We start from the raw sequence: 576,716 nt of genomic DNA on the forward strand, positions 1-576,716 counted from the left end.
AGCAGCACGGAAAGCAGTGGGCCTGATTCCAGGAATCTATCAGGCTGCTACATTGCCACAAATCCAGCCATCAGGATAGGGCAACACATAAGGACCCTGTATACAAGACACTGATCTTATAGGAGGTAAAGATGCTACCAGGTCTCATTCTTACAGTCTTCCTAGAGAACCTGAGGAACCCATATGACAAGAAAACCTAAGAAGCATATTTTCAAAGCACTTAGGTTCACAAAGTTCCATAGGTTACCATGGAACTTTGAGTAGAGAGGTGTGGTAGCCGTGTTAGTCCACTTTTAAAGGTAATCAATACAAATCAAACAAAATAAAACATGGAAAAGAAAATAAGATGATACCTTTTTTATTGGACATAACTTAATACATTTCTTGATTAGCTTTCGAAGGTTGCCCTTCGTCAGATCTGAAATAAGCAAATGTTGGTAGATGACAGTATATATAAGTGAAACATCAAAGCATTCCAGTGACAGTCTAACAGGATGGGGGTGGATAGGTGAGAGACAGGAAGAGTTGGGTGGATGAGGGACAGGGAGATATGCATGGAGACAGGAGGGGGACAAAGCAGTACAATTTTATGGTTTATAATGGGCTAGAAAACCCAGATATTTGTTGTCCTGTCTGGTGGGTGTTTAATCATTCTGACTTCAAAGGTCTTACGTTCCTGTATTGTTTTAAAGTTCCCTTTCAGGATTCTTACCATGAAATCACTGGTACAGTGTTCTGGTTTGGAACTTTTGAAAGTCTAAGCGCTTTGAAAATACACCTCTAAATCACCCAAATCAATCTATCCATCCAATTTACAGGGCAATTTTCAAAGCCATTTTCATAGGTAATGCAGGGGTCTGTTTAGTGAACTGCATTTGCTGTTCAAAATGGGACTTGTCAGAGGCTATCACTCAATCTGGAGGCTCACATGAAGAATGTATGTGTTGTTTTCACAGAGTACATTTATTTTCATGTTAGATAGCTAGTGCAGAAGGGGATTGGAAAAGGGCTAGGAATGTCGTTTTGTTTGAGGTTTTCTTCGTTCTGGAATGAATGTCATCAAGCGCTTGCATTCTTTGCAAGAAAGTGCTCAACTATCCCAGAAATCTATAAAGGACATGAAAAATTAGGTGCACAATTGGAAGTGCTAGGATCATTTGTGCACAAAACTAAATTAGCTAATTGGCTCTAAATTGGATTAAGTTCCAATAATTGGCATCATCGAGCACTAATGGAAACTTAGTTGTAGTTATGAACATAAATGACTTACGTCCGTATTCTATAAGCTTATCCCCAGATTCTATATAGCGCACTCAGTGTTCTGCGCCGAAATCAGAGTGTATTCTATAACAATACACATAACTTAATTGGCTTAACAAGCCAATCAGCGTTAACAGTGCTTAACAAGCAATTACGAACACTAATTGGCAATAATTAGAATTTATGCACTTAACTGTAACTCACTGTGCCTAAATTCTAATGCGCACTTCCAAAAAGGGGTGTTTCTATGGGCATTCCAAAAAACTGAGGGCATGGTTATAGAATATACCTGCTCTGCGTGTAAATGGCTGTGACTAAATTTGGTCATGTGGAGAGGCATTCTGCATATTCTATATACCGCGTGGAAATTTAATCCTATTCTATGAAATGTAGGCGTACTTTAGAGAATACACCTAGGCGTAATTTTATTCTGCGTAGATTTTTCAGGCATCCTATATAGAATCTCCCCCTTAGTGCCCAATTTCTATGGCACCAAACTCCAAAGGGGCATGGATGTGGGAGGGGCATGGGTGGCTTGAGGGTGTGCCAAGCAGTTGCGCCTGTAATTTCTATGGGCCCCCATAGATTTGGCCCTGGACCTCCCTGTCGACGACCCTCTTGACCCCTCCTCCCGCCGCCAACCTGCCATCGCCAACCTTTGCTGGTGGGGAACCCCAACTCCCGCCAGCCGAGGTCCTCTTCTTCCGGCGCAAGATTTCGTTCTGTTTCTGAGTCTGACGTCCTGCATGTACGTGCAGGATGTCAGACTCAGAAACAGAATGAACCCTTGTGCTGGAAGAAGAGGACCTCGGCTGGCGGGGGTTGGGGTCCCCCGCCAGCAAAGGTAGGCGGCGGGGGAGGGTTGGCAGCGGGAGGGGGAGTCGAGAGGGTCATGGGCAGGGGGGGGTCAAAGTTGGTGGTGGCGGCGGCGGCGGCAGGGAGGTCGGCAATGGTGGGGGGTTGTCGGCAGTGGCGGGGGGTAGGCAGCGCCGGGGGGGGGGCTAAAATGTGCTCCCTCACCTCGGGCTCTGGACCCCCCTCCTGCTGAAGTCTGGCTATGCCCCTGATTTGGGCATGAACATTTACAGCCCTTGACATGGCATAAGTTGCTTTTACTACAGCTACACATCAAGATTGCAGACTTACACTAGCACGTGCAATATTGCCATTATAAAAATGGTGCTTAGTGCTCAAACTTTTGGTACCAGTTTATGCACCCTTTATAGAAACATAGAAACATGATGACAGATAAAGGCCATATGACCCATCCAGTCTGCCCATCCTCTGTAACCCCTGATTCTTCCTGTTCCTAAGCGATCCCACATGCTTATCCCATGCCTTTTTAAATTCTGGAACAGTCCTAGACTCCACCACCTCCACTGGGAGGCCATTCCACACCTCCACCACCCTTTCTGTGAAATAATACTTCCTTAGGTTACTCCTAAGCCTATTCCCTCTTAACTTTGTCATATGCCCCCTCATTCCAGAGCTCTCCTTCATTTGGAAAAGGCTCTCTTCCTGTACATAAATGCCCTTGAGATATTTAAATGTTTCTATCATGTCTCCGCTCTCCCTCCTCTCTTCCAGCGTATACATGTTGAGGTTCATAAGCCTGTCCCTTTAATTTTTGCATTCAAGACCACTTACTAATTTCGTAGTCGCCCTCTGGACCGACTCCATTCTGTTTATATCTTTCCGTAGGTGCGGTCTCCAGAACTGCACGCAGTACTCCAAATGGGGCCTCACCAGAAACTTATACAATGGCACTATCACCTCCTTTTCCCTGCTGGTCATGCCTCTCTTTATGCACCCAAGCATCCTTCTAGCTTTGACCGTCGCTTTTTCTATCTATTTGGAAGCTTTAAGGTCATCAGACACAATCACCCCCAAGTCCCGCTCTTCCTTCGCACACTGAAGCACTTCACCCCCTATACTGTACCGTTCCCTCGGATTCTTGTAACCCAAGTGCATGACCCTTCATTTTTGGGGATTAAACCTTAGTTGCCAAATATCGGTCCATTCCTCCAGCTTTGCTAGGTCCTTCCTCATGTCATTCACACCCTCCAGGATGTCCACCCTGTTATTGAACTGGGTCCATAATCCCCCAGATAATATATATGACAAATGCCTAAATTTGCATGCAATCTCAAGATGCGAATGCAACTTAATTGGCCAATGAGTCATCAATGAGCAATAATTGGTCGCTAACAACCAATTATTAACGTAAAATTGGCACCAATTAGGATTTGCACATGTATCTGGTTGTGCGCTATTCTATAACACATTGTGGCCATTGCACATGACTAACTTAGGTGCAGATCGGGTATATTCCATAATGATGTGTATAGTTTTTTTGAAACACCCACAACCTACCAATTTCGTGCCCATGGCCACACCCCTTTTTTGGCTGCACACATTAGAATTTTTGTATACCACGTTGTAGAATATGGCTAGAAAGTCATGCATGTAAATTCTAATTAAAGCCAATTAGCACTGCTAATTGATAAGTACCAATTATCAGTGCTGATAGGCTTGTTAATCAATTAACTTGTGTGCACAGTTTGGCCATGCAACCAAATTAGCGCACACAACTTAAGGCACCCTTTATAGAATTTGGAGGTAAGTATGAAAGTGTATGTGTGAGATTATGGAATTAGGGAGTAAATGGTTTAAGATTTTCCTCCTCAAAAAGCTTGCATTAATAATATTGTTATGATTATATTTTGGGTGCCCATGTGTGCACTATGCATGAATACCAAAACATTCCAGTTCCACATCGTTTTATTTTTCTTTCAGAACCATGGACAGCTAGTTCTTGCTATACCACCTGCAAGTTTTACCTGCTTACATCTTTTACTAAAGCTTAGCTTGAGTTATCTGCAGCAGGGTCCATTTTATTCCTATGGGACCTGCTATAGATAACTGGAGCTAAGCTTTAGTAAAAGACCCCCCTCAGTCAAAGCCATTATTAAGCTTCCTACCCTTCTCCTATTGCGAAAAACCTTTTCCAGTAAGATAAATGCAGTGAATAAAATTGTGAAATCAAGACATAGTGGAATCCATCTAATTTCGTCTTAAATGATTTTTAAGTTATTTAAATGGAAGGAAAACTTAGAGCCTGGCACACTATTCTGGACTATTAGCATTATGAAGTTCTGGTAATGTAATACCTAGGCCATCAATTTCATCTTTTTCCTAGTTTCCCCAGAACTCATAGATGATAATATTTCTCTCGATTATTGTGTCAAGATGCTTCCAATTATGTCAGTCTTCAAAATGATCTGCTGCTGCTCAGTGGTGTTAAATTACATCTGCTTTCCTTTCCGGTCTTTCTTTTCCAGGTCTCCGGTGAGATGCTCATAATCTTTTCAAGAAAAGTTAACTATGTTTCTCAATGTTTCGCAATCATAAGGGTCACCTTTCTAATGAGTTTGAGTCCTCGAAGCTTATGCCCCAATGATTCTGTTAGACGGGTGCCACCATCCCTCTGTGTTGTTTGTATGTTCATGGTCCACATGAAGCACGAGAAGCTAATGATAAAAGTTCAAATAACTTTGAGGCCTTTTTAATGAAGTGTATTAAACAGATTAAAGGTAATTCTGCAATCATGCATGTATAAGTTATTTGTGCCTTATGCATATAAATGCCAAGATAATTGGCACTTATGCACATATGGGGCCAGATTCTACATATGGCAACTGAAAAATCCATGCGGAAAAAATTTCCACCTAAGCGTATTTTATAAGCAGCACCTAGATTTAAGCTGCTGTATATAGAATACACTTAGTTGATATTGCAGTTCCTAAAACTACGGTCATCCATTTACACCAATGAAAATGTGGCATAAATCCCAGTATGTAGATTTAGGTGCAGAGGGTCGTATTCTATAACAATGCATGTCAATTTTGGAATGCCCATTTCCCCACCCATAGCCATGTCCCTTTTTGCCTGCGAGCGTGAGAACTTAGGCACACTGCGGTACAGAATACGCTTAGCAAGTCGTGCATGTGAATTCTAATTATTGCCAATTAGTGCTCATTATTGCTCGTTAAGTGCTGTTATCAATGCTAATTAGCTTGTTAAGCTAATTAATTTATGCGCGTTGTTATAGAATATGCCTGGATTTCAGCAGAGATCTCTAGCTGGCACTATATAGAATCCAGGGGAATGTGTGAATTAGCGCACAAACGTGCAAACGGTTGGTGCGCTGTTCTCTAATTTGCATAGAGTGTTAGGTGATGGGAAGTGGGCGGGTTATAGGTGGTGAACACACATGGACTGCACATTGCAGCTAGAACAGTGTTAGTGCGCCTTGTAAAGGGGTCAGCTTCCTCCACTCTGGGTTGCGGCCGCGCAGCCCTGTTAGGTTCACAGGTTTCCAGCAAAGAACCAGACTGCCATACGGACTTAAGACCAAAGTGCTTTATTCTCAATTCAGTTCCACTCTCAAAATTGAAATGCAGTTCACAAACAGGGTTCAGGCCAGGTTCCAAACTCCAGCCAACAATCCAGTTCCTTAACAGTTCAGGCCCACTTCCTTTGCACTACCTTCCCCTCTCCCTCAGAAGGGCTCAGTCAAAGTTCAGCCTGCTGTTCTATACATCCCAATAATTCAACCCTTTCACAAACAGTCTCTTCAAAGGAAACCACCACTTAATGCCCCTGTCCTCTTCACAGCACCCAGGAGGACCCTGTACCAAACAGGGCTGGCAGCTTTCCTCCTACCTCACAGCACCACACCCCTGTGGCCTCTCACACTGCCTTCATGTGCTGGACAGGGTTACATTTACATTCTCACACTCCATGGCAGCTTACTCTTCCCCCCAGGGAAGCTCCAGTGGCAGGCCCTTTCTATCCTCCACCTACTCCATGGCAGCTTCTCTCTCAATCGGTTTCCTCTCTCCCCCCCTGGTGGCTGGGAGCCACCCAGAAATCTCTCCCCCTCTCACAGCTGTAGGGAATTATATACTGCAGCTAAGGGACTGAGCTTCACCTCCCCTTCTCCCTCTAGTGGGGAAGGGAGTAACTGGCTCCCCTAGCATTGAGCCACTGCTCCCCCTGCTGGGGTTGGAAATACATTCCACCCTTATAGGACTACCCTCCTCTCTCCTGCCTGCAAGGGCTGCTGGGAACTGTAGTTCAGGGATTAGCTGCTTCTCTGTGGGACCCCGAGTGCTAGCTTTGTCACAGTACACACTGATCATGAATAATCATAATGTGGTGACTGCAGGGGACATTTACCTCACAGCTTGTGCACTTACCATGCATTAATGATTGCTGTTAAAGCAGGGCAAATGCAAGAATTTACCCCACTTTAGCAGAGGAGTGTGGTAGCCGTGTTAGTCCACTCTTAAGGTTATCAATAGAAATCAAACAAAATAAAACACGGAAAAGAAAATAAGATGATACCTTTTTTATTGGACATAACTTAATACATTTCTTGATTAGCTTTCGAAGGTCGCCCTTCTTCCTCAGATCGGAAATAAGCAAATGTGCTAGCTGACAGTGTATATAAGTAAAAACATTCAAGCATTACTATGACAGTAAAACAGATACTATTGGAGATTCTACATGGAATGTTGCTACCATTGGAGATTCTACATGGAATGTTGCTATTCCACTAGCAACATTCCATGTAGAAGGCTGCGCAGGCTTCTGTTTCTGTGAGTCTGACGTCCTGCAGAAGCCTGCGCGGCCACATTGGTGAATGTTTTTACTTATATACACTGTCAGCTAGCACATTTGCTTATTTCCGATCTGAGGAAGAAGGGCGACCTTCGAAAGCAAGAATTTACCCCACTTTAGCAGAGGAGTGTGGTAGCCGTGTTAGTCCACTCTTAAGGTTATCAATAGAAATCAAACAAAATAAAACATGGAAAAGAAAATAAGATGATACCTTTTTTATTGGACATAACTTAATACATTTCTTGATTAGCTTTCGAAGGTTGCCCTTCTTCGTCAGATCGGAAATAAGCAAGTGTTGGTAGATGACAGCATATACCGTATAAGTGAAACATCAAAGCATTTCAGTGACAGTCTAACAGGGTGGGGATTCAGTGACAGTCTAACAGGACTGTCACTGAAATGCTTTGATGTTTCACTCATATATACTGTCATCTATCAACACTTGCTTATTTCCGATCTGAGGAAGAAGGGCAACCTTCGAAAGCTAATCAAGAAATGTATTAAGTTATGTCCAATAAAAAAGGTATCATCTTATTTTCTTTTCCATATTTTATTTTGTTTGATTTCTATTGATAACCCCACTTTAGCAAAAGAGCCCCTTTCTTCCTGCTAATAACAGGTTTATGATATTGACAATCCTTCAACATTGATGTTTTTCAAATTTAATACCTCAAAATACAGGCTGATGGCCACCAGTTAAATAAATCTAAATATTCACTGCTGGGCCACATCCAGATACTGGCATTGAGTATCCAGGTCTGTGGTGGTTCCCGGAGGTTATGCAGGTACAGCTAATACTCACTGCTGAATTACCTAACCAGTCAAACTTAGGACTGCTATTTACATGGTCCAATTTGTGGTTAGATATGTGGACATGGTTACCTAATATCACCACTGTCCACCCTGCCCGGAAAGTGCCACAGCAGTCTCAGGAGATATTCAGAGGCACTGCCCAGTTAAATGCCACTGAATTTCGGCAGCCGGAAAGCTCAGCATGGTTTAAGTGGGCACATTAATGTAATCCTTCTCATTCTAGATGGGCTGTTTACCATGAGATCTGAGCTATAAGCAAGAAATCATTAAACCGAATTAAAAAAAAATGTTTAGTAAAAGTTTCATTCACACTCACGTTTCATGTTTTCTGTAGTTGAAGACAAAAGGAATGGCATAAGTAAAATAACCTATTTTTACCTAATACTCGATTTTGAACGCTTAAAAAACAATTGGTGATGAACCTTCCCTGTCATTAGTTCAGTTTCTATACATTCTCTAACTACAAATCCTACTGCTTGGTGTGACATTCTAGCACAGCGTCAACATGTCTTCCAAGGTTATGTAACACCAGTTAAACAAAAGGGTTATCAGTGAAGTTGACTCAGTTAAGTTGAGAGCTTAATTTCAGTGTGGAATAGGTCAGAACACAAACCGTTTTAGAGAAAATCTCCAAAAATAAATGTAAAGCATTCCCAGGTGGCAGTGAATGTTTATGTTCTACGCCCCCGTGTTTTCTCATCTGGTTGTTCATGGAACTTAAAGATCATTCTGGAAAAGACGGTATAACTATGTTAGAATTAAAAAATATTGAAAGGGAAAAGAGATAAGAACGTACTGCTTTCTGTCCGTAATGCATTGGGTTTCCTCCCCATCCTACCATATATCCTGGTTCATACTGGGATAAAACTCTAACAGATGGTAGACTAAGAGTCGAGTCTTATCTGGACATTGGAGACACTGTCTTCAGTGTAGGTACCAGATCCGATATCACCGCTTCCCTTATGTGGATTCCATCACCATTTGTCTGAGCAGAACCCCCTGAAGAATGTCCGCAATCTCTATTGCAGAAAGGATCTTCCAGTCAGTGCCCCCCGCAGGTTAAAACCTCCTCTTCATTTTCAGCTGTTGAAGATCTTTGACTATATTTCTGTCCAGTTTCTCCATCTGAATTGGAGGTCTGTAGACTCCTGTGATATAAATGTAAATGTCATTGTCTTATTCCAAGATGGTATCCCACATTTTCCCAACAATTTGCAGGCTCAATGTGGCTTACATTTGCCGTAATGGCGGTTGCCATTTCCGGGTAACAGAATTACAAATGGTAATGTGTTAAGTTGCATACATACATGGTAACATACCTGTAACATAACATATGTGAACAGATCATGGTATAGACATATATCATGTGCATATATATGTTAAGGAAGAATAAATTATGGTAATACTTGAACGTTCCTGAGTACGAAATTGGGTTGTATCATTCTTTAGGTCTTTAGATGATTTGGGTAGTGGGTTCCATGTGGAATTTTGAATGCACAGCTACCCAACAAATTGTTCCTAGTTAGGCTAGTCTGATCTTTTAACAGAACAGGGGAAAAGCCTAATGATTATAGGAACAGATTGAAAGTCAGGGAAGCCAGGGTTCAAATCCCAGTGTCACTCATTGTGAATTTAGGCAAGTTAATTAACCCTCCTTTGCCTTGGGTACAAACTTAGACCATAAGCCCTCTAGGTGCAGGGAAAGAGCTAGTGAACCTGAATGTAGTCCACCTTGAGCTTTTCTCTGAGAAAGACGGCCCGACACAGGCTTCATCATTCAAACATGGGCAGAACCTAAAAGACAGGTTTTCCTCCGTGCTCCAAAACTGGGGTGTTTTTCTATGATTTAATACCTGTGAATTGGGGGAAATTGGTTACTGAAGGACCTGGAGTTGGACTTCTAATGGACAACAGGACCTTCTGGCTGAAAAAAGGGACTGGAAAGTTTGTTCTACAAATTCACACGTGTAGAATGAGACAACAAAACAACGTATCATGGATTCCAGAGTTTTTCATAGTAACATAGTAAATGACAGCAGATAAAGACCTGAATGGTCATCCAGTCTGCCCATTTTACATGGTATGTGATACTTATATGTGTACCCGAGTTTGATTTGTCCTTGCCATTCTCAGGGCACAGACCGTAGAAGTCTGCTCAGCACTCTTGTACTAAAAATTCCAAAGCTAATGTCAAAGCCCCTTAAAATGTACACTCCAGCCCATCTCTATCTATTCAGTCACGATCAGGGCGTAGACTGTAAAAGTCTGCCCAGCTCCCGTTTTGTTTCTCAGTTACCGGCGTCGCCACCCAATCTCTGCTAAGATTCCATAGAACCATTCCTTTTAAACAGGATTCCTTTGTGTTTATCCCACGCACATTTTGAACTGTAAACTGTGAAATTTTTAATTTCCATAGTGCCACGTCAGGATAATAGTCAAGTCCTTGGGTATATCCCTGCAGGTTTCATTATTTATTTATTTATTTATTTAAAATCCTTTGAGTCCAAGCCTTTTTTTAAACACAGATACACTAAAAGCTGTTACCACATCCTCTGGCAAAGAGTTTCAGAGCTTAACTATTTGTTGAATGAAAAAATTATTTCTTCCTATTTGTTTTAAAAGTATTTCCGTGTAACTTCATTGAGTGTTCCCTGGTTTTTGTACTTTTTGAAAAAGTGAAAAATCGACTCACTTCTACTCATTCTACACCGCTCAGGATTTTGTTAACCTAATGGGCCGACATTAAGTGGGACTTACCTGGGTAGGAGAAACTCCTGTCTGGATAAGTCGCACTCACTGGGTCAGTGCCAGAGTTTCAGCAGCACTTTTCTGGATGGTACTGCTAGAAATCTGGACTGACTGACTCAGCTCCATTCATGTATTGTCAGGGGGCTCCAGAGACAGAGCTAAGGCAAAGCTGCCTAGAGAGCTTTCTATGTATGCCACTAAATATCAGAAGTACCGGATAGTCTTCGGTGACTGTCAAAAACCCAAATAATTCAGCACCGGTATCTGGGTATATATCTCAGCATTGAACATCCAGGTAGTTTGGAAAAAAAAACACTGATCCCCCGACGTTTGGTTTTACCCCAATGCTTTTTTTAAGTTTTCTGCATTATATTGCAAACCAGATATTGTGGTAGGAATTAAGACTCTTTTAATTACAACTGTACAATTTAATGTAGTCAATACTAATAATTAGGTTTGCTATAATCCTTATATAAAAAATACTCAGATCTGCCATGTGTTAAAGGATTATAAGATGTCCGCATTAAAAAAAATGGTAAATCCCCTGAGCCCTCCAGTCCCACAGGTGACAGATTTTGTATGACTGTGCCCACTCCCTGAGTCTTCCAGTCCCAGAGGTGACAGGCTCTGTATCCCTGTGCCCACTCCCTGAGTCTTCCAGTCCTAGAGGTGACAGGATCTGTATCCTGTGTCCAGTCCCTGAGTCTTCTAGTCCTGGGTAGTACAACCCCAGCTTCACTTTCACTGCTGTATAAGTCATAAAAGGGATGTTGTGATCAAGCTGAGCCTCTGAGGTGAAAACAGAGGGGCAGGTACCAATATGTGAACAGACAGCTCTAAAAATAGAAGGATAATGATGGGAGAATTGAACAACTCTTGCTTGTGTTCCAAAGCCAGAGAAAAGAGCGCCCCCACAGTTGAATCATGGCCTCTATCTTTATAATCTATTTATAGATCTTGTTTGTAATATTTTTCCTCTTGTTTTCTAAAAAAGAATAAAGCATTACCAGAATGAATTGAGTCATTGCTCATCAAGGAGAGTCAGGTCCTGCCACAGACATCATGCTACCTACATGTCATGCTTGTTGCAATGAGCAGGTATCATTTTTCTCGCCTTATTCTGTATCTATTAGATTGTAAGCTCTTTGAGCAGGGACTGTCTTTCTTCTATGTTTGTGCAGCGCTGCGTATGCCTTGTAGCGCTATAGAAATGCTAAATAGTAGTAGTAGTAGTAGTAGCAACATTCCATCTAGAATCTCCAATAGTAGTAGACTTTGCGCCTTCTGTCTCGCTGCACCCTACGCCTGGAATAAACTTCCTGAGCCCCTACGTCTTGCCCCATCCTTGGCCACCTTTAAATCTAGACTGAAAGCCCACCTCTTTAACATTGCTTTTGACTCGTAACCACTCGCCTCCACCTACCCTCCTCTCCTCCTTCCTGTACACATTAATTGATTTGATTTGCTTACTTTATTTTTTGTCTATTAGATTGTAAGCTCTTTGAGCAGGGACTGTCTTTCTTCTATGTTTGTGCAGCGCTGCGTACGCCTTGTAGTGCTATAGAAGTGATAAATAGTAGTAGTAGTAGTCTCTTGTAATCAGAGGTGATATTGTGATGTCATAATGCCTCAGGCCACCAATAAGAGCCAATCTCATCAGTGATGTCACAATGGCTTGATTGTCCTATACTTGGCTCACTTTTATTACATAGCTCTTTGAGCAGGGACTGTCTTTCTTCTATGTTTGTGCAGCGCTGCGTACGCCTTGTAGCGCTATAGAAATGCTAAATAGTAGTAGTAGTAGTCTCTTGTAACCAGAGCTAATGTTGTGATGTCATAATGCCTCAGGCCACCAATAAGAGCCAACCTCATCAGTGATGTCACAATGGCTTGATTGTCCTATACTTGGCTCACTTTTATTACATAGCTCTTTGAGCAGGGACTGTCTTTCTTCTATGTTTGTGCAGCGCTGCGTATGCCTTGTAGCGCTATAGAAATGCTAAATAGTAGTAGTAGTAGTCTCTTGTAATCAGAGGTGATATTGTGATGTCATAATGCCTCAGGCCACCAATAAGAGCCAACCTCATCAGTGATGTCACAATGGCTTGATTGTCCTATACTTGGCTCACTTTTATTACATAGCTCTTTGAGCAGGGACTGTCTTTCTTCTATGTTTGTGCAGCGCTGCGTATGCCTTGTAGCGCTATAGAAATGCTAAATAGTAGTAGTAGTAGTAGTAGAGTTGGTATTGATGACAGTGGCCTAGTGGAAGAGTTGAGAATCCAAGAAAAAGATCAGCAATAAAGTATCTGTAACAGTGACCTTTTAGAGAGTTGAATGAGTGACCCTCTGATAGTGCCATGTCAGGATAACAGACAAGTCCTTGGGAATATCCCTGCAGGTTTCATTATTTATTTATTTATGTAAAATCCTTTGAGTCCAAGGAACTATGAAACTGTTATTATTAGATAGATAAATAAGTAACTTAGAAAATTACTTGTGTTCCATACTCGTGTGTAGGTCTAATTTCTTAGCCTGAGATAATGGGATTTGAACTTTCCATCCAGCTACAGCTGAGCTTCCTTGGTTTTCCTTTTGGTCTATTGTTTATTACATTTGGAGGAGCGTTTTTGATATGATGTTTAAATCTGACTTTGGATATTTTGCTCAGATTTTTCAAAATTCAAGTGGTGAATATAGTATTTTTGCTGTTTTGAAAATCACTATATTTTTGTTGTTATTATTCGTTTTGCACAAAAGGTCTATAGACCCCTGAGGCAGGCCCTTGTGGCCGAAACACGACTCGTGCCGGGTCATTTTATTTGGGAAACACCATTTGTGAGAGGACTTTTTTGGATCCACTGGTTGTACATTTCAGTATCAGCCTTACCTCTTCCTCTGAATATATGTAGAGATCATTTCTCAGGAGCCCCTAGTCTATTTTGGCCCATTTCTGAATTCAATTTGTCTTTACTATTTCCCTTCCCCCACATGCTAAGTTTCATTCTACTCTGTTAAAATTCTGTCCCCAGTCAGGACAGACATTTGACTCCTTTTATATAATTATGTTCAATATCCACTGGGCTGAATAGAATAAACAAAATCCCAGTTTTAACTAAACTGTTAAAATATATGGCAGTAAATTAAGTTATTGGTGTAATAAGCATCTCAGATAGCTGGTGAAAGGAGGATAATAAATGAGACACTGATACTAAGGTATAATTTACAAATGAAATAAAGTTCTTTACCTGTAGCAGGTGTTCTCAGAGGACAGCAGTACATATGTCACGTCTATGGCCGTGACCACCCTCAGACTTCCCTTATTTCTGGGGGTCAGCATCTATGCTGGCTTCTGTCTGTTTCTGTGTTAGTCTTGTCTCTGTCTCTGTGTTCTGATTGCTTCACTAGACCTCACCTGTGTGGGCTATGCCTCTCTGAGGAGCCAGCATCTAAGATGGCTCCCGCTTTTGTGGGAGCCAGCTTCCAAGATGGCTCCTGCCTGTTCTTCCTATGTGTTCCAAGCCTCTCCTTGGTGTGATTGTGTTCCCTGCTCCTGTCCTGCAGTAGGTGACATCATCAGGGAGAGCATTCATAAGGAAGTGCTGTGCTTGCATTCAGGCCCTTTGCATAGTAAGTAAGAGTGTTATGCCAATATGCCGTGAGGTTAGTGAGAGCACTGTTGCGCTGCTACGGTCATTTCCAAGACATTTTATTTATTTGTTACATTTGTATCCCACATTTTCCCACCGATTTGTAGGCTCAATGTGGCTTACATAGTACCGGAGAGGCGTTACAGACTCTGGTGTAAACAGATACAAAGTGATGTTGTGGTAAGATAAAATTCATGTGGCACAGCCACACTAGGGAATCGTACAACGGAAGAGTTGTGTTATGTCCATTACGTTCTTTAGTTTTGTTGTGTTGCAGAGATCAGGCATTTATGATGGATCGGTAGGGTACATTGCTGTACTTAGTGAATCTATCTTTTTTGACTATTTAAAAAAAAAAAAAAAAAGTCCACTTGAAAAATACATAAAATCAAGCCACTGGGATGTAGGAGGAGCCAGCATTCTTAGTAGGCTGGCCACACAGACATCCCAGCAGAGCAGTGGGCCACCCTAGTGGGCACTGCAGGTCCCAGATACACATCTCTTCCTGTTACCACCTTATATTGTATGGTGATCCCTCCAACCCCACTGAAAACCTACAGTACACAACTTTACACTACTACAATAGCCCTTATGGCTGCAGGGGTCACCTATATGTGGGTACAGTAGGTTTTTGGTGAGTTTTGGAGGGCTCACACTTTCCACCACGAGCGTAACAGGTAGAGTGGGATATGGGCCTGGGTCCCCTTCTGTACAGTGCATTGCACCGACCACTAGGCTACTCCAGGGACCTGCTTGATGCTCTATTAGGATTGGCTAGAACATCTGAGGCTGTCATAGAGGCTGGTATGTACTGTTTCTTTTACATCTTTGGGGGTGAGGTGGGAGGGGGTCAGTGACCACTGGGAAAGTAAGGGGGTCATGCCTTAATTCTTTCGGTGGTCATTTAGGGCACCTTTTTCTGACTTAGTTGTGATAAAAACATGAGTAGACCAAAACATTTAGGGGCCCTTTTACAAAGCCGTGGGAGGGCTAATGCGCAGGTGGCGTGCATCAAATCGGCACTCCTGCCAGGGTAGCATGAGTTCCCGGTGGTAATTCTGAGTTTGGTGTGTGCCGAATCCCACGGTAGAAAATATTTTTCTATTTTCTACTGTGGGGAGGCGTTTCTGGTGGTAATCAGCAGCACGGCCACATTGGCGCATGCTGCATGGTTATTGCATGGCAGGGGCATAGCCAGACTTGAGGTCCAGAGCCCAAGGTGAGGGGGCACATTTTAGCCCCCCCTGGCGCTGCCGATCCCCCTGCCATTGCCGACCCCGCCGCCACCACCACCACCACCACCAACAACAACAACAACTTTGACCCCCCCCCCCCGACGACGACCCTCTCGACCCACCCTCCCACTGATGACCCTCTCAACCCCCCTCCCGCCGCCAACCCTCCCCCACCGCCGCTGTCGCCTACCTTTGCTGGCGGGGGACCCCAATCCCCGCCAGCTGAGGTCCTTCCTGCACAAGGCTTCATTCTGTTTCTGATGTCCTGCACGGCGGCGGGGGAGGGTTGGCGGCAAGAGGGAGGATTGAGAGGGTCATTGGCAGGGGGGTCCAGGGCCAAATCTACGGGGGCCCAGGCCCCCGTGGCCCCAAGTAGCTACGCCACTGCTGCACAGGTAGCATGTGAGCCCTTACCGCTAAGTCAATGGCTGGCAGTAAGAGCTCAGGCCATAAATAGGTGTGCGTTAGTTTTAATTTTTATTCACGCTCATTTAAAAATGGCCTTTTTCCCAGTTGTGGTAAAAAAGTGACCCAATGCGTGCCCAAAAGAAGTGCTCACAGCACCGCAGGCCACTTTTTACTGTGGCTTTGTAAAGTGACCCCACAAATTGTAGCCCCAGATTTTTTTGTTTTGTTTCATTATGGTGGAAAAATGTCCAAGTGTAAGGAACACCCAAATCCCACCCCCAACACGCTTTCTTGTGATTTGAATGCACTGCCGAGGAATTGCATACCAAAACATTTAAAAAATGTTTTTTTTTTCTCTTTTGAGAATGAGCCCCTTGTTTTATACCACCTATAATAAAATATCTAGGTAGTTTACAAATTTATAAAAAATTGCATCCCAGGATGACTTTTACGAGAATTGTTCCTTCATCTGAAGTCCCTAAGGAAATGTACTGTAGCAGCATTTAATTTTTGAAAGGGCGACTACAACAAAATGAGGAAAATGGTTAAAAAGAAGCTAAAAGGATCAGCCACAAAGGTTAGGACTTTAAAACAGGTGTGCACATTGTTTAAAAATATCATTGTGGAAGCCCAGACCAGACGTATTCCACGTAGTAACAAAGGTGGAAAGAAGAGCAAACGACAGCCATGGTGGTTAAAAGGTGAAGTGAAAGAGTCTATTAGGGCCAAAGGAGCATCCTTCAAAGAATAGAAAAAGGATTCGAATGAACAAAATAAGATGCAACATAAGCACTGTCAAGCTAGATGCAAAGCTGGAAAACCAGGGAGATCCCATCTCTGATGAGATGGTTAAACAAACTCTGGTTCATATGGGAAATGGAGAGACTTCGGGCTGTTTGTAGTCACAGGGAGGCGAAATGGGAGGCAATTTGGGAGCCCTTTCTGATACACTGTACACACTAGGGGGGGGGGACTAAGGGAGCTAGTTTGAGTAGGGGAGAGGGGAGGGGGATATGGATTCTGGGTGCACAAAATCTTAAAAATGTGGGGTCAACAAAGTTTGCTTCCAGTTGAACTTGAATTCCTGTTGTTTCTGTTGTGTGCTGATGTGTATCCATGGAGATTGTCCTGAGGCTAAGCTGTTTTGAACTTGCTGTAATATTTGTATAGGAATTTTATGAACAATAAAAACTTGCCGTGGAGACAAAAACTCATACCCCCCCCCCCCCCCCCCGATATTCAGCACTATTTAACTGGCTAGAATGTTTGCTGACTTTTTAATATATTTATAAATGATTTCGAGATGGGAGTAACTAGCGAGGTAATTAAATTTGCTGATGACACAAAGTTATTCAAAGTCGTTAACTCGCGACAGGATTGTGAAAAATTACAAGAGGACCTTACGAGACTGGGAGACTGGGCGGCTAAATGGCAGATGACGTTTAATGTGAGCAAGTGCAAGGTGATGCATGTGGGAAAAAAGAACCCGAATTATAGCTACGTCATACAAGGTTCCACGTTAGGAGTTACAGACCAAGAAAGGGATCTGGGTGTCGTCGTCGATAACACACTGAAACCTTCTGCTCAGTGTGCTGCTGTGGCTAGGAAAGGGAATAGAATGTTGGGTATTATTAGGAAAGGTATGGAAAACAGGTGTGAGGATGTTATAATGCCATTGTATCGCTCCATGGTGCGACCGCACCTTGAGTATTGTGTTCAATTCTGGTCGCCGCATCTCAAGAAAGATATAGTAGAATTGGAAAAGGTGCAGCGAAGGGCGACTAAAATGGTAGCGGGGATGGGACAACTTCCCTATGAAGAAAGACTAAGGAGGCTAGGGCTTTTCAGCTTGGAGAAGAGACGGCTGAGGGGAGACATGATAGAGGTATATAAAATAATGAGTGGAGTGGAACAGGTGGATGTGAAGCATCTGTTCACGCTTTCCAAAAATACTAGGACTAGGGGGCATGCGATTAAACTACAGTGTAGTAAATTTAAAACAAATCGGAAGGAGCAAAAGGGACGCTCAGGGAGGACAAGGCCATAGCGGACAGATTGAATGAATTCTTTGCTTCAGTTTTTACAGAATAAGATGAAAGAGATCTACCTGTAACGGTTTTCAAGGGTGATGATGCAGCGGAACTGAAATAAATCTCAATGAACCTGGAAGACATACTAAACTAAATTGACAAGTTAAAAAGTTATAAATCACCTGGACCGGATGGTATATACCCCCTGGAGGAAAAGTCCAGTCTGTTATTGAGATAGAAATTACTACTACTACTATTTAACATTTCTATAGAGCTACAAGGCATACGCAGTGCTGTACACCATACACAAAAGGAGACAGTCCCTGCTCAAAGAGCTTACAATCTAGATAAGACAGGTAAACAGACAGAACAATTAAGGGTAAGGGAAAATAGGAGAGGATAAAGGACAGGGCAAGTGAGTAATGAGGGAAGCCACTGCTTGCCCTGGGTTTGGTAGCATTGAATGTTGCTACTAATTGGGTTTCTGCCAGGTACTTGTGACCTGGCTTGGCCACTGTTGGAAACAGGATACTGGGCTAGATGGACTATTGGTCTGACCCAGTATGGCTATTCTCATGTTCTTATGTTAATCAATTAAGTTGCATGGCCAATTTAGCATGCACAGCTTAAGGCACCATTTATGGAATTTGGGGGATTGTGAATATCCTGTAAACCTGACTGGCAAGGGCGGTGGTGTTCCTGGCCTGGATGGCACCCGGGTGGAGCACCGATGCGTTTCCCCCCCCCCCCCCCCGCTAGATGACACCTCCCCCCCTACGGCGAAATGACACCCCCCCGGGTGCATGCCGCTGGGGGGGGGGTGCCACGGCGTGCGCCTGCTCCTCCGAGTTCGCTAAACTTCGTTTGTTCGCTGCAGCTCCCTCTGCCCCGGAACAGGAAGTAACCTGTTCTGGGGCAGAGGGAGCTGCAGCGAACGAACGAAATTTAGCGAACTCGGAGGAGCAGGCGCGTGCCGCAGCACCCCCCAGTGGCGTGCACCCGGGGCGGACCGCCCCCACCGCCCCCCCCCCCCCTTGGTACGCCACTGGGCAAGGAGGTACTCCGGGACTGACTTGGAAAACACTGTCGTAGAGAATTCCATAGGTGCCAGAGAACATTCCAATGAAAATTCAGTCACCTAGAGATAGACAGCTAAATAATTCCCCTCCCCCCCCAAATTCCTGTTCTATATATATATCCATGAACTTCCTTTTCCTATGGCCTTCTCCACCTGTCACTGACAGCCCCCGCTGTACATGGGGTATGACAAACCCAGCACAGCTGGCCCTTAGATTCCGGTGATAGACGGCACACAAATATGGATTCCCTTAAAATTACGAGTCCCTAAACATATCATATAAAATGTAGGAACCATCTTAAAGCTGAACTCATAAACTGCAGAATATAAGAAACAGTTGGATAACCAGTGGCCATTTATTTTATTCATTGGTTCATATATAAAAACAGCTTGTAGTAACATCAATTGTTTGGTACTGAAATTTTTTCTTTATGTTTGGTGCCATCTGTTTTGTCATCATTTTCAAATTTATTTTCAATTTTATGGCAGACCAGAAGGGTAAATGTTGAGAAGTACATTTCAAAGCAGGTTTCTGAGTTAGCCTCATGTACCTTCCACAGGAATTAAGATCTATCTTTTTTTTTTTTCGCTGTCAATACTGGCCCTTTTAAGGCAATGATGTTAGGGGGTCAACTTCTAAGCTGTTTTTGTCTATAAAGCAGGGGCGTAGCCAGACACTCAAGTTTGGGTGGGCCTGGACCCAAGGTGGGTGGGCAGAACTCCACCTTGTCATTCAAGTGATTTGGTTTCTCCCTCTCTTGCCTGCATGCCATATGGTCTTTCAAACATCTCCTCTTCCCCGTATACCTTTTAAATAGCAGATTTTCACCAGCAGCAAACAGTTGTTGGGAGTTTTTGGCTGGTGGGGCTTGGGGTCCCTGCCAGCCACATTATAGGTGTGCTGCTACTTGGTGGGCCCACCCCAGCCCACCCTTGGCTACGCCACTGCTATAAAGTAATGTTTTACATATAGATGTGAGCGCTTGAAATTGTTAGAAAACCTTTCATGCACCTGTTCCCCTATCAGCATATACCACATACAATTGTACAGTATATGTGTAAGCATCCCTGTACATGAATACTGAGTGGAGCAAGGATAGAGATGGAACTGTACATACATGTGTTATAACGCACATGTGTATTGACACAGGGGGAAATTTATCAACATGGGTTATTGTTAAGACATGTTATTTTACCACTAACTTGTGCTATTTTATACAATGAGACCTAGTTACTAATAACCACTACGAGAGAAACTACACTGGCTTCCACTTAAGGAACGCGTCACTTTTAAAGTATGCACCTTAGTCCACAAGATCAATCACGGCAAAGCCCCAGCCTACATGTCCGAGTTGATAGACCTACCACCCAGAAACGCTAGAAGATCATCCCGAACGTACCTCAACCTCCAGTTCCCTAACTGCAAGGGCTTGAAATACAAGACGCTACACGCATCAACCTTTTCCTACATGAGCACGCAGTATTGGAATAAACTGCCGCTCAACTTGAGAACAATTCACGAGCAAGCTTCCTTCCGCAAATTACTGAAGACCCATCTTTTTGAAAAAATTCTACGGAAAGAGCCAAAACACATAGAGTCCACACTCACTGTTCTTCAATACACCATACATCCACTTCTAATCTCTCATCCCCCATAATCTCACATCACTCACACACCTACTCACAGAAATATGTACACCATACGTCATTGTGTCTTAACTCTGCCCTTTAAGCTTCCCACTGTCTCCTTCCAATGTTTCATTGTTTATGTCCCATTGTTATATTCCTAACGACACTTCGATTGTCTCGCACAACTGTGCACAATGTAATCCATAACCAAGTTGTACCATATTGTATTTCCATTATTCATATCTTATTGTAAGCCACACTGAGCCCGCAAAGAGGTGGGAAAATGTGGGATACAAATGCAATAAATAATAATAATAATAATAACTGGGGTTAACAGTAAAATAACAAATCTTTAACTTTAACCCATGTTAAAAATTTCTCCCCCCCCCCCCCCCCCTTTAAAGAAAACAAGAAATGTTTTTAGAAATGGAAATCACTGCTCTATGGAATAAAAGTAAGCCAAGTACAGGACAATTGAGCCATTGTGACATCACTGATGAGGTTGGCTGTTATTGGTCGAATGAGGCATTATGACATCACAATATCAGCTCTGGTTACCAGAGATGGAAATTCTTCACACTAAGGGGGAAAGTTATTAATGTGGGGCTACCATTAAGACAGGTTATTATTGTTAACCCCAATTATTAGTAGCTAGGTCTCATTGCATAAAACGGGACCTGTGCTAAAATAGCCCGAATTAGTGGTAAAATAACACGTCTTAACATTAGCCCATGGTGGTAGTTATGCCGGGGAGCTTAAATGGAGGCACCCAGTTCTGCGATTGCTCCAATCGTGTTTCTTTTTTTTTTTTTTTTTTTTTTTTTTTTTTTTTAATGTTTTAAATTTAAGTTTTATTAATTGTTATAACAAGGTAAACAACGTAACATATTCATAACATCATACATACCACGGTTAAACTATACAACATATAAAGTTCCTTCCCCCCCCCCCCACATCCCCTCCAACCCCCCCAACCCCTCCTCCCCCCTAGTATATAGTCTCGGGAACCTTCTTACTGCTAACTGAGTGGTTACAAGTAAATGCATCAGAACCATGTCATACCATCCTCAATGAGCATTAATAAGCAAGCTTCTACCCCTTGGGCTGAGCACTTGAAGATAAGGCATCCATATCTGAAGAAATTGTTTCCTACGTTTAGGTGATAATTTTGAATCTCTAGCCTCCCAAGAAGCTAAATGGTGCACCTGATTGCGCCAATGCCAGTAGGCAGGCGCTTCCGGCGAGGTCCAATATTGCATTATACACTTTCGCGCTACCAAACACAACTTTCTACATAACAGAGTTGCTGGAGCACACAAAGGGGAAAAAGCTCTTGGTCGATCAAGCAAAAACTGACCCTCTGTTCCCTGTATTTTATATCCTAGTCTGATCAGATACCCTCGTATCCGCTGCCAAAATGCATGCACTTTTGGGCATTGCCACAATGCATGGTAGAAGGAGCCTGGAACCCCCCCACATTTGGAACAGGCAGTACTAACCAAACCCAACACATGAGCCCGTTGCGCTGTGGACATATAACCCCGAAGGACTATCCTGTACCCACATTCTCTTAATCTTTCATCCTTTACTAACCGCCTCAATCCTAGTAAAGTAGCCTCCACATTCCATGATGTCAAGGAATATCCCAGATCTTGCTCCCATTTATGCTTGAGGCCCTCATATCTTCTCTGTGGTATACGCCGAACCAGAGCCCCATACAAATCAGAGACCAAATGCCTAACAGGTACCAGCTCTTCAAAAAAACCACGGATCCGGTTCCCCCAACGACCCCTTAAAGAGGCTTGATGCAAGGACCTCATATAATGCTTGACTTGTGCAAATGCAAACCTATTACCCCAGGCCACTCCCACCCTATCCTGTATAGCTTCAAATGGCAACACCTCCCCATCATCCTGCAACAAATGCTCTAATTGCACAATTCCCTTCTGCGCCCAGATGCCAAAAATCGGATTGTCCATTCCTGCTGGAAACATGACATTACCCATAATTGGTAATAAGTCAGTGATATGAGGTTTTCCCCCTAAATGATGCACCCACCAATGCCACACCTCACGAAGCGGCTGCAACAAAACACTATTTTTAAGCCTGGGGGGTATTTTGGTAAGAGGCAGGTGTAGAAGCGCCATTATATCGTAAGGGGCGAATAAAGCTTGCTCTAAAGTTGTGGGTGTATAAAATTGAGTGGATTCCAACCAGTCCCCCAGATGGCGCAGCAAACATGCTTGATTATATAAGAACAAATCTGGGAAACCTATACCACCCTGCCTCCAACTCCCAACTAATAAATCCTGATTTACTTTAGGTTTTTTCCCAGCCCAACAAAAACGACTAAAAAGTCGCGTTACCCGTTTCAGATCTTTCTGCAGCAATCGAAGAGGCAAAGTTTGTAAAACATACAGCCAACGAGGAAATAAAACCATCGTTATCAAATTTATGCGGCCCGTTAACGACAAAGGGAGATGCATCCAAGCATCCAACTTAGCCTTAGTGTCTTCTAGCAAGATCTTAACATTTATTTGGTATAGTTCAGAGGTATTCATGACAAGCCGAATGCCTAGATATTTAAAAGACTCAGTAGCCCACCGCAATGGGAACTCTGGTCCCCAGTTCCACTGTTGTACTGCTGGGGTAGCCAAAACTTCAGATTTGTCTAAATTTAACCGAAAACCCGCATAATCTCCATATTCTCGAAACGTCTCTAACAACGCCTCCAACGACTCCCTCGGATTCGTGAGATGTACCAAGAGATCATCTGCGAAAGCTGAGACCTTGAACATTTGAGAGCCCACACGAACTCCCCGGATCAAGGGATTCTCCATAATATCTCTAATAAGGGGGTCTAGGACTAAAACAAAGAGAAGTGGAGATAAAGGACACCCCTGCCTAGTACCCCGCTGGATCGGAAAACTCTCCGATTCAAGACCATTCACCAATAATGTTGCACTGGGATTAGCATATAATACACGAATTGCTTCAACAAACCACCCAGAGAATCCATAACGTTCTAAAGTTACAAAAAGGAAATCCCAATGAACCTTATCAAAAGCTTTTTCCGCATCAAAACTGATTAGTAATGACGCTAAATCCCGCTGCGAACAATGTTCCAAAGAGGTCAAAATCGCCCGTAAGTTCTTGCTCACTGACCTACCTCCCACAAACCCCACCTGACTTTCATGTAACAACCTAGGCAGCAAGTGCGCCAACCTATTAGCCAGGATTTTTGCTAATAACTTTGTGTCGTAGTTCAGCAAAGAGATAGGGCGATAAGATGTCGGCTCTAAAGGATCCCTCCCAGGCTTAAGCAACACTATGATCTGCGCTCTGTTCAAACAGGAGGGTAACGCCCTACTCTCTATTACATGATTCAAAAACCTAGTTATAGTAGGTACTACATCACTCCCCAATCGTGTTTCTTTTAAAATTGCTTACAAGGTATGTGCCTACACCCTTTGCATCTGTTTTATCTGCAAGTGGCTGAGCAGGTGTGAAATTGTGTGTGTACGTATGCCTTGTAGCGCTATAGAAATGATAAGTAGTAGTAATACATTTGAAAATCCAGATGTCCACATGTCCTTTTACTCGTCCATCCTAAACACTCCCTTTGCCCCAAGAACACCTCTTTCTGTCTGTCCTACATGGAATCATTTTCAGCCAGTGCAATCTAGCCAGGTAACTACTTCTATTCAATTCTATTAGGGGCCAATTTTCAGATAAACCCAGATATTCAATGCCGGACTGTTCCTGGTTTATTTTTGGCTGGTTTAAAAATAACCAGCTATGTCAATATTCAGACTTGGTTAGTTATCTTTAAACAAGTCAAAGATATCCCATGTTTTCATGTGGCCAAATATGACTGCTAAACTGGCGTTAAAAACTGCATGATACATAGTAACATAGTAGATGACGGCAGAAAAAGACCTGCACGGTCCATCCAGTCTGCCCAACAAGACAACTCATATTTGCTGCTTTTTGTGTATACCCTACTTTGATTTGTACCTGTGCTCTTCAGGACACAGACCGTATAAGTCTGCCCAACACTATCCCCGCCTCCCAACCACCAGCCCCGCCTCCCACCACCGGCTCTGGCACAGACCGTATAAGTCTGCCCAGCACTATCCCTGCCTCCCAACCACCAGCCCTGCCTCCCAACCACCGGCTCTGGCACAGACCATATAAGTCTGCCCAGCACTATCCCCGCCTCCCAACCACCCGCCCCTCCTCCCAACCACCGGCTCTGGCACAGACCATATAAGTCTGCCCAGCACTATCCTCACCTCCCAACCATCAGCCCTGCCTCCCAACCACCGGTTCTGGCACAGACCGTACAAGTCTGTCCAGCACTATCCCTGCCTCCCAACCACCAGCCTCGCCTCCCGATCTTGACTAAGCTCCTGAGGAACCAGTTGTCTGCTAGTTGCTAACCGGTGATATTCAGTGGGGGATAGCTGGTTATCCCTTGTTGAATATTGGCACATAGCTGGTTATGCGCTATTTAACCGGTCAGCAGCCATTCTGGCCGGTTAAATAGTGCTGGATATTGGGGGGTTAGTGTTTTCTATACCACCAGCTTTCCCATAGGCTTCATAGTGCTTAACAGGTAAGATAAACCTACTCAATTAAGGGGATATACATTTAAAAAATATATTTCGATAAGACAGTAGAAAAACAGCGAGTTATTGTTCAAATAAAAATATCTTTAGAGCTTTTCTAAAAGTAAGATAAAATGGCAAACATCTAATTTCCCGAGGGAGCTCATTGTTGCTGCTTGATTTCAAAATAAGTTCTCATAGACTTTAGACATGTATCTTTGAAGGTGGGATAACCTATTTGCAACGTGCGAAGAAAAGAATGTGATTATAAGCAATTCTGCCACACAGCTTCTGAATTCAAACCATGAAGTGACTCGAAGACTAAACAGGCTATTTTAAATCTAACGCACTGATGGATCGGCAACCAATGGAGATCTTTCATAAATGAAGTTATTGAATCGAATCATCTTCTATTAAAGTTCAACCTGACGGCTGCGTTTTCCAATAACTACAACCGTTTCTGCAATTTAACTGAAACATTACAACGGGTTGCACTAATCCAGCTGCAGGAGAAGGATTTAGAAACCTAGAAACATGACGGCAGATAAAGGCCAAATGGCCCATTGTAACAGAATCCTGAAATTACGTGGATAAAATGAAGATCTAATTGCTTGAAGCTGTCTGAGCTTTAAAAAAAAAACGTTTTTACTTGAAGCATTAATCTGTTTATCAAAGATCAAATTTGAATCCAATATTTATTTTTTTTATTTTTGTTACATTTGTATCCCGCGCTTTCCCACTCATGGCAGCCTCAATGCGGCGGGCAATGGAGGGTTAAGTGACTTGCCCAGAGTCACAAGGAGCTGCCTGTGCCGGGAATCAAACTCAGTTCCTCAGTTCCCCAGGACCAAAGTCCACCACCCTAACCACTAGGCCACTCCTCCACTCAGTGGAGTTCCGTGCTTGGCTGACACCCGGAGCGGATCGCTGCTGCGCGCACCCCCCTGGTATCGGCACCCCCCCTGGTGTGGACCCTAACCCCCCCCCGGCGCAGCGCCTCTCACGCCCCCCCAACAGTCCCCACCTGCCTACCAGCTGAGCTCCGGCCGGCACCTCCAATCTGCAGCGCTGCTGACTTTAAATGAAGAAAACCGTCTCGTCGTTGGCCCTTCACTCACTGAGTCCCGCCCTCGAGGAAATAGGAAGTTATATCAGAGGGTGGGACTCAGTAGTGAAGGGCCAACGACGAGACGGTTTTCTTCATTTAAAGTCAGCAGCGCTGCAGATTGGAGGTGCCGGCCAGAGCTCAGCTGGTAGGCAGGTGGGGACTGTCGGGGGGAGTGAGAGGCGCTGCGCCGGGGGGGGGGGGGTTGACGGAGCACCCCCCCACCCGTTGACACCCGGGGCGGACCGCCCCCACCGCCCCGCCCTTGCTACGCTACTGCCTCCAATACTTTAGAGTGATCCTCTATTCTTAACTTTTCTCCCATATTCAACATTAGCTCTTTACATGGAACACTATCGTAATTACCAAACCATAACATTTTTGGTTTTTTGCTGGTTTAGTTTTTTTTTTTAATTTAATTTAACTTTATTGATAACTCAAAGTTAAACAACACAACTTACTCAATATTGCCAATATACAAGCAATAAGATACCATGCATGAACCTTACAGCTGGTAAGTCGCCCTGTTTACCCCCCTCCCCTCCCCTCCAACCCCCTCCCACCTTCCTGTTGCTATCCGTGTTGATTCAAGTAAGTACAATTGGACCAGTAACCCAGGTCATATTGGCAGCCCACTCATCATCTAAAATCAATGAGCATTAATAAGTAAACTCTGACCCCTTGGGCTTAGAACCTGAAGATAAGGCATCCATATGCTTGTTTAGTTTTTTAAAAAATGATCAGGCATCCATTTATCTATTGATGAAATGTAGGTTTTTTTTTTGAAAGAGGTTAAAGTATCTTCAAACTTTTTCAGAACAGGGCACAGCATAGTAAAAAAAAAAAATCATCGGCATAACATAAGGCTTGATGGTGCCGATTAAGCGTGTTTTATAAGCGGCACCTAGATTTAGGCGCAGTATATAGAAATATGCTTAGCTGAGAATCTCAGTGGCTAAAACTACGTGCCTCCATTTACACAAATGAAAACATGGCGTAAATCCCAGTGCATAGATTTAGATGCATCTATAACTACGCATGTAAATTTTGGAATACCCATGAAACGCCCATTTCCCAGCCCATAACCATGCCCCTTTTTGCCTCCATTCTTTAGAAGTTAGGCGCATTGCATTACAGAATGCACATAGCGAGTTGTATGTGTAAATTCTAATTATTGCCAATTAGTGCTCATTATTGCTTGTTAAGAGCTGTTATCAACGCTGATTAGCTTGTTAAGCTAATTAAGTTATGTCTGTTGTTATAGGATACGTTTGGATTTCAGTGCCAATCTCTAGGCGCACTATATAGAATCTGGGGGAAAGAGGGGAATTCAGTAAAGGTCTCCTAAAGTTAGGCACAGATCATAGTGGATGGAGTTTAATCTGCATGGAGGGGCAGGTGTGGCTCTGGCAGCTTTATTGAGCAGACTGGATGGACCATGCAGGCATTTATCTGCTGTCATATACTATGTTACTATCAGGCTTATTTTTGAAAGAGAAGGACACCCATCTTCTGACACAAATGGGGAGATGGGCATCCTTCTCTAAGGGTCGCCCAAATCGGCATAATCGAAAGCTGATTTTGGGTGCCCTCAACTGCTTTCCGTCGCGGGGACGACCAAAGTTCCCGGGGGCGCATCGGAGGCGTAGTGAAGGCGGGACTGGGGCGTGCTTAACAGATGGGCATCCTCAGCCGATAATGGAAAAAAGAAGGGCATCTCTGATGAGCACTTGGCCGACCTTACTTGGTCCATTTTTTTTCACGACCACGTCTCAAAAATGTGCCCGAACTGACCAGATGACCACCAGAGGGAATTGGGGATGACCTCCCCTTACTCCCCCAGTGGTCACCAGCCCCCTTCCACCCTAAAAAATGTCAAATGTCATACCCAGCTCCCTGACAGCAGTATGCAGGTCCGTGGAGCAGTTTTAGTGGGTGCAGTGCACTTCAGCCAGGCGGACCCAGGCCCATCTCCCCTACCTTTTACACTTGTGGTGGTAAATGGGAGCCCTTCAAAACCCACATGTAGGTGCCCCCCTTCTCCCCTTAGGGCTATGGTAGTGTTGTGGGGAGTGGGTTTTGGGGGGGGGGGTTGGAGGGCTCAGCACCCAAGGTAAGGGAGCTATGCACCTGGGAGCAATTTGTGAAGTCCACTGCAGTGCCCCCTAGGGTGCCCAGTTGGTGTCCTGGCATGTGAGGGGAACCAGCGCACTACGAATGCTGGCTCCTCCCACGACCAAATGGCTTGGATTTGGTCGTTTCTGAGATGAGCGTCCTCGGTTTCCATTATCACTGAAAACCGGGGACGACCATCTCTAAGGTCGATCTAAATTTTGGGATTTGGGCGTCCCTGACTGTATTATCGAAACAAAAGATGGACACCCATCTTGTTTCAATAATACGGGTTTCCCCGCCCCTTCGCCAGGACGTCCTTAGAGATGGGCGTCCTTAGAGATGGTCATCCCCGTTTGATTATGCCCTTCCACGGGCTCATTTTCAAAGTGCTTAGACTGACAAATTTTCATAGGTTACCATGGAGCTCATTTTCAAAAGAGAAAAACGTCTACAAAGTGGCATAAGGCAGTGTTTGGACGTTTTTCTCACAAAAATGTTCAAATTTGTATTTTCAAAATCCATTTCCCAGACTTTTTTCTATGCTGTTTGCCTGCAGTGCATCCAAATCTCAAGGGGGCGTGTCGGGTATTTTAAGGGCGGGATTTGGACATTCCTAAAACCTGGACATTTTTCGAGCATAATGGAACAAGACAAAAACATCCAGGACTAAAACTAAGATATTTTGAGCTAGACCTATTTGTAGAATGAATAAGCCACAAAAAAGTACCCTAAATGACCAGATAACCACTGGAGGAATAAAGGAACAACCTCCTTACTTATCCAATGGTCACTGGCCCCCTCCCACCCCCCAAAGATGTGAAAAAACAGTATATACCACCCTCAGTGATATCCTCAGATGTAATAGCCAGTCCTATTAGAGCAACAATTCCAGGAATAACATGTATAGAATGTTTGTACGTTTGGGAAGCTCGCCAGGTGCCCTTGGCCTGGATTGGCCGCTGTCGTGGACAGGATGCTGGGCTCGATGGACCCTTGGTCTTTTCCCAGAGTGGCATTACTTATGTACTTATGTAACAAGCAGGTTCCTGGAGTAGCCTAGTGGTCAGTGCAATGCACTGTGGAGAAGGGGTCCTAGGCTCATAATCTACCCTAACTGTTATACTTGTGGTGGAAAGTGTCAGCCCCTCCCCCCACAAAACCCTTCAAAAACCTACTGTACCCACATATAGGTGATACCTGGAGCCATAAATACCCCAGGACATACCCTCCCTACCTCAGACAGCTTGAAAATACTCGGCGTCACACTCGACCGCAACCTTACTCTCGAGAGCCAAGTAAACTCCATAATAAAGAAAATGTTCTATTCAATGTGGAAGCTGAAATGACTAAAACCTTTCTTCCCAAGGGAAACCTATCGAAACCTAATACAATCATTAGTCCTAAGTCATGCAGATTACTGCAACGGAATCTACGCAGGATGCAAAGAACAACTCACAAAAAAAACTCCAGACTGCCCAAAATACAGCAGCCAGACTGATATTCAGCAAAACACGCTTCAAAAGTGCCAAACCCCTTCGAGAAAAATTGCATTGGCTCCCAAAGAACGGATCATCTTCAAAATCTGCACTTTAGTCCACAAAATTGTATATGGCGTAGTCCCAGGATACATGATAGACCTCATAGATCTACCAATAAGAAACAGAGTTGGGTCATCAAGATCATACCTAAACCTACACTACCCAAATTGCAAAGGACTGAAATACAAAACAACCTACGCATCCGGCTTCTCCTACGTAAGCGCACAACTATGGAATGGGCTCCCAACAGCTGTGAAAACAATCCATGACCACCTGAACTTCAGGAAATCACTAAAAACCAACCTCTTCAAAAAGGCCTACCCCAACGATCCTACGTAAACCTCTTCACCCAAAACACAGCATGCCTAATGATCGTACTGGACAACACACAATCTTCATCCCTTCCAACCCTCCACTTATACCTCATTTGATCACTATACAACCTTGTATTTGCTATCAACCAACTGGGCAAACGCCTTAACGGTACTATGTAAGCCACATTGAGCCTGCTAATAGGTGGGAAAATGTGGGATACAAATGCAACAAATAAAAATAAGGGCCCTTGTAGTGGTGTACAGTTGAGTACAGTAGAATTTTGGTGGGTTTTGGAGGACTCACTATACAATACAAGGGAGCAACGGTGAACTGTGTACCTGGAACCTTTGATGTCACGTCTACTGCAGTGGCCCCCTAGGGTATCCCACTGCTCTTCTGAGATCTTTGCGTAGCCAGTCTTCTAAGAATGCTGGCTCCTCCTACATCCTAATGGCTTGAATTTGTGCATCTTTCACTCGTACGTACGTTTGTTTGTTTTTCTCAAAAGTGGATCAAAAAGATAAACACACAGAGCACAAAAACATGTACCAAATAGCCATTTTCAAAACAAAAGAGACGTTTTTCTGTTTCAAAAATGGCTATATTCCCCACTTGAATTTTTGACGTTTTGAGCAAAATGTCCAAAGTTGGATTTAACTATAGTGAAAATTGGGGAACCAGTTTCCAATAAAGGTAAATCCTATATATATAAACACTTGGAAACCGATAATACTGTAAGCACATACAACCGTGTGTAAGGAGGAAAACCTTGAGAAGCACCCTTTTCCCACTAACAAGGCGGGCAAAAGAGCTAGGGCTTCTTCATCATTGGAAAAACCTCCTGGGGTTCATAGCATCAAAACATCACAAAAATCTTAACTCGCAACTTATTTGAGCTTATTCAGATGTTAAGAAAATAATAACAGAGGTACTTAGCTTAACTGTAAAGACCTCAGTCTTCTCTAAGGCTCCTTCGTTACTCAGACCTTGGTCAACGTTTCGCCACTGCTGCATCAGAACCTCCGGTCTAGTATTACTCCGTTCGGACTGCCGATGGACACAACGTTGGATTTAGACATCATATCGAAAATGCCCCTCCACGCAACTTTGTAAGTCTGAGTGCTTTGAAAATATTTATGCACATCTAAAACACAAATAGCGTTTTTATTTTTCACGAATAAGCACTGTGTGATTGTTGTTTTATTGCTATAAAAGGTGCAGTCCAGTCAGAGTTGTGGCATAACATTTGTGTTGTTGGAGGAAAAGCTGTTTCAACTGGAAATGAAATTCCAGGACCACAGGATGCTAGAATGGGTCCTACATTTAGGGACAGAGTGAAGATCGAATTGACTGGTTTCGTTTAGGATGTCTTATTTTTGAATGACACTATAGACCTTCTGATGCCATATGCCCAGAGCTGCCTGATTCAAGTTGTCTCTTGTCAGACCTTTTCTCTTGATATTGGCATCTGCGGTAACCCGACAAATCCATGAGGGTTACTATCCTGCAACAGTTCTGCCACCTTCAAAGAAAGAAAAGAAAAAAAAAACAGGTCAAAAATCCTGCTCCTATGTATTACTTTTCAAACTAATTACACGAGAGCTAATTTGCACAGGCAGCCCTTCCATTAAATCTTAAAAACCCCTTCAAAGTTCTGCATCAACGCTAATCCTACCAAATGATTGTCGTGCAGGTGTTCCATTAAAGTTAGTGTGGAAGTGCAATCACTTCAGTGACAATGTCTTTACCCAGCTGTAATAAAAACAACTTGCTTCCTTGTAGCTCTGTGATTCCATTACAAGGTAAAACAGAAAGGCAAGATGATGGATAATTTTCTGATGAGCCATTGGGGCAAGAGGTGAAGGACATGCTGGGTAAGGAAAAGAAGGGAGACATAGCTTTCATTAATATCCACACCAGGCAAACCCCCAGGGTCATTTAAGTTTTATCTGACTCTTTGTTTTGGCTCCGAGCCCATTAGTCTTCGTGTGCAATGGAATCTTGGATTAAAATGAGTAAAATAAGGTCAACCGAGTAACTAGTGTGCACTCTATACGACCAATAAGAACGCTGTAGGCTAATTTGCCTGGTTTCGAAATGGATGACAGCATCACACAGCAGATACGATGCAGGGAAACTGGAAGAGGCGAGTCACTGAATGGATTGCAAATTGAAAAACTTTATCATGGACCTGAAATCGTAGCAAAATGCACCTCTGGGCTCAATACTCTAAAATGGTTTATTTATTTATTACATTTGTATCCCACATTTTCCCACCTATTTGCAGGCTCAATGTGGCTTACATAGTACCGTAAAGGCGTTCGCCAATTCCGGTATGAACAAATACAAAGTGATATTATGGTAGAATAAGGTTCATGTGTGACAGACACATTAGGGGATCTTAGAGAGGAAGAGTTACTTTATGTCCATTACGAGCTTTGGTTTCGTCGTGTTGCAGGGATTCAGGCTTTTATGTTGGGTTGGTGGGGAATGCCTTTTTGAACAGGTTTGTTTTTAGTGATTTCCGGAAGATTAGGTGGTCATACGTTGTTTTTACGACTTTTGGCAGTGCGTTCCATAGTTGTGCGCTTATATAGGAAAAGCTGGATGCATAGGTTGATTTGTATTTGAGTCCTTTGCAGCTTGGGTAGTGGAGATTTAGGTATGTTCGTGCTGATCCTGTTGTGTTTCTGGTTGGCAGGTCTAGGAGGTCTGTCATGTTGGGCTCGTAAGTCAGGCTACTGTGTTGGAATGAAAACAGGGGCTAAATTTAGGCACCTAAACATCCCTCCCCCCCCCCCCCCCCGCCTTTTACAAAGCCGCATGGCTATGCCGACACAGCCCAATCACGTTGAATGCGCTATGTTGGAATTACCGCACCAGCAGTCACTAGCGCGGTTTAGTAAGTATTCTGCTGAAAATTCACCTAAATTTAGGGAGTGAAAAGTGAGTGCTAACTCCCCCCCTCCCTAAATCTGCCCCTGTTGACACCCACTTTTTAGGCTCTTAGATTTAGGAGTTTAGTGAAATTTTGTACATAAATTTTAGAACACAGCCCTAGTAAATTTTCCAAGTTGCCAATTTAGGATCCTTATTCTCAAGAGGCCCCTTTTTACTAAGATGCACTAAGAAGTGAGCTTAGCACATTTTAACATGGGGCTATTTCAAGTGTATCCCTAAAATAGAGGGGGTTTTTTTCTTTTTGCAGGTCCTGTGCAAATTTTTCCATTAGCATGCACAAATATTAATGCAGCTGTACTCACCATCTCCTATTTAGGAGACACTAAGGGCTCGATATTCAGACCAGGAGAGTTAGCCAGGCTGCGTCCCATGATCATCGCTGAGCATGAATATTCAATGCTGGGCCATTTCCAGTGACCGGCATCGAATATCCGGGTGCTTTTTGGCTGGTTTCAACTTAACCAGCCAAGCCAATATTCAGCAGAATATTATCGATTTGAATAAAGACGTTGTTGTGGACACCATCTGAGAGAGGTCTTTTGGCTCCATTTTTTCGCTTGGCGTTTGATCTTCAGTGGAGCGGTTACCTTCCGTTGGCCATGTGCCCGACATGGCCATGTTTTCTCAATTACACAAACACACCCAGAGGAAGGAGCATTGCTTTTAACCTTCCTATCTGTTGGGCCAGACGTGGTGAAGATTGTAATAGTCCACCAGCTGGTATCTTAGCCCCCGACGCAGCCGTTTCAAGGCGAAACATGGCCATGTCGGCCACAAATGTGTAAATCTCTGAGAGCCTTTGGATTTTAAATAAGGACCATTTTATCTTCTTATTATCTTTGCCTTTTGGTTTTATTTTGCAGAAGGGTCTCTCAGGTGTCTATTGAGCTATTTCTCCCTTTCGTAATGACAGCAAGCATGCCATTATGTTATTAATAAAGAGGTCCTCCCTGAAGGTTTTGGCCGCTTGGAAGAGGCAGACTTTCTCTTTAATATCTCTGAAACATGTTTCTAAGAAGCCCTGTGAAATCAAATTCCTGATGAACCTCAAGATCTTCTGGTGCTAATAGATAATCAAAATCTAATTCAGCATCTCGGATCATTACTGAGAGTGACAATTTAGCATTCGAGGAGAATGACATTTCCATATTCAGCTCTGATCAGGCACAATTAAAATTCATCTACACGCACTGGAAAGTTTGATATAAGTCTTGAAACTCTTTCAATGTCTATGTTTTTCTTCCCGAGTTTCAACCTGAAATTATGCAAACGTAACATCAGATAATCAGTGCCGATAACATGAGCCGGGTCTAGGTTTTCTTTTAACCTTGGAGTCTCATTTACTCACCCTTGTTAATGCATATTAAAGCAGGTGAAAGTGATTTTTATGCGTGTAAATAGAGATCACTGAGGGGCCCTTTTACTAAGCCGCGTAGGCGACTATGTGCGCTCAACGCGCGTCAATTTGGAGTTACCACTTGGCTACCGCGTGACTCTTGCGATAATTTTTTTTGATGCGCGTTCACTACGCGTGCCGGAAAATACTTTTTCTTTTCTGGTGCATGGCAGAAACCGGGCGGTAATCGTCATTCTACGTGTGTAGACGATTACCACATGGTTAATGCGTGAGACCTTACCGCTAAGTCAATGGCAGCCGGTAAGGTCTCAGACCCAATAAGGACGCGCTCCAATTTTTATATTGCCGCATGTCCATTTTTGGCACAATTTTTTTAAAAGGCCTTTTATTACAGGCACGCTGAAAAATGGATCTGCGCACGCCCAAAACACGCGCCTACACTAACACAGACCATTTTTCGGTGCAGCTTAGTAAAAGGGCCCCTGAGAATAAAGGAGTGTGGGTTAAATAACATGCTTCAAGTTGCATTAATGTATGCTAATGTACACTCTTGCATGTTAGGTTAGTAAATGTTTGGGTCTTGTAGATTTTTAGGATAAGATGGAATACAGTGCAATGAGACTTGAAACTGAACAAGAGCAATGAAAATCCCAAAAGAGAACCAGCTGACATTTGACCTCAGCATGATCATCTTCCTTTTAAAACTAGGTCTACACATCCAACCCTAGGATTAAATATGTTCTTATTGTCTAAATAAATGTCAATATTTATGGAGAGAAAAGTCTATGGACCTGTATTCTTAGAAGTCAACACCAATATCCAACTAGAAGCTGGGGCTAAATATCCATTTAATGAGGTCAGCACCAGAACTTATCTGGGAAAGGAATGAAAATTCCCACTATCTGGATAAGCTTTGGGTTTGTTCTGGCTTTGTCCATGCTTTGCCCTGGCAGTATCTAGATAACGCCAAGGTGGTCCAAAAGGATATTAGGGCCTGTGAATATCCTGGTCCATGGCACTTATCCGGAGAGCAGATGTTGCTATCTGGCAAATGCTTTCAGTATATTGACCCATAATTGTTTAGAGCCATTAATGCTAAGCAAAAGCAAGCCCAGCGAAACTCAATGGTGTATGTCCACTGAGAAAATTTGAGCAAGACGGATTCCAGTCTGATTCGGGTTCGAGGAACAAAGATAAGAAGCTCAGTCTTGGCCACGTTCAATTTCAGATGGTGGTGGAACATCCAGGCACCAATGTCAGACAAGTCTGCCAGTGAGCCTTCTCTGGAGTAACTCCCTGAAAGCTTCGCTTAACACAGGAAGCAGCTAAAAGATTGACTCTTCACCCAGGCCTGGTGAAATTTCCAGTGTGGAGAAGTAGATCTGGGAGCCATTAACTAAAGAAACAATCCAGCTGCATCTTTCAAGATAGAGCCATTGCTCTTGATCCCCATGAAGGACACTTGCACTCAATTTTCAACTTTCCTCCCGCTGTTAGAGACACCAGATTTGCTGATTCATTTTCATCCATGACCACACCCCCCTTTTCAGTTGCATTCTAAAGATTTACACGCAAATCTTAATAGAATAGTGCTTAGCAAGATAACGTATATCCAAATTGTTGCCAATAATTTGCTTATTTATTTGGACTTGCACCTTTTTTCAGTAGTAGCTCAAGGTGAGTTATATTCAGATACTCTGGATATTTCTCTGTCCTAGGAGGGCTCACAATCTAAGTTTGGACCTGAGGCAATGGAGGGTGAAGTGACTTGCCCAAGATCACAAGGAGCAGCAGTGGGATTTGAACGGCCACCTCTAGATTGCAAGACCGGTGCTCTAACCACTAGGCCACTCATCCACTAGCAACATTTCATCTAGAATCTCAAGAAGTAGCAACATTCCATATATTTATTTAATTAGATTTTGCTCACACCTTTTTTTCAGTAGTAGCTCAAGGTGAGTTATATTCAGGTACTCTGGATATTTCTCTGTCCCAGGAGGGCTCATAATCTAAGTTTGTACCTGAGGTAATGGAGGGTTAAGCGACTTACCCAAGGTCACAAGGAGCAGCAGTGGAATTTGAAACGGCCACCTCTGGTTATCAAGACTGGTTCTCTAACCACTAGGCCACTCCCCCACTCCATTAACTACTACCACCCAATTATTGGCTCTAATTGGTTCATTACTCATTTATGACCATTTTAGTAGCTGCCCTCAGGTTTAGATCTCTTTTGAAGGTGCAGTCTCCGGAGTTGTACACAATACTCTATATAGGGCTTCACCAGAGACGTATACAAAGGATCACCTCCTTTTTCCTGCTAGTCATTTCTCTCCATTGCTCCCAAGCATCCTTCTGCCTTGTTCTGTCAACTTTTCTACCTCTTTGGCCCCTTAAGGTCATCTGTCTTGCTCTTCTTTCAGGAGAGACCCTTCTCCTCCATTTTCACAGGAGAAAGCTTATTTTCTTCTGAAAACCTTGACTGAATACAGTTCACAGTGTGGCTCTGTAGACCTCAGAATTATCACAAAAATGCTGAAATTTCAGCTTTTAATTTTTCAGAAATGATGATCAGCAGGTGGGAAGGTCTAACTTTTCATCTCTCTTTACAAAAAAAGCTGCTCTGTCATTCTAGGCTTCTTCGTCTTAATCAACCCCTTTCACGATCTGCTACTAATTCAGGATTTTAACAACACCTGCACTTTTTTTTCTGTAAATACCAATATCTCCACCTATTCTTTCCAGCTGTCAGGTGCTTCCTATTCAGAAGCTTTACTCCAGGAGCAGATTAGGCTACTCCTCTAGCCTGCTACAAAATCTGTAAGTCCTCCACAACAGCAGGGGTCTCTGCAAGTCATGCCACTTCACTTGATTTCTTCCCATACCAGCTGCAAATGTGGGAACCACATCTGCCCATGTTTTTGCAGCCGGTATGGGAAGAAATCAACTGAAATGGCATGAGCTGCAGTGACCCCTGTTTGGACTATTTTCCTGCTCTGTTGACATCGCTTTGCATCAGGCTTGTCCAAATTCAATGGCTGAGGGCTTCAAACAAATCAGACGTTCAGAATATCGCTAATGAATGTGCATGAGAGAGATTTATGTGAAATGGAATTCCTGGGCTTGAAAATCTGGGAAGGTTACCTCTATGGTATTATGAGAACTTATTAAATATGATATATTTTTTGATTTTTATAAACTCAGTTTTTTACTTGAGAATTTAATTCTCACAAATGGAAAAAAGAATGCATTTTCCCCCTTTGGTGTCTTTGAAAATATATAAACAGAGAGGAGATAATATGAGGTCATTTTCAAAGGAATTTGCCCAAGTAGCTAAGCAGTTACCTAGGTAATTTTACTGGACTGTGAAAAGTGTCCTCCAGTCAGTGAATAAAAGTATATACGTAGATTTCAGAGCATATGTACTTGTGAGTAAATTCACCCTTTCCTCTCTGAGCACACCACCCGAACTCTCGTCCACTCATTACCTCTCGCCTTGACTACTGCAACCTACTCCTCAATGGCCTCCCACTTAACCATCTATCCCCCCTTCAATCTGTTCAGAACTCTGCTGCGTGTCTTATCTTCCGCCTAGACCGATATGCTCATATCACCCCCTCTCCTCAAGTCACTTCACTGGCTTCCGATCAGGTACCGCATTCAGTTCAAGCTTCTCCTACTAACCTACAAATGCACTCGATCTGCAGCCCCTCCTTACCTCTCTACCCTCATCTCCCCCTATGTTCCTACCCGTAACCTCCGCTCTCAAGACAAATCCCTCCTTTCAGTACCCTTCTCCACCACCGGCAACTCCAGGCTCCGCCCTTTCTGCCTCGCCTCACCCTATGCTTGGAATAAACTCCCTGAGCCCATACGCCAAGCCCCCTCCTTACCCATCTTCAAATCCTTACTCAAAGCCCACCTCTTCAATGTCGCTTTCGGCACCTAACCATTATACCCCTATTCAAGAAATCTAGACTGCCCCAATTTGACTGTGTGCACATGTTGTCCATTAGATTGTAAGCTCCTTTGAGCAGGGACTGTCCTTCTTTGTGAAATTGTACAGCGCTGAGTAACCCTAGTAGCGCTTTAGAAATGTTAAATGTTAAGTAGTAAGAGGCAAAGTCCACAGGAAGCTGTATCAGATTTTTTTTCCCTACTGGTTAGGCCACTTGGATTTTCTTCTCGTAAAAGTAGTGATCAGGATCAATGCACTGGCACCGAGGCTCTAATGAGTGAGAGAAGGGACAGAGAGAGAAAAAAACTACTACTAATCATTTCTGCCATTTTGAATGACGACTGCACCAGAGGCAGGAGTGAGTGGTCATCAAGCCTGCCTTTCAACGTTTAGAAATAGAAGGGGAGGGCCTGGGGGGTTCAGGAAGAGGAGGCTGGGAGGTTGAGTTGAGGGGAAGAAGGGGGCTGCCAGACTACCAGAGCTTTTTCTTTAAGACAAGGGAGGGGTAATGTTGGAGGGCCGTTAGGGGGGGAGGGGGCGGAGAGAATCAGAACAGATCAAGTCAGAGGGCCACTAGACTACTAGAGCGACTAACTCTTCTACACCCTCAGACATGGTGAAATATTTCTTGTGTTGAGCTCGGCATTAAAATGTCCTGTGGAATTCTCTGTTTTGCCATGGAATAACTCAGGGCTTTTTTTGAGGGGGTACTTGGTGGTACTGAGTACCGGCACCTTTTCCATTGTCTGCTAAAATTGACCCAAGGCCCCCTAGTTTTAATGAAAGAGCTCAGGCTCTACACACCAATTCTGCCTCGTTATAGGTTCTGTGACTGGTTGCAGGGGCCCTGGCTATTGTGGGGTGGATCCCTCAATGATCACCCCACCCCTGAAGGGTGGCCTGGCATTTGAGTACCGGCACCTTTTTCACTAGAAAAAGTGCACTGGAATAACTAATGGCTTTGCTACCATATATGTGAAAATGCTGTGCACTGACATGTAGCATGCATGTTAATTCAGGCACTGAACCCCTTTCTACATCGTTCACTCATTAACATGGGTATTGAGCTCTCATTAATCCAGTGGCGTAGCCACAGGTGGGCTTGGGTGGGCCAGGGCCCACCCACTTAGGGTTCAGGCCCACCCAACAGTAGAACATGTTTAGCGGTAGCTGGTGGGGATCCCAAGCTCCACCAGCTGAGGACTTCCCCATGATGGTAATGAAAATGCTACTCTCCATGATACCGGCATCTGCACATGCTCAGTTTTCAGCACATGCCTGCTGCAGACTGCCAAGGAGGAAAGAAGCGTTTTCCCGCCAGCTGAGATATTTTCTTGCCTAGGCCCACCCAAAATCTGTTGTCTGGCTACGCCCCTGCTAATCGCATGTTTCTGCCCACAGTAGTTGTCTGCATCAGTCCCTAAGCTAGTAGCGAGTCAGAAGAGAAAGCTAGCTCCCATTTTCTCCCTCTTCCCTCCCCCTCCCCCCCCCCCAGCACAAAAAGGTCTATAAATTCTAGAATTATTTAGGATGTGATTTACAAAAGCAGGATGAAAATATGTCCTGGCATTTTCAGATTCAGGTCATGCTGCAGAGGATGGATGATTACAACCAGCAGGCATAACTCAAGTCCACTACTGTTCTGGTTTCCATTGGAATCCCTTCACTAGAATCCAAACCCTGCTGACATCCCTCCTCCACAGCTCCTAGGTCGGGCCTTCTGATTTACAGCTCTGTTTGTCCCATTTCCCCGCAAGCTCTGATTCCTGGGAGAGCCAGGCTCCCCTCCCCCACTCAAAAAGAAAATCCTTTTAGTCTATTTTGTTTGAATGAGGGGGGAGGGGCTTCAGAATGCTGGCTCCAAAAAGCAGTTTATGAGGAAAGATAAAGTGTGGTCTGTAATCCTTCAGCCCAGGAAGCCTGCACTTCGGTCCCAACACTCTATTAGTCATGCAGCCAGGCGACTCCTGCCAAAAACAGACAGGTTCAACCATAAAACGGAATGCTCTGATTTTTACAATGTTTATTTTAGGGCAGTGCATTCTCCATTTTTATGTTACTGCCTTGAACAGGAATGTCTATAATTATAACTTGGAAACCGAATCTGCTGTGACTAAACTCCTTTCCAGAGTCCTGCAGTGCCACAGTGGCGATGTATGGACAAGCCCAGAGCTGGGCTGCCCGCTGCCTGTGGTGCGGACCAGTTCCTGGCATGTCTGATGAATTCGCAGAGGGGTTCTGAAATACTATTAACCTGTAGAAACTGGGAAGTGAGTCAGCACATGCAGATTCTTCCTTGGTAGCTGTTGAAAAGGCCAACACTGTTGATAATTGCATTAGCATGTTACATCCATAAATTCTTCTTTCTTTTCTGGTTGACCTTACAAAAGGTCTATGGCTATCTAGGAAGGTCTACGGAAAAGCAATCAACACAAAGAGATTGATATTCAAAAGGGTTTCCGAGCTGAGCTGTCCATGGTGGCTCGATATTCTGCGGCACTTAAACAGTTAATGCTGTTGAATATCCCCTCTGGCCAGCCATTCCCTAACTGGCTAAGTTAGAGGCCATCTGGGGTTGGAGCATGGACAGAGCCAGCATTTAATTGGCTAGCAGCGATATAGTCAGACCAAATTCTGGCTTTGGTTACAGTGCCGAAAACTCATTTTCTGCCTGATTTTGGTTTTGGCAGAAAGTTTACTTGAATTTCCAGTCATGTTTTCAGCCAAAAATGACCATGTGGTTTCGATGGAAGCCGAAAATGTGTGCCTCCACCCAAAAAAGAGGTGTCCCTCCTCTTGGACCCCGTTCAAATGCCTCTCCCCCAACCTATAGGCCACACTGGGCCTAGCTTATGATCCTTGTGGGCCGATGATCAAAACCCAGCGCTATTCAGCATAACGCTCTCAAAATACCACCATTCCACCACCGTACTAGCGCAGAACAGCAGCGCGGTCATGATTAGATTTAATATATGCAGATATAAGCAGCGCTGTAGTGGCGCTAACCCTCTCTAAACAGCGTGATAAAATATGCTAAGCAACTGGGGCGCCTGCGCACTAATCTGACGCTCTAAAAGAAGCCAGGGAAAATGCGCATGTGCATAGGTGGGGGGGGGGGGGCGCCATCGTGTGTGTCCTTGCGTAGGACAGCTCATCGGTGTGTCGTAAAGCGTGTCAAAAGATGCTGTCTGAAAATGTCGTAAAAACATAGGTTGCCCTATTAGTAGCCCTTGTCTTAGCATTCTTTGCATTGGCTTTGTAGTTCGTTTGAATGTGCTTGTAGTGCTTTCCTTCGGGCTTTTTTGTCACATCACAGACAAGTTTGAGGTAAGCGAATAGACTTGTATTTGAGTAAACCCATCTTTTTTGCACATAAGTACATAAGTATTGCCATACTGGGACAGGCCAAAGGTCCATCAAGCCCAGCATCCTGTTTCCAACAGTGGCCAATCCAGATCACAAGTACCTGGCAGAAACCCAAAGAGTAGCAACATTCCAGAACCTCAAAGAGAACCAAGATTCCATGCAGAAACCCAAACAGTAGCAACATTCCATGTAGAACCCCAAAGAGTAGCAAGATTCCATTCAGAATCCCAAACACATAAGCACATAAGTGTTGCCATACTGGAACAGACCGAAGGTCCATCAAGTCCAGCATCCCATTTCCAACAGTGGCCAATCCAGGTCACAAGTACCTGGCAGAAACCCAAAGAGTAGCAACATTCCAGAACCTCAAAGAGAACCAAGATTCCATGCAGAAACCCAAACAGTAGCAACATTCCATGTAGAACCCCAAAGAGTAGCAAGATTCCATTCAGAATCCCAAACACATAAGCACATAAGTGTTGCCATACTGGAACAGACCGAAGGTCCATCAAGTCCAGCATCCCGTTTCCAACAGTGGCCAATCCAGGTCACAAGTACCTGGCAGAAACCCAAAGAGCAGCAACATTCCATGTAGGACCCCAAAGAGTAGCAAGATTCAAGAATTCTAAAGAATAACAAGATTCCATGCAGAATTTCAAAGTGTAGCAACATTCCATTTAGAACCCCAAAGAGCAGCAAGATTCCATTCAAAAATCGAACTACATAAGTGTTGCCATACTGGGACAGACTGAAGGTCCATCAAACCCAGCATCCTGTTTCCAACAGTGGCCAATCCAGGTCACAAGGACCTGGCAGAAACCCAAATAGTAGCAACATTCCATGTAGAACCCCAAAGAGCAGTAAGATTCCATTTAGAATCCCAAGTACATAAGTGTTGCCATACTGGGACAGACCGAAGGTCTAACAAGCCCAGCATCCTGTTTCCAACAGTAGCCAATTCAGGTCACAAATACCTGGCAAGATCCCCCAAAAAGTACAAAACATTTTATACTGCTCATCCCAGAAATTGTGGATTTTCCCCAAGTCCATTTAATAATGATCTATAGATATTTCCTTCAGGAAGCCGTCCAAGCCTGTTTTTAAACTCCGCTAAGCTAACTGCCTTTACCACATTCTCCGGCAACGGATTCCAGAGTTTAATGGAAGGCTTAAAGCAATGCTCGGTGATCTAGGGCTGTAGATACGGGCAGGACTGATCCCATTACTGCTGTCCATTCCAGCTCTGCTGTCAAAATGTCTGCTGCAACTGGGGCATCACGCCTGCCCTGACTACACCACTAGACAACCAGGGATTGAACGATAGTGATGGGGGCGGGAGCTACTTTTTTATATCCTTTTTTTTTTCACTGCAATTGTAAATAATACAGTTTTGATCCTGCACAATAGTTTATATGGTAAACAGAGTGCTTACATAGTAACATAGTAGATGACGGCAGAAAAAAGACCTGCATGGTCCATCCAGTCTGCCCAAGAAGATAAATTCATATGTGCTACTTTTTTTTTATTTGTACTGTCCTCTTCAGTGCACAGACCGTATAAGTCTGGCCAGCCCTATCCCCGCCTCCCAACCACCAGCTCTGGCACAGACCCAATAAGTCTGCCCAGCACTATCCCCGCCTCCCAACTACCAGCCCCGGCACAGACCGTACAAGTCTGCCCAGCACTAGCCCCGCCTCTCAACCACCAGCTCTGGCACAGACCGTACAAGTCTGCCCAGCACTAGCCCCGCAGCCCAACCACCAGCCCCGGCACAGACCATACAAGTCTGCCCAGCACTATCCCTGCCACTCACCACCGGCTCTGGCACAGACCGTATAAGTCTGCCCAGCACTATCCCCGCCTCCCAACCACCAACCCCGCCTCCCAACCACCAGCTCTGGCACAGACCGTATAAGTCTGCCCAGCACTATCCCTGCCGCCCAACCACCAGCCCCGGCACAGACCGTATAAGTCTGCCCAGCACTAGTCCCGCCTCCCAACCACCAGCCCCAGCACAGACCGTATATGTCTGCCCAGCACTAGCCCCGCCTCCCAACCACCAGCTCTGCCACCCATTCTAGGCTAAGCTCCTGAGGATCCCTTCCTTCTGCACAGGATTCCTTTATGTTTATCCCACGCATGCTTGAATTCCGTTACCGTTTTCATCTCCACCACCTCCAGCGGGAGGGCATTCCAAGCATCCACCACCCTCTCCATGAAAAAATACTTCCTGACATTCTTCTTGAGTCTGCCCCCCTTCAATCTCATTTCATGCCCTCTCGTTCTACCGCCTTCCCATCTCCGGAAAAATAAATGTTTTCTGATACAAAGTTTTATCAGAAATCTAAGTTTGTAAATTTGGGATGATAAGGGTCCTCAGGGATTAGCTTGTCTGTGGAGTTATGATGTTAGCTGTCACTGAGAGTGTGGTGCAAATTCAGCCTGTAAAACCACCATGTTGCAGTCCATGTAAAGGATCATGGAGTTGATATACCATCTTTCCGTGATACAACCAAAGTACTTTACATTTATTATATACGGGTTTGCATTTTTATATGCAGGCTATTTTGCTTGGAGGTAAAATACGGTCTTTCAGTATTTTTAATTATTATATTGTGGCTTGGATACTGTGGGTTTAGCAGAGAGATGCAAACTGCAAGCTCTGATAATCCCCAGTGGGTCTCGCTGGTTCACATTCCCACAACCAAACTTGAGGTTGTGGTTTCTGCCATAATCAGGTGATAAGTTTTGGAGGCAGTTTCTGTTTCGGCCGAAACTGGAAAAGTCAGTTTCAGTTGACTTCTAAGGTGATATTCACCCCTCTAATGAGTTAAGAGAGCAGTGGATAAAGTTGGATTGGATTGGATTTATTAATTTTATACACCACATAAATCTCTCCCCCCCCCCCCCAGTTTACTAAGCCGACACAGTCCATTCAAAGTGGATTGGCTGTGTCAACGTTAGCGCACGGCAGCCGATAGCGCAACTTAGTAAACAGGAGGGTTAGCATCAAAGTGGTTTACAGTTAACAATTTTAAATACAAAAGCTTACAGACATTCATCAATTCCAATGTATTAAAATCTCCAGCACATTATTTAAAATGTAGTTGAGGCAACCAAGTGTTTAAAAATTTACAAAAGACAAAGAAGGAAAAACATTGTAAAGTTCCTCCACCAATAAATTCCTAAAAGAAAGTCCAGCATATGAAAACATTCTTCTAGTTGTTATAGGCTTGATAACGTCAACACCTAGGAGTTGGAGAAAACCCTTTTCTGAGGAACATTCAATTCCATTGTAATAAAGTCTCCAAGGCATTATTTAAAATGTTATTGAAACAACCACGTTTTTAAAAGTTTACAAAAGGCAAAGTAAGAAAAGACATTACGAAGTTCCTCAGGCAATAAATTCCAAAAATAAGGTCCAGCATATGCAAACATTTCTCCTCTTGTAGCTGTTGTAAGCTTAATAACATCAAGTCTTGGGAGCTGAGGAAAACTCTTTTATTCTTTATTTCGATTTTCTATACCGCCTTTGCTGAGACAGATGTTTTGACAACTTCCCAGAAAGATAAACTGGACGTCCCAAATGATACCAAGCACAGGCGACCAGGCTGCCCTCACTCTGCCAAGTTAACCAAGCACCAGTCTCAATATCAGCCAATGCCCGGGTTAACTCCTGGGTTGCTACACTATCCTGGATATTCCATGCAGGAGGCCGAACGTGCCGTAGGATTGAATATTTGTCCCCCCTGTTTACTAAGCCAAGCTAGAGGCTGCCTTGCGCTAATGCTGACGCTGGCCATTCATTTTGACTTGACTGCAATGCTGCTAGTCGCTAGTGCGGCTTAGTAAACAGGTGGGGTGTGGGGTTAGTGTTAATTTATTTTTTTTATTTGTTACATTTTGTGAGGAGGCAGGGAACTACAAGGTCCAGAATGCACTGCAGCAGTAAGAGAATCAGAGTCAGGGGGAGGACTCTAGGCAGGAGAGTGAGAAGCCAGCAGTTGATTGGGAAATTGAACCAGGTGTGAGAGGGTTGCAGGCAGCTTTATTAAGAGAGTGGTGGAAAGCTGTAAGAGGTAGATGGAAACACTGGGGAAGATCTCTCTGGAAAAGGAGACAGCTCTGAGAAGGAAAGTAAATTCTTTTGTTTGACTGTTTGAGTTTGAGGAACTGTCTTAAGATTAAGAAGGGTTTAAGTAGCAGGCTCTGAGTAAAGTGCCTTTTTGTTATATTTGACTTGAAGAAATGTTTATGTTAAAGAAGAAGAAATGTTGATGTTAAATGGCCATTAATAAAACCCTTAATTATAAGAAGCCTGGTGAGGGAGAAGAGGAGGCAGAAAGCTCCCCAGGAAGGGTGACCAGCTCACAATTTGTATCCCACATTTTCCTACCTATTTGTAGGCTCAATGTGACTTACATAGTGCCAGAGAGGCGTTTGCAGACTCCGGTGTGAACAAATACAAAGTGATGTTGTGGTAAGATAAAGTTCATGTGGCACAGCCACATTAGGGAATCGTGCAATGGAAGAGTTGAGTTATGTCCATTACGTACTTTTGTTGTGTTGCAGAGATCAGGCATTTATGTTGGATCGGCCAGGTATGCCTTTTTAAACAGGTTAGTTTTTAGTGATTTCCAGAAGTTTAGGTGGTCGTACGTCATTTTCAAGGCTTTTGGTAGTGCGTCCCACAGTTGCGTGCTTATGTAGGAGAAACTGGATGCGTAAGTTGATTTGTATTTAAGTCCTTTGCAGCTTGGGTAGTACAGATTTAGGAACGTAAGTGTTGATTCAGATGTGTTTCTAGTTGGTAAGTCGATCAAGCCTGTCATGTATCCCGGGGCTTCACCGTAGATAATTTTGTGAACCAGAGTGTAGATTTTGAAAGCAAAGCGTTCTTTGATTGGGAGCCAATGTAGTTTTTCGCAAAGGGGTTTTGCGCTTTCAAATCGCGTTTTTCCAAAGATAAGCCTAGCTGCCATGTTTTGAGTGGTCTGAAGTTTCTTTAATGTTTGCTCTTTGCATCCCGCATAAATTCCATTGCAGTAGTCTAAATGGCTTAGTACCATTGATTGTATCAGGTTGCGAAATGTTCCCCTCGGGAAGAATTGTTTCACGTGTTTGAGTTTCCACATTGAGTGGAACATTTTCTTTGTTGTGGATGTCACTTGGCTCTCTAGTGTTAGGTTGTGGTCCAATGTAACACCGAGGATTTTCAGGCTGTCTGAAATAGGGAGGGTGTAATCTGGGGTGTTGATAATTGTGGGGTTGTCCGCGTTGTGTTGGGATGAGAGGATAAGACAGTGTGTTTTTTCTTTGTTGAGTTTTAGTTGACATGCATTTGGTGTGCCACGGGTGCTGCCAACAGTGACTCTTGATTAGGGTTTCCAACTGGATCCAGATTCACCCAACAGGGTTGATCCAGTCCTGGGTTTATCCCATTGCTTGCAGGGACTTGTAGTTCTGATTTTCATCATCAAATTGCCTAACAAAAGCAAGCCTACAAGTCCCTGCAAGCAATGGGATAAACCCAGGACTGCATCAACCGTGTCGGGTGAATCTGGATCCAGTTGGCAACCTTATTCTTGATGCCAAGACTCTTCCTGCCCAGTGGTTCCCAAACCTGGTCCCGGAGGCACCTCAGTCACTCAGGTTTTCAGGATCCCCACAATGAATATTCATAACAGAGATTTTAATGCAGTGGAGGCAGTGCATGCAAATCTCTGTCATGAATATTCATTGTGGGTATCCTGAAAACCTGAGTGACTGGGGTGCCTCCAGGACCAGGTTTAGGCACCACTGCTCCTGCCAATCTCTGGCCTTCATCATATATCAGGTCCACAACAAGGGTTAGACTTTGCCTTTCCCTGGCTTCAGAATCATGGGAGCCTGGAGAGGGGTGGGGGGCGGCCTGGTTGTGGGATATTCTGCTGTTTTATAGTATAATTTTAAAAACCGTGTTGGATGTTTGGGGTTCAGAGAGGCAATTTATAAATTTTATAAATAAGCAAATAACTGTGTGGCATGTACAGACAAATCATGTGTATTTACATGGAGCAGACCTCCTGTACTCTTCTCACAAAACACAAAGATACTCGGTGCTGTGGAGCTTTGATTAATGTGCACTCGGCGGCTAATTTCATTTGCTGCTAAAGTTTCCATATAATTTAATTTGCCTTGATACACATACCTTGGTATCTCCAAATTTCATTTCTAAGGTAGCTTTGGTGTGTGCTAAGTAACTTTCGATCTGCCACATATTTTGATCATGCTGACTTTTAGTCAGAGGAAGCTCCATCAAAGAGTTTAATTGAATTTCACACCAAGATTCCCCTTCATTATTTACAAATCATGTATTTTTCTTTCTCCCTCCGAGATCCTGTCATTTTTTTTTTATTTTATCTCTTTAGTTCTCTTGTAATTTAAGCCTACATAAAAACTGCTGGCTAGACCTTGCCGCGCTCTGATTTGCTCCCGTGGGCACTCAGTAATATTGTGCTTTAATTGAAGAGTTACTGTGGGGATGCCGTGTCATAGGGTATTAGACCGTAATGCTACATTACTCAGCAATGTTCTTACAGTGAAGTGCTCCCATCCATGGTCTTCGAGCAGCAGAGCCGGGCTAATATGGATGATGAAGATTTCAAATTTCTGCTAATTTCTCCTATCAAGGCACCAAAATTTGGAATTCTCTTCCTAACTCAATCAAGTTTACAGATGATCACCTAACTTTTAGAAGTCTTCTAAAAACACATTTCTTCAGTCTGGCCTTTCGGAACACAAAGAACTTTATTTGAATTTTACCCACACCCTTTCCTTAATCTCATTTCCCATCTAGTCCCGCCTAATTATGCTTTCACCTATCCACCCTTAATTATTTGTTCGTCCTTGCGATAGTCTAAATCCCTGGTTACTTACTGCACATGTATTATTTGCTTCTTGAACTTATTGTAATTTGTGTTATATTCTGGATATTATTATTATTATTTACTTGTTGCATTTGTATCTCACATTTTCCCACCTATTTGCAGGCTCAATGTGGCTTACATTATTCCGATCGCCATTTCCGGCATGAGGAAATACAAATTGGTATTGCATTAAATGTTCATAAGTGAACAAGTAGATTAGCAGTCAAGTATAGAGAATTCATTATCGGGATAAGAAATAGAGTGGTGTAGCGTTAAAGTTTATTCATGACATGTTGATGAGGCAATCAGGTATGGAGAATTCGGTTATGTCCAGTTCTGATTTATTTATTTATTTATTGCATTTGTATCCCACCTCTTTGCAGGCTCAATGTGGCTTACAATAAGTACATATAAGTACATAAGTAATGCCATACTGGGAAAAGACCAAGGGTCCATCGAGCCCAGCATCCTGTCCACGACAGCGGCCAATCCAGGCCAAGGGCACCTGGCAAGCTTCCCAAACGTACAAACATTCTATACATGTTATTCCTGGAATTGTGGATTTTTCCAAGTCCGTTTAATAGCGGTTTATGGACTTGTCCTTTAGGAAACCGTCCAACCCCTTTTTAAACTCTGCTAAGTTAACCGCCTTCACCACTTTCTCCGGCAACGAATTCCAGAGTTTAATTACACGTTGGGTGAAGAAAAAGTTTCTCCGATTTGTTTTAAATTTACTACACTGTAGTTTCATCGCATGCCCCCTAGTCCTAGTATTTTTGGAAAGCGTGAACAGACGCTTCACATCCACCTGTTCCACTCCACTCATTATTTTATATACCTCTATCATGTCTCCCCTCAGCCGTCTCTTCTCCAAGCTGTATAGCCCTAGCCTCCTTAGTCTTTCTTCATAGGGAAGTCGTCCCATCCCCGCTATCATTTTAGTCGCCCTTCGCTGCACCTTTTCCAATTCTACTATATCTTTCTTGAGATGCATACATCATGAATGGTGGAGATGTATAAGAAATAGACATTTAGTATTACAGAAAGATCTTGGGTAGCATGATAATGATAAAACATGATAGTATTTTAACAAGCAAACATATTAAGTCTTTAAGTCCCTAACGATTTAAAAAAAACAAAGAATGCACCAAAAAAACAAGTCACACATGCTCGGATCGGTATTGAAAAGTACAATGTATCAAAGAATCGTAATCCACGTCGGTAACCGGCCCCTAAAGCATGCGCAGAGCAGCCAAGTGTTATGTTAGCTCCTCTGCGCATGCCACAAACAGTCAAACACAAGCACGTGGCTCCCAAATCAAAACAAAAATGTAAAAAAGGGTCGGGAGGGGGCAAAGGCGCTCGTGAGGAGCGTCCTGTATGGCCGTCCTTGCCCCCCCCCCGCCCGAGGTCGCCGTTTCCCCCTGCATTATAAATTAGGTTACTGACATCAGACGGGGGCGGGCCCAGGAGGAGAGAGACGCGCGACCGAAGCTGAGCGAAGACAGGCATCAGCTTTTCTTCTTGCCCGTGCAGCGCCTTCGGACAGAGGAGAGAGGCGCTGCACGGGCCCGGTAAGAGGGAGGGGGGCCCGGTGGAGGGGGGGAATGGCGGCGACAACCCCCAAGAGGGGGCGGGGCACAGGGCAGAGGATGTCGGGAGGCGGAGCTGAGGGGAGACAGAGTAGTGAGGAAGGGAGGGGGGCCGGGGCTGCTAAAGGTATGTTTTGCTTTTTCATTTATATTGCGGGGGGGGGGGGGGGGGGCAAGAACAGCCATACAGGATGCTTCTGACGAGCGCCTTTGCCCCCTCCCGATTCTTTTTTTTATTTTTGTTGGGTAAGGCTCAAACATGCTCTGGATATGCAAACACTACATTGATGTGGTTTATGACACGTTTTCTTTAAGCTTAAACACAGCTCTTTTGGACATATGTAATGCTACGTCCTTTTGACCAATCGCAGCGCTTTTAGCTCTGCTAATGCGCTGGGATTGGCTCTCAAAGTTTGTTTGTTTTTTCACTTTACGATTTTTCCTGGCACAGAGCTATCCTAACGAGAGGTACAGACCTCTCGTTAGATTTCCTGCCTTCTTCCTGCGTAAAGGCAATCGGAAAAGGTTAGTGCATCTCGTTTCAATGGGGTTTGTACACAAATTGCTCATCTGCATTCCGTTTTCGTTAGCTGCTAGCTTCCTCGGTAAAAGCCCTTTGATGCATGCAACGGATCAAAATTTCCTCGTTGGAGGGTCGTTAAAGGCTCATTAAGGTTTAATTCATCTGCCTCTCAAAGTAGTGTACAGCAGGCTTAGCTGGACATAGACAACTAAAATCTGTTAACCCATGCGAAGAAAGCTGGACAGCTGACATGGCCCTCTTAAGTAGTATAGTGCTTTGCTGCTACTGCCTCCTGCTGGACAAAGAGTTTTCATCCATAAGATTCAGCAGGGTCCTTTTACTAAGGTGCGCTGAAAAATGGCCTGTGGTAGTGTAGACGCATGTTTTGGGTGCACACAGAATCATTTTTCAGCGCATTTGCATAAAATGCCTTTTTAAAATTTTTGTCGAAAATGGATGTGCGGCAAAATGAATATTGCCACGCATCCCTTTTGGGTCTAAGACCTTACCACCAGCCATTGACCTAGCAGTAAAGTCTCACGTAGTAACCAGGCGGTAATGACCTACGCGCGTCAAATGCCACTTGGTGCGTGTCTGATACGGATGTCCAAATTTACTTTTCGGATGCCCGTATCAGACGTGCACCAAAAATTAAATTACCGCAAGAGCCACGCGGTAGCCGGGTGGTACACACATTGGGCGCGCGTAGACGCATACGCGGCTTAGTAAAAGGGCCCCAGTGTTAGTCAATATTTATTTGCAGTTTATGGCGGGAGATCTCTGCCTGCTTTGCGAGGTTCCAGGAAAAAGCTAAATCTTTAGAATTTAAGAAGCAAAAGAGAAAGACCTTGGAATTTGGTGGTTTAATTGGCAATGGCTGTGCGGATGCACGGGGATTTCTTAATTATCTCAAATGTTCTGTTTCATGGAAGGTTTCTCTGCACTGTCTAAGATCCGCTCTCCCTGCTGATATAAATGGTATGAGGTGTGGGCGTAACATTGCACACGGGAGGGCCAGCAGTCAGAACTCAGCTGTAGAAGATAATTCTCATGCCTGGCAGCAGCCTCGTTAGCATAAAGTCAATTTCATAAGCAATTATGTGAGATAAGAAATCAAAGTAGTTTTCTCAATAACAGAAGAAGGGTCGCAAAGTGTGGAACTGTGTGAGCACAAAGTTCGGTCAGTGCTGGTCTATCACCTTTGCATACAATAGCCAGCATTATGCAGTGATGGGGTGTTCCTCTGCACCAGGAAGTCTACTGGAAAGGCTCCATAAATCATATATAAGTAATGCCACACTGGGAAAAGACCAAGGGTCCATCGAGCCCAGCATCCTGTCCACGACAGCGGCCAATCCAGACCAAGGGCACCTGGCAAGCTTCCCAAACGTACAAACATTCTATACATGTTATTCCTGGAATTGTGGATTTTTCCCAAGTCCATTTAGTAGTGGTTTATGGACTTGTCCTTTAGGAAACTGTCTAACCCCTTTTTAAACTCTGCCAAGCTAACAGCCTTCACCACGTTCTCCGGCAACGAATTCCAGAGTTTAATTACGCGTTGGGTGAAGAAACATTTTCTCCGATTTGTTTTAAATTTACTACACTGTAGTTTCATCGAATGCCCCCTAGTCCTAGTCCTAGTATTTTTGGAAAGCGTGAACAGAAGCTTCACATCCACCTGTTCCACTCCACTCATTATTTTATATACCTCTATCATGTCTCCCCTCAGCTGTCTCTTCTCCAAGCTGAAAAGCCCTAGCCTCCTTAGTCTTTCTTAGCCTCTCGGACTTCTGCTGACTAGATACAATGATGACAAGGCTCTAGCAAGTCAGTGTTCTCCAAAATAGAGCTACGGACTGGTTATACAAGACATTATCTATCCATGGGTTGTGATTAGTAAAGTTCATTCTGAGATTAGGGGCGACACCATGGGGTGCCATAGGGATCAGGTCCTCTCAGGCTTCTACTGACTAGATACAGTGATGACAAAGCTGTAGCAAGTCACTGTTCTGCAAAATATAGTAACATAGTAGATGACGGCAGATAAAGACCTGTACGGTCCATCCAGTCTGCCCAACAAGATAAATTTGTATGTGCTACGTTATATGTATACCTGACCTTGATTTGTCCTTGTCATTTTCAGGGCACAGACCCTAGAAGTCTGCCCAGCACTAGCTTTGCTTCCCAATTACTGGTGTTGCTACCCAATCCCCCGCTAAGCTTCTGTGGATCCATTCCTTCTGAACAGGATTCCTTTATGTTTATCCCATGCATGCTTGAATTCCGTTACCGTTTTCATCTCCACCACCTCCCGCGGGAGGGCATTCCAAGTATCTACCACTCTCTCCATGAAAAAAATACTTCCTACCCTTTTTCCTGAGTCTGCCCCCCTTCAACCTCATTTCATGTCCTCTAGTTCTACCGCCTTCCCATCTCCAGAAAAGGTTTGTTTGCGGATTAACACTTTTCAAATATTTGAATGTCTGTTTCATATCACCCCTATTTCTCCTTTCCTCCAGGGTATACATGTTCAGGTCAGCAAGTCTCTCCTTATACATCTTGGCAGTGGCATTCCTAGGCTGGCTGACACCCGGGGGGGAACGCCGATGCGACCCCCCCCCCCCCCCCCGGTGAAATTACACCTCCCCCCGGGTGCATTTTTACCTGCTGGGGGGGTGCCGCGCTCCTGTCGGCTCCGAGTCCACTCATTCCCTGCTGCTCCCTCTGCCCCGGAACAGGAAGTAACCTGTTCCACACAGAGGGAGCAGCAGTGAGGGAATGAGCGGACCCGGCCAATAGGCGCGCGGCATCCCCCTCCCAGCAGCGTGCACCCTGGGCGAACCACCCCCACCCCCCCACCCCCTTGGTACGCCACTGCATCTTGACTATATAAGACATTATCTATTCATGGGTCATGGTAAGTAAAGCTCACTCTGAGATTAGGGCAACACCATAGGATGTCACAAGGATTTGTCCTTGGTCCAGATTTTTTCCGATATGTTTCATAAGTGATACTGTGGAAGGGCTATTGGGAAGCATCTGGCCTTTTGCAGATAAGACTATAATCCACAACAGTGTTTAAAGCAGAAGAAAGTTTTACCAAAAGGCAAGCGGGGAGTATTTTTAATTGCTCCTTTGTATAGATAATTCATCCCTAGCTTTGGTCCTGCCTGATGTAGCAGAAGCTTGATGTTTTCAGGCAACTTTTCATCTATTTTACATTTGGACGTTATATGGCTTTAGTTACTCTTTGTCAAAATAACAAATAAAAAGCCTTTTCTACAGTTTTGCTCCACCCTGGACACCCACCCACGATGCTTGTCTTTCATGTTTGCAGTTGTTTCAGCTTAAAGCTCCTCTCGGACTGGAAGCCATTGGCTTACTTGTTCCTGAAAAGAAAAAGCAAGAGTTTTTTTTTAAAGAGAAAAATCAAAGCCATTTCTAGGATAAACTACAGAGGAGAAGTGGGATATGAGTGCAAATCAAGGTAGCCAAAAACAAGAACCTCTCTCTTACAATGTGCAAAGTACTATTAAAACACTATATTTCTATGGGGTACAAAAAGTAAGAAAGGGAAAAAGCCACCCAACAAACATTAACAGGGTGAGAAGGATTTAAACTGGGTCAGACTCTCTTCATCGGCATGAAAACCCCTTTCATACAAAAGTTTTGTTAAAACTCCACGGAATGTTTAATTTTAATGAATCCATCCAAAATTGTGGCAAGGAAAAGAAAAAAAAGCACTTAGCTTTTGACTTAATTGAAGATTCAAAAGTGTTTCTAAAGTCAGTCACACCGACTGTGGCCAGAGTTTCGCTATAATCAGCTGTCTCAAGCCGTGAGCGACCAATCAGAGCACAAGTCACCAAAAGCTAAGTTACATAGAGTGGAGGTACTGCATGCAAATTTATCTCATGCATATTCATTGTAATTAAACTCTGGAATTCGTTGTTAGAGAATGTAGTAAAAGCAGTTAGCTTAGCAGGGTTTAAAAAAAGGTTTGGATCACTTCCTAAAAGAAAAGTCCATAAGCCATTATTAAGACGGGCTTGGGGAAAATCCACTGCTTAGTTCTAGGATAAGCCGCATAAAATGTATTGTCCTGTTTTGGGATCTTGCCAGGTACTTGTGACCTGGATTGGCCGGAAACAGGATGCTGGGCTTGATGGACCTTTGATCTATCCCGATATGGCAACACTTATGTCCTTACGCTGGGTGAGAACCCCTGCATTAGAGCCAAGGGCTGGCAGCTTAGCACACAGCTTCCTAACGCAAAAGTTATGCCAAATGTTTGCTTACCTGTGCAGTAACCAAACTGCATATAAATAAGACCTGTGGAAAACCTGTGTGTTAACCTGGGAGAGCACATGGTTCTGCACTGAGCAGCTAAAGCTGTGCACAGGTCTGAGTAGAAAAAAAATATCAGCACACGTCTGCTGCAATGCTATTCTGTGTGTAACATTTTTGCATGATCCATATTTATGCATCAGATAGTGTGATATATATTAGAATTTACATGCTGATTGCTGCATTATTCTACACAGTTGCTATTATAATGAACTGCTGTATTTATTCACACATGCTTTTAAAATGAAATAATTTTATTCACATTCTCAGTGCATTTTTAAACAGTTTACTTATTGATGGCTTTCCTATTTGTTGTTACTGCCTATACTGCCTTCTTGCATAATGAGTGGAGTTGAACGGGGAGATGTGAAGCGTCTGTTCACGCTTTCCAAAAATACTAGGACTAGGGGGCATGCGATGAAGCTACAATGTAGTAAATTTAAAACGAATCGGAGAAAATGTTTCTTCACTCAGCGTGTAATTAAACTTCTGGAATTCGTTGCCAGAGAATGTGGTAAAGGCAGTTAGCTTAGCGGAGTTTAAAAAAAGGTTTGGACGGCTTCCTAAAGGAAAAGTCCATAGACCGTTATGAAATGGACTTGGGGAAAATCCACTATTTCTGGGATAAGCAGTATAGAATGTTTTGTACATTTTTGGGATCTTGTCGGGTATTTGTGACCTGGATTGGCCACTGTTGGAAACAGGATGCTGGGCTTGATGGACCTTTGGTCTTTCCCAGTATGGCAATGCTTATATGTACTTATCTGATACATACAAGAAGGCAGTACAGACTTTGAAACGCCCCTGACACATCCCCTTGTGATTTGAACACACCGCAGACGAAATGCATAGCTAGGCATCTGCAAAACAGGTTTCGAAAATCGATGCAGTCCGTTCAAATGGTGTTTTATGACTGTTTTTGGATGTTTTTCTCTTTTGAAAACGAGCCTCATGGTTTGTCTTATTGATCCATGTGTAACTGTCCTTTCTTTGTTTTATGTACGTTTCAGATTGTTGGACTCCTAATGTAGGCATTGTTGCCAAAGCACAATCCGTGTCGGATCTCACATTATTCTGTTGAATAAAGATTTTGACCTTAGCACCTGAGTCTTGGCTCTCTTGTGTTCTTCTGGTCGTCCCTACTGTTCTGCCCTATTAACATCATCCCATAGGGAATTTCTTCTCCTTCCTTTTCCTCCAGATGTCCAGATGTGTGCCGACATAATTTTCTTCTGCTCAGATCTGTGCACAGCTGTAGCTGCCCTTAGCACAAAACCATGTGTTCTCAGCGGTCAGTTTTTCCAGCACACAACCTCCTCACTTGGCTCTCTTTTTTTGCCTGTGCCCTTCACAGAGGCCAGAAAAAGGTTGTGTGTCCTTTATGCTCACAGCAAAAAGAAGACTCGGGCATTAAATCCTCACAAATATTACCACGGTAGCAGGACATTCTCTGGCAACGAATTCCAGAAGTTTAATTACACGCTGAGTGAAGAAACATTTTCTCCGATTCGTTTTAAATTTACTACATTGTAGCTTCATCGCATGCCCCCTAGTCCTAGTATTTTTGGAAAGCGTGAACAGACGCTTCACATCTCCCCGTTCAACTCCACTCATTATGCAAGAAGGCAGTATAGGCAGTAACAACAAATAGGAAAGCCATCAATAAGTAAACTGTTTAAAAATGCACTGAGAATGTGAATAAAATTATTTCATTTTAAAAGCATGTGTGAATAAATACAGCAGTTCATTATAATAGCAACTGTGTAGAATAATGCAGCAATCACCATGTAAATTCTAATATATATCACACTATCTGATGCATAAATATGGATCATGCAAAAATGTTACACACAGAATAGCATTGCAGCAGACGTGTGCTGATATTTTTTTTCTACTCAGACCTGTGCACAGCTTTAGATTTTGTGCAGGAGCTCACCTTGCGTAATGTCGTGCTTTAGAATATTAGCACACAACATTAAAACCATGATAATGAGGTCATCAGCTATTCTGCACAGGTGTGAAATATGCAGATGATTTAAAGGCTGAGCACAAGGCTTTCATGTCAGGTCTGAGGAGGCTGCTCAGTATTTAAATCATCTGCCCACTTCTCTGCTGTCTGGCAACGCTGTCTGATACCTGGGAGTTTTAAAGAGTCGATAAAGCCTCAGCCTGCTTCATGAAAGGTCTGCTTCTCTTCTGTTCTCCACCTTGGGTATTGTGGACTGTTTGCCTTGTTTTCTGAGACAAGTTCGGATATGGTTACAGATCAACACATCTGGAATCCTTATCCTGGCTTGCAGGCAGCCTTCAAGTTGCCAACTAACCCAGAACTTTTTTTGTTTATTTATTTAGATTTTCTCACACCTTTTTCAGTAGTAGCTCAAGGTGCGTTCCATTCAGGTACTCTGGATATTTCTCTGTCCCAGGAGGGCTCACAATATAAGTTTGTACCTGAGGCAATGAAGAGTTAAGTGACTTTGCCCAAGATCACAAGGAGCAGCAGTGGGATTTCTGGTGCTCTAACCACTAGGCCACTCCTCCACCCCGAAAAATCTTGTTACTCTTTGGGGTTCTACAGGGAATGTTGCTACACTTTGAAATTCTGCATGGAATCTTGTTAGAATTCTAGAATCTTTATTTCTTTATTTAGATTTTGCTCAGACCTTTTTCAGTAGTAGCTCAAGGTGAGTTACATTCAGGAGGGCTCACAATCTAAGTTTGTACCTGAGGCAATGGAGGGTTAAGTGACTTGCCCAAGATCACAAGGAGCAGCAGTGGGATCTGAACCGGCCACCTCTGGATTGCAAGACTGGTGATCTAACCACTAGGCCACTCCTCCACCCCAAAGAATCTTGTTACTCTTTGGGGTTCTACATGGAATGTTGCTACACTTTGAATTTCTGCATGGAATCTTGTTATTCTTTACAATTCTAGAATCTTTATTTATTTAGATTTTGCTCACACCTTTTCAGAAGAAGCTCAAGATGAGTTACATTCAGGTACTCTGGATATTTCTCTGTCCCAGGAGGGCTCACAATATACGTTTGTACCTGAGGCAATGGAGGGTTAAGTGACTTGCCCAAGGTCACAAGGAGCAGCAGCGGGATTTGAACTGGCCACCTCTGGATTGCAAGACCAGTGCTCTAACCACTAGGCCACTCCTCCACTCTATATACTGCACCTAAATCTTATAGAATACGCTTAGGTAAAGATGATTTCAGCGTGGATTTTCCAGACTCCATATATCGAATCTGGCATATAGTGCTTTACCTGCATCTCATTGAATCACTGCCCTTCCTCCTTCTCCACTCCCTTTCTTAATTTCTGACACACTCAGAGCTTCACTTTGAATGGGTGAAACTGCGTGAAGCTCAGTGCTCTCTCCTTCTGGACGTGACTTTTCTTTCCTCATTAGTACCTGCGGTCTATTTAAATTAAATCTATATGATGCAATCCTGAAGAACTATATTTCTTGAGCATCTGGATTAAGCAGCTTTATCACTGCAGGAGGGGGTAGGTGGGATACGCAGTGCTTCGATCCCCCTCCCCGCCACCACCAGTGCCAGACACTGCTCAAACCAGACACCTTAATTGTAAGGCAATCAGTTCTTTATGGCGGCTTTGGTTTACTCTGTAATTATGAGACAGGGTTGCTGTGCCCCTACAAGATCGATTTTGAAAAAATAATGACAAATGAACCCGTTCAAGGAAATGAATATTAGGTGAATATAATAATAGGGAAGTGTATTTGGTTTCAAATTACATTTTCTGTGTACTTTTTTGCTTGAAATGTCTGGGGGGGGGGGGGTGGAAACCAAAACATTTTTTTCTGTGACATAAATAGTGTACACTGTTCTAAAATATTGACCACAATTTGGAAATAATGTGCACTCGTTCGGAAAATTGTGCACAGAAAATGATATTGCTCCCAAAATGAAACAAAAATTCAAAACCTGATCAAGGTGAAAATTCTCATGAACAACACAGGAAACTAAACAAAACGAACATTTTTAAGCTATGCAGACCTATATAATGTTGTTGAATCAAGGACTAGAAATTAATTCCATGCACCAGTTAATTGAGGTTTTTGTTTTTGTTTTTTTTTTGACACGATCAATAACAAGGAATTATACTCATCCAAAATCAAGAATCTTTGAGGGCCGTTTTACTTTCTTCTGGACCAACATTAGACAATCCCAAAGATCAGGCCATCCAAGAGCTTTCCAGACCACACTGGGACCTTCTTAAGAGGTGATCAAACTTACAAACAAGTACTCAACAGAGAATAATTTGGAAACTGAGAGCATGAAACAAGTTTTCCTTTCTGTTCAAGCAATGTTTCATCTCATAGGGTCTTCCTCTGAATGACTTCTTCATCAGCGTTTCCACCATAGAGTGACATGCAACATTCCAATCTGAGAGTGGGACCCTCTGTTTGAGGAATATTTTAGGAAAACACAGAACTATCCTCTGCAAAAACGAAGAGCACCAGACACAGTGAAGGTGACGAATGACAATGGTCAAAATATCAAGGTATAACTATCAACTTTATTGAATGGCAGAATCAAGACTCAACGTGAGTCGAGTTTCGGTTGTAAGGTCTTCCTCGGGAGTCTTTATGATCTTTATGTTACTGCAATGGTTGCGCTAAGAAATGGTGCTGCTCTTTGAAAACACGCCGAATGCTATGAAGATGTTGACACAGCAGCAGATAGAGCAAACAATATCACACATTCACTAGCAGGACAAATTCAAACCATCAGCTAATGCCAAGGAGCTGACGGTTTGAACTTGTCCTGCTAGTGAATGTGAGATATTGTTTGCTCTGTCTGCGACTGTTTAGTGTTTGATTTCTTGATATACAACCTGTCAGTGTCTTCATAACATTCTGCCTTTTCTCAAACAGCAGCGCCATTTCTTAGTAAAACCGCAGTAGTATCATAAAGACTCCTGGGGAAGACTTTGTGGCCAAAAGACGACTTGTGTTGAATCTTGATTCTGCCAATCAATAAAGCTGATAGTTACACCTTGATATTTTGACCATTGTCATTCGTCACCTTCGCTGTGTCTGGTGCTCGAGGACTGCTTATTTCATTCACATCCCCCCTTGAGAAAGAAGGTTTGTAGGGTGCGATGGTGCTACTGCAGGAAATACAAGATAAACTAATAGCATAAGGTAAGATGTGATACTACATACATCTACTTGATCTTGATTTGTTCTTGCCATTTTCAAGGCACAGACCGTAGACGTCTGCCCGGCACTGACCTTGCTCCCCAACTACTGAAGTTGTCATCAAAACCCCACTCCAGCCCATCCAATTTTGTCCAGCTACAATCAGGGCACAGACCATAGAAGTCTGCTCAGTACTGGCTTTGCTTCCCAAGAACTGGAGTTGTCTTCTACTCACCGCTAAGTTTATTTGCTTCCATTCTCTTTCCATACAAGATTCCTTTGTGTTTATCCCAAGCATTTTGGAATTCTGTTACCATTTTCATCTCTACCACCTCCCGCAGGAAGTCATTCCAGGTATCCACAACCCTCTTAGTGAAAAAGTACTTTCTGACATTATTCCTGAGTCGGCCCCATGCAACCTAAATTCATGTCCCCTAGTTCTACCACCTTCCTGTCTCTGGAAAATGTTTGTAGATTAATTAATACCTTTCAAATATTTGAATGTATATCACCCCTGTCTCTCCTTTCCTCCAGGGGAAACATATGTCTCATACTTCTTGTGTACCTTCTCATGCATCTTCAGTCCTTCACCAAACCCTCTTCAATTTTCTTTCAGATCCGTAGTGTCCCCAACAGAGAATTAGATCATTAAACTCAATAGTCATGATTACTCAAACATCAAACACTCCCAGAATAATCATGTGTTTAAGTACGACAATTTCCAAAAACATTTATACAGGTAAATGGAGATTTATTTAATTTTTGTTACATTTGTATCCCACATTTTCCCACCTATATGCAGGCTCAATGTGGCTTACATAGTAAAGTAGAGGCGATCGCCAATACCGGTATGAACGAATTCAAAGTGAGGTTATGGCAGCGTAATGATCAAGTGTGATAGGCATATTGGGGGTTATAAGGAAGAAGGGTTAGGTTATGTCCAGTACGAACCTTTATCTTGTAGTGTAGCTGGGTTGAGGCATTTAGGTTGGGTCGTTAGGGTATGCCTTTTCGAACAGGTTAGTCTTCAGGAGTTTTCGGAAGTTTAGGTGGTCGTATGTTGTTTTCAGGGCTATTGGTTGTGCGCTCCACAGTTGCGCACCCATACAAGAGAAGCTGGATGCATAGGTTGATCCGTATCTGAGTCCTTTGCAGCTTGGGTGGTGGAGATTTAGGTGGTGGAGATTTATCAGTGCAAATGGACTATTTGAAAACTGTCCACCCTGCCTGCATATAAAACTATGAATATTAGAGTTTCTGTGGCAAGGACAAATCAAGACCAAGTATGCATATGTATATCACATCATACCTTATGAGTTTATCTTGAGCAGACTGGATGGACCATACAGGTCTTTATCTGCTGTCATCTACTATGTTACTATGTCATGAATGTTAGAATTTGTGTGGCAGTCAGCACCTATTCTTTTGCTTTGGCTGCAGCTGATTCTTGCTATCACCCCCCCCCCCCCCCCAGAAGATGCCACCCTAGGCCATCATCTAGTTTGCCTAGTGGTTAATTCAGCTCAGCATACCAGGCTCTCATTCCACAGCGAAAGCTCAGCACACTGGAAATTCACTCGCTGGAAAGCAGTTTTCATATGACTGGAGCTAGACACGTTTGAACGACAGATTTTTCAGCACAGCTATATATGTTCTAATCGTACCAGCGGGTTCCAATAAGCCGTTACTGCCAAAAGCAGAATGTCTAAAACCTTAACTTTTAATGTTTTAGAAGTTAACTAGTCCAGGTTGCTTCCTCAGCATTTGTCCTTAATAAGTGTTTTCTTCTAGAAATGGTTTCAGCTACTTTTCATTGCACTGTGGACTCCAGGGGAATCATTTCAGGGCCATAAGCTAAGGCTGAAATGCGCATTACATAGTAACATAGTAGATGACGGCAGAAAAAGACCAGCACGGTCCATCCAGTCTGCCCAACAAGATAACTCATATGTTAATTATAACAATCTAATTTTCCAGGGGGGCCGTACCTTGTAACTCCATTACAATGCATCCTATGCCACTCTAGCACTGGCAAATCTTGGAAGGAGTTCAGATGGTGTATAGAAAGTTATGGCAGTGTTTTGTGGAGGGTCCTTCTGATAGCGCCCTTGCAGCCCAAAAGTATATCTTTTTTTCATATTTATAAAGCAAGTGAGTAAAGTGGACCCCTCGCAGTCCCCATGACCCGTAAGACATGTCTATCATCAAAAGGAAAACTGCTGTCTGGGAGAATGAAATCCTGTCACTTGATGAGTGATAACACGTCCTTGTTAATTAGGAATTTCTGGCAAGCTGCTTTTGAACGTGTGTGTTGTGAAGCTACAAAGCTGAAAGTATGGAGCCCACATGAAGCGGCAGCAGTGTAAGAACCACAAGTGCACAGTAAAATATTCTACTAACCCATTGAATGCCTGCATCCTATGACATCTCATATATGGGATTTCTAGTGTTTCCCTTAAGTAGGCAGATCCTAAACTTTTCAGGTTTCGGGATGTGTTCCACATTCCCTTTTGAACCTCCCTCCTCTTCATGTGAGAGTACATTCTGACCGTCTCCAGACTCACTCACCCATCAGTGCGGCTCTGATTTATAATTTCTGATTGGCCTGGTAGAGCAGCGATGTATTATGCAAACTTGAATTGCACCCCAGATCCTAGAAATGCTCACAGATGGATCTGTAATGATCTGCAGTTTGCATGCTTTATTTACAAGCCTCCCATCAAAGATTCACTTCTGGAAAACATCTGCAGCATAATCGCCCGTAAGCAAGTTGCTGGTCCCAGGACATTGTAAAGGGTTCTTTGCAGTGCTGTGTATTCCTCGATGTTAAATGAAACTTAAAAGAAACATAACATTTTTATTTCTGCTTAGCTGCTCAAGATAGACTGCAGAGATTTTCCACTATTTCTGACTTGTTTACATCCTAGAGCCACCCACGGGAGTGGTAGTATCTCATACCATGTAAAATGAGTTTATCTTATTGGGTAGATTGGATGGACTGTAAGGTCTTTATCTGCCATCATTTACTATGTTACTCTTTGGGGTTCTACATGGAATGTTGCTACTAATTGGGATTCCGGAATCCTTTAACTCTTTAGGATTCCAGAATCTTCAGAACTTTTAGTACAAGAACAGTGCTGGGTAGACTTCTATGGTCTGTGCCCTGAGAATGACAAGGACAAATCAAACTCAGGTCGTACCATGTAAATGAGTTTATCCTGTTGGGCAGACTGGATGGACCGTTCAGGTCTTTATCTGCCATCATTTACTATGTTACTATGTTACTCTTTGGGGTTCTACATGGAATGTTGCTACTAATTGGGATTCCGGAATCTTGTAACTCTTTAGGATTCCAGAATCTTCAGAACTTTTAGTACAAGAACAGTGCTGGGCAGACTTCTACGGTCTGTGCCCTGAGAATGACAAGGACAAATCAAACTCAGGTCGTACCATGTAAATGAGTTTATCCTGTTGGGCAGACTGGATGGACCGTTCAGGTCTTTATCTGCCATCATTTACTATCTCTCTATATAAAAGGCAACACCAACGTTCTATGAAGCCTCCAGCCGGAAGTGTGAAGGGGGCGAGATATCCGGTTTCCCTATGAGTGTCTGCCCCGCCCTCTCTGTAACACAGTCAGTGAAGGAAAACAGCAGAGCACGAAATCAAATCACTGGCTCTGTAACACTGAAGGACTCAGAGGGGGGAGGGGAGAGAGGCCAGAGGGCAGGGACACACACACTCCCACATGCACACAGAAGAAAACATTGCTAGCCCCCGTTTCATTTGCATCAGAAACGGGGCTTTTTTACTAGTGTTACTATGTTACTCTTTGGGGTTCTACATAGAATGTTGCTACTAATTGGGATTCCAGAATCTTGTAACTCTTTAGGATTCCAGAATCTTCAGAACTTTTAGTACAAGAACAGTGCTGGGCAGACTTCTACGGTCTGAGCCCAGAGAAAGGCAAGGACAAATCAAACTCGGGTATAAAGTATCGCATACCATGTAAAATGAGTTTATCTTGTTGGGCAGACTGGATGGACCGTACAGGTCTTTAACTGCCATCATTTACTATGTTGCTATGTTAATATGGGAAGACAGGATCTCCCTGGTTAGTGGCTGCTTCAGATAGTCAATATTGATTATGGTAAGAGTTGGACTTGTAGAACTCTCTTTTCATCTATAAGGGCCCAATTCATTTTGCAGCTTAATCATATTTCCATTGCCTCATGTAGCTACTACTTGGGTTGGAGGTAGAGGATGGCCAGAACTCCGGTATCATGTAATGCCTTCGTATTGCATAATACAAATGTTCTCTGCATGGACCCTTGGGGGTTGGGGGGGCCTGTCAAACACCAGTAAATGGTCTTTTCAGTAATAAATGCATTCATAGGAGCCAAATTTTCAAAATTATTGGGGGTGCTAAGCCCAATGAAAATAATCCCTCCCTGGACACATACGAGGAATTTTTCCAATATTGGGGGTGCTCAAGCACCCACAGAGTCGGCTCCAATGAATGCATTTAGTTTTTATTGCATCTGTCTTGCTCTTCCATTTCTGTTTGTGCCTCTCCTATCTGGCTGATATCATGGGCTGCCTTGAAGACCAAACTTCCAAGCGGGGCAGGGAATCACTTGTGTGCAAGTGAAATGTTCAGGCTTCAGTACAGACATGGTTCAAGCCTCAAGCTAGCTCTGTCCTATTAGCCCAGCCCCCTTCTAAGGAAGCCAGCAAACCTAGCCTCCACCATCTAAAGTGTTCTGGTCCCCCCTGTATACGGACGTGCCAAGACTCCCACTTTAACAGGTCATCTCCCACACCCCTGCAGCTCAGCAGCCTCCCCCTCCATTGGCAACAGGCGATGCATTAATATGACATCATTTCCTGCAGCCGCGAGACCAGCAAAATCTCACAGCTCTTATCGCAAGACTGATCCCGTGGCAGCAGGAGATTCAATTCAATTCAATTCAAATCAGGTCTTATATACCAGTAAAATCCCCTTTCCAGGGTTCAGTGCAATTTACAACTGTTAGATTGCATTAATTAGTACACTCAATGCATGAGGAGATGTCATTTTATTGAGGTGTCTCCTGTTGTCAGAGGGAGAGGTGGCTTATTGGCTCAGCGGCTGTGGAATTTTAGTGAGCCAGAGGGGGTGGAACTAGCAGGCAGAGTGGACAGGACTGGGCTGGGCACAGTGTGGCGGGGCCAGGGGTGTAGCCAGACAGCCAATTTTGGGTGGGCCTCAGCCCAAAGTGGGTGGGCACAACAACCCTGCCCCTGACCAGCATCTCTCCCTCTCCTCTCCTCAGGCGATCAGGTCTCCACCAACATCCCTCCCTCCCCCCTCCCTCCAGTAATTTTTAGTCTTCAGTTCTTTGCTGGCAGTGAGCAGTGACTCAAAACCGCTGCTTGCGCGGACCAGAGCCTCCTGCCTATGTGGAAACCCGGAGCCGGCATGAACAGTGGATATGAGTCTCTGCTCACCCCCGGCAAGGAACTGAAGGCTTTAAAAGGTACAGAGGGGGTTAGAGGAGTGGAGCTGAGAGACCCGATCTACTGTGGTGGAGGGGAGGGAGAGATGCCAGATTATTTATTTATTTATTTATTTGTCACATTTCTATCCTACGTTTTCCCACCTATTTGCAGGCTCAATGTGGCTTACATTGTATTGTAGAGGCGTTCGCCATCTCCAGTAGAGAAACAAATACAAAGAGTTGTTACTTTCTCACCGTTGGGTTTTTCACGCCAGTAATGAACATGACGGATGCTTTTGTATACAGGATCTTTTGGAAACTTGAAAGCTTTCACCTGCTTTGGACCATGTAGCACAAGAAAGTCTCTCAGTTTACTGCTCATCCAGACCCACCCATGGCTACGTCATTGAGTAGAGCTGGGGTGTGCCTTAAAATCTTCTGAAAAATTGGGCCTCCGTGGCAGCTCTGCTGCATGTCACAAATAAACCAAGTGCAGAAGTGAGTGGGGACAGCGGGATGCAGCTCCCTAAAATATTGATTGTTCTAATTAGTCTGTGCAGAAACTGAGTCCAGCCTGCCAAGTTAATAATGAGGTTATACAATGCCATCTTTTCAATGGACAATTCAGATACTAGCACAGATAATGCTATTGAAGTCTGTGGAGCTAAACGTGAAGTCTCTGATTCTGCTCCCCGTGAAAGAGTAGTAGTGAGAGGGACCTGTTAGTGAATCAAGTCCTTACACTAGGGACAGGGGATACCTACTCTCCTTCTGCTATTATTGAAAAGGAAATGGAATACAGAGCTGCCTGTTTGAACTGCTCTGTACACATGCGTTTACCAAATGAGGCAATCATTTTCTGATAGCTGGCAGGTGAGAAGTGTAATGAATTGTGTCTGTTTGCTTCTTTAAGGCACTCATTTACTTAGATATAATTATCCCGTAATACCCCCACAAAGGCGCTCTTGACTGAAGCAGTGAGTTAACATTTTGTCCAGTTTCTGTTGCGATCATTCTTTGCAGGAAGACTGAACCATGGTCTCCTGATGAGTATTAGCTGGTCTGTTGTATAAATGAACCTGCTTAGCAGTTAAAGGGACAGGAGTGCCCATGCAAAGATCAGGTAGCGTCTATGTTAATTTAGTGCAGTTGGTACTAGGGATGAACATGGGGGGAAATGTGCTTTGCTTCCAGGTCATTTTTTTTTTTACTTTTTTTTCCCAATTTGGCCTTTTTTTCAGTTTATTTCCTGTATTCATTTTTATTTATTTATTTTTTTTTAATTTAAATATATTTATTGACAACATCAATGGTAAACAACTCAACATGCTCTATTTACCCAACATACAAGCAATAAGATAACATGCTGAAACCATATAACATGTATATGTCCCTTCCCTCCCCCTACCATCCAACCCAATCTACCTCCCCCTCCCCCTACTTCTAAACCCAATAACTCAGTATGCCTGGGTTGCTCACATTCTACAAAACTTGGAAATGTATCCAGGGACTAGGCTAAGAATACAAGCCCGACCCCTCCCTCTCCCTACTCCTCATCCATAAACATGTACTTTTTCCCATCCATACCATCTTTAACATGCATTGATAAGCAAACTTCGTCCCCTTGGGCTAAGAATTTGAATATATGGCATCCATATCCCGAGGAATGTCTTCCTACGCTTAGGCAATGATTTCGAATCTCTAGCCTCCCAAGAAGCTAAAAGGTGCACCTGATTACGCCAATGCCAGTAGGCGGGCGCCTCTGGAGAGGTCCAATATTGCAGTATACACTTTCGAGCCACCAGACTCAGCTTTCTACATAACAGAGTTGCAGGAGCGCTCAACGAAGCAAAAGCCCTTGGTTGGTCTAGCAAAAACTGTCCCTCTGTTCCCTGAACTTTATGCCCTAACCTGATCAGAAACCCTCGAACCCGCTGCCAAAACGCTCGCACCTGTGGGCACTGCCACAATGCATGTATTCATTTTAATAAAATTAGTCTAATACACATTAGAATGTTTTAATGTGTGTTAATTAACTAAGGGGGAAGTTAGCCACATGGGCTATCATTAAGATGTATCATTTTACTGTTAACCCCAGATTGTGAGCCTTCCAGGGACAGGGAAGTACCTAGTGTGCCTGAATGAAACTCACCTTGAGCGTGAAAAAGGCGTGAGCAAAATCCAAATAAATAAATTAGTAACTAGCCCCCCCTGTTTACTAAATCTTAGTTTGAGTTATCTGCAGCAGGGCCCATTTTATTCCTATGGGCCCTGCTGCAGATAACTTGAGTTAAGCTTTAGTAAACGACCCCCCTAGTTCTCTCTGCATAAAATAGCAGGAGTTAGTGGTAAATTAACATGTCTTGACAGTAGCCCAAGTTCATAACTTGTCCCCTTAGTGTGAAGAGTTTCAGTCTCTGGTAATCAAAGCAGATACTGTGATGTCATAATGTGATGCCGTAACACCTCATTCCACCAATAAGAGCCAACCTCATCTGTGATGTCACAATGGCTTGATTGTCCTGTACTTGGCTCACTTTTATAACATAGAGCAGTGATTTTGATTTGTAGAGATATTTCTTTGTTCTTGACTTAAGAGGGGGAGTTATTAATGTGGGCTACTGTTAAGATGTGTTATTTTACTGTTACCCTTAGTTATTAGTAATTAGGTCTCATTGCATAATATGGACCTGTGCTGAAATAGCCCAAGGTAGTATTAAAATAACATGTCTTAATGGTAGCAGTGTTGATAACTATGCCCCTAAGTGTGATTAACTCATAGGTTAACATGCATTACTTTAAATTAGAAGGCACATAAAAGGTAATTCTGCATCCTAGGTGATCTATATTTTAAATCACCTAAATAAGAATCTGTGGGGACTATATCAAATAACAGGATCATGTCCCAAACAGTAATATATTCAGCAGGAATTTTCTTCAAACTGATGTTCAAATATATACAATAGATTATTTCTCATGATCTTATAGATGTATTTATAGGGATTATCAGACTTCTATGCATCTCGCAACCATCTGAACAGTAATGTTCTATCGTTCTTTCTTTGCAAACGAAGTGGTGCGGTGCAAATCCTCATAGAATCCCACTTTTGCTCTAATATTTAATTAATTTTATTCAAAAAAGATTTTCTTAAAAATTCTTATAAATCCTTAGAGATTACGACTTATCTTTAATGGCAGCAGCATAAAGTTATCAGGAACCCCCGCCGACATGGCCAAGTTTCGCGATCCGCTTTATCAAGGAGGAGGCTCACTGCAAACCAACAATAAAAGTGAAAATCAAACACCTTAAATAGAGGGATTCCTTATAATCTCGAAATTTAAAATAAATAAGGTATTTATTTACCGGCATCCTAGGTGATTGCGTTTTTATACCCCTCGAAAATGTAATTGTATAGAATACTAGTATTTACTTACAAATGAAAACACTACGAGGGCATGTGTAAGTGAAATAGTTCATAAAAGCAAGGAGGAGTCAACAGGAGTGGGGCTTCCACTTACACATGATAGTAGCATAGTAACATATAGTAACATAGTAGAGGACGGCAGAGAAAGACCTGTACGGTCCATCCAGTCTGCCCAACAAGATAAACTCATATGTGTACCTGACCTTGATTTGTATCTGCCATTTTCAGGGCACAGACGGTAGAAATCTGCCCAGCACTAGCCCCGCCTCCCAACCACTAGCCACGCCTCCCCCCACCGGCTCTGCCACCCAATCTCGGCTAAGCTTCTGAGGATCCATTCCTTCTGAACAGGATTCCTTTATGTTTATCCCACACATTTTTGAATTCCGTTACCGTTTTCATCTCCACCACCTCCCTCGGTAGGGCATTCCATGTATCCACCACTCTCTCTGTGGAAAAATACTTCCTGACATTTTTCTTGACTCTGCCCCCCCCCCCCCCCCCTTCAATCTCATAGTGTGTCTGAGAATCTCAAGGCGGTGAAACAATGTGACGAGGTGGTGGCTGTAGCCGGAAGAATGCTAAGCTGAATAGAAAGAGTCATAACCAGCAGAAGAAAGGGGGTGTTGATGCCCCCGTATTGGTGAGGTCCCACATGGAATATTGTGTCTGGTTTTGGAGGCCACATCTCTTCAAAGACATAAAAGATTTGAGGCAGTTCAGAGAAAGGCGACAAAAACGTTGTGGTGTTTGTGCCAAAAGACATATAAGAAACTGGAAGGTATGAATATGTAGATGCTAGACGAAAGAACGAGAAGTGATATGATACAACTTTTAAGTACTTGAAAGGGTTTAATATATAAACAACCCTCTTCCAAAGACGTAGGGGCAGTAGAACTAGAGGATATGAATGGAGGTTGCAGGGAGGTAGACATAGGAGTAACGTCAGGAAATACTTTTTCACAGAAAGGATAGTGCATACCTGGAATGGGATAAACAGGGACGGCTGAGGGGTAATATGATAGAGGTCTATAAAATAATGAGTGGAGTGGAAAAGATAGATATGGAGCGTCTGTTTACGCGTTCCAAAAATACTAGGACAAAGGGGGGCATGCGATGAAGCTGGAATGCAGTAAGTTTAAAAGAAATAAGAGAAAAATTTTCTTTACTCAGCGTGTAATTCGACTCTGGAATTTGTTGCCGGAGAATATGGTTAAGGCAGTTGGGTTAGCAGAGTTTAAGAAAGGTTTGGACGGCTTCCTGAAGGAAAAGGCCATAGAATGTTATTAAATGGACGTAGGGGAAAATCCACTATTCCTGGGAAAAGCAGTACAAAATGCTTTACTCTGTGGATCTTGTCGGGTGATTGTGACCTGGTTGGGCCACTGTCGGAGACAGGGTGCTGGGCTAGATGGACCTTTGGTCTTCCCCAGTGTGGCGATGCTTATGTCTTAATTCCTAAATAGAAAGAGGATGGAAACACAACGTGGCTACTGAGTTTTATATTGGGCAACAGTAGTGGGAACCAAGGCTGGTACTGCACAGAGTTCTACAGTTTGTGCCCTGCAATTGCATAAGACGGATGAAGATTTGTCAACTCCAGCATTAGGGGAACTAAGACCAATGCCAGACAGACTTCTACGGTCTGTGTCCCACAAATGACAAAAGACTGGTGAAGATTTGGGGGATCTTTTACTAAAGATTAGCTTGAGTTTTCTCCAGCAGGGCCCATTTTATTCCGGTGGACCCTGCTGTAGATAACTCGAGCTAATCTTTAGTAAAAGACCTCCTTGGCAATTCCAGCATTGGTGGGAACTAAGACCAATGCCAGACAGACTTCTACGGTCTGTGTCCCGCAAAAGGCAGGTGAAGATTCGGTAAATCTAGTACTGTATATCACTTGATTATGATACGCTACGAGTGAGGGTGCTTGTGCAACCTCAATACTTTGGGATAATATATGATTATAACCAAGATTCCATCATATTTAACTGACTATATGTGGTTGACAAGATGGCAAATTGCCAACCGGTATTTAATCATGAATGACTATAAGCTGCACAGAGTGGCAGGTGTGGCTCTGACCGCCAGGTCTTTATCTGCCATCATTTACTGTGTTACTGTGTTACAGTTGTGCACGTCCCTTCTGCATTCACACAACTGCTGTTACACCAAGTCTATGGTTGATCTAACCATAGGCACATAATTGTTAGGTGTGGTGAGACCAGGGCCGCCAAGAGACTGGGCCAGGCCCGGGGCAAGGCTGCCCCCGGGGCCCCCCCCCCCCCCGAGGTTGTCGCCGCTTCCCCCTCCACCCCCGAGGTTGCCACCACTCCCCCCCCCCAAGATCGCCGCAGCCACTGCTACCCCCTCCACCCCCCGAGGTCGCCGCCGCTCCCACTCCCCCCCTCCGTCCGCCACCGGGCCGGGCCCCCTGCATTGAAATCGCAGTCTCACCTCCGTGAAAGCAGCGCTGCAGGCAGCAGAACGCCTCCCTTCGGCCCTCCTTCCCTCCTTGTGTCCCGCCCTCGTGGAAGTTACGTCAGACGAGGGCGGGCCACAGGGAGGGAAGGAGGGCCGAAGGGAGGCATTCTGCTGCCTGCAGCGCTGCTTTCACGAAGGTGAGACTGCGATTTCAATACAGGGGGCAGATGGTCGATGACGAAGAGCAGGTGGGACTGTGGCGCTGGGCCCCCCTTGGAGGCCCGAGGAATTTTGTCCCCCCTGCGCCCCTCTCTCGGCAGCTATGGTGTTCTATAATAAAATCTGGGCATCCAGATGCGGTTATAAGACTCTCGCTGCGCAGTCTCAGGGCATCGAAATGGATGTGCCCACTTATAGATTGCCTCCAACAATTTAAGGTGAATTAATGAACCGAATGCATATCTCTAGTTGATACTTAAGTTGATACTTCCATAATGGGCTGATCTGGTCCCCTAAGCTGGAAGACTGGGAAATGGCTTATATCACATACTGAGCTGCTGGGTCACAAAAGTTCAGTCCATCTCCTCTTCCAGGAACCCATGCTAACATTTTGCCATGTTACAAAGGAGACTTTTCCATAAAAAGCCTTTGCACTGATTACATAATCTTATCAACCACACACTACCTGATAAATTTATTTTTCTGCCAGAAGCCACGAGTACTATACCTGGATAATCCATCATTTTAATTGCTTTCCAAAAGCCAAGTGACAAGGCCTTACTGCCTCTTCGCTGCTTACCATCAGGCACAAGTGGAAATTCTGTGTTATACTATATTCAGGAGCTGTCCAAGCCCCTGCTTAGGGTAAATCAACATTAACTGATCAGAGCTTCCAATTTTCAAAGGGGCATCCTCTTTGAAAATTGCCTATTTACTAAGTATTGCCACACTTGGGCTAGACCGAAAGTCCATCAAGCCCAGCATCCTGTTTCCAACAGTGGCCGATCCAGGTCACAAATACCTGGCAAGATCCCAAAAAAGTTCAATACATTTTATGTTGCTTATCCCAGAAATAAGCAGTGGATTTTCCCCAAGTCAATTTAATAATGGTCTATGGACTTTTCCTTTAGGAAGCCGTCCAGGCCCTTTTTAAACCCTGCTAAGCTAACCGCCCTTACCACATACTACACAGGAAGAATTAGGGGTTACAGAGGATGGGCAGACTGGATGGGCCATATGGCCTTTATCTACCGTCATGTTTCTGGCAATGAATTCCAGAATTTAATTACATGTTGAGTGAAGAAACATTTTCTCCGATTCGTATTAAATTTACTACTTTGTAGCTTCATTGCTGGTGACAAAAAGATGGATGAGAAGTATAAATAACCATTTCACCTATTCTTTGTGGAATCTCGTCTTACAACCCTACTTTCAACTTAGCGTCCCTGTCCGTCATTTTTCTTCTTAGGATGTAGGAGCCTAGAGCACCCATGTTTGCTCTCCATTTCTCTCTGCTCTGCTTTTCCACTAATAATTAGGCTTTCTCCATCATTTCCCCCTTCTCTCACCCTTCAGTCCTTTGTCTCCCTCTTCTCCCCTACTTGCCAACTTTCTATCTCTCACCTTTACCCCCTCCCCAGCCCTCCCACTGTCCCCGTGTTTGAATGTGTGTGTGTGTGCGCGCGCGCACGTGTCTGTCTCCCGCTCTCTCTTTCTCTTTCACGCTCTTTCTTTCCTTTCCCAGCTTATTCCCTTTCCAGACGATATTCAAAATCATTTAACATCCAGGAGTGGCACCTGGCTGGTTAAATGATACTTAACCGACTATCTGCCGATATTCTTGTGGTCTCCAACTGAATATTGCCGGTTAGCACCTAGTCGATAGCCAGTTATATCACACAATATAACCAGCTATCTGCTGATTTTCAGCGCATCACCGGCCCACTTTGGTGACCAAATATGGCCACAGTTGGAACCTGCCAACAATAAACCAGATATTCAATACCGTTCACCAGAAACGGCCCGGCATTGAATATCCGGGTTCAGAGCTGACCCCAGGAAGTAGCTGGGCTACCTCTTGCAGTCTAAATATCAGTCCCCTTTTGTCTTTCACTCACACTCTGTTCCCCCATTTCCATTCTCTGTACTTCCCCCCCTCCCAAACCCTCATCTACCTTCCTCTGACTCTCATTCCTTCACCAGCCCCAGCTCCTTCCCTCTAACTACTACTACTACTTAACATTTCTAGAGCGCTACAAGGGTTACGCAGCGCTGTACAAATTAATGAATAAGGACGGTCCCTGCTCAGAAGAGCTTACAATCTAAAAGACGAAATGTCAAGTTGGGGTAGATGAGATTTCCTGAGAAGAGATGAAGTGATTAGGTGCCGAAGGCGACATTGAAGAGGTGGACTTTGAGCAATGATTTGAAAATGGGTAGGGAGGGGGCCCGGCGTATGGGCTCAGGGAGTTTGTTCCAAGCATGGGGTGAGGCGAGGCAGAAAGGGCGAAGCCTAGAGTTGGCGGTGGTGGAGAAAGGTACTGAAAGGAGGGATTTGTCTTGAGAGCGGAGGTTACGGGTAGGGACGTAAGGGGAGATGAGGGTAGAGAGGTAAGGAGGGGCTGCAGATCGAGTGCATTTGTATACCCTTCCTAAGTCATTTCTTCTTTCTCTTACCCTCTACCAGCTTCTCGTGCCTCCACTTCAACTTCTCCCCAGTCCCATTTCCAAATTATTTCTGCCTTTGCATAGTTCCCATCTCTTTGCCCCTCACCTCTTTGATTCTTTACACCAGCCCTCTCTCCAGACACTATTTTCTCCTTCTCACCCCTTCCCTTCCTCAAGATTCTTTCCCACGTTACTCTCTCCCACTACAGACGTTTCCCTCCCCCTCCCTCTCTTTCTAGAGATGATTCTGTTCTTTTGTACATCTCTCCTTCCCAGTCTCTTCCTCTCTGTTTCTCCTTAGGCTCTTCCCTCCCATTTGATGTTCTTTCTCCCATTCTGTCCCCTCCTATCCACCCATCCTCTCAACCCACTCACCAACCTATTAGAGATATTCCCCTCCTTCTTTCAGAGGGGTGCTCCCATGCCCCTTCTCCCATGCTCCATCTTTGTATTTCTCCATCTTGATCCTCTCTGTCCTTTCACCCCCTACCTTGGTTCCTCTGGAGGTTTCCCCCCCCCCCCCTTTCTTGCTCCATTAGACCCTTCTTCTCTTTGTTGGAGTGGAGGCGTAGCCTAGTGGTTAGTGCAGTGGACTTTGATCCTGGGGAACTGTATTGGGCAATCAAGCCATTGTGACATCACTGATGAGGTTGGTTCTTATTGGTGGAATGAGTGGAGGAGTAGCCTAGTGGCTAGTGCAGTGAACTTTAATCCTGGGGAACTAAGTTTGATTCCCACTGCAGCTCCTTGTGACTCTGGGCAAGTCACTTAACCCTCCATTGCCCCTGGTACAAATAAGTACCTGAATATATGTAAACCGCTTTGAATGTAGTTGCAAAAACCTCAGAAAGGCGGTAGATCAAGTCCCATTTCCCTTTCCCTTATGACATCACAATATCAGAAGTGAGCCAAGTATCAGGCAATCAAGCCATTGTGACATCACTGATGAGGTTGGTTCTTATTGGTGGAATGAGTGGAGGAGTAGCCTAGTGGTTAGTGCAGTGGACTTTGATCCTGTAGAACTGAGTTCAATTCCCACTGCAGCTCCTTGTGACTCTGGGCAAGTCACTTAACCCTCCATTGCCCCTGGTACAAAATAAGTATCTGAATATACTATGTAAACCGCTAAAGGCAGTACATCAAGTCCCATTCACTGTCCCCCTTTCCCTTATGACATCACAGTATCAGAAGTGAGCCAAGTATCGGGCAATCAAGCCATTGTGACATCACTGATGAGGTTGGCTCTTATTGGTGGAATGAGTGGAGGAGTAGCCTAGTGGTTAGTGCAGTGGACTTTGATCCTGGGGAACTGAGTTGGATTCCCACTGCAGCTCCTTGTGACTCTGGGCAAGTCACTTAACCCTCCATTGCCCATGGTACAAAATAAGTACCTGAATATATGTAAACCGCTTTGAATGTAGTTGCAAAAACCTCAGAAAGACAGTATATCAAGTCCCATTTCCCTTTCCCTTTGTTGCACATTCCCCCTACCCCCAATTCCATTTCAGACTTTCCTCAGACATGAGTGAGCCAATTCATCATTGCTGTGACAAAATGCAGACTCACCATCTTATCAGTTTGGTATGCAAATTCACCACCCATCTGTTCAGTATGCAGACTCACCACTCATCAGTTTGGTATGCAAATTCACCACCCATCAGTTCAGTATGCAGATTCACCACCCATCAGTTCATTATGCAAACACACCATCCATCAGCAGCAGATGCATTAATAAGAGGACATCTCCTGTTTCCACAACCCAGTCTTGTGCTATGAGCTGTGAGATTTTGCAGCTCTTATCACAAGACTGGTCCTGCAGCAAGTGAAAGTAACATCTTATTAACACTTCGCCTGCTGCCAATGGCTGTGGGCTATCTCAAGCTGCATCACGTTACACTGCACTGCGGGCCCAGATGCACAAAACCTAACGAGCCCACAACTTGCGTTTTAAACTGGTTCCAGCCAGTTTAAAATGCAAGTAGTTCACCCCGGGCATGCGCTATGGGCATTTTCCCTGCCACGGTAGCAGGCAATGAAAACGGAATGCAAATGATTGAAAAGCTATTATAATGAGATGCACTACCGTTTTTCCGATTCCCTTACCGTAGGAACCCTAACGAGATGTCTGACCTCTTGTTAGGGCTCCTGTGAGGGAATCGGAAAGGAAAAGGGCCCCCAAAAAAGGTAAAAAAGAAAAAAAAAAGCAGGGAGCGCATGTGAGGGGCGTCCTTTAAGGACATACTCTCCCTGCGCTTCTGAGAGACGTTTTTATTCGCATTTTTTTTAGCTCTGCCGGCGCTGGTGTTTTTTCCCCACTTCTATTTTGTCTTCGCCGCCCCTCCACAGCAAAACCTTTCTATTTTCCTGGTTGCCGGAGAATCGGGACGTCCCTTTAGATTAGGCTCCTCTTCCTGGTCTCTTCAGCCAATCAGAGCGCGTTTCGCTGACAACAGCCAGCTAAGCCCGCTTTCTTTGATTGGCTGAAGAGACCAGGAAGAGGAGCCTAATCTAAAGGGACGTCCCGATTCTCCGACTCAAGTACCGAAGGAATAGAGAATGCAAGTGAGCTACAACGAGTAGCTCATTTGCATTCCCTATTGTTGATGCATTCCCATTCCCTACTGATTCGCTATGGAATCGGTAGGGAACGGGAATTACTGACGTCTTTAATGCATCTGGGCCTGCAAGAGAGAATGAAGCAGTAACCAGGCTGGTCCTGCTAAGTATGAGCCTGGGCTTTCTCAGTGAGAGTGCAGGAGAAGACAACCAAATGGGAGTCACCTACCTAATGCAGGAAACTTGGCAGACCTGTATGAGGTGGACAGTGAAGTATCGCTGCTCTGTTCTATCTGCCTTTTCCAATGTGTCTTATAACATGAGTCGCTTATCAACAGTAGAACTTAGAATAGGCCATTTCTTATGTGTATTGAAAACTTGATTGTGTCTGAATCATGCATTGTATCTTAACTTTGATTGGTGGTTGTAAATTATAAGCATTGCCATACTAGGATAGACCAAAGGTCCATGAAGCCCAGTATCCTGTTTCCGACAGTGGCCAATGCAGGTCAAATTTATACACTGAGCGAAGAAATATTTTCTCTGGTTTGTTTTAAATGTACTACTTAGTAGCTTTTTATTTATTTATTTATTTTATTGCATTTGTATCCCACATTTTCCCACCTATTTGCGGGCTCAGTGTGGCTTACAGTACATTGTAATGATGGAAGTACAATTTGTTACAACACAATTATGGTTACATTTGGAGGAGTTAAGTTAGAACAAGGTCCAGGTATCGTTAAGGGGAGTAAAACAATGGAGAAAGACGATTGAACACTAGAAGAACAACGGATACTGGTAGGGCAACAGAACATTAGCAGGAGAACTTTCGGGCTTAATGTTTTTTACCTGTAAAATTTAGGTTTAAGTTTGTTGAAGTTACGGGGTTACGCTATAGAAATGCTAAATAGTAGTAGTAGTAGTAGTAGTATTGCTGCATTGTTTACAGTGTGTGTGGACTTCATGTGTTTTGATCTTTTCGATAGACTTTTTCAAAGAGATGAGTCTTTAATAGTTTACGGAAGTCGGTTAATTCATAGTTCGTTTTCAGATTTCGTAGTAATTTATTCCAGAATTGCGTGCTCATATAAGAGAAGGTTGATGCGTGCAGCATTTTGTATTTTATACCTTTGCAATTAGGGAAGTGGAGGTTGAGGAAAGTTCGGGATGATCTTTTAGCGTTTCTGGGTGGTAGGTCTATTAAGTCAGACATGTAGGCTGGGGCTTCACCATGGATGATTTTGTGGACTAGTGTGCATACTTTAAAAGTAATGCGTTCCTTGAGTGGCAGCCAGTGTAACTTCTCTCGTAGGGGTTTCGCACTTTCGTATTTTGGTTTCCCGAAGATGAGTCTGGCTGCTGTGTTCTGGGCTGTCTGAAGTTTCCTCAGTGTTTGTTCTTTACAACCTGCGTATAGTGAGTTGCAATAGTCCAGATGGCTGAGTACGAGTGATTGCAATAGGCTGCGGAAGACGGATCTTGGGAAGAATGGTCTTATTCTTTTCAATTTCCACATGCAGTAGAACATCTTTTTGGTTGTGTTGTTTGCGTGAGTTTCAAGTGTTAGGTGGCGGTCAATGGTGACTCCAAGCTTCATTGGTTGCCCCCTAGTTCTTGTAGTTTTGGAAAGAGTAAAGAAGCGATTCACGTCTGCCTGTTCCTCTCTACCTATATCATATCTCCCCTTAGCCACCTTTTCTTCGGGCTGAAGAGCACTCGCCACTTTAGCCTTTCCTCATAGGGAAATTGTCTCATCCCCTTTATCATTTTCATCTCCCTTCTCTGTACCACTTCTCATTCCACTATATCTTTTTTGAGATGCGGTGACCAGAATTGTAGATAGTATTCGATGCCAAGCCTCGCCAGCCGAAGAGGTCTCCTGTGTGACTCCCGCCTGTGCTGTCTGAGCAGCACTTAAGTCAGCAGGCATGATTTGGTTGTCGATGCTGAACTGAGCATGTGCGGGAGTTCCAATATCAGTGGCTGAACTGTGCTGCAGACTTGAGCACTGTTCTAGGGACACAGGCGGCACACGTACAGAAGACTTCTTTGGCTGGCGAGGCTTGGCAACCCCACCGCAAAAATATACTTTAATATGATGGGGATGAGGGCAGCAACAGCAGCAGCTATGACAGGTAGAGAACTACTACTACTTATCATTTCTAAAGCGCTACTAGACGTATGCAGTGCTGTACACTGGACATAAAGAGACAGTCCCTGCTCGACAGAGCTTACAATCTAATTAGGACAGACAAACAGGACAAAGAGTAGCAAGATTCCGGAATCCCAAAGAGTAGCAAGATTCCAGAATCCCAAAGAGTAGCAAGATTCCGGAATCCCAAAGACTACTACTACTACTTATCATTTCTATAGCGCTACTAGACGTATGCAGCGCTGTACACTTGAACATGAAGAGACAGTCCCTGCTCGACAGAGTTTACAATCTAATCAGGACAAACAGGACAAATAAGGGATAAGGACAGAGGTTAGAAAGATTCCGGAATCCCAAAGAGTAGCAAGATTCCGCGCAGAATCCCAATAGTAGCAAGATTCTGGAATCCCAAACACTACTACTACTTATCATTTCCATAGCGCTACTAGACGTATGCAGCGCTGTACACTTGAACAGGAAGAGACAGTCCCTGCTCGACAGAGCTTACAATCTAATTAGGAGAGACAAACAGGACAAACAAGAGATAAGGGAATATTAAAGTCAGGATGATAAAATAAGGGTTCTGAACAAGTGAATAAGGGTCAGTCCACTTTTGGGGCCCCCCAAATGGAATTCTGGTTACTCCCTTAGTGTGCACTCTTAATTACGTTGCTCCTGTAACATCAAAATGACCAAGAAAATCCCATAAATGATGCAGGAAACAGCGTGAAATGAAAAATGTCCAGTTGCCCATCTCTAATATTTAGATTTTTGTTTGGATTGCTGAAATCTGTCTTTGAGGGTTAAACAGGATAGAAATATCAAAATAAATTCAATATAAAAAAAATCACTAAAATTTCTTCTGTAAAATGTGTGATTAGGAAATAAAGCGAGGAAGAAATTTCATTCTCTCAGTGCGAGGAGTCTCTCCGTCACCTTTCTGTGCACACAGTGACCCCTGCACTAAATTCAGTGGACCTGTTTGGTTGAAATCCAGTTATCACCCTGTAACACCCATGTGAAAGTGTTCTCAAGAACAGCACTTCAGATGATTTGTTCTGTAGAAGGTTAAAGTTAATGACACTGAGCCCAATATTCACAGGATGCTCAGCGCCTATTTTTAGGTGTCTGAATTTCCTAGCTTAGGTGTTTATATTCAACCTCTAAATTATAGCTGCTTCCAGCTAAGGCATGAAAACTGCCCCCCCCCCCCCCCCCCCCCCTAATTTTATGGTACCTAAAACAGGTGCCTTGGAACTTAAGGCACCTACTAACTTAATGCCTGATTTAAATAATCAGCTTGTTTATAATCTCACTTTTCCAGCTGTGTCAAAGGGTCATTGAGTTGTGTTTCATGGTGAAATACAGAACTACATGTCATTCAAATTGTCTTCTAGTAAAAAGTGATACCAGTGAAACCTCCGAGCCCCCTTTTTGATTAATTGTGCCTTGCAGGAAGAAGACTCCGGTACACCTTCAGATATGAGGAGTTAGGGTTTTGTGGCAAGGTTTCCTCCCCTCCTGGACTCCGGGTTCTAGGACCTATGCAGGATAAAGGGTGTATAATTATGATCCCAACATACAACAGCTTGCTGAATGCTGTAGACAACTTCCATACACTCCAAGTTATATCAGGCTCATTTCAACACCAGACACCTTTACTAGAATGTGCTTATAAACGTCACTATACATGAAATTGATGTAGCCTCCATTTTCAGGTGGTCTAGGCGGCTGTCTAGGTTATGCCCAGGATAGATGGGCAACGGGTGCACACAATAATTTATTTGGTGGGACCAGGATGGGACTAGGATTTACCCAGGAGGCCGAGCAAGCTCTGCATGAGACTTTCACACTTCATATAATGATGGAGACCACCCCAGTTCTTTTGCTGAAAACCAGAACACGAACTGTCCTTCAGCTGATGAGGGCACAGCTTCAACCATTTCAACACAGATGGCCAACTATTTGCAATACCTTTCTCCTCTTCTCCAATCAAACAATGAAATTACAAGCAGCTTCCCCTTATTCTCCGTGTGATGAGGAGTTGACTTGGCTTGCACAGATCACTTGCTGTTACACTTAAGCAGATGTTAACTGTTATCAAAAGTCAATTAGTTGGTAATCACTTACAGGCTTCTTGGTATCTAGGTGATACAGTGGCGTCGCGAGGGCAGCTGACACCCGGGGCGGGTCGCCGCTGCGCACCCCCCCGGGTGCAGCGTGGTGCACCCTCCCCCTTCCAGAGCGCAACCCCCCCCCCTCGAGAACATACCTGGAAGGCGGTGAGGGGCGGGCGGGAGAGCCAATCCGCCGTGTGCATGCCGCTGGGGGGTGTCGGTGCCTCGCTGGTTCCCTGCTCTCTCTGCCCCGGAACAGGAAGTAACCTGTTCCGGGGCAGAGAGAGCAAGGAACCAGCGAGGCGCCGACACCCCCCAGCGGCGTGCACCCGGGGCAGACCGCCCCACCGCCCCCCCCCCCCTTCCTACGCCACTGAGGTGATAGACCCTGTGGCTCTGCAACATCAGATGTTTCAGGTGTTAAACAGACCTTTTCTCCTGCCTGCTATGGTTAGAAGTTGCAGGATGCCTGGAAGTCGCAGCAGGTACCCTGAATGAATCCTTTCTCCTCCTTCCCTGGACTGCACAGGGGTGGAAACGTTCCCCATACCTTCCCACTAAAAGAAGCCAGCAACCAGGTTTCGGACCTGTTACTTGTCCCTTGGTCCTTCAATCCTTCCTCTTTTAGCAACTCGTGGGAGCGTGACAGGCTGATTCTGCATTCAGGATTTCTGCGTTAGGCTGGACAAGAGGGATATACCGCTTAGCATGGCCAAAGGTGGGAGATGGAACCCAAGACAAATTTTGCGGGCAAGAAGGGAACATAACACATAGGGGAGGAGGTAATTGCTGTCTGAAATTATCATAAACCCTCCTATTGTTCCATCAATTTCCAGAGGCTTCTACCCTCTCTGGAAACGTCTAATGTGAACATGTGACTTCCTGACAGGTGCTGGAACAGGAAAACAACAACAGATTCACAGAAAGGCTACAACTGAAGGTGGCTTCATGCTGTCTATCTGCTGAGTGGATGAGAGCTGGGATAAAATGCAGGTAGACTCTTCCTATTGGTTATCAGGGCTACCATAGACCAGTAATGGAAGCACTAACGGGCCAATATTCAAAGCAATTTAAGTGGGTAGGAGATGATCCTGCCCACATAAATTGCCTGCCACCACCTAAATATGGATATTCAGCAGCACTTAACCACAGAGTATCACTGAATATCCTCACAGACCACTCAACCAAAAAAGCACAGTGAGCTGCCATGACAGGTTGTGGCAGCCATTTTGAAAGGCAGCCACGAGGGGGCTGTACTCCTACCCCCAACATTTCCCCACTGGACCACCAGGGAGACAGGTAGGCCCGGGGGGGGTACTACCTAGACATTGGGGTGGGGGGTAGGAGAGTTTGTTCGATGTCCTCAGTACTTAGAGCACTGTGGAAGGAGGGGCAGGAGAGAAGGGGGCTATTAGAGAGGCTGGGAAGGGGATTGGGAAGGTTTTAGCAATTAAAAATAGTTATATGGGTGCCGGACCAATATTCAGTGCTGGCACCCACAAAGCCTTTGTATCGCTCCATGGTGCGACCACACCGCGAATATTGTGTTCAATTCTGGTTGCAGCATCTCAAAAAAGATATAGTGGAATTAGAAAAGGTGCAGAGAAGGGCGATGAAAATGGTAAAGGGGATGGGACGACTTCCCTATGAGGAAAGGCTAAAGTGGCTGGGGCTCTTCAGCTTAGAGAAAAGACGGCTGAGGGGAGATACGATAAAAGTCTATAAAATAATGAATGGAGTGGAATGGGTAGACGTGAAGCATCTGTTTGCGCTTTCCAAAAATACTAGGACTAGGGGGCATGCGATGAAGCTACAAAGTAGTAAATTTAAAACGAATCGGAGAAAGTTTTTCTTCACTCAACGTGTAATTCAGCTCTGGAATTTGTTGCCAGAAAATGTGGTAAAGGCGGTTAGCTTAGCAGAGGTTTTAAAAAGGTTTGGATGGCTTCCTAAAGGAAAAGTCCAGAGACCATTATTAAATTGGACTTGGGGAAAATCCACTATTTCTGGGATAAGCAGAATAAAATGTTTTGTACTTTTTTGGGGGGGTCTTGCCAGGTATTTGTGACCTGGATTGGCCACCGTTGGAAACAGGATGGTGGGCTTGATGGACCATCGGTCTGTCCCAGTACAGCAATACTTATGTACTAAAGCTAAGCGGCCTAATTTAGGACAGCTTTTGCAGAACTAGAAAAGAGAGACAAATGATAAGAGAGGGCCACTTCTAGGGCCTACCCTTCTGGAAACAAGAAATATGGGTCAGAGGAGACAGAATCCGACAGTGTCCTGAGCTCAGAGACTCAAAGGCCAGGGAGCCATACTGAAGTACTGCATTACTGTTGCTGTGGCAGCAACAAAAGATGGAGAGGGACTGAAAAGAGCAAGATGCTGGTCTACAGAGAGGAGGGAAGATGCTGGACCACTGTAATCAAGAGAGAGAGAGGAGATGCTACAGTGGCCAGATGTGGAGGCAATAGTGGGAATATGAGGGATGCAAGGATTTTTTTTGTTTTTTTGTTACATTTGTACCCCACACTTTCCGACTCATGGCAGGCTCAATGCGGCGGGCAATGGAGGGTTAAGTGACTTGCCCAGAGTCACAAGGAGCTGCCTGTGCTTGAAGTGGGAATCAAACTCAGTTCCTCAGTTCCCCAGGACCAAAGTCCACCACCCTATCCAGTAGGCCACTCCTCCACTGTTGTTACTATTTGAGATTCTACATGGAATGTTGCTATTCCACTAGCAACATTCCATGTAGAAGTCGGCCCTTGCAGATCACCAATGTGGCCGCGCAGGCTTCTACTTCTGTGAGTCTGATGTCCTGCACGTACATGCAGGACGTCAGACTCACAGAAACAGAAGCCTGCGCAGCCTTCTACATGGAATGTTGCTAGTGGAATAGCAACATTCCATGTAGAATCTCCAATAGTAGCAACATTCCATGTAGAATCTCCAATAGTAGCAACATTCCATGTAGAATCTCCAATAGTATCTATTTTATTTTTGTTACATATGTACCCCGCGAGTTCCCACTCATGGCAGGCTCAATGCGGCTTACATGGGGCAATGGAGGGTTAAGTGACTTGCCCAGAGTCACAAGGAGCTGCCTGTGCCGGGAATCAAACTCAGTTCCTCAGTTCCCCAGGACCAAAGTCCACCACCCTAACCACTAGGCCACTCCTCCACTTACTGCCAAGGTTTGGACAGGGTAGTGGATTGCATAAAGGACTACACTTGGCTGGATGGCCATATATTTGACACCCTTGCTCTATCCAGTCTGTTTTTTGGGGATCTCAAGCAGGCTTTTGTCCTCTAGGTTAGGGGGGTTTGCAGTTTGGTGTTGCGTGTCCCTCTGTTCTTCTGCATCTCTGCCTTCTAGTTCTGCCTGTACTGATATCCACTGCCTTAGTGTCCTCTACTTGCAAAAGGCAGTTAAGCACATTATGTAAATAAATGAATAAATAAATAATTTCCATAATGAACATGTCTGAGAGAGATTTGCAGGCAGTGGAAGCCGTGCAGGCACAATCTATCTCATGCATATCCATTGTGGATATTCTGAAAGCCAAACAGACTAGAGGGTACTCCGAGACCTGCAGGAGAAGCACTACTCAAGGACATGGGAGTTCTGTTCTGCTCCTTGAGGGTCACAAACATCTCTAGCTTTCAGAGACCGGGAAGCACCAAGGTTTGCAAGTGCATTTTCAAAGGCAAACTTCTAAGGGGAAATTTTGGGCAATGCACTCAGCACAGATACTTCATTTATTTATTGCATTTGTATCCCACTTTTTCCCCACCTATTTGTAGGCTCAAAGTGGCTTACAGAGTGTGGTTATGACATCATCATTTCATAATAACAGGTACAACCAAGTGCAAGGGTCTGAAATACAAATCAATGCATGCATCTACCTTTTCCTATACGAGCACGCAACTCTGGAACGCGCTGCCACGTAACCTGAAAACGGTCTATGAATTGACCAATTTCCGCAAACTATTGGACATAACTTAATACATTTCTTGATTAGCTTTCGAAGGTTGCCCTTCTTCCTCAGATCGGAAATAAGCAAATGTGCTAGCTGACAGTGTATATAAGTGAAAACATTCAAGCATTACTATGACAGTAAAATAGATACTATTGGAGATTCTACATGGAATGTTGCTACTATTGGAGATTCTACATGGAATGTTGCTATTCCACTAGCAACATTCCATGTAGAAGGCTGCGCAAGCTTCTGTTTCTGTGAGTCTGACGTCCTGCACGCGGCCACATTGGTGATCTACAAGGGCCGACTTCTACATGGAATGTTGCTAGTGGAATAGCAACATTCCATGTAGAATCTATAGAAATCAAACCAAATAAAACATGGAAAAGCAAATAAGATGATACCTTTTTTATTGGACATAACTTAATACATTTCTTGATTAGCTTTCGAAGGTTGCCCTTCTTCCTCAGATCGGAAATAAGCAAATGTGCTAGCTGACAGTGTATATAAGTGAAAACATTCAAGCATTACTATGACAGTAAAATAGATACTATTGGAGATTCTACATGGAATGTTGCTATTCCACTAGCAACATTCCATGTAGAAGGCTGCGCAGGCACGTCAGACTCACAGAAGCAGAAGCCTGCGCGGCCACATTGGTGATCTACAAGGGCCGACTTCTACATGGAATGTTGCTAGTGGAATAGCAACATTCCATGTAGAATCTATAGAAATCAAACCAAATAAAACATGGAAAAGAAAATAAGATGATACCTTTTTTATTGGACATAACTTAATACATTTCTTGATTAGCTTTCGAAGGTTGCCCTTCTTCCTCAGATCGGAAATAAGCAAATGTGCTAGCTGACAGTGTATATAAGTGAAAACATTGAAGCATTACTATGACAGTCTGACAGGGTGGGAGGAGGGGGGTGGGTAGGAAGTATGCATGGGGCCATCAAAGCATATCATTGATATTCTAACAGGATGGGTGTGGATAGGTGAGGGGTGGGGTGATCAAAAGCTAATCAAGAAATGTATTAAGTTATGTCCAATAAAAAAGGTATCATCTTATTTTCTTTTCCATGTTTTATTTTGTTTGATTTCTATTGATAACCTTAAGAGTGGACTAACACGGCTACCACACTCCTCTACGCAAACTATTGAAAACCTATCTCTTCGACAAGATATATCACAAAGATCAACATGTGTAACTGTATAGTCTTAAAGCTTCCAGACTGTCTTAAAATGTTTTATAATGTCTTTCTGCTCTAACGCCCTTATCTATTTCACTACCATGTAACACAAAACCCTCTGTAAACCAAATGTATATTCAATGCTATTTCCAGTATCCATGACGAAACGTAAGCCACATTGAGCCTGCAAAGAGGTGGGATAATGTGGGATACAAATGCCATAAAATAAATAAATAAATAAAATTCTTAAAGTTTGAATGTTGGTAAGAGAAGATAAGCATATTCATTTCATGATAACAAGTATAATTCTTATTGTTTAAAGATTGGGTAAGGGAGGATAGACGGGAAGTGTTCATAAGAACGTGTGCAATGTAATGCAAGAAAAAAAGTTGCCAACCAGCTGATACTTGGCTGATTATTGACATAGACATAGAGGGGAATAGTCGAACGTCGCCGGCGATCTATTTTGGCGGCGGCGCAACAGCTGGCCGGAACCGTATTTTCAAAAAAGATGGCCGACCATCTTTTTTTTCGATAATACGGTGTGGGCCGGCGAAATGCCTTGGATTTCGCCGGGTTTGAGATCGCCACTTTTATTTTTCCGCAATAATGGAAAAAACTGCCGGCGATCTCAAACCCGGCAAAATCCATGGCATTTGGCTGTGGGAGGAACCAGCATTTGTAGTGCAATGGTCCCCCTCACATGCCAGGACACCAACCGGGCACCCTAGGGGGCACTTCAAACATCTTTTATAAACAACCAAATTAGTTTCCAGGTGCATAGCACCCTTCCCTTGTGTGCTGAGTCCCCCAAATCCCCCCCAAAACCCACTGCCCACAAGTGTGCACCATTACCCTAGCCCTAAGGGCTGAAGGGGGGCACCTACATGTGGGTACAGTGGGTTTTGGGGGGTTTGGGAGGGCTCAACATTACCCACCACAAGTGGAACAGGTGGGGGGGGGGGGGGGATGGGCCTGGCTCTGCCTTTCTGCAGTCCACTGCAACCAACAACAACTGTTCCAGGGACCTGCATACTGCTGTCTTGGTGCTGGGTATGACATTTGAGGCTGGCATACAGGCTGGCAAAAAAGGTTTGTATTTTAATAATTTTAGTGTGGGAGGGGGTTGGCGACCACTGGGGGAGTAAGGGGAGGTCATCCCCCATTCTCTCCGGTGGTCATCTGGTCAGTTGGGGCACCTTTTTGAGGCTTGGTCGTGAAAATAAAAGGACCAAGTAAACCCAGCGAAATACTGCTTATCGCCGGGTTTTATTTTTCCATTATCCGCAAAAGCCGGCCATCTGGTAGCCACGCCCAAGCCTACCCATGTCCCGCCTTCGCTTTGTCACCAACACACCCCTTTGAACTTTCGCCGGCGAGGTGAAGGGAAAGCGGCGAAGCTATCACAAATGTAGCTTTCGAATATATGCTTTTCGCCGCTTTTGCGAAATCGCCGGCCATATCCCGATTGTCGGGAAATAGCCGGCGATTACTTTTGATTATAAGCTGGATAGTGACATAGTAGATGACGGCAGAAAAAGACCTGCACGGTACACCCAGTCTGCCCAACAAGATAACTCATATTTGCTGCTTTTTGTGTATACCCGGAAAGCCGGCACCTTGGAGAACAGAAAAACAGACAATGTAAGTGCCAGTTTTCTGCTGACCTCTCTGCTTTTGGTGCCCAATCCTTCCCTTCATTTCTTCCCCGCCCCCCACCCCCACCCCGCTGGAGCCTGCCTTTAGACCAGCATCGCCATCGCCAGATCTGGCTTTTCCGGCACTCCTGACTTATCCGGAATCAGGATCTGCCCTTTCTGAATGGTTCAAACATTGGATGTTGGTCTCTGGCATGTGTCAGCTGCAGCAGCCCCAGATTAGTCAGAACTCATAGAAAACCCCACTTTCTGTCAATAGGGGACTAGGAAGGAGGTAAAAGACCCTGAGGAAGCAGAGAGACAGATGAGGCAATGGGAGCACCTAAAGAGGAAAGTAAAAATGGGAGATGAAAACTGATAGCTGAGTGAAAGGTGAGAGGAGGAGACAGAGAATTGGAGAGTAAAAGAAAAGAGGAATGGGATAAAGAGGTGGAGGAATGAAAAATGGAAAACAATATATACAAAAAAATGGAAAGATCAATGTCAGAGATATCTGGATAAGGAAGGAAAGGTGAGAAATGGAAAGGAGACCCTGAAAAAGAACTTAAAGAGAAGACACACACAAGGAAAGTAGATAAAAGAGAATGGAACCAGCCCAGTTAAAAGAAATAAATTGGTCAGGCAGCAAAGGTCAAAATATTTGTTTAAATATTGGGGTCAGTGTTCTGTGCTAGTTAATTGGTTAGAACAGGCTCCTACTTGGTTAACTAGCACTGACTGGGCCGAGTGCTGATATTCAGTAGTTCTTAACTAGACCCCACTTTGAGAACCACATTCAGGGGGGTACATAAGTACATAAGTAGTGCCATACTGGGCAAGACCAAAGGTCCATCTAGCCCAGCATCCTGTCACCGACAGTGGCCAATCCAGGTCAAGGGCACCTGGCACGCTCCCCAAACGTAAAAACATTCCAGACAAGTTATACCTAAAAATGCGGAATTTTTCCAAGTCCATTTAATAGCGGTCTATGGACTTGTCCTTTAGGAATCTATCTAACCCCTTTTTAAACTCCGTCAAGCTAACCGCCCGTACCACGTTCTCCGGCAACGAATTCCAGAGTCTAATTACACGTTGGGTGAAGAAAAATTTTCTCCGATTCGTTTTAAATTTACCACACTGTAGCTTCAACTCATGCCCTCTAGTCCTAGTATTTTTGGATAGCGTGAACAGTCGCTTCACATCCACCCGATCCATTCCACTCATTATTTTATACACTTCTATCATATCTCCCCTCAGCCGTCTCTTCTCCAAGCTGAAAAGCTTGGAGTCTTTTACAATGACACGGTAGCATTTTTAGTGCGTGCTAAGCATGCGCTAAACGCTAGAGACCCCCTTAGGAATATATGGGCATCTCTACCATTTAGTGCGTGCTTATTTTTAGTGCACTCTAAAGACGTTAGCTTGCCTTTGTTAAATGCCCACTCATTTTGGGATGCTGTATTTTGTTAAGGATAGAAAAAGACCTGAAGCAATTCAGAGGAAGGTGACCAAAATGGTATGGGGTCTGTAGCAGAAGATATAGAAGAAGAAACTTGAAGACCTCAATATGTACATCCCGGAGGAGAGAAAAGACAGAGGTGATATGATGCAGACATTGAAGTACCTGAAAAGTATTAGTGAGCAAACAAATCTTTTTCAAGGACAGTGAAGCTATATAACTAGAGAACATGAAATGAAGCTGAGAGGAGGTAACAGCAATATCAAGAAATAATTTTTAACTGAAAATGTAGTGGATGCCTGGTGGAGGTGGTTGAGATAAAAAAAAAAAAAAAAACAGTGACAGAATTCAAAATGGTTTGGGATAAACACAGAGGATCCCTATCTAGCAAGGGCATGGGATCAAAGAAAACAACTGACATAAAGGAGCGTATCCTGGAGGAAAGGAGAAACAGGGGTGATATGATACAGACGTTCAAATATTTGAAAGGTATTAATCTGAAAACGAACCTTTTCCGTAGATGGGAAGGTGGTAGAACTAGAGGGCATGAAATGAGGTTGAAGGGGGTCAGACTCAAGAAAAATGTCAGGAAGTATTTTTTCACGGAGAGAGTGGCGGATACTTGGAATGCCCTCCCGAGGGAGGTGGTGGAGAGGAAAACGGTAACAGAATTCAAAAATGCATGGGATAAACATAAAGGAATCCTGTTCAGAAGGAAGGGATCCTCAGAATCTGTTACTTCGCAGAGGAGTTTGATTTACTGAAACAATGTGCTATCACGCGTTAATAAAAATTATTTATCCCAGGTCCCGTTTTCTGCAGTTTAACTATAGCACGTGTGAACTGCATTACCACATCCAAAAACAGAAAAGACACTTTTAGTCAGTGGCGTTCCTAGGGGGGCTGACACCCGGGGCGGATCGCTGATGCGCCCCGCCCCCCGGGTGCAGCACCCCCCCCCCTGGAACAGCGCGACGCCCCCCCCCCCCCCACCGGTGAAAAAAAACCCCGATCCCCCAGCGAAAGAACCCCCCCCCCCCGGGTGCACGCCGCTGGGGGGGTGTGTGCTGCGCGCCTGCTGGCTCTTCGTTTTCATGCTCCCTCTGCCCCGGAACAGGAAATAACCTGTTCCGGGGCAAAGGGAGCATGAAAACGAAGAGCCGACAGGCAAGCGGCACCCCCCCAGCGGCGTGCACCCGGGGCGGACCGCCCCCACCGCCCCCCCTTGGTACGCCACTGCTTTTAGTAAACCTAGCCCAAAGGGTCGGGCTGTGGAATGTGAGCGTGCTTTTCTTGTGAAACTGTTTATATCTTTTTGCATTCTGAGTTGGAAGAAGAAACATTTGATTTTCATGGTTAGGAAACGTGGAATGTGTGTTACAGAACTGAACATGCAGGATTGAAAGTCCGACGCTGTACAGATGTCAGGGCTTGACTCCCACACAGAAAAATTTGTTGAATGATGCTATCAAATAATTAAAGCAGCAGTTTTACAGGGTGGCTGAAATTGGATTTGGTGACCCAAGGGGGACAGTGAGGGGCTCAGAGACCAACGGAGAGATTGTATTGTATGGTGGTGGTGGTGGGGAGGAAAGGACACAGAACTGACAGCTCATCCTAGGCCGGTGATTCTCAACCCAGTCTTCAGGACACACCCAGCCAGTCAGGTTTTCAGGATACTCACAGTGAATATTCATGTGAGATAAACAGAAAGGAATCCTGTTTAGAAGGAATGGATCTATGAAAGTGGAGATTGAGTAGCATGCTGGTAATTGGAGAGTAAAACCAGTGCTGGGCAGACTTCTATGGTCTGCACCCTGATTGTTGCTGAATAGATATGGATGTGCTGGACTGTAAATTTTAAGGGACTTCGATGTTAGCTTCAGAACGTTTATTACAGGAACAGTGCTGGGCAGACTTTTACGATCTGTGCCCTGAGGCAGGGACAAATCAAACTCTGGTATACATATAAAGTATCACATACCATGTAAAATGAGTTTATCTTGTTGGGAAGACTGGATGGACCGTACAGGTCTTTATCTGCCGTCATTTACTATGTTACTCTTTGGGGTTCTACATGGAATGTTGCTACTAATTGGGATTCCGGAATCTTGTAACTCTTTAGGATTCCAGAATCTTCAGAACTTTTAGTACAAGAGACTTCTGAGGTCTGTGCCCTGAGACTGGCAAAGACAAATCAAACTCGGATATAAAGTATCACATACCATGTAAAATAAGTCTATCTTGTTGGGCAGACTGGATGGACCGTACAGGTCTTTATCTGCCGTCATTTACTGTGTTACTCTTTGGGGTTCTACATGGAATGTTGCTACTAACTGGGATTCCAGAATCTTGTAACTCTTTAGGATTCCAGAATCTTCAGAACTTTTAGTACAAGAACAGTGCTGGGCAGACTTCTACGGTCTGTGCCCTAAGAATGACAAGGACAAATCAAACTCGGGTATAAAGTCTCATATACCATGAAAAATGAGTTTATCTTGTTGGACAGATTGGATGGACCGTTCAGGTCTTTATCTGCCGTCATTTACTATGTTACTCTTTGGGGTTCTACATGGAATGTTGCTACTAATTGGGATTCCGGAATCTTCAGAACTTTTAGTACAAGAACAATACTGGGCAGACTGTGGCCATCAGAAACAATATCCCTGCTCTGCCAGGATCTTAATGGATCCCGGACTTTATCTGGATCTAAAAGTTATGCTAAGCTGCTGCACACCTGTGGGATGGTGAGAGCCTTGGGCTTGGGATGCAGGGATTATCTCTGGATTCTGATTCTGAGCTCGCTTCGGCATTTGCTTCTTTTTTCTTGCTTCTTTATTTCTTCTGATTGCTAAGCTGTTCAGAAGCCACAGCTGACACTGTAACAGGGTGCACACCACCCAGTAGCATTGCAAACACCCTGCTAATGGTTATTTCTGCAGTTACCACAAAACAGTAATATTGAGTCTGGCAACTACCTTCCACACTGAATCTCTTTTTCAGCTAGATATTAGTTTACTGACACTACTGTGTCATTCTGGCTTAAGGTGTCTCACTGAATTCTAGGAAAGTAATAGGCAGATGCTCAAAAGTGGAGGAGTGGCCTAGTGGTTAGGGTGGTGGACTCTGGTCCTGGGGAACTGAGGAACTGAGTTCAATTCCCACTTCAGGCACAGGCAGTTCCTTGTGACTCTGGGCAAGTCACTTAACCCTCCATTGCCCCATGTAAGCCGCATTGAGCCTGCCATGAGTGGGAAAGCGCAGGGTACAAATGTAACAAAAATAAAATAGATACTATTGGAGATTCTACATGGAATGTTGCTACTATTGGAGATTCTACATGGAATGTTGCTATTCCACTAGCAACATTCCATGTAGAAGGCTGCGCAGACTTCTGTTTCTGAGTGTCTGACGTCCTGCACGTACGTGAAGCAGAAGCCTGCGCGGCCACATTGGTGATCTGCAAGGGCCGACTTCTACATGGAATGTTGCTAGTGGAATAGCAACATTCCATGTAGAATCTCAAATAGTGGCAACAGTGGAGGAGTGGCATAGTGGTTAGGGTGGTGGACTTTGGTCCTGGGGAACTGAGAAACTGAGTTCGATTCCCCCTTCAGGCAGCTCCTTGTGACTCTGGGCAAGTCACTTAACCCTCCATTGCCCCATGTAAGCCGCATTGAGCCTGCCATGAGTGGGAAAGCGCAGGGTACAAATGTAACAAAAATAAAATAGATACTATTGGACATTCTACATGGAATGTTGCTACTATTGGAGATTCTACATGGAATGTTGCTACTATTGGAGATTCTACATGGAATGTTGCTATTCCACTAGCAACATTTCATGTAGAAGGCTGCGCAGGCTTCTGTTTCTGTGAGTCTGACGTCCTGCACGTACGTGCAGGACGTCAGACTCGCAGAAGCCTGCGCGGCCACATTGGTGATCTGCAAGGGCCGACTTCTACATGGAATGTTGCTAGTGGAATAGCAACATTCCATGTAGAATCTCAAATAGTGGCAACAGTGGAGGAGTGGCCTAGTGGTTCGGGTGGTGGACTTTGGTCCTGAGGAACTGAGTTTGATTACCACTTCAGGCACAGGCAGCTCCTTGTGACTCTGGGCAAGTCACTTAACCCTCCATTGCCCCATGTAAGCCGCATTGAGCCTGCCATGAGTGGGAAAGCGCAGGGTACAAATGTAACAAAAATAAAATAAATAAATAAAACGGATGCTAAAGGGCATAAGCAGCCAACTCAGGAACGCAATACCCTGACACATCAGAACAACCAATGAACACCTACCCTTCCAAAAGCTGCTGAAGACTTACCTCTTCAAACAAGCTTACCCAAACAACCCAACTTAATTCTTCACCATCAGCACTACCTATAATCCAATCCTCCCCCCCACCCCACCCCCCACATCTCTTCATATTGTTCTATTCTTTATAACTTTAACATCTCTTGATACTTTGTACCATACTTTGTATCATCTATGTGAGACTTTGTACCACACCTTGTAAGCCGCACTGAACCTGCTATTGAGTGGGAAACAACGGGGTATAAATGCTATAAATAAATAAATAAAAGTGCAGAAGCCCATTATTCATTTATTTATTTATTTTTACATTCTTGTGTCCCACTGTTACCCAAAACAAGTTTCGGTTCAAAGTGGCTTACACATTACATTCTGCTTGACAGTTACAAACCAGTGGCGTAGCCACAGGTGGGCCAGGGCCCACCCACTTCGGACTCAGGCCCACCCAAAATTGTGACACTTTTGCTGTGGCTTGTGGAGATCCCCAAACCTTGCCAGCTGAAGATTCTCTTCTTGGGCACCAGCGCTCTTCCAAATGTCAGCCAACGGCACTTGCCTTGAGACCGGCCCTTCTGCACATGCTCAGTTTTCGCACATGCATAAGCACTGAACATGCACGACAAGCCGGTAGCAGCATCAGTTTGAGGCAAGTGCTGCCGGCTGCCTCGAGGAGGAGGAGGAGGAGGAAATCTTCAGGAAGCAGGGTTTGGGGATCCCCGCCTGCTCAAGTATTTAATATTTGGGGTCTGTGGGCAGGGAAGGGTGGAGAGAGGAGCAAACCAAAGGGGGATTGGGGGGGGGGATGTGAATTCCATGCCCGCCCACCCAAATTTGACCATCTGGCTACACCCCTGTTACAAACTTTACATTTCACATTGATACTTATGATGTTGGTTTACAATTTTCTGTTTACATTGGTTGTGAGTTATAGGGATGATTTACAATTTCTGTTTGCATTTTGGTTTGGGCTTGTAAAGTTGATTTATGATTTATATTTGGGATGATGGATATCAATGGCTAAGTTATTTATAGTAGAATTTTTTTTTAAAGAAGTATGATTTCAGTTCTTTTCTAAAGTGGAGATAGTTCATGGGACGAACACAGAAACATAACAAAGCAATGCTCATAAGAAATTCTGTGCAAATGATATGCACATTTAATTTGGCTAGTAAACTGAAATTAGAGGGTAGAACGTGCATGGCACATGGTAAGCGCTTGTTTGCATGTCCAGACAAAAAAAACGGAAGTGCAAGCACACATCGGCCTGTAAATATCAGCCTTTCAAAAATTGTTTACACTTACATTTTTGAAAGACTCATATTCAGGGCTTTTTTTGAGGGGGTACTTAGGGGTACTGAGTACTGGCACCTTTTCCGTTGTCTGATAAAATTGACCCAAGGACCCCAAGTTTTAATGAAAGAGCTCAGGCTCTACACACCAATTCTACCTTGTCATAGATTCTGTGACTGGTTGCAGGGGGCCTGGCTATTGTGCGGTGGGTCCCTCAGTGATCACCCCACCCCAGAAGGGTGGCCTGGCATTTGAGTACCGGCACCTTTTCCATTGTCTACTAAAATTGACCCATGGTCCCCAAGTTTTAATGAAAGATCTCAGGCTCTGCACACCAATTCTGCCTTGTCATAGATTCTGTGACCAGTTGCAGGGGGCCTGGCTATTGTGGGGTGGGTCCCTCAGTGATCACCCCACCCCAGAAGGGTGGCCTGGCATTTGAGTACCGGCACCTTTTCCATTGTCTACTAAAATTGACCCACGGTCCCCAAGTTTTAATGAAAGATCTCAGGCTCTGCACACCAATTCTGCCTTGTCATAGATTCTGTGACCGGTTGCAGGGGGCCTGGCTATTGTGGGATGGGTCCCTCAGTGATCACCCCACCCCTGAAGAGTGGCCTAGCATTTGAGTACCGGCACCTTTTTTTACTAGGAAATACGCACTGCTCATATTTAAATGCAGGTCAACAGGCGCTGGCGCGTGCTTCCACTTTCGGTTTTGCTCAGACTCACACGCATCTTTGTTTCTCACTGCAGCGCTTAAAACATTTCATGGGCTTCCTTCCTGTTGCAAAGGGGGACAAAACCCCAGTTTAATGTGACAATTTGACAAGAAGTCTTCTCATGAAAAACCTTCAACACCGCCCCTGAGCTGGCGTTCATCTTTCAGCGTAGAGGTCAGCATTTGCTTCGGCGTATTGCAGCGCTTCCGTTTTGAGTGTTGGGAAGGAATACTACTGACCTCAGTTGCATTCATTTAAATACCATTTCAATACAATTTGCGGCCATCTTTGATGCACATTTTAACAACCCTCCGAACATCCTGAGCACATTAATGTGCGCTAGTCTGGCACTAACTGGTTTTAATGCTAGCATTAGGCTTTGAGCATCAGCCTACAACAGCAGTGACCCCTAGTGACAGGAGTCTGTACAGCAGGTGAGCTAAATTTTACTTGCTACAGACTTGCAATCTCCATCCACTGAGTGAAATTTTATTTATTTATTTATTACATTTGTACCCCGCGCTTTCCCACTCATGGCAGACTCAATGCGGCAGGCAATGGAGGGTTAAGTGACTTGCCCAGAGTCACAAGGAGCTGCATTTATACTGAAACTTCAAAGAGGTTGAAAAGACCTGCAAATGTTGCATCTTTTGTCTGGGGCTAGTTAAGGGAGAGCTGGCTGCCTTGTTAATGCTGTAGGCTATGACAGTTAAGTTTCTACCTCTGGCAGAAAGTTCCAGTTTAAAACTATAGGGAAAAGGGTTTTTATATTATAGAAGAAGCTAGTTAATACAGTTTGTTTTTTCTTAATTCTGTCTTTATCAATAAACCTACAATTTCTGTTTTATCCGCAATCTTTAAATCACCAAAGTGCAGAGCAAAATAATATTCACTTACCCAGAGAAATGTCCTCTTCTCACAGAACTTCTCGGAAAGTCAACTGAAAGTCTCTCTCATGTGTCTTAATATAAAAGTATTTTCTCACAATCTTTCCGAGCTTCTTTTCCTTCATATCATGACTGTTTGTCCTCAAGCTTTCCTTCTTTAGAGAATTCAATTCAATTCGCTTTAATGATTTATAGAACGTTTATCTGCCATCATCTGGTATCTTATTGAAGCCTTCAGGGCAGGATTTACTAAGGCTTTTTCCCAATCTGTGTCTACAAGAAAACAAGTTTAGTAATTCAGGCCTTCCATGTCTCTCCGCATGCTTCTAGTGCAGGTCATGTTCCATTTTGCTGACCCTTCTTTGACTTACCTTCGTCTCATCACGGTCCCGGCTGTCTCCCGCTGAATATTGCTAGTTAGTTAATAATAAAACCGGCTATCTGCCGATTTTCAGCCCCACTGTAGCAGCTATATTTGGCCGCATAAATATATGGGATATCTTTGACCGGTTTGAATATAACCGGCTAAATCTAAATATTGATTTAGCCGCTTATGTTCAAACCACCCAAAAATAAACCAGATATTCAATGCCAGTCATTGGAAACAGTCCAGCATTGACTATCCGGGTTTATCGCTGACCACGGGAGTTAGCTGGGCTGACTCCTGCAGTCTGAATGTCGGCCCTAAAAAGTCCCAAGTATGGGAGGAATGCTTAATTTTAAAGGGAAAGCACTTTCTCAATGAATGATGTCATGGCCTGGGGCAGTCCCACAGTCCTGGAGTCCCAGTGCTCTCAACTCTTCTCTGTTTTGTCAACCTCTCAAAGTAGGAGTCAGGCCCAGTGTCATGAGATCTCCCCACAGGTACTCCTAGCTCCCCAAATCAGCTTTTGAGTCCGGGGGAAAATACCTAAAGATCAATAGTCAAAAGAATATATGCAGGTTTTGTTTTCTTTTTAAGTTAGGGTTAGGCAACACATAACTTGTGTCTGGACATCAAGGAGGCTGGAGGCATTCCAGGGGGGCAGGGCTGTTGTCTGATTAAGTTTATCCATCGAACTAGGACCAGATGAATAGCATTACAACTTCAGTGGCTAACAGAGAGTGTGTGGTTGAAAATACATTTAGAGCTATCCAGATGATTTATTCCGATATCTACAGCAACAAACAATGAAGATGACCAAAAGGAGAACATGCAACGAGAGAAGTTTTCCAAAGGGTCCTTTATTAACAACTGCTCACATAATGTCACGTTTTCAAAAGCAGGAACTCGGATCGTGAGCCCTTGGGCCACTGCCGAGGAGCGGCAGCGGCAGGCAAAACCACCCCAAACCAGGAACAAGACAGAACTCAGATAGGAACAGCAAGACTTCACCTGCACTAGCCGCCCTTCCCCAGGAGTTGAGCCCCTGGCTGCAGGCAGCCGACTAGACTTACAGGACAGGGTAGGAACTGGAAGCTGCAAGCAGCCACTAAAACAGGGAACAAACACTGACAAACACGAGACAGAACTGAAAGCTGCCAAGCAGCCACTGAACATGAAACACAGACAAACAGAAACTAAACACAAAAGACAGACAAGAAACAAGTCTAGGAAACAAACAATAACCCTAAGCTAAACTACACACAAACTAACTAGCATCAGACAAGGAACTAGAATAAAAATCAAGCTAGGCAGAAGTGCAACAAGCACCAACAAACCAGGGCCTTAGGTGATGCAAAGGCAAAGCAAAGAGTTTCCAAATGGCTAATAAGCCCAGCAGAAGCTGAGATTGAGCTGCAGCAATCACCAGGCAGCTACGGGTGCTGTGCAGGCTCACACAAGACAAGCAAGTCTGGCAGGCCGGAAGATCCCGACTGGACTGGGCTGAAGTCTGGAATGGGAAACAGCACAGAGACAGTCCAATGCAGCCACCAGGCCTGGCCACCAGGGGGCGAGATGACTGAGAGCCTGAAACCAGGGCACGATCGTGACACATAACATCAATTGAAGAGCACATTTCTACTCAAGGGACTCAACGTGGACCATGTTTTTGGCTATACTGCCTACATCAGGGATCCAGAATAGGTCTAAAGTGCATATGCCAGATGGTAAGGATTCTAGACGCATCACAATCTGCAGTACTCTTACCAAAACCAAGAAAGAGGTTTTGGTGGGATTGCTGCCATTTGTTTTTCAAGCTCAGGGTGAGATCTTATTTTAGTTTATATTTTCATTTCATTTTGTACTTCAGATTGTGATGTGTCTATAATCTTTTATATCTGGCATAAGCACAGATGGACCTATTTTGGACTCCTGATTCAGGCAGTATAGTCGAAACTTGGCCCGTGTTGAATCCCTTGAGTGGAAATGTGCTCTTCAATGAATGTTAGGTGAATAGTTGTTAATAAAGGGTCCTTTTGAGGCTTCTCTGGCTGCATGCTCTTCTTTTGGTCATCTCCACTGTTTATCGCTGTGTTTTGAGGTGTGTTGATTGCTTCCTCTTCCTTTCTCCCTTCGTTATTCCGATATCTATTCACACGGAATACTGGTTTCTTAGGGCTAGCGTCAATAAATGACATCCAAATTAGGTGCTGGGATGACTATTCTGTAAAACGGTACTCTGCACATAACACTCGCTTAGCGTGCATTTCACGCCTAACTTTCGGTGAAAGCATTTACTCCTGCCAAAGGCCAGTGTAAGTGTTTGTGCCCAATTAATGGCAGTCGGGCATGCAAATGCAGGTATTATAACAGTGCCTTATTTCTGGGAACATCCCTGAACTGCCCATGCCCCTCCCATGGCCACACCCCCTTTGGCATTGCATGCTGTGAAATTTAGGCATACATGTTATAAAATATAGCATAGGGCAGATCCACACGTACCCCAGGATTCTATGTAGCGTGGCTGTATTCTGGATTTACTTAACAAGCCAATCAGTGCTAATAATTGTCACTTAACAAGCAACTATTGACACTAATTGACATTAATTAGAATTTTACAAGCACAACTTCCTAAGTGTATTCTCTAAAGTGGTATGTGTAAATTCTAATGCGTTGTGCCAAAAAGTGGGTGTGGAATGGGCAGATGATGGGCATTCTGAAAATCTACATCCAGGGTTCTAGAATACACCTGCTCCATACCTATCTTAGGTGCTGGTATTTACACCAAGTTTTACTTGGCATAAATAGGCATGCTCAGAGTTAGGCACAGGCATTGCGGCTAGGCGTATTCTATAGATCCATTAGACACATACTATAAACCGCATCTAAATTTAGGTGCGGTTTATAGAATACACCTAGGTGGAAATATTTTCTGCACTGATTTTTCAGGTGCCTTTATACAGAATCTAGTCCATAATGCCTAATTACTGCTAATTCTGGGGTCCTTTTACAAAGGCGCGCTGAAAATGGCTTGCGGTAGTGTAGACATGGGTTTTACCTCTATTCAGGAAATCTAGACTGCCCCAATTTGATTGTCTGCACATTTTGTCCATTAGATTGTAAGCTCCTTTGAGCAGGGACTGTCCTTCTTTGTTAAACTGTACAGCGCTGCTCAAACCTAGTAGCGCTTTAGAAATGTTAAGTAGTAGTAGTTTTAGACATGTGCTGATCCATTTTTTGATGCGCCTGTAAAAAAGGCCGCTTTTTTTTGCCGAAAATGGACATGCGGCAAAATCAAAATTGCCGCATGTCCATTTTGGGTCTGAGACCTTACCACCAGCCATTGACCTAGCGGTAAAGAATCTGGGCGGTAATGACCTACGCACATCAAATGCCACTTGGCTTGCATCCATTACGTGTGCCAGAAAATACAAAATATTTTGCAGACACACGTCAAAATTGAAATTACCGCAAGGGCCACGCGGTAACCAGGCGGTAATGCCAATTTGGCGCGTGTTTGGCGTGCGTAGGCACCTACATGGCTTAGTAAAAGGGCCCCTAAATGCTTAACTCTAGTAAATGATCGCTAGTTTGCCTAATTGACTAATTAGTTTATACACGGATCTGGGATCCAGCGACCTATACAGAATTTGTGGGTTAGCGCATAAGGCTGTAAATCAGAGTAGACAAAGGAGAGGTTATGGGGAGTGGAGGATGAGGGTCTCTCTGTAAGTTAAAGCAAAACACCGTTGCCAAAGAATCTTATCCTACAAATTTTGATGAAGCATAAAATTGGAAAATCAATACACAACTTCACAGGCTTGACTTTATTTTGCACTTAATCTTGGAATCAATGCTTGGAATAATCCTGGGCACTTGTGCAGATGAGGAGAAGGCAGACAGAAAAATACCAAGTAGATGGAGCAATGCCTGACAAGCAAATTGAATAAACGTCTCTGGCACTGACCACACTTCAATGCAATGAGTTCGGGAACAGCTTAATGCATCCCAGTCAGAGAACAATATAATGTAGTCCTCGCTCTTGGTACAGTACATCCCTGCTAATTTTATCAAGTTGAATAGCTGGTATTTGATAACATTATCCAGTCTGAAAGAAGAAAAATTGACCTTTTTGTTTTCGTTACCACTCTCAGTACCTACATTTGCCTTTGATTCCACGCTGTCTTCGGTCTCTGGAAAAGGATTGCCAGCAAACATAGTAACATAGTAGATGATGGCAGAAAAAGACCTGCACGGTCCATCCAGTCTGCCCAACAAGATAAACTCATATGTGTATATCTTACCTTGATTTGTACCTGTCTTTTTCAGGGCACAGACCGTATAAGTCTGCCCAGCACTATTCCCCGCCTCCCAACCACCAGTCCCGCCTCCCACCACTGGTTCTGGCACAGACCGTATAAGTCTGCCCACCACTATCCTCGCCTCCCAACCACCAACCCCTCTTCCCCCCACCGGCTCCGCCACCCAATTTCGGCTAAGCTCCTGAGGATCCGTTCCTTCTGCACAGGATTCCTTTATGTTTATCCCACGCATGTTTGAATTCCGTTACCGTTTTCATCTCCACCACCTCCCGCGGGAGGGCATTCCAAGCATCCATTACTCTCTCCGTGAAAAAATACTTCCTGACATCTTTTTTGAGTCTGCCCCCCTTCAATCTCATAGGGGCCTACACGCATACAGCACTCATCACATTAGAACTGCCGCATGCCTCGAGCGGTAATTCTAAATTTTGACCTGCATCCAAAACGCGCGGCAGATAATAATTTCTATTTTCTACCATGTGACGCTAACCAGGCAGTAATCGCCAGTGTACGCATGCTGATGATTACTGCCCAGTTAACGTACGAGACCTCACTGCTGTCAATGGGTGGTGGTAAGGTCTCAGGCCTAAAATGGATGCCCGTTGATTTTTATTTTGACACACGTCCATTTTCGGCCCCCCCCCCCCCCCAAAAAAAATAAAAGGCCTTTTTTTGCAGGCACACTGAAAAATGGACCAGCGTGCATCCAATACAAGCACCTACACCAGTACGGGCCATGTTTTGGCACGCCTTAGTAATAGGGCCCCATAGTCAGTCTCATTTTTCTAGGAGACACTAAACCAACAAAATGTCTTTGGACAGCGTGCTTGTAGAAAACCTACCTGCTCTAGGGTATGGCTCTCCAACCTTGTCCTAGGAATCCCCACAGCAGGTCAGGTTTTCAGGATATCTGTAGTGAATAATGCGTGAGATAAAGGTGCATGTGTTGGGAGACCCACTATATGGAAGTGTACACACCTTTTAGAGTTTTCAGATGACAAACAGAAATCTGTGAAAGATGTTAGGCTTGCAGTATATCTTGTAGGGATCTGGTCCACCAGTTTGGGCGTTCTCTTCCATCACACCTGAGAGCGGAGACTGGTCACGAGCAGCTTTGAAAGAAACTCAAAAACGTGGTGCTTTGAGCAAGTTATGCAGGAATGGTAATTTAATTTCTATTTATTATTGTTTCTATTTTTGGATTATCATCATTTCTCTTGATATGGTTTTTTTGGGAAATTAGGTAAGTTGTTTTATGTCTTACAGTGTTATCTAAGCTTTTGTACTTACCACCCTTTATCAGGAAAAAGCTAACACTCAGTGCAGAGGACTGGATTCAATAAATGGTGTTCAAATTTGCAAGTGAAAATTTGCACGCTATCCTACTGCTCCTACTATTTATCAATTCTATAGTGCTACTAGACGTACGCAGCGCTGTACACTTGAACATGAAGAGACAGTCCCTGCTCGACAGAGCTTACAATCTAATTAGGACAGACAAACAGGACAAACAAGAGATAAGGACAAAGAGTAGCAAGATTCCGGAATCCCAAAGAGTAGCAAGATTCCGGAATCCCAAAGAGTAGCAAAGATTCCGGAATCCCAAAGACTACTACTACTACTAATCATTTCTATAGCACTACTAGATGTACGCAACGCTGTACACTTGAACATGAAGAGACAGTCCCTGCTCGACAGAGCTTACAATCTAATCAGGACAAACAAGGGATAAGGACAAAGAGTAGCAAGATTCCGGAATCCCAAAGAGTAGCAAGATTCCGGAATCCCAAAGACTACTACTACTACTTATCATTTCTATAGCGCTACTAGACGTACGCAGCGCTGTACACTTGAACATGAAGAGACAGTCCCTGCTCGACAGAGCTTACAATCTAATTAGGACAGACAAACAGGACAAACAAGAGATAAGGACAAAGAGTAGCAAGATTCCGGAATCCCAAAGAGTAGCAAAGATTCCGGAATCCCAAAGACTACTACTACTACTAATCATTTCTATAGCACTACTAGATGTACGCAACGCTGTACACTTGAACATGAAGAGACAGTCCCTGCTCGACAGAGCTTACAATCTAATCAGGACAAACAAGGGATAAGGACAAAGAGTAGCAAGATTCCGGAATCCCAAAGAGTAGCAAGATTCCGGAATCCCAAAGACTACTACTACTACTTATCATTTCTATAGTGCTACTAGACGTATGCAGCGCTGTACACTTGAACATGAAGAGACAGTCCCTGCTCGACGGAGCTTACAATCTAATCAAGACAGACAAACAAGACAAATAAGAGATAAGGACAAAGAGTAGTAGATATTAAATGTGAGCTAACCAGCTAAAAATGGCGGCCAACTGGTTAACTCACATCTCGGTGAATAACTGGTCATTTTCAGCAACATTTAACCAGTTATCGCTGCTGAAAATGCCCAGTTAGCACACACAAAAAAAGAGACAGCGATGTTGGGGGTGTTCCTGGGGCATTCTGGGGGCGTGACTGGTTAAGTCTTGATATTCAGAACTTAACCGGCCAGGCTTAGCGGTCAAATAAGGCTGCATAAAAAGCAGGCTTATCTCTACCTGCTAAGCCATGGCTGGTTAAGTCTGAATATTGACTTAACTAGTCATGCATTAGCTAGCATTTAAAAACTGGAAATGGCCCGGCATTGAATCTCTGAGCTATATGTTTAATCTGATTGACCTTCCCACCAGAAACATGTCTGAAACTTCACGCACTTACCTCAATCTGAATTACCCCAATTGCAAAGGACTCAGATATAAAATCTATTATGGATCCAGTTTCTCCTTCTTAGGTAGCCAACTCTGGAACGCCATCCGAAGACCTATCAGATCAATCATTGACTATCTATCCTTCCGGAAATCACTAAAAACCCATCTGTTCAAGCAAGCCTATCCTAATGACCCAAACTAGTTCTATGAATCCTACTACCCATCACATATCCAGGAGACGACAATAACCTTGACTACCTGTCCCACCAAAATTCCATATGCTTATCCTGTAATCCATCCCCCTCCTGCCTCTTCTATCCTTGCTCACACATCTCCTACTCCTTCACCCCTGTCCTTCTCTACCTACCTTTTGTTATTCTGTTATATTTAACTTTTATTTTCTTATGAGTATCCTGTAATCCTTATTACTATGTAAGCCGCATTGAACCTGCTTTGAGTGGGAAAGCGCGGGGTACAAATGTAATAATAATAATTATATCCAGATTGAACGCCGACGACAGGCAGTCAAAGCACTGCCCGCTGCTGGCTGAATATTTGGGGGGGGGGGGGGGGTAATTTTATGGAATAGGAGCATAAGTCAAATTAGTGACAATTGACTCCAGTAATTGATTCTTAATATTGTTTATTAGGAACTTGTTATACTGCCTATCAGTGGCGTAGCCAAGGGTGGGCCCAGGCCAACCCACTTTGGGCTCAGGCCCATCCAATAGCAGCACAGGGCTCAGGCCCATCCAGTAGCAGCACACCTATGATGTGGCTGGCAGGCATTCTTCCCAAGCTACTAGGTTACGCAGCGCTGTACAATTTAACATAAAGGACAGTCCCTGCTCAGAGAGCTTACAATCTAAAGGACAAGTGAACAGTCAGTCCGATAGGGGTAGTCAAATTGGGGCAGTCTGGATTTCCTGAGAGGTGAGTTAGGTGCCGAAGGTAGCATTGAAGAGGTGGGCTTTGAGCAAAGACTTGAAGATGGGCAGGGAGGGGGCTTGGCGTAAGGGCTCAGGAAGGTTGTTACAGGCATAGGTTGAGGCGAGGCAGAATGAGCGGAGCCTGGAGTTGGCGGTGGTGGAGAAGGGTACTGAGAGGAGGGATTTGTCCTGTGAACGGAGGTTTCGGGCTAGAACGTAAGGGGAGATCAGGGTAGTGAGGGGCAGCAGACTGAGTGCATTTGTAGGTAAGAAGGAGAAGCTTGAACTGAATGCGGTATCTGATTGGAAGCCAGTGAAGTGACCTGAGGAGAGGGGTGATATGAGTAGATCAGTTCTGGCGGAATATAAGACGTGCAGCAGAGTTCTGGACAGATTGAAGGGGGGATAGATGGCTAAGTGGGAGGCCGGTGAGGAGTAGGTTGCAGTAGTCAAGGCGTGAGGTAATGAGAGCGTGGACGAGGGTTCGGGTGGTGTGTTCAGAGAGGAAAGGGCGAATTTTGCTGATGGTGAAGAGGAAGAAGCGACAGGTCTTGGCTATCTGCTGGATATGCGTGGAGAAGGAGAGGGAGGAGTCGAAGATGACTCCTACTACTACTACTACTACTATTTAGCATTTCTATAGCGCTACAAGGCGTACACAGCGCTGCACAAACGAGGTTGCGGGCAGATGAGACGGGGAGGATGAGGGTGTTATCAACTGAGATGGAAAGTGGAGGAAGAGGAGAAGTGGGTTTTGGTGGAAAGACGATGAGCTCGGTCTTGGACATGTTCAGTTTCAGGTGGCGGTTGGACATCCAGGCAGCAATGTCGGATAAGCAGGCCGATATCTTTGCCTGGGTCTCCGCGGTGATGTTTGGTGTGGAGAGATACAGCTGGGTGTTATCAGCATAGAGATGATACTGGAAGCCCTGAAATGAGATCAGGGAGCCCAGGGAAGAGGTGTAGATTGAGAAGAGAAAGGGTCCAAGGACAGATCCCTGGGGAACACCAACAGATAGCGGAATGGGGGTGGAGGAAGATCCATGAGAGTGAACTCTGAAGGTGCGGTGGGAGAGATAGGAGGAGAACCAGGAGAGGACAGAGCCCCGGAACCCAAATGAGGACAGTGTGGCAAGGAGTAAATCATGATTGACAGTGTCAAAAGCACCGGATAGATCGAGGAGGATGAGGATGGAGTAGTGGCCTCTGGATTTGGCAAGGAACAGGTCATTACAGACTTTAGAGAGTGCTGTTTCTGTCAAGTGAAGGGGGCGAAAACCGGATTGAAGTGGATCGAGGATGGCATGAGAGGAGAGAAAATCAAGGCAGCGGCTGTGAACGGCACGCGCAAGTATTTTGGAGAGGAAGGGTAGGAGGGAGATGGGGCGATAGTTGGAGGGACAGGTAGGGTCAAGTGATGGTTTTTTGAGGAGAGATGTGACTACGGCGTGCTTGAAGGTGTCAGGGACAGTTGCAGTAGAGAGAGAGAGGTTGAGGATATGACAGATGGAGGGGGTGAGAGTATGAGAGATGGTAGTAAGTAAGTTGGTGGGGATGGTATCAGAGGAACAGGTCGTGCATTTTGAGGAGGAAAGAAGGCGAGCGGTTTCCTCCTCGGTGGTGTCAGGAAAGGAGGAGAAAGAGGCCTGGGTTGGTTGGTTGAGGGAGAGGGTTGAAGGGTGAAGAGGCGGAGATGGCTTGCTAGTGAACTCAAGGTTGATCTTTTGCACCTTGTTGCGGAAGTAATCGGCCAGTGATTGAGGAGAGAGCGAGGGGGAGTGGGAGCGGGGGGCACTTTGAGGAGGGAGTTAAGGGTGGCGAAGAGACAACGGGGGTTGGAGCTGAGAGAGTTGGTCAACTGGGTGTAATAGTCCTGTTTGGCAAGGAATAAGGAGGAGTGGAAGGAGGACAGCATGAATTTGTAGTGAAGGAAATCTGAATGGGTGCGAGATTTCCTCCAGAGGCGTTCAGCAGATCGGGTGCAGGAACGAAGGTAGCGGATGCAAGAGGTCAGCCAAGGCTGAGGAATAGTACGCTTTGTGGGACGGGAGGTAGATGGTGCAAGGGTGTCCAGATGCATCAGAGAGGTCACTGCAGTTATCACTACAATAACATTTTACACTATATAAAATACTTTTCCATCAATAATGCCATGGTAGAACAGGAGGGCAGGGTTTCACAGTAAGGTGAGAGGATTTTCTTTTTCTCCAGCTAGCATGATCCTGGCGTTGCCTCTGGCCCTGTGCATTGCTTCACTGTTTAAGTACTGGAAGATTAGAGGATTTTCCTGCTTCCCTCCCATCAAAAATATCTAATGTACTGAGCTTTGTTTTCATTTGCAGCCAGTGCATTTGAGATTCGGAGGATTTCGTGTGCCATTTGCTGTACTGAGTGCCTTTTGATGATAATTCTATCTGGCTCTGATAAGATGCCACCTGGCCGGTTGTGAATCTGTTTCCAGTCTTAATAATTCTTTCACCTCTCCCTGTTTTCTCTTTTTCTTTGACAACTTTTTGAGTTATTAGAATGTGAGCCTGGGAGAGCGAGGATCTGCTTAATGCGGAAACTCATCAGTCGATATTACAGGCTGTCTGCTTCTGGTTAATTTAGACATAAAGTCATAAGGCCTCCTGAATCGAAGCTCCTTAAACTGTTAAGAAAATAAACTCAATTTATCTCTTTTTTTTTTTTAACGAGAGTGTTGAATAATTTGCCTATATTAATGTGCAAGTTTGAATATATTCTTTATTGTGCCTTTTTATAGGGCTTTTTTGAGGGGGTACTTGGGGGTACCGAGTACCGGCACCTTTTCTATTGTTTGCTAAGATTGACCCATGGTCCCCAAGTTTTAATGAAAGAGCTCAGGCTCTACACACCAATTCTGCCTTGTCATAGATTCTGTGACTGGTTGCTGGGGGTCTGGCTATTGTGGGGTGGGTCCCTCAGTGATCACCCTACTTCTGAAGGGTGGCCTGGCATTTGAGTACCGGCACCTTTTTTGATGGAAAAAATGCACTGTCTTTTTATCTCTTCGAAAACTGGTATCTTATTTTTGTTACATTTGTACCCCGCGCTTTCCCACTCATGGCAGGCTCAATGGGGCTTACATGGGGCAATGGAGGATTAAGTGACTTGCCCAGAGTCACAAGTTGCTGCCTGTGCCTGAAGTGGGAATCAAACTCAGTTCCCCAGGACCAAAGTCCACCACCCTAACCACTAGGCCACTCCTCCACTCATTTCTCAGGTCAATCTTTCACCTGTTGTAATCCTGAGAAAAGAGCATTACTCCCCACTTAGGAATGCTTCTCCCTGGATAAACAGGTTAGGAAGTTATTATTCTAAGAACACACAGCTGTTCGATAAAGTCTTCATCAGCTTCCTTGTGAATCAAAACAGATCATATCAGTGGCCTCCTGAGCTATGGATTGAAGGCCCCATGAAGTCAGCATATTAGAGAAGGGGCTTCCCTGACATAGTTAAAGGGACCTGAATGTTTTTAGCAACGATGCCTGGGATGTGACAGAGCTGTAGAATGGTGCAGTCACAGGCAGAGAACCAGAGGGTTACGCCATTCCCTGACACTCTGAGGCAACGTTATTGTCATTTCTTCTGGTCCCTCGATACATGTTGATTCTAAATACCTGGTGAAGGACACTTGAAGGGGAAGACGTCAAACTATGAAAAATGGAAAATACCTCTTTGGTCAAATTGGGAGCTTTTTTGATACAATCTGCATAACAAAGTGCCTTGGCTTTGCACTGGTGAAAACTGTAATCTTTCAGTTTAGACTTATAGAGGAGCAGGTCTGAGGCTAATATGGTTTTCTTTCAGATACGTTCATATTTATATAGATGTCATTTGAGGACACCGTACCTATTTACATTGAGACTGAGAGGGATTAAACAATCTAACAGGGGCCACCTGATCGAAGGCAGAAGACAGGACAGCATGAAGATAGTTAGTCTGATCGTTGAGCTTTAGCGAGTTGAGCCTGAAGAAAAGGAGACTAAAGATGGAGAAATGGTCTGAGGGTTGATCTGAGAAAAGTGCCTGGACCAGCATGGGGAGGAAGGGATATAATACAGGAACCTGGAGAGGAGTACTAATAGAGAAATGGATTAACAGGTGGTCAAACCAGGGAACAGGAGTAGAATGAAAAGAACCAAAGTTCAAAAGCAGATCCCAAAGGGAACATAACAAGCTCTAAAGTATGACCCCTTTGATAAGTTGGAAACGGAACTCATTGAGGTCAACCCTGTCACCAATATGAATATCATAGATTTATTTATTTTTATTACATTTGTACCCCACGCTTTCCCACTCATGGCAGGCTCAATGCAGCTTACATGGGGCAATGGAGGGTTAAGTGACTTGCCCAGAGTCACAAGGAGCTGCCTGTGCCGGGAATCAAACTCAGTTCCTCAGGACCAAAGTCCACCACCCTAACCACTAGGCCACTCCTCCACTGTTGCTACTATTTGAGATTCTACATGGAATGTTGCTATTCCACTAGCAACATTCCATGTAGAAGTCGGCCCTTGCAGATCACCAATGTGGCCGCGCAGGCTTCTACATGGAATGTTGCTAGTGGAATAGCAACATTCCATGTAGAATCTCCAATAGTATCTATTTTATTTTTGTTACATTTATACCCTGCGCTTTCCCACTCATGGCAGGCTCAATGCGGCTTACATGGGGCAATGGAGGGTTAAGTGACTTGCCCAGAGTCACAAGGCGCTGCCTGTGCCTGAAGTGGGAATCGAACTCAGTTCCTCAGGACCAAAGTCCACCACCCTAACCACTAGGCCACTCCTCCACTCTTAGCACACATCCTGATATATTAAAAGCAACTGTAAAACAAAAACAAAGACTTAGTGCATGCAAAACGTCCCTCCCTTCCCTTACCCCACCCCCACCTGCACGCACATGTTTTCAGAGAGGACTGACTTTGTCCTTTTCTTTCCTTATAATAGAAACTACTTTTTGAGGCAATGATGTTTCTAGGGTAACTGCATCTGTTGCCACCATAGTCATTACCAAAGAGCTGTAGTCACATCCCAGTCCTGGTCCCAGACCTTCTAATAGAGTCCATAATTGGTTTCTCAGCAGAAAAGTAGAGAGGTGTGGTAGCCGTGTTAGTCCACTCTTAAAGGTTATCAATAGAAATCAAACAAAATAAAACATGGAAAAGAAAATAAGATGATACCTTTTTTATTGGACATAACTTAATACATTTCTTGATTAGCTTTCGAAGGTTGCCCTTCTTCCTCAGATCAGAAATAAGCAAATGCGTTAGTTGATAGTATATATAAGTGAACATTGGAGCCGACTCTGTGGTGAAGCTTCAAAGCATTTCAATGACAGTCTAGCAAGGTGGGGGTGGGTAGGATGTATGCATGGGTATATCAAAGCATTTCATTTCATTGATAGTCTAACAGGATGGGTGTGGGTAGTTGAGAGGAGCGTGATAAACAGAGAAATACAACTTTATGGTTTATATTGGGCTAGAAAACCCAGATCCTTGTTAAGTTCTGTTGGGTGTCAAAATATTCAATCATTCTGACTTCAAAGGTCTTCTGAACTTGCAATGAAGGCTCCCTTGGAAGATACTCAAAAATACTTTCCCTCCCAATATTCAGTAGAGAGGTGTGGTAGCCGTGTTAGTCCACTCTTAAAGGTTATCAATAGAAATCAAACAAAATAAAACATGGAAAAGAAAATAAGATGATACCTTTTTTTATTGGACATAACTTAAATGCAAATCTAAGCCCTAAAACGCTGTAGAATAGGAATTAAGGAAAAAAAAAAAACACGACTAGGAGGAGCCGATTCATATTCTGAAATAACTGACTGGTCTCTCTATTTGCTTGGACAGAGATACCCATAGAAAAATTGAGATAAAGGAAGAGGTATTGCATCCATTTGAACCTCAGTAGTACATTATAGCAGTGGCCTTTCTCAGGCAAGTTGAACAGTTGATATTACAGGCTGCTGGATACAACAGTGAGCTATAAGACCCATTCTTTCATAAAAGAAAGCAGATTCCAAAAAAAACACTTCAAGGACAATCGTTTGTTAAAAACAAATACCTGACATGGTCCACTTTTGTCCACTAGGAATTGCCTTAGGGGTATGAACCCAAACGGGAGTGCTAAAAATAAACTTACATCCCAAATTAACTGTAACAATGCTCAAGAGGCAGCAGAATGGCCACAGAATACACTCATTGCTAGTGACAATCAGACTGCGTTCATACCCCTGAGGCAGCCCCTAGTGGGCAAAACATGGATTATGTCGGGTATTTGGAGCATTTTTGGAATCTGCTTTCTGTTGCATCAGTTTTGGTGTCAATCTGAACAGCCTCTCTGGTGAGTGTTAGACCCATTCTTTCTTTTTACTTTCTCTGGTGTTCATTGAGTACCTTTGAACGAGTCACTAACCTCTTCCCTCTTTAATCTCTCTGGGAGATTGCAATTGTGATGTTTTAATGTTGTTCCGTTGCCGTGGACATATCTTTGAGCTTGGGTACTCATCCCTCTAATCTTGAGAAGATTTAGGGTTTGGCAGGCAGGGTGTGGGCGGAAAGGGGGGGGGAGCGGTTGAAAGGGGTCAGTGAGTTTAAGGGTGGGGATAATAAGAAACAAGGCTTCCCGCCTTGCATTACGGGCAAGGATAGTAGTTTGGTAAACTTAAAAATGGGTGGTATGTTTTGCTAATAGGATGGAACATAATCATTTTATACTGTTATTGCAAATGTTGTTCCATGTTCTTTGTTCTGTTTATTACTAAACTAGATTCCAACTAATCTCTCTGGGATGGGGCACTTTAACTGTCTAGTCCTCAAGGACCCCCTTGCCCAAGGCAGTGGAACATCTTTTCTCTTGGGCAAGCTGTGGCCCTGTTCCCCATCTCCCTGGTGCCCAATGCCATACGGGGTCAATATTTTGGCCAACCGATTCCTCTGCCTATGTCTTAGGCAGTCTTTAAGAGATTGGCAGTGAACATGTGTAAAACAGATCTGCATGACCTGCCTCTTTCGCATGGAAATTTGTCTCATACATATTGATTGCATTTCTCCTGAAAGCCAGACTGGATAAGGGGTTCTCCAGGACTGAGTTGAGAACTGCTATTGTCCAGCATTTTACGCACTGACCAGCAACCTTAGTATCACAATTAAATTCCTGTGACAGAATCAGGGATTGGCGAGCAGAAAGACCCCAAATGCCATCATCGATTTCTAGACCTTCCCCCTTCCATGCCTTGCCCTATAGGTCCCTTCTTGAGCTAATAAACCCCCTACCCCCTCTGAGAGCATAGAGAGACTTTCCGTGATGCTTTTGCAGTTACATGCGTAAGCGGTACCTAGAACTATACGTGTGAACTTGTGCCTGTATCTGTGTACGTCATTTACTGAATTAGAAATGTTACGTTTGTAGAATTAACAGTTTGTCTAATAATATAGACAGAGAAACCACAGCTTGAGGTTCACAACTTGTGATGTGGAGTATATTGGATTGTGTGAAAAGTCAGTCATCTGGTTGATTCTTGGTACCGTAAAAGCTTTGAGTTGTTCCTATTTATAAACTCATTTTAAAAGCTGACTGGAAATTCACTGTGCAGTACAGAAAGTTCTTCAAATTTTCTGTAATGATGGAAAAAAATAGTCCCGATAACTTCTAAGTTCATGGACCATCACTAAAGGGGACAAGAGAGAGAAGGATTTTATGATTACTCTAACTCCCAAATGTATTTAGGTTTTCCCGTAGCCAACATTTATTGCTACAGTCTCTTCATTACCCCTCTGGAAGAAATGTTCTGAGTGTTCTGTATTTTCATTTTCTTTCCGTGGCACCTGGACGAGCGACTAACGATAGCTGATAGAGTCAGGGCTGTATGCCGACTTTTTTTGATGGGTTTTCTTCTGACTTCTGCAACAGCACATGGTGCTTCCGAGGGAGAGGATGTCAGATCCAATAAGATGTTTTCTTCTTTCTGTTACACAGCTACTTAACGAACAATGTGTCGCGAAATAAGAATATTGTTACAAGTTGTTTTTCTCAGATTGTTTAGTTCTTGCTGGCCTGGGCTGATGGGACATCAGGGAGACAAAGTTGAGTGTCCATTGTGTAGACATTTAGGTAGAGTAGAGAGCAAGGGACACACTTTTTCATACACTAATAGAGACCCTCCACCAGTTTGGGTATTCAGGGGTCCTTTCACAAAGCCCCAGGAGGGCTAACGCACAGGCGGTGTGCGCCAAATCGTCATTCTGACTTTGGCGACGCTGAATCCCGTGGTAGAAAATATTTTTCTATTTTCTACCGTGGAGGCGTTCCCAGTGGTAATCGGCAACATGGCCACGCTGGCACGTGCTGCATGGTTGGTTATTTTTTTATTTGTTGCATTTGTATCCCACATTTTCCCACCTATTTGCAGGCTCAATGTGGCTTACATTATGCCGTAGTGGCGATCGCCATTATCGGAATGAGAAATACAGAGTGGTATTGCATTAAAGTTCATACATGATAGAGTAAATGATAGAGTAAATTAAGCAGTCAAGTATAGAGAGTTTGTTTCCGGCATGAGAGATAGAGTTTGGTGGTGCACTAGAGTTCATTAGTAACAGAGTGATTGAAGCAGTCAAGTGTAAAGAATTTTTGTGCACGCCCATTTACCTGTCCCATTAAAAAAAAAATGGCCTTTTTCCTAGCTGCGGTAAAAAGTGGCCCACCTCTCACCAAAAAGACACACCCACACTTCCACAGGTCACTTTTTACCACATCTTTGTAAATGACCAACCTTGTGTACTACTACTACTACTACTACTTATCATTTCTATAGCGCTACTAGACATACGCAGCGCTGCACACTTGAACATAAAGAGACAGTCCCTGCTCAACAGAGCTTACAATCTAATTAGGACAGACAAACAGGACAAATAAGGGATAAGGACAAAGAGTAGCAAGATTCCGGAATCCCAAAGAGTAGCAAGATTCCGGAATCCCAAAGATAACAAGATTCCAGAATCCCAAAGACTACTACTATTTATCATTTCTATAGCGCTACTAGATGTACCCAGTGCTGTACACTTGAACATGAAGAGACAGTCCCTGCTCGACAGAGCTTACAATCTAATTAGGACAGGACAAACAAGAGATAAGGACAAAGAGTAGCAAGATTCCGGATTCCCAAAGAGCAAGATTCCAGAATCCCAAAGACTACTAGTACTACTAATCATTTCTATAGCGCTACTAGACGTACGCAGCGCTGTACACTTGAACATGAAGAGACAGTCCCTGCTCGACAGAGCTTACAATCTAATTAGGACAGACAAACAGAACAAACAAGAGATAAGGACAAAGAGTAGCAAGATTCCGGATTCCCAAAGAGCAAGATTCCAGAATCCCAAAGAGTAGCAAGATTCTGGAATCCCAAAGACTACTACTTAACATTTCTAAAACGCTACTAGATGTACACAGCGCTGTACACTTGAACATGAAGAGACAGTCCCTGCTCGACAGAGCTTACAATCTAATTAGGACACACAAGCAGGACAAATAAGAGATAAGGGAATATTAAAGTGAGGATGATAAAATAAGGGTTCTGAACAAGTGAATAAGGGTTAGGAGTTAAAAGCAGCATCAAAAAGGTGGGCTTTTAGCTTAGATTTGAAGACGGCCAGAGATGGAGCTTGACGTACCAGCTCAGGAAGTCTATTCCTTTTATCTTGCTGCACTATATGCCTGGAACGGAGTCTGGAGTTAGCGGTGGAGGAGAAGGGTGCAGATAAGAGAGATTTACCCAGTGGTCGCCGCATCTCAAAAAAGATATAAAAGAACTGGAGAAGGTGCAGAGAAGGGCGATGAAAATGATAAAAGGGATGGAACGACTTCCCTATGAGGAAAGGCTGAGAAGGTTAGGACTCTTCAGCTTGGAGAAAAGGCGGCTGAGGGGTGATATGATAGAAGTCTACAAGATAATGAACGGATTAGAGCGGACAGATGTGAAACATTTGTTTACACTTTCAAACAGTAATAGAACCAGAGGACACAAGATGAAGCTAGAATATGGTAGATTTAAAACAAACAGGAGAAAGTTTTTCTTTACTCAGCATGTAGTTAGACTCTGGAACTCGTTGCCGGAGAATGTAGTGACAGCAGCTGGCCTTACGGAATTTAACTGATGTAACTTCCTGTTTCCGCGAGGGTGGGATACAGTGAGGGAGGGCCCGAAGGGAGGCGATCTGCTGCTTTCACAAGGAGGTGAGGCACTGCCGATTTCAATGCAGGGGGCCCGGTGGCGACAGTGGTAACGATTGGGTGGGGGGGGGGCCTTGCCCCGGGCCTGGCTCAGTATCTCGGCAGCTCTGCAAATGTGTATTTATTTATTAGGATTTATTTACCGCCTTTTTGAAGGAATTCACTCAGGGGCCCTTTTACTAAGCCGCATAGGTGCGTATCCACATCCTACATGTGTACATTTTGAACTACCACATGGTCCGGGTGGTAATTTCATTTTTGACACATGTCCGCTATGTGAGTCAGAAAATATTTATTTTCCAGCGCACGGCGCTAACTGGGTGGTAATCGGCATTATACGCGTGCTGACGATTACTGCCCAGTTAATGCGTGAGACCTTACCGCTAAGTCAATGGGTGGTGGTAAGGTCTCAGGCCCAAAATGGACACACGTCAATTTTCATTTTGCCACGTGCCCATTTTTGTCCCCTTCCCCCCCAAAAGACCTGATACACGCGTCTACACCAGCGCAGACCATTTTTCAGTGCACTTTAGTAAAAGAACCCCTCAAGGCGGTGTACAGCACGAATAAGTCAAACATGAGCAACAGAGAATTACAGCAGTACAAATATTCAAACAACAATACAAAGTATGGCATAGAGGGGCATAATTGAACAAAAACGTCTATCTCCATGGGCGTTTATCTCCGAGAACGGGTCCGTGAAAGGGCGGACCGAACCGTATTTTCGAAAAAAATAGACATCCATGTTTTATTCGACAATTTGTGAGCTGGGCGTTTTTGTTTTTCAGCGATAATAGAAAATGAAAGCTCCCAGCTCAAAAACGAATAAATGCAAGGCATTTGTTCGTGGGAGGGGCCAGGATTTGTAGTGCACTGGACCCCCTCACATGCCAGGACACCAACCGGGCACCCTAGGGGGCACTTTTACAAAAACAAAAAAAAAGGTAAAAGAGCTCCCAGGTGCATAGCACCCTTCCCTTGTGTGTTGAGCCCCCCAAATCCCCCTCAAAACCCACTGCCCACAGGTCTACACCATTACTATAGCCCTAAGGGGTGAAGGGGGGCACCTACATGTGGGTACAGTGGGTTTGGGGGGGTTGGACGACTAAGCATTAAGCAGCACAATTGTAACAGGTGGGGGGGGGGGATGGGCCTGGGTCCACCTGCCTGAAGTCCACTGCACCCCCTAACAACTGCTCCAAGGACCTGCATACTGCTGCCAGGGAGGTGGGTATGACATTTGTGGGTGAAAATAAAAAGTTGTGAAACATCATTTTTTGTGGTGGGAGGGGGTTAGTGACCACTGAGGGAGTCAGGGGAGGTCATCCCCAATTCCCTCTGGGGGTAATCTGGTCATTTAGGGCACTTTTTGGGGCCTTATTCGTGAAAAAAACAGGGTCCAGGAAAAGTGCCCTAAATTCCAGCTACAAACGCATACTTTATTTCCATTATCGGCGAAAAGCGCCCATCTCTGTTCGGGTGATAACCATGCCCCAGTCCTGCCTTCACCACGCCTCTGACACGCCCCCGTCAACTTTGTACGCTTCCGCGATAGAGTGCAGTTGAAAACGTCCAAGTTCGGCTTTCGATTAAACCGCGTTATTCGTTTTTGGGAGATAAACGCCTATCTCCCGATTTAGGTCGCAATATAGGCGTTTTTGTCTTTCGATTATAAGCTGGATAGTATACTACATTACATATAGATAAGATAGAGCAACAGGAGTAAGAAAATAAGGGATTAGTTAAAGAGATTTCCAAATGAGGTCAGAATGGTGCTTGAACATGATCTTGGCTAGGGTAGGAGTGGATAAACATGTCCTGCTATAATATGTGCAGCCGGTGTCATTTACATCTTCCGTTAAAGGCCTGATTGAAAAGCCAAACTTTCACCTGCTTCCTGAAGTAGAGATAGTCTTGAGTTAAGCGGAGCCTATCAGGCAAATGCGTTCCAGAGTGTGGGAGCTACTCCGAAGCAGAGCTGTAGCCAGACCGGCGAGAGAGGGGGTCCAGAGCCCAAGATGAGGGGGCACATTTTAGCCCCCCCCCCCCCCGGTGCCACCGACCCTCCCCCGTCGCCACCACCACCACCACCCACAACTTTGACCTCCCCCCTGCCGACGACCCTCTCGACCCCCCCCCTCCCACTGCCAACCCTCCCCCGCCACCGCCTTCGCCTAGCTTTGCTGGCGGGGGACCCCAAACCCCGCCAGCTGAGGTCCTCTTCTTCCGACGCAAGGCTTTGTTCTGTTTCTGAGTCTGACATCCTGCGCGTTGTACATACAGGACGTCAGACTCAGACACAGAATGAAGCGTTGCGCCGGAAGAAGAGGACCTCGGCTGGCAGGGGTTGGGGTCCCCCGCCAGCAAAAGTAGGCGACAGCAGGTTGGCGGCAGGAGGGGGGTCGAGATGGTTGTTGGCAGGGGGTCCAGGGCCAGGCCCCCGTGGCCCCACGTAGCTATGCCAAAGCTCTGGAGTAAGGCTTGCTTGCAGGTATCACATCGTGTAATGTCCTTTGGAGAGGGTGTGCTTAGGGAAACTCCTTGGGAGGACCTTGGTGACCTTGAAGGTGTGTAGAGGGAGATCTTGTTCTTCAAGTACTCTGGGCCATTTCCTTTAACCTTAACCGGTTACATTATGATGCTGCCTTCGGAATACCCCCAAAATAACCTGTTCCAGCTTAGGCGCTAACCGACATTTTCAACGGCACTAACATATATAACGTGGAGGAGCATTTTCGATATGGCATCTAAGTTGGACTTTGGACGTTTTGCGCTAAACATAAAACATGCAAAAAGCAAAAAAGATAGATAGATAGAGACAGCAATATAAGACACTTCCCCCCCAACACAAACATTTCAACACTGTGTTACGTGTATTCAAAAAGACTGTTTCTTAATCCTGGGTTTAAACTCCGTTCTGAGGAGGAACAAGTTTTGGTGTGTGCATTTGATTTTACTCTTTCTCTCTTTCGACTCCTCCTGGATCCAGAGCATCGCCTGATATGAAACAAGCAAATTCAAACATTTAAATTCCTGTCGTTCTGAGAACTTGAAATTAAGTAGTTTAATTTTCCAGCCGATTTACGAACTCAGTGTGGCAGTGTAATTATAGCAGTCAGGAGCTATGCAACACAGTTCAGATTCTTGGGGACTGAAGAGGCTTGTTGATTTTGTATAATCAAAGGACATGTTCTGTGTTTGGGGCTTTTTATTACTATCATTTTGATTTTTGAGGTTTATTTGGGAGTTGTTTTTCAAACACAAGTTAAAGATGTCTTCTGTTTCACTGTTAAGCAACAGATCTCCAGACAGCCAAAATTAACTTTCTCTCTCCTCCAGTAATTTTTTTTTTGGTTACATTTGTACCCCGCGCTTTCCCACTCAATGCAGCTTACATATTGTATACAGGTACTTATTTGTACCTGGGGCAATGGAGGGTTAAGTGACTTGCCCAGAGTCACAAGGAGCTGCCTGTGCCTGAAGTGGGAATCAAACTCAGTTCCTCAGGACCGAGGTCCACCACTCTAACCACTAGGCCACTCCTCTACTGTTGCTACTATTTGAGATTCTACATGGAATGCTGCTATTCCACTAGCAACATTCCATGAAGAAGTCGGCCCTTGCAGATCACCAATGTGGCCGCGCAGGCTTCTACATTGAATGTTGCTAGTGGAATAGCAACATTCCATGTAGAATCTCCAATAGTATCTATTTTATTTTTGTTACATTTGTACCCCACGCTTTCCCACTCATGGCAGGCTCAATGCGGCGGCTTACATGGGGCAATGGAGGGTTAAGTGAATTGCCCAGAGTCACAAGGAGCTGCCTGTGCCTGAAGTGGGAATCGAACTCAGTTCCTCAGGACCAAAGTCCACCACCCTAACCACTAGGCCACTCCTCCACTTTGATCCTGGGGAACTGGGTTCGATTCATGGCAACAAAAAGATTGATAAGCAGTGGTGTAGATTGTTCTTAATCCTTTTTTTTTTAAAGTGGACAGGGCAGAAAACATTTGCAACCCAGTCGTTAAAGTCGCGTCTCTCTCATTTTGCGTCCGTGGGAAAAGACCTTGTTGAATTTCTGCAAACTGTGCAGATATGAGACAACTGAAAGACAGTCAAGCAAATTTATGAATAAGGACTTTCCATCTTGCACACTTCCTGTCTGTTGAGATCCCTAAGTGGATCAAAATTGAGAAAGGCAGGTGGACACCTTGTAGACGAACAAATTTAATGAGTCCTGTTGCTCCACCCAAATAAGGGAAACCTATTTCCTGTCAGTCTTATTTGAGTCCTCCCAGGAAAAGGTTTGAGTCCAAATTATCCTGTTTACTGACAGGGATATTCAATTGCCACAAGATATTAACTGCCAGTGATAAGCTGAATAAAACATTTTTCAATGTACTTGACCTTTCTATCAAATTGAATGCAAATATCTGTGAAGTGTGCTCATTACTGCCACCAACCTTTTTTTTCCCTGTCCCCAGCGAATACATTAGAGCTTCTCTGCAGTTCTTAGTTATCAAAATTGGAAATGATGGTTATTTAATCTCATGCTAACCTTGGGCCGTGCATGATACCGAAACCAAGTGGCAGATGCGAGAAAGACAGCTTTAATCTACAGCTCTTTGATGGAAAGAATGTGTGACACGGTTGATTAATGTGGGTAGGTACTTGTAAGGGACATGACCAAAATCATTTTTAGTCTCTGGAGATCAAATAAATGGGGAAAGCCCAACATCAATGCAAGACCTTTGGGAGACATTTGCCCACAGCCAGGAAAGAGACATTTCCAGTGCCCTGGAAGAGAAGCTAGGACAGTATGCAGTTTCAACTGGCCTACCTTTTGGGTTGAGGGGAGGTAATTTTTTTCCTCTGTTCTGTGCATTTTTAAGGAAAGTTCTTACAGCGTTACATGGAAGAGGTATGCCCAGGCCAGTTTTACAGTAGGCACGTGATTTGTTGAAATTGGCAGGCAAATTATTAAGGACAATCACCGTCCTTTCTCTAACATTAGGGATATGCAAGGAAAACATTTTCAGTTCATTTTTTGATTTATTCCCCCAATTTTCTGAGATTTGTTTTTGCTCTATTTCACACATTGAACAGCAGTAAAATGTTTTCACTATGATACAGACATTCAAATATTGAAAGTTATTAATCTACAAAGAAACCTTTTCCAGAAACAGGAAAGTGGTAGAACTAGAGGACATGAGTTGAGGATGAAGGGGAGCAGACTCAAGAGTAATGTCAGGAAGTATTTTTTCACGGAGAGGGTGGTAGATACGTGGAATGCCCTCCCGCGGGAGGTGGCGGTAATAAACTTCTACGGTCTGTGCCCTGATCGTGGCTGGACAGATTTGGATGGGCTGGAGTGGGCCTTCGATGCCAACTTCAGTAGTTGGAGAACAAGGCCAGTGCAGACAGACTTCTATGGTCTATGCCCTGAAAATGGCAAGGACATATCAAGATCAAGTATATGTATGTAGTATCACATCATACCTTATAACTGTACAGGTCTTTATCTGCCGTCATCTACTATGCTACTATCCAGCTCATTTTCAAAAGAGATCCCCGGCCATCTTCCGACACAAATCGGTGTATGGCTATGGTAATGGTGTAGAGTTGTGGGGAGTGGGTATTGGGGGGCTCAGCACACAAGGTAAGGAAGCTATGTACCTGGGAGCTATTTTTTTTTTTTTAATTTTTAGAAGTGCCCCCTAGGGTGCCCGGTTTATTTATTTATTTATTTATTTATTTATTGCATTTGTATCCCACATTTTCCCACCTATTTGCAGGTTCAATGTGGCTTACAGAGTTTTGTTATGACCTTGTCATTACAGGATATCAGATACAATTAGTGATGTACAATGATTGAGTGAGGGAAGAAAGAAGGAAAGTGTTAGGCGGGTAAGTATAGAAGGTGTCCTGGCATGTGAGAGAGGTCAGTGCACTACAAATGCTGGCTCCTCCCATGACCAAATGACTTGCATTTTGCCGGGTTTGAGATGGCCGGGCCTGGAAAACGAAGCCGGCCATCTCCTTTACACCCGGCGATCGATTTAGCCGGCCCCAACCGTATTTCGAAAATACGGTTGGCTCCTGCCCCTTGCGGCACCGGCCCTGAAGATGGCCGGCCAGCTATTTGGCCGGCGCCGTTCGATTATGCCCCTCCACATTAGAACTTTTAATGCATGTCTTGATAGGTTAATGTGCAGTAAATTAATTTTGCACATAGTAAAATTTTAAGACATGCTAACAAGATGAATGCATATTAAAGATGCCCACAGGACACCACAGCATGTCTGGTCCTAGCTGGGTTTAATAAGAAAGGGTCCTGGGGGCAGGGGAAAGGCTTAAATTCAGTTATTTCTATTTGAAAATGATCTAAACAGTAGAGAAGGTTAAAAAAATCCCTGTATACTTTGCAACCAGGCAAACAGCTCAAAATTGCACACACCGTGATAGGTAAAGGGATGCCCATTGCCCATGCTGTTGACACCACTTAAATGTTACGACCCCTTTTATTCTGGTTTTGGCCCAAAAAGAGCAGAAATTAAGGGGCCCTTTCCCTAAAGGGTGGTAAGCCCTTAACACATGGTTAGCATGCGCCAATGGACTACCACGGAAACATATTAAAGCATTCTGTGGTATTTTACCTGTTACTGTGCAGTAACCCATGCATTACAGATTTTTTACAAATATTTTGGGGATGGGGCATGTCATGGTTGGAGAGGAGGTGTTCCTGCTTTATATCAGGCTAGCATCTTACAGTTAGTGCACATGGAGGAGTAGCCTAGTGGTTAGTGCAGTGGACTTTGATCCTGGGGAACTGGGTTCGATTCCTACTGCTGCTCCTTGTGATTCTGGGCAAGTCACTTAACCCTCCATTGTCCCAGGTGCAAATAAGTACCTGAATATACTATGTAAACCGCTTTGAATGTAGTTGCAAAAACCACAGAAAGGCAGTATGCGTGTGTCACACAAAAGACACACACAACCACAAGGGAGGCATGTTACCATGCCTGGGTCATTTGTGTGTCATGATCTATGTGCCATTTATGTGCCATGGAGGGGCATAATCGAACGGGGGCGCCCATCTCTAAGGACGACCCCGTAAAGGGGCGTCCCCGACCGTATTATCGAAACAAGATGGGCGTCCATCTTTCGTTTCGATAATACGGTTGGGGACGCCCAAATCTAAACATATGTGTCGACCTTAGAAATAGCTGCCCTTAGAGATGGCCGACCTTGGTCTTCACCGATAATGGAATCCAAAGACATCCATCTCAAAAACGGCCAAATCCAAGCCATTTGGTCGTGGGAGGAGCCAGCATTTGTAGTGCACTGGTCCCCTCACATGCCAGGACACCAACCGGGCACCCTAGGGGGCACTGCAGTGGACTTCACAAATTGCTCCCAGGTGCATAGCTCCCTTACCTTGGGTGCTGAGCCCCCCAACCCCCCCCCCCCCCACATCCGCCTGCCTGAATTATACTGCACCCACTACAACTGCTCCAGGGACCTGTATACTGCTGCGATGGACCTGAGTATAGCATTTAAGGCTGGTAAAAAAGTATTTTCAACCTGTTTTTTATAGTGGGATGGGGTTAGTGACCACTGGGAGAGTAAGGGGAGGTCATCCCCGATTCCCTCCAGTGGTCATCTGCTCAGTTCGGGCATCTTTTCATGGCTTGGTCATGAAAAAAATAGACCAAGTAAAGTCGGCCAAGTGCTCATCAGGGACGCCCTTCTTTTTTCCATTATCGGCCGAGGATGCCCATCTCCTAATCACGCCCCAGTCCCGCCCCAGTCCCGCCTTCACTATCCCGCCGACACCCCCCCCATGAACTTTGGTCATCCCCGCGACGGAAAGCCGTCGAGGGTGTCAAAAAATCAGCTTTCGATTATGCCGATTTGGGCGGCCTTGCGAGAAGGGCGCCCATCTCCTGATTTGTGTCGAAAGATGGGCGCCCTTCTCGTTCGAAAATAAGCGTGCAAGTGACACACACACAACCACCAGGGGGGCATATTACCATGGTTGGGTCATTCTTGTGCCATGGGCAAATCAGACAACTTACTGTAAAGAGCACTCTAGCATTTAAACACACCAATTTATACCCACCATTGACATGAAATAAATTGGATTGCATAATTTTGCACTAGCATTTTACAGTTTATTTATTTATTTGTTACATTTGTATCCCACATTTTCCCACCTATTTGCAGGCTCAATGTGGCTTACATTGTGCCGTAGTGGCGATCGCCATTTACGGAATGAGAAATACAAAGTTCCTATCTGAAAAGTAAGTTATAGAGTAGTTAGGCGGTAATTTATAGAGTAAGTTAAACAGTCAAATATAGAGAATTCAATTCAGCATGAGAGGTAGCAAGGTAGTTCGAACATTTTCATTAGTGATAGAGCGGTTGAGTTGTGTAGGTGCACCTTTAATCCATTATAGAATTGTTTGTGGTACCTAAAATGGGGGGCCAATTTTTAGAATAGCCCCCCAATGAATTTGGGTGAAAATCCACTGAAACATGAATTATCTTATTTACAAAATATGTTGACTAGGGGACTATAGTGTTTAATTTATTAATCGAAACGTTTTGTTGGAATGGTTGAAAATGTCTTGAAAATTCATCATTCCACAATTGTGATTGATCTACATTTCGCATTTGCTCTTGCATTATCCGTGGCAACTGGGAGAAGCCAAAAGCAGAGACGTTCAAAAACCCATCTCCCTGGCCACTTGCAGCTGATCGTTTTTTGTTTTTTTTTTGCACGCACAACCAAACACGAACCATGGGAAGTTCTGGAGGGTTTGAAGAACAGCTACTTAATGGCTGAGCCAACAGACCTCCCCTGACAGCAACAGATATTACAAACACAAAGGAAGACGAGCTGTTTATATCTTCACATGATAATATCCATAGACACAGCTCATCACTCACAGCAGACACTGGAGACAATTATTTTGCATGAGATATATTTAACTTTTTGGCAAATGACAATGATAACAGTTATCAAACAATGCAGGTTAATTCTTCTGTAACCCGGAGTTCTTCTGAACTGGCCGCAGCCTTCAAAAGCCAGCTCTGAGCTTCTATTCAAATGGAAATCTTGCTTCTGCTCATTGTGCACTTTATAGATGGCATGTTTTCTAACGCTGATGCTCAATCACAGACAAATTACATTAGTTTTAGTCAATGTATTCTTTGCAGTTTATGCCTAAAAATTGTTAATGTTGACCAACACTTTTCAACGAATATGTTGCATAAATACTGTAATGGGAAACAGTCAGTTTGCCGCTGGGATTTCTAATCCAGTAATTTCTATAACTTACCATATAATAAATGTATCTGCCTTGGATACTGTTACCAAGCTGCTCCAAATACTAGCGCATGCTTTTCGCAGCTTGAAATAGCGCCCCGTGGGACCCACTGAGGTGTCATGCTGTAATTTCTGAATGTACGTGCACAAATCACATGCCAAAATATTTTCACGAAGGGGGTGTGTCTGGGGCAGAGAGTGGATGTGTCTGTGCTAATCAGTTAATGCAGGCTACATTGTTTCGCGCTGATTAGCGCATGAGTCTTTCTGTCTACAAAATAGACCACAGTAAAGGCTTGAGCGCTAGTCTAATGCCACAGGCTAACGGGAAAATTAGTGCATGGTCATTAATCGAAAAAGTGGGAAATGCAACCATTTTACTGCTGCAGTAAAAATGGCCTTAGCATGTAGAAGTCCCGTGTAAGGGAAGTTGCCCTGTGGACTGATTCCATCCTGTTTGTGTCTTTTTGAAGGTGCTCTCTCCAGAATTTTGCACAGAACTTTAATAAGGTCCTACCGGAGCCTTTTACGGATGTACTAAGGAGTAACAAACAAAGGTAGATGATTGGGGCTTAATTGTCAAGCTCTGAAATGATATAGGAGCTTGCTGCAAAGAATGCTGCTAGAAATCTTTTTAAAAGAATTTTATCTTTTGGGGCTCCGGAATCTTGTTACCTTTTTGGATTCTGGAATCTTGCTACTCTTTGGGATTCCAGCATCTTGTTACCTTTTCGGATTCTGGAATCTTGCTATTCTTTGGGATTCCGGAATCTTGTTACCTTTTCGGATTCTGGAATCTTGCTACTCTTTGGGATTCCGGAATCTTGTTACCTTTTTGGATTCTGGAATCTTGCTACTCTTTGGGATTCCGGAATCTTGCTACACTTTGGGATTCCAGCATCTTGTTACCTTTTCGGATTCTTGAATCTTGCTACTCTTCGGGATTCCGGAATCTTGCTATTCTTTGGGATTCCGGAATCTTGTTACCTTTTCGGATTCTGGAATCTTGCTACTCTTTGGGATTCCAGAATCTTGTTACCTTTTTGGATTCTGGAATCTTGCTACCTTTTCGGATTCTGGAATCTTGCTACTCTTTGGGATTCCGGAATCTTGTTACCTTTTTGGATTCTGGAATCTTGTTACCTTTTCGGATTCTTGAATCTTGCTACTCTTCGGGATTCCGGCATCTTGTTACCTTTTCGGATTCTGGAATCTTGCTACTCTGGGATTCCGGAATCTTGTTACCTTTTCGGATTCTTGAATCTTGCTACTCTTCGGGATTCCGGCATCTTGTTACCTTTTCGGATTCTGGAATCTTGCTACTCTTTGGGGTTCCGGAATCTTGTTACTCTTTGGGAATCTGCCAGGTACTTCTGACCTGGATTGGCTACTGTTGGAAGCAGGATACTGGGCTAGATGGACCACTAGTCTGACCCAGTATGGTATGCCCAGGTTTGCTCAAATTCATGACAATGGAAATAGTGAAGCAGCAGCAGGGGGGTAATAAGCTTTTTAATGTGTCCTGGGGAGTGAAATTAAATTCAGTTTGAGTCTCCATAATTTTGTTTTTAGTTGCCCTTCCAGCGATATAAAACTTGTTAACCCTTTTGCTGCTTAGGTATTCTGTTGCAGATACCACTTTTAGTAATAGCAGCCAGTACTGGTAATCTCCTTGCAAGTCGATGATATGTTTTGCTGTTGTAAATAGAGGTAATGTAATATTTTAGCAGTAAGGGGAATAAAGAATCATTTGCACAGAAATGTTAAATGACTTTCCTTTCTATTTCCAGTGAACAGAAAAGGAAAGCCGTTGTTACCAATTGGCAAAGCACTGCTATCCCATGGTACATCGTAATAATAATCTTCACTATAATCATTCGACATTACCCTTTATCCCAACAGGACCTCACAACATTTTACAATTTAATACTTGAAAAACAAACTCGCAGTACATTTCAGGGCTGTATGTGAGCTTCCAAAGGGGAGAGAAGGGAGAAAAACATGTTTTTGTTATTTATTATGTAATTACAGCCAGGTAAAATGAAACGCAGGGGAGCAAACTTGTATGGAGTTGAACGTAATGTAACCATGGTGGCAGAAGGGGTGGGGGGGGGGGGCTCCAGGTTCCGTTCCAGCCTGTGTCCTATAGTTAGGGTTAATTGTTCTTCACTGGAATTCCATTAACTTGTATCCTGCTCCTGATTTTTTTGAACTATAGAGAACTCCCCCCCCCCCCCCGAGAAAGCCAGTTCTCAAGAAAATCCCTTGTTAAAGGGTCTCACTCAGGGGCGTAGCCAGACCTCATGGTGGGAGGGGGCCAGAGCCCGAGCTTGGGGGCACATTTTGAGTGCCACCCCACCTCCTCACCCTGCCCCCTCACAAACAAATACCTTTGCTGGCTGGGGTCCCCAACCCCCGCCAGCTGAAGCCTTCTTCAGCGCGGTCTCCGGCGCAGCTGAGTTCGCTGCCTGCCCCCTGCTCTTCTTTCACCTTGCTCCTCAAGCGTCAGCGTGCACAGGAGGAGCAAGAAGAAAGAAGAGCAGGGGGAAGGCAGCGAACGCAGCTGCGCCGGAGACCGTGCTGAAGAAAACTTCGGTTTGTGGGGGTTGGGGACCCCCGCCAGCCAAACCAGGGGCCCGGATGAAATTTGCGGGGGCCCAGGCCCCCATGGCCCCCCTGTAGCTACGCCCCTGAGTATCACTGTCCAATGAGTGGCAAGAGAGAGGGTAAAACAGTACACAGGTACAAGTAACCAAAGAAAAAAGCACAGCTGGGCCTTCAAGACTAAGCCAACAGGAGTCTTTTATTTCTGCAAGACCCGGCACCTCAATGGGTGGTGATGAGTGCTCCCTCCGAAATGGCCGCGTGGCAAGTGCAAACTTATTGCAGGGCCATTTATTTTTGGGGCTTTTTACCTGCTGCAGTAGAAGGGGCTCTGGCACACGACATATACAGTCGCCACCGCTAGCACATGGTCCCAATTACCGCAGCTTAGAATCAGGGCCGCCGAGAGACTGGGCCAGGCCCGGGACAAGGCCGCCCCCGGGCCCCCCCCACCCGAGGTCACCGGGCCCCCCTCCACCCACCACCGGGCCCTCTCTCCACCCCCGGGCCCTCTGTACTGACCTTAAGCACCTCACCTTCGAAAGCGCAGCAAGCAGCGGCAGACCACTCCTTCCTTCTGTGTCCCACCCTCGCGGAAGTTACGTCAGGCGAGGGCGGGACACGGAAGGAAGGAGTGGTCTGCCGCTGCTTGCTGCGCTTTCGAAAGTGAGGCGCTTAAATTAAATGCCAGGGAGCAACGGAGGGCGGACGGGCCGGACTGCGGCGGCGGCGCCGGGTCCCCCCCAGAGGCCCGGGCCCGGGGAATTTTGTCCCCCCCTGTCCCCCCTTCTCGGCGGCCCTGCTTAGAATGGGCCCCGTTGGCATGGCCACATGGGAAACACTAGCACAGCTCGATAAGAGGCCCTAAAAGCAGATATAGCGGCATAAGCCAGTATACCTAAATAAATGGATCGAGCTGTTAAAAGTTATCGCGCCATTAGAAATTCACAGATAAAATTTAATGGATGAAAAGATCCATTTAACTTTACGCAGTCAGCCTGCAGCTGAAACTTCACCTCTTTCATTTTGGATTCCAGAGACTTTTCTCTCAAGACTTTGCAAAGCCTTTTACGGGCGACTCCTATAATCTTGCTTTCTGTAATATGCCAATAAAAGAACCAGGCTTTGTAGTCTTTACTTTCAATTCCATTCCAGCCTTAATTAGGTCATTTGAAGAAGCCAAGGTGCTGTAAATAAAAAAAAAATGTGTCCCTCAGCTGTAGGGTAATTAATCAGCTCTACGTGGCTTGCGTGAGAAAGGAGCAGGCGGTGTGGTAACAGGTTCTCTTCCTGACAGGGATGCATTGCTGCTGGAAAGGTCCCTTTCTGCTATCAGACTCGCCATATGTTTGAAGGAAGACCTCTTTCTTTCTGTTCCTCACACAGGTAGAAACACTGAAACTTTGAGAGTTCCAGGTCAAATGGCTTTGGATCTGCCCTGGGAAATCAAGACTGCTCTGCCCTGCTTATTTCTGAGACTCATTGAGGAATGACTGGCTCAAGATTTCTGCCCAGAACCTCTTTCCATGTTATTGTGGTACAGCGTATAATAGATAACAGTTTATCTTTATTTTATTAACTGTGGAAACCATTAATTCCAGCCGTCGTTCCCTTTCCCAGTTAGAATTCTCTGAATTTGACACTATTCAGGCTAGATATTTATTTTTTTATTTATGAGGATTTATTTACCGCCTTTTAAAATTAATTCACTCTGAAATGATTCCTCTTAATATATTAATTCAAAAAGGAGTGGAGCCTGTGAAACTGGGATTACTTTAACCAGCGGGAATTGGATTGGAGATTCAAGGGTTTGTATTGTTAAACAATTTCTGGTTTTAAAAGGGAAAAAAAATGAAATCAGGTGTATTACTTTCACTAATATTGGACAATAAGTATGTTTCCAATGAAATTGATGGACTATGCACCGTTATGGTCTTGGAGAAACCAACCAGATGATCAATGTGGAATAATCAAACATATAAACGGCGAGTGACCGTACTCACTCGCAAATGCGCAGTAGAGACTTCCCTCTCTGTCCCGCCCCCGCGTCAATACGTGATGACGGGGGTGGGACAGAGAGGGAAACTGCGCTCCCCCCCCCCCCGAGGTCGCCGCCACAGGTAACCCCCCCCCACCTCGAGTCGCCGCCGCCGCCACCCCTCCACCCGAGGTCGCCGCCACAGGTAACCCCCCCCACCCAGAGTCGCCTCTGCCGCCACCCCTCCACTCGCCCCGTCTCATCGCTATTCAACTTACATCTCCGCAGCAGGCAGATCAGCTGAGCTGCCGTTGGCCTTCCTTCCCTGCCTGTGTCCCGCCCTCGCCCACGTTACGTCACACGAGGGCGGGACACAGGCAGAGATCGAAGGCCAACGGCAGCTCAGCTGATCTGCCCGCTGCGGAGGTTTAAGTTGAATAGTGATGAGACGGGGCGGCAAACTCGGGGGGGTACCGGGGCGGTGGCGGTGGCGAACTTGGGGGGGGCGGACAGCGGCGACCCACCAGCCCGTTTTAACGGGCTCAACGGCTAGTGATTTAGATAAATAATAACTGGGGATAATCGGGTTAATACCACGTTTTCTTTGTTTGCTGTTGCTTAAATTGATCTCCTTGTCTTGTTTCACTCTCCCTATTTATTTTGTGGTCTAAGAAAGAGAAAGATTGTATAAAATCCATTTATCTTGTTGAGATTGTTTTCTTCTAATATTGTTTTAATGTACAATCATCTCTGTTTTACTGTTTTGCAAGTGATCCTTGTAAAATGAAAAAATTATAAATAAATGATTAAAAAAAAAAATTAATTCACTCAAGGTGGTGTACAGTAAGAATAGATCAAGCATGAGCAATAGACAATTAGAGCAGTAAAAATATTCAAAAACAATACAAAGTATGGCATGATATACTATTTACAATGTCAACACAATACGTAATAGAACATTATAGGTGTTAGCGAAGGGTGAAGCAAAGATGTAACATACAGAAGGGTAAGAAAGTAGGAAGAGTTAGAAAGTAAGGTGACTGATTTAAAGAAAGTTGCACATGAGGTCAGAGAAATGGTTAAATGTTATCTCAGCTAGAGTAGGTGTGGATAAACTTGTCCTGCTGCAGTATGTGCAGCCCATGTCACTCCTTGTGTGTGTGAGTGAGAATAATGAGTTAGTTACTTCTTCCATTCAAGGCCAAGTCAATCTCTTGGGAAGTTAGACTAATACAAATCTCTTAAAAAGTACAGTTTACAAATTCCTCTTAAATAAAGAAAAAAATTCAATGAAAATCAAGATAAGGAGAAAAACTCTTCCATAGTTATCAGCACAGCCATGGTAGATTTGGAGGCGGGTGGGGAAACATTATCCCTATCTCCTTTTTTGGATGTCCCAGTGTCATTGCTGAAGCACTGATTGGTCTGCTCTACACCATGGTAACGCTCCAGATGTTTAGTGGAGGAGTAGCTTAGTGGTTAGTGCAGCAGACTTTGATCTTGGGGAACTGGGGTCATTTCCCATTGCAGCTCCTTGTGACTCTGGGCAAGTCACTTAACCCTCCATTGCCCCTGGTACAAAATAAGTACCTGAATATATGTAAACCGCTTTGAATGTAGTTGCAAAAACCTCAGAAAGGTGGTATATCAAGTCCCATTTCCCTTTCCCTAGTTGAGATTCTAGATGGAATGTTGCTACTATTGAGATTCTGTTGCTACTTTTTGAAATTCGACATGGAATGTTGCTACTCCACTAGCAACATTCCATGTAGAAGCCTGCCCTTGCAGATCAGCAATGCAGCCGCGCAGGCTTCTGTTTCTGTGAGTCTGACGTCCCGCCCTAGTGCAAGCTACGTCAGATGAGGGCGGGACACAGGGAGGGAAGGCCCGAAGGGAGGCGATCTGCAGACTGCCGCTGCTGCGCTTCTTTCACATGGAGCGAGGTTGAGGTGAGGCGCTATGATTTGAATTCATGGGGGCCCAGCCCAGTGGTGGACGGGGGGGGGGGGGGGTGGAGGGGACTGCGGCGCCGGGCCTCCCTTGGAGGCCTGGGCCCAGGGAATTTTGTCCTCCCTGCCTCCCCCCCCCCTCAGCGGCCCTGGAATTAACCAGTTTTAATGGAAACATTGGTTGCAGCAAAAGTACAAATTAAAAAGTATTACTACAGAAAAACAAAAATATGCAAAGTTAAAAGCTGGTCATCTGGGAGTTATCCAGGAGCCATTAAAGCTGGTTCACTCCTGAGCCCATTGAGGTCTGCAAGAATTTGAAGCATGTGGTTAAGATTTGATCTTGTTCTTGTTTCTCGTCCTGCTATATTTTGACAGAGCCAAGGACGTTCTGTTTTTGTTACCTAAAAATGTAATGTCAGACGTAGTTGTTTAAATAACACAAGTCATTCCGGATCAACATTACGAAGTCGGCCTCAAGATAGAGAAGTCAGGAGGAATTCTGTTCTGCAGTTTGTTTTTTGTCAGAACAAAGTAATGGTCTCTTAGTTTAGGAGACTGAATTATTTTTACCAGTGCATTTTTTCTAGCAAAAAAGGTGCCGGTACTCAAATGCCAGGCCACCCTTCAGGGGTGAGGTGATCACTGAGGGACCCACCGCCCCCTGCAACCAGTCACAGAATCTATGATAAGGCAGAATTGGTGTGTAGAGCCTGAGCTCTTTCATTAAAACTTGGGGTCCATGGGTCAATTTTAGCAGACAATGGAAAAGGTGCCGGTACTCAATACCCCCAAGTACCCCCTCAAAAAAGCCCTGCTAAAGAGTGACAAGATTCCATGCAGAATTTCAAAGAGTAGCAACATTCCATATAGAACCCCAAAGAATAGCAAGATTCTGGAATCCTAAAGAACAGTATGTTTTTTCTATCAAAAAAGGTGCCGGTACTCAAATGTCAGGCCACCCTTCAGAAGTAGGGTGATCACTGAGGGACCCACCCCACAATGGCCAGGCCCCCTGCAACCAGTCACAGAATCTATGACAAGGCAGAATTGGTGTGTAGAGCCTGAGCTCTTTCATTAAAACTTGGGGTCCATGGGTCGACTTTAGCAGACAATGGAAAAGGTGCCGGTACTCAGTACCCCCAAGTACCCCCTCAAAAAAGCCCTGCTAAAGAGTGACAAGATTCCATGCAGAATTTCAAAGAGTAGCAACATTCCATATAGAACCCCAAAGAATAGCAAGATTCTGGAATCCTAAACTTAACTAAGAAAACACTGCTTTCAGACTACATTTATACTTTTCTTTCCCTCTGAGCTGTTTTAGTGAGGGATTAGGGTTTCCATCGCATTCTCCATTTGATTCTCCCTTTCTGAATTACCCACAGAAAGAGAATGGAAACTGAGATTTGTGACGAGAGAAGCCATTATCATCGCTTAGGTTTCTTGTCCCTGTTCATATATGTGTGTCTCTCAGCAGTATTTAGTCTCCAGCTTACTTCACAGTTATCTCTTTGCACTGGGAATAGGGGGAACTGTAGGCTGTGTTCCAGGCACTGACTCTCACATCACATGGAGGCCATGGTGAGATCATTAACACTGCTTTTCACCAAGAAAAAGTCTCATTTTCCCTACTTCCTTTTTCTTAAAGTTCCCTTCCAATAACACATTTTTCTGAGATGCCTGCCACCTTCCTACTGCAAAATGTCACCTTTATTGCTTTTCAGTGTCAAGATCTATAGAAAAATGGTTTACACAGGTGATTGCTTTCAGACAAGAAAACATTGCACCTAATATCATAGTAACATAGTAAATGATGGCAGATAAAGACCTGAACGGTCCATCCAGTCTGCCCAACAAGATAAACTCATTTTACATGGTATGTGATACTTTATATGTATACCAGAGTTTGATTTGTCCTTGCCATTCTCAGGGCACAGACCGTAGAAGTCTGCCCAGCACTGTTCTTGTACTAAGTTCTGAAGATTCTGGAATCCTAAAGAGTTACAAGATTCTGGAATCCCAATTAGTAGCAACATTCCATGTAGAACCCCAAAGAGTAACATAGTAACATAGGTAAATGACGCAGTTTGCCCAACAAGATAATTCATTTTACATGGTATGTGATACTTTATACCCGAGTTTGATTTGTCCTTGCCTTTCTCAGGGCACAGACCGTAGAAGTCTGCCCAGTACTGTTCTTGTATTAAGGTCTGAAGATTCTGGACTCCTAAAGAGTTACAAGATTCCAGAATCCCAATTAGTATCAACATTCCATGTAGAACCCCAAAGAGTAACATAGTAACACAGTTAATGACGGCAGATAAAGACCTATACGGTCCATCCAGTCTGCCCAACAAGATAAACTCATTTTACATGGCATGCGATACTTTATATGTATACCCCAGTTTGATTTGTTCCTGCCATTCTCAGGGCACAGACCGTAGAAGTCTTCCCAGCACTGTTCTTGTACTAAAAGTTTTGAAGGTAACGTCGATGCCCCTTAAAATTTACACTCCTGCCCATCCATATCTATTCAGTCACAAACAGGGCACAGACCGTAAAAGTCCGCCCAGTACTGGTTTTACTCTACAATTACCGGCATTACTACTACTACTTAACATTTCTAAAGCGCTACTAGGGTTACGCAGCGCTGTACAATTTAACATAGAGGCACAGTCCCTGCTCAAAGAGCTTACAATCTAAAGGACAAGTGCCACCCAATCTCTGCTAAGATTCCATAGATCCATTCCATATCCTTATCATATCCATATCCATTTGGTCATATTGTGGATTTAATTAGTTAACAAGCCAATCATGCTGATAATTGCTAATTAACAAGCAATTATTGACACTAATTGGCATTAGCTAGAATTTACACACACAGCTGTGTAAGCATAGTTGAAAAGGGGGTGTGGCCATGGGCGGGTCATGGGCATTTGTAAAATCTATGCGCATTGTGATAGAATACACCCGGTCTAATTTAGGCATTGGTGTAACTGCCCATGCTATATAGAATCTAGCCATGTATGTCTAAGTAACACCCAGAGGCATAGCCAGACCTCGATTTGGAAGGGGGCAGGAGCCCAAAGTGGGGGACACATCTTGTCCCACCTCCTCGCAGTTCTTGATCCCAGCTGTAACCCCACATACCTGGGCTGGAGGGGGGGTCTCCAAGCCCTGGCAGCAGAAGCACTCCTGCCCCATTTGTGCAAGCTCGTTTTTAGTGAAATTGAGCATGTGCAAAGCTTGCACGTGAAAAAGGGAAGTACCACCGAAAAAGTGGAGGTGCGCTAAAATCCTACGCAAGGAAGTGCACAAAGCAAGGACTAGGAAAGGTTGGCTCCTCCGAAAAACCATAGTAGACGTATGTTGAAAATCAAACCTTTATTCCAAAGAAAAACAGTGACAAACTCGACTCAACACAGCTGTGTTTCGGCGCTAAAGTGCGCCTTCATCAGGAGTCTTATAGTGTATAGCTGATTGTGTATATTCGATTATCGGTCATATGATGCTGTTACTGGAGTGATTTGCGCACCACGGAGATCTCTTTGGCAGAGACATCAGATAATACCCACATCTCATGTTATATAGCAGCATCATATAACTGTTTTTCTTTGGAATAAAGGTTTGATTTTCAACATACGTCTACTCTGGTTTTTTGGAGGAGCCAACCTTTCCTACTCCTTGCTTTGTGGAAAGTTTGCATGTGCTCAGTTTCACTAAAAATGAGCCTGCGCACAGGGGCGGAGGAAAGCAGAACAGGCAGCTTGTCGGCAAATCTCACTGTAGGAAGGTTTCTGCTGGCAGGGCTTTGGGACCTCTGCCAGCCAAACCAGCAGACCTTGGGGGACCCCAAAGCCCCCCCCCCCCCCCCCCCCGTGGCTATGCCACAGGTAACACCTTTACTCAGTGGTGTGCTGGAGCAGGCTCTCACAGGCTCGCAAGAGCCGGTTGTTAAGTTTTTAAGAATTTTGGGAGCCGGTTGTTAAAGTAGGGCCCTCCATGGCTACTTTAACAACTGGCTCCCAAAATGTGGGCTTGGGCCCCCTGCTGAATTATCTTTTACTTTGCTGGTGGAGATGCTGAGCCCTGCCAGCCAAGACAATAGACTACTTCTGCTCCTTGTTTCCAGCTCTGGGCAGCAGGCTGGGACTTCTCGGCAATGTGAGAGAAGTTCCAGCATGCTGCTGAGAGCAAGACGTTGGGAGTGGTGGCAGTCCATTTAGTGACTGCCAACAAAGGTATGCCTAGCGTGCCCGTACGAAGAGAGGGAGGAGAGAGAGGCAAGTGTTGCTTCCCCCCCCCCCCCCCCGGCCCTTCCAACTGCAGAGCTGGTTACTTCCGGAGAAAGAGCCTGTTGTTAAAAATTTACCAGCACACCCCTGCCTTTACTAAAGTCTCTACTTACATAAGCATTGCCAATTAGCACATGGAACTATGCGGCCTGATAGACCATCCATCAATTTTCAACAGCAGTGTCTTGATAGTGCTTCTGAGAGTCATTACAGACTGCCCTGGCGCATTCCGAACAGCACTGGTGCAGAGCATGAACTTTTCTAGTTAGTGGTGATATCCAATGCTGCCATCCAGATAAAGTCTCTGGACAACTTAGCACAGAAAAATTGCTGATCTGGGTTATCCAGATAGTTTCCAAGATAGTGGCTCTGAATATCGCTGTTATCTGGATATTTCTGATGGTTGGCAGTCTATCCGGATAGTCAGTGGTGTGGAATATTCAGGAATATGTTTGATCTATTCTTACTGTACACTGCCTTGAGTGAATTCCTTCAAAAAGGCGGTAAATAAATCCTAATAAATAAATGCCACGGCCATGGAATATCGAGCACAGAGTCTAAATACTGACCTGGTGCTTTTTGACACGTGCAAACAGCATCTAACTCTTCTGAAATTGCCTCCAGCATTAGGAACAGAATTGAAAACTCTGTTGCATAGAAACCTAGAAAAATGAAGGCAAATAAAGACCATATGGCCTACCCAACCTGCCCATAAGAACATAAGAGTAGCCAATGGTCCATCTAGCCCAGTATCCTGTTTTCTAAACAGTGGCCAGCGCACAAGTACCTGGCAGAAGCCCAAATCGTGGCAACATTCCATGTAGAACCCCAAAGAATAGCAAGATTCTGGAATCCTAAGGAGTGACAAGATTCCATGCAGAATCTCATATAGTAGCAACATTCCACGTAGAACCCCAAAGAATAGCAAGATTCCGGAATCCTAAAGAGTGGCAAGATTCCACGTAGAACCCCAAAGAATAACAAGATTCTGGAATCCTAAAAGTGACAAGATTCCATGCAGAATCTCAGAGCAGCAACATTCCATACTACAAATCCCAGGGCAAGCAGTTGCTTCCCATGTCTGCCTCAATAGAACACTATGGACTTTTCCTCCAGAAATTTGTCCAATCCTTTTTTAAACCCAGATATGCTAACTGCTGTTACCACCTCCTCCAGCAAAGAGTTCCAGAGCTTAACTACTTGTTGAGTGAAAAAAATTGTCCTCGTATTTGTTTTAAAAGTATTTCCATGTCATCTGCTCTCCCTACCACTCCCTTAGAGATCCTAAGTACAGTCCCAAGCTCTCTTGAATTCAGATACAGTTGTATATCATACTAAAGAATGGGGGGGGGGGGGGGGGGGGACTTCTTTAATCTTATCAAGCTAGGTTTTGCCAGAGCATGCTGGGCTAAATTTGTATTATCTCTGCTATCACACCTGCTCTGATTGCCTCACTGCCATTAGTGCATGTGTGATCTTTCTGTGAGGCAAATGCTGAGTGAAAATTAACAAAATAAGCAAGCGTTATGGGTGGGAACCACGTGAGTCTGACAGATCAGAGACGGAGGAGCTGTTGTGTCGGCTACACTAGTAAACCATTTTCTGTCAAGTCACCAAATCAGCTTTCCTTGAGTGTCTGGGTCCGTCTTCAGAATCAGATACAAAATTCTGCCCCCCCCCCCCCCCGCCCCCAACATATTGAGCCCACACCAGTAACTACAAGTAAAACAATTCAGAAGTTCAGCAGTAGTATAAAGGCTACCACCGATGATCCGGATGGAGTGGTGAGCTGGTGACACTTTCCGGAGACCCGTGCTAATCAGCCACTATCCGGACAGTTTGTCCAGATAACATTTTACATTTATCGTGGATGAGTGGCACCATTTCCAGTCTCAGTATGGCAAATCCCTTATATACTAGCCAATTTAGGATGGACCTCAAAGTAAACTGAGTGGGCCCCAAATTTCTCCACTGCCACCCTAGCACCCCCCCCCCCCCCCAATTCAAAGAAATACCTGAGCTGGCAGGGATCCCCAAGCCCCACCAGCCCAAGACCTCCTCCTCCTCACTGACCGCTGCAATGCCCCCTTGGGTGCCCGGTTGGTGTCCTGGCATGTGAGAGGGGACCAGTGCACTATGAATGCTGGCTCCTCCCACAACCAAATGGCTTGAATTTGTTCGTTTTTGAAATGGCCGTCCTCGGTTTCCATTATCAGCGAAAACTGAGGTCGGCCATCTCTAAGGTCGACCTAAATGTTGAGATTTGGCTGTCCCCGACTGTATTATCAAAACGAAAGATGGACGCCCATCTTGTTTCGATAATACGGGATGCCCCGCCCTTTCACCGGGGCGCCCTTAAAGATGGGCGCCCAGCTCGATTATGCTCCTCCGTGTGACTTAGAATTTAAGCACATCACATTATAGAATTGCTTGTTAATTGGAAATTATCAGTGCTGATTGGCTTGTTAACTAATTAATTGCGCATACAAATCCAGCATATGAGCGGATTTGCACACGCAACTTAAGTCAGCCTATATAGAATCTGGGGGATAATGTATATTTGCAGGAGGCATACGCATATATGGAGCATGGGCGAAGCTCCCACTTCTGTGCATAACTTAAATTCTGTGCATCCCTGCCGCATTTAGGTCCCCACACTATTGCCAGCTCTAAGACTGATATAAATGCAGCTGCCTAAATGTTAGACACTCTTTGGCCAATATTGAAAAGCATATAACCAGAGGGTGGGGCGGTGGGGGCGAAGGGAGAAGCTGCACTGCTGTCGGCTCCACTGGTTCCCTGCTCCCTCTGCTGTTGCTTCCTGTTCTGGGGCAGAGGGATCAGGGAACCAGCGGAGCCGACAGCCGCGCATCTGCTTCCAGCACCCAAGTAGGTGTGAAGAATGCACCCGGGAGGGGGGGGAGTTTTGAGGTGATGCGCCGGAGGGGGGAACAGTGATGCGCCAGGAGAGGACGCTGCACCCCGGGGGGGGGGGGGGGGTTGTGCTGCACCTGGGGGGGGTGGGGCTGCGCAGCCAACCAAGGAATGTCACTGCATTTAACCGGACAGGATTGGAACCTGGCCGGTTAAATGCCCCATAACCAGCTAGCCATGAATTTTCAGCGGAACATGGCTGTCTATGACCCACTGAAAATTTACAGTTAGTGGCTAGCCAACGGCTGGTTATATTGTGTGATATAACTGGCTATCCACCAATTTTCAGTGCAAGCTTGGTGGCCTGTTCAGAAGGAATGGATCTTCAGAAGTTTAGCCGAGATTGGGTGGCAGGACTGGTGGTTGGGAGGCGGGGCTAATGCTGGGCAAGACTTCTACGGTCTGTGCCCTGAAAATGGCAGATACAAATCAAGGTAAGGTGTACACAAAACGTAGCACATATGAGTTAACTTGTTCGGCAGACTGGATGGACCGTGCAGGTCTTTTTCTGCCGTCATCTACTATGTTACTATATTTGGCTGTGTAAACACCAGGCCTATCTTTGGCCAGTTCAAACTTAACTGGCCAGTGCTGAATATCGGCTTGGCCAGTTAAGTTTGAATCTGCCAAAAAATAAACTGAATTTTCAATGCCGGTCTCCGGAAATGACCCAGCATTGAATATCCGGGCTCAACACCGTCCACGGGAGTTAGCCAGACTAACTCCCACGGTCTGAATATCGGGCTCACTGATACCAGGTTAAACTAGAATTCTATAGTGACATTTGGGTGCCCGGCTTCCCTTATAGAAGAGACTCCTACCATGGGGCCCCTGAGTCCCTAAATGGAAGTGCCTTGTATTAGAATTACCTCCTTAATGTGTATGACCAAGGTACTTCCTAATGTTGCATTTTCTGAGCTAATTTTTCATAGGATGGGTGTCAGTGGTTTTCCCCAAGGTCAGTGTGAAAATGAACACAGTTTGGATATAAAAAAAAAACTTCATAGGTTGTGTGCAGCAGGACGTGGCATTCCTTTATCTCGGTTGGAGGCGCCTTCTGGCTGTCATGTCGGCTGCCTTTGAACCAGATCCTAAAAAGCCTCAGATCTTAGCACACGTAAGATGTTTCTCAGTTTCCTGTCTAGCACAGGGCCTTTGATGCATAGACAGCATTTTCATAACCAGAATCCTTGTTCTTCCCTATTTGTTTAAAAATTATCCAGTGATTATTAAGTTTTTCCTTAACCGAGTCTCCTCACCTGGTTTGAGCATATCAGCATGCTGGTTATCCTTCTGAACTGCGTCACCTTGGGGATGTTCCAGCCCTGTGAAGACGTGAACTGTAAATCCGAGAGGTGCAAAATACTGGAGGTAAGAAACTCTAAATCTTTGTTCAGTGAAAAAGAGAAGCTTTCTTTTTCAAGCCATTCTTGTGAAATCCCTTCTAAAAGATTTTTTTTAGGAACAAATCCTCACAAAGATATTGATATCAATATAAAAAATTAAATGAATAAATTATAATAATTATCATTATTTACATACAGATATCAAATTATAGTCCATATATAGAAGACTCAAAAATTCACATAATTAGGGGAAGCAATTTTTTTTTTACATGCGCCAAGGTCCCCTTTATCCCGTTAAAGTGTTGGTAAGGGCATCCACGCTAACCCAGTGGTAACCGGGCAGCACGCGGCACTGCATGATTACTGCTGGGTACACACTGGATTTACAAAAATAAAAATATTTTTGTAGCACCAGATACGACATGTGCTGGAGGTGGGAACTACTGCCGTTTTGTAAATGGGGCCTAAAGTTGGTAAATAAGTCACAATAAATAAATTAATTAATTAACTATTACCTCGGGTACAAAATTAGATTGCAAGCTCTCTGGGGAGAGGAAATTATCTACTGTACCTATATGTAAGTCACCTTTGAACCTCTGAGAAAGTGTGAACCACATCCTGTTTCCTTTCCCCCACCTGCAAACTGGGGGGGGGGGGGGTCCTTTTACAAAGGCGCGCTGAAAAACGGTGTGCGTTCGGCACGTGTAGGGGCCTACTCGGCTTAGTACAAGGGGCCCTGGTATTGCTGGCAGTCCAATTGTGACCGGGCCCAAGCGATCGATATTTCTAAAAGTACAGCGCAAGCACCTGGCAGCAGGGGCGTAGCTAGATAGCCAATTTTGGGTGGGCCTGAGCCCAAGGTGGGTGGGCATGGAATTCCCCCCCTCCCCGGCCCCTCCAGTTTGCTCTTCTCTCCACCCCTCCCTGCCCACAAACCCCAAATATTAAATACTTGAGCTGGTGGGATTCCTAAACTCTGCCAGCTGAAGATTTCCTCCTACTAATTGAGCAGCCAGCACTCTTCCAAATGGCAGCCGGCCGCACTTGCCTCAAACTGATGCTGCTGTCGGCAGGCCATGCATGCTCAGTGCTTTTGCATGTGTGAAAACTGAGCATGTGCAGAAGAGCCGGTCTTAGCGTCAGCTCAAGGCAAGTGCTGCTGGCTGACATTTGGAAGAGCACTGGCTGCCCAAGGACAGAAAATCTTCAGCTGGCAAGGTTTGGGAACACCCACCAGTCGTAGCAAGAGTGTCACAATTTTGGGTGGGCCTGAATCCAACGTGGGTGGGCCAGGGCCCACCCAGGCCCACCTGTGGCTACGCCACTGCCTGGCAGAGAACTAAATTGTCAAATGCTTGTGTCACCGGGTCCTCCCACCACCGGCTCTGCCACCCAATCTTAGCTGAGATTGGGTGGCAGAGCCGGTGGCGAGAGGCGGGGCTGGTGGTTGGGAGGCGGGGCTACAGCTGGGCAAGACTTCTATGGTCTGTTCCCTGGAAAATGGCAGATACAAATCAAGGTCAGGTATACACAGAAAGTAGCACATATGAGTTTATCTTGTTGGGCAGACTGGATGGACCGTGCAGGTCTTTTTCTGCCGTCATCTACTGTGTTACTATGTTGTGTGCGCGGTTCTTATGCAACGTTAATAAATAGTAAGTCTATAGTTTCTATTTTGCACATTTTGAAACGTAACTTTTTTGAACACAGCTTCCTCTCACTGACTTGGCAGATACTGACAGATTTTCAAAGCTTAATCGAATGTTCTGTTCAACCCTTTATAGCTGTAATTTACTCTTCTGTGTGTTAAAAACAAGACTTCCTTTCTGGATGGACTGCAAAATTACATTTGACAAATGCATTCGGTGCAGACTTGCAATTGCACATATCACCATTAATTCTGTTCCAATATGCTCGGAGATCTACAAAAGGGCTACACAGCTCACAACTTCCCTGGGAAAGTCTTTATTTTCAGATTGTTTTTTTAAATATATTTTGATAGATTGTTTATCGTTTGCCAAAGACTTGTCTGATTTTTGTAACAAAGTGAACCCTTAATGAAATATGGATATACGAGAGAGTTGGATTCCTAAGATTTCCACTTCTTAAGAAGCTGTGAATATCATTGTTGCCTGCTTCTGTGGTTTCTTTCCAATAAAGGGATGTAATGCGAGTAATTATTATATTCCATTTTGCCGATCTGGCATTTCTAAATGAATATCAACCTGCTCATTGGCAGGGCCGTGCCGATGCGGTAAGCGGGGTAAGCGCCGCAGGGGGGGCGCTATCCTCTGGGGGGCGCCGCCGCTGCGTGCTTACCCTGCCCTCCCGCTCCCATGTAGGAACTGCCCGCCCTCTTCTCCCCCCCAAGATCCCGTTCCTTTTTTTTTTCTTTTAAATTTACCTTCCTCCGGCAGCGCAGCGTCTGTGAAGGAGGCGGCGCTCCCAGTCCCGACGTCTCTAGCCTTCCCTTGTTCGCTGCTCACTGCCCCGCCTTCTTCTGACGCCGCCTCCTTCACAGACGCTGCGCTGCCGGAGGAAGGTAAATTTAAAAGAAAAAAAAAAGGAACGGGATCTTGGGGGGGAGAAGAGGGCGGGCAGTTCCTACATGGGAGCGGGAGGGCAGGGGAGAGAGGGAAATCGCTGCCTTGGAGCCAGGCAGGTGCGGGGGGGGGGGGGGCGCCAACTGGTAGTCTGCAGGGGGGCGCCAGAGACCCTTGGCACGGCCCTGCTCATTGGAACCACTTAACGATACTGTGAAAGCTAAATAGCACTATTATCTGTATGGTTCCTTGGAACACTCTTGCCCTAACCCAGCACAATCCCCGGCAGGGCCGCCAAGAGACTGGGCCAGGCCCGGGACAAGGCAGCCCCTGGGGCCCCCCCACCCGAGGACGCCGTACCCCCTCCACCCGCCACCGGGCCCTCTCTCCACCCCCGGGCTCTCTGCACTGACCTTAAGCGCCTCACATTCGAAAGCGCAGCAAGCAGCGGCAAACCACTCCTTCCTTCTGTGTCCCGCCCTCGCGGAAGTTACATCAGGCGAGGGCGGGACTCGGAAGGAAGGAGTGGTCTGCCGCTGCTTGCTGCGCTTTCGAAGGTGAGGAGCTTAAATTCAATGCCAGGGAGCGACGGAGGGCAGGCAGGCCGGGCTGCGGCGGTGGTGCCTGGCCCCTTCCCCCCCTGAGGCCCGGGCCTGGGGAATTTTGTCCCCCCCTGTTCCCCCCCCCTCTCGGCGGCCCTGATCCCCGGGATTCTATATATCAGGCCGAGATGGTGTGTGTAAATTCTAAGTCACATACAGGCTCATTTTCGAAAGAGATGGACGTCCATCTTCCGACGTAAATCGGTACTTGGACGTCCACCTCTCAGAGACGTCCAACTCGGTATAATCGAAACCCAATTTTGGACGTCTCTAACTAACTGAAGTCTGTCGCACGGATGTCCAAATTTCAAGGGGGTGTGGTGAAGGCGGAACTTGGGCATTCCTAAGACTTGGACATCTTTGACCCATAATCGAAAAAAGCAGAGACGTCCATGACTACAACTTGGACGTTTTCACCTGGACCTGTTTTGATTACGAATAAGGCACAAAAAGGTGCCCGGAATGACCAGATGACCACCGAAGGGAATCAGATATGACCTCCCTTTACTCCCCCAGTGGTCACTTACCCCTTCCCACTCTCAAAAAACATTATTAAAAATATTACTTGCCAGCCTCTATTGCAGCCTCAGATGTCATACTCGGGTCTATGACAGCACATGCAGGTCCCTGGAGCAGTTTTAGTGGGTACTGCAGTGCACTTCAGACAGGTGGACCCAGGCCCATACACCCCCCCCCCCCCCCACCTGTTACATTTGTGGAGGAAACAGTGAGCCCTCCGAAACCCACCAGAAACCCTCTGTATCTACATATAGGTGCCCCCTTCACCCGTAAAGGCTATGGTAGTGGTGTACAGTTGGGGGTAGTGGGTTTTGGGGGGAGGTTTGGGGGGCTCAGCACACAAGGTAAGGGAGCTATGTACCTTGGAGTATTTTATGAAGTCCATTGCAGTGCCCCTTAGGGTGGCCAATTGCTGTCCTCGCATGTGAGGGGGACCAGTCCATTAGAAATGCTGGCTCCTCCCACGTCAAAATGGCTTGCATTTGGACGTTTTTGACTTGGACGTCTTTGGTTTTGAAAATCGCCGAAACTCAAAGACGTCCAAATCTAAGGATGTCCTTGGTATTTTCGAAACGAAAGATGGACGTCCATCTTTTTTTGAAAATACACTTTTCCCCACCTCCCCACCCACAATCTAGTAGTTCTCCCTCCACTCCCTACCCCCCCCCCCCCCGAGATCTGGTACCTCCATCTATCCCCCCCCCCCCTCGCTGCTGTTCCTTGCTGTACTTTTTACTTTTACTTAAGTATTAAAATATACATTCATTATTACTTTCAATTAAGTACTTTGGCCTAGTACTTTTAACAACACTGTCAGGCTCACAGGTCTATAGTTTCCTGGATCATCTCCAGGAGCCCTTTTTAAAACTGGCGTCGCATTAGCCACCCTCCAATCGTCAGGCAATTTTGGCATTTTGAATGATAAGTTACAGATTAGTACTAGAAAGGTCCCAGCATTAGCCTGTTTCCTATTACCCTGGTAATTATTAATTAGGATCACCATTAGATATCACAGACATGCAGTGAAGACGATGATCTGTACTTAGTTTTATTACGTTAAGAGTGCTTGGATGTGTGGCGAATGAGCAGAAGTGAACCAAGAGAAGATTGTAGCTTTCCTGAAGGGGTTTTAAGAGACGGGGTCTTATTAACCTATAAGGGTCTTATTAACCTGTAAGTGCATTCACTCTGCAGCCCCTCACTACCTCTCCACCCTCATCTCTCCCTACTCTCCCTCCCAGGAACTCCGTTCACTAGGCAAATCTCTCCTAATTGCACCCTTCTCCTCCATCGCTAACTCCAGACTCCGTTCCTTTTATCTTGCCGCACCTTATGCCTGGAATGGACTCCCTGAGCCATTACGTCAAGCTCCATCCCTGGCCGCCTTCAAATACGGGCTAAAGGCCTACCTGTTTGATGCTGCTTTCAATTCCTAACTTGTCACCTGCTCGTAACCTTTATCTTGTCTTCCTCTCTTCAATAGTCCCTTTTCCCTATGTGTCCTTCTGTCTGTCCTACCCTTATCCCTTATTGGCCCTGTCTGTCTGTCCTGATTTAGATTGTAAGCTCTTTTGAGCAGGGACTGTCTTTTCTTCATGTTCAATTGTGAAGTGCTGCGTATGACTGGTAGCGCTATAGAAGTGATTTGTAGTAGTAGTAGACCGGGTCATTGAAGCTACTGTGAGAACGGCAAACCCAGCTGTCAGAGAAAGCACAGGGAGACAGCAGATATCCGTGTTACTTCTTTCACAGCATGAGGAAATGCTGTTTAAAAAATAAAAAGGAAAAAATGTACAATAAACAGAAAACAAATAGGGCAGCTCTCTGTGTTTTAGCTGCTGTGCAAGATGGAGCCCAGGGAGCCTACGCGAGCTCAACACGTGCCAATTTGGAACTACTGCCTGGGCGGTAATTTCATTTTGTACACGCGTCCAGTAGGTGCACCAGAAATATTTCCAGTGCGTGGCGCTAGCCAGGCAATAATTGGCATTGTGCGCGCACTGACAATTACCGCCCGGTGAACGCCTGAGACCTTACCGCTAAGTTAATGGGTGGCGGTAAGGCCTCAGGCCCGAAATGAACGTGCGCCAATTTTCATTTTGCCGCACGTCCATTTTCCGCTAAAACAAAAAGGCCATTTTTGCAAGAGAACTGAAAAACGAACCTGCGCGCGTCCAATACACGTGTCTAGGCCAGCGCAGGCCAGTTTTTGGCACACCTTATTAAAAGGACCCCATAACAAGGAAAAGAAATCCATAGAGACACACTCATAAGAGAAAAATTACACTGGCTCCCACCATTTATGGAGAGGCCCCAGTCTACACGACAGACCTCATAGACTTACCACCCAGAAACACTAAAAGATCAGCTCGCACATTCCTGAATCTCCACTATCCTAGCTGCAAAGGGCTAAAATATAAATTAACACATGCATCCAGCTTCCCCTACATAAGCACACAGCTATGGAATGCATTACCACTTGCCGTGAGAAAAATGCGCAACCTAACTAACTTTCGGAGATCACTGAAGACCAGCCTGTTCAAAAAGGCATACCACAACGACACAGCTTAACTACCAGACAACGAAACTCAAGCCTAAACTAGATAAAACCCAACTCTCTATACTTGACTACCAAAGTCTACTCTACCACGAATGAACTTTAACACAATACCACTGTATCTCTAATTCCGAATATGAACTCTTTATACTTGACTGTTCAATCTATTATGCCAATCATGATCCTTAATGTAATACCACTTGTATCTCTCATTCCGTAAATGGTGATCACCATGACGGAACAATGTAAGCCACATTGAGCCTGCAAATAGGTGGGAAAATGTGGGATACAAATGCAACAAATAATAAAATAAATAACTGAAAATATGGTATTAACCACAATAAAATAATGCACATTTTTGAAAAAAAGGGGAGCAAAGAATACGTTTATCTTGTAAACGAGACGAGAATCTACTTAGAGGCACGGAAGCAATATTAAGTAGGAGTTCAAAAGTTACACCGTAGAGAATCTGGGGAAGCAAAGTTGGGGGTCCTTTTATTAAGGTGCGCTGAAAAACGGTAGTGTAGACGCGTATTTTGGGCGCGTGCAGAATCATTTTTTCGGAGCACCTGCAAAAAATGCCTTTTAAAATTTTTGCCTAAAATGGACGTGCTATTGTCCTTAGCGGTAACTGGGCGGTAATGACCTATGCACGCCAAATGCCACTTGGTGCGCGTAGCTGACACACGCCAGAAAATAAAAAATATTTTTCAGGCTCGCGTAATGGACACACGCCAAAAATGAAATTACCGCAAGGGCTACGTGGCTTAGTTAAAGGGCCCCTTGATGCTTTAAATGAAATTTGTTCATGAACCAACAACCAGTGCAATTCAGCAATATAACCAGAAATACTTCCCCATTGCTTCCACCCTCCTCGCTCACCCCCCAGTACACTCCCAGTGCTCTCCTGAGAAAAAGACAGTCCTCCTTTGAAGACCCCTTCTGATTCCTCCCCCCCCCCCATCTCACTTTACCTCCAAGATAACTGTGCTGTTCATTGCAATGTTTTTGTATTAGTTAACTGTTGAAAAGTGTTTTTCTTGAAAACTAATTTCCTTTTTTTTTCTCCAATTATTTTCTATCCTAGGCTTTTGATATCTTCATTTTTGCATTTTTCGCTGTGGAGATGGTTATCAAGATGGTCGCTCTAGGAATCTTTGGACAAAAGTGTTACCTTGGAGACACATGGAACCGTCTGGATTTCTTCATCGTCATGGCAGGGTTAGTACCAGACCTAAGAAATGGTCAGTACGCTGCAGATCGGCGAATCCAACAGCAGACTCACTGCCTTGGTAGTGGGTTTAAGAAGCTCCATAACTTGAGCCAGGGAAAAGCCTGTGGAGTTACCATGTCATTGATTCTACAGAAAGGGTCTCTGAAACAGAATGGAAAACAGTTGTTTCTCAGATCGCTAATAAGGGGAAGGGGAGGGGGGCTTCTCTTTTCTCTTCTATAACTTCTATATATAATTCACATGAGCCTTATGCACTCTGGTTGCCCTCTTCAAATATAGATAAGGCCCCTTAGTTCCATCTCCAAGAACTCCATGTTAAACATTATTTATTAGGATTTATTTACCGCCTTTTTGAAGGAATTCCCTCAAGGCGGTGTACAGTAGGAATAGATCAAACATGAGCAATAGGCAATTATAGCAGTAAAAGTATTCAAATAATACAAAATATGGCATGGTATACAACTTACAATGTCAACGCGATACGTAATATTTATTTTATTTTTGTTACATTTGTACCCCGCGCTTTCCCGCTCATGGCAGGCTCAATGCGGCAGGCAATGGAGGGTTAAGTGACTTGCCCAGAGTCACAAGGAGCTGCCTGTGCCGGGAATCAAACTCAGTTCCTCAGGACCAAAGCCCACCACCCTAACCACTAGGCCACTCCTCCACATTTTAATTGGTAGTGAAGGGTAAAGCAAAGATGGAACATATAGATGGGTAAGAAAGTAGGAAGAGTTAGAAACTAAGGTGACTAATTTAAAGAAAGTTGCACATGAGGCCAGAGAGATGGTTAAATATTATCTCAGCTAGAGTAGGAGTGGATAAACATGTCCCGCTGCAGTATGTGCAGCCCGAGTCAGTCCTTGTGTGTGTGTGAGTGAGACTAACAAGTTAATTACTCCTTCCAGTAAAGGCCTGGTTGAAGAGCCAAGCTTTCAGCTGGTTCTTGAAGTAGAGATAGTCTTGTGTTAAGCGTAGCCTTTCAGGCAATGCATTCCAGAGTGTGGGGGCTACTCCGGAGAAGGCTCGCTTGCAAGTATTTATTTATTGCATTTGTATCCCACATTTTCCCACCTCTTTGGAGGCTCAATGTGGCTTACAATGTGTCGCTATTAGTAGATAGTAGAATGAGAGATAACAGTTAGTGTTACATAAAAGAATTGCATAGTCGAAATTTAAACAAGTAGATATAAGTAAAAAACAGTTCTGATAATAGGTAAGGTGGAGATGCCATACAAGATAACGTTATCGAAATTCGAACAAGTACATGTAGGCAAAAAAACATTGCTGACAGCAGGTAAGGTTGCGATGTATTACAGTTATAGTTACTGATCTTGTTGGTATGCCTTGTTGAATAGGTGGGTCTTCAGGGATTTGCGAAAGTTGATTAGTTCGTAAATAGTTTTTAAGTTACGCGGCAATGCGTTCCATAACCATGTACTCAGGTAAGAAAAATTAGATGCATGCATTAGTTTGTATTTTAGGCCCTTGCAACTGGGGAAGTGAAGATCAAGGAATGTGTGAGATGATCTTTTAGCGTTCCTGGGTGGTAGGTCTACTAGATCTGACATGTAGGCAGGAGCATTTCCGTGAATAATTTTATGAACTAGAGAACATACCTTGAACGTGATACATTCTTTGAGTGGAAGCCAGTGTAGTTTCTCCCTCAGGGGCTTAGCACTTTCATATTTTGTTTTTCCGTATATGAGTCTAGCTGCGGTGTTCTGGGCGGTTTGTAGTCTCTTAATGATTTGCTCTTTACAGCCAGCGTGTAATGTCTTTCGGAGAGGGTTGTCATTGTCACAGATCCTCAGCTACAATTTTGCTGTGCTCATATGTCCAACCTTTAAGCTTAGTCCTCTAATATTGTGATATAAATAAGGCCAACAACCTCCTAGTTGGCTTCAAGAGATGCACAAGGTCCTGTGTAACGGTTTTGGATTAGAATTGTCAAATTATCTAACATTCTGTCTGAATCTCCCCTTAACGCTGGGATAGGGATTTTGGTTCACATCGGCAGCATTGAACCCTTTGTTGAATCTAATCTAAGGCTCTGTGACTCTTTTTTTTTTCAGCATATGTTATTGATTTTAATCAAGTAGAGACAAATAACAGGATGATAACAAAAAAGAACATGATAGTGTAATACAGCAAAATGTGTACATGAGCATTAAACGTAATAAAACCCAGAACAGTGAAATAATATTTATCATCTAAGTCACCATAAGACATCCATGTAACAATGTTATTTGGCAAAGTAAATATTCAATTTCTTCCATTCAGAAAATTGACAACTCTTCTGTAAAGATTGGGATTCCAGAATGATTTCACATTTCTTGAATAATAAAACCCAGTTCAAAGATCAATAAGTTTGTACTAAGTCTAAAAAAGAAATGTTTTTGTGTAGCTCAAAATATGGTCTTCCATCCTCAGAAAACAACAGAACCATTTCAAACTCTAATCAAATCTACAGAGAAAAGGTTTTATTTTTAATCAGGAAGACTAAACCTGAATGTGATCCATGGATCTGAGGTGCACCACATCCAAATCACCTCGTCTTGTTTTGGACACAGTTTCTCTATATATTATTAACCAGTCTGTCTGACTGTCTTTGGGGCCTGTTTAGTAAACCAAGCAGTTAGTGTGAAAGTTAGCGTACAGTACCAATCCTTATTTGGCAAATTAATCCTTAGTGGTAGTATCACAAGACTACCACTAGGGGTCACAGCTGTCATTAGGAATCGGGAATGGGGCGAGATCACTGCTGCCTCATCCACTAGATGACCAAGGATAACCCCAGATAAGTCCCAGAGCAGTTCCAGCGGTGAGGGGGGGAGGCCTTTGGTCATTTGACGGGATTCAAGGGAGGGATCTGGGTCAGGGAGGATGCTGATAGAAGGGATAGTTGTGTTCATTTGATGTGGGCCCCCACACCGTCTGCTCTGAGCGATAAATGTTGGGCAGGTGCTGACTACACCCCCAAAATTTACCACATAGGTTTTGCATTTACCACAACTTAAGTTTTGCTATTAAAGTTCCAGTAAGTGCTAAATCTTAATGTACTTAACATCATCCTCTGTCTTTCTCTCACTGGGGTGCAGATGGTTAAAAGTCCAGCGCTGTTCTGAACAGCGCCGGAAAAAAACCACCACAACAGCACTGCAACACAGCCCCCTAATGCTCAGCTTTAATGACATGAAAATTTAAGAGTGATGTCAGCGCTGAGCATTAGGGAGCTGTTTCGAATTCTGTAGGAGAATTGTGCCTGGGCATGTGCTCAAGACCCCCCCCCACCCCCAAACACATAAGGTCCTGGTGGTCTGGTGGACCCCAGACCCCCACCTCCCAAAGACAAACCGTGATGGTCCAGTGGAACCCCAAACCCCCCACCCCCCAAGTACTTAAACCCTGATGGTCCAGTGGGACCCCTAGCTGGGACCCCTCCTCCAGTGGCCTATCTCAAAGAAGGAGGAGGGAAGGAGTCTTACACTCTCCTCCTGCTGGGCGATCATCAAAATGGCAGCACCCTGCCCAATGAGCAAAGCCTAACTACCATATAATGTCTTACCCAGGGTCTCCTGGGTGTCTGGGGGGGGGGGGGGGCAGGAACAGATGATTGTGGCAAACACCCAATAACCAAATATGAGTCTGCACAGGTGGGACTCATTCAGGAGGCGTCTTCAGCTGTCGGGGCTAAGCATCCCTACCAGCAAAGGTAATATTTTATCATGGTGGTGGTAGTGGTGGAAGGGGGGGGGGGGGGAAGAGGGACAGAAAACCAGGCCTCCTCAGTCCATCTATGGGAACCCCCCAAAATGGACTTCTGGCTACACCCCTGCTCACAAGAAAACTGCAGTGTGACCTCCATATTGGCAGAGAAGCTCAGCATAATGACCTCTAGTATCGTTAACGAGAGCTTAGTAGAAAGGCTGTATATTTGTGGTTTCTGTCCTGATAGATCAGATACTGCTGAGAATTAATGGGCCTCTCCAAATTGTACCTGAAATATTGCTCATTTAAATTCTAATTAGTGACTGCAATAAAGTGCATTTAAGAAGGATTTTAGTAGAGAATGTAGGGACCTAATTTACTAAGCTTTTATCCCTCCTGGAGTGGGTAGAAAACCTTTATAAATCAGGTCTTAAGTGGAAGGAGGAGCTGGGCTGAGTTCCTTTATGGTACATCTTGGTCTGTCTCAGACCCGGCTTGAGTAAAGCTGTCCCTACCCAACCTCACATTAATGAACATTAAAAACTTTTTGTTGTTTATTTATAAATTATCTTTATTTTTCAGCTTGCACAAACATTTAATTATTAATTTCCAATAGTTGTCAGTTTTCATTGTAGTTTTCATTAGCTGGAAAGACGTAGGCAAATTGCGTAGAAAAAAATTCTTAGATTTAGCAGCAAGGTCTAGGAATATAACTTCTGGGGAAATCTGAACAGTACACTTCAGACTACAAGGAAGAGTCATCCATAAGGCCCTTCTTTTATCCAGGTAGACGTGAAAGGGAACTGGAACTGTGAATGTGTAATAATTAATCTATATCCGATCTCTAAACAGGCTAAGCTAAGCCAGATGGTGTATTCCTTGTAATACACATTGGTTCATGCTCACCTGGTTTTTCTGCGTTCGTAAATTCATTCTATGATTCACTTCCATGCTGGTGAGTGAATACCCTTCTCCTAAGTGATGCTTTAGGAGAGAAGGGGCACATAAATGATCTATTTTTGCTGTAGACACATTTTCCTTCAAGGGATTGAATTATGGCCTCTGATATTGCATTCATTCAGCCTAGGGTTGTTAACTCGATCGAGATTCGCCCAACAGGGTTGATCCAGGCCTGGGCTTACCCCAATGCATCCAGGGACTTGTAGCCTTGCTTTTCTTAGGGAATCCGATGAGACCATCAGAACCATCTTTGCACAGAATGGGGTAAGGCCAGGAATTGATCGACCCTGTCGGGCGAATCTCGATCTAGTTGGCAGCCCTAATTTCAGCCAGACAAGAACTAGAAGAGGAACAGGAGAAGAATGAAAATGTTCTGCAGAAAACAGAAACGGCAAAAAGCGGAGACATCCGGGGGGATACTGATGTCATTGGAGCCACACTCTGGTCATAAATTTTATTGTTGACCCAAAACGGCCATGTTTAAGCAAGTGCCTGCATCAGGGGTCCTTGTTTTTCAACATGAGTAAAGTAAACACAATCTGGCCAATATTCAAAATGATTTAACCAGCTGCAAACGGCCGCCAACCAGTTAAATTGTTCGTCATTTTCAGCAGCAATTGGGGGCTCGTTTTCAAAGCACAAAGACTTATAAAGTTACTGCCAGCACCCACATAATCCTGGGCTCCTCCTTAATCCCGCCCCCAAAACTGGCCCTGATCTGCCCTGCCCACTTTTTTTGTGAGTGGTCAGAGTGTACGTTGTGCTTACCCACATTGAAACACAAGGACCCCTGACACAGTCACTTGCCGAAACATGGCTGTGTCAGGTCAACAATAAAATTTAAGACCAGAGTGTGGCTCCAATGACATCATTAAACCCCTCTGGCCATCTCTGCTTTTTGCCTGATATGAACTGCCAAATAACGAAGACCTTTTACTAAAGCTTGATGCATTCTAACGGACATTAGTGTGCGCTACGCACATTGCCCGTAGGTATAAAATAGGATGCACAGCATTTAGTGCATGTAATGTCTATTAGTGCATACCCTAAGCTTTAGTTAAAAGGGACCCAATGTGAGCCATCAGGCCAAATAGCAGCCCATGAAGGAAGAGTTGTTGCTTCCTTCCAAAGACGTTTGTTGCATCAGCTCCCTTTCCTCCATGTTGAAAGGCTGCCTGCTCCATCCGTGCTGCCTTCTGTCCGATGCAATGTCCAGCTACACAGTCCATTAGGATGCCCAGGCAGAAAAGGCACCCCTTGAGAACAGCAATACGAGCACTGGTTGCCAGGGCAGAATTATCTCTTATTTGTCCTGTTTGTCTGGCCTAATTAGATTGTAAGCTCTGTCGAGCAGGGACTGTCTCTTCATGTTCAAGTGTACAGCGCTGCGTACGTCTAGTAGTGCTATAGAAATAAGTAGTAGTAGTAGTAGAATTAACCCTTTGGTGGGTCCTAGGCAAACACATTGGCCCTCCGTTGTAATATAAATACATGTTAAAACTTTTACAAACAGGGTAGGGAAAACAGACAAACCTCTGTGGGGATTGGTAGCTATGGTCCCACCCGGGGGCATAGCCAGACCTTGACGGGTGGGAGGACCTTGATGACACCTTAGCTGGCGGGGGTCCCCAACCCCCACCAGCTGAAGCGTTTGTCCCGCACTGGTCTCGCATTGCCTGCCCTGCTCTGTTCTGCGTCGCATCGTGCACACTCATTTTAATGAAACTGAGCACTGAAACGAGCGTGCGTGGCGCGATTGAGAAGAACAGGGTAGGCAATGCAGCGAGACCAGCACAAGACAAATGCTTCAGCTGGTGGGTGCCCCAGAGCTAATTTGGGGGGCCCATACCCCTGTGCCCCCCCCAAAGCTACGCCACTGGTCCCACCTTCCACTTTTCTTTCTCCCAGCAGCTGACATAGCAGAGACATATGTGCCTTTGAAGCCACTGAATTAATATATCAGAGAAGTAATTATTGATACTAGTGAAATGTCTAGTTTGCCCAAACTTTAATCCTGCCGTGCTGGTTGCCCACCCCTCTGTCTGTACAATGGAGACGGGCAACTAGAACAGCAGAATGGGAAATCAAACTCAAAAGCTGAGAACACCAACCCAGTATTTTCAACCGTGAGCAGGAGAAGCTCCACTTCAGATTAATGTATTCAGTCACTCGAATAAACCAACTTAGCTTTTCCTTTATATGTTCTTTAGATCTATGGCACATGAGCAGAAAGTGAACAAGAGAGATTTTAATTACTAAGTACACCGGTATCTTACTCCGAAGCCTTCTGGAGTAATTGCAGTTTTAACAGCTTGAAAGTGAACATAATAGGTGGGTTGTTTTCTTCAATAAGTGGGCTTGGAGCTATTAGAAGACTCTCTGGAAGAGAATGATAAATGGATGCCCACCCTTTCATTTGCCCTATTCAGTTTCCTTTAGTAAGCTGATTACACTAATTACAGAGGTACCAAGGAAAATCTGGGGAAAAGTCTTAAAAACCTCTTAAATAGAGCAGCGACTGACAGCAGCAGGGTGCGTCTGAAAAGAGCGACAGCACGAAATGCTAAGGAGAGGCTCCATTTCTGCCCAAATTTATGATTAGGATTTATTTATTGGGATTTATTTGCCGCCTTTCTGAAAGAATTCACTCGAGGCGGTGTACGGTAAGAATAAATCAAACATAAGCAATAGACAATTACACAAATAACAATACAAAGTATGGCATGGTATACTACTTGGACCCTAAAGTTGTGTTTGGAGCATCTTATCCTGTTGTATTGACTGATGTCTTGGTCTTGGTTGATTTCCACCTTCTTTTTGTTGTGTTTCATTTTTGTGGAGGGTGAACCCCATTTGTTTCTTGCGATGGTATACTACTTACAATGTCAACACAATACACAATAGAACATTTTAATAGACAGCACAGGGTATAAGCAAAGATGGAACGTATAGATAGGTACGAGAATAAGTGGAGTTAGAAGATGAAGAACTAATTTAAAGAAAGTTTTAAAACCACCGACCGCTGAATATCGGCTTCATTGATTCTTCAGTTTTCACAGTAGAAGCTTTCTTCGTAAGCACAATGTGAAGAAATTTGTTGGAATTAACAAGCACTACTATTTGTAACACACACTGGGATCAAGATTGATGATAATTATCGTGAGAGAGCATGAGATTCAAAACTTAACAATTTTCTTCCAAAATGGAGTTTTTTTTAGACCAATGAACGAGACTGTGAGCTGTGGTACGGGAACTACTTAATTCTCGTCAAAGGGTGATCACAGCCAACCGAGGTCTTTTTCCTCCATTCTTGCTCCTCATTTACATGTGTCCTTGATTCATTTATAAGTTTTTGGATCAACAACGAGTTGGGTTATTTGTTCCGCTATTGTAGTTTTGGTCTTCTGAAGGAGTCAACGTACAGCAATTCTACATGAGCCGGAGAGGTTGAACCAAATGAAGAAACCTTGGACCAAGAGCATCATCGAAGTCAAAGAGAGGACGTACATATTATTTGAAGGATGGAAGCCATCATGCGAACTGAGCTTAGGTTAGGAAAGGAATGGAGTGTGATCAGCAAATGTTAACGAGGCATTTTTATGAGCCCAGTTGTGGTCAGTGTATACACACAACTGGCAAGACATAAAATTCTTCTGTTCCAGACATTTTCACAGCCTTGCAAAGACCAATTAAACAAACAAAAAGATGCTTTCTTTTTTTTTAGAAAAGCTTTCAAACGAGTGTATGAAAATGCAGCAGTATATTCAAATTAATAAAATACCGTCTTTGTGCAGTGCAGATACTGCAGCTTGTAACTGTCATCGAGAAGTAAAAATAAAAGCCGACAGACAGATGGAAACTATAAACATTGTTATGCACTAGAAACAGCTGAGGATAATTATTCTGACTTTATTTCAGCGGTTAGATATAGCTCTACACCTGAGGACCTGAAACAAATGTCAGGCAGGTATAAAAATCGCCTGCCCCAAAGAACTGGCAATCCGTGGTATCAAAATAAATCCCTTCCCCAAAAAACTTGTAGTCTAAGGGGTACAAGAGATAGAACCCCCCCCCCCCCCCCCCCAATTCTATAAAAGCCGCTAAATTTTTTGGGCTTGCGCACAATTTATTTGAATAGCAAGCCAATTAGTCCCAATAATTGGCTTTTTTACAAGTAATTATTGGCACTAATTAAATGTAACAGGGCCTGAAAAAGAGGGGAGCAGAAATGAGAGGGGCATGGGCAGAACGGGGTGTTCCTAGCATTTATGCATGTTGTTTTAGAATAAGGAGGGGATACGCACCGCATTCGGATGTGTTCATTTGCACCATATTTCAGAGGAATTCATTAGTACAAGTTACTTGAGGAAATGGCCAAGATCGTGAGAATCGATGACAGAAGCCGAAGTTGAATCTTGATCACCTTTAGGTCAATATTCAGCCTGAAGTAATCAGCAGTTTTATAAAGCTGTTGTCAGCCTCACGCTGAATTAGACCTGGGTATTCAATGAAGGGCTCTGCCCCGAATATCCTGGGTCTTCAACTGACAGACATCTTTATTTATTTATTTATTTATTTATTTATTTATTTATTTATTTATTTATTTATTTATTACATTTGTTTATCATATTTTCCCACATATTTGCAGGCATAATGTGGCTTACATAATGGGGACAAGTACAAAAGATGTTATAGTGGGATAGGGAAGATAAGATGCAGTCAAGTTGGGTTAGGGTAGAAGGGTTTGATAACTTATGCTGGTGCTGGTTGATATTCGTGGTAACATAGTAGATGACAGCAGATAGAGACCTGTACGGTCCAACCCAGGGGCGTAGCTAGATGGGGGCATGGGCCCCCACAGATTTAGCCCTGGCCCTCCTGCTTTCACCCCCCTGCCAACCCTCCCCCGCACATTCGACCCCCTCCTGCCGCTGCCATCAGATACCTTTGCTGGCGGGGTCCCCAACCCCCGCCAGCCGAAGTCCTCTTCAGCACCGGTCTCCGGTGCGTTGCTGATCTGGATTCTGTTTCTGACATGAGTCCTGATGTCCTGCACCTTTGCTGGTGGGGGAAGGTTGGCGGCGGCGGGAGGGGGGGTCAAAAGGGATGGGGGAGGGGCAGCGGCACCAGGGGGAGTCAAAAGTGGTGGGGGTGGCAGCACCAGGGGGGGCTAAAATATGCCCCCTCACCTCGGGCTCTGGACCCCTCCTCCCGCCGAAGTCTGGCTACGCCCCTGGTCCAACCAGTCTGCCCAACAAGATAAATGCATAACATAAAGTAAATTAATTAATAACATTCAGTGCTGGCACCCGCATAACTAAGCAGGCAAAGACAGGACAGCTTTTTTGTGTGGTATTATCTAACCAGTTAGTTATGCAGTGAATAAGGCATCGAATATGGTCGGAGCCCACCTAGCTTCTGGCTCTGCCTAGACTCTGCCCCCAGACTCCCTGACACTGCCCAGGTGCTGACTGCAGTTCACCAGGCCAGACCCTCTCCTGCCCAGTTTTACTTTGCAGAATAAAGAGATTCGACCGTATCACTCCTTTTTTGAAACAACTTCATTGGCTACCAATAGTTTAAAATTCTCGTCCTTACTCATAAGATTTTGCGTACAGTCAGACCCCTTTACCTATCATCAGTAATTATTCCTTACACTCCAGCTCGAATGCTTCGACCATTAGATTCTAATCGTAAATCGCCTGGTTCTGCCTTCAGCCAAGGCAGCACGTTATGAAGCCACCAGGACAACAGCTTTCTATTGGAATAACCTGCCCCTGGACTTAAGATCAGAACTTTCATTTTTTTTTTCAATCTAGCTTTCAACGATCCTTCGGGTTGAGCAGTTGATACTGTTCTCTGTGAAATAGTGTAGGGTTGACTTGCTTAGATGACATATTTTATTTGTTTTATGTAGTGGTGGGAATTTAGTGCACTATTAATGTGATGAATTTTTTTAAAATTTTAAGAATGATTCATTTTTTTAAAATCACGATCTAAATATTTAATTCCTGTCCGTTGTCCAGCATTGCTTTCTCTCCCCTTCCTATCCTATTTCACCTTTCCATAACGTAGCAGAGGGAAGGCGTTGATGTCAGTTGCAAGTAGCATGTAGGAATCGCTGCGGGAGACCCTATGAAGAGCCAGATAAATGTGGGGGGAGGGGGATGCTGGACCTAGGAAAGGACAAAAAGAGTGTCTGTGTGTCAGATGTAACAGGTTTAATAGCAGAAGGGGGGAGACACTTAAGACCTTGTTATTTGGAAAAGCTTATCCAAAGGACTCAGCAGGTGTCTCCTCTGCTTGATACACATCAATCTATCGACAATTTTGGACACATCCACCCTTCCCTCCTCTCCCCCGGTTTCCCTGCTCCTTCTGTCCCTTCCCCATCTTCCCCATTATTTCTTATGTAGGTTTTCTGTTGTATTAGCTTGATTTTACAGCACTGGCGCCTGCCTCTGCGGTGCGCTGTAAGCCACATTGAGCCTGACGCTGTTGGAAAAATGTGGGGTATAAATGAGATAATAAAGAAAGAAAGAGTGGAGGAGTGGCCTAGTGGTTAGGGTGGTGGATTTTGGTCCTGAGGAAGTGAGTTCAATACCCACTTCAGGCACAGGCAGCTCCTTGTGACTCTGGGCAAGTCACTTAACCCTCCATTGCCCCATGAAAGCTGCATTGAGCCTGCCATGAGTGGAAAAGCGCAGGGTACAAATGTAACAAAAATAAAATATATATATATATATACAGAGGAAGTATGCAGCAGCAGAGGAGAAAGGTAGGTACCTGTATGGAGAGGGTGGGGAGCAATATGCTGTGGGAAGGACATGTATGTATGCAACTTTTTCATTATATTCAGCAGGTTTAAAAAAATTTCCATGCAGTGGGAATTCAGTAGTACCAAGCCATCCAGCCCAGAGGTACGACTAATCGTACGATTACAATTTTTAACGCCATGATTAATTTTGATTACACTTTTTAATCGTTGCCCACCCCTAATTGAATAGCATGTAGTGAAGAATAATCAGCCACGCAGAGCATCTGTTCAAAAGGATGTTTGGGCCAACATTAAAAAGAAAATTGGAAAAGCATGTGCCAAAAATGCATGCCATGATTAAGCACGATTAAGCTTGAATTTAAAAATTTTAATTGCCCGTTTAATTGTGAAAGCAATTCCTGTCGTTGCCCACCTCTAGTTTTATCGTAGGATTCAGAGCCTTGCTGAGTGTGTCTTTCCTGTCATCTAATGGAGTTCTTTTCCGTCTATCTGCTTTTTATTGTAATTTGAAAACCACTTTGACCTCCTTAGGAAAGGCAGTATATCAACCATCGATTAAACATTACATACAGGCTTATTTTCGAAAGAGAAGGGCACCCATCTTTCGACACAAATCGGGAGATGGGCGTCCTTCTCCCAGGGTCGCCCAAATCCGCATAATCGAAAGCCGATTTTGGGCGCCCTCAGCTGCTTTCCGTCGTGGGGACGACCAAAGTTCACGGAGGCATGTCGGAAGCATAGCGAAGGCGGGACTGGGGCGTGATTAACACATGGGCGTCCTCGGCCGATAATGGAAAAAAGAGAGGGCGTCCCTGACGAGCACTTGGCTGACTTTACTTGGTCCATTTTTTTCTTGTGATCAAGCCTCAAAAAGGTGCCCGAACTGACCAGATGACCACCGGAGGGAATTGGGGATGACCTCCCCTTACTCCCCTAGTAGTCACTAACCCCCTCCCACCCTCAAACAAACTTTTAAAATAGTTTTTTGCCAGCCTCAAATGTCATATCCAGCTCCCTGACAGCAGTATTCAGGTCCCTGGAGCAGTTTTAGTGGGTGCAGTGCATTTCAGGCAGGCGGACCCAGGCCCATCCCCCCTACCTGTTACACCTGTGGTGGTATATCCGAGCCCTTCAAAATCCACCAGAAACCCACTGTACCCACATGTAGGTGCCCCCCTTCACCCCTTAGGGCTGTGGCAGTGTTATACAGTTGTGGGGAGTGGGTTTTGTGGGGCTGAGCACCCAAGGTAAGGGACCTATGCACCTGGGAGCAATTTCTAAAGTCCACTGCAGTGCCCCCTAGGGTGCCCAGTTGGTGTCCTGGCATGTGAAGGGGACCAGTGCACTACGAATGCTGACTCCTCCCATGACCAAAGGGCTTGGATTTGGTCGTTTCTGAGATGGGCGTCCTCGGTTTCCATTATCGCCGAAAACCGGGGACGACCATCTCTAAGGACGACCTAAATGTTGAGATTTGGGCGTCCCCGACCGTATTATCGAAACAAAAGATGGCCACCCATCTTGTTTCGATAATACGGGTTTCCCCGCCCCTTTGCCGGGACGTCCTGCAAGGACATCCTCAGCAAAACTTGGGCGCCCCGTTCAATTATGCCCTTCATAGTAACATAGTAGGTGATGGCAGAAAAAGACCTGTATGGTCCATCCAGTCTGCCCAACAAGATAAACTCATATGTGCTACTTTTTGTGTATACCTGACCTTGATTTGTATCTGCCATTTTCAGGGCACAGACCCTAGAAGTCTGCCCAGCGCTAGCCCCGCCTTCTAACCACTGGTGCTGCCACCCAATCTCTGCTAAGCTTAAGGGGCCCTTTTACAGAGTGGCGGTAAGCCCAACGCGGGATTACTGCTTGCTCTTTCGGGACTGCCAATTGTTCAACAAGGCCTGCCGGTGGTAGTCCTGCCCCGAGTGTGCATCATTTCCGGTGGGGGGGGGGGGGGGGGTAAAAGAAAACCCCTGGAAATGGCTTGCTTGGCGGTAACCCAGCGGTAATCGGGTATCTCTGCGTGCTGCCCTGTTACCGCGAGAGCCTTCATCGCCACCTCAATGGGTTCTCTTACCACATGGCCATGTGTGCTGGGGACTTTTTTTTACCTGCTGTGGCAAAAAGGGTCCTGGCATGTGGGAAATCTGGCCCCCGTCGCCAGCGCAAGGCCCTTTTTCCTGCAGCTTGGTAAAAGGGCCCCTAAATAATTCTCAATATCACCCCCCCCCCCCCTTGTTCTTAGCTACTGCTCACAACAATTCATGATCCTGCAGCAATTCCTAGGCATCTGCACTGGAAACGCTGAGAAAGGAGCAGGGATTAGATCAACTCAGTCTGAGGTGACTAAGCAATAATGTACAATCCCGGTTCTCAAGAGCTACCAACAAGTCTGATGTCTGTAGTTCATATTCATGAACCGGGCCGCCGAGAGACTGGGCCGGGCCCAGGGCAAGGCCGCCCCTGAGGTCGCTGCCGCCACTGCCCCTCCAGCTCCCCGAGGTTGCCGCTGCCGCTCCCTCCCTCCACCCGCCCCCGGGCCGGGCCCCCCGCATTGAAATCACAGCGCCTCTCACCTCCGTGTGAAAGCACTGCAGGCAGCAGGACAGCAGATCGCCTCCCTTCGGCCCTCCTTGTGTCCCGCCCTCACGGAAGTTACGTCAAACGAGGGCGGGACACAGGGAGGGAAGGAGGCCTGAAGGGAGGCGATCTGCTGCCTGCAGCGCTTTCACACGGAGGTGAGAGGCGCTGTGATTTCAATGCAGGGGGCCCGGCTCGTTGGCAGACGGTCGACGATGGAGGGCGGGTGGGACTGCGGCGCTGGGCCCCCCTTGAAGGCCCGGGGAATTTTGTCCCCCCTGCCCCCCCCTCTTGGCGGCTACGTTCATGAAACGTATCTACATGGAGTAGTTGAAGGCTATGAACAATTTCAATCAGGTCCAGAGTCTGAGAACATCGTTACAATACAGCTTTCAGTTTCTAGATGCTATGGGGGATTTTGGTCTCTGACACTGAGCATGGACAACATTTGGGGTTGTGAAACTATAGGGAAAGAAGGTGAGATAAGTTTGTCACTCAGAATGACACAAACTCTGGTGTATTTTCCAACAGGATGATGGAATACTCACTTGACGGGCACAATGTCAGCTTATCTGCCATCCGAACTGTCCGAGTACTCAGGCCTCTAAGAGCCATTAACAGGGTTCCAAGTAAGTGAAATTTTATTTTCGATCTAAGTGTGAAAACTAAACCTGAAGCACGCACAAGGTACAAGGTCTTCAGGGTGCGCGCAAGAAAAATGTGTATTTGTATTACAACTCTTGCCAAATTAGATGGACCATGTTGGTTTACACCTGCCAAAATCACACCTCTCTTACTAAGCCGTGTAAGCGTCTATGTGCGCCAAAATGGAGTTACCACCCGGTTACCTTGTGGCTCTTGCGGTAATTTCATTTTTGGTGCACATCCGATACACGTGTCTGAAAAATAATTTTTATTTTGAACGCGCGCCAAGCGGCATTCGACGTATGTAGGTCATTACCGCGTGAGACTTTACCGCTAGGACAATGGCTGGCGGTAGGGTCTCAGACCCAAAATGGACGCGCGGCAGTTTTCATTTTGCCGCACGTCCATTTTTGGCAAAAATTTTAAAAAAGGCATTTTTTTTGCAGGTGCGCTGAAAAATGATTCTGTGCACGCCCAAAACACGTATCTACGCTACCGCAGGCCATTTTTCAGCATGCCTTAGTAAAAGGACCCCAATGTTACTATGAGAAGTATTTTCAAAGTACCAAGACTTACAAAGTTCCATTGTAAGTCTAAGTGCTTTGAAAATGAGCCCCTATGTAACGCATGACTTACATTTTGAAAGGGGGCATTTTGGGAGTCGTTTTCAAAGGCTTCAGGGAACGACTTGGTAGGTCACGTGGCAGGAGTATTCAAAAAGCTACACATGAAATAATTCTAATCAGGGGGCAGATTGACAGTACTTAAATTAATCTTCCACCACCACCAGTGAAAACAGGTCTATATATATTATGGAGTTCCGTCACTACTTATCACTTCTTTAAAGGGATGTGATTAGTATTATTGTTATAGTCAAAAATCTTGTTTTAGAATCCTGGACGTACATGAAGGAAAAGTGGAGGTGCAAATAAGGCCCCACTTTTCAGTGCTTGCACTTGAAAAGGACTGAGAAGAAACAGTGGTCACATTCGTGGAGTTGTCCAGAGGTAGGGTTACCATATTTTGTCCCCCAAAAAGGGCACATGCCCCGCCCCCACCACACACCCCACCACGCCCCCTTTCACACCTATAGGACGGCCCGCCCACCAGCCTGCCTGTTTGTCCAGAAATCCGGACAAATGGGTAGATTGGCAAAACCCGCCCGGTTGCCCGGACATGTCCTCAAAAAGAGGATATGTCCGGGTAAATCCGGACATATGGTAACCCTATCCAGAGGGACTGCACAGCAGTGGGGTGTGGGGGCGGGGAAGGGGTGCATTATAGCTGAATTCTTAATGATCTCATTACCATACATTTTAATGCAACGTGCGGTCATGTCTACCACATGAGTTAACATCATAAGTACATAAGTAATGCCACACTGGGAAAAGACCAAGGGTCCATCGAGCCCAGCATCCTGTCCACGACAGCAGCCAATCTAGGCCAAGGGCACCTGGTGAGCTTCCCAAACGTACAAATATTCTATACATGTTATTCCCAAAATTGTGGATTTTTCCCAAGTCCATTTAGTAGCGGTTTATGGACTTGTCCTTTAGGAAACCGTCTAACCCCTTTTTAAACTCTGCTAAGCTAACCACCTTCACCACGTTCTCCGGCAACAAATTCCAGAGTTTAATTACGCATTGGGTGAAGAAACGTTTTCTCCGATTTGTTTTAAATTTACTACACTGTAGTTTCATCGCACTCAACCTCTTTCTCAATTGCTGGACTAAGTAGCATGTGCAAAAAAAAACCTACAGTAGCCATGTGGTAGCTTTCAGCGTTGACCACTCCGTCAGCAAAAACTCATCTGAAACTTGAGCAATTCTCAACAGGCTGCAGTCTCCAAAGAGCCTTATGGTCTGAAAGGCAGCCAGGTGCTTTGGGATATCAACAGTTACTCAGCCGTCTCATCCCATTTTTCAAACTCCCATCAGACTTACTTTTGGGAAGGATGCAATCCTGCTTGTTATGGAAATTGGTTCTGCAAATCCTACACTGCATTCAGATCAGCATTTTGAATAATGGGACTTATTCAGCTATGCTTATTGACACAAAGCTATTATGCTATAAGCAGACATTAAAGTGCAGATCTGGAATTGCAAAATACTCGGTGGATGAAACACATCAAAAGGGACAGTCAGATGACTTGAAAGATAAGATTAAGCCTTTGGAATGTCTGTTATTCAGGCTGAGGCAGATTGCATCTCAGCCTTGGGTTTCTGCATCCAGCAGAGTCAGGACTTTTGTTAGAAAAGGGGTTACAGAAGCCTCAGCTGCAGTGCTTAGCTGTGCCTTCAATTAAGATAGAAATCAGGGGCAGGGGTCTTGATTCTCTTTATTCCCTAATGGGTCCTTGTACTAAGGTGCGCTGAAAAATGGCCCGCGGTAGTGTAAGACACGTGTTTTGGGTGCACGCAGAATTATTTTTTTAGCGCACCTACAAAAAATAAATGCCTTTTAAAAATTTTTGCCGAAAATGGCCGTGCGGCAAAATAAAAATTGCCGCGCGTCCTTTTTGGGTCTGAGACCTTAACTGCAAGCCATCGACCTAGCGGTAAGGTCTCACGAGGTAACCGGGCGGTCATGGTCTACGCGCGTCAGAAAATAAAAAATATTTTTCAGACGCACGTAGCAGATGCGGGGCCAAAATTGAAATTACCACGAGGGCCACGCGGTAACCAGCGGTAACTCCAATTTGGCGCGTGTAGGCGCCTACGCGGCTAGTAAAGGCCTCCTGTAAGAACAATGTCAAATTATCTTTTTTTTTTTTTTTTTTTAATTATTATTAGAGGGTAGTGAAACAGAGGTTGTGTTTCTGCTCAACCATTTAGCTACAACACTGGTATCTCAGTGCAGAATAAGGGTCTCAGTTTGGGCACACAAAGAGCATATGAAGTGTTCCCTCAGCCCTCTTTCAAGAGGGATCAGCTGTTTTTATTCCAGAACCAATTTGTAACCTAAACCACCAAGTTAGAATTCTTCTGCACCGTGCCAACCTTGACAGTATGGTTCTTGGGATATATGTTAATTTAACGCTCCTTTCATTCTCTTTCTGCTTCAATTATCCTTTGAAGAGAGCAGAACCGTTTGAAGAGTCTCCTTTGCTGTTCAGAATTTGCCCCTCTCAATCCATATTTCTGCCGTGTACATGAACTGTTCAGCTGCAGAACTGGGCTGAATGTAGCAGAAGCAGGGCAGTGGGTGTTTGAGCCAGGGCCATCAAGAGACAGAGCTGTGCCTGGGGCAGGGGTCGCTGCAGCCACCGCCCCGCCCCTCCCCCACTCCACTTGGGCAGCTGCCACTAACCACCCCCCCCCCCCCCACCCACCCACCTCGGGCCACTGCCATTCCCTTAGCTTCCTGCGTCTGCTCTTCCCTCAGAAACACCCGGATTCCGACACACAGGAGCAGGAGAGAGATAGACCGAGGGAGCAGAACTTTCTGGCGCCAGGCCACCCCCGTTGGAGACTAGGCCTGGGGAATTTTGCCCCCCCTGCCCCCCCCCTCGGTGGTCCTGGTTAGAGCCCTGGAGCAGATCCCACTCTCCAGTGATAAGCGCTCCAGAAAGGTTTTCCCTTAATCTCCAGTGATGGGCTTACGGGGGGGTGGGGGGGGGGGGGGGAGGAACCGAGCAACTCAGGGGTTAATAACTTTTTTATTGATAAATGTTTCACTTTTTTTAAAAGATGTAATTATGCAGTTGAGATCCCTCGACCTTGTGGTATAAATAAGTCACATAGCCCACTTTTGCTACCTGATCGCTCAGCAGGACACAAATGTTGCAGGTACTGTTATGCTCACAGCATGAAGGGGGCGATTCTCTAAGTTGACACCGCCAGTTAGGTATGCCAATGTCAAGCACTGGGTGACGATTCTATAACAACATCTCTGCACCAAGATGCCTTTATAGAACAGTAATGTAAGTCAGCAGGGATGCACCTAAGTTTAGGCATGATCATGTATTAATTATTAGGATTTATTTACCGCCTTTAAGTTCACTCAAGGCGGTGTACAGTAAAAATAGATCAAACATGAGCAATAGGCAATTAGAGCAGTAAAAATATTCAAATAACAGTAAAAAGTATGGTGTGGAGGGGCATAATCGAACGGGGAAGACCATCTCTGAGGGCGACCATCTCTAAGGACGTCCCGGGAAAGGGGCGGGGAAACCACTATTATCGAAACAAGATAGGCGTCCATCTTTCGTTTCGATAATACGGTTGGGGACGACCAAATCTCAACATTTAGGTCGACTTTACAGATGGTCGTCCCCGGTTTTTCGGCGATAATGGAAATCGAGGACGCCCATTTCCAAAACGACCAAATCCAAGGCATTTGGTCATGGGAGGAGCCAGCATTCGTAGTGCACTGGTCCCTCTGACATGCCAGGACACCAACCGGGCACCCTAGGGGGCACTGCAGTGGACTTCACAAATTCCTCCCAGGTGCATAGCTCCCTTACCTTCGGTGCTGAGCCCCCCCAATCTCCCCCCAAAACCTACTCCCCACAACTGTACACCACTATCATAGCCCTAAGGGGTGAAGGGGGCTGGGTATGACATTTAAGGCTGGCAAAATATTTTTTTAAAGTTTTTTATTTTTTTAGAGTGGGAGGGGGTTGGTGACCACTGGGGGAGTAAGGGGAAAGCCGATTTTGGGCGTCCTCAACTGCTTTCCGTCGCGGGGATGACCAAAGTTTACAGGGGAGTGTCGGAAGCATAGCGAAGGCGGGACTGGGGCGTGCCTAACACATGGGCGTCCTCGACCAATAATGGAAAAAAGAAGGGCATCCCTGATGAGCACTTGGGCAAGTTTACTTGGTCCATTTTTTGTTACGACCAAGCCTCAAAAAGGTGCCCAAACTGACCAGGTGACCACCGGAGGGAATCGGGGATGACCTCCCCTTACTCCCCCAGTGGTCACTAACCCCCTCCCACCTTAAAAAAAATGTTTTTAAATATTTTTTGCCAGCCTCTATGCCAGCCTCAAATGTCATACCCAGCTCCATGACAGCAGTATGCAGGTCCCTGGAGCAGTTTTAGTGGGTGCAGTGCACTTCAGGCAGGCGGACCCAGGCCCATCCCCCTCTACCTGTTACACTTGTGGTGGTAAATGTGAGCCCTTCAAAACCCACCAGAAACCCACTGTGTCCACATGTAGGTGCCCCCTTCAAACATAAGGGCTATGGTAGTGTTGTACAGTTGTGAGGAGTGGGTTTTGGGGGGGGGGGGGTTGGGGGGCTCAGCACATAAGAAGCTATGCAGCTGGGAGCAATTTCTGAAGTCCACTGCAGTGCCCCTAGGGTGCCCGGTTGGTGTCTTGGCATGTCAGGGGGACCAGTGCACTACGAATGCTGGCTCCTCCCACAACCAAATGGCTTGGATTTGGTCGCTTTAGAGATGGGCGTCCTCGGTTTCCATTATCGCCGAAAATCGGGGACGTCCTTCTCTAAGGTCGACCTAAATTTTGCGATTTGGGCATCCCCGACTGCATTATCGAAACGAAAGATGTACACCCATCTTGTTTTGATAGTACAGGTTTCCCTGCCCCTTCACCGGAACGTCCTGCGAGGATACCCTCAGGAAATCTTGGGTGCCCCTTTCGATTATGCCCCTCCAAGCCATCTGAAGGAGGACTTTTTCCTATTATTTAGAGCAAACCAAGAGAAAGATAAAATTACGTATAGCTGAACATTTAAGTAATTTAAGACTAAGAGCCCTGTTTACTAAGCAGCGTTATAGGTGCATTAGCATCTTTAACGCACGTTAACCATGTACACACGTTAACTGTGTGTGCGTCTACAATATCCCTCTAGGTGCCTGCACGGTGAACGCACATGCTAATTGTAGGCGCGTTAAAAACACTAATGCGCCTAAGACGTTTGGAGGCCACGTTGGTTCAACGTTGTCAGGAAGCCAGGCATGTTCTACAAGATTTGAGATTTGTAGTATTGCAGGAGGCTTGATTTCCAAGGGGGGAGGGGTGATGTTTCCCGTCTTTTGATACAAAAATAACAGACATTGAATTTTTTTTAATGGGCAGCCACGATATGCGCATGTCTGTGATTTGAAATAGAGGCTCGGCATCAGCGGTTTCTTTAGATGCCATTTATGAAGCAAGAGATCTTCTATTCTCGTTAGTGAGCCAGAAAACGTTTGTATTTGATTCGATTATGGATGTTTTTTTGAAGTAATGGTTAATGAAAGGCATTTGCATATTTAGATATTCGTGTGTTTATTTTATTTTGAAAAATCTGAAGACCCCTTGATGCAGGCAGTTGCCGAAACTTGGCCAAGTTGGGTCTTTCTTCAATGAACGTTTTAAAGCATTAATATGCGTTCCTCCTTCCTTGGACCACCTATGATGCTGTTTCTACTCCCCACGGTGTCAAACTGGTACATAAACAGGGAAGTGAAAAAGAAATCTACCACTCGTTTTCAGTTCAGAGGCTGATGAAAAACTCTTTCCTAGGGGCACACCTGAGAGTTCCAAAAGAGAGCTATTCCAAGACAGCTAATTGCTGGGTTCAGTCTTACCAATCCTGTACCATGTTACAGCCCAAACTGGAAAGAGTGGGAAAACAGCCCAGCAAAAGAAAATCTATTTTTACTCTGTCTGAAAGGATACAAGGAAAGGGAGGTTTTTTTTTTTTAAGCTTCTTTACCCCAGGGAATTCTCTAAAATTTGCTTAAATTAAGAGCTCATCGAAGCTTCATGCCTTGTGTTCATCGGGAATTAACTTTTATAAGTGTGGTACAATAAAATCAAACAGAGTAGAGATTGCTCAATCAGCCTCTACTAATCTCTGCTTTAAATGTACTTTATTATGTTTTGTATCAATATGAAAAGGATTTGTAGCCCGCTGTGCCCCTCTTGCGTCTCATGGGTCTCCAGCTCAATCAGGACCAGCCTCTCTGGGTTATGACACCATGATCTAGTTGTTCTTATGTCTATGTTTACTGATGACTTGAAATACCACTTTCCCAATGAGAATCAAAGCGGCAACTCCTATTGGATAGCCAGGTTGGAACCAGCAGGCCACAATTTCCAAAAAAAAACCTAATCCGGTCAATATTGACAGATTATTGGTGGTCAGATACTGTCCTGCAGGGCCACTAAGTCTTCAGCTGTTGGATTTTGGGGCAATATCTTACTAGTTTTGGGGTCTATTTAGATTGTTACAAAGATTGGTGGTAAATCGTGGGAGGAGGTAGGCCACTGGATTAAGTAGGGGAGATTATGAAGGGTATTCAGCCAGAACATTTTCGTGCTGTGCTGTTTCCTATGAGGAAAGGCTAAAGCGGCTAGGGCTCTTCAGCTTGGAGAAAAGGCAGCTGAGGGGAGATATGATAGAGGTCTATAAAATAATGAGTGGAGTTGAACAGGTAGATGTGAAGAGTCTGTTCACGCTTTCCAAAAATACTAAAACTAGGGGGCATGCGATGAAGCTACAATGTAGTAAATTTAAAATGAATCAAAGAAAATGTTTCTTCACTCAACGTGCAATTAAACTCTGGAATTCGTTGTCAGAGAACGTGGTAAAGGCGGTTAGCTTAGTGGAGTTTAAAAAAGGTTTGGACGGCTTCCTAAAGGAAAAGTCCATAGACTGTTATTAAATGGACTTGGGGAAATCCACTATTTCTGGGATAAGCAGTATAGAATGTTTTGTACATTTTGGGGATCTTGCCGAATATTTGTGACCTGGATTGGCTACTGTTGGAAACAGGATGCTGGGCTCGATGGACCTTCGGTCTTTCCCAGTATGCCAATACTTATGTACTTATATTCCTGGGGATGTTTGCTTTTTTCAGGGTTTTTCTTTCATTTTGCCATTACGGGAGCAATGTTATTGAGTGCAAGCTATTTCCGAAGAAGCACGTACTGTGCATTAAAATGCCCAATAATCATGAACTTCCGGATTCTACATAGCGCGCCTAGAGATCTGCGCTGAAATCCACGCATATTCTATAACAGTGCGTGTAACTTAATTGGTTCAATAAGCTAATCAGCATTTTTAACAGCACTTAGGGGGGTCTTTTGCAAAGGTGCGCTAGCATTTTTAGTGCGGGGTAAGTTTTAGTGCACGCTAAATGTTAGAGACACCCATATATGTTATTTTTAGCGTGCACTAAAAACGCTAGTGTGTCTTTGTGAAAGGACCCCTTAATAAGCAATAATGAACACTAATTGGCAATAATTAGAATTTACGTGCACAACTCACTAATTCTATAATGAAGTGTGTCTAAATTCTGTACTAGGCTGCGTTTGGTTTGCTATTCGCTAAAACACTTACGAATTCTATTCAATATCATAGAAAAAATTATACAGGAATTAGAGAGAATTAAAAGTCTTTTTAATTACTCACCCACCAGCACAGCATCAGACATCAGTTTCAAGTTATAACAAACTTACAAAATCTAACATCAGTACCTCTGGTAATTACAAGTAATTAGACTAATTAGATAAAGAAGGAAGAAATGTTTGTTCCTCATACAAAGGTCATAGAACAGAGTTAAAGCAGAGAAAAGGCAGAGAAAGAAAGAATGAATGAAAGAAAGATTCATAGCTATAGAGAATTAGTTTCTATCAAGGGGGGAGGGAAGTAAAACCCCCTTGGGAAAAACCAGGCATGTTTGGAGAGAGAGTGTTTCAGATCCGTCCAATGGCCTGTGGTTTTTCCCAAGGGGATTTTACTTCTCTGTACTACTACTACTACTTAACATTTCTAGAGCGCTACTAGGGCTACGCAGCGCTGTACAATTTAACAAAGAGAGACAGTCCCTGCTCAAAGAGCTTACAATCTAATAGATAAGAGTGAGCCAAGTATAGGACAGTCAAGCCATTGTGACATCACTGATGAGGTTGGCTCTTAGGCATTGGTGGAATGAGGCATTATGACATCACAATCTCAGCTCTGGTTAAATCACTGCTATATGTAATACTACTACTACTACTTAACATTTCTAGAGCGCTACTAGGGTTACGCAGCGCTGTACAGTTTAACAGAGAAGGACAGTCCCTGCTCAAAGGAGCTTACAATCTAAAGGACGAAATGTCAAGTTGGGGCAGTCTAGATTTCCTGAGTAGAGGTGTAGTGGTTAGGTGCCGAAGGCGACATTGAAGAGGTGGGCTTTGAGCAATGATTTGAAGATGGGCAGGGAGGGGGCCTGGCGTATGGGCTCAGGGAGCCTGTTCCACACATGTAACAAGGCCTCTCTTTTTTTTATTTTTGCCGCAAATGGACATGCGGCAAAATCAAAATTGCCGTGCGTCCGTTTTGGGTCTGAGACCTTACCGCCAGCCACTGACCTAGCGGTAAAGAATCTGGGCGGTAATGACCTACGCGCATCAAATGCCACTCGGCGCGCGTCCGTTACGTGTGCCAGAAAATAAAAAATATTTTTCATACACGCGTAGCGGATGCGCGCCAAAATTGAAATTACCGCAAGGGCCATGCGGTAACCAGGCAATAACTTTAATTTGGCGTGCGTTCGGTGCATGTAGGCGCCTACGCCGCTTAGTAAAAGCACCCCTTAGTTCTCCACATGGATTTTTTAGGCGCGGAAAACTACCGTGGGTGCTTCAGGGCATCCCACGGTAGCGCATGGTAGGCCCACATTCGGCCTACTTCTCCTTAGTAAAAAGGCCCCTTGGTGAGGCCACAAAATCCTGTCGTGTTTGACAAATTAGTAGAGTTTATTTTAACTTGCACGCGTCTCATCATAAGGGAATTACGATACCCCTGGAGTGCTGCTGTTACTCAAACTCATTAAAATGATGCAGAAGAATTCAGGTGGCAAACATATGACACACATTTTTTTTTTACATAATTAGTGCTATCAAATAAATTCACACTTTCCCCGAAGCTGCAGTTAAACACAGTTTGCTTCTTAGAAAAAAATAAGATTACCAGCCTAATTTTGCTGAGCGATTTCACAGTTACAAAACAGCTTTTTCCATTTTGCAGCAAAATATCAAAATATTCAGCAGTTCTCTTCTGTAGCATGAAACAGAAGCAAAAGGCAAAAAAAAAAAAGTCCCCAGCCAATGACGTTTAAAAGAGAAATCAGAAATGATCTCATCAAATGAACTACAATTTCCTTTTATTATTACGTTTTAAGATATTTGTTGTTTAAATGATGGCGTGTACCATGTGAATGAGTTGTTCTGCTTAGGATTTTCTTTTTAGTGGGAGGTTTAAACCCTCCTACCGCTTTGGACATATTTGTTATCGTGTCCGCAGCAGGTGTGAAGATGCTAAACACCCCTTCCCCTCCCTTTGGTGTTTTATATTGTTTTAATTTATTTATTTATTTATTTGGTTGTTTGTTTGTTGCATTTGTATCCCACAATTTCCCACCTATTTGCAGGCTCAATGTGGCTTACATAATGCCGGAGTGATAGTTGCCACTTCCGGATCTAAGAAATACAGATTGGTATAGCATGGACATTGTAGGGTAGATTACAAAGCAATATTGCCTTAATGTTCATGGATGAAAGAGTGATTTACATTATGCCGTAATGGCGGTCGTCATTTCCGGATCTGAGAAATAAAAGTGGTATAGCATTGTTATTCATTTATGATATCATAAATTACAAGGTGGTATTGCATTAAAGTTCAGAAATGGTAGAGTAAAGTAAAGGGTAGTTAGACAGTCAAACATAGAAAGTTCATTTAATCTTATACTCTAATCTGTATCAGGCCAATGTTCAAAGAAATTATGGCGTCTTTTTACTAAGATGTGCTGAAAAATGGGCTGCGCTAGTGTAGGCGTGCGTTTTGGGCACGCACAGATCCATTTCTCAGCACGCCTGTAAAAAAATTTTTTAATTTTGTCGAAAATGGACATGCGTCATAAATAAAAATTGGCAGGCGTCCATTTTGGGTCTGAGATCTTACCGCCAGCCATTGACTTAATGGTAAGGTCTCTCGCGTTAACCATGCGGTAATCGCCTACACACGTCAAAATCGGAGTTACCGCCTGATTTTCGCCCAGGCGCCAGAAAATAAAATATATTTTCTGGTATGCAGTAGTGAACGTGCGTCAAAAATGAAGTGACCACACGGGCCACATTGGTAGCCAGGCGGTAACTCCAAATTGACGCACATTGGGCGCACGTAGGCCAGGGCCGTATCTGGACTCCTGCGGTAGGGGGGGCCAGAGCCAGAGGGAGGGGGCACATTTTAGCCCCCCCCCCCCCGCCGCCGCCGCCGCCCCCCCCCACCGCCGAGCCCCCACCGCCACCAATGACTCTCTCCACCCCCCTCCCGCCGCCAACCCTCCCCCGCTGCCGTTCTTACTTTTGCTGGCGGGGGACCCCAACCCCCGCCAGCCGAGGTCTGCTTCCACCTGCCGCTGCCGTAAAAACATCTTCTTCAGCCGGCGGGGGACCCCAAACCCCCGCCAGCCGCCCCGCGGTGTTTAAAATTCATCTTCGGCCTCCGTGGCCGTGCTGCTGTGATAGGCGCTGTTGAAATCCACTTCGGAGTCTGACGTCGCAGCACGTACAACGTACAACGACGTCAGACTCCGAAGTGGATTTCAACAGCGCCTATCACAGCAGCACGGCCACGGAGGCCGAAGATGAATTTTAAACACCGCGGGGCGGCTGGCGGGGGTTTGGGGTCCCCCGCCGGCTGCAGAAGAAGTTTTTACGGCAGCGGCAGGTGGAAGCAGACCTCGGCTGGCGGGGGTTGGGGTCCCCCGCCAGCAAAAGTAAGAACGGCAGCGGGGGAGAGTTGATGGCGGTAGGGGGGTCCAGGGCAAAATCTGCGGGGGCCCAGGCCCCTGAGGCCCCACGCAGATACGCCCCTGATGTAGGCGCCAACACGGTGTAGTAATAGGGCCCCATGTTCCCAGGTGAATGTAGAACTTGCCTACCAATAGGTTTTCAAGCTATAGGGATAGTATTGGACAGCAAATCTACCTACATGGCCCATAATATCCACAAGGTAAAGGGGGAGAGGGAGTCAGAGGAAGGGCAAAACCATTGTGTATCTGGACCGTGGGGATTTTCGTCAAAACAAAGGAGGGAGTCCAAAACTCCAAAGACAAAGAAAGAGTCAAGTAAAAACTCATTTAAAAGTGTGCAAATAAATTCAGGCTTTATTAAAAGGACTCAACACGGTCGCCGTGTTTCGGCTGAAAAGCCTGCATCAGCAGTCTAGAAAACAACACAGTGGGGATTTTCAGCAACTATTCTGGAAAAATTATCCAGTCAATATTCAGTTGGCGGTGATTAGTGTTTTCTTTAAAATCTGGCCTCCACTGCCTGAATTAATTCCAGATATTTATTGGCAGCACCTGTCTAGGTACTGGCATTAAATACCTGGGTGTTTTGGTAATGTCTGGATGTTATCTGGGTTCAGCTGAAATTCAGTGCCGTAGCTGGATGGCTAACTAGGCGTGGTTAGAACTGCATTATATGCGGTCCAGCATGCCTGGTTAGCTATCCAGGAACTGCTGGTATTTCCCTGTCCCTGAAGGGCTCACAATCTAAGTTTGTGTCTGAGACACTGGAGGGTTAAGTGACTTTCCCAAAATCCCAAGGAGCAGCAGTGGGATTTCCTCTACTCTAGAGATGAAGGTATGAATTTAAGGGCTGCAAGAAGAGACAGCTGAAGTAGGTATATCTGTAAAGACTGATCCAGTGCTTTTCTATCTCCTGCAGGTATGCGAATACTGGTGACCCTGCTGTTGGATACTTTGCCTATGTTAGGCAACGTTCTTCTCCTATGTTTTTTCGTCTTTTTCATCTTTGGAATCGTTGGTGTCCAGCTGTGGGCAGGACTGCTGAGAAACAGATGTTTCCTGGACAACAATTTTTCCACGTAAGTATATGAGCAAATAGTATGAATATATCACAGAAAACAGTGTACCTGAAAATCTTGATTTTAGTTTGCATTTCTAATAACTGCTCTCATTCTCTAGAGATTGAATCCAATCTTGTTAAGAAACTATCAGGGACATTTTGGAAAGAGGACGCCTATCTTCCGACACAAATCGGGAGATAGGCGTCCTTCTCTTAGGGTCGCCCAAATTGGCATAATCGAAAGCCAATTTTGGGCGCCCTCAACTGCAGTCTGTCATGGGGACGACCAAAGTTCACGGGTGTGTGTCGGAGGCGTAGCGAAGGTGGGACTGGGACGTGCTTAAGAGATGGGCGTCCTCAGCCGATAATAGAAAAAAGAAGGGCGTTCCTGACGAACATTTGGTCGACTTTACTTGGTCCATTTTTTTTCACGACCAAGCCTCAAAAAGGTGCCCAAACTGACCAGATGACCACCGGAGGGAATCGGGGATGACCTCCCCTTACTCCTCCAGTGGTCACCAACCCCCTCCCACCCTAAAAAAAAAAAAAAAAAATTTGCCAACCTCTATGCCAGCTTCAAATGTCATACCCAGCCCCATAACAGCAGTATGCAGGTCCCTGGATCAGTTTTAGTGGGTGCAGTGCACTTCAGGCAGGCGGACCCAGGCCCATCCCCCCCGTTACACTTGTGGTGGTAAATGTGAGCCCTCCAAAACCCACCACAAACCCACTGTACCTACATATAGGTGCCCCCTTCACCCCTTAGGGCTATGGTAGTGGTGTACAGTTGTGGGGAGTGGGTTTTGGGGGGCTCAGCACCGAAGGTAAGGGAGCTATGCAGCTGGGAGCAATTTTTGAAGTCCACTGCAGTGCCCCCTAGGGTGCCCGGTTGGTGTCCTGGCATGTGAGGGGGACCAGTGCACTATGAATGCTGGCTCCTCCCACGACCAATTGCCTTGGATTTGGTCGTTTTTGAGATGGGCGTCCTCGGTTTCCATTATGGCCGAAAACCAGGGACGACCATCTCTAAGGTCGACCATCTCAACATTTAGGTCGACCATCTCTAAAGTTGTCAGAAACAGAAGGAAGCCTTTGCGGGTAGAAGAGGACCTCGGCTGGTGGGGTCCCCCGCCAGCAAAGGTTGGCAACGGCAGGTTGGCGGCAGGAAGGGGGGTCGAAACGGTTGTAGGCGGGGGGGGGGCAAAGTTGGTGGTGGCAGCGGGGTCCGCAATGGCGGGGGAGTCGGCGGCGCCGGGGGGGGGGCTAAAATGTGCCCCCCTCACCGCGGGCTCTGGACCCACCGAAGTCTGGCTACGCCCCTGTTTTTTACATGCACCTACTATGCGCCCTGGAAAATTTCCTTCACGCGGTGCTAACTGGCAGTAATATCCGGGCAGTCTGTGGGTGGAGCTTAGGTACAGCTGGAAGTCACCTCGCTAGCGGCCATATTCAAATCACTAACCAGATCGGATAAAGTTACATCAGCAAAAAGACTGCCCTCTCTCTAGTTAATTATCTGGTTAGAGCTCTGAATATTGCTGCTAACCAGTTAGCACTTCTGGGTTGGTTCGTTTATTTATTTATTAGGATTTATTTGCCACCTTTTTGAAGGAATTCACTCAAGGTGGTGTACAGTAAGAATAGATCAAGCATGAGCAATAGACAATTGCAGCAGTAAAAATATTTAAATAATACAAAGCATGGCATAAGTTACTATTTACAATGTCAACACAATACGTAATAGAACATTTTAATTGAGAGTATAGGGTGTAAGCACAGAGAGTAAGAAGTGTTATTTAAGCAAAGTTGCACATGGGTTGGCACTGAAACCAGATGTTCAATGCTAGACGGTAGTCGGATTCGAGTATCCACCTCGACAGCTGGCACTTTAGGTAACTGCTGAGCACCCTTCGTAAATATCAAGCCCAGTGCACACTATTAATGACAGAAGAACTGAAATTTCAGATGTTTTAATCATTTTTTTTTTATTTTAGAAAATGACACGAAATGGCCTAGGGGATGTCATGATCCTTTAAATGAGTGCATGTCCCTACCACAAACAGCTCTGAATTTGGGGTAACCGAGCTCTGCAAATTAATTTGGGGGAAATATGCCTCATGAATATTGATTGGTGATAGACTGAAAAAATGACCCATTTTCTGCCCTCAAGGAGAAGGGATTGGGTACCTTCGACTAAGTCATTCTCAGTAAAGGAGAAAATACGTTTAATTAACTAGCAAACTGATGTTATCCAAATTATTTCATATAAAGGTTATTTCTGAAGGTAAAACCAACCGTGATAGAATATGAAACGAGAAAGCAACTGAATGCAGTATTGGTACATTTTTATCTACTGGTATTTCAGTTTTCCTAGTGGGGTCTTGGTAGATACATTTCTGACCTGTCCGACCTTGGGTTGCTTTCCTATGAAGTTCAGAATGAAGCTGTAATTGAAACTGTGCCCTTTCTTTCCTTTGCTTTGAAAATCTTATTTGAAAGGTCACCACTTGGACTTAAAATGAGTTATTTAAATGCAGATACACTACGTTGGTGGGTGGAAATGGGGAGGTTTGCCACTGAACAGAGGGTAAGCTATACGCTTATGTGTCCATGAGATTATTCAAGAGGAAAAAGACCATCTTGCACCCTTCTCCTCCACCGGTAACTCCAGACTCCGTTCCTTTTATCTTGCTGCACCATATGCCTGGAATAGACTTTCTGAGTTGGTACATCAAGCGCCATCTCTGGCCGTCTTCAAATCTAAGCTAAAAGCCCACCTTTTTGATGCTGCTTTTAACTCCTAACCCTTATTCACTTGTTCAGAACCCTTATTTTATCATCCTCACTTTAACATTCCCTTATCTCTTATTTGTCCTGTTTGTCTGTCCTAATTAGATTGTAAGCTCTGTCGAGCAGGGACTGTCTCTTCATGTTCAAGTGTACAGTGCTGTGTACATCTAATAGCGCTATGGAAATGATAAGTAGTAGTAGTGTTTGGGATTCCAGAATCTTGCTACTGTTGGGATTCTGCTCGGAATCTTGCTATTCTTTGGGATTCTGGAATCTTTCTAACCTTTATCCTTATCCCTTATTTGTCCTGTTTGTCAGTCCTGATTAGATTGTAAGCTCTGTCGAGCAGGGACGGTCTCTTCATGTTCAAGTGTACAGCGCTGCGTACGTCTAGTAGCGCTTTAGAAATGATAAGTAGTAGTAGTAGTCTTTGGGATTCCGGAATCTTGTTATCTTTGGGATTCCAGAATCTTGCTACTCTTTGGGATTCCGGAATCTTGCTACTCTTTGTCCTTATCCCTTATTTGTCCTGTTTGTCAGTCCTGATTAGATTGTAAGCTCTGTTGAGCAGGGACTGTCTCTTCATGTTCAAGTGTACAGCGCTCTGTACGTCTAGTAGCGCTTTAGAAATGATAAGTAGTAGTAGTAGTAAGATACTGACTTTCATTTTGCTAAAGGAAGAGGGTTTGATGATGCTGTTTAAAAGCCCTGCATCCCAAAGAACTTCAGATTCAGTACTGTGGTTTGGCAGATAGGATGTGTGAACCCTGCCCCTAATGGAGAGGAAATGCAACCATCCTACAGCTGAAACACCCTACTAGGTGCACACCTGTAGAATTTGGAAGGAAGTCACAGTCTGTGGTCCCCTACTGAGGGCCGTCACTGCACTGGAAGCAGAAGGACGGTAGTTGCAAATGAAAGCTTGTGGCTCAAGAGATGTCAAATTCAATTGTGGTAGGAACGAAAATGAGTAGGAGAAAGTTGACAGTCCAAAAAATTGTGGTGTATGAAAAATGGTGAAAGAGAACAAGGAAAAGAGAGATCAAAGTGAAGAGAGAGGGAGGGTTTGGGTGACTTGGTCAAGGTTCTAAATGGGTCCGTGGTAGAGGGGGTGAAACCCGTTCATTTATTTAATGCTGTGAAATATTTCACTCTTTCTGTCAGTAAATTCTCAAATCATGTTAAATTCTGGCAAAGGAATTATGCTTTGTACATCACAAAACATCTCTCTATATAAAAGGCAACCCCAACGTTCTGAAGCCTCCACGGAAGTTGAGGCGCCCGAGATATCCGGTGTGCCCTGGAGTGTCTGCACCGCCCTCGCGTCAAAACGTCATGACGTCGAGGGCGGAGCTATAACACTCGAGGGCCGCAACGCAAGGCGAACGCGAACCCCGAACAAGGCAAGTAACTCGGAGGGAGGGGGGGCCCCTTGCTAGCGCCCGTTTCATTGCACTCAGAAACGGGCATTTTTTCCTAGTATATATATATGTTGTGGGAACATACACCACTGAAAAAAATCCAATTTGATAGGGAATATGCCAGTGGTAACTATACAGGATTTGTTGATTTTAAAAAAACAAACAAACCTGTATTCAATGGTCCTAAGCCATGCCGATTACTGCAACGGAATCTACGTGGGATGCAAAGAACACCTCACACAAAAAAACTCCAGACTGCCCAAAACACAGCAGCCAGGCTGATATTTGGTAAAACACGATTCGAAAGTAACTAAACCCCTCCGAGAAAAGCTGCACTGGCTCCCAATCATCTTCAAAATCTGCACTTTGATCCACAAAATTATCTACGGCATAGTCCCAGGATACATGACAGACCTCATAGATCTACCAACCAGAAACAGAATCGGATCATCACGATCATACCTAAACCTACATTACCCAAATTGCAAAGGACTTAAATACAAAACAACTTACGCATCCAGCTTCTCCTACATAAGCGCACAACTATGGAATGGGCTCCCAAAAGCTGTGAAAACAATCCATGACCATCTAAACTTCAGGAAATCACTAAAAACCAACCTCTTCAAAAAGGCTTACCCCACCGATCCAACGTAAATCCCCACACCCAGCAACACAGCATAACCTATGATCGTACTGGACAATATACAATCTTCACTCCCTTCGACCCTCATTGTGCCTAATACACACCTACCTCATTCGACCACAATTTAACCTTGTATTTGTTATCAACCAACTTGGCGAACGCCATTATGGTATTATGTAAGCCACATTGAGCCTGAAAAAAGGTGGGAAAATGTGGGGTACAAATGCAACAAATAAATAAATAAAATGACAAAATCGCCAATTAACAAGGGAAATTAGCCATAGTTTAGACTCTAAGGAGGTAGTTTTATAAAGGATTTCTCATGCCTAAAAGTCATGTCATTTATTTAAAATATTTCTAGCTCACCAATCATAATCATTCCTTGCAGGGCATTGAATTGGCTGCCTCTGATTTTGCTGGGTTAAGCTGCCATTTATTCACTAACAACCAGTCCCAGACCACTGACCGACAAGAGTTAATATTTGCTGCTGTATCTTTCATATCAGAATATATATGAAAGCTGATCTTACCGTGTCCCATGAGGTTGGCCTTTGACTCATGAAAGATATTAAAAAGTATAGGTTAGAGCAGAGAAGCCCCAGAGAACCCTCTATCACAGTGAATGATCAGCAGAGCAGAAGCTACTCAGCTCAGAAAAACGGTTAAGAAGGACCCTGATGCAATCCCATGAAAGGCCAAATCCAGTAGACTGGCCTGGTAATCATTCATCGTCTATTAAATCAAAACCCTTAATTTACACTGAGCTTTCATTTAGTCCGCTAGCTCTAAGATCACCCATGAGACTAACCAGAGGCCTCCTAATTCTCTGATCTCGTACGCACAATTTTACACGTGGGACTAAATTCTATAAATTGCACCTAAATTTGGGCTATTCTATAAACGGCGTTCAGAGTTGGGCGCCATTTATAGAATAGTGTTTCACACCAGGATCCGCACCCAGTTTTGTGTACGAAGATTTATTCTGTAGCACTGTGCGCGATTTCCAAGAACACCCCATATCCTCCCATGCCCCTGTGGCCACGCCCCCTTTTGTGATCCATGAGTAAAATTTGCACGCAGATCCTGGCACCTAAAGATGCATGCATAAACTTTAATTAATGCCAATTAGTGCCAATAATTCATTACTAGCACCTAATTATCAATGCTAATTGTCTCATTTGTCAAATTGCGCATACATAATTTTGAGCACCATATATAGAATTAAGGTGTTAGTGCACAAAATTGAGCACACGTGTCAACAGGGCCAGCTCAAGGGACCATGGTGCCCCAACCCAACTTTTGGTTTGGCGCCCTCCCATTGGTGTACCCCCCCCCCCCCCAGGTTATCCCCCCCCCCCCAGACTACCTTTAAAGGCAGTTTCCCCCTCCTGAATACTAACAACATTTCACCTAAGACTATCCACATCAACCCCTGCGTCTTCCCTCTGCCACGCCCCTGTGGAAACAGGAAATTATGTCAAAGGAGGGGCCGGGGCATGGCATAAGGAAGACGCCAGGGTGCTAATGCGGGTAGCGTTAGGTGAAACACTGTCTGTGTTTGAGAGGGGAAAACTGCCTTTAAAGGTAGAAGGTGGCCTGAGACAGAAAAGGAAGGGGGTGACCGGTTCTTCTTTTTTTCTTGCATATGCAACGTTGCCAGGTAAGCTCTGGGCCAGCTTAACCTTATAGGTCCAGTGACATCACAGGCTCAGGCATTTGGTGCCCTTTCTCTCCAGCGCCCTAGGTCAGAGCCTCACCTGGTCCATAGATAAAGCCGACCCTGTCAGTTACGTGCTTAACTTAATTGTTTAATTAGCTTCTAATTGGGTATTCACAGCCAACAATTGGTGCTAATTAGTACTAATTAAGTTATGCGCATAACTGCCCTTAGTCAGGATTCTACAAATCGTGTGCTCGAATTCCAAAGTGAACAACTACAAGGGGAGGCATGGGCCTGGGAGGGGCCTGGATAGATCACTACTACTACTATTTAGCATTTCTATAGCGCTACAAGGCGTACGCAGCGCTGCACAAACATAGAAGAAAGACAGTCCCTGCTCAAAGAGCTTACAATCTAATAGAAACAAAAAATTAAGTAATCAAATCAATTAATGTGTACAGGAAGGAGGAGAGGAGGGTAGGTGGAGGCGAGTGGTTACAAGTGGTTACGAGTCAAAAGCAATGTCAAAGAGGTGGGCTTTCAGTCTAGATTTAAAGGTGGCAAGGATGGGGCAAGACATAGGGGCTCAGGAAGTTTATTCCAGGCGTAGGGTGCAGCGAGACAGAAGGCGCGAAGTCTGGAGTTGGCAGTAGTGGAGAAGGGAACAGATAAGAAGGATTTATCCATGGAGCGGAGTGCACGGGAAGGGGTATAGGGAAGGATGAGTGTGGAGAGGTACTGGGGAGCAGCAGAGTGAGTACATTTATAGGTTAGTAGAAGAAGTTTGAACTGGATACGAAAATGGATAGGGAGCCAGTGAAGCGACTTGAGGAGAGGGGTAGTATGAGTAAAGCGACCCTGGCGGAAGACAAGACGGGCAGCAGAGTTTTGAACCGATTGGAGGGGGGAGAGGTGACTAAGTGGGAGGCCAGCAAGAAGCAGATTGCAGTAGTCTAAACGAGAGGTGACAAGGGTGTGGATGAAGGTTTTGGTAGAGTGCTCGGAAAGAAAGGGGTGGATTTTACGAATGTTGTAAAGAAAGAAACGACAGGTCTTGGCGGTCTGCTGGATATGAGCAGAGAAGGAGAGAGAAGAGTCAAAGATGACCCCAAGGTTTCGAACTGAGGAGACAGGGAGAATGAGAGAGCCATCAACAGAAACAGAAAACGGGGGGAGTGGGGAGGTGGGTTTGGGAGGAAAAATGAGAAGCTCGGTTTTGGTCATGTTTAATTTCAGGTGGCGTTGAGACATCCAGACAGCAATGTCAGACAAGCACGCTGAAACTTTGGTGTGTCTAGAACTTACACACTTGGGTTCTAGAATGCTAGCAGATATTCTATAATGCCAATTATGCACATAATTTCCAATACAGAATTCACGCTTAGCGCGTAGCCTCTCGACACCTAACTTTGGGCGGCTTGAAGAGAATTACCCCTAAGGGTCTCAGTCCCATGGCTTGACTGAAGAGTCCAGGACATCAGTCTCAAAAGGATACTCGTGGTTCAGTCTCAGAAATGCCCCTTCAACCATTTTAGTTAGGAAAGGGGCACTTGAGAAAGGCCTGATATTTTCCACGGGATTTGGATGAAGGAATGGATTTTAAAGCACCAGCCTAACAGTATGGTCTTTCAGTACAGTTGCAAAATAAGCCCTTCAGACACAGAAGCATTCAAACTTAAACCACTTAGATTTGCAAAACCTTTTCCTGCTAATGCAACAACAAGATCTGGGACATTATCCAGTGGCTGGAAAGAGGAGTTTACTAGCCACCACTTTTTAGGACCTGAAAGCATTTCCAGTGCTTGTGTAGCAGCATTTATTTATTTTAGATTTTGCTCACACCTTTTTCAGTAGTAGCTCAAGGTGAGTTACATTCAGGTACTCTGGATATTTCTCTGTCCCAGGAGGGCTCATAATCTAAGTTTGTACCTGAGACAATGGAGGGTTAAGCGACTTGGCCAAGATCACAAGGAGCAGCAGTGGGATTTCTGGTGCTCTAACCACTAGGCCACTTCTCCACCCCAAAAAATCTTGTTACTCTTTGGGATTCTACAGGGAATGTTGCTACACTTTGAAATTCTGAATTGGAATCTTGTTATTCTTTAGAATTCTAGAATCTTTATTTATTTAGCTTTTGCTCACACCTTTTTCAGTAGTAGCTCAAGGTGAGTTACATTCAGGTACTCTGGATATTTCTCTGTCCCAGGAGGGCTCACAATCTTGTACCTGAGGCAATGGAGGGTTAAGTTAAGTGACTTGCCCAAGATCACAAGGAGCAGCAGTGGGATTTGAACCGGCCACCTCTGGATTGCAAGACCTGTGCTCTAACCACTAGGCCACTCCTCCACTCAGCAACATTCCATCTAGAATCTCAAAAATTGGCAACATTCCATGTAGAATCTTCAACAATAGCAACATTCCATATATTTATTTAAATTTTGCTCACACCTTTTTCAGTAGTAGCTCAAGGTGAGTTACATTCAGGTGGTACTCTGGATATTTCTCCATCCCAGGAGGGCTCACAATCTAAGTTTGTACCTGAGGCAACGGAGGGTTAAGTGACTTGCCCAAGATCACAAGGAGCAGCAGTGGGATTTCTGGTGCTCTAACCACTAGGCCACTTCTCCACCCCAAAAAATCTTGTTACTCTTTGGGATTCTACAGGGAATGTTGCTACACTTTGAAATTCTGAATTGGAATCTTGTTATTCTTTAGAATTCTAGAATCTTTATTTATTTAGCTTTTGCTCACACCTTTTTCAGTAGTAGCTCAAGGTGAGTTACATTCAGGTACTCTGGATATTTCTCTGTCCCAGGAGGGCTCACAATCTTGTACCTGAGGCAATGGAGGGTTAAGTTAAGTGACTTGCCCAAGATCACAAGGAGCAGCAGTGGGATTTGAACCGGCCACCTCTGGATTGCAAGACCTGTGCTCTAACCACTAGGCCACTCCTCCACTCAGCAACATTCCATCTAGAATCTCAAAAATTGGCAACATTCCATGTAGAATCTTCAACAATAGCAACATTCCATATATTTATTTAAATTTTGCTCACACCTTTTTCAGTAGTAGCTCAAGGTGAGTTACATTCAGGTGGTACTCTGGATATTTCTCCATCCCAGGAGGGCTCACAATCTAAGTTTGTACCTGAGGCAACGGAGGGTTAAGTGACTTGCCCAAGATCACAAGGAGCAGCAGTGGGATTTCTGGTGCTCTAACCACTAGGCCACTCCTCCACCCCGAAAAATCTTGTTACTCTTTGGGGTTCTACAGGGAATGTTGCTACACTTTGAAATTCTGAATTGGAATCTTGTTATTCTTTAGAATTCTAGAATCTTTATTTATTTAGCTTTTGCTCACACCTTTTTCAGTAGTAGCTCGAGGTGAGTTACATTCAGGTACTCTGGATATTTCTCTGTCCCAGGAGGGCTCACAATCTAAGTTTGTACCTGAGGCAACGGAGGGTTAAGTGACTTGCCCAAGATCACAAGGAGCAGCAGCGGGATTTGAAACGGCCACCTCTGGATTGCAAGGCAGGTGCTCTAACCACTAGGCCACTCCTATGCCACCCTCTGAGTGGGCAAACCAAAGCGATTTGCAATGTAATACAAGGAAAATTAGAAGACCAAAATGGAAATGCCAATGAAAACAGAGCAGATCGCAGAAGGCTGGTCGGAGAACACTGAAGGCTACAGGTGACCTCTGCCAATCTTGTCCACTGGCCAGGCCAACAATTCATAAGGCCGTGACTTCCCCAAAAATATGAATAGCTGAGAGATTGTCACCTATCAAGAACAGTACTGTGACGTTTATAAGGGGGGGGGGGATTAATAGATTTGATATAGCGCCTTTATCATCTTATCTGTAAAACAAAGTAGTAGAGAATATTCCACAGTCATCACTAGATGGTTCCCGACTATGACAAATTTCCTTTGGATTTAGTATCCAGCAGAAAAACTTAGGAACCAGCAGCTGAAACATTTCCCTTTCTCTCCCCCTCCCCCCCCCCACCCCCCCATGTTTCTGCCACTGAAGGACAAGGCAGGGAAGAGAGGAAAAGAGATCTGAAAGGTCTGATGCAACTCCTTTAAGGCCTCCTTTGATAAGACTCTTTTTTCCATTCTGTGCCCAAGAGAAAGTAAAGTTTAGTAAATCTGGGTCTTAATGCCCTCTACAGGCCACTGGCAGAAATACACAGACAGCAGCTCCCTTCTGACCCACTCGGTCTCTTTCATTTCCCCACCCTGTTATTCCCCATTCTCTGCCCCCCTCTCTCTCTCTCTCCTATTCTGCCCCCTCCACTCCATTAAAACCCAGTCTTCCCGCCTCCCACCAACCTGGATGAATCCCAGCTTAACCCCAACCTTCCCTTCTCCCACCAGCTAAATCAGTAGAAATTTAAGCGGAACTCGCACCCTGACATTTACTGGGGTTCACACAGGTGGGATAGTGAAGGGGCAGGAGTGATCCCCAAATTTTCCTGCCCCTTTGCCAGCCTGGGTTCAAATAGTGAAAGGTTGACCCCTAGTGGCAGTGCCTCAGTACTACTGCTACAGGTCAAAGCTGCCATTTTGAATTAAAGCTGGAAAAGGGGCAGAAACATCCGAGGATCACTCCTGCCCATCCACTATCCCATTAGTGCATTGCTTCTTTCTATGCAAATCAATCTCATGCATATTCATTGTGGGAATCCTGAAAACCTGACTGGCTAAGTTTGTCCCAAGGACCACTACCTCCTTTCCCAGATGGGAAAATGCAATGTTTTACCACACAGAACTTGCAGCACTGTAAAACACAAGGGCTGGACAGGGCCTCAAAATGTGCATCCAATGTGTAGGTATTGCAGCTTTAAGAAATATTCAGGTCACTACAAAGACACAGACAGACTTGTAGGGGACTAAAATCTCATTGGGATATGTCATGTATCATCATTGCATTTTCCTTCTAACCAGAACAAACAAACCCCAAAAGGAAGTAATTTATTGACGCTGCTGAATGATTTTAATGGGAGCGCTGCAGGCTTTCTCTTCTCCATGGTTACTGAGTGCTAAGGGGCCTTGTCTAGCTACAGTTTCTGCAGCTTGTGTGAACTGCAGGGAGCCACATGCAGACCACGTTAAGCCTAGCTGTGGGTTTATGAGAAAGGCGCCTCCGAGGGGGGAGTGTATTTGCTTCTTCTTCCATTGATTGCTTCCGACATGTGGATGTGACTAGGCCTCTCCTTCTGAGGCTCAGGAGGTGAGAGGTGTGAAGGAACCTGAGCAACTCCAGCAGGCTGGGGGGACCTGGGATCCTCAGGAGGCAGCGATGGACTCTACTACTACTACTATTTAACATTTCTAGAGCGCTACAAAGTGTACGCAGCGCTGTACAAACACAGAAGAAAGACAGTCCCTGCTCAAAGAGCTTACAATCTAATAGACAAAAAGTAAAGCATTTAAATTTAAAATATTTAAGCAGTCAAGCACAAAAGAACAGTCACAGAAGGACTGAAGATGTTGAAGGGTGGTCAGTGTGATTAGGTGTAACTCTGGTTGGAGTAGTGGGAGAAGGTGATAGAAGAATAGAAATGGGTGAGGTAAAGTAATGAGTGGGTTGATAGGGAGGTTATATAAGACATGTCACTCTAGGGGTGGGTGGGTAGAGGGGTAGGGTGGGCGGGATTAAGTCTAAAGCAGGAGAAGGTATTCTCTGCAGCCTATCTGTGAGATGGAAAATGCTCTCTGAAGCTGCTGCTATAAGTTGGGGGATAATATCCTCAGGATAGGATCATAACTAGAATGGCCAATAAGGATCATTAGGCCTACATCGGGGCTCATTTTCAAAACAGAAAAAGGTCCAAAAAGCAGCTGATGGACTTTTATTTTTTACCAAAACGTCCAAATCACTATTTTCAAACGCCAGTCTCCCAGTGTCATAAGGACATCTTGTAATTTTTCACAATCTTCTTGTGATTTAACAACATTGAATAACTTTGCAGTCCTTTCGCTAAGCTGCGTAGGCGCTTACATGTGTCCAATGCGCACCAATTTTGAGTTACCACCCAGCTACCGCGTGCCCCGTGTGACGGTAATTTCATTTTTGATGCGCATCCACTACATGCATCCGAAAAATAATTTTTACTTTCTGACGCGCGTCAGCTCACGTGTATCAAGTGGCATTCCACGCGCGTAGGTCATAACCACCTGGTTACCGCATGAGACCTTACCGCTAAGTCAATGGCTGGCGGTAAGGTCTCAGACCCAAAATGGACACACGCCAATTTTTATTTTGCCGCACGTCCATTTTCATCCAAAATTTTAAAAAAGACCTTTTCTACAGATCTACATGGGGGGGGGGGGGGAGTGAGAGAGAGGGAATCTGGCTTTCTTTGGGGGGAGGTCAAAGTTACAGGAGGTGGGGCAGGTTGTGATTGAGCGGGGCATATAACCTCTTTTTTTTCTTAGGGCAAATATGGAAACCATATGTGGGAGACACGTTCATGTCCCATGCTGCCCTGTCCAAGTGTACACCCACCCCCCTTACAGTTACTCGTGCCACACCTTGATTCCCCGCAGCATTCAGCAACCTGAAGGATCCCAGGTTTCCAAATCCCGTTTTAGAAGAATCAAACCATTTAGAAGCCACTCTGTCCCCATGTCATTCTCTAAGTATATGTGTGTTTGTAAGTGTATGCAGTGTATGTAAATGTTTGTGGATGTATTTCTCTGTATTTATTTTGTGTGTGTGTGTATGTGTTTGCATATCTAGTATGTATATTTGTTTGTATGTTTGTGATTTTTTTTGTATATTTTGATTGTGGGTATATCTCTGTCAGGCTTATTTTCAAAAGAGAAGGGGTCCCATCTTTCGACACAAATCGGGTGATGGACGTCCTTCTCTCAGGGTTGCCCAAATCAGCATAATCAAAAGCCAATTTTGGGCGTCCACAACTGCTTCCCGTCGCAGGGACAACCTAAGTTCCTGGGGGCATGTCGGAGGCGTAGCGAAGGCGGGCCTGGGGTGTGCCTAACAGATGGGCGTCCTCGAGCGATAATGGAAAAAAGAAGGGCATCCCTGACGAACACTTGGCCGACTTTACTTGGTCCTTTTTTTTTACGACCAAGCCACAAAAATATGCCCTAAATGACCAGATGACCACCGGAGGGAATCGGAGATGACCTCCCCTGACTCCCCCAGTGCTCACTAACCACCTCCCACCCCAAAAAAACAACTTTAAAAACTTTGTCTTTTTTTTTTTAGAGTATGGGTGAAGGACGTCCTTTGCTATGCCCCTGTGGTGGCAGTTGAGGACGTCCAAAATGTGGATGGTCCATGCCTTTGCTATGCCTCTGACACCCCCTTTATTTATTTGGATTACAAGTAGCAGCAGTGGGATTTGAACTGGCCACCTCTGGATTGCAAGACCAGTGCTCTAACCACTAGGCCACTCCTCCACTCCACTCCCTTGAAATTTGGCCATCCCTGTGGGGGGGCAGTGTGCAGGTCCCTGGGAGGGAGGAGGTACGTGTGTGTCAGCGGAGGCATAACGAAGGCGTGGACGTCCTTATTTCAAACATTTTGGACGTCCTCAACTGCCCCCCCTCCCCACAGGGACGGCCAAATTTCAAGAGAGTGGAGTGGAGGAGTGGCCTAGTGGTTAGAGCACTGGTCTTGCAATCCAGAGATGGCCGGTTCAAATCCCACTGCTGCTACTTGTGATCCAAAATCCAAATAATAAAGGGGGTGTCAAAGGCATAGCAGGCATGGACATCCTTTTCAGAGAAACATCCACATTTTGGACCGTCCTCAACTGCCTTTGCAGGGACAGAGGCTTAGCGAAGGACGTCCTTCACCCATACTCTTAAAAAAATAAAAGACGTCCCTGACGAGCACTTGGACGTCTTCACCTGGATTTGTATTTTTCTAAGGTTGTAGATGGCAATTTTTATACACGCAGCTTGTCTGCATGTAAGAAGCTCTCTTTGGCATGCGCAGAGCAGCCACACATGCATGCCCATTCCTTTCCGAATCACTATGGGATCAGTAAAGGAAGGGCTTTTTCCGTTCAGTTAGTGCATCAGTTAGTCCACTGCAGTGCCCCATAGGGTGCCCGGTTGGTGTCCTGGCATGTTAGGGGGACCAGTGCACTATGAATGCTGGATCCTCCCATGACCAAATGAGTTGGATTTGGTCATTTTGAAGATGGTCATCCTCTGTTTCCATTATGGCCAAAAACCAGGGACAACCATCTCTAAGGTCGACCTAAATGTTGATATTTTGGTGTCCCCGACCGTATTATCGAAATGAAAGATGGACACCCATCTTGTTTTGATAATATGGGTTTCCACGCCCCTTCACGGGGATGTCCTGCGAGGACACCCTCAGGAAAACTTGGGCGCCCTGTTCGACTATGCCTCTCCGTGTGTGTCTGTGTTTACACTTACACACAGGTATGTTCTTAATTTGCCATCTTGGAGAAGTTATATGTAGAGCAGAGACATTCAGCTGCCCATTGCCCGAATACAGAAATAGCAGAATTAGCTTCCTCCAGATAGACATCAAGGATAGTGTTAGGCCGGCATTTTCAGCATTCAGAACTGAACCCATATCGCCCTCGTAGTTTACGTTACATAAATATTATTTAGGCCTTTTCAGTCACTATTCCATTTCTTCTTGCATCAAAAATGCACTGGCTGTGCTGCCTGTAATCTTTCTGGGGCACCTCAACCTCAATGTTCTTCTCGAAAGAAGACCTAGGGCTTCGTACGGCTGAAAAAAGCAATAGCTGTTTTTTAAATCATAATAGGCCTGTTGAATTTACCTTTCGAAGTCCCAGGAACCATTGGTTGAATGACTGGAGATTACTTGCAAGGAAAAAGTCACAAAGCATCAACTGAAGCAATTAAAATAACTAATTATCTTTCCCATGCAGAACATGAACTTATTCCCAGATCAATTAAACAAGATGCGAGATCAGAGCAAAAGCTCTTGTTAATCACACAATTTTGAAACCCAAGAGTATGGTGAAAGCAGGTTAGCAGATAGCTCCAGGCAGTCAGGAACAGACTCAGCCAACCTGGGGTTTCCACCCACTGCATCTCTGGACTTTCAAGTACCTGCTTTTGTTACAGATGCGACAGGATAAATATAGGACTGACCCAAGAAATCCTCTGCTACTTCACTGCTTCTCAACCCTCTCCTGGAGTCGCACCTAGCCAGGATTTCCACCATCAATACGCACGAGACCCTTTGCATGCAAATCTGTATATTCATTGTGGTAATCCTGAAAACCTGTCTCCAGGACAGGGTTGGGAAGAATTGTGTTACAGAGGCAGTAGGGCAGGTATGGGCAAGTTGATTATTAATTGTCCACCGGGAGTTTGGGGTTATTTGAAAATTGCATTAATCCCAGTAGGCAACAGCTATGCTGAGAGAAGTGAAGGTCCAACTAAAGTTCAGGTCATTGACTCAATTGGACTGGATAAAACTATTAAAAGAAGATGGGGGTGTAATTCTATCAAGTGGATGCTACCACTACATTGACTTATAATTGCATTCACTCTGCAGCTCCTCAGTACCTCTCCGCTCTCATCTCTCCCTACATTCCTCCCCGGGAACTCCGTTCACTGGGTAAATCTCTCTTATCTGCACCCTTCTCCTCCACCGCTAACTCCAGACTCCGTTCCTTTTATCTTGCTGCACCATATGCCTGGAATAGACTTCCTGAGCCGGTAAGTCAAGCGCCATCTCTGGCGGTCTTCAAATCCAAGCTAAAAGCCCACCTTTTTGATGCTGCTTTTAACTCCTAACCCTTATTCACTTGTTCAGAACCCTTATTTTATCATCCTCACTTTAATATTCCCTTATCTCTTGTTTGTCCTGTTTGTCTGTCCTAATTAGATTGTAAGCTCTGTTGAGCAGGGACTGTCTCTTCATGTTCAAGTGTACAGCGCTGCGTACGTCTAGTAGCGCTTTAGAAATAAGTAGTAGTAGTAGTCTTTGGGATTCCGGAATCTTGCTATCTTTGGGATTCCAGAATCTTGCTACTCTTTGGGATTCCGGAATCTTGCTACTCTTTGTCCTTATTTATTTATTTATTTATTGTATTTTTATTCCACGTTTTCCCACCTCTTTGCAGGCTCAATGTGGCTTACAATATATCACGGATAATGGAAATAGCAAGAGATATACATTTGGTTTTACAGAAGGATTTTGGGTTACATGGTCATGAAGTACAAGATAGTGTTTGTCCTGTTTGTCTGGCCTAATTAGGTTGTAAGCTCTGTTGAGCAGGGACTGTCTCTTCATGTTCAAGTGTACAGTGCTGTGTACGTCTAGTAGCTCTATAGAAATGATAAGTAGTAGTAGTAGTATTTACATGCTGATTACATGCATACATGATTAACATAAAGGCATACGTATGCATATACACCACAAAGATCAAAACATGAAATGTTAATGCCTTCTGTTATATTACTTTCATGTATTCCATTACTTTGCAAACCAAAATCCTTCTGTAACACCAAATATCTATTCTCTTCTCAATTCCATTATACATGATGTATTGTAAGCCACATTGAGCCTGCAAAGAGGTGGGAAAACGTGGGATACAAATACAATAAATAAATAAATGCCCACATTCCACCAAAGCATTATTTTGTAAATACTCATATGTTATATTGCATGTATTTTATGGGTAGGCACATGCATAGACTGAGTCTGAGCAATGCTCAAACTCATGCTTGTAAGAATACTTTGGGGCTCATTTTCAAAGAGAAAAACATCCTTAAAGTGTCCTAAAGCAGCATTTGGACAAATTTCTTCTCAAAATGTACAAATAGGTATTTTTGAAACCTATTTTGCAGAATATTATCTACGCAATTCGTCTTCAATGCGTCCAGATCACAAGGGGGCATGTCGAGGGTGGGCTTAGGGCATTCCTAACACTTGGATGTTTTACAGCCATAATGGAACAAAATGAAACCTTCTAGGACTGAAACATCAATGTTTTGGTCTAGACCTCTTTTTAGAATGAATAAGACACAAAAAGGTGCCCTAAATGACCAGATGACCACTGGAGGGAACCAGGGATGACCCCCCCCCTTACTGCCTCAGAGGTCACTGACCCCCTTCCACACCCCAAAGATGTGAGTAAACATATTACTTACCAGCCTCTATGACAGTTTCAGATGTTACAGCCAGGTCTATTAGAACAGCAAGCAGGTCCCTGGAGTAGTGTAGTGGTTGATGAAGTGCATTATCGAGAGGAAAACCCAGGCTCATATCCCACTTTAACTGTTACACTTGTGGTGGAAAGTGTGAGCCCTCTCACACTCCCCCAAAACCTACTGTACCCACATATAGGTGACCCCTTCACCCATAAGGGCTGTAGTAGTGGTATACAGTTGGGTACAGTAGGTTTTGGAGGGCTCAGCATACAGTATAAGGGAGTAACGGTGAGATGTGTATCTGGGAGCTTTTATATAAAGTCCACTGCAGCGCCCACTGGGGTGCTCCATTGCTCTACTGGGATGTCTATGTGGCCTGTGTACTAAGACTGTTGGCTCCACCTACATCCTAATGGCTTGATTTTCTACGTTTTTCACTTGGACTTTTTTTTTTCAAAAATGCCCGAAAGATAAATGCACAGAGCACAAGAACATATTGTATATGGCTATTTTTTGAATAAAAAAAAGATAGACTTTTGTTGTTTCGAAAATGTCCGCATTTCCTATTAAGATTTAGGAGGTTTAGCACAAAACATTCAAAGTCTGACTAGACGTCATATCAAAAATGCCCTTCTACAAGTTACGCTCTTGTCTCCAGCTTTAGGTGCAAACATGTATGCCATTGCTCATGCGTTTCACCTGTTACTCTAGTATTTCTATACAGGAAGTTAGGTCTTACTTTCCTTTGTAGAATAGGTGACTCTGGGTGTACAATTAAAGACCTGCCCCCCTCCCCCCCCCCCCACCATGTCTTTTCTGTTGGTAAATTTGGCAGTGTAGTGGGGGTTATTCCCAGGCTCTGGCAGGTTGAGTCATGCTAACCTGTACTGAGACAAAGAATAAAGTCTCTTCACCTTACTCCCAGTCTCTGTAGAATCCCTTAGGTTAGTGATACCCTGGTCATGGGAAAATATTTGCACTGAATAAGTCTGACTTTTTATTTTGCAGAAAGATCTCCAAAAATTATTCTGTTCACTGTAAAAATTTCAGAGATCATTTTAAAAAATAAAATATGTTTATTATTTGATGGCAGAAATGACGCTGTGTAAGCTTCATTGGAGTGATAATGCTTAATCTGAATTTGTTGTCAATCAAAGCATCGGAACATAAATAGAGGGATGGGGGCGGGGTTATAAAGTTAAAAGTTTGATGACGGATTATACTAGTATGTCAGTATTGAGCACATTGTTTTTGTTTTCCATTTGCATTTTGGCATGTATATACTGTGGGATGGGATTTCTCTGGAAAGTCATCAATAAAATTGTTGAAACATAAAATATGTTTATTGCAAAGCAGTAAAACATAAATTACAGAGAAAAATGCCTCATATTACAAACTTCCTTCAAAAATGCAAGAGAAAAAAAAACAGACAACCCTGTAACCAGAGGTGAATGGCGGAGGAGGGGCCTAGTGGTTAATGCAGTGGGCTGAGAACCTGGGCTATTGGGTTCAATTCCCACTGTAGCTCCTTGTGACCCTGAGCAAGTCACTTAACCCTCCATTGCCCCAGGCACAAACAGTTAGATTGTGAATCCACTAAGGACAGAGAAAGTACCTGCATATAATAAATATAAACCACTTAGATTATACCAAAGAAAGGCAGTATATCAAATACATTACCTGTCCTATGACCTGGGTGTGAGCCCAAAATATCATGCAATAAGATAAAAAAGACTTAAGCTGCTATAGGTAACTGAGGTGTCCAATAAGGTTGCAAATTCCTATCTTTATGTTCCACTGCCATTTTATATATCCCAAAAAGAGAAATTCACAATGTAAATCCATTCATTCATTCATCCATCCATCCAGTCATTCATCCATTCATTCATTCATCCATACATCCATTAATTCAACATCCATTCATTAATTCAACATCCATCCATTCATTTTTCCATCCATCTATTCATTCATTCATCCATCCATCCAGTCATTCATCCATACTCTAATATCTGTAATCCCGGTAGCAAACCTTCAGGGGTGGTAGGCTCCCTTCAGCAGTCCACAAACAAAGTCCTTCCAGACAACACAGCTTTTAGTTCCAAACAGTTTATTTCCCCTCCTCCACAAAATCTCAGTTCAAGGGGGTTAAAGTCCCATTCAGTTTCCCAAAATAAAGCAACAAGAAAAACTTCCCTTTAAATCCAAGTTGTCCCCCAGTTCAACAGCCTGGGTTTCAGTTTTAAAGTCTTTCCGCTTGGGTGGTTGCAGAATGGCAGTACACCGCCCACAACACAGCTAATTGACTCCTGTGACCACCCACTGCCTTCAGTCCCTGCAACTCTGCCCCACAGTACAATTACAGTCCATGTCAACTGGCTCCTCAAAACCTGGTGTGTTGGTCTCTCCAGCCTCTCCTTCCTCCAAGCACTCCATTAACTCTGCTTCTCTGCTAGGCTGTTGGTTGGAGACCTCCTCCCCCTCCCAGGTGGAAGGAATCTTGTACTGATTTCTAACCCAAGGGTATTGAGCTTTGTCATCCCTGCTCCCCCTTCTGGCCCTCGCCTGCCATAGCAGCTGCTCTTTCCAGTCCTTTTCCCCCTCCCTTCCACGTGGGGGCCATACCGGGTTTTGGGACCTACCACCCCGATCCCTTCTCTCAGGGCCTTGTGGGGAATGTAGTCTGGCTCCATACCTCCTCCTGGGCTGCTTAGACCCTCCAACCTCCTTACAATACATCTATTCATTCAACCAACCAATCATCCATCCATTCATTTCTCCATACAACATCCATCCATTAATTCAACATCCATCCATTCATTTTTTCCATCCATTCATTTTTCCATCCATCTATTCATTCACTCATCCATTCATTCATCCATCCATTCATCCATCCATTTATCCATACATCCATTCATTCATTCATCCATCCATCCAGCCAGCCAAACATCCATCCATTCAACCATCCATCCATTCATTCATCTATACATCCCTTTGTAAAAGGGCCCCCAAATGAGTTAGTTTTGCGCATACCATGGCAGGAATAAACCTCACTCCTAAGCCAGATATAACATGTATTGGCAGCTTATCCAGGTGAGCTTGGAAGTTCTTTTTGATCAAACCTGTGGCACCCAAAATAATGGGAAATATTTCTTTATCTTTGTTCCTCATTTTCTTGGTCTTGGACTGCATTTCTTGGTACTTAAGGATCTTCCCTCTCTCCACACAATTCACCGAGTAATTGCTTGGGACCATCACCTCTATAATCAATTCCATTCTGGTGTTTTTCTCTTTTTACCACTACTTCCAGTTTTCTGGCATCCAGCTTTTTATCAGCCAGGTTGGGACATCCCAGGTGACCATACCATCTTTGTTTTCCACAGTTCTGTTAGGGTCACGATCGCAATGCATTTCTGGTACACTAATGTTAATGCTTATAGAGTTTCCAATGAATGAGACACTCTACTGTATAGAGAAACATTTGATGTCCACATATACTGTACATCAAACCTGAATACTGTTCAGTTTTATAGTGCAAAAAATATCATCATAAGGGAAGAATTATGAGATTCACAGAGAATTAGACTTGAATTGCTTATTTTGTGACATTGTTCTGCTCTCCAATTTGGGCATATTTTCCCGTTATATGATGAATGAGTTTTGACTAGGACTCTGGGAGGCCTTGTCCAACTGATTAAGTACTGCTAGCAGAAAGAGCATGTAGGGTTGAAAGCTTTTCTTTCTTCATTTCGCTTCTTATTATACTGCTTTAACCATGCCAAGATCGTCAGCCAGAAAAATGAAAGGGTTTTTCAAACAATCTAAACAAAACGTAAAGCCCTCCTGGTTAAAGAAAGCAATATGGATGACTTTCAGGGCAAAACATGTCATTTGCCCTTCAGAAGATGTAGATTCAAATTTTTTGACTGCCACAAAATTTAAAAAAAAACAACCCTCCAACGTTGGATGAATGGACCATTAAGAGTTTCCAGATTCAAGAACATATTAGAGATGTGTAGAGTAGACATAGAGTAGACCCTAAACACATGTACTGTATAGAAAACCAGACATGTTCTTCAACTCATTACCAAACTTTTATGGATATAGGACCAAATTCTATGAATGGTGCCTAAAAAATCGTCCCTGACAAAAACTGCACTTGGTGCTACTCTATAAACCTTGCCTAAAGTTAGGTGCAGTTTATAATATACGCATAGCGCCTGTCCCCAGGACTAAAATGTAGGTGTGACCATTTGGGGAAAGGGAAGGGAAATGGGACTTGATATACTGCCTTTCTGAGGTTTTTTTCAACTACATTCAAAGCGGTTTACATATATTCAGGTACTTATTTTGTACCAGAGGCAATGGAGGGTTAAGTGACTTGCCCAGAGTCACAGGGAGCTGCAGTGGGAATTGAACCCAGTTCCCCAGAATCAGAGTCCACTGCACTAACCACTAGACTACTCCTCCACTAGCAACATTCCATGTAGAAGCCTGACCTTGCGGATCAGCAACGCGGCCGCGCAAGGCTTCTGTTTCTGTGAGTCTGACGTCCTGCACGTACATGCAGGACGTCAGACTGAAAGAAACAGAAGCCTTGCGCGGCCGTGTTGCTGATCTGCAAGGGCAGGCTTCTACATGGAATGTTGCTAGTGGAATAGCAACATTCCATGTAGAATCTCCAATAGGGAAAGGGAAATGGGACTTGATATACCGCCTTTCTGAGGTTTTTTTTTTTTTTTTTGCAACTACATTCAAAGCAGTTTTACATATATTCAGGTACTTATTTTGTGCCTGAGGCAATGGAGGGTTAAGTGACTTGCCCAGAGTCACAAGGAGCTGCAGTGGGAATTGAACCCAGATCCCCAGGATCAAGGTCCACTGCACTAACCACTAGGTTACTCCTCCACTCAACTTAAGCCTGGTGTAAATGCCCTCACCTAATTTATTAATATTATTATTATTTGTTACATTTGTATCCCACATTTGTATCCTTAGAGAGGAAGTTAGAGAGGAAGAAGAAAAGTTAGGATGTGACCATTACTCGTTTAGGCGTGAATCGGGCATATTCTATAACAGAGGGCATAATTTTTAGGAATGCAAACGGCCCGCTCATGCCCCTTCCAAGGCCATGCCTCTTTTGTGATCCACGCATTAGAATTTACATGGACAACTTTACAGAATACGCTTAGAAAGTTGTGCGCGTAAGTTCTAATTAGTCCCAATTAGTTCCGATAATTGCTTGTTAGCAGCCAATTATCGGCACTGATTAGCTTAAGCAATTAATTTGCAGGTGCAAATTGGCTACGCTTGCTGATTTGTCTGCAGAATTTTAGTCGCCGTTTATAGAATCTGGGGGACAGTGCACACACACATATAACACATGCAAATTGCATGTCTACGTAAAAACAAACATATGAGGTGCACACGTATATAACGCATGTTATACTACTTTAATTTTCTAGTGCATGCTAAAAGCAAAATTATTTTATTTATTTATGTTACATTTGTACCCTGTGCTTTCCCACTCGTGGCAGGCTCAATGCGGCTTACATGGGGCAATGGAGGGTTAAGTGACTTGCCCAGAGTTACAAGGAGCTGCCTGTGCCTGAAGTGGGAATCGAACTCAGTTCCTCAGGACCAAAGTCCACCATTCTAACCACTAGGCCACTTCTCCACTAGCGTATAATCCTGCCCTTGCAGATCACCAATGTGGCCGCGCAGCCTTCTACATGGAATGTTGCTAGTGGATTGGAACATTCCATGTAGAATCTCCAACAGTAGCAACATTCCATGTAGAATCTCCAATAGTATCTATTTTATTTTTGTTACATTTGTACCCTGCGCTTTCCCACTCGTGGCAGGCTCAATGCGGCTTACATGGGGCAATGGAGGGTTAAGTGACTTGCCCAGAGTTACAAGGAGCTGCCTGTGCCTGAAGTGGGAATCGAACTCAGTTCCTCAGGACCAAAGTCCACCACCCTAACCACTAGGCCACTCCTCCACTGTTGCTACTATTTGAGATTCTACATGGAATGTTGCTATTCCACTAGCAACATTCCATGTAGAAGTCGGCCCTTGCAGATCACCAATGTGACCGCACAGGCCACTCCTCCACACATTTGAGGGTTGTTTTTTTTTTGTAGAAGCAATTTTTTTGAAAATCCAAGCACCAAAAAAAAAAAAAGATATACAACCTTAGCAAAGATAAAATAAAACAAAACAAATGACAATACCGTGCTCGGATACACCAGAAGAACAAGAACAGTAACAGGCTTCCATGGTTTCAACAATACATTTGTTTAAACAAAGACAAGAAGTCCCAACCCACCTCTTCCCAAATCTGTGGAAGATGATTTTTAAGGTCTGTTAAGAAATATAGCTGAATGTTATCATCAGTATGCCCAATTATATTTTGTGTCTCAAATGAGCAGATAGAGATTTTCCAGTCAAGTAACTCAGATGTGGCAATGCTAAGCACCCTCTGAATAGTGACCAACAAGGGAAAAAAAAATCACGTGTTTCTATTCAAGGACTAATTATTATTATCACTGCTTGTATAATATGAATACATGTATTTACTAAGCAAAGATACAGGTGCCCTTTTCATACAGGTAAAGTGTGTATTTCAGTTTCTAGGTTACAAGAAGTTCTGGATCTCAGGAAATCTGAAAATGATTTCCCAGTGTTATTAAACTGTACTGTAGCCAGACACAGCTTCAGAAGAATTATGGTCCTGAGGATGGGGGGGGGGGGGGGGGGGGGAGAGGAACATTTCTCCAAGGTTTTCCACAACTATCCAGTCAACGTTCACCCCACATCTCTTTTAGGGCAACTCAGGTTCACACTTGACCTTCTTCATACCAATAATAATTTGTAACATAGTAAGACAGTAGATGACGGCAGATAACAACCTGAATGGTCCACCCAGCCTGCCCAACGGTCACACTCATTATCAATTCATGATTAAACCAACCATGAATGTGATATAAAATACTTGATCCTGGTCTTTCTTTGCCATTTCTAGGACACAGACCATAGAAGCTCACCCGGCATTGTCCTTACATTCGAACTACTGGATTTGCCTTGTAGGATGTCGAAATGTTGCATATGATTTCTTAAACGTTGAAATAAAAACAAAGGTCGAAAGAAAGAAATGACAACATAGTAATATAGATTTCTAATCGTTGAATTTATGTACAGAAATAATACCCTATCGTGTACATGAGGGGGGGGGGTGAGGAATTTATAGAATAAGAGAGGAGGATTAAAAGCAAAGAAGTTGAGGATCATTGCTCAGTCTATCACCCAGATAGTAACAAGAAACGTTTTTCTGTACTGGTTCACTAGTCCGTCCCAGATTTTCACTGCAACCAGTCATACAGGGAAGCAGTTTATGTAAATTAAGGTCCAGTATCCATTGAGCCTTTGACCTCTTTGCTCAACCAGTCTATGAGAATGAGAAAAATGGCAGACACGATGGTGTGAGATATTAGTGGGTATTTTACTGGCTTGACCGTCTATTTATTCAGAGTTGAACAGTTGTGAGCTCATTTTCTGCAGGAGTTTGAATAGCTGTCAGAAAGGTATATCTTTAATTCACTACCAAGGGTAGATGTTCGTATTGTGCTCAAGCTCCCTTTGCCAATATTTGTACCCATCATCTTGCAAGACTGTGGTTCATATGTGTTCACGTGTACCGGGTAATTTTTGCTCCTGGCATTTGACAGATGGATCTTCCTGTATGAGAAACCTGAAATTAGAGTTTTGCTGTGACACTTTGATTCCTAGGAATTTGGTAAAAAATCACAGTGACAGTAATGCATTCATGTTATTTATTTCTTTTTGTTTTCATGTGGTTCTAGGAATTATACCGAGTTGCTGCCGTATTATCAAGTTGACAGAGTGGAGGAAAATCCATTTATCTGTTCAACCCCTCAAGACAATGGCATGCTTAAGTGCCAAGATATCCCACCCAAGAAGGAATTGGGGATCGAATGCTCCCTGCCCGTAGACAACAATAGCCGCCATTTGTACGGCACGGATACTGGAAGCAGGAACAACTGCATTAACTGGAACCAGTATTATAACGAATGCAAGAAGGGGGATGTGAACCCACACAATGGAGCTATTAATTTCGATAATATCGGTTATGCGTGGATAGCTATTTTTCAGGTAAGTGTCCTATGACTTGTTCTTGACAACTCTTTTGCATGGAAACGAGAAATGCTCAAAGACCTCTATGTACCCGAGTCAGACAAAAGAAGAGCAGGGCTTCTGGTATTTACAATGAGTCAGATCATTTCTTCAATCACAAATGCAATTCATCTTTCCGAGCCATAAATAAGTAAATACAAAGCCTCCGTGTACAATATTTATTCTCTGATAAGAAACCTAAGCCTCAGATTTGACCAGGTGTTTCCATTAATAGACTTGTACTCGCAAAAGGGTTGCCTTGCCAACTAACTCCTCTTTTCCTGGATGGGCAGGTCCAGTCCTAACAGCTTGATCTGTAGAGTATCTATCATTAAGGGGGTCTTTCACTAAGCCACCGAAGCGTTTTTAATACGTGGTGGAAATCAACTGGCGGGAAACGCCAAGACACCCATAGGAATATAATGGGCGTCTTGGTGATTACCGCCAGCTGACTTCTACCGCAAGCTAAAAACACTACTGTGGCTTAGGAAAAGACCCCCTAAATATATACCATATTTATTTATTTATTTATTGCATTTGTATCCCACATTTTCCCACCTATTTGCAGGCTCAATGTGGCTTACACAGTTTGGTTATGACATAATCATTCCATGTTATCAGATACAATTAGTATTGTACAAAGATTAAGTGAGGGAAGAGAGAAGGAAAGTGTTAGGCAGGATAGAAGGTGGACTTTAATAACTGGGTGGATTAGTGAGGTTGTTTTGTAAGGTTATGGGTTCTCTTTGCAGGCAAGAGGTCTGTACCTCATATACATTAGCAGTATATGAGGTACACAGACATGTATTTCTCTGTAGGGCGAACGACTTCTGAGCTGTGGCATCGTTGGCTAAACTTAGAGAAGAGCTTCCTGGAACTATGGACCCTTTTACAAAGCAGTTGGTACAGCTACTGCTGCTTTGTCACGTGACAATCTGGCCTAAAGTGGGAGCATACTTTATACTTTCGTTATATTTATTTCTGTGATTTTGATGTTTTTTATGTATAGACGCCTGAAGCAGGCCACTGGGCTGAAACACGGCCGTGTCGAGTCAAGTTGAGTGAAGTTGTAGTACTGTTCAATAAATCTTCTAGACCATACAGCGTCATCGTCTCATTGTGTCACCTTCGCTGTCTCCTGAGTTTGATTTTCTCTGCGAGGTCCTTGTTCTTCTGTATTTTTGTCCAAAGTGGGACCTGAATTTTTTTTTTTTTTTTTACCACTGGGGGGTGGGGGTTACCTGATACTAATCACTGCCCAGTTACCACTGGGTTACCACAGGAGCCTTACCGTCACCTAATTAGATGGCAGTAAGGACTCCCCCTGGAAATAGCCACATGGCAAGTATTTGCTTCCCACACAGCCATTTCCTTTGACTTTTTACCCGCTGTGGTAAAAGGAGCCCTGTGTTACTTCTAAGCTGGGCAAGAGTCCTCCAGCTACATTCCTGCCAGTGGGTGGCGCTGTTTCAGTATCACATTTTCAATTGTGGGGAATAGGAAAGCACTTCAGACTTCCAGGGAACCTGCTTGTCCCTAGCAATTAAAAATGCAATGTTGAAGCACACCTCCCCCCCCCCACCCCCCTCTGACAGGAACGTAATTGGAGGACTCCCACTCAGCTTAGAGGTAACATTGTTCTGGAGGTTTGATAATATTTTGAGCCCCTGCTACTCAGTGTTGCCAGGTGGGCGGTTTTACCGCCCAATTAGGCGGTTTTCCGCGACCCGCCGCAGGAAATTTTTGCCCGCGGCGGGTTGCGGTTTTTTGGGCTTCTTTTGGGTCTTTTGGGCCGTTTTTAAAGTGTTTTTTTCGGCCACGGGGGGCGGGGTTAGTGACATTTTGGGCGGGGTTAGTGACGTTCTGGGCGGGACCGATGACGGGGGAGGCGGGGCCGATGATGTGGGGAGGGCTGATGACGGCGGGGGCGGGGTTGATGACGCGGGGGTGGGGGTGTCAGGGGCGGGGTTTGACTTTGGGCGGGTTTTGGGCTGGATTTGGGCTCGTTTGGGTGGGAAAATTTTTTCCACCTGGCAACCCTGCTGCTACTGGCAGTGTAGCACCCTCAAAAAATAGACATGGCCCACTGAATATGTCATTGAAATTGAAGCATTGTCCAGTTTTACTGAGGGATTTTGTCTTTTGCCATCCACATCATTGGAAGATGCTCTTTTGTAAACCTGTCCACATATTTATTCATTAAGTTATATCTGTGGTCATTTAGATGTTGACTGAGCTCCAATAGTTTAACCGCCGGTAATCAGACAGTGCTTTCTGCTGCCCAGTTACCATCTGGCTAACGCAGGAGCCTTGATAACCACCTCAATGGGTGATGGTAAGTGCTCTCCCCGAAAATGGCCACGCGACAAGTGCTTCACTTTCCACGTGGCCATTTCTTTAGAAAAAAAAACAGCCTTTTACCCACTGCGGTAAAAGAGGGCCTCAGCATGTGCCAAAAACATGTGCTGATGCCATTTATGCCACATGGTGGCAGCAGCAGCATGGCAGGGGCAGTGGCAGCAGCATGGCAGGAGGCAGGGCAGCATCAGCATGGTGGGGGGGCCCAGAGTACTCTCAGTCCGCCCCTGTCCAAATGCCAACTTTATTGGAAACAGGGCCCAACCGCTTGGTGGTCACTAACCTTTGGAATTGGACCAGCGCTTTTTTTTATGCAGATGCTGTTGGCCGCATTCTTTTACTTTTGACATTGGTGCTCATTTCTCTTGCGAGTGCAGGTATTGCAGTTCATGCTTTCAGTCTGTGAATGTGTTGCGAAAACCCACGTGACCCCTGACGAAGGTTTTTCCGAAACTTGGCCAGGTTGGGTCCTGTTTCCATTAAAGTTGGCATTTGGACTGTGTTTGTCCTTCCTGGATCGCTGCTGCTGTTTGGTTGTCTGTTCTACTTCTGCAGTAGACTGTCTCCTGTTTTGTTTCTGCTCTGTTAGGCCTAAGGTAAACATTAATGCTATGATTCTGTCTGATCTTCTGCCTGACCCATCCAAGGCCGGGAGATGTGTCGGTTGCTCCTGCCAAGCCTCGCTCCACTTCCACTAATCCTGCGACTGTGATTTTCAACAGTGAGCGTTTGTAATTTGGCCTGCTTCTCACTCCGAAGACATTCTTCTTTAACAGAGCTGTCAGGAGGATTAAAGTAACCTGCTGCCTTATAAATGCTCCTTTCCACTGCTACTATCAGGAAAACTGGATCTACATTACATGTCAAAATGATTTGATCAAGTTTATCAACACGTCAGGGAGCAAAGGAAGAGTTTTCAAGGACTTCTGCACTTTTCAAGGCACCGGCCTTTTCTTTTCGGAACTCTGAAAAGTTGCTGTAGACTCAAAATATTGTTTTTCTTGGTCTTAGTAGTATTATTATTATTAGCAGCAGCCCCAGCCGTCGCCTGTCACATGACAGTTATGTGCATTGTTACAGAATACGCTTGGATTTCGGCACAGAACGCTAGGTGCACTATATAGAATCCAGCATCAGGGGCGTAGCTAGGTGGGACCACGGGGCTCTGGGCCCCCACAGATTTAGTCTGTTCCCCTGGTTTCACTTAAAGGAGCGTGCAGGACATCAGGACTCAAGAAAGCACAGGTCAGCAGCGAACGCGGTGTGCCGGAGACCGGTGCTGAAGAAGACTTCAGCTGGCGGGGGAGGGGCAGCGGCTGGGGGAGGTGGCCTAAAATGTGCCTCCCCCCACACACACACACTTTGGGCTCTGGACTCCCCTCTCGCTGAGGTCTGGCTACGCCACTGGTCAGCACCTTTGAAAACATTGACTTCCACTGACTGAGTATTGAGGGACCGTTTTTTTTCTCAACAGCAAGAGCGTTTGATGAGCCATGTGCTAATCCCACAGCGTCACAGACTGCTTTCGACTGTAGATCTCGCCTGCCATTTCCTATTTCTGCAGAGAAATAATGAAATAAGTTTACCACCATGTCATTTCATTTAAAACAGTTTTTATAACCAGCATGTGTTGACATTGATCCATATAAGGCAACTTACAACCTAAAAATTACAGTCAATCAATACTCCATCTTTAAAATAAGAAACCCCGCACAGCAGTTCATCAATACACTCAAATTACCCCTACAGATTAAATAATTCCCACAGTCAGCTACTAATCATAACCATTGTACCTACACAAAGCCTCCAAAAGCTCCGAGCTGACAGGAGTATAAAAATATCTCAATATGGAAAGTTCATTTTAAAAGTCATTAAAGGTTTCTGAAAGGGAAAATGTTCAGTAAAAGAGCTCATAGGTGGCATTGAGTTCTAACAACGTACCGTTATCCCATTAAGGTTTGATTTTAGAACAGGGCCCTAGGTAGGGTTACCATATGGCTCCAGAAAAAGGAGGACAGATTGAGCCAGTCTGGGTTTTACTTCCATTGCTTTCAATGGAAGCAAAACCCGGACTGGATCAATGTGTCCTCCTTTTTCTGGAGCCATATGGTAACCTTAGCCCTAGGTGAACTCCATAAGAACATAAGAGTACCCATACAGGGTCAGACCAAAGGTTCATCTAGCCCAGTATCCTGTTTTCCAAACAGTGGCCAAGACAGCTCACAAGTACCTGGCAGAAACCCAAATCGTGGCAACATTCCATGTAGAACCCCAAAGAATAGCAAGATTCTGGAATCCTGAAGAGTGACAAGATTCCATGTAAGAACCCCAAAGAATAGCAAGATTCTAGAACCCTAAAGAGTGACAAGATTCCATGTAGAATCTCAGAGTAGCAACATTCCATACTACAAATCCCAGGTCAAGCAGTTGCTTCCCATGTCTGTTTCAATACGGACTTTTCCTCCAGGAATTTGTCCAAACCTTTTTAAACCCAGATACGCTAACTGCTGTTACCACATCCTCCAGCAAAGAGTTCCAGAGCTTAACTATTCATTGAGCGACAAAATATTTCCTTCTATTTGTTTTAAAAGTATTTCCATATAACTTCCTTGAGTGTACTTTTGCAACAAGTGAAAAATTGATTTACTTCTACACCACTCAGGATTTTGTAGACCTCAATCATATCTCCCCTCATCCGTCTCTTTTCATAAACACATAAGAACATAAGAGTAGCCATACTGGGTCAGATCAATGGTCCATCTAGCCCAGTATCCTGTTTTCCAAAATGGCGCCTATTTTATAAAGTCAATGTGAGATACCTACACGCCTTTATAAACTAGACTGCCAGATCCAGCATGAAAAGCCCTGGATGTTAAACAGGCTGTACATGAGAAAAATCTATATAAAATTATCCCAACAGCTTTTATCAAGGTCTGACTATTTTGCATTACTTTTTTCCTGCAATAACCAGTTGGTATTTCTAACTAGACTTCAATGATCTTGTGGGAGCATAATAGGGACCACAACAATCAAAAAATCTACAATATGTAATGAAACTTAAATATAAGTACCCTTCCAATGGTGGAGAAAAAAACCCTCAAGGACCTTATTTAAAAAAAAATCACCATCACAGGTCCAGAAAATCACCAAAAAAATTAATGAAACTCAAAATTTGAATACAATTATCAACATTTTTTACAATATTATTTCACTATTAATGTACTTTAATAATAAACAACTAAATAATATTCAAGGGTTTTGAAATTAGTATAATAAGGACCCCTTTCTTGCAAATACTTTGGCTCAATATCAACTAAGGATTTAACGTTTTCCATGAAAAGCAATTCGCAACTAGTGTAAGGCAATTCACATTGGAGAAACTCGTTCCTTTTTCACACCTGTGGTAAATCAGGTCTCATGAATATGTGAGACCATTTACCGCTTATAGGGACCCTTTTACTAAAGGGTCGGCATGCAGAAACAGACCTGCTACTCGGCAATCCGGAACTACCACCTGGCTACTGCCAGTTGGTGCCATTTCCGGAACTACACTAATTTCTTTTTTTGTAGTGCTGGAACTTAACCGACAGTAATGAGGCAGTGCTGCACTCTACATGGTTGCTGTCAGATTAGTGCGAGACAGGGGCGTAGCCAGACTTCGACGGGAGGGGGGTCCAGAGCCCGAGGTGTGGGGGCACATTTTAGCCCCCCCCCCCAACGCCCCCAACTTTCCCCCCCCCCCCCCCCGCCGCTGCTGCCGCAACCCTCTCGACCCCCCTTCCCGCCGCCAACCCTCTCCCGCCGCGTACCTTTGCTGGCGGGGGACCCCAACCCCCGCCAGCCGAGGTCATCTTCTCAGTCACGCGGCATTGCTGACCCCCTCCCCCCCGCCGCCACTGCAACCCTCTTGACCCCCCCTTCCCGCGCCAACCCTCTCCCACCACGTACCTTTGCTGGTGGGGGACCCCAATCCCCGCCAGCCGAAGTCCTCTTCTCGGCCACGCGGCATTGCCGAATGATCTGATCAAGTTTGAATCTGTTTTTGTGCGTGCATCTGACGTCCTGCAGGTACAACGTGCAGGACATCAGACGCATGCACAGAAACTTGATCAGATCATTCGTCAAGCAACGCCACGCGACAGATGAGAGAACTTCGGCTGGCGGGGGGTTGGGGTCCCCCGCCAGCAAAGGTACGCAACGGCGGTGGGGTAGGGTTGGCGGTGGGAAGGGGGGGTCGAGAGGGTCACGGCAGGGGGGTCAAATCTATGGGGGCCCAGGCCCCCGTGGCCCCATAGTAGCTACGCCCCTGGTGCGAGAGCACTTACTACCATCTCAGTGGGTGGCAGTAAGGGCTCCCCACTGAAATGGCCATGCAGTAAGTGGTTCACTTGCTGCACAGCCATTTCTTTTCCCCAAAAGTGGCCGCTGTGGTAAAAGGGGGCCTCAGCACACATAAAAACATGCGCTGAAGCTAGTGCAGGCTCCCTTTTACCGCAGCTTATTAAAAAGACCCCTCAATTTACCATTGCCGTCTCAGTTGTTTAAAAATAGTAGATCTGATATTCGGTGGCAACTTATAGCCAGATGTTCAGCAGCATGTTGCTGAAATCTTCACTAACCACTCCAGCACTATCCAGGTAGCACCGAGTCCCAAACCAGGGAGGAGCTGGGGGTTATCTGACTACCACCAATACTCAGCACCAGTCCATGGAACTATCCAAGCAAGATAGGACACAAGACCACTGAAGTCTAGTTGTTATTCTAACTTGTTCATTAGGACACAAGACTGTTGATGTCTAGTTGATAGTCTAACTTTCTCATTAGGACACAAGACTGTTGGAATCTAGTTGTTATTGTAAGTTGCTTGTAAGGACACAAGACTGTTGAAGTCTAGTTGCTATTCTAACTTGCTCGTTAGGACACAAGACTGTTGAAGTCTAGTTGCTAATCTGTTGCTCATTAGGATAGAAGATTATTGAAGTCTAGTTGTTGTTCTAACTTTCTCGCTAGGACACAAGACTGTTGAAGTCTAGTTGTTATTCTAACTTGCTCGTTAGGACACAAGACTGTTGAATTCTAGTTGCTATTCTGTTGCTCATTATGACACAAGACCGTTGAAGTCTAGTTGTTATTCTAACTTTCTCGTTAGGACACAAGTCTGTTGATGTCTAGTTGTTATTCTAACTTTATCATTAGGACACAAGAGTGTTGGAATCTAGTTGTTATTGTAACTTGCTCATAAGGACACAATACTGTTGAATCCTAGTTGCTATTCTGTTGCTCATTAGGACAGAAGACCATTGAAGTCGTTGTTGTTCTAACTTGCTCGTTAGGACACAAGATCGTTGAAGTCTAGTTGTTATTCTAACTTGTTGGGATAGTAACTCGTCTATTGGTGCCGATTATCAGTGACACCCAGATATCTTCCAGTGGCTAGTGTACACCCATATATTTAGTGCTGGTATCTGGGAACCAGTCAATGCTGAATATTTAATTTATTACTGCTAGGCGGTTTACAATTTCATATAATTCAAACAGGAAAGGAGAGAAAAGAAATATAATTAGAGACAGAGAAGAAAAATAAGAGGACATAAGAGGACACGGGGAAGACAAACATCCAACCTTAAACTCCACAGTGCTGGCCACGAAGTTTAAATATCAGTGGAAGTAATATTTGATCTGGGAGATAATCATTGCATATTACAACAGAAGACCGTGGGGTCGATATTCATCTGGGGGCACTCCGCAATTTGATGAACGTCACCAACATTATGCCCAGAAATTCAGTGCTGGTCCATGTCTGGGCTTCAGCATTGAATTTCTGGGTTTGTGGAGCCACCAAATGCGTAGCCTGTTAAGTGCGATATTCAGCCTTAACCAGCTATGGTGAACCGCGTAAAGATAGACCTGACTTTTACTCAGTCCTACTTATGCAGTTACTGTGCCAGTCAAGCGCTGAATACTGGCACTTAACCGGACAAGTGCTGACTCCGCCCCAGAACGTCCCCAAAATAGCCGGTTTGGAGATAGGCTCTACTGGACTAGAAAATGACTAGTTAACCCCAAACGAGCGGGTTCTGGCTGGTTATATTGCTTTGAATCTTGATCCAATAGAATGATTAAGACTGAGGCCATTCCCCCCCCCCCCCCAAAAAATCAATTTTTCTCAGTAATGAAATATCTAGATAATGCCTTTTCTGAGAAGAGAATTTACAGTTTTTTTGCTGACTTTCCACTTATAGCCGAAATTGGGTGGCGGAGCAGGTGGGGGAAGAGGGGTTGGTGGTTGGGAGGCGAGGATAGAGGAGGGCAGACTTATACGGTCCGTGCCAGAGCCGGTGATGGGAGGCAGGACTGGTGGTTGGGAGGCGGGAAATACTGCTGGGCAGACTTGTACGGTCTGTGCCAAAGCCGGAGATGGGAGGCGGGACTGGTGGTTGGGAGGCGGGAAATACTGCTGGGCAGACTTGTAAGGTCTGTGCCAAAGCCGGAGATGGGAGGCGGGACTGGTGGTTGGGAGGCGGGAAATACTGCTGGGCAGACTTGTACGGTCTGTGCCAGAGCCGGAGATGGGAGGCGGGACTGGTGGTTGGGAGGCGGGAAATACTGCTGGGCAGACTTGTACGGTCTGTGCCCTGAAAAAGGCAGATACAAATCAAGGTAAGGTATACACATATGAGTTTATCTTGTTGGGCAGACTGGATGGGCCATGCAGGTCTTTTTCTGCCGTCATCATCTACTATTATTGTCATCTGTGAACTTCACACGAACCTCTGGACACATAAACCCCAACCTCCTGTAGGTTCCCTATCCCACTATCTATCTTATATTGTAATTCTACCTACTGTTTTCACCATACCCCCTTTTGGATTTTAAGCCACCCTGACGGCATGTCTGTTGGGCGGGATAGTAAATTTCAATAAACTTGAACCTTAATAGATTGTATGAGACCAACAAATGTTCTTATAGTACAGGTTGTTCTGGATCAGCTCCATAGAGGCTGAATGCCTATGATACCCTTGTCCATTTTTTTCACGTGTTCTTTTCCAAACTCTCTATGATCTAGGAATGCTTTTGTTTGGGTCGTGGCTCTCTCTTATCAACCTCCATGTGGGATTTTTGAACCGTCTGCACCAGCCCTAGTTGCCTCGCACCACCAGTACTTTATCAAAGGGGTGAAGGAACCTCAGGTAGGACAGAAGGGCTAGAATCCACAGAAGAGGGGCCAAAGGACTTGCCTTTGCAAGGGTGGTGAACCCTCACTTTTGCTGACGTAGAACCAGTGTACCCTGCTGTGCAACACTAGTGAAATTAATAATAGTGAAGTAACCTCTGAGTCGGTCCTAATTTTTAAAACTCCCTTTCTTTGGCACTATGGGATTTGTCAGGGTGGAAAACAAGACAATCCAGGTGAGCTGTAATTGGGAACTGGAAAAACTAGGATGGCTTCTCAAAAAAGATATAAAGGAATTGGAGAAGGTGCAGAGAAGGGCGACGAAAATGATAAAAGGGATGGGACGACTACCTTATGAGGAGAGGTTAAGAAGGCTAGGACTCTTCAGCCTGGAGAAAAGGCGGCTGAGGGGTGATATGATAGAGGTCTACAAAATAATGAGTGGGGTAGAGCGGACAGATGTGAAGCGTTTGTTTACGCTTTCTAACAATAACAGAACTAGGGGACACAAGATGAAATTAGAATGTGGTAGATTTAAAACAAATTGGAGAAAGTTTTTCTTTACTCAGCGTGTGGTTAGACTCTGGAACTCATTGCCGGAGAAGGTAGTGATGGCAGCTGGCCTTGCTGAGTTTAAAGGGGGTCTGGACAAATTCCTGAAGGAAAAGTCCATTGATCGTTATTAAATTCTGGGTTTTTGCCAGGTTCTTGGGGCCTGGATTGGCCGCTGTCGGAGACAGAGTGCTGGGCTTGATGGACCTTTGGTCTTTTCCCAGCGTGGCAGTGCTTATGTATTTATGAACTGGAGATAACTGGAGGTGAATGGTGAGGAGGAGGCTTAGAGGTATGTCCATCATTCCTGCAGAAAGCCATCCAAAATATCCCTGAAAATACCACTGAAAAGTAGACTGTACATTGCAAAAGAGACAAATGAAAACCCAGACAGCTCACTCTGTTCCTGGGTTTCCCAGCAGGCAATCACTAGACTGGTCACATAAGTGACACTGGTATCGCTAAATTGCCTTCTGACCCAGCAGTTCTATTTTTAAGTGCAAGGGTCTGGGAAAAGTCAAAACAGTATCTTCAGCTGCAAGGTTGCGTTGGATGCTTTGGAACAGAATCTTCAGCAGCTGCAAATGCTGGGAAGCTCTACTGGATTTTCATGTTGGATATTTTTTCATCTTAACTTTCTTCCTTCTTGTCAATTGATGTGAAAAATGCAGTTCAGGTACTGCTAACATGCATAGGAGCCAACTTTTCAAAATTATTGGGGGTGCAAAGCCCAACGGAAATAATCCCTCCCTGGACACATGCAAGGAATTTTCTCAATATTGGGGGTGCTCAAGCACCCACGGAGTTGGCTCCTATGCTAACATCATTACTACCATGGATATATGGTGGAATGAAGCTTGTCCATTCTTCATGCCCAGCTCTCTTCTGATTGTGAATTTGCAATGCAATAATATCTAGCATCCAGGTGAGCCATTTAACTAGGAAAGAGGGAGGGGGGGGGGGGTACAAATTCAGTATTGATTGATACATGTTCCGGAAATGGATGATCCTATGACGGCATTCAAGATGACATTGAGCCAGGGGCGTAGCCAGACACCCAACTTTGAGTGGGCCTGGACCCAAGATGGGTGGGCAGAAGGACCCCTCCCTGTCCCACAGATGATTTGGTCTCTCCTTGTCTCACCTGCATGCCATCTGCTATTTACAAGGTATGCAGGAGGGACAGTTGTTGGGAGTTTTCAGCTGGTGGGGCTTGGGAATCCCTGCCAGCCACACCATAGGTGTGCTGCTACTGGGTGGGCCTGAGCCCACCCAGGCCCACCCTTGGCTACGCCACTGCATTGAGCTAAGCACTTCCTTGCAAGATTCACAGCTCAGTTGCACAATACAAATACCCTGCTGTCCACCTTTTGAAGGTCAAACATCAGGAGTGGCCAGCACTGTCTATCAGAGAGTGGCTGTTCATTCCCTAGGAATGTGCCTCCTGTTAACTGTGATGGCAAGACGCTGCAGGTTCAGGTTGCCAGTCATCCTAATCGAATTCTTCAGCTGTTGTTGTTCTGCTGTCGTTTCACTTTGCCGTGTATCTCACACAGATCTTTTTCATGAGAAGAGAATTAGGAAATGTCTTTCTTGCTGCATTACCTCTCTCGATAAACAGTTTCATGCTGGACTTATTTTATTAATCTGGCTTGGCCTTCGTACTGAATTTCATGTGTCAGAATGAGGTTGATCCGTTGCCTGTCCTGGACTGAATTCTTAAGAACCAATTCCTGAGCCAGAAAAGTCCACGGCTAGATAAGATCGTCACGTTCTTTCTGAGACAGGAGAACATTCAGGTCATTTGCAGAATTTCAGCTGGAATCTAAAGCTAAAAAAAAAAAAAACCCTCTGTTTTCTGTTGTGTTGTCAGTATTCATACTGGACATTAAAGGCAACATTTTGATAAAATAAGAATGAAAACCTGGTGCCTGTTTGTTCAGCTCCTTCTCGGAACTATAGGGATAAGTTTAATAGAGAGAAGAGTCTGCAGTGAGGATCAGGTCATTTGTTCCTTCAAGCCCTTGCGGTGGAACTCAGGAGACCCCGGGTAGGTTCTTGTGTGGTGGTGAGATCTCTAGCAGTCACCAGGCATAGGGTCATTAGTGCTCAGCAGCGTCAGCACACCACCAGCACAAAGAAATATGGACCGGGCATCACCAAATCGAGCAAGAGAGGACCTGACAGCCCCACAAACAACCATCAATTTTTCAAAACAGCTTCACGTTTACCGTGAAAAATTAAACACCAGGGACTGCATTTCATTATTGTGTTGTTTGTGCTTTAGTGTTTGTCAAATTTTTTTTTTTTGGGGGGGGGAGTTATTTTATTTGGCTGGCTTTGTGGGTAGTAATATAAGTGACCACCTAGATTAAGAGGACAAGAAGACTACTACTGCTACTATAAATCATTTCTATAGCGCTACCAGTCGTACGCAGCGCTTCACAATTGAACATGAAGAAAAGACAGTCCCTGCTCAGAAGAGCTTACAATCTAAATCAGGACAGACAGACAGGGCCAATAAGGGATAAGGGTAGGACAGACAGATAGGACACATAGGAATGATTCTAAATGGAATGTTGCTACTATTGGAGATTCTACATGGAATGTTAATGTTGCTATTCCACTAGCAACATTCCATGTAGAAGCCTGCCCTTGCAGATCAGCAACGCGGCCGCGCAGGCTTCTGTTTCTGTGAGTCTGACGTCCTGCACGTACGTGCAGGACATCAGACTCACAGAAACAGAAGCCTGCGCGGCCGCGTTGCTGATCTGCAAGGGCAAGCTTCTACTACTACTACTATAAATCATTTCTATAGCGCTACCAGTCGTACGCAGCGCTTCACAATTGAACATGAAGAAAAGACAGTCCCTGCTCAAAAGAGCTTACAATCTAAATCAGGACAGACAGACAGAAACAATAAGGATAAGGGTAAGACAGACAGAAGGACACATAGGGAAAGAGACTGTTAAAGAGAGGAAGACAAGATAAAGGTTACGAGCAGATGACAAGTTAGGAGTTTTAATCAGTTTTATAGGCGCACAGGTGGCTACATGTCTTTATAAAGTGCAATCACAAATTGTGGATAAAGACATTTATTATTTGCATTTTGCACACACCTTTTTCAGTAGTAGTTCATGGTGAGTTATATTCAAGTGTAGTAGGTATTTCTCTGTCCCTGGAGAGCTCACAATCTAATTCTGGTACCTGAAGCAATGGAAGGTTAAGTGACTTACCCAAGGTCACAAAGAGCAGTAGAAGGATTTGAACCGGTCGGCTTCTCCTTCACTCCGTTTATACCTGTTCAAGTTTGTGTGTAAAGTACGTGAAAATTTACTTATTTTATAAACATAGAGATGTAGAAAATGATGACAAAGGACACATGACCTATTCAGTCTGCCCATCTCTTCCTCCCCCTAAGGGATCCCACATGCCTGTCCCATGCTTTCTTGAATTCAGATACAGTCCTCATCTCCACCGCCTCCATTGGGAGGTTGTTCCACTCATCCATCACCCTATCAACCTAGAGGAGTGGCCTAGTGGTTAGAGCACCAGTCTTGACATCTAGAGGTGGCTGATTCAAATCCCACTGCTACTCCTTGTGACCTTGGGCAAGTCAGTTAACCCTCCATTGCCTCTGATACAAACTTAGATCGTGAGCCCTCCAAGGACAGGGAAATATCTAACGTACTTTGAGCTACTACTGAAAAGATGTGAGCAAAATCTAAATAAATAAAGAAATATTTACTTAGATTCCATCTCAGGTCCTTGTGGACTAGCCTTCAAGAGACTGTAGTATTGTTTATTCAGAACAAAAACCCATTAATGGACTGAGTGAAAGCACGCCTAGTCAATGCAAATGACATCATGGAGAAATCAAGGCCTTCTTGGCAACTGTTTACCTTATCAATAGATTAATTCACTCAACAACTCCACTGAGGATTGTCCTTCTGCCACTGGCACAGAGAAACGACTGCTCTTTAATCATTCTCCTACTCATTGATTGGAGGTTTGCCAGCTAAAAATTAATTCAACGAAGGCTATTCATCCAATATAGGCTGGGGCCCTAAGCTCATTTTTCATTCCCAGATGAACACCTGTTGTCCCAGCTGTTGGGTCACTGTTTCAAGAAACTTGTCTAGGGAAGACTTTGAATGTTGGATACCGGTAAAAACCTTGGGTTCTGCGAAGACATGCAGTAGTTTGATAGGTTCTTGCTTGCCAGTTTGATGTGAAAGGTTTACTCATGCAAAAACAAAGAAACTAATGTGAGGGGGAATCAAACCATTCGTTGCCTGAAGGTCACTTCATGTCCCCTCATTTAGATTCCATAAATCCATACTACTTATATATTTCCCATCTAGCTATGCGCCAGTGTTTATATTTGAAGGCAAATGATGTTATATGTGGACTATTTGCTCATTTGTCTGATACTTCCCACTGTCTTCTTGGTCTTAGGCAGGGCAACAGGGCAAAAGCACAGGGCCTTGTGCTCTCAGGGGCCCCACATCCCTCACAAAACCTACCTTAACGCAACATAGCTTGGTGGTCTAGTGGCCTCTTCAGAGCAGGAAAGAACCACACTCTTTCCTGCCCACTGCCACTGCTTGAAGTCTTGGCAGCCATTTTGAAGAATGCAGTAGCAGCAGCAGGCAGGAAAGAGTGGGGTTCTTTCCTGCCCTGAAAAGGACACTACTAGACCACCAGGGTGTGTTGCGTTAAGGTAGGTTTGGGGAGGGCTGTGGGGCCCCTGAGAGCACAAGGCCCTGTGCAGTTGCCCCGTCACCCCTGTCTAAGACCAGCCCCGTAGGCAGGAGCAACTAGGGAACGCTCCTCCCCAGCCTCCACTAGACCACCAGGGTTGCCTTCCAGTAGGCCCAGGGGGACTACAGAGGGGTGAAAAGGTTTTGGAATGAAGGGAAGTATGGAGCCTTTTGAGGGGTTTTCGGTGTATGGGTTCTTCCTAGGGTGTGGGTCCTTGTCAGGTGAGTAGCACTTGGATGCTGGAGGTGGGGGGAGTTTGAGGGTATTCAGAGGGGAAGGGAGGAGTGGCCCCTTTAAGAAATATGCTGGTGGTTGGGAGGCGGGGATAGTGCTGGGCAGACTTATACGGTCTGTGCCAGAGCCAGTGGTGGGAGGTGGGGCTGGTGGTTGGGGGGCGGGGATAGTTCTGGGCAGACTTATACGGTCTGTGCTAGAGCCGGTGGTAGGAGGCGGGGCTGGTGGTTGGGGGGGGGGGCGGGGATAGTTCTGGGCAGACATATACGGTCTGTGCCCTGAAAAAGACAGGTACAAATCAAGGTAAGGTATACACAAAAAGTAGCACATATGAGATATCTTGTTGGGCAAACTGGATGGACCGTGCAGGTCTTTTTCTGCCGTCATCTACTATGTTTTTTTTTCCCAAGGAGCATTGGGCCATTGTTTAACTTGCAGTACGAATAGCATAGCCTGCAAGGTTGATCACAAGCTGCATTATTCAAGTTCTCTGGGCATCACTAATCTGTGGTTAGTGACTCCCGCAGGCGGTAAAAATCCAACTTTTATTGCACCTTTAATAACTACTCTTAAAGACAAGACATACAAAGATCAAATTAAAAGTTTAGAATTACAACAGGGAAACGACTTGAGCAGAACCAAACCAGGTGGGTTATAGAAAGGATTAATCAAGGTTAGACAACCGCAATTGAGTGAAGCGTCTTCAGGGATTTGTGTAATCTAGTATGGTACAACTGTTTTAAGAAGTGCTGACATCAGCACTTGTTCCTGGAAATTTACATCCTGCCTTGTGTCTGGAAGCATTTCTTTTGCAGACGCTGCACAAAACAAAGACCAGTTACCCAGAATAAGCAATATGGGAGCCTCGGTAGCTTTCGTCAGGGCAGGATAAATATCTTCTGTCCCAGTCCCATTATGCTTTCACACTTCAGGGTTTTTTTTTTTGTGTGTGTGTGTTACCGTGCAGTGTAAATTCAGTTCTTATTCCAGTTTCGTAGATTTGCATCTGTGTTACCCTGTCAACAAGCAACTGCTTATCTACTCTTGTTCCAAAAATGAGTCCTAATTATGCCTCTCACTTAAGTGCTTGGATGCTCACGTCATAAATTTAGAGCGACATTTTATGACTGAAGATGTTTGCAAAAGGCTGTAGCATGGTACGTTCATTCGTTGGCTTCTAAATTACAAAAGTACCAAGCAATTATTGTCAACAGACTCTCGTACATGCCGTACCTTCCAGGGAGCACAGCACAAATTCCTATTCAGCCCTAGTAATACTCAAATTGTTGTTATTGTGAGTAAAGGTTAGGTCAGTGGTTCTTGAACCTGGTCCTGGAGACCAGGGGCATAGCCAGACTTCGGCGGGACGGGGGTCCAGAGCGGTAATTTCATTTTTTACGTGCGGCCACTACGCGTGCTGGGAAAAAAGTTTTATTTTCCGGCACACGGCACTAACCGGGTGGTAAAAGGCATTCTATGCTCATAGACCATTACCGCCCGGTTAACGCGTGAGACCTTACCGCTAAGTCAATGGGTGGCAGTAAGGTCTCAAACCCAAAATGGACGCGTGCCAATTTAAATTTTGCCGCACGTCCATTTTAGGCCAAAATTAAAATAGGGAATTTTTTACAGGTGTGCTGAAAAATGCATCTGTACGCATCCAAAACACGCGCCTACACCACAGGGGTGTAGCTAGGTGGGGCCACGAGGGCATGGGCCCCCACAGATTAAGCCCTGGCCCCCTCTACTTTTGACCCCCCTTCACCGACTCTCCCCCGCCACTTTCGATCCCCCCTCCCGCTGCCGCCACCCCTCCCCCATCGCCATCAGGTACCTTTGCTGGGAGGATCCCCAACCTCCCCCCCACACCACCACCACCAGCCGAAGTCTTCTTCAGCGCCGGTCAACTCCGGCGCCTTCGCTGATGATCTGTTTCTGACTCCTGACGTCCTGCGTGCACATCCTGCACGGGGCTACATACAGGACGTGCACGCAGGACGTCAAAAGTCAGAAACAGATCATCAGCGAAGGCGCCGGAGTCGACCAGCGCTGAAGAAGACTTCGGCTGGCGGGGGTTGGAGACCCCCACCAGTAAAGGTACCTGGCGGTGACGGGTGAGGGTCGGCGGCGGGAGGGGGGTCCAAAGTGGCAGGGGGGTCGGCGATTGGGGGAGGTGGGCTAAACTGTGGCTCCCCCCCACCTCAGGCGCTGGATCCCCCTCCCGCCAAGGTCTGGCTACGCCCCTGCTACAGCAGCGCAGGCCGTTTTTCGGCACATCTTAGTAGAAGGACCCTTCAAATAGTAAAAGCTCAAGGGATGGAGAACTATCTACTGCAATGTAACTTACCTGGAGCTGCTTCTGGAAGATAGGGGGTGGGTCTTCATGAGCGTATATTTGGTTTGTATGGGCATCTAAAAATATAAAATGCATAACCAGTCTATGAATGTCTGAAAAACACACAAAAATTGTGTCTAAAACGAAAACCATCCAACCTTTTTTATTAGCCACGTTACCTCTGTAGTGAAAAGGTGCGAGTCCAATTCCACATGAAATAAAGGATGCCAGATACCGATGTATAAACTCCAAATGTCGATCCTTACTATGGGGGAGGAATATTATGTTATTTAAGGAGATTCCAGTTAGTGAAGACAACCTCAAGAGCTAAGAGCAAAACACGGCTGTGAGAAGCTATTTAAGAGCATTGGGGGTCAATATTCAAAGCCATTTAAACAGCCAGAAACTGCTCCTGGCTGTTTGAATCACTTGTCCTGGGCAAACTGAGTATATTCAGTACTTATCCAGAAAGCTGCCAGGTGCCCTTGACCTGGATTGGCCGCTGTCGGGGACAGGATGCTGGGCTTGATGGGCCTTTGGTCTTTTCCCAGTATGGCATTACTTATGTACTAGAAAATGGCACTCAAAGTGCCCAAACCGAAACCAGCTACATTATGGGCATTCTGGGGGCAGAGACAGGTCTTAGCAGGTTAAGTATCGATATTCGGCACTTAACTGTATAAATAGGACGCGTAAAACACAGACCCGTCGTTATACTGAATATCACACTTAACCAGCTAAAAGTTTTAGCTGGCCGCATATGCCCAGAGGGGCCAGCATTGAATATCTGGGCATAAAGCTGACTGCCTCCAGCTGAATATCTAACCCTGGGTTTTCACTCTGGAAATACAGATGAGGTGCAAGAAAGGACACCGATATTCACCTAAAGAGGGTTACCATATTTTGTCCCCCAAAAAGGAGGTCACGTGCCCCGCCCCCACCATACACCCCACCACGCCCCCTGGCACGCCCTTGCTCCGCCCCCTGTCACATTTCCCCTCCCCCTGTCACACACCCTGTCACACCCCCCCTCCCCGTCACTAGACCACCAGGGCAGTAGTAAGTAAGGGGAGGGGAGGCTAGCAATCTGCCCGTTTGTCCAGAAATCCGGACAAACGGGCAGATTGGCAAAACCCGCCCGGTTGCCCGGAAATGTCCTCAAAAAGACATATGGTAACCCTCCCTAAAGTGTAAGATTAAAACCTTCCTTGAACTCATTTTATCAAGAACCAGTGGGTGTTGAGGTTTCAGAGCTGTTATGTCACTATGCAGTAATTGGATGTAACAAAAGAGAGGGAACAAAGTACAAACTAAAGTCCAAACAAAAAAAACAGCACCACGGGCCTTTAAAAATGGAACACAGTTCTTTAATGAATGAGCCTTGACAAAAAGACCCGACACGGGCCGTGTTTCAGTGACTAGCACCTGCGTCAGGGGTCACAGTGATGACGTGGAAAACTTGGGGAATAACTCGAATATATTCTTCTACAATATATTATTCCTTACCCCACGTCTCGTGTAGTAAAAGCTACAAAGCACCAAGGCACTTTCACTTTCTGTATCAAAATGGGTCTTTTTGTCAAGGCTCATTCATTAAAGAACTGTGTTCCATTTTTAAAGGCCCGTGGTGCTGTTTTTTTTGTTTGGACTATGCAGTAATTGCCAGCCCTGGATAAGGCCTGGGTTTCAAATTAACACATTGAGCAGGCTGGCAAGGAGATGAAACTAGTAGCCCAGAGCAAGGCCGGCTTAACCACTGGGCCAGGGGGCTGGTGATTAAGAGCACCAAAATACCCAGCCTCTAGTCCAGGGGTGTATCTGCGTGGGGCCTCAGGGGCCTGGGCCCCCGCAGATTTTGCCCTGGACCCCCCTACCGCCATCAACTCTCCCCCGCTGCCGTTCTTACTTTTGCTGGCGGGGGACCCCAACCCCCGCCAGCCGAGGTGTGCTTCCACCTGCCGCTGCCGTAAAAACTTCTTCTTCAGCCGGCGGGGGACCCCAAACCCCCGCCAGCCGCCCCGCGGTGTTTAAAATTCATCTTCGGCCTCCGTGGCCGTGCTGCTGTGATAGGCGCTGTTGAAATCCACTTCGGAGTCTGACGTCGTTGTACGTTGTACGTGCTGCGACGTCAGACTCCGAAGTGGATTTCAACAGCGCCTATCACAGCAGCACGGCCACGGAGGCCGAAGATGAATTTTAAACACCGCGGGGCGGCTGGCGGGGGTTTGGGGTCCCCCGCCGGCTGAAGAAGAAATTTTTACGGCAGCGGCAGGTGGAAGCACACCTCGGCTGGCGGGGGTTGGGGTCCCCCGCCAGCAAAAGTAAGAACGGCAGCGGGGGAGGGTTGGCGGCGGGAGGGGGGTGGAGAGAGTCATTGGTGGCGGTGGGGGGGGGGCTAAAATGTGCCCCCTCCCTCTGGCTCTGGCCCCCCCTACCGCCGGAGTCCAGATACGCCCCTGCTTAGTCTACAGATTAAGCTGGTCCGGCCTCTCCCCTTGCCTGTCACTAACAATCCTTTCTTTCTCTCTCTCTTTCACTCTCTTTCTGTAGGTTATAACCCTGGAAGGATGGGCTGACATCATGTATTATGTCATGGATGCACATTCTTTTTACAATTTCATATATTTTATACTACTTATAATAGTAAGTATGAATTACACTTTTATGGTTCATTTGTTAAAACGTTAATAGGCAAAATCAGGTGATGGCATCATTCAAGGGCAGTGGGATAACACGGGGGCTGCTAAATTGGGCAGTGCAGATGGATCTTTTGCTCCTTCTCTGCTTTCACACGCTCTGTTTCTCTGTCTTCATTTTTACAGCGAGAGTCTATTTTACCAGTTTTCAGGAGGATAATAGGTAGAAATCACACAGCTTCCCACTTGCGCTGCGTACGATGCTCACTTTGTTATCCTTGCCAGGGATGTGCTTTTATTTGAAATGAAACAGAAGATTTCATACAATTTCCTGCTTCATTTCATTTCATTTTGAAAATGAAATGTAAGAAAATTGAACACAAATTTTGTTTATTTTCACTTCACTTTCAATTTAGCAGCCACAGCCCAGGACCCAGCTCCATCTTCTCATTCAATGAGGCCTTAGGGAGCTTCCAAATTTAAAAGCCATCATAACCCCATCCATGGGATTCAGAAATCCAATGCCCTGCCTACTGGATAAGTATTTCATACCTGGTGCTAGTGTGGCCTAGGGTTACCATATGGCTCCAGAAAAAGGAGGACGGATTGAGCCAGCCGGGTTTTACTTCCATTGCTTTCAATGGAAGTAATTGCTTTCAATCAAAGTAATTGCCCATTGCTTTCAATGGAAAGCAAAACCCGGCTGGCTCAATCCATCCTCCTTTTTCTGGAGCCATATGGTAACCCTACCTAAGACTGACGCCAATTTATTGACGAGTCTATACGACAAACAGCGCTGGTCCCAGGCCTGCTAGTGCCATTTTGAAATATAGGCCTAGCGGGAGTGAATAGGGCAGGGGCGTAGCCAGACCTCAGCGGAAGGGGAGTCCAGAGCCCAAAGTGGGAGGGGCACATATTAGCCCGCCTCCCCCAGCCGCCACCCCTTCCCCGCCACCGCCGCAAGGTACCTTTGCTGGTGGGGGGGGGGATCCCCAACCCCCGCCAGCTGAAGCGTTTATCTGTCCCGCGCTGGTCTCGCACTTGCTTCCTCTCCTGTTTTCAGCACGCCATGCACTACACGCGTGTTTTAATGAAACTGAGCATGCACAAGCACGCTCAAAACGAGCGTGCAGTGCACGGCGCACCTGGAAACAGGAGAGGAAGCAAGTGCGAGACCAGCGCGGGATAGATAAACGCTTCAGCTGGTGGGGATTGGGGTCAGGGACCCCTGCCAGCCAAACTGGGGGCCCCAGAGCCAATTTGGTGGACCCAGGCCCCCGTGCCCCCCTCCCCCCCGTAGCTAAGTCCCTGGAATATGGCCTCTGTGGATGATAAGGACAAGCCTTTGAGAAAACATAAGAAATGTCAACAACATTTTCAATGTCATTTCATATCATTTTAAAATTCAGAGCCGGCTCTGCCACTAAGTAATTCAGATACCCACCTAGGGTGGAACATTTTGGGGGAGACATCGTGAAAGGACAGCAGCATCTTGTCTCCTCCCTTCCCTTGCTGCTACTGCCACAACCTCTACCTCTTCTTGGGCTGAAGCTGCAAGAGGACTCAGTGCCAGCATGAGGTCCTTACATACAGGCCCACATTCAAGTGCTGTCACGCCCCACCCCCTCCTGACAGGAAGTCTACTACTACTACTACTTAACATTTCTAGAGCGCTACTAGGGTTACGCAGCGCTGTACAAAATAAATAGAGAAGGACGGTCCCTGCTCAAAGGAGCTTACAATCTAAAGAACGAAATGTCAAGTTGGGCAGTCTAGATTTCCTGGGTAGAGGTGTAGAGGTTAGGTGCCGAAGGCGACATTGAAGAGGTGGGCTTTAAGCAGAGATTTGAAGATGGGCAGGGAGGGGGCCTGGCGTATGGGCTCGGGGAGTTTGTTCCACGCGTGGGTTGAGGCGAGGCAGAAAGGGCGGAGCCTGGAGTTGGCGGTGGTGGAGAAGGGTACTGAAAGGAGGGATTTGTCTTGAGAGCGGAGGTTACGGGTAGGAACGTAAGGGGAGATGAGGGTTGAGAGGTAAGGAGGGGCTGCAGATCGAGTACATTTGTAGGTTAGTAGCAGAAGCTTGAATTGAATGCGGTATCTGATCGGAAGCCAATGAAGTGACTTGAGGAGAGGGGTGATATGAGTGTATCGGTTCAGGCGGAAGATGAGACGTGCAGCAGAGTTCTGAACGGACTGAAGGGGGGATAGGTGGCTAAGTGGGAGACCAGTGAGGAGTAGGTTGCAGTAGTCAAGGCGAGAGGTAATGAGAGAGTGGATGAGAGTTCGGGTGGTGTGCTCAGAGAGGAAAGGGCGGATTTTGCTAATGTTATAGAGGAAGAAGCGACAGGTCTTGGCTATTTGCTGGATATGCGCAGAGAAGGAGAGGGAGTAGTCGAAGATGACACCGAGGTTGCGGGCAGATGAGACGGGAACGATGAGGGTGTTATCAACCGAAATAGAGAGTGGAGGTAGAGGGGAAGTGGGTTTGGGTGGGAAGACAAGAAGTTCGGTCTTGGCCATCTTCAGTTTCAGGTGGCAGTTGGACATCCAGGCAGCAATGTCTGATAAGCAGGCCGATACTTTGGCCTGGGTTTCTGCAGTGATGTCAGGTGTGGAGAGATAAAGCTGGGTGTCGTCAGCATAGAGATGATACTGGAAGCCATGAGACGAGATCAGGGAGCCCAGGGAAGAGGTGTAGATAGAGAAAAGAAGGGGTCCAAGGACAGAACCCTGAGGGTTCTGCATCAGGACGGAGAAGACTGCCCTCAATCCTCTTGCAATGCATTGGTATTGAATTCTTGCAACTCCAGCCCTGGAAAAGGTAGAGTGGCAGCAGCAGCAGCAGGGGGAAGGGAAGGGGGATTCTGGACACAAGGGGGCAGAGAAGGAGAGGGAAGATATTGCCCACATGGGGGATATGGAGGGGATGAGAGGGATGCTGGCCACCTGGGGGGGTTAGGGAAAGGTAGGATAGATACCGGACAATGGGGTTAGGACCTTGAGCCACCCCTGGGGTGGGGAGCACACAGTTTAAAGGTTCACCTACGACATCAGACACTCTTGAGCTAACCCTATAAAAATCAATGAAAGAAAAGAAAAGCCTGAAATGTCCCTTTTTTTGCTGTATTGTCAATAAGGATGAACTGGCACTTTCTGTTCATTTACAGTTCTAAAGGATCCTGTAAGCCATTAATGGGGGAAGTTACCAAGTTGTGTTAGTACAGTAACCTGTGTTAGTCAGTTAAAAGGCAACTAACATAGGTTGTCTCGCCCTAACACAGGGATATTTAAGTGACCCCCTAGACCACCATGGAATCAAGGTATGACCACAGGGGTGAGGGAGATACTTTGGGAGGGGTTGGAGGATTTATGGGTGGGCTTATGCATAGGAAGGTCTTATTTTTTTGGGGGGGGTGTACTTCAGAGGGGCCAGATTGGGGGGAGGTATCATGTTCAGGGGCCTCTACTTCTGGGGGATCAGATCAGGGCAGTCAGGATTGGGAGGGGGCCTTGGAATTCAGGAGTATGAGGCTGTGGCATGGTAGGCTGATGTTCTCGACCCCTACAATAGCACTGCTTGCGGGTTGGCTCACAAGCAACGTTTATTCATTTATCATGATATCATCCTGCAGAAATGTTGTACCTCAAGTTGGTGACTCCTGTGGTGAATCAAGGTGCAATAAAAGCTCATCTTTTTCAATACCTTGATAACTCTCCCCCACCCCCCAAATAAGCTGCAATTGTCCATTTTAACCAGTGTGTTTTTTCTAGCAAAAAAAAGTGTCGATACTCAAATGCCAGGCCACCCTTCAGGGGTGGGGTGATCACTGAGTGACCCACCCCACAATAGCCAGGGCCCCTGCGACCGGTCACAGAATCTATGACAAGGCAGAATTGGTGTGTAGAGCCTGAGCTCTTTCATTAAAACTTGGGGTCCTTGGGTCAATTTTATCAGACAATGGAAAAGGTGCCGGTACTCAGTACCCCCAAGTACCCCCTCAAAAAAAAGCCCTGGTTTTAACATTGTTTGTGACAGTCCTCACTATCAACTGCATGAGAATTCTCCATCCCGTAGGGTTTGTGAGATATCAGAGACCTCTCTTTATTCTATCAGAAGTGACTTCATACATGACTCATTTACGCTTCTCTTCCAAATTAAAGCCCCCAAATCAATCCCATAACACTAATCAGCAGGTAGCCTTTTGTACCAGAAAGCAAATCCTTTAACACTGGGCAAGTGTGAACCCAAACTGCCTGCGAGTTGCTGTAATACTGATAAGGAGACCAAGTCACTGCAGACAGCAGGCCGGTGATTTTCCCTCTGAGAAGGCGTAAAGTACCAGAACACAGATTAAACCCATAAATTCCTGTCATAGTTAGGGCAGCAACTTGTGAAGTCAAGCAGCGCAATGATGACCTTCTCCAGACCCGTGTGTGCTGCTGCGGTCTCCTCTCTGTACATGCAGAAGAAGTGTGTTGGGTCAGACTGTGTACAGTAAGATTCCAGGCTCAGGTACAGTTATGCTTGGTCAGATCATCCAGCTTTTCCCATCTAAGCGCGCGACTATGGAACGCACTGCCAAAAGTCGTAAAAACAACGTATGACCTCCTAAATTTCCGGAAATCACTAAAAACAAACCTGTTCAAAAAGGCACACCCCACCGACCCAACATAAAAGCCTGAATACCTGCAACACGAGGAAATCAAACATATCTCTAGCATGTAGAAAGGAAAATGGTGACCTCTAGGTTTCATGATGGGGGACTGAGACCTTTGCTCCTTCTCTGATGTCCTTTGTTCAAGGACTGATTGCTACGTTGGTAGAAAGGAGCTACTGATTCTTACAGGCCTTGCTTTCTTTGGCATTCTGAGTGGAAGAAAGGACTGTGATTCCAGTTCTTGGTCCGCAAACCAGCTGGGGCAGAGAATTCGCCCGAGAGAGCTCCAAACTAGCAAGGTTAAAACAGGAGAAGCTGATACTCCTTCGGTGGCAACTGCTGATTGTGAAGCAAATTTAATCTGAAAATGCAGCTTAGTAAAGAACAGAATGGTTCGTCCAGCCGGCCCAATTTGGAGTCATCCTCTTTTGGTAGATGTGCATGTAAAATATCTGAACGTAGCCAACAGCAGTCCTCCACCGGACCTCTTCATTCTCTTCTTATATCTGTCCTAAGCATGGTCGAAATCGATCGCAGTGGTGGCCTCCCCATGTTGCTCTGAAGTCCTCGTGCAATTGTTGCACCAGTGTGTAGGGTTGTATCTGCCACTCTGTGCAGGTAACCTCTAATGCGCTTCATTTCCAAATTCTTGCCACGTTTGAATTCTCTTACTGATGATGTGTCCTTCTGCCCAGAAGAGGTTGCTGGTATGTTGTGTTTAGCTTGTTTGTAGTGAAAGTTAATGATTAAACCAGAGCCATATATGTGATGACTCCATGAAAACAGTAGGCTGGGAGCGGATTAAGAATAACAACAAGCTTTACCATGGAGGTTTGACTAAACCAACAAGCCTCTCCTGAAGCAGGAGGCTCCTCTCAGGATCTTAGGAATAATTCTTGTCGAGGAAATTAGTCCTGCATAATTCAGCAGCTCATCTTTTATGTAATGCCAAAAGCTGTGATCATGCTACACCACTATTATCTTGTCTGCGTTGGCTACCTGTGGCCTACAGCATTCAGTTTACCGTTGTGGTTTTGACCCTTAAGGCCCTATATGAGGGTCTTTCATCCTACTTAGGAAGCCTAACAATTCCTTATGTCCCTTCTCATATGCTCCGTTCTCTGAACAATCAGTGTCTGGTGTTACCTAACCCCTCAGCCACCTGGTTGGAATCCACTCATCAAAACGCCTACTCATATGCTCCGTTCTCTGAACAATCAGTGTCTGGTGTTACCTAACCCCTCAGCCACCTGGATGGAATCCACTCATCAAAGCGCCTACTCATATGCTCCGTTCTCTGAACAATCAGTGTCTGGTGTTACCTAACCCCTCAGCCACCTGGATGGAATCCACTCATCAAAGCGCCTTCTCATATGCTCCATTCTCTGAACAATCAGTGTCTGGTGTTACCTAACCCCTCAGCCACCTGGATGGAGTCCACTCATCAAGACGCCCCATCAGGATGGAACTATCTTCCTTTGTCCCTCTGCTCTGAACTCTCCTATAAAAAAAAAAAAAATTCAGATTAGTATTGAAAACGTAGGGGTAGATAGTTAAGTGCTGACCGTCACTGGCTAAAATCACACTGGATATTCAGTGCCAGGCCCGGTGCTAATTTGGGGTGTCCTGGCCGCCGGTGCTTATACAGATTCCGGCTGATATTCAATGCCAACACTTCCTGCAGCTAAATTTAGGACGGTTTTTGAGCTGTCCTAATTTCAACTGCTTAGCTATGCGGGTGCCGGCGTTGGATATTGCCAGCACCTGCATAACTTACGTCTCCTCCTCAACACCATCCTCGTATCACCCCTGAACTGCCCACGTTATGGAGCACCAATCGGAGCCAGTACTCGGCAGCACTGCCCAGTTAAGAGCCGCTGAATATTGGCAGTTGGGTGGCCTCAGGCAATTTAAGTGGGCAGGAGCCTCGTCTGCCCGCTTAAATCACTTTCAACATCAGCAGGTTACTTTTTAATTCTAGTTTTCTCGAATACAACACTTGGGGGTATATTTACTAAGGCACGTTAGCGTTTTTAACGGGCCTTTAAAATTAAAGCGCATTAAACGCTAAACATGCCTATACATTCCTATGGGTGCATTAGCGTTTAACGCGTGTCCAACATGAATGCGCATTAAAAATGCTTTTGCGCGTATATCGTGCCTTAGTAAATATACCCTTTGGTTAATTATGCGGGTACCATCCTTTCTATAAAGCTATAGAGGTTTTTTATTTTTTTACTTAGAAAAGTTTTCCTCTAAGGTATGAATGTTGCTCTGTCTACGCTTGACTTTTCTATCAGTACAATGGCGTTCTTTCCCTTTTCTTTTAATTTTTAGTCTGTACGCTGCCGTGGCCTAAATTCAGAAAAGGAGAGTTAGCAAATTTTAATAAACAATAAAAGATATGCAATTGGAACTGACCCAGTCAAAGAATCACCGTATAAGGCCCAATAAGCTGAGTTGTTCTTTGGTTGCACCATCGCTTAGAGTCAGAAAGCACAAGAGATGTAGAGGAAAAAGCCATGCATCTCAAAATTTGGGGACCTGATGGCACAGCATGGTTAATCGTTAAAACACAAATGTTCTTGGTGCTTAATAACAACATGCTAGGATTTGTACATTCAGCTAGGAGGATCTGCTCTTCAATGTATGTTGACCTCTTGCCATGTTTTTGTATTATGTTTGCCAGTCCATTATGTTGCTGTCATGAACCTACTGGTTGAGTTGGAATAATAGTAATATACCTATGTTGCTGTTAATTGTTGCCTTTATATTTCATTTCCAACAAATCTTGCTTTCTTTGTTCCTAGGTCGGGTCTTTCTTCATGATTAACTTGTGCCTGGTTGTGATAGCAACACAATTTTCCGAAACCAAGCAGCGGGAGAACCAGCTGATGCAGGAGCAGCGGGCCCGCTACCTTTCCAATGACAGCACAATTGCCAGCTTCTCCGAACCGGGCAGCTGCTATGAGGAGCTTCTGAAGTACATCTGCCACATCTGCAGGAAGGTTAAACGGCGGACTTTCCGACTGTACCTCAACTGGCAGAATAAGCGCAGGAAAAAAGTCAACCCCAACAGTACAGTGAATGGGCTGGGCTGTAGCCGGAGGAGTAAGCGGCAGATTACATCAATCCATCATCTGATCCACCACCACCATCATCATCACCACCACTATCACATCAGTAACGGGAGTCCAAGAGGACCCAAGTCAAGTCCTGAGGTCTACGACCTGGAATTGAAGATCATGAAACCTAGAGATCAACTGGCACTTCCACCTCCATCCCCCAACCTTCAGAGCCCTCCTCCGAGCAGTGAGTCCGTACATAGCATTTACCATGCAGACTGTCATGTTGAAGGTCCCCAAACGAAAAGCAAGTCTTCCAATCCATCAGCAAACTTTAAACTCTCTGTTGGGCTCAGAAATCATAGCAACACGAACTACCCAACCATCTTACCTTCCCCAACCAGCAAAACCATCTCTACTGCAATGCCCAAAATTAAGAAAAGCAATAGTGGCTCAATTCCCATGGTCAACAGTGCAGTGAGTTTGAACGCTGACCCCTATGGGAAACTCCATCACTTGGTAGGAGAGCATGGTATGGAAAACATACGTTCTATTCTTTATAAATTACTGGGAAGATGAACAGAAAATCTCAGTGGAGTGGGTTTTGCCAGGGTAGTTGCAGGCTGCAAATTCATTTAGGGGTCTTTTTACTAAAGGCTTGCTGTGCGCCAATCCGGAACTACCACAGGAGCCCAGCGGTAGTTCCCACCCCCCAGCACTATAAAAATACTTTCTATTTTTGTAGCACTGATGCTTACTCGGTGGTAATCAGATTACCACTGGGTTAGCGTGGGAGCCCTTATTGCCACTTCAGTAGGTGTACCGAGGGCAGGGCATTGGGGCCGGTCTGCCCCGGGTGCACGCTGCAGAGAGCAGCCGCGGGGCTATCGGCTCCGCTGGACCCCTGCTCCCTCTGCTGTTACTTCCTGTTCTGGGGCAGAGGGAGCCCCGCGGCTGCTCCAAGCACCCCAGCCGGTAAGAAGAATGCACCTGGAGGGGGGCTTGGAGGTGATGCGCCGGGGGGGGGTGGTGATGCACCAGGTGGGGGACACTGCACCTGGGGGGGTGTCGTGCTCCACCCGGGGGGGGGAGATGCGCAGCGGCGATGCACCCCAGGTGGCAGCCGACCAAGGAACACCACTGACGGCAAGTGCATGGCCATTTCTTTTCCAAAAGAAAGGACAGCCTTTTACCTGCTGCGGTAAAAGGGGGACCTCAACGCATGTCAAAAACACGCAATGACGCTAGCACAGGCCCCCTATCACCGCAGCTTAGTAAAAGGACCTCTTAAGATTTACTTAGCCACCTTCAATTGCATTGTAAGAGAGTTTGTTGTACTACAGCCTATAAATATATTTTCCTTTCACTTTCTCTTGTTTGATTGTATAATCCAAAGAAACAGAACTGAGAAAGAAGCCTGTGAGTTTAGTAAAAATCTGTTAGCTTGTTTTAGTAACAGGAAGTGCGGCTTTCTCAGCTGATCTTATACTCTTGTCATCACGGTATGGCAGGGGTTCTCAACCCAGTCCTCGGGACATCAGGTTTTCAGGATACCCCACCCCCCACCCACCCCGATGAATATGAATAGATGCATTTATATATAACGGAGGCAGTGTATGCAAATTTTATCTCATGCATATTCATTTTGGATATCCTGAAGCCCTGACTGAGATGAGAACCTTTATGTTAATTTATTTATTGCATTTGTATCCCACATTATCCCACCTCTTTGCAGGCTCAATGTGGCTTACAATATATCATGGATAGTGGAAATGAGAGGAGAATTGACATATGGTGTTACAGAAGTAGTTTGGGTAGCATGGTAATGGAAAACAAGATAATAACATGACATAAGGCATTCTTACATTGCTAGATATGTGTGGGGATTTCACAAGTTTTGGTTTTTGTGGTATATCTTGTCGAAGAGATATGTCTTCAGTTGTTTGCGGAAGTTGGTCAGTTCATAGGTCGCTTTTAGGTTTCCGTGGCAGTGCATTCCAGAATTGCGTGCTCATATAGGAAAAGGTTGATGCGTGCATTAGTTTATATTTTAGGCCTTTGCAGTTAGGGAAATGAAGATTAAGGAATGTGCGAGACGGTCTTTTAGCATTCCTGGGTGGTAGGTCGATCAGGTCCGCCATGTAGGCTGGGGCCTCGCCGTGGATGATTTTGTGCACTAGGGTGCATACCTTGAACGTGATGCGTTCTTTGAGTGGTAACCAGTGTAGCTTCTCTCGTAGGGGTTTAAGGTAATAATCCAAAGTTGTGGTCCATGTAATGGGTGAGAAGATTTTTCTCTTGAAATAATAGTTTTGCTATTGTCTTCATCAAAGTGGTCCAGTAGCTCAAATGAAAAGAAAATGCCCCGGCTAATGAGTAGGTGTAATTGTTTAAAGGAAAACAGCTGTACTTTTTTTTTTTTTTACAAGATTTCTCAGACTTATCCCTAGAGGCAGCTGTAAAATTAGAGCTGTTAATCCTGAAAGTAATAACTGAGCATCCCCTGTTTCATGTTAGTGGCATTACTCTTTCTGTTAATAGGTGTCCAGCATATCCCCTTCCCTACTCCCCCTCCCTCCACCAAGGAGGTCAGTATCTTACCTTCCCTTTCTCCCTGCAATTCCCTTTCCTTCCCTTTCTCCCTGCCCTCCTCCCTTCCCCTGAAGTGTTCAGCATCTGCTCTTCCTTTCCCTACTCCCTTCCATTAGCTTCAGCATCTCCCCCTTCCTCCTCCACCCCCCTCCACCAAGGAGGTCAGTATCTTACCTTCCCTTTCTCCCTGCAATTCCCTTTCCTCCCCTTTCTCCCTGCCCTCCTCCCTTCCCCTGAAGTGTTCAGCATCTGCTCTTCCTTTCCCTACTCCCTTCCATTGGCTTCAGCATCTCCCCCTTCCCCCCCCCCCCCCCCCCCCACCAAGGAGGTCAGTATCTTACCTTCCCTTTCTCCCTGCCCTCCTCCGTTCCCCTGAAGTGTTCAGCATCTGCTCTTCCTTTCCCTACGCCCTTCCATTGGCTTCAGCATCTCCCCCTTCCTCCTCCACCCCCCTCCACCAAGGAGGTCAGTATCTTACCTTCCCTTTCTCCCTGCAATTCCCTTTCCTCCCCTTTCTCCCTGCCCTCCTCCCTTCCCCTGAAGTGTTCAGCATCTGCTCTTCCTTTCCCTACTCCCTTCCATTGGCTTCAGCATCTCCCCCTTCCTCCTCCACCCCCCTCCACCAAGGAGGTCAGTATCTTACCTTCCCTTTCTCCCTGCAATTCCCTTTCCTCCCCTTTCTCCCTGCCCTCCTCCCTTCCTCTGAAGTGTTCAACATCTGCTCTTCCTTTCCCTACGCCCTTCCATTGGCTTCAGCATCTCCCCCTTCCTCCCCGCCCCCACCAAGGTGCATAGCATCTCTTTCCCTGCTCTTCCCCTCAAGGTGTTTATTTATTTATTTATTGCATTTGTATCCCACATTTTCCCACCTATTTGCAGGCTCAATGTGGCTTACATAGTTTTGTTATGACATTGTTATACAGGATATCAGATACAATTAGATTAGTGATGTGCAAAGATTAAGTGAAGGGGAGAAAGAAGGAGAGTGTTAGGCGGGTAAGTATAGAAGGTGGGTTTTCATAACTGGGTGGTTGGTGAGGTGGATTAGTATGGTTATGGGTTCTTTTTGTATGCCTTGTTGAAGAAATATGTCTTCAGAAATTTGCGAAAGTTGTTTATTTCGTCGATTGTTTTAAGGTCTGTAGGTAGTGCATTCCATAAGTGCGTTCTCATGTAAGAGAAGGTGGTGGCATGCATCAGCTTCTATTTTAGTCCTTTACAGCTGGGGAAGTGCAGATTGAGAAATTTGCGGGATGATCTTGTGGCATTTCTGGGAGGTAGGTCCACGAGTTTTAAAATGTAGATTGGGGCGTCTGCGTGAATGATTTTGTGTACAATCGTGCAGATCTTGAACGCAATGCAGTGTTCAGCATCTGCCCTTCTTTCCCACCCCTCCTCCCAAGCTGTTCAAGTTTTCTTATTTCATTCCCAACCCCCCTCCCCAATGTGTCGAGCATCTGTTCTTCTCTCCACCCCACCCTCCACGTTTCCAGCATCTCTCCCTTCCAGGCCGATCTTACCTCTCCTCTCATTCATTGCTGCTACCAAGTCGCCCCAGGTCTGTATGTCTCTAAACAAGAACCCATGCATCTGGCATCTGCCCCCTCCGAACTTCCTGTTTTAGAGGGGGTGAGAAGTGGAGGGCCATTAGTATGTGAGAATGTATAAAACCCTGCACAGTCTATGCTGACTTTTGTTAAGTAGGGAAGAGGACCTCACTGGTATCACCTCTCAAACTGTGCCATTTTAGACACAATCGGGTTCTTTTAATGAAACCTTGAATAGCCTGAGTCATGCTGTTTCTTTGGTTGACCAGTGGACTTTTGCTGTGTCAGTGGACAGTGTGCTGCTGCGGCTCGGAAAGCGAATAGAATGTTGGGTGTTATTAGGAAAGGTATGGAAAACAGGTGTGAGGATGTTATAATGCCGTTATATCGCTCCATTGTGCGACCGCACCTTGAGTATTGTGTTCAATTCTGGTCGCCACATCTCAAGAAAGATATAGTAGAATTGGAAAAGGTGCAGCGAAGGGCAACTAAAATGATAGCGGGGATGGGACGACTTCCCTATGAAGAAAGACTAAGGAGGCTAGGGCTATTCAGCTTGGAGAAGAGACGGCTGAGGGGAGACATGATAGAGGCATATAAAATAATGAGTGGAGTGGAACAGGTGGATGTGAAGCGTCTGTTCACGTTTTCCAAAAATACTAGGACTAGGGGGCATGCGATGAAACTACAGTGTAGTAAATTTAAAACAAATCGGAGAAAATTTTTCTTCACTCTACATGTAATTAAACTCTGGAATTCGTTGCCGGAGAACATGGTGAAGGCGGTTAGCTTGGCAGAGTTTTAAAATGGGTTAGACGGTTTCCTAAAGGACAAGTCCATAAACCGCTACTAAATGGACTTGGGGAAAATCCACAATTCCAGGAATAACATGTAAAGAATGTTTGTACGTTTGGGAAGCTTGCCAGGTGCCCTTGGCCTGGATTGGCCGCTCTCGTGGACAGGATGCTGGGCTCGATGGACCCTTGGTCTTTTCCCAGTGTGGCATTACTTATGTACTTATAGCTCCAGGCCCCAGTATACAGCTCCAACCCCCTGCCAGTCATTCCCCAAGGAAAGCCAGGTTATAAATTAACTAAAAAAAGCTTCCCCAAAAACGTGGCTGCTTAAAAGTTGTCAGGGAAGCTTCCAACCTCAAAGTAGTCGGCAACTGGCTCCATAGCAAAGGGCCTACAATATTAAACATAGCATTGCACAGGGAGACCAGAAAGACCTGGTAGACAGGACACCACCAAATGGCACCGCTGGGCCGAGCGAAGAGTACGGGAAGGAACATAGGGAAGCAAGAAGCGCATCAGGGAAGAGGGAGAGACAATCTGGTGGATACCAAGTACCAAGATCAGGAGCTTAAACTAGAGAATGACAGGGGGACGGGGACTCGCAGTAGCCGTGGGGATGGGGACGGGGACAGAGCCTGTGGGGACGGGGCACCGGGGCAGGGATGGGGACAGAGCCCGTGAGGACGGAGACAAACTTTGTCCTCATGTCACTTTCTACTTTGAAGCCTGTTCATGAACTGGACTGTTATTTATGTTTGATTGATGCCGACGACATTTTTATTTTTTGGAAAAACATGCTGGCTACAGCTAGCAAAATTTGCATGGGGGATCCTGTACATCCTGCTACCAGCACATCTTCCAAGAAGACATCTTCTATTGCAGGAGGGACTGTGGAAGACAGGACACCTAGACTGAATCTTGAGATTGTTGATGACTTATTCATCCACTGATTAAAAAATCATAACAGTGCTTCATAGGGCATATTTCTTTCCAACTAGGGCATACAGAACAGGTTGTATTTTATACCCCTGGACATTTTAACAGGGTAAATTAGGATTCCTTGGGGTAGTAGTAGAAGTCAGCTATTGTTGGGGTTGGAAGGGTAGAGGGCGATGATAGTGGTGGTGGGGGTAGGGGATATAAAATCATAATTGTTCGAGGCTTCTGCAGATGAGAACAGAACCCACAGGGATGGGGCGGGGATAGGGACAAATTTTGTCCCCATGCCATTGTCTAGTTTAAACACAGTACAGTACCGCATCGGTAGCCGCTGCTCGACGTGCAGGAGCGAGGTTACTGTCTAAGATTATCTCTTCGACTTGCACATTTTGCTACTGAATGTGTAGACTTTTTCACGTCCTCTTGCTTCACCTCGAACCACTCCCAAGTAATACAGACCAAGTTATATGTATACGTGGCTCTCATTTAAAAAAAAAAAAAATTCTAATGTAGTCGACACCAATGCTAAGCGTGTAACTACTTTTGGATACCGGGATGAATACATATTAGCACTTTGCATGAAATCAATTGGTACTAAAGGGTAGATCTGCAGCATAGACAGTTTGGAGGAAGGAAGATAACTTGGGCAAAAGAATTACAAACTCTAAATAAGAGACATAAAAATCATTTCTTAATCTGTTTTGCTATACGGTAGATATATCATAAGCTGTCTTATTTTTTGTTAAGCCAAAAAGTGAGTCTGTGGCTGATGCTGCCTTTTCCTGATGTGTATCTCTCTTCAGTGTATTTTTTTTTTTTTAATATCCTTTCTCCAATCTTTATATGCAGTGGCTTGTCCGGGGAAATCGGTCTGTGCTTGAATCTCTAGCAGTGACCAGGCTCCCCGGCCACTCAGCTTTGCCTGTTGTTCTCCAAAGAACACAGAGAGACTTCTTATGAATTCATTTACGTCTGATTTCTGGTCTTTTGTCCGTGACTTGCGCTTTCAGAAAAATATGAAAGAAAAAAATGAAAAAAAACTACAGTAGCCCAGCTTCTCAGTGACTCATTAGAGCAAACTGCAGCCCTTTTTCTGCACATATCCCAGGGGAGAATAGGCTGTCACAGAAGGAACTCAGAAGACTCAGTGAGAAGTCAGTGAAATGTGAGCATCAATAACATTTGCTTATTTTTATTGCCGGCTTCCTATAAATCCACAGCTTACTGTGGCTGCAAAGAGAGAGACCAAATTGCTTATCCTATATCAGCTAATAACTTCAGACTCTCACATTGCATGCAGTTACTATGGAAAAGGAATTTCCAGGCTGTGGATTTTCATAAGGAACAATACATTTCTATGACCCAAGTAGCTGCATGGCATGAGCAGAGAAAGTAGGAAAGGCCATCTACTGAATAAAATCAATGTGATAGGTAAATTGATATTTATTTAACAAATTCTGGGGACCTTTTACCAAACTGTGGTTAAAAAATGGCCTTAGCACCTGCTTATGTGGGTCATTCCCATGCACTAAGGTCACTTTTTCCATATGGCTAAAATGGCTGAATTTCTGCTTTTTTCAGCTTCAGAGCGCTTAGTTTTAATCAACTAGACTTTATGGTTGTCCTGGAGCTGTTGTAGAGGAGGGAAACAGGCAGCTGCAAAGGCTGCTTGTTGTGCTCCCTGCCTCTCCCCTCCTGACCCCCCCCCCCCCCCACGAACCAAATATACCTGATGATTCAGTGGACCGCCTCCCGACCCTCCCCCTCACCTGACCTGACCAGATCCAGACTGCTTCCCGACTCCTCTGACCCAACCCCACCCATCCCCTCCTCTCTCCTCCCAGATCCCCCAAGCAAAAGAACCCTAGTGGTCCAGTGGACTTCCTTCCAACCCCCCTCACTGTAGTCATCACTCCCTAGTGATCATGAACCTCCACACCCCCATGTACCTTAGATCTGCAGGAGGCAGGAGGACAGGAGCAATGTTTTCTCCCTCCTGCATCTGGGCCCAGCCCTCTCAAAATGGCAGTGCCCAGCCCCTGATTGGTTAATCCTGGGATGTACTGGGAGTTAAAAACCGTATGGAAGGGAGGTGGTGGGGTAGGGGAGTGTCAGGGTCCACTGGACCACCAAGGAAGTTTTTGAGATCTTGGGGGGGGGGGGGGGGGGGGGGTTGGGAGGTGGTCTGGGTTAGGTTGGGGAAGGGAATGGGAGGTGGTGCATTGGACCACCAGGGATTTTGCATTTGTCAGTTTCCAGTTGCAAACAGTGATCGATACTCCAAAGGGGATCCCTGCATCTCATTTGCATGTGATCCACATTGTGCGTTGGTCGTTGTTGGCAACCTGGTACTTTTTCCAGCGGCGTGCATCAGCCCCTTGATGCAGTAAGTGGTAAATTCTTAAGCCTCTGGAGCTGTCTCGGGAACCTGTGTAGATGGTAGATTATCCCGGCTGCCCTGCTGGAAATGCACAACTGAGCCAAGCTTTACTTTACTTTGCTTTATATCAAGCTTATATCCCATTTTATCTGAGCAGTTTACAGTAAGAAAAACCAAAGTAGGCCCTTTGGGAAAATTACATCCATGTCAAAGTACATAAACAGAAATACAATCTCCTTCCAATATACAACATAAATTCTGTCTAAAATATCAAGGAAACATTATAAAGAGTCCAGAAATCTCGTCAACAGTATCGTTTTCAAGGTTTTCCTAAACAATACATAATTGACCCAGAAGCAAATGCCACTGACCCAGTCAGAGCACAGAGCTTACACAGAAGCCGTCACTGTAAACAGTCCTAAGCTTCTTCTGACTATAACTGCTTGGGCTTAGATGGCAGGGTCTTTGGGCTGAATGGGCTCTCCCCTGACATATTGGCCAACAGCCAAGGAGGCAAGGAGTCAAAGACAAGGATTTGAATTAAACACAGGATTTTATATCCCTGGGAAGCTCCCTCTTTCTGCTGAACTGAGTATGTGCGAGAGTAGCAGCATCGGCAGCTGAAGCATGTCGCCTGCTTCTCAGGCTTGGACATCCCCGACAGCCATTAAAATGGTTCTGCAATTTTGGAGTGGGTTTGAGCCCACCAGGCCCTTGAGTCTCCCTCATGCCTATGCCCCTGTCTAAGTTAACCAGGTTGCCATTGAATATCAGTGCCTGGATATTCACTGCTTAGTATCCGGATAGGTGTCGGCACCAAATATCTGAGATTAATTCATCCAGCAGTGGTCAGCATTTAAAGAAACACTGACCACTGCTCCTCAACATCTGCTCTCACCCCCTCTATAATATCACTGATCAAGACTCACACCTGTCAGAAACAGACTCAGATAAGTAACTTGGGCTAGTGTCCCATGGTGAACTGAAGTGATTAGGCCATGATTTGCAGTTCTGCCAGGGCTGACACTTCTGGCATCACTCAGAATTTTAATAAATACAGGGCTGAGTAACTCTTAACCCTCCGCTCTCTCCTAAGCGTACCAAAGTGGAATCAAATCAGGAGCAGTGGACTCATTGCATGCAGAATGTAAACACGCAAGCATAATGGTAGACATTTGCAAATCGAGGCATAAATACCTCGGTAGACACCACTTCTCTGGAAAAGGGTGAACTGCCTGAGAGGGAGGCCTCGGATTGCAAAAGAATCTTCTCTCTTTCTTTTTCTCTCTATCTTTTTGGGAAGAGGAAATCTCAAACCAGGACGACTTGTTCTTTGAGACTCTTAAATCATGCAATATTCAAAAGTGATTTAAGCCAGCGGTCCAACCTTGAGTTTTTACAGACGTGATAAGTTCTGTGAAGTACATCCTTCTAGCTGTAGTTTTTCATCTGTTACAAGAAATTGTTTAACGCTACTTAAAATATTTCTCTGGCAAACATTTTAAATCTTCCATGCATTATTTTCAAGTAGAGTCTCCAATAAGGTATAAAAAGACAATCAGAGAACAACTCAGTCATAACCTTTGACCAGGGCTGCCCAGAGACAGAGCCGGGCCCTGGGCAGGGCTGCCGTCACCCCCTCCCACTCAGGCCCCTGCCTCCGCTCCCCCCTCTTCCAGCTTCTGCTTCTCCCTCAGTCTGTCACCCTCCTGCTCCTGTGTGCCGGGAACCAGGTTACCACATTAACAGAATCACTCAGGTGCCAACAGACAGGAGCAGAAGAGAGACAGACCCAGGTGCCAGGCCCCCCTTGAAGGCTGGACGATCTGGACCCAGGGAATCTTGCCCCCCTCCTTCTCAGCAGCCCTGCCCTTGACCTCTCTGACCTGCAGTGGCCACACCTAAGCAAAGAGAAGGAAGACCAAGAAGGGAAAAGAATTTTAGAGGCCTCAGCACACTCTTAATTTATTTACACAGCAAGTATGTGTGTTCAAGTAAGGACTTTAAAAATATCTGTGGCATGGCCTAGTGGTTAGAACACTTGTCTTGACATCCAGAGGTGGCCGGTTCAAACCCCGCTGCTGCTCTTGTGATCTTGGGCAAGTCACTAAACCCTCCATTGCCTCAGGTACATTGTGAGCTCTCCTGGGACAGAGAAATATCCAGAGTACCTGAATGTAACTCACCTTGAGCTACTACTGAAAAGGGTGCGAGCAAAATCTAAATAAATAAACAAGCCTTAAAATAGGCCGCCAAAACATGTAAGAGGAAATTTTATACACTTTGAGATGCTAGTTACATTTGTAAAAGTGACAGTTACTGAGATTTGCAAGCTCAGCTCAGAGAGAGGGACCTGGGGGTGATGCATTGTGGTGTACCAGGAGTGTGGGGTGGGTGGGTGCAGTCCGCCTTGAGTACAGGCAGTAAGGGGGTGCATCAGGCAGTCACAGAGCTGTAGTCAACATGCACGCAATTGCTCTGCCGTTCCTCTGCCCAGGGTCAGAGGGGGAGGAGCCTGAAAGAGCCGACACCCACACTCATGTAGACTGCGGCTGCAAGGATGCTCAATGCACTCACTGCTTGGGAGGGGGGGGTGATGTTCCTGGAGAAGGAGGTGCTCCACCCTGGGTGACAAGCAAGCTAGGTACACCACAGCTCATGCAGCCCCTAAAACACACACTACCAATGATTTGATAACTCACTATAGCCACACTACTACTACTACTTATCATTTCTAAAGCGCTACTAGACGTACGCAGCGCTGTACACTTGAACATGAAGAGACAGTCCCTGCTCGATAGAGCTTACAATGTAATTAGGACAGACAAACAGTTCAAATAAGGGATAAGGACAAAGGGTAGCAAGATTCCAGAATCCCAAAGAGTAGCAAGATTCCGGAATCCCAAAGACTACTACTACTACTTATCATTTCTAAAGCGCTACTAGACGTACGCAGCGCTGTACACTTGAACATGAAGAGATAGTCCCTGCTCGACAGAGCTTACAATCTAATTAGGACAGACAAACAGGACAAACAAGGGATAAGGACAACGAGTAGCAAGATTCTGGAATCCCAAAGATTCTGGAATCCCACTGTAGCAACATTCTGTGTGGAATCCCAAAGAGTAGCAAGATTCCGGAATCCCAAAGACTACTACTACTGCTTATCATTTCTAAAGCGCTACTAGACGTACGCAGCGCTGTACACTTGAACATGAAGAGACAGTCCCTGCTCGACAGAGCTTACAATCTAATTAGGACAGACAAACAGGACAAACAAGAGATAAGGGAATATTAAAGTGAGAATGATAAAATAAGGGTTCTGAACAAGTGAATAAGGGTTAGGAGTTAAAAGCAGAATCAAAAAGGTGGGCTTTTAGCTTAGATTTGAAGACGGCCAGAGATGGAGCTTGACATACAGGCTCAGGAAGTCTATTCCAGGCATATGGTGCAGCAAGATAAAAGGAACAGAGTCTGGAGTTAGCAGTGGAGGAGAAGGGTACAGATAAGAGAGATTTACCCAGTGATCGGAGTTCCCGGGGAGGAATGTAGGGAGAGATGAGAGTGGAGAGGTACTGAGGAGCTGCAGAGTGAATGCACTTATAGGTCAATAAGAGGAGTTTGAACTGTATGCGGAAACGGATAGGAAGACAGTGACGTGACTTGAGGAGAGGGCTAATATGAGCATAACGACACTGGCGGAATAATAGTCGTGCAGCAGAATTTTGAACAGATTGAAGAGAAGAGAGATGGCTAAGTGGGAGACCTATGGGAGACAGGGGAAAAGATGAACGCTCTCTTTTGTCCCTGTTGATGTGCATATGTCTGTAAATTTACACATTATGATACATGTACACATATATCACCACAGTTAATAAAGCTGCAGTGCGTGTCACCCATCTGAAAATACTAAATTGTACATGTACATTTAAATAGTAACATGTCCTCTAGTTCTGCAGTCTAACTATCTTTTAAGAATTTAAATGTCTGTATTATAACTTCTCCTCTCCCTCTTTTCCTTCAGGGTTTACATATTGAGGGGTCCTTTTACAAAGGTGTGCTAGCGTTTTTAGCGTGCACTAAAAATAAGCACCCGCTAAACGTTAGTCGCCCATATATTTCTGTGGGCATGGCTAATGTTTAGCGCAAGCTAATGATTAGCACCCCCTAAAACCGCTAGTGTACCTTTGTAAAAGGACCCCTCAAATCTTCAAGCCTCTTCTCATGGGTCTAGTGGGGCAGACCCCACTCCATTTTGGTCACTTTCCTCTGAACAGCTTTGAGGTTTTTTTTGTTTTTAATGTCCTTGACAAAGTACAGCCTCTAAAATGTCTCACCAATGGCTTGTACAGGACCATTATCACATCCTTCTTTCTGCTAGTTATTCCCCTCTCAATGTAGCCATGCAGTCTTCTGGCCATGGCCACCACCTTGTCACATTATTTTGCCACCTTGAGATCCTCAGACCAGACGCTCTCAACCCGAGGTGCATATCAGCCTCTTACCTTCATTTCCTTGAATTTGTTCATATTAAAATTTAACTGCCAAGCACTATCCCAAGCTTCTAATTTTTGTAGATCGGTTGTCCTGCATTCCATTCACTCTGTTGCCAATCTTCATGTTATCTGCAAAAAGTCATACTTTTCCTTCTAACCCTTCAGCAGTATCATTCACAAAGATATTGAACAGAATCGGCCCCAGGACCAATTTGATCCAGTTTACCATTTTGGCTCCCAACCTCAAGCCACTCAATTTGAGGCACCTCTAAAGAACAGTACCATAGGCTTAGCTGAAATCTGAGTAGGCCACATCCAGGACTTGCTGTCAATCCAGCACTTTTGTCACCCAGTAAAAGAAATCAGTCAGATTTGACTTTGGTAACACCATGTTGCCTCTGATCTTGGAACTCATTGAATTGTAAAAAGTTGACTATCCTTTCTTTCAGCAGAGTCTTCCTTACCTTTCCTATCAGTCTGTAGTTTCCCACCTCTTCTCTGTTGCCTCCCTTGTGAAGAAGGAACATAGTCTTTCTCCGGTCCTGTGACACTTCTCCAGTCTTCAGGACCCTTTAGAGGGTCCATCCAAACCTCTCTAATCTCCCTCCGTATCCCGGGATGTATTACATTGGGTCCCATGACTTTGTCCACATTCAGTTTTGCAAATTGGTCATAAACACTTTCTTTCATGCGCAATCCCTAGATGTGTATTTGTCAACTATCCATGGACTTTTACCAGGTTTTCGTTCTATAAATACTCAAGAGAAGTAATTTTTGAATAATCCCACTTTTCCCTCATCTCTATCTGCACATTGGCCTTCAGAATCTTTGAGTCTTGTAATTCCACCTCTGGTCTACTTCCTCTTTTCGCAAATATACCCCAAAAGGTCTTGTTACCTTGCTACATCTTTTGCCAATGTGCCTGTGCTTTTGTTATCCTGACTTCTTTCTTTATCTCTCTCAGTTTTATGAGGTGTTCTGTGTTTTGTGAATGATACCATTTTCTTAAAATACTTTTCAGCTGCCTCTTCAGAGGACAATATAGGCTTCCTTTTCCTCATACTTACTTTCCTTTCACAAATATCCGTTACCTTTTTTCAGTGTAGCCCACTGTCCTCCAACTTCCTTTATCTCTCAGACTCAGCGGGATGTTATCAGTGCAAAACCTTTTGAAAGAGTACAACACCCCAATCCAGAGCAGTAGGTTCGAAATGTGATTGTATCAGTATTGATGATCGGTCTTTGAAAGCTAAGTATTGTATTCTTCTTTTTCAATAAGAATTTTTCTGCACAAGAATAACTTTTGTCTTTTGTTTGTTTGTTTTTCAACAAGAATAGTTTGGGCAGTAAAATGATTTCAAGCAAAAGTGAGTTGATATGTGCACCATTGATTGAAAATGTGTTTGATATTTATTTATTTATTTGTTTGTTTGTTTGTTGCATTTGTATCCCACATTTTCCCACCAATTTGCAGGCTCAATGTGGCTTACATTATGCCGTAATGACGATCGCCATTTCCAGATAGAGAAATACAAGTGGTATTGCATAGAAGTTCCTAAATGATAAAGTGAGTTATAGAATAAGTTAGACAGTCAACTATAGGAGTTCATTTCCAGTATGTGAAATAATGTGGTAGTGCGTATTGCGTAACTTTCATTAGTAGCACGTAGGTTATCAGTCTAGTGTGGAGATGGACCAACAATTATATAGGATTCTGTTGGGAGAAACAGTGGTAGATCTCGCAGACTCCTGATATGATGGTCCCATGTACATATTTAGAAATTATTTGCCATTTTTCAGGCTTCATGCATTTAGGAGGGAATTCAAGAAATGGCATCAAAAGTTTGTCGCTGAAAAAACTTAACCACTAAGCGCTGTTCTATAAAGGGTTTGCTGATCTGGCACCTAACTTTTGGATGTCGTTCTTACGCCTGCTAAAAGCAGGTAGAAATGCTGGTGCGCAATTTAGATGCACTTCGGAAGAATTCTGCGCACAGCTTTTTGAAATACCCCCAATATACCCCTGTCCATGTCCCCTTTTCAGATACTCGCTATGAGAGTTTTGCTGCCGAGCCTTATAGAATAGTGCACAGTCAGTTGTGTGTGCAAATTCTAATTGATGCCAATTAACTGTAATTGGTTGTTAGTGTCCAATTACTAGTAGTTAAGGGCTCATTGATCAATTAAATTGCACAAATAAATTCTAATTGATGGCAATTAACTGTGATAATTTGGTTAGCTCCCAATTATAGTTAATGCGCTTGTTAATCAATGAAGTTGCATGTGCAAATTCTAATTGACGCAAATTAGCTGTAATTGGTTGTTAGCAATCAATTACTGCTAAGAGCTGCGTACGCCTTGTAGCGCTATAGAAATGCTAAATAGTAGTAGTAGTAGTAATTGATCAATTAAGTTGCACCTGAAAATTCTAATTGATGGCAAGTAACTGTAATAATTGGATGTTAGTGCCTGATTGTTGCTAGTTAAGGGCTTATTGATCAATTAAATTGTTGCACATGCAAATTCTAATTGCCAATTAACTAATAATTGGATTTAGTGCCCAATTACTGCTAATTAAGGGCTTGTTGATCAATTAAACTGTGCATGCAAATTCTACTAACTGCAATAATTGGTTGTTAGCGCTCAAGTACTGCTAGTTAAGGGCTCGTTCATCAATTAAGTTGCGCACGCAGTCTGGGCGCCTGCCTAAATTTCAGTGTACAACTTTGGGCACTATATATATAGGATTCAGGGGATAATGGCGTTGTTTTTAAAGATATTATAATTTGACACCCGCTTTTCGGGGACATTTGTTTATCTTATTTATGAACTATACGTGAAACAGGTGCGTTTCTAGAAATGTTAACTTAGGTGCCCTGTTATAAAATGACCCCCACATGTGTAGGGGCAGGATTTTTTTCTTTCTTTCTTTCTTTCGATTTATTGGCCACATCTGCAGAACTGCTTGAAGCAGTTAACAGGGGCATAAAAATCCACACATACAATTATGCATCGCATGCATTAAAAACAACCTCAAAATTGCAAAGTTGAGAGTTTCATAGCTTCACTCCTTAATTGCCTCCCTGGGATATCCAGTTCTGTAAAACTACCACTCATGTCTGTATATGCCACCAGCGTTTACATAAAAGGGTTGCAAAAATCACTGCTTACATGTGCAAGTATCAGCACTTCTGTGGTCAAAACCCCCAAGTGAGTCTCCTTTTTGAACATGCAACTTTGCAAAATGGCTGAGCCCACTGGACATGCTGCAAAGTACACAGGTGTTTTCCTGTTTCCTTACAATTATTTATAAAAGGCTGCACAATCAGCAAGCCTTTTGTAAATTATTCTGCAAATTTTGAACATCCAGGTGTACGTGTCCCTTGTTCTACCTAGACAACGTATGAAAATTTGTCCTTTTAAGGAGTAATCTAAAAAGGATTTTTCACGTGTATGTGTTAAAAATGTGTCCCTGGTGACAAGAATGTATGTACTTGTATGCAGCTTGGGAGAAGGCATGTTTCGGGACAGGTTTTGAGTGGAACGCATGCAGAATCATAATCTACGCATGGTCTTATAAAGTACCGAGACCCTTTTGATCTCGACCATTGATAATTAGTTGGCTATTTAAGGTACATGGAAATGTATCGTACTGTCTTGTCCAGATATCACTTCTGTGTTGACTTGGTTCTTTTGTGTTTTATTATTATGAATGTAATTTTTGTAACCCGTTCTGGGCATTGTCAGGAGGATGGGCAAAAAACATGGAGTAAATAAATAAGTTTGTAGAATCCAGGAGAAATGCTGCAATGAGTTATGATCTTAGCGAATTGCCCTCAACTTTCTGCAGTTTCCAAAGCACTAATTACCAGTGGCGTAGCCATGGGTGGGCACGGGTGGGCCCGGGTGGGCACAGGCCCACCCACTTTGGACTCAAGCCCACCCAGCAGTGGCACAGCAATGATGTGGCTGGCGGGGATCCCCAAGCTCTGCCAGCAGAAGATCCCTGGCATCTCTCCCTCTAGGAGATCATGGGGGTCACTTAACTCCACTCTCTTGAACCCCCCTTTAATCTTTAAATCCTTTAGTTCTTCACTGACAGCGAGCAACAACACATTTCCCCTGCTTATACCGGCCTGAGCCTTCCCTCTGATGCAGGAAGTTGCATCAGAGGGAAGGCTCAGAGCCGGTGCAAGCAAGAGGAATGACTTGATTCTCGTTGCTGGCAAAGGCCTAAAGGCTATAATGGTACTTGGAGGGGTGGGGAATACAGTTAAGTGACCCCCCAGATTGCCTGAGGGGAGGGAGAAATGTTCGGTTGGGGGCTGCAAGAGGCGGGGTTGTTATGCCCACCCATTTTGGCCTCAGGCCCACCCAAAATTGAGTGTCTGGCTACGCCCCTGCCAACTACCAATTTTGGGTGAATCTGGTAATGCATAGAAATAAACCAAACACAGAAAACAAAGTAAGATGATAACGTTTTTATTGGACTAACTTAGGGAGCCTTTTACTAAGCTGCCATACAATGGCCCCTTTTTCCGCAGCGGGTGACAATAACCAAAAATGAAACGGCTGTGCGGCAGGGGCGTATCTGGAATCCGGCGGTAGGGGGGGCCAGAGCCAGCGTTACTTCCTTGAAGCACATGGCCACGGAGGAAGACGAAATAGGGAGATTGCGGGTCGGACCTCGGCTGGCGGGGGTTGGGGCCCCCCGCCAGCAAAAGTAAGCAGCGGGGGAGGGTTGACGGCGGGGAGGGGGGCCAGGGCGAAATCTGCGGGGGCCCAGGCCCCTGTGGCCCCACGCAGATACGCCCCTGCTGTGCGGTAAGTTAGTACTTGCCACGCGATGATAGCTGCCGAGAGGGGGGGAGCAGGGGGAACAAAATTCCCCGGGCCCAGGCCTCCAAGGGGGGCCCGGCACCGCAGTCCCACCCGCCCTCCATCGTCGACCGTCTGCCCCCTGCATTGAAATCACAGTCTTACCTCCGTGAAAGCAGCGCTGCAGGCAGCAGAACGCCTCCCTTTGGCCTTCCTTCCCTCCCTCGTCTGATGTAACTTCCGCGAGGGCGGGACACAAGGAGGGAAGGAGGGCCGAAGGGAGGCGTTCTGCTGCCTGCAGCGCTGCTTTCACAGAGGTGAGACTGTGATTTCAATGCAGGGGGCCCGCCGGCCCGGTGGCAGACGGAGGGGGAGCGGCAGCGGCGGCAGCGACCTCGGGGAGGTGGAGGGGGAGCAGTGGCTGCGGCGATCTCGGGGAGGGGGGAGCGGTGGCGACCTCAGGGGCGTGGGTGAAGGGGGGAGCGGGGGCAGTGACCTCAGGGCAGCGAGGGTGGCAAGGGCAGGGCTCCGGGGGCGGCCTTGCCCCGGGCCCAGCCCAGTCTCTCGGCGGCCCTGCACGTGACCATTTCAGAAGAGCAGGTACCGCCACCCACTCAGTTGGCAGTAAGGGCTCCCAAGTTAACCCGGTGAGACACTGCCCGATTACCGGGTAACCCCCTGCAGAAATAGTTTTTCAATGGCATGCGCTGGGTTGTAATTCCGGGTTGCCACGTGGCAAGCTCATTGCTGCGTGGCAACCCTTTAGTTAAAGGGCCCCTTAATGCATTTAGTCCAATGAAAACAGTATCATTTTATTTTATTTTCTCTGCTTTTGATTAATCTCTGTTTATTACCTTTAAAAATGGACTAACATGGCTACCACACCACTTTACTCAGGGTGTATCAGGGAAAGACATTTACAAGAAACTTAATAATTAAATGTGGCATAGAAGTCTGTAATAGAGCAAGCTCTGGATTCCTCTCCATCCTCTTCTCCTCATTATCTGAAGGAGCCATTAGATGTGGTGTCACATTTACAGTGCCCCTGGAAATGCAAATAATCTTCAACCATAAAAAAAGAGTAAAAATTTAATTACATGGGAGCAGTGTGATATCTGCACCAACGGTCAAATATAAAAGCCTCCTGTGGGCTCAGGAATCAGTTTTCACTCCATTAAACAAGTCCTGACATGGTTCTGTAGTGCTTTCATAGAACAACGGGGTTCTTGCCAGGGAGGGGGCGGAGGTTGCTAAGTAAAGAAAGCTCGGGGAGATCTTAGGCGGAATGAAGGGCAGTTTATGAACAGAGGTGTGCTAATTTGGGATGTTCTGCTATTGCAAGCTTGACAAAATGTGAGGTGGAGGACACCCTTTAATTTTCCATAATCAGCCAAGTTTGAACATGCATCTGCAAAAGTGGGATGCGCTGACGTGACATGCTGGAAAGTCCGCCCAGCTTGTTTACCGACGGAACTCTGTTAAACCAGTGGAGGAGTAGCCTAGTGGTTAGTGCAGTGGACTTTGATCCTGGGGAACGGAGTTCGATTCCCACTGCAGCTCCTTGTGACTCTGGGCAAGTCACTTAACCCTCCATTGCCCCTGGTACAAAATAAGTACCTGAATATATGTAAACCGCTTTGAATGTAGTTGCAAAAACCTCAGAAAGGCGGTATATCAAGTCCCATTTCCCTTTCCCCCTTTCCCTTATGACATCACAATATCAGAAGTAAGCCAAGTATCGGGCAATCAAGCCATTGTGACATCACTGATGAGGTTGGCTGTTATTGGTGGAATGAGTGGAGGAGTAGCCTAGTGGTTAGTGCAGAGGACTTTGATCCTGGGGAACTGAGTTCCATTCCCACTGCAGCTCCTTGTGACTCTGGGCAAGTCACTTAACCCTCCATTGCCCCAAGCAAGGGCGTAGCTACGTGGGGCCATGGGGGCATGGGCCCCCACAGATTACGCCCTGGCTCCCTCTACATTTGACGCCGCCGCATGCCTCACGCCCCGCCGCCACATCATCAGGTACCTTGTTTGCTGGCGGGAGTCCCCAATCCCCGCCAGCCGAAGAGTCTTCTTCAGCACCGGTCGACTCTGACGCCTTCATTGTGTGATCATCTGTTTCTGACGCCTTACGTCCTGCACTGTGCATGTAGCCCCGTGCAGGACATAAGGCGTCAGAAACAGATGATCACACAACCAAGGCGCCGGAGTCGACCAGTGCTGAAGAAGACTCTTTGGCTGGCGGGGATTGGGGACCCCCGCCAGCAAACAAGGTACCTGATGCGGCGGCGGGGGGGTTGCAGTTGCAGCGGCGGGGGGGGGGTCCAAAAGGGTGGGGCGGGGTGGTGGGGGGAGGCAGCTAAACAGTGCCCCCCACCTCGGGCTCTGGCCCCCCCCCCCCCCCCTCCTGGCTACACTCCTGGCCCCAGGTACAAAATAAGTACCTGAATATAAGTAAACCGCTTTGAATGTAGTTGCAAAAACCTCAGAAAGGCAGTATATCAAGTCCCCTTTCCCTTTCCTTCCCCTTCCTTCCATATGGTTCATCTGTGCTCTCATTCAATACATTACAACCAGGACTAGCTATATCTAGAAAAAAGAAAGGTTAACAACAATAATTAGTCAAAAAATGTCTTAAACAAGTCCTTTGACAAAGCTGCAGCAGAAAGCGACCCACACCAGCCTAGATATTTGGTGTTGTGGTAGGGGGCGGAGCGGTGGGGAGGCGGGCCAATATGTGCCCCCTCACCTTGGGCTCTGGAACCCCATCCATCTCGAGGTCTGGCTACACCCCAGGTTTGAGCCTCGCTTATGATCTGCCCAAGTTCGGCTCATGTATATGTCCTCTGGCAAATACGTTCTGTGGGAGTTAAGTGGGCAGTTACAGAATAGAATTTTGGCAGTTACATTTCTCTATGTGCACATGGCATATAAATGATATTATTCTAAACATTTATCTGTGTAATACGAATGTAATTCTTAGTACATGTTATAGAATTGCACCCATAGAGTGCCCGCACACCATGGCATAGCCACGAGGGGGCCTGGGCCCCCACCCCCACACACACTTCGGGCTCAGGCCCCCTTCAAACCTGCTGCACCCTGTTAAATAGCTGGTGGGCATGCCGAAGCCCTGCCAGCCAAAGAAATTTGGTTCCTGAGCTGCTGCTCTCCACCTTGCACTGCTGCTGTGATGCGGAAGTTGGCGGCATACCTCCTGCCACCGAAGCTAGGACTTCTCCTTGCACAAGAACTGAGCGTGCTCAGGGAGTCCCGCAGACTTCTACATTCCGACAGCATAAGGAGGAGGGGAGCGGTTTGGGCACTGCATTTCTTTGGCATCCCCGCAAGCAAAGGTATGTTTAACACGTGCGGGGAGGGGGGAAGACGGAAAGTGTTTCCCCCCCCCCCACTCCACTCCTGGCCCCTCCCCTCAAAAATCAAAGGGCTGGCTACGCCCCTGCCACACAGTTATACCTGCTTCATAGCAGGTATAAATGTATGCATTTTGAATCTATGCATTACAGCGGCTGGTTCAGGGTACCTATATTGCCTTTTTGAAATAGGCATGAAAGAAATTTGGACTTCTGGCATAGTTAGTCTGTTGTTAAATCAGGCAAGGCCGCCGAGAGGGGGGGACAGGGGGGACAAAATTCCCCGGGCCCGGGCCTCTGGGGGGGGGCCGCTGCCCCCGCCGCAGTCCAGCCCACCCGCCCTCCGTCGCTCCCTGGCATTGAACTTAAGTGCCTCACCTTTGAAAGCGCAGCAAGCAGCAGCAGACCACTCCTTCCTTCCGTGTCCCGCCCTCGCCTGACGTAACTTCCGCGAGGGCGGGACACGGAAGGAAGGAGTGGTCTGCCGCTGCTTGTTGCTGCGCTTTCGAAGGTGAGGTGCTTAAGGTCAGTGCAGAGGGCCCGGTGGCACGTGGGGGGGGGGGGTCCGGCGACCTCGGGTGGGGGGGCCCGGGGGCGGCCTTGTCCCGGGCCTGGCCCAGTCTCTCGGTGGCCCTGAAATCAGGTCCTTACCATCTATTCTACTGGAAGTTTGTGTATCATGTGCATGACCATTGACTTCCTACTTCAAATGTATCTGGCAGTCATGACATAATTCGGAAGAAGAGAATGAGATGAGAAAAGCTTGCATAATTCCTGCCTTACCTTTATGCTCTTTGGCTGCAGGTATCTGTAGGTCTTCCAGCAGACTCTCTGGTTTGAGTGTACCCTGCTCTCTACCCAGCCCCCAGCCCAGCCCTCTGACCTGTGAGCTTCAGAGCTGTCCATACTGTGCCAACATCTTGGAGAATCAAGAGCTTGAGCTGAGCGAGTCGGAGAGCTGTGAATCGGACACCGGGGTCTACGAGTTTACCCAAGACGTGCAGCATGGCGACCAAAGAGACCGGATGCAACAGCAGCAGCAACACAAAAAGAGCAAAAGGAAGAAGAAAGCAAAGCCTGGCAACCAAGTGGCCAAACTGAGGGCGGCTTTTGGCGACAGACTGAAAAGGATTGTGGATAGCAAATACTTCAATCGTGGCATTATGATAGCAATATTGATCAACACATTGAGCATGGGAATTGAATATCATGAGCAGGTAAGACGAATCGTAAATCACATAATCTCATTTTGTCCCTTTGCTCTGTAGATTCGAATGAACCTCGTGCTGTACCTGTAATAGGAATATTAAAGATTTACAGCTTTTAAAGTAACTGGGTTGGAATTAAGCAGTCGTGATTGAATGTGTTGAGAATAGCACACACTAACTCTGTTGTGCAGGCTGCTTGCACACGAGAACCTCTGTGCCAACTAATTCCACTCTCTACCCCCTGCCAGACCCGCACACACAAACATATACATGCATACAAGCATGCACACAAACACACATATATATACACACACAAACACATACACACATACATACACACACTTAAATGCACACATAGAAACACTTATACACATAAAAGTACATAAGTATTGCCATACTGGGATAGACCAAAGGTCTGTCAAGCCCAGCATCCTGTTTCCAACAGTGGCTAATCCAGGTCACAAATCCCAAGTCCATTTTAATAATGGCCTATGGACTTTTCCTTAGGAAGCCGTCCAAACCTTTCTTAAACTCTGCTAAGCTAACCGCCTTTACCACATTCTCTGGCAACACACTCAAACACAAACATATATGCACACACTTACACACACAAACACATACACACACACACACACACATAAACATATGGACACACCCAAAGACACACACATACAGCCAAACATGAACACACACACACACACACAGCCAAAAACACATACACACACACATATACCCACACCCAATTACACACACAAACACATACACACTGCTTTCTTCAATATTAGTTCCATCTTCTCTTCGGCCTCCTTTCCGTTGTTCGGTTAATGCACACACATATGACTTGGTGATAATTGTCAGTGATTCACCTGAGTTCGAGGCATACAGCTGGTATTGTGGTATTGGACCTCTCTACCTTGTAGCTAATTTGCCAAGGTCATTTCCCCTTGGAAATTTATTATCGTGTCTATTTAACTTGTATCTGTGATTTCTGTGGGGAAGCATGCGTGAATACTTGGAGATTATTGGGTCAGTATTCAAAATGCTGGCCATAGCCTTTAAATAGTTTACGTATTCAGTGCTGCCACCTACTTGAGCCTGCAATCTTCAGTCTTTTTCCTGTCTAAATTGATCTCTATAGCTCTATGGTAGTGACTGAATATCACTGGCTATCTGTAGACTTAGCTAGAATGTCTATGCTCCGCCCTCACTCTGTCCCAGCACAACTCGCCAGATTCTATAAATGGTGCACAAATTTACATGCACAAAATTAAGCACTATCCTGAGATTCGCACGTAACTAAATTGGCTAACAAGCTAATTAGCATCAGTAATTGGGTGCTAGCAATTATTGGCATTAATTGGCAACATTTTGGATTTGCGTGTGCATCTTGCTACGTGCTATTCTGTAAAGGTCCATGTGCAAATCTTATAGCATGCAACTCAAAAGGGGGTGTAGCCATGAGAGGGACATGGGCATGAGCTACAGATGCAAGCAGTATTAATGAATACCGGGGATCCACATCTAAATTATGCACCAGGATTTGCACCAGGTTTCAGTTGGTGTAATCCTCGTGTCCAATTTTTGGTGCACAAATCACATAACTCAGAATATCGTTTATAGAATAGTGCTATGCGTGAATTTTTTTTTGCACCATTTTTCAGTACCATTTACTGAATCTAGTCCTATGCAGATAGCACCAGCGTGATCTGTAGGAATTTCCAGTGGTACTGTCCATATCGGTTGCACACTCTACTCAGGAAATTAGCGTGCAGATAACCAGAGTATAGAACATCACTGTGAAGACTCAGAACTCTTGAAACAAAATCTTCTTTAATGCAAATTCAAACAAAAGGAAATAACCTACAGTTATTTATTTGTTGCATTTGTAATCCACATTTTCCCACCTCTTTGCAGGCTCAATGTGGCTTACAATACATCATGAATAGTGGAAATATATGAGAAAATATACATCTGGAGGCATATTTTCAAAGCACTTTGGGAGGCTAAGTTCCATAGGTTTCTATGGAACTTTGGGAGGCTAAGTGCTTTGAAAATGAGCTTGTTAGTATTCAGAAGGATCTTGGGTAATATGATAATGATAAAACATGATAGTAGTTTAGCAAGCAAATATTGTGAGAAATATATAAGAAAATATTCATTTAGTGATAACAGAAGGATCTTAGATAACATGATAATGAAAAACACGATAGTAGTTTGACAAGCAAATATTGTAAAGACAGTTCTGGATATTTGTACAGGAGTTCATATTTGTTGATCTTTGTTGTATGCCTTGTTAAAGAGATGAGTCTTCAGTAGAATTCGGAAGTTAGCTAGTTCATAGATTGTTTTTAAGTTGCGCGGGAGCGCGTTCCAGAATTGTGTGCTCAGGTAGGAAAAGGTTGACACATGCGTTAGTTTGTATTTTAGACCTTTACAGTTTGGGAAGTGAAGATTAAGGAATATGTGGGATGATTTTTTAGCATTCCTGGGTGGTAAGTCTATCAAGTCTATAAGATGTAGAGTATCCAAGATAGTATGAAGATATAACACTTATTGGGTCGCTTCAGCGATTGTAAAACTGGTCTTTAAAAAAATACCTAATGGTAGTGATGCGCTGATGGCAAACTACAGTATAAACGGTGCCATGTCGGAGACAGGATGCTGGGCTTGATGGACCATTGGTCTTTTCCCAGTATGGCGGTGCTTATGTTCTTATAAGCACAAGAAATAAAAGTGGTTTTGCCGTTGATGACCATCTTGTGTCCTTGGTTTCATCTCAAGCCTTCTCCGCCTATCCACTGTCTTTTGTTGACTACATTCTACTTGGGATTCCCTTCGGTTTTCTTCTTGTTTCCTGTGGATCAATCAACCACCTCACATAAGCTCAGTTCTGAACTCAGTGTGATGCTATGTTTAGATTGAGTGACTCCTGATGCAGGCAACACTGCCGAAACACGGTCGTATCTAGTCTCACTCTTTGTGCCACACACATGTGTAGCTGAGCGAGTTCATTTGATTGAAATATTTTTTATAAATGTATGTTTTAGTTGGTCGTTTTTTTCTCCTCATTATCCTCCTATTTCATACCTATGTATCCTGATGGTGGAGCCATCTCTGTTTCTGTTCTTCTCTTCTTCATGGAGCTAGAATGCTGCCAGTGGGGTCCCATGTTCTTTCCAAAGTTCAGGAATTCAATTACATACGGACATAGTAGCAATTGGCAGATATGGTTCTCTTCCCCTCCTCCTCCCCCATCTTTCCAATTGCATCTCCTTGTTCAGTCTCCAATTGTCTCCCACCACTCTTGTCCTTACCACAGCTCTCTCTATCTCGTCCAAGTTTGCTTGAATTCTTTCACTATTTCGGTTGTTCCAATCAGAGTGTTTGCTGGTTCTCATTGGCATTAATGCCGGAAATACCAATACTTGTAAACTGAATGGATCAGTCTTACACTCTTCATGATACTTTTGCTAAGTGGTATCTGGAGTTTGATTTACTTCAACTGCCACAATTCAAATAGGATTCAAGGTCAGATAGGGGATGCCGAATCTGAAATCTGTCTTTTTAGGGTCCAGGAAGTATATGAGTTCTGTGTCATGCAATTACTGGGAAGTATGCAGCTGAAACTAAAGAAGGTATTTTTCTTGGATGTGCATTCTAGAATATATGACAAGACAACATGTACCTCATTCCTGGGCGCAGGGTGAGGCACTGCACCTTGTTACTTGATGGAGGGTAAGACACTGTGCCTCATTACTGGGTGTATTACAAGACAATTTGTACCTGATTTCTAAGTATAGAATAAATAACTGTACCTCATTCATGGGTGCAGATTTGTACCTCATTCCTAAGTATAGAACACCGTAACTCATTCCTGTATACAAGGTGAGACACCATACCTCATTCCTTGGTGAAAGGTGAGACACTGTTGAGCTTATTTTCAAAAGAGATCGCCGGCCATCTTCCGACACAATTGGCAATTAAAATTCAATGCGAAGAAATGCAAAGTGATGCATTTAGGGAGTAAAAACCCACGAGAGACGTATGTGTTAGGCGGTTAGAGTCTGATAGGTACTGAGGGGGAGAGGGATCTTGGGGTGATAGTATCAGAGGATCTGAAAGCGACGAAACAGTGTGACAAGGCGGTGGCCGTAGCGAGAAGGTTGCTAGGCTGTATAGAGAGAGGTGTGATCAGCAGAAGAAAGGAAGTGTTGATGCCCCTGTACAAGTCGTTAGTGAGGCCCCACCTGGAGTATTGTGTTCAGTTTTGGAGGCCATACCTTGCGAAGGATGTTAAAAAAATGGAAGCGGTGCAAAGAAAAGCTACGAGAATGGTATGGGATTTGCGTTCCAAGACGTATGAGCAGAGACTTGCTGACCTGAACATGTATACCCTGGAGGAAAGGAGGAACAGGGGTGATATGATACAAACGTTCAAATACTTGAAAGGTATTAATCCGCAAAAAAATCTTTTCCGGAGATGGGAAGGCGGTAGAACGAGAGGACATGAAATGAGATTGAAGGTGGGCAGACTCAAAAAAGATGTCAGGAAGTATTTCTTCACGGAGAGGGTGGTGGATGCTTGGAATGCCCTTCCGCGGGAGGTGGTGGAGATGAAAACGGTAACGGAATTCAAACATGCGTGGGATGTGCATAAAGGAATCCTGTGCAGCAGGAATGGATCCTCAGAAGCTTAGCCGGAATTGGGTGGCGAAGCAGGTGGAGGAAGAAAGGTTGGTGGTTGGGAGGCGAGGATAGTGGAGGGCAGACTTATAAGGTCCATGCCAGAGCCGGTGATGGGAGGCGGGACTGGTGGTTGGGAGGTGGGAAATACTGCTGGGCAGACTTGTACGGTCTGTGCCCTGAAAAAGGCAAGTACAAATCAAGGTAAGGTATACACATATGAGTTTATCTTGTTGGGCAGACTGGATGGACCATGCAGGTCTTTTACTGCCGTCATCTACTATGTTACTATGACACAAATCGGGAGATGGCCGGCGATCTCCTGATCCCGGCCAAATCGGTATAATCGAAAGCTGATTTTAGCTGGCCCCAACTGCTTTTTGTTGCGGAGCCGGCCAACCTTCAAGGGAGGGTACAGAAGGCGGGGTGGGACGGGGGCGGGACGGGGGTGTGGTTACGAGATAGCCGGCTTCACCCCATAATGGAAAAAAGATGGTCGGCTCAGACTAGCATTTCGCCGGCTGAACTTGGTTCATTTATTTTTAGGTCCAAGTCACAAAAAAGTGCCCCAATTGACCAGATGACCACCGGAGGGAAATGGGGATGACCTCCCCTTACTCCCCCGGTGGTCACCAACCACCTCCCACCCAAAAAAAAAAAAAAAAGTTTTTTGCCAGCCTGAAATGTCATACCCAGGTCCCTGGAGCAGTATTTAGTGGGTGCAATGCACTTCAGGCAGGTGGACCCAGGCCCACCCCCCCTACCTGTTCCACTTGTGGTGGTTAACATTGAGCCCTCCAAAACCTCCCAAAACCCACTGTACCCATATGTAGATGCCCCCCCTCACCCCTTATGGCTATGGTAATGGTGTCGAGTTGTGGGGAGTGGGGTTTGGCAGGGAGTTGGGGGCTCAGTACCCAAGGTAAGGGAGCTATGCAACTGGGAGCTTTTTTTTTTTTTTAATTTCTAAAAGTGCCCCCTAGGGTGCCCGGTTGGTGTCCTGGCATGTGAGGGGGGCCAGTGCACTACAAATGCTGGCTCCCCCCATGACCAAATGCCTTGCATTTCGCCGGGTTTGAGATGGCCAGGCCCGGTTTCCATTATGGCTGAGGAGTGTGGTAGCCGTGTTAGTCCACTCTTAAGGTTATCAATAGAAATCAAACAAAATAAAACATGGAAAAGAAAATAAGATGATACCTTTTTTATTGGACATAACTTAATACATTTCTTGAATAGCTTTCGAAGGTTGCCCTTCTTTGTCAGATCAGAAATAAGCAAATGTGCTAGCTGACAGTGTATATAAGTGAAAACATTCAAGCATTACTATGACAGTCTGACAGGGTGGGAGGATGGGGGTGGGTAGGAGGTATGCATGGGGACATCAAAGCATATCATTGATATTCTAATAGGATAGGTGTGGATAGGTGAGGGGAGGGTGATCAACACAGCTTTATGGTTTATAATGGGCTAGGAACCCCAGATCCTTGTTAAGTCCTTTCTGTTGGGTGTTAAAATATTCAATCATTCTGACTTCAAAGGTCTTACGTTCTTGTATGGTTTTAAAGTTACCTTTCAGTATTCTCACTGTGAAATCACTGGTACAGTGTCCTGGTTCTGTGAAGTGCTGTCCCACCGGGGTGGGAGCCCTACTGGCTGTGGGGCCATTATGGCTGAAAAACAAAGCTAGCTATCTCCTCTGTATTTTGAAAATATGGTTGGCTCCGCCCCCTTGCGGAGCCGGCCCCGAAGATGGCCGGCGCCATTCGATTATGCCCCTCCACGCCTCATTCCTGAGTGTATCACAATTTCTACCTCATTCCTGGCTGTAGACCGTGACAGAAGATGGCTTATACCACATTCCTAGAGGGGTGTAAGCCTCTCCACATCAGCTTGTACCCTATTTTCTCAGGCCAAGTGAAAAGACCTGTGTACAGCACTCAACAGCACATGCCTTGCCGGACTGCGGCTGCTGTTCCTAATAAGGCTACATTTTTTTTGCTCTTTGCAATCTGTTTGTTAATCAAATAAGTGAAACCAGAAAGAGGGTAATGACTGACGCTGACTTTCTTTAAAAAAAAAAAAAAAAAAAAAACAACTCTCTTCATTCCTTTTGGATCGGATATCAGAGAAACGCATTCCTAGAGCCGACTGCCCTAGTTCTGTCATGCGGCTTCATTTTTACGAAAATGGTAATTAGCAGGTTGCAGGGCACAATTCGTTAGTTAAATGATTGATACTGCGTAGGTTAATTACCTTCCTTTCTTGTCTCCTATTTGAATGTGAGCTGCCCAAAAATGGAAACGCATACAAGAAGCAGACAAGTGTGCCATTAATTATGCATGTGGACAGTTAAAATAAATTGGAAGCTGGTATTGTGCAACTCTTGCATACAGACAACAATTGTTTGGTGAATCGACTCATTACACATCGATCTTCAAAGCAATGATGTACCTATAATTTAAAAAAAATCAATGGATGTAATTCAATTAAGACCATCGGTTCAGATACAGAAAATAAAACTCAGTGACACTTAAGGCTCCCAACTGACTTTCATGTAACAAACATTTTATAAACATGTTAACTAGTTATTGGGATTGGGATTTAATTATCACCAGGGCTTCATTTGGTCAAACTGAAGTATCCAACAGTTTATAATATCTGAGAATCACAACCCAATTTTATTTATTTACTAGTAAAAGAAGCCCGTTTCGGAGTAAATGAAACGGGCGCTAGCAAGGTTTTCGTCGCCAACACCCCCCTCCTTCCCTGGGCAACCCCTTCGTTGTTCTGGCATTGCTCCGCCCCCAACGTCATGACGTTTGACACGAGGGCGGGGCCCAGAGCGATTTCCCACCCCCACCCCCGCCTCCCTGCCTCCCTCCCTGCCAACCCCTTCGTTGTTCTGCCATTGCTCCGCCCTCGAGGGCGGGGCCCAGAGCGATTTTGGTGGCTTCACCACCACGAACCTTCGAACCTTTTTGAAGGAAGTCAGAGCTTGGCTTCACTGACATCAGTGTCCTCAGAACGTTGAGGGTGAGTTTTATTATAGTAGATATTAATTTATAATATGTGAGAATCAAAATACAGTACAATCAAGAAAACTCTGTAACTGGAAGTCTACAGTTCTCTGTTATCAAACACTGGAAAAAAAATAACTCTAGGATCCTTTTACTAAGCTGCAGGAAAAAGGACCCTGCAGTAACTGCGGGGGCCATTTTATCCGGGTGCCGGGGCCCTTTTTTCCGCATTCGTTAAAAGCCAGCAAAAAATGGCCAATCGGTGAGAAAATTCTTGCTCAATGGCCATGCGGCAGCAGTGGCGTAGCTATGTGGGGCCACGGGGCCCTGGGCCCCTGTAGATTTGTCCCTGGACCCCCTGCTGATGACCCTCTTGACCCCTCTTCCGGCGCAAGGCTTCATTCTGTTTCTGTGAGTCTGACGTCCCCGCCAGCAAAAGTAGGCAACGGCGGTGGCGGGGAAGGGTTGGCGGTGGGAGGGGGGTTGAGACTCTCGGCAGGGGGGTCAAAGTTGTTGGTGGTGGCGGCGGCGGGGGTGGGGGGTAGGCAATGGCGGGGGGGTCGGCGGCGCTGGGGGGGGCCTAAAATGTGCCCCTCACCTCGGGCTCTGGACACCCCTCCCGCCGAAGTCTGGCTACGCCCCTGTGCGGCAGGGAGCCGCCACCCATTAAGGTGGCGATTAGGGCTCTCACGCTAACCCGGCGGAAACCAGGCCACATGCGGCAATGTCCGATTACTGCCGGGTTACCGCCACGCAAGCCATTTCCAGGGGTTTTCTTTTTCCCACACTCAGGGCGGGATTATCACTGGCCGCCATGTTGGGCTGGTGTTAGTCCCAGAAGAGTGAATACTAAGCCCGTGTTGGGCTTACCGCCGCTCTGTGAAAGGACCCCTGTGGGCCTTGAGTGCAAAAATGTTGAGATAATTGGCACTAAGGGGTCCTTTTACTAAGCCAAACTAAAACGTGGCTGATGCTGGTGTCATCACATGGGTTTTCCATGCACTGGGGGAGATTCTATAAATGTCGCCTAAAACATCGGCATGGAAATCAATGCTGGCTAAGCGTATTCTGTAAGTGGCACCTAGATTTATTTATTTATTTATTTATTTATTTATTTATTTGCTGCATTTGTACCCCACATTTTCCCACCTATTTGCAGGCTCAATGTGGCTTACATAGTTCCGTCAAAGGTGTTTGCCCAGTCAGTGGATAACAAATACAAAGTTGTATAGTGATCATATGAGGTATAAGTGGAGGGTCGGAATGGATGAAGATTGCGTGATGTCCTGTTCGATCATAGTCATGCTGTGTTGGTAGGTGAAGAGGGTTACATGGGGTCGTTGGCAGTGGCGTTCCTAGGGTGGCTGACACCCGGGGCGGATCGTCGATGCGCCCCCCCCCCCCCCCAGGTGCAGCGCCACCCCCCCACCCCCCCCACCCCCGGCGAAAGGACCCCCCCCCCCCCCCGGGTGCATTTTTTCCTGCTGAGGGGGTGCCACACGCCTGTCTGCTTCGCTCGTTCCATGCTCCCTCTGTCCCGGAATAGGAAGTAACCTGTTTCGGGGCAGAGGGAGCACGAAACGAGCGGAGCAGACAGGCGAGCGGCACCCCCCCCCCCCCCCAGAGGCGTGCACCCTGGGCGGACTGCACCCACCCCCCCCCCCCCCCCCAGGAACGCCACTGGTCGTTGGGGTAGGCCTTTTTGAAGAGGTTGGTTTTTAGTGATTTCCTGAAGTTCAAGTGGTCGTGGATTGTTTTCACAGCTTTTGGGAGCCCATTCCATAGTTGTGCGCTTATGTAGGAGAAGCCGGCTGCGTAAGTTGTTTTGTATTTCAGTCCTTTGCAATCACACATACAAAATTTAAAAAAAGAAACAAGTAAGCAAAAATACATGATCAGGTTTTGCTAATTTTCATCCACAGTTGAACATTTTGTTGTCCTACTTGTATTGTATTTTATGAAGGAAGAATAAAAATTTCAAGTTAATTCATCAGCATATTTAATTGCCCAAACAAATGAGTCTTCAAATGCTTTCTGAAAGTTAATAAATGAGTCTGAACAGTCAGTCAGTGCCACAATACATCACTTGTTCTGTGTTAACGTGAAAAAAGTAAATGAAGACAAAGGGGCCAGGGCCCGAGGTGCGGGGGGGAACGACACATTTTAGTCTGCCGCCCCACTGCTTCGCCCCCCACCACCTCGCCGCTCTCCCTCACCTCCTTGCCACTTCCCCTCACTGCCTCGTGGCTCCCCCCTCCGCACCCCCACAGTAGCAAATATCTTTGCTGGAGGGGGTCCCTAACCCCCACCAGCCGAAGCCTTCTTCAGCGCCGAAGAAATAATGTGATATATAGTTTTCGTCTTCATTTTAATCTTCTGGCCAGAGAAAAGGATTTATAAGCTAAATTCATTATTTTGGAATAAAGGATTAAAAAATAAAAAAATCTGTAGGGCATCTTGAACGTCTCATCGCAGAGGATTCTCACTTCTAAGACACCCACTCACAGGATTGAGGGATTCACCCTCCAACATAACAAATAGGCTTAACCTTCATATACGAACTTGTACAGGGAAGTCCACATGGATAGGTGGAAAGAAGGATCAACATGAAAGTTGTAGGTGAGACCTTTTTCTTGGGCCAAATTACCGTTTCTTTGACAAGCTTTTGAAAGTAATCCTGACACAAAAGACATTGGATTTCTCACCCATTATCACATATAGGACTTTTGAACTGTAAAGTGTTACTGTCTCATCACCTCTGGGTATCCCTCCACCCCCCTTTCACAGAGCTGTGAGAAAACAACGACATCCTCACACCTATTTTATAATTCTTGAAAGCTTGTCAAAGATACGTTAACTTCCTCCAATTAAAAAAAAAAAAGTATCACCTCTACAACTTATTATATTGTCAATTTCCACCTTCATATACCAGATTCTGCTTCAATAGCCCACATACATTAGCTAACGCCGTTTCGTGTGTGTCTGCATTACAGAGCGATTTTTCTTCTTCGGACTGCACAGTGCTTTCAACAGTCAGCATCTCAATATTCCTTTAAGCCAAGTTGTATCACCACAAGACATAAGAATCCGCTGACCCTTGAGGCAGGACTTTGTGCTGAATCACGGCCGTGTCGGGCCAGTTTTATGCTTTTTACAATAAAGGCTTTTAGACTTTGCTATCCTCCTTGGATTCGCCTCACTCTTTTGTTTCGCTGCTCACGGTTGCATGAGGGACACTTCCTCCCTTTTTCTTTCTTAATTTTCCGAGAGCTTCCAGAGTTTTCTTATGTATGGACATATTTTTGCCTAACACATTTGCTTGCGTTCCTCCAGTTTCCCAGTCACCAGCAGCCAAATGATCAAAAGCAAGCACAGGCGCTAGAGGTCAGTTGCGCAGTTTCCTCCCACCCGATAATCAGAGCCGGTAAGCGTGTGTAACAATGTGCTTGCCGGCTCTGACTACTAATTCCATGCAAATGCATGCAAACGAGGGTCTCCAGCATTCCTCCCTTATGATCAGCAGGCGGCATGCCGAACAAGGGTGCTGCTTCCGCTGCAAACCATACGCCAGCTCGAACTTGGCATTAAGGTTTGTTGAGCAAGGAAGGAATGGGGGAGACCAGTGGGTTTGACAGGTACAGGATTTTCTCCTGGACTACTACTACTACTACTACTATTTAGCATTTCTATAGCGCTACAAGGCATACGCAGCGCTGCACAAACATAGAAGAAAGACAGTCCCTGCTCAAAGAGCTTACAATCTAATAGACAAAAAATAAATAAAGTAAGCAAATCAAATCAATTAATGTGAACGGGAAGGAAGAGAGGAGGGTAGGTGGAGGCGAGTGGTTACAAGTGGTTACGAGTCAAAAGCAATGTTAAAGAGGTGGGCTTTCAGTCTAGATTTAAAGGTGGCCAAGGATGGGGCAAGACGTAGGGGCTCAGGAAGTTTATTCCAGGCGTAGGGTGCAGCGAGACAGAAGGTGCGAAGTCTGGAGTTGGCAGTAGTGGAGAAGGGAACAGATAAGAAGGATTTATCCATGGAGCGGAGTGCATGGGAAGGGGTGTAGGGAAGGACGAGTGTGGAGAGATACTGGGGAGCAGCAGAGTGAATACATTTATAGGTTAGTAGAAGAAGTTTGAACAGGATGCGAAAACGGATAGGGAGCCAGTGAAGGGTCTTGAGGAGAGGGGTAGTATGAGTAAAGCGACCCTGGCGGAAGATGAGACGGGCAGCAGAGTTTTGAACCGACTGGAGAGGGGAGAGGTGACTAAGTGGGAGGCCAGCAAGAAGCAGATTGCAGTAGTCTAAACGAGAGGTGACAAGGGTGTGGATGAGGGTTTTGGTAGAGTGCTCGGAAAGAAAGGGGCGGATTTTACGGATGTTGTAAAGAAAGAAACGACAGGTCTTGGCGGTCTGCTGGATATGAGCAGAGAAGGAAAGAGAAGAGTCAAAGATGACCCCAAGGTTTCGAGCTGAGGAGACAGGGAGAATGAGAGCGCCATCAACAGAAATAGAAAACGGGGGGAGCGGGGAGGTGGGTTTGGGGGGGAAAATGAGAAGCTCGGTTTTGGTCATATTTAATTTCAGGTGGCGTTGAGACATCCAGGCAGCAATGTCAGACAAGCACGCTGAAACTTTGGTTTGGATGCAAGGTGAGATATCAGGGGTAGAAAGGTAGATTTGGGAGTCATCAGCATAGAGATGGTAGGAAAAGCCATGGGATGAGATTAATGAACCAAGGAAAGAAGTGTAGATAGAAAAGAGGAGGGGACCAAGAACAGAACCCTGAGGTACGCCGACAGGCAGAGGAATAGAAGTAGAAGAGGATCCACCAGAGTGAACACTGAAGGTGCGGAGGGAGAGGTAGGAAGAGAACCAGGAAAGGACAGAGCCCTGGAATCCAAGTGAGGACAGGGTATCGAGAAGTATGCTGTGATCGACAGTGTCAAAAGCAGCGGAAAGATCAAGAAGAATGAGGATGGAATATTGACCTCTGGACCTGTCAAACCTAAGCCCCCCCCCCCCCAAGACTTAAAAGACCCTGGTGGTCCAGTGGGACCACTAGCCTCCACCCCCAGCACTGGAGACTCTGGTGGTCCAGTGGGACCTCTAGCCCTCCTCACCCTCACCAGCAGTGGCTTTGGTTTTGCTTGTTAAAGACCTGTACGCTTTAATCAAATAGAAGTTCTGCACGTTCTATTGACCCCTGACGCAGGCTGACTATCGCCGAAACGTGGCCCTTGTCAGGTCTTTCATGAATAGCTTTGCTCACAAGGAGAGTCAAGAATGGCTGAAGTCTCCAGTTAAAATCACCTCTAGTATAGCAAAACTGCTGGGAGAGTGTTATTGTTAGTCCAATGTGGCTGTTAGGGAGGACTACAGCTCCCATGAGCACCTGGGACTAGGTCACTGGAAGGTAGGCACAAGGTTTTCCTTTTGAATCAAGACTGTAGACGTTCAGGCACAGACTCAGGCAGGAGCTTGATGCAGACTGAAACTTGGTTCATCTGACCAAAATGGAGGTAAAAGGCCCTCAGTCTAAGTACCCTTCTTGAACGCCACCTAGAATTCCCCCTCAACCCCAGAGCTCCTGACTCAAAATCTATGCAGTGAAGTCCACCTCAGGTAGGGTTACCCATTTATGGCTCAGGCCCACCCAACAGTAGCACGTTTAGTGGTAACTGGTGGGAATCCCAAGCTCTGCCAGCTGAAGATTTCCCCCTGATGGTAACGAAAATGCTACTCTCCACAACACCGGCACCTGCGCATACTCAGTTTTCAGTGCATGCCTGCTGCCAAGGTGGAAGAAGCGTTTTCCAACCAGCTGAGATAATTTTTTTTTTTTTTTTTTGGGGGGGGGGGGGGGGGAGAACACTTGGTGGCCACCCAATTCTTGCCTAGGCACACCTAAAATCTGTTGTCTGGCTACACCCCTGCCTTACGGCTCCAGAAAAAGGAGGACAGTTTGAGCCAGTCTGGGTTTTACTTCCATTGCTTTCAATGGAAGCAAAACCCGGACTGGATCAATGTGTCCTCCTTTTTCTGGAGCCATATGGTAACCTTAACCTCAGGAAAAGAATCAGCCTTGGGTAGGGGAAGCTGGGTTAAGTATTTCACCGCACAGTCGGGGAGGCATTCAAGAACCTTCTGTAAATCTCAGAATTCTCAGAATTCGCATCCCATAACCTTTTAGCTGGAGTCTTTATTAAACAGGAGGAGGAAACAGCAGAGCAATTTATTGTTGAGAAGAGAGGATGATTTGTGATCTTCTCAGTGCTACGGTTGTTCAGATCCCGCTTTTAATATATCCTTCTTGGCTTTCAGTGCAAAAATCATTTTTATTAAAATGCTAATGAAAGTGTTGACTTTTAACTGGAAAGAAACAAAATGTTTCTCCAAGCTTCTCTTTCATGTTGCATTAAGATGGCACTTTGCAAATTTTGTGAGCAGCGCTTATGTAGCGGTAAACAGCCATCTTCACCGGGGACCAGGGTGCAGCTCCTCACCGTTCAGTAAGAACAGGGTTCTACATGGAATCTGGTCACTTTTTAGGATTCCAGAATCTTGCTATTCTTTGGGGTTCTACATGGAATCTTGTCGCTCTTTAGGATTCCAGAATCTTGCTATTCTTTGGGGTTCTACATGGAAAGTTGCTACTCTTTGAGATTCTACATGGAATCTTGTCACTTTTTAGGATTCCAGAATCTTGCTATTCTTTGGGGTTCTACATGGAATCTTGTCGCTCTTTAGGATTCCAGAATCTTGATATTCTTTGGGGTTCTACATGGAAAGTTGCTACTCTTTGAGATTCTACATGGAATCTTGTCACTTTTTAGGATTCCAGAATCTTGCTATTCTTTGGGGTTCTACATGGAATCTTGTCACTCTTTAGGATTCCGGAATCTTGCTGTTCTTTGGGGTTCTACATGGAATGTTGCTACTCTGAAATTCTGCATGGAATCTTGTCACTCTTTAGCATTCCAGAATCTTGCTATTCTTTGGGGTTCTACATGGAATCTTGTCGCTCTTTCGGATTCCAGAATCTTGCTGTTCTTTGGGGTTCTACATGGAATGTTGCTACTCTGAAATTCTGCATGGAATCTTGTCACTCTTTAGCATTCCAGAACCTTGCTATTCTTTGGGGTTCTACATGGAATCTTGTCACTCTTTAGGATTCCAGAATCTTGCTGTTCTTTGGGGTTCTACATGGAATGTTGCCACTATTTGGGGTTCTGCCAGGTACTTGTGACCTGGCTTGGCCACTGTTTGGAAAACAGGATACTGGGCTAGATGGACCATTGGTCTGACCCAGTATGGCTGCTCTTATCTGCTTGAGTCACATGCTCCTGTATAAAAACACTGTGCATCATGTTAATAAGAAATTATTTATACAAAATGCATGCAAGGTGGGTCCCATGTTTATGCCTGGAGACTATATGGGACGGCCTCTCACATAACAATTTGTATTTGGTAGTGATCAGTGCCAGGACCGGTAAGTGTTTCACACTCGCTGTGCTCTCCACTCAGTCAATAGTTGAGTCCACTCAACCAATGGTGTTCTTTTTTTTCGTACTGGGTCAAACCAATGGTCCATCTAGCCCAGTATCCTGCTTCCAACAATGGCCAATCAAGGTCACAAGTACCTGGCAGAAACCCAAATAGTAGCAACATTCAATGCTACCAATCCCATGGCAAGCAGTGGTTTCCCCCATGTCCATCTCAATAACAGACTATGGACTTTTCCTCCAGGAACTTGTCCAAACCTTTTTTTAAACCCAGATATGCTAAATGCTGTTACCACCTCCTCCAGCAATGAGTTCCATAGCTTAACCATTCTTTGAGTGAAAAATGTTTTTCCTCCTATTTGTTTTAAAAGCATTTCCATGTAATTTCAATGTGTCCCCTGGTCTTTGTACTTTTTGAAAGAGTGAAAAATCGAGCCACTTTTACCTGTTCTACTCCACTCAGGATTTTGTAGACCTCAATCATATCCGCCCCCCCCCCCCCCCCTCAACCGTTTCTTTTCCAAGCTGAAGAGCCCTAACCTCTTTAGCCCTTCTTCATATGGGAGGAGTTCCATCCCCTTTATCATTTTGGTCGCTCTTCTTTTCTTCCCTGTGGAAGTCTCTCGAGACTGTCGAGACCCACCTTACTACCGCGCAGTGGCGTAGCCACAGGTGGGCTTGGGTGGGCCAGGGCCCACCCATTTATGGCTCAGGCCCACCCAACAGTAGAACATGTTTAGTGGTAACTGGTGGGAATCCCGAGCTCCGCCAGCTGAAGATTTCCCACTGATGGTAACGAAAGTGCTACTCTCCAACAACACCGGCACCTGCGCCTGCTCACTTTTCAGTGCATGCCTGCTGCCAAGGTGGAAAGAAGTGTTTTCCCACCAGCTGAGATAATGTTTTTTTTTTGGGGGGGGGGGGGGGAGAACACTTGGTGCCCACCCAATTCTTGCCTAGGCCCAGCCAACATCTGTTGTCTGTCTACGCCCCTGCTACCGCGGGAAGTCTCAACCACCATTTTGAAAACATGGCGGTGCCGGCAGGCAGGAAAATAGCGGCAGCACAGTGGGCAGGAAAGAACATGCTTCCCCCTCCCCCCCGCAGAGACCACCAGGGCCCTTCAGGTATGACTGGGGCAGCAGGGGTGTCGGCTGCAGCGGTAGGGAGGGGTAGCAGCGCAGCAGTAGGAAGGGTGTTAGGCAGCAGCTGGGCAGGGGGCCCAAACCACTCTCGGTCCACCCCTGGATGTGGGATGGTCCCCGGGTGGGTTAAGTAATTTTTAGATTATTCTTTAGCCCAAGAACTGTTCCAGGAACATGTGTAGATGACAGAAGGTTTTTTGTTGCCCTGCTGGAAATACAGCCCAGCTTTTTCTTCCATTGCGCTAAGAGTGGGTGCGACAGGTTCCCCGTTCTCAATGGTCCCCTTAACAGCACAGAGCTTAAGCACGCTGATGCCCCCTTTAACCGCACCAGGTAAAAGGCTGGCCATTTTTGCAGAAAAGAAATGGCATTGCGGTAAGTGAACCACTTACCATATGGCCATTTCGTTGGGGACCCCTAACTGCCACCCATTGAAATGTCACTAAGGGCTCCTACGCTAACCTGGTGGAGAAAAAGGAAGTGAACTGGAGCAGCAAATTGAAGAACAGAGATGCTGGTAACCTGTGAAAAAATATAAAGCCCATCAAACTAAGATCTGGGCAGGGTGGAAGTCAGAACAGGGCAAGGGTTGGGGTACAGTCGAAAAAGGGTTAAAAACAATGCAGGAAGAAGCCTTTATGACACTATGGAACAGTACAGGAGAGGTAGAGGATGACACCAATGATTTATCCCAATGGCTTGGGTGTCGTTGGTGTCATCTTCCTGTACTGTGGGATACAGTCCAACCATCTGCTTTTTGGGAAAACAGGAGAAATGGTTTAAGACAATAGAGGACATTTTCCAACTTCCCTGAAGGCGGATTCTATGTAGGCGGAGGGGAGGGAGAGATGTTGGGCAGGGGGTGGGGTTCTTTTGCCCACCCTCTTTGTACTCAGGTCTGTCAGGCCAATAGCCAATGCACAAAGATAGACAGATGACTTACTCGATTATCTTTATATGAATTTTCAGCTGCGCTATCCATGTAAATTTGATTACTGAACACATGACCCTAAACTTAAAGCGACAAGTTACCCACTGCAATACTCGAATAGATAAAGTTATCCAGATAATGCTGAATAATAATGTATTCAAATAACTTCCGTTACTGTACTTGGTATGTATCCTGGTCCTCCTCTATCTAAAAATGTATCTTCCAATATTCAGCCCACCGCAGTCAGCATATTTTTCAAACACCAGAGGCTACAGCTTTTTAAGCCTAGATACTCAGCTCTGGGCCATACCCAAATACCAGAATTCAATAAGAACATTAGAGTAGCCATACTGGTTCAGACCAATGGTCCATCTAGCCCAGTATCCTGTTTTCCAAACAGTGGCCAAGTCAGGTCACATGTACATGGCAGAAACCTAAATCGTGGCAACATTCCATGTAGAACCCCAAAGAATAGCAAGATTCTGGAATCCTAAAGAGTGACAAGATTCCATGCAGAATCTTAGAGTAGCAACATTCCATGTAGAACCCCCAAAGAATAGCAAGATTCTGGAATCCTAAAGAGTGACAAGATTCCATGCAGAATCCCAAATAGTAGCAATATTCCATACCACAAATCCCAGGGCAAGCAGTTGCTTCCCATGTCTGTCTTAATAGCAGAATACGGACGTTTCCTCCAGGAATTTGTCCAAACCTTTTTTAAACCCAGATATACTAACCACTGTTACCACCTCCTCTGGCAAAGATTTCCAGAGCTTAACTCTTCGTTGAGTGAAAAAACATTTCCTCATATTTGTTTTAAAAGCATTTCCATGTAACTTCCTCGAGTATCCCCTAGTCTTTGTACTTTTGGAACGAGTAAAAAATCGATTTACTTCTACTCGTTCTACACCACTCAGGATTTTGTAGACCTCGATCGCCTCTTCCAAGCTGAAGAGCCCTAACCTCTTTAGCATTTCCTCATACGAGAAGAGTTCCATCCCCTTTATCATTATGGTCACTCTTCTTGGAACCTTTTCTATCAGGTTCAAAGAAGAGGGGCAGACAGAACTTATCCAAAAGCGTGTGCAGTCTTTAGGGTCCTTTTACTAAGCTGCAGTCAGTCACTTTAGGGCCCAAACTGAGGGCACTCAGTTTATTAGTCATCTATGTGGAACCGTGTCACAGGCTTTTCTAAAATCCAAATACACCACATCTAACGCTCTCCCTCATTCCAACTCTCTGGTCACCCAGCCAAAGAAATGGATCAGATTTGATCTGACACTAGTGAAACTCTGCCGCATTATAGCATTCAGGATAGTATACATGGAAATGTGGTCCTCTGGCATGTACACACACGTGTACATATATGCGTGATACTGTAGGCTAGCAATTTCTGTATGTAACTGATGTAGAAAAGGTAGAACTTACTTTATTAAGGTGCTCCTTAATGTTACTTTGTAGTCTGCTTTGAGACTGATCCGGGTAAAGCCTGGTATTAAATCTAAATAAATACATTTAGTTGGAGACAAAAGACTGAACAATAAGCTTTGATAAACTACTATCTCCATTATTCACAGTTCAGTGACGTTTTGGCCAGGATACTCAATCCATGATAATTATCCTAGCCGTCCTTCTTCCCCCGTGTGCGGAGCAGTGATAGCTTGATAGTTCACTTCTGAAGAAATGAAGGTCATGTGACAGAATGCCGAGTCTGGCTTATAATCAATAATTTTTTTTTTTTTCTAACTCGCATCCCAAGCGTGGGTTGCACTGTCATAACATCAGCGGTTCTCATTCATACTACTTGCTATTCGGCACAGATTAAAAAAGGAAGACAGATGGGAACGAAATCCTTTACTGGTAACAAAAAGAACTGTAAATTATACTGTCAAATGTCTCTATCAGAAAACAAGCAAAACATGACAGGCAGTGATTGTGTAGGAAATGCGGTGTAATGTATTTCCGAAGCCATACGAATGGAACCTGCAATCTAACTGGTCTGAGAGAAATGGCATGTAATTCCTATGAAGGTGGCTGGATTGACTATGTATTTATTTATTTCATAAATTTATAGCCCACCTATCCAAACATCTAAGCGGGATACAATGGAACACATAAAATAACACATGAAACATTACAATAAAGCATGGTAATAAACACACAAGCACTCAAAGGCTCCCCCCCCCCCCCCCCCACACACACAAAAAAAAACAAATCCTGAAAACTATACAGAAAGTTGCTTTCCATTTGTCCATTGCCCTACCCAAGTGCCTGCATCTTCTTCTCTAAGGACTCCTCCTTCCAGGTAAATGATCATTTTCTTTCAGCTTTTATATTGTGTTTAGCACAGGCAGGGGTGTGCTGGCAAAATTTTAACAATGGGCTCTCTCTCCGGGCATAACCAGCCCTGACATTCTTTTTTTTTTTGGGGGGGGGGGGGAATACATGCCTCTCTCTCCCTTCCCTTGTGCGGGCACGCTAGGCATAACTTTGCCGAGCCCCACCAGCCAATAAATGGACTGCCACCATTCTCTGCTGCTTGTTTCTGGCTCTGAGCAGCAAGATGGAACCTTCTTACGCTTGCATGAAAAGTCCCAGCCTGATGCTCAGAGTCAGAAACAAGGAGCAGGGAGCAGCAGCAGTCTATTTACTTGGCTGGTGGGGCCAGCATCACTGCCAGCAAAGTAAAAGAGAATTCAGGAGGGGGGCCCAAGCCCACATTTTGGGAGTCAGTTGTTAAAGTAGCCATGGGGAGGCCTACTTTAACAACCGTGAGAGCCCGTGAGAGCCTGCTCCAGCACACCACTGAGCACAGGGTTGGTGTTACGGGAGCGGCAGTCACAGTAATTGCTTTGGGCTCCTTGGTGAAACTGATGATATTGAGGCACTAGACACGCCCGTCCTTAATTTTCCACCCTGGGCTCCAGAGTGATTTAGCACCACTGTTACGACTGGTGACGTTTGTGCCACTCAGAATCTAGTAAACACCAACTCTTAATCCTAGAGCTAATTCCTTCATAGATACTTGTTCGGGGGGGCTCTTCTCAAGGCTGCTGGCATGGGTGGTCAAGACGGCTGCCTAATTGGCGCACCAAGCCTATAAGTGGGCATGAAAAGACAGGTCAACTCTCCCATTTCCCTTATGTCTGCTCCTCCCTCACCCCTTGATGTGCATAACTGTTCCCCAAATTGGCTAATTGAAGCCTAGCATTGCACCAGTGTGGAGAAGACCATGTTAGCTGTACAGCTGTTACAAGAAATTATTTATTTTGGGGAAAATAGCTCGAGAGCACTCGCTACTGTTTATAATTTAAGAGCAGATGCTGTATTTATACGTTTTAGGATATTAATTTCTCCACCAATCACCAAAGGTGATAATTGCAATAAATTAAATAGATTAAGTATATATAAAAGATACCATATACTCAGAACACAAAGAGACCGTATTTTTAGCTTCAAAAAGGTTGATTTAATATACAATTGCACACGAGAGGTAGGTTTTAAGAGATCTTTACAGATAATCTGTGCTTAAGTAAGGCAAAGTAGCAGGTCTAGATCAAAAGTTATGTTACTTACAAGTCCTTGTTACAAGCATGCTGTGGTCCAGCTGATTGATGAGCACATGTTTCAGGAGCAAGGCATCAGCGAACCCCAAAGAGAGCAGCAGGTCCCAAGAGGAGGCAGGTCCCAAGAGGAGGCAGGTTCCAAGAGAGCGAGCTGGGCTGTTTCCAGGCCTTTTATAATGTTAGCAGAGAAGCATGGTGTGTGCATGTCCTGGATATTTTGCAAGGCATTATGGTTAATGTAGTCTGTTCACATGACCACATTATAAGTCTTTCTTTCTGCAGATGTCCTGGCGTCCATTTGTCTGATAGATGATGGGAGGGGCAGGTATATCTCTGATGACAGGCAAATGTTCTGTTTATGCTTTTCCTCTGAGTTCTTTGTTTTCAATGGGGTATTCAGGTGCCCACCTTAGTCATGCTTCTGCTAGGTGGGAGGGCAGAGGAAGCTCTTTTGTGTTTGTTAAGTGTTTGTAATTAACTATCCCTGCTATCAGAAGTTCCCAGAAAAAAGGATGGGGAGAGAGGGGCTTGAAATGAAACTATTCTCTCTGCTGCAGTGTCAAATATATATATTTTTAAAAGCTGCACAACTATATATCTGATCCAACACAACATCATGCTACACATTTAATTCTGATGATTGGCTTATACCATAACACAGCCAGGGGTTTAAATGCTATCAAATGGTCATAGTGATGGAGGTATGGGGTGGGAGCTGCCATGATAACCCTCCTCAGGATCACTGTGTCCTCCTCTGATGTTCCTCCTAGTTCTATTCCCTTCATCTCCAGCAATCAAGAAAGATCATTATCATTGCCATCAAGTTTCAAAGTACAGATGATGAGAATTAACTTTAATTTTTAGAAAACAAATCAGCTTATCCTGTCAATTAACAGAATATGAATCAGAGTACTAGAATTGCTAAGATGGTCTACTGGAAGATGTAGAAATAAATTGCAAGTGACACTAGAGATTTGCACAGGCCAAAAGCTTATTTTCAATTTCTTTGAATTGTTTTCGCAGCTTTCAGAGAGTTTTTTTTCCATATATTTATCAGAGAAACTTTTCAAAAATATGCATTAGAATTTTTAAACATTGTGTACACTGTGGGGCCCTTCTACTAACCCCCATTGGCACCTACACGCACCCAACGTGTGTCAATGTGGAATTACTGCCCGGCTACCACATGGCCCGGGCAGTAATTTCATTTTTTATGCGTGTCCATTACGCATGCTGGAAAATAATTTTTATTTTTCGGTACGCGGGCGGTAATCGGCATTTGAACATGCATTAACCATTACCGCCTGGTTAATGCGTGAATGGGTTGCGATAAGGTCTCGCACCCAAAATGGATGCGCACCAATTTTCATTTTGCTGCACATCCATTTTTGCCCCCCCCCCCCAACCCCAAAAGGCATTTTTTTACAGGTGCGCTGAAAAATGGATCTGCGCGCATCCAAAACACACGCCTACACTAGCGCAGGCCACTTTTCTGCACACCTTAGTAATAGGACCCCTAAGAATTTTAAGGCACATTAAAGGTAATCAATAGAAATCAAAAAAAATAAAACATGGAGAAGAAAATAAGATGATACCTTTTTTATTGGTCATAACTTAATACATTTCTTGATTAGCTTTCAAAGGTTGCCCTTCTTCGTCAGATCGGAAATAAGCAAATGTTGGTAGATGACAGTATATATAAGTGAAACAACCAAGCATTTCATTGACAGTTTAACAGGGTGGGGGTGGGTAGGTATGCATGGGAACATCACAACATTTCAGAGATAGCCTAACAGGATGGGGGTGGATAGGTGAGAGGAGGGTGATAAACAGAGCAATATAACTTTATGGTTTATAATGGGCTAGAAAATCCAGTTCCTTGTTGTCCTGTCTGTTGGGTGTCAAAATATTCAATCATTCTGACTTCAAAGGTCTTACGTTCCTGTATTGTTTTAAAGTTACCTTTCAGGATTCTTACTATGAAGTCACTGGTACAGTATTCTGGTTTTGTAAAGTGCTGCCCCACAGGGGTGGGAACCTGGCTGGCACCAGCTTTCTTCATGTGATGTCTATGTAAATTAAATCTTGTCTTTAGCATCTGGCCTGTTTCTTCAATATAGCATCCTTCGTTACATTTTTTACACTGAATGATATATACCACATTGGAAGATGAGCATGTGAAAGATTCCTTTATGTTGAATATTTTTCCTTTGTGAATGACTGGGGGGTCCTGTGAAATGTTTTGCCATAGTTTGCAGCTGGATATATTGCAAGGATGTGTGCCCTTCTCTTCTTTTTCAGTCTGTGTTGGGAGTTTACTTCTGATTAGCTTGTGTTTTAAGTTGGGTGGCTGTCGATTTCTATTGATTACCTTTAAAAGTGGACTAACACGGCTACCACACCTCTCTACTCAAGGCACATTAACAAACCTCATACATTCTAACAATCACATATCCTTTAGTTGATACCTTTTCATTGGGACTCCAAAATTAGTCATACATGGACTGAGTTGATCCGGTGTCACTTTCAAATTGTTTAAGTCTTAATTTTGTTAATAACTGAAAAAGTGGATCTTATTCTTCATCCTGGAAATGGAAATGTCCATGTTTCAGTTAAATATTTCCACCATCATTCATTTGAACAATCTAAGCGGCATGATGAAATGTTCTTTTTCAATGGTAGCCTGCTGACTTCTGGTCTCTGTTCTGACAGCAGCTGCCTTGTCTGCAAGATTATATGTCTGCTACATGAAAGCTTTGTTAATTGGGGAGAAGATGGCTGCTACTCTTAAAAAAAAAAAATGGTCTTGTCACCCTTTCTTTGAAATGTCTGCTGCCGTTTGATAGGAGTGAAGGTCAACAATCAAACTGTAGGTGAAACCTTGGACTGGACAAACAGTTCATTTGTGACTAGCTTTTGAGAGCTCTCCTCAGATCAGTACAGATTAGGGATTAATTGTCCATATTCTCTTCAGACCCAGAGGCTATGAATCCCAGATCCGATCTGTCAATTAGCTTTTCAAGTTCTAATAGAACTCAAATAGAGATTTCATGTGTGGAAACAGACTCCCAAAATGGCTGCCCTCTCCTTCAGCTCTTAATGGAACGAGTGAATAGCAAAACGTTTTAGTACAAACTCTGAACTCTGATATACACAGTATTAGTGTAAGATCCTTTTGTATAACCTTCCCTGAGAAATGTTAACGACAATTTCCTGAACTCACTTCAAGGTACTTCCTCAGCAGCCAGAATTAAAAAAACACAAAAGAAAAATGCTGAAACGGGAACATGTTTTGTCCCGTTAACAAAAGAAGCAGAATGGCAGTAGAAAAGATGCCAATTTTCATTGTGGTTGACCCAATTTTCCGGTGGAGGTCTGACAAGGCAATGAACCATTCTTTCTCCCAACCACCACTTCTGAAATTTAGTGCTCAGCTCACACCTTTCCGGTGGTCATTCAAGACAAGTACATAAGTAATGTCACACTGGGAAAAGACCAAGGGTCAATCCAGCCCAGCATCCTGTCCACGACAGCGGCCAATCCAGGCCAAGGACACCTGGCAAGCTTCCCAAATGTACAAACATTCTATACATGTTATTCCTGGAATTGTGGATTTTTCCCAAGTCTGTTTAGTAGCGGTTTATGGACTTGTCCTTTAGGAAACTGTCCAACCCCTTTTTAAACTCTGCTAAGCTAACCGCCTTCACCACTTTCTCTGGCAACGAATTCCAGAGTTTAATTACGAGTTGGGTGAAGAAACATTTTCTCCGATTTGTTTTAAACTTACTACACTGTAGTTTCATCGCATGCCCCCTAGTCCTAGTATTTTTGGAAAGCATGAACATTCAAGTGCAGTAGGCATTCCCTTATCCTTGAAGCAGTTGCAATATAAGGGCTTCTTTTACAGGGCCACCAAGAGACAAAGCTGGGCCCAGGGCAAACACCCCCAAGCACCCCCCCCCCTCAGGCCTCCATGTGTACCAGTGGCGTAGTTACGGGTGGGCCTGGGTAGGCACAGGCCCACCCAGCAGCAGCACCACCACACTGCTCTCTCCCCTCTTTCCTCCACAGCATCCCAGCACCTGTGCTTCTGTCTCTGAACCCCTTCCTTCCCCGGTGAACCATACAGGCATCTTCGACGCCTGCAGCAATTCATTCCCGCTGTTTGCGCTAGCCCCGCAGGCTTCCCATCAGACAAGAAGCAGGCAATAACATCAGTGAGGCAGGACATGGCCACGTGGCAGATGGAAGGAAGCCTGCAGGGTCGGCGCAAGCAGCAAGAATGAATCACTGCAGGGGCTGAGGATGCCTGTATGGTTCACCAGGGAAGGATGGGGTTCAGAGACAGAAACACAGATGCCAGGACACTGTGGAGAAGAGGCGGGGAAATGGAGGGGGGGGAATCTGTATTTTCAAAAATATCTCTGGAAAGATATTTGGGAGGGGGTATGGAAGGGCCCATCCAAAATACTGACTATGCCCCTGATGAAGTAGCGTAGCAAGGGCAGGGCAGTGGGGGCAGTCTGCCCCGAATGCACACTGCTGGAGGGTGCAGAGAGCAGCCGCGCGCCTTTCGGTTCTGCTGGTTCCCTGCTCCCTCTGCCCCGGAACAGGTTACTTCCTGTTCCGGGGCAGAGGGAGCAGGGAGCCAGTGGAGCCGACAGGCGCGCGGCTGCTCTCTGCATCCTCCAGCAGCCAAGAATGCACCCAGGGAGGGGGGTGTCATTGCACTGGGGGGGGGGGGTGTAATTGCACCGGGGGTTGGGGTGTCGTACTGCACCCTGGGGGGATGGATGCCACTGCACCCGGGGGGGGGGGGGGGTGCGCAGCAGCGATCCGCCCCGGGTGGCAGCCGACCTAGGATCACCACTGGTAAGGCAGTTTTGTTTTGGGCACTCTTTTCTGAGCATTGGGGAGAAATGCAAAATGACTTCATTAATATGAGCTTGGCTTCCCCTGTTTTTCTGTGTGCTTATTTGTTCCCGCTCTCTGGACCTCTGAACATTCCGCACGGGTAAATGCGAGCAGTAGTGCGGAGCGAATGGCATCTAGCGCCCGGCATCAGGGCCTAAAAGTACATCTTCTTAACGTATGGAATGATGTCTAGTAGAACGCTTCAGAATCAGGCTTTCCTCTCCTCATGCCCTGCCCCCACCGGAAGTTCCATTCATTTCTGCTATGTCTTACGCTGAGCATCACCACCAAAAGCCCTTCCACTTGCTGTGTCTTGATTTTGGTTAGGTTCTTGGTACTTACCAAGAAAGAGAAGCCCATGGAAACATTCACCTCCTCCAACCCTCTTTCCCTCGTTCGTGTCTCAGTGCACAGAGAGGACTAGGATGTTGTAAATTCTTATTTGTAGCTCCACAGGCGTCCACTTGGGCAAATCGTTATTATAAATTAGCTTTCTGCCAGGCAGCTGAGAGGTAGAATTATTTCCGTGGAACATTAGGGGATTAAGTGGTTTAATCAAACATGGGTTTTTTTTTATATATATAAAAATGTTTATTAGGTGCCTTAAATTAAGCTGTTATTGTTTTACTTCAAGAAACGCACTTAATTATGTAATGCCTGAAAAGCTCCACAACTGAATGGAGTTTATTTCTTTTTGAGTTTTAAAAGTAAAAGTAGTTAGTCTGAGGCAGTTCATAATTTTCTTTCTATATTATTCTTAGGCCTCTTCTTTCTAGTGCCCCTCTGCAGACTAACTGAATGAGTCTGGTGAGATCTGTAGTACCTCCTTGTGCAAAGACCACAGAGAATTTATTTAACACATTTATACCCCACATTTTCCCACTAGTCGCAGGCTCAATGTGGCTTACACAATAACATGGGTAGGCTACAGTTCAGTATAATATCATTAAGCAATGTCATAGTAAAAAATTAATCGTAAACGTATCGTCTAAAATAACAAAGATAATAAAAGATAATGGAAAAACATTAGGGTCATAAATTTTGGTGAACAGAAAAGAAAGAAACTAAGTAACGCCTAGATGGTACGCCTTCTTGAACAGGGTGGTCTTCAATAATTTCCTGAAGTTTCGATGAATCTGAGTTGATTTTAAGAGTTTAGGCAATGCATTCCCTAGCTGAGTTCCTGTGAAGGAGAAGCTTGATGAGTAGGTAGATTTGTATTTGAGGCCGTTGCAATCTGGATAATGTAAAATTAAATAGGATCGGGAAAGACTGGAACTATTTCTGGGTGGTAGATCTATAAGATTTAACATGTATCCAGGAACTTCACCATAAATGATCCTACGAATCAAGGTGCAAATTTTAAAGACAATACGTTCCTTGATGGGAGGCCAATGTAATTTTTCTCGAAGGGGCCTGGCAGATTCGAATTTAGATTTTCCAAAGATCAGTCTCGCTGCTGTATTCTGTGCGGTCTGAAGTTTCTTGATTAGTTGTTCATTGCAGCCTGCATAGATGCCGTTGCAGTAATGAAACCAGCTACAAAGATATTATCAAGAAGCATCTCGTTGGGTCTATCTATTGGATTATCTTGAATTGGGCTCTTAAGACCCTTCGTAGGATCAACACAATAATAGTTGATGTTGTGAATCAGCTTTTGAGATGATTCACGAAAATCCTGTCATCGGATGTAATGACCAGGCTGAACGGGAGAAGCTTTTATAATTGTGGACTGGTATGAGGTGAAATTGCTCACAGAACAGCCTTCGGGCTTCTATTCAGCCGTTTCCAGCCTTTTTTTATTGCATTAGATTTAGATTTCTGGACTGGGCTTTGTAGCTTCCTCTGTTTGCCATTTACAACTCTCTTTAAGTTCTTTGGACGACTTCCCTATGAGGAAAGGCTAAAGCGGCTACGGCTCTTCAGCTTGGAGGAAAGGCGGCTGAGGGGAGATATGATAGAGGTCTATAAAATAATGAGTGGAGTTGAACAGGTAGATGTGAAGCGTCTGTTCACGCTTTCCAAAAATACTAGGACTAGGGGGCTTGCGATGAAGCTATAATGTAGTAAATTTAAAATGAATCAAAGAAAATATTTCTTCACTCAACGTGTAATTAAACTCTGGAATGCGTTGCCAGAGAATGTGGTAAAGGCGGTTAGCTTAGCGGAGTTTTAAAAAGGTTTGGACGGCATCCTAAAGGAAAAGTCCATAGACCGTTATTAAATGGACTTGGGGAAAATCCACTGCTTCTGGGATAAGCAGTATAAAATGTCTTGTACATTTTGGGGATCTTGCCGGGTATTTGTGACCTGGATTGGCTACTGCTGGAAACAGGATGCTGGGCTTGATGAACCTTTGGTCTTTCCCAGTATGGCAATACTTATGTACGTATGGTGTCTCCACATCATTTTCTCACTGATCTCTTTTTTTCCTCCTCACTCCTCTTTCAAATTACTACCACTAGTAATCATTTCTATAACACTACTAGATATACACAGTGCTGTACAAATTATATGAGGGTACTTTATCTATCCCTAGAAGGTTCACGATCGAAGAGGCCCTTTTACTACTACTACTAATCATTTCTAAAGCGCTACTAGACGTACGCAGCGCTGTACACTTGAACATGAAGAGACAGTCCCTGCTCGACAGAGCTTACAATCTAACCAGGACAGACAAACAGGACAAACTAGGGATAAGGACAAAGAGTAGCAAGATTCAGGAATCCCAAAGAGTAGCAAAGATTCTGGAATCCCAAAGAGTAGCAAAGATTCCGGAATCCCAAAGACTACTACTATTACTTATCATTTCTATAGCACTACTAGATGTATGCAATGCTGTACACTTGAACATGAAGAGACAGTCCCTGCTCGACAGAGCTTACAATCTAATTAGGACAGACAAACAGGACAAACAAGGGATAAGGACAAAGAGTAGCAAGATTCTGGAATCCCAAAGAGTAGCAAGATTCCAGAATCCCAAAGACTACTACTACTACTTATCATTTCTATAGTGCTACTAGACGTATGCAGCGCTGTACACTTAAACATGAAGAGACAGTCCCTGCTCGACAGAGCTTACAATCTAATTAGGACAGACAAGCAGGACAAATAAGGGATAAGGACAAAGAGTAGTAAGATTCCGGAATCCCAAAGAGTAGCAAGATTCCGGAATCCCAAAGACTACTACTTATCATTTCTATAGCGCTACTAGACGTACGCAGCGCTGTACACTTGAACATGAAGAGACCCTGCTCGACAGAGCTTACAATCTAATTAGGACAGACAAACAGGACAAATAAGAGATAAGGGAATATTAATGTGAGGATGATAAAATGAGGGTTCTGAACAAGTGAATAAGGGTTAGGAGTTAAAAGCAGCATCAAAAAGGTGGGCTTTTAGCCTAGATTTGAAGACGGCCAGAGATGGAGCTTGACGTACCGGCTCAGGAAGTCTATTCCAGGCATATGGTGCAGCAAGATAAAGGAACAGAGTCTGGAGTTAGCGGTGGAGGAGAAGGGTGCAGATAAGAAAGATTTACCCAGTGAACGGAGTTCCCAGGGAGGAGAGATGAGAGTGGAGAGGTACTGAGCAGCTGCAGAGTGAATGCACTTAGGTCAATAAGAGGAGTTTGAACTGTATGCGGAAATGGATAGGAAGCCAGTGAAGTGACTTGAGGAGAGGGCTGATATGAGCATAACGACCCTGGCGGAATATTAGTCGTGCAGCAGAATTTTGAACAGATTGAAGAGGAGAGAGATGGCTAAGTGGGAGACCTGTGAGATGCAAGAAGCAATAAGGCACCTAGGCACCTACGCACATCCAACGTGCGTCAAATTAGAATTACCTCCCAGCTACCACATGCCCCGGGCGCTAGCTCTATTTTTGACGACCGTTCAAAACATGTGCCAGAAAATATTTTCTATTTTCTACCAGGTGGCGCTAACCAGGCGGTAATCGGCAGTACACACGTGCTGACAATTACCGCCCGGTTAATACGTGAGACTTTACTGCTAAGTCAATGGATGGAGGTAAGGTATCAGGCCCAAAATGTACGCGCACTCGTTTTAATTTTGCCGCACGCCCGTTACGGCCACAAAAAAAGGTCTTTTTTGCAGATGTGCTGAAAAATGGACCTGTGTGCATCCAATACACCTGCGCAGACCATTTTTTGGCGTGCCTTAGTGAAAAGGTCCCTAAGTAACTTGCCCAAGGTCACAGGGATCTGCAGTGGAAATCAAACCGAGATAGCCAGGATCAAAGCCCACTGTACTAACCATTAGGCCACTCTTCCACTCCAAATTCACCTGAGTTTCTTAAGCTTCTGGATTGGCGGCTGTTCACCCTCCAGCAGATGAATTTGGTATCTGAGGCTGATTGTTATTAATGTAGATTAATCGAGCACACCTGCATTAAAGAATCGTACCAACCCAGCAGTTTTCTCTGAATACCTCCGTCTACCTCTTTCCTCATCTTATGGAGGGTAGTTTTCAAAATTGCTATCCAGGCATTAACCTTTAGGAGGTACATGGGTGCAGCCCACTTTGGGCTCAGGCCCACTCAAAACTGTGCCACCTTTGCCATGACTGGCAGGGATCCTCGAGCCCCACCAGCTACAGTGGTCCTCTTTCAACAGCCAGAACACTCCCCTATGCTTGTCACTTGTCAGCAGTGTCTGTAGGAAGCCACAGTGCTTCCCTCCCCCCCCCCCCCCCCCCCCGCAGTCATGCTCAGTTTTCACACATGTGCAAAAATTTGAATTGAGGATTGCAGGGCAGGGGAATCCTTGATGTTCCCGCCCGCAACCTCCGCTCACAGGACAAAGCCCTTCTCTCAGTACCCTTCTCCACCACTGCCAACTCCAGGCTCCGCTCATTCTGCCTTGCCTCACCCTATGCCTGGGACAATCTTCCTTTACCCATACGCCATGCCCCCTCCCTACCCATCTTCAAATCTCTGTTTAAAACCCACCTCTTCAATGCTGCCTTCGGCGCCTAACCGCTCGAGAAATATAAAATGCCCCAATCCATCCACCCTATCAGATTAACTGTTCACTCGTCCTCTAGATTGTTCACCTGTCTTTAGATTGTTCTCTTGTCTTTTAGATTGTAAGCTCTTTGAGCAGGGACTGTCCTTCTATGTTTGAATTGTACAGCGCTGCGTAACCCTAGTAGCGCTTTAGAAATGTTTGTTAGTTAGTTAGTTAGTTATTTTGTCTATTTGAAACATTTTTTAACAAGTTTCAAAAAATAAACTTAAGCAACGGATGCAAGGAAATAATCTGTCTTTGAGGGGTCCTTGTACTAAGCTTCGGCAGCATTATAACAATGTTATATTTATTTATTACATTTGTACCTCGCGCTTTCCCACTCAAAGCAGGTTCAATGCGGCTTACATAGTAATTGGGATTACAAAGTATTGGTGGAGAGAAATAAGTTGAGTATTATCGGAGTAATAAAAGAAATAGGAATGTAGGAATGCAGGGATGAGGGGAGTGGGAGAAGTATGAGCAAGGGGAAGTGAGCAATTGGAGGGTAGATGAGGGAGGGGAATGGGCAAGAGTGAAGGGAGTAGGAGAAGTATGAGCAAGGGGAAGTGAGCAATTGGAGGGTAGATGAGGCGGAGGGGAGTGGGCAAGAGTGAAGGGAGTAGGAGAGGTGTGAGTAAGGGTAAGTGAGAAGTTGGAGGGTAGATGAGGCGGAGGGGGATAGGCAAGAGTGAAGGGAGTAGGAGAAGTATGAGCAAGGGTAAGTGAGCAGTTGGAGGGTAGATGAGGCGGAAGGGGAATGGGCAAGAGTGAAGGGAGTAGGAGAGGTGTGAGTAAGGGTAAGTGAGCAGTTGGAGGGTAGATGAGGCGGAGGGGAATGGGCAAGAGTGAAGGGAGTAGGAGAGGTGTGAGTAAGGGTAAGTAAGCAGTTGGAGGGTAGATGAGGCGGAGGGGAATGGGCAAGAGTGAAGGGAGTAGGAGAGGTGTGAGTAAGGGTAAGTGAGCAATTGGAGGGGTAGATGAGGCGGAGGGGGATGGGCAAGAGTGAAGGGAGTAGGAGAAGTATGAGCAAGGGTAAGTGAGCAATTGGAGGGGTAGATGAGGTGGAGGGGAATGGGCAAGAGTGAAGGGAGTAGGAGAAGTATGAGCAAGGGTAAGTGAGCAATTGGAGGGTAGATGAGGCAGAGGGGAATGGGCAAGAGTGAAGGGAGTAGGAGAGGTGTGAGTAAGGGTAGGTGAGCATTGGGGGAGGGGTCGATGAAGCAACAGGGGATAAGCAGGGGAAAATGAGGCGGGAGATGTAATCTAGGTCGTTGTCATTGTCTCCTGGATATGTGATGAATAGATGGGTTTGTGGGAATTAATCTGGATCGTTTGGGTAGGCTTGCCTGAACAGATGGGTTTTTAGTGATTTCCGAAAGGGCAGATGGTCACTGAGTGATCGGATTGGTCTGGGGAGGGCATTCCAGAGTTGGCTGCCTAAGAAGGAGAAGTTGGATCCATAATAGGTTTTGTACTTGAGTCCTTTGCAATTGGGGTAGTGTAGGTTGAGGTAAGTTCGTGAGGTTGTGGACATGTTCCTGGTGGGGAGGTCCATGAGGTTGAGCATATAGCCTGGAGATTCACCGTGGATAATCTTGTAGATTAGTGTGTGGACTTTGAAATTGATTCGTTCTTTGATAGGGAGCCAGTGAAGTTTTTTTTCGAAAAGGTGTTGCACTTTCAAATCGTGGTTTGCCAAAAATGAGTGTATCACAGCCATAGTTCCCACAGCACTACATCCTCAATCCGAATAAAGTTAGTTTGTTCTTGAATGCCAGAAATCAGTATCTGTGATTGGATGGACTAAGCAGACCCATGAGAATCAAAGTGTGATTAGCAGTGCATCATCTAGATATCAGGGGTTCATTGCGACGGTCCATTTCCAGAACATCTGGACTGATGTGACTGGAACTTTAATTTATCTGAGAGATGTCAGCCACAGATTAGGTAAAACTACATCTCATGGACAGAGAGCTGTACCCTTAGTGTTTCTCTGGCCAGGAGACATAAGACTGTTTGAACAGATCATGAATACAAATTTATATTCCCAAGCACAGAGCTGACAATCAGCTCATGGTAAACTCTGTTTTCTGCTCAGCAGGTGGGCTGTTAAGACCAGCCTCAGCGAGATACAGTCTGTTGTTTTGCTATTTCGCTTGTTATGTAATTTCAACACCACTGGGATTGGAATTATAGCTGCTGCTTCAAATCCTCATGGATAAGTGAGACTGTCTTGACTCTGGGTGGAGAATGATGCATTTGTCCTGGGGCTCTTGATTCTGTCCCACAGGTATACAAGTCTCAAAATCACATTCGAGCACATATTAACTTTCCTTTCCTGTTGTCCACATTGCAACTCTGACACACTGGGATGAGCGAACGTCACCTTGAGTATTGCATTCAGTTCTGGTCACTGTATCTCAAAAAACTTATAGTGGAAATAGAAAGGGGATGGAGCTCCTCTCGTATGAGGAAAGGCTAAAGAGGTTGGAAAAGAGACGGATGAGGGGAGAAATGACTGAGGTCTACAAAATCCTGAGTGGTGTAGAACGAGTAGAATAAATCGATCTTTTACTAGTTCCTAAAGGACAAAGACTAGGGGACACTCGAGGAAGTTACATGGAAATACTTTTAAAACAAATAGGAGGAAATATTTTTTCCCTCAACGAATAGTTAAGCTCCGGAACTCTTTGCCGGAGGAAGTGGTAACAGCGGTTAGCATATCTGGGTTTAGAAAAGGTTTGGACAAATTCCTGGAGGAAAAGTCCATAGTCTGCTATTGAGACAGACATGAGAAGCAACTGCTTGCCCTGGGATTTGTATCAGTGCATGTTAAATCAATTTAGCATGCAGTGAAATTCCTTATTAAAATGAATGTGTGAAACTGATATAGTACCTGAAAATCAAAGAAATGCCTCCAGAGCTTGCTATGTGTGCACCCTTGTTCCATCCACTAGATGTCACCATTGAGCAAAGCCTGAGATGCCTCCCTCCACCCCAGAGGGCTGAACACTATATCAGAAGCACCCCAGCCTGGTCATCGGCACAAGGAGCAAAAATGCAGGACCTGGTAATCCAATTTGAGCCCCACTGCAAAATGCGTGTATTTCTGTACTTGTCACATGCAATAAAATTTTAACAGAAGCCTCTGAAAACCCTCTTCTGATAACATTTTATGAAAATTCAGAGTCACTGAGAATGCTAAATAAGGAATATGTTTCTAGTCTGATTTGTATTTGCAACAGAGACAATTGTAGTACAATTGATCTTGATCACTTAAGCAAGGGCATTAGCTTGAAGCATTATAAAGAGCTCAAGTTTTGTCCTAGAAATTGTAACCTATAGTTTGAAATCACAGATTTTATCCCTTTTCTGCAAGAAAATGAAATGCTAAAGTCATCATCCACAAGGAGTTGATACGAAACACTAGAACAGCACATCACACATAAGCAGCTCTGACAGGGACAGTCGTTGAGAATTAAGACGTGTTAATCCAGATGAGTAACAACTGGAATGATGCACCCTAATAAATAATGCCTATGTGATAGCATGCATAGGGAACTATATAGTACAATAACAAAATCTAAAAGGAAAAATCAAATTAGCAACAAAAAAAACCTAATCTGTAATACGTTGAGGAAGTGAGAAAGAATTCACCAAAAATATAACAGAAAATTATTTTTATGAGACGTGGTCTATTGCAAATCTGACCCCCTCAATATTTTATTTTTGTTACATTTGTACCCCGTGCTTTCCCACTCAAGGCAGGCTCTATGCGGCAGGCAATGGAGGGTTAAGTGACTTGCCCAGAGTCACAAGGAGCTGCCTGTGCCGGGAATTGAACTCAGTTCTTCAGGACCAAAGTCCACCACCCTAACCACTAGGCCACTCCTCCATCATTGGTCATTAAAAAAAACTCCATATAAGTACAATGTCCCATCCAAATATATTCAGAAACAAACATTCATTCTTTCAAAAAGCTGTTCTTTCAAATTAATAGCACTTTATGTCAAAATAGCACTTAACTTTGGTGGATGATTCTCAGTTCCATTTCATTTTGGAAGCATCTTCTAGCAGTTAAAGAAAATCTTCCGCACTCTTCAACTGCCAGTCCTCCTTGAACACACTCCCTTACGGGGTCACTTTAAGAAGCCAAGCCCTAGAGTGCTTAGGAAGGGAGGGTGTGTAGTTCACTCAGGCTGTTAAAACCCGAGAGAGAGACAAACCAGGGAGGCCCAGAGCAGGAAGAAACAGACCTCTAGAATATTTTTACACAATGTACCCTTTGCAGGACCTGAGGGTTAACTGGGAGGTAGAAAACCTTTTTTTTTATTTTGTAACTCTGTTCACATTGGAACTTTTCTGTGGCCTAGTAAGAACCAGGCCCGATCTTGTATGGTTGTTACTACACTCCCAGCTGCTTATGTGCAATACTGAGCTATGCCCTGTGAAAGGAACAGGTTCCTATATCCAGTGGTGTGTTGGAGCAGGCTCTCACAGGCTCTCGATAGCTGTTTGTTAAGTTTTTAATAGAAATCAAACAAAATAAAACATGGAAAAGAAAATAAGATGATACCTTTTTTATTGGACATAACTTAATACATTTCTTGATTAGCTTTCGAAGGTTGCCCTTCTTCCTCAGATCGGAAATAAGCAAATGTGCTAGCTGACAGTGTATATAAGTGAAAACATTCAAGCATTACTATGACAGTCTGACAGGGTGGGAGGATGGGGGTGGGTCGGAGGTATGCATGGGGACATCAAAGCATATCATTGATATTCTAACAGGATGGGTGTGGATAGGTGAGGGGTGGGGTGATCAACAGAGACATACAGCTTTATGGTTTATAATGGGCTAAGAACCCCAGATCCTTGTTAAGTCCTTTCTGTTGGGTGTTAAAATATTCAATCATTCTAACTTCAAAGGTCTTACGTTCTTGTATGGTTTTAAAGTTACCTTTCAGGATTCTCACTGTGAAGTCACTGGTACAGTGTCCTGGTCCTGTAAAATGTTGACCAACAACCCCATGCATACTTCCTACCCACCCCCCTCCTCCCACCCTGTCAGACTGTCATAGTAATGCTTGAATGTTTTCACTTATATACACTGTCAGCTAGCACATTTGCTTATTTCCGATCTGAGGAAGAAGGGCAACCTTCGAAAGCTAATCAAGAAATGTATTAAGTTATGTCCAATAAAAAAGGTATCATCTTATTTTCTTTTCCATGTTTTATTTTGTTTGATTTCTATAGATTCTACATGGAATGTTGCTATTCCACTAGCAACATTCCATGTAGAAGTCGGCCCTTGTAGATCACCAATGTGGCCGCGCAGGCTTCTGCTTCTGTGAGTCTGACGTCCTGCACGTACGTGCAGGACGTCAGACTCACAGAAACAGAAGCCTGCGCAGCCTTCTACATGGAATGTTGCTAGTGGAATAGCAACATTCCATGTAGAATCTCCAATAGTAGCAACATTCCATGTAGAATCTCCAATGGTATCTATTTTACTGTCATAGTAATGCTTGAATGTTTTCACTTATATACACTGAGGCTCATTTTCAAAGCACTTAGCCTCCCAAAGTTCCATAGAAACCTATGGAACTTAGCCTCCCAAAGTGCTTTGAAAATATGCCTCAAAGTCAGCTAGCACATTTGCTTATTTCCGATCTGACGAAGAAGGGCAACCTTCGAAAGCTAATCAAGAAATGTATTAAGTTATGTCCAATAAAAAAGGTCTCATCTTATTTTCTTTTCCATGTTTTATTTTGTTTGATTTCTATAGATTCTACATGGAATGTTGCTATTCCACTAGCAACATTCCATGTAGAAGTCGGCCCTTGTAGATCACCAATGTGGCCGCGCAGGCTTCTGCTTCTGTGAGTCTGACGTCCTGCACATACGTGCAGGACGTCAGACTCACAGAAACAGAAGCCTGCGCAGCCTTCTACATGGAATGTTGCTAGTGGAATAGCAACATTCCATGTAGAATCTCCAATAGTAGCAACATTCCATGTAGAATCTCCAATAGTAGCAACATTCCATGTAGAATCTCCAATGGTATCTATTTTACTGTCATAGTAATGCTTGAATGTTTTCACTTATATACACTGTCAGCTAGCACATTTGCTTATTTCCGATCTGAGGAAGAAGGGCAACCTTCGAAAGCTAATCAAGAAATGTATTAAGTTATGTCCAATAAAAAAGGTATCATCTTATTTTCTTTTCCATGTTTTATTTGGTTTGATTTCTATTGATAAGCTTAAGAGTGGACTAACACGGCTACCACACTCCTCTACTTAAGTTTTTAAGAATTTTGGGAGCCGGTTCTCCATGGCTACTTTAACAAATGGATCCCAAAATGTGGGCTTGGGCCCCTCCTGAATTCTCTTTTACTTTGCTGGCGAGAGAGAGCCCCCTGTTAACAATTTACCAGCACACCCCTGCCTACATCTTTTCCATGTGAATCACACTATTAAAAGACTTTTTTGATTTACTTTTACAACCTGTGTCTGGCTGTGTTTGTGAAGGTTCCTCAGCCTTTTGTTCTAGAACAGACTATTTGTGGCGCGCTGTTCTAGTCTTTGCCCCTGTACTCTGGCCCCCAGTCCCAGTACTTTGTGTAGACCAGTGGGTGCAGAAGGGCCAGGCACCAAGAGATCCTTGCCACAGCCTTTCTGGTTCCCTTGTTCGGCTCTTTACATGTGTACACAGTGAATTCTAGGAAGGCTAATTACAACATGGCCAGTTTTATCTGTCTTTTTCTAAGAGCGTGCCCTTTATAGCTCTGCAAATAGAGCTGTTCCCTGTGAGATTCTAAACAGTGTATCATCCTGGCTAAAGATCCAGGCAGGTATCGATCGGGAGAAGGCTTAACACAGGATGGAAAAGCATAGATGACGCTCACACTGTTTGCAAGGGATCCATGCACACCTGGTGCTTTTCGCAGTGTAGTCATCTGGTCCATTAGTCAAGTCTGTACATTGACGAAGGAGCTAACTTAACATTCACTGCAAATCCCCGTTTCGCAGCTCCTGGTGTCCCTTGGCAACTGTAGACGATGAGGACAGTTCCCAAGTGGTGGTAACTTGGTTAGGCTCAAAAACTGTGAATGTGGAAAAGTGTCTGTATGGGACCTGCAGCCTTTTCAGGAATCCACAGTGGACAAACATCTGATCGGGACCTGTGCGAGTCCTCAAAATACCTGCTGCTCATGAGATTAACATGTGTCATATTTTTACCACATTTGGGGGCTATAGGCAAAAGAGAGTTAGTTTACCTGTCAGTGTAGGTCTCTATCAAAATTTCATACATCTCAATCAGCCCACAGGGAACTCGAGCAAAAGAGGAAGGGGCCGGCAGCGCAGCGTGTTGTAGAAAACCCTGTGAGTACAGTCCAGCTTTGAATATCTGGCTCTTTGGTGAATATCCACCTTCCAAACGGTTAAAGCTAGGTTTCACTAAAATGTCAGATTCCTTACAGAGTGACTAACACAGAAACCTGCTGAATCGCAAATTGCTCTTGATGTATCCCAGTATTGGTGCACCTTACAGGCACAACTGTGTCATGTATATACATATTCTGTAAACTGCATGCTTAAGTAGCAACACCATCCATCCCCCCCCCCCCCCCCCCACCGATGCTGTGCCCATGTGAATGCCCCCTTGCATTTATTCACTATACAACTGCAATCTATACAGAATACAGCCATTAGATTACTATGTCAAGCTCATCAATAGAAATCAAACAAAATAAAACATGGAAAAGAAAATAAGATGATACCTTTTTTATTGGACATAACTTAATACATTTCTTGATTAGCTTTCGAAGGTTGCCCTTCTTCATCAGATCGGAAATAAGCAAATGTGCTAGCTGACAGTGTATATAAGTGAAAACATTCAAGCATTACTATGACAGTAAAATAGATACCATTGGAGATTCTACATGGAATGTTGCTACTATTGGAGATTCTACATGGAATGTTGCTACTATTGGACATTCTATCTACATGGAATGTTGCTACTATTGGAGATTCTACATGGAATGTTGCTATTCCACTAGCAACATTCCATGTAGAAGGCTGCGCAGGCTTCTGTTTCTGTGAGTCTGACGTCCTGCACGTACGTGCAGGACGTCAGACTCACAGAAGCAGAAGCCTGCGCGGCCACATTGGTGATCTGCAAGGGCCGACTTCTACATGGAATGTTGCTAGTGGAATAGCAACATTCCATGTAGAATCTCAAATAGTAGCAACAGTGGAGGAGTGGCTTAGTGGTTAGGGTGGTGGACTTTGGTCCTGAGGAACTGAGTTCGATTCCCACTTCAGGCACAGGCAGCTCCTTGTGACTCTGGGCAAGTCACTTACCCTCCATTGCCCCATGTAAGCCGCATTGAGCCTGCCATGAGTGGGAAAGCGCGGGGTACAAATGTAACAAAAATAAAATAGATACTATTGGAGATTCTACATGGAATGTTGCTACTATTGGAGATTCTACATGGAATGTTGCTATTCCACTAGCAACATTCCATGTAGAAGCCTGCGCGGCCACATTGATGATCTGCAAGGGCCGACTTCTACATGGAATGTTGCTAGTGGAATAGCAACATTCCATGTAGAATCTATAGAAATCAAACAAAATAAAACATGGAAAAGAAAATAAGATGATACCTTTGTTATTGGACATAACTTAATACATTTCTTGATTAGCTTTCGAAGGTTGCCCTTCTTCCTCAGATCGGAAATAAGCAAATGTGCTAGCTGACAGTGTATATAAGTGAAAACATTCAAGCATTACTATGACAGTCTGACAGGGTGGGAGGATGGGGGTGGGTGTCAAGCTCAGAAATTTGATCGTGTCTTTCCGCTACTTCAAAAGTATCACTGGCTCCCTATTGAGCAGTGCATAGTGTTCAAACTATTAACTCTCACTTTTAAGGCCCATAGAACATTTGCAAGGGGAGCGTGTACACATGAGCAGGGCTCAAACACACACACATAGGGCCAGATTCAGTCAGGGCCGCTGAAAAGGGGAGCAGGGGGGGCAAGTTTCCCCTGGGCCTGGCCTCCAAGGGGGACCCAGTGCCAGCAACAGAAAAGTCCCTTCAGGCTTCTAGTGGCAGGAACAGGCAGAAGGGTGGATTATGTGCTGGGTTATCATGTTAATTCTGCTCTTCCAGTCATGTCCCGCCTCCTATGTGAAGTACTTCCTATATCAGCACCAGCAGGAAGGGATGGCAGGAAGAAGGCAGTGTTGCCAGGTGGGCGGTTTTCCGCGACCCGCCGCGGGAAATTTTTGCCCGCGGCGGGTCGCGGTTTTTTGGGCTTCTTTTTTTTCTTTTCCGCGGTTTTTCGGGCGTTTTTTTCGGCCGCGGGGGGCAGGGTTAGTGACGTTTTGGGCGGGGCCGATGACGTGGGAGGCGGGGCCGATGACGTGGGAGGCGGGGCTGATGACGGGGAGGCGGGGTTGATGACAGCGGGGGCGGGGTGATGACGCGGGGGTGGGGGTGTCAGGGGCGGGGTTTGAGTTTGGGCGGGTTTTGGGCTGTTTTTACGCTGGATTGGGTGGGAAAAAAAATTTCCACCTGGCAACACTGGAAGAAGGGCCTGTGGCCAGCAGAGCAGAGTTGACATGACAACCTGGTACACAGGAGCAGGAGACAGAACAAGGATGCAGGTGGGGGGCTGTGGGGTCAGGGGCCCAAGGGCGGGCTCTGCAGGGGGGGACCACTCTCAATAGTTTGCCCCGGGCGGCTTGGTCTCTCGGTGGCCCTGGATTCAGTAAATGGTGCCAAAAGATAGGCACCAGGAAAAATTCACGCTCAGTGCTATAGAATAAGGGATGCTCCGGGCTGAACCCTCTTTAGAGAAGACCACTTACCACATATTCTGGTGTTACAGCAACTGACACCTGGTGGAAGCACTTACACTAGCCATAAGTGTTGGTGTGTTTATTTATTTATTTATTACACAGTTTCTATACCGCACTATCACATTTTCTAGGCAGTTTACAATTTTCACATACACAAATCTCCCAACACAGACTCAAAAAGAAAAGAATGGCACACATCCTTGCAATATATCCAGGTACAAACTATGCCAAAATATCTCACAGGACCCCACGATCATTCACAAAGGAAAAATATTCAACATTAAGGAATCTTTCACGTGCTCATCTTCCAATGTGGTATATATCATTCAGTGTAAAAAGTGCAACAAAGGCTGCTACATTGGAGAAACAAGTCAGATGCTAAAGAAGAGATTTAATTTACATAGACATCATATGAAAAATGCCAGTACAAACAAAGATGTCACGCCTGTGGGACAACACTTTACAAAACCAGAACACTGTACCAGTGATTTCATGGTAAGGATCCTGAAAGGGAACTTTAAAACAATACAGGAACGTAAGACCTTTGCAGTCAAAATGATTAAGTATTTTGACACCCACCAGATAGGACTTAACAAAGATCTGGGTTTTCTAGCCCATTACAAAGCATAAAATTGTATTGCTTTGTAAACTGCAGTGCTCTCCTGTCTCCCTCTCACCTATCCACCCCCATCCTGTTAGACTGTCACTGAAATGCTTTGATGTTTCGCTCATATATACTGTCATCTACCAATATTTGCTTATTTCTGATCTGACGAAGAAGGGCAACCTTCGAAAGCTAATCAAGAAATGAGCCTGCAAATTGGTGGGAAAATGTGGGATACAAATGCTACAAATAAAAATTGCGTCCAATAAAAAAGGTATCATCTTATTTTCTTTTCCATGTTTTATTTTGTTTTATTTCTATTGATTACCTTTAAAAATGGACTAACACGGCTACCACACCTCAGATACACAATAAAAACAGATCAATAACATTTGCTCTTCCAGCAAAACAAGCAAAAATCACAGAGAGCAAACATCCCTAAGCCTCCAGATCAATACCAAAGGCCTCCCTAAACAGGAATGCCTTCACACATTTTCTAAATCGACCATAGCTCTTCAATAGGCGAAATTGATCTGGGAGCTGATTCCACAGCCTCACTCCTTCCACATAAAACATTTTCAATCTATGTAGTAGCTTAGCCAGACCTCAGTTTTTCGGTGGGCCTGGAGGTGGACTGGGTGTGCATACCCACACATTTTCTCTATGCACCCCCCCCCCCCCCCCCCCGGTAAAGATAAATACCTTGGCTGGCGGAACTCTCTGGCCCTGCCAGCTGAAGAATCTTCTGGAGTCCCTATGCCAGTCACCAGCACGTATCCTGCTGCAGACACCGGAATTGCCCCCCTGCGCATGCTCAGTTCAATCAGCATCCCAGTGCATGCATGTGCTAAGACTGCTCTGGGAACTCCAGTCAGAAAGAACTCGTCACCTGGCATGGCCCAGAAATCCCCGCCAGCTACACCAACGATGTCTGTTGCTACTGGGTGGGCCTAAAGTGAAACTGGGTGGGGCCCTGCCCACCCGGGCCCACCCGTTGCTATGCCACTGAATCTATGATTTTCCAATCATATGTATTTCACAGTAGGTACATCAAGTAACAACTTGTTATTAGAGCGAAGGGGCCTTTTTGGCCAATAAACTCGTAATAGATACATAAATTAGTGTCAGAATCTTAAATTGTGAGCACCATTTAACTGGCAGCCAATCGAGTTTCATCAGAACTGCAGTGATATGGTGAAATCTAGCTGTTCTGGTCACTATCCTTGCAAAAGCATTTTGCACCATCTGAAGAAGATGCAAAAGGGTTCCAGAAGCTCCAAGAAGCAAAGCATTACAGTAATCGAATAGTGGAGTGATATGAGCAAACATAACAGGAGTGGCCTAGTGGTTAGGGTGGTGGACTTTGGTCCTGAGGAACTGAGTTGGATTCCCACTTCAGGCACAGGCAACTCCTTGTGACTCTGGGCAAGTCACTTAACCCTCCGTTACCCCATGTAAGCCGCATTGAACCTGCCATGAGTGGGAAAGCGCGGGGTACAAATGTAACAAACAAAAACCAGACCTACTGTAAGTTGTTCTCTGACAAATAGGCCCTTAATCTACTCAAAAGCTGAATTTTAAAGAAAATTCATCTGACCAGGCTCTGGACATGGCCTGAAAAAGACAAAGAAAAGTCCGGGAGTACCCCAAGGTATTTAATTTCTCATTTAACGTCAATCGTTGAATCTTCCAAATCAATTTGTACAGGAAAAGATAAATCAGATCTAGCTGACAAAATCATTATTTGAGCCTTAGCCATATCAAATTTTAATCTATTGGCCGTCATCCAGCTGTTCACTGTTGACGAAAAAGACACAGGCAATCAAATGCCTTTCTAACAGGTCTCTGAATAGGAAAAAAGAACTGGATGTCATCGGCATAAAGCCAGTAAGACACTCCCAAACCATTTAGAATAGCTGAACCCTGGGGCACTCCTGAACGAATTTCTAGCCAACTAGATGTAGTCTGTTGAGTTTGGACTCGAAAAAACCTACTACTCAAAAAAGATACAAACTTGACAGAACCCTACCCCCCCCCCCCCCCCCCCCCCACTCCCAATTCTTCTAATCATCCCAGAAGCCTAATGGCTTCAGACGCACACAGTATCTGATAAGCCATCCCCTGGATTCTATTAATGGTGCTGAAATTTGGGTGCCCAAAATCATGCATGATCCTGAGAGTCGCACACAAATAAATTAGTTAATGAGACGTTAACAATCAATAATTAGCTGTTAACGATCAACTATTGATGTTATATCTGATTTTCAAGGCCCTTAAAGGAAATGGCCCTGAGTACCTGAAGAATAGGAAGATTCTCTACACACCTTCAAGGACACTCAGGTCCTCTCAAGGACTATCACTAACCACACCCTCTCCAAAAGACATTACACGATGTGATACCCGCAAGCGAGTCTTCTCCGGAGTAGCCCTGACATTCTGGAATGCACTCACTGAAAGGCTCCATTTAACACAAGACTATCTCTACTTCAGGAAGCAGGTGAAAGCTTGGCTCTTCAACCAAGCCTTTAACGGAAGAAGTAACTAACTCATGCACACAAGGAGTGATACGGTCTACACATACTGCAAAAGGACATATTTATCCACTCTTACCCTAGCTGAAATAATATTTAACTATCTCTCTGACCTCATGTGCAACTTTCCTTAAATTAGTCACCTTACTTTATAACTCCTCTTACTCTCTTACCTATCTATATGTTCCATCTTTGCTTATACCCTTCACTGTCAATTAAAATGTTCTACTACGTATTGTGTTGACATTGTAAGTAGTAACTATGCCATACTTTGTACTGTTATTTGAATAATTTTACTGCTGTAATTGTCTATTGCTCATGTTTGATTTAGTCTTACCGTACACCGCCTTGAGTGAATTCCTTCAAAAAGGTGGTAAATAAATCCTAATAAATAAATAAAATAAATAAACAAAATTTATTATTTATTTATTGCATTTGTATCCCACATTTTCCCACCTATTTGCAGGCTCAATGTGGCTTACATAGTACCGTGGTGGCGATCGCCAATTCCGGTATGACAGATACAGAGTGATATTGTAGTAAGGTTCGTGTGCGACAGATATCTTAGGGAATAAGGAGGAAGGGTTAAGTTACGTCCAGTTCGAGTATTAGTTTCGTTGTGTTGCAGGGTCGAGGCATTTAAGTTGGGTCATTAGGTTATGCCTTTTTGAACAAGTTAGTTTTTAGTGATTTCCGGAAGTTTGATAGATCATGTGTTGCTTTCATGGCGTTTGGTAGTGCGTTCCATAGTTGCGTGCTTATAAAGGAGAAGCTGGATGCATAGATTGATTTACAGTATATTTAAGTACTTTGCAGCTTGGGTGGTGGAGGTATAAGTATGTGCATGTTGATCTTGTAGTGTTTCTGGTTGATAGGTCAATGAGGTCCGTCATGTATCCTGGGGTCTCGCTGTAGATGATTTTATGAACTAGGGTGCATATTTTGAAGGCAATACGTTCTTTGATTGGGAGCCAGTGTAGTTTTTCACGTAGGGGTTTGGCGCTTTCGAATCTCATTTTTCCAAATATAATTGGCACTAATTTAAATTTACATGTGAATTTGGCTGTGCATGGTTCTATAAAGATCCACGTCCAAATCCACTCATGCGCAATCCAAAAGGGGGGCATGAATGGGTCAGGGGCATTCCAAAGAATTACACATAGTGTTACAGAATTTGGAGACTGCGCATCCAAGCTGCACTCGAAGATTTACACTAGGTTTCGGTTGACATAAGTCCCCCCACCCAAAGTTGGCCACTGGAATACCCCCTAACCTCCAGATTCTATATAGCATGCCTAGAGAACCGCACCGAACTCCAAGCAGATTCTATAACAGCATGCGTAACTTAATTAGCTTTGATAACAGCACTTAACAAGCAATAATGAGCGCTAATTGGCAATAATTAGAATTAACGCACATAATTCACTGAGTATATTCTGTGACACACTGCACCTAACATGCGCAGGCAAAGAGGGACGTAGTTATGGGTGGGGAAATAGGTGTTTTATTGATATTCTGAAATTTACACACGCAATTATAGAATATGGCCTTCTGAGCCTATATCTATAGACCAGTATTTATGCCATGTTTTCATTGGTGTAAATGGAGGCGCATAGATTTAGGCGCTACATTGTTGCCTAAGCGCTGGCGGTAAGTAGCCCGGTGGTACTTCCCTTTTAGTGAGCGGTAAGCCTACGATGGGCTTACCGCCATTTTGTAAAAGGACCTCTAAGAAAGGCAATGCCTTATTTGGCAGACTAATCTCTAGAGAAGCTTCCTGATGCCCTGTTAGGGATTAGGTGGGGGACATGGAGGACAGTGCTGGATGCTTCGCCCCCCCCCCCCCCAACCAGGTAAACATTATTGGTCTAGGGATGCTCAGGTCATGGGCACCTGACCTGGGATGCGTTCACCTAGGGTGCCCATGCCAGGGATGCCTGAACGAGATAGCCCCAGGGGGTTGAGGAAGTCTGGAGGATCAGAGAGTTGGAGGGAGGCTAGAAAAGCTCTGGAAATGTTCATGGCTAGGTGGAGGTTGGAGAGTTTGGCCCTCGTTTTCTTTTTCTGTAATATCTCCCATCCTGGCAGAGCATGAGTCAATCAGGACTGGCTTAGGGCATTGACTCAGGGTGCCAAAAGTCTGCCTCACTTGCTCTCCTGCACTGGTCAAAACCTCAATCCCTGGATCTGGCAATACCACCCTCTTCGGTCTATCTTTAAATGCGGTATTGGTGCCTCCTGAGCAATAGCAGAGTTTCATCTAATGCTACCTGCACCAGCTCTGGCATCTTCCTTCTGCCACACCCCGCCCACCCCACTTTCACCTAACTTCCTGCAGACATCCAGGTCCCGACACACAAAAGCAGCAGGAGTCGAGAGACAGACCCAGAAACAGGAAGAAGCTTGCCGGCCGCCCCCCCCCCCCCCTTTGGAGGCCGGGCCTGGGGAATTTTACTCCCCTGATCCCCCCTTCTCGGTGGCCTGCATCCCTGCGCTAATGGGCCGATGATCAGAAGCAAGCACAGGTGATAGAGGCTGTTAGCGTCTGCATTTGCTACTGACCCATGATCAGAGTCCCCGAGCACGTGAAACAATGCACTTGTGGACTCTGAACACAACTAGCATACAAATGCATAGAAAACAGGGCTCTTAGCGCAAATAGCTTGCAAATGCATGCTAAATCTTTTCATCCCCAACGATCAGCGACCAGTGCACCAAAGATTGGCTTGCTGGCCGCAGCAAACCCTACGCCAGCTTGGAGCTGGTGTTAGAGTTTGCAGACCATTGGGGAGGAATGGTGAGCCCTGTCCAGCATGCATTTGTTGTGGGGGGTTTTTGGACGTTTGTGGCATGCGCAGAGCAGCCAGCATAACGCTTGGCTGCTCTGCGCATGATTTAGGGGCCCATTACCGACGGGGATTACGATTCATTGATACATTGTACTTCTTGATAACGCTACGAACATGTTTGACCTGTTTTTTTGGTGCAGGCTTCGGGTTTTTCCAAAATCGTTAAGGACTTTAACGTTTTGGATTTTTTTACGTTTGTTTGATGCATCTGGGCCTTTGTCCATGAAGGATTCCTGGTGCTCTGCTGCCTTCTGTTTACTTTTGCTTAAGTACATGCAAATAGAAGGGCAGTTGTGATGTGGGGAGGGGCTTAGGAAGATGGGAAGGCAAAGGTGCAAACTCAAGCAGACACCTTCGGAAATCTGTGGAAATCTTCTCCCTTCTTTTTGTAATTAAAAATAGTCAATGCCATCAAAATCCATCACACTCCAGAATGATTGGCTAGAAGGAGAGGAGGAGATGGGTTTTTAAAATAAGAGTAACTTATGTCATACACTAACTACCTTTATGAAATGATGTGGACCACCTGCAGGGTTTCTCTTTCTTCCAAATGGGGCTTTTCTTTGCTCTACAGAAGCTGGTGATCTCTTCATTAGAGTTCACCTGGAACACGCAGTAATTGTGCAGAAAAAAAAAATACACAGCTCTGACAGTGTTCCAGATAACAGAGGCTTTTTTAAAATGTCCCAGGAGCCTGAAAAGAGTGAGCAGGAATTACCCAGCAGAGAGATAGACAGCAGCAATAATAATAATTAAAAAAAAAGCATTACTGAGAAATTAGCCATAAATATTAAAAGAATACGTTTCAATAAATGGAAAGGACTGATTTAAATGAATAGGGCAGAGCGGTCACCAGGAAGGAGGAAAGCAAGAAGATATTTTAAAATGGATTTTATTCAATTTAACACAAAAATTGTGTCATTCATGATGTCAGGCTCTCACCTTCCTAAATACCATTTTCTACAAAATAATTAAGCTTTGTACAGATTTATGACAGAAATAATATTTGTTATGTAATTTCATTTGTAATAACTTCTACAACACCCCCCCCCCCCCCCCTCTTTACCTATATTTATTTAGTTAGGGGAAGATGCACTAAAACAATCGTTAGAGCCCTTCCCTTACCAATTCCCTTAGCGAATCGGTAAGCAACGGGAATGCATCAAGGAAAGGGAATGCAAATGAGCTACTCGTTGTAGCTCACTTGCATTCTCTATTCCCTCGGAAGCCAGTCGGCCAGTTGGCCGGTCGAGCATGCGCAGAGCAGCCAAGCTTTATGCTGGCTGCTCTGAGCATGCCAAATACGTCCAAAAAGCGCCTAACACCCATCTAAAAAAAAAGAAGAACAAGCTACGTGTCCCAAGTGCTCGTGAGGGACTTAAAAATTTTTTTTTAAGTTATGGCACCTTCGCTATGTCTGTGGCCGTCCATGCGCCTCCCTGCGCCGCCCGGTAAAAGGAAGACGCTGTGCCACTCACCCGCTCCACGGCCTTCTGCAGGAAGGCTCCGATGTTCCTCCCTTCCGTGATCCCGGCTCAGCCGCCACCCCTGAGAGCCCACCCCAGGCAAGAAAAGTGCAGGAGAGCGCAGTTGAGGACGTCCATCGTCCACATCGTCAACTCCCATCCACCTTCCACCCCTAGGTCTCTCTCAGCCAATCACAGCGCGTTTAGCTCTCACTGGTTTCAGTTAAACGCACTGTGATTGGCTGAGAGACCGTGGGGGGGCCTCACAATCGTTAATTAGCCCTCTCTTCAGCTGCCGAGGAGGAAGGGAAAAATGTCTCAAAGGAAGATTTAAAACAGAAGAGCAAGAGTAAAAATTAAGAAGTACGATGTCCTCTTTTTTGTTTTGTTGTTTTGCGTGAAGGACATCCATAAAGGACGTCCCAGACGAGCACTTGGACGGTTGAGGTTTTTATTATTAAGTGAAGGACGTCCAAAAAGAACGTCTTTGGAGTGGGGGGGGGGGGGTTCAGGTGAAGGACGTCCAAAAAGGACGTCCCTGACGACATTTTTTTTCTTCCGATTCTTTCCTTTGCCCCAACAAGAGGTGTAGACCTCCCGTTAGGTTTTCCACGGTAAGTGGATCGGAAAATGGTAGTGCATCTCATTATAATAGCCTTGCAACGGTAGTGCAGCTCATTATAATAGCCTTTGGATCATCTGCATTCCGTTTTTGTTAGCTGCTACCGTGATCGGAAAATGGCTCGGAGAAGCCTTTAGTTCATGCCACGGTTTACTACTTGCTCGTTAATGGTTCGTTAAGTTTTAACACCCTTCAGTGCAGTTGTGGCAATAGCTAAGTCGTTCAAAATGCATAAGAACATACAGTGGGGGAAATAAGTATTTGATCCCTTGCTGATTTTGTAAGTTTGCCCACTGACAAAGACATGAGCAGCCCATAATTGAAGGGTAGGTTATTGGTAACAGTGAGAGATAGCACATCACAAATTAAATCCGGAAAATCACATTGTGGAAAGTATATGAATTTATTTGCATTCTGCAGAGGGAAATAAGTATTTAATCCCTCTGGCAAACAAGACCTAATACTTGGTGGCAAAACCCTTGTTGGCAAGCACAGCGGTCAGACGTCTTCTGTAGTTGATGATGAGGTTTGCACACATGTCAGGAGGAATTTTGGTCCACTCCTCTTTGCAGATCATCTCTAAATCATTAAGAGTTCTGGGCTGTCGCTTGGCAACTCGCAGCTTCAGCTCCCTCCATAAGTTTTCAATGGGATTAAGGTCTGGTGACTGGCTAGGCCACTCCATGACCCTAATGTGCTTCTTCCTGAGCCACTCCTTTGTTGCCTTGGCTGTATGTTTTGGGTCATTGTCGTGCTGGAAGACCCAGCCACGACCCATTTTTAAGGCCCTGGCGGAGGGAAGGAGGTTGTCACTCAGAATTGTACGGTACATGGCCCCATCCATTCTCCCATTGATGCGGTGAAGTAGTCCTGTGCCCTTAGCAGAGAAACACCCCCAAAACATAACATTTCCACCTCCATGCTTGACAGTGGGGACGGTGTTCTTTGGGTCATAGGCAGCATTTCTCTTCCTCCAAACACGGCGAGTTGAGTTCATGCCAAAGAGCTCAATTTTTGTCTCATCTGACCACAGCACCTTCTCCCAATCACTCTCGGCATCATCCAGGTGTTCACTGGCAAACTTCAGACGGGCCGTCACATGTGCCTTCCGGAGCAGGGGGACCTTGCGGGCACTGCAGGATTGCAATCCGTTATGTCGTAATGTGTTACCAATGGTTTTCGTGGTGACAGTGGTCCCAGCTGCCTTGAGATCATTGACAAGTTCCCCCCTTGTAGTTGTAGGCTGATTTCTAACCTTCCTCATGATCAAGGATACCCCACGAGGTGAGATTTTGCGTGGAGCCCCAGATCTTTGTCGATTGACAGTCATTTTGTACTTCTTCCATTTTCTTACTATGGCACCAACAGTTGTCTCCTTCTCGCCCAGCGTCTTACTGATGGTTTTGTAGCCCATTCCAGCCTTGTGCAGGTGTATGATCTTGTCCCTGACATCCTTAGACAGCTCCTTGCTCTTGGCCATTTTGTAGAGGTTAGAGTCTGACTGATTCACTGAGTCTGTGGACAGGTGTCTTTCATACAGGTGACCATTGCCGACAGCTGTCTGTCATGCAGGTAACGAGTTGATTTGGAGCATCTACCTGGTCTGTAGGGGCCAGATCTCTTACTGGTTGGTGGGGGATCAAATACTTATTTCCCTCTGCAGAATGCAAATAAATTCATATACTTTCCACAATGTGATTTTCCGGATTTAATTTGTGATGTGCTATCTCTCACTGTTACCAATAACCTACCCTTCAATTATGGGCTGCTCATGTCTTTGTCAGTGGGCAAACTTACAAAATCAGCAAGGGATCAAATACTTATTTCCCCCACTGTAAGTGTCCTGCTTCCAGTAGTGGTCAATCCAGGTCACAAGTACCTGGCAGAATCCCAAAGAGTAGCAAGATTCCGGAATCCCAAAGAGTAGCAAGATTCCAGAATCCCAAAGAGTAACAAGATTCCATGCTGCTGAGCCCAGGGCTAGGTATTGGCTTTCCCTGTGTCTATCTTAAACAGCAGTTTATGGAGTTTTCCTCAAGGAACTCGCCCAAACCTTTTGTAAACCCAGATATACTAACTTCTTTTAGCATATGTAGAGCTTAACTATTTATTGTGAAAAAATATTTCCTCCTATTTGTTTCAAAAGTATTTCCATGTAATTTCATTGAGTATCCAGGCCTAGTCCTTCTACGTTTTGAAAGAGTAAGCAATCAGTTCACGTTTATCATTTATTTACTATACCGTCACTTATTGCAAAATTGTACAATAACACACAAACTAATTTAAACTAGGAATTCCCATTGCTCAGTTGTGGCCACAAGAATTTGTTTCTGAACTATTCAGGCTCGTTCATGTCTGTCCACATATCCTGTTAAGGGATCTCTGATTTCTTGCATCCTTTTACAGCGAGAGTACTAAAATACATCCAACCAGTTTTAACAAGACAATGAAAAGTGTCGTTTAAACAATAATCCCTTGTGCTGTACCGTCAGGATTCTCATTACACCATTTGGTCCTGCAGCAGGGTTCATTTCCTGGTAGGGATCATATTTCACAATGAAGCCTGATGAGCACTGAAAACATAAAGGGATTGTACTCAATATGTCAAACTTGTCAAAAAGAAGAAATGTCAGGCACTATTGCTTTTATTGCTATTAAATGACCTCATTATGTCTTGAAAAAGAAAGATCCTTGTTTAAAAAAATGGGATTTCCCCAGCAGACGCGCAGAGCTGTTCGAGACGTATGGTCTGAGGTAGTTCAAGGCTTGGCTCAGAGCCTTTTCCCTTAGTCGCTTGGGTCTCCACATCTTAACTCTACGTCCTTCTGGTAGAAAGGTTTGAAGCAAGTGATTTAATTAGTCAGTTGATTAATGGAGGGACCTGGAACCTCTTATCTCCAGTCCACTAACTCAAACATTTTATTGGCATATAATTGGATAGTGTAGCGCATGTAAAATGTATTTATATATTTATTTTATTTATTTGTTACATTTGTATCCCACATTTTCCCACCTATTTGCAGGCTCAATGTGGTTTACATAGTACCGTAAAGGCTTTCGCCTAGTCCGGTAGAGAAACAAGATAGTAGTGTGGTTGAATACAGGTACATGTGTATCAGGTACAATGGGGTTTGATGAGAGGAAAGGTTATAAAGTGTCCATTACGAGCTTTGGTTTTGTTGAGTTGCAGAGTGTAGGTATCTATGTTGGGTCGGTGGGGTATGCCTTTTTGAATAGGTAGGTTTTCAGTGATTTTCTGAAGTTTAGGTGGTCATAGGTTGTTTTCACAGCTTTTGGCAGTGTGTTCCATAATTGTGTGCTTATATAGGAGAAGCTGGATGCGTAGGTTGCTTTGTATTTGAGTCCTTTGCAGTTTGGGTAGTGGAGGTTTTTGGTATGTTCGAGATGAACTAGATATGTTTCTGATTGGTAGGTCAATGAGCTTTGTCATGTATCCTGGGACTTGGCCGTAGATAATTTTGTGGACCAGGGTGCAGATTTTGAAGGTGATACGTTCTTTAATTGGAAGCCAGTGCAGTTTTGCCTGGAGGGGTTTGGCACTTTCGAATCACGATTTACCAAATATCAACCTGGCTGCTGTGTTTTGAGCGGTCTGGAGTTTCTTTGTCAGTTGTTCTTTGCATCCCGCATGGATTCCGTTGCAATAGTCTGTATGGCTTAGTACCATTGATTCTACAAGGTTGCGAAATATTTCCCTCGGGAAGAAAGGTTTTACACGTTTAAGTTTCCACATTGAGTTTTCAGGTCTTTAGCCAGTCCTTCGTACATTTATATCCAGATCACTAAAACACCTTTGATTGTCACTATGGGGCCCTTTTCTTAAGCTGAGGTAAAAAGGGCCCTGCACTAGCGGCGGGGGACGTTCATACCTCAAGCTCTCCAGCAGTCAGTTACGGCACCTTTTGTGACTTTAGTCGTGATTGAAACAGGTCCAGATAAAAGCATCCCAATTTTTGCTCTAGACATTATAGTACCTAGGGGAGGGGGGGGCGGGGCTCAGGGAAGCAGACTGGCGGCCCTCAAGCTTATATCTCCAGAGTCTATGTGGGAAAGGTAACCAAGGCAGGAAGTTTCTGCAGCTACCTTGAAGACTCATATGTTGCGTGTTCCAGGCTGAAGGCAAGCCTGTGTTGGACTCTGTTTGTTTACATGGGTAGTAGCACTGTGTTTGGGGTATGGCCAGGAGCCAGCCCTAGTAAGACTGCTTCCTCAGGGTTCGACAAGAACACATAGCACTGCACCAACCTGTGATTTGTAATAAAGACATCTTCTGTTTTCTCTTACCCCTTGTCTTCCTGTGTCTCTGAGCGCTCTTTGCATGTCCACAGAGTCACATTCCCACATGGCGTTTATGTGCACTCTTGCTGCCTAAATCCCGGTAGCTCCTTATAAGATTAGACACCCCTAACCACAACCCACACACCCCTGTCATGGGGCTCAAAAGTCACCTCTGTAGCACCCCCAACCCCCAGCTAAGCTGGAGTCTAGAAGACCTAATTCAGGAACTGAACTGGGACCTTCTGTTCTTGCCACTGTGCCAGCCCTAGGAGAGTTGTAAGAAGTGCAGTTGGCCTTCTTTTGGATTAGTTTCCAAATTATACATACAACTCCTGACTCGGCATTCAGCCCCTAGAGCACTTACTGCCCTCTAGTGGCAGTCATGGAGCACATGGACCTTCAGTTTTTACTCAATAGTAGTGGCTATGAAAAAGGGTGATTTTACGCAGCAAGTTGAACATCCGTAAAGGAACGAAAGAGCAGCCACACATTGAGATCTCACAGGATTCACTTTGACAAAGTGACTTTTATCATGGTAGGCGCTATATAAGCAATAATGTCACCAAGCGGGTTGATAAGTGCTTGTAATTACAAACCAGTGCCCAGCAGGTGCCAGGTCTTTGAGAAAGTACAGGAGAGGTTACTCTTGAAAGTAGAAACCGGTGAGGTATGGAATTGCTGCCTGTCCACCAGAGGTAGCATCATGGTACCTGGTGTTCTATAACAAGCCATCAGCTTTGTAATATGCCTTCAGAATGAAACGTCTGCTTCGGAAGTTTAAAACAAGCTGAGTGGCAGAAAGACAGTCCCCCAGGCTTTTCTTTAAATTAGCAAGTGCTGGTTCTTTAATGAGTTTTTAAACTGACGCAGTAGTTAAAGATCTGTCACACGCTGTAGACAGTTGTCATGTCAGACAAGAAACCAGATGACAGTTTTTGCTTAGCAGTGAAGGACAATAAAGCAAGAAACCCCAGAAGCCTTGGTGACCTGTCACTTGGTGGCCCAGGGGAAGTCAAGTGGATGGTAATGTAACCGATGTTGGCTAGGGACAGCCCAAGAGTATCTGACACCCTAGGTGAACCTTGACCCATGAACACCCTCCCCTGTCCCCCCGCAATATCTAGCATCTCCTCTGCCCCTTCCTATCTGCCTGTCCAGCACCTTCCTTTCTCTTTGTTGCCCCTCCCATGTCCAGCATCTCTCCCACATTGTCCCTGTCCTCCCCCACCTACACACCACTGCCACTGGCACAGCCACCATCACCATCCTACGTTTGTCCAGCCTCCCTGGAGTCCTGTAAAGCACTGTGCATCAGGGGCTTATCTACTTGGGGCCACGGGGGCATGGGCCCCCGTAGATTTGGCCCTGCCCCCCCCCCCCGCCACCAACCCCGTCGACCCCCCTCCCGCCGCCAACCTTCCCCCGCTGCCGTCAGGTAACTTTGCTGGCAGGGGTCCCCAACTCCCGCCAGCTGAAGTCCTCTTCTCCGGCGCAGCCACGTTGCTGATCTTCTCCGGCGCAGCCGTACATGCAGGATGACAGACTCACAGAAACAGAAGCCTGCCCTTGCAGATCAGCAACACGGCTGCGCCGGAGAAGACGACTTTGGCTGGTGGGGGTTGAGGACCCCCACCAGCAAAGGTACCTGACGGTGGCGGCGGGGGGAAGGTTGGCGGTGGCGGGAAGAGGGACTCGAAAGGGTTGGCGCTTGGAGGGGGTTAAAGGTGCTGGTGGTGGTGGTGGTGGCGGGGAGGTCAAAAATGGCAGGGGGGGGGGGCTGTGGCACCGAGGGAGGCTAAAATGTGCCACCTCACCTCGAGCTCTGAACCCCCCTCCCGCCGAAGTCTGGCTACGCCCCTGCTGTGCATGACTCAGGCCCTCTGAGCATAGATGTTCAGTCAAGTTCTGCTGGATCCTGCCCCTCTGGCTGGATGTCAGAGGGAGTGAGCCCCAGTAGAACTTGAGCATGTGTCTGCGATCAGAGTTCAATGCCACTTTACAGGGCTTCATAGTAGCCAGGCAGAGATAGGGTGACAGTGGCAGCAGCAAAAGCAGAGGGAGGGGGGCAGAAGCAGGTCCTATCTTGCTGTGCCATTGCACCAAGGGCCCGCAAATTCTGCTACTCCAGTAGCAGTCCAGCCCTGATGTCTGCAGATAAAAAACTGACTGGCCCATCCAGTTGGCCTAGTTTTGTAAGAATTCAGCATTCGCTACATCAAGTTGAGTTGTGCTGTATCAGAGTGAATTGTGCTTGCAAGAACATCGTTACAGCTCTCCAAGTGGCACCTCGGTGCCAGCACAATTCACTCTGTTACAACAGAATTGAACTTTATGTGGGAAAGACAACCAAGGCAGGAAGTTTCTGGCTTTTGTCTTCAGCAGAGGCAGCATTCACAGCCCTTTGGTGGGGAAGGGGAGATAGTCACAGATGGTGCTCAGTGGTGACACCTAGAGGTCAGATATAAGGTCCATGATTACTTTAATATGTTCTGTCCACTGGATTCTATATAGGTCACCCAAAGTCGGGTGCTGGGATTTGAACATGGATCCAAGATCCATGCACATAGGTGATAACAAGCACTTAATTGGAGTTGTATGTGGATCTCAGATCTACAGTTTCTATAACATGGCAGCTAACTTTTTCCTTGTGCACCCCAAAAGGGAGCGTGGCCATGGGAGGGGCATAGACGGATCATGGATGTCCCTAAAAGTTAGGCACCATGTTATAGAACAACCAGGCATAAGTCCAGCGCCCGAAGTTAGGCGTGACCTGCGCACTATGCTAAAATTCGATTAAGGTTGGGCGCCCTCTGTAGAATCTGGGCTTGACATAGATCTTCATATACAGAATCCAGCCCTCAGTGTACTTGTAGAAAAGTTACTGCGTTATCGTATTCACTCTCAGCCCTCACGGGTAGCCAACAGACAGATTTTCAGACTGTTCCTAATGAATAGATATGATAGATTTCCATGCTTATGACTTCTTTGAAGTGTAGCATATAAGCCTGATCCATGAGCAACCCACAAGGTCTGGAAGTGACCTAAAAGAATGGTCTGTTCTGGTAGAAATGTACTAAGCTGAATAGTACGCATGTTATAGTGAAAATACCATTTATATAGCAGGAACCCAGTCCACAACTGAGTTCAAACAGCCTTGTGAAGGACCAAGATCAAGACGATCAGAAAATGTATTATACAGTAGCTAATATAGTAATTGTATTCTTTGAGAGACCTGCTTGCAGTTGTAGCAGAGTGGATGATTCTCCTTCACTGTGGGTATGTTGGTTTGTACGGTTTCTTTCCCATAAATTTATGGAGTATCTTTGCTTCCTTTTATTTCCCAAGCTTCAAATTGCTTGACAAATAGAAGTGGTATATTAAAACCAATAAACAAAATGATAAACGATAATTCAATGATCTTGAATCACTGTGGCCACGAGGCTAAGAAAAATATTGAACAGTGGAGATAAAATTTGAATCTTGTGGTACCACCCAAGGAAAGGCCCACTCTGGTTACTGAAAATGAACTTGCATCCAAAAAAATGAAGTAAACCAGTCTAAGACCTCGTCTGCAACCTTCAATTCTCGGTCCACCAGTCAAGTACTGCCAAAAAGTCTTTAACTTTTTATATCCAATCTTTCTCAATCGTCATAAAATAACAAGGGAAAGATCCCTTGTACTTAGCTTTGTATCAACTAAAGATTCAAGTCTGTAAGACTTCTATCACTCGTCATCTAGGGTTCCACACCGACACGTGTTTCGCCGAATAGGCTTTATCAAGGCTGTGTGCCCCTTACTATCTCATAACTGAGCTGGCGATCAAGAGAGAACTACTCAGTTATGAGATAGTAAGGGGCACACAGCCTTGATAAAGCCTATTCGGCAAAACACGTGTCAGTGTGGAACCCTAGATGACGAGTGATAGAAGTCTTACAGACTTGAGTCTTTAGTTGATACAAAGCTAAGTACAAGGGATCTTTTCCTTTTTATTTTATGATGATTGAGAAAGATTGGATATAAAAAGTTAAAAGATATAATTAAAAAGTTTTAAAAAATGTAAATTTATTGACCAATGACGAGAGGCAAATAAGTTCAATCACTAGATGTTTCATAACATCAAAGTGAAAGTGCAACATCAACAATACCTCTGAGGTCTGCTAAGAATTAATATTCAAGAACATTAATATACAGTATTGTGTGTTAGTATTGATTGTGGAATCGTTAGATTGCTGTATATTTAAATATCAATAGTGGACATTTTTTTTGACACGATATATATATATATATATATTACACACCTTTATTCCAAAGCAGGTAGCATATACAAAATAATATACACAAACACATGACATTACAAAACAAACGCCCAGTACATCATTAACTATGCCCTTTGCAGTCATAAAATAATCAGATAGTAAATCCTTAGTCAATGTAGCAGATCTGAGGCTTCTAATAATCCTAATTTCCGATCTGACGAAGAAGGGCAACCTTCGAAAGCTAATCAAGAAATGTATTAAGTTATGTCCAATAAAAAAGGTATCATCTTATTTTCTTTTTCATGTTTTATTTTGTTTGATTTCTATTGTGACCTTTAATAATCCTATAGATATTTGTATCCTTCTTCTACTAAAATGCACTAAGATTTGAAGTTAATGTGGCTTAGTTCGGTGCATTCGCACTAAATCCAGCACTTTTAAGCCATATTTCGTTGGCACACAGGGGCTCTTTTACTAAGCTGCCAAGGTGCCAATGCATGCCCAACGCACGTCAATTTTGAGTTACTGCCTGGCTACCGTGTAGCCCTTGCAGTAATTTCATTTTTTACACGTGTTCGCTACGCGCGCCCGAAAATATTTTTTATTTTCTGACGCAAGGGCGGTAATTGGCATTTTAATGCGCATAGACCATTACCTCCCGGCTGGCGGTAAGGTCTCAGACCCAAATGGACACGTGGCACGTCCATTCTCGGCAAAAATTTTAAAAAGGCATTTTTGTACAGGTGCGCTGAAAAATGATTGTGTGCGCACCCAAAACACGCGTCTACGCTACTGCAGGCCATTTTTCCTCGTGCCTTAGTTAAAGGGCCCCCCAAAATGTTAGATCCATTTTATAGACTCACCTGATGATGATAATGAAAGGAAAAATATTTATTTCAAGTGAAAATATCGAGTTTTACTCAAGTAAGTGCCTAATAACATGTTCGTTCTCTTTTATAGCCTGAAGAACTGACCAACGCCCTGGAGATTAGTAACATTGTATTTACCAGTATGTTCGCCCTGGAAATGCTGCTGAAGCTATTGGCTTTTGGTCTTTTTGGCTACATTAAGAACCCCTACAACATCTTTGACGGGATCATAGTGATTATTAGGTAACCTGCATTTACCCCACAGAAGTTATGTTGCTTCTCACACGTACTGCATGGAGGAGGTGGAGACCCTCCTAACTCCTGATCACATGTTGAAATAAGTACGGGAATACCTCTAGATTCCCTATTAGCTAAAGAATAAGAGAGGTGGAGCAGGGGTGTAGGAAGGGGAAGGGATGTTGGATTTAGCTCACATTTATTTTTTCAATTGTAGTTCAAGGTAAGTTATGGTCTGGTACAATCCAAGTTCATACTTGAGGCAATGAAAGGGTTAAGTGATTTGACCATGATCTCAAGGAGATAAGGGCTGGACAGAAATCCACAAAGTTGGTACTGACAATGTTTCTCAACCATTCTCCAACTTTTCCTGATGCTCCAGAGCCAGAACATCCACAAAGGATGCCCATGAGATAAATTTGTCTATGCCAGGTCTCTGACATATTTATTCATTTTAGATATTTGAAAAAGGCAGCCATCTGTTGGAAAGACTGGTCTTTAAGTCATGCAATGAGGGCTGGATTAGGCAGGTACTGCTCCAGTTTTCATTTGCCCCCCTCCCCCCACATGTCCTTGTCCCATAGGTGTAAATTGATCATTTCATTTGTGGGGATGGGTAAGAATTAAGGAGATCAGAAAGGTGGGCCGTTAATTCTTCCCCCCCCCCCAGATTGGCATAGGGGAAGTGAAAGGGTGCAAATCTTTTTTCCCTCCCCTCCCTTCCCCTCCCCCTCTTCCTTGACACTCTCTCTCTTTCTCTCTCTTCCAAGGCCCAACCCTACCAGCCTCAACTCTCCCACCCCTTAGAGAGCATTTCAGGAAAATATTCACAAGCTATTGCATTTCTTGATCTTCTGTGCTTATATTCTTCCTTGATCTTATTCCAGCTTTTTTTTTTTAAGTTTTTAGTTTTCCTTTCTCTAAATTTTCTTTCTTTATTCATTTTCTCTCTCTCCATTTGATTTCTGATCTTTTGGGGTTTTTTTTTTTAGTTTTTTATTCATGCTATACTTTCAGCCATCCTAGTAGATTTTCCGTCCTGCTGCCAGTGTTCTTTTGTGTGTTTCATTCCTAGGTCCCATTTCTGTTGTTTTCCTTTATCCCATCTGTACTCCTCTATTTTCCTCTCCCCACTTCCTCTCACAATCTATTTGCTTCTCTGCTCCTTACACACATCCCTCTTCTCCCAGAGCTCACACTTCCTCACCTCTCACATACTACTCACCTCCTGCTCCCTCATCTATTTTCGTATCTCTCTCCTCCATCCCCTTTATCTCTCTCTTCACCATTCTCCTCTCCTCCATCTGTCCCCTCCACCTCCTCCCTCTGTTTCTAATCTCTGTCCTTCCTCCCCTTCAGATCAACTCTTATCTCTTCCCCTCCCCTGTCCATCTCCCTATTCTTCTTCCCTTCACTCCTCCCCCTTTCCTCCTTCCCTACTCTCACTTTCCTTATTTTCACCCTTCCCTTCTCATGCTACCCATCTCATTTCTTCCCCTCCCATCTTCTCTTTATATCTGTCCCCCATCTCTCCATGCAGGGCCGCCGAGAGACTAGGCCAGGCCTGGGGCAAGGCCGCTCCGCCTCCGCCTGCCCGCCGCTGCCGCCCCCCGTCGCTCCCTCCGCCGCTGCAGTCCCCTGTCTTACCTGCCTGCCTCCACAGCTCCGGGGCCCTTGCATTCAAAGAGGCCTTCCCTCCCTGTATCCCGCCCTCATCTGATGTAACTTCCGGTTTCCGCGAGGGCGGGACACAGGGAGGGAAGGCCCGAAGGGAGGCGATCTGTGACTGCCGCTTCGAATGCAGGGGGCCCGGAGCCGAGGAGGCAGGCAGGTGAGACTGGGGACTTGCAGCACCGGCGACCTGACCCCGGCGCCGGGCCCAGGGAATTTTGTCCCCCTGCCCCCCCTCTCAGCGGCCCTGTCTCCATGTTTCAATTTTACCCTTGCCTCTTCTTTCACTACAGGTCAAATGAACTCCCTGCAGCCCCCCCTCCACACACACACTCTTCCTTTCCCCTCCCCCCCCCCATGCTTCCACTCTAAAACAGAAAACATGGGGGTAGATTGAGGGGTTGTGAGGAAGGGCTGCCCTGGCCATGCTCTGAGATGTCACAATGACCTGTCCTCGTAGTGGAAAGCACAGGTCACTGAGGCTCCTGCTTTCCTGATGCTCACCAGTTGCTCAAAATTTCTGATCTGTGTAGGCTCTTGTGCTGGGGCATTGGGAAAGACATTCCTGTCTCCATCGCCAAAGTATGACTTTGAGATCACCTTGACAAAATTTAAAATAGACCCGAAAAGGTTCCTTTTTGAAGATGCCTTCCTGACACGATAGGACTGTCCCTGAAGGGCAGATATGCCTACTGGTCAGTTCAGGCATATCTACCCTTCCTTGTCTACTAATACCATCTTTCTATCAACAATGGAGTTCTGTTTCTCCCCTCCTTTACTATTCCCCACCCCCCTACTTCCTCTTGTCTTGGAGTGGAGGAGGAGCCTAGTGGTTAGTGCAGTGGACTTTGATCCTGGGGAACTGGGTTGAAGTCCCACTACAGCTCCTTGTGGCTCCATTACCCTAGGTACAAATAAGTACCTGTATATAATATGTAAACCACCTTGCATGTAGTTGCAAAAACCAAAGAAAGGCTCTGCCAAGATGCTGATGTAGTGGCCTCAGCAAAGGGGAACAAGTTCTTTCCTGCCTGGCCTGCTGGGCTGCCGCTATTCTCTCCCCCCCTCCCCCCACACCCATCACCACATATTATAAAAATGGTGGCTGAGACTCCCTGCGGAACTCTCGCGAGACTGTGAAGACCCACGAGACTACCATGGGACATCTCGGTCGCCATGTTGAAAACACGGCAGTGCCAGCAGGCGGAGGAATAGCAGCAGCACAACGGGCAGGAAAGAACATGCCCCCCCCCCTCGCAGAGGCCACCAGACTACCAGGATCCCTCAGGTAGGACCGGGGCGGCAGGGGCAGCAGGGGGGGGGGGTGTCAGGCAGCAGCTGGGCAGGAGGCCCAGACCACCCTCTGTCCGCCCCTGACCATGAGAATGTAATATATTATGGACATGCCTGCGCAGTCTGCCCTTACGCTTAGCTAGTGAGTAACAAATCAAGTGGAAATATCTGAGCTGATCACTGTTATGTTCCCAATACAGTGTGTGGGAGATCATTGGGCAGTCAGACGGAGGCCTCTCTGTACTGAGAACGTTCCGCTTGCTGAGGGTCCTCAAGCTGGTGCGATTCATGCCCGCCCTTCGACGCCAGTTGGTGGTCCTGATGAAGACAATGGATAATGTGGCCACTTTCTGTATGTTGCTTATGCTCTTCATCTTCATCTTCAGGTACCAGGCCATGCTTACCACTCCATCATTTCCACCCATTTTTGGGGATCCAGGGTTAGGCGATTATAGTCAACCACAGGGCCTGTAACCTTTTTCTTAACCAGAAACTGCAGCCCACAAAGCCCAGTCTTCTCTAGTGGTCTGCCACTCAGGCACTAGCCAGGTCTGTCTCTACTTAACATTCAAGACCTAATGAGTTCATGACCTCCCAGGCCAGTGTTGCTGTGGTGCTTCTTACAGCTTCTGTATTGTTTATACATAGCCTATGGGCCCAATAATTAAAATGATTTAAATTGTCAGGAGAGGCTCCTGGCCTTTTAAATTACCCAGCCAGGGCCAACCAGACACATTCAGTGGCTCTTAACCAGATAGTTCCACTGAAAATGTCCGGTTAACGTCCAAGCTGAAGCCAGCTATTTGTGGGGCATTTTGAGGTCATGCTGCCGATCACCGCCAGGAACACCCCCTGAGGTAGAAAATGGAAAACTATTTTCTATCACAGGGTTCGGTGCACGCCAGACTCGGAATTACTGACCAGGGTGCCACGTTAGCTCTCTCACACCTTTGTAAAAGGGCCCCACAGCCAGCTATATTTTTGCAGCTCCCATAATACACCTGGAAATTCAATGCCAGAGCCCCGGACCAGGCCTGGCACTGAATTTCCAGAGATAATGCTGCTGGCAATTAGTAAAATGCTGGTCACCACCAGCTGAATATCAGGCTAAATGTGTTTCATCACACATATGTTTTCAGCTGTAGAAATGTACTTAGACGCGTCTTCTCAGAGGCCTACTATGTGGTTCTCCTGCACCGCTGGCATTTTAAAACAACAAAGAACTCAACATGCATCCAGAAGAAGGTTCATTTGAGAACAGTTGACTGAGTTGAGGCTTTCAGCTAACTAATCACATAGACGGCAGTTCTGGACTCTCACAGGTTACTAACAGGTTCATGGCTACTTTCCACTGGTGGACCTACAAGCCAAATTGCAAAGGGAAGGACCCTGCACAGTCTGTAACGTAATAATCTGCAATAACGTAGCTCAGTGCACAAAATATCAGGCCCAACTGTAAAAGAGAGCGAGCTATCGCATGATAGGGATAACTGAGGGTCAATCAGAGCAGGAACAAATGAGATTGCTTTAGCCCCCTCTGGACTACTGGGGATTTCTGAGTATGAGAGAGACCGGGAGGGTGAGGGGTGGAGATTTTGGGCTAATGGGGGGGGGGGGGGGTGATTTTCACAGGGAATTGGGGTTTCTGGGAATCATCATTTTTTTTCCAATAAATTCTGAGAAGGGAGGGATCCACTAGCCTTCCAGTGAATATTGTATAGGAAAGGTGAGGGATTGCCAGGGCCCCTTGGCTCCTTTTTTTAGAAGGGTGCCCCTGGGATACAGAGCCATCATCCCATGTTTTTGCGACTGGATTGTGTAAAATTCCTTGTAGGGACAATGTGAGATCAGTTTTCACAAGATTGGAACTCAGTATAGTTTTGTAAATCCCAAGGGCGTAGCCAAACAACAGATTTTGGGTGGGCCTAGGCAAGAATTGGGTGGGCACCATGTGTTCTCCCCCCTCCAAGAAAAAAAATCTCAGCTGGTGGGAAAACGCTTTTTTCCACCTTGGCAGCAGGAATGCACTGAAAACTGAGCATGCGCCGGTGTCGTGGAGAGTAGCGTTTTTATTACCATCAGGGGGAAATCTTCAGCTGGCGGAGCTTGGGATTCCCACCAGTTACCACTAAACACATGCTACTGTTGGGTGGGCCTGAGCCATAAATGGGCGGGCCCTGGCCCACCCAAGCCCACCTGTGGCTACGCCACTGGTAAATCCTGTGGTAATTGTCAGAAAATAAATCGTACATTATTGTGACATTTTCCTGCAGCTTGGTAAGTGATCGTTTATTTGTTACTGCTGAAATTAGCTTGATTTTGATCCTTTAAACTTCCTCCTAATTCTCTCTCTCTCTGGCTCTATTAAATAAGTATATCTGAGTGGGAACATAGAATGCCAATGTGCCCATCCTAATAATTTTCCATGTCCAGACCTCAGAGGTCTGTTCCTTCCCCCTGGTCTGCAAAACTCATGTACGACACCACCTTTGGGCAATTCAAGTTTCAAATTTACTTGATATATCACCTAGAAGTGAACTATCTAGGCAGTTTACGAAAGTAACGTTTGGTAATAAATAATTTTTAAAAAGTATAAAGGCAACTTCAAACGGAAAGGGGCTCATTTTCAAATCAGAAAAGCATCCAGAAAGCAGCCAAATTGGCAGCTGGATGAGATTTTTTGCCAAAACGTCCAAACTGCTATTTTCGAAGCCCATTTTAAGATGGTATTCTATGCAGTTTGTATGCAGTGCGTCCAGGTCACAAGGGGGCATGTTGGGGGTAGGATTTAGTCGTTCCCAAAAGGTAGAAGTTTTTCTGCCATTATAGAACAAAGCAAAAGCATCCAGGGCTAGAAGTTAGACATTTTTGGTCTGGACCTTATTTACTAACGACTAAGTCATTAAAAAGTGCACTAAATGACCAAACTACCACAGGAGGGATTAAGGCATGATCCCCTCCTACTCCCCCAGTGGTCAATGATCCCCTCCCAACCACCCCCAAAGATGTGAAAGAAACAGTACATACCAGCCTGAATGACAGCTTCAGATGTTATGGCCAGCAGGCAGGTCCCTGGAGTAGCCTAGTGGTCGGTGCAGTGCACTGTGGAGAAGGGAACCCAGGCCCATATCCCACTCTAACTGATACACTTGTGGTGGAAAGTGTGAACCCTCCAAAACCCACCAAAAACCTACTGTACTCACCAGTGGCGTAGCTAGGTGGGTTGCCAGGGGAGTGGCTGTTCCCTCAAATGGAGTTCTGATGGCGCTGGCGCCTAGTTTTTTATATGGTCTTTCGTGTCTGCTCATGCCTGTGCAGTCTGCCCTCCACTCCCTCCCTCCTCCCCCCCCCCCCCCCCCACCGACGTCTCAACCTGGCTACACTTCTGATACTCACCAGTGGCATAGCTAGGTGGGGCCACGGGGACCTGGGCCCCCGTAGATTTGGCCCTGGACCCCCCTGCCGACGACCCTCTCGACCCCCCCCCCAACCCGCCGCCAACCCTCCCCCGCTGTCGCCTACCTTTGCTGGCGGGGGACCCCAACCCCCGTCAGCCGAGGTCCTCTTCTTCCGGTGCAATGTCTATGTGGCCAGTCTACTTAGAATGCCGGCATCCCATACATCCAAGTGGCTTGTTTTTGTGCGTTTTTCCCTTGGACTTTTTTTTTTCATTCCAAAATGGTCCAAAAAGATAGATGCACTGAGCACAAAAACATCTAGCAAATGTCCATTTTCAAAACAAAAAGTTGGACGTTTTTTCTGGTTTGAAAATGTTCGCAACTGGATTTTTGGACATTTTCAGCAAAACGTCCAAAATTGGATTTAGACGTCTTATCGAAAATGGTCCTCCACATAGCTTAATTGAAAAGAAATTACAATTAATGATATCCTTTGTTGGTCCAATTAAAGAGAATATAGGTTTTCTAAAAGATATTAACATTTTTAAGACAGATTGGGGAAAGGCCACTGCTTATTCCTACTACTACTTAACATTTATAAAGCGCTACCAGGGTTACACAGCGCTGTACAATTTAACACAGAGGACAGTTCCTGCTTGAAGGAGCTTACAATCTAAAGGACAAAAAAGTGCAGTCAATCAAATTGGGACAGTCTAGATTTCCTGAATAGATGAATAATGGTTAGGTGCCGAAAGCGACATTGAAGAGGTGGGCTTTGAGCAAGGATTTGAAGATGGGCAGGGAGGGGGCTTGGCGTATCAGCTCAGGGAGTTTATTCCAAGCATAGGGTGAGGCGAGGCAGAAAGGGCGGAGCCTGGAGTTGGTGGTGGTGGAGAAGGGTACTGAGAGGAGGGATTTGTCCTGTGAGCGGAGGTTATGGGTAGGAGCGTAAGGGGAGATGAGGGTAGAGAGGTAATGAGGGGCTGCAGATTGAGTGCATTTGTAGGTTAATAAGAGAAGCTTGAATTATATGTGGTACCTAATCAGACGCTAGTGAAGTGACTTGAGGAGAGGGGTGATATGAGCATATCGGTCTAGGCAGAAGATAAGACGCGCAGCAGAGTTCTGAACGGATTGAAGGGGGGATAGATGGTTAAGTGGGAGGCCAGTGAGGAGTAGGTTGCAGTAGTCAAGGCGAGAGGTAATGAGAGAGTAGATGAGAGTATGGGTGGTGTGCTCAGAGAGGAGTAATTAGCATGGAATCTTGCAACTTTTTGGGATCCCGCTGGGTATTTTTGCCCCGGATTAGTCACCGTTGTAAAGAGGATATGAGGCTTGGTGGACCTTTAGTCTGCTGCACTGTGGCATTTCTTAATGTTCCCATAACTTTTCTGGACAGCTCTTCACAGTCCAGCTACTGAGATCAACTCTTTCTTCATGTTATGTTCAATCTGTAGCATCCTAGGAATGCATCTCTTTGGATGTAAATTTAGCCTGGCGATGGATGGCGGGGATACGATTCCAGACAGGAAAAACTTTGACTCTTTGCTCTGGGCCATTGTCACTGTCTTTCAGGTAAGACCATGCAAACAACGTAAAGCAGATTTTTAAAAATAATCTTCTTTTTCGATAAATGTACGGCAAAGCATGAAGAATTACGGACATTGTATGCTTGTATTGTCATATGATATATTGTGGTACAATATTGTCTGAATGAAAAAATTCTAACCAAAAATACTGAAACCTACAGCTTCTGCTCATGTTCATGTTATTTGATATACCGCCTCAGTCAAGTGAGCCTAAGCGGTTTATTTGATAAAAGAATAAAAGAGAAAAAGGATGAGACAAAGAACAATTCAAGAAACTTACGGAAGCAATAGGAGAAGGGGGAGAAGGGAAAATACAATCTTACATGAAGTAGAAAACATTGGAGCAGAGAAAAAAGCTTTCTTACTATAAGCATGGGGTATGCAGAGTGGTCTAGTATAGGGATAGGAGGGAGGGAGGGAAATGGGACTTGATATACCGCCTTTCTGAGGTTTTTGCAACTAGCGATTTACATATATTCAGGTACTTATTTTGTACCAGGGGCAATGGAGGGTTAAGTGACTTGCCCAGAGTCACAAGGAGCTGCAGTGGGAATCAAACTCAGTTCCCCAGGATCAAAGTCCACTGCACTAACCACTAGGCTACTCCTCCACTCATTCCACCAATAAGAGCCAACCTCATCAGTGATGTCACAATGGCTTGATTGCCCGATACTTGGCTCACTTCTGATATTGTGATGTCATAAGGGAAAGGGGGAAATGGGACTTGATATACCGCCTTTCTGAGGTTTTTGCAACTAGCGATTTACATATATTCAGGTACTTATTTTGTACCAGGGGCAATGAAGGGTTACGTGACTTGCCCAGAGTCACAAGGGCCAGTGGGAATTGAACCCAGTTCCCCAGGATCAAAGTCCACTGCACTAACCACTAGGCTACGATCCTCAAGGGCAGCAACCCACTCAAGTTCTTAGGATTTCCCCCAATGAATATGCATGAGATCTACCTGCCTCAATTGTATGCAGGACATCAGAAACAGAAGGAAGCCTTTTGCGAGAAGAAGAGGACCTCGGCTGGTGGGGGTTGGGGTCTCCCGCCAGCAAAGGCAGGCGACGGCGACGCCGGGTTGGTGGCGGGAGAGGGGGGTCGGGCAGGTCGTCGGCAGGGAGGTCCAGGGCCAAATCTATGGGGGCCCAGGCCCCCCCTGGCCCCACGTAGCTACGCCACTGCACGGTACATAGAATACATTTAGTTGATATCCCAGCGCTTAAAACTCTATGCCTCCATTTATACCAACAAAAATCTGGCATAAATCCCGGTACATAGATTTAGGTGCAGAGGGCCTTATTCTATATCACACTACAGCCCTCCCAAGACCTACCTTGATGGCCAGGGCCTGCCCTGTTGGTGTAGTGCCCTCTGTGGCTATGGGGGCAGGAAAGAATCCCACTCTTTCCAAGATTGTTCGGGCACGGGAGATGGGTGAGGGTGGGGTCAAAATACTGTCTTTGTTTAATTTAGCTAGATTATTGTTTGAGAGAATCTCCAAATTGTTGGGTTCAGAAGAGAACAGGAAGGGCAAGAAGGAATGCCTACAAGCGAAATGCAAGCCATGAGAATACATGCTTCGAACTAATAGAATGCCTTTGTCCTCAGATTCTAACCCAAGAAGACTGGAATGTTGTCCTTTACAACGGGATGGCGTCTACCTCGTCTTGGGCGGCTCTCTACTTTGTGGCTCTAATGACATTTGGCAATTATGTCCTCTTCAACCTCTTAGTGGCCATCCTCGTAGAAGGCTTCCAAGCAGAGGTAATGTGATGGTAACATTAATTTTTGTATGCTGGTACAGCATGTTAAGAAATAGGGCAGAGTTTTCTAAGCCTTAGTTAGATGTGGGCTATGGGGGAATTTGGAAAAACTAGACGGTGTTTGGAATGTAACTATAGCATAGGAATTAACCCTTTGAATACTATAGTGCTCTTCATAGTTTGTTGAGCACTAGATAGGATGGAAGTGTGTCGCCAACAACCAATTGCTTATTGACTGGTGCTCAGACCATATGCATATCAGACTTTCCTTCTAATTATAAGACAAACCTTGTGTTGTGCTGTACAGAGAAGAAAAAGGAAATATTTTACTTAGGCACTTTCCACATTGTCAGACTTCCTACTGGGTAGGTAGCGTGATCTCCCGACAAGTTGGGGATTTCTGCTGTGTTTCTTTTCTGATTTAAAATACATATTTGCCTTATCTTTCTAGTCTAATTTACACAATCTGTTTCAGATCCCAGTAGGGACAGATTTAAAATGGGGGCAGCTGTGAAGGGATGGGGTTGGGGAATTCCCCATAACTAACCATAGGGTGAGAGAAGTTACTTCCATAAGTTATCAAAGGTGTGGGGCACCGGGACCCTTCTCCTCACTCAGATTCTCCCCTAAATTCACACACACAAGGAGTGACATGGGCTGCTTATACTGCAGAAGGACATGTTTATCCACTCCTACCCTAGCTGAGATAATATTTAACCATCTCTCTGACCTCACGTGCAACTTTCTTCAAATCAATCACCTTACTTTCTAATTCCTCCTACTTTCTTACTCATCTATATGTTACAACAACTTTGCCTTACCCCTCACTACCAATTATAATCAGGGATTTTTTTGAAGGGGTACTTGGGGGTATTGAGTACCGGCACCTTTTCCACTGTCTGTTAAACTTGACCCATGGTTCTCATATTTTAATGAAAGAGCTCAGGTTCTACACACAAATTCTGCCTTGTCATAGATTCTATGACTGGTTGCAGGGGTCCTGGCTATTGTAGGGTGGGTCCCTCAATGATCACTCCACCCCTGAAGGGTGGCCTGGCATTTGAGTACAGGCACCTTTTTTGCTAGACAAAATGCACTGATTATAATGTTCTAGTACATATTGTGTTGTCATTGCAAGTAGTCTACCATGCCATACTTTGTATTGTTGTTCGAATATTTTTACTGCTCTAATTGCCTATTGCGCATGTTTGATCTATTCCTACTGTACACCGCCTTGAATGAATTTCTTCAAAAAGGCAGTAAATAAATCCTAATAAATAAATAAATTCACAGTGCTTCTTGTCTTGCAATATGGTGATTCCCCAGAGCAGCCACTCCAGGCAGATAATTCAATGTGTGTGTGTGGGGGGGGGGGGGGGGTCTGCAAGTCTCTGTTGTGCCCCTCCCTGCATATAGCACCTCCACTTTCCATTACACACCAAGCAGTGCTGCAGCAACCAACCCAGTGGAGACATGGCAGCAGCTGTGTGACAGCATTCCTCCGTCTATTAAATCTGACTGACCAGGCAGTCATTTATGTTGACAAAGTCTAACTCTTAAATTCCACACTCTTAGGAGGTCATTAGTACATGGAAGTGACTTGCTTAGCTTATATTAAGTACTGGAATGATACTGTGTAATTCAGGGTAAACAAAATGCCTTGAACTGGACTTGAGTCAGGAGCACAGCCAGAATTTTTTCTAATGGCACAGTAACAAAAACAGAAATTTTTTTAGATTTGAAAAATTACACAGCTTCAGCTCATTGAAAGCATCGCTGTGTTAACACTTTGGGACACAGACAAATGGCAGGTGAATGAGGAAATATTTAGGGCGTACACTGATTAGATTTTTTCCAGTCTCTTAACTCATCATTCTGCTTTTCTACCCTTCTCTCTGTGTGACACATTAAAGTGTGTAATTGTGTTCTGGTGTCCAGGGGTGCTGCGGAGGAGGTGTGGGTCTGGCTTAAAATTCCAGTTCGAATTGTACTACCGGCTACCGATTTTCTTTGTGATACTGAGTCATTCTCTCCCTGTGCTTTGGTTTTCCAGTTAGTAATTGAATCTTGATCATAAGAGTAGTGAGTCGGCGTGTGTTGAATCTGGAGGGACAACTTTGTGAAATGCGTAGATAAATACCATATAATGAGTGCATTATGGTTAGGTGAATCAGGTCACTGGAATAAATTAAATGTTAATTTTTTTAAAACGTGGGTTGAGAACAGCTAGTAAAGGTACGTTAATATCAATTATAGCCACAATGGAATTCTCCTGGACAAGGAAGTTCATGAAATTATAGTTTATTTTAAATCCTAATAAACCCCTTGCCACAAAAAATATATAAGAGTTCATTTTGCAAAGCATTTTGGAGGAAATTCTATAAACGGCAGTAGAACAGGTGCCAAAACTGGGCGCTAAGCCTGTCTTCTATAACAAATCTATTCTAGAATACGTGGAGGGGGTTAATCGAATGGGGACAACCATCCCTAAGGGCGCCCATCTCTGAGGACGTCCCCGCGAAGGGGTGGGGCGTCCCATATTATCGAAACAAGATGGGCGTCAATCTTTCATTTCGATAATATGGTCGGGAACGCCCAAATCTCAACATTTAGGTCAACCTAAGAGATGGTCGACCTGAATATTGAGATGGTCGACTTTAGAGATGGGCGACCCCAGTTTTCGCCGATAATGGAAACCGAGGACGCCCATCTCGAAAACGACCAAATCCAAGCCATTTGGTCGTGGGAGGAGCCAGCATTCGTAGTGCACTGGTCCCCCTTACATGCTAGGACACCAACCGGGCACTCTAGGGGCACTGTAGTGGACTTCACAAATTGCTCCCAGGTGCATAGCTCCCTTACCTTGGGTGCTGAGCCCCCCAAAACCCACTCCCCACAACTGTACACCACTACCATAGCCCTTATGGGTGAAGGGCACCTAGATGTGGGTACAGTGGGTGTCTGGTGGGTTTTGAAAGGCTCAACATTTACCACCACAAGTATAACATGTGGGGGGGGGGGGGCCTGGGTCTGCCTGCCTGAGGTGCATTGCATCCACTAAAACTGCTCCAGGGACCTGCATACTGCTGCAATGGACCTGAGTATGACATTTGAGGCTGGCAAAAAAAGTTTTTAAAGTTGTTTTTTGAGGGTGGCAGGGGGTTAGTGACCACTGGGGGAGTCAGGGGAGGTCATCCCCGATTTCCTCCAGTGGTCATGTGGTCAGTTCGAGCACCTTTTCGAGACTTGGTCGTGAAAAAAAATGGACCAAGTAAAGTCGGCCAATGCTTGTCAGGAACGCCCTTCTTTTTTCCATTAACGGCCGAGGACGCCCATCTGTTAAGCACGCCCCCGTCCCGCCTTTGGTACACTGCCAACACGCCCCCATGAACTTTGGTCATCCCCGCAACGGAAAGCAGTTGAGGACGCCCAAAAGCGGCTTTCGATTATGCCGATTTGGGTGACCCTGAGAGAAGGACGCCCATCTCCCGATTTGTGTCGAAAGATGGGCGCCCTTCTCTTTTGAAAATGCCCCTGTTAGTGTAAGTCTGCGGTTATGTGCCAAACTTTAGATGTAAACACTTACGCCATGTCTATGGCTGGCATAAACGATGGCATCGAATTGCGGCAGTTGGTCGCAAAAATGCATCTACTTTATAAAGTGTGTGCAGGAATAGTAGGACCACTTCTGACATGTCCGTGCCCCTCCCTCTTTGTATTACCATGTGAAAGAAGCTAGGCGCACTGGGCTTGATAATCAGCCAGCGGCAGGCAGTGCGTCTGCTGTCCGCAACCGGTGTTAAACCGGGATATTCAATGCCGGGCCATATCCGGCAACTGGCGTTGAATATCCGGGTGTATTTTGGCTGCTAAAACGTTAACTGCCTATGCCGACATTATGGTCCAAAATAGGCCTGCTATTTAAGCAGCCTATTTTGACCACTCAGCATGACTGGTTTGGCGCTGAATATTCGCTCCTAAAAGTTATGTCACGTGATATAGCCTGTTAGTGTCTATTCGCGATCCTGGATATTCAGTGGGAGATAACTGCTTATCTCCCACTGAATATCTGTGGTCAGGCACTTAGGGATCCCTTTACTAAGGTGCACCGAGAAGTGACCTGCGCTGGTGTAGACGCGTGTATTTATTTATTTATTTATTTGTTTGTTTGTTGCATTTGTATCCCACATTTTCCCACCTTTTTGCAGGCTCAATGTGGCTTACAGTATGCTTTAGTGGCGATCGCCATTTCCGGAATGAGAAATACAAAGTGTTATTGCATTAAGTACATAGATGGTAGAGTAAATTATAGATTAAATTAGATAATCAGTTCATTTCGGCATGAGAAATAAGGTGGTAGTGTGTTAACGTTCGCTAGTGATAGAGTTACTGAAGCAGTCAGCTATAGAGAGTTCAATTTTGTCTAGTTCTGGAAGAGTTTCGTTGTGTGGTATGCCTTTTTGAACAGGTTGGTTTTTAGTAATTTTCGGAAGATTGTTAGGTCGTGCGTTGTTTTTATGGCATTTGGTAGTGCATTCCATAGTTCCGTGCTAATGTAGGAAAAGCTGGATGCATATGTTGATTTATATTTAAGTCCTTTGCAACTGGGGTAGTGGAGATTCAGGAATGTGCAGGACGCGTGCAGGTCTATTTTTCAGCGCAGCTGCAAAAAAGGCCTCTTTTTTGGGCCGAAAATGGACATGCGGCAGAATAAAAATTGGCGGGGATCCATTTTGGGCCTGAGACCTTACCGCCACCCATTGACCTAGCGTATGGTCTCATGCATTAGCCAGGTAGTAATGGTCTACGCATGTACAATGCCGATTACCGCTCGGTTAGTGCAGCACGTCAGAAAATTTCCAATGCACTTAATTGGATGCAAGTAAAAAATGAAATTACCGCTCGGACCACGCGGTAGCCAAGCAGTAGTTCAAAATTGAGGCACTAAAAGGGTCCGTTAAACCCTATTTAATCAGCCACGAGCCGTTCCTGGATGGTTAAATAGTTTTGAATATCTTGGGGGGGGGGGGGGTGCTGTTTATAGATAGGGGCATCATCACCAATTATTTCCCAAGTTAGTGCTGTTCAAGACTTTTGAGGCTTGTTAACTTGAGGCCTCAATATCTTGGAGTATAACCTTGGCACACAGTCACACCTGGAGTCTCTATTATTTTTATGAAGCCTCTTTTATTTGAATAAATCACAGATAATTTACTCACAGACAGATGTTCAGAAGTGCTGCTCCAGGGCACAGAGACTCCTTCATCTGAGAGCTGTTGGAGGTGGAGATATGAGGAGAAGTAGCTTTATTGCAGGGGAGAAAAACAGTTGAACGGGTAGAAATGGTTCAAAGCTGGGTGACTGGAATGTGCGATATCTCATTAGGGAGGAGATATTTTCAAGGTAAAAACCCAAGTTCGTTGCGGGGAGTTCCAGCAGGACAAAGCTGTCTCGGCCAAGATGGTGAATGCCTCGTGGCTGAAGGGACAAAGGGGTGTTGAGGCTTCACGTAGGCTCAGGGAGGAGGAGGTAGAGACCAATGGGGACAGAGCCTGCCACCGGGTGGCAAGGGAGGTGCTAGAGGACAGCCCTCGATTGGAAGGAAAGGTCATACCTGGCTGACCTCCCAGGACAGAGATAGTGAGAATGACCAGGAAATAATAGCAGGAAGAGAAAGAGCCAAGCTTGGCAGAGAGGAGGTCTGGGCAGCCTCACAACCAGTGGTAACAGTTCTTACACAGCCAAGCAAGTGTGGTTGCATTGCTTGTGAACTACATACCTTTGCAGAGTAAGAACTGCAGCAATGATAGTCCTTAGAAATGAGAATAACAGTAAAAGCATTGCACACATTTTAGGATCACATTGTAAACTAGTTCGAGGCTGTCAGAGGACAGAACAAGTGCCAATTAGTTAATGAAGTTGTGCATATAACTTGCCCTGTTCTATAACTCCGTACCTAGGTTTAGGCATCATTTATAGAATTTGGGGAGGGAGGTGGTTGTGCACTCCCTTCCTCTCCTTGCAGACAGCATCATTCTCTCTTTCCTGTCCCCTACCATTGCCATCATCTCTTGTCCTTCCTTCCTCCCTCACTTCCATCAGCCAAGGAAAGCTCTGGAAGGAGTGGTGCTGTATGCCTCTTAGCCCCAGACCATCACTGAGTGACCAGACTAGATAAGTTGAGGGGGGAGGGGCAGAATACAAAATAGGAAAAATATTCTTGAGCACGGTGAATGAAAGCTCTTGACAGCCCTGGAAAGATTTATTTATTGATTTATTTTTGTATTGTAATGTGTAATTCTATTGTTGTTATTTGTTTTATGTTTTTAATTATGCATGTTTTATTATAATCCATACATATATATATATATATATATATATATATATATATATATATATATATATATATATTAGATATGTGGACTATAAACATTTGAAATAAATATATCCATACATAATTCCAGTGGGGAACACTGTTCCCTCTAAACTAAGCAGGAGTCCTCCAGTACAGTCCTGCCACTGGGGGGCACTGTTTCATTATCACGTTTTCAACAATGAAGGACAGGCAAACACTGCAGGACTCCCGGGAACCTGCCTGTCCTTACCGACTGAAAACACAATATTGAAACACCACCAGCTATTGGCAGCAATTCAGTCGGAGGGATTCCCACTCAGCTTAAAGAGAACAGTGGTGGGGGAGGACCAGGAAATTGAAGGAGTGGGGGTTGGGTACATTTATACAACACCACAGCTGAGAAATAAGTGGGTTCAGGTATCTGGTATTTTTGTTTGTATTGTTCTGTTTTTTTTATTGTTCTATACTGTTCTGGATTGCCGTTATTGTATCTGATTGCTGTTGGTTTAATAAAGAGCATTTATAATAATAAATGCATAAATAACTATACAAAGTGCTAGAGAAAGTTCTCAAGTTAAAGAAAAACACATGTCTGCATTTCACAAGAAAACACTCTGCAAATCTAACCTTTGGTGTGTCGGCAGGGTGATGCAACCAGGTCTGATACTGATGAAGATAAAGCGTCGGCCAACTTTGACGAGGATTTACAGAAATTCAAAGACCTTCGAGCCACTGGTAGGATGCAGAAGATTTTCTTGTTGGAATAAATGAGGGTAAAACAAGGTGTTGATATTCATCTTATGCCCTTAATTGGACGGTCCTCTCACTGTGCACAGTTACCTGTGTAGCAGGATGACAGACCCATCAAGTATTTGCTTTCCAGTGTGTATCCTGCATTCTTCATCATTTGCTCAATGATCAATTAATAACCTGTTTTTAAAGTTGTTTTGTGTGGGACTTAGCTGTTTCCATCAAGTGTTACAGAATCTTAACCAAAGAGAAACTGGTCAGGTTTTCTTATGTTACTATGTTACATAATCTTAACCAAAGAGAAACTGGTCAGGTATGCACCAATGGCGTAGCTACGGGTGGGCCTGGGTGGGCACAGACCAGGCCCACCCATTCTTGCCTCAGGCCCATCCAGTGTTGTGGCGGTGCCTCACTCCCCTCTCTCCCTCCCCTGCCCACAGCCCGGCATTTGCCCGTATGTCTCTGAACCCCCTCCCCCCCCCCCCCCCCCCACTCCCTGGTCTACCTCAGAGTCATTGCTGATGGCAATTCCTATAGGCAACTGCAACAGTCTTGCAGGCATTCCTCTATTGCATCTCACCCTTGATGATGTCATTTCCTGTTTCTTCACTGGCAGGAACACAGTAGAGGGAAGCCTGCAGGACCACTTCAGGTTGCCTATAGAAATCATCGCCAGCAATGGCCCTGAGGTAGACCAGTGGGGGCAGGGGGTTCAGACAGAGATGGGCAGATGTCAGATGTAGGTGGAGTGTGGGAGTAGATGTTGGTCTGAGGCAGAGGAGAGGGAGAAAGATGAAGACGTGAGTAGGGGCAGAGGAGATGGAAGTGAAGAGAGGGGAAGGTTAAAAAAAACTGTATACATTTACGAGGGTGGGGGTGGGAAGGGCACAGAGCAGGGAGTAGGAAAGGTAGGCCCCTGGTTTGCACTCATTTTCACAATGCAGGACAGCCAAATAAATCCATTCCATGGACAATAAGCACTTGGCCTACATTTGGCAAGCCAAATATTTGTGCCCACCTAGGCTCACCCATAGCTATGCCACTGGCTTAAGGCTAGCTGTTAGGGGCCAGTCAAGTCAAGGAGGAGGTGTGATCAGGTTCAACGAGAGAGAAAAGGAAAACATCTCCTATTACTGTATCAGCCACTACTGGTCGAGCAGTGGCCTTGAGGATGAACCACACAGGAGAATCCTTGGAGCTAATATGGAGTTTCTGTGCCCTTGGGCATAACAATCTAGGAAGGGGCAGAGCTCTGAAAGCTTTGGATAAGGAAGCAAACCAACTCAAAGTAAATGGTCTAAGTGAAACCAGATGCATGTCTATTGCAGATAGTCTCAAATAATGTAAAAAAATCTTTTGCATTGCAGTTTCATTGTTTTTTTTTTGGGGGGGGGGAGGTTGTAGAAGTTGTGTATTTATAACTCCGTATCCATAGGAGATTTTAATAGATATGCAATTGGTCTCCTTTTTAGAGCTGAAGATGTACTCACTTGCAGTAACACCGAATGGGCACTTAGAGCCTCGTGGAGCTTTACCCCCTCCTATCATCATGCGAACTGTTCCCACACCTATGCCCACCCCAAAGAGCTCCCAGTTTATGGATTCCATGCACACTTTTGCAGACTCAAGAAGAGGAAGCAACGCATCCATAGACCCATCAAATTACGACCTGAAGTCCTTGGTAGGATACCAGAATGATTCGTTCCATATTGAGTGGAGCGGGCCCATTTAGGGATGCATGAAAAATTCTGAATGTCTTCACAAATGTCAGAAAAATGATGTAAAATGTTTATGCTATCAGGGGCATTTGGGAGAGGGAAAATTCTGGGTTGTGTGGGCATTTGTGGATCATCTACAATGTCTGAAAACATTCTAGAGGTGTTTCAAAACATTTTGAGTTTGGTAAAATAGGTCTGAACGTTTGCTATATAGGTCTGGCTCTGCCCCCAGACTGCCCCAGCACTAATCAGATAATGCCTTGGTGTCTGTATTGATATCCAGCATTCAGTTCAAGCTTCTGCTACTAACCTACAAATGTACTCGATCTGCAGCCCCTCCTTACCTCTCTAGCCTCATCTCCCCTTACGTTCCTACCCGTAACCTCCGCTCTCAAGACAAATCCCTCCTTTCTGTACCCTTCTCCACCACCACCACCGCCAACTCCAGGCTCCGCCCTTTCTGCCTCGCCTCACCCCATGCGTGGAACAAACTCCCCGAGCCCATACACCAGGCCCCCTCCCTGCCCATCTTCAAATCACTGCTTAAAGCCCACCTCTTCAATGTCGCCTTCGGCACCTAACCTCTACACCTCTACCCAGGAAATCTAGACTGCCCCACCTTGACATTTCGTTCTTTAGATTGTAAGCTCCTTTGAGCAGGGACCGTCCTTCTTTGTTTAATTTGTACAGCGCTGCGTAACCCTGGTAGCGCTCTAGAAATGTTTAGTAGTAGTAGTAATAACTGCCTCTGACTAGTAGCGGCAGAGCTGGCCAGTGGGATATGACTAAGTAGGATCCTTCCTACCTACTTAAGTACAAGTACAGTGAAGAACAGTGGTTAAAACCTTTTAAATATCGACCCCTGTATTTTTAACATCTTTTACTGGAGGAACGAATGGAACAAAAGGCAAAGATTCGTATCAGAACTTAAGTTGAGGGGACAAAGCAAGGATTAACTGGAAGAACATTTGGGGACTCATTTTCAAAACAAAAAAATCGTCCAAAAAATGTCATAAGATGGCAGAAGGGCGTTTTTCTCTCAACAACATCCAAGGTGCAATTATCAACACCACGATTTTAAACATTTTGCTCCACAGCTCATCCAAATTTCAAGGGGGCACGATGGGGGCCTGTTTTGGGTGGGACATGCAATAATGGAACAAAATGAAAATATCTAGGGCCAAAATTAAGACTTTTTGGCTAGACATTTTTCAGTCACGACCAAAAGGAGCCCTTATTGACCTCCGGAGGGATTAAAGCATAACCCCCCTTACTTCCACAGTGGTCACTGACCCCTTCCAGGCCCCTAAGATATGACAGTGACAGGACATATCAGGCTCTATGACAGCTTCACAGATGATGGCAAGTCCTATTAGAGCGGTAAGCAGGTCCCAGGAGTAGCCTAGTGGTTAGTACAGTGGATCGTAGAGAAGGGGACCCAGGCCCTTATCCCACTCTAACTGTTACACTTATGGTGGAATGTGTGAGCCTTCCAAAATACACTAATTACCTGCTGTACCTACATGGAGAGCTATTGTAGTGGTGAACAGAGCAGTACAGTAGGTATTTTTCTGCTCCTGGAGCCAGGGCTCACAATACACTTCTACCCTAGCTGAGATAATATTTAACCGTCTCTCTGACCTCACGTGCAACTTTCTTTAAATTAGTCACCTTGCTTTCTAACTCCTCTTACCCTCTTTACTTTACCCTTCACTATCAATTAAAGTGTTCTATTACGTATTGTGTTGACATTGTAAGTAATGAACTACACCAGTGGTTCCCAAACCTGGTCCCTGGAGGCATCTCAGCCAGTCAGGTTTTCAGGATACCCACAATTTGCATGCAGTGGAGGAGTTACATGCAAATCTCTCTCATGAATATTCATTGTGGGTATCCTGAAAACCTGACTGGCTAGGATGCCTCCAGGACCAGGTTTGGGAACGACTGTACCATGCCATACTTTGTATTGTTAGTTGAATATTTTTACTGCTGTAATTGCCTCCTGCTCATGTTGATCTATTCTTACTGTACACCGCCTTGAGTGAACTCCTTCAAGATGTGTTTGTAGTCAGTCTACTAAGCATGATGGTCCCCCTCAGACATCCCAATGGCTGTTTCTTGTGCATTTTTCTCTTGGACATTTTGTTTTCCAGAATGGCCCCGAAAGAAAAATGCACTGAGCACAAAACATCAAGGGACAAGGGCAATTTTCGAAACCAAAGAGATAGAGGGTTTTCAGGTTCCAAACTGGCTGTGATCACCACTACTCAGTTTTTTTGACGTTTCTAGTAGAACGTCCAAAATCAGACTTAGGCGTTTTATCAAAAATGCTCCTCCCCATCCCCTTACAGTCACTGGGCAATCAGTTGCGTAAAGGCAGTGGGAAATGGAGAGGGACAGAGGAGGAACAGAGCACACTGTGTCGCTTGCTTACATCTTTTGTGCTCCGTTGAATAAATTCAATAATATGCATGGCAGCTGTAAAGATGGCTGTGCCGGGAGGCATTTGAGATGAGCACTTGGGCTTCTGGGCTAAGCTTTTTGGCCGAGGTTCAATGCCTTTCTTAAGAGAGCGGGCACGGCTGCGTCCTTTCTCCCCCGTTTCATTTTCCTGGCTTTGCTGAGTCAGCAGGTCTTGGAAAAAGAGCCGTTAGAACAAACGATGCCACCAGGGAAAGGAAGGAAAGACAAGCTTGAGAGAGCTGCTGACAGTATAACCAGTTCATAGTATATGGATGAGAGCCCAGAAAGAAAACAACTTGTGTGTAATTATCCGTGTAACGTGGGGGCTCAAAAAACAAAATAGCTTAAAGACCGGTGCCAGGCACAGCTCTGTAATTATCTGTGGAAGCACACAACCCACAGCCGAAAAGTGCCCATTTTAATAAAGACCCAGGACCACATGCAGCCAGAAGTTACAACAGAGAATCTGGATGCTCAGATCAAACATAAATCCTGACAGACACAGAATCTGTGGTGGGCTGACCCCCAAGGGTAACTGGATGGAAATACAGCTCAGAAATTGTAAAGCAGAATCAAGAATCACTGTGTATCTTTTAATAACCCCCCTCTCCCCCCCACCCCCACCCCTCACACAGCCTTTAGTATAGCCATGAGGTCCGATTAACTTGTCAGATTCCCTCCGCATCCTCAGGCAGCTGCAGTAGGAATTGCTCTGGAGCAAAAGGATTTCCCAGTTCTCTCTTTATTAAATGCTGCCAGTCATGAAATATCATTCACGCTGCTTACTTCTAAGCAGAGGGTCAGCCTTTTTCTAGGCCATTTTTGTCAGCCCTAAGCTTTGCTCAAGCTGCTTTGCATAGGTAACCCTTTCCTGCCCATATTGGTCATAGACGGGTTACTTTATTTAAAATATACAGTTTGTTAGAGGGTCCAGGTCAGGACCAGAAATTCACAGGGAGGGTGTTGGCAGGGGCAATGGAACATGTTTTTAATTGTGAGGACCAAACTAAGCTCTGTTCCTGCCCCTCCCTCTCAGGGCTACTGAGAGACTGGGTCGGGCCCCCCCCCCCCCCCCCCCCCCGAGGTCATCATCGTCATCGCTGCCCCCCTCTGTCCACCACTGGGCCGGGCCCCCCTGAATTCAAATCATAGTGCCTCACCTTGACCTCGCTCCGTGTGAAAGAAGCGCAGCAGCGGCAGTCTGCAGATCGCCTCCCTTCGGGCCTTCCCTCCCTGTGTCCCACGCTCACGCAAATTACATCAGACGAGGGCGGGACACAGGGAAGGAAAGCTCGAAGGGAGGCGATCTGCAGACTACCGCTGCTGCGCTTCTTTCTCATGGAGCAAAGTGGAGGTGAGGCGCTATGATTTGAATTCAGGGGGGCCCAGCCCGGTGGTGGACCGAGGGGGGGGGTGGGTGGAGGGGACTGTGGCGCCGGGCCCCCCTTGGAGGCCCGGGGAATTTTGTCCCCCCCCCCATGCCCCCCCCTCTCGGCGGCCCTGCTCCCTCTCCCCATGCTGATGCTGGGTGGGGCAAAATATTGGTAGGACCGTGGTCCCTGTGGCTCGCTTCATTCCGCCACCTATGGCTGTTGGCACTCAAGTGCAGGCTCTCTGTTGGCACTTAATAACTCAGTCCAGGCAAGAATTAGGGTTCTGACCCCACAAAATATACTTAAGAAATATAGTGCACTACTGCATGGGGCCATGGATCTGGGAGGGGTATAAGCAGGTCAGGGGTATACCCAGTGAATCACCAAATAAGTGCTAACAGACTGGTGTAATTCTTCAATTAATATAACAACAATATCCAACCAGCCTTATGTACAATTCAAAAAAGTGCAACCTGCCCCAATGTTCGTCAATACCAATGATATCTAAGGCAGTTAATGAGTAACCCGATGAAAGAAGTGCTAGACCACTAAGCAACAGAAATTTGCTGTGCTTTTTATAGTGGGACTATCTGCGGGTGCTCTTAAAAAATTAAAAAAGAAACAATAAAATTACTATTAATAGGTTTATTATATCCTGGTTACAGTAGTTTGTCAGTTGTAAAATCAAACATATAAATGGCAAGAGGCGTACTCACTCGCAAATGCGCAGTAGAGACCCTCTCTGTCCCGCCCCCGCGTCAATACGTGATGACGGGGGTGTGACAGAGAGGGAACCTGTGCACCTGCGAGTGAGGGAACCGCCGTCGCCACCGCTCACCCCACCCACCCTGAGTCGCCGCCGCCACCCACCCTCCACCCGGCCCGGGTACCTGGCTTCACTATTGAAACCGCCGGAACGCAGCACACAGCTCTTCTGAGCTGCCGTTGGCCTTCCTTAACTGCCTGTGTCCCGCCCTCGCCGACGTTACGTCACATGAGGGCGGAACACACGCAGAGAAGGCCGACGGCAACTCAGATGAGCTGTGTGCTGCGTTCCGGCGGTTTTGGATAGTGAAGCCAGATACCCGGGTGGAGGGGTGGCGGAGGGGACTCCGGGGGGGGGGGGGCGGCGGCGACTCCGGGGGGGGAGGGGCCTTTCAAACCCCCCCCCCCTTCCTTTACTAGCCCGTTTTTACGGGCTCAACGGCTAGTACTAGCATAAACCAGAATTGGAGCGCGTAAATTTAGGTGTGACTATTTATACCAGGTCAACGGCAGACATAAATGAATGCGTCTTAAGTGTGCCATGTAAAACAGTTGACTTATAGTATTGTATAAGTTGAATGCACATATTGGAGACACGCCCATACCCTCAAGCTCCACCCATATGTATGCCCCCCCCCCCCCCCTTGCAGTTATGTGCTATGGCACTAGAATAGCAAATAATTCACATACATGCATAAGGGGTGCTTTTCTGTGCACTTGCACACACAAGGGGAATGCAACTTCACACACCCAGTTATAGAATTGTTCTTCATTCTTCAGTAACGCAGTTTCACAGAAACTGAATTTCTGATGATTCGTGCTACCGTGTAACATGTGTAATGTGTTTGTTTGTCTCTATTCTCAGTCCAGCCTCCGCAGTTCTCCCTGCACACCATGGGGTACATACAGTAACTGGGGGAGCCGGCGCTCCAGCTGGAACAGCATGAGCAGGGCCCCAAGCCTCAAAAAGAAGAATCAGAAAGGGGAAAGAGAGTCTTTGCTCTCTGGTGAGGGGAAAGGGAGCACAGATGATGAATCAGATGACTGCAAGTCCAGCACTGTGAGCAGAGGGTCCCTCCTCCGTCGAGCTGAATCTCTCGATACCAGAGGTTCTTTGGACTTGCCTGAGCTTCTTCAGGTGCCCACCCTGCGAAACTCTGTCAGTATCAGTCCAATGACCATGGCACCTGCAGAATATCAAGACTGCAATGGCAAGATGATGCACGTACCCAGTGAATTCTTTATGCGTATCGACACACAGAAAGACGACCCACTGGACTACGACGATGACATGGAAGATGTAAGTTACCTCGTCAATGAGTGGATTGTTTTCTGTTTGTTCCCTATTTCCTTCTCTGGCCTGATTAGCTATTTCTAGGTGCTTTTTCACCCAAAAGACTTAGTGGTTTTGACTGAAGAAAAGTCAACCCACTAGAAACATGACAGCAACTTCAAACTATTCAAGTTTGTAGAACTAATATGTGGTGGCAGGGTTGGGAGACAGACAATTTATTATTGCAATCATCTGTGAAGATGGCTGTGTTGCTGTCTTCAGAAGTAAGTTGATTTATCACAGTTGCTCACCTAGCTATTGGCAATGGCTAACAACAAAATATTGACATTCAAGGATGAGTTGGCAAGATATGATTATGAAATGCCTGCCTTTTTACCCAACCTTAGAAGAGATGTCACTATTTGGGAGAGTATTCCTGAAGCTAGCCTCGGGTAGATTGGTATGGGATCCTTGGCCTTTCCTCTTTCATTTTGTCTAATTCCTCAGTTGTTTACAGGGACAAGTCCATTGGCCATGGCAAAAAGATTGTTTCCTTCTCCTAGTTATCAGCCCTGAATTTTGGTTGATCATCTCTTCCTACGTTGTGCAATGTGCTAAATAAAGTTGATTGAAATAAAGAGTGATGGCCAATCTGAGTGGCGTTAGAGCAGTGCAGCATCCCACCAATTCAGCTGAGGTTTTACACTGTCTTTCTATTTGGAGGTTGTGAACAAAAATGTAGAGCATGGTCAACTTGAACTTGAATTAGAGCTACATAATCTCATTTGTGGAGGAGTGGCCTAGTGGTTAGGGTGGTGGACTCTGGTCCTGAGGAACTGAGTTCAATTCCCACTTCAGGCACAGGCAGCTCCTTGTGACTCTGGGCAAGTCACTTAACCCTCCATTGCCCCATGTAAGCCGCATTGAGCCTGCCATGAGTGGGAAAGCGCAGGGTACAAATGTAACAAAAATAAAATAGATACTATTGGAGATTCTGCATGGAATGTTGCTATTCCACTAGCAACATTCCATGTAGAAGCCTGCGCGGCCACATTGGTGATCTGCAAGGGCCGACTTCTACATGGAATGTTGCTAGTGGAATAGCAACATTCCATGTAGAATCTCAAATAGTAGCAACAGTGGAGGAGTGGCCTAGTGGTTAGGGTGGTGGACTCTGGTCCTGAGGAACTGAGTTCGATTCCCACTTCAGGCACAGGCAGCTCCTTCCTTGTGACTCTGGGCAAGTCACTTAACCCTCCATTGCCCCAGGTACAAGGTACAAATAAGTACCTGTATATGTAAAACGCATTGAGCCTGCCATGAGTGGGAGAGCGTGGGGTACAAATGTAACAAAAATAAATTTGAGAGACTTATATCTGTCTTTGGGTTATGATCCTGCTCAATGGCTTAGATAGAGCTGAGATTGGTACAGAAATGAGGGGAGGAAAGATCTGAGCCTAAACCCAATCTTATGTTGACACCTTGTAGTTCATCCACGAATAGTACTGTAAATAGCTGTAGAGCAAATGGCAATCTGCAAGTCACAGTTAATCACTGCAGCATTTCATCTACATGTGAAAGGTGATATGGGAAAACACTGAAAAATTCTGGAGGCCCTGAAGTTACTGTCTATCGAAGGTCATATGGGCAGAAGTTTAGGTACAGTTTCTGCAAAGTAGGATGAGCAAAATAATTTACGGCCTTTGGCTTTTAAGATTTTGGTAGCTTCTCTCTCCATTACAACCTAAAAAAATTCAAATGTAATAGTTCAATATATGAAAGTATTTTAATGAAGACCCAGGGTTCTTACCAATGTAAGTAGCCTTCAATGCATCCCTATGAACATAACTTAAAGAAAATGGCCTTGTTTTAACATGCTCTATTAAATTTAATATTAAAGTGCCTTCAATTGATAGCTTAGAGGTTTTAATTAACATAGCACCATTCCATATTACCAATTCAGTAAGAGTCCCAGTGGGGAAGGCTTGGAGTAGAGAGTAGTAAAAAGCTGTTAATCCATAGACTTCAGGTTTTGCATAAGGTAATCACAGTCCCAGGCCACAAACAGCTAATTACTATTGATTTAGCATTTCATTAAAAAAAAGAGAAACATATTGTTTAATTAACTTTTTAAAACCCTGGTTTTAGATATCCCTAAAGTAATGCAGTCCATTCAGCACTGGGAAATATGTTTACACATTTTATCTCAAGATACCATGATAGCTTCACTGAGTCACATGGGATCTGTTGATATTTATTTATTTAAGTTACATTTGTACCCCGCGCTTTCCCACTCATGGCAGGCTCAATGCGGGCTTACATGGGGCAATGGACAGTTAAGTGACTTGCCCAGAGTCACAAGGAGCTGTGCCTGAAGTGGGAATCGAACTCAGTTCCTCAGTTTCCCAGGAGCAGAGTCCACCACCCTAGCCACTAGGCCACTCCTCCACTGTTGCTACTATTTGAGATTCTACATGGAATGTTGCTATTCCACTAGCAACATTCCATGTAGAAGTCGGCCCTTGCAGATCACCAATGTGGCCGCGCAGGCTTCTGCTTCTGTGAGTCTGACGTCCTGCACGTATGTGCAGGACGTCAGACTCACAGAAACAGAAGCCTGCGCAGCCTTCTACATGGAATGTTGCTAGTGGAATAGCAACATTCCATGAAGAATCTCCAAAAGTAGCAACATTCCATGTAGAATCTCAAGTAATAGCAACATTCCAGAATCTCAAATAGTAACAACATTCCATGTAGAATCTCCAATAGTAGCAACATTCCATGTAGAATCTCCAATAGTATCTATTTTATTTTTGTTACATTTGTACCCTGCGCTTTCCCACTCATGGCAGACTCAATGCAGCTTACATGGGGCAATGGAGGGTTAAGTGACTTGCCCAGAGTCACAAGGAGCTGCCTGTGCCTGAAGTGGGAATTGAACTCAGTTCCTCAGTTCCCCAGGACCAAAGTCCACCACCCTAACCACTAGGCCACTCCTCCACTGTTGCTACTATTTGAGATTCTACATGGAATGTTGCTATTCCACTAGCAACGTTCCATGTAGAATCTCCAATAGTATCTATTTTATTTTTGTTACATTTGTACCCTGCGCTTTCCCACTCATGGCAGGCTCAATGCGGGCTTACATGGGGCAATGGAGGGTTAAATGACTTGCCCAGAGTCACAAGGAGCTGTGCCTGAAGTGGGAATCGAACTCTCCCAGGAGCAGAGTCCATCACCCTAACCACTAGGCCACTCCTCCACTCTAAGCTAATGGGACTTTTCTTCTTGGTAAACGACCCAGGTTTTCAGTACATCTGTCAACAGGTCATGGAAGCAAGACTTTGCATGACTCTTATGAAGGAGGGGAGTAGGAATGGAAGATGAAGATTAGTAAAGTATAGTACAAGTTTTGTAACATTAGGTCTTTGCACATTTCTACCAAAGCTAAGGAAAATACTATCCAAGAGGCATGCAATCATAATCCTATCATAATATCATTACATGCCTGCCAACTCATCAGAAAGATCGCATTATCCTTATTTCTCATGTGATTTCCACCCCAGGGCTCTGGGCAGAGGGTCTCTAACTTTAAAGTTCAAACACAATAACATGGGAAAAATTTGACATGTCAAGTGCATTGTCTGTTTTAAGTCAAATTGGCATAGATGGATATCATCTCTAAACTTCTCACTTGTAGATCTTATGAGTTTTAAAATCATGTCCGTGGAGGCTCCAGTGTGAGGTTCTACGAGGACTGCCTTTGTCACCCATGTTGTTTAATGTTCTCATGAGATCTCTAGGCTAAATACTTTGCCGGTCTGGCTAAAAAGTCTTGATTTATGCAGATGATATCACAGTTTTCCTTTCTGTGCTGTCATCTGCAGCTCAGATGTCGCAGAAGGTAGTTGGTCGTTTGAACCTCCTAGAGCGTTGGATTGAGGGGCATCTTTTTGAAATTAAATAAGGGCAAAACAAAGTTTTTATTAATAGGACAGGAAGATGACACATGGAATGACAATATACTACAAACTGAGTGGTCCTGATTTTAAATTTGAAGCTACCACTAACTTTTCCTCCTCAAATCTATCTCTTCAAAAACTCTATGAACAACCACACGAACTATAGATGTCCTCTCCACATTGCACAACACTATTGTAACCCCACCAAAATGTAAATTGTAAGCCACTTTGAACTGAAATTTGTTTTTGGATAATAGTGGGATACAAGAAGTAGTCTGACAATGGATAAGCAGGTGAATGTGATGGTAAACAGGACTTTCCTAATGTTAACACGATGACATAGAATAAGAAGCTCCAGAGCAGTCCGGTTAAGTACAAGGGTTCCAGACCGAAATTTCACTTACACACAGTGGCGTAGCTACGTGGGGGCAGCGGGGGCCTGGGCCCCCCCCCAAATGTGCTCTGGGCCCCTGGTTTGGCTGGCAGGGGGTCCCAACCCCCGCCAACTGAAGTCTTCATCCAGCACCACTGCATTGCCTGCCCTACTCCCTCTCACGTCTGGCACGCTCCTTTTAGCGAAATTGAGAATGCTCAGTTTCACTAAAAGGAGCACGCCTGACATGAGGGGAAGAGAGAGCAGCACAAGCAATGCAGCAGAGACGGAGACTAGCGCTGGATGAAGGCTTCGGCTGCTGGGGATTGGGGACCCCCGCCAGCCAAGATCTGTTAACAGCGGCAGCAGTGGGTGGAGAGGAGCAGGGCGGCGAGGTGGCAGAGGGGGCAGCAAAGTGGAGGAGGAGGGAGAGGGGGTGGGGGCCGTCAGCCCAAAATGTGTCCCCCACCTTGGGCTCTGGCCCCCTCCCACCTCGAGATCTGGCTACGCCCCTGCTTACACATAACTGAAGTGACCATATTCAAAGCATTATGTCAGTAACCAATGCAGCATAAATTATTTATTACTGTAATTGGACAGTGAACAGTTTTCCATCACTGCTAAATGTTGTAAAGGATAGACAATTTTCTAAATAAGATCAATAACGCATAAATAAAACTTTTAACGCACAAGTAATGCTTTTTAATTGGAGGAAAAAAAGCTATAATTGTTTTCTGTATAGTGTGGTTTATCAATTTGTGTTGTAGACAAGGTCCATAGGTCATAATAATGTTCGTAACTCTGGCACCCTAGATGTCCAAGCTGTGTAATGCAGCAGCAAATGTCACAGTGGCTCTTGCTTCACGCTCGCTGCCAGCTGCGTCTCCAGCATCCTCAGCCGCAGACTGCAACTCTGAGCAACTGTCAGCATGGTTTATGTCTGCAGGTCGTCATCAACTGCCACATAGCAATCGAACTCCTCGGCTGTCACTCCAGCCTCTGTCCTCTCTCTCCTTCCTTGGCTCACAGCTTGTGAAGCACTGCTGTGTGGCTCACGCAGCATTAGAACTTCACAGGGCTGGGAGTGAAAGAGGGAGGGTGCACCAAAAATGGAGTAAATCTAAATAAATAGCAAAGGACATCCTCAACTGCCATCGCGGAGGCATAGTGAAGGACATCCTTCACCCACACTGTAAAAAAAAAAAGACAAAAGTTTTTAAAGTTGTTTTTTTTTTCGGGGTGGGAGGTGATTAGTGACCACTGCAAGCCTTTTTCCATTCAGGTAGTGCATCAGTTAGTCCACTGCAGTGCCCCCTAGGGTGCCCGGTTGGTGTCCTGGCATGTCAGGGGGACCAGTGCACCACAAATACTGGCTCCTCCCATCTCCAAATGACTTGGATTTGGTCATTTTTGAGATGGGCGTCCTCGGTTTCCATTATCGCTGAAAACCGGGGATGACCATCTCTAAGGTCGACCTAAATGTTGAGATTTGGGCGTCCTCGACCGTATTATCAAAACGAAAGATGGATGCCCATCTTGTTTCGATAATACGGGTTTCTCTGCCCCTTCACCGGGACGTCCTTAGAGATGGTCATCCCCCTTCGATTATGCCCCTCTATGCCATACTTTGTATTGTTATTTGAACATTTTGACTGCTGTAATTGTCTATTGCTTGTTTGACTTATTCCTGCTGTACACCGCCTTGAGTGAATTCCTTCATAAAGATGGTAAATAAAGCCTAATAATACATAAATAAATAAAAGTACTCTGTGAATGGGGTTTACATACTTGGCATCTGTGGCTTGGAATGCACATCCATATCAAATTAGGAAACTTCAGAATTATTTACTTTGCAAGATGCTAAAGGCTTTTTATTTAAAAAAATATTTGAATGTTTGATGGTATTTTCCTGATGTTCTTCCCAGGGTTCTTTTATATCTCATAATCTATATAGAACTATACGGTATAGGTGGAATATAATAATATTTTGTAATATAATGTAAAGTGAGAAAAATACTATCTTTTTTAGTTGCTTATGTACGAACAGAAGCAGCTAAAAATAGTTTTTGCACTTTCCTGTGTTATTGTTGTGTTTGAACTCTAAACTTAAGGAGACTTTCTGCACAGACCCCTGGGGAGTCTCTTTCCCATCCATTAGTGAGCCTCATTGGTAGGACATTTGAAAAGGAAAAGGGAAATGGGACTTGATATACCTCCTTTCTGTGGTTTTTGCAACTACATTCCAAGTGGTTTATATAGTATATACAGGTATTTATTTGTAACTTGGGCAATGGAGGGTTAAGTGACTTGCCCACAGTCACAAGGAGTTGCAGTGGGAATTGAACCCAGTTCCCCAGGATCAAGGTCCACTGCACTAACCACTAGGCTACTCCTCCACTAGCAACATTCCATGTAGAATCTTCAAATAGTAACAACATTCCATCTAGAATCTCAAATAGTAGCAACATTCCATGTAGAATCTCAAATAGGGAAAGGGAAATTGGACTTGATATACCTCCTTTCTGTGGTTTTTGCAACTACATTCAAAGTGGTTTATATAGTATATACAGGTATTTATTTGTACCTGGGGCAATGGAGGGTTAAGTGTCTTGCCCAGAGTCACAAGGAGCTGCAGTGGGAATTGACCCCAGTTCCCCAGGATCAAGGTCCACTGCACTAACCACTAGGCTACTCCTCCAAAGCCTAAATCAAGGCTAACCTAGGAACATGAACATAGAAATATAGAAAATGACGGCAGATAAAGGTCATATGGCCCATCCAGTTGGCCTATCCATATTATCCACTATCTCTTCCTCCCCCTAAGAGATCCAACATGCTTTCTTGAATTCAGATATAGTCCTCACCTCCACCATCTCCACCAGGAGATGCCAAGTGCGGTGGCCTTCTTGTGTATTGGGACTGAGGGTTGCCCCAGAGATAGATACATAACCAAGAAGTGTGTCTATGGCCAAATTTACACTTCTACACCCCCAACTTTCTCATGGAACATAGACTATAAAGGATCCCTCTAGTGAACGTAAAGGTGAACGGGAGGTGGTGGAGATGAACGTAAAGGTGAACAGGAGGAGGTGGTGGAGATGAAATCTGTAACGGAATTCAAAAATGCATGGGATAAACATAAAGGAATCCTGTTCAGAAGGAATGGATTCTCAGAAGCTTAGCAAAGATTGGGTGGCAGCACCGGTGGCTGGGAGGTGGGGCAAGTGCTGGGCAGACTTCTACGGTCTATGCCCCGAAAATGGCAAGGATAAATCAAGGTCAGGTATACATATAAAGTAGCACATATGAGTTTATCTTGTTGGGCAGACTGGATGGACCGTACAGGTCTTTATCTGCCCTCATCTACTATGTAAACCTTTAAGATGGACAAATAATTAGTAGACACAGTAAGGAAATAGGCAGAAAGAGAACTGGAGGCAATCTTTAGCTTTAAGATGAAAACATCCTTTAATGGGCACTCCAGTAGTGAATAATTATGTAGAAAATGAGAATGATTCAAAAGTGCAAGGTAAATTGTGCATAAAATCAATGTAAAGTGGTTTCAACAAGTATCATAAACCCTTCAGCAAAGAAAAGGTTGTGGGTCTCTCCGTTGGGTAGCTTCTCGTATGTCAGATGCCATTGTTGTACTCTCTCACTCCTACAGTATAACAGCAAATGCTCTTTACTCCTTATGCCGTTGCCTTAGAAGTTTTTCTCTCTCTCTCTCTCTCCCTGACCTGCCCTGTAGATCTTTTATCTTCCTCAGTAAGTTGTTGTATTATGTTGGGACAAAGGTTAAGCCCTGTGGTTCTCCTTATATCTTAGTGTCTGTGCTTTTATCCCTTTATAGTGGTAGATACAGCACTCAGGGAACACCGATAAACCAGCAAAAGAGAGTTTAAGTTTTGCTCGTGTCTAACAGGTTAGGGAGGGTGGGTGTCTGTCTCCAACTTATGTCCCTTCCCCATTTGGGACAGTCTGTTGTCAACAGCTTCACTTGGTTTTCTCTCTGACTGAGGTTCGGGATCAGGGCCGCCGAGAGACTGAGCCGAGCCTGGAGCAGGGCCACCGCCGCCAGGCTCCCCCCCCCCCCCCCAAGGATCATTGTTGCTGCCACCACCAGGCCTCCCCCCAGGGTTATTGTGACTGCTGCTGCCGCCAGGCCCCCCCGGGCCCCCTCCCCCGGATCATCATCATCATCGTTTTTGCCGCCACCAACCCCCCCCCCAATGATTATTGCTGCCACCACAGCCGCCGGCCCCCCCAAGGATCTGCCACCCCACTCTCCCCGATGGCTGCTGCCGCCCGCCCTAGGTACCTTGGCTGGCGGGGATCCCAAGGCCCCGACAGCAGAAGAGTTCGTCCCTCCAGCGCTGCTGTTCTTCTTTCTGCCGCATGGCCTTCCTCTGCGGCTGCTTTTTCTCTCAGATCACGCATGTGTGGCCTGAGGGAAAAAGCAGCCGCTGGGGAAGGCAAAGCGGCAGACTGTGAAGAAGAGCAGCCTTTTGTGTCTTCTCCTCTAGGTCCTCCCCAGCCTCCAAGGGGGGCCCAGTGCTGGAGTTTTCTCTCTCCTACTCCTGTTGGGACACGATCACCCAGGTCCCGTCAGGAGCAGGAGAGAGAGAGAGACCCCGGTGCCATTGCCCCATGTAAGCCACATTGAGCCTGCCATGAGTGGGAAAGCGCAGGGTACAAATGTAACAAAAATAAAATAGATACTATTGGAGATTCTACATGGAATGTTGCTACTATTGGAGATTCTACATGGAATGTTGCTATTCCACTAGCAACATTCCATGTAGAAGGCTGCGCAGGCTTCTGTTTCTGTGAGTCTGATGTCCTGCACGTACGTGCAGGACGTCAGACTCACAGAAGCAGAAGCCTGCGCGGCCACATTGGTGATCTGCAAGGGCAGACTTCTACATGGAATGTTGCTAGTGGAATAGCAACATTCCATGTAGAATCTCAAATAGTAGCAACAGTGGAGGAGTGGCCTAGTGGTTAGGGTGGTGGACTTTGGTCCTGGGGAACTGAGGAACTGAGTTTGATTCCCACTTCAAGCACAGACAGCAACTTGTGACTCTGGGCAAGTCACTTAACCCTCCATGCATTGAGCCTGCCATGAGTGGGAAAGCGAGGGGTACAAATGTAACTAAAATAATAAATAAATAAATAAATCCATGCAGTGTGGTGTTCTCTTTGAGAGGCTAAGGGATAGACTCAGTAGCAACTTCAGGAATATTTCTTCATGGAAAGGGTGATGGATGCATGGAATAGCCTCATGGGGAAGGTGATGGAGGGAAAATATGATAATTAAAAACAATTGTAACAAACACTGTTATGAAAATGTGAGAGGAAATCCAAAGATCAACTTGGGTCTTTCTGGCACCTCATCAGTAACGGAGCCAGGCAGATTAGATGGTCCTTGAGCTGTGTTATCCTAGGTTTCTAAGTTTCCACAAGACAGGTTCGCAAAATAAAAACTGCAAATACATTGCAATTATAAAGTCTGATATTACCTATGTAATAAAGTTTATAAAATGTTCATAGCAGCATGTGCTAGATGCTGGAATATTTATATTACAGTACTAATGGAAGTTCAGTGGAGTGGAGGAGTGGCCTAGTGGTTAGAGCACTAGGCTTGATATCCAGAGGTGGCTGGTTCAAATCCCACTGCTGCTTCTTGTGATCTTGGGCAAGTCACTTCACCTTCTGTTGCCTCAGGTACAAAATTAGATTGTAAGCCAGACAGGGAAATACCTAGAATAACTAAATGCAAATCCCCTTAAGCTGCTACTGAAAGGTGTGAGCAAAATATAAATAAAATAAATTATCCACAAACCTATTTAACTAGGGTGCAGTGTAACAAATAAATAAAGGAGAATAGCTTTAAGACAAAGAAAAGTATTCAGGGCTGTAATACTTAGAATTTCTTTGATTTTTTTCCCTTCTTTTGATCTGAATGTCTTTCTCATTCACTAGAGTTACTGCTACAGGATCCGTAAGATACTGGAGCCGTACAAGCCGGAATGGTGTAAGGCGCATGAAGACTGGTCCCTCTATACATTCTCCCCCCAGAATGGGTACGATATGAATAAATGAGCAAGCAGGAATTGTTGGGCCATGTGAGAAGCAGGAAACATTAGCTAACAATTCAGAATATGATGTTATGGTTCTATTCTTATGGTCACCTTCGTTCTGATATGGCCTCCAAGAAATATGAAGGTTGATGGAGCTTGTATCTTTTGCTCGTCGGAGGGGGAGTTCAGGGCAAAAGTCAGGATAGGACCCTGGAGTTTGAAGTTGACAGCTCCTCCTAATTTTCACTCAAAAATGTTCTCACCCTGCACATTCAGAGGGGAGATAACTAAGAATCATTTTATTGCTGTTGAGTTTATAATTGACAGCTGGAGGTAGATCAGAGATGGTAGGATACTAGATCATAACGTTAAAAATGGCACCTCTGAGGGTCATCACTAACCACTCAGAATCCAGATCCCACACTCAACCTCCATTTTGTATTTGCAGGTTTCCAAATTGAATTTTGCTGTTTATTTTCTGTTGTTCTTTTAAATTCAGATTCAGTTGTACCAGTTGGGATTTTAATGGCAATTAATCTGTACCGTAGAACCATAAAAATTGTTTTGATCCCATTTGTGTCTAAATAGACAATCTACTACTACTTATCATTTCTAAAGCGCTACTAGACGTACGCAGCGCTGTACACTTGAACATGAAGAGACAGTCCCTGCTCTACAGAGCTTACAATCTAATTAGGACAGACAAACAGGACAAATAAGGGATAAGGACAAAAAGTAGCAAGATTCCGGAATCCCAAAGGGTAGCAAGATTCCGGAATCCCAAAGACTGCTACTACTACTTATCATTTCTATAGCGCTACTAGACGTACGCAGCGCTGTACACTTGAACATGAAGAGACAGTCCCTGCTCTAAAGAGCTTACAATCTAATTCGGACAGACAAACAGGACAAACAAGAGATAAGGGAATATTAAAGTGAGGATGATAAAATAAGGGTTCTGAACATGTGAATAAGGGTTAGGAGTTAAAAGCAGCATCAAAAAAAAATTTCTAGCGATTGTCTTGTACATGCAACTAAGCTTGGGTTAAGAACAGAAAAACACGAATGTGCCATGCTGGTTCAGATCAAAGGCCCATCAAGTCCAGCTTCCCATATCTGACGATGGCCAATGTAGGTCTGCTGGAAGTATGTGGCAGATCCTAATGGGACTATCCATTCCTTGTTGTAATGGGTGGGGGGTGATTTTATAAGGGTTTTTCCACTAAACGGCTATTGTACATGTGAAAATGGCTTTTATAAAATCGTGCAGCCATATACACATGCTGAAGCGATCATGTTACATATATGAATACTGCACACAGGCATTCCTGGGGACATCATTTAGGGGCCATTTTACTAAAGGGTTTGCTGCGTGCCAATCCGGAACTACACCGGAGCCATGGAGGTCGTTCCCCCCCCCCCCCCCACACACACACACACACCAGGGCCGCTGAGAGACTGGACTGGACCCGGAGCAAGGCTGCCCCCGGGGCCCCATCCCCGCCGCCGCCCCCCCCCCCCCCAAGGTCATCGTCATCATCGTCGCCATCCCCCTCCGTCCACCACAGGGCTGGGCCCCCCTGAATTCAAATCATAGCACCTCACCTCAACCTCGCTCCGTGTGAAAGAAGCACAGCAGCGGCAGTCTGCAGATAGCCTCCGGGCCTTCCCTCCCTGTGTCCTGCCCTCACGCAAGTTATGTCAGCATCAAAAACACCCGCTGACGCTAGCGCAGGCCCCATTTAACCGCAGCTTAGTAAAAGACCCACTAGGCAGAGAAAGGGCAGAGTTGCAAAGTGTGTTTGCATTTTATAAAATCTGCAAGTACACATATACCCCCACATTCTATCCACGGCGCCCATAATTACGTACGCAAATTTTGGGCATTCACCCAATTTGCACGCTGAGTAATGAGCCATTAACTAGCAATAATTGGATGCACACAAACCAATTACTGCAGTTAACTGGCTCCAATTAGAATTTGCGCGTGCATCTTGCTAAATGCTGTTCTACAAGAAAGCGTCCACAAATCTTTTACCGCATAACTAAAAGGGGGCTTGGCCATGGGTGGGTCAGGGACATTCGCTAAAGATGCACGCAGTGTTATTTAATTCGGGGGTCTATGCCGAACTTAGGCGTGAGAATTTACAAAAAAAAAAAAACTAAAACTTTTTTTGCTAGCCTGTATGCCAGCCTGAAATGTCATACCAGCTCCTTGACAGCAGTATGCAGGTCACTGGAGCAGTTTTTAGTGGGTACAGTGCACTTTAGCCAGGTGGACCCAGGCCCATCCCCCCCTCTACCTGTTACACTTGTAATGTTGAGCCCTCCAAAAAACCCCAAAACCCACTGTACCCACATGTAGGTGCCACTCTTCACCCCTTAGGGCTATGGTAATGGTGTAGAGTTGTGGGGAGTGGGATTTGGAGGGCTCAGCACCCAAGGTAAGGGTGCTATGCACCTGGAAGCTATTTTTGGGTTTTTTTTCTAAATTTTTTTTACGTGCCCCCTAGGGTGCCTGCTTGGTGTCCTGGCATGTCAGGGGGGCCAGTGCACTACAAATGCTGGCTCCTCCCTCGACCAAATGCCTTGGATTTCGCCGGGTTTGAGATGGCCGGGCCCGGTTTCCATTACGGCTGGAAAACGAAGCTGGGCCATCTCATGTAAACCCGGTGATCCTGCAATAAACCTGGTGAGCGATTTGGTCGGCGCCTAGCATATTTCGAAAATATGCTTGGCTCCGCCTCTTCACGGAGCTGGCCCCGAAGATGGCCGGCCATCGGTTTGGCCGGCGCGGTTCGATTATGCCCCCTCTATGTTATTTGAATTATGAATTACTGCACAGGGTCAGCCTATCATTCTAGGCTAGCCGTCAAATTTACGTCCCTTATCTACTACAGCTACAAGTATGTTTCTTTGAAATATTTTGAGAAGACTGTACCCTAGAGTCCTGTTCATTTTCCAATAGCTTCTACAATGGATACAGAACGGGAGAATTCTTTTCTGAAGACAATACACCTAGTAACCAGGATAAACAATACTTCTTGACCTGCTGTAGCAGTTATGCATAGGAACGGTGATAATCCTCATGGGGTCTCTGGGTAAATTATGTTTGCTTTGGTCAATCTGGCTCTTGAATGACATCTTCCTCTCTCTCTCCCTCTCACCAGTTTCCGTGCCATGTGCCAGAAAGTTATTGCACACAAGATGTTTGACCATGTGGTTCTTGTCTTTATCTTCCTGAACTGCATCACCATCGCCCTGGAGAGACCCAATATTGAACCAATCAGCACGGTAATATCTCACACAGTACTTTCCTTGAGCCCTCTTCTCAAAAAGTGAAAGGATGTTGGCTTACAAGCAAAATGTGATGAGAGGGGTACATGTGGCTGCCTACTTTACTACTACTACTTATCATTTCTATAGCGCTACTAGACGTACACAGCGCTGTACACTTGAACATGAAGAGACAGTCCCTGCTCAACAGAGCTTACAATCTAATTAGGACAGACAAACAGGACAAACAAGGGATAAGGACAAAGAGTAGCAAGATTCCGGAATCCCAAAGACTACTACTACTACTTATCATTTCTAAAGCGCTACTAGACGTACACAGTGCTGTACACTTGAACATGAAGAGACAGTCCCTGCTCAACAGAGCTTACAATCTAATTAGGACAGACAAACAGGACAAACAAGGGATAAGGACAAAGAGTAGCAAGATTCCATGCAGAATCCCAAAGAGTAGCAAGATTCCAGAATCCCACAGTAGCAGGATTCTGTGCAGAATCCCAAAGAGTAGCAAGATTCCGGAATCCCAAAGACTACTACTACTACTTATCATTTCTAAAGCACTACTAGACGTACACAGCGCTGTACACTTGAACATGAAGAGACAGTCCCTGCTCAACAGAGCTTACAATCTAATTAGGACAGACAAACAGGACAAACAAGGGATAAGGACAAAGAGTATCAAGATTCCATGCAGAATCCCAAAGAGTAGCAAAGATTCCGGAATTCCAAAGACTACTACTACTACTACTACTTATCATTTCTAAAGCACTACTAGACGTACACAGCGCTGTACACTTGAACATGAAGAGACAGTCCCTGCTCAACAGAGCTTACAATCTAATTAGGACAGACAAACAGGACAAACAAGGGATAAGGACAAAGAGTAGCAAGATTCCATGCAGAATCCCAAAGAGTAGCAAGATTCCAGAATCCCACAGTAGCAGGATTCTGTGCAGAATCCCAAAGAGTAGCAAGATTCCGGAATCCCAAAGACTACTACTACTACTACTACTTATCATTTCTAAAGCACTACTAGACGTACACAGCGCTGTACACTTGAACATGAAGAGACAGTCCCTGCTCAACAGAGCTTACAATCTAATTAGGACAGACAAACAGGACAAACAAGGGATAAGGACAAAGAGTAGCAAGATTCCATGCAGAATCCCAAAGAGTAGCAAAGATTCCGGAATTCCAAAGACTACTACTACTACTACTACTTATCATTTCTAAAGCACTACTAGACGTACACAGCGCTGTACACTTGAACATGAAGAGACAGTCCCTGCTCAACAGAGCTTACAATCTAATTAGGACAGACAAACAGGACAAACAAGGGATAAGGACAAAGAGTAGCAAGATTCCGGAATCCCAAAGAGTAGCAAAGATTCCGGAATCCCAAAGACTACTATTACTACTTATCATTTCTATAGCGCTACTAGACGTATGCAGCGCTGTACACTTGAACATGAAGAGACAGTCCTTGCTCAACAGAGCTTACAATCTAATTAGGACATACAAACAGGACAAACAAGGGATAATGACAAAGACTAGCAAGATTCCGGAATCCCAAAGAGTAGCAAGATTCCGGAATCCCAAACAGTATTACTACTACTTATCATTTCTGTAGTGCTACTAGAAATTCGCAGCGCTGTACACTTGAACATGAAGAGACAGAGCTTACAGTCTAATTAGGGCAGACAAACAGGACACATAAGGGATAAGGACAAAGAGTAGCAAGATTCCGGAATCTCAAAGAGTAGCAAGATTCCGGAATCCTAAAGACTACTACTACTGCTTATCATTTCTATAGCGCTACTAGACGTACGCAGCGCTGTACACTTGAACATGAAGAGACAGTCCCTGCTCGACAGAGCTTACAATCTAATTAGGACAGACAAACAGGACAAACTTTGTTTCATTGTCCACATTTCTGGTTCTCTCTTCATTTCTTTGCGATGAAGGATCCTCTTTGTCTATCCCGTGCCTTCTTTGAATTTCTAGTGTCAATGCAGGTCTGGCTTGAACCTGGGTGTACTTTAGAAAAATGATCTCACATTATATCCCACATTGTTCACACAGGGAAACAACCGCTGCAGACCAGTGAATTGCCCTGCAATTTGAAGTTAATGCTACCAATTATAACCACAGGAGGCAGACCTTTTATTCCAAAAATTGTAAAAACATAGGGAGAAAAACTAAAAGGAGCAGCAAGAATAAGGTCGAAAGAAGAGGAAGAAATAGAGCCCAGAACAAAGCAGATGTGCTGCTAACATGTTGCCAATAACCAGGATCCTCAGCTGATTCTGTAAATTTATACTTTGTTACTTCAACGAAGTCTTCCTTCATTAACAACATTGTACCTAAATTATGGGGCGGGCTTAAAAAGGTTCCAGATGATAAGAAAGCAAGACAATACTGTGGAAAATTAATATGGATTTGTATATCCTATCAATAAAAAGCAATATTAACTTTTTTGCAGTTTTGTCTTTCTTGTCTGTTACAATCTGAATTTCAGCTCACAGCAATGGCGTAGCCAAGGGTGGGCCCAGGTGGGCCCAGGCCCATCCACTTTGGGTTCAGGCCCACCCAATAGCAGCACACCTCTAATGTGGCTGGCAGGAATTCCCAAGCCCCACCAGCCAAAAACTCCCAACTGTCCCTCCTGCATACCTTTTAAATAGCAGATCTTTGCCTGCTACAAGCAGCGACTGATACATATTGTTCGCACCGGCCCTGCAGCCTTCCCTCTGATGTATGCGGGGGAGGGGGATGTTTGAGAGACCATATGGCATGCAGGCAAGAGAGAGAGAGACCAAATTACTTTTGGGACAAGGCGGAGTTCTTCTGCCCACCCATCTTGGGCCTAGGCCCACCCAAAATTGGGTATCTGGCTACACCCCTGTCTCACAGTGATAAAGCTATTCTGAGGAGAGGAAGGAGGCACCAGGACCCCACTGCTAAAGTGAGCCCCCTCCCCCCCCCCCGGCACCTGTATCAGACCATGCCTAAGCAGCCCAGCAACCTCACACATTGAGTCAATTCCCCTACTGGCCTCTCCCAGCCCTCCCCCACAGAAGTGATCACGGGTAGGGTTACCATATGTCCGGATTTACCCGGACATGTCCTCTTTTTGAGGACATGTCAGGGCAACCGGGCAGCTTTTGCCAATCTGCCTGTTTGTCCGGATTTCTGGACAAACGGGCAGGCTGGTGGGCGGGCTGTCCTAGGAATGCCCGTTTGTCCAGAAATCCGGACAAACAGGCAGATTGCTAGCCTCCCCTCCCCTGCATGCATCCTTCCTGTTGGTGATCTCGGCGCCAATTCAAAATGGAGGCCGAGAGTTGACGTGACCCTCGCGAGACTTCAACTCTGGGCAGCCATTTTGAATCGGCACCGAGATCACCAACAGGAAGGATGCATGCAGGGCAGCGCTCCGGGTAGGAAAGAGGGGGCTTTTTCCTGCACCGAAGAGGTCATTAGACCCCTAGGGCAGTAGTAAGGTACGGGGAGGGAAGTGACGGGGAGGGGGGGTGACGGGGTGTGTGACAGGGGGGAGGGGAAAATGTGACAGGGGGTGGAGCGAGGACGTGAAAGGGGGCGGGTGGGGTGTGAATGGGGGTGGGGTGTGGGGCGGGGCGTGGCCTGTGTCCTCCTTTTTGGGGGACAAAATATGGTAATCCTAATCATGGGAGATTGAAGGGGAATTTCCACTTCGGTGGATTGGGGGGGGGTGGGGGTTCCATCATGGGCTCACAATAGATCTTGAACAACTTTAGCTGAATGTCACTTCCATTCTTTTGGGCTGAAGTCTGAGATTTCCAACATCTTCTCTTATTTTTAACAGGAAAGAATATTTCTGAGTGTCTCCAATTATATCTTCACTGCCATTTTTGTCGCCGAGATGACTGTTAAGGTAAATAATTATTACTGATGTTAGTTTCCCAGCAATAACACATTGATTATCAAACAGACCTAGAGTAGAGATGAGATTCCTTGAAATCTGAGTGGCTCAACCTGTATATCAAAACCCAAAGTTATATCTCATGAGACTTGCCGGTACAGGCCACAAGCTGAAGGCTGTTGGGAAAACAGAAGTAAAATGCAGAACAGTTGCAGCAGTGTTTTTATTAAGGTTTTCAAAACATAATACAGTAAAACAAACAAAAACAACAATCTATGGCAAACAAGCAAAAGTAAAAATCAGAACAACATTATCCCCGTTCCATGACAATACCTCTGGACAAATTACCTAGATGCGGGAAGACAAGTTGTGCTATTGGGTTCCTGACAATAGAGATCCAACCGGGCCCAAGTCCTCAAAACCGACTTAACATTGTGATGCCAGAGCTTGATTCTTAGTCCCAGGCGTAATGGTGCAGGTACGAGCTTTGGTTCTGCTGCACTCCCTGCTATAGAAACAGAGAAGGAAATGCTGAAAGCTAGAATGTATATCACGATCATCTCCCAAACATTCACTCTTTTACATTCTATAAGTATATTCAATCTGCTTCCAAACATATGTTAAAGAAACCTTTTCTTTACGGGGATCATCAGAATCTTCATCAGCAATCCCTTACGGGCACAGCGCCCCCCATACTTAGGGCGCCGTGAAACTCCTCATAGATCAACCCAATATTATCCGTCTACCCTGACGAAGAATTTCGAAACCTGGCCACGTTGGCGGAGGTTTGGCTCGTTTGCAAAAATTGCTGCTAAAAAGCTAAGAACTTTGTGACTTATAAGTAAAAGTGAAAAGTCTAGTACTTGTTTAAATTGCTAAGTGAAAATTATGAAGAGTTAAAGGAAAGAAAAGAAAAAAAACGGATAATATTGGGTTGATCTATGAGGAGTTTCACGGCGCCCTAAGTATGGGGGGCGCTGTGCCCGTAAGGGATTGCTGATGAAGATTCTGATGATCCCCGTAAAGAAAAGGTTTCTTTAACATATGTTTGGAAGCAGATTGAATATACTTATAGAATGTAAAAGAGTGAATGTTTGGGAGATGATCATGATATATATGGAAGGATCCCCACCAGTGGCGTTCCTAGCCTCAACGGCACCCCCCCCCCCCCCCCCCCGCGAAATGACACCCCCCCCGGGTGCACGCCGCTGCGGGGGGTGCCGCAGTGCGCGCCTGTCTGCTCCCAGTTCGCTACGCTCGCTAAATTCTCTCGTTCGCTGCAGCTCCCTCCCTCTGCCCTGGAACAGGAAGTAACCTGTTCCAGGGCAGAAGGAGGGAGCTGCTGCAGCGAACGAGAGAATTTAGCGAGCGTAGCGAACTGGGAGCAGACAGGCGCGCGCTGCGGCACCCCCCCAGCAGCGTGCACCCGGGGCGGACCGCCCCCACCGCCCCCCCCCCCTTGGTACGCCACTGATCCCCACATTTATAAAATCAGGTCTTAAAAGCTAGAATGTGGCATGATTTGATTTTGAGGTGATTCTCGAGTTTCTCATTGGTCTTACAAGTGTCAAACAGGTGAAGGTTAAGACACAGTAGGGTGTTTTCTGTTGGGGAGTTATACACATGGAAAGACAGTTAATTCATGAACCTGTAGGGCAAATGTAGTTTGAGAAGCAAGAGACCCAGCTAAGGTGGCTTTGACATAATAAAAAGGCAAATTACTTCTCATCCTCTAGATGAGATCTTAGAGAAACTTCACCAACGTGTAATTGCCCAATTGGGGTTAAAAACAGGTAAATCAATGCAGATGTTGTTGACTTTGCCACCTTTTGCCAGTCTTGTGAACAGCTGTCACGTAAGAGAAGCTCTTACGGTTTTAAGGGTGGGAGCATAGCTTCCAACGTTACTACTACTACTACTTATCATTTCTATAGTGCTACTAGACGTACGCAGCACTGTACACTTGAACATCAAGAGACAGTCCCTGCTCGACAGAGTTTACAGTCTAATCAGGACAGACAAGCAGGACAAATAAGGGATAAGGACAAAGGTTAGAAAGATTCCGGAATCCCAAAGAGTAGCAACATTCCGGAATCCCAAAGATTAGCAACATTCTATGCAGAATCCCAAAGAGTAGCAACATTCCAAAATCCCAAAGAGTAGAAACATTCCAGAATCCCAAAGACTACTACTACTACAACTTATCATTTCTATAGTGCTACTAGATGTACGCAGCACTGTACACTTGAACATGAAGAGACAGTCCCTGCTCAACAGAGCTTACAATCTAATCAGGACAGACAAACAGAACAAATAAGGGATAAGGACAAAGAGTAGCAAGATTCCGGAATCCCAAAGAGTAGCAAAGATTCCGGAATCTCAAAGACTACTATTACTACTTATCATTTCAATAGCACTACTAGAAGTACGCAGCGCTGTACACTTGAACATGAAGAGACAGTCCCTGCTCAACAGAGTTTACAGTCTAATCAGGACAGACAAACAGAACAAATAAGGGATAAGGACAAAGAGTAGCAAGATTCCGGAATCCCAAAGAATAGCAAGATTCCGGAATCTCAAAGACTACTACTACTTCTTATCATTTCTATAGCGCTACTAGATGTACGCAGAGCGCTGTACACTTGAACATGAAAAGATAGTCCCTGCTGGACAGAGCTTACAGTCTAATTAGGACAGAACTTTAGTCGCATCTTATGTTTTCTCCATGTTCTAAACAGCCTCCTACTGATGGTTGTCATCTGTTAATCAGTGACTCAGAAAGTCAGCAAAATCCTAGAAGTAAATTAAGTCAACCAACTGAATTTCGACTTTTCACAAATGCCTTAGTAGTGTGTGTTATTTTTAATTTACAGTAAAAGTGAGTTGATACTGACCAATAAAATTAATTCTCTCATTTTTGGAAAGTCGGAATTGCTTAGTATTCCTTCATGATCCTCTCACCCAGATGGTACAAAGTAACTTTTCTAAGGCACAAGAGACATGTCTTATAGCATCTGCTGACGTACCCGTATGCATATGCTTGATTCTAGGTGGTGGCCCTGGGTTTTTTCTCTGGGGAAAATGCCTATCTCCAGAGCAGCTGGAACGTCCTGGATGGTGTCCTGGTCTTCGTCTCCATCATTGACATTATTGTATCCTTGGCATCTGCGGGCGGAGCAAAGATTCTGGGGATCCTTCGAGTTCTGAGACTGCTGCGCACCTTGAGGCCCCTTCGGTACGTTTTTGATTTTGCATGTGTCTGCTGGGAGCAGGAAGCAGGAGAGGTTGTAGATGGGTCATACTCACTGTTTCATTTCTGATTCCTCTTAAACTGGTATGTTACAAAAACAACATCAAGTCAGGTCTAGGAAGCTGCTGCCATTGAATTTCAGAACTACAGAGAAGTTGGAGTTGCCATGAAAATAACAAAAAAGAACTAATTTTTGTACGACTGCACTGTTCTCTAGAACCAGAGGTACTCCTATTCATGCTGGAGACATGTGAAGGAACTCCCCAGTAGAGAGCTGCACAGAGACAGAAATTTCACCCATCCCCACTGGAATCTAATCTGTCCCTGTCTATTCCCACTGGAATCTCCTCCATCCCCACACGTCCCCGCAAGTAATCTCCTCTATCACCACCAACATCTCCTGTACTAAAATAATCCAACTTGTGGCAAAATGACCCAACAGTAGCCTATGTTGATAACATCCCCTCTCGGTGTCTATGGGGATTTCAATGCTATCAACCATATCCGTTAATTGCAGGGCCGTGCCTAGGGTCTCTGGCGCCCCCTGCAGACCATCAGTTGGCGCGTGCGCCCCCCCGCGCTTTAAATGTACCTCTCTCCGCCTCCGACGTCTGCGCAGCATCAGTGAAAGCGCTGCCTGTCTGACGTCTCTCCACCAGCCTTCCCTTCGCTCGTTCGTTCCCTCTGTGTCCCGCCTTCTTCTGATGTCATTTCCTTAAGGGCGGGACACAGAGGGAACGAACGAGCGAAGGGAAGGCTGGTGGAGAGACGTCAGACAGGCAGCGCTTTCACTGACGTTGCGCAGACGTCGGAGGCAGAGCAAGGTAAATTTAAAGCACCGGGGAATCGGAGATGGAGCGGAGGAGTAAGATTTTTTTTTTTTTAAATACAACTTGACGGCGCAGCGCCCTTGAAGGCAGGTGCCCCCTGCGGCGCTTACCACGCTTACTGTGTTGGCACGGCCCTGGTTAATTGACACGGCACAAGGAAAGAATAGGTAGGCTGGCCTGGCGCTATATTCCTCCATGGGAACCCCACAGAACCTGCGTCTATCCCCACAGGAGTCCCTTGGACCTGGAGGGGATCCTCGTGGAATTCCCGCTAACCTCGTTCCCGTGCAGCTATCTACTTCCCACTGACCTGTCTCCCAAGGCATTCCTGGATCCAGAGCTGCCAAAATCCCAGGATCAACAGTCATTGGAAATAGTCTTCTTACTCCAACCTGTAATAATTATACATTTGTGTTTAATATAGCACGTACATAAGTACATAAGTGTTGCCATACTGGGAAAGACCAAAGGTCCATCAAGCCCAGCATCCTGTTTCCAACAGTGGCCAACCCAGGTCACAAGTACCTGGCAGAAACCCAAATAGTAGCAACATTCCATGTAGAACCCCAAAGAGTAGCAAGATTCCATGTAGAACCCCAAAGAGTAGCAACATTCCATGTAGAACCCCAAAGAGTAGCAAGATTCTAGAATTCTAAAGAATAACAAGATTCCATGCAGAATTTCAAAGTGTAGCAACGTTCCATGTAGAACCCCAAAGACTAGCAAGGTTCTAGAATTCTAAAGAATAACAAGATTTCATGCAGAATTTCAAAGTGTAGCAACATTCCATGTAGAACCCCAAAGAGTAGCAAGATTCCATTCAGAATCCAAGTACATAAGTGTTGCCATACTGGAACAGACCAAAGGTCCATCAAGCCCAGCATCCTGTTTCCAACAGTGGCCAATCCAGGTCACAAATACCTGGCAAGATCCCAAAAAGTGCAATGGCTGAGCATTGTACAATAGTATCACTGAACAACAAGTTGCCTTCATTTTACTTCCATTAGCAAACCGGAAGGTTGACCCCCAGATTCTATACAGGTTGCCAAAATTTGGGGGCGCATCCCCTATCTGTGCACAAGCTAATTAATGAGTCATTAACTATTAATAATTGGGGTTCATTGTCACTCATTTTGGGTTTGCCTGCTGTGATAATGAGGTGTTGGAGCACAGGGGTAACTGAGGAAAAATCCCTAAAAGAAACCAGGCAAACAAGGACTCAAATCTGTGAATCAAGAGAATCCCTAAAACGTCTTGCCCTTTAAGAGCTGGGGAGGGGAGCATCCTGGCGGGATCCTGAACCTCTCAAAAGCCAGGATTATTACCCCACCCCGACAGCCAAGGAGGGAGGAGCCTACATTTTCCAAATGGAGGTATAACTTCCTACAAGGATTAGCTAGGTGTGATAGTTGCAGCCCTTCTCACCTGAGCCAGCTCTGCAAGAATTCTGAGCTAAAGAGGGAAGGACAAAACTGATGGACCTGGACAGCCTCCTGAGTTTTGTGCAGCTCAAGGAAAGGAGCAGAAGGGAAGGAACTGGGACAATGGCATAGTGCTAATTATTTATTTATTTATTTATTTCTTGCACTTGTATCCCACATTTTCCCACCTATTTGCAGGCTCAATGTGGCTTACAGTGACCTGTTATGGCATCACCATATCAGGGTAGAAAAAATACATTTGGTGTTACAGAAATATCAAGGATAACAGGAAAGTAAGTCAGTCTAATCAAGGAGTTATAAAAGAAGACATTTATAATAAGGGATGAGTGGTGATTTGTCGTAGTTGGTTATGGATTCTCGTGATAGGCTTTGTTGAAGAGATAGGTTTTCAGTGATTTGCTAAAGTTGGTGATTTCGTTGATTGTTTTCAAGTGATTTGGTATAGCGTCTTATTCAAAGAACTAAATCTACCTTTTTCTTTTGAGGTTTTTTCTCAGGTGTACAACAGTGATGGGGGTGGAGGATAATAATCTTGGTTTGAGGCTTTCTACTATCCTAGAGGAGGGACTGTTAAAGGCTGGGCTGCAACCATTTCAATGCCAGCCAGTCTTTTTCTCATGTAAGCTTTGGATGCGAAAGCAAATGAGCAACTACGTTGCTTTGATGAAAGATAATATAATGTTACATCGTAGAAATGAAAATTTGGATAAGATTATTAAGATGCAGAACTGTAAGATTTAGCTGAAACCTGAATAGCTATTTTGAGGGCAGCAGCGTGTGGGACAGTGTGAGAAAATAAAACACTGCAAGGGAGACGGATGCCCAGCCCCGGTACAACAACACAGCTAATCATTTCTATAGCACTACTAATGTACACAGCACTGTACATATTAAATGCCGGTACTTTCTCTGTCCGTAAAGGGCTCACAATCTAAGTTTTTCTACCTGGGGCAATGGAGGGTTAAGTGACTTACCTGAAGTCACAAGGAGCTGCAGCAGGGACATAGCCAGACCTCAGCGGCAGGGGGGCACAGTTTAACCCGCCGCTGACCCCTCCCTCCACCACTTTTGACCCCACCCCCCACCGCCGCTGCCGAAGATGACCCTCCCCCGCCACTTGACCCCCCCCCCTCCTCCTGCCGCCGACCCTCCCCTGTCACTGCCGCCGCCAGGTACCTTTGCTGGCGGGGGTCTCCAACCCCCTGCCAGCTGAAGTCTTCTTCAGCGCCGGTCTCCGGCACGTTTGCTGATCTGTTTCTCTTAGTCCTGACTCCTGACCGCGGTGGAGGAGGGTCGTCAGCGGCGGCGGGAGTCGAACGTGGCGGGGGAGGGTCTGTGGCGGGGACTCGAAAGTAGAGGGGGCCAGGGCTAAATCTGTGGGGGCCCATGCCCCTGTGGCCCCGCCTAGCTATGCCCCTGAGCTGCAGTGGGAATCAAACCCAGGCTGCGACGATCAAAGTCCACCTCACTAACCATTGGGCCACTCCATAGGTAGGCTATCAATCGAAGCCAAGGTTTTATTTTCTTTTTGTTTGGACTTTGCTGAGTTGAGGAAAAGTTTTGGATGGACTTGGGAAAAAATCCACAATTCCAGGAATAACATGTATAGAATGTTCGTACGTTTGGGAAGCTTGCCAGGTGCCCTTGGCCTGGATTGGCCGCTGTCGTGGACAGGATGCTGGGCTCGATGGACCCTTGGTCTTTTCCCAGTGTGGCATTACTTATGTACTTATGTACTAAAAGTTTTATTAATCGCTATGGGCTGGATTCTATAGATGGTGCCTGAAAAATCCGTGTGGTAAAAAAAAAATTGGCATAGAACTGGCTTAAATTTCCACATGGTATATAGAATATGCTGGTCAGCTCTCCACGCAGCCATCTTGCTTTCTTTTCTATGTTTTGATTTATTTCTACGTATTGCCTTTAAAAGTGGATTAGCACAGCTGCCACATCACTTTGCCCGTTTAACGTGAAACTCATTTGCAAAAAATGTCGGTGGAGCTTAAGTCATTCACAATCTACAGCAGAACTGCAGTGAAAACCGTTAATTTAATAATTCACAAACACTTAGCTGAGTACTGTTGCTGCTGTCTCCAGCTTATCATCGTTGTCAAAATCACCTCAGAAAGACAAATTATATTAAAACACTAGTAAAAAAGGCCCATTTCGGAAACAAATGAAACGGGCGCTAGCCAGGTTTTCCTCGTAGTGTGTATGTTAGAGTGAGTGTGTGTGTGAGAGTGACTGTGTGTGAGAGAGAGAGAGATTGAGTGCTTGTGTATCTGTGTTTGAGTGTGTGTGTTTCAGAATGACTGTGTGCGAGTGCGTATGTTGGACACAGTGAGTGACAGAGACAGAGTTTTCCGAGAGCTACAGTGTATTTGACAGAGCGTCTGGTTACCCCCCCCCCCATTCGTACTTTTCCCTTTTGTTGGGCCCCCTCCGTTTCCTCCCTCTTTTCCCCTCTCTTGCCTTCCCCCTCCCCATATCTACTGAGTGAGTGTGTGCCCCTCCCTCCCCACCTGCTTTTCCTTCTGTTAAGCAGTTCTGACTTCCTTCCCTGATTTCCTCCTCCTCCATGCCAGCATACCCTCCCAGGCAGAGTTGACCCTGTTGCTATGAGATTAGGTTGTGTGTGTTGATGTCGGTTACCGATGGTGGCTCCGGGATCTCGGTGCAAGTTGTGTTTGTGTGATGCTCTCTTTACCGCCCCGCCGTCGACGTCATCGCTTACCGAGGGGAGCTCGGGATCTCCGTCCAAGTTGTGTATGTGTGACGCTGTTTGTTCCGCCCTGCCGTCGACGTAATCGCGTGGTGACGTGAGGGCGGAGCTACACGTCCCTCTCCGGTTTGATGGGGTTTTTTTGGCGTGCCCGCTACTCCTTGGTGCTGAGTGCAGTTATTTCTTCCTTCCCTTATTCCGCCTCCATGGCTGGTAGCTTTTTGTGAGGTCGAAGCGCTGCCGGGTTGCCTCCTCTTCCACATTCCGCCCTCTCTCCCGCCTCCTTTTCGTCGTTCTGCCCTCTCTCCTGCTTTCAGCTACTGATTGGCTCCTTGAATGTGCTCCGTCCTCAACGTCATTACGTTTGACGCGAGGGCGGGGCCCACAGACTGTGTTTCTGCTGCTTCAGAGCTTCGAACAAACGAACTGGCTTCATTGACGTCAGTGGTCAATGGAACGTTGAGAGTGCTTTTTATGTCCAGATGGGGCGTGGCCTAGGGCGCAGATGGGCGTGGCTGAGTGCGGGAGTCCGAATAGCCTAGGTCAGGAGCCACAGTTGGAGTGAGGTGAGCTTCAGAACGTCTGAGGGGGATTCAGAATGTCTGAGGGGGATTTTATTTATATAGATTCTGACAGGAAATCTTTATTTCACTTCTTGCTGCCAAAGGGGGAAATTCCATGTTCAGTTTCCAAAATGGCCTAGTTTTGGTGCCATCTGTTAAATATCCCCAAGTAGTGGCATAGCCATGGGTGGGCCTGGGTGGGCCAGGACCCACCCTATTTGGACTCAGGCCCACCCAAAATAGTGGCACTCTTGTTATGGCTGGCAGAGATCCTTAAACCCTGCCAACTGAAGATTTCCTCCTCCTTAGGCAGTCGGCGTTTTCCCAAACGGCAGCTGACACCAACACCAGCCCCTCTGCACATGCTGAGTTTTTATGTATGCACAGCCTGCTGGCCGTGGCATCAGCTCGAGGAAAGGGCTGCCAGCTGCCGTTTGGAGGAGCGCTGACTGCCTGAACAGGAGGAAATCCTCAGCTGGCAGGGTTTGCGGACCCCTCCTGCTCAGGTATTTAATATTTTGGGCTTGCAGGTGGAGGGAAGGAAGAAGAGCAGAAAGCGGAGCAAAGTAGAGCAGAGAGGGGGGGCTAGGGACGGGGGGGCATGAATTCTGTGCCCACCCACCTTGGACTCAGGCCCACCCAAAATTGGCTGTCTGGCTACGCCTCTGTCCCCAAGTGTCCATGGAGCTCTCCCACCGCAGAGCTATCCCTCTGGCCCATTTACACCACTCTGATTCATTGTACATTGCGTTATATTTCCCGCTTGGATCTAGAAGCCAATGCTCAGATTGGGAACTGTTCCTTGCTGTGTCAGCATCTTGCTGGAACCAGAAATACCTTGGAACAGATGGTGAAGTCAATAAAGCGAGTAAATACATGACACCTAGCCACACAGGCACAGACAGCGTGTAATAAATGCAATGAAATTTAATTAAATGTTTGGAGAACTGAGGAACTGAGGAGGAAACCTCACCTGTTAAAAGCAGCAAGAGGTTTACTTGCACAGGCATGCAGAAATATTACCAGTCAACAGCCCTCTCTTTGCAATCCCCCCCAATACTTTATTTATTCATTATATGTATTTATTTTGCACAGATTCTATCAGAGAAGGGGAGGCGTGTCATGTCAATTTCTTTGATTATAATAAATGGCCAATAGATAATCCACAAAATAATACATCAAGCTAGATTCACACGACAAAAACATTCTATCTAGAAATCAAATACCTCATTACAGGAAGGAAAAGACCTCAGAAGTCGCAAAGAGGTTTTACCTACACTGTGAGTAACGGGGTGGGATAACGGGATGGGGATCAAGCTGCTACAGATAAGTGTCACTTTGCTTTATTCCCCTATATTGGAGAAACAGGCCAGATGCTTAAGACAAGATTCAATTTACATAGACATCATATGAACAATACTGGTGCCAGCAGGGTTCCCACGCCTGTTGGTCAACATTTTACAGGACCAGGACACTGTACCAGTGATTTCACAGTGAGAATCCTCAAAGGTAACTTTAAAACCATAGAAGAACGTAAGACCTTTGAAGTCAGAATGATTGAATATTTTAACACCCAACAGAAAGGACTTAACAAGGACCTGGGGTTCCTAGCCCATTATAAACCATAAAGCTGTATGTCTCTGTTGATCACCCCACCCCTCACCTATCCACACCCATCCTGTTAGAATATCAATGATATGCTTTGATGTCCCCATGCATACCTCCGACCCACCCCCATCCTCCCACCCTGTCAGACTGTCATAGTAATGCTTGAATGTTTTCACTTATATACACTGTCAGCTAGCACATTTGCTTATTTCCGATCTGACGAAGAAGGGCAACCTTCAAAAGCTAATCAAGAAATGTATTAAGTTATGTCCAATAAAAAAGGTATCATCTTATTTTCTTTTCCATGTTTTATTTTGTTTGATTTCTATTGATTCCCCTACAAAAAAATTATTTAAAAACTTTGGTCTGTCCCAGTGTTTTTAAATAATTTTAAACAAATTCCAGAGTTCAATTACATGTTGAGTGAAGAAAAATACCCACTGAGAACACCTTTATGAACGTGTGTGGCCAATTCCTCGTTAGAGCTGCCTGAACCCTGCTCATTGCCATTTCTGGCCGAAGAAGAATGATGATGCCAAGGTGCCAGGGGCATTCATTTGTAACTGCTAGCGGCCTGTCCCTTTTTCCACCATAGCCCACTCGTCACAATGGCAACACTGGGTAGGGGTGACAGAATGCAGCTCTACAGCTGCACAGGTGATGGCCAGGACCCTCCTCCTTAGCTCCTGCCATTACTTGGTAGCACACAGCCCTGCCACGCGGTTCATGAGGCCAGCCCTGCTTCAGTTATGTACCTTGCTCTGATATCAGATTCATTTATTTAGATAAGTTGGTGTAACTGTTAAGACAGTGGTTCCCAAACCTGGTCCTGGAGGCACCCCAGCCAGTCAGGCTTTCAGGATATCCACAATGAATATTCATGAGAGAGATTTGCATCCACTGCATGAAAACCTCTCTCTCTCTCATGAATATTCATTGTGGATATCCTGAAAGCCTGACTGGCTGGGGTGCCTCCAGGACCAGGTTTGGGAACCACTGTGTTAAGATTTGGGGGATAATTTGGCAGCTTTTTCTCACCTTACAGGGCCTACGTGTGAACGCACCCCAAGCCGATGTAACTTTATAACGAGTCTCTCTAAGTCCGTGACAATAGAATCCCGTGTCTGTGACCTCACAGTCGCCTGTTGTGAGGAGCTGTGATGTCACAAGCAGAGGATTTTGTGGTCTGTGAAAGAAAATCCCCTGCCCTATCAAACCCGTGTTACAGCATCAATGCTTATAAAAAGTTAAAAACAAAATCAAAACTCCAACCTTTAAAAATATGATTTCTCTTTCAGGGTCATCAGTCGAGCTCCAGGCCTGAAGCTGGTGGTAGAAACATTGATATTGTCTCTGAGACCCATTGGCAATATCGTGCTTATATGCTGTGCATTCTTTATCATCTTTGGGATCTTAGGGGTGCAGGTGAGGCTCTGCTAGTATTTATTTAGGATTTGCTTTACCACTGTCTTCTGACTAGCAGGTTGCAGCAGTTCATAATTTTAAACTGAATTCAAAGGAAGGAGCTCTATTAAAATAGGAAAGAACTAATTATTCACATCAGAGGCAAACATGCAAAACACAGTCGAAGTGGCTGCTGCTATAATTAGCAGGCTGATGGCTATTAGAAACTGACTGAATTTTGGGTTCAGTTTCTGCGCTGAAACAGGTCCAAAATCTGCATTCAGGCTTCTTTCAATTTCAGCAAAATACGCCAGTGCACTTTTGACTGAAACTGAAACTTTTTCTTCTGTTCCATGGCTCTCCTTCTCCTCCCTCCCCCTCAAAAAAGCCAACCTCTCAGATTCACCCATAGGCTGCTGCCACCACCCCATTCCCCCAGGCCTATCCTATTGCCCTGGTGGTCGAGTGGAGAGTCAAGGCAGGACCAGTCGCTCCTACCCATTCCGTGTCTGCAGTCAAAATGGCTGCTGTGACTCCAGCACAGGTAAGAGCAACTGTGGATTTCTCCTGCCCATGCTGGCTCCAATCTCAAAATGGCAATTTTGCGAGACTGCCTCTGGAAGTTGCAGCAGCCATTTCGACTGTGGACACAGGATGGGCAGGAGCAACTGAAGATCGCTCCTGCCCTGACTCGCCACTAGACCACCAGGGCAGGAGGTCCAGGGGCAGCAGCAACGGCCTACGTGGGCCAAAGGAAGGGCAGTGGAGATGGCGACCGAAGTGGAGGCCAGAAGGGGGCTTCTTATATTTGGGGGGGAGGTGAGGAAAGGAAGAAGGAAGTGGAAACTCCTGTAGTTCAGGGGGCAGCTGCAGCAGCGGAGGAGGAAGGAAGGAGGGAATTGGGCTGTTCCCAGCCAGGAGGCTGGGCCACTTTCAGTATCGGCTTTGGTTTCAGCTGAAACTGAAAAGCGAGTTTCGGCCGTGGATTCAGTTTCGGCTGAAACTGAAAGAAATACTTTTGGTCACCCTCTGATGGCTACCCTCCTAGGACTCCAATCCCAACTCACCGAAGGTCTGTTGAAAAAAATAATGATTTGTTAATGACCCTTGAATGTCTTAAAAGCTAACTCTGCTCATGGAATGAGTGGTAAAGAACTCCATAATGCTGGAGCTAAGCAGAAAGTGAATGTCTTGTATTCTGTAATCGGACTATAGATGAAGCAGGAAACACTTAAGCAATGGTCATTGACAGAACGAACAGGTCACATAATGTTCATAAGGGACAGTCAGAGTCAAGACATACAGGGCAATCAGTACAGAGCTTTAAATGTGAGAGACAGTATTTTAAATTGAATTCGCTGCTGAATACAAAGCCAATGCTTTTGAATGTATAGAGGGTAATGTATCTAGATGGAAAAAGGGACAAAAGGTTTGCTGGAGAGTGAGAGCTGTTCATTATGAGCAGAAAGAGTCCACATACCGGCAAAATAGACTCAAAGACAGGGATTTCCCCTCCAGTCTCCATGGCAACCCAGTGTGTCATGCCTCTCACTTTCCTGTTCCAAGCAGTCGAAATCCACTCTACTGAGTAGAAGGGCTTTTTATTAAAGGATTTATATCTCTGCTGACAGAAGGAAAGAATATCTACACCCAACGCCAACAGCTGAATTCAGACTCCTTTGTTTATTGGGTTCATGGTCTTATCATGGTTTGGCCTTTAGAAGGCACCTTAGGTTTGAACTCTATGTTTGATGTAATTTAGGGATCTGAGCTTGTCGACACAGGGACTCTGGCTGTTCTTCACTCACCATTCAACTTTCTGCAAAGTCGCATACTCTTCTTGTGCTCGTTTAGAACTGAAGACAAAAAGCATTTTGCCCATCAACAAAAAAAGATTTATCATCAAGGTTTGTAGAGTGCATACCAAAAGTACTCAGCACTGTTCAGAGACTTATAAGAAACAGTCTACTCAAGACAATCGGAGGCCTTGAGTTAAGCAACAAGCCATGACAAAGAAGATTTAAGACAGGTGGGATTAGATTTGGGAGATGTTCCACACACGTGATCCTTAGGTTATATGCCCTTAGTGGGCCCAATGAATTATCGTAGACAGCTTTGTGTTCACTGTCAACACTATATCAAAATTCCAATGTTATTAGTGCTGTTTACATTGATGGTTTAAGGTTCTTAGAATCAAAATGTTCTAAGCTTGATTAGCCGGCCACCAATATTCAACAGGGCTTAACTGGGTAGTGCTGCTGAATATCACCACTAACTGGCCCAAGACCGCCAAGAGGAGGGACAGGAGGGTCAAGAGTCCCCCGGGCCTGGCCTCCAAGGGGAGCCTGGCACCGGGGTCTGTCTCTCTCCCGTTCCTGATAGGACCCAGGTGATCGCATCCCAACAGGAGCAGGAGAGAGAAAACTCTGGTGCCAGGCCCCCCTTAGAGGCTAGGGAGGAGCAGACACAGGGCTTTGGGGCCTTTAGTTTGGCTGGTGGGGATCTCCAAGCCGTGCCAGCAGAAGCCTTCCTCCGGTGCTGTTCTCCACCACGTTGCCTGCCGTGCGGCTGCTTTTCCCCTCACAACATTGCCCACCGTGGCGCCTTAATCTGGTCCTCTGGGGGTTACAGTGAACTCCCTTTGAGCTGTTGAAGCGGGCTACCCTGAAAGGTCTTACACTGAAGACAGTGCTCCTCATGACTGTGATGTCTGCCCAGTGGATCTCGGAGCTACAGGCATTGTTGTGCAAGGATCCGTTTCTCCAGTTCACAGAGACCGGAGTAATGATTAGGGTGGATCCCTCATTCTTTCCTAAAGTGGTTTCGGCTTTCCATGTCAATCACGTCTGTACCATCTTTTCAGCAGGCAGACTATTCTGCCGAATTTCGGGAGCTCCATTCTCTGGACGTGCTTCAAGCTCTTCTTCAGTATCTTTGCACTGCTACTGATTTCTGTCGCTCAAATCACCTGGTTTATTTTTTTTTTTTGCAGATGCTTACCTGCTTGCTCTTCATCAGCTTCTGGGGGCATTACGGGTGCATTTGACACAGGCCATGGTGACTTCCTGGGTGGAATTCTCCACTTTTTCGTTGGAGGACATTTCCAAGTTAGCAATGCATACCTTTGTGTGACATTATCGTTTGGATGTTGGAGCTCAAGCAGGTGCTTCCTTTGGTTGGTCAGTGCTGTTCAAGGGAGTGGTGTCTTCCCACCAGATCTGAGTATTGCTTTTCTACATCCCCACAAGTTTTTGGATTCATCTACTGCTGACGCTAAGGAAGGGAAAGTTATGTCCATACCTGATAACTTTCTTTCCTTTCGTTGCAGCAGATGAATCCAGAGCACCACCTTTTTGTCAGTAGTCTCTGCATGGTGAATGTGTTTCAGTTGCCTGTTTCAGTTCAGGAGTTCTTGTTCTCAGTTTTTTGGTTATTCTCAAGGTTGTTCTGAGTCTTGTTCAATTGGATGTTACTTTTTCTGCTTTGCTAATCGATATACTGAAGGACCTGGAGCAATGCAGTCCTACGTCAGAGGTCAGTACTCTCTATCTCCACCTGCTGGTAGATAGTCACAGCCCAAAAGTTTCTGAATTCATCTGTTGCGACTAAAGGAAAGAAAGTTATCAGGTAAGAACATAACTTTCCCTTTTTCTGCAATAATAGAAAACTATAAATATGTCCAATGCAAAAAATAGAACATTTTTGGCCAGACCTGTTTCTATAATGTCTAAAAACCAAAAAGGTGCCCAAACTGACCAGATGACCTCTTGAGGAAATAAAGGCATGACCCCCCCCCCCTTAATCCCCCAATGGTCACTGGCCCCCTCCCACCCCTTTAAGAGGTGAAAGTGACAGTTCATACCAGGCTCTATGACAGCTGCAGGTATAATGGCCATTCCTCTAAGAGCAGCAAGCAGGTCTCTGGCATAGCCTAGAGGTCGGAGCAGTGGATTGTAGAGAAGAGGACCCAGGCTTATATCCCTCTCTAACTAGTACACTTGTGGGCACCCAGAAGTGTGAGCACCCCAAAAACCACAGAATACCTACTGAACCCACATATAGGTGACACCTTCAATGATAAGGGTTACTGTGGTAATGTACCGTTATGTACAGTACTTGTTTTGTTATTCCTGGAGGGCTCACCATACAATATAAAGGGGTTATGATGTGATGTGTACCTGGGACCTTTTATGTGAAATTCACTGTAGTGCCCTCTAGGCTGCCCTACTGCTCTGTTGGGATGTCTATATGGCCAGTCTAATAGGACTGCTGCCCCCCCCCCCCCCCAAAAAAAAATCCCAATGCCTTGTTTTTGTGCGTTTTTCCCTTGGACATTTTTTGTTTGAAAATGGCCCTGGACGTACCCCAACAAAAGGAGTAGTGAAGGTAGCAGGACTCTTCCACAAAATACCAGGGGGACGAGAGATGTAATAAGCAAAATCAATTTTGTGGATTTTGTGGATCCTTCTGTTGGATTTCTTCTACGTAGTGACACACGGTCCTCCACGTTTGCTGTATCCCGTCCTGGAGATACCCTAGCTGTTCTGTCCTCTGACAGCCTTGCACTAGTTTATAATGTGATTCTAAAATGTATGTAATGCCTTTACTGTTATTCTCATTTCTAAGGACTTTCACTGCTGCAGTTTCCACTGCAAAGATACGGGAGCAATGCATTGTGTGTAATGTAGTTCACAGGCGATGCTGCCACACTTGCTTATCTGTATAAGAACTGGTATCATTGGTTGTGCTACTGCCTAGACCTCTTTTCTCTCTCAGCCAAGCTTGGCTCCTGTGTCTACTTGCTATCATTTCCTGGTCAGTCTTACTATCTCTGTCTTGAGAGGTCAGCCAGGTATGACCTTTCCCTCCAATCGAGAGCCATCCTCTAGGACCACCCCTTGCTACCTGATGGCAGGCTTTGTCCCCATTGGTCTTTACCTGCTCCTCCCTGAGCCTGTGTGAGGCTTCTTTACCTTTTTGTCCCTTCAGCCATGAGGCATTCACCATCTTGCTACAGACAGCACTGTCCTGCTGAAACTCCCTGCAATGAACTTGTTTTTTTACCTTGAAAATATCTCCTCCCAAATGAGATATCACACATTCCAGTCACCCAGCTCAGAGAGACTTCTATTTGCTCAACTATTTCTCACCTCCAACCAGCTCTCAGAATCACGAAGTCTCTGTGCCCTGCGGCAGCACTTCTGAACATCTGACTGTGAGTAAATTATCTGTAATTTATTCAATAAAAGAGACTTAAGAAAAATAATAGAGACTTCAGGTGTGACTGGAGTGCCAAGGTTATACTCCAAGATATCATAGACTTTGCAGTAACAAGTCTATGAGAGGCTTGAACACTAGCCAGTCATGTTTTTGGGATATCTACAATGAATATTGATGAGAGAGATGTGCATGCAGTGGAGGCAGTGCGTGCAAAAGTTTCTCATGAATATTCATTGTGGATATCCCGAAAACCTGACTTGCTGGAATGCCTCCAGGACCAGGTTTGGGAACCACTTCCTTAAAGAAAGACGCACTGAGCACAAAAAACATCTAAAATAGGGCGATTTTCAAACCAAAAAGATAGGCATTTTTCTGGTTCGAAAATGACCGTGTTTGGCACTGGAATTTTGGATATTTTTTGCAAAACATCCAAAATCGGAATTAGACATCATATCGAAAATGCCCCTCTTAATCTCTATCCTTCCCTGCCAATTTTGGGGCACAGACCATAAAAGTCTGCCCAGCATCAGTCTTACTTCCCAACTACTGCAGTTGCCATCAAACCCCATTCCAGCCTTGATCCTGACCTCTTTTTGCCATTTACCAGACCCAGACCGTAGAAGTTGGCTCAGCATTGTTCTTACTTCCCAACCTCTGAAGCTGCCATCATAGCTCACTCTGGTTATGAGGTCATTTAAGTTTTGCTTTCATTGGATTCCATCCTTTTTCTATATAGTCTTCCTCTGGTTTATCCTACGCATTCTTGAACTCCGTCACCGTTTTTCTCTTCACAACCTTCCTTGGGAAGACATTGCAGGAATCCACCACCCTTCCTGTGAAAAAGTATTTCCTGACATTCCTCCTAAATCTAGCTATTTTGGATTTCGAATAATCTTGAAAAGTTTAATTTTTGAAAAGGCTTTCAGCAAGTCATAAGTTGTAATATTTTGATGACTTGTGTTAGCAAAGTTTTAGTATTTTAATTTTTTCAAGTTGTATGTAGTGGGGGGAGGGGTTAAACCAATTTTAATGTATTTCTTAATCGGTTGTTAACTTTAGTTGTAAACCGCTTTAAAACTTAAAGTAAAGAGTGGTCTATCAAATCAATAAATCAAATCAATCAAATCAAGTCTCCTCCTCTGCAAATCAACTCGTGATCTCTAGTTGTACTGCTTCCCTATCTCTGAAAAAGATTATTTTTGATATTAATATCTTTTTAGTATTTAAATGACTGTATTGTATCCGCTCTATACTTCCTTTCCTGTAGGGTATACATATTGAGGACTTCAAGTCTCTTCTCTCTTAAGTTTTCACTGCAGTGGGTATGCCCTACATAATCTGCCAACCTTGTTGGCAGTGTGGCTTTGGTGCAGTGTGACTTCACTGTGTCCTGACACTTGCAAAATCGACAGTGATGAATGCCTCTGTGCAACCTTAATGCAGGACAGCGCATGGTACAGAAGCAGAGCTTGGTTTCCACAGTGCCAAGTCCAGCCACACCGCAAATAGTGGGGTGCATGTAACTGATGCCAAAACCATCTGCAGAAACCCAACCGTACAGCTGAGTGCCTTTCAGTTCAGCTTCAATTCTTTAAGGGGTCCTTACTACTACTACTACTTAAAATTTCTATAGCGCTCCTAGACGTACGCAGCGCTGTACACTTGAACATAAAGAGACAGTCCTTGCTCGACAGAGCTTACAATCTAATTAGGACAGACAAACAGGACAAACAAGAGATAAGGGAATATTAAAGTGAGGATGATAAAATAAGGGTTCTGAACAAGTGAACAAGGGTTAGGAGTTAAAAGCAGCATCAAAAAGGTGGGCTTTTAGCTTAGATTTGAAGAAGACGGCCAGAGATGGAGCTTGACGTACTGGCTCAGGAAGATAAAAGGAACGGAGTCTGGAGTTAGCGCTGGAGGAGAAGGGTGCAGATAAGAGAGATTTACCCAGTGAACGGAGTTCCCGGGGAGGAATGTAGGGAGAGATGAGAGTGGAGAGGTACTGAGGAGCTACAGAGTGAATGCACTTGTAAATCAATAAGAGGAGTTTGAACTGTATGCGGAAACAGATAGGAAGCCAGTGAAGTGACTTGAGCAGAGGGCTAATATGAGCATAACGACACTGGCAGAATATTAGTCGTGCAGCAGAATTTTGAACAGATTGAAGAGGAGAGAGATGGCTTTTACTAAGCCGTGGTAAAAAGGGGTTTGCGGTAGTGTAGGCGCGGGTTTTGGGTGCGCGCAGAAATATTTTCCAGTACACGTACCAAAAATGCCTTTTTTTAAAATTTTTGCTGAAAATGGAAGTGCGGCAAAACCAAAAATTGTCATGTGTCCATTTTGAGTGTCTGACCTTACCGCCAGCCGTAGACCTAGCGGTAAAGAATCTGTGCGGTAACGACCTACACGCGTCAGATGCCACTTTTCAGATGTGCATAGCGGATGCGTGCCAAAAATGAAATTACCGCAAGAGGCACGCGCTAGTCGGCAGTAAATTCATTTTGGCGCTTATGCGACTTAGTACAAGGGGCCCTACATTTGTTGTAAGTAAATAAAGCAACGCAGCCAGGACAGGGTCTCAAACCCACTGTCTTAGTTTTGATGTTATTGGAATATTGTGAAGGTCACTGCGTCAAACCTTGTGATAAACTCAGCTGTTCTCTTTCATTTCAGCTTTTCAAAGGCAAATTCTACTATTGTGACGGGCTGGACACTAAGAATGTCACCAACAAGTCCGACTGTTTGCAGGCGCGCTTCAAGTGGATACGGAGAAAGTACAATTTTGATAACCTGGGGCAGGTAAGGTGCCACGATCCTCCCCATTCACTGCCTGTTGGTACGGAAATGTCAGACGTGCGGGGTTTCTTTCTGAATTCAGGTCATTCTGCATTCCTCAGACTAACACGCAGAAAACGATGCATCTCAGACCATTTTACACTAATCCATCAGCCACCTGGGGTTTGACAGTTCAGCTTTAACAAGTCATTAGGGGGTCCTTTTACTAAGGTGTGCTGGTGTAGACGCGTGTATTGGACGTGCGCAAGTCCATTTTTCAGCGCACCTGCAAAAAAGGCCTTTTTTTGCCAAGAATGAATGTGCAGCAAAATCAGCACCCGTCCATTTTGGGCCTGAGACCTTACCCCCCCCCCCCCCCCCCCACACACACACACACACACACACATACACACACACACACACACATACCTTACTCCTCCAGTGGTCACTGACCCCGTTCCCATTTCCAAAAAACATGAATAAAAATAGTACTTACCAGCAGGGGCATAGCTAGGTGGGGCCACGGGGGCATGGGCCCCCACAGATTTAGTCCTGGCCCCCTCCACTTTCAACCACACGGTACCTTTGCTGGCGGGGGTCCTCAACCCCCGCCAGCCTTAGTCTTCTTCAGCGCCAGTCTCCAGTGCGTTCGCTGATCTGTGCTATGAGTCCTGACTTCCAGGGCTGCTTCAGGGGCTTTCAGAGATAAGAGGCTGTTTGTTTGACTTCATGTCAATATATGTTGTTTTTGGCATCTCTGGATGAGCTGTTTTTTCAAGATAGAATCAAAGTGATCGTCTGTACATTCTGTCACAGTCGCTCTCAACATTATAACCATTATACTTCAACAGTAAAGGAATTTTGTGTAGCCCCTGAAGCAGCCCTGCTGGGCGAAACATGGCCTGTGTCGGGCTAGTGTATACATATTTTAATTTGTTTTGATCAATAAAATATATTTTGGTTTTTCAACGATCTGCTTCGTTTATTTTCCATCTTGGAGTTTGCAGATCGTCTGCCTTTGTGCTTTCTTGGCCCCTTCTTTCTTATCCAGTCAGTTCCCTTTGAAAACTTTCCTTATTACCCCTGATACTAACCTCCTCCTCCCTCTTTTTCACTTTCTTTTAAGGCCCTTATGTCGCTCTTTGTTCTCTCGTCCAAAGATGGCTGGGTGAACATCATGTATAATGGGCTGGATGCAGTCGCCATTGATGCACAGGTAAAAATAAATAAATCAATAAATATGAAGCCAACCATTGAAGGTAAGCAGGAACAGCTTCAGTCTGAGGGAAGGGTAGTTTCTTCACTGGACTCCCACCTTAATTATAGTTAATGAATATACCTAGAGGAACTGAGAGATCTTCCCCAGAAGATCTATACTGTATATGTATGACAAGGAATGGTTCAACCCAATTTTATATAATTTAGGGCAGTGGTTGGCAACCCCCGGTGTGCCTACCATATGGTAGCACATGGGCAGTTTTCACCCAGAACACCTGTCCACGTAGAATGCTAATCAGCTTAGCTGACCAACATTTTTTGCAAATGATTGCGGGAGCCATTATTCTAGGTTCGATTGCATTCTGGGTAGGTGATTGGAAGGACATGAATCATCAAGAGCTATTCTAGTAGAAGGATGTATTTTGGGAAGAAGAGGGGAAGCAAATGTGCAGGGTTTATTCAGAAGGAACTACCCTCTACAGTCCACTTCCTTCCACAGACTCATGATCTCACCAATGGAGACTTCCTCATCACCAGTGGCACTACCTTGCTCAAGGCTAAAACACTGGCCAACTACTGGTTTGCAAGGCAGTTTAGAGCAAGGTTCTCAACTCAGTCCTCAAGGCACGCCTTACATAGTACATGATGACAGATAAAGACCCGTACGGTCCATCCAGTCTGCCCAACAAGATAAACTCAATTTACATGATATGCGATACTTTATATGTATACCCGAGTTTGATTTGTCCTTGCCTTTCTCAGGGCACAGACCGTAGAAGTCTGCCCAGTACTGTTCTTGTACTAAGTGCTGAAGATTCTGGAATCCTAAAGAGGTACAAGATTCTGGAATCCCAACTAGTAGCAACATTCCATGTAGAACCCCAAAGAGTAGCATAGTAAATGACGGCAGATAAAGACCTGTATGGTCCATCCAGTCTGCCCAACAAGATAAACTCATTTTACATGGTATGCGATACTTTATATGTATACCTGAGTTTGATTTGTTCTTGCCATTCTCAGGGCACAGACCATAGAAGTCTGCCCAGTACTGTTCTTGTACTAAGCTCTGAAGCTAACATCGAAGTCCCTTAAAATTTATACTCCAGCCTATCCATATCTATTCAGTCACAATCAGGGCATAGACCATAGAAGTCTGCCCAGCACTCTTCTTGTACTAAAAGTTCTGGAGATTCTGGAATCCTAAAGAGTTACAAGATTCCAGAATACCAATTAGTAGCAACATTCCATGTAGAACCCCAAAGAAAAGACCTGAACGGTCCATCCAGTCTGCCCAACAAGATAAACTCATTTTACATGGTATGTGATACTTTATACCCGAGTTTGATTTGTCCTTGCCATTCTCAGGGCACAGACCATAGAAGTCTGCCCAGTACTGTTCTTGTACTAAGCTCTGAAGCTAACGTCGAAGCCCCTTAAAATTTATACTCCAGCCCATCCATATCTATTCAGTCACGTAGAAGTCTGTCCAGCACCAATTTTGCTTCCCAATTACTGGCGTTTCCACCCAATCTCTGCTAAGGTTCCATAGATCCTAGCCAGTCTAGTTTTAAGGATATCCCCAATGAATATGTATATCACAATGTTGTCTAAGGTATCATTCAATAAATAGTTGCACTAAATTCATACAATATACTCAACAACTATTGCATTTATATTTATCTTTATTACATCAATTAATCTCATAAACCTAACAATTATTGTCTAAAATCCCCATATATCTACCATTCATTCATTCATCCATTCACTCTAATTCACATTTATAAAACTAATATCAAAATATCAAACTCTATAACATTAGAACACCCGGAATAATAGAATCACTTATAATCTTGTAACAAAATGTTTTGCTTTCAATAGCAATACTGGTGTGAAACTTGTAGATTACACTGACATTCAAAGCACTTATTCTTCATTACGATCTTCTCTTGATCTATTGATAACCTGCTGTGAACTCTCTGTTACCAAGTGAAAATTAGTCCATTGATTAAATCAATTGTCCACCACAGCAGGTTAAAACAAAAAGTTACATTCCATCGTAAACCACAACTGATTTACTATGTGCTGTAGTATTGAATGACAGTAGTTCCATTCACCGTGACTCCACTCTTCACGGGACTAATGTGAATCTTTTCCTTGATTTTCAAACTGCTTCACTGCAGCTGTCCTCTCATTTGTTTACTGAAACACTTGTACACGGACCCACGGACAGCTGCAGTGAAGCAGTTTGAAAATCAAGGAAAAGATTCACATTAGTCCCGTGAAGAGTGGAGTCACGGTGAATGGAACTACTGTCATTCAATACTACAGCACATAGTAAATCAGTTGTGGTTTACGATGGAATGTAACTTTTTGTTTTAACCTGCTGTGGTGGACAATTGATTTAATCAATGGACTAATTTTCACTTGGTAACAGAGAGTTCACAGCAGGTTATCAATAGATCAAGAGAAGATCGTAATGAAGAATAAGTGCTTTGAATGTCAGTGTAATCTACAAGTTTCACACCAGTATTGCTATTGAAAGCAAAACATTTTGTTACAAGATTATAAGTGATTCTATTATTCCGGGTGTTCTAATGTTATAGAGTTTGATATTTTGATATTAGTTTTATAAATGTGAATTAGAGTGAATGGATGAATGAATGAATGGTAGATATATGGGGATTTTAGACAATAATTGTTAGGTTTATGAGATTAAGCAATGAATATGTATGAGTGAGATTTGCATGCACTGTCTTCATTATATGCAAATCTATGACTGAGCAAAAGGTGGGGTGAAGCGGTGTTGTCTTGAAAGGCATTATAATGCTCTACTAGTGGCTGGGTTATCTTATAACATTCATGTTATTTCCCTATGAATTTGTTCACCCACTTTTAACTGGACAAGAATAATAACGTGATGATTCCTCTTCTAAAGTCTTAGGGGGCAATTGTACAAGTTGGTACCTCTGTTTAGGTGTCCTGATGTCATATAATGAGAGCCCAGATTCCATTATAGAATATTGACGTAACCCAACGTTAACGCTTCTAACATTTACACCCCACAGTTCCACCAGCCATGGACTGGCATAACTGTGGCCATGTAAGTGCAGCAAGGAGATATGTTTATGTAAGACGACAGATTTCTACTGTAGTTGTTTTCAGAACCTCTTTCCTACCACCTTCTCTTCTCGCCCTCAGCCAATAAGAAACCACAACCCCTGGATGCTCCTCTACTTCATCTCTTTCCTGCTCATCGTCAGCTTCTTCGTCTTGAACATGTTTGTTGGGGTGGTGGTGGAGAACTTCCATAAGTGCCGGCAACATCAGGAGGCCGAGGAGGCACGACGCCGGGAGGAGAAACGCCTCCGCCGCCTGGAGAAAAAGCGCAGGAGTAAGACGATATATATTTCCGGTTGGTAGGCTACCTTGAAAACAAATCTTTCTGAGCCCTGCCTTCTTCAGCAAAATGCAAAACAAAGAAACAAAACAAATGAAGCAAAATGCAAAGAAAAAAAAAACCTGAAAAATATTTTATTTCTAATTATTTGTAATTTGTGATGTTCTCATGGAGGGCGGTATAGAAAGTTGAAATAAACCATAAAAATAGAACAGAAAATTATAGTGATTTCAAAAAATGATACAGAGATTTAAAACAACCACAAAAAATTTCACTGATGCACCTGAATTGCATCGGCACGCCAAATTCATTCTGCATGACATTATAGTCAAAAAGGAAATCCCAAAAAAATGCACAAAAAGATCTGAAAAGAGAAATAAATACCAAAAGCAAGGAACAAAGCTATATCCGCCAACTTGGTATATGCTTTTTTCAGGGGGTTATAGTATGAGGTAGGAGCATGGGAGGTTGAAAAGGAATGTGAAAAATACTTTCTTGCACTGAGAAGAGGTTGCATGCATCAAACGGACTTCCAGCAGCAGGGCCGCTGAGAGGGGGAGGCAGAGGGGACAAATTTCCCCGGGCCCGGGCCTCCAAGGGGGACCCAGCGCCGCAGTCCCCCCCCCCACCCGCCCCCCTCCGTCCACCACCGGGCCGGGCCCCCCTGAATTCAAATCATAGCGCCTCACCTTGACCTCGCTCAGTGTGAAAGAAGCGCAGCAGTGGCAATCTGCAGATCGCCTCCCTTCGGGCCTTCCCTCAGAGGGAAGCCCCGAAGGGAGGTGATCTGCAGACTGACGCTCTTCTTTCACACGGAGCGAGGTTGAGGTGAGGCGCTATGATTTGAATTCACGGGGGCCCGGCCCGGTGGTGAACGGAGGGGGGTGGCGATGACAACGACGACGACCTTGGGGGGGGGGGGGCAAGTACATAAGGTACTTTAGTGGCAGAGCAAACGAGAAGGAAACCAGAGTAGGGTTCAAAGCAGATTGCAAAATACTATGGTACAATTTAAAAGAAAAGTATAGAGATTTATCTTAATAGATATTTTCTAAGGGTCAAATTCTATATATGTTTGCCTTAAAAATCAGCACCGAAAAGCCAGAGTTTTAACATGTGGAACACAGATGGGTTCAGTCCTCCTGTTCAAGGTCTGTGGAGTCCAGGGATTACAGTGAAGGCAAATGAGAAGTCACTTTCTTTAAGGTGGAAGGGGTGAACCCATTAAGTTGGTCTAGGCAGGGCCGCCGAGAGGGGGGGGCAGGGAGGACAAAATTCCCCGGGCCTGAGCCTCCAAGGGGGGGCCCAGTGCCTGGGTCAGGCCGCCGGCACTGCAGTCCCCGGTCTCACCCGCCTGCCACCTTGGCTCCGGGCCCCCTGCATTCGAAGCGGCAGTCGCAGATCTCCTCTCTTCTGGCCTTCTCTCCCTGGGTGCTGGCTTCGCGGAAACCGGAAGTTACATCAGACAAGGGCGGGACACAGGGAGGGAAGGCCAGAAGAGAGGAGATCTGCGACTGCCGCTTCGAATGCAGGGGGCCCGGAGCCGTGGAGGCAGGCGGGTGAGACCGGGGACTGCAGCAGCGGGGAGAGCGACAGGGGCCTGCAGCGGCGGGGGGAGCAACAGGGGGCGGCAGTGGCAAGGGGGCCCTTGGCCCGGGCACGGCCTAGTCTCTCGGCGGCCCTGGGTCTAGGCATAGTGCCAAACAGGGGTGGACTGACCATTCTTGCATCCGTGCAGTGCTTGAGGGCCCAGAGGCTCTCTTCCCCCCCCCCCCCCCCCCCAATAAAAAGTTTGTATGCCTATAGCATGGCTTAGTAAACAGGGCCCAATTGCTTTTCTACAATACAGCTAACTATATAGCTGAGGGTTCAGTTGCAAATATATAGATGGGGACAAGATGGGTGGTACAGAGTCAGTTGGGATAAATAGATGGGTGACGTGAAAAAACACAGGTTTCTTATTTTGGTGCCTTCTTATGTTGATTGCAAGGTGTTTTTGTACAATGACTGGGAAATTCAATTGTTTTAAATTTTGCACAGTAACACAGTAAAAGACAACAGGTAAAGAAAGACCTGCTCAATCCGTCCAGTCCGCTCTTTGAAGCGGCCAAAGTCACACCCGTCAACGCCGTGCAAGTTACACACCTTCATAACTCTAAACAGGGCAGTCGGCAATTCACCACGTACTGTTGGCCACAGAAAGGCAGTTCTAGTTGATGCAGTCTTGGAAGGGTGGTTTTCCACTTTCTCCAGAGCATCGTCAATTCATGATTAAACCCACAATCCGATGAGGTTGCTAATTTTAATCTTAAGGTGTCATCCCTTCCCCCACCAAGATACACAACACCCACACTCTTAGCATATAATAAGAAGGTGACATAAAATACGCCTACTTGATCCTGACTCATCGTTGCCATTCATCCAAAAATGGCAAATACGAGTTGGATAAAACTGCGCAGACTCAGAAAGATGTGTGATTATGGTAATGGTGGCGGTCTTGTGAAGTTGGTACTGTGTGTTCTTGTACTTTCTTGAAGTGTCTTCTTGTTTCTTAGCACAATCCCCCAAATTCTATATATGGTGCCTTAAGTTCTGCACGCTAATTTGACTGCATGGCCAAATTACATGCACAACTTAATTGATTAACAAGCCAATCAGCGCTGATCATTGGTACTTAACCAATTGGCAGTAGTAATTGGCTTTAATTAGAATTTACATGCACAACTTTCTTGGTCATATTCTATAACATGGTGCACATAAATTTTGATGTGTACAGTCGAAAAGGGAATGTGAAATGGACGGGTTGTGGACATTTCAAAAACTATGGGGTCCTTTTACTAAGGTGCGCTGAAAATGGCCTGCGCTAGTGTAGGCATGTGTTTTGGGTGCGCGCAGATCCATTTTTCAGCGCACCTGTAAAAAAAAATGACTTTTTATATTTTGCTGAAAATGGATATACGGCAAAATAAAAATTGGGGCACGTCCATTTTGAGTCTGAGACCTTACCCACCCCCCTTCGACTTAGTGGTAAGGTCTCATGCGGTAACCGGGCGGTAATGGTCTATGCGCGCCCAATGCCGATTACCGCCCGTTTTTGCCGCACATCAGAAAATAACAATTATTTTTCGGACGCTCATAAAAAATGAAGTTACCATCCAGGCCACGCAGTAGCCAGATGGTTACTCCAAATTGCCATTGCGTTGGGCACGATTAGGCACCTACGCGGCTTAGTAAAAGGGCCTCTATGTGCAATATGATGGAATACACCCGATCTGTGCCTAACTTAGGCGCAGGTAATTAGGCCTGGTTTTAAGTGGCATAAATGGGTGACCTAAATTTTAGTTGCAAGAATAGCCTGTGAACATATTCTATAAGCTAAGCCTAACTTTAGGCGTAGTTTATAGGATCAAGTTAACCATATGGTTTTCCAGTGCCGATTTTTAAGGTGTCATTTATAGAATTTGGTCCATTCTGCAGTGTGTCCAGATAAAGAAAATACCAGATTTTTTTTTTTTTTTTTTTACTCTGCCATGCTGTTGCCAGAATCAGAAAGCATTTGCCTTCCCCAGTAAATTAAACTGATGAAATATGTATGGAACCAGCGTGACAAAATACAGGTTTCATATTATGGTGCTTTTATGTAAAATACATGTGGAAAAGTATATGAGGCAATTTGTTTACCAAAATCTTGAAATTGTTCTGGAAAAAAAGCTCTAAATACAATTAATAGACAATATTTAAAAAGCCGTGGTTATCTAAATTGTACAGTCTACAGCGAGAGGCGTTATGGCAGCCTACTGAAAGGCTGGTTTGCACAAGTAATGCAGCTCAAAGCTTATGAAATACGCAGATTGTGTGTACTTTAAGCAGTCCCCACACTGAGATAACCAGATTAGTACAGCACGTGGGGAAATGTAACCTGCTGTGTCCTCTTGCTCTGAACACAAGTCCACCCTTCTAGGTCTTTCTAAGGCCCCATTTATGTCCTTCGAGTAGTAAGTTGTTGGAGGAATCCTCTTGAAATTAGTGGAGATTCCGATGCCCGAGAGGGACTGTATGGATATGAAAAACGTGGAGAGGTTTACGTCAAGATTGCTAGAAAGCTGAGCAAAATGCAAGAAGCTGCTGGCCTCTTATCTCTTACTAAATAATGTGCACATTCGTTCAGAGCCAAGCTTTGCAATTTTGCACCTTGGATGTGCCAGTGGGCCACTAGAAGCCAAGAGCTCTCATAAGAGCTACATTAAGTTTAAGGGAGCCATTATTGTAGCTGCCCGTTAGAGTCTCCTATGGGTTATTATCACTCTTAAAGGGACATCTCTATAACAATCTGAGAAATGCAATGCAAGACTAAAGGAAAGCATAGATTTATAACATTATGGCGCATTTCATTTGGATCTGATTTATCCGTATTTATTTTTTATTTATTTATTTGCTGCATTTGTATTTGTATAAATGCATTTGTATAAATGTAAAAGCATATGGGTTGAGAATACTGTACATTAGGACCTGTTAGCTGAGGTCACTCATTGTCATAACACATGTGGAAATTTTGCAGAACAAAATAGAACTATCTAAGTTTCACAGGTTTTACGCAGCTATCAGTTTGCCTCGCCCTAATTTTTTTTTATTATTCCCAGTAAGCAATATGGTATCGCAACTGGATAAGGATAAGCCATAGTTTGCCATTTTTTTTAAAATCCCATTTCCACCCAATCCTTTTATGAGAGGCATCCATATTCTCCGCACTCCTTTGAGAGGGGACAGGGCTGGGAGGTTGAGAGCATTTCCACTTTTCTTTCCACGCCCGCGGTCTTCACAATGAACTCATACAATCTGCCAGGTGGTTCTGCAGATCTGAAACAAAGACACGCACTGCCTGGACCTAACCCATACTGTGGCTCAAGTTCCAAAGTTCAGTTTATTTGATATACCGTTTATATAATTACAAGTCCCAGTTATTTACAATGATAAAATCAGAACAAGAGGGAAAAGACAGTATAAACACGAACAGCAAGACAGATGAAGACAAGGAAATAACAGCAGAAATCAGAGAGAAAGAGAAAGATTATAGAGTATGTCAAGGGGAAGAAAAAGATGGAAATATGAGAGGGAAGATAAGACAATTCTCAGTCTGCAATTAAAAGGCTAAAGCCTAGCTGGAGCAAGATCCAAAAATGGAGGCTGTGAATTCTGTAGTTCAGGGTAAAACTCCATGGAAAAGTAATAGGCTTGAAGTGATGCTTTAGATTTGTAGATCGACTGCTTTGGTCATAGGTAAAGGGATAAGAAGAAACAGACAGAAAAGCAGCTGAGACACTGACGCATGAGTTTCAGATACAATCAAGATGGACATGAAGAAAGGAAGGAACAGATAAGAGCTTGTTTTTGGAAAGAAACGAAATACACAAGAAGAGGAATGGGGTATGAGATGGTTAACCAAGAATACTGTGAAACAAAAAGCAGTTCCCAGTAATTGACATATATGTGTTAGGCGGTGAGGGTGAGAGTCTGATACGTAGAGGATCTTGGGGTGACAGTATCTGAGGATCTGAAGGCCAGGAAACAGTGTGACAAGGCGGTGGCCGTAACTAGAAGGTTGCTAGGCTGTATAGAGAGAGGTGTGACCAGCAGAAGAAAAGAGGTTTTAATGCCCCTGTATAAGTCGTTGGTGAGGCCCCACTTGGAGTATTGTGTTCAGTTTTGGAGGCCGTATCTTGTTAAGGATGTAAAAAGAATTGAAGCGGTGCAAAGAAAAGCTACGAGAATGGTATGAGATTTGCGTTACAAGACGTATGAGGAGAGACTTGCTGACCTGAACACGTATACCCTGGAGGAAAGGAGAAACAGGGGTGATATGATACAGACATTCAAATATTTGAAAGGTATTAATCCGCAAACGAACCTTTTCCGTACATGGGAAGGCGGTAGAACTAGAAGACATGAACTGAGATTGAAGGGGGGCAGACTCAAGAAAAATGTCAGGAAGTATTTTTTCACGGAGAGAGTGGTGGATGCTTGGAATGCCCTCCCGTGGGAGGTGGTGGAAATGAAAACGGTAACGGAATTCAAAAATGCGTGGGATAAACATAAAGGAATCCTGTTCAGAAGGAATGGATCCTCAGAAGCTTAGCGGAGATTGGGTGGCAGAGCCGGTGGTTGGGAGGTGGGGCTGATGGTTAGGAGGCAGGGCTAGTGCTGGGCAAGACTTCTACAGTCTGTGCCCTGAAAATGGCAGCTACAAATCAAGGTAAGGTATATACAAAAAGTAGCACATATGAGTTTATCTTGATGGGCAGACTGGAAAACTCTTTTTATTGGAAAAAACTAAAAACAAATAACATACAAATCAAAAACAAGCCCCTAGCTATACACGGTCCTCCTATCTATGTACACCCCCTCCCCCTCCTCAATAGTACAGTGGAAACTGTTTATTAGAAAGACCAAAGAAAAAAACCGGACATGCAAATCAAACCCCAGGCTCCTAGCTAGACATGGTCTGCCTATCTATGTACACCCCCTCCTCAATAATACAATGGATCAACCCCCCCCCCCCCGACCCCCCACAACCCCTTCAGACAACTGGCACACAATCCCCTGTGAAGCATGTCCCCTCATGGCGGCTTAAGCCTCACGTGTCTCCACCACCTCGAAGCCACCCCCACCCCTTTTTCCACCCTTTCCCACTTCGCCGCTTCCTGCACCGCCCTTACCACATCCCAGCTGACTACCTCCGCCGGCCGGACCTCCTGGTACAGGGACACCCTGCAGCGCGCCATCCAGAGGCAGTACCGCAATATCACCGAAATCAGAAAGCGTGTTACCGGATCCCCGCGTCCCTCTCCACCCTCTGGGCCATACACCCAGTCCGCATAGCTGTAGTTGCGGAAACTGGGGATCTGCAGCAACGAGGAAACCCGGTCAGAGACCTGGACTGTAAATGGGCACCTCACCAGGAAATGCTCCATCGTCTCTTCAGTTCCAGCACATTCCTCCCGTGGGCACCCTCTATCCCGCACATTGCGATATTTCAAATTTCCTCGGACGTACAGTCTACCGTGAAAGGACAGCCACGCCAGGTCTTTATACTTCACCGGGATGCGGTTCGAAGCAATCAACCGTAACCCCTGCTGCATCCGTGGGGCCGGCGCGTCCCTCAGCGCCAGAGGAGCTGAGAACACCTGCGCCCGTACTCTGTCCATCCAGACCCCCCGTTGTCCTGCCTTCACCTCCCCCACCGTCAGCCCCCACACCCTCACCAATTTCACTAGGGTCTTGCAATAACTCACCCCCCCGGAGCCCCCCTTCGCAGTGCCACTACCCTCCCCCCCTCCCGCCATAGGTCCCAATATCTCGGCCACCACTGCAGGACACTCCTAGCCCACCCCGGTGGCTCCCGCCCTACCGCCCTCCCCAGATTGAACTGCAGGAACAAAGCGCTGAAAAACAGGACTGGGTTTATCATGCCCACCCCCCCCTCCCTCCTAGACAGATAGGTAACATTCCGTTTTACCGGATTCGTCCTGTTGCCCCAGAGCAGCCGGAAGAACACCCCATACAAGGCCGTGTACCGGCTCTCCGGCAGCAGGCAGATGTAACTGACGAACAGAAACAAAGGAACTAAGTGTGCCTTGATGAGCTGTACCCGCTCCCCCATGGTCATTTTCCACCCCTTCCATCTATCCACCCTCCCCTTCACTTCTTGGAGACACCTATCCCAGTTGTAGAGCCTATAATCCCCCTTCTCGAAGTATATTCCCAAGACCCGTATACGTTCCACAGCTGTAGGAAACCTACCTCCCAACTCAAATTGCAGCCCCTGATCCCCAACCCACAGGCTATTGGACTTTTGAAAATTGACCTGCGACGCTGTTGCCTGCGAGTATTCCTGGATCAGGTTCTGCAATCTACCTCCCTCCCTCTGGTCCGCTACCCACACTGTAACGTCATCTGCATACGCCACGACCCTTAACTGGTTATTGTCCCCCACCTCCACCCCTTCCAGCCCCTCCGCCCCCCCCTTCTCCAGCCGTCTTATAAAAGGGTCGATGGCGTATGCATACAACAGCGGGCTGAGTGGGCACCCCTGTCGGACCCCTGCCCCTACCTCAAACCCCTGCCCTCTCCACCCGTTAACCAGGGGAAAACACCCCGCATGCCGATAGAGTAGCTGTAATTGCTCTATCCAACCCTTCGGAAACCCATAGCGCTCCAGAATGCTCCATAGGACACCCCACTGCACTCTATCAAACGCTTTTTCCTGGTCGAGTGTTACCAACAGCCTACCATGCCCTCCCACTCTACTGCGTTCTACCCCCTCCCGCACCCACGCTGCAGCTTCCAAGACCCCTCTCCCTTTAACCCCACATGCTTGCGAGGCTGCTAGCAAATCCCCAGACACCTGCCTCATTCTCTGGAATAGCATTCGCGCGAAGATTTTTCGATCCGTATTAAGCAGTGCTATAGGCCGCCAGTTGGCCAGCATCGCCGGGTCCTTCCCCTTACTTAGTAGGATAAGAGCCGCCTCTGTCAAGGAACTAGGCAAGGAACCCTCCAACTGGGCTGCCCCCCATACCCTCACCAGGATCGGCACCAGCTGCTCCTTAAAGGCCTGGTAGAACTCAGTTGTTAGCCCATCCGGCCCCGGCGAGGTCTTCCTGTGGAGCGCCCCGATGGCTTCCTCCACCTCCTGTTCTGTCCACGGGTTCAAGAGGGCCTGAAGCTGGGGTCCCCCGTGACCTATCCCCGGGGTTCCTTCCACATAACACTCCATCTGCTCCATATCAATCTGCTGGGCTGAAAGGAACGCCGCAAAGTGGTCCCTCACTGCCCCCAGAATCCCCTCCTTGGTGTCCTGCAGGACCCCCTGTGCATCCCGCACCCCCTCCATCACCCTGCGCGCCCTCCGCTCCCGGCAGCATGCGAAGGGGTCCGGGCTACACATTTTCCCGAAGTCCCGCTCATACACCAAGGAGGTGTAGCGGTTGTACTGTACCTGCTCCAGGAGTGCTTGGAGATCATGTATTTCTTCCTCCCTCCCCCCTTGTGAAATCAATGTGTCCCTCTTTTTCTTTATTGCCATGCCCAACTTTGTCCTTTCCCTCCCCTCCCTTCTCGCCTGTCTGAGAAAGAATCCCCGCGTTCGTCTTTTCACTGTATCCCACCACTCCCCCAATGACTGAAATGCCCCCTGCACTGACACCTGATCTTCCAAAAAACCGGCGGTACTCCTCCCGCACCTGCTCGCTACCTAACCACTTTAAATTTAGTCGCCATAACCCCCTCCCTGGCCTCTGCGCTGCCGCCCCCCCCACCTGAAGGAGGACCATGTGGTGGTCTGAAAAGTCCACGTCCACGGTTCGTGGACCCCCCAGACAAACCCCCTTCTTTACCAGGAATCTATCGATTCTACTTTTACACTGCCCTCGAAAGAACGTGAACCCCTCCTGTTCCTCACAGAAGGCCACATGCGCGTCTACCAGCTCCGCCTCCCGCATGATCCCTGCCAGCCTCACCCCATCATAGCCCACCTGTACCGATCGTCCCCCACTATCCTTTTTCCGCAATATGGTGTTAAAATCTTCCCCCCAGACTACTTGGCGCGAAGTGTATAGGTAGGGCTTGATCTTCCCAAAGAGGAGCACCCTTTCCTTCTTGCTTTGGGGCCCGTACACATTCACCACCCTCAGTGCTCTATCCTCCCAAATCGCATCCACAACAAGACATCTCCCCACCCCCAGCTCCACCACTCGCTGAATATTCACCCGGTGGGACTTAAATAAGATCCCCACCCCACCATACCTCTCCCCCGCCAACCCCCACACCGAGGGACCCCACTTCCAGGCCCGCCTTGCCCGCCTGATCACCTCAATGGACCGCAGCCGAGTCTCCTGGAGCAGGAAGCAATCTGCTTGGACCCTCGCGAACCAGTCATACGCTAAACACTGCTTCTTCGGAGAGGCGATGCTGGCCACATTCAGCGTGGCAAATGTCAACACTAAGCCTGCCATCCTCATTGCGAGTCACGGGTCTGCTCACTCCCAACTTCTTTCCTTATCTCCTGGGATACCCCCTTCTTACCCTGAAGCAGGTCCTCTGCTATGCGGTCTACATCATCCCCTGCCAGATCCCCCTCCCCCCCCTGCAGCCGTCCTGTCTGCACCTTACCCCCCCCTCCCCCTTTCTTCCTTCCTTTCTTCTTTGCTCTATCCGGACCCACCCCCTGATCCCTCCCTCTCCCCTCTTCACCCCCGCCCCCTACCTCCTCCTCCGAGTCCTCCACCTCCCCCAAGTCCTCCAAGTCCTCCAGATCCTCCTCTAGCTCCACTCTGTCCCCCCAAGCCTGCACTTGGGCCTTCACCACCTGCCCGGCCCCCTCAGCTTTCCTCTTACTCCCCTTTCCCCTCCCTCCCTTCCTTCCCTCTTCCTCCTCCCTCACCCCTCCCCCTCCCCCCAGAGCCTTCCCGCCCTTCTTCCTACCACCAGTACCCTCCTCCAGTGCTTCCTCATATTTCCGTTTGCCCTCTCCAATCCCCCTGCCGCCCCCTCTTCCTCCATTAACTCCACCTCTTCTCCTTTCCCCTGTTCTTCCTCCTCCCTCCCAACCTCCCTATCCTCCTCCTCCTCCTCCAACACCTGAAATCTGTTCCCCCCCCTCTTCCCCTGCAGCGACCCCTCCCTGCCCACCCCTACTTTCCCCCCCCTCCGAAACTTCCCTTTCCTCTGTGGCACTTGTACCCACTCCCCCTCTCCCCCCTGCTCCACTCCTGACCCAGCCCCCTGCCGCCCCCCCTCCTGCATCCCCTCCTTCTCCTCCCCTTGCCCCTCCCTGCCTATCACCCCCTGCCCTATCCCCTCCTCCATTACCCCCCCTCCCCGTCCCTTCCCCCACATATCCCACTCGTTATGGGCCGCCCTAGGGCAGTTCCGATATGCATGGCCTAACCCGCCGCAGAGGTTGCACCTGATCGCGGTGCAGTCCTCTGTGGCATGCTGATCCCCGCATCTTCCACACTTTACCACTGGGCATGACATGCTGAAGTGCCTAAACGAACCACATCTGAAGCACTGCCGCGGCTGCCCCTTGTAAAAGCACAGTATCCTGTCACGACCGATAAAGGCAGCCGAAGGAATGTGCTGGACCACATGGCTCTCCTGTCTCAATTTGACCAGGGCTCCCCAACCTCCTGCCCAAACCCTGCTTGGATCCGGTAACTTTGTAAGTGGGGATCTCAGCTCCGCGTACCTCTGTAGCCAGTAGGCTAAATCTGCCCCAGAGATAGACTCATTTCTCACGAGCAGGGTGATCTGCACCAGGTCCGGCTTGCTGACTGGAATGGCCCTGAGGTCCCGCCACTCCCCCTTTCCCCTCACCCCCTCGTACCTTTCCCAGAATATTTCCATCCCCCTCTGGGTCATGAAGCTCAAGTCATATTCTGGGATGTTGATGGGGTGTATACACGCGTAAAAGTCCTCGGGTATAAACCCCATCCCCATCACCAGCCTCAAGACCCGATCCCTGGAGGGCATTGCCCCTCCCCTATCCATTTGAGCTGTACCACATTTCGCCGCTTAGGCAGCTGTCCACCCCCTGTCCCCGCTCCCCCCCAACCCCTCCCTGGGCCCTCAAAACCACCCGATCTCCCCCCCTCCCTCCTTCCCCCTCCCTGGACTACTGCCGCAAAGGACTTGGACCCCAGCCCCCACCGCCCCCCCCTCCACACTTGTTCCAGCCCTTCCCTCTGCCTCCCCCCCCTTCTGTCCCTCTGCCCCTCCCCTCATCCCTCTCCCTTCCTCAATATCCACCGCCCCCTCCCCCTCCCGTTGTCCCCCGTCCCCTTCCCTCTCAGACAAACATCCAGCAACGTCCATAGTCAGTTCTGCGGCTTGGGCTGCCTCCAACTGATTGTCCTGCCCATCTCCACTTCCTGGAACATCCCTGCTCGTCCCTGCCACTGCAGGCTCCAGCCTCTGGGCTAATCGCCTCCTCTCCTCTGTCTCCTGGCGATACTCTGGCACCTGCCCAGTCAGGTCTGCAGCTGGCGATACCAGACTCCCTGCTCGCTCTGCCCCCGAACTCCCTCCAACCTCCGGCACCAGGGGCGAAGCCTCCGGAACTCCGCCGCTCCCCTTGGCTCCTCGCTCCCAGCCGTCCTGCTGGCAGGTCTGCTCCACCACCTGCTGCACATCTGTTAGACTTGCCATGTCCACTTCTGTAGTCAACGAAAGTCTCTCAACAATCGGGTTACTTCCCCCTTGCTTCTGGTGCAGTCCCTCCTGCGTTCTCCCAATGGCTGGCGCTTCCCGGGGCATGGCTTGTCTGTTCCTGATTCCGCCACAGGCTGGCTGTTAGCACCCCCCGATTTCACCTCTTGTAATGGACAGCTGGTCAAATGAGCTCCCAGCTGCTGCCCGCTCCTATTCCTCTCTCTCCGACCCCTCTCCTGTAAACCGCCAGCTACTCCATGCTCAGGGAAGACCTCCCCTGCTCCCGGACTTCGTGGGCGGGGCTTCTCCAGATGCCATGCTGCTTCGGTTTCCACTTCAGTCATTGCAGACCCGGCCAAAAATACCGGAGTCTGCCTCTGCTGACCCTTTTCCAACAGGGCCTCCTTCACGGCAACTGTCTCTGCTGTTTGCACAACTGCAGGTAAGCCCTCTGAGACTTCGACCACCACCTCTGTAGAAAACAGGCTGCTACCTGCGTCTCCCTCTGCTGCCTCCATTATCTGGAGTTTTGAAAAGTTACTGAGTTCTGTCCTCCCCTCCACAGGTAGGATCTCTACTCCAGCCCCCACCTCAGAGCCATGTCCTGCCGCTGCCTCCTTATCCTCTGGCTGCTGGGTAAGTGCTCTGGACTGTGTTGCCAACTGTCTCATGTATTTTAAAGTGGGGTCACCTCTGAACCCAGACAACTCTTTTGAGTCTAATGCTGCTGAAGACACTGAAGCTTGCTGCAACTGTAGTGTTCCTGAACCCCCAGACTGTGGTATTGAAGCCATCCTTTCTCGGTTAACATAGAGCTCCCTCAAAGGATTCACAGAGCCCTTTTTTAAACAGTTCAACAAGTGTTCTTTTTTCCCCAACAACTTTGATATCCGGGCTTCCTCTTTAACATACATTTGTCTGTGCTCCGCTGGGGCAAATTTACACATAGTTCTTGCCATTTTCAGACGTTTTCCTAGCTCCACTACTTCTTTTTCCACCAGCTTAATTCGTCTTACAATATTTACCACACTACTTGCTGGATCATCAGGGTCATAGCTCACTTCAAGGAACTCCTCATCTGACGATCCACTCTCCTCACTCTCACTCTCAGCTGCCTCCAGCAAAGGCTTCTGGCAAACTTCCATCGCCTCTTCCTTCTCCCTTCCTTGGAAGCGCCCTTCTGGGGCCTGTACTATCTTCCTCCCCCCTCCACTGTCTTCTCGCTTACCTTCCGCAAGCTGGGCCATGGAGGGGGAAATGCTCTGATGGCCTCCACTGGGCTGCTTCTCCCTTCGGTCCACTGGACTCCTTTCCCTTCTCCCGGTAGTCAAACCAGGGAGAGAGCCACTCCTTTCGGCCTTCTGGTCCCGGGCCCCAGGAGGCCCCATAGCCTGGGACTTTCCTGAGGCCTTCTCCCCAGGGACCCTCCTCATCTTTGGGGAGGGAGCTAGGTCTCACTCCCTTTCCACTGGAAGTCAGCAGAGCTCTCTAAAACACCTCCTTCCTCCTCAGCAGACTGGATGGACCGTGCAGGTCTTTTTCTGCCATCATCTACTATGTTACTCACGTTACTATATTTAATTTTTAATAAAAGATATTATAGCTTCTTATTTAAATTTGCCCTAAGTCATGTAGAAGCTTTTATATTTAATATAGTCCCATGATCTATTTTCTAGTATCTTAATTTTTCATTATCACTCAAGGGCCACCGAGAGAGGGGCACTGGGGTCTGTCTCTCTATTGCTCCTGTGTGTCGGGATCTGGGTGATTGCATTAACGTGATAACCCAGGGTCCTGGCACACAGGAGGAGGAGAATGACAGACTGAGGGAGGAGCAGATGCAGGAAGGTAAGAAGGGGGGGCAGGGGGTGGCAGCTGCTCAAGTGGAGGGGGAGCAGGGGGCGGTGGAAGCCTGAGTTGAGGGGGGGGGGGCAGTGGCGGTGACTGCCACGGCCCTGCCCCGGGCCTAGTTCCGTTTCTTGGAGGCCCTGTATCATTCCCCCACATTCTCAAGTTTCAGCAGTGGAATCAGGAAGTTTCCAGAATTCGCATTGATAGGTTCAAAGATGTTGGTTTGTGAGGATGTGCCGTCAGTACCTGAGTACGGTTTAGGCCCAATTCACAAAGGCTGCCTTGCATTTTTACACCCATGCGGAGTACCTACTCACAAATCAGTCTTTGGCTTCCTGTTAGTGGGGGAGGGGAGAGAGAATTTGATTTGGTTCTCAGGTAATGCTTACTGTATGTGGCCTCTGTCTTTTGTCTAAGGGAAGGTGGAAACTCATAAAATATTCATGTCCATAGGAGCCTACTTTTCAAAATTATTGGGGGTGCTAAGCCCAAGGAAATAACCCCTCCCTGAACACATATAAGGAATTTTCTCAATATTGGGGGTGCTCAAGCACCCACAGCACCCACAGAGTCGGCTCCAATGGCCGTCAGTACCTGAGTACGGTTTAGGCCCCATTCACAAAGGCTGCCTTGCATTTTACACCCATGCGGAGTACCTACTCACAAATCAATCTTTGGCTTCCTTTTAGTGGGGGGGGGGGGGGGGGGGGAGAGAGAATTTGATTTGGTTCTCAGGTAATGCTTACTGTATGTGGCCTCTGTGTTTTGTCTAAGGGAAGGTGGAAGCTCATAAAATATTAATGAGTCAGTCAGAAGGGAGAAATGGCTCTATATGAGCGGGAGGTATTACAGACCATATAGAGAAATGATGAACTTCTATGTCTCTTAACATTTAAGAGAGAATTTTACATAGTGTGTAGAGTTGGAAGAAACAACAGGTCAACCCTTGCTCAATTTAACCTTCCCTGATGCGTATAAGACAGAGTTAGCAGCTCGCCTTTCAATCCTGACCACAAGCCTATCATGTAGGTCTTTTTTACACTACACGGAACAGAACAGACTAGAGGAGCAGATTTCCATATTGTACAGATCCAGTCATTCAAACGAAATTCCCCTTAAGCCATCTGCACAAGTCATGTAGAGTCTCATTCATTCCATAGACCTTGTTGAGCTGTGATCATTTCTGGGAGAGCTGGTAAATTAACTCAATTATTCATTTTGTAATGAAGCATTTATCCCATCCACCCAGGAACTTCAAAAAACTCTTGCTTGTTTTTTCAGGATACTTTCCTAATCCAGGTATATATCAACCTGTTGGGTGCATGCGTTGAAATGCAGTAGCTTTTGAATATTGTATGCAGAGGAGAATAATGGAGCAGCTGGACATGGTGATTTAATGCTGAAATTATTACTTTTAAGTAGGAGATGAAATCCTTAGGATCAACTGAAACTCAAACAGTTTAAGAGGTTCATTTTCAAAGCCTATAAAATTAGAACGTTGCATAGGTTACTACGGGGTCCTTTTACTAAGGTGTGCTGAAAAATGGCTTGTAGTACTGTAGGCGTGGATTTTTGGGTGTGCACCGATCCATTTTTCAGCGCACCTGTAAAAAAAAGTCCTTTTTAAAATTTTTACCGAAGATGGACGTGCCGCAAAATCAAAATTGCCGCGTGTCCATTTTGGGTTTGCGACCTTGCCGCCAACCATTGAGCTAGCGGTAAAGACTCACGCGGTAACCGGGTGGTAATGACCTACGCACGTCAAATGCCACTTGGTGCGCATCCGATACGCGAAATGATTTTTCGGACGGACGTATTGGACACGTGCCAAAAATGAAATTACCGCAAGAGCCACGCGGTAGCCGGGTGGTAACTCCATTTTGGCACGAGTTGGGCGCGTGTAGACGCTTACGCAGCTTAGTAAAAGGACACCTGTGTAGCTTTGAAAATGAGCAGCCATGTTTTTCAGGTAAGGGTTAATGGTAAATTTTGCAGGTTTTGATCAACAGTAAGTATGGGAGAAATTATAAAAGGAAACTCCTGTAAGAAAAAACGAAATCCTTCTAATCTTGTATGTCATCTCTCACTTTTTGATCTTTCGATGGATTTTTGGCCTTTGATGAGGCACTTCAGAAGTAACCGTCTCTCATGACTTGCTATGCAAGATTTTGACTTGCAGGTAGAAAATTGAAAGATTCGTCAAAAATTGTAACGTGCAGAATAACTTAATCTGAATGAAAAGAAAAGAGAACAGCAAATGTATTGCACCTCTGCTATCCAGTCTTCTCCTCAAAAAATTTAAAAAGCTCTTCTTTAGATCCGTCCCCCTCAAGTTCAGTACCTTGTAGCCATCGGCCTGTGCAGCGAAATGTAGCAGACAGCAAGGACAGTGGATCCTGAGCTGTACGCCTGTGTACGCCAGGGCGTCTTTGATGTGACTGGATCTGAATGAAGCCTTTCAGGTGCTTCTCTCTGGATCTACCCACCCAAAAAATTCTGGAATGAAAGAAATCGATTATTGATTTGGCATAAGATGGTGATGTTATTCCCTTCCATTGAGCCGCTGATATGCTACTGCTTTTGCCGCCAATGCCCTGGGATGGTCACATTTCAGGTGATCCAGAAAGATTGTGCTGCATATCCAGAGGTGTATAGATTCATTCTGCATACACGTAAGCAGCAGTGCATGCGTGCCTCCTCTGCAGGGCGTTGCATGGGTCCCCTGCGTCGAGCATGGTGAAATTGCATGAGCTCAAGTCATTAGCAACTGCTATACCTGCCTATCTCAAACTGTGTCTGAAAGTCCAAATCCTTTTTCAACCATTTTCTATCTGAACGATGTCAGGTAGCTCCTGTAGCCTGGGTATTTCAAGTAACATCTTCCCAAAGAAGCCTGTTAACGTTGGCGGAGCTATTTTCAACACGCGACTGAGTTATGCACGAATATACTATGGGCTCGATTCAGTAGGTGGTGCTCAAAATTTGGCAACAACAAAAACAAAATTGTTGGTCAGTGCTATTCTATAATGTAATATGGCTCTTGTATCCCGTTAACTCCCGTTAAACAATGGTTCAAGGTGGATAAAAAAAATATAAGCAATTCCAGCAAGCGTTTAAACAAGACTATTTTTTAAACAGATATGTTTTCAGGTTTTTACAGAAAGATTAATAAGAAGGGGAGGCTCGTAGATTGGGAGGTAAATTAAGCCAAAAAATGTATTGCCTGATAGCTGAGAAGAGTCTTCTAAGATTTTCATATATCTGGCTCCAGAAAAAGATGGAAAAATTGAAAGATAAAGGTCTCTAGAACTGGACATCCTGCGATTACAGGGAAATGAGAATAATTCGATATTCCGGGGTAGACTCATCAAACGTCTTAAACACTACAAGGGCCATTTCCTGAATCTCCACCACCCTAGCTGCGAAGGATTAAAATATAAATCAACGTATTCATCCAGCTTCTCATACATAAGCACGCAATTATGGAATGCACCACCAAACGCCATAAAATCAATGCAAACTTCCGAAAATTACGAAAAACCAACCTGTTCAAAAAGGCATACCACAACTGATCCATCCTAAATACCAGACAACGAAACGGATACTAGAAATAGACAAAAATGAACTGTTAATACTTGACTACTTCACCTACTCTGTCTATTACTGACCTTTAATGCATTACCACTTGACTTCTCCCTCCGGAAAAGAATCTTTAAAACTTGACTGCTTAATTTACTCTGTCATATACGAACTATACTGCAATAGCAGTCTGTATTTCTTCATCCGGAAATGGCGATCGCCATAACAGTACAATGTACGCCACATTGAGCCTGCAAATAGGTGGGAAAATGTGGGATACAAATGCAACAAATAAAGAAATAAATTTAAAGAGAATGTGGGCCTGAACGAGGAGCCAGTGAAGAGATCTGCGCCAAACTTTGGGCAACAGCATTTACACCCATTGAAACCTGCTGTGAATCCTGATGCATAAGTTCAGCACAGATACTGCGTGCATCTTTAGTGAATGCCCCTCCTGTGGCCACACCCCTTTTGCGTGCTGATCTCTGAAGAACAGTGCTTAGCGAGATGTGCATGCAAATGCTAATTGGAGCCAATTAACTGCTCCAGTTCTTGCTAGTTATTGGCTCATTACTTTATTAAAATGTGTCACACAACTTGGGTGAATGCCCACATTAGGATGTGCAATTTTGGCCATCAGATAGGGTCTGGGGTTATAAACCTACCTACAGCATAATGAATGATATGGATTTATCTGTCATTGGTGTATATTTCAAATATATACTGGGTGTCCGCATTACACACCGCTTGTACACGTACAGAATACTGTTTCTGCTTGGCGGATCGCGGCAGAGAGGGAAAGCTTCAGGGCAGTCGGGGGGCACCTCGTGAAGGTGGCTGCTTTGCCGGGGCCCCTCTGAGAAGGAAAATACATTTTGAAGAAGACTGAGAAAGGCGGACGAGATGGAACGCATAGTAGCAATGAAAATGGGGAGATTGGGGGAAGGGGGATCAGGGGCCCCCTCCTTAATTTCTGCCCTGGGCCCCACCGTTTCTAAAACCAGTCCTGACCATAATTTGCTAATTCTAGAACTGCTCAAACCATTACAGAATGCTAGTTTAAGTCAGCATTGGCACGCCTAAATGTAGGCGTGAAAAGTTATGCCAGGCCCAATATTCGGTCAATGGCGATCAGCATGGACTCGACACAGAAACTATTCAAAAGACTCCTGAAGCAGGCCGAAGCCCGAAACACAGTTTCTGTGTCGAGTCTATGATCGAGTCCATGATCAATAAATCTTTTTGAAGCATCAAGTTTGTTTTCCCTTGTTTCTAGTGTCCGTGGGCCTTTTCCCACTACCTTTTTACTTTTACTACTCATCATGGCAGTAGCGTAGCCAGCGATTAATTTTTGGGTGGGCCTGGAGGTGGACTGGGTGGGCACAGACCTCTTTCCTCTCCACCGCCCGCCCGCTCGCCGCCGCCACCACATTTTGTGTCCACCCGCGACCGCCCCGCCCGCGACAGCCCCCTGCATTGACCTGAAGCGCGTTCTCCCTCCAATCCAGCACCAGCGACCATAGCCAGCCTTCTACCACGTCCAGCGCGCGTCATCGGAGCTTCTTCTCAGGTGCGTCCCGCCTACTCTGCAACTTCCTGCTGGACGTGGTAGAAGGCTGGCTATGATTGCCGGTGCTGGATTGGAGGGAGAATGCGCTTCAGGTCAGTGCAGGGGGCTGTCGCGGGTGGGGCAGGCCTGTAGCAAAAGTGGGTGGGCCCTGGGCCCATCCAGGCCCACCCGTGGCTACGCCCCTGCTTCATGGGTTTGCAGAGTTCTCCACCCTGGCGGATTTCCTCTGGGTCTTTTTAAAATCTGCTGCATACAGAATTGATTTGATGTGCATTTGCCTACAAATTGACTGTACACAATCTATTTCTGCATGATAAAACTTCTAATGCAGGTTAAAAAGAAATTAGGAACACAAATATGTGAAATGAACCAAAATATTGGGGAAAAAAAGAAAGATTCTCAAAAGCCTATGCACATCCCTTACCTGCTGAAAAATAAAAAAAAGCACAGACAGGGGAAATGAGATGAACACGTGGAGGGGCATAATTGAACGAAAACGTCTATCTCCATGGGCGTTTATCTCAAAGAACGGGTCCGTGAAGGGGCGGACCGAACCGTATTTTCGAAAAAAATAGACGTCCATGTTTTATTCGACAATTTGTGAGCTGGGCGTTTTTGTTTTTCAGTGATAATGGAAAATGAAAGCGCCCAGCTCAAAAACGAATAAATCCAAGACATTTGTTCGTGGGAGGGGCCAGGATTTGTAGTGCACTGGTCCCCCTCACATGCCAGGACACCAACTGGGCACCCTAGGGGGCACTTTTACAAAAACAAAAAAAAAGGTAAAAGAGCTCCCAGGTGCATAGCACCCTTCCCTTGTGTGTTGAGCCCCCCAAATCCCCCTCAAAACCCACTGCCCACAAGTCTACACCATTACTATAGCCCTAAGGGGTGAAGGGGGGGCACCTACATGTGGGTACAGTGGGTTTGGGGGGGTTGGACGACTAAGCATTAAGCAGCACAATTGTAACAGGTGGGGGGATGGGCCAGGGTCCACCTGCCTGAAGTCCACTGCACCCCCTAACAACTGCTCCAGGGACCTGCATACTGCTGCCAGGGAGGTGGGTATGACATTTGAGGGTGAAAATAAAAAGTTGTGAAACATCATTTTTTGTGGTGGGAGGGGGTTAGTGACCACTGGGGGGAGTCAGGGGAGGTCATCCCCGATTCCCTCTGGTGGTAATCTGGTCATTTAGGGCACTTTTTGGGGCCTTATTCGTGAAAAAACAGGGTCCAGGAAAAGTGCCCTAAATTCTAGCTACAAACGCATACTTTTTTTCCATTATCGGCGAAAGGCGCCCATCTCTGTTTGGGTGATAACCACGCCCCAGTCCCGCCTTCACCACGCCTCCAACACGCCCCCCATCAACTTTGTACGCTTCCGCGATGGAATGCAGTTGAAAACGTCCAAAATCGCCTTTCCATTATACCGATTTATTCATTTTTGTGAGATAAACGTCTATCTCCCGATTTGGGTCGAAATCTAGGCGTTTTTCTCTTTCAATTATAAGGTGGATAGCGTGTCCAAAACACTATTAAAAAAAGAAACTTCAGGATAAAAATAGGGTACTCAAAAGTTATATATATATATAAATAATTTTCTCCTTGAACTTCTACAACTGTTGTCTAGTTTTCCTCCTGGGAATCAGAATGGCTTCCAGCAGCTCTGCATCTAACATGCTGAACCAAATTCAGCAACACACATCTATTTTTAGGCAATGCCTGGAGCTCAATTATTTTTAGTGTGCCCACATCAAGGGCCTGTGAATACAATTGCTAACGTTTGGGAAACAGTGTTCCAAAAAAAACAGACCAGAAAAGGAACTCATTATCAAATTAAACACACCCACACGCACTAAAGGAAATTATCAAATTTTTTTTAACTCAAAAGACCTTTACGATTAAGACAGTATTTACTTCTTCATGCCTGCAGCAAAACATTCCAGCTTTAGATTTTGGCTGGAATGTTTCATGGGTTCAGTCGGTTGTTTAGCAAATCCTTGGGTCCCCCCACCTTGGCCACCCCTAAATAAGAACATAAGAATCGTGATCAGACCAAAGATCATTCAAGCCCAGAATCTTGTTTCCAACAGTGCCCAGGCAGGATCCCCAAAAGTAGAAAGATTCCATTCTACTTACCCCAGGCGATAATGATTTATAGCCTTTTTCTCCAGGAACTCATCCAAACTTTTTCCTACAATTGCTTGTCTGTGTTTTCTACACATGGCCTCTCCTATAAAGGAATCCTATTCAGAAGGAATGGATCCTAAGGAGCTTAGCCGAGATTGGGTGGCAGAGCCAGCCGGTGGTGGGAGGCGAGGATAATGCTGGGCAGACTTATTCGGTCTGTGCCAGAGCCAGTGGTGGGAGGCGGGGCTGGTGGTTGGGAGGCGGGGATAGTGCTGGGCAGACTTATACGGTCTGTGCCCTGAAGAGGACAGGTACAAATCAAAGTAGGGTATACACAAAAAGTAGCACATATGAGTTTGTCTTGTTGGGCAGACTGGATGGACCATGCAGGTCTTTTTCTGCCGTCATTTACTATGTTACTATGTTACTCTCTTCAGCCCCTACTAACTTGGGTTAATGAGGTCCTGTAATAAGTGTCTGTACATAGTCCTCTTTCTCTCCAAGTTCCCATCGGGCCCCTGAAGTTGTTCTAATGCAAGTGGTTCCTTACCATCTGCACCTTATCAAAAAGAGCAACATCAGAGCACTAGAGATCCAGTGGCTGGTGACCACAAAAAAATAAAAATAAATAAAAAACCCCAATCTTCAACCCACAGCAATCAGTGTTTTTCAAAAACCAGATGCCAGAAATTCACTGCCAGGCTCTACCCAGATACCAGCACTAAATATTTGTGTATAAAGCGGCCACTGGCACTTGTCCAAGTCCTGGCGATGTTCAGATAATCATAACAAACAAAATACATTAGTACATAAGTACATAAGTACATAAGTAGTGCCATACTGGGAAAGACCAAAGGTCCATCTAGCCCAGCATCCTGTCACCGACAGTGGCCAATCCAGGTCAAGGGCACCTGGCACGCTCCCCAAACGTAAAAACATTCCAGACAAGTTATACCTAAAAATGAGGAATTTTTCCAGTCCATTTAATAGCGGTCTATGGACTTGTCCTTTAGGAATCTATCTAACCCCTTTTTAAACTCCGTCAAGCTAACCGCCCGTACCACGTTCTCCGGCAATGAATTCCAGAGTCTAATTACACGTTGGGTGAAGAAAAATTTTCTCCGATTCGTTTTAAATTTACCACACTGTAGCTTCAACTCATGCCCTCTAGTCCTAGTATTTTTGGATAGCGTGAACAGTCGCTTCACATCCACCCGATCCATTCCACTCATTATTTTATACACTTCTATCATATCTCCCCTCAGCCGTCTCTTCTCCAAGCTGAAAAGCCCTAGCCTTCTCAGCCTCTCTTCATAGGAAAGTCGTCCCATCCCCACTATCATTTTCGTCGCCCTTCGCTGTACCTTTTCCAATTCTACTATATCTTTTTTGAGATACGGAGACCAGTACTGAACACAATACTCCAGGTGCGGTCGCACCATGGAGCGATACAACGGCATTATAACATCCGCACACCTGGACTCCATACCCTTCTTAATAACACCCAACATTCTATTCGCTTTCCTAGCCGCAGCAGCACACTGAGCAGAAGGTTTCAGCGTATCATCGACGACGACACCCAGATCCCTTTCTTGATCCGTAACTCCTAACGCGGAACCTTGCAAGACGTAGCTATAATTCGGGTTCCTCTTACCCACATGCATCACTTTGCACTTGTCAACATTGAACTTCATCTGCCACTTGCACGCCCATTCTCCCAGTCTCGCAAGGTCCTCCTGTAATCGTTCACATTCCTCCTGCGACTTGACGACCCTGAATAATTTTGTGTCATCGGCGAATTTAATTACCTCACTAGTTATTCCCATCTCTAGGTCATTTATAAATACATTAAAAAGCAACGGACCCAGCACAGACCCCTGCGGGACCCCACTAACTACCCTCCTCCACTGAGAATACTGGCCACGCAATCCTACTCTCTGCTTCCTATCTTTCAACCAGTTCTTAATCCATAATAATACCCTACCTCCGATTCCATGACTCTGCAATTTCTTCAGGAGTCTTTCGTGCGGCACTTTGTCAAACGCCTTCTGAAAATCCAGATATACAATATCAACCGGCTCCCCATTGTCCACATGTTTGCTTACCCCCTCAAAAAAATGCATTAGATTGGTGAGGCAAGACTTCCCTTCACTAAATCCGTGCTGACTTTGTCTCATCAGTCCATGTTTTTGTATATGCTCTGCAATTTTATTCTTAATAATAGCCTCCACCATCTTGCCCGGCACCGACGTCAGACTCACCGGTCTATAATTTCCCGGATCTCCTCTGGAACCTTTCTTAAAAATCGGAGTAACATTGGCTACCCTCCAGTCTTCCGGTATTACACTCGATTTTAGGGACAGATTGCATATTTCTAACAGTAGCTCCGCAAGTTCATTTTTTAGTTCTATTAATACTCTGGGATGAATACCATCAGGTCCCGGTGATTTACTACTCTTCAGCTTGCTGAACTGACCCATTACATCCTCCAAGGTTACAGAGAATTTGTTTAGTTTCTCCGACTCCCCCGCTTCAAATATTCTTTCCGGCACCGGTGTCCCCCCCAAATCCTCCTCGGTGAAGACCGAAGCAAAGAATTCATTTAATTTCTCCGCTACGGCTTTGTCCTCCTTGATCGCCCCTTTAACACCATTTTCGTCCAGCGGCCCAACCGACTCTTTGGCCGGTTTCCTGCTTTTAATGTATCTAAAAAAGTTTTTACTATGTATTTTTGCTTCCAACGCTAATTTCTTCTCAAAGTCCTTTTTTGCCCTCCTTATCTCCGCTTTGCATTTGGCTTGGCATTCCTTATGATCTATCCTGTTACTTTCAGTTGGTTCTCTTCTCCACTTTCTGAAGGATTGTTTTTTGGCTCTAATGATTTCCTTTATCTTACTGTTTAGCCACGCCGGCTGACGTTTAGTCTTTTTTCCCTTTTTTCTAATACGTGGAATATATTTGTCCTGAACCTCCAGGATGGTGTTTTTAAACAGCATCCACGCCTGATGCAAGTTTTTTACTCTGCGAGCTGCTCCTTTCAGTCTTTTTTTCACCATTTTTCTCATTTTGTCGTAATCACCCTTTCTATAGTTAAACGCTAGCGTACTTGATTTCCTAGTTTCACTTCCTTCAATGCCAATATCAAAACCGATCATATTATGATCACTGTTATCAAGCGGCCCTCGTATCGTTACCCCCTGCACTAGATCATGAGCACCACTAAGGACTAAGTCTAGTATTTTTCCTTCTCTTGTCGGCTCCTGAACTAGCTGTTCCATGAAGCTGTCCTTGATTTCATCAAGAAATCTTATGTCCCTTGCGTGTACAGATGTTACATTACCCCAGTCTATATGCGGGTAATTGAAATCCCCCATTATTATTGTGTTGCCCAGTTTGTTTGCGTCCCTGATTTCCTTTAACATTTCCGCATCCGTCTGTTCGTCCTGGCCAGGCGGACGGTAGTACACTCCTATCACTATCCTTTTCCCCTTTGCACATGGAATTTCAATCCACAGTGATTCCAAGGAGTGTTTTGCTTCCTGCAGAATTTTCAATCTATTTGATTCAAGGCTCTCGTTAATATACAATGCTACCCCTCCACCAATCCGATTCACCCTATCACTACGATATAATTTGTACCCCGGTATGACAGTGTCCCACTGGTTATCCTCCTTCCACCAGGTCTCAGAGATGCCTATTATATCTAATTTTTCATTTAGTGCAATATATTCTAACTCCCCCATCTTATTTCTTAGGCTCCTGGCATTCGCATATAGACATTTCAAACTATGTTTGTTGTTCCTAAGTACATCATGCTTAGTACTTGACAGTATTAATTGGCAATCTTTTGTCTGATTTTTATTGTTATTTAAAGATACCCGATCTACTACAATCTCTTTTGCAACCTCACTATCAGGATACTCTATCTTCCCTGTTATGGTGATATCTTTGAAAGATACCTTATCCCGAACCATGCTCTTTTGAGCGACTGTCGGCCTTCCCCCCATTTCTAGTTTAAAAGCTGCTCTATCTCCTTCTTAAACGCCGATGCCAGCAGCCTGGTCCCACTCTGGTTAAGATGGAGCCCATCCTTTCGGAATAGGCTCCCCCTTCCCCAGAATGTTGCCCAGTTCCTAACAAATCTAAAGCCCTCCTCCCTGCACCATCGTCTCATCCACGCATTGAGACTCTGGAGCTCTGCCTGTCTCTTGGGCCCTGCGCGTGGCACAGGTAGCATTTCAGAAAATGCTACCCTGGAGGATCTGGATTTCAGCTTTCTACCTAAGAGCCTAAATTTTGCTTCCAGAACCTCTCTCCCACATTTTCCTATGTCATTGGTACCCACATGTACCAAGACAGCGGACTCCTCCCCAGCACTATCTAGAATCCTATCTAGGTGACACGTGAGGTCCGCCACCTTCGCACCAGGCAGGCAAGTCACCAGGCGATCCTCACGTCCACCAGCCACCCAGCTATCTATATGCCTAATGATTGAATCACCAAGTACAACAGCTGTCCTAACCTTTCCCTCCCGGGCAACATTTGGAGATATATCCTCGGTGCGAAAGGATAATACATCCCCTGGTGGGCAGGTCCTGGCTACAGGAGTACTTCCTACTTCACCAGGGTGATGCTCTCCTTCTAGGAGACCTCCCTCCTCCAAGGTAGCACAGGGGCTACCTGACTGGAGGTGGGACTTCTCTACAACATCCCTGTAGGTCTCCTCTATGTACCTCTCTGTCTCCCTCAGCTCCATCAAGTCTGCTACTCTAGCCTCAAGGGAACGGACACGCTCTCTGAGAGCTAGGAGCTCTTTGCATCGGGCACACACATATGACACCTCACCAATTGGGAGATAATCATACATGTGACACTCAATGCAAAAGACTGGATAGCACCCCTCTCGCTGCTGGACTGCTGACTCCATCTTAGTGTTTTTTGAGTTTTTCCGTAATTTAAAACTTGCTAAAGTATTAAGGATATCAGCCTATCACTAACTTACAGTTCCTCCTTTAAACCCCAATCTTCAAGTTCCGAAAGCACAAGCAAAATTTGTTCACTTACCAGAGAAATATCCTCTTCTCCCAGAACTTATTAGAAGGAAAGCTTTCGCGCGCCGTTAGGCGCGCGGCACCTTGAGCAGAGGCCCCGAGTGGATCGGAACGGACCTGGGAGTCACTCTGGCGAAGGCTCCGAGGATATGCAGATGAGCTGCAAGTCCTCCACGGCACCTGAGAAGGCAACCGGTGGGAGAGCTGGGCACCTCTCAACCAAGAAAAGGCTTACCAGGGGTTAGGCCGAAGCCAGCATTCCTCCCCCTGAGGGTCACCTGATCCCGGCTAAGAAGTACCTGGTAGCTCTGGGTAGGTGGAGCGAAAGCCCTGGGTAACTGTGGCGAAGGCCCTGGGAAGGTCGGGGTGGATTTGGGAGTCACCCCGGATGCAGCTGTGAGGATATGCAGAACGCTGCAAGTCCTCCACAGCACCTGGTAGGAGCACTGTGCACCTTGAGCAGAGGCCCCGAGTGGATCGGAACGGACCTGGGAGTCACTCTGGCGAAGGCTCCGAGGATATGCAGATGAGCTGCAAGTCCTCCACGGCACCTGAGAAGGCAACCGGTGGGAGAGCTGGGCACCTCTCAACCAAGAAAAGGCTTACCAGGGGTTAGGCCGAAGCCAGCATTCCTCCCCCTGAGGGTCACCTGATCCCGGCTAAGAAGTACCTGGTAGCTCTGGGTAGGTGGAGCGAAAGCCCTGGGTAACTGTGGCGAAGGCCCTGGGAAGGTCGGGGTGGATTTGGGAGTCACCCCGGATGCAGCTGTGAGGATATGCAGAACGCTGCAAGTCCTCCACAGCACCTGGTAGGAGCACTGTGCACCTTGAGCAGAGGCCCCGAGTGGATCGGAACGGACCTGGGAGTCACTCTGGCGAAGGCTCCGAGGATATGCAGATGAGCTGCAAGTCCTCCACGGCACCTGAAGGCAACCGGTGGGAGAGCTGGGCACCTCTCAACCAAGAAAAGGCTTACCAGGGGTTAGGCCGAAGCCAGCATTCCTCCCCCTGAGGGTCACCTGATCCCGGCTAAGAAGTACCTGGTAGCTCTGGGTAGGTGGAGCGAAAGCCCTGGGTAACTGTGGCGAAGGCCCTGGGAAGGTCGGGGTGGATTTGGGAGTCACCCCGGATGCAGCTGTGAGGATATGCAGAACGCTGCAAGTCCTCCACAGCACCTGGTAGGAGCACTGTGCACCTTGAGCAGAGGCCCCGAGTGGATCGGAACGGACCTGGGAGTCACTCTGGCGAAGGCTCCGAGGATATGCAGATGAGCTGCAAGTCCTCCACGGCACCTGAGAAGGCAACCGGTGGGAGAGCTGGGCACCTCTCAACCAAGAAAAGGCTTACCAGGGGTTAGGCCGAAGCCAGCATTCCTCCCCCTGAGGGTCACCTGATCCCGGCTAAAAAAAAAAACATCCACCAGGAAGCAGGATCAAAAATTGGAGAAAAGATCTTAGTAAACCTTGAAAGTAAAGCTTTTACAACTTCTGCAAAACAGCAAGTAGCTTACTCAAAGGAAAACATCACTGGTCTGAAAAACTCCAGTACAACCCCCCCCCCCCCCCCCCCCCCCCCCCCCGTGCATACAATCAAAGGCTGTATCAAGGAAATCTCCTTAAAAATGCTGAAATATTTACTATCTCGCTAATACATTAATGACAAATCTTAACCAAACATACCTTATGTTGCCAACTGTACCCTCCTAACTGGATCCCTCAATCACTCCAAGATGGGTGTGGCTTTTTTAACCCTACTTATAAATACCACTTCCTGTCACCTGACTCTTTTACCCAATGAGCAGAGCCTTTATAGAATAGCCATAAATTAAGTGTTTTTTGATTCTGTGTAGGCACTCTGTTGTAAAATTATCTTCCACCTGCTTAAGTTGGATCGCCAAATATGTAGTCCTAAACCTCAATGGACAAGTTATCCATTAAAACTTGGACAGCAGTTATAACACTGAATATTGGTTCTGTGTGCTTAACGTTTGGCTCAAAATGACCCCCATCCATCTCTTCCTAGAAATGAAGATATGTGGCCAATGGCTCTGAAATTTCAGCCCAAACAATTCATGCAGTTAACTTTAGACTTAACTGCATCGATCTTTTTGCATATGGACCTCAACATTTTTAAGCTCATTTAGCGTACTTGGTAAAAATAAGAAAGAGGACTTTAAAATCTTCAAGGGAAACATTGCCCTCTGTCTCCCACTCAGAGGTCTCTCTCACATACCCAGATCTTTTGGTTACCTTAGGCCAGGAAAAGGACTCCTGCTGTCCTCGGTCCTCAGATCTCTGCAAGTAATTTGTCTGCTATGTAGAGACTCTGAGAACTAAATGAGTGGCTTTTGGTTTTAACAAATGATTTTACGATCATGGTTCTTCTTGCAAAGAGCTTGGTTGGTTTTCAGTGAGGAATGCTTCCTTTCTTTCCCTGGAGGTCTGATGATTCTGTGTGTGCTGCAACTATGGTCATATGTTTTACCGGCAGTCTTTTCCGTCTCTCTTCCCATAGAAGCCCAGCGGAGGCCTTACCATGCAGACTACTCCCCTGCTCGCAAGTACATCCACACTCTGTGCACCAGCCATTACCTGGACCTCTTCATCACCTTCATCATTGGAGTGAATGTAATCACCATGTCCATGGAACACTACAGTCAGCCAAAGGTAGGTGACTTCAGTGCCCCCTTGATGGCAAGAGGACACATGACAATAGAGACTGCCCTTGCTGGTTGTGTCAGAGAGCTATTTCCCCCTTTGGAAGAGAATGACTGTAGAATAGACGCTCCAAGAGATAAAGGATTCAGATTCTTCATCCACGTTCCTTGAGGAAAACACTGTTGTGATGTGTAGCACCAAAGGACTAGCATCGCTTAATGGCCTGCTTTGAACTTGTTAGTAGATTTTAAACATTTGGGTTGTCCACTGTTGTGTAATCTCCAGTTGTATCGTGAAGCACTTCACCATAGATGCTGGCTCTGTGTGTGCAGCTATGACTTGAGTACCCTCTAGATTGAACAAATTCCTTCTCTCGGTCTAGTGAGGGGTAACATGTTGAGAAGATGGATCCTATGTCCATCACCCATGGTCAGTAATGTGACTGTGGGCTGGAAAATGTAATTAGAAGCTTGGGGGATCCTTTTACTAAAGGGTTGGCGAAGAGCAAAAGGCTTGCCACGCGCCAATCCAGAACTACTGCCAGGCTTCTGCGTGCGCCATTTCTGGTGCTACAAAAATATTTCTACCCGGCGGTAATTGGTTACCTCCAGGTTAGTGTGGGAGTTCTCCACCCCTCCAAAATGGCTGCACAGCAAATGGTTCACTTACCACACGGCCATTTCTTTTCCAGTAAAAAAGGCAGCCTTTTACCCACTGCAGTAAAAGGGGGCCTCAGTGCACATCGAAGCAGGCCCTCTTTTACTGTAGCTGGTTAAAAGGACCCCTTAATCTTTTAAACTTACAAATATATTTGAACAGTAAGAGGACAAATTTCAGTACCCCACGTTTTGTGCAACGTATGTAGGGCTGCTGTACCTGTGTCCATCGCACCAGTGACTGGTGTTAAGGAGGTCATTTTAGAAACCTTCCATGGCTTCTGCATGTGGAATTAGTGCCTTTTGCCCATGTAGATTGGCAAAAGTAAGAAAACAAGAAGGCAACCGGTCCACTACATCCAAAGTAGAAACAGAAAAAGAAGCAGCCTTTTTGAAGAAAAACAGTCTATCATCAGTTATTCAAGGCTCCCAGGACTCACCAACAAGTGCCCGACATGGCCATGTTTCGCCAGATGAACAGATTGCATCAGGGGCAATGGAAACCAACTGTAAACTTCAGCAATGCTGATTACAGATGTGTCTCTTCCTGGGTCCATTTGAAACCAACTTTGTGAGTCCCTGGGAGCTTTGAATAACCAATGAAAGACTGTTTTTCTTCAAGAGGTCTTGGCTACAGATACAATGGTGGTTTCAGAACGCTGCTATTTCCAGATGTAGAAGCTCGGCACTTACTGGATCTAAGGGGGCGTACCGTGAATGCGACCTGGGCAGGCCAAAAATGTATTTGTGTATTTCCCATTTTAAAATGGGCATTCATGTGTATTAGGAAACCTCTCTCTGTCGGCTCGTTCACCAGCCCCGAAGCACATTTAAGTTTCACCAAAGTTTTTTTCTTTCGGTCAAGGCTGGAAATAAGTGATTGCAAAGGTAGTTTTGCTTATCTCCTCCACCCCCCTCTATTTTATTTAATGTCAGAAATAACCCTCTTGAAACCTCATTCTTTAATTGGCTCTGTGTATAGGTATAATTGTCTGAAACGAGTCTCTAATGCAATTAAACATGAAGGTGTCAAAAATTGGCAAGTATATATTGAAGATGGCAAGTGATTCCATGCTTTTTTATACTTCACTTTACTTATTGAAAACTAGTGGAACCCAGCCTGTTTCCTCAACAATGAAGCGGGCCCTAGAAAGGCTCTCTTGTAAGCGATTTGTTTTGTCTCTCCCCTGCCCTCCCCTCCCCTCCATTTCCAGTGATTCTTCCCTTCCCTTCCCTCCCATCCCATCCCATCCCCTCCTTTCCATGTCCAGCGATTCTCCTCTTCCCTGCCCTTCCATCTGTGTCCCCCGATTATCTTCTCTCCTGTCCTCTCCTCCCATCCCATCCATGTCCATCGATTCTGCTGTGCTCTGCCCCGCCCTGCCCTCCCCTTGATGTGCCACGATTCTCTCTTCCTTCGTACCTCATCATTTTCTGGCTGGCCTCCCTTCCGTTGGTAACATCCTGACATCAGCTCGCTTCCAGCGTTCCCTTCCCTCTTCACTGTTCCGCCCTCTGACGTCATTACGTTTTGACGCGAGGGCGGGGCAGTGAGAGGGAACGGAATGCTGGAGGCTAGCTGACGTCATCAGATGTTACAAATCCAGGGAGCCAGACAGTGATGGAATGTTGGAGGTGCAAATTATTATATAGGATAATACACCATTTACAAATATAATAAAACAAAACACAAGGTAATAGTAATGAACAGCAACCAGCTGAAGCATAATCACGTTGTAAGTAGTAACTATGCCATACTTTGTATTGTTATTGAATGTTTTTAGTACTGTAATTGTCTATTGCTCATGTTTGATTTATTCTTACTGTACACCGTCTTGAGTGAATTCTTTCAAAAAGGCAGTAAATAAATCCTAATAAATAAATACATCTTGTCTGGTCCTCCCACTTCATCCTCCTCACCTCTTAACATATGCTAGAAGACCTCTCTCGGACCACTTACTGTCTTCTTGCTTGCTTTGCAGTCCCTGGAGGAAGCTCTGAAGTATTGTAACTATGTGTTCACCATCGTGTTTGTGTTCGAAGCTCTTCTCAAGCTGGTAGCGTTTGGATTCCGAAGGTTCTTTAAAGACCGGTAAGAGATTTTGCCTTGTAGCAGTGCACGTTGTTGGGGAGGGGCACGCTTCCAGCCAGCTCATCACATCAGACCGCTTAGTAAATACACAACATCAATGATGTGTAAAGAACCTGAGATTTCAAAGGGCTTCTAACTTTCTGACTTCTAGCTTTGCCCGCACATCAAATCAGGACTACCACCAGGCTACCGCAAGAGCCCAGCAGTAGTTTCCACTCCCGGCGGGCCCCGCAACAAAAATATTTTCTATTTTTGTAGCACCGGGGCTTACCCGGCAGTAATCGGGCAGCACCACACGCTGCCCAGTTACCACCGGGTTCACGCAGGAGCCCCTACCATCAACTAAATAGGTGGCAGTAAGGGCTCCCTCGGGAATTGGCCGCAAGCCAATCCCTGTGATTAGTGCAGGGCCTTTTCCTTTTTCTGGCTTAAATCAGTCTTTTGCCTACTGAATTCTTAAATGTAGGAATAGAAAACAGATGTAGATTTAGGGTAGCAAACAAAAATTAGCAGCTTAGCACTGATTTTCAGCACTGTGGGACCCTTTTATCAAACTGCGGTAAAAGGGGGGCCTGCGGTGACATCAGTGCATGTTTTTGACGCCCACCAAAGCTCCCTTTTATCACAAGGGGTAAAAGGCTGCATTTTCTTTTTCGAAAAGAAATAGAAACATAGAAACATGACGGCAGATAAAGGCCATATGACCCATCCAGTCTGCCCATCCTCTGTAACCCCCAATTCTTCCTGTTCCTAAGCGATCCCATATGCTTATCCCATGCCTTTTTAAATTCTGGAACAGTCCTTGACTCCACCACCTCCACCGGGAGGCCATTCCATGCCTCCACCACCCTTTCTGTGAAATAATACTTCCTTAGGTTACTCCTAAGCCTGTTCCCTCTTAACTTCATCGTATGCTCCCTCATTCCAGAGCTCTCCTTCATTTGAAAAAGGCTCTCTTCCTCTACATTAATGCCCTTGAGATATTTAAACGTCTCTATCATGTCTCCTCTCCCTCCTCTCTTCCAGCGTATACATGTTGAGGTTCATAAGCCTTTCCCTATAATTTTTGCATTCAAGACCGCTTACTAATTTCGTAGCCGCCCTCTGGACCAACTCCATCGTGTTTATATCTTTCCGTAGGTGCGGTCTCCAGAACTGCACGCAGTACTCCAAATGGGGCCTCACCAGAGACTTATACAACGGCACTATCACCTCCTTTTTCCTGCTGGTCATGCCTCTCTTTATGCACCCAAGCATCCTTCCACACAAATGGCCATGTGGTAAGTGAATCGCTTGCCACGTGACCATTTGCAGGAGGAGCCCTTACCGTGACGGACAGTAAGGGCTCCCGCGCTAACCTGCCAGTAACTGGGCAGCGATTACCGCTTGATAACCCCCGGCATTACAAAAATACAAAATATTTTTCTAGCACCAGAAATGGTGCACGCCAGAGGTGGCAAACTACTGCTGGCGATAGCTCCAGATTGGCAGACGGTAAGCCCGTAGCCGTGCGCCAACCCTTTAGTAAAGGGGCCCCTAAGGAGGCAATTCTCTAACTTTGTGGCTTCAGTTAGGTGCGCTGATGCCACACGGCGAGTGTCAAATCTATAACGGCGTCTGTGAACCAATATTCCATTACAGAATAGTGGCGCAAACCCAAATACGTGATCAGTTATGCCAGGTTAATGGCAGGAGTAAATGCTTACGTCTAGTGTGCCACAAAGCGTGCAACTTGAATAATATCTTATAAGCTGTGCGTATATGTTGTGGACACGCCCATACCATGCCCATGCTCCACTCAGGCACTTATATACAAGTTACGCACTTATGTACTACCTTACCGAATAGCGCATACTGGCGTCTTCTACACGCATATGAAAGTAAGGCATGTGCTCAGTTCAGTGGTGTAGCGAGGGCGGGGAGGTGGGGGCAGTCCACCCCGGGTGCACGCCGCTGGAGGAGTGCAGAAAGCAGCCGCGCGGCTGTCGGCTCCACTGGTTTCCTGTTCCCTCTGCCCCAGAACAGGTTACTTCCTGTTCTGGGGCAGAGGTAGCAGGGAACCAGCAGAACCAACAGCTGCATGGCTGCTCCCAGCAGGTAAGAATGCACCCGGGGGGGGGGTGTAGTGCTGCAACCTGGGGGGGGGGGGACAGACGCCGCTGCACCCAGTGTGGGAGAGGGTGCACAGCGGCAATCTGTCCCGGGTGGCAGCCGACCAAGGATCGCCACTGGCCCAGTTATAGAATTGCCTTTAGCACTTATATTAGGCCTATAAATCCAGACAAAAAAAATGGCCGGGTCAATATTCAAAGTGAATTAACTGTCGAGAAACAGCTCCAGGCCGGTTAAATCGCCTCTTCGGGATTAGCTGGTTAAGTGCCGCTGAAAATAACCAGTTATCGTGTACTGAAAACCGGCTATTTTGGGGGCATTCCCAAGGCGGAGTTGACATTTGGAATATAGACGGCTGGGGGGATATGATACAGGTCTACAAAATCTTGAGTGGTGTAGAATGGGTAAAGGTGAATTGATTTTTTACTCTTTCAAAATATACAGAGACCAGGGGACACTGAATGAAATCACATGGAAATACTTTTAAAATAAACAGGAGGAAATATTTTTTAACAAATAGTTAAGCTCTGGAACTCTTTGCCAGAGGATGTGGTATCAACAGTTAACATATCTGGGTTTAAAAACCGTTTGGACAAGTTCCTGGAGGAAAAGTCCATAGTCTTCTATTGAGATAGACATAGGGAAAGACACTGCTTGTCCCTGGGATCAGTAGCATGAATCTTGCCACTAATTTGGGATTCTGTCAGGTACTTGTGACCTGGATTGGCCACTGTTGGAAGCAAGATTGCAATTGGAGGTCATATTTATTTTGTTTAAAAACGTATATTCTGCACAATCCAAAGTTCTTGGCAGATCACAAATCACTGGCAGCCATTTTGGGATTGGAGCTGGCCTTTGAAAAAAAATGGCTACCCCGGAACTCATGGCAGCCATTTTCGCAAAGGGAAACGGCATGGCGGGAGGGTGTGGAGATCATTCCTGCCCCAACTCGCTGCTGACCCTCAGGGCTGTACGGTAGGCCCGGGGGGAGCTATGGGTGGTTCCAGGGGGGGGGGTTCATTTGCTCAGCAGAAAGGGGAGGACGGAGGGAGGGAGGATGGATGTGAAGGAGTTTCCGGTTCAGGGGGGACAGGTTGGCCTGCAGGGGACAGCGGGCAGCAGCAGAACCCCACGGGGGAGGAAAGGAAGGAGTGGAATACTTGAATATAAACCCTTGGTATATTTTCAAGTTAACATTCCGCCCCCCCCCCCCCCTTTTTTAGGGGAAAAATATTATCTTGATTTATATTTAGACGGATTTATATTTGAGAATGTACAGTACCCAGTTAGAGTCCCCTAAATTAGCATACGTGCCCCTTATACTGGGATATTATTTAAAGTAAAAGCGCTGAGCAGATAGAAATGCCCTCTGACCCTCAGTACAGAAAAGCACTTTGCTGCTTAGTCAACCACATCGAATACGACATGACACAGGCTACAATTCAGAGAATTGTTAAAAGCAAGACGTATTAGAAAAAGTTATTTTTTAAACCCTGTGCACAGCACCGGCTTGCTCTAAAGCACAAGGCAGGCACAGCGGTTTATTTCATGGTGAGAAGGATTAATCTTCAAGGCCCTGAGGTGGGAAACTGTATGTTTTTCACCAGTAAAACAATAGCGAAGTACTTATGTTCCCAGTGGGTTCCCCTTTCCCTTAGAGGTAGATAGTCTGCAAATTATTTACAAAACAACCAATAGGCTATTTACATAGAAGTTGGTTTGCATTTATCAGTGAAGTTAAGTCATTTCTTTATTTTATTTATTTGTTATATTTATACCCCACATTTTCCCACCTTTACTGGCTTTCCAAAGGCCACCCAGGAGGGTTTGCATCCATCAAATAGTTATTACAAAACACCTTCACTCTGCCAACTTTGTGATAGAGAAACAGGGACTGTTCAGGGTCTCAGACTGTTCTAGCAACTAAGATACCAAACTAGGAAAACCTCTTGAACCTGTGCATTGCTCTCTCCGTGTACTTCCAGCCCACATGATTACGTCAAATGGTTAATCGTTATCCCACTACCTGTACAGTAGCTATTGATTCTATTCCAGTTCCAATACAATTCTGTTTCCAGCAGGGGTAGACCGAGAGTGGTCTGGGTCCCCGGGCATTCAGAGTGGTCTGGGCCTTGCGAGATGGTAAAATATTTAACAGCCGGCTCTTGCGAGCCGGTGTGAGCCGGCTCCAGCACACCACTACCCATTTGCCCAGACATGTGGGGTTGCAGTGGGGGCGGAGAGCGACGAGAAGGCAGGGCAAATGTGTGTCCCCTACACTTATAGCTCAGGGTCCCCCCAAAATCGAGGTCTGGCTATGCCTCTGGTGTAAATGTCGACATTTATGTGTGAATAGTGCAAACTTCCACCTTAACTGTGTAAATGTCAGCACATACATGTGAAGATTGTGAAACACCAACTCATACTTGTAACTGCCGACATTTATATGTGAATAGTGCAAACTGCCACCTTAACAGTGTAAATATCAGCACATACATGTGAAGATTGTAAAACACCAACTCATATGTGTAACTGCCGACATTTATATGTGAATAGTGCAAACTTCCACCTTAACTGTGTAAATGTCAGCACATACATGTGAAGATTGTGAAATACCAGCTCATGTGTAAATGACGACATTTACATGCGAATAGTGCGAACTGCCACCTTAACAGTGTAAATATCAGCACATACATGTGAAGATTGTGAAACACCAACTCATACGTGTAACTGCCGACATTTATATGTGAATAGTGCAAACTTCCACCTTAACTGTGTAAATGTCAGCGCATATATGTGAATATTTTGAAACACCAACTCATACGTGTAACTGCCAACATTTAAATGTGAATAGTGCAAACTTCCACCTTAACTGTGTAAATGTCAGCACATACATGTGAAGATTGTGAAACACCAGCTCATGTGTAAATGACGACATTTACATGCGAATAGTGCGAACTGCCACCTTAACAGTGTAAATATCAGCACATACATGTGAAGATTGTGAAACACCAACTCATACGTGTAACTGCCGACATTTATATGTGAATAGTGCAAATTTCCACCTTAACTGTGTAAATGTCAGCGCATATATGTGAATATTTTGAAACACCAACTCATACGTGTAACTGCCAACATTTAAATGTGAATAGTGCAAACTTCCACCTTAACTGTGTAAATGTCAGCACATACATGTGAAGATTGTGAAACACCAGCTCATACGTGTAACTGCCAACATTTAAATGTGAATAGTGCAAACTGCCACCTTACACATGAAAATGCTGATATTTCTTTCGACTATTGTGCAATACCAGTTTACACGTGTAAATATCATCACTTAAACAAATAAGTTGCCGAGGTTCCTCCAGTCACTATTTCAGTGTGTCTGTTTGTTAAATAGCCAAGCCAGCTACACATACCTGTAACTATTTTACAAAGGGCTCTATGTATTTTACAAAAGGCTGTACGTTCACAGATCTTTTTCTAATGTACGTCCAGAATTGTGCCCACCCCTGCCCGGATGGATCACATCCAGTTTCTAAATGGGGCTGTTAATCTGCATGTCTGTGTATGATTGACCTGGCAGGTGGAACCAACTGGACCTCGCTATCGTGCTTCTGTCTATCATGGGAATCACCCTGGAGGAAATCGAAATTAACGCCTCGCTCCCCATCAATCCCACCATCATCCGCATCATGAGAGTGCTGAGGATCGCAAGAGGTAAGGCACCAGCTCACAGTTTGTAACCTCTTTCTAAAGGGTACACCAAGAACATGCCACTTGGGCAGTGCAGAGTTATATTTGGGATTCCAAGGGACCGAGGAGTAACCTTGGCCTTTTCCCCATTGTCAAGTGCATTTTAAAGCAAGACGCAGATCTGGCGTGGCAGGGTAACCTATTAACAGCAGAGGAAATGAGGATGATTAATTAGCTCACTTTCTTGCCTGAGTTTTTTCACGAACCACGAATGGAATCATTTCAAAAATTCGGTGACTATTTCTTTAAGGTGCCTTAAGTGTGCACTCAGCAGAGTCTGGGGAAAAGTTCAGCGTGGAGTGGAAAGAGTGAGCTGCAAATGGGAAAGAAAATCACTGGGCGATATTTCTTGAGAAAGAATAACTGACGTTTACTTGCTCTCTTCACATGCTTCCGAGTTTGGCCAAGTCCAGAGACAGTGATCGGAATTCCCGCATGTCTTCAGATCTTAGTTGAAAACATACAGGGGCAACCAGTAATGTACAACCCCTTTATCTGTAGATACTTAAAAACTCCAAACGCAGCTTCACACACACTCGGTGCACAACTGCTGAATACTACCGCTGTCACCCAGCCAGCCGCACAAAACTACGCATTCAGCAGTGGAGAAAAAAAGCCTCAGTAATGCCACCCAGCCATCCCAAGACTTCGGACTATAAGGCGTGGACCCGGCAAACCATCATCTAGCTCAAAAAAAACTCCAATTGATGCCCCTTAGTCTGTGTAAATTAATAATAACTAACTCTCTCACATCAACTGGTGGGGTAACTAGCGTGTATCGGAAAAACAAAACAGGTACCTGCTTTGTTTTTTGATACAGCAGACTGGACACAGGATTGCACTCGCATATGTCTACTACTACTACTACTATAAATCACTTCTATAGCGCTACGCTACCAGTCGTACGCAGCGCTTTACAATTGAACAAGAAGAAGAAAGACAGTCCCTGCTCAAAAGAGCTTACAATCTATATCAGGACAAACAGACAGGATCAATAAGGGAAGGACAGACAGAAGGACACAAGGATAAGATAAAAGTTACAAGTCAGGAGTCGAAAGCAGCATCAAACAGGTAGGCCTTTAGCCCGGATTTGAAGGCAGCCAGGGATGGAGCTAGACGTAATGGCTCAGGAAGCCTATTCCAGGCATAAGGTGCGGCGAGATAGAAGGAGCGGAGTCTGGAGTTAGCGATGGAGGAGAAGGGTGCAACTAGGAGAGATTTGCCTAGCCTCTCTCCGTGAAAAAATACTTCCTGACATTTTTCTTGAGTCTGCCCCCCTTCAATCTCATTTCATGTCCTCTTGTTCTACTGCCTTTGCATCTCCGGAAAAGGTTCGTTTGCAGATTAATACCTTTCAAATATGTGGGCAAACTGGATGGACCATGCAGGTCTTTTTCTGCCATCATCTACTATGTTACTATTATGTTACTATGTAATTAGGAGAGATTTGTCTAGTGAACAGAGTTCCTGGGAAGGAGTGTAGGGAGAGATGAGGGTGGAGAGGTAGTGAGGAGCTGCAGAGTGAATGCACTTATAAGTCAATAAGAGGAGCTTGAATTTTATACGGAAATGGATAGGGAGCCAGTGAAGTGACTTCAGGAGAGGGCTGATATGGGCGTAACGACTTTGGCGAAATATTAGTCGTGCGGCAGAGTTTTGAACAGATTGAAGAGGAGAGAGATGGCTGAGTGGAAGACCTGAGAGAAGCAAGTTGCAGTAGTCTAAGCAAGAGGTGATGAGAGTGTGGATGAGGGTTCTGGTAGTGTGCTCAGAAAGGAAAGGGCAAATTTTGGCAATATTATAAAGGAAGAAACGACAGGTTTTAGCAATCTGTTGAATATGTGCAGAGAAGGAGAGGGAGGAGTCGAAGAAGACCCCAAGGTTGCGAGCAGACGAGACAGGAAGAATGAGCATGTTGTCGACAGAAATAGAGAATGAGATGCCATGTTGAAACCCCTGACGCAGCGGAAGCGAAATGGGGAGTCCCTGTTGGGTTGATCAGCTGGTGATTTTGAGGAGAGCGGAACACTACGACGTTTGGACTAAAAGCTAAGTTGTTTGTGGCTGGATCACCAGAATTGATATAAACTGCATTAGCAGAACTGAAAGAAATTGATTTGAACTGTATTCTGTGTTCTATAAACTTATGTACACGTTCGTTACCCCACCAGTTGATGTGAGAGAGTTAGTTATTATTAATTTACACAGACTAAGGGGCATCAATTGCAGTTTTTTTTTTTGAGCCAGATGATGGTTCGCCGGGCCCACGCCTTACAGTCCGAAGTCTTGGGCTGGCTGGGTGGCGTTACTGAGGCTTTTTTTTTCTCCACTGCTGAATGCGTAGTTTTGTGTGGCTGGCCGGGTGACAGCGGTAGTATTCAGCAGTGTGTGTGAAGCTGCGTTTGGAGTTTCATTTAATTTCAAAGCTTGAGTGGACGATTGGTACTTAAAAGCTATCAGGTTGATAGTCAAAGCAATTTAACCAGCCAGAAACAGCTCCTGGCCAGTGAAACTGCCAGCACTTAACTGGTTACTGCCAAAATAAAAACTGGCTATTTTGGGGGTGTTCTAGGGGCAGAATTGGTACTTGGCCAGTTAACTATCAATATTAAGCACTCAACCGGCCAGGTTAACCACATAAATAGGACCCGATTCCCTCCGGTGGTCATCTGGTCAGTTTGGGCACTTTTTTGGCACTTGGACCTGAAAAGAAAGGGACCAAGTAAAGTCGGCCAAATGCTCGTCAGGGCCGGCTTTCTTTTTTCCATTATCGGGCGAAGCCGGCCATCTCTTAAGCACGCCCCTGTCCCGCCTTCGCTACCCTTCCGACACGCCCCCTTGAAGTTTGGCCGGCTCCGCGACGGATTACAATTGACGCCGGCCAAAATCGGCTTTCGATTATGCCGATTTCGCCGGCCTTGAGGGATGGCCGGCCATCTCCCGATTTGTGTCGGAAGATGGCCGGCCTTCTCTTTCGAAAATAAGCTGGCTAGTCCTTTACAGCTTTCATTTTCAATGTTTCTCTGTACTGTTATGCTGCAGCTCTGTTCTCTCTTTCCAGTTCTGAAGCTCCTGAAAATGGCCACAGGGATGCGAGCTTTGCTGGATACAGTAGTGCAGGCATTACCCCAGGTGAGAACGCCAAACTCCTTTGTCCTTTTTCATTTCTGCCTCAGAATCATGGGCGTAGACTGGGGGGGGGCGATTGCCCCCCAAACGACGATGACGACGACTTAATCTTCTTGCCCGCAGCGGCGAACGGGCGGGCGTAAAGGCAGCAGCAAGCAGCCAGGCTCGACTCCATCCTTCGCTTCCTGCCCTCTCTCAGCATCCCGCCTGCCCGAAAGGAAATGACATCAGAGGAAGGCGGGACGCAGAGAGGGCAGGAAGCGAAGGACGGAGTCGAGCCTTTACGCCTGCCCGTTCGCCGCTGCAACTTCGGGAGTGGAGTAAGCCAGCCTATCTAGTCCACTGTAAGTAAGGAAGGCATTTGGTTAATCTCGATTTCCACTCCCCCGCGCAGCCGTCACCATTCACTCAAAACACAGCAAGCAAGCCTGTGAGCTGCTACATCCACGTTGTCGTTCTTTGTAGATGCTGCGAAGGGGGAGAGAGGGAGACGCTGGTTATTCCCCCCAAAAAGCCAGATTTTTTTCCCTTCCTTCCTCCATATTAGCAAATTCATTTGAATATATACATATGCAAATGAATATGCTAATATGCCCTGCCCCATTCTTTGCCCCCCCCCAAATGAAACAAACTACGCCCATGCTCAGAATATTATATTTCTCCGTAGCAAGAAGACACATGTACAGTAAGTGTCCTTCAAAAACTCCATAGTGGAGTACTTGCCATGCTGTTGGATCGTATGTAACTCATCCTTGTGCAATGAAGGATAGTGTGTTAGGAAGGACATGACCAGTGGTGTTCCTAGGGCGGCTGACACCCGGGGCGGATTGCCGATGCACCCCCCCCCCCCAGCAAAACGACACCTCCCCCCCCCCAGTGAAATGGCACGTTCCCCCAGCGAAACGAAACCCCCCCCCCCCCCGGGTGCATTTTTACCTGTTCCGGGGCAGAGGGAGCACGGAACGATCGGAGCTGACAGGCGCGTGGCACCCCCCCCAGCGGCGTGCACCCGGGGCAGGCCGCACCCACCGCCCCCCCCCCCCCTAGGAACGCCACTGGACATGACAGACTGTCAGGCTGTGGTTCCCAGCTGTGCTCTCTGTGTTCAGTCCAGGAGGTTCATCATTGTAAAAGAAGCTAAAGGGGATCAGAGGGCAAAGCACAGGTGGAACTGGTTTCCCCAACATTATAGGAGATAATAATGAGAGAATTAAGCATTCCTTTTGGCTCTGTAACCCTGTCCTTGATCTCCTCCTTATGAAAAATGAGTGCTCATAATTACAGAAGGCGAATTGCTCCAAGAAAATCTATATAATTACGCTGCTAGTTTTAGACCAAAAGTCCCTATTAAGATACCTTTCTACTACTACTACTACTTATCATTTCTGTAGCGCTACTAGATGTACGCAGCGCTGTACACTTGAATATGAAGAGACAGTCCCTGCTCGACAGAGCTTACAATCTAATTAGGACACACAAACAGGACAAATAAGGGATAAGGACAAAGAGTTTCAAGATTCCGGAATCCCAAAGAGTAGCAAAGATTCCGGAATCCCAAATAGTAGCAAAGATTCTGGAATCCCAAAGACTCCTAGTACTACTTATCATTTCAATAGCGCTACTAGAAGTACGCAGCACTGTACACTTGAACATGAAGAGACAGTCCCTGCTCAACAGAGCTTACAATCTAATTAGGACAGACAAACAGGACAAATAAGGGATAAGGGAATATTAAAGTGAGGATGATAAAATAAGGGTTCTGAACATGTGAATAAGGGTTAAGAGTTAAAAGCAGCATCAAAAAGGTGGGCTTTTAGCTTAGATTTGAAGACGGCCAGAGATGGGCCTTGACGTACCGGCTCAGGAAGTCTATTCTAGGCATATGGTGCAGCAAGATAAAAGGAACAGAGTCTGGAGTTAGCGGTGGAGGAGAAAGGTGCAGATAAGAGAGATTTACCCAGTGAACGGAGTTCCCGGGGAGGAATGTAGGGGAGAGATGAGAGTGGAGAGGTACTGAGGAGCTGCAGAGTGAATGCCCTGGGTTACCGCCTGGTCCCTTATCAGCCACAGCACACAAACTTTATGGTAATAAAGAGTGAGTAATTAGTTGTAATCTATTGTTCCTTGTAATGCACTCCCAAAGGTGATGCTATTCTTAAAACATGATCCCAAGGAGGCTGCCAGATAATATATTACAGGTTGCAGTGATTGGTGAATCATTACTCTGCTTCCTGTACTGGTGGAGTCTGGTTAGAATCTGAAAATTGAATCGGCACATATCCAGTCAGTCCAGGAAATATGAGGATTTCACTCAAAAAAGGTTCTAGTCTTCATGCGCTTAGAAAGAAGTGAGTGTTAACCTTACCTAGTTCTGGAATTTTCTTTCCTTTGTTGGAGTAAAACCGGGGACAAAATGGTACTGCTGCTTTCTGTGGGACTCATGCAAAGCCTACAGGTAGCTGAAGGCAAAACCTGGACTAGATTCATTTAGACCATTCCAGGGGAACGCACAGGAAGTTTCTGGACTCAATCTGCCCCTGCCAGCAGTGTCAGGGTTAACTTCCACACACTACTGTTAGTACTTTGCAATTCCTCTGATACAGGTCCTGGAGTACTGGAGTGGAGGTCCTGGAGTGGAGGAGTAGCCTAGTGGTTAGTGCACTGGACTTTGATCCTGGGGAACTGAGTTCAATTCCCACTGCAGCTCCTAAGGAGGGGCCCGGGCCCAGCACCAGCAAGCCACTTCCTGTGTGCCTGCTCCCATGGTCTGTCCTTTCCTGCTCCTATCCGTTCCGGGAGTACCTGGACCCGGACGATTGCATTAACGCAATATTGTGCTATTCGCCTTGTCCTGGGTGGCACGCAGGAGCAGGAGAGGATAGACCCGGAAGCAGGCAGCAGGAAGAAGCTTGCCGGGCGCTGGGGACAGGCCCAGGTCCCCCCATTGGAGGCCAGGCCCAGGGAATTTTGTCCCCCTCCCCCCCTCGGTGGCCCTGACTATAACATCAGAAACTCTCTCACCATTCATAAGCACCAGGTCCAGTATGGTCCCCTCCTACTTGCATTCAATAACCAGATGCCAATTCAGATCTCTCTGTAGAGAATCCATGACCTCTCTACTTCTATACACCACAGCAGGGATGTCCCAACCAAAATTTGGCATATTAATATCACCTATCAGTCACACGTCTCCTTACATAGCAATATTATATACCAGTATGTCTTCAATTATATCTCTGCCAGTGACAGAGGTCTGTATGTTATATCTAAGTAAATAGATGTTCCATTCCCTCTTTCCAGATGAAGCCACTACAGCTTACCTGATAAGTCCTGCAATTCTGCTGCTTTCATATTATTTTTAACCTGTAATGTTACTTTTCCTCCCTTTCTTCCTACTCTGTTCCTCCTGAATAGATTGTAGCCTGGTATATATCACAGTCACGGTTGGTTCTCTATAAACCACATCTCCACGACTGCCACTAAATCCAGGTCAGCCTCTTCCATCAAAGCCTCTAGATTCAGAATATAATTTCCTATATTATGGGGCATAGATGCCAGCTGTGACAAAACAGTGGGTTTTAAACCTGTAAACTGTATTATTTCTTGAAGTGTATTTCTCTAGTTTGGCCAGCAGGTGGTGCATTATGTTTAAAGCTGTTACAGAGAAATGACTGTTCCTACACAGAGGAAGTAACTTGTAGTGATGTGGCCATCACCTTTTAAAATGTGTTGTTCCGGGCTCTGATTGGCCCAGAAGCTCAAATTCAGCCAGGAATTCACTGAGACCCTGTGAGCAGTTATATTCTATAACCTGTGAGCAGCTATATTTCCTGTACTCTCCGGGCACTATTCAGGTAGTAAACAAATGTTTACATAGTTTTATAATTGATCCATATTCAGTTACCTGTTATTATGTGCTGTTTTGTTCCATCTGTTTTTATGGTTCACTGTTCAGTATTTTTTTTTAACGACTATAAATCTTTTTAGTTTATTGCCTCTGCTTGTCTGGACTGACTAAGAATCCTGGTGGTTTGTGTGTTTGGGTCTGTAGATGCTTTCTAGGAACTGTGGGACCAATGGGAGTGTGCCCCCCCCCCCCCCCCAGTATCTTAGAAATCACTGGGGAATAATTTGAGAGCGGGAAACTCGCCCAGAGGCAGTTGAGAGACCCAGTCAGTGGGAGGAGGGTGCTAGTGTACACCACAAGTGGCAGATGCAGGCAGACCTGAGCTGTGCTGAAGACAGACCCTCTAAGTGGCTGCAGGGGTAGTTGTTTTGTGACACCAATGTTTTAAAATAATTGGGAATGCCAAACACAATACAAATTACTTCTTCCTTTGCACACTGAAGGAGCATATTCAGTATTGAGAGCACTGCTTTCCAAATGTGGCCATTTTTCCCATTGTCAGTCCTCAAGGGCCGCAACCCAATCAGGTTTTCAGGATTTCCACAATGAATATGCATGAGATCTATTTACATCCAATGGAAGCACTGCATGCAAATAGAGTCAGCATAAGAATTGTCCACAGAGGACGAGGTAGAAGAGCTGCTGAGATCACGTCAGACTCTCTTTCAGATGTGTCAAAGATATCACAACCTGTCAAGAGCCTCCTTCCTTGGATAAACTCAGAACTAACTCTGGAGCTCTCCTAGAAAAACATTGCACTAGGGTTACACTATGTGGTGGGTTCCGAGAGGCAGCAGAAGACCTAGAAACAGGGGCTGTGCTAACCCGTAGGTCGTCCTTTGTTCCTTCAAGAGGGATTCAAGGGGGAAAAGAGGTCACGTTTACTTTGCTTTACAACTGGATTTGTTTCCTCTGCCGTGAAAGCTGCTTTTAATTGAAACCATTTACCATTTGGAATTTATATTTCTGTTTAAATTAAGACTTCATTTCTAATTAAAGTCTTGTTTATATAACTTGGATTCATACATTTGTATTCAACGAGCAATAAAACACATGTATATAAAAAGAAAGTGGAGATGCATGGGTATTTGTTTGTCTGTCTCTATAATACACAATCGCAAAGGTATGAAGGAAAAGCAGGCAGGCTTTGCTGTTTGCATTCGAGACACGAAACTTTAGCCCTGAAAACCCTGATGAATGCTTATTCTGATAACAAGGAAAAGAATTAATAATAAAGAGATGAGCACATTATCCCCATAGAAATCCCATCACATACAGACAAACAAACACTATATCGAGAAGGAGAATTATATTGCGTTTACCAGATTGTCTCTTTGCTGTTGCTGAATCTTAATGTGGGGTCAGTTTTCAAAAAGGTTGGACTCACTGACTTTGGGAATTACTCTGTCAAAATGCTGCTTTTAATAATGTTCGCCTGCTGGTTAACTACAAACATGTCAATTTTTACCTAAAGGCACCACCGGGCAGAAAAGGGGCAGCTGTCGGGTTGTTCCTGGAACAGATTAGCTTTACGTCCCCTGTTGCGCAAATAATGATCCTAAATCCAGCTGGTCGCATTTTACCCAAATAGATGTAGGAGAATTTTCAGCCAAAAACTAGCTAGTTAGGGTTGTCTGAAAATTCAATTAGAGATAACTGATACTATGTGAGAAACCCTACTGTAACCATAAGCCCATTCCTTGTACCAAAGACTCTTTCTAGACTGGAGGCCGTTGTGGTCTTCGAAATCGAGCTTCAGTAGGATGTTGTGGAGAAATCTAGTCTACTATCCTTGGTAGACTAGATCTTGAGATTTCTTTGCAGCAAAGGGCTCAGTGCAGTAACCTCAAATTACAGCAATGTGCTAAAGCTCAGTACACAGTTTTCTAATGCAAGTGTAAAGCAAAAGCTTTGCTCCCCAATGCAGTAATCAAATAGTATGCAAAAAAAAAAGCGTATGCACTAAACAAGGTGGAGCATGCTAGACATGGGTCTGTGTTAAAGGCAGCCATATTTTTTTTTTGCTCACTCACTGTGGTAAAAAGGGCCCCACCACTAACGCAGGGCCCTTTTCTCCTGCAGCTTGATAAAAGGACCCTTTATTTTTGTTACATTTGTACCCCGCGCTTTCCCACTCATGGCAGGCTCAATGCGGCAGGCAATGGAGGGTTAAGTGACTTGCCCAGAGTCACAAGGAGCTGCCTGTGCTGGAAATTGAACTCAGTTCCCCAGGACCAAAGTCCACCACCCTAACCACAAGGCCACTCCTCCACTTTAGTGCACAGGCGCCAACTTTTCAAAATGATTGGGGGTGCTGAATTTTTTTTTTTTTACAGGTCTTGCATTCATCCCTTCCCTCCCCCATCCCCCCTCCTCTCTTCCCCCATCCCCCCTCCTCTCTTCCCCCCTCCTCCCTCTCCTCTCCCCCTCCCCCTCCTCCGAGTTCCAAGCCCCCCTCCCTCTCCTCCGAGTTCCAGGCCCCCTCCCTCTCTCTCCTCCGAGTTCCAGGCCCCCCTCCCTCCCCGTTCCCTCTCCTCTCCCCCCCCTCCCCCTCCTCCGAGTTCCAGGCCCCCCTCCCTCTCTCCCTCCCCGTTCCCCCTTCTCTCCTCTCCCCCCTCCCCTCCTCCGAGTTCCAGGCCCCCCTTCCTCTCTCTCCTCTGAGTTCCAGGCCCCTCTCCCTCTCCCCCTCCCCATTCCCCCTCCTGTCCTCTCCCCCCTCCTGAAGACTCATCACTAATTTCCAGAAATGACTTCCAGTTGACTCTTTACTCTCTCTAGTATAAATTGTTACATTGCGTCTTTTTTTTTGAAATTAATTGAATCAGATCTCTCTCTTTTTCTTGTACAGATTTTTCCTTTTAGTGCTTTGCTCTTTGAAATTCCCTTGATGGCTGCTTAAATAATTAAACATCATAAGCTGGGTCAGCTCACTGAAGCTGATGAATTAGCTGTATTATGCTGTATTTTTTTCTTTATATTACTACATACCTTTTTCTTATAATAAGAAGGGGCCTGATAGTCGGCCCATGCTGATAAATGGCTTGTACACTGCTCACAGCCATGGGCTGAAATGTGGAGGAGTGACCTAATGGTTAGTGCAGCTGGTTGTGGACCTGAGGAACTGGGTTCAATTCCCTCTGCCGCTCCCTGTGACCCTGGGCAAGTCACTTAACCCTCCATTGCCCCAGGTACAAATAAGTACCTGTATATACTATGGGAACCACTTTGATTGTAACCACAGAAAGGCAGAATTTCAAGTCCCATTAACAAGATTCCAGGCACAGTCTCAAAGAGTAGCAACATTCCATGTAGAACCTCAAAGAATAGCAAGATTCCGGAATCCCAAGGAGTGAAGATTTGAGATTCTGCAATGTTGCTACTATTTGAGATTCTACATGGAATGTTGCTAGTGGAATAGAATCTGAAATAGTAGCAACAGTGGAGGAGTGGCCTAGTGGTTAGGGTGGTGGACTTTGGTCCTGGGGAACTGAGAAACTGAGTTCGATTCCCCCTTCAGGCACAGGCAGCTCCTTGTGACTCTGGGCAAGTCACTTAACCCTCCATTGCCCCATGTAAGCCGCATTGAGCCTGCCATGAGTGGGAAAGTGCAGGGTACAAATGTAACAAAAATAAAATAGATACTATTGGAGATTCTACATGGAATGTTGCTACTATTTGAGATTCTACATGGAATGTTGCTATTCCACTAGCAACATTCCATGTAGAAGGCTGCGCAGGCTTCTGTTTCTGTGAGTCTGACTTCCTGCAGACTCACAGAAACAGAAGCCTGCCCTTGCAGATCATGCAACTGCATGCTGGACAGGGCTCACCATCCCTCCCCAATGATCCGCAAAGTCTAACGCCAGCTCGGAGCTGGCATTGATTTTGCTGCGGCCAGCGACCCAATCTTTGGTGCGCTGGCCGCTGATCATTAGGGATGAATGCGTTAAGCGCTGATTAGCATGCATTTGCAAGGTAATCGCGCTAGAAGCCCTGTTTAGCATGCATTTGCATGCTACTTGCGCTAAGAGCCCTCGAGTGCGTTGTTTCAGGCGCTCGAGGGCTCTGATCATGGGTCAGCAGCCAACTCCGGCGCTAGTATGGCGTTAACAGCCTCTAGCGTTGGAGTTTGCTTTTGATCATGAGGGCCTTAGTGTGTGGTCTGATTAACTCCTAATTTTCAAAGAGAAAATAACACAACTCTGTTCCCTTTGAAAATCTGATACAATATGCACCAGCCAAAAGTGCAAGGAATGTCAGCTATTTAAAATTGTCCCTTCAATGTATAACTGAGTGTTTTTAATGTCTAGATTAAGAAAAGAAGGGAGTTGGGGGCAAAGCAGCTCATGTCCTTGGAATGGGCTAGTAAAGGCTTTGTTACGTGAGAAATTATTGTTGACAGCTGTCCCTGAGGATCCTGCATATTGTTTGCAATGCACTGCCGAGATGCCAAGGTGTGGGTTGACAATGCAGAAATAATTGATGTCAGAATGGAGTGATGCCGGATGAGCTGACGCTTGCTTCCAGCCAGCCATTGCAGCCATGTGAGGAGAGACGTTCCCTGCGGGTCTCTCTGGAAGCTTCTCATTACCCGGATCCTTAACGGGCAGCAAACATGTTTCATAATGACAGCATGTTCCTTGAGTGTACGGTGTCAGGGTTCCAGAAGCCAGAACATCTGTTTGTGCAATCAGTGATGTGGCTGTATAACTTTATTAATATAAAATGTACATTTGGCTCCTGGGTTCTCTTTGTTTTCTGTGCCAGCCTTAGCCTCACTTCCACAAACATCAGTCAAGAAGAACCTGCTTATAGTTGATTTTTTGTTGTTGTTACATTTGTACCCCACACTTTCCCACTCATGGCAGGCTCAATGCGGCTTACATGGGGCAATGGAGGGTTAAGTGACTTGCCCAGAGTCACAAGGAGCTGCCTGTGCTGGGAATTGAACTCAGTTCCTCAGTTCCCCAGGACCAAAGTCCACCACCCTAACCACTAGGCCACTCCTCCACTGTTGCTACTATTTGAGATTCTACATGGAATGTTGCTATTCCACTAGCAACATTCCATGTAGAAGTCGGCCCTTGCAGATCACCAATGTGGCCGCGCAGGCTTCTGCTTCTGTGAGTCTGACGTCCTGCAGGCCGTCAGACTCACAGAAACAGAAGCCTGCGCAGCCTTACTACTACTACTATTTAACATTTCTAGAGCGCTACAAAGTGTACGCAGCGCTGTACAAACACAGAAGAAAGTCAGTCCCTGCTCAAAGAGCTTACAATCTCTACATGGAATGTTGCTAGTGGAATAGCAACATTCCATGTAGAATCTCCAATAGTAGCAACATTCCGTGTAGAATCTCCAATAGTAGCAACATTCCATGTAGAATCTCCAATAGTATCTATTTTATTTTTGTTACATTTGTACCCTGCGCTTTCCCACTGAGAGTAAAGATGGTTACAGACCGTTACAATTTACCTTCTTAGGACCCCTTGCTGACAAATGTGTTTTGATCTAAGTACAAAATGGGGAAAAGTCTCTGGGAAGTGTGAAGGAGGGTCCAAGAACTGACTGCTGCTCTCTCTGCAGGCGTTCTCGCTCCGTGTGAAAGCTCATTTTCAACACATTGTTTGAATGGAGAAATTAAGGAACACGCTTTCTGTGCTGCTTTTTGTATGGCTTTTGCCGAGAATTACAAATTGCCCCTCATAACGGTCTGACTTGTGCTCTGCTTTCTTTTTTGTGTAGGTAGGCAACCTTGGGCTACTTTTCATGCTGCTGTTTTTTATCTATGCTGCCCTGGGAGTAGAGCTGTTTGGCAAGATGGGTGAGTGTCGCTGTTCTGTAGTTCCTGAAGTTCAGCTGAGTTCAGTGCAATACGTGACAGCCTTCGATTTCTTCATCTCCCTTTTCAAGGGGCCCTTGTTCTAAGGCGCGTAGGCGCCTACGCGTGTACAACACGTGTCAAATTAGAATTACCGCCCGGCTACCGCATGCCCCGGGCAGTAATTCTAATTTTTATGCGCGTCTGATGTGAGTCGGAAAATATGTTTTGTTTTCTGCCGTGCGGCGCTAACCAGGCGGTAATTGGAAGTGTGGCTGATGATTACCGCCCGGTTAATGCAGGAGACCTCACCGCTAAGTCAGTGGGTGGCGGAAAGGTCTCAGACCCAAAATGGATGCGTGCCAATTTTGATGCACGTCCATTTTCGGCCAAAAAAGGGCTTTTTTGCAGAAGCGCTGAAAAATGGACCTACGCGCGCCAAAAATACGCGCCTACACTAGCACAGGCCATTTTTCGGTACACCTTAGTAAAAGGGCCCCCCAAGTGTTTTGAAGGGTTTGCCATGCCAAACAATGTCGGGCCCAATAGCCAGCTGGCAGCGATCAGGGTTTTGGTGACCGCCACCGGTGTCAAACCGGGAAATTCAATGCTGGGCCATCTCAAGGCACCCGTGAAAGGTTGCCCTGGCTAATAAGCTGTCAACTTCAATAAGATAGGTTTTTCTATTGGTCTTTTTTGAAAAATCTTTAAAAAAAATTTTTTTTTAAAGCTCAGTCCGGTAATGAGCAGGAGAGAGTGTCACAATCGTTCACTAAGGGCCTTGTTTACTAAACAGCGCTAAAAAATTAGCATACGCTAACGCTAGAGACACCCATAGAAATATATGGGTGTCTCTAACGTTAGCGTTCACTAAAAATGCTAGCATGCACAGGGCCCTAAGTGTGCAATGATTAGATAATTACTGTATAGACAAGCAATTGGCCTGTTTGGTCTGTGATGGTCTGTTTCAGATTATGAGCACATGTGGTAATATTTTATCTCGTAGCTTCAAATTGACGCATAGATGTGTTTTACTGTAGGATGATTGATCATGTCTAGGCATTGGCAATTGAATTTTCAGGTTTGCGGAGCCGGCTAACACATAGCTGGTTAAATGCAACATTCGGCACTTAACCGGCTATGGTTTTACCACATAAAGATAGGATTGACATTTATGTGGTCCTATTTATGTGGTTAATCCAGACAGTTAAAGTGCTAAAACACGGCAGCTAGGCTGATATTTGGAAAAACGCGATTTGAAAGTGCAAAACCCCTTCGTGAAAAACTGCATTGGCTCCCAATCAAAGAACGTATTGCCTTCAAAATCTGCACCCTGGTTCACAAAATTATCTACGGTGAAGCCCCGAGATACAGAACAGACCTGATCGACCTACCAACTAGAAACACATCAGAATCAACACAAACGTATCTAAACCTACATTACCCAAGCTGCTAAGGACTTAAATACAAATCAACTTACGCATCCAGCTTTTCCTACATAAGTACACAACTGTGGAACGCATTACCAAACACCTTGAAAATCACATACGACCACCTAAACTTCTGGAAATCACTAAAAACTAACCTGTTCAAAAAGGCATACCCTACTGACCCAACTTAAATGCCTAATCCCTGCAACACAACAAAACTGAAGTACGTAATGGACATAACACAACTCTTCCGTTCTCCGATTCCCTAATGTGGTGTGAATATCGGCCAGTGCCCGGTTAACTTCTGGGTGACCTCACTTATCTGAATATTCAATGCCTGGACATTGCCCAGCATTGAATATCTGAGCTTAATTCAGTCCACGGCTATTACAGCTTTTAAAAAAACTGACCGTTGCAGGCTGAATTGTAGTTCCATCATGCTTGTCAAGGTTGAAAGTCATTGTAAAAGAGGAAGACCAGCAATACGATGGAACCATTCAACAACAACAACAGCTGCTTGATTGAAGACCAAACCCAGTTCAGAGCAACTGTCCACAGGGTCGTCATGAGTCAACACCAACTCGATGGCTCTTAATAACAACAACAACTGCAAGCAACTTTTGTCATAATCAAACATATAAACGGCGAGTGACCGTACTCACTCGCAAATGCGCAGTAGAGACCTTCTCTGCCCCGCCCCCACGTCAATACGTGATGACGGGGGGGCGGAACACAGAGGGTCTGTACTGCGCATTGCTGAGGGAGGGACACCGCCGTCTAACGCTCCCCCCACCCGAGTCGCCGCCGCCACCCACCTTCTACCCGATCGGGCCCTCGCTCCACTCTTGAAACAGCGAGGGTCCGGGAACGCAGCACTGAGCTCTGCTGAGCTGCCGACATCGCCCTTCCTTCTTCTTCTCTGCCTCTGTCCCGCCCTCGACGACATTACGTCACACGAGGGCGGGACAGGCAGAGAAGAAGAACGAAGGCCGACGTCGGCAGCTCAGCAGAGTTTAGTGCTGCGTTCCCGGACCCTCGCTGTTTCAATAGTGGAGCGAGGGCCCGGCCGGGTGGAAGGTGGGTGGTGACGGCTCGGTGGGGGGGGGGCGCGAACTCGGAGGGGGAGGGGCAGCGGCGAACTCGGCGGTGGGGGCGGGCCTTTCAACCCCCCCTTCCTATAATAGCCCGTTTTTACGGGCTCAAAGTCTAGTGTCCTTATAAAACAGAGATTGTGTTTCACCTGATCTGATTTCTGAATTTTTTGGATACGTCATGGGAACAGGCCACATCGCTGGATTTGTGTGTTTTCCCTACTAAGTGCCACATGAACTTGATCCTACCACAACATCACCCTGTATTTGTTCTCACCGGAGTCTGCAAACGCCTCTCCAGCACTATGTAAGCCACATTGAGCCTACAAATAGGTGGGAAAATGTGGGATACAAATGTAACAAATAAATAAATAAATAAATATCGGCTCTTAACCAGACAAGTACCAGCTCCACCCCTGGAACGCCCCCAAAAGAGCCAGTTTCCAGTTCAGCACTAACCGGTTATTTTCAGCGGCATTAACTGGTTAAGGGCCACTGAAAATTAACAGTCAGCCTCAAACGAGCGACTTAACCGGCCAGGAGCCATTTCTGGCCAGTGAAATCGCTTTGAATATCAACCCGGTCATTTGTTTCATTTCCCATGTCTTTAATGGGAGTTTTTTTTAATTTTATTTAGGGTTTTCAATTTAGAGTTTTTACATTTTGGGGAGTCAATGTGAACAGTGTGCACTATTGTGTAATTCACACTGTTGCACAAATAGTGGACACTGTCACTGTGACTCAGTACTGTTCACTATTGGGTTGCAGTGCACACTACAGTGTGGAGTCAAAATGTACCCTATTGATCTATAGTGCACATTACGGATGACACAAAAAGAAACAAATTGGGGGAGGAGGGTCCTCTCATTTTGGGTTATAAATGATATGAAATGGCATGAGAAATGTCATCCCTGGCTACTAGCTTTGGCTCGATCCCGGTGCAACTGAATATTATTTGTACACCCATCACACCTGTAGATCCAAGACCTCCATCAACGCAGGGAGATCTTCGTGGCCTACGTCTCTCTAGTCATGATCTGCAGTAGTGTCTCAGCCTGAATTGTGGGGGGGTGGAGGAGAGGGGGAGATAAATGCACTTTACAAGATGATAATCTATCTTGAAGGCATCTAGAGCTTATAACCATGAAAGGGCTAACAGTAGCCTTTATCAGAGTACCTTAACTACTGAGGGCTCCTTTTACTAAGAGGCGGTAAGCCCAACGTGGGCTTACCACTCACTATAACAGAAGTTCTCCAAGGCTATCGCAGCAGGCCCGGCAGTACTTCCCACCCCTTTTTTTGCTCTATTGGCATCATTTACACTAGCCGACTACACGACTAGTATTGTTCCAACGTATCTACTCGTGATGCAAAGAAACAGAAGAAACCAGTCTTCGCAAAAAAAACAACAATGAGCAAAACAGCGAAAATGACCAAAAAAAGGAAGTAAAAAAGAAAAAAAAGAAGAAAAAATAAAAATATAACAAAAATAAACAATAAATAAAACAATAAAAAAATTTTTTTTAATATAATAAAGACGACACTTCTGATTTAAAAATGCAAGACGCTTATCAGAGCAACTCCATTCTATACTGATTTGAGTTAATTTTAGCAGCACAAGATCTTAGGAAAGACAACCGGAGAGTTGTTCACACAGACGGTTTAAAAACAGTTCATTTGTAACATTTACTACATACCAATATAAAAATCATCCGATGTATAAATAAAGAACGAGACTCTATAGGATGAGAAGACTCCTGACGCAAGCCTGTATGGCCGAAACACAGCTATGTCAAGTCCTTTTCTACCTATTTTGGTATCATTTTTAATTGCCAATAAATATATTGAAGTTTTTAATCAGAAGTGTCGTCTTTATTATATATATTTTTTTTTAATTTATTGTTTTATTTATTGATTATTTTTGTTATATTTGTATTTTTTCTTCTTTTTCTCTTTTTTACTTCCTTTTTTTTTTTTGGTCATTTTCGCTGTTTTGCTCATCAATCCAACGTATCTACAACATAGAAGATTATCGAAGGATTTCACAGTCAGATTCTTGCAACGAACAATTCCTGTTGTCAAGCCCTGTATTACAACATCAGAGATTCATCAAGATCCCCGAGGCAGGCCTTCAGGCCAAAACACGGCTGTGTTGGGTCGTTTTTAAGTACTTTCAATAAAGATATATTTGGCATCCTTCTTGGATTCACCTCACTGGCTTTCTTTTGATTCCCACCCCTACCATGCCGTCATTTTCGGTGCTACAAACATTTATTTATTTTTGTAGCGCTGGACTGTACCCGGCGGTAATCTACTACTACTACTACTACTACTATTTAGCATTTCTATAGCGCTACAAGGCGTGCGCAGCGCTGCACAAACATAGAAGAAAGATAGTCCCTGCTCAAAGAGCTTACAATCTAATAGACAAAAAATAAATAAAGTAAGCAAATCAAATCAATTAATGTGAACGGGAAGGAAGAGAGGAGGGTAGGTGGAGGCGAGTGGTTACAAGTGGTTATGAGTCAAAAGCAATTTTCAAGAGGTGGGCTTTCAGTCTAGATTTAAAGGTGACCAAGGATGGGGCAAGACGTAGGGGCTCAGGAAGTTTATTCCAGGCATAGGGTGCAGCGAGACAGAAGGCGCGAAGTCTGGAGTTGGCAGTAGTGGAGAAGGGAACAGATAAGAAGGATTTATCCATGGAGCGGAGTGCACGGGAAGGGGTGTAGGGAAGGACGAGTGTGGAGAGATACTGGGGAGCAGCAGAGTGAATACATTTATAGGTTAGTAGAAGAAGTTTGAACAGGATGCGAAAACGGATAGGGAGCCAGTGAAGGGTCTTGAGGAGAGGGGTAGTATGAGTAAAGCGACCCTGGCGGAAGATGAGACGGGCAGCAGAGTTTTGAACCGACTGGAGAGGGGAGAGGTGACTAAGTGGGAGGCCAGCAAGAAGCAGATTGCAGTAGTCTAAACGAGAGGTGACAAGGGTGTGGATGAGGGTTTTGGTAGAGTGCTGGGAAAGAAAGGGGCGGATTTTACGGATGTTGTAAAGAAAGCCCTGTGCTCTGCCTGGTTACTGCTGGGTTAGCGAGGGAGCCTTTACCGCCACCTCAATGGGTGGTGGTAAGTGCTTCCCCCCTCCCCCAGAAATGGCCGTGTGTCAAGTGCTTTACATGCCGCCTGGCCATTTCCTGCAGGAAAGCGACTCCAGCGCCGGCCCCCTTTTGTCGCAGCTTGGTAAAAGGGGCCCTCAATTAGTTAGTTAGTTGTGGTTTATTGAACTTGCTAATCTGCCCTAGCTGCCAGGGCAGAACAGATCGGTGTACAAAGCTAATGAATTCAGACTCAGATTTGTTAACAGTGCAAAGGATGCTAAAGTTATTGTACCTGATGATACATAAAAATTCAAAAAAATAACTTTTAATGTTAGGACTATGTGAGATTTCATTACCAGTGTCTGAAGTCAGTAGAATAAGCAAGGACTCCGCTGAATGCCCGAGGTTGGTATTGAGAGAGTAATGATGGAAACTTGGCAGGACCTGCATTAGCCAGTTGAAGAGATATTACAAACAGTGAATGAACCTCAGCTGCTTTGATTTTCATGTACTTTTCTAAAGTCTCCATTCATGGCCGATTGTTCTGTACCGTCTGAGACACAGCGGTAATTTTTGAGAATATTTAGAAGGTTATCCTGTTTCTTACTGTTCTGGAATCCGGTCCAGTTCTTAACGTGTTCCTCAATGCAAAATACGATCACAAGCAACGCACCATTTCACGAAGCGCCATCCACTAGGCCAGCAACCTCCGTCCCAGCTGAATCCTGCAGCAGTGAGGTTCAATGCTCTCACCGCATCTAAGACTTCCGTCTCGGCCTCTTGCATTATTTTAGCTTTAATGTGCTGTGCTCAAGACATTCCAGCCGTCTGCAAATCTAGTCCTGGGCTGGAAAAGAAACGGGGAATAACGGCATCTTGAGCACCAGATGCGATAACGAAAATGCAATGAGCTTGAGTCCAGTGGCGTAGCTACGTGAGGCCAGGGGAGCCTGGGCCCCCGTAGATTTGGCCCTGGACCCCCCTGCCGATGACCCTCTCGACCCCCCCTCCCGCCGTCGCCTGCCTTTGCTGGCGGTGGACCCCAACCCCCGCCAGCCGAGGTCCTCTTCTTCTCGCAAAAGGCTTCCTTCTGTTTCTGACGTCCTGACTCACAGAACGAAGCCTTGCAGATCAGCTGATCTGTGAGTCTGACGTCCTGCAAGTACAACGTGCAGGACGTCAAAAACAGAAGGAAGCCTTTTGCAAGAAGAAGAGGACTGCCAGCAAAGGTAGGCGACTGCGGGTTGACGGCGGGAGGGGGGTCGAGAGGGTCGTCGGCGGGGGGGGTAAAGTTGGCGGCAGCGGCGGGGTCGGAAATGGCGGGGGGTGTCGGCACCGGGGGGGGGGACTAAAATGTGCCCCCTCACCTCAGGCTCTGGACCCCCCTCCCGCCGAAGTCTGATTGCACCCCTGCTTGAGTCATGTTTGTTTATGCAACTTGCCTTCATTAAGGTATGAAATCTTGGGTTAAAAATATCTAAAAACAATGAGGTGAATTTTCAGCCACCAGCGCTGAGCGCTTTTTGAGCCACTGTGATACTTAATGCCAGGCCGTGTCTGGGTACCAGTATTTAATATGCAGGTTTGGGTGGCTGGCTCGCTATTTTGTGATTAAGGGGCCCTTTTGCCAAGTGGTGGTATAAAGTGACCCGTGGTAGTGCTGGCACATGGAATTGCCAGGCGTCGAGGCCACTTTTTACCACGGTGGGAAAAAGGCATTTTTCTCGTATTGATTCATGGCCATGCGCTAATAGCGAAATTAGCATGCGGCCATTTACTGCCTGAGTTCTCACTGCCTATTTAGAAGACTTTAAGAGCTCACATGCCAACCCAGCGGTAATCGGGCTCAGAAATGAGCCCGCGCTGGCCGGTTACCGCTGGGAATGCCTATTTCTGCCCTCACGTGCTAGAAAATAAAAATGATTTTCTAGCACGGGAAACAGTGCACAGCAAACTCAGAACTATCACCAAGTGCCTGGGCCTGCCCGGCGGTCGTGATGTTTTGCCACTTGCTACCCATGGGGTGGTAGCCTTACTGCCACTTGGTAAAAAAGCCCCTAAGTGCAATATTCAACACTTAACCTTCTAAGCGAAACTGGGTAAAGATAGGACTGAGATTTATGTGGTCCGATTTGTCCAGTATCAGCACTTAACCAACTCTGCCCCCTAGACCGTCCACTACAATAGCCGTCTACAATATTAGCAGTTAATGCTGATATTCAGCAGCGGCAACCCGTTACATGCCATTGAATATCAGTGGACAGCCCAACAAAAGCGATGTAACTGGTAAAGAACCTCTCCTGCCGATTAAATTATTCAGGGGGCCTTTTACTAAGCCGCGTAAGCGTCTACGCCCGCCCAACGTGTGCCAAAATGGAGTTACCGCCCGGCTACCGCACGGCTCTTGCAGTAATTTCATTTTTTGGCGCGCATCCGATACACGTGTGCAAAAAATAATTTTTCTTTTTGGCCACGTGTATCGGGCACGTGCCAAGTGGCGTTTGACGTGCGTAGGTCATTACCGCCCGGTTACCGCGTGAGACTTTACCGCTAGGTCAATGGCTGGCAGTAAGGTCTCAAACTGAAAATGGATGCGCAGCAATTCTCATTTTGCCGCCACATCCATTTTCGGCAAAAATTTTTAAAAGGCATTTTTTTTTGCAGGTGCGCCGAAAAATGATTCTGCACGCGCCAAAACGCACATCTACACTACCGCAGGCCATTTTTCAGCGCACCTTAGTAAAAGGACCCCTGACTATCGACCCCTCAAAAGTTACATCCTGTAAATCCAGATAGTTAACCCAAAGGATAGATTAATAAACAGATCGCACTGAAAGCTGTAAAAGAGAGAACAGTGTAAAAGCAGAGGTAGTAACGCGTGATGGACGTTCATATACTATGAGATAATGAACACAAATGTCCGCTACAACCACTGTATTGGTGATCTGGTCTGCAAATACTGTGCTGTTCGCTTGTCTTCTCTTCTGGAGATCCCATCCCTGACAAGTCCTGTGTTCACTTTCTCTGTTCATCTTATTTTTGCAGTGTGCAACGATGAAAATCCCTGTGAAGGCCTGAGCAGGCATGCCACCTTTGAAAACTTTGGGATGGCCTTTCTTACTCTTTTCAGAGTATCTACTGGTGACAACTGGAACAGCATAATGAAGGTATTACAACTTCTACTTTGCAGTCGGTGCTTATGATGAAGCAACGGTGCCCTTTAGAGAAAATGTTTGCTATAAAAAGTTTACCATGCGTGAAACTACTGCTTGGGCTTAGGTGACCCGACCTGGATGCTGACAATTCTGCCTTCTGGTTTTTTTTTTTTTTTTTTTTTTTAATGGCCAAATCCTTTATCTGTTATAGTGGATTCCACATTATAGGGCCTGTTTTCAGACTAGAATGAGAGAGGGTAATTAGCAAAGAGACTTACCCAGGTACAATGGCCTGTCTGAAAGCTATGAGATAAAAGAAAGTTGCACCCTGGTCTGGAGAAACCAGGGAGGCCAAAGGAGCAACTGGAGGCACCAGTATTTTATTTAAAAAAAATATAAGGCCTGATGATTATTTTGACTGTGAATTGATTGCAACCTGTCAGGAGGATTTCTGTTAAATTCATGTCAAGTTAATTTGGATGTTTAATCCCTGATGCAGGCAGCCACCAAAATGTGGCCACGTCAAGCTTTGTATTTTTAATAATACCTTTGCCATAATGGTGCCTCCGGGCACTCTCTCTTTTGCCTCATGGCTTAACTGCTTCTCTGATTGTGGACCTGTTGAATGCGGCACTGCTCAGCACGGGTAAAACCATACACAGGTTTCCATAGTGCATGTACATAACATTTTTACCTGTACAAGAGAAACAGGTACAGAAGACAGAGCTACTTCTAGCCAGTGGCGTAGCTACATGGGGCTATGGGGTCCTGGGCCCCTCAAAATTTCCTCTGGGCCCCTGGGTTTGCTGGCGGGGTTCCCCAACCCTCGCCAGTTGAAACATTGTCCAGCCTGGCATGCTCTGTCTTCCCCTCACGTCCTGCACACTCCTTTTAGTGAAATTGAGCATGCTCAGTTGTCAGACCTGTGAGTTCTCGTACCAAGTAGAGCACTGCTGAGCCCGGTACTCGGACCAGGTTCTGCTTGGTGGCTGGACAACCCTGGGTTTCACCTGTACTGACTGCCGTTCCCCAGAGGTTGAGCCCCTAGGTGCAGGCGGCCTGCAGGGCTTACGAGATGGAGCAGGGTGATGAACATGACAGCCAGAGAGGCAGCAGGCAAGAGAGTGATCCAGGTGCAGGCAGAGTCAGTAGGCAGGCAGCAGACACAAGAGTAATCCAGGTACAGGCAGAGTCAGTAGGCAGGCAGCAGACACAAGAGTAAACCAGGTACAGGCAGAGTCAGTAGGCAGGCAGCAGACACAAGAGTAATCCAGGTACAGGCAGAGTCAGTAGGCAGGCAGCAGACATGAGAGTAATCCAGGTACAGGCAAGGTCAGGAGGCAGGCAGCAGACACGAGAGTAATCCAGGTACAGGCAAGGTCAGGAGGCAGGCAGCAGACACGAGAGTAATCCAAGTATAGGCAAGGTCAGGAGGCAGGCAGCAGACACGAGAGTAATCCAGGTACAGGCAGAGTCAGTAGGCAAGCAGCAGACACGAGAGTAATTCAGGTACAGGCAAGGTCAGGAGGCAGGCAGCAGACATGAGAGTAATCCAGGTACAGGCAAGGTCAGGAGGCAGGCAGCAGACACAAGAGTAAACCAGGCACAGGCAGAGTCAAGTGTAAAAATTTGTGGATGACTCATCAACAGCCTTCGCTATGCTGATGATTCCATTTTACTGACTGAAAGTGAAGATGATCTGAAACATTTGATTATCGAGATCATGTCGAGATCATGGAGCACAGTCTCAAAAGGGGCCTCCACTCTACTGAGAAGAAGACAAAGATCCTGACAACTGTTAAAATCAATCATTTCATCCTTGATGGAGAAGTACTAGAAATAGTAGACACCTTCAACCTACTTGGATCAATCAATAATGAAATAACAAGCAGTCAAGAAATCTAATGATGTATCACTCTTGGCAGAATTACTATGAAGGACCTAGACAAGATCTTTAAGTGCATAAATGTATCTCTGCCTACAAAGATTCAACTTCTACAAATCATGGTATTTTCAATAGTCATCTGGATGTGAAAGTTGGACAGTGAAGAGGTAAGACAGGAAGAAAATCAATATCTGCGAATTATGGTGCTGGAGATGAATTTTGTGTATAGCATGGACTGCCAGAAGAACAAGTCAATCGGTATGGGAGAAGATCAAACCTAAACTTTCCTTGGAAGCTCAAAAGACAAGACTTCAATTTTCATACTTCAGACACATAATGGAAAGAGAAAGACATTAGGCCCGATATTCAAAAGGATTTATTTAGGCAGGAGATGCCCCTGATGGTTAAACTACACTGGGCTTGCAATCTGTCAATATTCAAAGGTACTTAAGCAGTTGGTGCCTGTGACCACTGTGGCACTGTCCAGTTAGTGTCAGAGCAGTCTGGAGGCAGAGCTTGGGCGGAACCAGTACGTAACTGGTTAGCAGTGATATTCCGTCTGCTAATCAGTTAAGAAAGCACATAAAGTTAGGAATCAAAAACGCTGTCCTAACTTTAGCTGCCAAGCTAGTCAGGCACTGGTGTGAATATCAGCCAATGCCCAGTTAACTTCTGGGTGACCTCACTTATCGGAGTATTCAATGCCTGGACATTGGAATATCTGAGCTTAATTCAGTCCACGGCTATTACAGCTTTTTAAAAAAAACTGACCGTTGCAGGCTGAATTTTAGTTCCATCATGTTTGTCAAGGTTGAAAGTCATTGTAAAGGAGGAAGACCAGCAATACGATGGAACCATTCAACAACAACAGCTGCTTGATTGAAGACCAAACCCAGTTCAGAGCATCTGTCCACAGGGTCGTTGTGAGTCAACACCAACTCGATGGCTCTTAATAACAACAACTGCAAGCAACTTTTGTCATAATTGTGTTTCACCTGATCTGATTTCTGAATTTTTTGGATACGTCATGGGAACAGGCCACATCACTGGATTTGTGTGTTTTCCCTACTAAGTTTTCTTTTAGTGAGGCTGCCATGTTCATCCATTTGAATAGGTAGAAATAAAGGTCAACAAACAGGTTGTAGGTGAGACCTATTATTGGGCAACCTCAATACATGCGTCACGAGTTTTCAAGAGCTACATGAAAAAGTGTAGTTGTGTTATATTAGTATTACATCTATTGTTTGCTATGTTCTATGTTTTCGACTACCACAGAAAGATTATTATAGTATGTTTCCTCTGTTCACTCACTGGGGTAAATATTCAGTGGGAGATAAAAGTCTATCTCCCACCGAATAGGCCGGTCACTAGCTATGTCACGTGACTTAGCCGATTAGCGCTGATTTTCAGCAACTGCGTAAATAGCAGGTCTACCTTTGGCCGCTAGAACTTAGCTGGTCAGCTGACGAATATTGGCTTAAACGGCTACGTTTGCGGCGCCTTAAAAAACCTGGAAATTCAATGCTGTTGGCTGGATACGGCCTCGGCATTGAATTTCCGGGTTCGCCAGTGACAGTGGGATTTAACCGGTCTAACTCCCACTGTCTCAGTATCGGGGCCTAATGTGCATACTTTCAGGGCTGTAAGTAGCCCATGTGCAGTAGGTGCAGGCCACACGGAAAGCAAGGGAAGCTAAAAGTCACCCCATTCATTGGCTTCTCTTGCCAGCCATGATGAAGTGGACAGGTTGGGAACATTTGCAGGCACGTCGCACAGGGCGTGTTGCCAGTTTGCAAAGCTCCTGTGTACGTTAGGCTCCTTAATGAAAATTTACTCTATAGTTTACAATATTACCAGGCTTTAGTTTGTGGAAAAGGCTAATGCTTACCATCCACTTGTCCTTGCAAGTACACTTGTATAGAAATATAGTGTGAATATTAATGTTTACTTAGTATAAAGAGGAGCTACTGGCTCATCGTATCTCATGCTTCTTTCAACTTTTGCTCCTGATCAGGATACGCTCCGAGAATGCAGCAGCGATGACAAACATTGCCTCAGCTACCTGCCCTTCATCTCGCCTGTCTATTTCGTTACCTTTGTTCTGATCGCTCAGTTCGTCCTGGTTAACGTCGTGGTGGCCGTGCTGATGAAGCACTTGGAGGAAAGCAATAAAGAAGCCAAGGAGGACGCTGAGATGGACGCGGAGATCGAAATGGAGATGTCACGAGGGCTGACCTCCCCAAGCAGCGCTGACAGCTGCACCCCCGGCAGGGCCGCCAGTCCAAGCCAAGAAACGCTGAAATTTGAGATGCCAGGAAAGCACGCTATGGTAAGCAGGATCAGCAGCTGATAAAGTTCCCCTTCGATCTGGGTGAGAGATGATCTTCATATATGAGGGGCTGGTGGGGAGCAGAACATAGACAAACAAAAAGGAGGAGCAAACCTCACGTGAACAACAAAAGCCCCCCCAAAAAGTGAGGTAGATCCAAGGAGGATATCGAGTAGTTTTTATTGGAAGAACAGCTTAAAAAGAAGACCCGAAACGGCCCTGTTTTGACCCAAAAGAGATTATGGATAGTAACATAGTAACATAGTAGATGACGGCAGAAAAAGACCTGCACGGTCCATCTAGTCTGCCCACGATAAACTCATATGTGTATACCTTACCTTGATTTGTACCTGTCTTTTCCAGGGCACAGACCGTATAAGTCTGTCCAGCAGTATTTCCCGCCTCCCAACCACCAGTCCCGCCTCCCATCACCGGCTCCGGCACAGACCCCGTATAAGTCTACCCTCCCCTATCCTAGCCTCCCAACCACCAACCCCTCTTCCCCCCGCCACCCAATTTCAGCTAAGCTTCTGTGGATCCATTCCTTCTGCACAGGATTCCTTTATGCCTATCCCACGCATGTTTGAATTCCGTTACCGTTGTCATCTCCACCACCTCCCGCGGGAGGGCATTCCAAGCGTTCACCACCCTCTCCGTGAAGAAATACTTCCTGACATCTTTCCTGAGTCTGCCCCCCTTCAATCTCATTTCATGTCCTCTCGTTCTACCGCCTTCCCATCTCCGGAAAAGATTCGTTTGCGGATTAATACCTTTCAAATATTTGAACGTCTGTATCATATCACCCCTGTTCTTGCTGTTGGATCCTTGTTAAATCCTCAGCGGAGCAAAAGCGCTGAAACATGATCTCTTCGTTAAGCACTTCTACTACAACATCAGAGATTCACCAGACCCCTGAGGCAGGCCCTTTTGAGCCGAAACATGGCCGTGTTGGGTCGGTTTTTTTAAAGCTGTTCTTCCAATAAAAGATATTTGATATCCTCACTTTTTTTGGCTTTTGGGGAGCAGAACATAGACATATCTGGCACACCTTTAAAAAGATACTGCACACGACTGTGAATTAGCCTCCAAATTAATGTGCATGGAGCTGATTAACGCAAGTTAAAAAGTTCTAACCTATGTTTTAAACTTTGTATTAACGTAAAGGTAAGAAATGAACTGAAAATAAAATGTTTGAAAATCAGAAAACCAGCCCAAAAGTGACCCCTAAATGAATCAAAATATGTTTCTTGTGTACATCTGTAGAGCACAGAGCAGCAAGGTGCAAGTTCTAATCTGCCCAATGTCACTGTGGGTCACGACCCCAAATACAGTCACAAAATCCACATTTGGGGTTGCAACCTGGTTGGGCTGAAATAAATGTCATCAACCCATGCCTCGGAATAAGCCGGCGCTATGATTAGGCCTGGGGGGGGGGGGCTCTACGCGCAGCAGGGAAAGGCTCCTGTCTATTTAAACCCTCTTCAATGGGCCATCCCCTTATCCCCAGATAGTCAGGGGTGTTTAATATCCCCTCTGACCACTGCAGCATTGTGCGGTTACTTCCGGCACAGTCCATGGGTTGGGTGGGGGTGGGGGCAGCAGATACGCGAGCATGCAGATGGGACCACACAGAAGGCAGGTGCAATCTTTGCCCACATAGCTATGTGGGTGCCCAGCTCTAAATATCGGCTGGCACTCGCAGAATTGCCAGCTTAGTGGCTGACCCGGATATTCAATCCAGTGCCCATCCATGGGGTGGGATTCAATAGCAGGTCTCTCTTGTATGACAGAGGGCAACATTTAGAAAACCACTCATGCCACCTGCTGCATTTTGACCAGACTGATTTTTTTTCTGCCCTTAAAACCCCTAATTAGCTGTAAAATTACATTAGGAATAGAATATCCTTAGCATAATGTAATGTGGTTCCTGTGTGTTGATGATAATGAAGCTACCCTGTATCCAGTGCATTTTTTTCTAGCGAAAAAGGTGCCGGTACTCAAATGCTAGGCCACCCTTCAGGGACCCACCCCACAATAGCCAGGCCCTCTGCAACCAGTCACAGAATTGGTGTGTAGAGCCTGAGCTCTTTCGTTAAAACTTGGAGACCATGGGTCAATTTTAGCAGGCAATGGAAAAGGTGCTGGTACTCAGTACCCCCTGGAAAAAAAAAACCCTGCATGCATCACACCCTGTCTATTCTCTTTATCATCCGTGCTATCCGAACCCAATTTCCTTCCCGATGGGCAGTTAATTCTGTAACTCTGCTTGGTGACAGGAGGAAGGCAGGCAGTTCTACTGACTCTTGTATGATTGTACAAGCTGAATCAGAAGCTTACTTGATCTCTTTTAAAATTCTTATATAAGTACATAAGTATTGCCACACTGGGACAGACCAAGGGTCCATCAAGCCCAGCATCCTGTTTCCAAAAGTGGCCAATCCAGGTCACAAGTACCTGGCAAGATCCCGAAAAAGTTCAGTACATTTTATGCTGCTTATCCCAGAAATAAGCAGTGGATTTTCCCCAACTCAATTTAATAATGGTCTATGGTCTTTATCTTGAAAGGAGAAATCTGTAAAGCTTTCTGCTACGCAAATACAAATGTTTTCTCAAAACCTCCAGGGTCATGTCTGTAAACAGAACGAGCTGAAGCTTAAAAGAAGATAGATCAATGCTTTGCTTTCCTCTAATGCTGGATTTTCCATGGGACAGTGAGCCCTGTTTTTGATTTGCAGAAGGTAATGACTTAAAAAGATCTCAGCGGACAGTCTGTGCACCTGAAATAGAAAGGCATTTTCAGAAAAGACAGCCAGGAGTTTCTCCAACCAGATGCAGTTCTGTCAAGTGATTCCTCTTGCAACTCGGTGGGAAACTAGCAGACTGACTCATGGAAACTGTCACAGCCCACAGAAAAATCACACACACACACTTTGTCGAAGGAGAAGACAAAAGACGTTACCCCCAAAGTTCGTAAATTCAGAGACTATCTTGGCTGTTTTGCTCTTGAGATTGTAATTTTAATGTAATTTATTACAAAGTATTATAACCCACAACTGTCAGTCAAAGGTTGTACAGTGCAAAGTGCACACATAAAATTAACAGACATTGACAGGAAAAAGTCCCCGATTCCCCTTTCCCTCCCCCTCTCCCACGCTGACCAAGCCCCAACCACCCATCCCCCCCCAAAAAAAAACTCTGATCTGCACTCATACCCTCATGATCAAAAGCCCCGCGCAGTTCCAAACAGCGCTCTAAAAATTGCGCTGGAACAGCGCGGGGCTTTACCGCACCGATGATCAGAGATAATGCGTGCAAATTTAAGCAGCGCAATTATCTCTGATCATGGGGTAGAAGTGCAGGCGAATTGTGCCGAGCATGCGCTCAGCACAATCCTCCCGCACTTGTTTGAAAGGTCGGGGCTGTCAAGCCCAAACCTGTCAAACCCTCATGATCAACAGGGCTGGAGGTCCATGGGACCAGCAGGCCCTTTCTACCCCTGCCCCAAGCAACGGGGGCTGGAGGTCCGGCGGACCTGTGGTCCACCCGACGATCCCACCCCCCCCCCAGGTTCAGGGAGGCCTGGAGATCCAGTGGGTCTCCAGCCCCCCCAAACCCCCAGCCACCCAGCGAGCGACGGGAGGGGGGCTGGAGGTCCGGTGGACCTCCAGCCCACCCCAACTCCCCCCCAGCGTTGTCCGACCAATCCCTGGTGGTCCAGCATGAGGATAAGTAGTAGTGGTAGTAGTAGTCAGGACAACCCCCCTCCCGGCCCCCCTACCTTTAGTTGGAGGAGGGACGTAGCCTGCCTCCCTCCTCTTCCTTCTGTTGACGACGTCGCAAAATGGCAGCGCCCAGCCTCGTCCATTACATCCTGGGATCTGTTTTCTTCTGTGCCTCCCTGTTAACCAGGCTGCTGGGCCCCAGCTGGGTGGCAGTCTCCTGTGCCAGATTAGAGAAAGAAGCCCCTCATAAAGGGGTCCTTTTAAGAAACAGCAGTAAAAATTAGCCTTAGCGTGCCCTTGCAGGGATTACTGCCCGCGTGCTAAGGCCATATTTACTGCCGAGGTAAAATAGCCAAAATCCCTGGTTTTGGTATCATAGTAACATAGTAAATGATGGCAGATAAAGACCTGAACGGTCCATCCAGTCTGCCCAACAAGTTAAACTCATTTTACATGGTATGCGATACTTTATATGTATACCCCAGTAGATTTGTTCCTGCCATTCTCAGGGCACAGACCATAGAAGTCTGCCCAGCACTGTTCTTGTACTAAAAGTTCTGAAGCTAATGTCGAAGCCCCTTAAAATTTACATTCAACCGCATCCATATCTATACAGTCACAATCAGGGCGTAGACCATAGATGTCTGCCAGATGTCTGGTTTTGCATCATGGCAGCAAGATCTTGGAGAGGATATAGGTATGAAAAGAGAGACATTCAGTAGTGAACAAGTGATTAAATTTCATAAACCCAGGACTAACCAAGTTCTTGTCCCACTGGTTCGCAGGATAATGCTGCTTACATGAAAGGAAGAAGGGAGTCGCCCAATCTGCTAACCGTGCGGAAGATCGCCATATCCAGGATGCATTCATTACCCAACGATAGTTACATGTTCCGCCCCGTCATGCCAGCCAAAGCACCTTACCCCCTTCATGAGGTGGAGGCAAATGAAGAGAAATCACCAACAGGTAAGAAGTGGGAAAAGATCAGTCAGTGGGACTCACCTTCCTCCTCTCAGCCATTGTGATACCAGTTACCAGTCACTAGGGTGGGAGCAGATGTGAAGGCTTCAAGCAAAGTGACGTTGGCACACATACAAGATTGAAAGGGATCACAAGCGGAGAACTCCTTCTTTCATGAATTGGCAGGCCACAGTAGCAGGATGGTGGGGTCATAATTAGTGGAATTGGATGAGTCACTAGGACCAATATTTTGCCCAACACAGCATTAGCATCTGAAGAGCTTGAGGGATAAGCCAGAGATGGGTTTCCAAGACAAAATATTATGCTTAAAACCACTATTGCTGGATAACTTTCTAATTCCAGTTCTTTCCCTTCTTTTTTATGTCGTAACACTCTTCCAATATTGTCAATCCACTCAAAGGGCAAAGAATTATAAGTGGGTTTGCTGAAAAAACAGTTGACCAAGGAGACAGCAAGAAATCAGAGGGAGTTGAACAGTTGGAATAGTTGGTAAAGATGTTTTATAAGAGAGTTGATATCACACCTCCTTTGAAATGAGTGGATTAACAATATTGGAAGAGTATTACGATATAAAAAAGAAGGGAAAGAACTGGAATTAGAAAGTTATCCAGCAATAGCAGTTTTATGTACAACTAGTAAAAGAGGCCCGTTTCAGAGCAAATGAAACGGGCGCTAGCAAGGTTTTCGTCGCCAACCCCCCCCCCCCCCCCACTCCCACTCCCTCCCTGGCCAACCCCTTCGTTGTTCTGCCATTGCTCCGCCCCCAACATCATGATGTCTGATGCGAGGGCGGGGCCCGGAGCGATTTCCCACCCCCCCCACCCCGCCTCCCTGCCTGCCAACCCCTTCGTTGTTCTGCCATTGCTCCGCCCTCGAGGGCGGGGCCCGGAGCGATTTTGGTGGCTTCACCACCACGAACCTTCGAACCTTTTTGAAGGAAGTCAGGGCTTGGCTTCAGTGACGTCAGTGTCCTCAGAACGTTGAGGGTGAGTTTTATTATAGTAGATATTATTTATTTATTTATTGCTTTTGTATCCCACATTTTCCCACCTATTTGCGGGCTCAGTGTGGCTTACAATACATTGTAACGATGGAAGTACAATAAGTTATTACTTGATTATGGTTACATTATGAGGAGTTGAGTTAAAACAATGTCCAGGTGTCGATAGGGGGAAAGAATAATATTGAAGAGAGAAAGGCTGGGTGTGTTAGAATTATGGGGATAGGTGTAATAGGAGAATGTGTTAATCGTTGCCAACAGTGTGTGTGGTCTTCATGTGCTTTGATCCTTTTGGTAGATTTTTTCAAAGAGATGAGTCTTTAGTAGTTTGCGGAAGTTGGTTAGTTCATAGGTCGTTCTTAGGTTTTGTGGTAATTTGTTCCAGAATTGCGTGCTCATATGGGAACTGAATAGTGAAGCCTGAAATTGGAAAACTGCAGAGGATATAATTTGCATGTAGGATAACTCTTTTGTATGGTGCAAAAGATATAGTACGATAGTAAAATATGATATATTTAGGTGACCGGGGAGGTGATGTAGTTAGAATGTGTGAAAGAGAGGTATGAGTGGTAAGTGTGCAATATTTATATTTGTTAGGTGAGCTATGAAAGATTGTAAGGTATTTTATAGGATTATTGAATAAAGGTGAATTTGTTATAATCATTTTGGTAGTTACTTGGAATAGACAATGCATATTTGTAAGGGATATCCTGAAAAGTTGACCTCTTGGTGGCTCTTGAGGTCTGGAAGTCAAGACCACTGTGGTAGATAGTCAAGCTCACTGCATTGGTTCTGGGTTCTTTCCCGTGTCTGTCTCCTGAGAAGATTTGTGGTCCCCTCAAGAGGAGACTGCTTGTTACATGCCACCACCATGAAGATCTGCCTTCATTAGCTCCTGGATTTTTATGACAGTATTAATAGATTTGTAAGCATGTTTTTCGGGGGGGGGGGGGGGGTGCGGGGACATAAAGCTGTATTTATTAATCACCTTCAAAAGGACACGCTTAAAGGTTTAACTTAGCACCAAGACGGGGGGGGGGGGGGGGGGGGGGCAAATTGAACAACAGTTCCAAAGAAAATCCCAACATCTGATGATTTCATTCCAAAACTAGTTAAGTGCAACAGTTTTCCAATTTAGATCATATAGAAAACTGTTGCACTTAACTAGTTTTGAAATGAAATCATTAGACGCTGTTGGGCTGTCTTTTGGGGTTTATTAATCACCTGACACGTGGAAACTTGTCAAAAAGAGAAGGATTTTAAGCACAGCAGTTATTTTTCAAGATGTGCTCGGGAGAACAGGACCATGAAACTAGGATCTTAATGGTTTCCAGTTACAAGGATTTTATTTATTTATTTATTGCATTTGTATCCCACCTTTTCCCACCTTTTTGCAGGCTCAATGTGGCTTACAATACATCATGAATGGTGGAAATATGTTAGAAGATATACATTTAGGGTAACATGATAATGATAAAACATGATAGTAATATAACTAGCAGATTTTGTAAAACAGTTCTGAATATATGTGGAGGAGTGGTGTATGTTCACATTTGTTGATCTTTGTGGTATGCCTTGTTAAAGAGATGGGTCTTCAGTAGTTTGCGAAAGTTAGTTAGTTCATAGATTGTTTTTAAGCTGCATGGCAGCGCGTTCCAGAATTGTGTGCTCAGGTAGGAGAAGGTTGACGCATGTGTTAGTTTGTATTTTAGACCTTTACAGTTGGGGAAATGAAGATTGAGGAATGTGCGGGATGATTTTTTTAGCATGTTATAAGAATGAGTCTTTCTTTTCTGCAGGATCTGTCACATCAGTTCATTCTCAGCCTGGGGAGGCAGGCTTGTTACACAGCGTTCCCGTGGACTGTCATCTCCTGGCTGCTGCAGTTCCCTGTCCTCAGGAACCGGCTGACCAGCCCAAGATCCCACCTCTACAAGCTCTTCCACCGTCCCCTAGCTTCAGCAAGTCACTATGCAGACAGGTGATGTCTGAGTCCGCGAGCCAACAGAGAACGTCCTCAACATCAAATTAGCTCTGTCTGTCTGTCCTCCTAGTTCTCTTTAATCAAAGTGTGGACTCCTCTTTTAAGGGCCTGGTTTGGTCTAGGAGAGCGAGGACAGTTTTGCAGGGCATGGCTCATGGAATTCGTTTCAATTTCGCTGTCTGTGGGGGTGGGGGGCACACGCATGCATTTATGTTTATATCTGCATTGCTTATGTATGTATGTTTTTTTTTCTGTGTGTGTGTGTCTGTGTGCATCTTTGTGTAACTTCCCTCCCTGTGTCCCGCCCTTGAGGAAACCGGAAGTTACATCAGACAAGGGCGGGGCACAGGGAGGGAAGGCCAGAAGAGACATGATCTGCGACTGCCGCTTTGAATGAAGGGGGCCCGGAGCCGTGGAGGCAGGCAGGTGAGACCGCGGCCGGCAGCGGGGGGCGGGGCAGTGGGGGGCGGAGGCATGGCGGCCTTGCCCGGGGCCCGGCCTAGTCTCTCGGCGGCCCTGGTATACTGCACTAATCTCAGCTAGAGGTTTAAGGCGGTTTACAGAGCAAGATCATTGGAGAGGAATACGTTTAGCATGCATTTGCATGTCTCTTGCACTAAGAGCGCTGCTTAGCATGCCTTTGCACGTTAGTTGTGGTCACGGCCTGCAAGCGCGTTGTTTCACATACTCGGGGGCTCTGATCATGGGGCGGTGGCAAATACAGGTGTTGGTATGGCGGTAATAGCTCCTATGCCTGCGTTTGCTTCTGATCATTGGCCCATCAGAAAGGATCAGTACTGATCCAAGAAGAACAGAAGACCAGGAGGATGACAATTGATAAGGTCCATTATGAGATGAATGGTTGCAGCTTTAAGTCCAGATATTCAATGCTGGGCCATGTCCAAGCTTCGACACTGAATATCCCAAATATATGTGGCTGGACAAAATATAGCTGTTATAAGTCCAATGTTCAGCACTTAAACAGCTATGGTGAACCAGTGGAGTAGCTACTATGGGGCCACGGGGGCCTGGGCCCCCATAGATTTGGCCCTGGACCCCCCCTGCCAATGACCCTCTCAACCCCCCTCCCACCGCCAACCCGCCATCGCCGTCTGCTACCTTTGCTGGCAGGGGACCCCAACCCCGCCAGCCGAAGTCTTCTTCCTGCGTTTTCTTTCTGAGTCTGACGTCCTGCACGTTGTACGTGCAGGACGTCAGACTCAGAAAGAAAACGCAGGAAGAAGACTTCGGCTGGCGGGGGTTGGGGTCCCCCGCCAGCAAAGGTAGGCGACGGCGGGCGGAGGGTCGAGAGGGTCGTCGGCGGGGGGGGTCCAGGGCCAAATCTATGGGGGCCCAGGCGGAGGGGGTCAGCGGTGCCGGGGGGGGGGGGGCTAAAATGTGCCCCCTCACCTCGGGCTCTGGACCCCCCTCCCTCCGAAGTCTGGCTACACCCCTGTGGTGAACCGCATAAAGATAGGACTGTGTTTTGTCTGGTCCAATTTATGCAGTTATCATAGCTAGTTAAGCGCTAAATATCGACGCTTAACCAGCTAAGTGCTGACTCTGCCCCAGATATGCCCACAAAATAGCTGGTTTCGGCTTAGCTGCTAAACAGGCATTTTCAGCAGTACCGTCCGCTTAAAATACCCAGTTAGCCCGAGACAAGTGATTTAAACAGCCAGAAGCCATTTCTGACCGTTTAAATCACTTTGAACATCTACCCTGTAGTTTATAACATTATAGGAAACCTAGATATTTGCTAACTCTTTCTTGCTGTTGTTTATCTTCTTTCATCATTCTGAAGAAACAGTCACCTCCAATGTATTATGAGGCTCTTTCAGACTAGGTGTCCATGACAATCTTCCAATAGTGTTTAGAATGACTTCTCTGTCTCTTCTCTTTAGGAGGCCATTAGAACAGATTCTGTTGATTATCAGAATGTGGATCCCAAGGACAATTCCCGCTTGGGACCCAAGGATGCCCTGAAGCCGAAGATGCCATTGCAGAGTACGTTGACTCTTCCTTCACTCCACCCTCTGCCACTCTCTGGAGAAGACATCCCACAATCATCCTCCTTGTTTTCACCACATGGAAGATGCTCTAGCGTTCGCACACGCAAGCATGCATACAGCCAGCACAGTATTCCAAGCAGGCCTTCTAGTCATAACAGTGGTCTCCTTGACACTGGAGAATCATCAGACCTGGCCGATGAAGAGGTCAGGCATATAAATAGCTTAGCAAAGGGCTGGAGAAGACAATCTGAGATCAGGAGCCACTCAGTCTCTCCTTTCATTGCTCCAGGTTCACCTCCACCAGTTCTTCTGAAGAACTGCAACAGCACAACCAACCTGGCTGAGAGCAACAACAAAGATAAAGACTTGAAAAAATTTAACAGTGTTGATACCCAAGGGTTCTTGGCCAAGCCTACCTGGGCAGATGACCAAAGACGGCACTCCATCGAGATCTGCCCATCCATTGATGATGGGGATTCTAACTTTGGACAGCTCAACAATCAGAAGGTTGGCTTTTCAATCCATGCTCAGTCAGAATCTGAGTATATCCATGGTGTTCGAAGGAAGAAAAAAATGAGCCCACCCTGCATTTCTATAGATCCTCCCATGGAGGATGACAGCAGTACGACCTCACGTACCAAAGTGTCTGAAAGTAGCATGTTGCTAAGGAGGAGAACCCCTTCCTGTGAATCGACAGCATATAGGGACTCCTTGGACCCTGTAGATAACCAACCAGGGGAACAACCTACTAAAATGGACCGACGGGTCCAGCCGCCCTGTAGAGGCGAGCATTTGACCATACCAAATTATTCTTTTGACCAGTCAGATGCCAGCTCATTGAGCAGTCTCTCTGATAGTGGCCAGTCTACGCCATCTTCAGTGGCCTCCATAGACTCCCGGCTGGACACTGTGGCACTAGAACTTAAAAATATGGACCATATAAAAATTCCTTGTGAGAACATTGAGCAAAAACAAGAGTCTGCGGATGGCTCAAAATGCCTCATGGGAAATCAGGGACTTGCCCACATGGCTCATACAACAGAAGAGGAGGTAGACAAACCAGTATAGCTGTTAGGAAAAGAGACTGACGTGATTTGAAAGGAACCACCTCGCTGAATGGTGTACAGAGCCATTTTCTCTTTATCCCATTCACTGTTTCTTTGTCTCATGGATTTGCAAGGAAAAGACAGGAATAACAAGAAAAGGGATATGCAAACTCTTTTTGAAAAGGGAAGGAATGGTATCCTTTCTAAATGGGACGTGGATTTAGCTCCCACATAGCCTCAATCACATTGATTCAGGGTCTTTTTTGTTACTGTTAATTTGTTTTATGGGTACGTTTGATTTCTTTTTCAACCTGGCGCTTTTTACCGTGTGGTGCTGCAGTATGCAGGAGTGCCTAGCAGACAGCAGTGCAAACACTGTCTGTATATCAGCAGTATAAATAAAATAGAACTATTGTATTTGTGAGGAAGACAAATTTAAAAAAAAAAAAAGAAAAGATGTGTCTTCATAATGCACATATTTTTATAGAGAACTCTTAATATTTTGCACACATCGATTTAGAAATGGGTGGTGTTTGTTTTATGTTTTATTCCAAAGTAAGATAGGTTCTTCTAATGTTTCCCTTCCCCCCACCCCCTTTCATTAATTCTTGCCATCACCCTTCTAGCTTTGATTCTCAACTAAATATCCGCTTCTTTAGTTCTTTTTGTTTTGGTTTGAGAGATTTTGATGTTGGGGGTTTTTGTTTGGTTGGTTGGTATTTTTTTGGGTTGGTTGGTTGGTATTTTTTTGTTGTTGTTGTTTGGGTTTCTTTTTTTTTATTATTTAAATAAACACTTCTAACCAAATCTCTACTGACTCATAGCCAGTGCAATAATAAAGTTATTTGTTCTGTCTTGACATAGACCCCCCGTTATTTATCTCCAGTTATACATGATAGATCATTTAATGAAGCAAGTTAAATGCAATGTGCTCGCAGAACAGTGAAAATACAGGGAAATCTTCAGAAAACTATTTTTTAAAAACTTGATGAATTAGTAAATCTTTTAAGAGATGTGTTTTTGTTCACTGCGGCTGAAGTAAATTATCAGAGGTCAATGGCCTTAGATGATTCACCTTGTGATCCTTTCAGTAAACGGGTGCTTTCTCCATAACTTTATGCGAGAAAGACGAGGTGGTATTAGTAACGTCCTTTACTGCCTCCCTTGTGTCTGTTTTGAGGTCATTGAATTTGTCGGAGAGGAAAAGCTGGTTTGCAAGCACAGAACCACCAATACGCTGTTTATCTTCCTCAAAGTTGTTTGGGGGCTATGACTTGTGGTCTTTTCCTTTTCTATCCCCGCCTTTGACTGAAAATGTTTCCCTATGTAATGTAATATGCTCACGGGAACTGTTATGAAAGAACAATAAATCATAATATCACAGAGTACCACGTGCTCTTGGTGGCCAATCAATGGCATTTGTTTTTCACCCCAGGAGGCCACATGTTTATACATTCACTTCTGTTATTTATGCATTCATTAATCAACAATGTATCATGTTTCACATGTATTAAAACTGTATTAACTGTACACATGGATTCCTTCTAATAAGTTATTAGCTCAACAGCTGGTTAAATTGAAGAAGAATATGTAGAGTTACCTGACCTCCATGGTGCGACCGCACTTTGAGTATTGTGTTCAATTCTGGTCGCCGCATCTCAAGAAAGACATAGTCGAATTGGAAAAGAGTGCAGCGAAGGGCGACTAAAATGATAGCGGGGATGGGACGACTTCCCTATGAAGAAAGACTAAGGAGGCTAGGAGCTTGGAGAAGAGACGGCTGAGGGGAGACATGATAGAGGTATATAAAATAATGAGTGGAGTGGAACAGGTGGATGTGAAGCGTCTGTTCACGCTTTCCAAAAATACTAGGACTAGGGGGCATGCGATTAAACTACAGTGTAGTAAATTTAAAACAAATCGGAGAAAATTTTTCTTCACCCAACGCGTAATTAAACTCTGGAATTCGTTGCCAGAGAACGTGGTGAAGGCGGTTAGCTTAGCAGAGTTTAAAAAGGGGTTAGATGGTTTCCTAAAGGACAAGTCCATAAACCGCTACTAAATGGACTTGGGAAAAATCCACAATTCCAGGAATGACATGTATAGAATGTTTGTACATTTGGGAAGCTTGCCAGATGCCCTTGGCCTGGATTGGCCGCTGTCGATGGACCCTTGGTCTTTTCCCAGTGTGGCATTACTTATGTACTGATGTGGTTTCACCGTAGAGCATAGGCCAAATCTGGGGGAATCACACAATTGTGTAAAATTGTCAAAAGGAAAAATCTTTCTACGTACTGAGTAGAATGATTTACCTTTTTGACAATTTTGCAAGTTCTTGAACGTTGAAACTGCAGCGTGACTATGGCATAATCTGTTTTTATGAACAAGTGACTAATTACGTAGACGATAGATTTTTTTTTCCCGTTTGCTGTTATCTTTATGGTGGGAAATTCCATAAACTGGTGCCTGGTTCTAGGCACCCTAATGCCATTTTGTTAGCACCAGTTCTATAATAAGAGAGGTAAGGGATCATGGATTTGATGTACCACCCTTATATGGTGCAACCAATGTGGAATCTTGGTGCCAAAATTCCATTATAGAATCCTAGCATAAGGTCAGCATTGGTGACCCGTATGTAGGCCGCTTTCTTGCACACCTGTTCCTGCCAAACATTATGGATTGTTGCCTGTCTGATAGATAGGATCTGAACCTAGCAAGTACTGTTCCACTGAAACCTGTTTCTGTCAGTTGAGCTAGCATGATATCATGATCCACAGTGTCAGAAGCTGCTGAGAAATCTAGCAGTACTAACACCGAGGTGAATCCCCTGTCTCTATTTCTGTGAAGGTCATCTAGTAGGGTTACAAGGACCATTTCTGTTCCATAACCGGGTCCGAATCCAGATTGACATGAATCTAGCCTCTACTTTGGCAGTATATGAAATGCAACAACTGAATAAATAAATGTGTTCAAACCTTCTACTCAGTGCGCTGCAGTGGCTAAGAAAGCAAATAGAATGTTAGGAATTATTGCGAAAGGAATGGAAAACAAAAATAAGAACATCTTAATTCTTTTGTATCGCTCCATGGTGTGACCGCAGTTCTGGTCACTGCATCTCAAAAAAAAGATATAACGGAATTACAAAAAGGTACAGAGAAGGGCGACAAAAATGATAAAGGGGATGGGACAACTTCCCTATGGGGAAAGGCTAAGGAGGCTAACCAGCTTATTTTTGAAGGAGATCGCCAGCCATCTTCCGACACAAAACGGGAGATGGCCGGCCATCTCCTAAAGCCGGCCAAATCGGTATAATCGAAAGCCGATTTTGGCCGGCGCCAACTGCTTTCCGTCGCGGAGCCGGCCAAACTTCAAGGGGGCGTTTTGGTAGGGTAGCGAAGGTGGGACGGGGTGTGGTTATGAGATGGCCGGCTTCGCCCGATAATGGAAAAAAGAAGGGCGTCCCTGGCAAGAATTTGGTCCACTTTATTTGGTCCCTTTTTTTCAGGTCCAAGTCCCAAAAAAGTGCCCGAACTGACCAGATGACCACTGGAGGGAATCGGGGATCACCTCCCCTGACTCCCCCAGTGGTCACTAACCCCCTCCCACCCTCAAAAAAACAACTTTAAAAACTTTTTTTGCCAGCCTCAAATGTCATACTAGGGTCCATCGCAGCAGTATACAGGTCCCTGGAGCAGTTTTAGTGGGTGCAGTGAACATCAGCACCCAAGGTAAGGGAGCTATGCACGTGGGACCAATTTTGCGAAGTCCACTTTAGTGCCCCCTAGAGTGCCCGGTTGGTGCCCTGGCATGTGAGGGGGACCAGTGCACTATGAATCCTGGCCCCCTCCCACGACCAAATGCCTTCGATTTGGCCAGGTTTGAGATGGCCAGCCTCGGTTTCCATTATGGGCGAAAACCGAGGCCGGCCATCTCAAACCCGGCCATCTCTGATATTTGGGCGGCCCCAACCGTATTATCGAAACGAAAGATGGCCGGCCATCTCGTTTCGAAAATACGGTCAGCCCCTCCCCTTCACGGCGCCATCCTCAGAGATGGGCGCCCTTAGAGATGGGCGTCCCTGATCGAAAATGCCCCTCTAAGGCTCTTCACCTTAGAGAAGAGATGGCTGAAGGAAGATATAATAGAGGTCTATAAAATATTGAGGGACCCTTTTACTAAGCCTCGTAGGCGCCTACGTGCACCCAATGTGCGCCAAATTGGAGTTACCACCTGGTTACTGCGTGGCCCTTGTGGTCATTTAAATTTTGGTGCGCATCCACTACACGCGCCTGAAAAATATTTATTTTCTGACGCGCGTCAAGGCATTTGACGCTCTTAGACCATTACCGCATGGTTTCCGCATGAGACCTTACCGCTAGGTCAATGGCTTGCAGTAAGGACTCAGACCCAAAATGGACGTGTGGCAGTCCGTTTTCAGCAACAACAAAAAAAGGCATTTTTTGTAAGTGCGCTAAAAAATCATTCTGCCTGCGCCCAAAACACATGCCTACACTACCGCAGGTCATTTTTTCAGTGCACCTTAGTAAAAGGACCCCTGAGTGGAGCAGAACGGGTAGACATAAATCACATGATTACTCTTTCCAAAAATACTAGGACTAGGGGCACACAATGAAACTTCTAAGTAGTAAATTTAAAACAAACTGAAGAAAAGATTTCTTCACTCAAAGTGTAATTAAACTCTGGAATTCGTTGCCTGAGAATGTGGTAAAAGCAGTTAGCTTAACAGGGTTTAAAAAAAGGTTTGAATCATTTCCTAAAAGAAAGGTCCATACGCCATTATTAAGATGGACTTGGGAAAATCCACTGCTTCTTTCTAGGATAAGCAGCATAAAATCTGTTCTGGGATCTTGCCAGGTACCTGTGACCTGGATGGGCCACTGTCGGAAACAGAATACTGGGCATGATGGACCTTCGGTAGGGGAACGCTTATGTTCTTATGTTCTAATTCTTCAACAGAAAAAGAAATTCACCACCAGTTAGATTCAAGAGATTCTCAAGAAGCAAGCAGTGGCGTAGCCAAGGGTGGGCTTGGGGGGCCCAGGCCCACCCACTTTGGGTTCAGGCCCACCCAGTAGCAGCATACCTATGATGTGGCTGGCAGGGATCCCCAAGCCCGACCAGCCGAAAGCTCCCAACAAGTGTCCCTCCTTGCATACCATTAAGTAGCAGATCTTCGCCTGCAGTGAGCAAACATACATACTGCTCGCACCGGCCCCACAGCCTTCCCTCTGATTTATTTCTGCCTAAGTGGAAACAGGAAGTTGCATCAGAGGGAAGGGTGTGGGGGCAACATGAGCAGTGTGTATTAGTTGCTGCTCGCTGCTGGTGAAAATCTGCTATTTAAAAGGTATACAGGAGAAGGGGGATGTTTGAGAGACCATATGGCATGCAGGCAAGAGAAGGAGAGACCAAATCACCTGTGGGACGGGGCGAGGTTCTTCTGCCCACCCATCTTGGGCCCAGGCCCACCCAAAATTGGGTGTCTGGCTACGCCCCTGGAGGCAAGAGTTTGAAATAGGCTAAGGCTGCAGAGAACGAGACCTTGTGGGACGAACTGTTCCTCAGCTAACCATTCAGATCACAGGCAGCGCCTTCAACTCTCCCTGACTCAAAATCTTTATGAACTTTTCCATTTTACTTTTTCTTCTTTACTCATTAAAAAATCCATAAACTGTTCTGAAAATCCCTTACCTAAGAAGGAGGCCTTCAGAAAGCCCTGAACCGTGGCTAGTCTCACACTGTCAACAAACACCTGTGCTGGAGGAATTAAAAGTCATTTAGAATTAGTGCCTGTAATTATTCTGTCTCAGCAGGACTGTCAGAAATTCCAAAAGCATGCAATAAAAGTAATAATTAAAAGCATTTTGGGAGGCAAAGGACCTCTTCCATTGCCAACTGAGCTGCAAAGGCATAAAATTGTCTGTTTACTATCAACATGAAGATCTGTTAATTCTACTTAAGTTTTGCCCATGTTGGCAAATTCATACCTCTCTTTTTGAAATGTGTTAAACTTTGCTACTTCCATTACTCACAGCACCTTCCTTTTAAGTGGCATTGTTCTGCAAACCCCCCCCCCCCCCCCCCCCCCCCACCACCACCACCACCACCACCCACACACACAGCCTTAAAATGTGTTTAATGCCTTTACTGTTATTCTGTCTTCTAAAGATTTTTACTGCTGCAGGCACTTCCTCCAAAGATACATGAGCAAGGCATTGTGGCGCAGCGGCGTAGCCAGACAACAGATTTTGGGTGGGCCTAGGCAAGAATTGGGTGGGCCCCAAGTGTTCTTCCCCCCCCCCTCCCCCCCCCAAAAAAAATATCTCAGCTGGTGGGAAAACGCTTCTTTCCACCTTGGCAGCAGGCATGCACTGAAAACTGAGCATGCGCAGGTGCCAGTATCGTGGAGAGTAGCGTTTTCGTTACCATCAGGGGGAAATCTTCAGCTGGCGGAGCTTGGGATTCCCACCAGTTACCACTAAACATGTGCTACTGTTGGGTGGGCCTGAGCCATAAATGGGTGGGCCCTGGCCCACCCAAGGCCACCTGTGGCTACGCCACTGATTGTGGGTAATGTAGTCACACAAGCACCACAGCCACTCCTGTTTGTATAAAGTTTGTTACTAGTGGTCTATTCTCCTGCAAAGGCCTCCTTCCTTTCTCAGCGGCTCAGCCAAGCTTGGTTCCTCTGTTTATCTACTGTCATTTCCTGATTATTCCTACTGTCTTTGTCCTGATGGGTCAGCTAGGGTATGACTGTCTCTCCAATCGAGAACTGCCTTCTAGGACCACCTCTGCTACTTGGTCTCAAGTTCTGTCCCTATTAGTACTTCTATCTCTCTTCCCTGGGCTAGATGGACCATTGGTCTGACTCAATATGGCCACTCTTATGTTCTTATGTTGCTCTGGCCCATGAGCTCAAACATTCTCCGTCTTGTCTGGATACAAATCTTTGTGTTAAACATTGTGCAGTGGGGATTTGGTTTGAGGAGCAAGTAGAATTCTCTCCATAAGGGCAGCCTAGCCAGGATGGACTCTCTTGAGGGAAGCCATCTCTGTCAGGATGGCTGGCAACAAGGTTGCCAGGTTGAAAAAATTTCCCCCGCCCAAAACGAGCCCAAAACCCGCACAAAGGTAAACCCCGCCTCCGACGTCTTTAACCCAGCCCCCGACGTACCCTCCGACGTCATTAACCTCACCCCTGACGTAGCCGCCAACATCACTAACCCCGCCCCTGATGTAGCCGCCGACGTCACTAACCCCGCCCCCGACGTCGTTAACCCAGCCTCTGCGGGGCTTCTATTGGACCAAATTGGACCAATAGAAGCCCCAGAAAACTGCCCAATCCGCAACGCGGCTTTTTAAAAGCCACCCAATTTCCCACAGCCCGCAAAAATTGCCCGCAACGGGTCGCAGAAAGCCGCCCAATTGGGCGGGAAACCCGCAGACCTGGCAACGCTGGCTGGCAAGACCAGGGAACAGGCACTAGGGCGACCCCTAGTGTCATGAAGCTGCTGCATTAAGGGCTTCTTTTACAAAGCTATGGATTCTCACACGGCAACTGAGAGGAAGTCCATAGGAATTGAATGGGCTTCCTCTTATTTGCCATGTGGGAATCGCTAGCACGGCTTTATAAAAGAAGCCTTAAATTTGTAGCTACCATGTGGTAAAGTCCTGCACTAATCCACGATAAGTACATTCTACTGCAGTTTAATCTTTTTGACTTTGCTAACATCCATATTTTGCCGAGCCTTTATGACAATTCACATTCTCTCTGGTATTTTCAAACTCCAGCCCAGCAGGAGCCGCAAACTGGTCTGGTTTTCTTCAGGATCTCTGTAGTGAATAGACCTGAGGGGTTCGTTTACACTTGGCAGCTTTAATATATGTTTCATTTACATATGTATCAAATTATATTGCGTGGTAATCTGCATGATTTGCAGTGTGGCCTGTTTGTCTTAATATTGTTTGATGAATACATAGCTTGGTTATTCTGAAAAGCGGACTGACTGCTAAGGAACATTTCCTCCCAGTGCTCAATTGAGAAAAAAATTGAAGAAGGTTCTGGTCTCTTAAAATGGACTAAAATAACCAGACAGTATAACCTCAGCATGGCAGTAAACACCAGACACTTCTTATCTTTTTTTTTTTCCTGAAATGTACTTTTATTGAATAAATGTAGCTAATTTACTCACAGTTACTAGATTCTCAGAAGTTACTGCCCCAAGGCAAGAGACTTCTTGGGCCCAGATGCATGAAAGACATTGGTAATTCCCGGAACGGGAATGCATCAACGATAGGGAATGCAAATGAGCTACTCGTTGTAGCTCACTTGCATTCTCTAGTCCTTCGGTACCTGAGTCGGAGAATCTGGACGTCCCTTTGGATTAGGCTCCTCTTCCTGGTCTCTTCAGCCAATCAAAGCGGGCTTAGCTGGCTGTTGTCAGCGAAACGCGCTCTGATTGGCTGAAGAGACCAGGAAGAGGAGCCTAATCTAAAGGGACGTCCCGATTCTCCGGCAACCAGGAAAATAGAAAAATTTCACTGTGGAGGGGTAAGTGGCGCGGCGAAGACTCTCAAGAAGGGGGGAAAAAACACGAGCGCCGGCAGAACAAAAAACTGCAAAAAAAAAAAAAAAGACGTCTCTCAGAAGCGCAGGGAGAGTACGTCCTTAAAGGACGCCCCTCACATGCGCTCCCTGCTTTTTTCTTTTTTACCTTTTTTGGGGGCCCTTTTCCTTTCCGATTCCCTCACAGGAGCCCTAACAAGAGGTCAGACATCTCGTTAGGGTTCCTATGGTAAGGGAATCGGAAAAACGGTAGTGCAGCTCATTATAATAGCTTTTCAATCATTTGCATTCCATTTTCGTTGCCTGCTACCGTGGCAGGGAAAATGCCCATAGTGCATGCCCGGGGTGAACTACTTGCATTTTAAACTGGCTGGAACCAGTTTAAAACGCAAGTTGTGGGCTCGTTAGGTTTTGTGCATCTGGGGCTTAGTTCTGAGAGCTGTATCGAGAGTGGAGATTGAGATTTGAAGAAAAGGAAGCTTTATGGCAGAGGTGGGAGAACTGACAGGTGAACGAAGGTGGTTCGGAGATGGGATGCTGATTGATGCAATATCTTGAGAGAAAGAATGAAGGCGGTAAAAAGATGAATTCTCTTCGTAAGCAAACATAACTCTGTTCCTTTTCATTCGAGGAAGCAAATACAGCCAAAGAACATCAAACACAGAACATACTATAATCCGTTCCCTATTCCTGGGGCTTTTCGACCCTCTCAGAGTTTGCACCCGTCACTGCTGTGTACCAGCTTTTCAAACAATTACATCAAGTGCTGCTGAATTTTAAACTTTTCCCTTATCAATAGAAATCAAACCAAATAAAACATGGAAAAGAAAATAAGATGATACCTTTTTTATTGGACATTTCTTGATTAGCTTTCGAAGGTTGCCCTTCTTCGTCAGATCGGAAATAAGCAAATGTGCTAGCTGACAGTGTATATAAGTGAAAACATTCAAGCATTACTATGACAGTCTGACAGGGTGGGAGGATGGGGGTGGGTAGGAGGTATGCATGGGGACATCAAAGCATATCATTGATATTCTAACAGGATGGGTGTGGATAGGTGAGGGGTGGGGTGATCAACAGAGACATACAGCTTTATGGTTTATAATGGGCTAGGAACCCCAGATCCTTGTTAAGTCCTTTCTGTTGGGTGTTAAAATATTCAATCATTCTGACTTCAAAGGTCTTACATTCTTGTATGGTTTTAAAGTTACCTTTCAGTATTCTCACTGTGAAATCACTGGTACAGTGTCCTGGTTCTGTGAAGTGCTGTCCCACCGGGGTGGGGGCCCTACTGGCTGTATTGTTCATGTGATGTCTATGTAAATTGAATCTTGTCTTAAGCATATGGCCTGTTTCTCCAATATAGCATCCTTCGTTACATTTTTTACACTGAATGATATATACCACATTGGAAGATGAGCAAGTGAAAGATCCCTTTATGTTGAATATCTTTCCTTTGTGGGTAACTGTGGGGTCCTGTGAAATATTTTGGCATAGTTTGCAACTGGATAAATTACAGGGACATGTGCCCTTCTGTTCCTTTTCAGTCTGTGATGGAAGTTTACTTCTGATTAGCTTGTGTTTTAAGTTGGGTGGCTGTCGGAAGGCCAGTACTGGTGGGGATGGGAATATCTCTTTCAGTAATTCATCCTCCTGGAGTATAGGTTGTAGATCTCTTATGATTTTCCTCAGTTTTTCCAGCTCTGAAAGTTGTATGTCACTACAAAACTTTTCCCTGACACAGGTAACATCAAGCGTTGCAGAATTTTAAACCTTCCTCCCCCCCTCCCCAGATAACATCAAGCATTGCTTGGTTCGAACCTTTCCCAGCAAATTATATGAACTGACTTTGCTTCACAAGAAAGTTTCTCTCTCCCTGTGGTGTAGCCACAGTGTGGGGGGGGGGGGGGGGGCCTTGGGGACCTGGACCATCCCCTGCTTTGGGCTCAGGACCCCTCCAGAACTGCAGTACCCCTTTACTTTTGCTGGCGGAGATGCCGAAGCCCGGTCATCCGAATAAATAAAGTTGGTATATATGACTATGCCTAAAAATAAAAAATTCAATTTATGCTCTGCTTCAACACATTCAACTAAATATTGATAAGGTCAATTGAGTCAAGGAATCATAGTAGGATCTATCAGATCAGCGTACATTCCCTTATTTTGGCTAGAATGTGCCAAGCATATTTCTTTCAAGGGTAGTATCGCAACCCTCATCAATCCTAAATTTTTACTCTTTTTAATTATTATATATTTTTTTATTATTTATTTATTAGTTTTAATCAAATTAAACAAATTATTAAATTTGAACAGGTAATACAGATAAGAAAAAAAAAATTTTTTTAACGAAGCATAATTTTCACCCTAAAAGGGGAGCAAAATTAACAAAGAGGAAAATTCTTAAATCTTCTTCAGACCACAATAATTTCCAGGTAATTAAATAACAAAAAATATGCATAGCATGCAATCTAACTCACTTATTTTTCCATTATCTTCAAGTGGGTTAACGGCTGGCCAATTTCTTTGCACTTATAAATGCCTTCAGCTGTTCTGGTTGATAAAAAATATACTTTAAACCCAAATACTTTACAGCGCATTTACAGGGGTAATTAAGGTAAAAGGAAGCCCCTATAAATACAACCTCTGTTCTCAATGATAAGAACAATTTTCTCCTTTCTTGAGTTTGTTTGGTTATATCGGGGTATATCCATACTTTCTTACCCCTGAACAATGCCTGCATTTTTTTTAAATATAAACGTAGCACAGCGTCCAAGTCTTGCTGAAAAATGAACGACATGATATCTCAGTGATGTTTAAAGAGTCCTCTTGATTTTCCCTTGGATTGGCCGGAAGAGAAGTTATAGATGGTTTCTTATGAGGAATATAGTACTTTATTAAGTGGTGGAATGGATTCCGAGGAAAAGCTTAATACTTCCATCAAGTATAATTTAAAGGCATCAATGGGATTAATCCCCAATTCTTTCGGGAAGTTCAAGAGTCTCAAGTTTAGTCTCCGATTGAAATTTTCAACTTGTTCTAATCTACGTAATGTAGATGAATTGTCTTTTATTAATGATACGGAGACTTCATTTAGTTTGATAACATCTTGCTTTAAACCATCAAATTGCTCCTTAGTTTCTTGCTGCGCTGTAATAAACGTTTGGGATAAAGTCGCCACTGTACTTACAAGATCTTTAATTTCTTTTGCTGAGGTGGCCACTGTTATTTCCACCCTCTGGAGTGCAGTCAAAATGCTTTCCAGGGTCACTGCCGAATTATCCCCCGAAGTCCGGGCTTGATGTTCAGCCCTCGACATCGGGCCTCCCTCAGCCTGCGCCGCTCCTGTTCCTCGAACCGAGACCGCCACATCAACCTCTTCCGGGTCATGCAGGTCACGCCAAGTGGGGCGCGCTTCGGGATTCGGCGGTGGTTGAAGATCCGGAGGGGAGAGAGTAACTTCAAGCCCCAAGTCTGGTAGGGAATCCTCACCCACGGAGACAGCAGGGGCCCCTCACGGGTAATGAGATAGGTGTTTGCGTGGCATACCTCACGATGGACTGCTGAACAGGAGAGGACGTTCTAGTAGCCGAGGATGCTACTTTAACTGTCCCCTTACGCTTGGTATGAGGCATAAGAATAAAGGAAAATCTCTAATCACAGCAGAAGACCGAGGAGCTCCAACGCAAACGTTCAGCATGTCAGCATGACGTCTGTCAGAAACGCTCTTGGAGACTACCTTGAAAAAGCGTTGAAACGCGAAACATGGATCTATGTCTGTGACATCTTGTCTCCAATACTGAGAACTTAATAAAAGCTAAGTACTACTTTGAAATTGCTATATGGATATAGTATACATGTATACAAAACTTGAAAAACTGAAAGTAAAATGTTAAAAATGCTAGAAAAACACAAAAAAAAATATAATAATTAAAAAGAGTAACAACTTAGGATTGATGAGGGTTGCGATACTACCCTTGAAAGAAATATGCTCGGCTCATTCTAGCCAAAATAAGGGAATGTACGCTGATCTGATAGATGATTCCTTGACTCAATTGACCTTATGAATATTTAGTTGAATGTGGTGAAGCAGAGCATAAATTGAATTTTTTGACTTTGAGCTCCCTTCGATGGTGATAATATTTGGTGCATATTGTTCATGCCTAAAGTTAGGCATGATTCCTGGGCATAAGCACGGTTCTATAAACTGTGCCTAACTTTAAACGTGGCTTATAGAATAGCACTTTTTCAGCGCTGATTTTTGTGGTGCCGTATATAGAATCTTACCCTATATGTGAACAGCACCATTGAGGATATATTTAACTTTAAACATGTCAGTTATTATTATTATTTGTTGCTTTTGTATCCCACATTTCCCACCCATTTGCAGGCTCAATGTGGCTTACATATTACCGTTAGCAGCGTTAGCCGATTCCGGTTTGAACAAACACATGGTATGAATGAATACAAAGTGATAATGTGGTGGAATGAGGTACGAGTAGTGTTCATTGCGGTCTTTGGTTACATTGTGTCGCAATTGTCCAGGTTTTTTATGTTGGGTTGGTGGGGTATGCTCTTCTGAACAGTTCCGTCTTTAGTGCTTTCCGGAAGTTTAGTTGGTCGAACGTAGTTTTTACTTCTTTTGGCAATGCGTTCCATATTTGTGCGCTTAAGTAGGAAAAGCTGGATGCATAGGTGGATTTGTACTTGTTATACATGTAACGTTCAACAGCAGCCACACTTTGGAATATTGACCTTGACACTATTTTAATTTTACTACAATTATTTTGATTGAGTGTTGTGCTTCTCTTATCGTTCTATGGAGCTACTGTTTTCTTATGATTGCTTTGTGGATTCTGATTGGTTTCATAGAAGCGATCTGAAAAAATGAGCGACAAATTTCGAAGTGTGGAAGTCTAAGACCTCTGCAAGCAACTTAAGCAGCTAACGAGCTATTAATCATCAATATTTGGATACCACCAACCAATTATTGACGTTAATTGGCACCGATTAGGATTTGTCCGTGCATTGGCTGCATGCAATTCTATAATGCTGGGTGCCTAGACAGGGGCGTAGCTACGTGGGGCCACAGGGGCATGGGCCCCCACAGATTACGCCCTGGCCCCCTCTACATTGACCCCCTCCCCTGCCGTCGCCGCCCACCCGCCCCCACCTCCCCCCAAACCCTGCCAGCCGAAGAGTTTTCTTCAGCGCCGGTCGACTCCGGCGCCTTCGTTGTGGGATCATCTGTTTCTGATGCCTTATGTCCTGCACCATGCATGTAGCCCCATGCAAGACGTTAAGGCGTCAGAAACAGATGATCCCACAACGAAGGTGCCGGAGTCGACCGGCGCTGAAGACTCTTCGGCTGGCAGGGATTGGGGACCTCCGCCAGCAAACAAGGTACCTGATGCGGCAGGGGGGGGTTTGCGGTTGTGGCGGATGCGGTCCAAAGTGGTGGCGCGGGGGTTGGGTTTGCGGTTGCGGTGGCGGGGGGGTCCAAAGTGGTGGGGGAGGCAGCTAAACAGCGCCCCCCCTCCTGCCGAGGTCTGGCTACGCCCCTGTTAGATATCATAGCGCACAACCCCAAAGGGGGCGTGGCTATTGGAGGGATATAGGCGTTTCAAAAAGTTGTATGTAATGTTAAAGAATAATGGGTCTTTAGACCCAAATGCAGTTTCAGCAGGTGTAAATCTGGTGCCCAGAGCTGGGTGTGGAAAGCGGCGGTAAGCGCTATTCTAGAAAGGGTGTGCGCGTTTTAGGATTAGCGCTTTACACCAAACTTTTCCAACACCCATTTCTGAGCACCATTTAGAGAAGGCAGTCTGGAGAAGCCGTGGAGCCCAACCACCAGAAGAAAAGGTGAGTCGGGATGCGGGGGCACAGCCACAGCCGTGACAAAATGCTGATGAATTTTGTCACGGCTGTGGCCGTGCCCCCGCATCCCGACTCACCTTTTCTTCTGGTGGTTGGGCTCCATGGCTTCTCCAGACTGCCTCCCTGGCACTACATTCTTCCTGCATGGATGCCCCTACTGCCTGTTTTCCTAGCCTGAGTCCAGTGATTATCCAAGCCTCAGTCTGATGTCCCAGTATCTTAGCCTCTCTCTGGTGCCCTTGCTGTGTTCTTCAGTGCATTCCAAGCCTCATTCCAGGGCACCATAGTTTGTGACATCACTAGTGAGGGCCTTTATAAGGAACCATGGGACTCTCATGCTTTGCCTTCACAACAGGATTTCCTGTCTACTTGTGCGTGCCTGGTATTGTGTATTTCCTGTTTGAATTTGACCTGTTTTTCCTGTCTTCAGCAGTGGCGTAGCTAGGTGGGGCGCCAGGGGAGCGGCTGCTCCCCCAAATGGAGTTCTGCTGGCACCGGCGCCTATTTTTTTCTCATCATGTTGCATTGAAAATGTGCACCGGCAGAAGTCCACTCTTGCGCCGCTTTCGCTCCCCCCGCGCCGTCAACCTGGCTCCGCTTCTGGTCTTCAGCTTCGGTTCCAACTCCGTTTGTCTTCAGTTCCAGTTCCAGCCCTGCCTGCCTCTAGCTCCAGCTTTGCCTGTCTCCAAGCCCAGTTCTATTTGTCTCCAGCTCCAGCCCTGTCTTGCCTGGTTTCTGCCCAGGTGGTTCGCCTGCCACTAGCCACAGTATCTGGCATCGGCCCAAGGCCTCACCTTCCCTGAGATCCTGATAGATTTTTTCTCTAGGACAGGTCAACCTCTCCTGCCTGGTTAAACTGTTTTCAGTACCAACCCCAAAGGAGTAAGATTAGCAAGTCACCTTTTACAAGGGTCGCGCTAAGTAATAACTCAACTTCTCTTTCAATTCCTAAAGCCTGGTTTGACTGGTCTGCTTCATTGACTTTTTGAGTGCTTAATTCACTAGGCAACTTTGCTATCAACTGACACAGGGGTATTTAATCCAGAACTGAAGAGGTGTTAATTGAGCTCTGTGACAAGAATGAAATTGCTTTGTTACATGGTTCAGTGGATTCACTATCTGCCAAAGTCCACTGGCAAAGTGTTGTGCAAATGCTTCAAACAGAAGCTTTTTAGCGTGCAGGCCTAGATCACAGCATATTTAGGAAATGGAAGACCGCTGACATCACCCATATTGCCATCCCAGCTTGGTGTGACAGTAGCGTGATTAAAGTTCAGCTATTTCCCTTCCCTTCCTAATGTAACATACTACTACTACTACTTATCATTTCTAAAGCGCTACTAGACATATGCAGCGCTGTACACTTGAACATGAAGAGACAGTCCCTGCTCGACAGAGCTTACAATCTAATCAGGACAGACAAACAGGACAAACAAACATCGTGGTCTTCTTTGGTGATGGACCACTGGAAATGACAACCCTGTGTGGCTTTCCCCACTCAAAGGTCAAATGCATCAAAAATCCATATCATCATAACATTTCTGTTGATTCTTAGTTTTCTAAATTTTATTTCAATGTACTCTGGTTCTTGTTACAGCCTCTAGTGGCAATGTAGGAAACAAAGTACAAGGGATTTGGGATTTGGTCTTGCCCCTAGCTCTGGGTGGGCAACCTGCGGCTTGGCACTAAATTTTATACAGCCCTTGAGACCGTAGGAAGTATACATAGAAAATGTCATTAACCAGAGTTTTAGTGATTTTAAATATTGTGTTTCATAAATATTTTTAGAACAGCCACTCTAGCTGCTTGTCTCCATCATTTTAGTTCACATTTATTTATTTATTTATTTATTTATCTATCTATCACAGAAGGTCTACAGAACTCTGTGCAGGTCTTGTGGCCCCCTGTGTATAAAGGCTGCCTTTTCCTGCCCTACCCTGTAGCTCAACTTAAGTTATATTCAGGTACGTTAGATATTTTTCCTGTCTCCAGAGGTCCTACCATCTAAATTCATACCTGAGGTAATGGGGGGAGGGGGGGGGGGTTTAAGTGACTTGCCAAATATCATAAGAAGTAGCAGTGGGATTTGAACTCATTTCCTTCGTGCTAAGCCTGCTGCTTTAACCACTAAGCCATTCCTCCACTCTATTAGGAACTGGACTTTGCAAATGAAGGCAGGATGAAAACCCTACATTTCTGGGACCAGGAGATCCGATGCACAGGAAGTGGGTGTGTCCCAGGCAAACCTACAGCCTATACCCCTTTTTCAATTAACTGTCAGACCTGTAGCCCCCCCCTCCTAAAATTGTGATACTTGAACAGAACAGTCATGATCAACACCTAATAATCCTATAAAACCCCAGATTAACGTATGTGCCGATGGCTCATTGGGTTTTTATAGTAATCGGGATCTATTGTTTTGCTTTGACCTCACCTGCTCATCGCTGCCCCCAGACTGCTCTTGGTGACTGCCTAAGGGTTGGTCCACCCTGGGGAACTGGACACAAAGATGTGGATTCATCTTTAGAATAAAGGGAATGGGACTTATATACTGCCTTTCTGACATTTTTGCAACTACATTCAAAGCGGTTTACATATATTCAGGTACTTATTTTGTACCAGGGGCAATGGAGGGTTAAGTGACTTGCCCAGAGTCACAAATAGCTGCAGTGGGAATTGAACCCAGCTCCCCAGGATCAGACTCCGCTGCACTAACCACTAGGCTACTTTTTGGGTGTTAGTAAAACAGTCAACCTGTGAGACACGCTCAAACGTAGAAGGGGGTCTAGGACGGTCTTGGACTTGATTCTATCTACTGGCTAACCACAGAGAAGAAGTAAATTAAAGTTTGCCTTGCCTCAAACACCTTTAATCTTTATTGGTATACTATCTATGCTGAGTAGAAATGACATTCTAAAGGGGCATATTTTCCCTCAGCTATTTTACGTACCTGCAATTAGTTTAAAAGAGAGAGAGAGAGAGAGAGAAAATGAAAACGCCCATGTCCTGTCATTTCTGCTCAGTGTGTTTTTGTTAAATTCTGCTCCTAGGCACTGTTCCTCCAACTGCATTGCTGCCAGTGGGGGGTGATGCTTCAATATTATGTTTTCAATTGCTAGGGACAGGCAAGTTCCCTGGAGTCCTGCAGAGCTTGCCTGTCCCTCACTATTGAAAATGTGATAGTGAAACAGCGCCCCCCCCCCCCCCCCCCCCCCCACTGATAAAACCATAGGTGGAGGACTCCTGCTCAGCTTAAAGGGAACAGCATAGCTCCAAGAAGGACACCCCCAGCCTCATGTTAAAAAAAAAAAAAAACATTTGTTCACTCTTGTTCTTCAGACTTCACAAAACATAACAACCCATCCCAAAATGCTTCAAAGCAAATCCCTGACAGGACTCCAGGTTGCTTTTTTTTTTCACATGGGAACATTTGAAGACTCCAGGGGATGGCGGCGTTTTCTTCTGTGCAGGAGCTGATCTTTAAAAAAAAAAAAAAATGTTTACATCTCCATTAAATCAAGGTCAATGACTTCACCCCCATGTCTTTGCTAAGAGAAGACTTAAGCATTTCCCTGTAATTTGGTTTATGAGTCTTTAATGTTGATTAAACACATATGGCAAAATGGCACTAAAAAGTCCCCTGGGTACTTTCAAATTGGGTACAATATGAAGCCAGAACAGCGTGAAACCTGTTCTTACCTGAGCCGCGCACCTCTGGAAGCAGCACCAAGTTTAGAATGAGATTGGCAAGTAATTAGAAATAAAAAAAAATTCACAGCCGCATTAATTGCAGGCCGGATGTGTCTTGGAATGATTCAGCCACTAAGTGAAACTTTCAGAATATAAAGGGTTACAGGCACAGTTCCCTCTGTCTAAGCTGAGTGGGAGTCCTCCTCTTATAGTCTTACCAGTGGGGGCGCTGTTAAACCATCATATTTTCAATAGTGAGGGACAGGCAAGCTCTGCAGGATTCCAGGGAACTTGCCTGCCCCTTGCAATTGAAAACACAATATGGAAGCACTGCCCCCTACTGGCAGCAATGCAGTTGGAGGAACTCCCACTCAGCTTAGAGGGAACAGTGGTTACAGGCAGGGGCGTATCTGAAAGTCGGCGGTAGCGGGGGCCGAAGCCAGAGTGAGGGGGCACATTATAGCCCCCCCAGCCACCGCCATTTCTGACCCCCCCCCCCCCCGCCGCCGTGGGTACCTTTGCTGGTGGGGGACCCCAACCCCCACCAGCCGAGGTCCACTTCCTCCTGCCGCTGCGAGGTTTTTTAAGTTCTTCATCGGGATTCGTCCTCCGTCACTCTGTGCTGCTGTTCAAAGAAGCTGCTAGCTGAATGCAGTTTAATTCGGACTGAGTCTGACATCGCTGCTGCACGTTGTACATGAGTCTGACGTCCTGCACGTACAACGTGCAGCAGCGACGTCAGACTCAGTCCGAAACTGCATTCAGCTAGCAGCTTCTTTGAACAGCAGCACAGAGTGACGGAGGATGAATCCCGATGAAGAACTTAAAAAACCTCGCAGCGGCAGGAGGAAGCAGACCTCGGCTGGTGGGGGTTGGGGTCCCCCGCCAGCAAAGGTACCCACGGCGGCAGTAGGGGGGTCCAGGGCAAAATCTGCGGGGGCCCAGGCCCCTGTGGCCCCAAGCAGATACGCCCCTGGTTACAGGAATGAGAGGCAGGACAGTGGCATTTTTTTTTTTTTTTTGATAGGCAGCAGACCCCAGGGAGATGAGTGAGGTGAGGGTTTCTGCATCCTGTTCACTGGACTTTTGCAGCCAGGCTGTTCCCTTCTTCTGCCGCCTTCCAGCTCGATTGAACCTGGCTTCCGTTAAGCTGTGGTGCTATAAGTCTTCCTTCATAATTAGGAATTCCCTCCCCCCCCCCCCCTTTCATTTCTATTTTATTGTTTGTTTTCTGATTTGTTTCTTTAAAATAAAACAAAGGCAAAACCAACCCCACTTTCCCACCCCCCAAAAAAGAATGAAACTAAAACAGAAAAATTACTGGTGCCTACCCTGAAGCCACTGTTGCTACTACTAATATTCCCTTGAGCCCCCACAATCTCCCAGATCTCTTCTTTTATCCATCTATCATCACTTAAGAGCAGCAGTGAGCCACTGGTTCTCAATTCCTGCCACTGTGAGTCCCATCTTCTCTCTCTCTCTCTCCCTGTGGTCCAGCATCTCCCCTCTCTTTCCCCAATCTGGAATCTCCCATGTCTTCCCTCAGCTGCTGCTACTGCCACCGCCTCACCATGGGATGTTCCACAGGAGTAATACAAAGAAAGAAAACACCAGCTTTTTGAGTCCATATGTGCTGTTGAAGGCCTGACGTGTCTTGGCCCTCAGAAACAGGAAGTCATAGAACCAAAGAACCCCTGTTCTCTTGCTGTTTTATTGCCACTGCAGCACAGCCCAGGGAGTGGCCAAAGTGGAAGATGGGAAAGGAGGGATGATGGACCTGGAGAATGGAGCTGACTAGAAGCAAAAGTCAGTCCTCCACTGTTGCCAACCACGATTACCGCCAGAGGTAACTGCCTCATTTCTCCTAATGATAGAGCTGGCCCTTTCTGTATAAGATCTCATTTATTTATTTATTGGGATTTTATTAACCGCCTTTATGAAGAGACTCACCCAAGGCGGTGTAAAGCAGGTACAGTTTAACATAAAACTTACAATTTTGTTAACAGCATAACAATAGTAAAATAATCAAGTATAAACATAAATGCAATAAATGAGGTAAACTTGAAAACAGTAAATTGAAACCTAATAATAGAACTACCGTGAACCAGTATCAAAAATATACACATTTAACAGCACTGGAATTCGAATACCAGAGATATAATACAATGTTAGCATAATACTAATGATACACCTAATAAGCATTAGAACATTCAGCTAACATAGATAGATAGGCTTATCATATAGCTGAGGGACCAAGTACAGATATATGATGGGAACAAGATTCGTGGTACAGAGTCAGTTGGGATAATTTGATGGTTAGCTAAACTCAAGGCAAGTTCGTTGTATAGTTAAGCAAGAGATGAGGAATTGATCTATGTTACAATGTGTGTAGCAAGCTAGTCCTGGTTCAGAATGAGTCTATAGTCAGTCAGTCACCCTACGTATTAAAGGCTTGGGAGAAGAGCCAGGCTTTCACCTGCTTCCTAGAGGTAGTCTCGACTTACATGTAGCCCCTCTGGGAGTAAATTCAAGAGCGTGGGGGCTACTCCTGAGAAGGCTGCTGGCGCCTGGCGGGTATCACATCCTGCAATTTCTTTTGACAAGGGTACAGCAGTGGCATACCAAGGGGGGGCAGTGGGGGCGGGTGCACGCCGCTGGGGGGTGCCGCGGCATGCACCTGTTGGTTGCGAGTTCGGGGCAGAGGGAGGGAGCTGCAGCGAACAAGAGAATTTAGCGTAGCGATTCGAACTCACAGCCGACAGGCGCGCGCCGCGGCACCCCCCCCTAGCGGCGTGCACCGGGGGGGGTCATTTCACCGGGGGGGCGCATCGGCGATCCGCCCTGGGTGTCGTCAACGCTAGGAACGCCACTGGGGTACAGATAGTAATGATTCTTGAGAGAACCTTAGAGGTCTCAAAGGCGTGTAAAGGGCTAACTTATTCTTTAAGTACTCTGGCCCATTTTGTCTGAGGACCTTGAAAGTCAAACATAGGGTTTTAGGTTTAGCCCTGTAAGGTATTGGTAGCCAGTGTAGCTTTTGCAGGAAGGGTGTGATGTGGTGGCTCCACTTGCAGCCTTCTATCAGTCGTGCTGCATCATTCTGAATTAGTTGGAACTGATGCAAACTCTTTTTGGTTCCGCCAGTGTGCAGGGCATTACAGTAGTCTAGTCGTGATGTTATCATAGCATGGACCACTGTGGTCAGACATGTCCTTTTCTACTGTGTGCAGATGGAAGCCTGTGGGGCCGGCACAAGCAGCGAGAATGAATCGCTGCAGGCACCAAGGACACCTGTACCAACATGGGGGAGGGATGGAGTTCAGAGACAGGAGTGCAGATGCCAGGACGCTGCAGAGGAGAGGGAGAAAATGTGGGGTAGGTGAAAAAAAACCCCTCTATGTTCTTAAAAAATACCTCCGGGAAGATATATGTGGTGTGGTGTGGTTGGGGAGGGAGGTGGCGCGTGGAAGGACCCATCCAATTTATCTCTGGGCAGGGCGGGCAAAATTCCCCAGGCCCGGGACTCCAAGGAGGGCCCAGCGCTGGGGTCTCTTGCCCTCTCCTGTTCCCAGGCCACCAGCGCTGCAGTCCCCAGTCTCCACCTGCCTACCCTCAGCTCCCTTCTGTCTTCCACCAGCTGGTCCCCTTCATTTAAAAAAAAAAATCTCGAAATCGGCAGCGCAGCGCCTTCGCTGTGAAAGTGGCAGATCGCTTCAGACGGGCCTTCCCTCACCATGTCCCACTGTCCTGTGATGTAACTTCCTATTTCCGCGAGGGCGTGACACAGTGAGGAAAGGCCCGCCCGAGGCGATCTGCCGCTTTCACAGAGAAGGCGCTGCGCTGCCGATTTCGAGATTTTTTTTTTTATGAAGGGGGTCGAATGGCAGAAAGAAAGGAGCTGAGGGAAGGTAGGTGGAGACTGGGTACTGCGGCATCAGCGGCCCGAGAGTAGGAGAGGGAAGCGACAGCAGTAGCGATTGGGGGAGGGGGCGGCAGCGATCCTTGGGGGAGTGGGCCCGGCCTTGCCTCGGGCCTAGCTCAGTCTCTCGGCGGCCCTGTCTCTGGGCCCATCCAAAATACCGAGTCTGGCTACGCCTCTGAATTGTGTGCCTGTGTTCAGGGTCTCAGCACAGACCTGGTCCCTCACTCTCAGACATAAACTGTGGGAATGGGAAATGAGTTTCAGATCAGGTTTCCAATTGCCCTGCTGTATATGGTTGTAAGTGTTTCCCCAAGGGACAGGAAGAATATTGTGTTGTTATGGGAAAGTTTGCTTAGATTGACCTTTTATTTCCGTATCCTCTGAGAGCAAAGAGTCAGGAGAATCTGTTACAGAGATGTCCTCGTTCATTAATTCACAGACCTTAAGCACTTCTTAAAGAAGAAATGAGCAATTTTTACTTATGTTATGTATGATTCATAGAGCCCAGATTGAACAGCATGTGCTTTCATCGTGCTTTGCACAATTACAGGTGACCAGTGAACTGGGAAATTGGTGTTTAAGGGGAATCATTCCTGGCTACACTCTCTATCTTAACAGGGGTTTTGCCACCTTGAGCTTTGGGCATCCTCAATGTGAGTTGCAGTAAAAACTTCTAAAAACATTAACAGATAATAAACACTGCAAGGGTAACCCACTTCTCCTCTTCCTCCACTTTCTATCTCAGTTGATAACACCCTCATCCTCCCCGTCTCATCTGCCCGCAACCTCGGAGTCATCCTTGACTCCTCTCTCTCCTTCTCTGCGCATATCCAGCAGATAGCCAAGACCTGTCGCTTCTTCCTCTTTAACATCAGCAAAATTCGCCCTTTCCTCTCTGAACACACCACCCGAACTCTTGTCCACGCTCTCATTACCTCTCGCCTGGACTACTGCAACTTACTCCTCACCGGCCTCCCACTTAGCCACCTATTCCCTCTTCAATCTGTTAAGAACTCTGCTGCATGTCTTATATTCCGCCAGAACCGATATACCCATATCACCCCTCTCCTCAGGTCACTTCACTGGCTTCCGATCAGATACCGCATTCAATTCAAGCTTCTCCTTCTTACCTACAAATGCACTCAGTCTGCTGCCCCTCTTTTTCTACCCTCATCTCCCCTTACATTCCCGCCCGTAACCTCCGTTCACAGGATAAATCCCTCCTCTCAGTACCCTTCTCCACCACCGCCAACTCCAGGCTCCGCTCATTCTGCCTCGCCTCACCCTATGCTTGGAACAACCTTCCTGAACCCTTACGCCAAGCCCCCTCCCTGCCCGTCTTCAAGTCTTCGCTTAAAGCCCACCTCTTCAATGCTGCATTCGGCACCTAACCCTTACCGTTCAGTGAATCCAGACTGCCCCAATTTGACTGCCCCTATCGGACCGACCGTTCACTTGTCTATTAGATTGTAAGCTCTTTGAGCAGGGACTTGTCTCTCTTTGTTAAATTGTACAGCGCTGCGTAACCCTAGTAGCGCTCTATAAATGTTAAGTAGTAGTAGTAGTAGTATTACATATAGCAGTGATTTAACCAGAGCTGAGATTGTGATGTCATAATGCCTCATTCCACCAATGCCTAAGAGCCAACCTCATCAGTGATGTCACAATGGCTTGATTGTCCTATATTTGTCTCACTCTTATCTATTAGATTGTAAGCTCTTTGAGCAGGGCCTGTCTCTCTTTGTTAAATTGTACAGCGCTGCGTAACCCTAGTAGCGCTCTAGAAATGTTAAGTAGTAGTAGTAGTATTACATATAGCAGTGATTTAACCAGAGCTGAGATTGTGATGTCATAATGCCTCATTCCACCAATGCCTAAGAGCCAACCTCATCAGTGATGTCACAATGGCTCGACTGTCCTATACTTGGCCCACTTCCCCCCTTAGTGTGAAGAGTTTCAGTCTCTGGTATCCAGAGCTGAGATTGTGATGTCATAATGCCTCATTCCACCAATGCCTAAGAGCCAACCTCATCAGTGATGTCACAATGGCTTGATTGTCCTATATTTGTCTCACTCTTATCTATTAAGCTCATTGAGCAGGGACTGTCTCTCTATGTTAAATTGTACAGCGCTGCGTAACCCTAGTAGCGCTTTAGAAATGTTAAGTAGTAGTAGTAGTATTACATATAGCAGTGATTTAACCAGAGCTGAGATTGTGATGTCATAATGCCTCATTCCACCAATGCCTAAGAGCCAACCTCATCAGTGATGTCACAATGGCTTGATTGTCCTATATTTGTCTCACTCTTATCTATTAGATTGTAAGCTCTTTGAGCAGGGACTGTCTCTCTTTGTTAAATTGTACAGCGCTGCGTAACCCTAGTAGCGCTCTAGAAATGTTAAGTAGCAGTAGTAGTAATTTTAAGACGAGGCAGCTATGAACATTGTGGGAAAATGTGCCCTACTGTATTCTTAATTTTATAAAGGCAAAGTGTTTTGGTTTTTTTTTTAACGGGGAAATATTCAGCTGCCTCAGTCAGCAGGTTTTTTTAAAGCACTGCTGCGGTGGTCAAAAAATTATCCAGATGTCAGCGCCACCATCTGGACAGTGGCTAGTACTGAATATCTAGATAAGACAACACCAGAACTTATCTGGACAGTGGAAATATTCAGTGTAGGAAGTTGTGGACTTTCGCACAGGCATTTTGCATTAAAAAAAAAAATCCTTCAGGCTCCTCCAACCGTATTATATTACTGAAGAGTGATAACATCACTGGTAACCAGGAGCATATTTATTCGGCTGATCCCAGAAGAACCTGTATATAACAAGGGGCTCATTTTCAAAGCACTTAGACTTAGAAAGTTCTATAGGTTACTATGGGGCTCATTTTCAAAATGGAAAAACATCTAAAAAGTGGCATAAATCTGCATTTGGACGTTTTTCTCACAAAAACGTTCAAATTGGTAGTTTCAAAACCAATTTTTAGACATTTTTTTAATGAAAATGAGATTGAAGGGGGGCAGACTCAAGAAAAATGTCAGGAAGTATTTTTTCACGGAGAGAGTAGTGGATGCTTGGAATGCCCTCCTGCGGGAGGTGGTGGAAATGAAAACGGTAACGGAATTCAAACATGCCTGGGATAAACATAAAGGAATCCTGTTCAGAAGGAATGGATCCTCAGGAGCTTAGTCAAGATCGGGAGGCGGGGCTGGTGGTTGGGAGGCGGGGATAGGGCTGGGCAGACTTATACGGTCTGTACCAGAGCCGGTGGTGGGAAGCGGGACTGGGGGTTGGGAGGCGGGGATAGTGCTGGACAGACTTGTACGGTCTGTGCCAGAGCCGGTGGTTGGGAGGCAGGGCTGGTGGTGGGGAGGTGAGGATAGTGCTGGGCAGACTTGTATGGTCTGTGCCAGAGCCGGTGATTGGGAGGTGGGGCTGGTGGTTGGGAGGCGGGGATAGTGCGGGGCAGACTTATACGGTCTGTGCCAGAGCCAGTGGTGGGAGGCGGGACTGGAGGTTGGGAGGCGGGGCTGGTGGTTGGGAGGCGGGGGTAGTGCTGGGCAGACTTATACGGTCTGTGCCAGAGCCGGTGGTTGGGAGGCGGGGATAGTGCTGGGCAGACTTATACGGTCTGTACCAGAGCCGGTGGTTGGAAGGCGGGGCTGGTGGTTGGGAGGCGGGGATAGTGCTGGGCAGACTTTTACGGTCTGTGCCCTGAAGAGCACAGGTACAAATCAAAGTAGGGTATACACAAAAAGTAGCAAATATGAGTTATCTTGTTGGGCAGACTGGATGGACCGTGCAGGTCTTTTTCTGCTGTCATCTACTATGTTACTATGTAAGTCAGTCAGAAGTGTGTTCAGATCACAAGGGGGCACATTAGGAGTGTGTTAAGGGCAGGATCTGGGCGTTCCTAACACTTGGACATTTTTCTGCCATAATGGAACACAACAAAAACATCCAGAGCTATAAGTTGGATGTTTTGTTTTAGACCTGTTTTATTAAGCCACAAAAAAGTGCCCTAAATAACCAGATGACCACTGCAAGAATAAATGAATGACACCTCCTTATTTCTTCAGTGATCACTGACCCCCTCCCACCCCGCAAAGTTGTAAATGAAACAGTACACACCAGCCTCTATAACAACTTCAGATGTTATGACCAATCCCAGTGGTGTAGCAAGGGTGGGGCGGTGGGGGCGGTCCCCCCCAGGTTGCTGTTGGAGGGTGCAGAGAGCAGCCGCGCGCCTGTCGGCTCCGCTGGTTCCCTGCTCCCTCTGCCCCGGAACAGGTTACTTCCTGTTCCAGGGCAGAGGGAGCAGGGAGCTAACAGGCGTGCGGCTGCTCTCTGCACCCTCCAGCAGCCAAGAATGCACCCGGGGGGGGGGGTCATTGTGCCGGGGGGGGGGGGGTGTCGTGCTGCACTCTGGGGGGATGGACGCCACTGCACCCGGGGGGGGGTGCGCAGCGGCGATCTGCCCTGGGTGGCAGCCAACCTAGGAACGCCACTGGCCAATCCTCTTACAGCAGCAAGCAGGTTCTTGGAATAGCCTAGCGGTCAGTGAAGTGCACTGTAGAGAAGATGACCCAGGCCCATAATCCAGTGTAACTATTACATTTCTGGTGGAAAGAGTCCCTCCAAAACCCCTAAAGCTACTGTACCCACATATAGGTGACACCTACAGCTATAAGGGCTATTGTAGTGGTGTATAGTTGAGTACTGTAGGTTTTTTGTGGGTTTTGAAGGGCTCACCATACAACATAAGGAGTGGTGAGATGTGTAGCTGGGACCTTTCATGTGAAGTCCACTGCAGTGCCCCCTAGGGTGCCCCACTGCTCTGCTGGGATGCCCATGTGGCCAGTCTACCAATGGCGATCCTAGGTCGGCTGCCACCCGGGGCCGATCGCCACTGCGCACCCTCCCCCCCCCCCCCGGGGTGCAGCGGCGTCCATCCCCCCGGCGCATCAACACCCCCTCGACACATCAACACCCCCCTCCCTCCGATGCATCAACATCCCCTCCCCCGTGCCTTCTTGGCTGCTGGGAGCAGCCGCATGCCTGTCAGCTCCGCTGGCTCCCTGCTCCCTCTGCCCCGGAACAGGAAGTAACCTGTTCCGGGGCAGAGAGAGCAGGGAACCAGTGGAGCCGACAGGCACATGGCACCCCCCCAGCAGCAGCAGCGTGCACCCAGGGCGGACTGCCCCCCCCCCCTTGGTATGCCACTGCAGTCTACTTAGGAAAGTTGGCTCCTTCTACGTCCCAATGGCTTGATTTTGTGTGTTTTTCACTTGGATGTACTGAGCACAAGTGGTCATTTTCAAAGAAAAAAAGATAGATGTTTTTCTGGTTTGAAAATGGTCATTTTCGCTGCTTGAATTTTGGATGTTTTCAGGAAAACGTCCAAAGTCGGATTTAGATCTTGTATCAAAATTGTCCCTCTAAATGTGCCTTCAATTGACGCTTACATTTCAACAAGTCAGTCTCATTTTTCAGTCCAGAAGGCAACTTATTCTAGTCAGTTGGAGCAGTAATTGAGAAAGGCTCCTTCCCCCCTCCCCCTTCCCTTTTACCTTATCATCTCATCCCTCCCTTCCCCTCCCCCCACCCCTTGCAATTCTACGTATTCTGACTGGCTTCAGCTATGCAGAGAGCAATCTAATTAATTTTCCAGTACCCATTAATTTCTTTGAAAACATCAAGCATATCACAAATCAGTGTTATTAATTACTCCTGGAAAGAAAGTGCTCTGAAGCCAACTACACATCATAAGGGAGGCAGTGGGGTAATAATATCGTAGCACTGGAGAAGAGAAAGATTATATTTTGACAAGATTAAGAATTCTGACCATAGCAGCCAGACACACAAGGAATTTTGTTGGCAATAGGGACAGCTCTTCCAGTGGGCAAAGGAGAGCACAGCAATTTGAGGGAGGCACTGGGCATGAATACACAGGACTCTGTCCCGATGACTCTAGTGGCCAATGCTCTCCAGTCCTGCTGCATCCTCTTTCCCTTTATCTTCACTGATTTGAGATCTCACCTGCTCTCAATCTTCGTCCTTCTCTGGTTCCTCTGATACTTGGGGGCAGACACAGAATAATTCCTTCCTCAACAGTCTTTTCTTTTCTTGAACGGATCTGTAAAATGGAGCCATTTCTCAGCATTGATAGCCAACAGATGTTCTACTGCCACCTCAATACAGGATTCAGGCCCACCTCCCTGGGTCCTGGATGCTCTTCCCACAGAGTTGGCTGCTGAAGCTGGATGTAGACTTCTCGGTGAACACCTGCCCTCTAGTGATAGCCACACAAGGTCCCCCCCCCCCCCCCCCTCTTGACTATATGGTCCAGACACCAGTACAGTTGGAGCTGCAGAAAAACATAACTCCTCCCATCAGGGGCTCTTATGTTCAGGGCTTTTTTTTTTGAGGGGGTACTGAGTACTGGCACCTTTTCCATTGTCTGCTAAAATTGATCCATGGACCCCAAGTTTTAATGAAAGAGCTCAGACTCTACACATCAATTCTGCCTTGTCATAGATTCTGTGACTGGTTACAGGGGGCCTGGCTATTATGGGGTGAGTTCCTCAGTGATTACCCCACTCCTGAAGGGTGGCCTAGCATTTGAGTACCAGTACCTTTTTTGCTAGACAAAATGCACTGCTTATATTACCAGTGGTGTTCCTAGGGCGGCTGACACCCGGGGCGCCCTCCCCCCCCCCCCCCCCCCAGCGAAACGACACCTCCCCCCGGGTGCATTTTTACCTGCTGGGGGGGTGCCGCGCGCCTGTCGGCGTCGCTCGTTCCATGCTCCCTCTGCCCCGGAACAGGAAGTAACCTGTTCCGGAGCAGAGGGAGCATGGAATGAGCGGTGCCGACAGGCACGTGGCACCCCCCCCAGCGGCGTGCACCCGGGGCGGACCACACCCACCGCCCTCCCTAGGAACGCCACTGTATATTACTCCCTTACAGGGCCACAGAAAGACACAGCCAGGTCCAGGGCAGGGCTGCCCCAGCCCCTACCCCTGCCGACTCGGGCTACCACGCCCCCACCCCCACTCAGGCTGCCACTGCCGTCTGCTCTTCCCTCAGTCTGTCACTCTCCTGCTCCTGTGTGCTGGGGCCCGGGTTATTGTGTTAACCCATTCATCCAGATCCTGAGACACATGAGCAGGAGAGAGACAGACCAAGGGAGCAGAACCTTCTGGCACTGGGCCCCCTCAGAGGCCAGGTCTGAGGAATCTTGCCCCTCCCTTCCCCCTCCCCCTCTCAGTGGCCCTGCTCCCTTACATCACTTGTGTGGACATACCACACAAATTACTTCTCCCAGCATGTAGATCCTATGGGGCATAGGAGCCAACTTTCCAAAATTATTGGGGGTGCTAAGCCCAGTGGAAATAACCCTTCCCTGGACACATACAAGGAATTTTCTCAATACTAGAGGTGCTCAAGCACTCACAGCACCCACAGAGTTGGCTCCTATGCTGTGGGGGATCAGACACCCTCTTTCAAAGACAAGAAATGTCATTAATCATGCAAAACCTTTTGCTGTTAACCACAGGGAAAACTCAGGAGAGCAGGAGGAATGGAGACCCTAAAACTGTCATCTAGCCCCCCCCCCCCCCCATCCTCCTGTTGTCCCCCCCTTTCCTGTCATGCAGGGGAAAGGAAGGGAGGGGTCGAGGCTACAGTGGACAGAGCAGAACAGACTCGGATTCCATTCCATTCATTCATGTGATATATAGCAATAACTTTATTGGCAGGGCAATGTGTGGCCTGTGAATATTATATAACTCTGCACACGAGTAAGAATAACTTGTGTATTTATCTCTGTGCAGAGTCAAAGGCAACATACACACTAACTTTCATTTTCAAAATAACCCCAGGAAAACAACGCATTTGTACTTACAGCTGATCATTGGTGTGCATTATTTTTTTAGTTTATCTTATGTGTATACACTTGAATTTTCAAAAGTATGTATGTGAGTGAAAACCCCACCCTAACCCCAGCCCAAGAGCAAAAATACCCAAATATTAGACGAGAAATTTTGTAAATGCTCATTTCTGTGCGGACAGCAATGGTTTTGAAAAATTACCCTCAAAATGCTTAAAAAATATGTTGGCGTTTTGTTATGGGAAGAGGGGGAGGGATTATATGATTGTATTTTGCACATGTTTTAAAGGTGTATTTTGTGCTTATGTCTAATACTGAAAGTGTTATTTCTATTCTTGCACCTGTTGGCAATCTGGCGGGTTAGAAATCGAAATGCATATCAGATCAATAAAGGGTTAAATAGTCATTGCTTTTTAAATGGGCAGAAGAGGCTTCTATCTGATTAAACAGTACTGACTAGATTGAGATATAAATTCAGTGGCCTTTAACTGCACAATGCCACTTATCTCTGACTTCCACATCTGTATCCACTTAGTGCCAGAGTCAGACCCGGAAATTATCCCCTGGGCAGACAGAACCACATAAGGAGCAGTTCTGACTATTCCCATATCAGGATTCCAGCATTCAGCATCGACAGTCAGGGCCGCCGAGAGATTGAGGTAGTTTTGGGGCAGGGCTGCCGCCAGGCACGGAACACTGCTGCCGTCCCCCCAGGATCGCCGTCGTTGCCGCCCCCCTCCCCACAAATACCTTGGCTGGCAGGGATCCCGAGGCCCTGCCCGCAGAAGAAGTCTTCCTCCAGCGCTGGTCTTCACTCTGCCGCAATTACCTGCCCTGCCCCTGTGGCTGCTTTTTCTCTCACGTCCCACGTGCTCAATTTCAAAACCGAGCATGGGCGGCCCGAGGGGATACGCAGCTGCTTGGCAGGCAATGTGGCAGAGTGAAGAGCAGCGCTGGAGAAAGAATTCTTCTGCTGGTGAAGCCTAGGGGGAGACCCCCACCAGCCAAAACAGAGGTCCTGGCCCTAAGCCCTGCTGTGTCCGCTCCTCCCCAGCCTCCAAGGGGGGCCCGACACTGGAGTTTTCTTCAGGAGCAGGAGAGAGAGAGACCCCGGCGCTGGGTCCCCCTTGGAGGCTGGGGAGGAGCGGACACAGCAGGGCTTCGGGAATTTTGCTCCCTTTGCCCCCCCCCCCCCCCTCTCGGCTGCCCTGTCGACGGTGCCCAAATAACTTGTGGATACTCTGAAGAACCAGAGATGGCCCAGCACTGGTTATCTGGACTGGGTCTAATTCAGCCCGCAGTAGCCAATGCTTTAAAAACACTGACCACCAGGGGCTGAATATCATCCAGAAAGAAGGCAATATCCGAATCTCACGGGAAGGGTGGGTGGTTTAGGAGTCTACAAGTTAATGGGGTGGGAGCACAAGGTTGTAGGGTCTCCATGGATGCCCCAATATCCTTACACCAAGGCCTTGACTCTGCCACATCCAACAGTCACCCCAATGCTGCAGTTTATCCCTCCCCCTTTCTTCCCAACAGATTTCTAGTGCTGGCTTCTCTGCTCTGCCATTGCTGCTGCCTTCTCTTCACTCTCTTCCCAATCCTCTCCCCTCCATCGCTACCACTACTATTCCCTTTCCCTGGTCTTCTGGATGATGACATCACAGATAATGACTTCCTGCTCTCTGATGACATCACAAGTCTGCAATTGTGTTACATGATGTGCCTTTTTCACCAGCAAGTCACCTGCAGAAAGTCGAGACTTCCCTTTTACCAGCTGCTGGTAAAAGGGGGCCTCGGCACACGTGGAAAAACGTGTGCCGACGTCAGCACAGGACCCCTTATGTAGCAGCTTGGTAAAAGGGGCCCTGAATATTAAAATTCACGCACATATCTGCTAAGATTCTGTCATCAGAGGGGTCGATATTCAGAGCGATTTCTCCAGACAGAAACCGGCCAATTAAATCGCCTGCTTGGGGATTAATGCAGCTGAAAATGACCCGTTAGTGCTTAAAACAAAACCAACTATTTTTGGGGACATTCCAGGGTAGGAATCCGTACTTGGCAGGTTAAATGCCGACACTCAGCGCCAGGGGCGTAGCAGACTTCGGTGGGAGGGGTGTCCAGAGCCCGAGGTGAGGGGGCACATTTTAGCCGACCCCCCCCAGCCATTATCGACCCCCCTCCCGCCACCACAGACCCCCCCCACCGCCGTCGCCAACTTTGACAACCCCTGCCGACAACCCTCTCGACCCCCCCTCCCGCTGCCAACCCTCCCCCGCCATGGGCTACCTTTGCTGGCGGGGGACCCCAATCCCCGCCAGCCGAGGACGTCCTCTTCTTCCCGCGAAGGCTTCGTTCTGTTTCTGACGTCCTGCACGTCCTGGCAAGGCTTCGTTCTGTTTCTGTGAGTCTGACGTCCGATGTCAGAAACAGAACGAAGCCTTCGTGGGAAGAAGAGGACGTCCTCGGCTGGCGGGGATTGGGGTCCCCCGCCAGCAAAGGTAGCCCACGGCGGGGGAGGGTTGGCGGCGGGAGGGGGGTCCAGGGCCAAATCTATGGGGGCCCAGGCCCCACATAGCTACGCCACTGCTCAGCGCTTAAGCGGCTACGGTCACCGCATAAATAGGACCACATAAAAATCAGTCCAATCTTGACGCAGTAACCCATAGCTGGATTAGTGTAGCCTAGCCAGCTCCAGAAATTCAGTCCCGAAGCCCAAACACGGCCATAACACTGGCAGCAGTCAGCAAAACACCAAGTGTCACTGTCTGAACATCGCCCCCTTAGCTTGCAAATTGAACTTACATTTAGTGCTAAAATTGTCAAAAGCGGGGGATGGTGTTCCATGTAAGCACCGTCCCACGGCAGCAGAAGCTCTGATCTTCTAGGGAAACTAATGTGCTGACTTCTTCTCTGCAGATCCTGTCAGAAGCTGTCATTTCGCTAATAAAATTATACAGTTTTAATAAGGTGCTGCTTTGCTGGAACTCTCACTTTAATGAGTTTTTCAGGCTCACCTGATTATTGCAGTGAGGGGAATTTTTTAAATCTTACTTTAAAGCAGTAAGTCTTCACTCCGAGTCCTCAGGGGCCACCAGCAGGTCTGGTCTTCAGGATATCCCTATTCCATTGTATGCCAATCTCTCTCATGCATATTCATAAGGGATATCCTGAAAACCTGACCTGTTGGTGCGAGTGAAGACCACTGCTTTAATATCTTGTCAGTATACCAGCTTTTCATTCAATATACTCTCTGACCGGGATGTTCCATTTTCAGCACCGATACACTAATGTTTCACTCAGACTGACTGACTAGTTCCAAAATTACCACCAGGGGAGCATGCTAGCCTGGCGGTAGTCTCGTTTTGGCATGCACTTGCATGCATGTAGAGCCTACCATGCCTTTGTAAAAGGGACCCTAAGATAACCACATAAATAGGACACATAAAATGCAGTCCTATCTTTATGCAATTCTTCATAGGTACCGAACATCGCAGTTAACTGGCTATGTTTTCTCCAGCTGTGGTATAGCAGGAAATTCAATGCCAGAGTCTGAACGTAGCCCGGCATTGAATTTCCAGGTTTAACGCTGTGTGCTGCTGCGGCTAAGAAAGCAAATAGAATGTTAGATATTATTAGGAAAGGAATGGAAAACAAAAATGAGGATGTTATAATGCCTTTGTATCGTTCCATGGTGCGACCGCACCTCGAATATTGTGTTCAATTCTGGTCGCCGCATCTCAAAAAAGATATAGCGGAATTAGAAAAGGTACAGAGAAGGGCGACGAAAATGATAAAGGGGATAGGACGACTTTCCTACGAGGAAAGGCTAAAGCGGCTAGGGCTCTTCAGCTTGGAGAAAAGGCGGCTGAGAGGAGATATGATAGAGGTCTATAAAATAATGAGTGGAGTTGAACAGGTAGATATGAAGCATCTGTTCACGCTTTCCAAAAATACTAGGACTAGGGGGCATGTGATGAAGCTACAATGTAGTAAATTTAAAATGAATCGGAGAAACGTTTTCTGCACTCAACTTGTAATTAAACTCTGGAATTCATTGCCAGAGAATGTGGTAAAGGCGGTTAGCTTAGTGGAGTTTTAAAAAGGTTTGGACGGCTTCCTAAAGGAAAAGTCCATAGACCGTTATTAAATGGACTTGGGGAAAATCCACTATTTCTGGGATAAGCAGTATAAAATGTTTTGTACATTTTTGGGATCTTGCCAGGTACTTGTGACCTGGATTGGCCACTGTTGGAAACAGGATGCTGGGCTTGATGGACCTTTGGTCTGCTGCCCGTCTCATCTTCCGCCAGGGTCGCTTTACTCATACTACCCCTCTCCTGAAGACCCTTCACTGGCTCCCTATCCGTTTTCGCATCCTGTTCAAACTTCTTCTACTAACCTATAAATGTATTCACTCTGCTGCTCCCCAGTATCTCTCCACACTCGTCCTTCCCTACACCCCTTCCCGTGCACTCCGCTCCATGGATAAATCCTTATTATCTGTTCCCTTCTCCACTACTGCCAACTCCAGACTTCGCGCCTTCTGTCTCGCTGCACCCTACGCCTGGAATAAACTTCCTGAGCCCCTACGTCTTGCCCCATCCTTGGCCACCTTTAAATCTAGACTGAAAACCCACCTCTTTAACATTGCTTTTGACTCGTAACCACTTGTAACCACTCGCCTCCACCTACCCTCCTCTCTTCCTTCCCGTTCACATTAATTGATTTGATTTGCTTACTTTATTTATTTTTTGTCTATTAGATTGTAAGCTCTTTGAGCAGGGACTGTCTTTCTTCTATGTTTGTACAGCGCTGCGTATGCCTTGTAGCGCTATAGAAATGCTAAATAGTAGTAGTAGTAGTAGGTCTGTCCCAGTGTGGCAATACTTATGTACTTAGGTACTGATTGCACCAGCTGAATATCAGGCCCTAAATAAATAAATAAATAAGGTCAAGACTACTCTGACATTAGAAACACTCATCTTCAAAAGGATGTTACCCAAGTGGAGTCAGTCTAAATTATGTTTACTAGAATTTTCAATGGTCTTTCTCACAAAGCGTATGAGGCAGGAGTGTTGCTCACTTGCTCTTGTCTATGGCCCATGGCTGAATCCAATATGGAGGCCGTGACCTTTCACTCGACTCTAGTCTCGCATATTGCCATGGGCAGGAGCATTTTCCCAGCCTGCAAATAGGTGGGAAAATGTGGGATACAAATGCTACAAATAATTATAATAAAATGGGCATCATTCCAGTGGCCTAGTGGTGGACTTTGGTCCTGGGGAACTGAGGAACTGAGTTCGATTCCCACTTCAGGCACAGGCAGCTCCTTGTGACTCTGGGCAAGTAACTTAACCCTCCGTTGCCCCATGTAAGCCGCATTGAGCCTGCCATGAGTGGGAAAGCGCAGGGTACAAATGTAACAAAAATAAAATAGATACTGTTGGAGATTCTACATGGAATGTTGCTATTCCACTAGCAACATTCCATGTAGAAGGCTGCGCAGGCTTCTGTTTCTGTACGTGCAGGACATCAGACTCACAGAAGCAGAAGCCTGCGCGGCCACATTGGTGATCTGCAAGGGCCGACTTCTACATGTAGAATCTCAAATAGTAGCAACAGTGGAGGAGTGGCCTAGAGGTTAGGGTGGTGGACTTTGGTCCTGGGGAACTGAGGAACTGAGTTCAATTCCCACTTCAGGCACAGGCAGCTCCTTGTGACTCTGGGCAAGTCACTTAACCCTCCATTGCCCCATGTAAGCCGCAATGAGCCTGCCATGAGTGGGAAAGCGCGGGGTACAAATGTAACAAAAATAAAATAGATACTATTGGAGATTCTACATGGAATGTTGCTACTATTGGAGATTCTACATGGAATGTTGCTATTCCACTAGCAACATTCCATGTAGAAGGCTGCGCAGGCTTCTGTTTCTGTACGTGCAGGACATCAGACTCACAGAAGCAGAAGCCTGCGCGGCCACATTGGTGATCTGCAAGGGCCGACTTCTACATGTAGAATCTCAAATAGTAGCAACAGTGGAGGAGTGACCGGGAGGAGTGACCTAGTAGTAAGGGTGGTGGACTTTGGTCCTGGGGAACTGAGGAACTGAGTTCAATTTCCACTTCAGGCACAGGCAGCTCCTTGTGACTCTGAGCAAGTCACTTAACCCTCCATTGCCCCATGTAAGCCGCATTGAGCCTGCCATGAGTGGGAAAGTGCGGGGTACAAATGTAACAAAAATAAATAAAATAAAATTCCTGCCTCCCCCCCCCCCCCCCAATGCTCCTCTGGGCCACCAGGGATAGAAATAGGCCCAGGAGGCCTGTAGGAAGTGGGGGTTGCCTCCTTGGAAGGGAGGTTGGAAGGGGCGGCCACAGGAAGATAGAGCCAGATGGGAGGGCCTTGGATTGCAGGGGGTGGGAGGGCAACAGGCCTGAGCATTTTAATTTTGTGTCATCTCCAATGATGACATGGGGGGAGGGACCTGAACAAAAACAGAAATTCCCCCAAACAACACAAGAAATGACACAAAACAAAAATTATCTGGCTCCCCATCCCTAATGTAAAGGTTCTTTATTATATGCACACAGTCATATGATGGGTGGCAAAGCTGGTGGTTGGGAGGCGGGGCTAGTGCTGGGCAGACTTATACGGTCTGTGCTAGGGCTGGTGGTTGGGAGGCGGGACTAGTGCTGGGCAGACTTATACGGTCTGTGCCAGAGCCGGTGGTGGGAGGCAGGGATAGTGCTGGGCAGACTTATAGGGTCTGTGCCAGAGCTGGTGGTTGGGAGGCGGGACTAGTGCTGGGCAGACTTATACGGTCTGTGCCGGGGCTGGTGGTTGGGAGGCGGGGATAGGGCTGGCCAGACTTATACGGTCTGTGCACTGAAGAGGACAGTACAAATAAAAAAAGTAGCACATGTGAATTTATCTTCTTGGGCAGACTGGATGGACCGTGCAGGTCTTTTTCTGCCGTCATCTACTATGTTTACTATGTCAACACAGGAGTAATTTCACTGTTCCAGTGCCCCCAGCCTTATTCTGCTTCAATGTTCAAGGCATTCAATCATCTATGAGTTAAATTTATGCCATCCAACGTAAGACCTGGCTATTTTCGCAATTATTGACATTACTGTGAAAATACTGTTATAAAAACCACCTATTTTCTCTTTGTGGACTGCTTCTGAACCTTGCAAGAAAGGAGTTATTATATAAATTTGAATTAAAAAATAAATAAAATGCATTACTTCATTATATGCCTCTAGTTTATAAAAAAGATTTGTTAGTTTCTTTTCCTGATGGCTATACCTGTCTGCCTAAATGTTTAATTTTGGAATCCTGCACTTTTTAAATTCCTGATTGATACTTTTGGTACTTGCCGATCTCTCATGCGACAGCTGTTTTGCAACTCGTGGTCAAAGGTGACATCTAGTGTCCAGTGATAATTATTGCATCTATATTCGTCTGAACCATGTAGAAGGAGGGCCTGATTTAACTTGACTTTTTCTCACAGACCCAGAAGAGAAGAAACCAGGCTTTCAAAGGTGCAAAATACAATAGACAATTCAGGCCTTCATGAGCCACAAAGAGGCCTTAAATAGGCAAATGAATATTGTTTACAGGCCAACAATGTCCAGTATTGTCTGAATATTCACCATGTTCTAAGGTAGTCAATAGAAACAAAAGAAAAGAAAATAAGATGATACCTTTTTTAATGTTTTATTTTATTTCTATTGATTACCTTTAAAAGTGGACTAACATGGCTACCATATCTCTCTACCATGTTCTAAAAAATCAGACCAGGACCCATTGTGCTACCTCAGGGGTGATGCATTTTCTAGGTACAGTGCTCGAAATGAAAATAAAAAAAAGGTGGGAATATGAGCCAGGCTATCCAAAAACTGGAACCAAACCGAAGTTTTGAAATAAAATGTATTTAATAATTTCCAAATAAATGATAATAAAACAATATCACATAAACAATGACTCGACACAACATTGTGTTTCAGCCAACCGGCCTACATCAGGAGTCTTATGACTGAGATCGCCTATGAAGTGAAATCATGGATTGACGTTATGAAAAAAAATCTCAGATCACAAAATACAAATCCTGTGCATAACAGCTCAAGAAAGGTCTTTAAAAAGACCGTTCCAGAACCACTCTCATTTTTCCCCCCAAACCCACCTCCCCACTCCCCCCGTTTTCTATTTCTGTTGATGGCTATCTCATTCTCCCTGTCTCCTCAGCTCGAAACCTTGGGGTCATCTTTGACTCTTCTCTCTCCTTCTCTGTTCATATCCAGCAGATTGCCAAGACCTGTCGTTTCTTTCTTTACAACATCCGTAAAATCCGCCCCTTTCTTTCCGAGCACTCTACCAAAACCCTCATCCACACCCTTGTCACCTCTCGTTAGACTACTGCAATCTGTTTCTTGCTGGCCTCCCACTTAGTCACCTCTCCCCTCTCCAATCGGTTCAAAACTCTGCTGCCCATCTCGTCTTCCGCCAGGGTCGCTTTACTCATACTACCCCTCTCCTCAAGTCGCTTCACTGGCTCCCTATCCGTTTTCGCATCCTGTTCAAACTTCTTCTACTAACCTATAAATGTACTCACTCTGCTGCTCCCCAGTATCTCTCCACACTCGTCCTTCCCTACACCCCTTCCCGTGCACTCCGCTCCATGGATAAATCCTTCTTATCTGTTCCCTTCTCCACTACTGCCAACTCCAGACTTCGCGCCTTCTGTCTCACTGCACCCTACGCCTGGAATAAACTTCCTGAGCCCTCTGGAGGCTGTACCTTGTGAAGGATGTTAAAAAAATGGAAGCGGTGCAAAGAAAAGCTACGAGGATGGTATGGGATTTACGTTCCAAGACGTATGAAGAGAGGCTTGCTGACCTGAACATGTACACCCTGGAGGAAAGGAGGAACAGGGGTGATATGATACAGATGTTCAAATATTTGAAAGGTATTAATCCACAAACAAATCTTTTCCAGAGATGGGAAGGCGGTAGAACAAGAGGACATGAAATGAGATTGAAGGGGGGCAGATTCAGGAAAGATGTCAGGAAGTATTTTTTCACGGAGAGGGTGGTGGACGCTTGGAATGCCCTCCCGCGGGAGGTGGTGGAGATGAAAACGGTAACGGAATTCAAACATGCGTGGAACAGGCATAAAGAAATCCTGTGCAGAAGGAATGGATCCTCAGAAGCTTAGCTGAAATTGGGTGGCGGGGGGAAGAGGGGTTGGTGGTTGAGAGGCTAGGATGGGGGAGGGCAGACTTATACGGGGTCTGTGCTGGAGCCGGTGATGGGAGGCGGGACTAGTGGTTGGGAGGCGGGAAATACTGCTGGATAGACTTATACGGTCTGTGCCCTGAAAAAGACAGGTACAAATCAAGGTAAGGTATACACATATGAGTTTATGGTGGGCAGACTAGATGGACCGTGCAGGTCTTTTTCTGCCGTCATCTACTATGTAACTATGTAGTTACAATCATTTCTAATGCTGTTTTTGTGATTTTCAATTTTATTTCATGATACATATCTTCATATGGAAAGCTGTCAAATAAAAGGAACACGCACACAAGCAGTCATAAGCGTTTGCTATTGTTTTTATATAAAAATAGCTTTATTGTCATCATGAGCAGCACTGCAAAAAACAAAGCTCTGATACACTGATAAATACATTTTGAATATAATCCCCCCCCCCCCCCCGCCCCTCCCCCTTCACAGATCCCTGGAAAACTCCCCAACCCCTTCCTAACAGAGAAAATGCAAAACCTAGGAGGATTAACAAAACAATATAAACGTCACAAGTTTCCTCTTGCTTTGGTGTCGCCGCCATGGCGACAAGCTCCGCCCAGAATGCTAATGAGCCAGATGGGCTCTCCTGTCCTGGTAAGAGCGCTGCGCGGATTGGCCCTGTGGACGTGCCGTAGGGAAGCAGCGCCGTTTCCATGGAAACGCTTGACGCCTGTTTTGGTGTCGCCGCCATGGCGACAAACTCCGCCCAGAATGCTAATGAGCCAGATGGGCTCTCCTGTCCTGGTAAGAGCGCTGCGCGGATTGGCCCTGTGGACGTGCCGTAGGGAAGCGGCGCCGTTTCCATGGAAACGCTTGACGCCTGTTTTGGTGTCGCCGCCATGGCGACAAGCTCCGCCCACAATGCTAATGAGCCAGATGGGCTCTCCTGTCCTGGTAAGAGCGCTGCGCGGATTGGCCCTGTGGACGTGCCGTAGGGAAGCGGCGCCGTTTCCATGGAAACGCTTGACGCCTGTTTTGGTGTCGCCGCCATGGCGACAAGCTCCGCCCACATTGCTAATGAGCCAGATGGGCTCTCCTGTCCTGGTAAGAGCGCTGCGCGGATTGGCCCTGTGGACGTGCCGTAGGGAAGCGGCGCCGTTTCCATGGAAACGCTTGACGCCTGTTTTGGTGTCGCCGCCATGGCGACAAGCTCCGCCCACATTGCTAATGAGCCAGATGGGCTCTCCTGTCCTGGTAAGAGCGCTGCGCGGATTGGCCCTGTGGACGTGCCGTAGGGAAGCGGCGCCGTTTCCATGGAAACGCTTGACGCCTCGGTGGAGAATTGGCGGGCGATTACTGTCTCCTCCTCCTCCTCCATGTTGGAAGAAGCGTCATCATGGCCGCCAGTCCCACAGTCTTCCTGCTGATGGTGAACGGACAGATCGAGTCTGCCAATGTGAGCGGCGGAAGAAGCGCCTGTCCCAGGCCCCCTCCTCCCCCCCCCCCCCGTTGTCTTTAGGTCTCTCTCCCGAGGTTGGGAGGCTGCGGGGGGGGGGGGGGAGGAGGGGGCCTGGGTCTCTCGGGAGAGCGAAAGCCTGACGGGAGCTTTTTACGGAGGTGGCAGGACTTCAGCGACCTAAGGGGGGGGCGGGGAGGAGAGAGGGGGGCTTCGCTCCCCCCCCCCCCCCGTCATCTTTATTTATTGCAGCATTTCTATCCCACATTTTCCCACCTTTTGCAGGTTCAATGTGGTTTTACAATTTTCCATAATGCTGATCATCAATTCGGGAAGAGAAATAACTAACTACTATCATGTCTTATCATTATAATGCTTTCGGTCTGCAGCCCCTCCCTACCCTCATCTCCCCTTACGTTCCTACCCGTAACCAGGGGTGTGCTGGTAAATTTTTAACAACAGGCTCTTTCTCCAGACTCCAAATGAAAAAAAAAATTCCCACACAAAACAGCCCAAAACCCGCCCAAACACCGCACACACCCCACCCCCGCCGTCATCAGCCCGCCCCCGCTGTCATTGCCCCACCCAATACGTCACAAACCCCGCCTCTGTCGCCATTAGCCCCACCCCCACCGGCCGAAAAACCGCCCCAAAATCCGCACACAAAAAAACCCAAAACGAGCCCAAAAAAACGCAACCCGCTGCGGGCAAAAGTTTCCAATTGGGCAGGAAAACCGCCCATCTGGCAACAGTGCAGCTCTGCAGTTGGAAGGGCGGGGGGGGGGAGCAACACTTGCCTCTCTCTCCTCCCTCCTTCCCTCCCTTCGTGCGGGCACGCTAGGCATACCTTTGCTGGCAACCAACAAATGGACTGCCACCACTCCCAACGTCTTGCTCTGAGCAGCATGCTGGAACTTCTCACACATGCTGGAGAATTCCCAGCCTGCTGCCCAGAGCTGGAAACAAGGAGCGGGGAGCAGCAGTAGTCTATTTACTTGGCTGGCAGGGCTCAGCATCCCCACCAGCAAAGTAAAAGAGAATTCAGCAGGGGGCCCAAGCCCACATTTTGAGAGCCAGTTGTTAAAAGTAGCCATGGAGGGCCCTACTTTAACAACCGGCTCCCAAAATCCTTAAAAACTTAACAACTGGCTCTTGCAAGCCTGTGAGAGCCTGCTCCAGCACACCACTGCCCGTAACCTCCGCTCTCAAAACAAATCCCTCCTCTCAGTACCCTTCTCCACCACCGCCAACTCCAGGCTTCGCCCTTTCTGCCTCGCCTCACCCCATGCTTGGAACAAACTCCCTACTACTACTACTACTACTTAACATTTCTAGAGCGCTACTAGGGTTACGCAGCGCTGTACAATTTAACAAAGAGAGACAGTCCCTGCTCAAAGAGCTTACAATCTAATAGACAAGTGAACGGTCGGTCCGATCGGGGCAGTCAAATTGGGGCAGTCTGGATTCACTGAACGGTAAGGGTTAGGTGCCGAACGCAGCATTGAAGAGGTGGGCTTTAAGCAAAGACTTGAAGATGGGCAGGGAGGGGGCTTGGCGTAAGGGTTCAGGAAGGTTGTTCCAAGCATAGGGTGAGGCGAGGCAGAATGAGCGGAGCCTGGAGTTGGCGGTGGTGGAGAAGGGTACTGAGAGGAGGGATTTATCCTGTGAACGGAGGTTACGGGCGGGAACGTAAGGGGAGATGAGGGTAGAGAGGTAGTGAGGGGCAGCAGACTGAGTGCATTTGTAGGTAAGAAGGAGAAGCTTGAATTGAATGCGGTATCTGATCGGAAGCCAGTGAAGTGACCTGAGGAGAGGGGTGATATGAGTATATCGGTTCTGGCGGAATATGAGACGTGCAGCAGAGTTCTGAACAGACTGAAGGGGGGATAGATGGCTAAGTGGGAGGCCGGTGAGGAGTAAGTTGCAGTAGTCCAGGCGAGAGGTAATGAGAGCGTGGACGAGAGTTCGGGTGGTGTGTTCAGAGAGGAAAGGGCGAATTTTGCTGATGTTAAAGAGGAAGAAGCGACAGGTCTTGGCTATCTGCTGGATGTGCGCAGAGAAGGAAAGAGAGGAGTCAAAGATGACTCCGAGGTTGCGGGCAGATGAGACGGGGAGGATGAGGGTGTTATCAACTGAGATAGAAAGTGGAGGAAGAGGAGAAGTGGGTTTTGGTGGAAAGACGATAAGCTCGGTCTTGGACATGTTCAGTTTCAGGTGGCGGTTGGACATCCAGGCAGCAATGTCGGATAAGCAGGCCGATACCTTTGCCTGGGTCTCCGCGGTGATGTCTGGTGTGGAGAGATACAGTTGGGTGTCATCAGCATAGAGATGATACTGGAAACCATGAGATGAGATCAGGGAGCCCAGGGAAGAGGTGTAGATTGAGAAGAGAAGGGGTCCAAGGACCGATCCCTGGGGAACACCAACAGATAAGGGGATGGGGGTGGAGGAAGATCCATGAGAGTGAACTTTGAAGGTGCGGTGGGAGAGATAGGAGGAGAACCAGGAGAGGACAGAGCCCTGGAACCCAAATGAGGACAGTGTGGCAAGAAGTAAGTCATGATTGACAGTGTCAAAAGCAGCGGATAGATCCAGGAGGATGAGGATGGAGTAGTGGCCTCTGGATTTGGCAAGGAACAGGTCATTACAGACTTTAGAAAGTGCTGTTTCTGTCGAGTGAAGAGGGCGAAAACCGGATTGAAGCGGATCAAGGATGGCATGAGAGGAGAGAAAATCAAGGCAGCGGCTGTGGACTGCGCGCTCAAGTGTCTTGGAGAGGAAGGGTAGGAGGGAGATGGGGCGGTAGTTGGAGGGACAGGTAGGGTCTAGTGATGGTTTTTTGAGGAGTGGCGTGACTACAGCATGCTTGAAGGTGTCGGGGACAGTTGCAGTGGAGAGAGAGAGGTTGAGGATATGACAGATGGAGGGGGTGATAGTAGGAGAGATGGTGTTAAGTAAGTTGGTGGGGATGGGATCAGAGGAACAAGTGGTGCATTTTGAGGAGGAAAGAAGGCGGGCGGTTTCCTCCTCGGAGATATCAGGAAAGGAGGAGAAAGAGGTCTGGGTTGGTTGGTTGAGGGAGAGGGTTGAAGGGTGAAGAGGAGGAGGTGGCTTGGTAGTGAACTCAAGGTTGATCTTTTGCACCTTGTCGCGGAAGTAGTCAGCCAGTGATTGAGGAGAGAGTGACGGGGGGGTGGGAGCGGAGGGCACTTTGAGGAGGGAGTTAAGGGTGGCGAAGAGACGACGAGGGTTAGAGCTGAGAGAATTAGTCAATTGGGTGTAATAGTCCTGTTTGGCAAGGAATAGTGAGGACTGGAAGGAGGATAGCATGAATTTGTAGTGAAGGAAATCTGAATGGGTGCGAGATTTCCTCCAGAGGCGTTCAGCAGATCGGGCGCAGGAGCGAAGGTAACGGATGCAAGGGGTCAGCCAGGGCTGGGGATTAGTACGCCTTGTGGGACGGGAGGTGGATGGTGCAAGGGTGTCCAGAGCAGAGGAGAGAGTGGCATTGTAAGCGGAGACAGCCTCGTCAACAGACTCGGAGGACATGATGGAGGGGAGGAGATTAGAAATACTAGATGATAAGGTGGGAGGGTCAATAATCTGGAGATTCCTGGAAGTAGTGGTTAATGTTGGGCGGGGCTGAGGGGGAGGGTGAAGAAGTGTGAAGGTGATCAGGTGATGATCAGAGACAGGAAGAGCTGAGGTGTGGAAATTGGAGGGTGAGCCGGAAGAGGAGAGGACGAGGTCAAGGCAATGGCCATCACGGTGAGTAGGGGTGGTGGAACAAAGCTGGAGGTTGAAGGATGATGTTAGAGTGAGGAACTGAGAAGCGTGAGAGTTGGACAGGTCATCAACGTGTATGTTGAAGTCTCCGAGAATGAGGGATGGAGATGAGGGTTCAAGAAAAACAGAAAGCCAGGCATCGAAGTCGGTGAGGAAGGAAGGGAGGGATTTATCAGGGGGGCGGTAAATGACTGCCACTCTGAGTGGCAACGGGTAGAATAGACGGATGGAGTGGACTTCAAAGGATGAGAAGCAGTGAGACTGTGGTAGGAGGAGGGGTTGGAAGCTACAGGAGGGCGAGAGTAGTAACCCGACGCCTCCTCCACGGCCAACTAGGCGGGGAGTATGGGAGAAGAGATAGCCTCCATGGCATAGAGCCGCAACTGAGGCAGAGTCGTCAGGGGAGAGCCAGGTTTCAGTTAGGGCAAGCAGGTGAAGGGAATGAGAGATGAAAAGATCGTGGGTGAAGGGAAGTTTGTTGCAGACCGAGTGGGCATTCCACAGTGCACATGAGAAGGGGAGGGAAGAGGGGGGGAGGAGGGGAATAGATATGAGATTGGAGACATCCCGGAAACGTTTGCATGGATAGGACGAAGACAGGTGTGGGGGACCTGGATTGGGATTGATGTCTCCTGCGGATAGCAGGAGGAGGAGCAAGAGAGTGCGGAGGAGGGTGGGGGAGGTAGGGCGACGAAGGCGACGAAGACGGGATGCGCTTAGGAGGAATGGGGATGGGTTAATGGCAGGAAGGAAGTGTTGAAGGTTGAGAGCTAGGAAGGAGGAGGGGGACAGGAGAGATGGTGAGGTGGTGAGGGACGGGGGTGAGTAGGGTATTGCAGTAGTGAGCAAGATGGGAGAGGACATGGGTGGGCAGTGAGTTCCAGTGGTAGACAGCGGTAGGGGGAGGGGAAAAAGATTAGGAAGGGACAGGGCAAGGAAGAGAATGTGTAAAGGGGCCATAAGTAGTAACTGAGGTGTTATGGGTATATATGTAGTGACTGAGGTGTTAAGCGATAGATAGAACGGCAGAGCTGGATTAGAGGCTTAAAACTGGAATGGTAGGCAGCAGGCAGGTAGGCACTGCCCAGTAAGAACAAGTCACACCCACTATGTTTGAAAAATGTGGGAGGAAAGGAGGTGAAGAGCCTGAACACAGAGACAGAGCAGTTATCTGCAGGCAGATTAGGTTGCTTGGGAGGGTATATAAGAACTATCACCCTAGGGGTGGGTGGGAGGGATCTAAGTCTAAAATGTACAGACAGAGCTGCAGCACAGCCAGTTAATCTGTAAAAAAGATGGATTTCTCAAGAAAAACTGGTATAGAAGGCTGCCCCTCTAACAGAGAATCAGGTCACACCCACTAAGTTTGAATTTGTGGGGGAGATTCAGAGACAGAGCTGCTAAGTCTAAAATGTACAGACAGAGCTGCAGCACAGCCAGTTAATCTGTAAAAAAGATGGATTTCTCAAGAAAAACTGGTATAGAAGGCTGCCCCTCTAACAGAGAATCAGGTCACACCCACTAAGTTTGAATTTGTGGGGGAGATTCAGAGACAGAGCTGCTAAGTCTAAAATGTACAGACAGAGCTGCAGCACAGCCAGTTAATCTGTAAAAAAGATGGATTTCTCAAGAAAAACTGGTATAGAAGGCTGCCCCTCTAACAGAGAATCAGGTCACACCCACTAAGTTTGAATTTGTGGGGGAGATTCAGAGACAGAGCTGCTAAGTCTAAAATGTACAGACAGAGCTGCAGCACAGCCAGTTAATCTGTAAAAAAGATGGATTTCTCAAGAAAAACTGGTATAGAAGGCTGCCCCTCTAACAGAGAATCAGGTCACACCCACTAAGTTTGAATTTGTGGGGGAGATTCAGAGACAGAGCTGCTAAGTCTAAAATGTACAGACAGAGCTGCAGCACAGCCAGTTAATCTGTAAAAAAGATGGATTTCTCAAGAAAAACTGGTATAGAAGGCTGCCCCTCTAACAGAGAATCAGGTCACACCCACTAAGTTTGAATTTGTGGGGGAGATTCAGAGACAGAGCTGCTAAGTCTAAAATGTACAGACAGAGCTGCAGCACAGCCAGTTAATCTGTAAAAAAGATGGATTTCTCAAGAAAAACTGGTATAGAAGGCTGCCCCTCTAACAGAGAATCAGGTCACACCCACTAAGTTTGAATTTGTGGGGGAGATTCAGAGACAGAGCTGCTAAGTCTAAAATGTACAGACAGAGCTGCAGCACAGCCAGTTAATCTGTAAAAAAGATGGATTTCTCAAGAAAAACTGGTATAGAAGGCTGCCCCTCTAACAGAGAATCAGGTCACACCCACTAAGTTTGAATTTGTGGGGGAGATTCAGAGACAGAGCTGCTAAGTCTAAAATGTACAGACAGAGCTGCAGCACAGCCAGTTAATCCCTGAGCCCATACGCCAGGCCCCCTCCCTGCCCATCTTCAAATCCTTACTCAAAGCCCACCTCTTCAATGTCGCCTTCGGCACCTAACCACCATACCTCTATTCAGGAAATCTAGACTGCCCCAACTTGACATTTCGTCCTTTAGATTGTAAGCTCCTTCGAGCAGGGACTGTCCTTTATTAAACTGTACAGCGCTGCGTAACCCTAGTAGCGCTCTAGAAATGTTAAGTAGTAGTAGTATGTTGCAAAAAAAAATTTTCTGTAACACTAAATGCCTATTTTCTATTATATTTCCACTATCCTTGATGTATTGTAAGCCACATTGAGCCTGCAAAGAGGTGGGAAAATGTGGGCTACAAATGAAATAAATAAATAAACTAACTATAACACAACACCTACCCAACTTATTCAGAATGGATCTTTTCACTGCTTGACCAAACCCTCTTATCTTCCTTAACTTCTTGTAACACCAATTGTATTCTTTAACCTGATATGGCGATGCTATAACAGGTCTTTGTAAGCCACACTGAGCCTGCAAATAGGTGGGAAAATGTGGGATACACATGCAATAAATAAATAAAATATTTAAGGTAAAAGAGACAGAGAGGGTTAGGTATACAGCTATAGAAAGTGCATTTTCATAATCAGAAAATAAAAGGTGTTGGATTAACTTCAATCGTGATAGATGAATTTGGACAATCAGGAATGTTAAACTTCAATCTTGTTGATTAATATAGTTAATCAGGAAGTACAGAATTATGTTTAGTGACGTTTCGGTGTAATTTTGACTAGCTGGTATTTAGGATGGATTATTGCAGTATGCTTTGTTGAATAGGTTGGTTTTCAATCATTTACGGAAATTATTTATGTCGTGTGTTGTTTTTATTGATTTAGGTAGTTTGTTCCATATTTGCATACTTATATAGGAGAAACTGGATGCATATGTTAATTTATATTTCACTCCTTTGCAGTTGTGGTAAGGAAGGTTCAGGAATGTGCGTGATGATTTAGTAGAGTTCCTGCTTGGTAGGTCTATAAGGTCTGACATATAACCTAGAACTTCATCGTGTATGATCTTATGAACCAGAGTGCAGACCTTGAACGTAATACACCCTTGGAGGAGGGCTTTCCTAGGAGCTGATTTCTGTTTAGTACAGTTGACGGCAGTCACTCGAATGGCCCCTTAGCCTGACGTTGTTTCTCTTATCCCTCGTTACTGTCAGTTGGCGATGTGGCACTTTCTGTACATGTATTTCTCCCTTTTCTTATGGGTCATCTACATGTACACCTTTTGTTCAGTAGATGCTTAGAGTAGCAAGCTGAGGACCAGGGAAGCTAGGTTTAAATCCTTCTGCAGCTCCTTGTAATCTTGGGCAAGTCACTTACTCTACGGCCTCAGGTAGAGACTTGACTGTAAGCCCTCGGGATAGGAAAGTACCTAGCATACCTCACCTTGAACTTCTGAGAAAGGTGTGACTTAAATCCCCATGAACCCAAATGCAAACATTGCAGGCCAGAATTTAGAAGTGTGCAACTGCCTAGGATGCCAGGAGCCTGTTTCCACTTGCATTAGAGCCATGTGCCAGCACCGCTTCACTCATGGACTTCTACCCCATCTCTGGTGGGACTCCCCACTCTGGCTGTGGATGCTAATATCTTACATATAGCCCTGTATCAATTTAACTTTTACTGGCAAGCCTTTATTTTTCAAATTATTTTAAACATTTTTTTCAGCTGCTGACTTCTAAGGCAATCATGTGTGAAACAGTGCCTAAAACCTGGTATCAGATTGGTTCATGCAAACTAATTAATGAGTTAGAGCAATATTTTATGATTCTTATCACAGTTTGAGCCAGTGCAGCTTATACTGTTAATAAACACCCATCCTTCAGCTATAAAGGCTCTTAGAGTCATTGGGGTTGATATTCGAAGCAATTTAACTGGCCAGAAATGGCTCCTAGCTGGTTAAATCACTTGTTCAGGGCTAATCAGTCATATTCAGTGGCACTTAACCGGATAGTGTCGCTGAAAATGTCTGGTTAGTGCACAAATTGAAACTGGCCATTTTAGGGGTGTGCCAAGGGCAGAGTCAGCACTCAAAACCGGCCATGGTGATCATATAAATAGGACCGTATAAAAGTCAGCCCTGTCTTTATGTGGTTCACCATAGCCAGTTAAGAGCTGAATATCGCACTTGGCTATGTTTTTGCTGGTTCTGTAAAAGCAGAAATTCAGTGCCAGAGCCCGGACGTGGCCCAGCATTGAGCTTCCAGGGATAACACCAGCAGCAGTCAGCAAAATTTAATTTAAAACATTTATATTCCGCCAGAGCCCGGACGTGGCCCAGCATTGAGCTTCCAGGGATAACACCGGCAGCAGTCAGCAAAATTTAATTTAAACCATTTATATTCCGCCAGAGCCCAGACGTGGCCCAGCATTGAGCTTCCAGGGATAACACCGGCAGCAGTCAGCAAAATTTAATTTAAAACATTTATATTCCGCCAGAGCCCGGACGTGGCCCAGCATTGAGCTTCCAAGGATAACACCGGCAGCAGTCAGCAACATTTAATTTAAAACATTTATATTCTACCTAGCCGTAAGTTCTAAATGGATCGCAAAATAGTATTACAACAAAAATGGAGGGACAGCCACCTTTTAAATCCATTACCAACAATGCAGCATAAGCATGTACAATATAGCCAAGTGCAAGAACTTCAAGAAGTAAAAACAATAACAACCCAGAAAATTCTGTCTGCTCCTACATACATTTAGATTATCCCTTAATCAGATATCTCATATAAACCATCCTTCTGATATTCAGCCACTGTCAGGCTGCACGGTGACTGCCCGATGCCGGCCTGTATTCGATGACCACCATTGAATATCTGGTTTCACTTGACTGCAGCAACTTAACCGGTTAAACTGATATTCAGCACTAACTAGTTTACTACTTAACGATTACAGATAGGCCTGCTGTTTTTGTGGCCCATTTTAACTGCTAAACATAGTTAACTAGTAAAAAAGACCCGTTTCGTAAACAAATGAAACGGGCGCTAGCAAGGCTATAGAGAGAGTGAGAGTGTGTATATGTATGTGTGTCTGTGTCTCTGTGTGAAAGAGAGTGTGCACAGGTAGGGTGAAAATGAAGAGACAGCAGTGAAATTTTACATAGGACAGCTGAACCATTTGAGGCGTGTTTGTGTGTCTGTGTGAGAGAGTGTGTATATGTGTGTGGGTGCATGTGTGTGTGAGATAGAGACAGTGTAAGTGTGTGTGTGCGCGTCTGTGTGAAAGAGTGTGTGAAAGGGTAGGGTCAAAAAGAAAAGACAGCATTATAATTGTACATAGCACAGCACAAACATTTGAGGCAGTTCTTGCCTTATCTCCCCTGCCGCCCCCTCCATACCCAACGATTCGTTCCTTGTCTTCCATCCCCTCTGTGTCCCGTGTGTATGTGTGTGTGTGAGAGAGAGAGAGGTGCTAGCAGTCCCTGTGATAGTGGCAGGTCAGTTGCTCATTATAACCAGTTAAGAGTGAGAGTGTGTGTGTATGTGCTGGTTTTTTTCCTTCCCTCATATGCCCTCCGTGTCCGTTGTTTGTGTGGAGAGCAGAGATCTATATGGTCCTTTTAGCGTTGCTGTTGACGTCGTGTTGCAACTGTGCGCTGCTGGTTTTCATTGTTTCGCGATGTGTCTTATGTCACGTTCCGTCGCTTAGTAACGGGTTCGCAATGCGATTGGTTGAGTGTCATTGGTCCGCTCTCGACGTCATGACGTTTGATGCAGGGGGCGGGGCCAACACTCATGGGCGAATTCCGGGTTTCACCACCATACATTTAGAACGTTGGGACTTGTGGAGGCTTCAGAACGTTGGAGGTGCGTTTTATATAGAGAGATTTGGCACTGACTATCCCGCACCTAACCAGCTATGTCGCACGATATAGCAGGTGCAAATATTCAGTGGAGGTAACCAGTTATCCCCTTCTCAATATCTGCAGTTAGGTGCTAAAGCACTATTTAACTGGCCGGGAATGATTCCTGGCCGGTTAAATAGTTTTGAATATCGGCCAGCATGGTTTTAGATATTGCCAAAATGTCTGATAATTAGTTATTTCTCTCAAGTAGGGAATTCTAGAGTTCCACCCCTTTACCTATTAATGTTCGATGTTCTGTGAGCTGATTGCTGCTGGCTGAATATCAGGCCATTCTGTATATTGTGCAGAATTCACATGGGAGTATAGACACTCTCACGGTTTCAATGAAAATAATAATTAAAAAAAAAAAGACTGGTGAGATATTATTTTGATGATGTACTGTGTGGACTTGTATTTGGTGAGAGCAGCCATGTTTAGAAAACTGATACTACGTCGCACTTATTTGATTATTGGTCCACATCAACCCATTTCATGAGCCAATAAGATTCTGTTGTATACAGTGCTGTTTCTCAGTGTCTCCCAAACCAATTTCAAGGAAGCCATTTTAAAGAACAGTAAAAATATTTCTTGAAAGGTAACATTTTCAGTAATGAATTTTACCGTGTAGGACACATTAAAAGTAATTCTGTAAGACAGTGCTTCTCAACCCAGTCCTTGGGGCACACCCAGCCAATCAGGTTTTCAGGATATCCACAACGAATATGCATGAGACAGATTTGCATACCAAGGAGGTACTGCAGCTTGTTAAAAAGGGCTCCTGGTCCCATCAGGTTTTCAGGATATCTACGATGAGTATTGAGGCAGTGTATGCAAATCTATCTCATGCATATTAATTGTGGATATCCTGAAAACTTGACTGGCAAGGGGTACTCCAGGACCGGACTTGGGAAACACTGATTTACACTTGTTAGTTGTATATTTAACCCGTTACACTAGTATTCTATAAGGGAAAATGGGTGCCTGCTGTTCTTTATAGAATAAACTCCATTAGGCACATTCTTGGCAGTTTTATAGAATTACTTTCATTGTGACACGTTACAGGTAATATAGTAGAGGACTGCAGATAAAGACCTGCGCAGTCCATCCAGTCTGTCCAACAAGATGCAATATAACATATGCATACTTGATCTTGATCTGTCCTTGCATTTTCAAGACACAGACTGTTGAAGTCTTTCTGGCTCTGGTCTTATTCCCCCAACTACTGTTGTTGAAGCCCACTCTAGCCCATCCCTCTCTGTCTAGCCATAATTGGGGCACACTGTAGAAGTCTGTCCGGCACTGGTCTTATTGCCAGGGCCGCCGAGAGGGGGGGGACAGGGGGGACAAAAGTCCCGGGGCCCGGCACCGCCTGGCCCGCCCTCTGTTGCCGCCTGGCCCGCCCTCCATCACTCCCAGAACTAACCTTAAGCCTCCTTTCACTTCGCAGCAAGCAGCAGCAGGTCAGGCCACTCCTTCCTTCCATGTCCCGCCCTCGCCTGATGTAACATCCGCGAGGGCGGGGCACGGAAGGAAGGAGGAGAGGTCTGCCCTGCCGCTGCTTGCTGCGAAGTGAAAGGAGGCTTAAGGTTAGTTCCGAGGGCCCGGCCCGATAGCGGGTGGAGGGGGCCCGGCGACCTCGGGTGGGTGGGCGGCGGGGGGGGCCCGGCGATCTCGGGTGGGTGGCGACCTCGGGTGGGTGGGGGGGCCAGGGGCGGCTTTGTCCCGGGCTCCGGCTCTCGGCGGCCCTGCTTATTGCCCAACTGCTAGAGTTGCCTGTTTTAGTATCAGAGCCTATAGTTGCCTTTTAAGGTTTTCAGCAGGAAAGCATGAGCCCTTTCTTGTTTCTTTTCCTAGTTTCCCGAATTTGATGAATTGTACTGCAAGTATTGCTTTGTGTACGGTCATGACTGGGCACCTACAGCGGTAAGTTTCAGCCTTGTTTAAAATTTAGGGTTAAGCCTCTAGGATGAAGTTAATACTACTTTACAGTCAAGACAGAGGACAAATGAGACTACAGGGCATTTATTATTGAAAAGTTGTTAAATTACCAAGACCAGCGTTCAGGAGAGCCAGAATTTAAGATTTAAAAACAGCTTCAAAATTAATTATATCAATAGACATGTAACACTCAACCTTGTTATACGTCTACTAATATGAGCTCTCAGGATGTATCTAAGTGACTAATTTCATCCCTGTCACACCTGTAGATCTTGAATGCAAGTGCAACTCTGCCTTAAATTGTTTCTAACTACTAGCTGAAATAATAGTAGCAATTAGCCTCAAAGAAATGTATATGTACTTTTCTTTTTTAACATACATTAAGAGTTTCCATGTAAAAACTGAGTACTAAATTGTTTCACAAATTAATGTCTGAGCTTTGTCTCCTTGCTTTAGATGTGCAATTTAACTATTTGTCAAATCCTTAATCTTCTGCCTTTCTTGAAATGGATATGTTTTTACTGACATTTTGCATACAAATGATATCTTTTGTGTTATTTGCAGAGAAATGTGGTACATATCCAGTAGAGTGATAAGAAAGGAAAATGAAGAAAGAAAGTATTGTGCATTTCAAGCTTGTTGAATAGCATCTCTTAGTCATGCTTAACTCTTTTGATGGTTAAGAAGTGAGAATTATTTAAATGGTAAAATACATTGTACAGATCTGCAGTCAAGGTGGCTTTCTTCTTTTACTGTCACTTCCTAATATTGTGGCTTCCAGTCACCCATCGGGTATGATGGAGGATATTAACCAGGTAGCTCTACAAACACCTATTCTTTAAACTTTGACTTTTTAGATCACATCCCAAATCTTACAATTTATTATCAAACTAGTAAAAGAGGCCCGTTTCTGAGCAAATGAAACGGGCGCTAGCAAGGTTTTCGTCGCCAACACCCCCCCTCCCTGGGCAACCCCTTCGTTGTTCTGTCATTGCCCCGCCCCCAACGTCATGACGTTTGACGCGAGAGCGGGGCCTGCAGCGATTTCCCACCCAGCCACCCTGCCTCCCTCCCTGCCAACCCCTTCGTTGTTCTGCCATTGCTCCGCCCTCGAGGGCGGGGCCCGGAGCGATTTTGGTGGCTTCACCACCACGAACCTTCGAACCTTTTTGAAGGAAGTCAGGGCTTGGCTTCACTGGCGTCAGTGTCCTCAGAACGTTGAGGGTGAGTTTTATTATAGTAGATTGTCAAACTGCTAAATCCCAAAGACTTTGGGGTGGTTTAATAAGTATAATAAAACGAGGACTAGAAAGAAAAGGCTGGAAATCTTACTTTTGGAAACACCGGAGAATATCTTACTTGTAGAGCTGGAAATATTTCAGGCCTGAGATCACTCATGCCTAAAATTTAGCGCCTGGTGCTGCATAGTACCCAGTAGGAGCCACTGCCATGCAGAACCAAAGCCAAGAGAAGATGCCACCAGCCTGATCCTTAACAGAGCAAACGCAGCCCTCTGCTGTTGCACATGGAGAAGGAAGCACAGCCCTGTTTAGTGCCATGCTCTTGGTCTGCAGACATGAAGAATTACTCCAACAGCTTCATGCCAGTGAGGTGCATAGAGAAGGAACCATAGCCCTAGTTATTCCTAGTCCATTGGGAAGCACACAGAAGTCACCACCATGATTTAGGGAAACACCCTTCCCTGGGCATCACCCATGAGATGTGCAGTGGCGGCGGCCTAAAAAGCAAACAGGATGCTAGGAATTATTAGGAAAGGGATAGTGAATGAGACTGAAAATACTATAATGCCTTTGTATTGCTCCATGCACCTTGAATATTGCGTTCAGTTCTGGTTGCAGTATCTCAAAAATATAGCAGAATTAGAAAAGGTTCAAAGAAGAGCGAGCAAAATGATAGAACTCCTCTCGTATGAGGAAAGGCTAAAGAGGTTAGGGCTCTTCAGCTTGGAAAAGAGACGGATGAGGGAGGTCTACAAAATCCTGAGTGGTGTAGAACAAGTAGAAGTAAATCAATTTTTTACTCGTTACAAAAGTACAAAGACTAGAGGATACGCGAGGAAGTTACATGGAAATACTTTTAAAACGAAATATTTTTTCACTCAATGAATAGTTAAGCTCTGGAACTCTTTACCGGAGGATGTGGTAACAGCGGTTAGTGTATCTTGGTTTAAAAAAGGTTTGGACAAATTCCTGGAGGAAAAGTCTATCGTCTGCTATTGAGACAGACATGGGAAGCAACTGCTTGCCCTGGGATGTGTAGTATGGAATGTTGCTATTCTGAGATTCTGCATGGAATCTTGTCACTCTTTAGGATTCCAGAATCTTGCTATTCTTTGGGGGTTTACATGGAATCTTGTCATTCTTAGAATTCCAGAAATGCTTTTCTTTGGGATTCTGTTTGAAATGTTGCCACAATTTGGATTTCTTGCAGGGCCGCCGAGAGACTGGGCCAGGCCTGGGACAAGGCCGCCCCGGGCCCCCCCCCCCCCCCCCCCCCCCACCAGGCCGGGCCCTCTCTCCATCCCCGGGCCCTCTGCACTGACCTTAAGCGCCTCACCTTCGAAAGCGCAGCAAGCAGCGGCAGACCACTCCTTCCTTCTGTGTCCCGCCCTCGCGGAAGTTACGTCAGGCGAGGGCGGGACACGGAAGGAAGGAGTGGTCTGCCACTGCTTACTTAACTTTCGAAGGTGAGGTGCTTAAGTTCAATGCCAGGGAGCGACGGAGGGCGGGTGGGCGGGCCGGACTGCGGCGGTGGCGCCGGGCCCCCCCTGGAGGCCCGGGGAATTTTGTACCCCCTGTCCCCCCCTCTCGGCGGCCCTGGGTACTTGTGACCTGGCTTGGGCACTGTTTGGAAAACAGGATACTGGGCTAGATGGACCATTGGTCTGACCCAGTATGGCTACTCTTATGTTCTTATGAGTTACAGTCAGCCCTTTGCTGCCACTACATGTAGGAAGTGCTCCAGAAGGGCCCTGTGCAGCCAACCTATAGAAGAAGGAGCCATAATCTCATTCAGCCCTGTGCTGCTGAGCCACACACAGGAGTCATTACCACTTCATTCTGTCAGCTGTGGGGAGGGAAGCTAAAATAAAACAGAAACAAATGTGATGAGAAATCTGTTGCTCATTTTTGATAAAAATAGCATTGGCGTCCCTGATAAAGGAGTTCTGAAACAGGGTGCTCTGTCGGGCGTTTTGTACAGTGGCAAATGGAAGAGGGTCACAGCATTAAGATAAGTTATGTCTTCAGCTTTTAAAAACTGATGCTATATACCCAGGCCCATCCCCTCCCCCCCCCCCCCAACCTTACACTTGTAGTGGTAAATATGAGCACTTCAAAACCCACCAGAAACCCACTGTACCCACATGTAGGTCCCCCCCTTCATCCATAAGGGCTATGGTAGTGGTGTACAGTTGTGGGGAGTGGGGTTTGGGGGGCTCAGCAAACAAGGTAAAGGAGCTATGTACCTGGGAGCAATTTCTGAAGTCCACTGCAGTGCCCCCTAGGGTGCCCGGTTGGTGTCCTGGCATGTCAGGGGGACCAGTGCACTACGAATGTTGGCTCCTCCCACAACCAAAGGGCTTGGATTTGGTCGTTTCTGAGATGGGCTTCCTCAGTTTCCATTATCGCCGAAAATCAGAAACGACCATCCCTAGGGACGACCTAAATGTCAAGATTTGGACGTCCCCGACCGTATTATCGAAACGAAAGATGGCCGCCCATCTTGTTTCGATAATACAGGTTTCCCCGCCCCTTCGCTGGGACGTCCTGCGAGGACGTCCTCGGGAAAACTTGGGCGCCCCTTTCGATTATGCCCCTCCAAGGGAACTTCATCTAAAAATGATGTAAAGACATTTAAGAAAACATTAAAAACCTGGCTGTTCACCTCTTAGTTTAGGGCCCCTTTTACTAAGCCGTGACAAGTAAAAGGGGCCTTGTGCTAGCAGCAGCGTTCTTGCTGTGCGCCGTCTCCTTTTACTGCAGCTGAAGAAGTGGCTGTGCGATAAGTTTGTATTTGGCGTACGGCCATTTTGGGGAGAGCATTTACCCATAGAGGTGGCTGTAAGGTCTCCCGCACTAACCCAGCATTAACCGGGCAGCGATTACCGGGCAGCAGGGGTTCCCTGCACTGATAATTTATATTCCTATGGGCGTCTCAGTGTTCACCCCCAGCTGATTTCTACCGCGAGCTAAAAACCTTAGCGCAGTTTAGTAAAAGACCCCCTGAATATCCAAGGTCAGCGTCAACCACTGCATTTATGCGATCTGCCTTTCACCGTCTGTAAATCGGCCCCTTTGTATCCATATATGTTCCACCTACATAGCTTCATTCTTTCTTGAGCTTCAGTTGGTTAAGACGTTCAAAATGTTTCTAATTCTTTAACATCTACGTGTAATAAAACATTGATTTGTAAGGGTTCAGAATGTAATAGTCTGCCATCTGATCTGAGGAGGATAACGGATTTGAAATGTTACCATTTCTTGAAGGCTTTGCTATGTAAGAAATGTGCTTGTCTAATTGGGATATCATCTTTTGATATTTATGTGACATTCTAGTTTCTTATCTTGTAGGATTTCAAACTGATTTTTGCTTGCTTTGACAGATCTGAATGATGGGTTAGTTTATAATATTTTTGTATTGATGAATTGTAATTTTGATTATTTTTACTTGTTTTTATTTCTGTAACTTATTTTAATTACTAGCCGTTGAGCCCGTAAAAACGGGCTGGTATAGAGGTTTTCCTCCCCCCGCGGTCACCACCGCTCCCCTCCCCCCCGCGAAGTCGCCGCCGCCATCCCTCCACCTGGTCCGGGCCCTCTCTTCCCTTCTGAACTTACAGATCCATTCGCCGAACGCAGCAACGCACATCAGCTGAGCTGCCCCTTCCTTCTCTGCCTGTGTGTGTCCCGCCCTCGCTGACGTTACGTCACAGGAGGGCGGGGCCACAGGCAAAGAAGGAAGGGCTCACTGCAGCTCAGCTGATGTGCGTTGCTGCGTTCGGCGAATGGATCTGTAAGTTCAGAAGGGAAGAGAGGGCCCGGGCTGGGTGGAGGGGTGGCGGCGGCGACTCCGAGTGGGGGGGGAGCGGTAGCAACGTCGGCGGCGCAGTTTCCCTCTCTGTCCCGCCCCCCCCCCCCCCCCCCCCCGTCATCACGTATTGACGTGGGGGCGGGACAGAGAGGGAAGTCTCTACTGCGCATTTGCGGTGAGTACGGTCACTCGCCGTTTATATATATTGATTGATAATCCGCTTAGAACTGAGGTTTCTGGCAGAATATAAATGTTAAGTTAATGGGACAGGCATGTGAGATCTCTTAGGGGGAGGAAGAGTTAGAGGATGATATGGATGGGCCATATGTCCTTTATCTGCTGTCATTTTCTCTGTTTCTGTGCATTTGAAAGCAGCATCACCTCTTTCTGCAAAACATCACTTTTGTAAGTAAAAGGCTGAGGCTGGTGTTACAAAATGAATATTACTTGTACTTTGCTTTTTTGTAAACTCAGACCCAGAAGGTTACAGTTTCAGTGAATGAATTATGGCTCCAAGAAAATGCGAAACAGCCAGATGGGTGAAGGCCATGTCACATCTGGCTGTTTGGCACTTAGATTCTTTAAAAATAACTGAGGGTTTTGTCCCCTCCTCAACGCACACAAAAAGCCTCCTTTGGAACATTAAAAAAATATAAATTTCAGGAACCGTAACTGTTCTACAAGATTGCTTTTCTTTTTTAGGGATTGGAGGAAGGCATATCTCAGATCACTTCGAAAAACCATGGTATTGAACAAACTATGGTGTGGAATTTTCCTCTCGACATCAGCTTTAAAAGTACCAATCCCTATGGCTGTACGTATAAAAACAATCATTGGATTGCGCAGAAAAACCATGTTTCTAACAAGCCACCAGGTCTAAGAGAAGGCAGAGTATGGGTCATTTAACTCAAATTTCCCTCGAGTTTGTTGGTTTACAGTTGCAATTTTCTGCAAGTAAAATCTAGGGTGAAAATTTTGGGGGCTAAATGGATCTCAACATTTTGCAGTATACAAAGAGCAATTACACATGAGCAAATGCGTTTGTGCATTCAGTTAAAGAGCGTGACACTGAGCAGACTGCAATGCCTGTTAACTGTTGCTTAATATCAAGCACACCTATTACTTTATACAGTAATTAGAAAAGTACATCCTGCCTTCCTTCTGCTTACACCTGTGGCATGTTCAGATTTCTACATATTGTCATTCTTCTCTTCCTTTATCAAATATTTAAACTAACTTTCCTGGCATTGCTTGTAGACACGTCTCACTAGAGTGAGAGTTACCTACTGTGAAAGGTGTCATCTATCTGTCCGCTTGTTGCTAGTGCCTTTCCACTTGACAGATTGTACTGAAATTTGGTAGTGGATTGTCTTGCTGAGTTGTTAGTTGCTGTGCCAGATGTCAGCTGGATTGGTTAAGTGGAAGGGCCCTGGAGGTATCCAGAGAGTGAGGCCAGCAGTGAAATCTGACAAGCCAGGAAAGAGCTGAAACCTGCCTTTGGTTTATTATGCAGTAACTTGTTGATTCGGTTAGAATATCTAACTTGATTCTTGTTCATTCTGGGATCTGTGCTCTGAGTTGTGCACCTGTACCTGAATGTAATTTTTTTTTGTGTTATTGCATCTTGAAGTATCCAGTATTTCCATACTGGAGATTTGTTGAAACTTATTAGGAATGAAATTGTGGACTTATTCAAATGGTGTTATTTTTGCCAAGTTTTCTTTGATTGGTTTTGAAGTAGATTTAAGAATTCATATTTAAATTGTAACTTCTCAATTGTTGATTTCTGTTCTTTGTAGAGACATATGAATTTTAAATGCATTTATTTTGGATGATAGAAAATGGCTTATAATGTCTTCTGAAGCAAAACCAATAGCTCACTATTCTCTTACTGTTTTGTTTAGTAAGGACTCCTGGGGCGTACCATACAAATTGGTTGTATTGTTCATTTATATTCAAGTTGCATATTAATATATCTATAAAATTGAGAAAAGCATGAGCTGCTAAGAATCTCATTAAACTAGGAAAATGGTAGCTGGAAAGCTTAAAAAATTATAAAAGCAGAACTGCTAGAAGGTAGGACCACTACATTTTGAGGCATGAGAGGTTTTACTTTAAGAAATTGCTTTCCTTATCGTCCATTCCAGATGAATGGGTTACGCCCCTCTACTAGCAGATGGAGACAGAAAATGAATATTTGTAAGCCTTGTTCTACACGGGGCATGGTATAGCCAACAGCTTCTCGATTTTTCTCTGACTCCGGCAGATGGTAGACCCATATCCCAATCAGTGTTGGATTGACTGTAGGGTATGCTCCTGAGCCAGGTTGGAGAACTGCATACCCAGTTGAGTGCTGGCGGAGGGGAAGGGTCACTAGGCTTTATTGGATTCTGCCTCTAAACCCCTAGGGAGATACCTGGAGCAGTTACGTCCCTCTTCCACTCCCAGCTGTCTCTATTTTTTCTTCTCTGTTCATACATGAACACATACAAAGGATAAAGACAGCAATAGGCTTTGAAAGGAAGGAAAACTTGACACAGGTAAGCAGAAGGATTGTTTTGGCAACCTCAGGGTTTAAGCACGTCAGGCATCCTGATGAGCCCAGGAGTTGTTAGTACTGTGGAGTGTGGCAACCTGATTAGCAGACGGGAGCTCTTGCAGCCTACCTTGAGAGCCAGTGGCCAGTGAAGTGGCTGCAAAAATCATCACGACCAGCTCTCAATACCTAATCATAGCAGGAGATAGTTGAGACAGACGCACAATTATGGCAGTTACTTTGGAGAGTGCAAAGTGCTTCACCCTATATGGAGCTGCCAGGGCAGCTCTGATGAAGCACAGCAGATGGAGCTGTCCGTGAGTGAGCCGCAGTTTTACTTGCGTGCAAGGCTTGCAGGGACTAGCCCAGGTAGCTGGCTGCTGTTTCACAAGAAATTGCTGTTTTTTGTGGTAGTACGGGAAAGGTGGCCATTTCCAGGTCCATTACTTTAGTTTTCATAAATCTCCCACCCCAGGTCTAAAGGGAATCTTTACGGGAGGCTGGTCATGTTGCAAGCTGGGTCCAGGAATCGACAGAAGCATAGGACCCTCAGGAACTAGGGGCCTCATTCTCACCAGAGATCATGCCTTTAATGCACAAAGCTATTTTAGTGTGGCAGAATACAGGAAGTTTCTCGGGTGTGAACTTGTGGGGTCCAGGCTCACCATTTGATGAAGCCAGGTCTGGCTAAGAGGCCCATATGGATGAGCAGGAGGACTAGAAGTCACGATTGACAGTGTCAGCAGACTTTGACCTCTGGAATTTTTTCAGTTTAGGTGACCAGAATAGATCTTCTTGTTGTCTGTTAGAGGAAGAAGAATTATCTGTCAGGGCAGGGATATCCCTTTGATACTCTGCCCCATCCAAAGGGAAGAGTTGCTGTTGATGATCCTGGAAAACATGGAAGCAATTGGCCATATCAGGGGAAACAGGGGCCTTGGGGGATCCAATATTTAGAGGGGCTGCGTAACTGTACAAAACTTTCCTAGTTCATCAAGCCTTTAGAGCTCTGTTTAGGTGGAGTGGAGTACTCTGGAAGCTGGCCTCGGAGTTGGCAGGGCAGTGAGTACTTGTATCCTTTGCTTCCAGATGAGGAAGCGAGGTTTTGAGTACCCAAGGTGAATGTTTTGCTCACATCAGTGACTTCAGAGTTCACCATCACAATAGATGATGGCATCGATCTCGGAGGCCTTCATGAGCACCAGATTGAGACTATACTGAAACAGGCCTTTGAAATGGCAGCCTCTGGATTTACAGGCGGCAGTGTGTAGTGACTATATATTCTGAGCCGGGAGGGATTAAGAATATTACTGTTTGTGATGTGATTTGGTTTATATATGTGAAGGGTTAAGCTTTATTTCATTGTCATAATTGTTTTTATTTTTGTTACCTGCTTTGAATCCTATGGTTTTAAGTCTGTATTATATTGCCATTAGTGAAGACAGTCTAAGCAAATTATAATTTCCAAACTCCTCCCCTAATACCATTTCTACAAAGAGGGGACAATTCCACCTTTCTCTAGTTCTACAGAACCACTCCGGACTTCTCAGAACCTTCTTTGACTTCCGTCTCTTATACTCCACTTTTTCTTGTTCCACGTAAGCTCTCTTCTACAGATAGTGTGGCACTTTGCCAGCAGTTGGCAATCCTTTCCATGAATACCAAAGGCATTTCCAAACATTTCTCCCTTTCTTCTCTTACAATCTCACCTAAAAAGCCTTTTCACCTCTTTACTTCTCTAGCTAACCAATTCTTCCATGCATGCCTTTGCTATCCTGACTGCCTTCTTTTTCAGCTTTACCAGTCATTCTTCTCATGTGCCTCTTTCTGAAATCCTTTGTACTTCTTTTTTTTTTAATAGTTCAAATAGTCTTTACTAAATTGTGTCAAAACATGAAATTAAAAAACAGATGCAAGACCTATCTCTGGACCTTACACATGTATATCTCACTTCCATATCATCAAGCTGATCAATCCATAGACTGGTGGGTTGTGTCCATCTACCAGCAGGTGGAGATATAGAGCAAACTTTTGCCTCCCTATATGTGGTCATGTGCTGCCGGAAACTCCTCAGTATGTTCTCTATCTCAGCAGGTGGTGGTCACACACAGCAGCAGCTCTGGCTAGGCCTCCAAGCCTAATCCTTGGGTTTTGTTGAGGCCTGGGGTTGAGGGCTCTTTTGAGCAAGTGCAAACCTGGTGGTGCCAGGTCCCTCCTTTTCTCCCCCCTCCCGCTGGCTCCGTTTAAAAAAAAAAAAATTTTTTAAACGTCTTTAAAGGCGTTTAATTCGACGTTTCTTTAAACGTTCATTGCAGCTACTCACTGGGACACCAGTTCGTTACAGCTCGGAGCGGCAAGCAGGTAATTTTACCTTTTTATAGCGGGCAGGGGGTTCCCCGATTCTTCTCCTCGTGGCAATGGCGTCGGAGGGCGAGGGCGCAAAGGGTCGCTCCCCGGATCGCTGGAGCGCTTCTAGAGGGGATGCGGGGGTTTTACAACCTGATTCGCCCTTGATGGGTGATAGTTTAGTGACCGATGAATGTCCCGGTCGTTCCTCCGGCGTGGCGGTTTTTTCCCGCCATAAACGCCCATCCCCCGCTCCTCGCCTCCGCCATCTTGGCCGGCCACGCGGCTCGGACGGCTTCTTCGGGGCCGCCCTTGAGGTTGGAGACATTAATGCCATGAACGCCCTTAATTTGGGCGACGGCACAAAAGCGGCTAAAGTTAAGCGCCGTTCTTCCCGCGCGGCTCCTTCACGGAGTTTCGCGCCGGACGCCATTTTGGATGCGCAGCATGTCTCTCCCCCGCTATTGCGAGCGCCGGTTGAGAGTGCGTCTAGGGCTGTTGCCCAGGCTGCGGAAGTGCACAGTCTGGGGGGTTTCTCCCCCGAGTTTGTTTTGCTGCTGCATCAGGCTTTCCTCATGCAAAACGCTGCCCCTGCTCCCTCTTCTGATAAAGAGGTTGAGGTTCCCAGAGGTAAACGCCCTCGGGTTGATTTCCAGGCCTTGGAGGACTTTTGTCTCCTCCGATGTAGATGAGGGCAGCGTGTCTGAGGTCTCCCAACGATCCTTTGCGGATTCCTTGGAGGAGATAGATCCCCGCTCGGATGGAGCGGATGACCCCTCTGCAGCGCGGCTTTTTAGCCCAGAGGATTTGCCCAACCTGTTGTTACAGGCCATGGACACTTTGAAGATTTCCTCTCCGGAGGACGTCTCTCCCTCAGCCCCTGTTGGCTCTGCCATTATGCTGGGGACGAAGCGCCCGCCTAGAACCTTCCACGTGCATGATGCCATGCACACCTTAATTGCGGCTCAATGGGATGTCCCGGAAACGAGCCTTAAAGTGGCTAGGGCTATGTCCCGCCTCTATCCTTTGGCTGTGAGTGAACGTGAGGCCTATCTGTGGCCTACCGTGGATTCTTTCATCACTGCGGTGACTAAGAAAACGGCGTTGCCGGTGGAAGGTGGCACGGCCCTACAGGACGCCCAAGACAGAAGATTGGAGGCGGCCTTAAGGTCGTCCTTGGAGGCAGCTGCTTTAAGTTTGCAGGCCTCAGTTTGCGGCTCCTATGTGGCCAGGGCGTGCCGGACTATGGTGCAGCGGGCTTCCCCCTCGGATCATTCCTTGAGGGCTGATTGGCCGGCCCTGGAATCGGGCTTAGCCTATTTGGCAGACTTGCTGTATGATGTCTGGAGAGCCTCAGCTAAAGGCATGGCTCAGACAGTCTCTGCGCGGCGGTGGCTTTGGCTGAAACATTGGTCTGCTGACCACGCCTCTAAATCCCGCCTGGCTAGATTGCCTTTTAAAGGCAAGCTGCTCTTTGGGGTCGAGCTGGACAAAATCGTGACCGATCTCGGCACGTCTAAGGGCAAGAAATTACCAGAGGTCAGGGCTCGGGTTAGTACTCGTCCCGATACCTCCATACCGCCCGGGCAAGTCGGGTTCCTCTGCCCCCTCTTCCTTCAAGAGGAATTTCTCCCCCAAGCAGCATTCCTTTCGCAGAGACCGCCGTCCCGGAGGTGCTCCCTCCGGTCCTCCCCCAGGGTCTCGTACCCAATGACGGGGCCTTGGTCCACGCCCCAGTGCAGATTGGAGGACGGCTGTCCTCGTTTCTGGGCGAGTGGACCACTATAACTTCAGACGCGTGGGTGCTGGAAGTCATCAGAGACGGCTACAAGCTAGAGTTCTGCCAACCCTTAAGAGACGGGTTTGTACTCTCTCCCTGCAAGTCTCCGGTCAAGCTGTGGTAGTGCAGCAGACCTTGGACAACCTGATCCGCCTGGGTGCGGTCGTTCCGGTGCCAAAAAATCAGATTGGCAAGGGACGTTACTCCATTTACTTTGTGGTTCCAAAGAAAGGAGGTTCTGTCCGGCCTATCCTCGACCTCAAAGGGGTCAATCGGGCCTGGAAAGTGAGGCACTTTCGCATGGAGACTCTCCGCTCTGTTATAGCGGCAGTGAAGGCAGGAGAGTTCTTGGCTTCCTTGGACATCAAGGAAGCGTACCTGCATATTCCCATCTGGCCTCCTCTCCAACGCTTTCTGCGTTTTACAGTCCTGAGACAACACTTCCAGTTCAGAGCCCTCCCTTTCGGGTTGGCTACTGCTCCGCAGACCTTTTCCAAAGTAATGGGGGTCATAGCGGCCTTCCTGCTAAAGGAAGGAGTACAAGTCCATCCTTATCTGGACGACTGGTTGATCCGAGCCCCCTCTTATGCAGAGTGCGGCAAAGCTATGGACCGGGTAGTTGCTCTTTTGAGCTCCCTGGGATGGATCATCAACTGGAAGAAGAGCCAGCTGCGCCCGACTCAGTCCCTGGTGTATCTGGGAGTTCGATTCGACACCCAAGTGGGCAGAGTGTTCCTGCCAGACAATCGGATTGTCAAGCTTCAGGCTCAGGTGGACTAGTTCCTAGTAGCCTCTCCTATTCGGGCTTGGGACTACGTGCAGCTGTTGGGCTCTATGACGGCCACGATGGAAGTAGTGCCCTGGGCCAGGGCTCATATGAGACCACTACAGCTATCTCTGCTGCTGCGCTGGACTCCGATGTCGGAGGATTATGCTGTGCGCCTTCCCGTGGACCCAGCAGTGCGCAAGGCGCTGAGCTGGTGGACGCAGACAGACAAGTTGTCTGCAGGATTGCCTCTGGTGACCCCGGAGTGGATTGTCGTCACGACAGACGCCTCTTTGATGGGCTGGGGAGCCCACTGCTTGGGAAGGACAGCGCAGGGGCTCTAGTCTCCTGCAGAGGCAAGTGGTCTATCAACCTCCTGGAACTCAGAGCCATTCGCTTGGTGTTATTGGAGTTCATCCCGGTACTCGTGTTGAAGCCTGTACGGGTCCTGTCGGACAATGCCACGGCTGTGGCCTATATCAACCGCCAGGGAGGTACCAGAGCGCCCCTCTAGCCAAGGAGGCTATGAGTCTTTGCCAGTGGGCGGAAGCGAACCTGGAGCAGCTTTCAGCGGCCCACATTGCCGGAGTCATGAATGTCAAGGCGGACTTTCTCAGTCGCCATACCTTGGAGCCCGGAGAGTGGCAACTATCTGCTCAGGCGTTCTTGGACATCACGAAGCGCTGGGGCCAGCCGAGCCTAGATCTGATGGCGTCATCGGCCAATGGCCAAGTGCCGCGCTTTTTCAGCAGAGGACGGGACCCTCGATCCCTGGGAGTAGATGCTCTTCTCCAACAGTGGCCGACACAAGAGCTCCTCTATGTGTTCCCGCCCTGGCCCATGTTGGGCAGGGTGCTAGACCGGGTGGCAAAGCATCCCGGCAGGGTAATCCTGGTGGGTCCGGATTGGCCCAGACGTCCCTGGTATGCGGACTTGTTCAGGCTCTCAGTCGACGATCCTCTGCGGCTGTCAGTGGAGCAGGGCCTGTTACATCAGGGTCCCGTGGTGATGGAGGATCCCTCTCCCTTTGGTCTTACGGCCTGGCTATTGAGCGGCAGCGTCTGAGGAAGAAGGGCTTCTCAGACAAGGTCATCGCCACTATGCTGAGAGCGAGGAAGCGCTCTACTTCTACTGCTTACGCCAGGGTTTGGCGTATCTTTGCAGCATGGTGTGAAGCAGGCTCACTTTCTCCCTTCACTGCTCCAATTTCTTCAGTGTTGGCGTTCCTGCAAGAAGGTCTGGAGAAAGGCCTGTCGCTCAGTTCCCTTAAAGTCCAGGTAGCGGCTCTGGCTTGCTTCAGGGGCCGCCTGAAGGGTGCTTCCCTGGCTTCGCAGCCAGATGTGGTGCGCTTTCTCAAGGGAGTTAATCACCTGCGCCCTCCTCTGCACTCAGTGGTGCCTGCGTGGAATCTCAACCTGGTGCTAAGAGCATTGCAGAAGCCGCCTTTGGAACCCTTGTCGAGGGCATCTCTGAAAGACCTGACGTTGAAAGCAGTCTTTTTGGTGGCTATCACTTCAGACAGAAGAGTTTCCGAGCTCCAGGCGCTCTCATGTCGAGAGCCTTTTCTGCAGTGCACTGAGGCAGGAGTGACTATTCGCACAGTGCCTTCCTTCCTGCCCAAGATTGGTTCTCGCTTCCATGTGAATCAGCAGCTCTGTCTCCCTTCCTTTCGTAGGGAGGACTACCCAGAGGAGTACTCCGCTCTTGAATATCTGGATGTGAGACGAGTCATCATCAGATACTTGGAAGTGACCAATGATTTCCGGAAATCGGATCATCTGTTTGTCCTGTTTGCAGGTCCTCGTAAGGGTCTGCAGGCTGCTAAGCCTACAGTGGCAAGATGGGTCCAGGAAGCCATTGCAGCGGCTTATGTGGCCGCGGGGAAGGTGCCGCCTATCCAGCTGAAGGCTCACTCCACGAGAGCTCAGGCGGCCTCGATGGCAGAGGCCGGATCCGTCTCCTTGGAAGAGATATGCAAGGCGGCAACGTGGGCTTCGGCTCATACATTCTCCAAGCATTACCGTTTGACTGTGGCTGCACGGGCGGAGGCCCGGTTTGGAGCTTCAGTGTTGAGGTCAGGGATTTCTATGTCCCGCCCTGGGTGAGTACTGCTTCGGTACATCCCACCAGTCTATGGATTGATCAGCTTGATGATATGGAAGGTAAAATTATGTATAATCATACCTGATAATTTTCTTTCCATTAATCATAGCTGATCAATCCATAGCCCCTCCCAGATATCTGTACTGTTTATATTCTGGTTGAATTTTAGGTTCAAGTTTAGCCTTCAGTTACTTCAGGAGGACTTCGTGTTCAAGTTCTTCTTTCACTTGGATTCTTCAAGAGTTGAGACGAGTTTGTGTTACAGTGAGCTGCTGCATTCCTCTCCCCTCCGTTTTACGGGGCTGGATTGAGACATAAATTCTGCCGGCACTCCCTCCCGCTTCGTGCGGCTGTAGGGCAGCTTTGTACCCCTCCCGCTTCGGCGGTGTTAGGGTCAGTCAGCTCCTCCCGCGGTTGCGGTTGCAGGATAAGCCAGATCCCCCCGCATCGGCGGGTGTGGTGTCCCTCCCCCGCTCCGCGGGGATGAGCTGGACGGATTCCCCTCCCCCACTTGTGTGGGGATGAGCTGGGTTAATTCCCCTCCCCCGTTTCGGCGGTGGTGAGCTGGGCAGAGTGTCCCTTCGTGGGTGTAATTCTCTAAGTGCTGAGTCCTGCGGATGGAGCTTTGATATCGACATACTGAGGAGTTTCCGGCAGCACATGACCACATATAGGGAGGCAAAAGTTTGCTCTCTATCTCCACCTGCTGGTAGATGGACACAACCCACCAGTCTATGGATTGATCAGCTATGATTAATGGAAAGAAAATTATCAGGTATGATTATACATAATTTTACCTTAACTGTAGCAAGAGAGCATAGAAATTACTGATATTAATGTTTAAATTATAACATAAATCATGGATTCTAACACATCCTAGCTATACATTGTAGAAGCCACCAGATGGTCGAACATATGGATATACAATAAAGCACGCTCTTTATTTCGTAGGATCATCCATCATTAGGGCAATGCACAATTCCAATACTAGCTGCCAGATTGTTAAATATCTTTCTGTAAAGCCAGCTTTCTTTACAATCCTCCTATCATGTCTTTCTATTAAGCAGACACAAATCCACCACCTTCGATTTCTGTTTCTTTCAGGGCAATTGTCAATCAATATATCTAATATTTTTTTGGTCTTTGCTGAAATAGTATCTGGAAGGGACGCTGACCTTAAAATGACATATTTCAGTGATAAAAGTGACGTAAAATGGATGATCTGATTATCGTTTCCCACACTTGATTCTAAAGCGGGATATAAATTTTTGGAAATAAATAAATACATTTACTTTAAAATTAATTGGGTAAACCATTGGGTTTGATAATAAGAGATATAAATGCCATACAACATACTTGAATGCATGAACGAGCTCCCAAACTGAAGACAAGGTGATCTTATCCTTGTTTTTCCTTTATAAGAATGTCACTGTAAATTATAGTGGGTTTTCTAGGACATAATTCAGACAATTGATGTCCCAAATAGTGACTGAGTTTTGAACCATGTTCGATTTGGGGTATTTCTGGTGTATAAAGCTGGTGAAAGTTTCTATCTGGGCTGAGATATTGGATGATTTGTAAACAAAAGGATACTGTAGACGTTTATTCTTTTCAGTAAAATGTTGTGTGTTTTTCTTTTGCAAGGGCCACAGATTGTCATAAGTGTGTATGGACCAGACGTCTTTGGGAACGATGTTGTCAGAGGCTATGGAGCTGTACATGTGCCGTTCACACCTGGGAGGTGAGTGAAAAATGTGATGTGCACTTGTTTCCATTTAAAATGGTCCTTGGTTTAGAGAGGAAGGGAAAGCGTACAGAGAAGTGAAAAAAAAATAGGACATACTAACAGCCTGTGTGCTTAACAAATCTTTCTGCAGAATTGTTGACCTTTACAGCTGAGCCCAGGGTCTTTGCTGGTGATGAGTCCAGCCTATCTGTGTGCTTTCAGTACTGGGGATCAGCTGAACCTTCTGAAATGTAATGTTCTTTTTAGGCTTTGTAAATCCTTTGAAGCTCGTCAGTCTTCAGTTTGAAATCCGTAACTTCACCTTGAACGTTATCTCTTCTTGCTGCCCAAAGGTTTCAGATTTCCTCTGCTACGTTTCTAAGAAATGGCATCTGTACTGTTTAAAATGTTGTTCTGTTTCACTTCATTGGAATTTACTGAATTCTAAGAACATAAGAATAGCCATACCGGGTCAGACCAGTGGTCCATCTGGCTCAGTATCCTACGTTTGCTAAACTGGAAGACCCTCAAGGAATCCCTTGAGGGTGTACCAGTCCTCAAGCACGAAAATCTGTTAAGTGTTAATGGTAGCCATCATTAATATGTATGAGCTAAATTGAAATTCATTGCTTGGGAATATAATATAAGTAGGACAGATGTCTGGCATTATGGGTCCAGATTTAATAGCCAATTTTTATACTGCATGCAGTGCTTTCAAGCTTGTGGATGTAGAAGGGAAACTCCATGCAGAGGTTTCTCTTTGAAAATGCATTCCGATAGGGGGACAGCAGGTACTTCTTAGCATTTCCATTTATATCTACCTTCAAGCAAATTTATGCATGGAAAGAACCTCCTTTTTGGATGCAGGTAAAAGTACATCTATCTGCAGTCAAGGTTTGGAGCAAATTTGGTTTTTGTTTTTTTTTTGGGGGAGGGGGGGGAGTTTGTTATGCAAGTGTACGGCTGTTTACCCCCACCTTCCAGGATCCCATTTCCATCTTTTCTCACTTCCTTTAAAGACCAGCCCCCTTCCTTTGTCTCTCACTCTCTACATAGTTCTCTGTCCCTTTGAAGTTCTTCCCAACCCCTTAAATCATCTCCCCTCCCCATATTTTCTGTACTCAGTCTCACAGCCCTACTCGTACCCCTCACCTAGTTTCCGTTGTTCATCTAATTCCTACTCAGTTTCTTAGTTGCCACTTGATCCCACTCTTCCACCTTAACCAAATCTAAGTCCTTAACTACAATCCCACCTGGTTCCTGAGTCCTCACTTGCACTGTCAATACCCAGCTAATCTTCGGCCCAGATGATCAGAAGCAAACGCTGGCACTAGAGACCATTATCACCGGATTAGCACCTGCGTTTGCTGGCGCACAATGATCAGATCTGACGAGTGCGTGAGATAACGAGCTCGCCAGCTCTGAATGCAAATTGCATGTAAATGCATGCAAAAGAGGGACTCCGCATTCCTCCCTAATGCTCAGTTCCTTAGCGTCCCTCCGGACCGGACCAGGATTGGACTGATGGGTTGTGCTCGCCTACCAGCAGGTGGAGACTGAGAAAAACTCTGACTCTAGAGAGCCAATAGGAGCCCTGGCCATGTGACCTTAGCCTCAGTATTTTCTCAGTCTCCCAGCAGGTAGGAAGCGAGCCCATTAGTCTCTCTCTTTATCTTTCTCTTTTAGAGGTTTACAATAAGAACAACATTGCTACCTCTTCTTCTGTGCCTAGGAATTCTCTGTTAGACGCTGGTCAGGTAGGGACTTCTTTTCCTTTCTTTTACAGCCTCTGGGGGTGTCAAACTCGGATGTTTCCAGGTCCCTCCCCCCTTCCTCCCCATCTCCCATACATAGCTGGGAAGGACTACCCTTTGTTTAGAAAGGTGTATGTCTTTGGGAGAGGCAGCCACTATAGAAAATTAAATCTGATAAGCTACATCCCCCGGCTTCTAACGAGCAGACAGCTATGTGTTGTTCTATTGCTCTTCAGCGGAGTTTTCCCCATTACTTTAATGAGCAGGCAGCTCTGGTTGCTGTTTTAGGTGTCTATATTATCTAGCTGGTTAAAAAAAAAAAAAAAAAAAGAGGCAGCAGTAATTTGGAGGAGTTTAGGTGTAAAAAAAAAAAAAAAAAAAAAAATTAAAGACAACTTGTCCCCACTGACTGAGCAGACAGCTCTGTTTGCATGGGAATGCTGTGAGTCAGCTGTGTAAAAAAAAAAAAAAAGAGTAAGCGGCAGCATTTTGTTTTCAGCCCTCTTTTAGAGTTGAGCTGTATTTTATTTAGCACTGCCGTTTGTGTTCTTCCCTTAGCGGTTTGTTCGGCGGAGCAGGGCTTAAAAAAAAAAAAAAAAAAAAAGAGATTTTGGCGCGAATCGGGTACGCGCGTGCACGCGCGTTACCGTCATGTCCGAGAAGCTGAGACACGCTGTATGCCAGCGTCGGGGATTTCCTCTTCCGGCTCCTGTAAATATTGTGCGCCGCTGGGGGGTGCGTCGGGACTTTCTTTTTCGCCGTCTTCGGGCCGTTTGGGGCTGATTTTTCTCAGGAGTCGCCTATGTTCGTTAGGGGGGTCATTTCTTTGCTTTTTATGTTGTTAATGTTGAGTAGCTGGTTGCTGTAGCCTAATAGTCAGCACTACAGTCTCTGAAGCTGCTACTACTACTATTTATCATTTCTAAAGCGCTACTAGAAAAACGCAGCGCTGTACACTTGAATATGAAGAGACAGTCCCTGCTCCTCAGATCTTACAATCTCATTAGGACAGACAGAACAAACAAGAGATAAGGAGATTTTAAAGTGAGCAGGTTTAAAATAAGGGTCCTGAACAGAGTGAATAAGGGTTAGGAGTTAAAAGCAGCATCAAAAGGTGGGCTACAGAACTGGGTGCAGGTCCCAGTTTTAGTAATTTATTTCTCTTTCTGGGACTCCTGTATGTCTGTGTCCCACTATATATACATTACTCGGCCAGCCTGTTTGATGTTTGTTTCTTTATAATCTCGGGTGGCGTTTGTCTGTGGGCTAGGAGCCAACTTTTCAAAATTATTGGGGGTGCTAAGTCCAATGAAAATGACCCCTCCCTGGACATATACATGAGTTTTTCTCAATATCGGGGGTGCTCAAGCACCCACAGAGTCAGCTCCAATGTGACTGTGGGAAGGTAGTTCACAGTTGTGTTTTTTTTGTTATAGCATTTTTCGAAAGGTTTATTTATTTATTTATTTATTTATTTATTTAATTGCATTTGTATCCCACTGCCGCGTGGCAGTGCGTTCCAGAGTTGCGTGCTCTTGTAGGAGAAGGTTGATGCATGTAGTACTTTATGCCTTTGCACTTAGGTTGCTTTCCATACCAGGATATTTCCTATATGTTAGCTGTACGTTTGTTCTTCCACAGGCATGGGGGCAGTAAGGATGTTATCATAGGTACATGCCACTCTCACCTGTTTAACTTTGTGTCATGAAATCATAGTTGCAGGCTTCTCTTACACGACAGTCATCTTCTTATTTCCTCTGTCCAGGAGTTCTTGCGGTTTTATTTTTAGATGGTTATGCTTTTCATTTCGCCTCCTTTCTCTATCGCTCTCACGGCAAGGCATGTGAAGTAGGGGTCTCCCTACATAAACTCTTGGATCTTAGACCATTTTCTCTCTTGATTCTTCCGAATGCAATTTTAATTTCTAGTTCCTAAGAATGGATCTCCCTTCCTCCTATTTGGAATCTCACTGCCGTCATGCGCACTCTCAATGTCTCAAATCTTTATCACAAGAACCTAGTTCCTAAGAAGGAATTTTCCTTCCTCCTATTTCAATTCTAAATGCTGTCAAGAGCGCTCTCAAAGTCTCAAGTCTTTTTCATGAAAGCCTTCGATCCATAGTGAAGCTTTGTGCAGCACATTTTTTGATACAAACGTTTCTGCATATTTCTCTTAGGAGAGTTTCTGAGAAGGATAGAGCCCGGTGTGAAGGAAGCTAAGCAGGGTCCGCCCGGGCTGGGTCCTGGAAGGGTGACCAGCTCACAATGCGCAATAATGTCCCTTCACAACACTGTTTTCCAGTCTCTAAAAGTTCATCATAGTTATGCTACCCCTCAGAAAAGGGGAGATTCTTCTTCACTCATGGCGAGTCAGCTAGCTATTTAAAAAAAAAACAAAAAACCTCTTGTCGACAAGTCAGCAAGTCGCAGACCGAGAAGTGCAATTTTTATGGTTCTCAGGATGCCTAGTACTGGTGGTCAAGAGTCGTCTAAATATTTTGCAGTCTCCACAATATTTTGGGGTTACATGCGACATAGTTGCAAGGTTTTTTCCCTGGGCAATTGCCTTTTGCAGTCTCATGAGCTGCACTCCCGTGCTCTTTATCTTTTTGAGTGTTCTGAAGCATTTGCAGCTTCCCTTTTGTTTTTTTCCCCGAGACTGCTGCTCTTCTTTTCGGCATTAGTTGAGTAGGACATTCCTCCTGGCATTTGGTTTTACTTCCAGGACTACCATGTGGTCTCTTTACTTTGCAACTTAATTTTTTCCTTCTTGGCTCTTGGCATTCGGTTTGCTTTCAGGATTACCATGTGGTCTCTTTACATTGCAACTAGGGGACTGTCAGTCGCTCTCGGAGCAAGGAGGTATCCCTGAGGGCTAGCGTTTTATTCTGAGCACTCTGTCTTTGGTCAGCATTGTTGCCATGTTATGTTAGTCCGGAATGCTCTTTCTGTACTCTCATAGGACTGTTATCATCTTAGGTTACTTCAAAGACTCAATCCTGCTCTCTGGCAGGACTGTTTCTAGCTTATGTTCTTTCAGAATGGTCTTCGGTCTCCTGGTAGGTCTGTTGCCTTCTTAGGCTACATATTGAGGCCCCTGGTAGGTCTCTGGTCTTCTTGTGTATTGAAGGTACATCCTTTCCTCGGACAGTTCTACTATCTGGTCATTCTGTTTCTTTACAGGGCTTGCATGTGCCCCCCTTTACACGATTGACATGTATGTCATTTTATTTTTGCATGTTTTCACTTTTCTCTGTAAGCTGCCTAAGGGGTAATCTAGCGAACAGTGCAGTGAGATGTCATCGGGGAGGCCCAGCTTCTGTTCTCACTCTGACTCTAATCGTCCTGCCTCCTAGGTGGGTTCACATCCGCACTGACGTTTGGTTTATTTCATGGCTGATGTCTGTTTTATTCAAGGGGAGTCATTTGTATGGATCTACCATCTGACCAGCCCTGTAGCATGCCATCCCCTTCTGGCATGGTGGCCTTCTCTTCAGGTCGGGCATTTCGCTTAGATATTTGGATCTCAGGGGCGTAACCCTTATGTTTTTTGTTTTTCCTTGCAGATATACCAGGCTGCCTTTTAGGTTGTCATCTTGACTTTTTATGGAGCCGAGGGGGTTTTCTGTTTTCTCTAGAGGACCTTCTCTCTTCCCCAGTCCGGCCTCTTTGTTTCTCTCTTGCTCAGGCTGGTGCATGCTCTCAGTCTGGGACAGGCATTCAGCCTTGCTAAGCAGGATGGCATCTTTTGTAGTTGCAGTATTCTCTTCTCAGCTTTTAGCCTCTGTGCCTTAGTGGCATTGTCAGAGGGACAGGGTGTTATTCTTCTTCGCACGATAATTCAAAATCATCTTGTTTCCTTTAAGGTTTCTTTCTCCTTTCAGACACTGTTGTTAGTAGCCATGGCTTCAGCTAGCAGGGTCAGGACTGCAAGTTTCTCTCATACAGGTTTTCTTTTTTTCCAATCAGCTAGTACGTCTAGGTAAGAGGTACTTCTTCACCTGGGTATTTCTTTTTCACTCTACCTTAGTTTCCCATTTTTCATCTTTTCCAATCACTTTTTTCTTACTGGTCTGGACTCTTCTACTGGCGTTCAAGATCACAGGAAATTATATGCTTTATATATGCTTTACTTATTAAAACAGATCTTATATATTTAGAGAACTGTTACAAGCTATTTGGTCCTTCCTTTTGGTACTTCTAGTCAAGGTAAGGTTGCCGTTGTTTCGGCCTCACTATATCTCGACGTATTAAGGAATTCATACCTTCTATTTGTCTACTCACTGGGGGACCATTTCCTGAGAGTGTTATAACATATGCTCCATCTTGAGAAGCGGGGTTCTTTCCTTCGCACAGCGATTTTTGGTGCACTAGGTGCACATTTTGTACGGTGCCATTTTGAGCTTAGCTTCATTCTCTTTTGATTGATATACACTCTACATGTTCATTGTCGCCAGGAGGTGATCTATGCAACTCGGAGATGCTTAGGGGTTTGAAAGGGTCCCTCCCTTAAGGTTACTGCTTTGGTACTTCCCATCAGTCCAATCCTGGTCCGGTCCGGAGGGACGCTAAGGAAGGAGAAATTAGATCTTACCTGCTAATTTGCTTTCCTTTAGTCCCTCCGGACCGGACCAGGCCCCTCCCATATTTTGTCACTTTTTCAACGGGGTATTAAAAAAAAAAAAAAAAAAAGACGCTTGTACATATATAGGACTTTAAGTGGACCATGCCACGTCTCTGGTCGGAGTTGCTGGTGGGTTCAGTTGCTGGAATATATGTGTGTGTATGTATGTATTTATATATCTATCTATATATGTATGTATATATTTATATATCTATATATGTATAGAACTTTGAGGTCCTTAGCACTTCTGTGCTGAGAGTTGCTGGTGAGTTCTAATTCAAGTGAGCCATACCACTTCTCTGGTAGGAGTTGCTGGTGAGCTTTCCTACAAAAGGGACATACCACTTCTCTGGTGAGAGTTGCTGGGGTACCCAATTGCTGGTATATATATATGTGAACCTTTAAGTAAGCCATGCTAGTATATATATGTGAAACTTTAAGTAAGCCATACCACTTCTCTGGTGAGAGTTGCTGGTGAGCTATAAGACAAGTGAGCCATACCACTTCTCTGGTGAGAGTTGCTGGTGAGCTATAAGACAAGTGAGCCATACCACTTCTCTGGTGAGAGTTGCTGGTGAGCTATAAGACAAGTGAGCCATACCACTTCTCTGGTGAGAGTTGCTGGTGAGCTATAAGACAAGTGAGCCATACCACTTCTCTGGTGAGAGTTGCTGGTGAGCTATAAGACAAGTGAGCCATACCACTTCTCTGGTGAGAGTTGCTGGTGAGCTATAAGACAAGTGAGCCATACCACTTCTCTGGTGAGAGTTGCTGGTGAGCTATAAGATAAGTGAGCCATACCACTTCTCTGGTGAGAGTTGCTGGTGAGCTATAATACAAGGGAGCCATACCACTTCTCTGGTGAGAGTTGCTGGTGAGCTGTAGTACAAATCGGGCCATACCACTTCTCTGGTAAGAGTTGTTGGTGAGCTCTGATACTTGGCATTGCCGAGTGCTTTGTGGCTGCTAGGATTCCATACGGCACAGATGGTCTTTCTTTCTTTCTTTCTTTCTTTCCTGCTTTGTTATTCAAATACTGAGGCTAAGGTCACATGGCCAGGGCTCCTATTGGCTCTCTAGAGTCAGAGTTTTTCTCAGTCTCCACCTGCTGGTAGGCGAGCACAACCCATCAGTCCAATCCTGGTCCGGTCCGGAGGGACTAAAGGAAAGCAAATTAGCAGGTAAGATGTAATTTCTCCTTGGCAATGCGCCAAATCTGTGTTACATGCAAATTAAATACTTGAATGTGTAATAGATTTTTCTGCTGATAGCTAAGTAGCATGTAACATTTATTATCAGGAAGATGGGATATAAGTATTGATGATGCTGATAAATAAGTCTCTGATAAAGATGACTTTGACTGGAAAATCACCAGGCCTGGCTAGCTCATTCTTTTTCCATGTGAGATGTCCGTTTCCAGCGCACATTTGAGAGTCCAAGTGACTTCTTTTGTAGAGGTAGGAAGGAAATATTTTATACGCTGCAGGTTTGGGAATAGGAAGAAGGAGTTAAGTTAATTCCCCTTTGAGTTTTTTTACGTACATGTTTGCATGGTCATGTTTTTTTGGCAATTTATTACGTGTTTTCTATTGTAGCCTACCAGTCACATTCGTAAATCTTATTTGTCATACATCTCCCCTTTTCCAGCATATTCTTCATCCTTTATATATATTTTTTTACTAGTGTTATTATGTGTTATTTATTTTTTTTGTTATAATTTTCTTGAGGACCCCTGACGAAGGCATATATGCCAAAACATGGACTGTATTGGAAATTGGTTGTCAAGCGTATCCTGTATACGGCATTTGAAGACAGTAGTATGAACACACCTCTTTGTTTTTAAGAATAAATTGAGCCTTTTCGGCCATCCTGGGACTTTGTCTTGACGGTTTCCACTCTCTTTGTCTGACTGCTGAGTCATTTTCCTTTTTGTTCAGTTTGTGTGTAGCACAGCAGAACTAAAAGTGGTGAGTCTGATATGTAACTGAAACAGCTGATTGGCAAAGCAGACCTGTTGATTGGATTGAGAGACAGTCCCTGCGGTAGCTACTTAATTCCTAAGCAACTCCATCGCCCTTCTAATAAATCAGGGGCCACTGGGGGAAGAAACTGTAGCTTTTTGGAGTTTGACATTTTTGTATACTCTTTTGCTTACAGATTATTCATTCTGTCTATCAAACTATGAACTTTGTTAGAAAATAAATTCATTGTTACACGTTTCCTAAGAGAATGCTTGAAAATAGCCTAGATGTGTTTTCTCTTCCATATCTCAGAACAAGTAATATACAAACACTGAAGGCTGGTCTCTCTGTGTACAAATAGAAATAGGCAAGTTATAATTCAGTGGTGGTCTGGCAGAAGAAATTATTTTGCTGGATGCTATTTATATTACCGATCAGATTGCTTCATATCCTTGTGTTTGCAAACTAGATATACTCATATCACCCCTCTCCTCAGGTCACTTCACTGGCTTCCAATCAGATACCGCATTCAATTCAAGCTTCTCCTTCTTACCTAAGTAGAGGAGTGTGGTAGCCGTGTTAGTCCACTCTTAAGGTTATCAATAGAAATCAAACAAAATAAAACATGGAAAAGAAAATAAGATGATACCTTTTTTATTGGACATAACTTAATACATTTCTTGATTAGCTTTCGAAGGTTGCCCTTCTTCCTCAGATCGGAAATAAGCAAATGTGCTAGCTGACAGTGTATATAAGTGAAAACATTCAAGCATTACTATGACAGTCTGACAGGGTGGGAGGATGGGGGTGGGTCGGAGGTATGCATGGGGACATCAAAGCATATCATTGATATTCTAACAGGATGGGTGTGGATAGGTGAGGGGTGGGGTGATCAACAGAGACATACAGCTTTATGGTTTATAATGGGCTAGGAACCCCAGTCCTTTCTGTTGGGTGTTAAAATATTCAATCATTCTGACTTCAAAGGTCTTACCTTCTTACCTACAAATGCACTCAGTCTGCTGCCCCTCACTACCTTTCTACCCTCATCTCCCTTACGTTCTCGCCCGTAACCTCCGTTCACAGGACAAATCCCTCCTCTCTGTACCCTTCTCCACCACCGCCAACTCCAGGCTCCGCTCATTCTGCCTCGCCTCACCCTATGCTTTGGAACAACCTTCCCGAGCCCTTACGCCAAGCCCCCTCCCTGCCCATCTTCAAGTCTTTGCTTAAAACCCACCTCTTCAATGCTGCGTTCAGCACCTAACCCTTACCATTCAGTGAATCCAGACTGCCCCAATTTGACCGCCCCTATCGGACTGTCCGTTCACTTGTCTCTTAGATTGTAAGCTCTTTGAGCAGGGACCGTCCCTCTTTGTTTAATTGTACAGCGCTGCGTAACCCTAGTAGCGCTTTAGAAATGTTTAGTAGTAGTAGTAGATTTACAAAGGCTCTGCCACACCAGGCTAAGAATATTCCAGGGGTGCTGCAGTACATTTCTGGATAATCTTGTATCAACTCAGTGAAAGATAATCACAGGCAGCAAAGAACTGAGAGAGCAAGTAAGGCGACATTAGAGGATGTGCATTATGCTCTCTCAGCATACAATTTTAAACAGTTTTTAGCCTAGCAAAAATAGCTTCTCTGCTTTTGCTTTGCTTTTTTAACTCATTTTATTTAATTTGCCAGGCCTGCAAAATACTGCTTTTGTAACTGAAATTACTTAGTCTGGAGAGGCTGACACAAAAATGTCTGCACTTTGTAGATCTCTTCCTTTCCTCGTGATCCTAGTGGCAAGCTCCTTTTATTCTGTAATATAATAAATTGTCTTGTTTACCATTCTTATTTTTTTGTCTAAGTCCCACGATTATAGTTCTGTCGATATAGTACGAAAACAGTATTAGTAGATAGAAACATCTTACAGACAAGATCTTTATTTCTTGCTGAGTGATCCTCCATAATAGTATTTGATTTCTTAGGACATAACAGGCAGCATTAACTGTTACCTGACTTCCAGTTCTCTCTCTCCATGAGCGCACACCTGCCTGGGCTCATTTGGAGTCTAGGAGGTATAACACCTTTTTCTTCTTAGCACCAGCTCTTTGGAACAATCTTCCTCTTCCCTTGTGAGCTTAATTATCTTTTACGTGGAAACAGAGAACATGACGGCAGATATAAGGGCCAAATGGCCCATCCAGTCTGCCCATCCTCAGTAAGCACTGACTCCTCCTTTTCCTAAGAGATCCCACCTGCCCGTCCCACGCTTTCTTAAATTCTGGCACAGTCCTCGTCTCCACGATATCCACCAGGAGGTCATTCCACGCATCCACCACCCTTTCCATAAAAGAGCATTTTCTTAAGACTCCTCCTGAGTTTGTTTCCTCTTAACTTCATCATATGCCCTCTCATTCCAGAGTTTTCCTTCATTTGAAAAAGGCTCATCTCCAGTGACACCACTGAGATATTTAAACGTCTCTCTCGCCTCTCTTCCAGCGCATATATGTTGAGGTTCCTAAGCCTGTCCCTATATGTTTTATGACTGAGACCGCTTACTAATTTTGCAGGCTCCATCCTGTTTATATCTTTCCATACGTGTGGTCTCCAGAATTGCACACAGTTTAAGCATCATTTATAGAATCTCCTCCCCCTCCCCCCCCCATATTATTCAAGTTAATTTCCTATATGTAGTTGATTTGATCGTGTTTAATCATGAATGACTATACCCTACACAGAGTGGAAGGTGTGGCTCTGGCCACCTTGTTAGGCAGACTGGATGGACCGTGCAGTTCTTCATTTGCCGTCATTTACTGTGTTCCTTTGTGTTGGTGTTTGCCTGAATGTTTTGCCTTTAATTTTATTTTTGTTACATTTGTACCCTGCGCTTTCCCACTCATGGCAGGCTCAATGCGGCTTACATGGGGCAATGGAGGGTTAAGTGACTTGCCCAGAGTCACAAGGAGCTGCCTGTGCCTGAAGTGGGAATCCAACTCAGTTCCTCAGTTCCCCAGGACCAAAGTCCACCACCCTAACCACTAGGCCGCTCCTCCACTGTTGCTACTATTTGAGATTCTACATGGAATGTTGCTATTCCACTAGAAGTCGGCCCTTGCAGATCACCAATGTGGCCGCGCAGGCTTCTGCTTCTGTGAGTCTGACGTCCTGCACGTACTTGCAGGACGTCAGACTCACAGAAACAGAAGCCTGCGCAGCCTTCTACATGGAATGTTGCTAGTGGAATAGCAACATTCCATGTAGAATCTCCAATAGTAGCAACATTCCATGTAGAATCTCCAATAGTATCTATTTTATTTTTGTTACATTTGTACCCCGCGCTTTCCCACTCATGGCAGGCTCAATGCGGCTTACATGGGGCAATGGAGGGTTAAATGACTTGCCCAGAGTCACAAGGAGCTGCCTGTGCCTGAAGTGGGAATCGAACTCAGTTCCTCAGTTCACCAGGACCAGAGTCCACCACCCTAACCACTAGGCCACTCCTCCACTGTTGCTACTATTTGAGATTCTACATGGAATGTTGCTATTCCACTAGCAACATTCCATGTAGAAGTCGGCCCTTGCAGATCATCAATGTGGCCGCGCAGGCTTCTACATGGAATGTTGCTAGTGGAATAGCAACATTCCATGTAGAATCTCCAATAGTAGCAACATTCCATGTAGAATCTCCAATAGTATCTATTTTATTTTTGTTACATTTGTACCCCGCGCTTTCCCACTCATGGCAGGCTCAATGCGGCTTACATGGGGCAATGGAGGGTAAGTGACTTGCCCAGAGTCACAAGGAGCTGCCTGTGCCTGAAGTGGGAATCGAACTCAGTTCCTCAGGACCAAAGTCCACCACCCTAACCACTAGGCCACTCCTCCACTGTTGCTACTATTTGAGATTCTACATGGAATGTTGCTATTCCACTAGAAACATTCCATGTAGGAGTCGGCCCTTGCAGATCACCAATGTGGCCGCGCAGGCTTCTGCTTCTGTGAGTCTGACGTCCTGCACGTACGTGCAGGACGTCAGACTCACAGAAACAGAAGCCTGCGCAGCCTTCTACGTGGAATGTTGCTAGTGGAATAGCAACATTCCATGTAGAATCTCCAATAGTAGCAACATTCCATGTAGAATCTCCAATAGTATCTATTTTATTTTTGTTACATTTGTACCCTGCGCTTTCCCACTCATGGCAGGCTCAATACGGCTTACATGGGGCAATGGAGGGTTAAGTGACTTGCCCAGAGTCGCAAGGAGCTGCCTGTGCCTGAAATGGGAATCGAACTCACTTCCTCAGTTCCCCAGGACCAAAGTCCACCACCCTAACCACTAGGCCACTCCTCCATGTTTGGACCCATGTTTCTTTAAATGGCATCTGCCCTCAGTCAGTCAAAGGTTCAATTTAAGAATAAAGTAATAGTCATGTCTTCACAATTGGTGTCAAATTGCGAGCCTTACAGATAGATTTGTCTCTTAGCGCTTTTGGTCATAAGGTTGATTGAGTGAATCTCGGAGTTTATTAACGAAGAACATCTTCTTATCTTACTCAAAATTGAATAGAGGTTAATATGCAGTGGGATAGTTGATGCATAATTAAACTGGATATCTTATCCATTTATAAAGTTTTGAGGATATATAGCAAAGCCATGCATTCGAACGTGAATACTGGAAATACTGGCATAACTCTAAACTTATCCATTTAAGTTATTCATGTGCTCAAGACTGAATGCAGAAAGAACATAATTTAGTCAGAGAATGACTGAATTTCACCACCCTGTATAACTTTAAGCCATACCCCAAACCCCTCCTGTATTTAAAATGGATAACTTCGGACCATATAGCAGATGCTTGGTGGAGCACTTTTTTTTCTTAAAAGCGCCTTCAAAAACCAAACCCTTCAGAAAGTTCACCTGAGGGATTATGCTGACGTTACTGCCAAAAGACAAAAATGAAGGCATCCTCAGCAGGCCAGTTTGCGAGTGCTCTGCATTCTTTTGATGCCACTGGTTATTAACTTTATTATAAATGCAAATACAGCACATCTCGCAGGGAAACTGATTAGACCGAATACTTATTCACCTTATTCTGTGCCAGAGCCGGTGGTGGGAGGCGGGACTGGTGGTTGGGGGGGGCAGGGATAGTGCTGGGCAGACTTATATGATCTGTGCCAGAGCCGGTGGTGGGAGGCGGGGCTGGTGGTTGGGAGGCGGGGATAGTGCTGGGCAGACTTATACGGTCTGTGCCCTGAAGAGCACAGGAACAAATCAAAGTAGGGTATGCACAAAAAGTAGCACATATGAGTTATCTTGTTGGGCAGACTGGATGGACCGTGCAGGTCTTTTTCTGCCGTCATCTACTATGTTACTATTAAATGGATTTAAAGTCATTGATCCAGAAAGCCTCCGTGAATGCAGAAAATGGGGATATAAACTGTAATCAGAACCCTCACAATCAACTTGTATTCATCCTATGATCATCTTAACGCGTGGTCGTGATTCGTAATCCTCCAGGGCTAACAACAAGTCATGTTTCAGGATATCTATAATGAATACCCATAAAAGAGATTTGCATGTCTGCTATATCTCATGCATATTCATTAGGGGTATGCTGAAAACTTGATTTGGTGGCCTGGGAATGAAGACCAGCGATCTTAAGCATATCAGCAAATTGAGGGCTTCATTTCCAGGCATGTGTTAGTGAACCCCAATGCACATTAATTCAAGCTAAGTGCATAGTTAAAAGGCTACATTGAGGGACTATATTATTTAACCTGCCTTAAATCACATTAACACATCTTGCACTACACTTTCAGTGTATAAGGAAGAGTGAGTTTCATCAGCAGCCTACCTTTGTCACAGAGCAGACACATAACAGATTCCATTTTTAAAACAAGTCTTTCACAAATGGAAGGGCACCGTGGGAGCAGCAAAACCTGTCATCTTTAACTGCAGTGATAGCTGTAATCATTAACTGCGTCTGACTGCTGCAACTTAATCTCCAGTCAGTCCTGTACATATTCCTGACTGACAGCAGTAATTTCACAGCCCAAGTTCTCATTCTTGGGGAACTTCAACTGGAGCTTTGTTCTACCTGTTAGTACAAAGATACTCCTGTGCTTCAAATTATTTCATCTGTTTACAAAACCAGTTTTTCAAGATTGTCGTAATTTACCTTTAATACAAACATTTCATTTATTCTAGGCACAGAAGAATCATTCCAATGTTTGTTCCAGAATCTTCTTCAAAGCTGCAGAAGTTTACAAGGTAATATCTTTACACATCCTCATGGAAAAAAATATATATATACACCTATCTATATATATATAAAAGAAAATGGGTCTTGCATTTTCGTGGAGTCAGGTTATTGTCTTTCACCATCCAAGTCACCAGTTTGTATCGCACCCTGGGATTACTATCACTGTTATCCATGTTTGTTTATTTTTTGTATGAAGGACATGTAAGATAAATATATATAGAAATGGATAAAAATATTGATAAATAACTGAATAAACCAACTAGGACAAATATCAAGTGGAACAAAATGTCCTATTGACTGTAGCAACACAAAACAGACAACAGACATCCAATACTATAAAATGACACGGCTGCCATCCACCAGCCTGCCGCAGCTCCACCACAATACATAAATTGTTAAAAATCATGATATCATCACCACCACCACCTTTGTGTGTTATAAAAGTGGAACTTGTGCTATACCAGATACCACTCAGAAATTTGTCATTTGGTTTGCCAAATTGTCACTTCAGTTGCATACGAATTTCCTGCATCCTACTCTCCCTAAAATGTAACAGGTTAGTCTAGTAAAAAGGTATCACCTACATCTTTAGTTTTATTTTCCCCTAAATCTGGGAATATTAGCAAAAACCCCATTTACAATAAGAAACAATGTCCTGCATCTGTTGGCTCATGGAAAGAGCTCACTTGTCCTAGATTTTGTGCCATTGTGTCATATTTGTTGCTGCAGTGACTCAGCAGGATGGGACCGAGAAAGGTTATGCAGGAGTGTCAGATAGGGAAGAAGATCCTCAAACCCTCACAGCTTTAGAATGAAGCATCAAGCTTGTAATGAAAAATGTTCCTTTTCCACCACTGTTAAATAATAGATTCCACTGAATCTCTGTGACCTGTTGCAGAGCTGCCTTTTTCTTTTTTTGAGAGGAATAAAATAATTGCTAGAAAAGTGCATTGTTTTTCAAATGTAGCTCTCACGGTGTCTCCATAAACAGTCTTGACTTTTGATCCCCAAAGAAGTAGTTTAGCAATACAGCCTACAGGTTTCCGGCATTCGGGTTTGCATTTACACTTAACTGTGAGAGTCTGATCCTTCGTTACTGCAGGAAACGGACAGCTCCTCTGTACTTTCATTAGCAGCCCATCCACTTTCTTGAACTGCAAGAGCTAAGATGCAGTTTTAGGATTGTTGTTAGCATATTGGAAACTTATCCACAAATCTGGAATAGACTTCCTGAGCCGGTACGTGAAGCTCCATCTCTGGCCGTCTTCAAATCTAAGCTAAAAGCTCACCGTTTTGATGCTGCTTTTAACTCTTAACCCTTATTCACTTGTTCAGAACCCTTATTTTATCATCCTCACTTTAATATTCCCTTATCTCTTATTTGTCCTGTTTGTCTGTCCTAATTAGATTGTAAGCTCTGTCGAGCAGGGACTGTCTCTTCATGTTCAAGTGTACAGTGCTGCGTACGTCTAGTAGCGCTATAGAAATGATAAGTAGTAGTAGTAGTAGTCTTTGGGATTCCGGAATCTTTGCTACTCTTTGGGATTCCGGAATCTTGCTACTCTTTGGGATTCTGGAATCTTGTTACTCTTTGGGATTCTGAATGGAATCTTGCTACTCTGGGATTCTGGAATCTTTGCTACTCTTTGGGATTCCAGAATCTTGCTACTCTTTGGGATTCCAGAACCTTGCTACTCTTTGTCTTTATCCCTTGTTTGTCCTTTGTCTGTCCTAATTAGATTGTAAGCTCTATCGAACAGGGACTGTCTCTTCATGTTCAAGTGTACAGCGCTGCGTACGTCTAGTAGCGCTGTAGAAATGATAAGTAGTAGTAAGTAGTAGTAGTAAATCTCAATATCTGCAACAGATTCCATCTTTTTATGGATTCATTTTTTCTCTTTTTGCTTTTTTTTTTTTTTTAAAGCATATGAAACTTGAGTATCCTGTAGTTTTGGTTGCCCCGTCTCAAAACGGATAGAAAAAGTAGAAGTGTAACAGAAATGTTAAATAGGATGGAAGGTCTCACTTATAAGGAAAGCCTAAACAGAGAGAGAGAGGATAAGATAGAAGTTTATAAAATCATGAGTGGGGAGGAACGGTTAAATAGGGAACAGTTGTTTAACTTTTCTAACAGCTGGAAAACAAGAATGCACTTCATGAAATTTAGAGCCATAAGATTAAAAACCAAATTGCAGAATTCCTTTTTCACACAGCACATAATTTATCAGTTGTCGGAGGGGCACGGACCTTTTCTACAGGAACTGGCCCAGAACAAATGATTGACTAGGTAGACTGAGGAAAGCCATCGCTTATCCTTTGAATGAGCTGTGAGAAACTGATCTGTGGGCTACCTGAGACCCAGACTGGCCAGTTGGTGACAGGCCGCTGGGCTTAGTGGACCTTGGACTGATTCAGCATAGCTCATTCTATGTTCTTCTGCATGTTGTTTGGTGACCCCCCCCCCCCCCCCCCCCCCCCCCCCCCCCAGATTCTTCGGTCTCTGCTGTTGTATTTTTGTAACTCTAGTTTATGTTCCCTCTGCCTCTCATCTGTTATTTTCTTTCCACCTGGATAGCTTGTAGGGTGTTTTATTGACTAAGGGGTGTGTTTACTAAAGGGTGTTCTGCAGTAATATACCTGCTAATGCTCCCATGAGGGAATTTTTCTGGGAAAAGGCGTGGAAACATTATCCTGTTAGTGCATTCTAGGTAACGCACTCTAAGTGGAAATGCAGGATGACTTAGTACCTCCTACATAGGAACAGCTAAGTGCTGCTGCATTAAATCCTAGCAGTTACCATGCATTAATGACTACTATAGTGCATGATCTGATTAAAACATACCCTCAAAAAGAATAGTGTTAAGTTTGCAGTTAACACAAGCTAAAATCTGTGGGGCCCTTTTAGTAAGTCGCGTAGGCCCCTACGCCCGTGTAACGCATGTCAAATCACCCAGCTACCGCATGCCCCAGGCGGTAATTCTAATTTTTACGCTCGGCAGAAAATATTTTTTATTTTTTACCGTATGGCACTAACCAGGTGGTAATCAGCAGTGTACTTATGTTGGGATGGTTGCAGTCATAGATGTGGATCCGTACTACGGGAGTCCCCGTCTGTGATGTGACTTTAAAATTAGTTGTGATGCACCATCAATTCCCTGAATGAAGGAAATGATATCCAACTTTCAATACAACCATCCCAACATAAGATAAGTAGATTGTCTTCTCCATTCCTTTTTATCCGTTTTTTTTTACCCTGTGCATAGAAGTAATCTTCATGGATCAAAATAAATAGCAGTATTGCTTAAAAAATCACAGAGGTTGAACAAGCGTGTCTTGGGAAAAATCCACAATTCCGGGAATAACATGTATAGAATGTTTGTACGTTTGGGAAGCTCGCCAGGTGCCCTTGGCCTGGATTGGCCGCTGTCGTGGACAGGATGCTGGGCTCGATGGACCCTTGGTCTTTTCCCAGTGTGGCATTACTTATGTACTTACTTATACCGATTAAGCCTTTAATACATGGAGAACATTAGGATTGTAGTAACATCAGGATAGGGAGGTTGGAGTGCCATAGACCGCTATTAAATGGACTTGGAAAAATTCCGCATTTTTAGGTATAACTTGTCTGGAATGTTTTTACGTTTAGGGAGCGTGCCAGGTGCCCTTGACCTGGATTGGCCACTGTCGGTGACAGGATGCTGGGCTAGATGGACCTTTGGTCTTTCCCAGTATGGCACTACTTATGTACTTATGATGTTAGATTGGGCTTCTTAAAGCAGTATCATACTGCGAGAGAGTCCTGCGGGACCAGCCCCGATGACTGAGCTCTATTTGCATATTAAAAAAGAAAAAAATATACTAGATTTCACTTCAGCACTATTGATTCAGATTTCCTATTAGAAGGTTTTTTGTGTTTGCAGTAGTGGATATAAACAAGAAAAACCGAACGGATTTAGTTACCCTAGAGGATTTTACTATCTATTACATTTTAACTGCCAGACCCTCGACCATTCTCCTAACATTTAGAGATCCCTTCTCATCGTTTCTACTCCCTCCAGGGTATCCACTCTATTGGCTATTTTCGTGTCATCCGCAAAAAGGCAAACCTTTCCTTCCAACCCTTCAGCAATATCTCCCACAATATATATTAAACAGAGTAGGCCCCAGCACCGACCCCTGAGTAACTCCACTGCTCACCTTCCTTTCCTCCGAGCGGATTCCATTTACCACCACCCTCTGCCACCTGTCGGTCAACCAGTTTCTTATCCAGTTCACCACTTTCGGTCCTAAGTTCAACCCTTTCAGCTTATTCACGAGTCTTCTGTGGGGGACCGTATAAAAGGCTTTGCTGAAGTCCAAGTAGATTACATCTAGCGCATGTCTCTCAGCCAGGATAGTGAGTGGATTTTTTTTTTTTTTTTGTTACATTTGTACCCTGCGCTTTCCCACTCATGGCAGGCTCAATGCGGCGGGCAATGGAGGGTTAAGTGACTTGCCCAGAGTCACAAGGAGCTGCCTGTGCCGGGAATCAAACTCAGTTCCTCAGTTCCCCAGGACCAAAGTCCACCACCCTAACCACTAGGCCACTCCTCCACTGTTGCTACTATTTGAGATTCCACTAGCAACATTCCATGTAGAAGTCGGCCCTTGCAGATCACCAATGTGGCCACGCAGGCTTCTGCTTCTGTGAGTCTGACGTGCAGGACATACGTGCAGGACGTCAGACTCACAGAAAAGAAGCCTGCGCAGCCTTCTACATGGAATAGCAACATTCTATGTAGAATCTCCAATAGTATCTATTTTATTTTTGTTACATTTGTACCCTGCGCTTTCCCACTCATGGCAGGCTCAATGCAGCTTACATGGGGCAATGGAGGGTTAAGTGACTTGCCCTGAGTCACAAGGAGCTGCCTGTGCCTGAAGTGGGAATTGAACTCAGTTCCTCAGTTCCCCAGGACCAAAGTCCACCACCCTAGCCACTAGGCCACTCCTCCACTGTTGCTACTATTTGAGATTCTACATGGAATGTTGCTATTCCTCTAGTAACATTCCATGTAGAAGGCTGTGCAGGCTTCTGTTTCTGTGAGTCTGACGTCCTGCAGGACGTCAGACAAGCAGAAGCCTGCGCGGCCACATTGGTGATCTGCAAGGGCCGACTTCTACATGGAATGTTGCTAGTGGAATAGCAACATTCCATGTAGAATCTCAAATAGTAGCAACAGTGGAGGAGTGGCCTAGTGGTTAGGGTGGTGGACTTTGGTCCTGGGGAACTGAGTTTGATTCCCACTTCAGCCACAGGCAGCTCCTTGTGACTCTGGGCAAGTCACTTAACCCTCCATTGCCCCATGTAAGCTGCATTGAGCCTGCCATGAGTGGGAAAGCGCGGGGTACAAATGTAACAAAAAAAACAAAAAAAAAGGACCTATAGGTATCCAGATGTTTTTAAGCAGTGGCTGCCCTGCTGGATATCGGTCTTCCTCTATTCTTTGAAAGCTTTGTTTCTAGAGCATGAAAATGTTTTTTTTTGACTGAGTCAAGTTTGAAATTGTAAAATATAAATGTAATCAATAAAATAATGGCATATGTCAAAAGAATATTGCCTGCTTTTATAAATAAAAAAATATATATATTTCTGATGCCGCTTAGGGGGGTCATTGCTTCCAAACAGTCAATAAATTGTGCTACTAAATTCACCAACTGGAATTGTGTGTTTCATTTTCACGCCTTACTCATTACATTCTCTAAAGCAATAATCCTAACATTCTTTAAAAGACGCACTTATCGCTAAAAGCATTTCCTATGTTTTCCTTTCTCAGCTGGTTCATGGGAAGGCGCCCTGAATTCACAGATCCAAAGGTGGTGGCACAAGGAGAAGGAAGAGAAGGTACTGTGTGATGATCTTTAATTGTTCAAAATTTCTGCAGGTTGCAGGTGTGAGAAAGAAAGGTCTCAGGGTGTGCTACAGGTGGGCTACAATGGCTGTGATTTATAATCCACAGCAAAAGCCTTTTAAAATGATACTTGCAAGTAAAATAAAAGGTTGTCCTTCGTGTTCTAGGAGTATTTTTTTTTACTGTGTATTTTAATCACCGTTTACCTTTGATCGATGAGTTGCTGCAGTTAGAAGTGTTGATTGACTTAATGTTTGTCTGTGATGTTTAACCGTTAAGTCTCCTTCAGTACTCTTTGTTAACTGTATATGCTAGTGTTTGATATACTGCGACTGGCTGTACAGTATGAGTATCCATGGGTCTGTTACTGTAATTTTTTTTAACAAAAAGTTTTCTTAAATAGCACTGAACTGAAGGCCATCACATGGGATACTTTTAAAGCAAGGTAGCTCCGGGCAATTGCCTGGCCTGCATCTTAACCCATGCAAAGTGTTTCTCCTTGGGTTACCTTTTACGATGGTCACTGGTCCGTCCGTGACATGATATTTACACCAGTTGGAGGAATGCTATAAGGGTGGGAAATGTTTAAGCATTTAGCTCACACCTTTTTCCAAGGTGAGTTAACTTTAGGTACAAAGGGTATTTCCCTTTCTCTAGTTGGCTCACAATATGTTTGTTCCTGAGGCAGTGGAGGGTTAAGTGACTTGCCGAAGGTCACAAGGAGCCACAGTGGAGTCTGAACTAGGCTTCCTTGGTTCTCAACCCGGCTGCTCTAACCATTAGGCTACTCTTCCACTTCAGAAAGTGCTCTGTTGGCACAGTGACAGAAGCAAAAAGCCTCTCAGATCAGGTAGGCCTGAGTTGTACCCTATGTCAGCATCATCTGTGTGTTGGCATAGCATCAGAGGGACAGAACATAGAATCAGCATAGAGCTGAAGTTGAACTGCACCTTCCCACTAAAGTGGGGGGGGGGGGGGGCGAGGAGGTACTGGCACTATGAGGAGGCTGTGCTGAGTGGAACTAGCATTGACATGGTGAGTAGAACTTTGGTTGGGCGTTTGGAGTCTGCATTTGGCTTGGGCCGCACCACTGGAAGTAGACGCAGTGAGGTTCAGTGTTGCCTGTGTCTCTAGGAGCCATACGTTAACTAGGATTGAGTTGTGTTGAGGTCTTTTCCACTATCAGCATAGAGCAACCCACTGAGTACAATAATCAGTCCGGGTGTACAAAGATTGATGGCATTGGGTAGAGATCTTTCCCTGAAGTCCACCCAATGCGGCAGTCACCACCCAGGATCGACAGATGGTGCTACATCATGCTCCTTGCCAGCTCCAGCAGCTATTCTGAGCTGCAGGTCAAAGTTGAAAGGCAGAAGGGTCACTACTCCCAAGACATGATGCAGAGGGGGAGATCCCTCAGGGTGAGAGTCTTACTGCTTTAGGGCGATCCAATGGCCTTTGCCACCTCAGATTCCTTTTTAGGCCTGTGGAGAACACAACAGTCTGATAAGTCTCTCATGGTGAGAGTCTTTACCCACACCAAAGGAGTCTATTTAGTCCTGCGGCCTGCACAGTGGTCAGGAAGATCTCTCATGGTAAGAGTGCTGCTTCTACTCTGGTAGCATCCTGAAGTCTCAGTTGTTGCGTTCAGCCGGCAGTAGACATTCTGTAAGACTGAACAACATTCAAAAGGAAAAGAATTGAAATGAAAGAGAGAGCTAGATTTCTGTAGCTTGGCCAAGGAGAAGCAAAGGACATACAGATGGGAGCATTTGCATTTGCCCAGAAAGGTGCCTAGGCTTTTCTAGGCTCTGAGAGAGCATGTCCAGTCTAGTTCCGTTGAGTTGACGAGGCCCAGGTATGGCTGATTCTATCTTGCTTGTCCATGAAGAATACTGTTTTCATTCTTTCCAACCCAACAGAAGAACTTAAAACATTTTATTCCAGAAGGAATATGAACATTACAATTTTATGTAATAGTATTAAAGTCAACAGTCAAGGTTTGAAGACATTTGTAATGATAAGTGAATGGTATTAAATATGTGTGATGAGTTGGATTGATGTAATTTAGTGTTTTATGTTTGTTTTACTTTTGATATTATGGTTGTTAGATATGTAAGCCGCCTAGAACTTTTTGTGATAGTGCAGCATAGAAATTTTGAAATAAATAAATACATTTTCTTTATTTCTACGGTAAATGTTCTAATTGAATTGTATTGCTTTTGCATTGGTTGCTCTGTGTACTTCCAACTAATATGCATTGCCTTGGGCAAGACCAGATTAAGACACTGGCAAATTAGATTCATACCTAAGGTCCAAACACTTAAGGGAGCCATGTCAGATGTGCTCATGATAGACAGCTATCTGACTTTTGGGATGCTATGTGCCTAGATGTTTTCAATACTGGTATTTATTATTCCATTTATTCATTTTCTTACTCTGTCGCCTTTCCAAAGCACCCGGAACAGAGTACAGTATAATCATAAAAATATACCGCTCTGCTTCGTTTGCTTGAGGTGTTCTGTTTACACCAAGTCTTAGATTACTTTGAGGCTCAATTTCAAAGCACTTAGAGGGGCATAATCGAACAGAAACGCCTATCTCCATGGGCGTTTATCTCCGAGAACGGGTCCGTGAAGGGGCGGACCGAATCGTATTTTCGAAAAAACATGGACGTTTATCTTTTTTTGAGCTGGGCGTTTTTGTTTTTCAGCGATAATGGAAACCGAAAACGCCCAGCTCAAAAACGAATAACTCCAAGACATTTATTCGTGGGAGGGGCCAGGATTCGTACTGCACCGGTCCACCTCACATGCCAGGACACCAACCGGGCACCCTAGGGGGCACTTTTACAAAAAAAAAAAAAAGGTAAAACAGCTCCCAGGTGCATAGCACCCTTCCCTTGGGTGTTGAGCCCCCCCCCCCAAATCCCCCTCAAAACCCACTGCCCACAAGTCTACACCATTACTATAGCCCTAAGGGGTGAAGGGGGGCACCTACACGTGGGTACAGTGGGTTTGGGGGGCGGTTTGGAGGGCTCCCATTTACCAGCACAAGTGTAACAGGGGGGGGGGGGGGGGGGGCTGAGCCTGGTCCACCTGCCTGAAGTCCACTGCTCCAGTGACCTGCATACTGCTGCCAGGGAGGTGGGTATGACATTTGAGGGTGAAAATAAAAAGTTGTGAAACGGCATATTTTGTGGTGGGAGGGGGTTCGTGACCACTGGGGGAGTCAGGGGAGGTCATCCCCGATTCCCTCCAGTGGTCATCTGGTCATTTAGGGCACATTTTGGGGCCTTATTCGTGGAAAAACAGGGTCCAGGAAAAGTGCCCTAAATTCTCGCTAAAAACGCATATTTTTTTTCCATTATCGGCGAAAGGTGCCCATCTCTGATCGGCAGATAACCACGCCCCAGTCCCGCCTTCACCACGCCTTCGACACGCCCCTATCAACGTTGTCCGCATCCGCGACGGAGTGCAGTTGAAAACGTCCAAATTCGGCTTTTGATTATACCGCTTTATTCGTTTTTGGGAGATAAACGTCTATCTCCCGATTTGGGTCACAATATAGGCGTTTTTCTCTTTCGATTATAAGCAGGTTATCTCCCAAAGTTCCATAGAAACCTATGGAGCTTAGCCTCCCAAAGTGCTTTGAAAATATGCCTCATTGTTAGTTAGGAAACTTTAAAAAGATAATCTTTACAGAGAGAAGAGGAAAGAGCAGCAAGATCTCAGGGAGGCTTTCCTTACCTCTTAGCCACCAGTGTTCACCACAGTAAGCCAGATAGCTCTTTGACATTAAGCTCCAGTTTCCTAAATTTAGTAGAGCTTTCCTCTGGTTTTCCTCTTACATTGAATGTCTGTAGCACGTTGATGATTTTGCTAGCACCAGTTAGTAGTCTAACATGCAGAGAGCTGACTTTTGTCCAGCCCCTGCAGTCATTTACTGCAGGAGGTTAGCACAGAAGCAAATGAAGGGAAAACCCAATCATAAACTGTGTGTTAGTAGTGAGCAATAGAACGCTCCTAGTAATAGAGGTAATAGCCATTTGCTGTCTCTTCAATCAGACACATGTAGTCATAGCTTCATCTCCACTAGGCACATTTACACTTCATAAGACATATTTTAGCATTAAGAAGAGCCTGAACAGTATCGACAAAAATAATTTGACTTTCATTCTTGCTTTATTTTGTGATTAAAATAAAACTTCCCTTTTCCTTCAGATTCTTATTTTAAATAAAGCTTTTCTGATTTTGCTTGCATCTCTTTCAAGTCCTTCTGTTCTTAAAGCTATGATTTTCTTCCTTTTAAGCTCCCTATGTGGATATGATTCATCATTGCACCCCCTGAAGTTTCCGATTGCCAGCATAAATGACTCTGTAAAACTGTTCACTTTAAAATATCTATATTCTGCATTTTTTTTTTTACCTGAGGTGGTGTTTAACAAGATTTCTTTCCAGCAACTTCTCATGTAAAAATTCTGAAACTTGAAGCCGGATGTGCAAGGTCTGGTGTGCTTTTTGATCGTCTTGGGTGGTTGGAAGGAGGGAGGAGTAAGGTAGCTTCTACTTCTACTACTACTACTCCTACTTAACATTTCTAGAGCGCTACTAGGGTTACGCAGCGCTGTACAAATTAATAACTAAGGACGGTCCCTGCTCAGAAGAGCTTACAATCTAAAGGACGAAATGTCAAGTTGGGGTAGTCTAGATTTCCTGAATAGAGGTGTTGTGATTAGGTGCCGAAAGCGACATTGAAGAGGTGGGCTTTGAGCAATGATTTGAAGATGGGCAGGGAGGGGGCCTGGCGTATGGGGTCAGGGAGTTTGTTCCAAGCATGGGGTGGGTGAGGAGAGGCAGAAAGGGCGGAGCCTAGAGTTGGCGGTGGTGGAGAAGGGTACTGAAAGGAGGGATTTGTCTTGAGAGCGGAGGTTACGGGTAGGGATGTAAGGGGAGATGAGGGTAGAGAGGTAAGATGGGGCTGATGCCTAACAGCAGATCTGTACTGCAAATACTATAAATTTCCTGCTGTCAATGATGTGTTTGTCATCTCATTGATTTTAAGACTGATTGGAGGAAATTATGAAAAATCTTGATTTCCACAAAAGCAAAAGGGGGGTGGTTGAGGATTGCCGTGTTGCTGCAGCAACGGAGAGCAGCTGGAAGTCATCTCTACCAGCAGCAAAGCCGCTGTATTTCTGTTTTGTTTTTTTTTGGGGGGGGGGGGGGTGTTTGGTAAATCTTTTTATTAAGTAGCAACAAAACACCAAGAAGCAATTACCAAAATTGAAATACAACACAGTGGTACAAAAAAAAAAAAAAACATCACCCCACTGGTGATCTGGGATCCAGCGGGTAGAACATAGCGTGACAACCAAGGCTACTCAATATTCAATACAAAACCCCACCCATGAGACTCACCAATCATACTCTCTTCATGTCAACAGTCAGCCATACCCCCTCCCCCCTACCTATAGTGCATATTGGTATGGGAATGAACAAGAAAACCTTTCAGGATGGTGCAGTGCATCCATAGTGTTGCAAGAAGACCTTCCAGTAGTTAATATACCGAAACGTGTAAATTATTAGTTTCCCAGTACAACTGAAGTTCAGAATTGGCCAGAGTGGTCATACGGGTCAGCGTTTTTTTTTTATTATTATTGTAAGTTGAGTCCCAGTGTAAGACAGGATGCATCTTACTAAGAAACTATGAAAACACGAAGTCGGAAGTGAAAGAGGAGATGCAAAATATGATGCCTAATGTCATTGTCTTTTTTTCCTTTTTAGTGACCAGAGTGAGGTCTCAAGGCTTTGTGACTATTTCTTTCAATGTCGTCACCAAGGATATGAAGAAACTGGGGTATGACAGTAGTCCTGCTGACATGCAGACCCCATCAGTAGCACCCTACCCTTCATAGCCACTAGATCCGTTGATCATCAAGCAAGAGGGCCTCTCCGAGATTTAGCATGACCCTATATACATTATTTTTCCTGTTCCTGAATGTGTAATGATTCTACAAATCAGCAGAACTGGAGCAACATTGGATAAAGCAAATACCATTTACATTGTTTTTAAACAAGGCAGTCACTGCAAACTGTATCCACCCTTAAGTTGTGGCCCAACCTTTTTGTATGTTGTCTGGAGAACAGAGCTGACTTAGTGTCCACCATTCTGCATTTACACTGTACACAGTCTCCCATGTCAAATCCGTTGAGCACCTTTTTATAAAGTAATTTTTAATGCATCTTTAATTGTCAGAGACACATTGTGGAATAGAAGAATTGAGTTATATTGCTACCGTTCAGCTTGAACAACTACACGTCATTTCTACTCACCTTTGACCCTTGATCACATATAACAATTAGATGTGAAATCGAAGTAAGGAGACCTTGGACCACTGCAGCTACTAGTCAGGTTTTAATTAATACCAGCAACTCTCACTGAAAATGTTTTCATTCAACAGAAATAAGATTTAAGCAGTTCGGAAGGTATTTTCCATCTACATGTAGACAGAGCATCAGTTGCTATTTTATTAACCACATTTTAGAAACTCAGCTAGAAATAGGTCCATCCTCAATCCTGGGTAGCATCAGGCTTTGGAAAAAAACAGCCATTGGCAAGCTTATGTACAAGAACACAGCAGCCACCAGTGCCAGATAAGTCATTCAGATTGCGAGCTGGTGTGTCCATGTAGGCATTGACTTTTAGTAGAGCAGAATTAGTGGGAAAAGATTTTTGGATTACCTAATTGTTGCATGATAAAATGAATTGTTTTCTCTCTCGTTCTTGACGACATTACTGTTATTGAAAGCCTCTGATTCTTATTTGAATCCCATCCAGCTATCGGACTTACAAAGTTCCATAGGTTACGGTGGAGGGGCATTTTCGATATGACGTCTAAATCAGACTTTGGACGTTTCGCTGAAAACGTCCAGAAATCAAGTAGTGAAAATGACCATTTTCAAACCAGAAAAACGTCTGTCTATTTTCTTTGGACCAGTGAAAAACATACAAAATCAGCCATTGGGATGTAGGAGAAGCACTGCGGTGAACGTCACAAAAAAGGAACCAAGTACACATCTCACTGTAACCCCCTTATATTGTATGGTGAGCCCTTCAAACCCCACGAAAAAACCTACTATACCCAACTATACACTACTACGATAGCCCTTATGGCTGAAGGTGTCACCTATATTTTTTTTTTGTTACATTTGTACCCCGCGCTTTCCCACTCATGTATATGTGGCTACAGTAGGCTTTGGGGGGGGGGGGGGGGGGCTGACACTTTCCACCACAAGTGTAACAGTTAGAGTTGATTATGAGCCTGGGTCACCTTCTGTACACTGCACTGCACCGACCACTAGGTTATTCTAGGAACCTGCTTTCTCTTCTAATAGGTCTGGCTGTAACACCTGAAACTATGATAGAGCCTGGTATGTACTGTGTCATTTACATCTTTTTCGGGTAGGAGGGGGTCAGTGACCACTGAAGGAGTAAGGAGGTGACATTCCTTTTTTCCTGCAGAGGTCATCTGGTCATTTAGGGCACTTTTTTGTGACTTATCCATTAATAAAACAGGTCGAGACCAAAACGTCCAACTTATATCCCTGGATTTCTTTTTTTGTTCCATTTTGGCAAAAAAACGTCCAAGTGTTAGGAACGCCCAGATCCCACCCTTAACACGCCCTCATGATTTGAACGTATTTCTGACAGACTTCATAGGAAAAATGTCTAAAAATTGGTTTTGAACCTACCAATTTGGACGTTTTTGTGAGAAAAACTTCCAAATGCAGATTTATGCCACTTTTTGGACATTTTTCTCTGTTGAAAATGAGCCACCTATGTAACTTTGTAATTCTAAGTACTTTAGAAATGAGCCTTTGTATATAGTATATTTATGTGATGTTCGAATGAGTGGATTCACTGCTACAAAATATATTTTTCAAAAAGAGTGTGATAACTATTAAATAGTGCATTTCAAAAAGACAAGATCTGAGGCTTTTCTTCTAAGTTTGAGTAAAATGTGGCCGTGTTAGTCCACTAAATAGAAAAAAATCAAAACATAGACAAGAAAATAAGATGATACCTTTTTTTATTGGGTTAACTTAATACTTCTTTTGATTAGCTTTCAAAGGTAACCCTTCAGATCAGAAATAAGCCAATGTTGACAAACATCAGAGTACATAAGTAAAACACAAAAACACTCCAATTACAGTCTGAGGAAGAGGGATGGGTAGGTTAGGTGAGAATCAGGGAAAGCTAGGTGGGTGGGTTAGAGATGGGTGGTTGATAAGGTGACAAAGCAGTAGAATTGATGATTTATGGTGGGATAGAAAGCCCAAGTCTTTGTTAAGTCCTGCCGGTGGTTGTCAAAATATTTCATCATTTTGACTTCAAAGGTCTTGAAATTTCCTTTTAGTATGCTTACCATAAGATCATTGACACAGTGTTCTGGTTTTGTAAAGTACCATCCCACAGAGGTGACAGTGGAATGTTTAATATTATGTCTATGTAAATTGAGTTTCATCTTTAGCATCTGGCTTGTTTCTCCGATATAGCACCCTTCTTCTCATATTGCATTGAATGATATATACAGTACAACATTTGAACATGAGCATATGTAATCATAGAAGCTAACTTTTCAAAATTATTGGGGGTGCTAAGCCCAATGGAAATAACCCCTCCTTGGACACACACAAGGAATTTTCTCAATTTTGGGAGTGCTAAAGCACCCACAGAGTCGGCTAAAATGTATGTAATATCCCCTTATGCTGAATGTTTTTCCCATGTGTGTGATTATGGGATCCTGTGAAAAGTGTTAGCACAGTTTGCAGCTGGGAATATTGCAGGGGCATATGCCATTCTCTTCTTTTTGAGCTTGTATAGGGAGCTTCCTTTTCACTAATTATTTTTTATTACATTTGTACCCCGCGCTTTCCCACTCATGGCAGGCTCAATGCGGCTTACATGGGGCAATAGAGGGTTAAGTGACTTGCCCAGAGTCACAAGGAGCTGCCTGTGCCTGAAGTGGGAATTGAACTCAGTACCCCAGGACCAGAGTCCACCACCCTAACCACTAGGCCTGGTAATATCTCTTTCAGTAATTCATCCTCCTGGAGCAGTGGCTGTAGATCCTCCAATCGGTGCTAGCCTTCTAGGCGTCTGTTAGGTTGCAGTGCAGCGCCTTCCAGTTCAGCCACGGTTCAGCACCACATGCATGCAAGCAGCCGACAGCAATAACCAGCAGCTCACCTACCAGTACCTGCCTAACATTTTTAATGCAGTGCTTGGGACGGGGTCGGGAAGTCGGGTGTGCTCCACAGGCAATTTACTACCTCATCGCAGCTGCTTGAGTGCTCTCTCACCTGGCCTCACGGTGTCCCCGCTGGCTGTAACTTAGCTGATTTTCACAAATCTTTTGGCTGCAGATGGCATTGTGGAAACACTTTTTCTTCATGGTATTCACCTCTCTGGTATTTTATAAACATTCAAAAATTACAATGCTAATTCCCAACTGCATCAAATAGAGAATGCCTGAACAAAAGAAAATGAGTTTTCAAAAACTTCTTAAATTGACCTACATTTACACAGAAGCAGAGATGCCCAGGCAAGGCATTCCATAACTCTGTTCTTGTTTTTTTGTGGCTCCCTATTCTGTATTACATTGGTAGAATGGAACGTCACAATTTGGGTTTCTGCCAGGTGCTTGTGATCTGGGTTGGCCACTGTTGGATACAGGATACTGGACTAGATGGACCATTGGTCTGACCCAGTATGGCTAATCTTATGTTTATCTAGATGGGGGGTCTGTCCGTGTTCTGCATGTGTGACTGAGGTGAAGGATTCTGCTAGCATGTAGTCTCTGTGTAGGAATGTGTAACAGTGCAGTTTGTTACAGTTTTCCAATAGTAGGTATATTGGTGTTCCAGAGCCCAGTGTAATATATATAGCACTGTCTTCTGATAGGTAGTAGGTTAGGGCTGTTATGGTGTGATAAGTTTTGTGTTCTAGGGCAGTCCTGGAGTACCCCCTTGCCAGTCACCATACAAACAAAAGCCCATCTGATTTAAACAAGGTGTCTAGCAGTGGAAGGAATGTGTGTGCTATTCCTGAATATTTTCACTTTGTAGTTAAGAAGACAGGTTGCCTGCTCTGGCCAGTCCAGGGACCTCTTCTGCGTCCTGCCTACTGATGTAACTTACTGTTTCCTTGTAGGCAGGACGCAACAGAGACAGCCTGTATTAATTATTACCCGCCATACCACCTAAGCAACAACACAAGACACTGCTGTCTAGCTGACACCAACCGGCGCCTATTTTATAAACGTTTGCTCCCCCTGAGATCAGAACCTGGCTACGCCTGGATACTTCCACCTGATAGAATTTTGCTGGGAAATTATCGTACTAACTATGCCCATACTCCTCCCAACCTAAACATGCTTCCAGAAATGCCCTCTCTCAGTGCACCAAAACATGACATGCTGTGCAAGAGCCATGAAATTCCAGCTGTATTAAGGATGATGATTTTCAGACAGCCAATTTGTGCTGGTAAGATGTTTTATACCTGCAAAAGTCACTTTGCAAATTACCCTCACAGCCTGCCCTAAATTTTGAGTATTGGGACAAAAGGGTAGTGAAAGCAGCTGCTAGATGCTATCATTAAACTGAAAGTTTGGAAAAACGATTTGAGAATTATGTCTAAAATTTTGTGCATTATATCTCAGAATGTAGAGAAGATAAGGCAAATGATAAAGCCAGAATTAATGTCATGCTGCAATTTGTTCCTGTATTATTTTGATTCCAGAACTCAGATTGGAATGGTAGACTGCATACCTATAGTTAACTACATAAAATGCTGTAGTGTGAGCTATTGAAATCTTTGCAAGTGTTAGTGCAGTCAGCCTTCTCTTAAAAAGTTTCCAAATTATGCTCACCACCCTGCCTGGCAGAATAGCATTCCGTGACCTTTCTCAAATCAATTCAGAAAATCAGGAGATAACTAGCTAAGCCTGGTAAAAACTGTCTTTCTTCTGTATTCTCCCTTTAAGTGACAAAAAAAAGCCAGGACGTTATTAGAGCTGTACTGGAGAAAACACATGTCCCTTCTCCTACCAGCCCTTTCTTCTCCAGACACTTACAGTCAGACCTGATTAAGCCTTGTTTACTTGGCTATTTGTAGCCTCAAATGTAACCAAGAAGCTAATTTCTAACAGCCTTGGAAAGGTCAATAAAATATTGAATATTGGAAAAGATGATACTTAAAATTAAAATGAGCTTGTTCTCTGATGCATATCGTTTCTTTTGCCTTAGCAATTGATTTGTTACCATATCCTCCCCCCCCCCCCCCCCCCACCCAAGTACTCATCCCGTTCCTTTGAAGTGGAAGGTAACATAGTAAATGAAATGACAGCAGAGAACGGTCCATCCAGTCTGCCCAACAAGATAAACTAATTTTACATGGTATGTGATACTTTATACCTGAGTTTGATTTGTCCTTGCCATTCTCAGGGCACAGACCATAGAAGTCTGCCCAGTACTGTTCTTGTACTAAGTTCTGAAGCTAACATCGAAGCCCCTTAAATTTACACTCCAGCCCATCCTTATCCAGTTACGATCAGGGTGTAGACCGTAGAAGTGTGCCCAGCACTGTTCTTGTACTAAGTTCTGAAGCTAACGTCGAAGCCCCTTAAATTTACACTCCAGCCCATCCTTATCCAGTTACGATCAGGGCGTAGACCGTAGAAGTCTGCCCAGCACTGTTCTTGTACTAAAAGTTCAGAAGATTCTGGAATCCTAAAGAGTTACAAGATTCCGGAATCCCAATTAGTAGCAACATTCCATGTAGAACCCCAAAGAGTTGCATAGTAACATAGTAAATGACGGCAGATAAAGACCTGAACGGTCCATCCAGTTTGCCCGACAAGATAAACTCATTTTACATGGTATGCGATACTTTATACCCGAGTTTGATTTGTCCTTGGCATTCTCAGGGCACAGACACAGCTGTACTTTGTCTGCTCCCCAAGGAGATCCCAGTAGATCACAGCCAAAAGTCAAGCTTGAACTGCACTAAGTTCAGGGGGTTATTACAACTGGGCCTCAGGAGTTGTCTATGGGGGTGGCAACCTGGAGAATTGCCCTGGCCCAACATGCCACAAGGAACCCCTGCATTGGCCCTGGTTGACTGGTGGTTAGAGCAAAGGCCTGAGAACCAGAGAGGTCAGGGTTCAAACCCCTTTTCTACTACTAAGAAACACCCATAGTGCCCTTAGGCAATACCCTATCACCCACTGCCTCTGATACGCCTTAATTTGTAAGCTCATCAGAGCAGATTGGGGGGGGGGGGGGTAGGGGGCAAAGATGCTTAGGTTTTGTTTCACCTTTTCTCGGGTTTCACAGTCATAGTCTCATTAATCGGGTGTAATTGAGAGCGCACATGACTAACCTCTGGGAGTTCTGGTTTGGACTACAGCACCGCAGTGAACTAGTGGATCCTTTAGAGTTCCTAAAGCTCCACTTTCCCTAAGTCCCCAGTCCCTCTTTCCACACAGCTTGATGTCAAAAAGGGGAGGGTGTGATCTTCACTCACTCCTGCCCCACCCATGCCATATTCCAAAATGACTCCAGCTGACTCAAATTAAAACATTCAAGGCCCGATATTTAGGCCATGGTGGTAAGCAGCTGGCTAGCCAATTCTTTAGCCGTGGGCTGAACTAACCCTGGATATTAAATGCCAGGGCATGATAGCCAACATATTACACCTGAATACATAGTAACATAGTAGATGATGGCAGAAAAAGACCTGCACGGTCCATCCAGTCTGCCCAAGAAATGTGCCACTTTTTTGTGTATACCTTACCTTGATTTGTACCTGTCTTTTTCAGGGCACAGACCGTACAAGTCTGCCCAGCACTATCCCCTCCTCCCAACCACCAGCCCCGCCTCCCACCACCGGCTCTGGCACAGACTGTATATACTTACAGTATCGCCACTGTCCAGCACTGCATGTATCCAGTAGCACTATACAAATTGATCAGCATTATACCATGTGGACCCCTATATAAAAGTGATATATAATAAAAATGCAACCACCTTTTGGTGTTCCTGTTGCCTGCTATGTCCCTGGACCTTACGCGCTCTGTTTCTGACTTTGCTCTTTCTCCATAGCAGCGGCTTTTAACGTGTTCTCAGTCCCCCTGAGTGTAAAATCATAGTCATGCATCATTGTTGCATACACAAAGAGACAATATTGGCCAGAAAGTGCAAAAAGATATGGGGAAGGGTCTTGGGTCAGGCACAAAGTACTGTATTGAAAAAGACCAACAAACGCACACAGCTCACCTCTGTCGAGTCATTATAAAAATGCCTTTTGTTTTTAAGACACTTTTTTTTACATAACTTTATGAGTTATCCTCATAATACTTTGTGCAAATGAGTTACAATGCATTTATGTTTTGTTATTCCTTAGTCATGCTTTCCAGTATACATAATACCTGTAAGCCTGCGCTCATAGTGGGAAGCGGACCAATGACTTCAGGATGCTGAGACTAAAGTGATCGAGTCTACAATAAAGTTTATTCTAATTTATATCACTTTAGTCTCGGCATCCTGAAGTCATTGGTCAATGAGATTGAAGGGGGGCAGACTCAAGAAAAATGTCAGGAAGTATTTTTTCACGGAGAGAGTGGTGGATGCTTGGAATGCCCTCCCGCGGGAGGTGGTGGAAATGAAAACGGTAACGGAATTCAAACATGCGTGGGATAAACATAAAGGAATCCTGTTCAGAAGGAATGGATCCTAAGGAACTTAGCCAAAATTGGGTGGCAGAATCGGTGGCGGGAGGTGGAGATGGTGCGGGGCAGACTTATACGGTCTGTGCCAGAGCCGGTGGTGGGAGGCAGGGATAGTGCTGGGAAGACTTCTACGGTCTGTGCCAGAACTGATGGTGGGAGGCGGGACTGGTGGTTGGGAGGCGGGGCTAGTGCTGGGCAGACTTCTACAGTCTGTGCCCTGAAGAGGACAGGTATAAATCAAAGTAGGGTATACACAAAAAGTAGCACATATGAGTTTATCTTGTTGGGCAGACTGGATGGACCATGGTCTTTTTCTGCCGTCATCTACTACGTTACTATATGTTACTTTGTTTTTCTGTATTTATTTATTTATTGCATTTGTATCCCGCATTTTCCCACATATTTGCAGGCTCAATGTGGCTTACATTGCTCTATCATGGTGTCATCATGACTGAATAAACATATACAATTAGTAATTACATAGGAAACAAGGAAAATATAGTGTATAAAATAACATGTATAGCTGCGTGCCTATATAAGAAAAACTGGATGCATGTGTCCGTTATATTTTAGTCCTTTGCAGCTTGGGAAGTGGAGATTCTGTATCTGTACCCCCGTGGGATTTTGTGTTCATCCATTCTGTGGAGAGCCTTCCTTGATAGCCTGTGCTCATAGGGCAGGATTGAGGTACCCTCTGGTCCTTGAGAGCCACAGCCTCGCTGAGGGGCCCTTTTACTAAGCTGTGTAAGCATCTACGTGCACCAAAACGGAGTTGCCGCCCGGTTACCACGTGGCTCTTGCAGTAATTTCATTTTTGGTGATCGTCCGATGCACGGCTGAAAAAGAATTTTTATTTTTGGACATGCGTATCGGACACGCGTCAAGAGGCATTTGGCACGCGTACATCATTACTGCCCGGATACCGTGTGAGAGTTTACTGCTAGGTCAATGGCTGGCGGTAAGGTTGCAGGCCCAAAATGGATGTGCGGCAATTTTGATTTTGCCGCACGTTCATTTTTCGCCAAAAATTTTAAAAAGGCCTTTTTTACAGGTGCACTGAAAAAATGGATTGGCGCACGCCCAAAACCCATGCCTACACTACCGCAAGCCATTTTTCAGCGCACCTTCTTAAAAGGACCCCTGAGTTGTCTAGAGTACCTCTCCATTTGGAAATAGAGATTACACTGTTTTTTTTTTATTTACTTTACCATTGTCTTTCGACTACCATCTATATATGATTATCATTAATACACACCATACAGTTGATTTGATGTTGAAGATTACATAGAACCCCTAACGCAGCCATTCTTGGGCGAAACACAGCCTGTGTCGGGCTTTTTATTTGATTGAGATTCTACAAGAAAGAATACTTTGGCAGGGCCACCGAGAGACTGGGCCAGGCCCAGGACAAGGCCGGCCCCCCTGCCCTCTCGCCACCCCCGGGCCCTCTGCACTGACCTTAAGCACCTCACCTTCGAGGGTGCAGCAAGCAGCGGCAGACCACTCCTGCCTTCCGTGTCCCGCCCTCACGGAAGTTACGTCAGGCGAGGGCAGGACACGGAAGGAAGGAGTGGTCTGCCACTGCTTGCTGCGCTTTCGAAGGTGAGGCGCTTAAGTTCAATGCCAGGGAGCGACAGAAGGCGGGCGGGTCAGACTGCAGGGGCAGCGCAGGGCCCCCCCGGAGGCCCGGGAAATTTTGTACCCCCGTCCCCCTCCCTCTTGGCGGCCCTGTACTTTGAACCATTCACTGATCTACTGTGCTTATTTCCACATTGGATTGCAGATCGTTTGCCTTGTTGGTTCTTAGGACATCACAATTCTGTGTCTGGAAAAACAGTTCTGGCAATTAACTAAGGGTCAGGACACATGCACCCAGATCTTGTGCAAATCTTAAAAACCCAACTGGCTTGTGCTATTCAAGAACTGAGTCTGAGGACCTTGGCAACATGGAAACCCTTGTACAGTATCATAAGAACCCTGTATTTGAGATGTTCGATCCAACAGTACAGTCGCAGCCAGTATTTTGATGGCATCGCCGGTCCTGAGAAGTGATTTATTTTACTGTGCACATAAAGCTTCAGAAATGGTTGTCATGTGACCCATGTGTAATTCATCCACATGGCGGGTTTATTAGCTTACAGGTATATATCGAAATCTGAAGTAGCTTTTTTGCTTTTCATTGTATGTGGGCTGCGTATACTTCTGGTTCCTAAACCTGTGTTTGAGCAGTAGCTAGATGAAAAAAAGATTGCTTTTATTTGACTACAAAGTGAATGTGCTTTCCGTACTGTGTGGGAGAGAAGCACTTCACAGGGTTTTGATGTGTCATAACAGAGTTACAGAAATGAAGTGCACAAGGGCTCATTTTGGTATGAGCTGAGCAAGACTGGAATGAGGCAAAATTAGCTCCAGAGAAGAGACATATTCAGAAAGACACAGGACGTCAAAAATGCCCCCTCTACCCTTCCAAATTGCTCTCCATCTCACACATCTAAGTAGGTCTTGAGCCTACACAGTCAAGCATGGACGAAAGGCTATTCTTTTCTTATCTGGGTTGCATTCACTGTTCCCTCTAAGCTGAGTGGGAGTTCTCTAATTGCACTGCTGCCAGTAGGGGGCAGTGTTTTAATATTGTGCTTTGGATTGCTGTAGACAGACAATTGCCCCTGCTGTTGGTGGGGCCTCAGTGGCCGTGGTTATTTCTTTTGTGGATAGTAATCTATTTATCAGTTTGAAAAGTTTACTGGTATTAAGGAAATTGCCACCAATTATTTTGTTGAAGTGTTGAGTTTTTGCCATTTTGATCTCATTTTTTATATTTTTTGATGGCAGATTTCTATGTTAATAGCGGAGTGTGGTAGCCGTGTTAGTCCACTCTTAAGGTTATCAATAGAAATCAAGCAAAATAAAACATGGAAAAGAAAATAAGATGATACCTTTTTTATTGGACATAACTTAATACATTTCTTGATTAGCTTTCGAAGGTTGCCCTTCTTCCTCAGATCGGAAATAAACAAATGTGGTAGATGACAGTATATATAAGTAAAACATCCAAGCATTTCATTGATAGTCCAACAGTGCTATTGACGAAGAAGGGCAACCTTCGAAAGCTAATCAAGAAATGTATTAAGTTATGTCCAATAAAAAAGGTATCATCTTATTTTCTTTTCCATGTTTTATTTTGTTTGATTTCTATTGATATGTTAATAGCCAAATGACTCTGTATGATTATTCAAAAGTACCTTCAAATCATTAAAAAGAGACATGTTCAAATAACAGTTCCTTGCTGGGGAGGGAAGGATCAACCCAGCAGTCATTCTATCATCAATGAAGCGGGCAGAAAGGAGAAAACAGTTGTCATGCCATCAAAGGTCCCCCTGCAACAAAGTGAGTAAATCACAGGAAAAAATAACAGCAGTCAGAGGACAAAATTATAGAGAAACCATAAAAGGAGAATCTGTTATTTTATGAGAGAACGGAGACAGACAGTCTTTCTGATGAATTCTGATCAATTGCTTTTTGACAGCAGTGAAGAAACGAGGAGACTCTGATACAAGTGAAAGCAACGTATTTGTAATTCGTGGGATGTGGGAGCTTTTCCTCACTGCAATCCTTGGTTAAATTTGGTAATAAGATTCTCATTTCTTCTCAGGGGCGTAGGTAGACCTGCCATTTTGAGTGGGCCCAGAGTTAACCTGGGTGGGCCCTTCTCACCCCCAATGCTACCCCTGTACATACATACAATATAGTGTGTGTGTGTGGGGGGGGGGGGGTTACTGACCCAATGTCTGCCCGTTTCTCTCTGAACCCCCTCCCCCCGGTCCTACCTCAGAGCCATTGTCCGTCGCAATTCCTATAGGCCTCCTGCGCCGGACCTGCAGGCTTCTCTCTACCACATTCCCACCAAAAAAACAAGAAGTGACATCATTGAGGGCGGGACTTGATAGCGAGAAGCCTGCAGGGCCGGCGCAGGATGCTGCCAGCAGTATCTCTGAGGTAGACTGGGAGGGGGCAGATGCCAGGCCACAAGTGAAGAGGGAGAGAGAGTAGTGAGGTGCCGCCACTGAAGAGTTTTGGGGGCCTCATGGGCTGCTGACTGGGTGGGCCTGAGGCAAGAATGGGTGGGCCTGTGCCCACCCAGGCCCACCCTTAGCTACGCCACTGCTTCAGATATCAATGTTTTATGGGGTCTAGAGACCCAGAAAGCAGAGGCTACATGTGCTGTACAAATCCTGTGGAGAAAGGAAAGAAGCAAAGAACTGAGGGGATGGAGAGCATCACATGTAAACAGGGGTGGCCCAAGGCAATCTGTTGTCACAGGCAGGGATGAAATAGTGCCCCAGCCCCCACCCCCAACCAACTCCTTCCTGCCCCTCCCCAACCACAGTCTAGCATCTCTCCCCCCGAGCCTACCTTCTTTTTTTTTCTTAATTTCAAAAGTCAGAGGTGGCAGCAATCTCCATACGCTGATCTGCCGCCGACAGCGGTGTCCTCTCTGTAGTGCGGCCCACCTCCAAGAAAACAGGAAATTACATCAGAGGGGTGGGCCTCAGTACAGAGGAGATGTCGGTGCCGGTGGCAGGGCAGCATATGGGGATTACTGCCACCGCCGAAGGTAGGCTGTGGAGGGGAGTTGAGGAAGAGGGAAAGATGCTGCTTCATAATGAGGCCCCCGCCTCCGTTGGCCGAATGTTAGGGCCACCGCTACCTGTGAAGTCTTTAAAAAACATGAATAGACATGTGATCTTGGGCAAATCACTTAACCTTCCATTCCTCAGGTACAAACTTCGATTGTGAGCCCTCCAAACAGAAAAAATACCTAACGTATCTGACTATACACCACTTTGATAGCTTTCGGACTTACAGGTGATGTATAATAAATAAATAACATTAAATATAATGCAGGAAAGAACACAAGGCAGTGCGTGTTGTCATGTAGATATGTGTATGAACACTTCAGTTGCATGTTGGTTGAAGAGAACCTGTGGAGCTGCATTTTAGAAAAGAGATGTGGAGGGGAGTGCAAACTCCATGGCAGGTCATGTTTACAAAAGGCTCTGCAAACATAAACTTTCTTGTAAAATAGGAGCAGAACTGGGCATCCTAGCCACTCAACGTCCAGAGGAAACTGAATGAGAAGGGGAAAAAGAGCATACTGTAACCCCCTCCCCACCCCTCACACACACACACACACACACGTGGGAACAGCTTTCTAAAACCATTGCTCCCTCTGCAAAGGGCTTGATCCCACTCCGTAATGCCAGCTCTATCCCCCTTCCCCCCCCCCCCCACCTCCACCAGCAGCACACCTTACCCACTTCAACCATACCTGAAACCTTCCCAAACAAAAGAGACCTATAGGGCAGCTGATGCTCCCCCCCCCAAGCAAGAGAGCCCCACCCCATCCAAGGAGGCCCCCATGAGTCCAACATATGATGTTGATGGTAATGATAAACTGGTCTTATAACCCGCTAATATTGTCCCATCCAGACCACACTCTCTCCCCACCCTTCCCACACCCCCTTGCCCTCTGGACGCACCTGGCATTTCACTGTCCAAAAGACTCCCATTCTCAAAGTGTCTGAGCCTTTCCAGCCATTTAAATGCTGCTACTCAGATGTTTAGAGGCTTCTAAAATAAAGGCTTGTTAATCTCTTGTTCTGAGCAGCTCAGTAGGTACATCTATCACTGTATCACCATGTTGGTGGGAATGTCCTATTCCACTTAGAAAATGTTAAAATACCAGTACTGTACTAACATTTACAGTTTATTTGATCATGTTAAACCACTCTAGCTACCAGGGCAGAGTGGAATACAGGTTACAACAGAATATGTAAGATTGTAAGCTCTTTGAGCAGGGACTGTCTTTCTTCTATGTTTGCGCAGTGCTGTGTAAGCCTTGTAGCGCTATAGAAATGGAAAGCAACTCCATTAAAAAGCAGTAAAGTTATACATTCTCACAGAAAAGGAGGAAAGAGGAGATAGGCAAGGGACAAGGGACCCAAAAATGATCTCTATCTGGTGGGCCCAGTCAAACCGACTCTCCAAAAGCCTGCCTAAAAAAAAAAAAAAAAGCCAGACTTTTGGAGCAAGGCTCATCCCAAACATTGCACCAGGCTTTTGGCTTATCACAAACATTGCATTGTAGTAAAACATTAGAAACGCAATGATTTGTAAAGAGCTTTAAGTAGAGAAATAGCTCCCAAAATTCTGGAAAATGTCACTAAACATGCATTCGAATTAGTTACATATGAGGAAGCTCTTGCCAAGTAAACGTTTCCAAAGGCCGATGATGAGATCCATTCTATCAACATATTCTCAGCCAATCAATGAGCTCTGTTGGTTTCTCCTGCTTGTAGCACTTTCTGTAAAATATACATTTCTTCTATTTACAGGTTGTATTGGACTTCAAGGTTTCACATGTCCAAATAGGGAAGTATCCATAAGAACTGAGGAGAAAATGCTGTTCTAATACCATAAAGAATCAGGTATCTACTGTACCTGAATGTAGCTTGCTTTGAACTCATAAGCTAAATCCAAATCCGCAGGAAGCCTTGGGTGTACAATCTCTTACAGCCAGGAGCTGGGAGTGAATACGAGAGAATGGACCATCTTGTTGAGTGCGCTTCGGTTTTTCCTCTTAAGTGACCCGGATGGGCTACTGTCAGAGACCTTAATGGAACACTGGTCTGACTTAGCCTGGCGTCTCTCATATTCTTAACTTCACGCAGTCCCATTTTTAGCAAAATCCATGTCCAGTGCTTCCAAAGTGATATCAAACATACATCAACAAGTTCTGGGTATTAGTGCAGTAATTAATGCGCTCATTTTCCCAAACGCGGAATCAAAATGTGATCCCTTTCCTTACAGGTTATAATACTGGCTCAAAAGTGCAATAGCTGCCCAACTTCTTTGGCACTGCGCAACAACACTGTCCAGCCATCTGATTGCTCTCCGTCCAGAACCAAAACCTTCTCCATTACCACAGAGATTCTCCTCCAGAATTAATCTCGATGGCATCCCAAAGTCACGATATAAATCAGTCTCATTTCTGTGCCTTTAATGCAAGAAACTACAAAGAATGTGCCACGTAGGGGTGGTGGCAGTCGCTGCGATGAAATAAACATTTGTTCAGGAAGTGGTGAAGGCGGTTAGCTTAGCAGAGTTTAAAAAGGGGTTGGACGGTTTCCTAAAGGACAAGTCCATAAACCGCTACTAAACGGACTTGGAAAAATCCAAAATTCCAGGAATAACATGTATAGAATGTTTGTACGTTTGGGAAGCTTGCCAGGTGCCCTTGGCCTGGATTGGCCGCTGTCGTGGACAGGATGCTGGGCTCGATGGACCCTTGGTCTTTTCCCAGTATGGCATTACTTATGTACTTATGTACTTATGTAAGATACTAGTCTTGAGTGGGCTCATTCATGTATTTACGCTGTTCGTTGTCAATACCAGCATACTTATGTCTGATCGTGCAATAAAATACTGAATCCATGTACCTGAAAAACTGTCTGCTCAGTGTTCTAATCAACCCCTTATTATCACTAGATTTACCCTCATTCCAACAATGTGTAGGGCTTTGACGAGCAATTATTTCCAAGTCAAAAGATACCGTTTGTCCAGTCTTTTTATATTTTGGAAGTCAGAATTATAAGTACAGGAATCCAGACTATGGAAGCCAATTACTTCTTTGCTTTTTGAACTATTTATATATTCTGAAAGAAAGTAACACCCCCGATCTGGCGCTGTAGCGAAACGAATAACAGCATCAGTTGTCTTCTCATCTGGGCAAAACGAATGCCTTTATCCCAATTAACATCTCCCCTCAACAGAAAGGTACATTTTCCCATTAAAAGCTGGTTACTTGCTGTTCCTAATTAGCAAAGCCAATGCTAGAATGAACGGTGTACAGTTCTGTTTGACAAAAGATTCGAGTGGCCCTTCTGCACTTCAACCTTCATTAATGAGGCCCCAGCCAGCCTTTGTCAGCAAACACAGAATCCCATATTTTAATGAGCTTCTGGTGGGGAAACCTGCAAAAGATTCTTCTTAAAGAGTCCATTTTTTTAATGCAGGTAGGCCATTAATTTAAGAATTTATTAAATGAAAATTCAGCCTTTTTGAAATGCATCAAGGAACTGAGACAGACAGTGAGATATAATTATCTATGTTATGAGAGTACATTATACTAAAGGATGTTTCTTGAGCTGGTCCAGAACAGATTCTGACAGATGGACTAACTTCACTAGGGACATGTCTTGCACTTCTTCTGACCTGCTGTCCCGGGCACACTGCCTTCACCAAATGCCTTTTGAAGGTGTCACTTAAGAGGATGTATATCAGAGGGTTGATACAGCTGTTGGCATAGCCCAGACTGATTGCTACGTTGTAAGCATAGAGGAACGCAACTGTGGGTTGGGCAATTTTAAGATGGACCAATTGCAAGAAATAATAGGGTGCCCAGCAAAAGAAAAATGCCAGACAGATGGTCACAGACGTTCTGGTAATCTTCCTTGTTCTAGCCCTGATGTTCCTTTGGGGAAGGGGAACCACCACACAGGAAATGTGCTTTTGGATTTTAATATAAACTATGCAGATGATAAGAAAAGGAATGACGAAAGCAAGAAAAAACTGGTACAGCGTGTACCAGTAGATGTCAATGGATAGATTGGGTAGGATAATGCCACAACCAGCATTGCCATTAGACAGCTCAATCAGCTGGGTGTACATGAACACTGGGATGATGGTGACCAGAGACAAAAGGCACAAAACTAAAATCACCAGCCCGGCGGCACACGGAGTCCTCACATAGGAAGATCGAATGGGATGAACAGTTGCCAAGTAGCGGTCGACCGACATTGCTGTGAGTATATAAGTGCTGGCAAATTGGCTGTTGGCGTCCAACGCTGTGATGATAGTGCACATGGTAGCTCCAAAGTGCCAAATGCCATTTCCTAAGAGCTGGTGAATAAGAAAAGGCATCCCCAGTAGAAAGAGGAGGTCTGTCGCAGAGAGACTGACTATGAAAATGTCGGCTATGTTATGGCTGCCTTTGGGTTTCTTGTTGATGGTGTAAATGACAATGCAGTTGCCAATGGTGCCCAGCAGGCAAATGATGCCAAAGATGACGGGAAGCACAGTGCTGCTCCTCTCTTTCCTCTCATGGACATCTGTAAGGAAGAAGAAGAGAGTAGGAAAATCTTAAGGTACCATCCGAAGCTCATCCCACACACATGTTTTGCTGTACAAGCTTTCACAGGACCCTCCAAAACAAGAGTAACTTATAGACATTAACTCCCTAAACCAGGACTGATGTCTACAAATGGCGCCTAAAAAATTGACGCCAAAAAACCCAGCGCTAAGTGCTATTCTATAAACAGCGCTTAAAGTTAGGCACTGTTTATAGAATAACGCTTAGTGGCAGGAGCCGTGACTACATTTAGGTATGACCAGTTACACCAATGACACCTTGGTGTAAATCCCTGCACCTAAATCAGGCGCAGGTCCCCTTTCGTCTATAACAATGTGCATTAAGGAACGCCCCGATCCGCCCATGGATTCATCCCTTTTTGGAACCAATGCTTAAATTTTTATTAAATTCAATTAGCACCAATAATTGCTTGTTAAGAGCTCAATTATCAGCGCTAATTGGCTTGTTATTCAATCTAAATTGCTCATGTAATTTTTAGTGCTTTTCATAGAAGTCGGGGGGGGGGGGTTAGTGTGCAAAGATGAGTGCTCAGTTTATAGAATAAGGTTGGTTGCACATGCAAGTTAATTGAATAATTGGTTGATCGTTGGCGTTAGCCATTTATTGGCTTAAATTGGTATTAATTGGCAGTTGCACACGCAACTGAGCTTAGTTACTATTCTAGAACTGCAAGTGCAATTTCTGTCGCATGCAATTACTAGGGGCGGGGCTATGGGAGCAGCGTGGCAAGTCAGGGGCGGGCCTAGCAGTTAGGTGCACAGGTTACAGAATACCTTGGGTTATGTGCTTAACTGCCAGCAGTGAGGCGCGAGCACTTACAGCAGCCGTTGACGTGGCGTAAGTGTTCTCGCCTAAGGTTAGGCATTTATCCTCGCACTTACACTAGTATTCACTAGTTCCATGCAGAACTGCCCTTATAGAATTCATGCTCAGTGTGCAACATTTCATCACCATTTCTTGAATTTACCCCTAAACCTTCAGATGGTTGCTTTTAATATTTGTTTTCTAGCTGGGCTAAATCACTCAGTTTCTGCTCAGGTTCTGTGCATATAAAGCCTAGCTGATACAGTCAGTGAAATTCTATCTCTATTGCCCAACCCCAGCACCTTTCCCGTACCTACCTATTCCTACACAAGCACACTACCTCCCCAAGTGCCTCACCAGTCCCCCTTCCCGACCACCAACCTCACTGATTTGTAGCATCCCTCCTCAAAGCTGTGCAAGCCAACGGAGCCTTCACAGGCATGTCCAATGGCCGCTGTGAGCTGCTTTCATTTGGGGACTGATAAATGCATTCAATGCACACTACCATATGCATCTACACCCAAGTGTAGGTAACGTTTGGGTATAACACAGGCAAAGTCACAAAACACGTGCATAGGTTATAAAATACTCACCTACACTCTTACTTCAACTGCTCCCAAGCTGATGCAAATGTATAAAGCCACATTTTATTCATGATTTTGGCTACTTTTATAAAGAGGGACAATGTTCACTTTTCTCCAGTCCTACAGAATCCCATCTCCAAAGGTCTATTGAACAATTCCTTCATCAAACTCACCAGAACCTCCCTGACCTCCCTTAATATCAAAGAATGTCTCTCATCTCCAAAGGTCTATTCAACAGCTCCCTCAGACTCACCAGAACCTCTCTGAACTCCCTTAACATCACAGAATGTCTCTCATCTCCAAAGGTCTATTGAACAGCTCCCTCAGACTCACCAGAACCTCTCTGAACTCCCTTAACATCACAGAACATCTCCCACTACCGAAGGTCTATTGAACAATTCCTTCATCAAACTCACCAGAACCTCTCTGACCTCCCTTGATATCACAGAATGTCTCCCATCTCCAAAGGATCACTATTGAACACTTTAAGCACCAGAGTGAACAGCAAAGTTGAAAATACATGTGAAATGTCCTAGTGGCAGCCCAGGCAAAAATGCTGCCAGTTCTGTCTGGATAGCTATAATGAAAAATGTAGATAATTGTTGGGTTGTTCTAGCAGGCTGCAAATACAGCAATCACTAGAAGCTCTAATGGAAACCTGGGAGCTCCCACAGACTGTCTGTCTGGCAGACTACACAGAAACCTAGAAGACTGGACATTTGGGCAACCATCAAGCTAGTATTGGCACCTATTTAGGAGTCAATATTAAAAATGACTTAACTGGATGGGAGAGGTTCCTGCCGGGTTAAATCACACTGGCCATCCCAATTGTTAATAGTCAACAACATTTCACTGGATAGTGTCATTGAATATTAGCACTGACCACCATGGTACTATCCAGTTTGCACCAGAGCATTCAGGGGGGCAGAATCAGGGTAGACCCAGAAATTATCCAGAGTCCACAGATATTTAATGCCAGGTTTGCTAACGGGGCATGTTGGACTGCATATAATATACTCCGAGCTATGCCCATTTACCTATCCTGGTTTGGCAATGAATATTGGCCTTATCTGGTAACTTCCGAGCACCACCAATCATTTGGATATTCAATTCTGGGATATATCTCCAGTTAGACCAGATGGCAGTGGGCCACTTGCTTGTCTTCTGCTGTCATTTACTAACAGTCTAAGCAACCTCTCTGAAAAATAAACCCCATTGCTCTAAACAGCAGGCACACAAGAGAGGTTTATCCTATTTTGTGCCTGTGGCAAAACTCTTCAACATAAAACCTCCATACCGTTACAGCTTGGAGCTCATCAAGTCATCATTCAGTGATAAATGTAACGGAACATTAATTTAGGCAGGGCTTTTTTTGAGGAGGTACTTTAATATTCACTTATCTCTTGTTTGTCCTGTTTGTCTGTCCTAATTAGATTGTAAGCTCTGTTGAGCAGGGACTGTCTCTTCATGTTCAAGTGTACAGCACTGCGTACGTCTAGTAGCGCTATAGAAATGATAAGTAGTAGTAGTAGTAGTCTTTGGGACTCTGGAATCTTGCTACTCTTTGGGATTCCGGAATCTTGCTACTCTTTGTCCTTATCCCTTGTTTGTCCTGTTTGTCTGTCCTAATTAGATAGTAAGCTCTGTCGTGCAGGGACTGTCTCTTCATGTTCAAGTGTACAGCACTGCGTACGTCTAGTAGCGCTATAGAAATGATAAGTAGTAGTAGTAGTAGTCTTTGGGACTCTGGAATCTTGCTACTCTTTGGGATTCCGGAATCTTGCTACTCTTTGCCCTTATCCCTTGTTTGTCCTATTTGTCCTAATTAGATTGTAAGCTCTGTCGAGCAGGGACTGTCTCTTCATGTTCAAGTGTACAGCGCTGTGTACGTCTAGTAGCGCTATGGAAATTATAAGTAGTAGTAGTGTTTGGGATTCCAGAATCTTGCTACTGTTGGGATTCTGCGCGGAATCTTGCTACTCTTTGGGATTCTGGAATCTTTCTAACCTCTGTCCTTATCCCTTATTTGTCCTGTTTGTCCTGATTAGATTGTAAACTCTGTTGAGCAGGGACTGTCTCTTCATGTTCAAGTGTACAGCGCTGCATACGTCTAGTAGCGCTATAGAAATGATAAGTAGTAGTAGTAGTCTTTGGGATTCCAGAATCTTGCTACTCTTTGGGATTCCGGAATCTTGCTACTCTTTGCCCTTATCCCTTGTTTGTCCTATTTGTCCTAATTAGATTGTAAGCTCTGTCGAGCAGGGACTGTCTCTTCATGTTCAAGTGTACAGCGCTGTGTACGTTTAGTAGCGCTATGGAAATGATAAGTAGTAGTAGTGTTTGGGATTCCAGAATCTTGCTACCGTTGGGATTCTGCGCGGAATCTTGCTACTCTTTGGGATTCTGGAATCTTTCTAACCTCTGTCCTTATCCCTTATTTGTCCTGTTTGTCCTGATTAGATTGTAAACTCTGTTGAGCAGGGACTGTCTCTTCATGTTCAAGTGTACAGCGCTGCGTATGTCTAGTAGCGCTATAGAAATGATAAGTAGTAGTAGTAGTCTTTGGGATTCCAGAATCTTGCTACTCTTTGCCCTTATCCCTTGTTTGTCCTGTTTGTCCTAATTAGATTGTAAGCTCTGTCGAGCAGGGACTGTCTCTTCATGTTCAAGTGTACAGCACTGCGTACGTCTAGTAGCGCTATAGAAATGATAAGTAGTAGTAGTACTGAGTACCAGCACCTTTTCCATTGTCTGCTAAAATTTACCCATGGACCCCAAGTTTTAATGAAAGAGCTCAGGCTCTACACACCAATTCTGCCTTGTCATAGATTCTGTGACTGGTTGCAGGGAGCCTGGCTATTGTGGGGTGGGTCCTTCAGTGATCACCCCACCCCTGAAAGGTGGCCTAGCATTTGAGTACTGGCACATTTTTTCTAGAAAAAAAACGCACTGAATTTAGGTAACAGATCTGCCATGAGATACTACTACTACTACTTAGCATTTCTATAGCGCTACAAGGGTTACGCAGCGCTGTACAAGTTAAAACATGGGGAAGGACAGTCCCTGCTCAAGAGAGCTTACAATCTAAAGGATACAGTTAGTGGTGAGCTTGCGACAGGGCTGAGTGTTCTAGTAGCAACACCTGCTGAGCAAGAGAAGTGATCGTAAAGAGGACCAGGGTCCATTAAGAATGGGAGGTAGAGAACCAGCAGTTGTAAGGCAGCTCCTTACAGACCATGTTCCTCTATACTGGCTACACTTTAGTATTGGGAAGCAGGGGAAGGTTTGCAAATTAGAAGCCTGGACAAACCTTCAGGTTTATGTCCCCCCCCCTCCCCACACACACACACAAAATTTACTTTCAGGCCCCTAATCTGCCACCCTCCCCCCCCCCCCCCCCCCCCCACAGGCATTGCGCTTGGAAATGCTAAACTTGTTGTGTGTGGATATATATCACACCCACAGAAATGAAGACAGTTCCCAAAAGTCATTTGCCCAGATAAATGGATATTTGAAAATTGCCCACCTTCCAAAAGAACACATTCATGGTTCGTTGAGCTTGTTAGCTGTCAGGATCTATTCTTTTGCTTAGACCGCAGCTGCCCCCCTCAGAAGCTGTTGTCCTAGGCAACTGCCTGGTCCTGCCCTGAGGCTATTCCATGCTCCACCGAAGAAAACAGGGAGTGTTCTTTATCACATGCAATGGGGATCTGGGCCAGCTTTTTCTTCATGTTGCAGGCAAGTTCTCTCTTGAGATGGGCAAACAGATAAGTCCATTTTGTTATAGGAAGGTAGCCAAACGATCTGATTGGTTAAGAGCCCTACTTATTTTCCAAGCTGTGCACCATCATCTCAACTAGCCATACATCTCTTGAAGTGTGGAACTGAGGCAGAAACACTGTAACTCCATCCAGCACAGATACCCCAGGGACTGGGGGGAAAATGATTCTTTGTTGGAAGAATGAAGCTGGACTTTGCATCTCAAGGCCAGTGGTAGCCAGCGGAGGGAGGAGTGGCCTAATGGTTAGTGCAGTGGGCTTTGATCCTGGCAACCTGGGTTCAATTCCCACGGAAGCCCCCTGTGACCTTGGGCAAGTCACTTAACCCTCCATCGCCCCAGGTACCAAAACCTAGATTGTGAGCCCTCTAGGGACAGAGAAAGGACTTGCAGATAATGTGTACAGTGCTGCCTAGGTCTAGCAGTGCTATAGAAATGATTAGTAGACAGGGATATGAGAAGGCAGGTCATGTCTGCGAGACATTTCTTTTTAAATCTGTGCAATTAAGACCTGTTCTCTGTCTCTCTTACTTTGTGCAGATTTGTGTCCAAAAGCACCTGATCATTAGTCTAACGAGGCTGCCGCTGAGGCCTCCAGTCTCACCAGAACAGTAATTAGCCTCCATCAGAGAACATTGTTCCTTCTCCATTACACAGGATCAATAGAAATTCTTTTCTCCGGGTGATCGTCATTATTTTTGTGTCTTGAGACGCTTGCAGGCGCTCGGAAGAGAGAAACACCGGTTATTCAGACGTGTTCTTTTCAAAGTACTGGTGTATTTGCTAATTGAAAGAAGACGAGTTTGGGAAATAGAGAGTCCAAAACCAGCGCATAACGGTTTGCTTGTACTGGATGCACAACCAGCTAAGATTCTGTAAGGTGGAGGGATAGAGCATTTGGTTTCCGGACGATCTGATCTGTCAAGTACCTGGTGTAGAAAGTTCAGCAAGTTCACAAACTGTTCTGGAATTTGTAGTCCAGATTTTTAAAAAGCTAAGATGACTTCAACTGGGGGTTTGAAATTTTAAAACTGGGCGTTAAAGGGCATGAAACCAACCGGGTTCATCTGGCTGCTATTCTGATTCACATACACAAACACACATTGCTCCAACGTGCACACACACATACACAGCTCCAGCATACCACAGAGCAAGTACAGCCCAGGTAGTGACAGTGCAGACTTCCCTCTCTCTCTCACACACACACCAACACTCTGTGCCAGCCCACAAAAGAGGCAGCAGCCATGCAAGCTTCACACATACACACAACAGTGCAAACTCCCCTCTCACACATATGCACACCACGGAACAGGGGCAGTCCAAGCAGCGGCTGTACACACTTCCTTCTTACACACACGCGCTCATATGCACACCATATACAAGTGCAATCCAAGCAGCAGCTGTGGAAACTTCCTTGTCACACTTGGCATGGGAGCTGCAGCACAAGACTCGTGAACAAATCACAAAAGAAGAACAGCACAGGCCACAACAGTGCAAGCTTCCCTAACACACATCAAGTGTGGCACTAACAGCAGCTATGCAAGTTTCACACAACACAGAATAGGTACAGCAACGACACTAGCGCTGCAATTTCACATGACATGTGCGTGTGCACACACATATTTCACAAACAGGTTTATCACAGAGAGCAACAGTACAAGCTTCACACACACACAAACACACTACCCCAGCAGTGAACAGGTACAGCATAAACAGCAGCAGGGATTGTCAACCCAGTCCTAGGCTCGCACCTAGCCAGTCAAGGATAGCCACAATGAATATGCATGACATAAATTAGCAAGCACTACTTCTAATCTCATGCATATTCATTGTGGATATCCTGAAGTTCTGACTAGCTACTACTACTACTTATTATTTCTAAAGCGCTACTAGACGTACACAGCGCTGTACACTTGAACATGAAGAGACAGTCCCTGCTCGACAGAGCTTACAATCTAATTAGGACAGACAAACAGGACAAACAAGGGATAAGGACAAAGAGTAGCAAGATTCCGGAATCCCAAAGAGTAGCAAGATTCTGGAATCCCAAAGACTACTACTACTACTTATCATTTCTATAGCGCTACTAGACGTACACAGCGCTGTACACTTGAACATGAAGAGACAGTCCCTGCTCAACAGAGCTTACAATCTAATTAGGACAGACAAACAGAACAAATAAGAGATAAGGACAAAGAGTAGCAAGATTCCGGAATCCCAAAGACTACTACTTCTACTTATCATTTCTGCAGTGCTGTACACTTGAACATGAAGAGACAGTCCCTGCTCGATAGAGCTTACAATCTAATTAGGACAGACAAACAGGACAAACAAGGGATAAGGACAAAGAGTAGCAAGATTCCGGAATCCCAAAGAGTAGCAAGATTCTGGAATCCCAAAGACTACTACTACTACTTATCATTTCTATAGCGCTACTAGACGTACGCAGTGCTGTACACTTGAACATGAAGAGACAGTCCCTGCTCAACAGAGCTTACAATCTAATTAGGACAGACAAACAGGACAAACAAGGGATAAGGACAAAGAGTAGCAAGATTCCGGAATCCCAAAGAGTAGCAAGATTCTGGAATCCCAAAGAGTAGCAAGATTCCGGAATCCCAAAGACTACTACTTCTACTTATCATTTCTGCAGCGCTGTACACTTGAACATGAAGAGACAGTCCCTGCTCGATAGAGCTTACAATCTAATTAGGACAGACAAACAGGACAAACAAGGGATAAGGACAAAGAGTAGCAAGATTCCGAAATCCCAAAGAGTAACAAGATTCTACTACTTATCATTTCTATAGCACTACTAAACGTACGCAGCGCTGTACACTTGAAAATGAAGAGACAGTCCCTGCTCGACAGAGCTTACAATCTAATTAGGACAAACAGGACAAACAAGGGATAAGGACAAAGAGTAGCAAGATTCCGGAATCCCAAAGACTACTACTACTACTACTACTTATCATTTCTATAGCGCTACTAGACGTACGCAGCGCTGTACACTTGAAAATGAAGAGACAGTCCCTGCTCGACAGAGCTTACAATCTAATTAGGACAAACAGGACAAACAAGGGATAAGGACAAAGAGTAGCAAGATTCCAGAATCCCAAAGAGTAACAAGATTCCGGATTCCCAAAGAGTAGCAAGAGAGCTCTTCCGCACACTCGTTCACTGGTTGGTTCTGTGTCACCTGGACTACTGCAGTGGAATTTATGCAGGCTGCTAGGAGCATCTACTGAGGAAATTCCAGACCGCCCAGAACACTGCTGCGAGACTCATCTTGGGCAAATCGCGCATGGTTCCTGCGCAGCCCCTACGTTTCAATCTACACTGGCTAGCTGTAAGAGTATGAATCGCATTCAAGATCTGCACTTTGACACATAAAATAATATATGGATTAGCTCCGGAATACAAGACCCCTTTAATAGATCTCCCACGTAGAAATGCCATCACAACAGCACGCACCTTTCTACAACTACATTCCCCATCTTGCAGGGGTGTTAAGTACAAGTTTCTTTTTGCCTCTACTTTCCACTACTCCAGCCCAAAGACTTGGAATGCTTATCCCCTGTACGTAAAATCGCAAGCTGACCACCATCTTTTCAAGAAGCTGCTGAAAACGTACCTTTTTGAAAAAGTGTATTCAATCAGTAACTCTGCTGTTTAGCCACCCTAATTGCTTCATCCTTATTCTACTGTAAAATTCTTGTGTTGTATCTCTTTACTTTTGTAATTCATGGAAGTCACATTGTGCCTGCATTTGTGGAAAAATGTGGGGTAGAAATGAACCATAAATAAATAAATAGCAAGATTCCAGAATCCCAAAGACTACTACTACTACTTATCATTTCTATAGCGCTACTAGACGTATGCAGCGCTGTACACTTCAACATGAAGAGACAGTCCCTGCTCCACAGAGCTTACAATCTAATTAGGACAGACAGACAAACAAGGGATAAGGACAAAGGTTAGAAAGATTCCAGAATCCCAAAGAGTAGCAACATTCCGGAATCCCAAAGAGTAGCAAAGATTCCGGAATCCCAAAGAGTAGCAAAGATTCTGGAATCCCAAAGACTACTACTACTACTTATCATTTCTATAGCGCTACTAGACGTACGCAGCACTGTACACTTGAACGTGAGAGACAGTCCCTGCTCAACAGAGCTTACAATCAGTGGACTGTGTTGAGAACCCCTGCTGTTAGCTAGATAAATAGAGACACCCCACCCCACATAAAAGTGTAGCACAAGCAGTGGGTGTGCAAGTTTCAGCACAGCTGAGCAGTAACAGTACAAGCTTCCTTCTCACAAATACATGCCACTGAACATGTACAGTACAATCTTGTGTACACACGCAGGTCCAGGTTTCCTGCCCTGTACACTACCCTACCAATCTGTCTCACACTGCACTGGGCAGATCACTTTCTCTGCCTAGTCCATCTTTCAGCTCACAGATGAGAGTGTGCCAGAGTAAGTTTGCCTGTAATCATCAAATGTTTCTTACTTATGTTGATACTGAGCTGAGACAAACTCCTTTCACAAATCAATTTCAGACCTAGAGGGTCCCCCTGGTCACTAGTCTGTTCTACAAAGATAGATAGAAAGATATTATATACCCATGAGGTCACATATAGTGACAATAATGTATGCACATGGTAGATGAGAGCAGAAAAAGGACTAACCGCCCCATCCAGTCCCTACTGTTAAGAACTTAAGAATCTAACCCAGCTGTTGACCACCTGAAACCTATCTCCAGGGCAGGTTTTCTCATCTCCTCCTCTGTAGAAGTGGACACACCATCCTCTTTCTAACTCCTATTCAGCAACCCCAATGTCCCACTTTAGTCCAAACATCCAGGCTGTACCCCAGCATCATCAGTCCACAGGAGGAGTGAAGACCCCGCTGTGGGAGCTCCAGCGACTGCCAGACAGACCCAGCAATTTAACACCATGCAAGATTAGCAGTGATTTCTCAAGGGAATAATTAGAGCTGCTGGTATTTACCTGGTGCAGGGAAGGCTGTGGCATTGGAGCCCTGAAGGTCGCTGGGGAAGCCCGTCCCGGACTCTGCCATAGCTCAGGACTGTGCCAGCCTACAGGACCCTGCCAGGAGCACAGCACAGAGGGCACAGGACAAACACTCCGACAAGTAGCCGCGCTCTGAAGAACAGGACGTGCAAAGCTTCAGTTCCTCTGCAATCTGCCACTAGCCCCGCAGCCAGGAGGAGCATCATCCCTGCCCCCGACCCTGGGAGTCCAGTCCAGTACCATCCCACGGGCTCTGGAGAGCTCAGAGTAACTTCTCAGCCGGATACAGACTCGGAAATAGCTCTCCAGGGTGCAAATCAGTCAATAGCATCCCTCAAGGAGCCTGAATTCTACAGAGGGAAAGGACTCGGGCACCTGGCTGCATCCCACCCAGATCCAGCTCTTTTCTAAGTCTGAGCTGCAGTGTTTGCACGCACATATATATGCTGAGAAAACTCTGTATGGTGTGACTGGGAGGGGGGGGGGGGGGTAGACTAGTGAATCTATCTGCAGCAAATCTCGGAGTCTTGTCACCTGGAACGGATGTGGCTCTGTGAGAAAAGTGCAGCCTGAAGCCAATTGTCAAGTGAGCAAGGTCCGTCCGCTGCTCGCCTGAACCTGAGGAATGCACTTGACCTGAGTACGAGCTTCCCGGCTTTCATCTTGCATTTCACATTTCTCTGGCAGGCAAAGTTCCCCCCGAGCAATCAGTAGCCCCTTCTCATCCCCAGCCTCAAAAGAGACACCCGCATCTCAACATATACACACAAGTACACTCACAGCTGCTCACATATACTCACCCAACAAAAATACACACCACCACCACCACCCAACAAACAGCTCCCCCCCCCCCCCCCAACTCAAATCTTCACATGTACCAACACACACAACCGGTCCCAACATATATAACCTTATTCAAAACCACCCACATAGTCACTTACCCAACACAATCACCCACTGCCACCACTACTCAGCAATCACTTCCATAGCCAACACACATACATACACCACCACTAAAAACACAGCTCCATGCCAAATACATTCAACCTTCACACATACATAGTCACCCAACATATACAAACATACAAATATGCTCACATCCCCACACATACACTCATCCAACACAAACACACAACCAACATCACACAACACACTCACGCCTCCCCCCCCCCCCCCACACACACACAAACTCATATTCCCACACATACACACTTCTCCCAATACACACAAACTAAACCCCTACCCAAAACACATTCACCCAACACAAACTCTCCATACACCCATCCAAATGCACATACCCCCACCCAAAACACACAACCCTTAACCCCATCTCAAAACACACATATTGACCCACCCACTATACACACCCTATGTCTACTCCTTCCCAACACACACCCCTAACCCCATCTGCACCCAACACACACAAAATCTAACCCCAACTTTATCCAATGCATGCCTGCACACCCAACAACAAACTCATGCCCCACTCATCCACTCACCAAACAAATAACACCCCATCCCCAACACACACATCCACAGCCACACCCAAAGTCCTCAAGATTTTCAACCAGGTATGAAAAAGGAGAGAGATAAGGGAAAGTAAAGAATTAACAGAATGACATGGATTTTATTTGCAAATCAAATTTTTGTGTCACTCAAGGCAAATTACAAAACAATATTGGATTTTCTTATCATTTAATTTATTATTTAATTAAGTTATGTCCAATAAAAAAGGTATCATCTTATTTTCTTTTCCATGTTTTATTTTGTTTGATTTCTATAGATTCTACATGGAATGTTGCTATTCCACTAGCAACATTCCATGTAGAAGTTGGCCCTTGTAGATCACCAATGTGGCCGCGCAGGCTTCTGCTTCTGTGAGTCTGACGTCCTGCACGTACGTGCAGGACGTCAGACTCACAGAAACAGAAGCCTGCGCAGCCTTCTACATGGAATGTTGCTAGTGGAATAGCAACATTCCATGTAGAATCTCCAATAGTAGCAACATTCCATGTAGAATCTCCAGTAGTAGCAACATTCCATGTAGAATCTCCAATGGTATCTATTTTACTGTCATAGTAATGCTTGAATGTTTTCACTTATATACACTGTCAGCTAGCACATTTGCTTATTTCCGATCTGAGGAAGAAGGGCAACCTTCGAAAGCTAATCAAGAAATGTATTAAGTTATGTCCAATAAAAAAGGTATCATCTTATTTTCTTTTCCATGTTTTATTTTGTTTGATTTCTATAGATTCTACATGGAATGTTGCTATTCCACTAGCAACATTCCATGTAGAAGTCGGCCCTTGTAGATCACCAATGTGGCCGCGCAGGCTTCTGCTTCTGTGAGTCTGACGTCCTGCACGTACGTGCAGGACGTCAGACTCACAGAAACAGAAGCCTGCGCAGCCTTCTACATGGAATGTTGCTAGTGGAATAGCAACATTCCATGTAGAATCTCCAATAGTAGCAACATTCCATGTAGAATCTCCAGTAGTAGCAACATTCCATGTAGAATCTCCAATGGTATCTATTTTACTGTCATAGTAATGCTTGAATGTTTTCACTTATATACACTGTCAGCTAGCACATTTGCTTATTTCCGATCTGAGGAAGAAGGGCAACCTTCGAAAGCTAATCAAGAAATGTATTAAGTTATGTCCAATAAAAAAGGTATCATCTTATTTTCTTTTCCATGTTTTATTTTGTTTGATTTCTATTGATTATTTAATTGAAAACTGTGATGTAAAGCAATTTAAGTAGGCAGGAGAGTCTCCTGGCCAGTTAAATTGTTACGGCTCTACAGATTCAGTTTCAATTTTATCGCGTGCCCCCTAGTCCTAGTATTTTTGGAAAGCATAAACAGACGCTTCGTCTCTACCCCGTTCCACTCCACTCATTATTTTATAGACCTCTATCATATCCCTCCTCAGCTGTCTTTTCTCCAAACTGTACAATATGGACAGTTGTGGTAAGAATGGCCTCAGCTTGTGGGGATAACATGCAAAATGGTGGGCTAAGGCCACTTTTTAACCTAATCAAATCCAAACAAGCAGAGTGGTGTTGTCTATATCAAAACAAGGACATCAAAATAGTCCAACTTAGTCCAGAAAAAAGGGGGAGGGGGGGAAAGTCTCAACAAGTGCTGCAATATTGAATTTTAATCATTGATTGCACACACAATAAGTCATCATAGACTTAAAAAAAACCCAAAATAGGTGTAATTTTATTTTCTTCTCTTATATTTATAAATGATTTTATTTACACATAGTTCCAGCTCTAAAACGTCAAAAACCCACAAAATAACTTATCTTTTGTGGAAGAGAGTCACTGACGAATCTGTCCTGTGTATAGACTCCGACGGTCCCGTTTCGTATTTCTTCCTCAGGGAACCCAGACGCGGACTTGTAAGAAAATTAAGTGACTCTTCCCAGGTCACATCATAAAGCTCTGACTAAGTTGGACTATTTTGATTGCTCTTGTTTTGATACAGACAACACCACTCTGCTTGTTTGGATTTGATTTTCATTTCGACTGGCAGATGTGTGATATCTGAGTGTGATTTTGTGATCGCACTTTTTAACGTAGCCTAGTGAAAGGACCCCTTTTGTTAGTAACTAGGTCCCACTGCATAAAATGCAACCTGCAGAAAAATAACGTGCATTTGCAATATTACCACATTAGGACTGTAGTGCATCTTAGTAACTCCGGCAGTTAATTGCAGGAAGGTCATTCTGCCAATAAGAATTCACAGCCCACAGTATTTCTTTCTATTTTTGTATTAAGAGTGTTGCATTTCCAGAAAATCATTTTGGTGCCTTCATTATTTTATTTATTTTTATTAATTTGTTACATTTATACCCCACATTTTCCCCACCTATTTGCAGGCTCAATGTGGCTTACAAAGTACCGTAAAGGCATTTGCAATTCCGGTTGATAACAAATACAAGATTGTGTTGTGGTCAAATGAGATAGAGGTGAATCAGGCATCATGAGTCGAGGGGAAAGAGGATGGTAGATTGTCCAGTTCGATCTTTGATTATGTTGTGTTGCAGGGTTTGGGGATTTATGTTGGATCGTTGGGATAAGCTTTTTTTTTTTTTTTTTGAAGAGGTGGGTTTTTAATGACTTCCTGAAATTTAGGTGGTCATGTATTGTTTTCACTGCATGCGGGAGTCCATTCCATAGTTGTGCACTTACGTAGGAGAAGTTAGATGCGTGAATTGTTTTGTATTTTAGCCCTTTACAGTTTGAGTAATGTAGGTTTAGGTATGATCGTGCTGATCCGAGTCTGTTTCTAGTTGGTAGATCAATGAGGTCTGTCATGTATCCTGGGACTATGCCGTAGATGATTTTGTGGACTAAGGTGCAGATTTTGAA

The 576,716-nt window shown here is 45.4% G+C and overlaps 3 protein-coding genes and 1 long non-coding RNA gene across 6 annotated transcripts; 2 read left to right on the forward strand and 2 right to left on the reverse strand.

Moving 5' to 3' along the window:
* Positions 1 to 125,319: 125,319 nt before the first annotated feature.
* Positions 125,320 to 126,041, reverse strand: LOC115475731. The gene is made up of 3 exons (XR_003943090.1): positions 125,984 to 126,041; positions 125,752 to 125,777; positions 125,320 to 125,335 (listed from the first exon to the last, which is right to left on the reverse strand). It is a non-coding gene; the product is annotated as an uncharacterized LOC115475731 (long non-coding RNA).
* A 13,645-nt stretch (positions 126,042 to 139,686) lies between these two features.
* CACNA1H (calcium voltage-gated channel subunit alpha1 H) lies at positions 139,687 to 451,091 on the forward strand. Of its 2 annotated transcripts, XM_030211678.1 has the most exons (33): positions 139,687 to 139,791; positions 147,075 to 147,208; positions 161,785 to 161,882; positions 174,574 to 174,733; positions 200,241 to 200,550; positions 220,539 to 220,631; positions 228,093 to 228,879; positions 250,098 to 250,510; positions 308,754 to 308,905; positions 312,064 to 312,249; positions 316,719 to 316,836; positions 318,465 to 318,620; positions 325,619 to 325,709; positions 327,197 to 327,405; positions 332,909 to 333,343; positions 343,637 to 343,737; positions 346,905 to 347,028; positions 350,876 to 350,944; positions 353,983 to 354,167; positions 362,646 to 362,772; positions 370,648 to 370,773; positions 371,876 to 371,965; positions 375,166 to 375,358; positions 404,266 to 404,417; positions 407,047 to 407,156; positions 412,855 to 412,988; positions 416,086 to 416,156; positions 425,806 to 425,884; positions 434,543 to 434,664; positions 438,552 to 438,866; positions 443,374 to 443,554; positions 446,369 to 446,550; positions 448,458 to 451,091. In XM_030211678.1, the coding sequence occupies exons 1-33, from the start codon at positions 139,699 to 139,701 to the stop codon at positions 449,631 to 449,633; spliced, it is 6,972 nt and encodes a 2,323-aa protein (XP_030067538.1). In that variant the 5' UTR covers positions 139,687 to 139,698; the 3' UTR covers positions 449,634 to 451,091. The 2 variants fall into 2 exon arrangements, with proteins under 2 accessions (XP_030067538.1, XP_030067537.1); XM_030211677.1 differs by lacking the exon at positions 220,539 to 220,631 and having other exon boundaries at positions 139,694 to 139,791.
* A 39,108-nt stretch (positions 451,092 to 490,199) lies between these two features.
* B9D1 (B9 domain containing 1) lies at positions 490,200 to 546,042 on the forward strand. 2 transcript variants are annotated; one of them, XM_030213167.1, is made up of 7 exons: positions 490,200 to 490,286; positions 502,252 to 502,320; positions 508,090 to 508,201; positions 518,563 to 518,659; positions 533,184 to 533,246; positions 539,055 to 539,122; positions 544,916 to 546,042. In XM_030213167.1, exons 1-7 carry the CDS (start codon positions 490,227 to 490,229, stop codon positions 545,044 to 545,046), a joined length of 600 nt encoding a protein of 199 aa, XP_030069027.1. In that variant the 5' UTR covers positions 490,200 to 490,226; the 3' UTR covers positions 545,047 to 546,042. The 2 variants fall into 2 exon arrangements, with proteins under 2 accessions (XP_030069027.1, XP_030069028.1); XM_030213168.1 differs by lacking the exon at positions 502,252 to 502,320 and having other exon boundaries at positions 490,215 to 490,286.
* A 15,009-nt stretch (positions 546,043 to 561,051) lies between these two features.
* LOC115475932 (melanin-concentrating hormone receptor 1-like) lies at positions 561,052 to 572,379 on the reverse strand. Its single transcript, XM_030212007.1, has 2 exons — positions 572,310 to 572,379; positions 561,052 to 562,091 (listed from the first exon to the last, which is right to left on the reverse strand). Exons 1-2 carry the CDS (start codon positions 572,377 to 572,379, stop codon positions 561,052 to 561,054), a joined length of 1,110 nt encoding a protein of 369 aa, XP_030067867.1.
* Positions 572,380 to 576,716: the final 4,337 nt, after the last annotated feature.

The sequence above is a fragment of the Microcaecilia unicolor genome, chromosome 8 (assembly GCF_901765095.1).
Source record: "Microcaecilia unicolor chromosome 8, aMicUni1.1, whole genome shotgun sequence".
NCBI lineage: Eukaryota > Metazoa > Chordata > Amphibia > Gymnophiona > Siphonopidae > Microcaecilia > Microcaecilia unicolor.

Bases quoted from the DNA above. Each gene is read 5' to 3' on its own strand.
- CACNA1H (XM_030211678.1), top strand. From the start codon at position 139,699: ATGCTGGTTATCCTTCTGAACTGCGTCACCTTGGGGATGTTCCAGCCC. The intron at 316,837-318,464 runs GTAAGACCATGC...CTTTGTCCTCAG, and splicing joins CCATTGTCACTGTCTTTCAG to ATTCTAACCCAAGAAGACTG. The intron at 375,359-404,265 runs GTAAGACGATAT...CTCTTCCCATAG, and splicing joins CCTGGAGAAAAAGCGCAGGA to AAGCCCAGCGGAGGCCTTAC.
- B9D1 (XM_030213167.1), top strand. From the start codon at position 490,227: ATGGCCGCCAGTCCCACAGTCTTCCTGCTGATGGTGAACGGACAGATC. The intron at 490,287-502,251 runs GTGAGCGGCGGA...TTCTTTTCCTAG, and splicing joins GACAGATCGAGTCTGCCAAT to TTTCCCGAATTTGATGAATT. The intron at 533,247-539,054 runs GTAATATCTTTA...TTCCTTTCTCAG, and splicing joins AAGCTGCAGAAGTTTACAAG to CTGGTTCATGGGAAGGCGCC.
- LOC115475932 (XM_030212007.1), bottom strand. From the start codon at position 572,379: ATGGCAGAGTCCGGGACGGGCTTCCCCAGCGACCTTCAGGGCTCCAAT. The intron at 562,092-572,309 runs GTAAATACCAGC...TCTTCCTTACAG, and splicing joins CACAGCCTTCCCTGCACCAG to ATGTCCATGAGAGGAAAGAG.